The 502,910-nt window shown below is 43.2% G+C and overlaps 4 protein-coding genes and 1 non-coding gene across 8 annotated transcripts; 2 read left to right on the forward strand and 3 right to left on the reverse strand.

Moving 5' to 3' along the window:
* Positions 1-12,841: 12,841 nt before the first annotated feature.
* Positions 12,842-40,509, reverse strand: PBK (PDZ binding kinase). The gene is made up of 8 exons (XM_060153603.1): positions 40,374-40,509; positions 37,089-37,166; positions 32,287-32,380; positions 27,715-27,857; positions 26,863-27,032; positions 24,358-24,487; positions 13,914-14,090; positions 12,842-13,264 (listed from the first exon to the last, which is right to left on the reverse strand). Exons 2-8 carry the CDS (start codon positions 37,144-37,146, stop codon positions 13,065-13,067), a joined length of 972 nt encoding a protein of 323 aa, XP_060009586.1. The 5' UTR covers positions 37,147-37,166; positions 40,374-40,509; the 3' UTR covers positions 12,842-13,064.
* Positions 40,510-76,073: 35,564 nt separating this feature from the next.
* Positions 76,074-193,689, reverse strand: SCARA5 (scavenger receptor class A member 5). 3 transcript variants are annotated; one of them, XM_060155758.1, is made up of 9 exons: positions 193,363-193,689; positions 189,414-189,534; positions 168,907-169,035; positions 125,277-125,951; positions 115,115-115,195; positions 112,955-113,053; positions 110,983-111,039; positions 88,904-89,098; positions 76,074-78,492 (listed from the first exon to the last, which is right to left on the reverse strand). In XM_060155758.1, the coding sequence occupies exons 2-9, from the start codon at positions 189,526-189,528 to the stop codon at positions 78,356-78,358; spliced, it is 1,488 nt and encodes a 495-aa protein (XP_060011741.1). In that variant the 5' UTR covers positions 189,529-189,534; positions 193,363-193,689; the 3' UTR covers positions 76,074-78,355. The 3 variants fall into 3 exon arrangements, with proteins under 3 accessions (XP_060011741.1, XP_060011742.1, XP_060011743.1); XM_060155759.1 differs by having other exon boundaries at positions 189,414-189,587; XM_060155760.1 differs by lacking the exons at positions 76,074-78,492; positions 88,904-89,098 and adding an exon at positions 106,123-106,488.
* TRNAD-GUC (transfer RNA aspartic acid (anticodon GUC)) lies at positions 143,179-143,251 on the forward strand. Its single transcript has one exon. It is a non-coding gene; the product is annotated as a tRNA-Asp (tRNA).
* A 32,995-nt stretch (positions 193,690-226,684) lies between the features above and the next one.
* Positions 226,685-274,582, reverse strand: NUGGC (nuclear GTPase, germinal center associated). 2 transcript variants are annotated; one of them, XM_060153604.1, is made up of 19 exons: positions 274,491-274,566; positions 268,395-268,482; positions 264,579-264,683; positions 263,860-263,968; positions 262,626-262,848; positions 261,932-262,162; positions 259,151-259,360; positions 254,153-254,328; positions 252,761-252,779; positions 252,392-252,481; positions 245,315-245,420; positions 243,500-243,633; positions 238,516-238,680; positions 236,518-236,675; positions 234,906-235,047; positions 233,628-233,736; positions 232,433-232,569; positions 230,346-230,436; positions 226,685-226,944 (listed from the first exon to the last, which is right to left on the reverse strand). In XM_060153604.1, the coding sequence occupies exons 2-19, from the start codon at positions 268,435-268,437 to the stop codon at positions 226,799-226,801; spliced, it is 2,394 nt and encodes a 797-aa protein (XP_060009587.1). In that variant the 5' UTR covers positions 268,438-268,482; positions 274,491-274,566; the 3' UTR covers positions 226,685-226,798. The 2 variants fall into 2 exon arrangements, 1 of the variants encoding a protein (XP_060009587.1); XR_009541405.1 differs by having other exon boundaries at positions 226,806-226,944; positions 230,346-230,459; positions 274,491-274,582.
* Positions 274,583-278,721: 4,139 nt separating this feature from the next.
* ELP3 (elongator acetyltransferase complex subunit 3) lies at positions 278,722-390,206 on the forward strand. Its single transcript, XM_060155761.1, has 15 exons — positions 278,722-278,827; positions 284,545-284,644; positions 287,387-287,525; positions 296,977-297,047; positions 297,993-298,056; positions 299,736-299,804; positions 302,167-302,321; positions 324,269-324,430; positions 327,566-327,692; positions 336,167-336,360; positions 356,040-356,130; positions 358,673-358,738; positions 360,310-360,537; positions 361,487-361,568; positions 388,942-390,206. Exons 1-15 carry the CDS (start codon positions 278,809-278,811, stop codon positions 389,016-389,018), a joined length of 1,644 nt encoding a protein of 547 aa, XP_060011744.1. The 5' UTR covers positions 278,722-278,808; the 3' UTR covers positions 389,019-390,206.
* Positions 390,207-502,910: the final 112,704 nt, after the last annotated feature.

Genomic DNA, 502,910 nt, shown 5'->3' on the forward strand with positions numbered 1-502,910 from the left:
TACTTACTTTGAAAAGCAAAGAATTATTCAGGTGTTTTTTTTATTCTACAAAACTCATGTCATAACTTCTCTCTGGCAATAACACTCTAGGGAAGTAGTGTCCAGGTTGTAACTCTATGTAGAATCTGTTCCTCTACATTCTTTTATTTGCCTTTAGTGGTTCAAAAATTTAAAAGCCTGGGTTCCACAAAGACTGTGGAAGTGTTAAAATGTGTGTAATTTTACAAACATTTTAATGCTATTTTCTGCACTGCTGTGTTTAAAAATTGTCTTAAATATTTTATTTTAAAAATTTTATTAACATTATTTTGCTCAATGCCTTTATGATTAATCAATTAAAGTTCTTTTCAATATTTTATTCAGTTGAATGTACTGATTTTCATTTTAAATTACAGTTTGTGGTTATAAAAATAGTACATGCTCTCTATGAAAAATAATCATTGAAAACTATATCCACACAAAAACCTGCACACATATTTATAGCAGCTGTTGACATAAAACAAATAGACTGCCAGTTATTTCTCCATCAAAAATGGGTTTATTCGAGATTAGCAAAGAATTACAATTCAGGGTCTGTAACCAAGTTGACCACGTTCAAGTCCTCAGCAAAAAATTGAGGGAACTCTTTTATAGAGAGGAAGAGGAAGGTGAGAGGGCAATAGTAAACAAAGAGTCCCGCACTTATCATTGGCTGAGTTGTGACAGTCTCTCATTGGCTGAGCTCTAGCCAGGCAAGAAAATGCCAGCTTCCTCTTGTGCTCTGCTATCTTCATAGGGCAGAGAGCTCCCCCTTCTGGCCTCCCAACTTTATTTTTTTATAATTTTATTTTGATTAGAAGTCTGTTTCTAAAATATAATTTCTATTTATTTTTGCCACACAGAAGTATCGCTGGTTCTGCAATATGAAAAAAAATTCTAAAATAATCTACATGTTGACCACTTCTCATTACATTTTTTTAAACCTTTTTTTTCCATTTTATTTATTTTACTTAAGTACAGTTGATTTACAATGTTTCAGGTATATAGCAAAGTGATTCAGTTTATGCATATATATACATATATATATATTCAGTCATATATTCTTTTTCAGGTTCTTTTCCATTATAGACTATTATAAGATATTGAATATAGTTCCCTGTGCTATACATTAGGTCCTTGTTGTTTATTTTATATATAGGAATATGTATCTGTTAATCCCAAATTTCTACTTTATCCCCCCCACCTTTCCCCTTTGGTAACTATAAATTTGTATGCCATGTAAGTCTGTTTCTGTTTTGTAACATTTGTTCATTTGTATCATTTTTTTAGATTCCACATATAAATGATATTTGTCATTGTCTGACTTACTTCACTTAGTATGATAATCTCAAGGTCCATCCATGTTGCTGCAAATGGCATTATTTCATTTCATTCTTTTTTTTATGGCTGAGATGTACCACATCTTTATCCATTCATCTGTTGATGGACATTTAGGTTGCTTCCATGTCTTGGCTATTGTAAGTAGTACTGCAATGAACATTAGGGTGCATGCATCTTTTTGAATTAGAGTTTTTGTCTTTTCTGGATATATGCCCAGGCATGCGACTGCTGGATCATGTGGTAACTCTACTTTCAGCTTTTTAAGGATGCTCCACACTGTTCACAGTGGCCACACCAATTTACATTCCCACCTACAGTGTAGGAGGGTTCCCTTTTCTCCACACCCTCTCCAGCATTTATTATTTGTAAATGTTTTGATGATGGCCATTCTGAACGGTGAGGTAATATCTCATTGTAGTTTTGATTTGCATTTCTCTGATAATCAGCAGTGTTGAGCATCTTTTCATGTGCCTGTTGGCCATCAATGAAGAAACCATCAATGAAAAAAACTGGAACCTACCAGAAAAGATCTAAAACTAAAGACATAAAGAAGGAACCACAACAAGTTGGGTAGGAGGGGCAGACTCAGTACAATCAAACCCCATTCCCCGTGGGTGGGCGACGTACAAAATGGAGAAGAATAATATAGCAAGGTTTTCCCACAGACGTGGCAGTTTTGAGCCCCACGTCAAGACAAGCCTCCAGAGCAGGTGGCCTTGAAGGCCAGCAGGGCTTAACTGTAGGAGCCCCATGGGACTGGGGGAAATAGAGGCTTCAAGCTTAAAGGGTGCAAACAAAATCTCAGGCACACCGGGAGACAGGGTGAAAGCAGTAATTTGATACGAGCCTGGGCCACACCTACCTGCTGGTCTCGGAGAGTCTCCCGGGGTTGGGTGGGGGGGGCTGCAGCTCATGCTGGGGACATAGACATTGCTGGCAGACATATGGGGGAAACTCCAACCTTGGGGACGCACTTGGTGGCTGCCACATTGACTCACTAGCAACAAGACCCGACCCCGCACAACGGCCTGCAGGCTCCAGTGCTGGGAGCCTCAGGCCAAACTAACTGGGTGGAGTCACAGCCCCAGGCTGCCTAAAGACTAAAGAGCACACAGCCTCCTGCAGACACCTCCCCAGGAGACAGGTCCCAGCTCACCAGAGGAACAACACCCAGCTTTAGCCACCAGTGGGCAGGCACCGGCCCCTCCCACCAGGAAGCCTGTACAAGCCGCTAGATAAGCCTCACCCACTGGTCTGTGGCCATCATCAAAAAGTACAAACAATAAATGCTGGAGGGCTTCCCTCGTGGCGCAAGTGGTTGGGAGTCCGCCTGCCGATGCAGGGGACACGGGTTCGTGCCCTGGTCCGGGAAGATCCCACACGCCGCGGAGCGGTTGGGCCCGTGGGCCATGGCTGCTGAGCCTGCGCGTCCGGAGCCTGTGCTCCACGACGGGAGAGGCCACGGCAGTGAGAGGCCCGCGTACCGCAAGGGAAAAAAAAAAAAATGCTGGAGAGGGTGTGGAGAAAAGGGAACCCTCCTACACTGCTGGTGGGAATGTAAGTTAGTACAGCCACTATGGAAAGCTGTATGGAGGTTCCTTAAAAAAACTAAAAACAGAGGTACCAAATAATCCTGCAATCCCATTCCTGGGCATATATCTGGAGAAAACTCTAATTCGAAGACACATGCACCCCAATATTCATTGCAGCACTCTACAATAGCCAAGAGATGGAAGCAACTTAATTTCCATCAACAGATGAATGGATAAAGATGTGGTGTGTATATATACAATGGAATATTACTCAGCCATAAAAGAAAGAAAGAATGTCATTTTCAGCAACATGGATGGACCTAGTGATTATCATACTAAGTGGAGTAAGACAGAGGAAAACAAGTCAGACAGAGGAAGACAAGTACCGTATGATATCACTTACATGTGGAATCTAAAATACGATACAAATGAACTTATTTACATAACAGAAATAGCCTCACAGACATAGAACACAAACTTACGGTTACCAAAGGGGAAAGGAGTGGGGATGGGGATAAATTAGGAGTTTTGGATTAGCAGATACACACGACTGTATATAAAATAGGTAACCAAGGACCTACTGTATAGCACAGGGAACTATACTTAATATTTGTAAAAAATAAATCTGAATAAAGTATGGACTTGTTAATAGTAACGTATCAATATTGTTTAGTAATTGTGATAAATATACCAATGTTAAGATTTTGACAATAGGGGAAACTAGGTGTGGGGTTTATAGGAATTGTCTTTGCAACTTTTCTGTAAATCTAAGACTTCTTTATAAGTTTATTTTTTAAAATGTACAGTTCAATGAGTTATCACAAACACCTTCATAACTACTACCCAGATAAGACATTTTTCACAAGGAATCTCAGATTGAACTTTTTAAGAAAGTTCTCAAGGCCAACAAAGCCACACCAAGGGTGTGTCATAGATTCATTCTGTCTGTGAGATCTATAGATTTGGGTGATAGAGATTTGGGCAAATTTCTCTCTTCTTGAGATCCCCCCAAATTTCCTGAGATTCCTGCATCCATTAGGAGGTGGTCTTCCTTATTTACCAGATAAAGCTGCTGGAAACCTAAGTTTACAAATTCTGAAGGGATCAGGTAGAGAGAAAAGGTAAAAGTTTCAAATCTACCAACAGAAGTGTAATTTAAAGGCTTCCTTATATCTGGAAAACACAGATTAGAAACCAGTAATATTTCAGATAAAAACCAAAAATTATAACCATACTCATAAGTTCACTCAGTCCTATGTGACTTCCTTGATCTTACTCTTCTGTTAACAGTTTTATGAAGCCATCAGGTTTTCCAGTAGAATTCTTTAATTTCTTACCCAGTTCAGCAGTATGATCTGAAGGTTATCAGAAACCTGTACTTGTCAAAAAGTCCTTTCTATGAATCTTCTTGACGATGAAGCATGTTTGCAAAAACACCGGAGTAAAATAACTGTCTATAAATGACAAAAAACTTCCATTGAAATGTCAAGGTTAAAGACCTGATTACAATGCAGCTGACAAATAAACTGGGGTACCTCTGTGACATACAACAATTTAAGATAATAACTAGAATTCTGACTGATATCACTTACCAGGACATACCAGAAGTTTAGGAGTGCCATATTAATTTCTAGAATATCTATATTATTAACATTTACCCATACAATACAACCTAAGAAGTTTTATCACCACTCATTTGACAACACTTAATGTAATATAACATACCAAATAAGCCTAATTCATTTATTCCTCTCCCTGAGATGGAGAGAAAAATACTTTTAGGTGTTCCAGGGACCCTTTGGAAAACCTCAAAGTTAGCTAGAGTTCAAATGAACTTCATTTAGAATTTATCTTTGGGAATTTTGTCAAAAATACCAAAAAGCTTCAAAACACCTGGTCAAATAGGATCATACATCACTGTGAAACAATACCCATTCACAGCCAAAACCCAGATCAGGACTTGAACCCACGGTCTTTTAACTGAGATCACACACCTGGTCTCAGGACTTAATGAAGCTCAGGTTCTTGATGTCTCATCGCAGAAAGAATTCAGGGAGAGACAAAGTGATAGGTAAGAAGTGGATTTATTTAGAGAGAAACACACTCCACAGACAGAGTGTGGGTCCTCTCCGAAGGCGAGAGCAGCACCAGGGTCTGGGGTTGTCAGTTTTTATAGGGGTGGGTAATTTCATAGGCTGAGTGGGAGTATTCCAGCTATTTGGGGGGAAGGGGTGGGGATTTCCAGGAATTGGACCACTGCGCACTTCTTGACCTTTATGGTCAGCCTTGGAACTGTCATGGCACCTGTGGGTATGTCATTTAGGTTGCTGATGTGTTACAATGAGCATATACTGAGGCTCAAGGTCTAGTGGAAGTTGACTCTGCCATCTTGGACCTATATGGTTCTAATCAGTTTATGTCGTGTCCTCAAGCTATGTCATTCTTTTAAAGGTTGTGCCCTGCCCTCTTCCCTCCTGTTTCACTTCCGTAACTTTCTGCATCCATAGTACTCTGTCACTTTCTTTTTCATTCAGAAACAGCTAGCTCTAGAACAAAAACCATCCTTTTTTCCTTTAACAAAATGCATCTCCATTCCTCATACCTTCTTTTACTGAAAACATGCTTCCCATTTTCCTTGAATACTGAAATATTTCCCTTATAAATCGTAACCTTAAAACCTTAATCTATAGCGAAAACCAAGAAGTAAGTAATTGTGTACTGTTTGTCATACCAGCACTTCCTGATTGGAAAACTTTCGCAAGATATGTGTTAAACAAACCCAAACATCTTTAGTTTCCCTCTCATAAGAAGACAAAAGTAGGTAATCTTAGACCTGCCCAGCAGTTAATGTTCCAGTATTTTATCCTATTTGCAATGACCCAGAGAGTGAATGAATTATCATAGTTTAACTTAGTTTAGTTTCAAATAACCCAAATCTGGATATACTATCCTTAAAGCAGATATTCCCAAAACACAATTATTCCTAAAGAGTTTACCTAGAAGCTCTTATCTCATTTACCTTATTTTATTTACTTAAAAATTCCATTATATTATTTTTCTTGTTGACAAACTTTCTAACAGGAATACAGTCTTGATTTCTAGTCAAGCTAGGTACAATAAAAGTATTATACTTAATGTTGATGACTTGAAAGACAGGTCTATATTAATGAAACTGAAACCCAGCAGGATCCAGTGGGGCCTTCCCAGGTACAAATCCTTTCCATGTCCCCTGTTTCTTGTTTGTAGGAAATAGGCTTCGTTCAGCCTCTGTGACCTTCCTTGAGTTCCAAAGGGCAGATTCAAATAGTTGCTTATGAGAAAAGGGAGGGAATGCAGAAACAAAGGAGGAGCAGTCAAGAAACAATAGTGCAGGGTCCTGGTTCCTACTCAAGGAATATACATAATAATATACCTTTGAGTTCTTCTGTAAGAACTAAGGCACCACCCAGGTAGAGGATGGTAACTTCAGGCTGAACACAAGATTCCTGGAACACTGCCCTGTTACCTCACCACCAACCAATCAGAAGAGTCTGCACACAGTGGATGATAACGAAGATTCTGACCCCTTTCCCAAATGATTCCCCCTTTAAATTTTAAACTTTCATGGTGGAGCAGTCTTAGAAGTTGGTTTTTGGACAGGAGTCCACCTTCTCCCCAGGTTGCTGCCTCCTGAATAAAGCAACCTTTCTTTTCCAACCAACCCTTGTCTCTCGAGTATTGGTTTTTGAGCTCAAACAGCCAAACGTGAGTTTGGCAACAAAACCAGCAAGCTTAAGCTAGCTTCAATACCAGATATCGATTCAGTACTATTTCCCAGATCACGTGACCCTGAAATTCATTCGGGCCAGTTTCTTTTATATTTCTGAGTATACAAGTGCTTGATTTCCTTTAAGCCAATTAAATAGAGTTCTTTTACAAATTAATTTTGGCAATACCACCCATCTACAACACACATATACAGATATGCACAAACACAAACAGACCTCATAGTTGCCATTCCAAAATTTCAGCCCGGAGTCAGGTGCAGCAATATAAAACTCATCAGTTACAAAAGAGGTTGAATTCAAACTGGTGGGTTTCTGGCTGATGGGACAAACCAAGGTCACCTGTCTAGATGCCTAAACACTGTTACTAATATTTATGGAGATGATACAAGATTTCTATTTGTCCTTGACAACTCAAGTCCCAAATTACCTATCCCCCTTTCCTGAAATTTGCATTTTGAAAAGATGGCGGACATAAGGGTTCCTGGAGAAAACCAGGTAGAATATTTGCACCTCAAAGATATAGGAAGAGAAAGGGAAGTTCCTCCTTGGATGACTGTTCCCTTAAGGCCAGAAAAAAGATTATTTTTCAATACTTACAAGGCTCTTAAAATAAATAGAGGAGATGTGGGGAGTGGTGAAAGGATTTGCCACTTGTGGATTATTTCTGGAACCACGCCTCTGGTCCTGTAAAGACTAGATCTGTAAAACAAGCACCGTTGCTTTTAATTCCTCAGAGAACTGAGTGGCCACCTCAGTGATAGCAAAGGGCTGACATACCCATTCACCTATGTTGGGATGTTTTACTTTCTCTCATTTAGCTTAGGGGAGAAGCACCCACACCCCCCAAAATAAAATTCCTGTCAGGCTCTGAACATCAGCTATGGTCAGTTTAGTCAGACCTGTGGCCTCCTATTTTGGTAATCCATTTACAAACAGTTGAGGATCCTCCCTGGGTTTAAGAAATTCTTTAACTACGGCCCTCAGTTCACCTTTCTATCTGAAGAGACTGCCTACAGCCTCAGGTGGTCCGATTTTTTTTTTTTTACATATATATACATTCTTTTTCCTATCCTCTTCCATTATGGTTTACCAGGTGGTCCCATTTCTAAAGGTAACCATTTAATACTGTCTTCAGAGTGGAACGTCAATTCAGACAGATTTCTAGAATGAGTACTCAAAGAAGGATAGAGAGGAGCAATAAAGTTTTAGGTACCTTTTTTTTTTCTGACCACACTGCGCAGTATGTGGGATCTTAGTTCCCAGACCAGGAATTGAACCTGTGCCCCTGCAGTGGAAGCATGGAGTCTTTTTCTTTTTTAATAAATTTATTTTTGGCTGCGTTGGGTCTTCATTGCTGCACGCGGGCTTTCTCTAGTTGCAGTGAACGGGGGCTACTCTTCGTTGTGGTGCGCAGACTTCTCATTGCGGTGGCTTCTCTTGTTGCGGAGCACGGGCTCTAGGCGTGTGGGCTTCAGTAGTTGTGGCACGTGGGCCTCAGTAGTTGTGGCTCTCGGGCTCTAGAGCACGGGCTCAGTAGTTGTGGCGCACGGGCTTAGTTTCTCCGCGGCATGTGGGATCTTCCCGGACCAGGGCTCAAACCCATGACCCTGCATTGGCAGGTGGATTCTTAACCACTGCACCACCAGGGAAGTCCCTTAGGTACCTTTTATATCATTAATCTTTCATCAGCCTTATACAACGAATCTTTCAATGAGGACTTTTTAGAATTTTGAAGCCTTTGGGGACTTCCACATACCAATTAAAATAGTTTAAAATAATTGAAATCATTTAAGATGAGAGCTCTCTAAAATTTTAACAATTTAGAAGCTTCTCCAATTCAAAAGATCCAAGGAGCTAGCCTAACAAATTTTTCCCTGCTAATCTAATTTTAGAAAAGAGAAAAACACTTACCAGTGTTGTTTCCAGTAGACCTTGCAGGCACAGATCCAGAAGACTGCTGGCTTTAGCTGTGCTCTCAAAATTGTTTTGGAGTGCCAGCAGAACCCCAACTTGGCCATTTCAGGGCCCAATTTCCTTTAGCTCCCATTTAAGCACTTGCAAGCATACATAAACCCAGCTGGTATTCCCATAGGTGGCTGTTTGCATGGGACCTGTTTGGCCATTGGGGCACAATTCCCACTATCAATTTGGTAGCCTAATTCAGATATGAGATATGAGATATAATTTGAAAAACTTTCTGAGGACACTGTGCCTCTGAGTCTAGCTCCCCAGGGAGCTACCCTTGGGTCAGTTTGACTTCTTTTATGTGGCTTCGTTTCTCCCTGTGACAGTCTAAAACTGCCACGTGTGCTCAGAGCACTAGATTATCATCCTCTGTCACGTCCCCCAGACGAGCAGTATTTATTTAATGGTTGTAGTGGGTCTTCCTTATTCTTCAGAGGTGACTAATTCAGTCTCTCATTTCACTAGGAAAAGTTTTGTTCAGACCATATATCAACTCATTTTTTTTCAATTTAAGCCAAATTTAACAAAAACCCAGCCACCTATGTTTCCCTGGGCCTCTTGCCCAGAGCCTCTGTGTCCTGCCTAGGAAATGCACTGGTGCCCCGTAAGGCCCAAGGCCTAACTAAAACAGCTCAAATAAAATTTTCAGGATCCTCACTCAAACAGTAATATCCAGATATCAGGAGAACTCACTGGAACACCTGAGGAGTACCGAGAAGTCTGTGGGGCTCAATGGGCACATGCTGGTACCGAGCGCTGGTACCGGGTAGACTCCAGGTGCCCTCTGATGGGTATCTCTGATATCCTGCCAGCTATGCCAGGCATGTAGACAAAGTTAATCAGTCAATCTAAGAAAGAAATGGAAAACTTTATTGGACCCAAATTGAGGATTATAACCCTGGGAATAGCATCTCAGAAAGCTCCAAGAACTGTTCCATCTGTTAGAAGTCAAAACACAGTTATAAAAGTTTTTTCAGACAGAGGTCTCTACATTAAATGACATATTATTGACAGTTTACAAAATCCAGATCTAAGTGTCCTCGTGGCCACTTACAACATTAAGAAGGAATGTTATCTTTTAAGGAGTTGTCTTGTCGATGCTGGGAGAATATTGCTCTTTATGGTTGAGCAGGTATTTCTGCTGATGGGGGAGGTTTGGTCGATGCATAATGCAGGTATGCAGTGTGCAGTGGAGGGGAGAGAGGAGGACAAAGGGCAGAGGACTTTTTTTTATGTTTAAATTTTTGTCTTGCCATAAAATATGAATTTTATTTCACATCTCTAAGGGCACGATTCCCATTCATGAGGGTCACCCTCATGGCCTAATCACCTTCCAAAGGCCCCAGTTCCAGATACCATCACAGTGGGGATTAGGCTTCAATATATGACTTTCAGTGGAACACAAACTTTCAATCCATAGCTACTATAAAATGATGTTTACTATAGCTTCCTTGCTAGATATGGACACCCTTTCTTACATTAAGGAAGTTCCTCTCTAGTCCCAGTGTTCTAAGATGCTTTTAAACATCTTGAAGTGATACTGGATTCTATCAACATTTTTATTCCATCTTTTGATTTTTCTTGTGTTAATATGGGGATTACATTGTTCTTTAAATGTTAAATCAACCTAGCCTTCCTGCAATAGACCCAACTTGGTCTTGATGAAGTTTTTCCTTTTTATGTTACTGGTTTTGGTTTACTAATATTTTGTTTGGGAATTTTCATGTGTTCATGAATGAGGCTGGATATCTACAGGATCTGCAGTGATGTTTCCTTTTTAATTTATGACATGTCTTTTTTGCTCTCTATATAAGTCTTGCTAGGGCTTATCAATTTTATTTATATTTTCAAAGACCCAACTTTTGGCATTGCTGATCCTATTATATGTTTGTTTTCTATTTTCTATGATAGGTTTTGTTTTGTTTTAAAATTTTTGCTCATTTATTTCTTTCTATTGGAAGGGAGACTTACTTTGTTTTTCCTAGATTCTTAGCTGATTTTTCAGCCTTTCTTTTCTAATATAGCATTTAAGACTATAAATCTCTCTAAGGACAACTTCAGCTGCATGCCACAAGTTTTTATATATAGTATTTTTGTTATTTAAAAGTCAGTTCTAATTTTATTTTAATCAACAAATTGTAGATTAAGTAGGTACCATGAGGCATGAAAGAACAGTCTTCTACATTTCTTAAGCAAGTGCTTATTATCTCCGTTTTATAGAGGTACAAACAGGTTCCTGGAGGCCTTTGTCTGGGAGGTGAGAAAGCTACTTCAGAGAAGCCTGTTTTGATTTGCCAATTATAATTAATTCAGCAAAAAGATTAATATTGCTATATCCTCAACCCAGTCACACGTAAATCTTTCCTAAGAATGAAGCAAATGACCAAAAAAAGAAAGTAACTCAAGAAGAGACTTAAAGAGCAAGTTCCAGAACAAGAATTTTAAAAGTTTTCTTGCCGTTGGTAGTAAAATCTCTGCAACCTTGTGTTGAGGGTCTCAAGGCCCTATCCAGACTCAAAGGAAAAAGCAGGCTGGGATCGCTTTGTAACGTCTGCCACAGACAAGTGCTATGAATTTGCCGGCCCAGTCCTTGGGTGTTAGTTTGTTTCCATTTAGATATTCCAACTACAGGAACTGGAAATAATTATTCAAGGAAAAGTATTTGTTTATGTATTAAAAAGAACGTTGCAGTTCATGAGAACAGGCTAAGAGAGAGAAACTCCTTTGTCAGCTTGGCAGACCTAGTGAGAAGCAACACAACATATAAGTTAGTCAGGATAACTGATGTCAGGATGCAAGTGTACATAAGTAAAATTTTTCCATAAATCAGTCGGTTTTCCATTTACTTTCTTGGCACTTTAATGTTATTTCGATAGAAGATAAGCCATTAATGATCTGTATAGTACTGCTTGGTACAATCTCATACTAAAAGGAACCCTCCATTGAATTCCAGAATTGTTTAAATCTTAGAGAGCAGTGGTTCTTAATCTAAGATCCCCCATGTGACAGTAATTTTTAGTCTACGCATACCACCTAGATTCACAAGCACAATTCAATAACTGAAAAATCTCAGGGAACTGTGGCTCACAGATAGAAACTAATGATTCAAATCACCCTCATTTTACAGATTAACAAAATAAGGCCAAGAAAGAGAAAGAAGCCTACTCACTTTCACTCAGTAAGTTTAATGACAACATTCAAATCAACGGAGTACCAAATAAGATAATACACCTTCTGGTAACTAAAGTGTCCTTTACTCTATATTGTTCTATTAGAGTTTTATTATTTTTACACCAATACTGTGATATGCTTAAGTACAGATTAGTAAATAAAAAAAATTTTTTAAGATATCAGTACAGAAAATACATTTAATAAATTAAAGCAAAACCCAAAGATATGGCTGGAGCCAAGAGAACAAGAAAAGCCTTAACCAAAAATGTTTAGAAATATCCAAGGAGCTACTCTTTTGAGCCATATCCCAGGTCTCTGGTCTCAGTGACCTTATTTAATAAGCACATTAGCCAAGAAACGCCAGCAAAAGGTTTAATGTTTTAAAAGATAAGCAGGGCTTCCCTGGTGGTGCAGTGGTTGAGAGTCTGCCTGCCGATGCAGGGGACATGGGTTCGTGCCCCGGTCCGGGAAGATCCCACATGCCGCGGAGCGACTAGGCCCGTGAGCCACGGCTGCTGAGCCTGCGCATCCGGAGCCTGTGCTCCGCAACGGGAGAGGCCACAACAGTGCGTACCACAAAAAAAAAAAAAAAAAAAAAAAAAGATAAGCAAATGTAGACCTATTTTGTAATACACAAAGTGCTAATTTCAATAGATACATTAAAATAGAGAATATCTGAGAAAGATCATTAATAAAAGTAATAGTCACTCAATCCAAATTAATGTTAGAGTTTACAGCACTTTATTATTTTATTTTTTATTTATTTATTTTTTTTGTGGTACGCGGGCCTCTCACTGTTGTGGCCTCTCCCGTTGCGGAGCACAGGCTCCTGACGCACAGGCTCAGCGGCCATGGCTCACGGGCCCAGCCGCTCCGCGGCATGTGGGATCTTCCCGGACCGGGGCACGAACCCGCGTCCCCTGCATCGGCAGGCGGACTCTCAACCACTGCGCCACCAGGGAAGGCCAGCACTTTATTTTAAATCTGTATAAACAAGTTCAAATACTTGAGTAGCTAGTTTCTTAAACTTTATAGAAAACCCTCTATAATCTCAAATGCTTATTAGCATAAGCATACACGAAACACTTTTATAATAGAAATAGTCGTTCAAATGTTAAAAAGGTGCTATCTATGGTCCTAAAATAGGTCACTTCTGAAAAGTCTAATAATTATGGGTCATCGTAATAACTATATAAATGTATTATGGTAAACAGAACAGCTATACACACAAGCTATACTTGAAGCTCCGGTAGCAATGTGTATGAGGTGATCACAGGACATCCATTTCCAAAGCGTCAACTACGTGCGCAGCAGAAGGACGATCTTTAGGGTCTTCATTAGTGCATACAGAGAAGAGCTCAATTGCTTTCTGGTATGATTCATCCAGTTCTTCCATATTAACAGGTGGCCTAGTTCCCAAAGCTGCGTAGTATGCTTCATCATCAAAGTCACTTTCATCAAAAGTTTTATCTGCTCATGAAGGAGTTGGAGATTGAAACAAAATCACTTTAAATCATGGAAAAGCTTAGCAACTGCTCAAATTCACTCTCCTGAAATAAGAATTCATCATCCAATATGCTTTTCATTTTACACAGGCAGTCTCTTCAATTGTCCTGCCATGGTGTAGATTAGCTACTGTCAGGGAATTTTTTTTTTTTTTTTTTTTTTTTTTTGGCCGCACATGTGGCACGTGGGATCTTAGTTCCCCGACCAGGAATCTAACCTGTGCCCCCTGCAGTGGAAGCACAGAGTCTTAACCACTGGACATCCAGGGAAGTCCCTGTCAGGGATTTAAAGGCTACTGACCCCAACCCTCTTACTGCCGCAGCTTTCCAATCATTTTCTCAGGCAATTGGAGTTTTTAAGGTAACTTTTTGCTCCTCTGGATTTTCTCAATTTACCTCCTTATTCTCATTTACTCTACATCTCATTTGTATGAGATTAAACAAGGATGGTACCAAATTAATCATCAGTATCAATATAACCCACATCTTGTGCCACTAAATCAAACTAATTGCTCTTTTAAATTTTAACTTAATAGAGAAAATATAATTTTATAAGCTGTTCTTTAGTTCAAACTGAAGAGATTGGGATTTATATTAAAAATATGCAGTTATACCTTCATCATCATCATCATCTGGAAGACTAATGTGTGGAATAGATAAAGTCATCATTTCCCACAGAGTAAGGCCAAAGGCAAATATGTCTGCCTTGTCAGTAATAATACCATTCTCCTCCAGAGCTTCCTTAGGTTTCCAAGGCTCAGTGCCAATGTAACAGGCCTCAGGGTCAGTCACTGAAAGAAGTAAAATACAGGCAAGATGGTCATAAGGGCTAGCACCAGACACCACTAAGAAAGGCAAACAACCCAAAGAACAATGAGCAAATTTAACAGGTTTTTAAAGGTTAATAAATATAGCCAGTAAACATGAAAAATACACTTAACCTTGTAAAAAGAGTCTTCCCCTACCAGATTGTTAAATATTCATAAAGCTAGTCAGTTGGCAAGGGTGTAGAGAAACAGCAATTCTCTTAGAGAGGGGTAGGAACATAGATTGTGGATGTCTGGAGGTACAGACTCTGGAGCCAGATTGCCTTGCCTGGGTTCAAAAACATGTGCAAGCACAGATCACAAGCTCACAGATCACAAGCTCTGTGCCTCAGTTTCTTCATTTTTCAAACTATGCTGTCTTTCAGCTGAGAGAATTACCACTTCTTTGCTTCTATGATTGCTAAATCAGGGAAAAGGGAGAGTGGAATCACATAGTGGCTCTTAAAGCTTCTCTGCCCAGGAAGGACATAGGTCCATTCACATTTCCATTTAAATGTTAGAGTCAGCTTGTCAATTTCAATGAAAAGGCCAACTAGAATTTTGATTGGGATTGGACCAAATCTCTAGATCAGTTTGGGAAGAATTAACATCTAAACAGTATTGTGTCTGTCAATCCACAATCATGACGTCTCCATTTACTTAACATCTTGTTTAATTCTTTCAGTGAAGCTTTATGGTGTTCAATAAAGAGGTCTTGGACTTTTTTGCAAAATTTATTCTTGAATATTTTATCTTTTTGGTATAGCAGTCTCCCCTTATACCTGGGGGATACATTCCAAGATCCCCAGTGGATGCCTGAAAACTATGGATAGTACTGAACCATATATATACTATTTTTTTTCCTATACATACACACCTATGATAAAGTTTAATTCATAAATTAGGCACTGTAAGAGATTAACAACAACATAATAAAATAGAACAATTATAACAATAAACTGTCATAAAAGTTATGTGAATGTGGTCTCTCCTTCTGTCTCAAAATTATCTTATTGTACAAATTTGATGCCTTTTTCTTCTTAACTATGCACTTATCACACACTATGGCCATAACTTTTGCAGTTTGAGGCGTAACAGCAAAAGAAGTATAAATTTCTTTTTCCTTCTTCACAATTTCATGGACAGAAGATTCGTCCTTACTGTAGATCTCAGCAACCTCGGCATATGATTTTTTTTTCTTTCTTTATTAAGTCGAGAACTTTCACCTTTTCACTTAAAAGAAGCACTTTATGGCTTCTCTTTGGCATATCTGAATTGCCAGCATCACTACTCTCTCACTTTGGGGCCATTATTAAGTAAAATAAGGTTCACTTGAACTCGAGTACTGCCATACTGGCAACAGTCATCTGATAACCGAGATGGCTACAGAGTGACTAACGGGCAGGATATGCTGGACAAAGGGATGATTCACTTCCCAGGTGGGATGGCAGGATTTCATCACGTTACTCAGAACAGCGAGCAATTTAAAACTTATGAATTATTTATTTCTGGAATTTTCTATTTAATATTTTCAGACTGCAGGTAACTGAAACTGGAAAGCAAACCTGTGGATACTGGAGGACAGCTATACTTGTAAATAGAAATCTTAAATTCTTCTTTTTTTCATTATTTATTTTGAATATATAGAAATATAATAGCTAACTTCATTTATTCGTTGTAGTAGTTATTCTGTAGATTCCTTGAGTTTTTCTACCTAAACAATCATATCACTGTAAAATATGAACAATTTCATTTCTTCCTCAATCTTGATGCCTTTTACTTTTTTCTTGCCTTATTTTAATGGTAGGACCATATGACAGTGTTTAACACTGGTGAAAGCAGGCATATAAGCCTTGTTCTGTAAGTACAATGCTGCCCGTAGGTTTTTCTGTTAGATACCCTTTCTGAGGCTAAGTTCCCTTCTATGTCTAGTTAGCAATTTTTATCATGAACAGAAGTTGGATTTTGTTAAATGCTTTTTCTGCTTCAATCGAGATGTTTACAAATCTCAAAACAGTTTTCAAGTTTGTTAATATGGTGGCTAGCATAAACTTCTGAATATTAAAATAACTTTCCTGGGATAAACTCTTGTTGGTCAGATGTACTATCCTTTTTATATACTGTTAGATTCAATTTGCTAATATTTTGTCAAGGATTTTTGCACCTATGTTTGTGAGTTGGTGATTTTCTTTTTTCATGAGTATTTGTCAGGTTTTGATATCAGAGTTATGCTGCCCTCAGAACAAATTGGTCAGTGGTCCCTACTCCTCTATTTTCTGAATAATTTATGTAAAATCGGTGTCATTTCTTCCTTGAATGTTTGATAGAAATCAGCAGTGAAAACATCTGGGTGTTGGGCTTTCTCTGGGGGAATGTTTAATAGATATAGGGCTACTTGGACTTCCTATTACTTCCTATACCAATTTTGGTAAATTGTATTTCTCAAGGAAATTGTTCTCTTCATTTAAGTTGTCAAATTTGTTGGCATAAAGTTGTCTGTAATGGCCTATTAATCTTTAAATGTGTGCAGGATCTGTAGTGATAACCTTTCTTTCATTTCTGATGTTGGAGATTTGTGTTTTTTCTTGAGCAATCCAGCTAAGGATCTGTCAATTTTATTATCTTTCAGAGAACCAGCTTTTGGCCTTATTAATATTTTCTCGTGTTTATTTTTTATTTCATTGATTTCTGCTCATATATTATTTCTTTCCTTTGACTTACTGTGGACCTGTTTTGCTCTTCTTTTTCTGGCTTAAGATGGAACATAATTTATTCATTCAGATCCCTTCTTTCTTCTACTATAATCACGTACACAGCTACAAAGTTCCCTCTCAGCCCTGCTTTAGCTATACCTCACACATTTTGATATGTACTGCTTTCCTTTTTATTCAATTCAAAATATTTTCTAATTTCCCTTGTCATTTTCTTTGACACATAGGTTATTTGAATTTCCAAATACTTGGGGTTTTCCTAGACATCTTATTGTTACTGGTTTCTAACTTAATTCCATTGTAGTCAACAAAGATACTCTATAATTTCTTCCATAATTTTATACATGTTCCTTTTCATATTTAAAAATCTTTACTTCTGCTATGACTAGGATAAACTCAAACACTTACAAACAGAACATTCACTTCAGAGTATATTGTACTAAAAATGGGGTTTTTCAGTACTTGATTGCTATAATCTCCATTTCCTCACAAATAAGGTTAGAGTGAAAACAAACTGAATTAATATAATTCACTTTCAGACAGGAAGTAGAAAAAAAACACAGGAAGCCTGTTTAATGGAAGAAGCTTATCTTCAGAGCTAAAGGAAAGTCTGCCTTGAGGGTCGCAAGAAATTTACAAAGAAAGGGGAGACAGAAGGAAACTAACATTTAGATAACTAAAGGGGCAGACCAAGAAGGAAGAAATGAAGATACAGAAGTCAGGAAATTGAAGATTCCAGTCAACAAGCACTCATTCATTCATTCAGCATTTTGAGGAAATCTGCCTGAGAAGTAAGTGGGCTCTATCTGAAGATGAAGTGAGAACAATGATGCCAGACTAGAACAGTACCCAGCATTGGGTGGCCAGAACAAAATATGTGTCTGTGACAGCCTTTTCACTTAACCCAGCTTTAGGAGATAAAGTTTGTAAGGCAGTCATGTCCTGTATAAGCTGCTTGAAGTTTTCCCCCATATCACCTCACATCTAAGAGGCCCTAATGGAATGCATGACAGGGTAAAGAGTCTACAGACATGGTCCACATGGGCAGTGACACTGTGGCAATAAGGAAGGATTCATACCCCATTCTAAATAGGTCAAATTCCTACAGGGATCCACCATGCTAAAGAGTAGCTTTCTAGAAGTCTGGGTCTAATATATCAGTTCCAATTGGAGACTCCAGCCAACCACAAGTGTACTTCCTATATGTCCACTTAATACATTTCTCCAAGTCTGTGCTTAGACTTTAAACATAATAGAAGTGGCTCTCCCACATATGTTACTAATTAAGTTTACTTCTCTGTGAAGATAAATTTTTCTGACAAAAGTCTGATGAGATCATAAGTCAATGGTTCAGTCATTTCTTCTTGTCAACACAAAAACAACTTAAATATTTTATTGCCCTTTATTACTTTCAAAGAGTTTAAGCGGACATTACTTTTTTCAGTTCTCACGGACACAAATTGAAAACTGATGAAACTGAAGGTTCTACTCATCCTTCAACTCTCAGCTTAAACATTAATTATTTAGGGAGGCCTTTCTCAACATCTAGGCTGAGTTGTAGCACTGTCATGTTTACAAAATTCCTTACATCATAATGGTCATTATACTTTACTATTAGTTATTCAAGGACTGCTTTCCATCTAGATTATGAGCCCCAAAAGGGTAAGGACTGTGTCTATCCTTTTTTCCTCTACATTTATAGTTCCTAGCACAACGCCTGACTGTACTTAGTATTAAAAATATTTGCTAAATAAATAATCAACCTGGAATTTACCACTGTTAAGATTTGGGCTTTTTACAAAATACCCTGTGTATATTATAGTTGTGAAATATGTGACTATGTTACCTATTAAAACACAAAACTTTAAAAAATTTAGTATTTTTTAAACTTCTCTTAATGTGTATGTAAATACATACTTTAGGTGCTATTTTATCATCTGTTCATCTCACTTAACATATTTAGATATATTTCCATGCCAACGAATGTAAACCTATATAATTTTAATGGATATATGGTATTCTATTGTGTGGTGGTACAATAAATAACACCATCCCTTCCTTTTTGATGGACATTCTCTTACATTCTTGCAAAATCTGTTCTGGTACAATGTGTATTTTTCTAACACAAATTAGCTCATACACAACTAGTAAAAAAGATGAATTATGTGATTTGTTTTCCCCAGTATGTTAATGTTATCTTTTAAGTGATTAGGAGTAAACTTCCTCACAAAGAAAAAGCCTTAGCCCGCAGAAACGCCTTCCCTCAGAGCACTGCTTTAAGAACTGCTGTGCTGACTATAACACTATAAACTATCTGGTGAAGCTGAGAGTGCAGGTAAAAGAGCTGCCAAGACATTTCCCCCAAGCTTATAAATACTTTTTTGTTATCATTATAATTTTTTATTGAGGTATAGTTGATGTACGATATTATATAAATTTCAGGTAGACAACATAGTGATTCACAATATTTAAAGGTTATATTCCATTTATAGTTACTATAAAATATTGGCTATACTTCCTGTGTGTACAACATATTCTTGTAGCTTATTTATTTCATACATAGTAGTCTGTACCTCTTAATTCCCTACCCTTATCTTGCCTCTCCTCCCTTCCTTCTCCCCACTGGTAACCACTAGTTTGTTCTCTATATCTGTAAGTCTGTTTCTTTTTTTGCGATATTCACTAGTTTATTGTTTAGATTCCACATGTAAGTGATATGATAAATCTTTATAGAAAAAGCCAGATCATATTTTTAATTTTAATGAAAAGTATCTATTGAAAATAAACACCCTCATGTTTACCTTCAAGGAAGCACAAACCCAGGGTTCGTGGCTACACAACACTGAATGATACTGGGTGCTAGTGAAGATCTAAGGTGTTAGTATTTTTACTAGGATTGTTACTGTTTTGGGTATTGCTTTGTTTTCAAGGTTGCATGGGTTTTGATTCTTCTGTTCCAACTCTATTTCTTCTATAAGCCTAGTTCTAGCTTTTGACTTTTCCAGAAATTAATATACCAGGTTATTGTAAAAAAAAATACCTGCACTGCCCAATTATTTCTTTGGAATGTGTTCTTGGAAATGAAATTACAGGATCGAAGGGCATAAACATTTTTAAGGGTTTTGTTTTTTAGAGAAATACGTATTTCCAACTGCCCTCTGAAAAGGCTACACCACTGTGGTAGTTACTAGTGCTGTACGTCAAGCAGTTCATGCTCTCCACTTTCTACACGCACAGAAGGACCACCTTCTCGACACACAGAAGGACCACACTTTCTGGCCTGTCATGGCTGGGTGAAGCCATTTGACTAGTTCCAGTCAGTGACTTGTGAAAGAAGTGACTTGTGTCATTTCTAAGCTGGAGCATTTAATTGTTAGTGCAAGACTTTCTAGGGTGGCACTGTCCAACAGAACTTTCTGTGATGATAAAAATGTTCCGTATCTGCATTGTCCAATATGGTAGCCACTAACCACACATAGCTACTGAGTACCTGAAACGTGCCTAAAGTGGCTGAGAAAATGAATTTTTAAAAATTTTAAATATTAATTAATTTAAACAGCCATACATAGCTAGTGGCTACTGTAGTGGACAGTGCAGCTCTAGAGTTTTTTTTACCTTCCACACAACGATGGCAGTATTCCATATAGTGGATGTCCTAGCAGCTTAGGTCCTAACGTGCGAATGACATGGAACACAGCCCTAATGGACATGTAGTTTGAATAATAAGCCTTGGTTTAAGGCACTGAGGTTTTTGAGGGTCTATGTTACCGTAGCAAAACTTATCTTAACATGAATGATACACCAATTGCAACTTCTACGTAGTGTATGAGAGTATATTAACTATACTGTTGCTCATACTAACATACAGAAATTTTTCAAAGAATTTTCAGTAGTCATGACTTTTTTTAAAAAAATGGTTTCTACCTCTGGTGTCCTTCTTAAGCCCAACATTAAGGAAATATTTACCAACAATTCTTTCTGCTACTTTTTTTTAAAATCTTTGATCTACAGGGATTAGAGTGTGAGGATAGAAAACAACTTTCTCTAAAATGACCAGACACCATCATTTACTGACTCAACTACCTCTTTCTCACTAATACAAAAATGTCACCTTTATCATATAACAAATTTTATATATTTGGGAACTATCTCTTGACTCTTATGTTAAAATTTTCTGCCTAGTTTGGCATGAGTATCACGGCTTTAATTACTATAGCTTTATAATACTTAACATCTGGTCAGGAAAATTCCTACTAACACTTTTCACAGAATTTTCCTGGCTGTGTTTGAACATGTATCCTCAAGGATAAATTTTACATTCTCTTTGAAATGTTCTACAATAACATAGATCATATTGGGATACTATAGAATTTATAGATTTTCTCATTCATTAATTTCTCCTTTCTTTTAGGGCTTCATTTTTTTTCCTGATTTCAGTTGAATACTCAATTTCATAAAGGTTAAATAATGAAAATGTTTTCCTTTGGTACTTTTGACCATATCAAATAGGTTTTGATTTGTTCTTACATTCTCATTATTTTCTAAATAGCATGTAACTGGAATTTCACTTCTTTTGGCCAAGAACTATATACAATTATATTAAATTCCTGAATTTTTGTTTCCAACCGTACTACCAATTTCTATATTTATAGCACTGAGGATAATGAATGTTAACCTTTAGTCTATTTCTACTTTTTGTAATCTGAGATTTTCTTTTGTAACTTAACTAGTATATGGTCAATTTTGATAAATATTCTAATGCATAGAGATTAAACTTATTATTTACTCAGATATTTTACATCTTAGTTTTGTCTATTAGATCTATTAAGGATTGAGAAAATTATGCTAAAAAATCTTACTTTTATTCTTTTTGACAATTTCTCCTTTTATTTGCTGAAGTTTCAACCTTGTACCAGTTATTTAGCCTAAGGGTTCATGCCAGTTCTATCTTTATTAATGATTACAGACATCATTATAAAGTCAATCTATTTATTTTGGCTTTTCCCTTCAATTCAACTTGTAGACTTTAACTAGAAATTAAGATGTACATAAGTTCGAAACAGTATCATTAGCCTTCCCTCTACCTTATATTTATATAAAGAGATAAATTTAAATATTATTTATTAAATAATATGTTGAAAGCAGAGGCTTTCTCTTTAAGGCTTTTGCTTTTTTGTTTTTGTTTCTCAACAAGAACATATCTTAGATTCCCTACAGTCTCTTCAGCAAGTGGTATTGGGGAAGCTGTACAGCTGCACCCTGTCACACCCACTCACCATTCACAAATATAAACTCAAAATGACTTAAAGACTTAAACATAAGACAAGACACCATAAAACTCCTAGAAGAGATCATAGGCAAGACATTCTATGACATAAATCGCACCAATGTTTTCTTAGGTCAGTCTCCCAAGGCAACAGAAATAAAAACAAAAATAAATTGGGACCGGGGCTTCCCTGGTGGCGCAGTGGTTGAGAGTCCGCCTGCCGATGCAGGGAACACGGGTCCGTGCCCCGGTCCAGGAAGATCCCACATGCCACGGAGTGGCTGGGCCCATGAGCCATGGCCGCTGAGCCTGCGCGTCCGGAGCCTGTGCTCCACAATGGGAGAGGCCACAAGAGTGAGAGGCCTAAGTACCGCAAAAAATAATAATAAAATAATAATAATAATAAATAAATGGGACCTAATCAAACTTACAAGCTTTTGTACAGCAAAGGAAACCATAAACAAAACAAAAAGACAACCTACAGAATGGGAGAAAATATTTGCAAACAATGTGAATGACAAGGGATTAGTTTCCAAAATATACAAACAGCTCATACAACTCAACAACAATAAAACAAACAACTCAATAGAAAAATGGGCAGAAGACCTAAATAGACATTACTCCAAAGAAGAAATACAGATGGCCACTAGATACATGAAAATATGCTCAACATCAGTAATTATTAGAGAAATGCAAATCAAAACTGCAATGAGGTACCACCTCACGCTGGTCAGAATGGCCATCATTAAAAAGTGTACAAATAAATGCTGGAAAGGGTGTGGAGAAAATGGAATCCTCCTACACTGTTGGTGGGAATGTAAGTTGGTGCAGCCACTGTGGAAAGCAGTATGGTGGTTCCTCAGAAAACTAAAAATAGAATTACCATTAGGATCCAGTAATCCCACTTCTGGGCATATATCCAGACAAAACTATAATTCAAAAAGATACATGCACCCCTATGTTCACAGCAGCACTATTCACAATAGCCAAGACATGGAAACAACCTAAATGTCCATCAACAGATGAATGGATAAAGAAGATGTGGTACATATATACAATGGAATACTACTCAGTCATGAAAAAGAATGAAATAATGTCATTTGCAGCAACATGGATGCAACTAGAGATTATCATACTAAGTGAAGTAAGTCAGAAAGACAAATATCATATGATATCACTTATATGTGGAATCTAAAATGAGACAAATGAACCTATCTATGAAACAGAATCATGGACATAGAGAACAGACTAGTGGTTGCCAAGGGGGAGGGGCCTGGGGGAGGGATGGAGTGGGAGGTTGGGGTTAGCAGATATAAGCTTTTATATAGAGGATGGATAAACAACAAGGTCCTCCTGTATAGCACAGGGAACTATATTCAATATCCTATGATAAACCATAATGGAAAACAATATTCAAAGAAGGTATTAAAAAAAAAAAAGAAAGAACATATCTTAAATTCCCTGAGAAGAGAATGGTCAGTATTCACAATAAAGAGAGAAGAATGAGGTGTGGTGAGCCAAGGGGCAAAAAGCAGAAGACAGGCCTTAATTAGCACTTTTCTTTCCTACTCCCACTCCAGTTTCTTCTAGTAGTTTCCCAAATCTTGTCACTATGCTGATGCTAAATGAATTCCTTTACAAAACCTTATAAAAATTTTGTTTTCTATTCCCAGATCTTTTACCACTTAAAAATCCCAATCCAGGTTAGAAATAGCTCCCCACATCTTCAATTAAAATATATACTAATGAGAAACCAATAATTTATATTGTGTGTGTGGCAAGAAAGGGGGCTAGAGACTGAGTAGAAGAGAGACATAAAAGAAGGAATTTTTTTTATTGTACACTTTTTATTCATAGTTTTTGATTTTTGAAGAATGTGAACTTATTACCTTTTTAAATATGTAAAAATTAGAAATTTAAATACTGTATAAAAGCAATTTTAAAAATCAGAATTCTTGGTACTTCCCTGGTGGCACAGTGGTTAGGAATCCGCCTGCCAACGCAGGGGACATGAGTTCGAACCCTGCTCCGGGAAGATCCCACATGCCGCAGAGCAACAGAGCCCCTGCACCACAACTACTGAAGCCCCCGCACCTAGAGCCTGTGCTCCGCAACAAAAGAAGCCATCGCAATGAGAAGCCTGCACACCACAACGAAGAGTAGCCCCTGCTCACCGCAACTAGAGAAAGCCCACATGCAGCAACAAAGACCCAACACAGCCAAAAATAAAAATAAATAAATAAATTTATTTTAAAAAAATTAGAATTCTACTTACCAGTCATATTTTCATCCAATGGTAGAGAGACTCCTACATCACAGATTTTAATTGTTTCAAAATCACCTTTAATAACAACATTTGAAGACTTTATATCTCCATGAAGCAGTTTCTTGTCTTGGTGCAAATACTAAAATAGTGGAAAATTTAACACATCTGAGCAAAAAATACAAACTAATTAAAAAAATATGATAACTCTCAAACAAAAATAACAACTTGAATGCCCATCCTAACCTACAGGCTTATACCTGTCCATCATTTCAAATTATTCGAAGCTAGAGAAGGGACCATCCCAAGCTGTCTTGGTCTGCTATACTGACCAGAAATCTGAAAGATTCTTTGGAAACTGATGTCTATTTATAGATAAGCTAACTTTTAATTTTCAAACCCACCTCACATACTTTTACATCAAAGATGCTACTGCAGATTTCAAAATATACTACAATTTACTTGAGGCTAGTAATTTTTAGAAATAATTTTGTAATCTTCACAATGACACAGGGTTTCCTCAAACAAATTGTTGAGATAATGCTACAAATAATTCACAAGCAGAAGATGAAGGAGTAACATAATCTAAGACTATATTTTGTTTTACACATTAACTCTTTCTTAGAATTGACAAGTGATGATATCCATCCATAATCAAAAACATCCTGCAAAACTGTTATTTTTTCATTCATCAGCATTTGGGCATCTACTGTGAGCTGGGCCTGAAACTGATGCAGAAACAATTCTTCGTATTTAACTTGGAACACTTACTGTGCTTAATTTAAATGTTGCTGACCATAAATTGAATATGCTCAAATATATTTATAATGTAATTTATTAATTCCATTATACACATTTAAAATAATTATTTATTAAATAATTCAAATTATTAATTTAGTTCATCCTACCTATTTAAAATCAGTTTTTCTATACACATATTAAAATATATATTTAGAAATATTGCCTTTTTCCAGTTTCACATTTCATGAAACAACTTTATTTGAATTCTTAACATGCAACTCTGACATCAGTATCATTACATAATCTGTTTTCTGAGTCATCCAACAATTTTCTGGAGCCGTAATTACTTATGTTATTTAGGATACAGAATTCTTTTTATCTCTTACTTATTTCTTACAGTATGTCTACTCAAAGGCACAATAATTTGTTTGCATAACATTGAGAGCACTTTTTTCACTTGACCTATAGATGTATATTCACCATGTCCAAAACTTAGTATCCCACAAAAAAATCTTTGAAAGGCTTGTTTATAGCAACAGAGGGTTAGAGTACACCCCCAGGAATGATGACTAAATTTGTTTTAAATATATTAGTCCATTTAACTAAATCTAACACGCAATCTCTATAAGGAAAACTTCCTGACGGGTTATTTAAGGCTATGTGAAGGTGTGAAGGCCTCTAACAATACTTTGCTGATCAAAATAAATAAACAGTGTACTCTTCAGTGTGAGAGATTCTATAAAGACTTTAACTTAAAGCAACTCCCTCTTTGGGAAAAAAAATTCCACCTTGTAATTAGGTATATTAGTATCTGTTCATTGACAGATGAATGGATAAAGAAGATGTGTATACATACACACACACACACACACACACACACACACACACACACACACACACACACAGAGAGAGAGAGGAATATTACTCAGCCATTAAAAAGAATGAAATAATGCCATTTGTAGCAACATGGATGGACCTAGAGATTATCATACTAGGTAAGTCAGAAAGAGAAAGACAAATACCATATGATTATCACTTATATGTGGAATCTAAAATATTACACAAATGAACTTATTTACAAAGTAGACACAGACTCACAAATATAGACAGCAGACTTGTGGTTGCCAAGGGGGAGGCTGGGTAGGGGAGGGAAGGATTGGGAGTTTGGGATTAACAGATGCAAACTATTATATATAGGATGGATAAATAACAAGGTTCTACTGTATAGCACAGGGAACTATATTCAATATCCTATGATAAACCATAATGAAAAGGAATATATAACTGAGTCACTTTGATGTACAGCAGAAATTAAACACAACATTTTAAATAATAAATAAGTAAAGTATTTAGTTTCTTCAGGTCCCACAAAAGTAATTTAAAATATAATAGCATGGGATTCCCCTGGTCATCCAGTGGTGAAGAATCCACCTTACAGTGCAGGGGACGCAGGTTCAATCCCTGGTCAGGGAACTAAGATCTCACATGCTGCGGGGCAACTAGGTCAGCACGCCACAACTACTGAGCTCACGCCTCAACTAGAAAGCCCACATGCCACAACCTACAGAGCCCACATGCCCTGGAGCCCACAGGCCACAACTAGAGAAGAGAAAACCCACATGCCACAACTAGAGAGAAGGCCACCCGCTGCAATGAAAGATCCCGCATGCCTCAACAAAGATCTCGTGTGCCACAACTAAGACCTGACGCAGCCAAAAATAAATAGATAATAAATAAATCTTAAAAATATATATATATATATAATAGCATAGTTACCTTTAACCCTCTTGCCATATTCAAAGCAACTTTTAAAATTATGGCTGCTGGAAAAGGATCTCGGCTATCTCTATTTCGTTCTTCTATTAAGTCATTCAGAGACTTTTCACCTCCGTATTCCATAGCAAGACATAGACTACCATCGCTAGCTTTAGTGAAGGCACGGTAACCTTAAAGAAAACACGACATTTTGTTACTGGAATAGGGAAGAACAACGGTATTTAAGTTTTTTACAATAATGTGACCGAATACAGATCTGGATTAACACTGTCAAATATAAAATGAAATAGCTATTATTTACAAAACTCATTCAGTAGATCTAATTTAAAATGCCTTCAGTGTTTGCCAATAGTATCACAAATTGAGATATTTTTCAATACTCAATGCCTTCTTAAATATAATGGTTTCACCAGCCCTACTTACATTAAAAATTAAAATAAGGAAATTATGTAAATGAATATATTACATTCCTGAATTCTCCATAGTACCAGCACCATAAATAACTATATGTACTCCCATGAAGTTTTAAATATCTACTTAAGCATCTAAAAACATATACTAATTTTTTTTTTTTTTTTTTGGCCAAGCCGCACGGCTTGCAGGATTTTAGTTCCCCAACCAGGGATTGAACCGGTGCCCCCTGCAGTGGAAGCACAGGGTCCTAACCACTGGACCACCAGGGAATTCCCACTAATTTTTATTTTAGAATGTTCACATTAATTTGATTCCTGCCAAACTCCATCACTACCCTCTTCATTTTTATTAGTGAAACCAGTTAAGATATTATATAAACCATTTCTGGATAAACAGAATACTATACCAGATACTGTTACCAAATACATCTAAACTTACCTATAATGTTTGGATGATTAAGGCTTTTCAAAATCTTAGCTTCATCAGTTAGTCTCTTTTGATACATACTCTGATAATCATCATTACATCTAGGATTAATCTTTTTCACAGCCCAAGGAGAATGAGACAAACCTCTTGGAGATCTTAAAAAATAATTAATCAAAAATGTACAGAAAGATTAATAACCATAATACATTTCAAATGACTAATAAGAACTTCCAAATTTTGAAAAGGACTTAATAATAATTTGTTGTTTTTTTAAAAAAATAGTTAAAATATTTTAGACTATCAACACTTCTGTTATACATCCTCTTTAATTGGGTACTTATATCTGATAAATCTATTGATTACAAGAGAAGTCTGATTATCTATTACTGGAAGGGAAGGGTTAAAAAGAGAAAACTAAAAGGAAAAAGATGAAATGTTATAAATTTTAAACTTCAAAATTACTACAGTATTTTCTAATTTTTTCATTCAAGCATGTCAAACTACCAACTACTCAAAAAGCACTTAACTATATGTACCAAATATGAGTTACAGAATGTTAAAGTAATAAAAACTAATATCTAAGAAACAATCTAAAGAAGATATACATTTGGCTCATATATAACCATGCAAAGAATAACAGAATGTTCTTCACCAACAAATATTGTGCCTCTAACAGACTTAGCAATTCATCTTATATACCTCTCACCATATACATGTGTTTAGGGAGATAATAATAAACATAAAAATAAGAAAAAATGTAAATTTCTATTTTCTAGGAAGATTCAGCTGTTTGAAGAATATTTAAGGTATAAATGTTTCGAGGTCTAAATAAACAAACAGGTAAAACGAAGTCAGGGAAAGGTTTGTTCACCTGGTAAGGTAGGCGTTTATGAGTATGGCAAATTACAAAGGACAAAATGTATGCAGCATACGGGCACAAAAGCTAGTCAAAGAGCCTCAAAAGTTAAAGTTTAAAAGTTCAACCATAAGAAGGTAAAACAACAGATTGAACCAAGAGCCCATTTAGCTCTGTACTACCTCATGAGCACAGCTCTATGATTGCAGGACCTCTGTTTAAAATCAAAAAACATGTATTCAAAGGATCACTAGATTTCTTAATTCATATATATCTATCATGCATAAGTCTATCTAAATTATTCTTAAACCTCCAGTTTTAGATAACAATAGCATTTGGGGATACCTCTTCCATCTCATTTTAATATGAAAAATATATTTTTCAAGTTTCAAGGGGTACCCCATAGCTCTCGATTATTTAGAATTCAGTGAGCAAGTCCATCTTCACCTTTTCCATAACATATCCTAACCTACAGAATGACAAGAATGTATTTACAAAATCTGAATAAAATTTTGCCAAGTTAAAAGTTGGTTCACTAAAATACTAATAAAACAGGCAAATTTCTGTTGAGACTGCACAAAGAAAAAAACAAAAGGAGACACAAATAATATTGCAAACAAAAATGGGGACATATTCAGCAGAGATTAAAAAATATATGTGAATAAATACTAAAACTTTTAAGGCCAATATATTTAAAAGACAAAATGGACAGATTTGTTTAAAAAATCTAAGAAAACTGATAAAAGAAAAAATGTAATCAAGAGTTTAAAATTTTCCCTCAAGAAACACAAAACCTAGATAATTTTATAGGTGAGTTTACTAAGTTTTAAAGGAACACATTATTCAATCCCATACAAACTGTTCCAGGGAATAGAATGAAAAAGGACTATGAGTCTAAGATAACCTTAATAAAAAAATCAAACAGGGACAAGGAAAATCACAAGGAAAAAGGAAAGGAAAAGGAAAAATCACAAGCTAATTTTACTTATATCAGAGATGCAAATATTCTAAACAAATAGTAAAATGAATCTATCCATTTACTAAAAAATAATAATACATCACAACTATGTTAGGTTTTATCTAGCAATGCAAATTTGACAGTAAAAAATGTAGACTTCTGAATTGAAATGATAGCCTGAACATACACATATAATTTTGATCCCTCTCAGGCACCTCTAAAATAAAAACAAATGAATACTTTAAGACATACACCAAATGACAAGGATGGAAATAATGAAGAGGAGACAACAGCAACAAGCTGAGCCCATGGAAGCTTGAAAAGCAGTTGAAAGTAACTGACTTTAACAGGCCCAATGAACTTCTTGAAAGTTGTTTTAAAAGCAGGTGCATTCCTAGATACGATCCTCGATTCTGTATCAGCAGGCAGCTGCCCATCCTCTATCCCCCAGCTTCTGAAGATGGAAGACTGGCTTTGAAAGGGGAAAAAGCAGAGGGTCTTTAGCCTAAGGTTGACTGACGTAGTTGAGAACCTGTGAACCATACAGGAACAGAGTATTTCACGACCGAATGCACCCTAAATGCTCAGTGAGTTTTCACCCGTGTATATACCTGTGTTATCAACACCCAGATCAAGATATACAACATGTCTAGCATCCCCACAAGACTAAGGATGCCATCTTAAACAGGAAAACTTTCAGCTAATTAATTAAAAACAAGACAGACAAAAGTGAAAAACTCAATGGAAGTATCAGAAGATGAAGTTGGGGAAATCTCCCAGAAAACAGAACAAAAAGAGAAAGAAAATAGAAAAACAGACCAAAAAAATAAATAAAATAAAGGTAGATTAGAGATCAGTCGAGTAAATCCAACATCCATAATAGGAGTTCCAAGACAGAGAACAGAAAAACAGGGGTGATGGGACTTCTCTAGTGGCGCAGTGGTTAAGAATCTACCTGCCGGTGCAGGAGATACGGGTTCAAGCCCTGGTCTGGGAAGATCCCACATGCTGTGGAGCAACTGAGCCCATGGCCACAACTACTGAGCCTGCGCTTTAGAGCCTGTGAGCCACAACTACTGAGCCTGCGCTCTAGAGCCTGCGTACCACATACTGAGCCCACGTGCCACAACTACTGAAGCCCGCGTGCCTAGAGCCCATGCTCCACAACGAGAAGCCACCGCAATAAGAGGCCCCCGCTCGCCGCAACTAGAGAAAGTCTGCACGCAGCAATGAAGACCCAACGCAGCCATTAATCAATTAATTAATTAATTAACTTAAAAAAAAGGGTAAAATGATCAGCAAAGTAATTTTAAAAAATAATTTCTCAAAAATTTAAGAACAGGAATTTTCAGTTTCCAAGAGGCCCACATCCATGCATGTCATTGTGAAATTACAGTGGGAGGAACAGATAACATAGAACAGATACATAAAAAGAATCAGTAGTCAGAAGGGCTTCAGAATTCTCAACAGCAACACCTGAACAATGTCCTCAAAATTCTGGAGGAAAAGTACTTCTGAATGAGAATTATAACCCAGAAAAACAAAAAAGGCCATTCAAGTATGAGGGTAAAATGAGAACGTTTTTAGAAATGCAAATTCTCAAAAATGTATCTTCTGTGCATCTTTTCATGGGGCGCTACCAAATGTCCTCAACCAAAATGAGATGTAAACCAAGAAATACTAAGACATGAGATACAGAAAAACAGAGGATCCAGTTCACCAGAGAAGCAAAGGAAATCTCTAGGCTACCGGTAAAGGAACATCCCAAGCTAACAGCGCCACCCTGAAGACTGGGAGGCTCAGGCAGGAACTGCTGTTTTCAATCAGTCACCTGAAGCTTCCTAATTAAGTCACATACAGTATAACTTTGTTAACAACACACTTCACTTTTTAAAAATATTTTTTAAAAGGGAGAAAAATGAGACTAGCCATGAACCTGTGAGAAATTTTTTCTTTCAAAATAACTTAGACAAGCGTTTTAGACATTAAAAAATAAAAGTTCACAAAACTTATAGCATACAAACACACAAAGGGGGTGTTTAAATTGCAAAAATGCTTCAAGAATACCCACTTATATATAACTGCTATGCTATTCTCAATTCATTAGCTTTTTATTACAGTATTTCTATTTGGAAACAATATAAACCTAGAGAAGCTAATGACCTGCTGGGTTGGACTAGTCAGGCTGATTCCGAGAACACATTAAGCAATACAAAATGGCTTAACTGTTTGCCACTTAATAAACATGAAAATAGGTACAGAGTAATGAAAAAACAAACAACTTTTAATAAAATGTGTTTGTTGTCATGTGTAATATTATTAGCTATTAGCCCCTATTCTATTTCATTTTTCTTTTAATACGATTTTCCTACTTTAAAATCACATATTTGTCCTTCTTACTTAACAACGATGACATAAGAAATAAAAAAAACTTTTGCTTCTTTAGAAGAGAATATCTTGAGAAGGCAACTCTCCAGACAGAAGGGATTAATAATCACTGATATCCCCCAACACTGGTAACACACAGGAACCCCTCTCCTCTGTCCTCTTCCCTTCTTAAACAAGCCAAGGAAAAATTACAAGGTAAATTACTTCTCCTTTAATAATCCATCAGGAGGAAGCTAGGAGAAAAGTATACCAGGCAGAGCTCCGGCAAAGTTATGAACATACCCCAAATCTAAATATTTGAATTTTCATATTCCTTTTTGTCTCCAAGTACAGTGGAACTATGGTTCCATGTAAAAACACTCATCTGAAATCTTATACTCACCTTTTCATGAGGTAGACATTTACCCCAGTACCAAAGCCAAGCTTCTGCATAAACGGAGAGGCAGGAATATTTATGCATGGAGTTAAACACAATGCTAAACGTCAGAAAGAGAAATAAAAGATAAAATTAGTATTTGAAAAGACGTCTACAGATGCATCCTACCATTCTCAATATATTATTCTTAAAGAGTATTAACTGGCAAAGTCTTGGAAAGCAATTTGACACTATCTATCCTAATTTTAAATGGATACCCTTTGACCAAGTCTACTTTTAGAGCTCGATCTGACAGTAACACTAAAGCAGGGGTCAGTAAATGGCCTGTTTTTGTATGGCCCACAAGCTAAGAATCCATTTTTACATTTTGAAAGCCTTGTTAAAAAACAGATAAAGAAGGTCTCTTGGTCAAATCCTTAGACTTCACGACTCTCTTCCAACATGGCCCAAGACAACTCTCCAAACAGCACCATGGCAACGAAGTGTAGACACAGCTGCACCAAATTCACAGAAGATCAACTGAAAAGCCTCATCAATGCTTTCAACCAAAAAACTTACCCAGGTTATGCTACCAAACGAAGACTTGCCTTTAATAACACTGAAGAGTCTAGAATACAGATTTGGTTTCAGAATCGAAGAGCTAGGAACTGATTCCAGAAAAGATCAGAACCTGAGTAGGACTTAGAATCAAGCCAAGATCACCCTGAAAGAAGATTCAAAGTAGAAAAGACAGACAGTGTCATATCAGCTACACTCCTCTCAATTACACACCCTCATCAAGGCATTTATGGACCACCGTTATCATGGGATTGATTCCAGAGAGCAACTTGCTAAAGAAACCAGGGTTCTAGAGTCAAGAGTTCAATTCTGGTTTCAAAATCGAAGATCTAGATTCCATGTCCAGAAAAAACGAGAAATTGAGGAGGCCTTAGAACAAAGACAAAACCAGGGACAAGATCTCTGAGTTGAGAAAATTCGAAGTATAGAAAGTAACTACACAGAATGGCACCAATCTCACTAGTGACTGTCTTATTTCTCTGGAGCCAGAACAGGGGAAACATAGAGACAGATTCAGTGTACTTGATTGTCATCAGTCTGGACTCCAAATCTCTCTTCCTGGGAACATACCCTTCTAAACACACCTCCAGCTTCTCCAGAAGCTGAGCCTTTCGGAGACGGTAAACAGGACTTCAGGAAGCAACAACAGATGTAAGGCACCACGCAGCCCTACTGACTTAGCCTGGATCCAGAGTTCAGCAGATTTTGAGGACAACAAAATAAACTTTTTAATATCATTTTTCAGCCATCATAGTAATGACTGATTCAGGCAAAAATCATAAAAAAAAGAATATAACAATAGGGTTCCTATGTGGCCCACAGAGCCTAAACTATTTACTATCATATATGCATGCATATACATGTGAATATCGGTATGTGCTTTTGTGGTTGCAAAAAGACAAAAAAGCCTAAGTATTCATCATTAGAGTCATAATTATAGTATATCTATATTACAGAGTATTATACAGTCATTAAAAAAGATGAGATAGAGGAGTCCTACTTTTGCTAATGAACAATTAACTGCTCCCAGAATTGCTATCTTGCCATGAACAACTAGAAAGTTTGACAAGATATAATGGTTTTCAGATACTTGACAACTGGCAGAGCAGGACTGTAAACTCTGAGAGAAGAGAAACAAATGAGGTGAGTCCTATCATTGACCTAACTTACTGCTTAAAGGTAGTTTCCAGGCTGCAGTGCAAAGAAACACAGCAGAGGCCTTGTCAAATTGAGGAGATGGAGATTAGAGGTCAACAAGATTTAAGTAGCTAGAATTTGTGGAATAGAGAACTAAAGAGGGAGCCAAAAAGTGGGAGAAAAAGCTCCAGAGATCTGAAAAGAGGTCTCTCTTTGAGCGTTTGGCTAAGTACTTACCTGCACATAGAATGGACAGAACCCCCCAAAGCTGAGGAAAGCACCAAACGCACGCAATAGGTTAAACAATTACCAGAGATTATACAGGTCTAGGAATAGTTCAATTACCATCAGCCAGAGCATGGTAATTCTCACAGTATTGAGTGAAGTCCTCTAAAGAGTCACTCTTAGTGGTACAGCTACGTTTTAGCCCATGGAAAAAGTTTAGAACAAAGCTTACAAGCAAGTCTCAAAAGAAACAAGCTAATGTGCAGGTGACCTAACTGGACCATAACAAAACCACACACCCTTCAAAGGAATAACAAAATCCAGCACTCAACAATATTAAATGTCCAGCAGCCATAAAATATTACCAGGCATGAAAGAAGCAAGAAAACATGGCCCATCTCAGGAGAAAAATAAACCAACAGAAACATACCACAAAATGGCAGTCATGTAGAATTAGCAGATAAGAACCTTAAGATATAATCTCCAAAATGTGCTCAATAATGTAAAGGAAAATGTGAGCATAACAAGGAAAGAAAAAGATGTAAAAAAAGATCCAAACGGAACTTCAAGGAATGAAAAATACAATGAATAAGAACACCACCTTAGAGAAGCAGAAGAAAAAGTAACTAAATTTTAAGACGAAGCAACAGAAACTACCAAAAATGAAGCACTGAGAAAAAGATTAGGAAAAAAATAAAGAAATCATCAGTGAGCTATGGGACAAGAGCAAAATAGTAGGTTTAAATCCAACCATACAGAATTACATTAAATGTAAATGGTCTGAACAGTGTTGTCCAATAGAACTTTCTGTCTTGATGAAAATGTTCTATATCTGTGTTGTCCAGGAAGGGAGCCACTAGTCACATGTGGTTACTGAGCACTTGAAATGTGGCTAGGAAAACTGAGGGACTAAATTTGTAATTTAATTTTATTTCATTTGAACCTAAATTTAAATTGCCACATGTCGCTAGTGCCTAAACATTCCAATTAAAGACAGAAGTTGTCAGAATGGATAAAAACAAAACAACACATAACTACATGCTGTCTATAATAAATTCACTTTAAATATAAAGATATAAATATGTTAAAAGTAAAAGGTTGGAAAACATATACCATCAAAACACTAAACAAAATAAAACTGGGTGGCTCTATTGATACCACATAAAGTGGACTATGAACAGGGTACAACAATAACCATCCTAAATGTATATGGTACCTAATAACAAGTTTCAAAATACGTAAAGCAACAACTGATAGGATTGAAAAAAAGACACATCCACAATTGTAGCTGGAGACACTCCTCTCTCAGTAACAGAATAAGTAAACAGAAAAATCAGTAAGGATACAGAAGATTTGAGCAAAACAACATAAACAAGTCAACCGGCTTGACCTAGCTGACACTTATGGAACACTGCACCCAACAACAGCAAAAAATATCTTTTCAAGTGCATGAAACATCCACCAAGATAGATAAACCTCTAGTCAGACTGATCAAGAAAGAAAGAAAATATAAAATACCAGTACCAGAAATGAAAAAAGCGATAGCACTACAAATCCTACCAACATTAGAAGGGTAATAAGAGTATATCACAAATAACTTTATGCCAGTAACTTTGACAACTTAGAACAGACAAACTCCTTGAAAAAACACTAACAGAGCTTACATAGGAAGAAATAGATAACCTGTATAGCCCTACATCTATTAACTGTGAAGTCACAGTTAAAATTTTTCTAATATTTTAAACTAAGAAAACTCCAGGCCCACATGGTTTTCCTGGTAAATTCTACCAGTTAAGAAATACTGTCATTTCTACAAATACTCTTCAAGAAAAAGAAGGAAACACTTCCCATCTTACTTTATGAATACAAAATACCCTGATACCAAAACTAGACAGACACTCCATACAGTCAATATCTCTCATGAACACAGAAAATATTAGCAAATTGAATCAAGCAATACATTATGGCCAATGTATTAGCTTTACCGCAGGAATGAAAGGTTGGTTTGAGATTTAAAAATTAACATAATTTACCACAAGAACAGTTTAAAATGGAAAACTTTATCTTAACAGATACTGAAAAAGCACTTGACAAAGTTCAATACCCATTCATGATAATAACCAGGAATAAAAGGAAAATTCCTCAACCTGATTAAGGGCATCTTGGAAAAACCTACATCTAACATAAATACTTCATTAGGAACAAGGCAAGTATGTCTTCTCATACCTCTTTATTCAAATATATACTGGAGCCAGTGCCGTAAGGAAAGAAAAAAGAAATAAAGTAACACAGACGGGGAAAAAAAAGTAAAACTGTCTTTATTCATCTACATTACCACCTATGTACAATATCCCAAGCAATCTACAAAAAAGCTAATAGAATAAGTGAGTTTAGTATGGTTGCAGGATACAAAGTCAATACACAAAAATCTATATACTAAGAGCACAAAACATTTTCTCCTATGTTATTGTCTAGAAATTTTATAATTTTGGCCACTTTTGCATATTATGTGAGCTAAGGGTTGATTTGCATATGGATATCCAATTGTTTTTATTTATTGAAAAGATTACCCTTTGTCCATTGAATTGCCTTGGAAAATACCTTTCCGTGTGTGAGAGGTGGAAAGGTAAAGCAGTTCCTTAATGGTCCAAGTTAAGTTGGTTCTTCACCAGGGAGAACCTACAAATCTGTTAGAATGTCAATAAAATTAACTCATAGATGACCAAACTCTGGCCTATAAAAGAAGTCTTATTTCTTAAGATCAACATTATAAAGATGACTTATGCTAAAATTGTTCATGTGTGATAGATAATAATTAAAGGATCAAACTATAATAATACAAAGATATTTCTGATAGCAATAACAAAGAAGAAAGGTTTATATCTTACCAGATTTCTTTTTTTCAGATAATCTGCTTGGTGTCTTGAAATTATTGGTTTCTTCCATTGTAATAATCACTCAAGGTCCTATGATGAAAATAAAGAGAAAGTTACACTTTAGTTATAAAGAATACATCTTTCATTCATGAAGAAAAAATTCCTGTAATACTATCACTCATTTACATAAAATTTGAGAACTGAAAAAGACCATGACAAATATTTAGTCTGATTTTATTTACAATTAGAAAACTGAAACCCAGAGAAGTACAATTACATACCCAAGGTCATGCTATTACTGATAGTGGGTTTTTTGTTTTAGTTAAAAAATAATAATATGCACACGGTTAAAAAAAAAATCACCTAGTACCCTCCCACACTTCCTGGGGGTAGTTATGAACAGGTCTTTTATATCCTTTTAAGAGATTGGCTATGTAAGCGGCATTATTCACAATAGCCAGAAAGAGGAAACAGAAATAGCTATCAGATGATGAATGGATAAACAAAATGTGGCATACAATACACACAATAGAATATTATTCAACAGAGTACATAGTCTAATATGGAATATTATTCAGTCATAAAAAGGACTGTAGTACTAATATAAACTACAACATGAAAGAAACTTGAAAACATTATGCTAAGTGAAAGAAGCCAGACACAAGAGGCCACATATATGATTGCTTTTATACAAAATGTCCAGAAAAGGCAACTCCATAGACAGAAGATAAATTAGTAGTTGCTATGGGCTGAGGGGAAGAGAGAATGTGGAGTGACTGCTAGTGGATGTGTGCTTTCTTTTTTGGGGTGACGAAAATGTTCTAAAATTAGGTAGTGGTTTAATATATTCAATTCTATTCCAAAAACCACTGAATTGTACACTTTCAAAGAGTGAATTTTATGATATGTGAATTGTATCTTAATAATTATTTTTAAATTGTTTTTGAAAATAAAGTGTACATACTGCATACACAAGCAAGTTAATCCAAGCTTTTTATTTCTTCTGTAACATAGTTCTTTAAAAATCCTTTTTATTAAAAAATTTAAATTCATTTTTCTTTTTTAAAAAAGCTACATTCCATATTAGATTTACTATAAAGCAAACTGTTCCAAGCTGAAGATGTGTATTTGTGGGAAATCAGCATGTATATGGTATTAAAGCCAAGAGACTGGATAAAATCACCTAGGAAGTACGTATAGATAGAAAACTGAGAGCTCTGAGGAATCTCAACTTGAGAAATGAAAAACAAAGTAGCCTGAGAAGGGGCCAGAAAAGCAGGATGCAAATAAGCCCGGCAAGAATGGTGTCCTGGAAATCTTACTGCCTTCTATGTCTCACTGCCTTGCCCCGCTCAGCATAAGGCAGATTTGATATTGCGATAGACTGGGACCTCGGATCTTTTACCGGAGTGCTTGCACTTGCACCTGGGGCAATTATGACCAATATGATACCAAAAGGCCACCAACCAACTGCCACTTCTAAGGTGCCAAGAGCAAAAGCAGGGTACTGTGCATGATCCCTGCACACAGCACCGCCAAGGGGGGTGGGCAGACCACCTAAGCCACGCCTCTTGCCCCACTCACCCATCCGCCCCCAAGCTCACCCTATTTAAGGAACCAGCCCACCCTCCTCAGGGAGCGAGCAGGGGCACCTGTTACTTGTTTTTGCTCCCTCATGCTACAGCATGAGTCCCAATAAAGCCTTGTCTGAATTCCTTATCTGGCCTCTTATCAATTTCTATCGATAAAAGAGTTCAAGGACCCGAGTCGATAATAATAGTTAGAAGCAGCACGAGTGTTAAAAATAAAACCTCCCTTCAATTAAAAACACCTAAGTTGGACTTCCCTGGTGGTGCAGTGGTTAAGAATCCGCCTGCCAATGCAGGGGACACAGGTTCGAGCCCCGGTCTGGGGAGATCCCACATGCCGCAGGGCAACTAAGCTCGTTGAGCCACAACGACTGAGTCTGCGCTCTAGAGCCCGCGAGCCACAACTACTGAAACCTGTGCGCCTAGAGCCCGTGCTCCGCAACGAGAAGCCACCGCAATGAGAAGCCCGCGCACCGCAACAGAGTAGCCCCCGCTCGCTGCAACCAGAGAGAGCCTGCACGCAGGAATGAAGACCCAACGCAGCCAAAAATAAAATAAATAATTTAAAAAAATTTTAAAAACCTAAGTTTAAACAGAAGCCTTTTAACATTTCATTACATTCTAGGACACTCTAGGACTCAGTCCCAACCTACTTGCACCTAAATATATCCTATACATTCCACAGATGTCTGAGGCAACTTTTTTCACTACTACATAGTTTAGGCCTTACTCTACTGATAAGTGGCTTCCGGCCACTGGCCCTAACTCTGTTTCAGATTCTGTATATATTGTATGTACACATTATATATATAAACTGCTAAATTACCGTACTAATCTAAATCAAAAAGTTCTTAGGAAGCATAAAATTGTAAACATTTTAGATGATGATACGTTAGAAATGAGAGTAATATGACTGTTGGCAGAATTTCATAGGTTGTCGAATACCTAGGGTATTTTTAAAAAGTCAAGTACTGTTTGAGAAGCAATACTAAAAAGTGAACAAGCTAATCAACAGGTCTACTGGATCAGAGGTCAGTAACTTTTGGACCCTAGGACTAAACAAATACTGGATACTACTGGCAAAGCTAAAGTGTAGCTAGGCAGCAGAAAAAGGAGGAGGGTAAAATAAAGAACAGGAGAAAAAGTAAAGATAACTGAGAACAGAGAAACAAAATAGACGAAAAAAGTAGAATGAAAAAGAACGGGAAAGTTCTGATCACATTATTTCTAAGGTCCTTTACACCTGACACCCTCAGTAGGATTCCCGGAGGTAAAGACGCCCACTGTTTATCCCCGGACCCAGGAGCTTACAGACGCAGGCTGTTAAAATCCTTCTTCCACCCGCTCCGGGGCTCACGGTATCCCTTTGTAAAACAATGACAGCTTGCTAGAGCAGGGCTTCCCATATCTGTCTAACCACCGCCTTCTCCTACGGAGCTTCCATACTAAGTACAACTGTTAAGCTCTGACTCGAGAAAAGGGCAATTTCTTTCTTGAAATCCCCACCTAACCCCGTGATGCAGATGCGCACTCGGGTCGCTAAAATGATTCCTACGATAATTCCCAGTTCAACGCCAAATTCCCAACGTCTTCCACCTGCCTTCCAGGCCCCCAGCTGTCAGGAAAGCAAACGCAGAGGCCTAGGCTCGGGGTGGGTCAACCCCCGGCCAGGCCCACGCGCGGAAGGACCCGCAAAAGCTCCCCTTACCGGAGCCGCGCGGTGGGACGAGACGTCCAAGCCAAGGCTGTCTTGAAAATTGGTGCCGAGTGGCCCCCGACAACACGCCGCGACCGCCTGAACTTCCCACCTGCCAACACAAGCCCTCGGCAACTGTCGTTGCGATGGGAACCCGCCCGGCTTTCAAAAGCGCGCGCACCGCCCTTACGTCTGCCGAGAACTACGGGGTACCGCGAAGGACATACCAAGCCGTATTCGCCGTTACTTTTTTTTTGTTCTTTCCATTTTGCTTAGCGATCCCTTTTACTACCTAATTGGGATGATTTGAAGTCAAATTAAAGGAAGAGAAGCGCAGCAAAGGACAAACTGATTTTTACAGTCACTGTCAGCCCTTCAGAGGGACAACTTTAGTTAAAAAGAAGACATATGCCTGTACTTAGGCTGAACTTCTTCCCCAATTACGAACACTGCGCCCAGAATGTGTAATGGTTATTACATGCATTTTTTTTTTTTTTTTTTTTGCGGTACGCAGGCCGCACTCTCACCGCAACGGTAGAGGCTCTCACTGTTGTGGCCTCTCCCATTGCGGAGCACAGGCTCCGGACGCGCAGGCTCAGTAGTTGTGGCTCACGGGCCTAGTTGCTCCGCGGCATGTGGGATCCTCCCAGACCAGGGCTCGAACCCATGTCCCCTGCATTAGCAGGCAGATTCTCTTTTTTGTTTTTGTTGTTTTTGTTTTTGTTTTTTGTTTTTGCGGTGCGCGGGCCCCTCACTATCGTGGCCTATCTTGTTGCGGAGCACAGGCTCCGGACGCGCAGGCCCAGTGGCCATGGCTCACGGGCCCAGCCGCTCCGCGGCATGTGGGATCCTCCCGGACCGGGGCACGAACCCGTGTGCCCCGCATCGGCAGGCGGACCCTCAACCACTGCGCCACCAGGGAAACCCTTACATGCATTTTTATTACAGATTTATTTGGCCTCTAAACACTGTACCTAAAAATTGATTAGCCTCGAGTAGTAATCATTTTTGGCTGAGACGAAAAATAGATATTCAGAAATTTTGCTAACTCTTATAATCACCACATTCATTTCACAACAAATATTTAGAGAGCACCTACTATATGCCAGGTGTGTATTGAATGCCCACTGTAAAGGATATACTGTAGTAGTCACTAAAAGAGACACACAAGACGATCAAGTCACAGAAACCCCTCCTGCTCAGGAGGATCTTAGAATCTATGCGGTGGGGGAATGGGGGAAGGGCGGAGAAGTACCCTAAGAAAGAAACACACATACAACACAACACAATACAAAACAGACTATGATGTAGGTTACTATGATCGAAAACCACATTGTTATTTCAAATGAGGAAACTATGGCACAGAGAGGTTAAGTAATTTGTCTAAAGTCACAGAGCTAACGAATGGTTGAGCCAGGACTTGAACCCATGTTAAACTTGGACTTCCTCTTTAACAAATGTGTTCAAAACGTCTTCCGCCTTACACACACATACACACCCCTCCACCTCCAGGGCTTTCCCATTTTGGGCCACCCTCTCCTACGCAGAGATGGTCTCATTGCACCTTCCCTCTATTCTCATTCTAATTTTTTTTTTGCGGAGGCATAGTATAGACCTCATCGTCTTTTTTAAAAAAAAAAACCTATAATTTTGTATGCTTTTTATTAAGTTCTACATTTTTACAAGCCCTCTGTTTTCTATTCTCACGGCTAATAAAGTTCTGCCAGAGGCTTAGAGCTTCTTAATTAACCGCTGCCTGTGCGAAGTTAACTCTAGGGAGATGAGGATATTGACACAGGTGTAAGATGAAGCAGAAAATATTCACAGGAATGAAGGCCCTTGGGTAAAGGCTTATAACCATCCTGTTCCCCATCTTGTAACTACAAAAGTACCTCCAGAGATTATCTGAAGAAGCATCTGAACTTCACAAGCTTAATGTTATTGCCTATGAAATGTAACCACTAATCTCAAAATCTTGCACGCCAGTCAGTTGTCATGGGAAACAGCTTCCAACCTGAACGGGTTATTTCTCCCAGTGAGTAAACAGCCTGGATTTCTTGGCTTAGGCAAAAGAGACCCAAACTCTGTATTTGACTCTTGGCTGGTTATGCCCAAAGGAACATCTGCATCCTCACCTTTTTATGGAGTAAACTCCAACTTCTGCTCCATTCAGGGCCTCCCCTTTTGAGCCTAGTTTAAAGGAGAAAAAAAAAGGATATTAACTTTTGTTTCCTCTTTTCTACTGCATTTCAATTCTCTTTGAGGCCATATGGATGCTGGTGATTGGCTAGAAGAATGGTGGGAACGTCTAGGGAAGAGGAAGAAAAAAGTGAAAATTTCAAAATTTCATCTTGTTACCTCTGTCTATCCAACAAGTCAACATGTCCCTAGGGTGTTGCTCTGGCATCCTGAAGCCACTGGGTCCACAGCCGAGGCCACCTGAGTGCCCGCCCCCCAACCATGGTGCTTCTCTTCTGGGTCCCAGTTTTAGTGAATGGCTCCTCCATCTATCCCCACATCCTGAGCCAGGAGCTTCCCTTTCCCTTAACCCATCCAAGTTCTGACAACTCTTCCTTGTGCATCTCTTAAATCTCTTTCCTCCTCCCCATTCCACCTTCCTCTGCCTTGGACTATAAATTCTTATTTCTCTGTACTGATGACCCCAACAGCCTCCTAATTTGCGCCCCCTGAGTCCAGTCACTCCTTGCCTCCAGTTGATTTCCACATTGCTGCCTGGTTAATCTTCCTGAAATGTAGATCTGGAAATCCTTCAGGGTTCCTCATTAACTTCAGGGTGAAAAACAACTTCTCTTAGCATCTGGCTCTGAATGTCTCTAGCTTGGGTTCCTCCAGCTCTGAAGCTGGTCTCCAGTTATACTAAGTTAAGGTAGTTCGCAGAACACGCATGTTTTCTCGTGTCTCCAGCACAAGCCCATGAATTCCTCTCTGCCAGGAAAACCCTTCCCCTCTTCCTGGCTGGATCAGTATCTCCTGATCCTTCAGCTCTTAGCTCAGGAGCTGCCTGTCCCAGGAAACACTCTCTAATGCCCCCAGTCCACGTGATTCCTCCTCCAAGCTTTCAGAATGCCTTCCGACTTTCCCTGTCCCAGCACATAACCCAGTGCATTGGAATTTTCTCTCTACTTCTGTCTTCCCCCACTAGAGTGTCAGTTCTATATCCCGCCCCTGTCTGCCTAGGTGAGTGCTCAGAAATGTTTGGTGAATACATGAGTGAATGACAAGATGGATAAACATTGGTGCATATAGAATTTATCTGTCCTTCAGTGACACAGAATGCGCCAGTTTGTCTGGAAGCTGGTCCTGTTAGTGACCTGGGTTCTTGACCTTCCTTAATCAATAGAAATTGATAGGAGGCCAGACAGGAAGTTCAGGCAAGGCTTTACTGGGGCCTCCTGCTGCAGCAGGAGGGAGCAAAAACAAGTAACAGATTCCCTTGCTTGCTCCTGGAGCAGGGAGCGAGCTGGTTCGGGTGGGGTGAGGGTAGATACAGGTGCAGGGGTCAGCCGGGAGAGGTGGCTTAGGTGGTCTGCCCACCCTTTTGGTGGAGTTGAGTGCAGAGTGCATGCTCAGTACCCAGCTTGTGTTCCTGGCACCGGGCTTTTGCTCCCAGCTCCTCAGAAGTGGCAGTTGGGTTTTTGGTCTTTTTGTATCTCGTTGTCCATAATTTGCCCTAACTGTGCATGCACACAGCTATTTTTAGTCCCATACAGTTTCTTTGTATTTTGTTGCCTAAGGAGACGTTTGTCCAGGTGCAAACACAGCAGAAAAGGGTCCCAGGTCCCAGGTCCCAGCCTGTCTCAGTCCAAGCTGATAACTTAAATGTCTTAGCAATGGTCCCTGAATCAATGTCTGCTGATTGTTATGGACTGAATGTCTGTGTCCCCCTAAAATTCATATGCTGAAGCCTTAACCCCCTACTGTGATGATATTTGGAGGTGGGCCTTTTGGGAGATAATTAGGTTTAGATGAGATCATGAGGGTGGGACCCTGGTCCAATGGGATTAGTGTTCTTATAAGAAGAGACACCAGGGACTTCCCTGGTGGCGCAGTGGTTAAGAATCTGCCTGCCAGTGCAGGCAACACAGGTTTGATCCCTGGTCCAGGAAGGTCCCACATGCCGCAGAGCAACTAAGTCCCTGTGCCACAGCTGCTGAGCCTGTGCGCTAGAGCCCACGAGCCACAACTACTGAGCCCATGTGCCACAACTACTGGAGCCCATGTGCCTAGAGCCTGTGCTCCGCAACAAGAGAAGCCACCACAATGAGAAGCCCACTCACCACAACGAAGAGTAGCCCTGCTTGCTGCAACTAGAGAAAGCCTGCATGCAGCAACAAAGACCCAATGCAGCCAAAAATAAATACATTAAATAAATAAATTTATTTTTTTAAAAAAAAGAAGAAGAAGAGACACGAGAGAGCGCTCTCTCGTTCTCTTTCTCTGTCACGTGAGGACCCAGTGAGAAGGTGGCTGTCTGCAAGCAAGGAAGAGAGCTCTTGCCAGAACCCAACCATGTCAGCAGCCTGATCTCAGACTTCTAGCCTCCAGAACTGTGAGAAATAAATGTCTGTTGTTCAAGCCATCTAGTCTATTATATTTTATTATGGCAGCCTGAGCAGACTAAGACACTGATCAGATCTGGAAGTGGTTAACTCCAGCACAGAGGAAAGGAAAGAAAAGAATCAGAAGGAAATTGAGGAGTTTTTGCTCCCATATATCTTCTCATTCTTATATTTACCAGTTTTCCCAATAGCTTCTCTTTTTTATTATTATTTTTAAATTTATTATTTATTTATTTTATTTATTTTTGGCTGTGTTTGGTCTTAGTTGTGGCACACAGGATCTTCGTTGAGGCAGGTGGGATCTTTGCTGTGGTGCGTGGGCTTCTCTCTAGTTGCAGTGCGCAGGCTCTAGGGCGCGTGGGCTCTAGTAGTTTGCAGTACTCAGGCTCTAGCTGAGGTGCGCGAGCTCAGCAGTTGTGGCACCCGGCCTAGTTGCCCCTCAGCATGTGGTGTCTTAGCTCCCCCGCAGCATGTGGTGTCTTAGTTCCCTGACCAGGGATTGAACCCGTGTCCCCTGCATTGGAAGGTGGAGTTTTTACCCCTGGACCACCAGGGAAGTCCCTCAATAGCTTCTCTTTTGACTGCTAAAAACAGATGACTCTCCAAACTGGATTCCAAACCCTCCATTGTTCAGTGGACTTGGCTAAAATCTGAACGTGTTCATAATGGAACCACCCTGCTTCTCCTCCCCATCACTTCCAGCACCAGAGTCTCAGAGTTGAGAGGAACCGTCGACATTGCTTTGTTGGGCTTTTCAAGATGTGGAAATGCCTCTGTGTCATCCCATTCCAGGGAGAGGACTTCAGACATGCCATGCAGCCCACTGCTTTTCACACAGCCCTAGCTTTCAGGAAACTCTTCCTAATATTGGAACAAAGCTAGCCATATCATCACAAACTCTGGTTTAATGACAACATTTAACTAATATTTTGGAGGCAACTACTGTATGCCAGACACTGGGCTACACACTGGGGAACCATCATTGGGTGAGATCAACAACTCGGCCCTTTTCTTCATAGAGCTTACCATCTATTGGAGAAGGTAGACAATGAATGAGTGATTAAAGCACTTGCAGATGGTGGTCAAGACTGTAGAGAGTGTATGCAGGCTGCTGTGATAGAGAATGATGGGTGGTAATGTAGAGGAGTCTACTCTCATAGCGTAGTCAGAGAAGCTTTATCTGAACAGCTGACTTTAAACTGAGATTTCAGGGACCAGAAGGAGCCAGTCGCATGAGGAGCCAGGGGAAGAACCTTCCAAATGGAGGGAAAGGCAAGTGCAAAGACATTGGAGAGTTTGGGGGACCAAGAAGAAGGTAGGGTGGTTGGGACATCGTCAGAGGTGGGTGAAAGTGACCCAGGATGAAGTTGGAGAGGTAGGTGTCCTCTTAGTGTAAGAATAAGCTACTGAAGAATTTAAACAGGAGAATGACATGGTCTGATTTTTAGTTTAGGAGGATCACTCTGGCTGGAACATTTTTTTAAAATGATGCTAGAGAAATTGGACATCCATAGGCAAAAAAAAAAAAAAGGGAAAAGGAAAAAAGAAGAATCTTTACCTAAACCTTATAAAACAATTAACTGAAAACAACATTATCCACACCTAGATATATATACAACTGAAATGCACATATGTGCACCAAAAGACATGTACATAATTGTGTATAGCAGCATTATCTGTAATAGCCAAACTGGGAAACCACCTAAATGTCCATCAAGAGAAGAAAGGCTAAATAAATGGTATTATATTCATGCAGTAGAATACCATATACAGCAATGTCACTGTCTGCACCAACTGGAATTAACCTCACAGTGTTGAGCAAAGAAGCTAGATACAAAAATATAATACTTCATAATTCCATTTATAGAATGCTCAAAAACAGGCACTATGAAACCATACTATTTACAAGTTTAAACTGGCAAAAAAAATTTTTTAAAAAACCACCAAAGTGATGACCATAAAAATCAGGTTTGTTGTCACTTAGGAGGAAGGGGGTGAAAAGTGACTGGGAGGAGAACAGGAAGTGCTCCAGGAGTGCTAACATTCTGGCTCTCAATCTGGGTGATGCTATAGGAGGGTTTGCTTTGATAAATCATTGAGCTGAATGCTTTGTTTTGAGTGCTTTCTGTATTTTTGTTATATTTTACAAAAAAGGAGCTTAAAAAAAAAAAAGGAAAGGAAGGAGAAGAAAGTGCGTGAAGGAAGATGAGCCTGGGAAGTTTGGCTGTACATTGGACATAGTAAGTGGGCTCTGGTGGTAAATTTGAAATTGCCAGTGAGATGTACTCAGTGCAATTTGGAAGACAGAAGTGAGACAGAACCCCTTTCCTGCCCTTTCACCTATGTCCCCTGGCAAGCAGAGTTGTGGGGCTTGGGGTTTCAGTAGGTGTGTTCTAGTGCCTGGTCACTTACTCTGTGGGTGTTGAAAGACACCTGCAGTGGCAGTGGTGGTTTCTTGACCCCTGGATCACAGCTATGGTGAATATCCTTGAACATGACATTCCCAGCCTCAGCTTCCTGCCTGGAAATAGGCACAGATATATAATCCTCATAAAGGGAAGAGGGAGAATGAATAACACAAACAGTAATACAGTCCACCACGGTGTCCTAGAAATCTTCATAACTGTGTAATAAAGTCCCTCATGGCAAAGAGCTGGGAAAACATGGACTCACATGTAAAATACAAAACATAAAACTATAAAACTTTTAGAAAAAAATGTAAAACACAAAACTATAAAACATAAAAATGTAAAACATATAGCTATAAAACTTTTAGAAAAAAGTATAAAATATAAAACTATAAAAATTTAGAAATACACTGGTGATACTTGAAGAAAAGTTTCAGAACAAAGGGCTAGGTGAAGAGTTTATAGACTTGACACTAAAGGCATGGTCTATAAAAAGAAAAAAATGATAAAATGAACCTCATCACAATGAAAACCTTTAGTTCTGCAAAAGACCCCATGAAGAGGGTTAAAAAACAAAAACAAAACAAACAAACAAAAACAAGCTATAGAATTGGAGAAAATATTTGTGAACCACATGTCTGCAAAGGATTTGTATCTCAGCTCTTGTATAAAGAACTCACAAAATTCAACAGTAGAGAAAACAAACAGTCCAGACTGAAAATGGGCAAAAGACATTGTAATAGGCTGAATGGTGGCCCCCAAAGACATGGGGTTCTAATCTCTGGAACTTGTAAATGTTAGCTCATTTGGAAATAGAGTCTTTGCAGATGTGATTAAGTTAAAGGATGTTGGGATGAGGAGATTATCCTGGATTATCCGGTGGGACCTAAATGCAATCACATGTGTCCTTATAAGAGGAAGCAGAGGAGATTGACACAGACAGACAAAAGAGAAGGCAGTGTGAAGATGGAGCAGAGGGAGATTTGAGGATGTTGATCTTAAAGATGTGGCCTTGTGGCCACGAACCCAGTAATGCCGACAGTCACCAGAAGCTGGAAGAGGCAAAGGACAGATAATCCCCTAGTCACCTCACTCATACGCTTCATTCCACAAGGATCTGAACACCTGCTAAAGCCTGCTGCTGCCTCTTAGATGATGTTTCTAACTATCGTGTTTTCCCTTTCCACTTAATCTCAAGGAGAAACCACTTTTGGTTTAATTTTTGTCATCTGCTTCATGAATCCACCTGTGGAAGCAGGGAAGTGGTAAAACACTGGGCAAATATGACATCTTATTATAGTTTAATTACTTTTGGTTTCATACTCTGCTCCCTTCCCCCAAAGGACAGTAAAAGGGTGTGTCAGTTCAGATGGATGGTGATGGCAAGATGGAAACACTTAAGGATAGAAAAGAGAAAACGGGAACGGGAATATCGGTGAACTCTTAGAAGGTAATCTGCTTGTCTGGAGCATCTTCCTAACATGAGATCTGAGACAGGGGTGCAGCTGCAAGCTTGGAGCAGAGAAAGAGCTGGGAAGCCCTCCACACAGCTGCCTGTTAGGAGGACTGGACTCCTCTAGCTTTTGCTCATCCTCAATGGCTAAAGATTTCCACTTTCAGCTCTGACTTTTCCTACCGCCCAACAAGAAATGAAATTTTGCTTGTTCTGGGAATATGGGGCTTGAAAAACAAGAAGTGCTTTGGAAAATGTGCTGGGATCTGAGTGGCTTATAATTGATAATTTCCTTCCTCCACTGTGGTCCAGCAAACCGGGAAGATGTAACAGGGAATTCTAACCCTCCCTCAGGGAAGACGCCTACTTAATGCCTAACGAAGATCAGTATTCCATCCTCTGTGATTGTGTAAGACTTCAGGGCTGGTGCTGACATCTGGCCACAATTTCGGCACCCTGACTTTGTTTTTGCTCTAAGATGTTCTTTGCTTTCTAATTCAGCCAGAAAACATTTTCTTGATTTTCAACTTCTTAGGGTGAATCAATACAGTGAATAACAGGAAAGAGGTTTCGGTGGTTTACATTTCAACTACTCAATACCTACCTAGAATGCATAGAGAGTTTAGAGGGAATGGAAGTCCTTCTGCTTACTGCATGCTGTTGGAAATTATCCTGCCAGTAGAGCAACAGCATATAGTAAACAGATTGAGTGAAGAGCAATGAACCAGATGTACTCAAGACATAAGAAAATGATAGGTTCGGGCCCTTGCCTCTGGGGATGGAGTTAAATGGAGAAGCTGGTCGGGCTGTACACACATACCACATATTAAAACCCATGAAGCAGAGCTATAAAAACAAGCCCAGAGCTTGTTAGCACCGGGCTGCCCTTAACCAGAAATCACTTTTCCAGCAACATGATACACCCATTTTTTCAAAACTGGTTGCTCCTCAGGTGGAGAGCTGGGTGGATAATCAGAAGGGAAGGGCCCCCCAAGACCTCAACACCTATAGGCCTTCGTGTGTACCTATTAATATTCTCAGCACAAATTCAGCAGTCCTGAATCAGAGAACAGTCCTAAGCTAGGTATATAGCTTATTAAAATGGCTGCTGTAGTGAACAGGACGGAGGGAGGGAGGGAGCTAGCTTTTATTTATTTACTTATTGGTTTGTTTGTTTGTTTATTTATTTAGACTGTAAGCTTGAACTAAGTGGACTTTGATGAGGCTCTTCCCTGGAAGTGGTCAGAGGGATTTTGCTTTAAGAACTGCTCATGAAAATTCCAGAAGTGGGTCAACTCCTTCATTCACTTGTTCATCGAGCAAATGATCCTGAGCCAGGCGCTGGAGGTTAAAAAATTGAAAAAAAAAAAAAAAACCCACCCTGCCCGCAGGGAGCATATAGACTAGTGAACAAACAGATACAGTAGAATTGTGATAAGTACATAACGGGAGTCTGACTCTACTTAAGGTGTGGGAAGATTTCACTGATGTGGGTCTTGAAAAGTAAGAAATTTGCATGGCCATCCTGATTGGTGGGCAGAAGGGGAGTGTCTGGGATCTCCAGGCAGAGGACAGACTATGTGGCGGCATAAGAAAGGATGCATAGTCTTAGAGCAATAAATAGCAAGGAAAAGTGACTAGGAAAATGGGTAGAGGCCAGATCATGGGCTTTTCTGATGGTAGGATTCGGATTTTGTTTTGTAGGTATTAGAGAGCCATACAAGGCTTTGAAACAGGAGAGTTATATGGTCAGATGTTAGATGGAGAAATCTCCTTGGTACATATTGGAGAGGGGCAGACAATGGGAGATTGTTGTCAAAGTCCAGATGAGAAATTAAGAAGGGTTAAACCGGCCGGTGGCAGTGGGCTGGAAGGGACAAAATTAATCAGGGCAGTGTATGGAGTAGAAGAATCAACTTGGAGGAACTGTGAAGACCTTAGAGGCCTATCACCAAAACAAAAGGAAGTTAGTCCCTCAAGCAGAGTATCAGAACATGTTCAAAGGAGAAAAAGGCCAAAAGGGCTTCCCCAGAAATTACTCCTCTGTGATGAGGGAACAGGCAGGGAGCTGGGAGGAAAGGAAGCTAGCAGAGGTATCCACTAAGCTGAATTGACATCACCTTGAGTTCACATGTTGTTTAGGCCTAAAAATCCAGTAGAATATAGTTAAAAATTCCAGGCCAGATCAAGACTGAAGACATTTTTTGTTTGTTTGTTTGCATCTTCTGCAAGTTCCTTTTAAAAAAAAGACTACTTTGGGCTTCCCTGGTGGCACAGTGGTTGAGAATCTGCCTGCCAATGCAGGTGACATGGGTTCGAGCCCTGGTCTGGGAAGATCCCACATGCCGCGGAGCAGCTAGGCCCGTGAGCCACAACTACTGAGCCTGCGCATCTGGAGCTTGTGCTCCGCAACAAGAGAGGCTGCGACAGTGAGAGGCCCGCGCACCGTGATGAAGAGTGGCCCCCGCTCGCCGCAACTAGAGAAAGCCCTCGCACAGAAACGAAGACCCAACACAGCCAAAAATAAAGAAAGAAAGAAAGAAGCTTTCATTTAAAAATAAATAAATAAAATAAAATAAATTAAAAAAGACTACTTTGAAAAATGTATTTAGTTTAACGTGTGTTGAATCAAAATTCACATACAGTGAAATGCATAGGTTTTTATGTACACTATTGATAAATTTCACTTCTTTCACACACAATACACAAATGTATACGTCTGGGTAATAAACACTGCAGTCAAAATAATACATTATTTCTGTCATCCAAAAAGTTCTCTCTTGCCCCCTTCCTGATAGTCTCTACCATCCATAGATAACAATTGTTCTGATTTCCATCATCTAATTAGTTTTACTTGTCCTTGAATTTCATATAAAATAAGTCAGACAGTATGTACTTTTTCTTAGCTGAATGGATATCTCACAATTTCTTTCTCCCATTTTCTGTTGATGGATATTAGAGCTGTTTCTAATTGGGGGCTACTGTGACTATAACTGATATAAATATTATTGTACAAGTCTTTTTGTGGATATATGTTTTCATTAGTCTTGGGTAAATATTAAAATTGGAATTTCTAGGTCATGGGGCATGGGTATATTTAACTTTATAAGGAACTGCCAAACCATTTTTCCAAAATTGTACCATTTTACACTCCCACTAACAATGTATGCTTTTATTTCTAGTGCAAAGTGGTGTTCTATTGTGCTTTTTAATTCATATTTCCCTGAAGACTAATAATGTTGAACATCCTTTCACATGCCTGTTGATCATATTGCTTCTTTTTTAAACTGTCTGTTGAAGCCCATTTTTCCATTGGGTTGGTTGTCTTTTTATTATTGAGTTGTACAAGTTATTTATATACTCTGAACACAAACCTTTCATTGGCTGTATGTAATGCAAATATTTTCTCCCAGTCTTTGACTTGTCTTTTGATTTTCTAGACATCTTTCAATGAACAGATTTTAAAATCTTTTATGAAATCCTATTTACCAATTTTTCATGGTTTGTGCTTTTTATGTCCTTTCTAAGAAGACTTTGCCTCATCCAAGTTTGCAAAGATATTCTCCTAAGTTTTCTTCTAGAAGCTTTATAGTTTTAGTTTTTTTTTTTTGGTCGCACTGTATGGCATGCGGGATCTTAGTTCCCTGACCAGGGATCGAACCTGCGCCCCCTGCAGTAGAAGGGCAAAGCCTCAACCACTGGACCGCCAGGGAAGTCCCTATAGTTTTCGCTTTTAATTTGGGTTTATGGTCATCTCAACTTTTGTGTATGGCAGGAGATAGGGGTCAAAGTTCACTTTTCCTGCATACATGTCCCATTCTTCCAGCACCGTTTATTGAAAAGACTTTCCCCTTAGTGACTTTGTCGAAAATTAATTGATAGTATATATGTAGGTATATTTCTGAATTTTCTAATATGTTCTTTTGATCTAGTTGTTTGTCCTTATGCCAAAATCATTTTGGCTTGATTAACATAATATTATCACAAGTCTTCAAATCAGGTAGTAGAAGTCTTCCAACTGTGTTTTTATTATTGTTTTGACTATTCTAAGTGCTTTGATTTGCCACATAAATTTCAGAATTATCAGTTTAGACAAAAAACTGTTGATATTTTGATTGGATTGCATTGAATCCATAGAGCAATTTTTTTTTTTTTTTTTTTTTTTTTTTTGCGGTGCGCGGGCCTCTCACTGCTGTGGCCTCTCCCGTTGTGGAGCACAGGCTCTGGACACGCAGGCTCAGTGGCCATGGCTCACGGGCCCAGCCGCTCCGAGGCATGTGGGATCTTCCCGGACCGGGGCACGAACCCGTGTCCCCTGCATCGGCAGGCGGACTCTCAACCACTGCGCCACCCGGGAAGCTCTGTTTTTTTTTTTTTTATATCTCAGTATTATTGATTAATAATTTAATTCCATTTGGTCAGAGAACATACTCTGTAAGATTTTTTTTTTGAAATTTACTGATACTTATTTTTAATGACCCATAACTTGGTCTATATTAGAGAAATTTCCATGTGCATGTATAGAAATGGTATATTCTACAGTTTGGAGTGGATTACCCTATAAATGTCCATTAGATCAAGTTGGTTGACAGAGTTGTCCTACAAATAGGACAGCATATATTCTATGTATATAGTGTCTATTCTTATTGATTTTCTCTCTCCTTGTTCTATCAATTATTTAGAGAAGGGTGCTAAAATCTTGAATTATGATTGTAGATCTGTCTCTCTTTTTTTTTTAGTTCTGTTAGTTTTTGCTTCACGTGTATTAAACCATAAGTGGTGGCACGGTTTTTTTCATCAGGAGGCACATATGTCTGGTTGTCTCTCTTTTTATGATGTTAGTAGTTACTGATGGTTAATCCTTTGATCCATTAATTTATTGAAGGTTACAAAATGGTGATATTTTAATTCTCTCAGTTCTTCTTCATTTAGTAGTTTCTTCTCAAACTACTATTTTGTTAATCAGTTATACTATTTATATAACTGCTCATTCTTTCCATTCATACACCAGTTTTCAAAATAATGAATTGGTTGCCAATCATCTTTCTAAGGTGACCACTTATGGTTTTTAAAAAATACCATTATAAATACATGGATTTGAACAGATTTGATGGATTTTAATTCATTTCAACTATAGTCCTTACTGACACACTGTAACATCTTTTGCCAGTGGAAGACTTTTCCAGTTGCCTCCTGATTCTTGTTTACATGACTTTAATAGTTTTTGATAGTTTCATTTTCAATTGATATGACAAGACGTTTCAGACCCATCTCGTACATTTCTCACCCCAGACTTGGTATCAGCCATTTCTTCAAGAAGCACCCATGTTTTTCTTTTTAAAGTGGGATATTTCAATACCACAATCTGGGTGCTAGGGATGAATCTTGCTTTTGGTTTGGTCACTGTTTCTAGGTCTAACTGTTTCTTAAACAGAGTTGCAACCAATTTTCTAACTTTAGCCACACATTCACCCCCACTTTCAAAAGTCATTACTGCCACTGAGTCCTAAGCTTTTGGGGAATTCTGTAGCCTTCTCCAATCATGGTTATCATTCAGCCTTTTCACGTCTGTTAAGTCATTCACTTCTTGTCCATCAGCTTCCCAGTTTGTTATTGCTTTTGTCTCCCCTCCTGTTAACCCATTCTTGTAGGTTTATGCCTGCAATAGACAAAGTCGCTTTATTCTTCTTTCATAAGGGCATTAGGAGGAAGTGAAAGAAAAGACATGGGTCCACTTTCTCATTTTTAGCTCTGAAACTCTCCTTGACCTTTGTATTCATTGTTCAAGTACAGCCTTCATTACTGCTTAGTAAACATTTGTGGAAGAAAACTGTCCTCTCTTGGGCTTGCTTTGTGACAAGATGGGTCAGTCCAGGACATGCTGGATGAGTTGTTCCTAGACACTTTCCATTTCTCCTCATTCCCGGATTTTGCCTTGCATATTCCCTGGCAATCGCCTCATTATTTAAGTTTTAGATCCTGAACTTGCGTTCCCCTGAATTTCAACACATATCTGGTTGATCTGGACTTTCTGATTCTGTCATGCTTAGAGCCCCTTCTTGCTTATTCATCTTGCTATTGACTGACTAGTCACCAAAGCTTAATCCGGAGCTCAGATTCCCGGGTGAGGCTACTGGTCAACGGTAAGCTGCAACAGAAACCCTTTAGCTGAGTAAGACCTGAACATGCTGAGTTTTAAGGCAGGTAGGTCTGCTCAAACAGGAAGAAAGCTTTAGGAAAGAACCATTCTCATCCGTCTATAAAACATGGAATGTCATTCAACCCAGAGCTCCTTTGGCTTAAAGAAAGTTGAGCTCTACTCCGTTGAGCTCTACTCCCCACCCTAAAGCCCAGGGAGGAGACTTTTTGCCAGAATTATTATTTATTTCAAAACATTTTATATTCTGAGGAAGAGAAAAAAAGACATCTACATTATTTGGTTTGGAAGTTATTTTGCTTTGCCCGAGTTATTCCTCATCTTCCAAATAATTTGTGGGATGAGGGGATTACCTGATATCTCATGTGAAAAGGAAAAAAGGAAGAGGAGAATAACTCTCAAAATTCTCTGGGGAAGCAACATGCAATTAAAATTGGAAAAGGAGGCACCAGTGACACATTCCATTTACTTGCAGTAAACACTGTGTAGAGGATGCCTTGACACAGAATCCACAATGCCAGAAATGAAGGCTGACTCCTTTTCTCAAATGTGACATATTTTCTTCAGAATTTTGCTATGATCTTTGCTATGACTGCCCCATGTCACTCAGTTACTGGAAACCTACAATGCCAGTTCTTTGCTAAGTGTCTTTGGCAAGGCCTTTGCTAGTGTTTAATCACAGTAAGAAGGTTCCAGAGACTTTATTAGCTGTATAAAGAATTATAGAGATATTAGCCTAAGTTGGATGAAGCCCAGAGCAGCTGTACTGCTCTTCAAGTGCAAGAGAATTTCTCAGAGATACATTATGCTAACAGAAAAGTATCCTGGGATTTAACTTTTAAATTATGTTAACAATGAACATAAGTGTTCCTCGTTTTACAAAACAGCTGTATTCCTGAAAATAGTTGTGTAAATCTCACATCTCATACCTACTCTTACTTCCCCTTTGAATACATTGTAATTTCCAGAATGCTTAATCTCCATTTATGGCTGAATGTCAATGTACATACTGTTATCTTTCAATTCTTCTACTTCTCCAAGTTTCCTTGACAAGTACTTGAATATAAAAAATGTAAATATACTCTGATAGCTATGTATTTAGGAGGTGTTTATTAAATGTTTTGGTAAAGTGAATATTTGCTCAGTATATTTTGATTTTTACATATTGATAGGAATTAAGTCTAGGCTTTATCCAAAATGTATGACTAGGGAAGGGGTGCCTTGCAAAAACAAGGGAGCCCACTAAGTTTGCCATTTTTATTTGTTTAGCTTGCAAATTTCAACATTTCCCAAATGCCAATTTTCCAATCAGTCTGTAACAAAGCTTCCACAGGACTACCATTAAAAGAGTAAAAAGGGGGAATAAATGACATTTTAGAAGGCTAAATGCATTCAGTTTCAAAGATTATCCTTCATAATCCTGAGATTATGGCCTCCTTTCCTTACTGATGCTCAAATGCCCTCTCAGATCTGAAATGATGGTGATGGTTTGTATAGATGGTTTTTCAAAGATGTCCTTATATGGCAAATATTAAAAGGGGGCAACCCTACAACAGCCTCCCTATATTTTTTGGAAATTAACTGATCAGTGAAACTCAGAAGTATGGAATCCGCTGGTTTACTTAACCTTCTGAAATGTATTTGCCTGTAATTAATATATACTGGCATGAGGTACTGGGAGTGCTTTGGCTATGCATAATTTATGGAAGGAGACAAATATGCTCTTCCTTTTGAAAGTAAAAATAAAAAGATTCCACTGTTGAGGGCTTCCCTGGTGGCTCAGTGGTTGAGAATCTGCCTGCTAATGCAGCGGACACGGGTTCGAGCCCTGGTCTGGGAAGATCCCACATGCCGCGGAGCAGCTAGGCCCGTGAGCCACAACTACTGAGCCTGCGCGTCTGGACCCTGTGCTCCGCAACAAGAGAGGCCGCAATAGTGAGAGGCCCGCGCGCCACGATGAAGAGTGGCCCCCGCTCGCCACAACTAGAGAAAGCCCTCTCACAGAAACGAAGACACAACACAGCCAAAAAAAAAAAAGAAAGAAAAATTCCGCTGTTGAAATGGGTGTCATCAATGTATTTTCTATTAATCATTAAATATCATCCTTTTCAAATTAATCTAATTTTCCATTTATTTCAGTGCTTGATTAGCCAACAACACTGCTTCTCAAAGTAAATTTTGTAAGGGCACTAGTTCCCTGTGTAACAGTTTTCCATGCTGCATGACAAATTACCACAATCTTAGCAGCTTTAAACAACAAACATTAAGATTTCCACCTCTAGGATGACAGTGTTGAGAGCTCTGCAGTCTCCAGCAAAACAAGCATAAGGAGTGAAAATTATTTCTTAAATCCTAATATTTAAAGTCTCTGGAAATCGTCCTTAGGGTATAGAGCAAATGAAGAAATACTTATTCAAGAAAACCTGGTAAAACTTGGCGAGAACGGCGAGAGTCTGTAGTATTTGAACCATGACTCATCCCCTCCCTCCCTCCTCCCAGCTCAACGGGACAAAAACTCTATTCCAGGCAGGTGACGCCAAGAACACAGGGCTCCCTCTTCTCCCATCTCTCACTTATGGGATATGGTATCTTCCTGGCAGAGGCAAGCCATTGGAAGTTCTCATCAGCCACAGCTATGCGCTGGTGAGGAGGTTGAGAAATCAGAAACCTCATACACGGCTGGTGGAAATACTGCCTTGGAAAACAGTTCGGCAGTTCCTCAAAAGTTTAATCATAGAGTTACCATATGACCCAGCAATTCCACTCCTGTACATATACCCAGGAGAAATGAAAACACATGCCCCCCAAAAAACTTGCACACAAACATTCGTAGCAGCATTATTCATAAGAGCCAAGAGGTAGCAAAAACAAACACTCATCAGTTGATAGCCAAATGTGGTATATCCACCCAATGGCATTATTCAGCAATTTTTAAAAAATGACATACTCATACATGCCACAACATGGATAAACCTTGAAAACATTGGGCTAAGTGAAAGAAGCCAGTCACAAGAGACCACATATTGTATGACTCCAATTATATGAAATGTCTAGAATAAACAAAGTTATAGAGACAGAAAGGAGGTTAGCGGTAGCCTAGGGCTGAGGCAATAGAAGAATGGTGGGTGACCGCTAAAAAATATGGGCTTGCTTTCGGGAGTACTGAAAATATTAGGAAACTGATTATGGTGATGGTTTCACAATGCTGTGAAGAGAATAAAAACCAAAGAATTGTATGCTTTTAAGTGGGCAAATTGTATTGCATGTGAATAAAAGCGTTAACAGAAAAAATCTACTTGACCCAACATTTATCAGCTCACGTTTTCTGTGGATCAGAATTCTAGGCATGGCTTAACTGGGTAGTTTGCTTAGGATCTCACGAAGCTACAGTGAAGGTGGTGGGCAGGGCTGTGATCATATCTGAGGTTGGGATCCCCATCTAAGTTAACTTGGTTGTTGGCTGCATTCATGTCCTTGCCATTGTAGGACTGAGGTCCTCAGCTCCTACAGGCTACCTACCATTCTTGCACATGGCCCTCTCCACAACACGGCAGTTCGCTTCTTCAATGTCATTTACAAGCTTTGGTGATTTTGAATAAATGAGCTAACCTATGTTCCACCTTCTTCATTTGAACCTGGTAACAACAACAACAGCAACAATAAAAATAGTAGCTGCTTACCATGGTTGTTGTAAAGATCAAATAATATGCCTGGCTCCTCATATCAGTCAACAAATCATAGCTGATACACTATTAATAAGCACAGGATGGTAACAGATGTGGCATAAAGAAAGCGTTCTATGGTTTAAAAACAAAAGTTTGGAGGATCTGACTTCTAGAATGATGTAGTAAAGAAAAAATCTGGTCCTCCAAAAAGCAATGAGAACACCAGTAAAAATTATCCAAATCAACATTTTTATAACTCTGGAAATTAAAAGTTTGCAACGATCCAATGAATGTTTATTAAAAGGAGGAGAAGGGGGAGAGAAGAGGCAACTGAACCTCAGTAAGAAGAATGAACTTTGTGGTGTTTTAACTTGTCCTATCCCATCTCCCCCTCCTCAGCTCCATGGTAGCCAACAACAACGATGGTAGGCATGAATTGGCAGGGGGGAAACATGTCTGAGGTCCCCTAAAAAGCCCCATCCCCAGAGAACTGGCACTATTTGACCTGACTGGCAGTTCCTTGGAAACACCCACTTGCAGGGCTTCTCTTTATCTGATCTGACTCAGAGTTTTCTCAGTGTCAACAGCCTTTTCCCTGGGGCATTTGTTGAAAATAATTAGTGGCAATGGTTTAACATCACAGCTGCCTAAGGCAGCACTAACAGTGGGAGCAACGAAGAAGCTGCCCAAAAACATAAAAGGAAAAGCTGGGGAATGAAATATCCATAGGGGTCTTTGAAAAGCTCTGACACATTCCTGGGAATCTAGAAGGCCGCATACGTGGGCAGGGCTGTGCACTTCCCCAGGAAAGTCCTGAGAAGGCTATAATCTTTCACCTCTGGCTGACCTTGAAGCTCCAGGCAAGCAAGAAGTGAAGGCCAAGGCAGTGTTACAAACTGCCCGTCAGAGCATTGAAGGCATTTTCCAACACACACAGAGCCTCTAGACAGAGGCTGGGAGACTTTAAGGTATTTAAGGAAATCTCTATTTGATGAACCCTAAACTAATCTAGCAGAGACTTCAATGGCAACACATTGAGTATAGACTTTACAGAATTCATTTAGAAAAGTCACTAAACAAACAGTAACAATAACAACAACAAACGGCAACAGCAAAAAAGCCCAGGGGAGGGGGGTACAATTTTCAGAGTCACTGTATTACATAATTTAAATATCCAAGTGTCCACAAAAAATTGTGAGACATGCAAAGAAACAGGAAAGTATGACCCATACACAAGGAAAAAATAGCAGTCAACAGTAATTATCCCTGAGAAATACCAAATGTTGGAATTATTGGACAAAGAACTTAAAAGCGATTACAAATATTTTTAGAGAACTAAAGGCAACTATGTTTAAAGAACTAAAGGAGAGTATGAGAACAATGTCTTACCAAATAGTAAACATTAATAAAAAGATAGAAAATATAAAAAAGAATGACCACAACATTGTAAATCAACTACAATAATAAAAGGAAAGAAAATATAAAAAGAATAAAACAAAGTAAGAGAGCCAACATGCTCTTCAAGAAATACCAAAAGGAGTCCTTCAGGTGGAATGAAAGGGTACTAGGCAGTAACTTGAATACGTATGAAGAAATAAAGAGCACCGGGAAAGGTAACTACATAGGTAAATATAAAAAGGCAGTATAGATATTGCTTTTGCTCATAAGTCTCTTTTTCTTCTATCTGATTTAAAAGGCAACTGCATAAACAATCATTGTAAATCCATGTTGATGGCCACATGATGTATAAAGACAGAATTTGTATGATGATAGTAACAGTACAAAGGAGAGTGGAGGAAATGGAGCTCGCGGGCTCTAGAGCGCAGGCTCAGTAGTTGTGGCGCATGGGCTTAGTTGCTCTGTGGCATGTGGGACCTTCCAGGACCAAGGCTCGAACCCGTGTCCCCTGCATTTGCAGGTGGATTCTCAACCACTGTGCCACGAGAGAAGTCCTGGATTTTTGTTTTAATTTGGGGAGATAATGGCCTTAATAAAATTAAACAAATTTCTTTATTTCTCAGAGCCTTGAATAAGCTTTGAGATATGCTGGTCTACCTCATTCTAATGAGTAAGTAATACGTCCTATCTTGGAGTCAAATTTGGATACACTTCTGGTCAATTTTGTGTCAGAACTGGTTTGTGTACAATACTGCACATTTTGCTGTCAAAATTTCCTTAGTTTCTTTAACACTATTGTTGGGTTTCTGACTTTTTTCCCTTGCAGCTCCCCCCATATTGCTACTAAAAAAATGTTTTCCCAAGAGGAACACATTATTTCTTCCATGGTTTCCTACTTCTCCTTTTCTTCTTTCAAGTGGCATCGATAGGAAGGTGAAGAGTAATTACACAGTATAAAATTCCTGATGATGAGAATAACCCAGAGACAATTCTTAACAACTTTTCATTTTTCTATTATAAAACGAGCGTCTCCAGTGTTAGCTACCAAGGTGCTATGTGTACATAAAACACTTCTCTACAGCTTGTTGCTATCAGCCACCTACAATTTTTGCCCTCTCCAATTCAAACCATTCTGTAAAAAACATTTAAATGACTTTTAAACACAAAGCTACAATGTTATTTCAAGTCAATTACTTGGTTTTACATCTTAGGTCATCTTATCTTTTCATTCTATGCTCTCTCCCAAGGCAGCCTTATCTATTCCCGCGGCTTTAGTACTGTCTAATTTATGGTAAGTGCTAACAGCTTCTAATTCTATATTGCTAGCTATTGGGTTGGCCAAAAAGTGCCTTCGGTTTTTAAGTAAAAAATAAAAGACACATTTTTCATTTTCACCAAGAAGTTTATTGAACAACGTATTCACCCTTCTGTTCCACGACCTTCTGCCATTTTTTAGGCAACTTCATAATTCCATCTTCCCAAAACTTTTTAGCTTTTCGAGCAGAAAATTGTCCAGGTGCCTTTTACAGTCTTCCAGGGAATTGACATTTCTTCCATTAAGAGAATTTTGTAAAGACCGAAATAAATGGAAATCTGAAGTTGCAATGTCTGGTGAATACAGTGGTTGAGTCAGAATGTCCCAGCCAAGCTGTAACAGTTTTTGCCTGGTCATCAAAGAAACATGTAGTTTTGCGTTATCCTGATGGAAGATTATGCATTTTCTGTTGACTAATTCTGGACGCTTTTTGTCGAGTGCTGCTTTCAGTTGGTCTAATTGGGAGCAGTACTTGTGGGAATTAATCGTTTGGTTTTCTGGAAGGAGCTCATAATAGAGGACTCCCTTCCAGTCCCACCATATACACAACATCACCTTCTTTGGATGAAGACCGGCCTTTGGTGTGGTTAGCGGTGGTTCATTTCACTTGCCCCACGATCTCTTCCATTCCCCATTATTGTACAGTATCCACTTTTCATCACCCGTCACAATTTGTTTTAAAAACGGAACGTTTCCATTACGTTTAAGTAGAGAATTGTATGCGGAAATATGGTCAAGAAGGTTTTTCTTGCTTAACTTATGTGGAACCCAAACATCAACGCGATTCACATACCCACGTTGGTGCGAATGATTTTCAACGCTTGATTTGAATATTTTGAGTATGTCGGCTACCTCCCGCGGGGTGTAACATTGATTGTTCTCAAAAAAAAAATTGATTGTTCTCAATTAATGTCTCCATTTGATTGCTGTCAGCTTCAACTGGTCTGCCCGACCCCGTGGAGCATCGTCCAGTGAGAAATCTCCAGCACAAAACTTCACAAACCACTTTTGACACGTTCAGTCAGTCACAGCACCTTCTCCATTCACGACACAAATCTGTGTTTGCGTTGCAGTTGTGTTTTTACCTTTTTTGAAATAATAAAGCCTAATATACCCAAAACGTTGCTGTTTTTCTTCCATCTTCAATATTAAAATGGCCACGCAAAAATTCACCAATTTTGATGTCTTTTTTTAAATGCACACTGATATGAGAGCTGTCACAATACAATCTAACAAAATTGTTTCGAATGAAGTTAAAGACAACTAAGTGCTACTAGAGCCATCTTACAGAAAAAACCGAATGAAACTTTTGGCCCACCCAATAAATATTTAACTATTGCACTGCCTCCCTGATTCCTCTGCCTGAATATCTCAAAAGAACCTCACATTCTACATGCGTCAAACTGAATCTGTGTGTTCCTCCCACTTCCACTCCCTGCCACATCCAAAGAATCGCTCCTGCTCTGATGTTTTTCTACTGATGCTTCCAGAAACCTCTCCTCCACCTTCTACCTCAAACCAATCAACTCCTATCAATTCTACATTCTTAATATATCTAGAATTTGGCCCTCTCTCTCCATTTCTAATGCCACTTCCTTTCTCCATAACGCTGTTATCTCTCCTGGATCACTACAATTGCCTCTTACCTCTTACCTTAGATTCTATTTGGCAAACACATCTATTACATTTTCATACCACTAATTTATTTATTTATCTATTATTGTTGTTATTATTATTATTTTCTTGGCCGTGCCGTGCAGCATGTGGGATCTTAGGTCCCCGACCAGGGATCGAACCCGCGCTCCTTGCGTTGGAAGCTCGGAGTCTCAACCACTGGACTGCCAGGGAAGTCCCCATACCACTAATCTAATTGTGCATTATGATTTCAATATGTGAATTTGGGGAGAGGGCACAAACATTCAGACCATAGCACCAGCTATGTGACTTTAGGCAATTTACCTAACCTGGTTGTGCCTCAGTGTCTTCACCTACATAATGGAGATAATAATAACAGCCTTAACATCACAGAGCAATTACAAAAGCCAAATCAGATAACACATAAAGCTGCCTTAAATTAGGTTATACTATGCAAATGTAAGGGTTTAGATCCAAGCAAATTATCCTTGATTGATTAAACAGGTTTAAAACCATAGAATAATCAGTCATTTGCTAGGATGGTGGTTCTCAAATTTGAATGTGTTTTAGAATCATCTGGAATACTTATTGACACACAGACTTCAAGACCCCCTTCTTCAGGGTTTCTGATTCAGAAAGTCTAGATTGGGGTCTGGAAATCTGCATTTTTAATAAGTCCCCAGGAGACACTGATTTTGTTAGTCCAGAGACCACAATTTGCAAAGCACTGTCCTGTTCTAAGAGGATAGGAAATTTTCATTCTTGTTACAAATTTTGGTGCATGCCCTGAGGGAAAAGGGCAGGGGGATATGAAAGCATTTTTTAAAAAAGAACCTGCCCTGGTCCAAGGGGATCCCAGAAATCTCTGCGAAGGGAGGAGCATTTGAGCTGAAATCTGACACACGGGCAGCAGTTAAATCAACGTAACAGGGTGGCAGGCGGAAAGAACTGCTAGCCCCAAAGGAAAAGCATGTCAAGGACTCTGAGGCCTGATGGAATCTGGTGCTTCTGAGGAGCAAAAGGCCGTGCTAGAGTACGGGAGGTGGAGGTGGGGCGTCAGTGGAGGCACCAGGGCGAGGCTGGGGAGAGAGGCACGACCAGACCATGTGGATTTTGAATTTCATCCTAAAAGCAGCGGGAATTGGTGGAAAGGTTTCCATCAAGGGACTGAAAAGACCAAATTTGTGTTTGGTCTTCTCTCTGCCTACTGTAGAGAAAATTGATCATAGGCAGGCAAAAGTAGAAATGGTGCAACCAGCTAGGAAGGTACCGAAGTTGCCCAGGTGAGTTGGAGGCGTGGGCTAAGGCGTGGGGTGGAGAGCTGCAGCCAGGGTGGGTGATGCAGTGGGTGGGGCGGCAGCAGAGGAAGCTGTTGGCAGGCCACCTGGACCCTGGCGTTTCTTGTTCACTGCACCCGAGAGGACTGAATAACAAAGGACTACTGTGTGATGGTGGTCATGGATGGAAGGGGATACAGGATTTAGTTTTGAACATATTGTATTTTAATTTGAAAAAATTCACATAGTGTAAAAATCAGGGCTTTTTTTTCTTTTGGAGGGTATACATTTCTATGAATTTGGGTAAGTGCATAGACTCACATAACCACCACTACACTGAGGATATATAACAATTTTATCTCCAAACATTCCCTCAAGCTGTCCTTGGTAGTCAAATATTCCCCTTACTCCTAAAACCTGGCAACGCCTGACAGAGTGTTGGTCCTTGTAATTTTACTTTTTCAAAAATGTCATTTAAGTGAAATCCTATAGTATATAGTAATCTTTTGAGTCTGTCTTCTTTCACTTAGAATAACGCATTTGAGATGCATCTGTGTCGTCACGTACAGCGATAGTTCCTTTCTTTTTATTCCTAAGTGGTATTGCCTTGTATGTACCCCAGTTTGTTTATCCACTCACCCACTGAAGGACAGCTGGGTGTCCAGTTTTGGATATTTGTGAGTAATGCTGCCAGAAAGATCCATGTACAGTGAACATAGGTTTTCATTCCTCTAGAGTTGCTGGCTTGGATAAGTATATAATTAATAAAAAAACCGCTAAACTATTTTCCAAAATGGCTGTGCCACTTTGCATTCCCACTGGGGAAGTTATGAGAGCACCAGTTACACCGTATCTACATCACTACTTGGTGTTGTTTGTTTGTTTAGAATTTTGCCCATTCTAGTGGGTGCATAGTGGTGTGGGTTTAACAGTGTTGAATGTCTCTTCATGTACGTTATTTTACATATGTATATTGTCTTTGCTGAAGTGTCCCTTGAAATCCTTTGTCTAATTTTTAACCATGTTGTTTGTTTTCTTCTTGGTGAGTTGGTCATATTGCATTTGATAGGATTTGTTGAAATCTTGGTGACAAGGTCAGCCCTTGGAGATATAAGCTTAGGGTTCAGAGATGTCTGGTCTGCAGATGGACATTTGGGAGTCAAGGGCATAGAGATGCACGATAGTCCAAGAAGTGCTAACAGAACTGAGTCTGGAGAAATCCCAGCACCTAAATGGCCAGGGAAAAGGGGGAGCTCACAAAGGAGACTAAAGATAAGAAACCATAGAGGGTGAGGGAAACTAGAAAAGTGTAGTGTGAAGGAAACCCGATGAGCTTGTTCCAAAAGAAAGATGGTGGACAGCAGAGCTGAATGCTGGTGAGTGAGCAGGTGTAATAAAGACTACAAAAGGCCCATTTTGTTTACCAACTAAAGGAAAACTGTTTCTCAACTCACGACACTTCTGACACCAAATGTGTGGGTTGTCCACACCAAACATCTCTCCAGTTCTCTGTAGATATCACCTGGTGTCTCACAATTTAATTCAATTTAGACACTAACTACCTGGGGTTAGTGCAGACCCCACGGGTTAGGGGCTCAGTCCCCCAAGACGCCAGTCTCAAGTCTGGGCCTCCTGTACTCCTGACCGATCAGCTATAAATCAAGGGTTCCCAGGACTCCCCTCCTGCAGTTTGGTAATTTGTTAGAACGGCTCACAGAACTCAAGGAAACACTTTACTTACTATTACTGGATAATTATGAAGGATAGAACTCAGGAACAGCAAATGCAAGAGGTGCACAGGGCTTCCGTGGTGGCGCAGTGGTTGAGAGTCCGCCTGCCGATACAGGGGACGTGGGTTCGTGCCCCGGTCCGGGAAGATCCCACATGCCGCGGAGCGGCTGGGCCCGTGAGCCATGGCCGCCGAGCCTGCGCGTCCGGAGCCTGTGCTCCGCAACGGGAGAGGCCACGGCAGTGAGAGGCCCGCGTAGTGCAAAAAAAAAAAAAAAAAAGATGCACAGGGCAGGGTATGGTAAAAGGCAAGGGGCTCCCATGCTCCCTCCAGGCGTGCCACCCTCCTGGCACCTCCCTGTGCTCACCAACCCAGAAGCTCTCCCAATCCCGTTGTTTAAGCGTTGATATATACACACTACTAACTGTAAAATAGCTAGCTAGTGGGAAGCAGCTGCATAGCCCAGGGAGATCAGCTCGGTGCTTTGCGATGACCTAGAGGGGTGGGATAGGGAGGGTGGGAGGGAGGCTCAAGAGGGAGGGGATATAGGTATACATATAGCTGATTCACTTTGTTGTACAGCAGAAACTAACACAACATTGTAAAGCAATTATACTCCAATAAAGATGTAAAAAAATAAAATACAATAAAATTTTTAACTCAGAAAATAAAGATTAAAAAAAAAAGATTTTTATGGAGGTTCCATTATGTTGCATGACTGATTAAATCATTGGCCATTTGGTGATTAACTCAATCCCCATCTCCTCCCAGAGATCAGGGTGGGGCTGAAAGTTTCAACTCTCTAATCAAATGACTGGTTCCTTTGGTAACCAATCCCCATCCTCTGAAAGTCACCTCATTAGCATAAACCCAGGTAAGGTGGAAAGGGACTTACTAAGAGTACCAAAAGATGTCCCCTCTCATCTTTAGCACTCAGGGAATTACAAGGGCTTTAGGAGCTCTGTCCCGGGAACCAGCGACCAAGACCAAATATACACATTTCACAGTGTCACACCAACACCGAAGTCACTGGTAAGCTTAGGATTATGTCAATGACCCTCAAGGGGTAGGTGTCAGTGGGAAGAAGGAAATGGAGTCAGCAGTCATCTCTTCAGATTTGGCTTTAAAGAGACACAGAGGGTAGGAACTGGAAGTAGGATCGAGGAAATTATGTTCTTAAACCCTGCCAGAATTGTAGAATTTCTAAATGAAGACTTGACTCTCTTCATTCACTTACTCAACATTTATGAGGTCCTGCTATGTGCTGATGAAACACAGCTGAATATGATCAAGGTCCTAGATGGCAAACAACTAGCTCTGGACAGCTGGCCTGCATCGGCGGGTCTGCCTCCATGGGGTCCACGGGTCAACCAACTCTGTATAAAACATATTCCCCCCCAAAATCCAGAAACACAGGTTTGAGCTGGGCGGGTCCACTTATACACCGATTTTTTTTCAATAAACACTACAGTACCACACAATCCAAGATTGGTTGAATTTGCAGATGTGGAACTTTGGATATGGGTAGCTGACTGTCAAGTTCACAGCTAATTTTCAACGTCAAGGGTTGGCACCCCTAACCCCAGAGTGGTTCAAGGGTCAGCTGCATTTACATAGCATTTACATTGTGTTAGGTTTTATAGGTAATCTAGAGATGATTTAAAGTATATGGGAGGACGTGTGTAGGTTGCATGCAAATCCCACACCAGTTAATATAAGGGACTTGAGCACCCTCGGGTCTTGGTATCCATGGGAGATCCTGGAACCAATCCCCCACAGATACCGAGGGATGACTCTATACAGTTCCTGAGCAGAACAGATAGTTCTGTGTGTGACATTAAGGTGTAAGAGACCCCTTACTAGCATTTTTCTTCCGTTTGTGAAACCTATACAGGTTTGGAGGTCATAAAAAATCGGAGCTGGAAGGGAACTGAGAGATCATCTAACAGCCCTTTCATCTTACAAATGTAGGAATTTGGGTCCCAGAGAGGTTAAGTGGCTTGCCCAAGGACGCACATCTAATAAGTGGCAGATTCAGGAATAAAGCCCTTATCTTCTGCTTCCCAATTCAGGGAATTTTCCACTACTCCAGGCCAGATCATACATACAAGTGTCAATTTCTGCACTTGTAATTTCATAGAGCTGAACCATTACTTTAAATGGTAATGTTAATGAAGTCCATGAGTCAGTGTTTATTTTCATATTGTGTCAATTAATTGTGGTTTGGGGGTAATTCACTCCAAGGCCCTGGATTATAAAATGCAGCGTCAGCTGTTTTTTCAAGGTAATTCATTCCAAAACTTGGACCAAGGACACCTAATGTAGTTCAGAGTTAGTTGAATTCGTCTCTAAGTGTCCTCGGATCAAAAATCAAGAGTCCTGTTCGTTTCCCCCATACCATGGCTATAGGGAAGAATTGTGGCATTGGGCTGGGGTGGAGGGGGGTTCCATGGAACCTGGGGAAGTAGGTACGCTGGGGAATGTAAGGGTCAGGCTTGAGGTAACCCCGCTGTAACCTGGTGGGTGATGTGCTGTTGCGACTGTTTTGGGAGATGGCCTTTCTTTGTAATTGCAGCCAGAGATGACAGTTGGAAGAACTAATGGGATTTCTGACCCAGACTTCCCTTCAGCAATCTGGACTGGGCTCTTACCATCTGGAAAATATCAATTTCATTTGGAAACCAAGAACATCATCTACCTCATCTAGAACTAGTTACTTCCCCAGCCAGGAGTACAAGGAGGTCAAGGAGAAACAGGAAAAAAAAAAAAAAAAATCATTCGGTTGTACAGAACAGCCATTTTGATGCCCAAGGCATTTGGTAATCAGATGTATCTTCGGGCACCTCTGCCATCCAACCTGATCTCTTGAGCTCACCAGAGGAGGCAGATTAGACTGCATTGCTCTATCTAAGCAGCGTGGCCTTGGGCAAGTGATGTCTTCATTAAACGTAAGAGCTGGAAAGCCTGTCTGAGCTCAGGTAGTCTATTGTTACCGACCAGGAAGCCAGATTTAGAGAAATGAAACATCTTGTATTACTTACATTTGTGGAGGTGCCCACCTTCTCTCTGTGCCCTCAGGCTTCCTCACCTGTAAAATAAGGAGGTTGAACAAGATGACCTCTAACACCCTCTCCACCTCTGGCATTCAATGCCCTGAACGTTCCTGAGAGTCCTGCTACCCGGCAGGTGCAGTGGTCAAGCAGTCTTGGGCATTACCCGGGAAAACAGACCTGTGGAATCTCGGGTCCCAACCAGACCTACTGAATGAGAATCCGCATCTGAACAAAATCCCCAGGCGATTCATATGCACGTTAGAGTCGTCTTTAGAAATCTGGTTGATTTTGGCCCTAGATAGTTTGCCTTCTTTCCCTAAGGCTTTCAAGCCTCATTCTCTCAATAGCCTGCAGGTGTCACCAGAGAGCCAGCAGTGATCTTACCGGAGAGGCGGGAACTGTGTAGTTTTTATTCCCCTTTCTTTTGTGTATTCTACCCTCCTGCCCTTCAAGTTCCCCGTACACTCTTTGGCCTGTTATCCAGTAAGCTGGAGAAATGGGCTGCAAAGTGTATTTTGCAGCTGTTCACACTACAGGTGCTTCAGTGTCTGCCCTTCCAGAAAAGAACTGGACTTAGGGGACCTCTTGTCTCATGCGCAGACTCCCATGGAGTGATTTTTTAAAGACCCCAATTCTGTGTTTCCTTGACAATTCAGGCAAATCTGTGGCTGATACTCTAACAATGTAATACTACAATGAGTATACTTTATCTTGGTCCCAGAATTTATTTATCAAGGTATGTGTATTGTATTATATTATCGATCAATTCTCACAATTTTAAATTATAATGACCATCTTTCCAGTAAACCAAAGGCTGAAGTCTTCCATGTAATTATATAAATGTTATTATTCGTATAACCCTTTAGATCTTTTTAAAAACACTTTTAATTTAAGATATTTTTAAAAAATCCTTGTAACACAAGGTGTGTAGGATACTTCAATTATAGACGATGATCTTGAGGCTGGAGTTTCATCTCGTACCTTGTGGAAATAAGACTTGGATCCAGGTCTCCTGATTCCATATTCTACAATCTTTCTACTTTACCAAATGGCCTCCCCTAACTATAATCAAATTTCTGCTCAGTGAATGATGTCAAACTACAGTTGCTCACCACTGAGGTGTTTAATTGGGGGGATGTAACATTTTTACCTACTGATTTTTGTTTGTTTTTGTTTTGGGCCGTGCGGCATGTGGGATCTTCGTTCCCCACCAGGGATGGAACCCATGCCCCCTGCGGTGGAACTGCGGAGTCCTAACCACTCCACCACCAGGGAATTCCCCTACTGATATTTTTCTGAGTTGTGTTAATTCACCAGCAATAACTGATTAGATAATGGAATTTCCAAAGATCTCCTTATGTCTGTGGTTGGGAAGCTGCTACTGGGAAAAATGTACTTTAGAAATAATAATATCCCAAGTACTGTGGGATGGGGTAACAAAGCCAATACCCCCTTGTCCCCTCAACCATCCCTCCACCCAGCCCCCAACACACAAGTTCTCTTTCTTCTCTCTCTAGTTTAGAAAGGAGAGGGTTTTTCTTCCTGCCTCTTTCTATTCCTTCTTTTCTCCGATACTAAGCACCTAGTATTTATCAGAACTTCCAGCAGCTGCTGATGACACAGTGGGTGCTGATGTGCTGATGACACAGTGGGTTCCTGCCCTCATGAAGTTGACAGTCTATTGAGGGAATCAGATACCAGACAAATAGGAGTAGTGATGTGAAAAGGAAAGAGCAGGGTAACATGAGAGTGGATAATAAGGAGACATACCCTAGAGTGGGGCTCCGGGAAGACTCCTCCAGCAGCACTGATATTTAGGTGGAGAGCTGAAAGACAGCAATGGTAGGGAGTGGGAGTGGGGCCGCGGAAGGAGGAACTCTCTCTGCAGAGGAAATGGCACACATGTAGGGACTGTCAGGTAGACTGGAGTGAAGTGGCAGGAGACGGGCAGTGGGACAAGATGAGGTCAGAGAGATGGCCTGGGTTCAGATAGTCAAGGGCTTCATGGTCCAAACACAGTACTCCCTGCTCCAAAATTACTGGTGATGAGTCCACCTGTTTATATATTTCAGTGGGAGCATCCTGCTACTATTCATACCTTCTGAGGAGCTTTAAAATATACATTGGGGGAATTCCCTGGCGGTCCAGTGGTTAGGACCCTGCACTTCCACTGGAGGGGGCACGGGTTCAATTCCTGGTCGGGGAACTAAGATCCCACATGCCGTGCGGTGCAGCCAAAAAATAAAATTAAATTAAATTAACATTGGGATATAATATTTCATTTTTTTAAACATCAGAATTAAGAGTGTACCTAAAAGTGATCAGACGTCAGAATGAGAGACTGCATGTTTACATCTCTTTCTGTCTCATAGTTATTCATTCGTGCATTTAACTCGTACTAATTCTAACAGCTTGTTCATAGTCTAAGTTTTCTGTGTGTATATGATCATGTTTCCTATGTATATCACCTGCAAGTGCTTAGTTTTGTTTCTTCCTTTCCACTCCTCACACTTTTAATTTCTTTTTCTTTTCTTATTGTGCAGGTCAAGATGGCTGGCACATTGCTGAAAGGTAGCAGAGCTGGCTGGCATTTTTAATCTTGTTTCTGATGTTTGAAAGGAAAGTTGCTGATATTTACATGTAAGTATCTTTGCTACATGCTGATATTTACATGTAAGTATAGTTGTTACATGTCTTGTAAGTATATTTGTTTATGAGGAATTCCTGTCTATCCTTATTTGCAAAGAGTTTTTATTATTAATGAATACTGAATTTTCATTTATTGAGATAACCATTTACTCTTTCTCCTTTAACCTGGTAATGATTTACATTAGTAGATTTTCCAATGTTAAACCAAGTTTGCATTCCTAGGATAAATCCATCTTGGCATGTCGGACAATGCTTTTTATACTTTGCTGGATTCCATTTGCTAATACGATGTTTAGGGTTTTTGCATCTATGTTGATGGCTGAGATTGGCCTATAATTTTTCCTTTTTTATGTGTTTTTTCTTCTTTTGTTATGGAGGTCATTCACGTTTCATATAATGAGTTTCATAAAATTATCTTTCTCTATCATCAGGAAATATTTGTGTAAGATTCCCACACTCTGTTCTTTGAATGTTTGGTACAGCTTATCTGTTCAACCACCTGCAGATTCTATTTCTTTCAATGTCATTGCAATATACACTACTATCTATAAAATAGATAACTAATGAGAACCTACTGTGTAGCACAGGGAACTCTATTCAATGCTCTGCGGTGACCTAAACGGGAAGGAAGTCCAAAAAAGAGTGGATTTATGTATACATATAACGCATTCACTTTGCTGTACAGCAGAAGCTAACACAACCTTGTAAAGCAACTATACTCCAATAAAAAAAAAATTTTAAAAAAGTCATTGCACTAATTCAAGTTCTTGGTGCCATTTTGGCATTTAAAAATTACCTGTGGGCTTCCCTGGCGGCGCAGTGGTTGAGAGTCCGCCTGCCGATGCAGGGGACACGGGTTTGTGCCCTGGTCCGGGAAGATCCCACATGCCGCGGAGCGGCTGGGCCCGTGAGCCATGGCCGCTGAGCCTGCGCATCCGGAGCCTGTGCTCCGCAACGGGAGAGGCCACAACAGTGAGAGGCCCGCGTAACCCCCCCCCCCAAAAAAAAAAAAATTACCTGTGATGTCACTTCAATTTTCATCTAAATTTCATCTAAGTTTTCAAAAAATTCATAGACATAAAGTTGTTTATAATATTCTCTTGTTTTCTTTTTATTCTCTGCTACGTCTCTACTTTGTCCTTGTTTACATTCCTAACATATTCTTTGTTTCACCTCTTTTTCTTCTTGATCAGTTTTGCCTCAAATCTATCAACATTATTTGTCTTTTTAAACTTCCAGCTTTGGCTCTGTTCATCCACAATTATGTCCATTGTTCACAATTTATCTATCCATTCACCTGTTGCTGGGCACTGATGGACACACAAAAAAATACATTTTTGTGTATTAGAAATAAAGCTTCTATGAACATTAATACATCAGGTCTTTGTGTGAACACGTGCTTTTATTTCTCTTCCATAAACACCTACGACTGAAATGGCTAGATTGTATGGCAGGTATATAAGTAACCTTATAGAATTCTAGTACTATCATTGCTTGTGTTACATAGAGTGTAGTGTTTAAGACTTCTCGGATTCAAGTCCTAACTTCTTCATTTACTGTGGGATCTTCTCAGTGCCCGAGTCTCCCCCACAGAACTGGAATGATTAGAACAGAACCAGTGGTTGTAAAGATTGAAGGAGTTCATTCTTGTAAAGCCCGAAGAACCTGTCCCACGTTAAATGCTAAAGGGATGTTAGCTATTGTTTCTGCTTATGTACTGCTATTTGGAATGAACGGGCATGTGTACTTAGTGTTCAATCATCCTCATTTCCTATTTGCTGATTATTTGCATAATCAGAGCCACCTATGCTGTTGTTAACGCATTAGCAATGAAGATGATTTTTTTAAAAAACAATTGAGCTATTTGTGTTTTGTATAAGTAGCATGGCAGGCAACCACTGTTCCCTCACCTGGGCATTTCCTGTTGTTAGATATTATTGTTCTTGTGTGGTTAATGTTATACTGAAAGCCTGTGAAAAGGATATAAGAGCTAGAAGGTAAGCTCCCTGAGGGCAGGGACCAAATCAGTCTGGTCCTATATCTCCTATACCTGGTCTGGGCCTCACACGTGGCAGAGACTCAATAATTATGGATTAAGTGAACATGCAGATGAAAGGAAGGGCAAGAACTTTGTCAGAACCATTGCCCTGGGTTTCCACCGGCAGAGAAAGGTGATCCGTTGTACCTGTTAAAGTGATCTGTATCCGTCAGCAGCAGAAGGATGAGGTCTTCCCCTGGGCCCAGAATGAGCTCGCAGTGACTGGAGGTCCTGGAGGCAACAGAGCCAGTGCACTCGTTTCTGCTTGTTGAGGAGAACAAGATGGGAAATGAGAAAGCACCCATGATGTAGACACAGGCAGGGGCTGAGAGGGAAAGCGGGCCAGGCAAGGAGCCAGGACATTTTTACCGGCTCTTGGGGACCACAACTCAAGTAGTTTTTGAAGGATCTAAGACTTCCGTTTTGGAGACTTGTCTGTTTGAAAGCTGTTTGTCTCTTTCTGAAATTACTTCCTCGTTGCTCATCCTTAGTTTAACTGGGCCAAGTACTGAGGAGAAGCATGCAAGCAGCCCCGGGGAGCTGACCTTTGGAAGGAGTCTGTGCGGTCGGGGGCCGTGAGAGAAGGTGACAGGGAAGCCCTCTCCCCACCTGGAGAGCCTCTTTCCAGAACTAGTCTCCACCAGATCCTCATGTCGTGCTGAGTTCTAACCACGAAGTCTCTTCCCTTATGATTCTCTCCCACCAGAAAATACCCACAGGGCAGACTTCTGCTTTGGGCCATGAGAGAGTCCTTACCAGAATCATCCTCCTTCTGTCATAACTAGAAAATTGTCCAAAATACTTGATAAAATATTTTCAGACTTTGGACCACAGGTAGCATAAGTCTTTGCTCCTTGAGAAAAAGATAGCAAGTGAGGTGAGCCTCCCCTGGCCTAGGTTCCCTGCTGACTGCGGCCAAGTGGCAAACTCGCAGAGGTGAGGAGAATTGAAGACTGGGTAGGCCAAGGTGGCTGGAATTTGCAGGGCACAGTATCCGAGAGTACGGAGCTACGCAGAGTAATTTCCAGAAAGGTGTATAGGGTTCCCTTGAGTTGTCCGCTGAATACCAATCTGTGTGAACCCCAGGAGGCCAGCTAGAACAACTTCTGAGGAAGGCATCATTACCAGAGCTCATACAGAGCTGGGGCTCGTTCAAGTTCCCTCCAGCCGGGGTGGGAGGATGACCTGGGGGACGGGGGGTCCTCCCAGAAAGCTCCTTAGCCTATTCTAACTGGGGGCTGAGCTGGTGGAGAGGATTCGATAACAAAGCTCCAGTCAGTCAGAACCCATCTCGGCTCCCAGAAGCGAAAGGTGGAGGAGAAGGAGAGGAAAAGGAAGGGAAAGATGTTCCATGGAGGGTTGAAGGGAGAGCGCTTCTCATATGGAGGGTTGAAGGGAGAGCGCTTCTAAGAAGAGAAAGACAAGTGATTCACACAGCTGACATCTTACAGAAATGTTAGAGTAACTGTCAGAACACAATGTAGCTGAAGAAACCACGGTGCCTACGGTGGAGAACGGCGTAACTCCTTTCCATAATTCAAACCCACTACAGTGGTTGGCTTGACCACAACACGCGAAGGCGCCGAAGGTCAGTTCTCAGGTATCTGAGACCAGGGAAAAGCAGTGCCTTGTAGACATTAGAGCGGAGAAGAAGGGCCACCGCCGTTCTCCATGGGACTGAATATAGAACGGGAACCACAGTGATTTGGGGGTGGGTATCACTGGACTTTTTAGAGAAAACCAGGATGCCTCCTTTGTGCATTTCCAGAAAGTCCACTTTTCTCTGTTGACTTCCTTTGGCAAACTTTTATGGCCTACAGGAAGCTTGGGCCATTAGGTTTTCCCACAGGTGCAGCTATGAGTTTGTGGCCAGGACTAGGCGGTGACCTGGGCCATCCCCACACTCTCCCCGGGTCCTGTGCCTGGGAGTTCATACCTCTCACTGGGTGACGAGGCCCAGTGACGTCACAGACCTTGTACCAACTCCGGACGGTCTTCTTATCTGTGAATGGAACTCCAGATGAGAGCACATCCCCAAGTAAGAACTCTGGAGAAGTGAGGAAATAGGTGTTCTTTCCTTTAATGACTATGAAAGCAATTCTCTTACAAGCTGGGCCATGATTATTGTTCTGCTGCTTGGGACCCTTTCCTTAGGTTACCGAATAGGGCTTAAGACACCATGTGCCACCATGTTCTTGGTCTAGACTGTGGTTACTGACCTCTGGAAGTATTAAGACAGCTTCTCATAAGCCACCCATTCCACCAATTCCCGCTGAAAAATTATCAGACGATCCAATTTTCACCCGTCCTCCCCACGCTCACCGGGTTTTCATGAGAAAGAATATGAGGGGAAGCTTGTTAGCAACATGTTTTTAGCTTTATTGAAATTCTTTCTTATAAAAGGTCTGATGTATTTTAGGCCTGGCCTAATTTCCTTTAGTCCCTGAAATACAGGTCCATGGTTATTTTATTTCCATGTCCTCTTAAGTAGGAATGTAAACTAGTAGACTTTTATTTTAAGGTTCAGACACTTATCACCGTCGTTTTTCTTTGATGTAAAGCAAGACTTGTATTTTCCCGAATGAAAAGACCAAGTAAGAAAGTTATGTGGGTCTGCGTTGGTAGGATAACTGGATTCTTTGCCAGAACGGACTTGGGAATTTACATCGTTCAACGTGACATCTTTCCACCTTGAGTATTTTCTTTTTTAATGCAAAATTTGTGGTGTGCTGAGCTATTTATAGTAAAGAGTGCTGTGTTCATATATGCATACATATATTGGCTCTGGGAAAAGATGCATGAGTACATGCGTGTTATGTAAACATAGCAATTAGTCAGAAGGAGAGTCTCTGATCGTTGGGACATTAATGAATAATAAGCATATGGCTCGCAAAGAACAACCAATAGCACATATTGGTTCAGTTGTCAGCCAGGAACTTTGCTGGTCTCACACCCAGAGGGTCCCAGCTGTCACCTTCCCCAGGCAAGCGGTGCTCACCAGATAGGACAGGTGATTGTGTATCTGAGGCCTGACTGAGTTTGTGTCTCCCTCAAGGGAGGAGGGTCTGCGCTCACTTGCTACCATGTAGGTCCCCAGGCCTAGAACACATATATGGCCCAGTCTGACCTCCTCCTCGTGTCAAAAGCAGAATATGATCTCCCCATCACTAGGAAAGGGGTGCAGATTGAGGACTTGCAAAGGCCCACGGCCTCTTCTTCCCCCAGAGATTGTAGGGAATCCTCATTTCCTTTCAATCTTTTTTTTTCTTTTCATATTTATTTATTTGGTTGCAGTGGGTCTCAGTTGAGGCAGGCGGGCTCCTTAGTTGAGGCTCGTGGCCTCCTTAGTTGCGGCTCGCCGGCTCCTTAGTTGCGGCACGTGGGCTCCTTAGTTGCGGCATGCATGTGGGATCTAGTTCCCTGACCAGGGATCGAACCCGGGCCCCCTGCATTGGGAGCACGGAGTCTTAACCACTGTGCCACCAGGGAAGTCCCCTCCTTTCACTCTTATAGGCTCTGTCAGGACATGTGTTCTCCTGACCACAGGATGACACCCAAAGAGGCCTGGAAGGTTCCATACCATCACCTCCAAAGAGCTCCGAGACACAGGTGACATAGCTTCAACCCTGACTGCCAGATACCTGAGGGCTGATCTTGGTTTAACCCAGACAGCCCCCATGTCCCCCTCCAAATCAGCTTTCCTCCTGTGTGGATGGTTGCCCTGGGAGCCAGTCCTGTCCGACCTTGAACTCACACCCTGTGGGGTTTGGAGTATGTAACCTTCTAGTCACACCCATCCTGCACCCAAGCTTCTTGCTCGAGCCTGGCCAAGACACAGGAAAGTTCAGGTAGCAACACTGGTCTCAGTCATTCTCGATCTGACTAATAGGTCAGGTGAAGGGGTCAGTTGAATGCTACCTGGCGGTGACGTGGTACCCACACTAACGTGACTTATAGGAATGCTGCAAAGTAATAAACGAATTTAGCACCCAAGATACTATGTAATAGCACGCGTGGCAGTCACTCAATAAATGTTCCTTTCACTCCTCTTCTCTGAATCCAGACTGGTTCCTGCAGGAGACTCGCATTTCCCTCTGGCTCCTACAGCTGGCCTCTCCTCTATGTCAGTTCCCCCAACTAACAAACGCTGTGCAGAGGCAGAGTAAAGGGGGAAAATGAATCACTCAGTATTGTCTCTGGCTGGTCAAAACTCTTGGCCTGAGGTTTGGGAATAATCTGCAGAGTAAACGATCTGGGATGCCTCCCTCCCATCTTCACGGATGCATTTGTGGCCAACATTTATCTGTAACTCACAGACCACAGAGAGCATGGATACGGAGGCCTGACGCATGGTGTTTTAGAAGACTTGGCAAAACGGCGATCCAGTTGACCAGGGCTCCATGCAGGAACCCTGGTGGAAGGGAGAGACAGGCAGTAGATCCCAGAGTTGTGCTTTGGAAAAGATGTCCAAGGAGAGGAGGATGACAGGCCACCATGGGTCCTGGGATGGGAATCCAGGGGTCTGGGGGTGCTGGGCGGGGAGGCATGGGTCAGGGGAGCCCCGAGCGATGCCCCCACCCCAGGAATGCAGGAAGGAGGCTTGGCAGCTGGGTCCGGACCTTGGGCTGTGCCCACTGTCAGTGTCTCTTGCATGTCACTCCAGCATCCTCAGCGTGTCCGCAGTTTGTCACCCCCCATTTGGAGAAGCTGCAGCGGAAGATGCTCTCCTCCGTGCCCTTGCAGGCGACATCATCCATCCAAATCCTCCCTGTGCCTGTGGAGACAAGTCAACACGATTTCTTAGCGGAGATGCAGGAGGGCAGAACAGATAGGAACACTGCTGTCTGTCCTTGACCCGGCTGTCCCAAGCTCTGCTGTCAGTTCTCAAATCTAGTGGTTCCCATCTGCCTTCTCCATTCCACCAAGACCAAATACTTCTTTTCTAGCTCAGTTTCTTGAGGGCAGAATAAGAATAATTGACAGTGGAGACGGTGGTATTTACTGAGTAGCCCCTATGTGTCAGCATCTTACACATACGATCTTCATCCATTCTCACCGTGGTGCTGTGAGATAGCCATGAATAAACCCTTTTCCTAGATGGGAAAACTGAGGTTCAGATGGCAACTGGTGCAAGGTTGCTCAGCTTGTAAGTGGCAGAGTCTGAACTCAAGCCCAAGTCTTGCTGCCTCCCAGGCCATGCTTTATACGAGACACTTCATAGCTTTTGAGTTACGATATCTTGCGGCATTTGTTGATGCATATTCAGACGGGGCCTAATCAGAAGGACAGTGTTAGAGAGACGCTGGGTTGGACAGATCCAGTGCCCCATAAGTATCTCAAGTATGCCAGTACCAACATTACCTTCAATCTTTTGAAATTTAAAGCAGACGGTCTCTTTCTATGAGCTCAAAACATTGGTACTCGGAATGACAGGGGATCCCAGAATTTAACATTATAACCAGACATCTATGTAATGACAGGCAGAAGCATCCCTAACCACAAGTAATTAGGTCAAGTTCCCAAAATACAAGCTCCCTACGACAATGTAGCTGAGTTTTGCCTGTCTGTTCACTCAGTTCTTAAGGGGACCACCCGACTGGTCTGAAGATGCCCATGCAGGGGAGCCTTTAGCTGGCTTTCCCAAGATTGCACCTGAGTCTCAAGAGACATAGACTTGGCACTGAGGTCCCTTACTGAATGTCAAGGGAATAGGGCAGCTGGGTGAGGCTCCAAGGGAATGGAGAGGGCTCGTCTGGGGTCAGAGGGGTCAGTGGAGAGGGGAGAAGTCACCTAGAGCCCCCACTGATGAACGGGCAGGGCCATCACCCATGGTTCAGGTGGGCTCTCTGGGCTGATGGCCAAGGAAGGTCTCCAATGGCGGGAGCTCACTTGGGAGCCCTCTGGAAGGATGCCTGAGCTTTAGGGCTCCCCTCTCCCGTGGAAGCAGTAGCTTAGAGCTTCGCTGCACAAAGCGTGGTCCCGGACCAGTGGCATCAGCATTCCCCAGAGCTTGTCAAAACTGCAGAACCTCAGGCTCCACCCAACACCTACTGAATCCAAATCTACCTTTGAAGCAAGTGGTTCTGCATTGAAGTGTGAGAAGCAGAAATAGGTACAGCAGAAATAGGGCTTTACAATAAGTAGAATAAATCTCAGTTCAAGTCTCATTCCCATCTAGGAAGACCATTTCAGTTGTAAAACTGGGAAGGGATTCCCGAGATATGAGACTTTTCGTGCTAGAGCTGGGTAGGTTCTGGGTAAACCGGGATGGCTGGTCACTCCAGCACCCTGACTTGTTAGGTCTCTGAGCCGGAACCAAAAATCATGGGGTCAAAGGTCATAAACTGGGTTCCAACATTACTGACTGTGTCAACCTGGGCAAGTTCAACGAGGTAACATGTATTCCTGTATTTTGTTTTTTGTGTTTTTTGGGCCACACTGCATGGCATGTGGGATCTGAGTTCCCCAACCAGGGATGGAACCTGCACCCCCTGCACTGGAAGGGCGGGGTCTTAACCACTGGACCACTGGGGACGTCCCAAGAGAATATTTTTCTTATTTTTGGCCACACCATATGGCTTGTGGGATCTTAGCTCCCCGACCAGGGATTGAACCCGGGCCCTCGGCAGTGAGAGCACAGAGTCCTAACCCCCGGACCACCAGGGAATCCCCAGTTCCTGTATTTTAAAGGGCTTTCAGATGCACCAAAACCCTATACAAAAGGTAGCTCAGGGATTAGTACTGTCCCCTGACCCTACCCCCGTTTTCTCCCTGTCCCAACTCTCAGCAGCCAGACAACCTCTCCTTTTAGAGGAATTGTCAGGACTAATTCTTAAAACCCTTAAAACTGTCACTCACCCTTGGATTGCGTGGGAAACCCCTTTACAAAGAGCATCAAGGGAGCACCTAAACCATTTTGCTGCCCACGAAATCGACCGCATGAACTAAGTGGTTTGGACATATTTTTTATGCCGAGATGTTCAGCATCTGTTGTCATGGGAATACCAAGCAGTGAATTCAGGAACAGAGCTGGGAGGAGAGGCCTCCTTCTGCTGTCTCTTTGGATGTTATTTCTTCATCAGAGCCTCTTCCCTAGCCGGATACAGCGTGCCTCTTACACAATAAGCCCTCTGAAGCCGAGCAAAAATTCTCAGATTAAATGTCTCCTGGAAAACGCATCAGTTTACAAATTACCCTTCCTTGGGCTACAGGCCCAAGAGCTCTGTGGGATTAGTCACATCCAAAACAAATAAAGGAGCAAATGAAGGAGACCGACAAATACAGAACAGGCCCCAAGGTTACGAGCCCAAATGCATACACAGGATCACAAGACCCCAACCTCTAGCTGGTGTTTGGCTAGGGAGCTCTGGCTAACATCCAGTCACGGAAGAGCTAATAAAATGAGAAAAGCGTTGTTAAATCAGCAGCAGTGAGTATCTACAGTTCCTGGGACATCGCTGAAGGGCCTATGAACCCAAAGACCGTTTCTGCTCCTTGCCATGTCAGAGGAGCTAGCACTGTCATGACTCCAGGTACCAATCATCCTTTTAGCTTTAGAGCTGACACCTGATACTCAACGTGTGGCCCAAGGACCAGGAGATCAGTATCACCTGGGAGGTTGTTAGCAACACAGAGTCTCGGGCCCACCCGGACCCGAATCAGAGTCTGCATCTTAACAAGATCTCCTAGATTCAGGCATGCATTCAGGTCTGAAAAGCCCTGCTCTAGATTAGGTCTGCTCCTCCGCAGTCTTTCTGGGAGCTCCATAAGATGCCCCATCAGGTAAGCGGGAAAGGGGCTACTCTGCTCCCCACTGTACAATCAGAAAAATTAAACAACAGGGTGAGGTTTTTACCTTGAGGAGGAAAAACTGGGACGAGAGGCCAGGTCTTCTGACACTTAGAGCCGTTGGAAGGTGATATTGTTGGCATGCGTAAGTGGAGATTTTATTTTTTTGTTTTGTTTTGTTTTCGTTTTTTTTGGTGGTACGTGGGCCTCTCACCATTGTGGCCCCTCCCGTTGCGGAGCACAGGCTCCGGACGTGCAGGCTCAGCGGCCATGGTTCACAGGCCCAGCCGCTCCGCGGCATGTGGGATCTTCCCAGACCGGGGCATGAACCTGCATCCCCTGCATCGGCAGGCGGACTCTCAACCACTGCGCCACCAGGGAAGCCCCAACAAGTATTTAAGAGTCTACTCCATGCTCAGCACTATTCTTGGTGTAGGGACTACATCAATGAACAAAAAATGATTAAAGAAAAACACTGTCGGTGGGAATGTAAATGGGTGTAGTCACTGTGGAGAACAGTATGGAGATTTCTCAAAAAACTAAAAATAGAACTACTATATGACCCAGCAATCCCACTGATAGAAACCAAAAACCAAAAACACGAATTTGAAAGATACATGCACCCCAATGTTCATAGCAGCATTATTTACAATTGCCAAGATACGGAAGCAACCTAAGTGTGCATCACAGATGGATAGATTAAGAAGCTGTGGTATATATATACAATGGAATACTACTCAGCTATAAAAAAGAACGAAATGTTGCCATTTGCAGTAACACTGGTGAACTTGGAGGGCATTATTCTAAGTGAAATAAGTCAAACAGAGACAGACAAACACTGTATTATATCACTTATAAGTGGAATCTAAAAACTACAGCAAACTAGTGAATATAACGAAAAAGAAGCAGACTCACAGATATAGAGAACAAATTAGTCGTTACCAGTGGGAGGGGAGGGGCAATACAGGGGTGGGGAACAGGGAGGTGCAAACTATTGGCTGTAAGATAAGCTGAAGGATGTATTACTGGGTTGGCCAAAAAGTTCGTTCGGTTAGTGAAACCGTTGTTCAATAAAGTCCTTCGTGAACATGAAAAATGTCTTTCATTTTTACTTAAAACTGAACGAATTTTTTGGCCAGTCCAATATATAACATGGGGAGTAGAGCCAATATTTGGTTATAACTGTAAAGGGAAAGCAACATTTCAAAATTTTATAAAAACAAAACAAAAAAATCTCTGCTTCATGGGACAAACATTTGAGCTGCTGCATGTTTGAGTAATATTAATAGAAGGAATTGAGGTAGGAAGTAGATGGGCCCCTGGGCTGCACAGCTGGTGTTTGTCAAGGGCAGTAAAATTGAAGCTTTGTTCTCCCCCAGACACTCCAAGGACAAAGTTAGTGGCAAAAACTGAGCTCTGCTGAAGAGATAAGATGACTACTCCTGAGGTTAAGAAAAACTCCCTGACTGCACAGGCACATTAAGACTCCTTGGGGGGGTCAAAAAGGAGGGGGTGCCACCCCATAATAAGTGATGCCAAGACCCCCATCGGCCTCTGCAGTGGGATCCATCTTAGCAAAAAGTTAGCACGCATGTTGGGGAGAGTCCTAGGACAGGTCAGGCGTGGAATAAGAAACAAGAAATTGGCCAAAGGTAAACAAAGACCCGGAAGGACTGTCCTAAATAAATGATTTAGATCACCTCTTTACTGCGCTCATTAGAAGACGCCTACACCCTTTCTCTCCAGGTGTGTATTTCTGCCTTGCTTCAGTCTCTGACAAACAAACCATTTCTCTGTGTGCTCTCCCACTTGTTGTGCTGTGTCTCTAATAATAAACTTTGTACGTGCTTTTAGTTTTTGCCTCCTTGAAACACTCTGGCTTTCAAATGGGGGCAAGAGCCAGGGCCACTTAGCTTCTAGCCTCTGGCCCCTGGTGGTCCAGCGGCTGGGATTCCTGGTTTTCATCCAGGCTACCCAGGTTCAGTTCCTAGGCAGGGAACTAAGATCCTGCTTTAAGCCACCACTCACTGCTGTCACTCTGAGATCAGAATGAGTTACACTGATTCCTACAGGCTGCCATCTGAGCCTCACACAGGGACAGGCAGGATGGCTATCAAACAGATATTTAAGAGGTAGGAAAACTAAGGCTCCAGAAAGGTTAAGTGACCTGTCCCACGACTGTTAAAGGAATGAGATCATGACCCAGGCCACTGACGTCCTGCCAGTCCAGTCCCCGTTCCTTATAGAACCACATACACGGCACACAGCACAGATCACTAAACCGGGAGGCTGCAAACCCAATTTGACCTGCTGCCTGCTTTTGTAAATAAAGTTTTATTGGAACACAGAGCCTCCCTGCCCCCAGTCTGATTACATTTTGTCTGTAGTTGCTTTTATGCTACAACTACAGAGCTGAGTAGTTGTGAGAGCGACCATCGGGCCCAGAAAGCCCAAAATATTTACTCCCTGGCCCTTTAATGTTTGCTGACCCTTGCACTAAGCCACCTCCCAGTATTTGAATTTTATTTTAGAAAAAAAGGGCAAAACAATGCTAATCATATAATTAAAAGAGAACACTCCCAATTCTGTCCACCCACTCCCACCTACAAATCTGTATGCATTTGTACCCCTCCTCAGCTCCTTTTGTCTGTCTCAAAGAAAGATTTTCTTGGCGGGCTCAGGACTAATTTCCCAGCAGTGCTATGGTGGTCTCACGCCCTCCATCTCCTCCTGGACCCTTGCTCCAGCCATCACCCTCCATCTTCCTGATCTGCACTCATTCCCTCTCCAACAGCTCTTGGACCAATTTAAAATTAAAAAAAAAAAAAAAAATCTCCAAGTCGTTCTCATTTGGGTCTTTCCTTGCTTTTTTCCCAGGGAAACTGATAATTCAATTATTGAGCCCCGTCCAGGAAAACTTTTATAGTGCCAGACCACAGAGAGCATTGCCAGGGTGCGGCAGTTCCTTCTATGGCTCTGGGGAGGACGCAGGTTTGGCAGGCACAGAAGTTCCTTCCTCCCTTCTTCCCTCGCCCCCTCCTCCTGTCCCTCCTTCCTCCCTCCCACATTTATCCAGTACCTATCACGTCCCAGGCACAGTCCTGGGTTTCGGAGCTCTGGCCTCAAGGTGTTCCCACATACCCCAGCGATCAGGAGCATGTGAGAGGTACGCGCAGAAGATGCCACGGGAGCAGAGGGGGTATCTACATCATGGGCTGGGGTGGAAGAGCAAAGCTCCCCTCCGGAGGTGATCATTGAGCTGACTTTAAAAGCTGAGGAGGAATTAGCTAGGTGAAGAGGAGGGAAAGGCATTCCAGACCCAAGCAACAGCACGTGAGGGGATACGGAGCCGGGAAACAGCTGTGTGAGCTCAGAGGCTACACGTGGGCGCACGCAGCTAAGGGATGCGCCGTCAGAGGCGGGAGGTGTGTGAGGACTGGCCTTGGGCACTAAGCTAAGGAAACCAGATTTGATCCTGAGAGCAGGAAAGACCCACTGAGCATCGGGCAGGGGAGTGACAGAGGCAGGAGTGCATCTTAGAAAGATCCCTGGCAGCCAGGAGGGGGACAGGGGGCAGTAGCGTGGGAAGCAGCTCATGGAGGACGCCCCCATCTCCACCCAACAAGCAGCAAATAAATGTGCACCTCAGGGCCTGCACTGTGCTAACTGCTCCCCGTATGTGATCTCACTTCGAGTTTGCAATCATCCTGCAAAAGCGGAGGGACTGAAGCCTGGAGAGGTTGAGAAATCTGCTCCAGGTCACCAGCTAGTAAGTGGCACATATGGGATGCTAGGTTGGCTTTGACCCAGAGACTGAGCTCCTAGCCACTGCTCTACCCAGCCCAAGCTCCTAAGGCAAGAGCAGGGGGAACAGAGAGGAGGGGACAGAGTCAAGGGACCAGAGACGTTGACACTGGTAGCATTTGTTAAGACTCAGGGACCCAGCAGATAAGGGACACGGGAGTGGGTGAGGGTGCGAGAAGGGACGAGTCTGCAGTCCTGGCTGGCAGGGCAGGAAGCACAGCCGGAAGAGAAACAAGCGTGGATGGAGCGCGGGGCCAGGGGCTTGGGAGACTCCGTGAGGCGGAGGGCGAGCAGACTGGGATTGGGAATCGGGGCACCTGCATGACGCGAGGCTGTGGTCAGAGGGCCGTTGGGACCTGATGCAAACCCCGCCAGCTGCCAGGAGAGGCGGGCTTCCCCTCCCTCTGCCCCCAGCTGCTAGGGCAGCACAGCCCTTCCAACAGTTTAGAATCTGTGAACATGTCTGCCTCCCCCTCTAAACTGAATGTGCTGAGGTCAGAGACTAGGTTGACTCAACTCTGTGCCCCGGTGCTGAGCCTAGTGCCTGCCCATGGAAAGAGCCAGAAGCTGCAGCCGGGCTAGGAGGATGGGTGCCAGGCAAGCCCCATCCCTTCCCCGGCCCCCATTTCCCTCTGTGCACCCATGAGTGACACCTGGACTGCCTACCTGTCCAGGTCTCGAATATCACGTGACCTAAGTTATTGGATGATGATGGGAAAGTACGGTGCAAATTTGATGCTGATGTGGAAGCGAGCCTGGCTTCCCACTGACTGGTTTAAAGACTTGAGTGGTGGGAATTCCCTAGCAGTCCAGTGGTTAGGACTCGGCACTTTCGCTGCCGTGGACCCGGGTTCGATCCCTGGTCGGGAAACTAAGATCCCACAAGCCGTGCAATGCGGCCAAAAAAAAAAAATCCGGTGGCAATTGTAGAGCTTCCCTTCACACCATACAATACAAAAATCAAGGCAGGATGAAAGAGTTTTAGGCTAACCCTGCCCATGACATTCAAATGACCTAATGTGGCTTCACTAAAAGAGTTTACGATTTTTCCCCTCCAAAGGTTTACTTCCACTTATTAGGGAGAAGCCCTCACTGGAGCCAAAAAAGGAAAACGAGGACCGTTCCCACTGTTTCTGTTCCTCATGCAAACAGAAATGGCAGTTTTCCTTGAAGAAAACAGGCTGAGACCCAGCACAGAGCTTTAGATGGGAGGGAAGCGCTCTCCCCGCGTGGGCTGCCCTCCGTGGAGCTGGACCCTTTGAACTCCCCGCGCGCTGGCCTTGAAGTCGAGAGGCCAGGACGCTGGGGTCAATCTCTCCGCCAGCTGTCACAACACATTTCACAGGAGTCACTTCAGTGAGTGTGATTGTCTTGTCTGCTCGGGCTGGGTGGCTTCTAAGCAACACACATTTATTTCTCACTGTTCTGGGGGCTGCAAGTCCAAGACCAGGGTGCCTGCGTGTTCCGGTTCTAGGGGAGGGCCCTCTTCCGGCTTGTAGGCTGCTGTACGTCCTCACGGAAGCAGGAGGGAGCTCTCTGAGGTCCCTTTTATAAGGGCACCAGTCCCATTATGAGGGCTCTGCTCCTGACCTGATCACCCCCCAAAGGCCCCACCTTCTGATACCATCGCATTGGGGCTGAGGATTCCAACCTATGAATCTGGGGGGGCGGGCGACACAAACATTCAGTCTGCAACAGTGACTGAGGTCTAAGGGACAAGGTTCTGAGCCAGGATTGTGGCACTCCAAAGTGGGCGCGAGAAGAAAGGCAGCCGTGGGGAGCGGAGGGTTCCGTGGCCAGTTGGGATGTGACCCGGCTCTTTGTCCCCATCTGAAAAGGATGCCCCTCCTCTCACCACGAGGCCCTTTACAGTTTAGCACAGTGGGCTGGGCCCCCATGGTCTCAGGTAAGACAGCACACGCTCCGTGACACAAGTAGCCTCCATAGCGGGGCCAGCGGTCCCTCCACAGGTCACCAGGGGACCTGGCAACTGAGTGTGAGTGGGTCAGTCCAAATCCCTCCCCACACCTGCCAGAATGCAGGCCCTCGTGACAGCTGAGCAGAAGTATTGCACATTCCAGGGGCCCAAGCTGGAAGGCACATCACAGAGTCTGTAAGGCCCTTTAAGTTAGAGCTGGGACACCAAGATGCAGGGTGGAGGGGCAACGAGATCACACAGTCGGGCGCAGCACATTATTATACAGGTGCAGGGAGCACTGTCTTCAAGCAGGTGAGACCATTGTTTTCGTTGTAAGTCAACACAGGTTTCTCTGAGTTCGAGGTCCGATGAAGGGCAAAGCATTTGTGACGGTGAGTAGTTATGTCTGAGTGTGAATGTGTGGTGTTCTGTGTGTGTAGCTGAATTGTTATGGCTGTTATTGTGTCCCCCCCCAAAATTCCTATGTGGAAGTCCTAACCCCCAGGACCTCAGAATGTGCTTGTCTTTGGACCCAGGGCCTTTAAAAAGGTGATTAAGGATAAATGAGGTAATTAGAGGGGCCCTAATCCAATATGTCTGGTGTCCTTCTAAGAGGAAGAGACACAGACCCACACAGAGGGATGACCATGTGAGGACACAGGGGGAAGATGTCCCTGTACAAGCCAAGGAGAGAGGCCTCAGGAGAAACCAGACCTGCCAACACCTTGACCTTGGACTTCTAGCCTCTAGAACTATGAGAAAATAAATGTCTGCAGTTTAAGTCCTATAGTCTGTGGTATTTGTTACAGCAGCTGAGCAGACTAATACAGAGGACTAGCCGGAGGGGAAGACACAGTGCTGTGGATAGAGACTGGAGCTGGGGTAGAGCCAACCTCTTTGCAATCGGAAAGGGACAGATGGTTCAAATCAGCCGTCTGCCCAGGAAGGGTCTGCACCTCTCCCTCAAACTCTCCTGTACCGTCTAAGCCTGTCAAAGGAAAGCAACCAAAATGGTGAAGACTGCGAAAATCTTTTCCCCTGAGGATGAGATGAAGTGTTTGGAGATCCTCATCTGAAGAAGAAAAGACTCAAAGAGGAGCAGGGACAGCCAGCAGAGTGGATAAGAGAACGGACTCCCGAGCTACCTGCTTGGGTCTGAACCTGGGCTCTGCCATTCGCTAGCTGTGTGACCTTGGACAAGTTATCTAGCCTCTCTGTGCCACCGTTTCTGCATATGGAATATAGGGATGATAGCTGTACCTGCTTCCTAGTGTGGTAAGGATTACGTGAGTGAATATTTTTAACATGTTTAGAACCGAGCCTGGCACACAGACAGTGCTATCTAAGCACTAAATAGTAAAAAAATGTAATCGGGACAAATGGGCATGGGATAAGATAAGAGCCCTGAGATGCAGGGCTGAAAACGGGGGCCAGTAGGAGACCAGAAAAGCAAGGGAGTCAATTCAAGGGAAGGAAGAATGTTCGAATAAGCAGAACTGTCTGAAGACAGACCAGCTAGCTTGGGGGCCATGAGCATCCCGTGGTCATGGCGGGAAGGATCCAGGCAGAGCCCGGCTGACACTGGCAGGACTTCTGTCAAGGGGATGCTGGACAGGAGGGCAGACCTAGGCCTCCGGGACCCTCGCCCCACGTTCTCCTCCTCTGGGTGCCCTACCTTGTCCGAACTGAGCCGTCCGGTGCACGTCCTCGGCGTTGGGGAAGCCCAGCATGCGGCACACCACGTCTCCGTCCTTCTTGTCCCAGCCGTCATCGCACACGGTGCCCCAGCGCCGCTCATGGTACACCTCCACGCGGCCCTGGTGTGGGCCCGAGCCATTCACCAGCCGGACCATCAGGGCCTCCACGCCACCTGCCGGGAGCAGCGCAGGGTCACGGGTCACTACCCGAGCTGGACATAGTGGGGCCCCGCCTGGGCCCCCCCCCCGGCTCCCCACCACCACCCGGCATAGGAGAGGGGAGCTGGGGCTACAGCTGAGGTGGAGCCGGCAGCCAGAAGAAACCGTGGTGTCACCCCTGCCCGTTATCACCCCTGCCCGTCTTCTCTCCACCTTTTTTTTTTAAAAGACTTTATTTTTTTTAATAGTAAAATTGAGAAGGAGGTACAAATATTTCCCATAAACCTCCTATCCCCCCACCCCGCCATGCACAGCCCCCTTTGCCACTATCAACACCTCCACCATGGCGGTAATCTGTGAACCCACAATGACACGGCACGATCACCCAGAGTCAACAGTTTACACTAGGGTTCACTCTTGGTGTTGTCCATTCTATGCTTTGGGCAAATGTCTAATGACATGTCTCCATCATTACAGTGTCCTACAGGGCGGTTTCACTGCCCTAAAAATCCCCTGTGTTCCACCTATTCACCTGCCACCCCACCTCCGAACCCCTGGCAACCACTGATCTTTCTCCTGTCTCCATAGTTTTGCCCTTCCCAGAATGTCATATACTTGGAATCATACGGTATGTAGTCTTTTCAGATTGGCCTCTTTCACTTAGTCATATGCATTTAAGGTTCCTCCATGTCTTTCATTGGCTTGATAGCGCCATTTCTTTCTAGCACTGAATAATATTCCATTGTCTGGATGTACCACAGTTTAGTTATCCATTCACCCACTGAAGGACCTCTTGGAAGGAATTATGAATAAAGCTGTTACAAACATTCCTGTGCAGATTTCTGTGTAGACATAAGTTTTCAACTCATTTGGGTAAATACCAAGGAGCAGAATTGTTGGATTCCTCTCTACCTTTTGACACCTGGTGACCAGCAGTCAGGCCTGCCGGAGCGGATGGTGAAGGGGAACAGAGGAAATCAAGGGATGGTCAAGGCTTTGTGAACAGGTGGCCCTGCTGTGTGGTTTAGTAGGTGGAGGGGTCCCCCTGTGTCTCAGCACAGGGCTGAGACACTGTGCTGAGTGTTGTGTTGTCTCTGTGCTGTCATCTGTGTCCACCTTCCCACTAGGCTGTCAGCACGAAAGTGTTTGAAGCCAGACAGACCTGGGTGTGAATTCTGGCTCTGTCCCTTACTACCTGTTAAGTGGGGGACAGTAATTCATCAAATCTTAAAAGCCGCTGTTTTGTAAGGCCCATCACTATTTTACATGCTACTAAGAAGGAAGAAGCTTTGCCAGTTACAGTGGCAGGCTATACATATTGCTACAGGCTTCCAGATTTCAGAGATGTTAAAATGTGTGTCACAGAATCAGTGAAATACAGCAATAGGTGTAAAGAGCTTAGAACGGCGCCTGGCACATACAAGACTCTTCTTTCTACCTGAACGACCTTAAGAAAGTGTTCTAGACTCTCTGAGGGCATTGCCCCAACTGTGACATGGGGACAACGCATAGGGCTGTTTTGCAGACTAAGTGAAATGACCTGTGTTAAGGCTCTAAGCACGGTGCCTGGAACGTAGTAGGAAATAAGCAAGTCCTAGTTTGCAACCCCCGATCCCCATCTCTGATGGCTGAAGCCCTGTCACATTCATCTATAAACTCTGTTCAGCACAGAGCTTGGCTGCAGGAAATGTACAGTAAACGTCTGCTACATGGATGAAAGAGTGAAGATTCATTCTTTTGCATTACAAAGCAAGGCGTTACTTCTCCAAGGGGAGCAGCTGAAAAAAGCCTTTGGATCATCTCAAAGCCAGGGTTTGGCTGGAGACTTACAGCATCAGGGAGATACACACCGTTAGTGCCAGAGCTGGGATGGCAGCTTGGGTCTACCGATGTGTCATCTAAGGTCCTTTCGCCAACCTGTCTGCCATGCCATGAGTTGGGGTGGGGGGCAGGTATCTTCGCCCCTCAGGGACCTGAGCTTGACAAGATATTGGAGTGTTGCCACTTTTGCAGCCAGAAGCCGTCTGGATGTGTGGGGTGGAGACGGGTACAACTGTGCTGTGACACAGGGACAGGTGTGTGATACGATGCAGGAAAACCCTTCCACGAACTGCCGGCGAAAATAGCAAACCTGGACTTCCCTGGTGGCGCAGTGGTTAAGAATCCGCCTGCCAATGCAGGGGACGTGGGTTCAATCCCTGGTCCAGGAAGATCCCAATGGCAGGAGCTACTGAGCCTGTGCTCTAGAGCCCATGAGCCACGACTACCGAATCTGCATGCCACAACTACTGAAGCCCGCGTGCCTAGAGCCTGTGCTCCGCAACAAAGACAAGCCACTGTAATGAGAAGCCCGTGCGCCGCAATGAAGAGTAGCCCCCGCTTGCTGCAACTAGAGAAAGCCTGCGCGCAGCAACAAAGACCCAACGCATCCAAAAATAAATAAATTAATTAATTTTTAAAAGTCCTTATCTTAAAAAAAAAAAAAAAGAAAGAAAATAGCAAACCCAGTCAAGTTCTGCTCCCAGTAAGTACTGCACCCTTGGACTATGTTTTTGTCTTTCTTTTCTTGACCGGCTGGGCTAGGGGATTCCCTCTTCTAATGACTATGACTTGGCAAAGACCTTTTTTTTAAAAAAAAAATAAATAAATTTATTTATTTATTTGTTTTTGGCTGTGTTGGGTCTTCGTTGCTGCATGCGGGCTTTCTCTAGTTGTAGTGAGCAGGGGCTTCTCTTGTTGTGGCGCACGGGCTCTATGCACCCGGGCTTCAGTAATTGTGGCTTGTGGGCTCTAGAGCACAGGCTCAGGAGTTGTGGCATATGAGCTTAGTTGCTCCGCAGCATGTGGGACTTTCTCGGACCAGGGTTCGAACCCGTGTCCCCTGCATTGGCAGGTGGATTCTTAACCACTGCACCACTACGGAAGTCCTGGCAAAGACCTTTATAGGATCCTGGAGGAGGTGGCGGAATTGATAAACCCCGTATCTGTGTCACATGGGAAAGGAGAGGAATTAGAACTGGCTGCGTGTCTGTTTTGAGTTGCCCAGGCTAGGAAAACCCCAGAATATTCTGCACAGGGGGACCACAGAAGTCCCCAGGAGACCACACCCCTCCCAAGATGCTGCAAGAGTACAGGGTGATGGCATGGAAAGGCTCCTGGAAAAGTTTAATTCCATTTTCTAGGCATCCTTCATCCCTGACTATTCTCCCCACATGTGTTTGCATCCTTCATCCCTGACTAGTCTCCCCACGTGGGTTTACAAGCTCCAGCCAGGTTATCAGAAAAGGCTGGGGATGAGCAAGAGAGTGTAGGAATCCTGGAGACAGAAAACACAGAGAGAAGCAGGATGCAGAGGCCAGGTCTGAGACAGGGACGCTCCCCTGGGAGCAGTCATGACAAGCTAACCTGGAGCCAGCAGCAGCAAAGGAGGCCTGGCCCCGGGACAGGGGTTGGCCCTGGTGGGTTGGCCGAGGCTGAGATGTCAGCCTTGATTTCTCCCAGACCCGCCTCACCTCTGTCACCACACTGTCACGGTGGCAGTGGGCCACGCCAGGCCAGGAGGCCTCCAACAGCAGCCCCCGTGTGGGGTCATCAGTAGAGGGAGAAGGGGCAGGAGGATGCCGTGTGTCCCAGAGCAGGCCAAGCAGAGTTCAGGGTCAAAATAACAGGAAGAGGCTGGGTGGAGTGTGGGCAAACAGGGCTGATGTTCAGAGCTTCCCCCTTAATGTCTCCACTCTGGCCAGCCTGAACTCACTCTGTTCACTTCTTTGTTTTGCCAAAAAAGTGATCATCTATTAGGGGCTTTGTCCTGTTCTAGGAGCTATGGATACATCCATGAACAAAGTCTCTGCCCTCGTGGACTGATATTGTAGTGGGAGAGACTAGCGATAAAGCTAGGAAACAAATAAAAATATAACTATGGCCACATAGTGATGCACAGATGGGAACAGAAGCACAGGAAGGGAATGGAATGTGGAGGGGGCGCCATCTTGGATGGGGAGACAAGGAAGGGAATGGATCATGGCGGGGGGCTCCATCCTGGATGGGGAGACAAGGAAGGGAATGGATCATGGTGGGGTCACCATCTTGGATGGGGAGACAAGGAAGGGAATGGATCATGGCGGGGGGCACCATCCTGGACGGGGAGACAAGGAAGGCCTTGAGTGTTGACCTGAATGAGCAGAGGGAGAACGTGGACCTCCCCCCACCCCCCCATCTCAGAAAAACCCATGTCTGTACTCTGGCCTAAGATTTTCATGTCCTTTAAATCTCAGCTTGAATGTCACATCTCTCAGAAAGCCTTCTGTGGTTCCCCCATACCTGGCTACAGCCCCTTCTGTGGACACACTTATCACTCCATGTAATAATTTCCTGTTTACTCTTTTGGGACACTGTAAGCATTCTGAAGACAGGTCATGTGGCCTGATACAGTGCCTGGTATATCAAGACACCCAAGCTGGGCTAAACGAAGGCATGCACGAATGAATGCACTCAGATGGTATATACCCCAGTGGGCAAGTCCTGTCTAGTGGACACAGCTCCCCAGAGCTCCCCAAAGCCCAGAGCCAACGGCTTTGGTGGGAGCCTGAGGAGAGTCAGCATCAGGGCTACCAGTGTTTCCAACACCCTCTTTATTACAGCACAGCCCCTTCTACTCAGTCCCCTCACTGATGGCTTCTTTCGGTGGGACGGTCCTGGATCCTGGACCCAGAATTCAAGTTATTGGTGCAATGACCATACATTCCAAATGAGAAAATAAGGCTGTGGTCTGTCATGAGATTATAGTGAGTGCTGAGGGAAATCTGGAGAGCGGCACTTGGATGCTGAAATATTAGAATTCCCAGGAGGCTTCAGTGTATATGCAAGTGGCAAAAGAATATTTGGAAACAGATCAACTTCCAAAAATTGGAAACATATGGTAACCATAATTACGGGACACAGCGTCAGTCCTGGTCTATGCCCCATGCTCCCCACACATCAAGCAAGGTCATGGCCCCCATCAGTCCTGTGGCTACGTGTGCCCCCCGCACCCCGCACACCCAGACCCCAGGGTTGGCTCATCGAGCACTGGAGCCTGTTCCTTTTCACTTGTTCCCAGGTTCCCCCCGATCCAGGGCTTCTCCCTGGATGGAGGCTGAGCACAGTTCCCTGCCCACGGGGTCGGCAGATGCTGCGTGCCCCAGAAGAATCAATGAGGCACATCTTGGTCTAGCTCCATCTTACAGAACATGACACAAAGCTGTAATTTTGAAATCCTTTCTTCCCCTTAACAAAAGCCCATCCCTGTGGATACCTTCCTTAGGAAAGCTGTGGCTGAGAGCTGACCTGATTATGATGCAAACTGCCCCAATTCAGGGAATCAGACAGTTTAAGGGGCTGTCCTAGGAACAGAATCTCTAGCCTGCTTTGCCCTGGAAAGCTACAGCGGGGCCTGGAGGCAGCCTTTCCCAGGCTGAGCCATAATGCCACCTCCTGGAATGCACTTGCGGAATCACCCAGTGATGGCAACACTGACCCCGTCTCCAGCGGAGGAGAATGTCATGACTTGCTAAGAGGTTTGGGTTTCTGTGGGCAGAGGGTGTAAACTTTGCTTTTTCCCAGCAGTTTCTGCCCTAGAGCAAAGCTTTCCCACCAAGCAACCAACCACCTATGGGAAACGCTCTTACCCCACAGCTGTGTCAGCCCGACATAATCAGATGTGGTGTCTGGGAGGCTGCCTCAGCCTGGTACGTGCCCCCCACCCCCTTACACTTCTTGTAAGTCCAGGGAGCTTATTCCGTAGACACCCACCCAGAGTGCTCCGCAGGGAGCGTGTGGGTCTATTTGGGGTCAAGAAGATGCCTCTCTTTGCACATGACAGTAGAGGAAGATGGAAGGCAGGGGTCTTGACTGTACAAAGCCCAGGCACTCCTAGGCCAGTAGTCAGAGGGGATGGCCCAGGTGGGAGGCAGAGGACCTTAGGCTGTCACAACTGCATGTGACTTCCCCTAATAGCTGCCCTTGACCGACAGGCCTCTTTACTTTCTTCTTAACCTCCCAGCTCGGTGAGCCCTGGGAAATCCTTCCCGAGCAAAATGTGGACCCACAACTCCACAGAACCCAGTCCGCCAAGCAAAGCTCATGTGGATATCTGAGTTTGATTCGTAAAGGGAACCCCCTGAGTGAAGACAATATCAAACTCTTTCTCTTGCTCTGGGGTTCCTACTCTGCAGACTGGAATCTACCTGGACACGTGCCTACGGTCTGTAAGTGGAGAGGACAGTAGCGACCGCCAGGCTGGCCCACACCCTGCCCTCTGCAGGAAGAGCCCTGCCCACGTTCCATCTCTGGTCTGGGAGACCCAAGCTGAAGGGAAACACCAAACGCTGTTCCCCACCTAACACCTGGAGGATGAGTGGAGGGTTTCCTGACTTGATAGCTTGTCCCAAGTTCTAGCCCACTAAGTCCTGGGCACGAGTTTTTCCTCATACCTCCTATAGCAGGGACTCCCCAATGTTCTTTTTTCCCTGCTGCCCCAGATTTGGGGTCAGAGGTTCTCCCTTTTTATACAGAGAAGCAGGGAAGAGTCCCTTCCACCAAAGCCTCGACGAGCAGCATCACTGTAACTAACAGAGGAGGAAGCTGATGCATGGAACTCAGGGCAGGAGACTGGTCGTTTCCAGCTGGGTAGCCTCCTTGCTCTCTCCCAGATCAGAGGGTTCAGTCACCTCACCAACAGGTTTCCCAGAGCATCAGTGGCTCTAATCCCTGCTCGGAGCTTCCTGCCTAGCTGCAGGGCCAGACCCCAGAAGCCACCTCCTCATTCCCTGACCTGCTCTGCTGACCCTGCCCATTACCCAGGCCACTCCTGGGACCGACCATGAGGCCCTCATCCACCCTCCTGCAGCAGGATCGCAGGTCTGCTCCAGTCCTGACCCGGCCCCTCAGTAAAGAGGGTGGGGCTGAGGCACAGAAGAGGTCAGATGGTGGAGAAGAACAAGACATTGTGTCTGGGTGAAGGAGCTTTGTATTTTCTGGAGATATCTCTAGCAACAACTTCCTCACGCGCAGCTGTAGGCTACAGATGTCACCATCATTTGGTGCGTAGGGCTACTTTTAGGTAATCGTCACACAGTCTTTAGGCTTTTCTTTTTCCTTTTTTGCTGCACCGCGTGGCATGCGGGATCTTAGTAGTTCCCTGACCAGGGATTGAACCCATGCCCACTGCAGTGGAAGCACAGAGTCTTAATCACTGGACCGCCAGGGAAGTCCCTGGGCTTTTCTAACCATCACAAATGATGGAGAAGCCTAGAATTTCCCAGCTGGCAGAGACTTGGAGACCATCATAACCCAAACTCTTCATGTGATACACAAGGGAACAGAGGCCCAGAGAGGTGCTGTGTTTGCCTCAGGTCATCCCACAGTCAGCAGTAGAAGAGCTGGGACTGAACTTGAGACTTCACATTAGAACCAGTTCTCCATCCATATCTTCCTTTCTCTCCAAGTCCTTCATTCTTTTTTTTTTTTGGCCACGTTGCGTGGCTTGTGGGATCTTAGTTCCCTGACCAGGGATTGAACCTGGGCCACAGCAGTGAAAGCACCAAGTCCTAACCACTGGACCACCGGAGAATTCCCTGAGTCCTTCATTCTTCATGGGATCTCTGGGCTGGGGTCCACTAAGTCGGCTTCACGACTTTGATGCAAGATGTCTTTGGATGGAGGAGTCCGCTTAAAAACAAATGACTTTAACCCTTGAATAGTAATACTTCTACCCTAAATGCACAGAAACAATTTGGCTTCTCCTAAGTCTTCCGGGAGTTCCAAGATGGCAGGAATACCCTCGTGAAGCACAGCTACTGCTGAGTTTGTAGATGAAAATGAAGATGTTGCTGTTTCCAGCTGGGGAAAGGATAAACCTGTCTTAGCTTTCGAGAGAAGTGATAACATTCCATTGACATCCAATGTGATTCTACTTCCTGTGCACAGACGTGGGGGACTGAATCTGCATTACCTTTGTTAATTCTCTATACAACGTATGTATTTCTTTTTTCAGTTACTCATTTACTTATCCATCCAGATGCACTTATGGAATCCCTACGATATTCCAGAATTGTACTAGGTGATAAGGATGCAGGGACAAATAAGTATTGTCGACCCTTGAGGCACTCCAGTGAACTAACAGCCTAAAATGGATAAAACCACAGAATGTCAGAGCTGGTAGAGACCTCAGGGACTTCCCAGTCCAAACCCCTCATCTAGAGATGAGGAAACTGATGTTCAGAGCTGGGATGCCAGACCCCTCTCTTTCTAGACCACTGCTCCTTCACTGGCATTGGCATTTTCAGTACCCTCAATACTTAACATGATGCTTGGCCGGCTGAAAAAGCTAAGTCAATATCTGATGACTAGGTGGGATGAAGGGCAGATGGGTGGATGGATACGTGACTTTGTCAGGGGACCCGGTCAGAATCCCCAGCTGAGTACCGCATGGTTCCTGTATCTCTCTGGTTCTAGGTGCCTGGCTGTTCAGAATGGGTGCAGTGTCTACCCACTGAGCCCACCACACCAGAATGAAGACCGTGACGGGGGGCCCTGACCCCGGGTTGTATCTATTTGTGCTGCTTTTCTGTAGATCATTCTAGACTCCCTGTTACTGGTTGACTTCTAAACATGGATTGACCCAGTCATGGGGACACAGAGGGTTGGAACCTGCTTCTTCTCTGGACACAAAAATGCTACAAGGCAATTCCAAACTGCCCCTGCTAAGTGCCACCAGAGGGGATCTGGGGTGGGCGGTGTGGGGTAGGCAGGAGGGCGGTGAGCCAGGAGGAGGGCACTGGCAGGGGCCAGGCAGGGCATGCTGCCAGCGTTCTTCTTAAGCCTTAGAGGCACTAGGACACCCTCTTTTCCTCCTTTCTTCACCTGTCACACTCACTTCCCAGGGTGCTTGAAGGGATCAGTGACAAAGACCCTCTCCTTGACCAAACCCACAGTTTCTAACAGCTCCAAGCTGCATCCCTAGGATGACCCTAGCCCCCCCTTAAAGTGCCTGCCTGAGAACCCTCAAGGCTGCTAAAGGAATTTACTGTTTGTTCCAGCCACCATCTGAAGTCAGCGCCCTGTCTCCCAGCCTCTGTGAGAGGGGAGGGGCTTAACTTAAATCAGTCCCAGTTAGCAACCCAGATGGGTTTCTCAGGGACCAACCCCCTCCTGCTTTTAGTAATTTTTCACGTCCCTGACTCCACTGAGTCCCCACTCACCCCTCACTCCCTCACTCTCCCATGAAAATGCCCAGTCACCTCTGTAGGAATCAAAGTTGAACTCAATTCCCCTTGACCTCTTTGCCCCACTACATATAGTATATTACTGATTAAGATCTGTCCTGACCACTTTAGCACCCAGCTTTGCTTATCTTTGACATCAGGTGTGATGAGACTGGCATTAGCTAGTCAACATGTATGCCATGCTCACAGCCCATGGGCACTTCCTTTCCCATGTGTAAGGCCATGAGTGATGGATGGGTCTGGCTCAGGAGTTCGGTCCAAACCACTAGAATGATGTAGCAGGATCACCCAGACCCTCTCAGGAAGCTGAGTGGGGGGAATATGCAGAGAGCTGAGAAGCAGCAGAAGCAAAAAGAGGCAGGGACAGTGGAATTAACAAGCCGTGCTGGACATGAGACACTAGAGTGAAGACATGAACCCCGGTCCTGAAGCCCCCAGAACTGCCTGGGATTCTGAAAGAACTTCCCCTTCCAGGCTCTGCAAGGCCCACTTGTATTATGAGCCCCAGTCTTCCAAAGTCCTCCCAGGTGTCCTTACCATATGACCCCATTACGTGAAGTGACCCAGTGAGTCTCTGGTCCTTGCTACCAAAAGTGCCCAAAGAGAGCACCTGTGAATCCCACACACCCATCTGAAAGCTGCTTAGCTACTTGCCTCTTCTGCGCTCGGTGGATTGGGGAATTCGGATGGAGGAAAACACGGTGGTGGGGATCCCTGTGGGAGGCACCAGGGGAGAGGGGAATGAGGCTGGCTCTGGACTCAGGAACAGGGTCTAAATCCTGGCTCCACTATACAACCAGATAGGACCTCTCTACACTCACCCTCTTCTTAAAATGGGTAAAATGGTGATGGTTGGGAGCAGTCGCACATGTCAAAGACTTGGCACACCACGGGCACCCATTACTGTGAGCTCCAACCCCGGTCAGCCAGCACTTCGCCCAGAAACATGTGCGTCAGCTCTGAGACGTCTTCATGAGTTGCTGAGTTTGGCTCGGATACCAGTAGCCCCATCAGGGGTGTATCCTTGAAAGTCTCATTGCAAAGCCAGCCTGCTGTCTGGGGAGCGGGAGCAAGCGGGGGGGCTCATCCCTCCAATTGGATTAATCTCCTCCTAACTTCCTCTGCTCTCCCCAGGGCTCAGTTCCTGGCTTCTTAGCATATTAGGGGAGGGGGACAGGGGCGTCAGCAGAAGACTGGCTCCTGCTGTCAGCAAGTTTCTGCTCACTAATGCAAGCTGGATGTGATTCGTTAAGCAAGGCCACTCCGGAATGGTCCAGGAATGTGAAGCCAGGGCTGAGGCCACTCTGGGGCTCCCAGCACATATCTAATATGTGGGGATTCTTTTCGAAAAAACAAATAGCTTTGCTCTCTTTGCCTTGTAAATGCAGATGTAGGAAAAGCAAGGTCTTAGACAAAGCAGGCTGGGTCTGCTCCAGATTCCCCTGCTTTGGCGTTGAATGCCTGAGCCCCAGAGCTGGAAGGGACGCTGGATGTTGGCCTTGAATCCCCCCTCCCACTTCAAACACAGGATTCCTCTCCACTGTGTACCAGGCCTGACAGCTGCTCATTCTGCCTCTGGGGATGGAAGGGAACTTGACAGTATCTCTTGGGAATCCATTCCAGGATTTTAAAACCAACATCTGGTTTCACTCACAGGGCGCTGGCATCTCTGGAGGGCTCCAGTGTTTTTTTCATCCAATTACTTCCTACCTTATTTTACTCTATTTGCTTTGGGTTTCAGGGTTATAATTGGGGGGCGAGATGCAGAATATCTTCCTCTTTCTCCAGCATCTGGTGGGAGCACAGCCGGGGGAGTGGCTGCGTTATTCAGCCTCTCAGTGGGTCCGGGAGGACAGCTTAATGACCAGTAGCTACCATCTCGGAACTGGTTTCCAGGGCTGGGGCAGCCTTAGAACTACCCACTGCCTATGGGGCTTGTCTGCACCTGGCTCAGAGCCGCCCCAAACCTAGCACAACAAAGGCAGGTCCTGGGTGCCGCCCGGGAGAGATTTCAAGTCAAGGGTGGACGGTGAAGGGAACTCACGTACACTCAGTCCCCACGACATGTCAGGCCCCGTGCAGAGTTCTCATGCCCACCCTCGCTCATTTACTCTTCACAATAGCTCCATGAGTTAGGCATTATGACCCTCACTTAACAGAGGAGAAATGGGCCCACAGAAGGCAAATAACTTGCCTAAGGTCACACAGCTGCTCTGAGGTGGAGCCAGGGAGAGCAAAGGCCTTTCATTTGCAAACCACAGAGCCAACTGTCAGGCTGAACACTTCAGACGAATATTTAATAACAGCCCACGCCATATGTAAAGTACCTTTCATCTATCTCCCAGCAGCCCCCTGGGTCTGTAGGAATTCGTGTCTTTAGGAGTAAGGGAAAGAGCCTGGGACTTAAAGCAGTGGTTCTTGGCTCTGGGCTTCATGTAAGAATCACCGGGGTGCTTCAAAATCTACCAGCGGGGAATCGGGGGAGGGACATTTTTGAACAGTTGGCAGGTAGTGGAAATGCCCAGCCAGGGCTAGAAGCACTGTGGGAGAGGATGGATCTGGGATCAAGCCTGGGCTACACGACTTCACAGTAGTCAGGTCACCTCCTCCAGGAGGGCCTCCCTGACCTGTGGCCCCCATATGCGCTTCCCACAGATGAGAAATAGTCCAGCACCGCTCCCTTGGCCAGCCCGCGTGCCCCACCACTGGAAGCTCCCAGGAAGTGACAGGCATTCAGCATCCTTGTGGTTCCCAGTCGCAGTCCCACTTGCAGGCAGAGACCTAGCACGTTGCCATCAAAAAACGGTACTAAATGAGTGGATGAATGAAAGGTTGAGGGGCTCTAGGAACAGAACTGATCCCTAAATACCCCAGAACCTGCTTGGTTGCGCATCAGGAGGGCCCAAAAGCCCAGGGAACTTTGCTTCTCAAGAGAAGAGAGGGGGAGGAACCCAGCATAATACTGAAACCTCATAGCTCCTTTAGGTGTATTTATCCTGCCTTCTAAGCCCTGCCAAAGCAAAACAAGTCGAAAGAAAGGAGGTTGTGGAGAATAGAAATAAACACATGGGGCTGGGAAAATAGGCTCTGATTCTCTGCAGCTGCAGAGTAGAGACCTGGTGATAATCTAGACCAGCTGCCCTTTAAGGAAGTTGAACTTTTCTTCTCCTGTGAAGAAAGAACTCCCCATGCCCCCAGCCAGCCTGCAGCGCAAGGGCTCTGTGCCTGCCTAGACGGGGCACTGCTCTTTCCCCTGACATCCACAGGAAATGTGGTCTGTATGGGAAGCACAGGAGTCATCCCACAAGCCTAAGGAACTTCCGGTCAGGCAGGAAAAGCGATGCTGGAGGGCATCGCTTTTAAAATGTGGTCAGGCCTGCCGGTGCACTTTATAAAATGCTATTTCCTAATGGCAATCCGCTCTAAATATGGTGATTTATGCCTCTTCAAAGAACTTTTGTTAGCCGGTCTTATTTGATCTTGGCAGTCCTCCTCTAGGGTGGTGGGTGTGATACCCATTTTACAGATGAGAAAGCGGAGACTCAGAGAAGGAAAGTGACTTTCTTAAGGTCACAGTGGCCACATCTGGGTCTCCAGCCCCAAGGCCACTGTGCTGTGTCTTTCATTGGGGGTCACACGGGGGTACTCGGGACTTTACTGGACAGAAGGAATAGCAGAAGTATCTCCCAATTATCACTGTAGGTGTTCAATGAAAATGGGTCTGATCAAATAATAAACGAAGCACTTTCCCTGCCCAGTCCTGAAGCAGAGGCTCACCCCATCACAGTGGGAGGATGTCGCTAATGCCCAGAAGCTCTGCTTGGAGCTGGATTTGTAGGAATTATCTGGGCGGCCTGGGTAGAGAGGTGAGTCCTTTGCCTTGCTTTTGCTCCTGGGCCTCTCAAAGGGCAGGGAGGGGTCATAGGGGGTCAACAGGCCTTTAGGACTAGAAAGAAATGCTGTAGAGCCGGGAGAAAGGCCACGATGCTGAACCCTCATTTTGTCACGGGTAGAGCTGAGAGGAGGTGCTGATGTTTACAGAGCATCCCTCTAAAGGCTTCATGGACCATTGCCTTAGCTCTAGGGCTCATGACCAAGACTAGCGGCCTTTCCTAAGAAGGCTCTTTCACACCCTTTGGCTTCGTTCACCGCGTCCCCGCCCTTCCCTGTTTCCTCCCTCTTGGTACTGCTCTCTTCCAAGTTCAAGGTCTGAGACCCCTGGCTGGGATGCTTCCCCATCTGCATATTCTAAACCCTTGAAGACATACCTGCTTGTATACTGGGTCCACCACTTTCTAGCTCTCTGACCTTGGGCAAGTAATTTAACCTCTCAGAGGAGTTTCCTCGTCTGTTTTAATGGGATAATGACACATACTTTAAAGAGTTCTGAAATATAAGGAGCTCAGGGACCGGGGTGGTCAGTTCTCAGTAAATAGTACTGAGCTCAGTATAATTCCCAAGGATGGTGCCAGCCACTGCAGCAAAGGACTGGCCCAGCCTTTGAGTCGGTGAAGCATCAGCCGTGAGCTCCCCCGACCATAGCATCCACAAGACCTCCCGGGACGTCCACAGGCTTTGCCTACTCTTTGTTCCATCAGAATTCCACAATGGCACTCTTTAGAAGAGCGGCTGAAATCCAGCTAGGGGAAGTAAGTCCATCTAGACCACTGTTTCCAAGTACACCCCGAGGGGCTTTTCGACGGGCAAAGGACTCGAGAGGAAGCGGGGCCATGGAGTTAATGCCGTGGCAGCTAACTCTGATCCAGTTACATCAAAAAGACACGGCAGCGGGGACCTCCTGGATTTAATCTAGTGCCTGCAGCACGTTTACCACCCAACCTAAAACGAGCGAGTGCAGGGTCACGGGGATTACAAACAATTCCTGAGCCGGTTGAGTTGCTTTCTCAACAAACAGTTCAATCATTCCTGGTTTTAACGTACGTCTCAAAACTTTCCTCGTACAAAACCCACATCAAAGGCCAAAACTTCAATTCTTCAGTGGTTCCAAGGCGTTGTTTTTGTAGAAAATGCCTCTCTCACCCTCGATCTGAGGTTCGTATTCCTACAAGTTTTCTTTAGGGCAGATCCCAGAAACCGACGCCTGTTGGCCAGGGAGTAAAGGATGTTGTGGTCCTGCGGGCTCCCGGGAGGATGGGCTGAGCAGTACCAGCTGAGCATGGGGCATGCGAGACGCGCAGACGGTGCTGACACGCTCCCTGGATCACTCATCATAAAAAGGACAGGTGCTTAGGGGACAGACTGGTTGCCTCCACCTACAAGAGTAATTCCCACCAGCCTAACAGTTAAAAGCAGCAGACTCCAGCCGTGCCGCTCCAGCGCTTGGACACTCACTTCTGACATAAACGCCAAACACTGGCTTGTTCATTTTTCTCCCCCTGGCCCTCGGCGGGCTCCTGCGTCTGTTCACTCAGCATCTATGTATCTAGAGTACAAATACTAGCGGGCCTGTTAAGGACCTCCTAGCATCCTCTCCTACTCGGGAACAGCGTGGATTCTCCAAGGGGGCTGCGTTGCTCCGGGGCCCAAGCTGCAGCTCTTCTCTCTCCGTTTTACAAGCCGGGAGTGTCCGTGGATCTTAGACAGCACACCTCCCCTACCACATTCTCCCACTTCGCCCCCTGGCTTCTTAAAGGAGCCAGCCCTTGTGTTTTTCCAGGCCTTCCTGGATCTACTTGAAGCCATAGAACCCAAGGGCAGCTTGGGTTCAACGGAACTGAGCTGCTTTCTGGGCAGAGCGATTTGAAGCTCTCCCGGAAGGGGTCACTAGGAAGCTTTCAGGAGAAGTCACTGGATTGGTTTTTGGAAGGCTTAAGGTAGGCTCTTGTTTCTGAAAAACAGGTCTTTCTCAAAGCAGAGCAGCTCAACCAAGAGCAGGCGGAGAGGCAGCGGGGGAGCCCGGCCCTGAACGAGGACCTTCCCGTCAGGGGGAAGGGCCAGCCGGCCAGGTGCCGGCTTGGGCTGAGGGGCTGAGGGCCATCAGGGATGCCTGGGCCCCAATGTCACGGCCTGGGTCCTGGCTCTAGCCTGGTTCTCCGCTTGGCCGGTCACCTCCCACTGTTGCCAAGTCACACCCTGCTTAGAGCCCCTCCGGGTCGCCCAGAGACCAAGCCTGCATTCCTGCGCACAGATCCCTGAATACCCCTCTGGCCTTAGTTTTTGTTTCTTGCTCCGCAAACCTCTGCTCTACCAAACGCTTCGGGTTTATCAGACAGTGCTCTGCCGTTTCACGCGCAGTTCTCTTTCCCTGGAATTTCTTCACCTTCTCCAGGCACCGGCTGGACACCTACTTGCCCGTCGAGACTTGGGTCAAAGACACCTCATTGAGTGACTCCCTTTGTGTATTCGCCTCCTAAAACCCTCACCACGCTCTCTTAGGATTGTCACCTGCCAGCCTGGGAGCTCCTCAAGGTGAGGCCAGGCCTTCCTCATCTGGGCTCCCCAGCCTTCAGCCACAGCCTGATCTCCAGCGAAGCCTCCAAGAATGTTTGCTAAATAAGTGAATAACCGACGCTCTCTCGCCTAAACGTTTCCTTCCTGCCACACATGTACCTTTTCTCTATGACAAAAGTGAGGGCGGCCCCCTCACCTTCTCTTGCCTTGGCCCCCTTCCACAGCCAGCTCCGCGCTGTGCCGGCCCAGTTTCTGATCCGCGGGCTTCAGGCCCTGCCTGCTCAGCTTCCATCTGGTGCCCAGTGTTCCCCATTTTCCACATCCTTGTGCTCATTTCTCCCTCTGGGGTGTCCCCCACTCTGCTCCAGCCAGCACAGGAGACAGTGTTTGCTGTGGGACAATTTTTCTCAGTGAGTCTTGTGTGTCTGTGTATTTTCAGTCGCCAGACATAAGCGTAGGGGGAGAAACATTTAAAAACCACTTTTCCATCTCCACCCACCCTGTGATGTTTGCATCTGTCAGAGATTCGCTATGTGAGGATAAAAGAAGGGACGAAGGAAGGCACTATCGCCTAGTCACGAAGAATGCGAAACGCCCACGAGGGGGGAGGCTTCACTGGCAGAGGCAGAGACCCCCATCCCCGGTGTGAAAACTTTAGTCTGGCCTATCCCAGAGCCACCAAGGCAGGGGAGGCAGTTAAGGCTTGGTGAAAGGGAGAGCGAACTCTGAGACGGGGAAAAGTCTCTTAAAAGTAACTGAGCATCTAAAAAATACAGCAAACGAGTGAATATAACAAACAAGAAGCAGTCTCAATGATATAGAGAACAAACTAGTGGTTGTCAGTGGGGAGAGGGAAGGGGGAGAGGCAACACACGGATAGAGGATGAAAAGGTATTAGGTATAAAATGGGCTACAGGGGGCTTCCCTGGTGGCACAGTGGTTGAGAATCCACCTGCCAATGCAGGGGACATGGGTTCGAGCTCTGGTCCGGGAAGGTCCCACACGCCGTGGAGCAACTAAGCCCATGCGCCACAACTACTGAGCCTGCGCTCTAGAGCCCGCAAGCCACAGCTACTCAGCCCGCGAGCCACAACTACTGAAGCCCACGCGCCTAGAGCCCGTGCTCCACAACGAGAGAAGCCACCGCAATGAGAGGCCCGCGCAACTCAACAAAGAGCAGCCCCCGCTCGCCGCAACTAGAGAAAGCCCGCGTGCAGCAATGAAGACCCAACGCAGCCAAAAATAAATAAATAAATTTATATATATTAAAAAAAGGGGCTACAGGGATGTATTGTACAGCACGGGGAACAGAGCCAATCTTTTGTGATCACTGTAAATGGGGGATAACCTTTAAACATTATGAATTGCTTTGTTGTACACCTATAACTTATATGTTTTATATCAACTATACTGCAATTAAAAAATAAATTTAAAAAAAGGGAGCATTGCTAAGGAAGACATTAGCGCTTTCATATTAAACCCACTAAGGATGGTGGCCCATGAGGACCCCATGCTGACGCCCACGTCAAAGGCCAGAGAGAATAAAAGAGTAAAAGATAATCCAGGATGGTAGCAGGACTGGAGGTAGGCTCCAGCGTGGACAGACCCGATCTGCATCCTGGCTCTGCCCCTGATGAACGCCGGTGGCTCTGGGCGGGTTCCTTATCCTCTACCCTCAGCCTCCTGATCTCTCGAACAGGGCCATCATCATGCCTCCTGAATAGGAAGGACTGGAGAAGTAAGTGAAATGTCAGGCACAGAAACTTTACTCCCCGGAGTACCAGGTACAAGCTGGTGAGAAGTCTTGTGTGAGCGCTTCGCTTTTCTTGGAAGTGTGGTTTACTTTTAAACCATGTTGTTGCTGGGGCATTAAAGTTGTATAAGGAATAAGATGTACACGCAGTTGAGTTACTAAAGAAATATAATTATACGTAAAAGGTCCAGTAGCTCTGTCTCTCAGGCCTGAAAGAATGCTATCTTCTGGTGTTCAAACAGGTCCCCTGGGGCACCCAGTGCCGCCAATTCTAGGGACAGGGATGGGCGGAAGGGAACTCACGGACTCCAAAGGACTGTCTTTGCCTCCCTTATTCTCAAACAGAGATAGAAGGAATTTCGTGGCAGTCCAGTGGTTAGGACTCCACGCTTCCACTGCAGGGGGCACGAGTTCGATCTCTCGTGTCGGGTAATTAAGATCCTGCATGCCACGCGGCGCGCCCCCCTCCCCCAAAATGAGTACCTGTTAAAACAGAGGTAGAGACATCTCAGTAGCAATGGAAAAAAAAAAACAAAAAAAAAACCTGTCTAGAAACCACCATCCTGATCATTTATTTTGAGCTTATACTGCATGCTGGGGTGCCCACTGGTTCCCCTCCCCGCCAAACACACACAAACCTACTTCCCTAAGTGTTGAAAACACACACAAGGTGTTAAACATTTTTTCAAGTTTTCTGAGATGCAACTGATAGCTATCAACAAGCACTGGCTTGGAATTTACCCCTGGGTCATTCTGCATACTTTTTTCCATGTGAAACCAAATTGAGGAAAGGTATTTAAACAATCTGAATTTATATCCTGCTTGAAATTCACGCTGTGGGGCTTAAACAAGACTGGATCCTTTACCCACCCCTTAGCTGCAAAAATACTATTTATTTTTCTTGCAAATGGACCATATATGAGGGTAAAACAAATGTCTTTCTGTCTTGAGATGTGTATATGTAACTTTTTTTTTTTTTCCTGGCGAAACTCTCAAAAGCCAAACATCTAACAGAATGACTGATATCACCCTTGCCTGAAACAAACAACAACAAAAACCCTTTACCTCGTATATAGCACAGGGAACTCAATACTCTGTAATGGCCTATATGGGGAAAGAAGCTAAAAAAGAGTGGATATACATATATGTGTAACTGATTCACTTTGCTGTACCCCTGAAACTAACACAACGTTGTAAATTAACTAGACTCCAATAAAAATGAAAAACAAACAAACACCTTTACTTCTCATCAAGCAGAAATCAACAGCTCTGTATTCTAGCCCCAATTTGGCCAGGACCTAGCTGGGGGACTGTGGGAATTCTCTCCAGCTCTCTGTTCAGAGGACCGTTCAGTGGGCTCAAGGGTGGGAGAGGAGTTGGTTTGAAACACCATCCAAACCCTGTGACTCTAAAACCCTATGACTCCAGGCCAAAACATGGGTAAACAATTACCAGATCTTGTTCTGAAAAAGTTTAATATTTACTTAAAACAGGGTTGCTGCGAAGTCTTTTCTGTAACGCCCTCTTCAAAGAAAAACCCCTAATTTCCAATTCTGACCTGAGGCGGGGGTCTTTGTTGTTTTTCCCATCAATCCCTTCAATGTAGTAACATCCCCACCTGCTGAAGCTTTAGGCTTTCGCTGCTAAATGTGGGAGGTGTTTGGTAAAGGTTCCAGGCCTTAGGTGCAAGCTGGGCTCCCAGAGGAGGATGCCTCCTCCACTATATCCTTTTTTGAAGGAGGGTGGAGCCCTGCGCTGAGAACTCCTTCTTCCCACCCATTGGATCTCACGGTGGGGCTGCCCTGGGCCCAGGGAATGACTAAGAACCCCCCAGAAGCGGGCACTCAGCCTGGGTCAGAATTTCCACACTTTTCTGAAAGATGATCCCTGGCTCCCTCTTCAGAACCTCAGTCCCAGGGACCCAGTGAAGGCCTCTGGGACCAGAGTTCCTTAGAAACCTAACCAGGAGTCTGACTACAGTGTGGGTTTGGCATAAGCAGAGGCAGGCCAGAGGGTGGAGGCCATGGGAAGGCCCAGGTCTCAGCCCTGAACTGCTTCAGCGGCCCCCCTTCAGCCTTAGGCCCTTCCATCCATATCTCCAAGTGGAGGCATCTCTAGGGGGTTTAAGGAGCCCAACCCTCCTCTTCAAGACCAGGGGCCTGAGCTCTCATTCCAGAATCAGAGAAGGCCGAGGCCTGGGTTTTCCGTCCAGCCTCTGCCTTGGGTGTCTCCTCTCCCCATTCCAGGTCTCTGCGAGTGGGAGATGGATGCATGGCCGTCCAGCCTGGTGGTTCTGCGATCCCCATATGTGTCCCTTGTGCCTCCCACGCTGTGTACGGCCGCCCGTCGATGGGGCCGTCCCTGTCCCCACTTTCCAGCTCCATCACCAATGGAGACATTTTGGGGTCTTGTGAGGGGGCTGTTACAGCATCTTCAGGGCAGTCCGCGAGGAGGGCCATCCAGAGCTGACACGGGCCTCTTGCGGTACAGTCAATAGGCTCCAGGGTCAAGTGGATTAGCTGCCCTTCCCCAGGCTCCCCACCCGTGCCTGGGGGAGCGCCCCCAGGTGGCTCAGCTCCCACCCCCAGCATCCCCCACCCCCCCCCAGCCACGCACACACAGCGCCCCTAGCCTCAGAGCCCAATCCCAGTGCAAAGCCCACCCAGCTGAGCCCACAGAGGCAAGGTAAACAGTGACGCGAGCATCCCTGGGGTGCATGGCGACTAACCACCATCACTCTCCCAGGCTCGGCTGGCTCAGACCACACCATCCCGAGTCAGCTGGAGAAGAGCTGTCAGAGAGTCCTGACAAGCACCCCTGGGTACGCGGGCAGTGTTTCTGATTCCCCTCTCAGAGGTTACCTTTCCACAGTCCCTCCCTTCCTGCCAGCCCGTCAGGAGTTATTTATTTCCCACAGCTAAATGCCACGGTCCTTCTCGGCTGCCTTGGCAGCATTCCGTCAGAAGCAATCAACCAATGCAGCAGAAGGCAGCATTCAGGAGTCAGAACTATCACAGACATCCTAGATCGGATCTAGACCCCCTGCCTTTGCCTTCGACATTTTCTTTTGGCTCCTGCAGCGTCCCGCAGATCTCATCTAGCCGGGTCGCTCCCAGTTAAGCCCTTGGCTATCCTTGGAAGGGACTCTCCGTAATGCTAGACAGACTGCGAAGCACATAGACTGCTTTGTGGATCACAGCATCTAAGGTAAGGCGGGCATGTGGAGTCCAGGGTAGACACAGGCGTACCTCCTCCTCAGGTACACCCATCACTTTAGAGCGACAGAGGGCTGTCACCTACACTTGTCCTGTTTGATCCTTAATCACCGCCCCGGGAAAGCAAAGGGTAGAGGAAGTAGGAGGCAAGTTAAAGTTTCAGGGACCTTGGAGAAGGGCATTATTCAACAGCAAGTTCTCCTGGTCCTGCATGGCTGGGATGGAAATGTCATTTTAAGGACCCACTGAAACCGAAGATCAGCCTTCGAGAAGCCCTCAATCTGGGTCCAAAGTGTGCATCCACAGGGGTATCTGTCCCTTGCCCCAGGCCCAGCCTTCTTAGGCAGCCCCACACCAGGGCCCAGATGCCCTAGAAGTGGGTAAACTGCTTGAGCCTTCACCCAGATGGCAGCATTTCAGAGCCCAACAGATACTCTATGGTGGTATTTTTTTGAGTCTTGGCTGGGAGACTCTGTTCACTGAAACTTGGCTGGGGGGCTCGCTCTTTTCTGGCACTCTCTCCAAGGTTCTACGTGTAGACCTTTGTGGGGGAAATAAACCCTGGAAAAGAGTGTCATAGCTAGATAAGCTGGCTTCCCTTGTAAACATTTTAGGAAGGACCCTCGTTGGAAAGACGCCCATTCCTGGCCTCGGTGGTCTTCCAGATAATGAGATTTCCAGCACCACTGCTCAGTTAGTGGCAGAGGAGGAAAACAAACAGGATTCTGCTTCGCCTCTACACTTTTCCCCATGAGGTCTTGCTGAATTTTAACAAGGTCAGTAACTGAATTTTAGCAAGCATCTCCAATGATGTAAGTCTGTCTAAATTGGTGTGTTACATAGGATAATAATAACAAACACTTACTGAGTCCTAACCACGTGTCCTAACCACCTGTTACATGGATTAACTCATTTAATTCTCTACAATGCCTCTATGACATAAGAATGCTTCTTCTCCCCATTCTATAGATGAGAAAACTGAGGCACACATTACATAGTGAGGCGGCCGGAAGGGAGCCCACGCAGTCTGCCTCCAGTCCCTCCCACACAACCACTGGGTTTATACCATGTCTGGAAATGTGGCCTGTGCCCCTGGGGTATAATTCTCTCTTGCTGGATCAACTGAGCCCTGGAGTGGACAGGGAGCTCCTTTGACACTGGAGCCCCAGCCTCCAGCCACCGAAACTTGGGTTGCTTGGGCAACAGCTACACCTGTGCTGACACAGAATCCAGTGACCCCAACAGAATTTCCTTACTGGCATCCCCTGTTCTGTCTCCTTTCTCTCCTTTCTCTCCTTTTGGGCCTCGGTCACCTGAAACAGAGGAGGAAAACGAGCATTAGAAATGGAAATAAATGCTAATTGTAAATAAAGTCTTACCTGCAGGAAATATTAACCCAAGACCAGAGAAATCCTCAGGGAGGAGCCCGCAGCCCTGGAGGGCATGCATGGCTGAAAGGGTAAGAGCTTGGGCCAATTATGTTGCCTACTCTGGTCCCCCTTGGAAGCAGGGTGGGTGGGCACCAAGCAGAGAAGTTTCATTCCCTCCTAACTAAAGCACAGAGGAGCAGCGCAGCACAGACTAAAGGAGTACATGGTATCCCACAGGAAGAAGACAAAGCAAAGATATTCCTATTAAACAGCCAAAGTTTCAGAAGTCCAAATCCAAGGTTGTTCTAATAAGCACGGAAAGAGAAAAGGGGGGGAGGGTCTTCAGTTACAAAGGGAGACACATAGGTTCTATGTCAGGCAGATTTATCAGTGGAGGAGGCTATAAAACACGGGGGAGAGTTTCCAGGGAATTGTGGAATTTCCTTCCCAGGATATGGTTAAAACAACACAGCTTTTTTCTCAGCTAGCATCCCACTCTACAAAGAAGTAGAAGGGTCCTGACACCACTCAAGGGGACATTAAAATGACCAGGGAATTCCATCCAATTGCCTCCAGAAAGATATCTGCAAATCAAAAGCTTATGGCATATTCTCTCATGAAAAAAAAGCAAGCCAGCAAGTTCCAGGGAAGGATGCCTCATGTGTTCCAAGTTTTGAAAAAAACAAAAGCAAACATATATGTAAATATGAATGTGCTTGGAAAAGGGTCTGGCAGGATGTGCTCCAAAGTGTTTACAGTAGTTATTCTGAAGAATAAGCCCTTAAGAGACCTAGGGGGAAGGCACTCACTTTTTACTTTATACTTTATACATTTCTGTATTGTTAAATTGTTTTCAATAAGCATGTGCTGCTTTTGTAATGTGTTTTAAAATCGATTTTTTAAAATGTGGATCATAAAAGGAAGGAAAACCTCAGTCTGTTTAATCACCAACCAGAAAGTAGAATAAAAGTTCCCAGTGATCCTAGATTAAGAGGTCATCCTAGATGTGGGGTGGGAATGATTAATAGTACTTTTCTTTTTCTTAGTTTTCATTTTAACAAGTGAGAGAGCCTGGGGAAAGAGTATCCGAGTTCCTCTTTTTCTTCTGCAATGGTGCTAAGAGGTCTGGACACTCTTGAAATGAACGTGGAAAGACGGGACTGACTCTAAAGTGGGATTCCCTGAAAATGAACAAGATGACTATTAATGGGAAGGAAAAAAAAGTCAGAAGAAACACTATTGGCAATGGAAATCTGAGGACTGATTAAAGTTTTAAATATTTGGGGAATAAAAAGAATATGAGGAACTGTGAGGAATCTGGCAGTATTGGGGGGAGGAGGCCATCCTGGGTCTGTGTTTCTCCTGCAAGCCCGCTCTCCTGGCCTGGCTTCCTCCGGTTACATCACTGAGCTGCAACCAATAGTAACACTCCCTTGCATTTCTACAGCGCTTTGGAGTTTACCGTGTTTTCACTCATATACGTTCCACGTAATCCTCGTGACAGCCCTGTGAAATATGGTATCACGAGGCTTGTTAGTTTGGGAATGAGGAAACTGACGCTTAATGGTAATTCCCTGGGCAGTCCGGTGGTTAGGACACACGCTTCCACTGCAGGGGGTGCGAGTTCCATCCCTGGTCAGGGGAGCTAAGATCCCGCAAGCCCTGCGGTGCAGCCAAAAATAAAAAAAAAAAAAAAGAAAAGAAAACAAACTGATGCCTAATGAGATTAAGTGACTTGCTCAAGGTCACTCAGCTTGTCAGTGGAAGAACTAGAATTTGAACCCGGTCCACACTCCAGTGCCCACATTGGTGTGCGGGGGCTGGCGGTGAGCGAGGGTGAGCTGAGATGCGTTGTTACCTTTGAACCCACGCATGCCCATTGGTCCCATGGCTCCCAGCTTCCCTTCGTCGCCCTTGGGGCCGGGCAGTCCTGGGGTCCCTCTCTCCCCTGGCAGACCTGGGGAGACAAGAAAGTTTTGGAGCCTCAGACTCAGAACTGGAAGGGCCCCCAGAGGCCATCGTCTGGCTCAGCCACCGACCTCAACCATGCATCCTCCTGCTATCCCTGCTTCCTGATTCTTCTGAGTTAAAGATGCTACAAAGACAGTGTCCAAAGGGTCAGCACAAACCCTCCCCGTCAGCACCTTTTATCCAGTGAGGCTGAACCGCTCCCCCCGAAAGGTCCAATTCTATTGTGACTGATGGTGGAGGTGCCAACCTCATTCGGAAGCTGTCTCTGTACCTCTAGCTTTGCTAGAGATTTAGACTTGCAAAATTTTTTGGAGCCTTTTGAACGTGGAAGGCACTGTTCTGGGTGCTTTCCATTATGTATCTTATTTAATCCTCCCCATAAACTGAGGTATTATTTCACCTGTGTTACCAATGAGAAAACGGAGGCCCAGAGAGGTTAGGTAACCTGCCCATGGTCACACAGCAGAGAGCGCTGGAGGCAGGGTCCTATCCCTGCTTGGTCGGCTTCATCTCAGCTGGATGAAAAGGGCTTACTGGTACTTGGGGTAGGAGGAAGATTAAATCACTCCCCATCCTATGTAAGAAAAAACCAGCAAGGTCCCTTCCTTGTGGTAAACACAGGGAAGCGTAGAGCAGGGGGAAGGTAGGCTGAAGAGGAGGCAGGAAGTCTGCAAGCTCAGTAACTGGGGCAGACAGGCTGCTGTCACATCAGTCCCCAGGGCTCCTGGCCACAAGGCCCCGTGGCACTGGCTGCACGTCACCATGGAAAGCCGGAGTCAACAAGTGGTTTCGCCCAGTGAGGCCTCGGCCCTGGAGGTCTGACCTAAGCCCACAGTTATCTCTGCAAAGCAGGGCACTCTAATTAACAAATTAATTTTACTTTCCTGCTTCGAATGTTAGTTGGTTTCCTTTGGCCTTTTTCCATGACACGGAGAAATCTGTCTCGCACTTATGATTCCTCCGCCGTAAACATCAAACGGCTGGAAGAGGATGGGGGCCCCAAGAGGGTGATAGCACCTCAGACGAGGGCTTGATTTATTTTTTTCCCTAACGCAACATTCCTGGAGCCCAACAGCCCTGCTGCCACGGCATTCTGTGTCTCCTGCAAGATATGCCCAGGAATCCTGCATCCTGTCACTGACTAAGGCAGAAAAGGAGGTTCCACAGCTCTGGGAGCCCCTGGGCATCCTTGATTCTGAGTTTAGGGAGCTGTGCTAAGAGGTGGAGGCCAGGCCGTGGGTTCTGCCTCAACCAGCCTCTGCCTCTTCTCCTGTTCTCAGCCTCCTTAGAGACTTAGGAAGGGGGTGGTTTGGAGGTATAATTCCTGATATAAATAAGCCGACACCTTTCCCCTGATAAACCTCCCCTTTTCTTACATCACTTAGAAGACTCTACACTCCCTCAGAAGAACGCTGCTCACAGCAGAGGCTCGGGAATGGACAGGCTGGGATGCAAAATTTGGTAAAGTAACAGAACGGGAACTCCTGAGACGAGGCATTTAAGACGAACACACCCTTTCCAGAAGGCCCCAAAGTACCCTCCCTGCCAGCTCTTGGACCCTCCGGGCTGTCACTAGTGCATGTAGCAGGGTGGAGACGGCATGAGAGGGCAGGTATCTACTGACCGGGGCAGGTTCTGCAGGAGGTAGGGGGTCAGGGGCTGGAGACTCAGGAAACACTGAGGGGACACAGCATACTTGATGGGTTGCTCTGGATCAGGGGACACCCTCAATACCTTCCAATGGCCCTGGTCACAGGGACCCTGGCTGCTGGGGTGGGGAGTGGCTTCAAGGAGTTGCGAGCCTCGTGTGTACCCTTTTTCTTCAGGTCCTGGTACTCTCTATGGTAAAAGATTTGCTCCATCCTACTGTTATACCAATAACCTCTTAGTCTCTTAACAGAACAGGGCATCTGAAGCTGAGTTGATTGGGCACTGTCCCAGGAGCCCCATCACCGATCCCAAAGAGAAAATAGAGGGTCAGGGATGGATAGCAGAGCCCCTTCCCTTCCTGGTATGTCCAGTGCCCTCCCGGGGGCCTCCCCATTACCTCGAAGTCCAGGTAATCCAGGGGTTCCAGGCTTGCCTTCTTTCCCTTCATCCCCCTGATCGCCTTTGGGGCCCGGTGGTCCTGAAAGGGTTGCAAACAGCACTAAGGTTAGAGGATGGCTTTCTGGAGTAGGTCACCTGTGGAGGAAACTCCCTCCTAAAAAGAGGAAGGGTCAGCATTATGCTTTATGCTTTGGATAAACACAGGGCTCCATCTAGTCCAGCCGTGTGTGTGCGTGTGTGTGTGTGTGTGTGTGTGTGTGCTTGCACTGGGGAGGTAGGAATCAGGGAAAGCTTCCCGGAAGAAGTAACATCCAAAGTGAAATTGCAAGGAGGAACAGAAGGCGGCTAAGTAAAGAGAGGAGTGGGAGTGTGTTATGGACTGAATGTCTATGGCTCCCCTAACCCAACACCAAATGCATATGTTGAAGCCCTAACGTCCAACGTGCTGGTATTGGAGATGGGGCCTTTTTGGGAGATGATTAGGTTTAGATGAAGTCATGAGAGTGGGGCCCCCATGATGGGATTAGCGCCCTTCTAAGAAGAGACCCCAGAGAGCACTCTTCCTCCCTCCCTTCCTCACGCTGGTACCGATGAGCATGCTTTCTCTGCCATAGGGGGGCACGGCAAGAAGACAGCCATCTGCAGCCAGGAAGAAGGCTCTCATCTGAACCCAACCCTGATCTCGGACTTCTAGCCTCCAGAACTGTGAGAAAGGAATGCTGTGTAAGCCACCCAGTCTGTGGTATTGTTGTAACAGCCTTAACTAAGAGGAAAAGGAGAAAGTTCCAGGCGGAGGGAACAATCCCTATAAGAGCTTAAAGATAAGAAAGAGATCTGTGAGTCATGATGGGATTAGAAACTGGGGGTGGGGGTCCCATGATGGGATAAGAAGGGTGAGAAAGTGGAGGGTCCTGGAGGCCTGGTGTAAGTGTGTTGAATTTGACCCTGAGGGCACCAGAAGCCACAGAAGGGGCCTGAGAGAACAGTGTGGTCATATCTGCACACGAGGAAGACTGCTCAGGCTGCAGTGTTGGAAAGGGATTGGAACAGAGGGAAAGCAGAGGCAGGGAGGTCAAGGAGGAGGCTGCACCCCAGGTGCGAGGTGGCGGAGCCCTGTATTAGGGATGTAGCCGTGGGGAGGGATGTGAGTAGCTGTTAGGAAGTAGAAGAGACAAGAGACAGACCTTGGCTAAACTAGGTGAAGGCAGGGGAGGCAGCCAGGATCAGGTTCAGATCTCTGGCTTGAGCACCTGGATGGAAGAAGAGGTTTCTAATTGCTACTTAGCGGGGCTTCCTTCCTGGGTGAGAGTCCAGCATCACGGCAGGGATTCTAGCTTGTGTGATCAGATTCAGTCCCCACATGCTGGGTGTTGAGACTACACAGCCAACTAGCGAGTGAGGGAGCCGTGGTTTCAACTCAGGTCTGCCTGGCCCCGCCCACCCTGCCCTGCTCCTCATGTAGACCTCCTGCCATTCCCAGAATGCACCCGAACCTTCCCGCATGGCAGCCTGCTGTTCCCAGACTGGCGAGCCAGGGGGGCCCTCCTTGCCAATCGCCTATGGCTACCTGCCCCTCAGGGATGCTCATGACCACCTTCTTGGCCAAACCTTCTCTGATCTATCATTCCTGCTGCAAGTGGGCATGGCCTGTTTGAATGCACATCCTGGGTGCCACTTGACGTTTATCTCACACTGCCTGGTCTTACAGTCACGGGAGTACGTGTTCTCTTTTTCCTAAGAAAATGGCCATCTCCCTGAGACAAGACCACATCCTTGACATCCCCGTACTGGCTGTGAAGATCCAGACTCTAACTTTCCCTGCTCTGGCTGCTCGATGAGAGAAAAAAAAAAAGGACCAAGGAAAATGCCCAAACTGTATTGCATTGGGTGGAAGTGTGTCCCCTCCAAGTTCACGTCCACCTGGAACCTCAGAATTCGACTTTCTTTGAAAACAGGGTCTTTGCAGATGTAATTAGTTAAAGATGAGGTCCGATTGGAGTAGGGTGGGTCCTTACCCAATGACTGGCATCCTTATAGAAAGAGAAAGCACAGACAGCTGGGCAGAAGGCAAGGTTACCATGGAGGCTGAGACTGGAGTGATGTGTCTACAGGCCAAGGAACGCCATGGATGGCTGGCAACATCAGAAGTCAGAAAGAGGCCGGGAAGGATCCTCCCCTAGACCTTTTGGAGGGAGTATGGCCCTGTGGACACCTTGATTTCAGACTTCTGGCCTCCAGAACTGTGAGAGAATAAACTTCTGTTGTTCTAAGCCACTCAGCTTGTGGTACTTTGTTATGACAGCCCCAGGAAACCAAAGCATGTATACTCGCAGCATAGCAGTCATGTCTTGCACAATAAATATCTGATGAATGAATGAGTATGTGAGATCAGAGGGTGTTAGTACACATGAAACAGCCAGGTGGCCAAGATCAAGATGTACTGATACATTCCCCAAGTTGACACTGTCCGCAGACCCTAACCAAAGTTGACAGCTGTTTAAGCATTCAATGGCATGCGTACAGGGAAAAAAGTAATCAACAGTTGAAAAATGCACAAATCATTACACAACGACTCGTGAGTTACACAGATCATTTAAGGGGGACTGGGGTTTGCAGTCATCTTCCTCTTTTCTAGGAAGAAAAGCAAAGTAAGACTGGCCATGGTGACCTCGGTTTTTGGACAACAGGAACGGCTGGGAACACGTCTAAGATTCTAAAGCAAAGAAAGATAGAGTACGGAAGCAAATGAGCTTTAACAATGCCCATTCCAACAATCTCCTGGCCAGGTCAAAGCTGCAGCAAAGGGAGCTGAGAGCGGTTCCTGGATCTCTGTACGTCACGGGCTGTCACTGGGCTGTCACCCTCCCCCTGCCCCCAGTCCACTCCATCCCTTTTCACTCTTCTCTGCTCCCTCCAGGCCTCCCCAGGGGTAACCCAGCGCTCCGGGAATCAAGCAGGTCAAGGATACCATGGACCGTGCCCTCCATTTGTTTTATTCGCTCTGATGTGGGTGTGACCCAACATATGGACCTTCCCGGGAGTAATTCTGGCAAAGGGAGGATGCTGCCCAGTGGCCTGACCCTGATGGTAGGGCATCAAGGTGGCAGAGATCATTTGGAAGGTGAGGTTTGAGGATGGATATGGAAGATCTTAGGTTCAGGTCCCGGTTCCATAAAATCTAAGTAAAAATCCCTTCCTCTGGCGTTTGTAGTGAGGAATAAGCGAATTCAGTGACATGGTGGATTAGCAACAGGCTTGGGAAGCCTTGAGTGGCAAGGCCAGCCCTGACCATCTGTACCTGACTTTTCGTAATGCTTCATCAGAACTATTTGGAGATGGTTATTCCAGGCTCTGAAATCACCCTTCCAATGCAGGGAGAGCCACATCCAAAAAACATCCTACACATGGAGAGTTTTTACAACAGAACTAAGTGGTTAGTGAAGGCCTTTACTAGAGATTAACTGGGAAGAAGCCGGGGTAGACAGTTAAGGTGGGTGCTGATTTCCAAGCCTTAGTCATGCCCTCAGGTGGTACTGGCCCGGCCGACTCAGAAGAGCCTGGAATGCGGCCAGTCTGAGTCTCATGGGGCCATGCTGCCTGGAGCTCTGAGGATCAAGTGCTCCTTTCAACCACTGCTGCCCATGGGTGATGCACTCTTGGGATCTGACGTTTTGTCATTTTCTCAGGAATCCAGCTTAACAATCTGGAGCTTTCTTGGACTCCTCCCTTTCCTCTGCCCAGCCCCCTTCAAGGCTGTCATCCAGGTGGTTCCCATGTCATGTGTCTCACTCCTTCCTCACTGCCTCCCTCATTGGCTCCAGTCTCTCTCCAGCCCACTGCTGCTGTCTGATTAATCTCATCAGAATCGAGTGAACTCAGAGCCCTTGGAAGCCCCTCACACCATGATGGGCAGCCCCCTCTGTTGGGGACCCCCTGAAAATCATTCCCAACCTGACCCCTTCTTCTGCAAACTCACAGCCTGATGCTTCTCGACACAAACTCTCTTCCACCTCAGCAAAAACGTTCCCCTCGTGGTATCCCCAAATACTAGCCAAACCTTCTCCTTTCTAAGAGGCCCATCACTCTCATCCCTGAAGCTCACCTTCACACTCCCCCCTCCCATCTCTGAGGGCACCAGGGCAGAACCCCCAGATCTCAGAACTGGAAGGACCCTCAGGCATCACCATGTACAGACTGCTCAGGGGAGCACCAGAGCCTGGTCAGGCCACCCTGTGCCCACACGCCAGCCACGGTCACTCCCCTTGGACTGTGGTCCCCAAGGAGGACAGGCCTATCTAAAGGGCTGGAGCCCCACTCTCTGTGGCCCTGGGCCTCACAGAGCACCTGGCACACAGGAGAGATTTCAAGGAATGACTTCTGGGCAGTCGTGGAAGCTGTTATGGTGTCAGTGGTCCCCGTGGTCCCCAGATGAGCATTATTTTAAATTTTTATTAAAGCATAGTTGATTTACAATGTTGTGTTAATTTCTTCTGTACAGCAAAGTGACTCACATATATATATATATATATATATATATATATATATATACTCTTTTTCATATATGGCTTATCACAGGATATTGAATATAGTTCACTGTGTTATACAGTAGAACCTTGTTGTTTATCCATCCTAAATATAATAGTTTGCCTCTGCTAATGCCAAACTCCATCCCTCCCACATCCCCCTCTTGGCAACCACAAGTGTGTTCTCTACAACTGTGAGTCTGGTTTTGTTTCATAGATACGTTGATTTGTATCATATTTCAGATTCCACATATGAGCGATATCTTATGGTATTTGTCTTTCTCTGTCTGACTTACTTCACTTAGTATGATCATCTCGAGGTCCATCCATGTTGCTGCAAATGGCATTATTTCAGCTTTTTGATGACTGAGTAATATTCGGATGAGCTTTTAAGCTTCTCAGCTTACGCTATCATGTCTCACCTTTTCTATCACTGGAGCAGGCCAGGGCAGAGGTGGGCTGGGACAAGGTGAGCAGAGTCCACTTCTCCTCAATCGTGGAAACAGTCCAGAGCCCCTCCACTGGGCTTCCGGTCCTGGGTGCCAGCCCCCTCTCCCGCCACCTCCCACAGGGGGCACTGGGAGTGAGAGGAGGTGGGGAGGGAACCTCCTGGCCCTGGGCCCGGGTCCCCCTCAGAGCCTGTCCACTGGTCTAGCCCACCCCCCATGCCGCCCCCAGCCCAGCTCTGCCCTCGCTGGGCTGCCGTGAGCCGCTCCAGCTGGAAGCACCTCCAGCACAGAACAAAGGATTTGGGACTGAGCGTTTGGGAGAAACACCAGGATTCTTCTGGGGACCAGCCAATGGGGAGGGAAAAGCAATCCGTTCTCCCTTCCCGGATCCTGGAATGAGAGACGGGGTGGGGGACTCATGTGCTGGAATCTAGACAGTGCCCTGCCAAGAACAAATGATCATGACGGCTGACGCCTCGGGCCCGAAGCCAGCAGAACGGTGACCAAGCTCGTAATGTAAACACCACTGCAGAACCACGCTAGTCCTGGGGCGGCTGCCAGAGGTCGGCTCCCTGCTTCCATTGCCCTGATGTCACTGGGGCTCTGCATTCTCAGCGCTGTGACGTTTACAGTATCAAGAGCTCTCTCACTTCATTTCATGCATCCTCTCTGGGACCCTGAGCGTGTGCATGGGGCCGTGGCCCAGCCTGCAGAGCCAGCTTTCTTCTGAGCCTCAGGCAGAGGGCTGGTGGACAAGGCTGGGGGCAACTGCTAATTTCTACAGCAGGCGTTCCATTCCCCTCCCAGCAGAGCCCCCTGCAGCCTGTCTCGGGGTTGGGGAGGGCGCCACCAGTCCACGCTTCCTAGTCCGTGGTGGGATAGAAACACCTCCGTTCACAGAGACGCCCACCACCTTCAGGGATGCACATCCCTGTGCACCAGAGACCAGGGCCCACCGGTCAGCCTGGAACCCAAGACCCCATTCCCATTATGAACATTTGTTGAGTGGGACTCTCTGCTCTACGAGATGGTGTTTTTTCTCAAAACAGCAGCCCACAGGTAAGTCTGCTTTGTCAATTTGCTTTCATGAATTAAGAGATGAATCTTCTAGCCCAGCCGAGGCACTGGCTGGGGATTTGATGTAGGCAAGTCATTCCCCCTCTCTGAGCCTCAAAGGCCTCAACTACAAAATGAGGGCAGTGGACTAGGTGACTTCAGAGCCCTCTTGTCACTCTAACCTTCTGTGAATCTATAAACACCCATGTAGCGAACTGAGCCACCTGCCTGTGGCTGGGGAGTCTTGCCTTCAGGCCTTTGCTCACACACTGCCCCCTCCTGGGATGCCTCCCCTGTCTGATCATCTAAGTTCTCTGCTTCTTCCAGAGCCACAGAGAGACTTCAACAGACTTGATAAATGCTGAAAGTCCAAAGCAGAAAACAGAAAGCCCCACTGTGAATGTACACAAAAGACAAACCCAGAGACAAAGCTCATAGAAAACTGTGTAACGAAGTGAGAGAATGAAACCGTTTGGGGTCAAGCTCAAGAATAACAAACAAGCTCATATATGAAAAATATACGTAGTTGGGGTATTTGTGGATTCTGAGCCAGGAAAGGGCAAAGTGCGTGCGTGTGTGTGTGTTTAAAGACTAAGAGAGGAACTGCACAAAACTAGCAAAGAAAGGCCGCTCAGACAGCAGTGTAAAAATGCAGGAAATCTTCTCTGGTAAAACATCCCTTATCTAAAAGCCAGGGTAGAGTTCTGTGCTGTTGAAGTTGAATGGTTATTACATTCAGATATACCAAACAGAACTCTCTTTAATCATACCAGTTGGGTCCCTAACAACCACGAGAGAGGGAGGTGGGAAGGGGAGACACCAGCCACAGTGGTGGTCCTGGGAGATAGAGGGGCCGAATGGTGTTCATCTCTGAAGAGCCAGCAACCCATCAATAATGCCAAGCTTGAAGACTGGAAGGCAGGTCTGGGCAGAACCGAGATGAAACTTCAGTTCAAAGGAACCAAGTGTGAAACTTCGTTTCAGAACCAAAGAAAGACCGCTTAGAGGATTCCACCGGAAGAACCATGGCAAATGCATGACCCAGAGCCGCTTCAGCGCGAGCCAAGCAGAGGGACTCAGAAATTAAAGAATCAGGATGCTGCACCAGCAGGAAGCCTGGTGATGTCTGTTGACCGGAAGAAGGAAGGGGGAACGCCTGGTAGGGCCTACCCCCCCAATACGGGAACAGACCTGAGGGACCACGCTCCCTTCTCACTTCATGGCTGCTAGCTGGTCTCCACCCCAGAAAGCACCACGGTCAGTGAAAAAACATGGTTTCTGAGCCAGAAAGACCCACTTTAAATCTTGGCTTTGTCACTTGCCAATTGTGTAACAAACACTGGGAAAGTTATTCGAGTTTCTCAGCTACAAAATGGGTTCAATAATACCTTTTTTTGCAGGATGTGAGGATGAGCAGTCTTTAATGTCTACTTAGAGAATAAATGTCGACAAAATGTCTGGCTCGTGGTAGGTTCTGATTCGGTGTCGCTGCTATTATTAAGTACTGAACAGACTGGGGAGGTCAAGGAAATGAAAAGATGGGAAAAGCTAAGACCCCAGGGGTGTGGATTTGGAAGAAGACATGCTACCGCCTGCTCTCCTTTGACTTCTGAGACATGAAACCAAAGTGACCCAGGACAAGAAAACTGATCCAATGATGGCACGGGTTCAAAAGATGTAACAGCTGTTCCACAAACATTCCTTGAGTTCCAGCCACATGTATCACACTGTTAGGTGCTGGGGGACACAGGGGTGGACAGCTGAGGACTGGCTGTGACAGATTGAGCACTGGCGTTGAGTTGAAAGTCGTGGGCTGGTGACTGAAGGGCACATTTAAAACGGGTGAATCTGACGGCATGTAAATTACACCTTATTAAATCTGCTGCCTACAAAAGCCCTGGGTTGGATCATTTCTAATTGTGTGTCCTGGAGTAAGCCTGGTATTTTCTCCTGCAGTCTCAGCTGCTTTTCTGCAGGAATCCTACCTGCTCTCCATAGTGAAACCTGCCTTCAACCAAGCTCGTAGCTGGTGATGGGGACCCACTTTAAAACAAAATAATGTTCAATTATTATTAACTGGATCTGGAAAGTACCATGCAAATATAAGTCTCCACCATGACTACCTTCTGCTCTGATAAATACAGAATCCCAGAGAAGGGAGACTTCGGTGAACTAGAGAGGCCAGCGGGTTCCTGGAGGAGGTGGGTTTGACTGAGATGGGAAGGATCAGTGGAATTTGGATCACGAGGAGGAAGAAGGAGGTTGTGCAGTGGAAGGAACCGCTGGAGTAAAGCTAAGGCAGTGGGAAAGGTGGGCTGTGTCTCTGGGGCAGGGATAAGACGTGTCCCACTGGACTGGATGCCTCACATAAGGCAGGGGATGCAGGATGGCCGTCTGTGGACCATGTATGACCCACAGATAAGTTGTATTTGGCCCACAGAGTTAAACAATTAAAAATTTCTAGAACATTCCATGTTTCCAGTTTCTCTGGAAAAAATGCGAAGACCTTATCAATGCCAGGCCAAAACGGGCTGGACCTGCCATAGCCCCTACTACTCCCCTGACACCAAACTCATTTTAGGCATTAACATTGCTCGACTGGCCCCTGCAGACAGTTCTGTTTGTAACCCCTGGTACAGGGGACCAGTTAGAGGAGAAGGCAGGAAAGGCAGGCTGGGGCCAGGGATGTGATGGAAGGCACATCAGCTCTGGAATCAGAAGAGCTAGGGTTCAAGTCCTGGCCCCATCACCTCCTAGCCTGCAACTGTGGGCAGCTTTCTGAATCTCAGCACATTCATGGTTGTTTTCAAAAGACACCCTGTGAGATACACTTGGCGCCGTACCTGACATAGTTGGTGCTCAAAATGGTATTAGCATTGTCTACTGTCAGCCTGAGGAGTTTTTGGTGAACCCCGCAGACCTGGGTTCTGAGCAGGGGCTCATGCAGGAAGAGTACCTTTCATGAACACTCTGACAGTGACATGCAGGGCAGACAGCAGCGGGAAGGAACGGGGGAGAGGGGAGCGGGGCAGTGGTCAGTCAGGGGTGCCAGAGAGGAAGGTTGGCTCTGAAAGTGCTGATGTTGGTGGACCCCGAGCGAGAGTCCGAATGGAGGCCCGTGCATTTTTGCCATTATATTCAAGAGTGATAAATGAAGCCAACACATTGTTAAAGAAAATAAAACATGTTCTTCTACCTGGATGAATATAGCTTTATAACAGCCTGGAAGGCCAGGTTCAAGTTTGGAATTTTGCAACTTTTTGTAGCTCCACCATGTGTACGGTCGGGCCACCCAAGATGGCTGTTCTCTTGCTCTCTGAACATCCCCTGCCCAATGAGTGTCTGCTTCACCTACACCCTAATCACCAGACTCATCTTCCTACATACTTGCCTCCGCCCCAGCTAGTGACTGTTCTTATCAAAGAGGCCTTGAGGGGCGTGACCCTCTGCTAGTTTCCCTGGTAACCGATGAGCCCACCTGACATCAATTCCCAACTGGCAATCTCCCCTTCCCCCCCGCCCCACAGAGAAGACTGCCGCCTTGTCCTGCCCGCCCATCGGAGGCACACGGTGGGGTGTCACTCCAGGACCTTGCTTCAGACGTGTAAACTCCCCAATCCATTAAACCACTCATGTCTCTGTTGCTGACTCCAGGCTCTTTCCTCTGTCTTAAAGCTGGGCAAGTGCAGGCCTTGTAGGCCTGCGGGGCGCAGCGCAACATCATGGAACACCATGCAAGGACCAGGACACTGGGGGGGCGCCTCCCTGTCTGGCCTGAGCCCCAGCTTTCCTCCCCAGCCCCAAACTCTTGGAGGCTCCGGCTGGCACATCCAAGCTCTGACCACCCAGGTCCCCAGGAGCCATCTTGGCCATTCTCATGCCTAGGGGTGCGGACAGAGTGCACTGTCTGGGGCCGGGGGCAGCAGGGAGGAGGTTTATCCCGTGCGGGCCTGGAAATGGGCACAGTCCGTTTGGGCAGAACACTCCAGGGTCCTGGAGGGCAAGACTTCATGAAGGGGGAGCGGGTTCGGGGAGGGAGGGGGACTCCCGGACCTTGGGGAGGCAGGTGCGGGAAGAAGGCCTGAGCAGGAGGGCGCAAGCAGCCCCCAGGGTCCCGGGCGGTCGGCTGTACCTTTGGCCAGGGAGATGTTGCGCAGCGCGATGGAATGCTCCCAGTCCTTGAGGCGCAGGTCCTCGGTGACGCTGTTGAGCACGGCCAGCTCCTGCTTGAGCTGCAGCTCCAGGCTCCGGTGCACGAGGCGCATGCGGCGCGCGTCCTCGCTGGCGTTGCTCACCAGCACCTGCAGGTCCCGCAGCCGCGTGCCCTGCAGGGCCACGTCGTAGGACAGGCTGAGGTTGAGGCCGCGCAGGGCGCCGCCCACGTCGGCCAGCTCGTCGCCCAGGGCGCCCACCCGGCGCGCCAGCCCGTCCAGCAGGCCGGCGTGGCGCCGCAGCAGCAGCTGGCTGCGGTTGCTCTCCACCTGCAGTTGGTAGAGCTCCATCTGCGCCGCGTCGCTCTGCTGGGCCGTGCGGTCGCGCAGCAGAGCCACCGCCTGCTCGCTCTGCGTCGCCTGCGCCTGGAGTCCCCACAGCGCCCCCTCCAGCCGCTGCACCGCGCCCGCCAGCGCCAGCAGCGAGTCCGACTGGTTCTGCAGCGCGTCCTGCGCCTTCCACACCTGCTCGCTCAGCTCGGCCTGCAGCGGAGCCTGCAGCAGCCGCAGCTGCAAGTCCCGGAAGCTCTCGTTCAGCCGGTTCACGTTCCGAGTCAGCGCCTTCAGGTCGTCCGGTGAGCTCCGGGGCCTGGACACTGCGGAGGAGGAGGAGGGGTGGGGGGGGGGGCGAGGTGAGGCGGCTGCGGAGGCCCCCGGGGCCCAAGAGGCAGGCCCGGACAGAGCCCGGCAGGCCGGAGGTGCTCAATAAACGACAGATGAAGGGAAATCAGACGTGGCCATGGCTGAGCGCCTCAATACATCCCCGGCACTGTGCTCAGCCAGTGGTCCCCAAACGTGTCTGCCCATGAGAATCACCTGGCCAGGCATCCCACCTGTCGAAATTGTGATTGGATGGGTCTGGGAGGTGACCCGGGCTTTGGAATTTTAAAAAGAGCCCGAGATAATTCTAAGGTGCGGATGAGTTTGGGAACGGGGGACTCATTACGGATGAGGTTGATCCATAAGACATTGTCTTTTTTTTTTTTTTTTTTTTTGCGGTACGCGGGCCTCTCACTGTTGTGGCCTCTCCCGTTGCGGAGCACAGGCTCCGGACGCGCAGGCTCAACGGCCATGGCTCACGGGCCCAGCCGCTCCGCGGCATGTGGGATCTTCCCGGACCGGGGCACGAACCCGTGTCCCCTGCATCAGGGTACAGGATTCTCAACCACTGCGCCACCAGGGAAGCCCCGACATTGTCTTTTTTATATTTTGGAAATGATCAGACATCAGCGGTTCCACGTGGCTCACCCTACAGTATTGTGTATCATCCTTTCCATTTTAGGAGAGAGGTACCCTTATTTATATCCCCTTTTAGGGCAAGAGCTGTTAAAGTTGCCCCAGGCAGAACAGCAAGTAAGAGGTGGAGCCAGGATTCCAACCCAGAGGGCTTGCTTGCTCCGGAACCCAGATGCCTCCCTCCAAGTCTGCTAGGGAACTGCCTGAAGGGACCGCGGCAGCAGCAGACTCATCCAGGCTCTGGGCGACACTGGTAATTCCCACTCCTGAATTCAGGGTCCCATTCCCTCTGGGTGGGTGGAGATGTTTTTACATCCATACCCTCCCTTCTCTGCCTCTGACTTCTAAATCTCCTATTTCCCTCCTCAGGCAAACAACCCATCTCAGTGATCTCCCACCCTTTCCTCTTGGCGAGGTTTCCTTTTCTTGGTTATAAGAAAAGCTATTTCACAATACGAAGGGGAGGGGTGTGCATCTTAATCATTATAAGCTAGCAGCCGGTGTCTCCTGGAAGCTCGTGGAGTGCACTCAGGTATGCTACAAACCCTGGTGCATCCTGGGATGTCTAGGGATGCTTGTTTGTTTGCTGTGCACTCTCCACAGCTGTCTCCCGCTCTGCTCTGCAAATCAGAGAAATGGAAACTAGTAGTGGGGGGTGGGGGGCAGGGTAGGAGATGGGGGCAAATGAGGCACAGAGGGAGTTGTGCCTTGGGAATCTTGGAATGGAGCGAGCCGGGGAATTTGGTACACAGCTTGTTCAAGCAATGAGAAGATTTGGAAGGGGAAGGTAGTTTGGGAGGGTGCTGGGACTGATGCTTCCGGAAGTGCACAGCATAGATGGTGGCCACTCTGGAGGAGATAAGTCATTTCAGATTAGATTCAGAGGCTCACAGTGCTAGCTGGGCATTGGAACCCCACTTCAAATTCTCCCTCGAGACTTCCCTGGTGGTCCAGTGCTTCCACTGCAGGGGGCAAGGGTTCGATTCCTGGTCGGGGAACTAAGATCCCACATGCTGCGCGGTATGGCCAAAAAAAAAAAAAAACCGAAAACCAAACAACAACAACAAAAAAACCAAATTCTCCCTCACTCAGCCCTTTAATCTCCAAGAAAAGCATATGCCCAGCTTCTGCATATACCCATCTCTCCACCTTCGGTTAGTTCTAACTGTTCAAATGTTCTACATTCCGTCCAGACTTGAAAGTTGCCTCCCTGTAATTTCTATCCACTGATCCTGCCCTCTGAGATCACATAAAGCCAGTGAATTTTTTTTTTTCCCACAAGACAGGTTTTCAGCATCTCAAAGACGGTTATCACATCCCTGCTACGTAACAATGTTTCTGGTTTAAATCTGTAGTTCTTTCATCTGCTGTCTCACAACAAGCTTCTAAGCCTCCATGTATCCTGGCTAACCTCTTTTGCACATACTCAGTGTGTCAACATCCCCTTACGGGGTGCGGCTTGATCCAAATTTGATTTTTCCATGATGTGGAAAGACTGGGCAAAGTATGGGAGAAGGATCGTCAACTTCATTCTGGGCATAAGACTCTCTAATACGGCCCAAAGTGGGTCTTTCAGACTTTCATCAGAGAATTTAGGTCTATGCAGTCATCTGTAAAAAGTTTCCCCAATTTACAGATAAAAAGACTGAGTCCGGGAGACTATTCGTGATATGCCTAATGGCATGCTTCCTGACTCCCGGTGCGGTGGTTCCCTCCATTACTCCGCTACTCTGGAAAATTACCTAAAGAGTTGTCAATACAAGTAAAGGTTCTGGGGAAATGAATCCATGAACCAGTCACAGCCCAAGTGACCACAGGAACTGTCTACCTAAGAAATCATTGCAGTCCAGGATTAGATCATGTGTTTGTCCAATATTCGACCCAGATTGCTTGACAAGTATTAGAGAGAGGGCAGTTGGAAAACAGAAAGCCCAATATTTTAGTGGCAGTCTCTGCTTTTGATGCTGCAAAGTTCAAAGAGATACCGCAGCTTATCAGAAGTAGTAAAACACTGTGAGTTTTGTTAATTCTGGTTTTAAAATTGGGATTGTGAGTGACTAAGAGTAACAGTGCAACTGCTTGATTTAAGACCGCATTAGCTCAGGCCGGCCAGAGGCAATGCCATGAAGGAGGCAATCTCCCTTAAACTCACTCTCTGTCAGCTCCCACCAGCCCACCCCTCCTTCTCTCCTCAGGTGGTCCCCACGCCCAACTGGTGCCCTGTGCCCTTGGAGGCTCCTGGCCTTGCCCATCAGCCCCCTCCTTTCAGAACCTACCACCTTTAAGACCCCTTCTCTCTGTCCAGAAAACTGGACTGAAACCTGCCCGTATGGTAAAGACTGACAATCAGCTACCCACTCCAGGAGGGCTCATTTGGGTCTTTGATTATTGTTTATTGCACAACCAATATTAACATAAATTGAAATAAACGAAAAAATTCTTCCACCATCCCACAATCTCCAACAAAGCCCACTGGTTTTCCTTCCATTTCCTTCTAGTGCCATCCATGTGCATACCCAATCTTTACGATTTGATTTCTGGGTTTTTTTAATTGGTGAATGATTATTTTACAAATATTCTCCCATCTGTTATTTATAACTATATTTTTGATGACTGCCTAAACGTCTGTCAGGGAGATGTCTTGTAATTTACCCATTCTCAATCATGGAAAAATAAACACAGAAAGGTCCCTCCTTCTTTTGAAATGTTTCCTACCAGTAAATTCCCAGAAGTTGGATTAGTAGGGCCAAAGTTATAGACATTTTTATGACTCTTAAAAATTCCAACCCAATCACAAAAGAAAAAGAATAAAAAACTTCCAGCCAAATCGCATCCCCAAGAGTTATACCTATTTATAGGTATATTATAGATGTTTTAAATGTGCTAGTTTCAGTGAAACTGAAATACGAAATTTTCACATTGTTAATTTCACAGATACAGAACGATACCTCGTCATTTTACGTTAGTATACGTGCATTCAAGACATGGCTGTTTCAAGGCAATGCATTAGCTCAAAAGAATGTTACAGGCATTTTAGGTACTCCAGCTAATGAGAACAAAATTATTTTGAGGGGTTAATACTCTTCAGGCATCCAATCGTGCCGTGGAAGCCCAGAGCAGCTTCCCCGTTTTGGGATCACTTACCTACCCCAGAAGTGAATTAGCTCCTTCCAACAGTCACAGTGTGTTCTTAGCCCACATTACCCCCACCCCCTCTCGTCCGCCATTTAATTCCTTCCAGATGTTTGCGGTCCTCAACAGGGAACAATTCTTCCTTGAGTGTGACTCTCTTAATTCATGTTTATGCAAACAGTTCATTTATCTCTCTGCCTGCTGTATTTACTTTGAATGGGCTTTAACTAGGCTTCAACTTTCATACTTTCACAAGGGGAAAATAAGTTACAGAGTAACAATAATAACTGCTATTTCCTGAATCCTTTGTGCCAGCCACTCTTCTAAGTGCTTCTCGTGTTAATACACTTAATTCCATAACAAGCCTATGAGATAAGATCCTCATATTCCAAACGAGGAAACTGAGGCACACAGAGCTTGAGTAACTCGCAAGGTCACACCCTGGTTGACGGAGGAGACTGACTTTGGGCTCGGGCAGTTTGGGTCCAGAGTTCCCCTTGCGATACTGCCGAAACGATGGAAGGCACAGAACAAACTTTTTAACAGAGACACACAAATATGGAATAAACCTTGAAGGTAATGAGTTCCCCATCATAAACCCAGGCGGGAGTCAGACGGCTTGGCAGGAATCATGGATTCTAATTGGGATTCTGATTCAATATTAATTGCTGAATACTAATGAATGTGTTACTATACACTTTATAATAATATATGAGTAATGTATTACTGTCTGTCTCAGGCCATGCCCTGGGCTAGGTGGTTCGCACAGACGCGTCTCCTGCAGCCTTCCTACCCACACCCCAGCCCTGAGATGTCTCCCTGTTCCATAGTTGTCTTCTATGTTCATTAAAAAATGATCACATGCTGGTTAAGTCAAGGTGCCCCAGATGTCACTGACCAGAGAGGATGTCTTCCCCCAAAACATCAGGCACACCCACAGTGACAGTGAGGAAGGGGAAGTATGTGTGAGTTGGGAGGAAGAAAGCTTAAGTGTTCTGTTTGAGGTCTGGTCACCTAAACCTTGGGCATTGGTGTTAATAACCCTTTATCTCTGTACAAAATTTCACATCCATTACCTCCCTTAATTTTCACTAGAACTAATCTTGGGAGGTAGGAAGGGCAGGTATTCCTAATCTCATCGAAGGGTGAAAAAAAGCGGCTCAGAGAAGGCAAGAGATGCCAGAAGCATGAAATAAGGATGTAATGGGGTCATCTGTCCCTCAATCCAGTCTTCTGTCCTCCATACCTGCTGCAGGGAAGGTCAGTCCCATACTGAACTCCAAAGTCTACATGGGGAAGCAGGGCAGGAGATGACATTTATTAAGCACCTACTGTATACCAGACTCGGTTCTCATTTCTTGCTAGAAGTGGCTTCCTTTCCTCTTCCCAGCACACTTGTGAAGTAGGAATTCTGCCTGTGTTCAGATGAGGAAGCGCGAGAAGGTGGCAGAGCATGAAAGGAAGCTCAGGCTGCTAGGACTCTGAAGGCCCTGCCGGCCCCCCCTTACCCCCCAACCCCCTTACACAAAACAGCAGAAGGCATCTGCCTCCCTTTCTACCCAGACCACCTGGGCAGAGGCCCTGCACCGGCCCAAGAAGCAGGAGGGACTTGTTAGAGGCTTGGGGAGGGGGGTGGCATGAAGAAATAGCATCCAAGTTTGATGTAGGCCCTTGGGGAGGCAGATGCTAGAACACTGCCAAGGGCCGTACAATTCTCCTATGGTCCTCCCAAGCCTACGGGCAGACGGTATCACCATTTCACAGATGGAAAATGGAAACTCAAGCGATGAAGTAAGTAACTCAAGGCCGTCTGTGAGTAGGAGGTAGACCTGCCTGGCTCTTTCACTGCCCCATGCAGCGGTCCTGCCTTGTCTTCATTTAGGCTGACAGAAGGAAGGCGGGTATCAGAATTCATAGAGCATCACATTAAGGGCAGAGATGGGAAAGGATGGGGCTGAAATGAAACTGCAAGGTAAGCACCTCAATTTAAGCACCAAGAAAAAGACAGGGGCTTTCTTTCAGGAGGTCTGCAACACAGGGTTGTATTTCCTGAGATCTGGAGACATGTGACTTTAATAGAAAACTAATTTAAAAGTGGAGCATAATATTCATTCAGAATTGCATAACGAAGAGGTTATCAGTAGACCTTTAGCACTTAAAGTGATGCACATTTTCACTAGGGCCCCCCTGTTTCCAAGAGGTAGGAGGAAACCAGGGCCAGCCTCGTGGTGTGTGACCAGTGCAGTGACACACGGCGCCGCGTGCAGGAGGGCCCCGTGCTTGGGGCTTACTGCTCTGCAGTCACTCTCTTGAAATTTTGCATAATTTTATCTTCAAATGCGTGTTTTGTAAGTGAAAGGCTGAGGCAGGGGAAATGAAGCAGATTGGGGAGGGAGGGTATTAGGGGACATTCATAAGGACCCAAAGAGGAGGGCAGCAGATTGGTACATTTGGGGTCAGCTTATTGCCTTATTTGTTTTTAAGAACCACATGTCCTCGTTCCTAGCTCAGCAGGATGTCCAGGATAAACATTTATAGTCTGGAGACTGGCTTCTCCTTTGTCTGTGGCCTCACCAGCCCCTGCTCACACAGGAGGGAGCCGGGAGCTTGCAGCTGCAGCTCAGAGCATCAGGAGGCCCTTTGAGAAGGAAGCCAGACAGACTCTCCGTCTTTGCACAGGTGGTCTGAGCTTTTTGATGCCCGGTCCATCTGAAGACTCATCAACCATTGGCTCCCGGGGCCACAGGCTTTGTCCACATAGGTGTGACCTCCTGAGAGCCTACCTGCAGTGGCCTTTGTCAGTTCAGAGGCTGGTAGGGCTCCCTAAGTAAGCAAGCACAGGTGGCCAATTCTCCGTCTTACAGGCAGGATCCAACAAACAGGCATGAAGGATGCAGACTACCTGCCCCCTGGAACGGTGGGTTGGCTGCAGCCCAGATACCCATCCTTTACACATAGACCCTGACTCTGGCCCATGGATGAGCACAGACTGGGAGCTGGAGGATGTATGGAGTGCAGGCTGACTGGAAGCCAGCGGACAGCCATGGATATCCATATTAGGATGGCCTGGTACAACCTCAGAGGAAGAAAAATCCCACCAACATGTTGATTACTTTCCTCAGAGGTGTGGTTGGCTATTCTGCGCTCCTGGCATAAGCATTCCCTTTGGTGGTCCAAGCAGATGGAGTCTCTGATAATTCACTGTTGATTACTGTGGAAATGGGATCCAAGACAAATTATAACTCAGAAGGCTCCTCGTGGAGAACATATCCCCAGGATTCCCATTTCGGAGGCTAAAGGATCTGAAATTAATTATTACCAGCAATTCAGGAAACCCAGCATTTTGATGGGGCGCATACGTCTAATAGGAAAGAGACCAATTCTTTGTGAATTCACAAAGGGAATTAGGGACTTGCTATTTAGACAAACATAGTGCCTAGTGCAGAATCTTGCAACCTGGTAGCTGGTCAGTAAATAGCTATCAGATGAATAAGTGAGTGATTGAAAATGGAGAGTGGTAGGAGGCGCAGAAGTGCCCATATCTCTTCTTAGAAGAGCTTGGAGGACTTCCCTGGTGGTCCAGTGGTTAAGCTTCTACTGCAGGGGGCACAGGTTCGATCTCACAGGCCATGCAGTGCACCAAAAAAAAAAAAAAAAAGCCTGGACCAGTGGAGGAGACGGGGGCAGCCCTTGGGCCCAGCCTCGCTCTCTCTTAGCCCACCTTTTACTCTGGCCAGGGCTACAATGACCAACTTCAGGTGGGTGTAACCCGGCAACACCCTACTTCATCCACACCTCCGATCTCTAGCTGTCTGCCCCCAGGGGCTCTGTGACTTCTCACAATCACGGCAACCACCTGGACCTCATCCATGCATGGCCTTGCCACTCAGGGTAATCCTGACCTACGCAGGAAGCAGCTGGCGGATAAACACTCCTCACAGACAGACAAGTCTGCAGCTTTTACTATATAGCCCCTTGCAAGGTCCCGGAAGGACTGAGCTCTAGCCGCCACAGCAGAGACCGGCTCAAGAATACATCCTTCTAATTGTTTTCCCTCCTTTCTGATCCCTCCGGTCCCCAACTCCTGCTTCCCAGGATCACTTTTCACAATAAACTACCAAGCTGTGTCTCTGGCTCTGATTTTCAAAGAAATTCCAGGCTAAGGCAAGAAGCATCCCTTCTTCCCTAAGCATAAAGAGACCAGCTGTCTTCCCATCTCCCTTTTTGCAGATTCCCTGTTCACATCCTGATTCCCTGTTGTCCTAAGAGCTCACAAATAAGTTTGAATTGGGGATATTCCTTTGTTTGTTCAGGCATTAAGTCATTCAATACATGTCTGTGAGGTACCAACTCACTGTATGGGTTTGGGCAGCAGTAAATACACAGAAGTCTAAAATGTAAGCTTTCCTATCAAGAAATTTATCATTTACTTAGGGAGAAAAGTACACACAAAAGGAACCTGTTTTAAAAGTCTTCTAATGTGTTTCCAAATGTTCTTTGGGCAAAGAAAACCCAAACCCAATATTAAGATTATCTGAAGAAGCTGAATGCAATGAGTGGAATGAGTGAACTTTCTTTAGTGGTCTGGAGTGGCTTCTCATCAGATCCTCTGCCAGCGGTGCAGAGTGAATTGCAAAGAACAGGACCTGGAGAAGGTGTGGAAATGCAGTAGGAGGCTGTGGTCCTGGTGGCAGAGGAGGGCCTTGGAGCAGGGCCACGTCTGTTAGGACAGAGAAGAGGGACATAAGAGACACGATAGAGAAGTAACATTGTTAGGACTCAGTGGCCTCTTGGAACTGGAGGTTGAAAAATAGGAAGGCTGTAGTACTGTTGAATGATATGGTATCAGCCTGGAGGAATCAAAATGCTATTTTGTGAGGGGCGGGAGGGGGTCCGCTTTTTAAAAAATTGAAGTATAGTTGATTTACAATGTTGTGTTAGTTTCTATATAGTTTCAGAAACTATATAGTCTTTTTCAGATTCTTTTCTGTTATCGTATATTACAGGATATTGAATATAGTTCCCTGCGCTATACAGTAGGTCCTTGTTGTTTATCTATTTTGTATATAATAGTTTATATCTGCTAATCCCAAACTCCTAATTTATCCTTCCCCCACCACCTCTTCCCTTTGGTAACCATAAGTCTGTAAGTCTGTTTCTGTTTCATAAATAAGTTCCTTTGTGTCCTATTATAGATTCCACCATATGATAAGTCATAGCATATAGTATTTGTCTTCCACTGCCTGACTTACTTCACTTGATATGATAATCTCTAGGTCTATCCATGTTGCTGCAAAATGGCATTATTTCATTCCTTTTGTATGGCTGAGTAATACTCCATTGTATATATGTACCATGTCTTCTATATCCACTCATCTGTCAGTGGACATGTAGGTTGTTTCCATGTCTTGGCTATTGTAAATAGAGCTGCTATGAACATTGGGGTGCATGTATCTTTTCGAATTAGTGTTTTTGGTTTTTTTTTTTAGATACCCAGGAGTAAAATTGCTATTGTTCTATTTTTAGTTTTCTGAGGAACAACCAGACTGTTTTCCACAGTGGCTGCACAAACTTACATTCCCACCAACAGTGTGGGAGGGTTCCCTTTTCTCCACACCCTCTCCAGCATCTGTTATTTGTAGACTTTTTTATGATGGCCATTATGACTGGTGTGAGATGGTACCTCACTGCAGTTTTGACTTGTATTTCTCTAATAATTAGCAACGTTGAGCATCTTTTCATGTGCCTATCGGCCAACTGTATGTCTTCTTTGGAGAAATGTCTGTTTAGGTCTTCTGCCCTTTTTTTTTTTTTTTTTTGCGGTACACAGGCCTCTCACTGTTGTGGCCTCTCCCGTTGTGGAGCACAAGCTCTGGACGCGCAGGCCTAGCGGCCATGGCTCACGGGCCCAGCCGCACCGCGGCATGTGGGATCTTCCCGGACCGGGGCACGAACCCATGTCCCCTGCATCGACAGGCGGACTCTCAACCACTGTGTCACCAGGGAAGCCCCTGCCCATTTTTTGATTGAGTTGTTTGCTTTTTTGTTATTGAGTTGTATGAGCTATTTGTATATTCTGGAAAGTAAGCCCTTGTAAGTCACATCATTTGCAAATATTTTCTCCCACTCCATAGGTTTGTTTTTCTGTTTTGTTTATGGTTTCCTTTGCTGTGCAAAAGCTTATAAGTTTGACTAGGTCCCATTTGTTTATTTTTGCTTTTATTTCTATTCCCTTGGGAGACTGACCTAAGAAAACATTGGTACAATTTATGTCAGAGAATGTTTTGCCTACATTCTTTTCTAGGAGTTTTATGGTGTCATGTCTTATATTTAAGCCTTCAAGCCATTTTGAATCAAATTGCTGTAGATAACCAACAAGATGACAAAATCAAAACTCAACGTTATCTTAATTGATGTGAAATCTCAGCTGAAGGCAAGAGGATTACATATAAAAGGGACAAATGTGGTATATTGCATTTACAATCAGACTCTCAAAGCGATCCCTGGATTCAACATTAGTTAGCTCATCCTTGTCAAATTCTTACCAACACCTCAGACCTTCCATGTACCTGTGCTACTTAATCCTCAGAACGATCTGTGAAGTAGGCATTATTTATTATCCCTGTTTTAAAGTGAGGAGAGCTAAAGCTCAGAGAAATTAAGTAAACTTCAGAGGTCTTATAGCTAAGAAGGGGCAAGCCAGAGTTGGGAGCTGGGTGTTCTGATGCCAACTGCAGAGGCTCTCCATCAGACTCCTCCTGGCTTCACATCATTGTGGGGGGGGAAAAAAAAAGCACTCACCATGAAAACAGAGTGGTGTGATATTATAATCAGGGACTGTAAATAAGATGATTTCTTGTGGTTATTCTAAGCTGTACCTGTAATCACCCTGCCAAGCTTCAGTGGGCCATCCAGGGAGAGGCAGGTCTAAAAACTATTCTACTCATGGATATGCTTGTTGTTATCATGGTTTCTTTCCCTTTTTTGTCTTTATTTTTTATTTTATTTTTTCCTTCTTTTATTTAAGCATTTTTTAAAAGACAAATAAATGGTATATTAGTTTGCTTGGGCTGCCATAGGAAAATACCACAGACTGGCTTCCCTGGTGGCGCAGTGGTTGAGAGTCCGCCAGCCAATGCAGGGGACACAGGTTTGAGCCCTGGCCCAGGAAGATCCCACATGCCACGGAGCAACTAAGCCCGTGTGCCACAACTACTGAGCCTGCATGCTGCAACTACTGAAGCCCATGCGCCTAGAGCCCGTGCTCCGCAACAAGAGAAGCCACTGCAATGAGAAGCCCGCGCATTGCAAAGAAGAGTAGTCCCCGCTCGCCGCAACTAGAGAAAGCCCACGCACAGCAACGAAGACCCGACACAGCCAAAAATAAATAAATAAAATAAATTAATTTTAAAAAATACCACAGACTGCATGACTTAAACAACAGAAATTAGAAATTAATTGTCTCATAGTTCTGGAGGCTGGAAGTCCAAAATCAAGGTGTTGGCAGGTTTGATTTCTCCTGAGGCCTTTCTCCTCGGCTTGTAGATGGCTGTGTTCATCCCATGTCTTCATGGCCTTTCCTCTGTGCATGTCTGTGTCCTAAACTCCTTTTCTTATAAGGACACTAATCATACCGATTTAGGGCCCAACATGGTGACCTCATCTGACTTTAATCACCTCTTTAAAAGCCCTGTCTCCAAATACAGCCACCTTCTGAGGTACTAGGGGTTAGGGCTTCAACATATCAATTTTGAGGGGTACACAATTTAACCCATAATAAGTGAGGGCCTTTACTAGAGATTAACTGGGAAGAAGCTGGGGTGGAGAGTAAAGGTGGGTGCTGATTTCCAAGCCTTAGTCACATCCTTAGGTGGTACTATCCTGGCCAACTCAGAAGAGTCTAGAATGCAACCAGTCTGAGTCTCACGGAGCCAGACTGCCTGGAGATTTGAGGACCAAGCCCCTCTTCAGATCACTGCTGTCTTTGGATGATGATGCACTCTTGGGATGTGACAGTTTCATTTAGAAACAAAAATCTAGTGGGGAATCTTCTCTATACTTTAATGGGGCTTGCTGGTCCTTTATTGCAGTTATTTCTACAAAGTAGCCCTCAAAGACTTACAAATGGAATATAGTTATAAATAAAGACCGTTCCTGACAAATTTAGACACTTATTCTCAAACCACACATGGAAAGGAGAGTCCCATTTAGAGAAAAGTGACTTGCCCCATGGTACACGCTCAGTGATTTTCCCAGGCACCTTTCTTTGTCATTTAAGCTGGAGTTCCCATTGATATACAATATAATAAAACCCCTAAGCTATAATGAAGCAATCCATCAAGAAGAAGGGGTTGGGGTGTAAATATTGCTCTTTTAGAGCCCAGAGTTAATCTTATCTCCAGCAGTTTTCATTCTAGTTGAAAAGGAAAGTAAAACAACAACACCACAAAAGAAAAGGAAAAAAACTTAAAACCTAACTTGCTGGATTTCACTTAATGCACGGCCCTTCTACATACATGGTACCCACCCATCATAGAGCATAAACTCCTCTCTAGAATCTCATGTCATCACTGGGCTAGCAAATGGACCATTCACATTTTTTAAAAGATACAAATAATTGTTTGAATGTTATTAAGACATGAGACAGTTTCATGGGGTCATGAATAATTCACAAGAGAGAAAACTTTCATATCAGCACTTATTGATTGCTGGACACTTGACCACGTGTGGAATATCGGATACCCACCCCAATCTTTTTTTTTTTTTTTTTTTTTATAGCAGTCCTCAGAGTTAGATGCTGTGGGGAAACTTAGGGGTTTGGTCTACAGGCAAGATACTTACATCAGTGTGAAAATTTAATGTATGCGGTGGAATAGGTACTTTTGTGCTTCACAACCTCATACGCACTGTCCCTGCTCCCTGGCTCACCAAGGCTGGGCCCATGGTTGGTTACTGGGGAGATTAACTGTGTGGGTTCTAAAGAGATGGCCCAGCGTGGGCCATCAGAGCTGGGCTCTGTGCTCAAAGGTGTGGACAATCTGTTTTTCAATCTGGCATCACGGTTTCAACCTCCAAGGCTGCCTTTTCCATGCCCCCCGTGGGACCTCTTGTCCCAGAAATGTGCACTTCCAATCTCAGCAGGAATCAGACAAGAAAGTGGCAACATTGGGCCTTAAAGGTACCTTGGTGGGCTTCCCTGGTGGCTCAGTGGTTGAGAGTCCGCCTGCCGATGCAGAGGACACGGGTTCGTGCCCCGGTCTGGGAAGATCGCACATGCTGCGGAGCGGCTGGGCCCGTGAGCCATGGCCGCTGGGCCTGCGCGTCCGGAGCCTGTGCTCCGCAACGGGAGAGGCCACGGCAGTGAGAGGCCCGTGTACCGCAAAAAAAAAAAAAAAAAAAAAAAAAAAAAAAAAAAGGTACCTTGGCGACCATGTGGATGCCCCTCCCTCTTTCACAGATATGAAAACAGAGTCCTAGACAGAAGGACCCTCTTGCCCCAGGTCACACAAGTAGACAGAGGTGTAGATGGGATGACTAATCCCATGGTCCTTCCACTTAACTGAACAGAAGAAGAGAGAAAACTAATATTAATGACTGTCCACTCAGTATTGGATAGTGGGCTGGGTGTTATGTATTTTATCTCATGTGATCCTTTGAGATCGCCGTTCGTATGTCCAGTTTCACAAATGAGACGTCTTCTGTATTGTATCTGTGAGGATACATACAGGCATGCCTTGTTTTATCATACTTTGCTTCATTACACTTTGCAGACACTGTGTCTTTTACAAATTCAAGGTTTGTGGCAACCCTGCAACAAGCAAGTCTATTGGCACCATTTTCCCAACAGCGTTTGCTCATTTTGTGTCTCTGTGTCACTTTTTGGTAATTCTTGCAATATTTCAATCCTCCATCTCCCGGCAAAAAAGATTACAACTCCCTGAAGGCTCAGATGATGGTTAACATTTTTTAGCATTGGAGTATTTTTTTTTTTTTTTTTTTTTTTTGCGGTACGCGGGCCTCTCACTGTTGTGGCCTCTCCCGTTGCGGAGCACAGGCTCCGGACGCGCAGGCTCAGCGGCCATGGCTCATGGGCCCAGCCGCTCTGTGGCATGTGGGATTTTCCCGGACCGGGGACGAACCTGTGTCACCTGCATCGGCAGGCGGACCCTCAACCACTGCGCCACCAGGGAAGCCCGCATTGGAGTATTTTTAAATTAAGATATGGACATTGTTTTTTTAGACATAATGTTATTGCACACTTAATAGACTATAGGATAGTGTGAACATAACTTTTATATACACTGGGAAAGCAAACAATTCGTGTGACTCGCCTTATTGCAATATTCACCTTATTGTGGTGGTCTGGACCCAGACCCACACGATCTCTGAAGTATGCCTGTATATATAATTATTTTCCGTATATTATGATGTTTTGACTTCTTAAGAAAGCTTTTTTGGCTGGGGAGAGACAGCTCTTCCTGAAGCTAGCCAATTCTCAGAGATGCAAATGACCCAGCGGGGAGCATCCTTTTCTATCCAATCTGGAGCCATACCTCCTCTCTCTGGCCCCAAGAGGCAATATTCCTCTGCCTTAATCATCCCAGGGCCAGGTAAAAGGCAACTAGAGACCACCTCTATAGCCCGAAGTCCACCAAAATTATTCAAACTAGCTAATCCTAAATTGCTTACCCTGCCCTGCCTCATCTTTCTCACAGAAACCCCGAGAAAGGCCATGGCCTAACTGTTCCCCTCACTCCTGTCTTCTGCTTCCTGAGGCCCCTGATGCTTCCCCATGTGGCCCTGTGTGGCCTTCGTGCCTCCTGTCTCTGGGACCTGTGAGTACAAGACACTTGGCTTGAGCCTCTGTCTCCTCTTGTGTCCACACATGCCTGGCCATTTCATAAAAGAATACATGACGTGTTCATATCCCCGTTTCTACAGATGAAGCTCAAGAAGACTGAGCCGCTTGTTCGAGAAAACACTACGTGCAAATGGCAAATCCAGATTTAAACCCCGGAGTACGTGCCTTTTTGCTCTGCACCATGTGCGGTCCATCCCTCTGACGCCAGCAAGAGCCTCCTGATGCTGGGTTAGAGGGGCCCCCTCCATCTCTCCAGTCCGCCTCCCAGCCACAGTCACATGAGGCCATAATCTGAAATCAGGGAGGGCAGCGAGCATGTTTCTGTGTTTCTATCTTTCTGGACAATTTGTTCCGTAAGTGCTTGTTTTCAAACAGCTCAATATGAGTCTCCTAGGGTTTCCACGCAGCTTTTGGTTGGAGTCCTGTGAGCTCTCCCCATTGGCTGATTTTCTCAGATCCAACTTTCTTCACTTCTTGAGTCTGTCATAAATTATTTTGAGGAGGTTGGAAATTATTCTCACTAATAAACATGTGAGGAATCTGAGCCAGACTTGCCAGGAGTCTTGGCACTTACTGAGTTTCCTCTTTTGGAACACGAGGTTTGCAGCCAGTGTGTCAAATCTCTTACATCTTTGTTCTTCAGAACTCGGACTCGTGGTGCAGTTAGATCATGGATTGCTTTGAGCTGAAAGTGACCTTAATAATCATTTACGTCTCGATTTCAGACGAGGAAATGAAGGCTGAGAAAGGTGATATGAAAATGTCCCAGGTCATCTAACAATGGGCGGCAGAATCAGGGCTCGTTCTCATATATCTTGAAACCCAGTTCACATCTCTTTCTACTATACCACACTGTTGTCCAGGAAATCAGAATAAGGTATCCATCCATCCATCCATCCATCCATCCATCCATCCATCCACCCATGTGAATCATTATCAACAACAATGCAAAAGCATTTTCACCCAAACAGGCAGAGTTTTTCCAACTAAAAACATTTATACCAAGAGTAAGAGTTACTTTGAAATATTAATTGGTCCCCAGAGTATCTTGCATTATTAGATCGGATATTGTTAGTATTACAAAAATATTTACTACTGCAGAAGAGTCATATGTAATCATGCCAGTGACAATCACCAATCATGATGTGGTATTATGTGGGTTCAGCGCCTTTTCTACAAAAGGGAAAAATTTAAGGACGACTTTTAACATATTGTAATTTAAAAAAAAAAAAAACACTGCATGTATCTCACATGTACAATTGTTCAAAAACTGACATCTTGGTGTGAAGTGCAGATTATATAAAGGAAGTGGATTTGAGAATGTCATAGACTCTGAAAATTGGATGGGTCCTTACACGTAGATTAGAAAGGAAGGAATATCGAACTTAGAGTCCGAAGACCTGGGTTCAAGTCCTGCCCACCACTTCATTTGCTGCTCTTGGACAAGGGAATTCATCATTCTGAGTCTCTCCCTTTTTGTCTAAAAATAGAATTAATGACATCTATCTGGGGGGGGCGGGGGGGGCATTGTGAGGACTGATAAACTCTAATTGAGCACTTATTATGGGCCAGGCACTGTGTTGTGTTTTATGTAGATGTTATCTCATTTGAGGAAATCAAACACGTGGGAAGAAAACCCCAGCTCTATTGCAAAGGCCTATTCAAATTCAAGCTATCGGTGTTCAGGTAACCCTCTACTCTACGTGCCTTCCCTTCCTTCGTTGATTATCAGATTAGTTGACATGAATATTCATAATAGTACATCAAAGGGTTGTATACAGCTTTACATCATTGTATACTTTTCACCAGCACTTAATCCCCATTGACATTAGAGGAAGAACTGAGGACAGTGAAAAGAAATGGTTTTTCCACCATCAGCCAGTGACAGCCAGGCCTTGAGATGAAGTCCCACCTACATTTGTCCCTCATCTTCCTCCCGTTTGTAACTCTCTGGGGTCCCTGGGGGTGAAGAGGGTGAAGACCACCCCCCCCGCCCCACTCCTTCCCCTGGGACCTGGTATCATTGGGTACTTTCCAAAGAGACCCAAACACTGATTCCCCTCTTTTCTACCAGCGCCACCGAGCTTGTCGGCTCTCCCATCAGGAGGGGACCTGCCACTGTCCTCAACGGGCAGACTGATCCTAGTAACTCGACCTCCTCCGTGAGCCCTCCTCTGGCTACGCCTGAATCACTGCTGTGCCCGGATTCAGACCTGCTTTCAAATGCCCAGGCCTCTGGGGAGTTTTTCTACTTTATACTCATCAGTGACAAACCCCGGGTAGCTGCGTCCCCCTCCTTTCCTTGCTTTACTTCTTGGACCCCGTAGAAGAAGAATTGTGCTGACTTGCCTTATCCTTCTGCTGTTGGAATACACCTGGAGTTGAACTGCCTTGAGTGGGACGGTAGGCTGGAAAAAATCCCCTTAGCTGCTACTCAAAACTTTCTTCACGCTCCTGACGCCCAAGCCTACTTTAGCCCTCATTCTTAGAAGTAACTCTGTACGTACTTTACCAAGGATATGAAAGCCACGAACTCTATGTCCTCTGCACCTTGCAGCCCTGCGTGCGCATTGTTTCCTCTAAGATCAGGGAATTCCCTGGTAGCCCAGTGGTTAGGGCTCCGCGCTGTCACTCCTGAGGGCCTGGGTTCAATCCCTGGTCAGGGAACTAAGATCCCATAGGCCACTCGGTGCAGCCAAAAAACAGAAAACACATCGTTTCCTGTAAGATCAGAGTGAGAAGCATCCCTTTCCCTTCCCAAGGAGACCCGCTGCCTCTACCCTCCGTGTCACACCCCTCAGCTCCACACGGGAAGGTCAGTGGTGGGGACGGAATGTAGAGTGCCTGTGATTCCATCAAGGTCTCAGGCACGGCTGGAGCACCAAGTGGGGAGAGAGGGTGGGGTGTTCATGGATTTTCTCCTAAATAACGAAGACTCCGCACAAGGTAGTCATTTTAATATTTGAAGACAGATCCCCTTTCCTTAAAGTTTCAAGGCCCATCACTACCAAAACCATTCTCCTTTGAATGTGTTTCAGCTTGTCTGCAATTAGCAGTAAATGTTTAACAACTGGTTCTCCAAGGGAAAAACAAAAATCCCTCTTTGCAGCACTTGCCAATTTCTGAGGTGTAAATACTCCCGCTATGGCCTACATCAAGCTACCGAGAGGACATCACAGTTCAGAGCTGGGGAAAGACACCTGTAATTGAAGCCAGCCTCAGCACTCCAGGGTCTGTGTCCACCTGTAACTCTAGTGTCACTGAGGTGGGCTAGGAAAAAACACCATTTTATGACCAGCTTTGTGATAACTGATTCAGGCAATAGTTATCAGTGGATGATAAAAATCACTGAGTGAGAGACTGTTGGGAAACAGTATATCTACACAGTATCAAAGAGTCTCCCACAGATCACTTCTTAATTAGAAAGGAAATAAAAGGTACCTTTACAGTAGATGAAGACCTCAACCAAGTGATCAAATTTAACATCATCAGTATAGGAACAAAATGACATAATATGCCCCTGATGCGATTCACTGAGCAGGATTTATGAAATAATTCTGCCGCAAATGTTTAACTGATATCTAATCACGGGGAAACAAACAAACTCAAACTGAGGGACATTATACCAAGCAACAGACCTGTGTTCTTCAAAAATATCGTGGTCATGAAAAACCATCGGTGGCTAGGAGTTATTTTAGATAAAAGAATGACTAAAGAGACACGGTAACTGAATGGGTAATCCTGGCTTTGCAACCGTGTACAAGCCCCTGTGTCTTTGCCTTTTGAAGTAAAATGCTGACTTAGGAGTAAAGATTGGGAAATGTGAAGATGGAGAAACAGAGAATAGCCGTTGGGCTGGGGAACCAGTAACGATTTAGACTATAAATCTGCCACATCGCAGAATCACTGAACTCCCAGTTCCCTGAAAGATACAGATAAAGGCCTGACTCACATTGCTAAGTTGTTTGTACAGGAAGCCGACCCACCAGATGAAAACTGCTGACCACAGGAGCACGGATCCCTAGACTGGTTGAAAGCGGAGGGTAGATGATGCTTGAAACTTCACCTTGATGCCAGCCAATCCGAGAATGGTCCACGAGCTGATCACGCCCTGCTCCTTGAACACTATAAAACTCCTCACTACCCGCCTCCAGGGTGGGTCACACAGTCTTGAGGGCATTAGCCTGCTGTGCTCCCCCGTGCCTGCTGGCAAAGCAATAAAAGCTCCTCTTCTCAGGCTTCCTTGGTGGTGCAATGGTTAAGAAATCGCCTGCCAATGCAGGAGACACGGGTTCAAGCCCTGGTCCGGGAGGATCCCACATGCCGCAGAGCAACTGAGCCCGTGTGCCACAACTACTGAAGCCCGTGCATCTAGAGCCCGTGCTCTGCAACAAGAGAAGCCACCGCAATGAGAAGTCCGCACACCGCAGCGAAGAGTAGCCCCCGCTCGCTGCAACTAGAGAAAGTCTGCCTGCAGCAACGAAGACCCAACGCAGCCATAAATAAATAAAATAAATTAAAAAAAAAAAGCTACTCTTTTTTACTTCACCCAGAACTCTGTCTCCGCCTTTCTATTCAGCACCAGTGAACAGAGGCTGAGTTTCAAAAACAGCTTTGATCCTGCAGCAGGTTAAAATAAATGCTACGGAAGCAAGTTAATTATGGACGATATATTTACGATTGTATTGTACCTACATTACATTTCCAAATGTAAAAACTCTAAGTGGTGATATAATAGAATTTCCTTGTTCTTGGAAATCCATACTAAAGTATTTAGGGGTGAAGTTTACAACTTACTTTCAAATGGTTCTACAACAACAACAAAATAGTACTAATAACCATGAGAGAGGATAGGAGAGAGAGAAAATGTAGCAAAATGTTAACAATTGAAGCACCAAGATGAAGGGTATATAGACACTCATTATACAATGTTTCCAACTTCTCTGTAGGTTTAAAATGTTTTTCAAAATAAAAAACTGAAAAGACAGGAAAAAAGGACAAACGGGAATTGCAGAGCTGCCTAAACTACGTGGAGTCAGACAGTACTGTCACCTCCCTTATTCTACACACTGCACCGCTATTAACATGACTCTGATGGTAACAGCTTTTGGTGAGCAGCTGTATTATACAGTTACTCATTCTGCCAACCTCAAACCCTGAGTCTACCTTTAAAATTCCTGTCAAGTGCACCTTCCCTATGCTGGAACACAAGACCTCATGCTCATCCAGTAAGATTCTCAGTTTTGGGCTATCTCTCTGGGTTTCAGGCTCATTTTGGACTCTGAGCCTGCATTCCTTTGAATGGAATACAGATCTCTGTGAACTGCAAGAAACAAGACACATGTTATCTGGGGCTGAACTACACGCAACAAAATTTACTGAGCACACAAAATGTGCAAAGCAGTGGACTGGGTACAGAGAAATCAGCAATAACTAAATAAGATGTGATTGTTGATTTCAGGCTTCTGGAAGATAAGAACTAAGCCTTACACACCCTTGGTCACCCTCTAGTATTCCCGGAGCGTGTAGTAGATACTTGATAAATATCTGATGTGGCTTCACATAGGTAGGCAGGAAAAAGGCTTAAAGAGCCAGTTTCTTAAGAGATGCTACAAGTAATAATCAAATGTATGAAAAACTTTATGGGATTATTAGTTATCAGAGAAATGCAGAATAAAACAAAATGAAATCTCTCTAAAAATAATGGGACATCATGCTGGCAAAACTATGGTGAAAACTTGTACGTTTATATATTGCTGATGACAATATCAAATACTTTTGGAAAGCAATTTGCCAAAATATATCAAGAGCCATAAAATTGTTCACATCCTTTGTCCAATAATCTCACCCCTGGGAATTTACCCTAAGGAAACAGTCCAAAAGAAGGGAAATGGGATAGCACAAAGAAATTCACTGTATCCTTGTTTGTAGGGGTAAAAAACTGGGGAAAGTCATGACTGAACCGTTTAGGAATATTTAAATGATTATACATCCACTTGGTAGACTTTGATGAAGCCCTAAAAATGACAGCTATGAGGCCTATTATGTAACAATGTGGGAAATGCATATGCTTTAATATTAAGCAAACACACACACACAGATCAAGACTGGGATTCTTAAAAATAATTGATTTGGGGGGCTTCCCTGGTGGTGCAGTGGTTAGGAACCTGCCTGCCAACGCAGGGGACACGGGTTTGAGCCCTGGTCCGGGAGGAGCCCACATGCCGCCGAGCAACTGAGCCCGTGCGCCGCAACTACTGAGCCTGTGCTCTAGAGCCCGCGAGCCACATGTAGTGGCTCTGAGCCACTACAACTACTGAGCCCACGTGCCACAACTACTGAGCCTGCATGCCTAGAGCCCGTGCTCTGCAACAAGAGAAGCCACCTCAACAAGAAGCCGGCGTACTGCAACCAAGAATAGCCCCTGCTTGCCACAACTAGAGAAAGCCTACGCTCAGCAATGAAGACCCAATGCAGCCCCCCCAAAAAATTGATTTTTTGTGGTGGAATTATGAGTAATTTTTATCCTATTTTCTGATGGTATTATATTTGAGCAAAAGAAAGAATTTAAAATAATCATCTATTGAATAAAGGAGGAAATGATTGTGTTAGGGGCTAAATCGTGTGCCTCCGCCCAAAAGTCATGTGTTGAAGTCCCAACCTCCGGTACCTTAGAATGTTAACTGTATTTGGACGTATTTTAAACTGTATTTTAAAGAGGTGATTAAGTTCAAACGAGGCCATTGGCCTTGATGCAATATGACTCGTGTCCTTATAAGAAGAGAAGACACCGGGGGCAGAAGAACACAGAGAGATGACCTGGTCAAGAGGCAGCAAGAGGGCGGCCATCTGCAAGCCAAGGAGAGAGGCCTCAGGAGAAACCAACCCTGCTGACACCTTGATCCTGGACTTCCAGTCTCCAGAACTGTGAGAAAATAAATTTCTGTTGTTAAAGCCACCTGGTGTGTGGTATTTTGTTACGGCAGCCTGAGCTAATACAGACTGTTGTAGACAACCCAGCCAGGCAGGGGTCACTGTGCCATGACCAACGATCTGGCAAACAGAAGACCAGATGTGATGGACCGGTCATTATCGACACTCCAAGTGTACCCAGGACCACAGAGACTCTCACGAGGTCCCTTTTACCCACTTTAGCCCCGTGGGTGGAATGTGTAATTTTCAGGCAGTGGCTCTAAACCTTGCTGCATATCAGAAGCACCCAAGTCACTCTGAGGTTATAGCCTGGAGATTCCGACTTAGGAATGGGCTGGGCCCCGGCAAGCTGCATTTCTAATAACAACCCTATCCCATTTCTGTTTCAGTGACATTGCTGTACGGAGAGCTGTGGGATGATGAAAGTTTATTATCTCCTTAGCTTTTGGTTTTCTTCTCTAATTTCCTTCAACCTCTTCTGTCTCTCCCAGCAAACAGAGGCCCAGGTGGTCAGAATGTCCTGCTGAACTTTCAAGTACAAAAATCCAAAGGGCGAGCAAGTTGCGCTTCTGGGGCTGCTCCCAACAGAATTGAAAACATGGACTCGAATAGATATTTGTACACCCATACTCATAGCAGCATTATTAACAACAGCCAAACGGTGGAAGCAGCTCAAGTGTCCACTGATGGATGAATGGATAAACAGAAAGCAGAATATATATAGACACACACAACGGAATATTACTCAGCCTTAAAAAATGACAGCAATCCTGTCACATGCTACAACGTGGATGAGCCTGGAGGACGTTAACTATGTTAAATGGCACTGTCGATGCCACTTACATGAGCTTCCTAGAGTGGTCAGATTTGCAGAGACAGACAGCAGAGAGGTGGTTGCCAGGGTCTGGGGGGAGGTGGAAATGGGGGGTTGGTGTGTAAAGGGCACAGAGCTTCAGTTTGAGAAGAAGAAAAGCGTTCTGGAGATGGATGGGGGTGAAGGTTGCACACTGTGAATGTACTTAATGCCACTGAACTGTGCACTTTAAAATGGCTAAGATGGGGACTTCCCTGGCGGTCCAGTAGTTAGGACTCCGAGCTTCCATTGCAGGGGGGCACGGGTTTGATCCCTGGTCGGGGAACTAAGATCCTGCAAGCTGCTTGGTGAGGCCAAAAAAATTTAAAAATAAATAAATAAAATAAAGTGGTTAAGATGTAAGTTTTACTTTATGTCTATTTTACCACATTAAAAAAAAATTCTAAAGGGGAGCTAAAGAGAAGAGCTGGGGTGGGGTTGATGAAGCCTCGCCTGGGTCTGGGGACGGATCCCCTGGGGTAAGGGCGGGGCTGAGGGGCGAGTCTGGCAGGGTCTCAGCGTGCACCCCAGGCAAGCATTACTCAGGCTCTGCCGGGTCCCACCCAAGGCCAGATGATAAATGGGCCGACCGGGAGCCACTGATGCAGCCCCAGCTCAGTTTTTACAACTGAAGTTTCAGGAACTGGCCTGGGGCCCATGGGCTGGAATCGTTCTCCCTTCCCCCATCTTCTCTGCCATCAAACGTAAAGGAGGAGGGGCCTGGGGCCGGCCCTGCTCTGGGGAAGGTCAGTACCCCGGGCCAGTTTTTTGGCTCATTGGGAGAAAGAGTACAGCCTGGGGCCTGTGTGCTTGTGGTTTGTGTGCCTGGGGACTTGAGAGCTCTTCAAACTGCCTATTCATCTGGGGTTTGGTGGGTAACCTTCCCAAGTCCCTCTCCAAGGAAGAGAAACAAACAGTTGAGAGCAGGCGGCTCCAGCTGCGGGACGTTTTCCAAGATTGAGAGAAAAAAAAAAAAATTATTCCAGACCAAACGCTTAATTAGATTGAAAGCAGTGGGCTGCGGAAAGGAACAGGAACGTCTCCATCACACCCTGTTTATCGAGAAAATTTAAAAATCCATCCTTGAGAGTTCGTGCGTTTGCTTTACAGCCCTTTTTGTAGATCTGTTCGTATAATGTGTGCTAGAAAAGCAGACATTAGAAAAACCCGCATGGCCAGGCTGTGTGAACAGACACAAAGGGATGGAACTGTGGATTGGCTTGGAAGTAGCCTTCTTGGTGAAAAACCACCCCCCTTGTCCCTCACGACCAGGTTCCTCAGTTTCTCTACCTACCTCTTGCCCAGAGGCCATGAGCTGTGGGAACAGAGACGAGGACCTGAGCCCCAGGCCTGTTTTCATCCTGCCTGGCCCGGAGATCTGCTTCCAAGCTGAGCTGCATCCTCTTGCTGGGGGCCAGGTGGAAACCGTGTGGACGTTGCACGTGCGCGTGGGACGAGCTCTTGGCTGGAAAACCCGAGTCTGAGCCCAGCTCAGACCCCAACCATGGGTGCCAGTTAAACTTCATGAATACCTATTCACCTGTGGGAACTAGCAATCTCACTGGGCCTTGGTTTTCTCATCTGTAAATGGGGATAATGGTATCTACCCCACCAAGTGAAATGGTGGATGGAAAATAGAATATGACTGTGATGTAATGGTGGCCGGGGTGGTGAAGGTAGCGGCTGCCATATGCCAAGGTGGGGGACTCGGGCACCACCAACTGGGCAGCTGGGGCATCAGACCATAGTTGCCACGGGAAAGCTCGGAGAGAGAGGAAGGTGAGAAGAGGGCGTAGCAGTGATACGTTAACTCACCCCCAGCCGACCCGCTTCCGCCTTGACCACAGCCCCTTACAGAGCTCTTCCTGGTGGAAACTGTTATGCTCATGGTGTCTGGAGCCGAGTGGGAGCACCCCTGCCTGAAGCCTGACAGGGTTGCAGGTCTGCATCCTCCACTGCAGGCGGCCTGGGCGAGGACGGCTGGTGGGCACAGGTATGGCTCCTGCAGAGGGGCTGGGGGTGGCGGTGGGGTGGGACACTGGCCCAGCCGAGGAGAGCAGAGCTGCTGCAGGAAGAACCAGAGCCGGAGGCAGCAGGCTGGTCCCGGGCAGGTCTGGGGGCACCAACGGGGTAGAGACCAGGAAGGCGCAGCGAGTATGTCTGAGCATCCTTCCCCGCTGCGAGGCCTGGGCTGAGAGCATCCCCTCCACCGCCCCCCCCCCACCCCTGCCCGCTGGTTGCCTCTGAGCAGAGTCCCTGCAGCCAGGGGAGGTCCAGAACCCCCGAGGAGGGGACAGGCTTAGCACATGGTCACTGCCAACTGGAGGCCAGCCTCGAGCTCAGAGGCAGTGACACCAGCACATTCGTAGCCATTAAATCACCCATGTCTGGGCTTTGGTGAGAGCCAGAACTTGGAGGTGCCAGGAACACGTACGCCTCCCCAGAACCTGGTCCAGGCATTGCCTGGTGAGAAGACCCTCACCCTCCCACCCCTGTGCGGTCCTGCACCACTGCAGTCCTCACACCCACGCCTGGGGTCAGTCCAACATCCAAATTCCACCCTCCCATTCCCCCAACACCTGCAAACAGCTCCTGCTTTGCCACCCTCTGGCCAGCAATATGATCTGCTCTCAGCAAGGCTGTCCAAAAGCCCTGGAAGAGAGCTGGGCCTTCAGGGCAGGAAATTCCCCAGCACCAGGTCCCTGGGGCAGGGCCCAGAGGGAGGCGTCGAGGGCTCCAGGCAGGTATGCTCTCTTAGTGCCGAAGAGGTCTTGCCTTGTGGGATCGAATGTGGTAGGATGAGGGACTGAGTGGGTCTCTTTAAAGTATGGGGACAGGGCAGGGGCTCCAGTCCAGGTGCCTGGATCTCAAAGTGGCACTAACCTTGTCCATCTCAGCAATGCCCAGAAACCCCGATGCTGACTCTTTCCCTGGAATATAGGTTAAGAGATACCATGGGTGCACCCACTCAGTCTATCCAGCTGAGATCTGTCATAAAACACCTATTTGAGTGCTCAGCTCCAAGAGGAAAAACTAGGTTAGCGTGCACTAAACAGCTTATCCTGTAGCCCACACCGAGAATTACCGTAATATATGGTGTACTGGGACTCCTTCCCAAGAGGAATTGTGGGCACTTAAACACACTGTCTCGTTCAAGGATCACCACGTCGCTCGGAGGATGGCACTAGATGTGCCACTTACTGAGAAGAAAACTGCAGCTCAAAGAGGTTAAGTAATTTGCCGCAAGTCACAGAGTGAAAAAGAGCAGCTTGGGACCGGAGCCCAAGTCCGTATAATTACAAAACCTAGGCCAACGTGGATGATACAAAGGTATTCGCATGTGGCCCCTGCCCTCACAGAAGGCACAGTTTAGTGGGGAGTCATAGAAACCACCAGCCTTAATACAAGAGTGAGATGAAAGATGGGCTAAATGGAGGCAGAAGGGGGACACCAGGGGACCTTTTCCGAGCTGATGGGACGTCGAAGGTCTAGTCCAGAAATTATCAACCTGGAGTCCCTGATATAACCTCTAAAGAGCCTCAGGGTAGAAATGGGCTTTCTAGGGAACCATCCGTGTGCCAGGTGATCAGGTCTCCAGGCTTCCAGGCCACACAGCTAGTGACAGTGCTGAGGCCAGACCACCAGTGTGGAGACCTGTCCTCCTGGGGCAGCTGCTGACTTGCCCACGGTGTCCCGGTGAGGCGGAAGACAGAGCCCACTCTAGAATGTGAGTGCACCCCGCCAGCCCCCCGAGAACGCTGCACTGGTGTACTTGAGCTGGGACCAAGGAACCCAGGTCCTTCCTCTTTCCCACAGGAGGGTGTGTATTGTGTATGTGTTTAATTTTCTGTATAGTACAATGTTTTGACATCTCTTCCTGGCTGGGAAGGGACAGCCCCTCCCTGGGCTGGCCAGTTCTTAGAGATGATAGCAAGAGCCCGGCCTGATGCATGCCTATGATTTGCAAACTAACCAACCCAGAGCCGCACCTCCTCTATCTGGCCTGTGCACCCCAGGAATCAATTTTCCTCCGTCCTAATCATCCCAGGGCCAGGTACCAGGCAACTAGAGGCCACCCCGATAGCCCACAGCCCACTGGAATTATTCAAAGTAGCCAATCTTAAACTTTTTACCCTGCCCTTTCTTTCCTTTCTTTGATCCCCAATACAGGTCATGACCAAAGTACTCCCCTCACTCCTGTCTTCTGCCTCCTGAGCGCCCTGATGCTTCCCCATGTGGCTCTGTGTGGCATGTGTGCCTCCCGTCTCTGGGACCTGTGAGTACAATACATTATGTTTTCCTCAGCCTCTCTGTCCTTTCCTCTTGTGGCCGCACCTGACTGACCATATCATGAAAGAATATGAAAATAGGGAGTTTCCCTTGAGATTCAGCAGAAGAGGAAGCCCAAAATGTTTTCTTTCTTTCAACGCTTTTCACCAGCAATGACTTCAAAGGTACTTCCATTCCCTGGTATACTGAATCAAATAGCGTCATGTCTACCCAGAACCTGTGAGTTGGCCTTATTTGGAAAGTAGGTCTTCGCAGATATAATCAAGTTAAGTTAAGGTCCTACTGGATTACAGTGGGCTCTAAATCCAATATGACTGATGTCCTTACAAGAAGAGGGAGTTTGGACACAGAGACACAGGCACACAGGGAGAAGGCCACTTAAAGATGAGGCACATATTATAAGATGCAGCTACAAGCCAGTAAATACCAAGGATTGCTGATAACCACCAGAAACTAGAAAAGGCAAGGGAAGATTCTCCCCTAGAGCCTCCAGAGGGAGTGCAGCCCTACCTGCACCTTGATTTTGGACTTCTAACCTCCAGAACGGTGAGAAAATAAATTTCTGTTGTTCTAAGCCACCCAGTTTGTGGCACTTTGTTAGGACAGCCCAAGGAAACACATAGACCCGGGGAGTCATTTTCTGATCACCTCAAAGTTGGAATATGAGGGTCGGGGTAGGGATCCCAGTTTGCATGGACCAAGTCCTTGGAAAGGTGGAGGACAGTGGACTCTTTCTACCTTCACTGCCATCACCTAAGGGCATGGGCTGCAGACCCAGCAAAGTGCTGCTTCCCTTGGGTCCTGAGTCCTCAGCTGGTTACCCAAAGGGCAATTAAGCTACTTCCTCTATTTCTCACAAGTAACAAGACCTTCCTTGTAGACCCAACAGTGACAAACCATTTACACATAGTTAAGACAGAATAATCAAAAATCTTGTCCTTCCATGTAAATTGGTGCAATCTTTCCCTAAAAACTTAAAGACATATATCCACTGTGACCCAGCAATACCACCATCAGGAATCTATCCAAAGGAAATCATTGGACCGTTATGATTTACTTGCTATATGGACAATGGCTTATGTGCAAGCATTATTTATTATAGCAAAAAACAGTGAGACAGAATGGATTTTTTCCCTTCTCCCTTCACCCTCTTCCTCATTATGACACATACCCAACTCCTTTTGGGACCAAGCAAAGGCCAAGGTTGGGCTAAGAAAGAAAAGGGGTCCTTTGTAAAAGGCCACAAAGAGAAAGAAAGGTGACAGGAGTTCCTTTTTAGCACAATAGTCCATGGGGAAATTGCTTAGAGTAGGTCATTTTTGCAGGAGAAGGTCTGATACACATAGATATCTGACCCTGAAGCAGATCCAGTGAGGGATGTTTTTCTTCATTCTTGTTTTGGACTGAATTGTGTCCCCTCCAAATTCATACGTTGAAGCCCTAACCACCACCACACCACCCCAACTGTGACTGTATTTGGAGATAGGACATTTAAGGAAGTCATGAAGGTTAAATGAGGTCATAAAGTGGGGGCCCTAATTTAATAGGACTGTGGCCTTATAAAAAGAGAGAGACACACCAGGGATGTGCACATAGAGGGAGGACCATGTGAGGACACAGTGAGAAGGCGGCCGTCTGTAAGCCAAAGAGCGAGGCCTCAGAGAAAGCAAACCTGCCGCCACCTTGGTCTTGGACTTTCAGCCTCCTATCTGTGAGAAAATAAATTTCTGTTGTTTAAGCCATTCAGTGTGTAGTATTTTGTTATGGCAACTTGAGCTGACTAATACAATCCCAGTCCCTCTTTCTGCAGTCTAGCCCAGAGGGAAGCCAGATGGCCTGAAGGCTGACATCCAGGACCTAAGGCTGTGAGGAAGCGGTAGGATGGGGTGGGGTGGGATGGCAGAGGAGGAGGGGCCTATTGGGCCAGGTCATCCAAGCAACCGAGCAACAGGGAGGCTCCTTGAAATGTCAGGAAAGGGATGCTTAGATGGCCCCAAAGTCCAAAGCAAATGGGCACAGATGACATGCTGCAGACGCCCTTTCCTCTCTCCACCTGCGGGAGGACCAGGTGGGCCATTGGAGCCTGGGCTGAAAAGGGCAATCCCATGCCCTCCTGAACTCTGCCAGCCACGGAACAATGTCACCATTAATCAACTGTTGTGTCCTGTCCCTCATGCAGAGTTGGAGACATTAGTGTCCAACAATGGGGATTTGGTTAAAGAAAGAATGGTACACCCATAAAATGGGCTTCACATCTTAGACGGTTATGTTACCAAGCAAGGTGAGGAATAAGGGAGGCTGGGATAAGGAGAAATGGTGAGTTTGGGTTTGGGACTGTTGACTCTGAGGTGCCTGGGTGCCCTCCATGCGGAGCTCTTCAGAAGGCAGTTGCCTGTAAGGAAGGACTTAGGGGCTCAGGGTCCTCAGAATGTGCAGGAGGTGCTGGAGGCTGTGAAAGTGGACACATGTTAGGGGACACAGGTCATGGCGCTGAGGCCTGCTCCTAGCGTGGAAGGAGTTGGGCGTGCACACGGGGGAGAAGTCACAGATAAACAGATGACCTCATGCACTGCTGGTGGGAACGTAAAGTGGTACTGCTGCTATGGAAAACAAGTAAGGAGACGCCTAAAAAAATTAAAAATAGAGCTACCTTGTGATCCAGCAATCCCACTTCTGGGCATATATTCAAAGGAAATGAAATCAGGATCTCGAAGAGATATCTGTTTATTGCAGCATTATTCACAATAGCCAAGATGTGGAAACAACCTGAGTGTCTGTGGATGGATGAATGGATAAAGAAAATGTGGTATATACATACAATGGAATATTACTCAGACATTAGAAAAGAAGGAAATCCTGCCATTTTCAACAACATGGATGAACCTGGAGGATGTTACACTAAGTGAAATAAGTCAGAGTACTGTATGATCTCACTTATGGGTGGGATCTAAAAAAATTAAACTCATAACAGCAGAGAGTTAAAGAATGGTTGCCAGGGGCTAGGGGGTAGGGGACGTGCGGAGATGGTGGTCAAAGGGTACAAAGTTGCAGTTATGCACCATCTAAGGTCCAGCATGGTGACTATAGTTAACAATACTGTTACAATAGCCAAGACATGGAAGCAACCTAAATGTCCATCAAAAGAGGAATGTATAAAGAAGATGTGGTATATATATATACAATGGAATACTACTCAGCCATAAAAAGGAATAAAATAATGCGATTTGCAGCAACATGGATGGACCTAGAGATTATCATACTAAGTGAAGTAAGTCAGACAGAGAAAGACAAATATCATATGATATCACTCATATGTGGAATCTAATTTTTTTAAAAATGATACAAATGAACTTATTTACAAAACAGAACAGACTCACAGATTTCGAATACAAACTTATGGTTACCAAAGGGGAAATGTGGTGGGGAGGGATAAATTAGGAGTTTGGGATGAACATACACACACTACTATATATAAGATAGATAACCAACAAGGACCTACTGTATAGCACAGAGAACTCTACTCAATATTCTGTGATAACCTATATGAGAAAAGAATCCAAAAAGGAATGAATATATGTATAACTGAATCACTTTGCTGTACACCTGAAACACAATATTGTAAATCAACTATACTCCAATAAAATTGAAATAAATTTAAAAAACAGTACTGTACTGTACACTGGAGATGTGCTAAGAGAGTAGGTCTTAAGTGTTCTCACCACACAAAAAATCTTAACCATGTGAGGTGATGGATACATTAATGGCTTCATTGTGATGATCTTTTCATAACATATATCAAAACATCACATTGTACACCTTAAATCTATATAATTTTTGTCAATTACACCTCGATAAAGCTGGGCGGCGGGGCAAGCTAAAAGCAAGAAAAAAGAAAAACAGTTTAAATGGAAACTTGGAGCATTTGATTTTATTCGCAAAGGAAGTAGAAGTTATAAACAAACAAACAAACAAAAATGAGCCAAGCAGAGAGCTTTGAGAACAAAGGGAGGCACCAGAAAGAATGTGCCTGGCTGTAGATGACAGCTGGTACCCCTGAGGAGGGTGCACGGGAAGACAGGGCTTCCTGGGGGACCAGGAGCTTGGGGGAATCTGGAGCCTGGGATGCAAGTCTGTACTGGGACACAGAGGCGTGGCAAACCCTGAGCCAGACACCCCCTCCCTGGGCCTCAGTCTCATTTACAAAGTTGAGGTCAGGACTACCCCTTCCCAGCCCTGGTTTCATTTGTCCTTCGGCCTCTCCCTTGCTCTGTGCCCTCGGGGCATTTGTCCAGCTCTCCATCTGTGTCCCCTGGTCCTGGCCTCCAGGAAGCCTCTACTGGCCGCCATGTAAAACCAGGCAGGGGCAGCACCCACATACGTTTGGAGAGAACTGAGGGTGTGTTGGTGAATCCAGGCCAGTCAGAACTAGGCTGGTTGCTGTGTGTTGTGTTCCTGGGGTTATAGAGAGATTCCCGTGGCTTTTTTCTTTTTTTTCCCATTACGCAGGCCTCCCGCTGCTGTGGCCTCTCCCGCTGCGGAGCACAGGCTCCGGACGCGCAGGCTCAGCAGCCATGGTTCACGGGCCCAGCCGCTCCGCGGCATGTGGGATCTTCCCGGACCGGGGCACGAACCCGTGTCCCCTGCATTGGCAGGCAGACCCTCAACCACTGCGCCACCAGGGAAGCCCTCCCATGCCTTTTTTAAAGGGTGGTTTTATTAAATCACCAACAACATTAGAGGAAACTGAGAAAGAGGAATGTGTGCCAATAAGCCTCACTCTACCACAGTTGTTTTCATTCCTCCAAGTTCCCTTACACCCTTTCTCCTTTTATATGCACATCTGCTTGCACAAATGCCCTGGAGCCTACACATGCAATTGGGCAGTCTTTTCTCCCTTGACATGATTTCATAAACGTTTCCCCATGTTGCTTCATAGCTATCATTTGGAATAGCTGTGTAATATTCCTTTGTGTTGACTTACCAAAGTTTAGCTAAACAATCCCTTAGGGTTGGTATTTAGGTTTTTTTCCAGTTTTGAGTGATGCTGAATAACATTGCTAGGAGTTTTGAGGTTTTGTCTTCCTTTGTAATCATTGCATTGAGTCCAACGCAGGATTTCTGAGCCAAAGGGTACTAACTGCTTTTATAGATCCTGAAAGGACACGATGACTTCCTCAAGGCAATCTGCTTGTTTATTCAGGCTGGAGGGCCACTAATGGTCAGGGGACAGGTGTTAATTTGTAAATCAGAGACACCTTTCCTCAACTCCTCCCAGAAAGATGCAGTTTTTTTCCCAAACCTTGGCAGATAATACGCTGAAATGTTACACAGAGGACAACTGGCCAGACCCGGTCGTAGCTGACAACAGCAAGAAGGAGAAACGAAGAGCTTTGCAGAAGGACTCCCTCCCAGAGTGACTCAGCACAGCTAGGGCTCCGCATGATTCCCCAGCTTCTCCACCCTCGGAACTGGCACTGTCGTCTCCTAGAAGTCACTTCAGACAACTTCACTGCCCTCCCTCATGTTCACGCAGGTACTAAGTTGGGGTGGAGGTTCCAAAGACCCCACATAGAGATGGGGATCTTGTGAAAAGGAGGGCTGCCTCTGGGTAGCCCCCCTAGATGACAGCTGAGCCCAGAGCGATGCTCTCATCAGAGAGGAGTGCGGCAAGGGACCATTGGGAGAGGCCGCCCAGGTGCCCTGAGCTGGAGCAGAGCCTGGGCCTGCCTGTCTTCTGGGATTTCCCGAGGAGGGGAGACTGTGGAATGAGACCACCCCAGCGGGATGAGCCGGGAATACGCCAAGGGGGCACACCCCACCCCCTGCCCCAGTTCCCCGCATCCCTTGGTTTGCTCTGAAAAGGATCTTGGGGAACATGGGGCTCCCACAAAGGAGCACAGAAAAGAGCAGGAGCCCAGGGATGCCTGCAGCCGTCAGTCCATGCTGGGCTGCTCAGGTGGAAGGGCAGCTGAGGCCAAAACACTCGGTTTCCCAACTCTGAGGGACTTCTTAAGGATGGATGGCACGGACCCCCTGGTATAAACCAGGCATTGTGCAAGACATTTTATGTGTTATCTCACTGAATCCTCATAATACTGATAAGTGATCATTATTACCCCCAATTTAATGTTTTTTTTAAGGAGGGTTAAATAATTTCCCCAGATCACAGTTCATAAATGATCAAGCTGACATCTGAACTCAGGTTTGCCTCGTTCCAAAACTTCTGTTTCTTTGCTCTATACTGTGTTTATAGTTTATCTTTGCGTATCTGCTCTTCCCGTTGCTATGATCTTTATGGCAGGGGCCTCTCTTCATTCCTCTTTGTATCTCGCTGTGTCTAACACACTGCCAGGCACGTTGTTGGCACTCAACAAGTGTTTGTTGTTTTGGATTTGATGCGCGAGGGCTCCAAGCCCCTGGGCGGGGGCAGACGAGGCAAAATGCCTAGGATCGTTGCAGAAATTCCAAGTTTATAACTCCTTCTCTCCAAAAGAGCAAAGAATGAGAGCTTGTTGGTGGTTCAGCTTCAATCCCAGGCCACACTCAGAGCCATCAGTTAGTGGTGAGATCTCTATGTGCCCCGACAGCTAAGGGCACATAGAGCAGAAGATAGAACCAGAAAGCAGAAGGAAAGGCAGGTTTCACAGGTGCAAAGGCTGCGCCATGAAGAGGGAGTTGAAAGCTGCAGAAGGAAGCAAGAGCCTAACTCAAGCCCATTCCATCTTCTTTTCGCTTAAATAAGAAAGCTCTTTTCTTAGGAAGACCTGGGTGCTGCGTTCACAGTGCCTCTAAAATTTATTCCAATCCTGGCTTCTGCGAGAGAAATCAAAGCAATTGACAAGGCTCTCTTGCTATTTTCTGTACAGATATGGACGAATGAGGGCTGGATTGTGGTACGGCTGATGGGAGTTATTTTTTGTTTGTTTGTTTTGCTTCGTTTTGTTTGGCCGTGCTGCACGGCTTGTGGGACCTTAGTTCCCTGACCAGGGATCGAACCCAGGCCCTCAGCAGTGAGAGCACGGAGTCCTAACCACTGGACCGCCAGGGAATTCCCCAGTTGACGGGAGTTATTCTCGATTACAATCACCTAACAGCACTGATGATACTTAACTACATGCCATGGACTACTGTACGCAGTTTACACGGATGGATTAATGTAATTCTCACCGCAACACTTTGAAGTGGAGAGTGTTATCACTTCCACTTTATAGATGGGAACACGAAGACTCAGGAAGCTTGAATAACTTGCCCAAGGTCACACAGTACGTGGCAAAGCCAAGATCTGTACCCTGGCAGTCCGACTTTAGCTCCCATGCCCTTGGACTGTGAGCGGTAGGTAGTACCTCCAACTGGAGTCCGGGGTAAGAGAAGTCCCAAATTCACACATTCCCATGGTCCTGTCCAGGTTCCCACTGCCCCACTGCGGGACCACAGGTGGGCACAGGCAACTCCCCCGAGCCCGTTTCCTCATCCAGATACTGTGAACTCTTTTCTGGAGTCCTTCGATTGTTAGAAGGATTAGATGACATCATGTATGTGAAAATTCTTTGAAAACTGTGAAACACAACACAGAGGAGAAAGATTAAAGGGTTAATTAGTGGTCAGTACAAGCCTGGAGGGGGAGGTCGGCAAACTTCTTCTGTAAAGGGCCAGGGAGTAACTATTTTAGGCTCTGCAGGCCATCTGGTCTCTGTTATAACAACTCAGCGCTGCCGTTGTAGTAAGAAAGCAGCCGTAGACAGTACACAAATGAACAGGCACGGCTGTGTGCCAATAAAACTTTATTGACAAAAACAGACAGTGGCTGGACTTGGCACTTCATCAAGAGGAAGGATTCTAGGGGATGTAGCTGAGTAGGTCCTCTGCCCTGTCCTATCTAATTATTGTAACAGTTTGATTGAAGACCCAGAGAGCATATTGTCAAGTTTGCAGGTGACCTGCCCCCGTGCCCACTTTTCTCATTTCAGGGGTGGTTGGAAGCCTCCATCAAAGTCAAAGAGATATGAAATGTCTCCCATGCAGGGCAGTGGAATATTTTGTGGAGAAGTCAGGATGTCAAACTTCCTTCTTCCTTTTCCTCCCTCTGCCCTGGAGCTAAGGTGAGGCTGGGGGTACTTCTGGGGGAGCTCTGATGGCAAGGCCCACACAGCCAAGGTGGGTTGCAGGAGAAAGGTGGTTTCTTAGGTAGGGTTGGTCTAGGTTTAAGGAAGAAGGCTGGTGGGGGTCTGTGAGGTGTCCCCACCTCGCCTCACAGGACGGTAGCGCACGTGCCTAAGCTGGCGTGCCTTTGGTCGTGTCCTCCTGGGAACCGTCCACGTGGCGGCCGGCTGTGGGATGGGGATCGGGTTGGGATGCTGGCTCAGACACGACTGATGACACAAGACTGAGAGGAAAAGTTAAGTGACAGATGTCCGAGTCTGGATTCAGACTCGTCCAACAGGCTGCAATACTTGGCAGAAACCTGTGTGATGACATGGAATTGGGATCAGTAACAAGATCTGCATTTAGGTGAAGGCAACGACAAAATCAACCAAAAGCTGGTTGTGCGGATGTGGGACAGAGGAGCCCTCGCGAGGCAGTGTTTCTTTTGAGAGAAATCTGGGCTTGGGGTGGGTGGGCAGTGGACATGATTATTAATGGCTGCCTAGTATTCCATCATTTCGACGTGGTATCACGTGTTGCTATGAGTCACTGGTGGGCAGGCTCATGAAAATTTAGGCTACGTTAGCCTAAATTTGATCTGGAGTGTCCAGATCAAAGTTCGTCTGGGAATTCCCTGGTGGTCCAGTGGTTAGGACTCCGAGCTTCCACTGCAGGGGGCACGGGTTCGATCCCTGGTTGGGGAAATAAGATCCCGCATGCTGCATGATGCGGCCAAAACAAAAACAAAAAACGAAACAGACCAAAGTTGGTCACAGCCCAGCAAACCCCGTCCTGGCCAGGCCACACCAGCAGTCCTGTGTCTATTCTGTTTACCACTAAAACCTGGAGCTCGTTGGGAGGGGCTGGGAGGATGTCCATTATGTTGAGGTGTTCAGTTTAGGCCACACATTAAATGAGCATCTACTGTGTGTAGGACATCCCGTTAGGCACTGGGAATACAGAGATGAACAAGACACGGTGCTTTACTGTGAAGAGCTTTCTTTTGGACTAGGAGGGGAGCAGGCACATAAAATGATGACTTCAATATAATGTGGCAAGATCAGGGCATCTCACAGAGGCCCCCAAACCAGGTCTCCCAAGCGACTCTTGCTGAGCCTGGTATTTTCAACTCCCTGGGATGAGGAGACAGCCTTGTTGTGAGCTGTTCCTGCCAGAGAAACTAGAAACAGCGTGTGTGGGACAGTCAGGGGTGATTAGGCAGGAGTTCCCTGTCACTCGTGTCTGTTCTTCCATAAGAGCACAACACCTCTTCTGTCTGGGGAGTCGGGAGGGAGGTTCCTGCCCTGGGAGGGAGGTTGTTCAAGGCGTCCCCTGAAGCCCCTTCCAAGGCTCAGCTCCCGAGTAGCACCGCAGAGCTGGCTCGCCCGCAGTGCTGGAAACACTGTCCTGTTTCTCGGCATCCTGTTCCCTGTGCTGCCACAGCAAGTGCAGGGTCCCTCAGAGTCTCCAGGCTTCCCCTGTCAATTTATTGGAACCATGTGGGCTCTGAGCACATCCCCTCCCACTGCACCGAGCACACCTAGTTCCCTCTGTTTATACACAAAACCACTGGGTGCTCAGGCTAAATGAGGAGGTTTCTAATCCTTTGCTATTCTGACAGGATGCGCCGGGCACGAAGAGTTTTCATGCATGGATTAATTTCATCCTCACGACAACCCTAGGGGGCTAGGTACCATTGTCATCGCATGCAATAGGTGGGGAAACTGAGGATTTGAGAGGTTAAATGATCTGCCCCAAGATTACAGAAACATTCAGAGGCACAGCCTGGACTTGAACCCAGAAATTTACTCTCAAAACCCACAAGCCAAAGAGAACATAGCTACTCTCTTAGAATGTTTGAAAGACACATAGAATAATAGAGCTATCATTTAGCCCATTGTATTTCAGACTTTAGTTTGTACGCCATTCATGGATCATGAAAAAAATGTGTGAGTTGTGACCATTGTTTGTTAAGTGAACAGAATAGAAAATCATCAGCATTCATCACACATTTAAGATTATTTCAGTTATGAATATATGTGTGAAATAGTTGTCATGTAACATGTATTTCTTAATGTAGGTCATGGTCAAAAAGTTTGAGAAACACTGATCTCATCCAACCTGCTCATTTTGTAAATGAGTGTACAAAGGTTCAGACAGCAAAGCGATTTCTCCCAAGATTACAGGGTGTTAATGGATGAAGTGGGACTACAGACCCAAGTTTTTCTGACTCTCAGTTTATGTTATCAAGCTTAACTGACCGCAGAGAAAACCAAGAAAAAGCAAAAGTCATAATACTGATAGTAGGCGTAGTACTACTACGATAATAACAATAATAGCTACTACTTTTATCATGTTTAATGTGTGCCAGGCGCTTCTCTAAGCGCTTTAGATATATTAACTTATTTAACTCTCATAAGAACCCAAAGAGGCAAGTACAATTACTTCTCCCATTTTCAGATGAAGAAACTCAGGCAGAAAAATTTATGTCACTTGGTTAACATAACATAGCTGGTAACAGAGAATGGGGAATTCAAACTCAAACAGGCTGGCTTCAGAGTCCGTGGTGTTAACCAGCATAAGGTACTACATGACCCTCTCTATCCTAATATTCTCCCTAAATGCTGTAATGCCAATACAGTAGATACCATGATGTGTGTGTCTTAATATAATTAATTACACACCTACTTCTTCTATCAGCCAAGGGTACCTGATGGTGAGTCCATAATTACCATGTCATTTAGATATCTGGCTAAAACTGAAATCATCATCTTTTTTCCACAACTAAGACCCCCTCTAAGGTACCTTGTCTCATTCGTTCATTCATTCATTCACATATTTAAAAAATCATGCACTTGCAGAATTGAATAGAGTAGGCAGAATTAATTTTAAAAGACAAAACTGGGCATAATACCCTTCCTTGTTCCAAAAAGGATTAAGGCAGTTTATGAGGATACATAAAATATTCTAAAATAACAGTAGATGAGAACAAGATAAAGGAAGAACAAGTTAGAGACACTAAATGAAGGTAAGAATGAGACTAGCAAAAAAACATTTTCCTGGAGGTCAATACACTTGCTGTGGGTGGACCAGAGTTGTCTCCAGGTTTCCATTTTAATTGCCTACAAATCCACACATCTTACAAAGGGATGACAATTCGCTCTCAGCTTGCAGTAACTACCGCCCCAAAAGTGATTTTAATGACTTTCAGATCCACAGTCTCCTTCAGGTGAAAACAAACTAATTCGTCAGGAACAGTATTTCTCCTTCTGAGACTAAGACAGAAAATACTTTCTCCACGGGTCCTCTTAGTTGATGTTATCTAACAGAACAAACAATGTCCTCAAGGGCACCCTCACAATAAGCACAGGATGAAATCGCATGTGCTGTTTCTGACAGAGTGTCCCAGAAAAGGCTGAGAGCATCACGCTCTAAATTCCAAGATGCACGATAGTATCAGTAATCTGCCGTATCAAGGGATGTGGGCTCTGAGCATGCTGTTCCCAGATTGCGACAGACCTCCTTGAAACAACGTGATCTAAAAAGGGGGGTGCTCAATTTAAACAACATTTGGGTCACTTGGTGTTCAGCTCTCCCAGGCTGAGGCTGCCCCAACCCCTCCAGCTCTTGAGAATCAGGCTCTCCTTTGCAGAATTTGGCACGGAGCCTTAGCTACATCACACCGTCCTAATGTGTACGTGTGTTAGGATTTTAAATCCTCCCAGAGCAAGCATTACATCTTTTGTTCCGTAGCTATAGACTGAATGTTTTTGTTCCTCCCAAATTCATATGTTGAAATCCTAACCCCCAAAGGGATGGTAGTAGGAGGTGGGGCCTTGGGGAGATAATTAAGTCATGAGGGTGGGGTCCTGAGGATGGGATTAGTGCCTTTATAAAAGAGACCCCTGAGAAATCCTTAGCCCTTTCTTCCATGTGAGGACACAGCAAAATGACGGCCATCTATGAACCAGAAGTGGGCTCTCACCAGACATGGAGTCTGCCAGTGCCTTGATCTCAGACTTCCCAGCCTCCAGAATTGTGAGAAGTAAATACTTGTTGTTTAAGCCACCCAGTCTGTGGTAGTTTGTCAAAGCACCCTGAACAGACTAAGACACCAGGGCTTGCTCTGTTGTCCTAAACCCACTAAGCACTCATGCAGAAGTTAAGTACTTATTGAGGATGTTGATGGCAATGGCTGACTGCTATTAAGAAAGGATTAAATTAAGGCATGATAGGAGCCCTCAGTTCACCAGGAGCTCTCCCTGGTCCAACTCTATAGTCTGGATTGCTGTAATGCTCCAGCTTTCCACCAAATTAGATCCCCAGATGTTGACACGTCCCCTTTCTGCTGTTTCATGTCACAGTGGGAGTTCAAATTCTTCAATGGAGCCATGGCAGGCAAGGGGAGGAAGAGGTAGTTCCTGATGACCACCCTTTGTCACCACAGTGATGTCCCACAATAGTCATGGATAAGGTTGAACCTCCTCTAACCCTTGAACTCCATCACAGAGGACATCTTCCATAAAGTGCTAGATGGAGGACCTCCTGACCATATGACCATCCAATCTCAATTCTCTTGTTCATGAACTTAAGCCTGAGAGTCTTTACTGTCCCAAAATGAACACTGGAACAGAACAAAAACATAATAGGAAACCATCAGTCCAGGTAAAGTGGGTTGAAGACATAGAAAGGCCTAGAGGAATTTGGGAAGATTGGACCGATGCCACCTTCTTGGGAGATGATGGAAGACTGTGGGCATAGAACCCAGTGATGGTGTGGGAATATCAGAGGAAAGCTCCCAAGAGGATGCTGGTCAGGAATGTAGAGTTAGGTGGCGGGTAGAAAGCCCAAATGAGTACATAGTTTGGACAATGGCTGGATTAACCTGAGAGGGGATGCTGAGATGCTGCATAAACACAGATATAGTATTTGTCTTTTATTTCGAATACTTGGATAGAGAACGGATTCAAGAGAAATCCCATGAGAGATTTTATGAGTAATATTTTTATGCAGTGAGACTATAATTTGGTAATATTGAAGTAAGAGCAGGCATCTGTACTTCAATCAAATGTTACCAATCAGGTATTCAGACATGGCACTTGGTTGCAGTGGTTAATTTTGTCATCCAATTGTCAGATGTATGAGCTTTGTGTCGACGACGAGGAGGTTTTGAAGTCTAAGAGTAGTTCATACAGAACTCCTCTTGTCTTAGCTAGGGCTGCTATAACAAGGCCCCACCCTCATGACCTAATTAGCTCCCTAGTGCCCCACCTCCAAATACCATAGGCCAGGTGGCTTAAACAACAGAAATTTATTTGTCGCAGTTGTAGAGGCTGGGAAGTCCAAGATCAAAGTGCAGGCAGATTTGGTTGTTGGTGAGGACTCTCCTCCTGGCTTCAGATGGCCCCTTCTCCCTGTGTCCTCACATGGCAGAGATCTCTCTCTCTCTCTCTGTGTGTCTCTCTCCCCTCTTCTTATGTGGCCACTAACCCCATCATAAGGGCCCCACCCTCATGACCTAATTAGCCCCCTAGGGCCCCACATCCAAATACCATCACACTGTGGGTTAGGGCTTCATATATAAATTTTGGAGGGGACACAATTCAGACCATAGTACCTCCTATGAAAGGTGACCTCAGTAGGGCACTGGAGAGCAAGTTCTGCCCCAAATGAGGAAGCAGCCACAGCAGGACACCTAAGAAAAGGCCAGGCTAGCTCTGGTTTACACTGAACCATGCATCTCCCCACCATCTGGGTGTTTTTGAAAAGGAGCATCCCTGGAGGTCTTCAATCAGGGTAATCTGAAGAAACGTCCTACCCAACATCAGGCAGGGCCTCTTTGAAGAACCCTGGACTCATCCACCACATTCCTAAGTCCTCTCCCTAGGGAAGGGGTAGCTGGTGACGATAGTTTTTCACTGGCTACCCTCCTCAAACCTCTCCCAGAGGCCAACATGATTTTCCGGACAAGAAACTGGGAGGGTGACAGTGGCCAGGCCACAGAGCAAAGAGATAAAGTCTGATGCTCTGTTTCATCAGATCAGTTCCAATCCACCCCAAATTTTCCTTCCACACAGGCAATCTGGTACTCATAAACTTCAGGTTCAAAGGTAATTATGATGATCAAAATCCTCCCCAGATTTCCACATGGAATAACAGGAAGCAAGGCAATGTTTCCATTACATTAGGAAACCATGCTCCACCCTCCTTTCTGAAACTTCCAGAACATCATCATAAATCCCATTCGACCTCCAAGCCCGGAGAAGAGCCTCTCTGCATTGTGCTGGGTACCACTTCTTGTTAGAAAGTCTCCTCTATTTTGAATGGGAATTTGTCTCTTTACAAAATCCACCCATTCACTTAGTTCTACCCTCTGAGACCACACAGAATATGTCTGTCCTTTTCCACATGGCAGCCCTTCAGACCCCGGAAGAGAACTTTCATTCCCCTGAAACCCAAGAGATGATGCCCTTCCAGGCCTTCCAGGCCTTCCAGTCCTCCAGAGACCTGCTCCAGGGTCCCCACCAGCCTGGCTCTCTCCTTTAGACCCTCTTCTGTCACCTAAAAATTCTTGTTCAACAGAGTAGTTGTAATACCATAGCCCAGCTTTCCTGCCGGGCTGAAACACTGTCCAAAAATTTTGTAAATTTGTTATGGTCATGGCTGCCAAGCCCACAAAACCCAGATCCCAATCTCTCACTGAGCAGCCCAAGAACATGTTCAAAGAATCCTCTGGCTGGACATCATCCCTTGGACGAATCATTAGTTTCTCTCATTGTTGCTGCTGGCTGCCCCCCAACCCAGGTCAATGGTTGATGGGACAGACACCACCCCTAGTGATGCCCTTTGCCCCGAGTGTGGGAATCTGAGGGCAAAGGCAGCATTGAATATCCCATCACCGGGCCCAAGTGACTAGTCTCACTTGACAGAAAGTGACACGAGACCAGGGATTTCTAGTGAGGGGTCATTCGCAAGGGCTTAGCCTCCATATTACTAGAGTTAAGGGCAGGAATTAAGAGTTAAGTCAAGGACCCCACCCTCTGCACTCCAAGTCAGCTCTGTCTGGCCAGCAGCCTTTCTCTGACTACATTCCCCGTACCCACCCCGGCCCCTCCATGCAACACCCACACTTGCTCTGTGTGCATCTCCTCTGGGTCACCACAGCACTTGTGTGTCAACATCAAAGGCCCCATCATAGTCCCTGTCTCATTCTGCCTTGAGACAGGGCTCTACCTCTGTGTTCCCACCTCCTCCCCTAGACTGGAAGCTCCAGGAGGGGAGCCCCTGGGTCTTATTTAGCAGTGTCTCCAATCCTAGCATCCCTTGGCCTCACTGTGTCAAGCCTTATATACCTCCATCAAGGTAGGTGGGAATTGAGCCTCTCTCCCTCCGGGTGGGAGTCAGGAGAGACCACCACAGTCTCTGTCCCTATCTGCTCCACCATCTCCATCACGGTGGTCTGACCTGTGTGTGAGCTGGGCTGATCAAAGCATGGGATCTTCCATCTGATCCTTTCCCGGGTCCATGAGCTCTGCTTCTGGGCTAGAGGACATGATCCAAAGTCCAGCCTGTCACTAGCCTGTTCTACAGGCAGAAACTGGGGAGAAGAGCCTGGCTGACCTGGGGCAAACTCATCCCACCCCCAGTAATCACAAAGGGCAGCAGGTTTACCATGACCCTGATTAGCCTCAGCAACAAAGTGTCTCATAACTATTTTCATCACATCCCAGGACAGGGGGCCCAGCCTGCTCAGTATGAACCATAGTGCAGAGCTCTAGGGAGGCCCAGCGTAACGCACAGCATCACACTATGAGGCAGGACAAGGCAGAAGCCACCTGGAGCAGCTAGGTCTCTACTCAAGAGATTTCCCGTGCTCATATAGCCCCTGCCAGCTCCTCACCCCACACAGAGCAGGCAATGTTGCTCAGACTCATGCCTGGTTGGAAAGACCAGCCAGCTTCCTCCTTTGTGGTTTCCATGGTGAGAAAAGCAGTGTTTGAGTCCCTGACTGTGGGGAAGAAGAGCTCCAGCTCCCCAGTTTTCCCATCTGCTCTCACTTCTTGTTCACCTCCTTAAAGGCCAGGATGGGAAACGATGCTCTTACCTGCTAAGATGAAGATGCCCACGAGGATCAGGAAGACCAGCAGGTAGAGCCCAAGCACTGCGTGCTTCAGGGCCGGCAGGGAGCCCAGCTGGCTGCAGCAGCCACCCGCCCGTCCTTTGTGGCACGGACCTACACAATAAGGGGAAGAGGAAGAGGAAAAAAGACATTTGAAAATCCCCAAAGCCCTTTTGGTCTCATCTCTCCCTGATGCATGCAGATGTCCACATGGAACCTCTCACACAACTTCTGCACATCTGTAATGCAGCTGGAATGGTGGGAAGCTTTTCTGAATCGTGAGAAGCTTTTCTGCTTCTATCTCTCCTCCCATCCTCTGTGCTCACGAACTAGCCAGACAGGCATGCGCACAGCTCACGAGGCCACGCAAACCCACCTCCTAGAGCCAGTCCAAGCCACAGAGAAAGCTCAAATAGGCTGGAATGTGTGTCCTTTGTAAAGTGTTATTGTCCCATGTGATCAGGAGAAGATGGAGAGAATTTTAGAAAGGGGTTGCAAACTCCAGCTTCTAACAGTGGCCTGGAAGGGATGTGGGCCAGGTGGGCCTGGGGAACCCAATAGTGCATGCCCAGTCTGGAAGAGGTTGCCATGCAGGAAGAAGGGCCGGGCGTTGGCAGATCCAAAAATCACTTCTCCAAACCACTTCTGGCTTCAAGACAAGTCAGAAGTGATTTGGGGAAATCTCCCTTTTTTTAAGTGTTGACAACTAATTAGAGAAAAAAAACACAAAAAACAAAAAAACCACTAGGGAGCGTAAACAAAACAAAACACATTTACGGGCCAGATCCAACCACCAGTTTACAACCTCGGGTTAAGATTTACAGGAAAACATAGTACCTAACTTCATCCTGTGAAACTACACAAGGCTCACCAGGTTCTGGCCAAAATGGAACAGCAAAATATCAGAGTTCTAATGGAACTTACAGATTGTCTAGTACAACCCCTTCTGTTTACAGATGAAGGACAGCAAACGTTAGTGACAAACCCTGGGTGAGGACCCAGGTGCCCTGACTCTCTGTCCTCTTTCCACTGGACTTCTACTTCGAGGCAGCCTTCAGATGGCTGGTGCAGAGGCCAGCAAGCTTACCAACATCCGTCTGCTCTGTCAGCTGACAATGGAGAGGAAGGGATGCCATCCCACCCTGACCCCCAGCACGGCAGGTAAGAATCTATGGAGGGGGGACTTCTCTGGTGGCACAGTGGTTAAGAATCCGCCTGCCAATGCAGGGGAGACGGGTTCAAGCCCTGGTCCAGGAAGATCCCCCATGCCGTGGAGCAACGAAGCCCGTGAGCCACAACTACTGAGCCCGCATGAGCCTAGAGCCCGTGCTCCACAGCAAGAGAAGCCACCGCAATGAGAAGCCCGCGCCGCAACGAAGAGTAGCCTCCGCTCGCCGCAACTAGAGAAAGCCCATGCACAGCAATGAAGACCCAACACAGCCAAAAAATTAATTAATTGATTAATTTTTTTAAAAAGAATCTATGGAGGGCATTTTTTTTTTCAAAGTACACATGTCCCTATTATGCACATTCTCCACCCCCTGCAAGGGAGACTATTGCCAACTGGAGAACATCGCGCATAGAGGCATGGGTGGGAACCGGAAAAGGCTGACAGCAGATGATGAAATAATTGAGAGTCAGAAAACCTTTGAGGTGCTTCGGAGGCTCCTTATCACCTCTCAGGTAACACTGCCACCTGCACGGCCTTCAGGAGGTTTGGTGACCACAAGGGAAATGGCGGTGACCACGCTGGTGCCCTGGCTCTCCAGAGGTAGTGTTCAGTGAGGAACGTTTTCCCACGCATTTACTCCATTTTATTGAAAATGCTGTTGTTAAAACAGCTAAGTAGGACTATTACATAATATTTCCGTAAAACATCGGGTACAATTTGGAACAAGTTGTCGAGAAATACAAATTCAGTTACCGTTCTCATCAACACTTAAATGTTAGCAATTTTTCTAGACTTAACCTGATTTTCCACAAAGACCTGCACATCTTTCTAACTCACCCTAAATCTTCTTTTCCAGAATTTTCTATCTCTTTCCACACAGTAGGATCTATAACCTGTTTTGCTCCTAAATACGCAAGCTTCTTGTAGCATTTTGTCTTTTTTTTTTTTTTTTCTCGTGAGAGCCGCTGGCTGGCGGGTTGCAACTCTTAGAGAACAGTTTTTTTCCCTTGAGAGTCAAAGCGGTAGGCATAGCATAGTGTATTATACAAATATTAGTATCTTTATTGCGATGGTTGTTCCAGCTCTCCTCATCCCTGCTTTTCTTGACATAATGATGAGAATAATGGCAGTCTAGCTACTGGGAGGGGTCAGAAGACACCCAGGTTGAAATGCTATTGTCCTTGTGTTTATCCCCAATCCATCTTGGGCATCTTCATTTGTTGCCTTTGTTTGACCCTCTTCTTATTTCCCCTGAAGTTTTAATTAAGTTTAACCATATGCTGTTAACTGTTCCGTTTCACCGAAATGTTCTATTTCTTGTTCATTACAAAAAGAAATCGTTCTCTCAAAAAGATGTTGATATAATTTTTTGCACATAACTTTTTTATTGAGACACAAGACATTATATTAACACTTTGCCTGAGCTCGAGGCAGTCTGTTTAGTAAGCTGGACATTAATACAGGAACGGATTAAGTGCAAACAACACACATTCATGGGTTGACTAGTAAGGCTACCTAACGATTTATAAAGTGCTAGATTAGTGCTAATTGTCATTCAGTTTGAAATTTTTCACCTTGGGGTGGAAAACAAAGCAATCAGGACCCCTTCCTTCCTCTAGGAATGAAAACATTTTCCTAAACCAATCAGTCACAAGAGCAAGGGCTACTTTTCCTTTACTCCCACTAATTAGAACATCATCCCTTTATTGTCAAGTCTGTACTAACTTTCAATATTTGGCAGAATGGGGGAGGAAAATCACACAGCCAAGAAGACTGCTAACGTGCATTTTGCCCCGTTGCTTGCACGTGTATCGCCAGCTCATTGTAAGAGTGGGGCGAACTGCAATGATATAGTTCTATTTTTTCCCCATCAAAAAAGAGTAGTTCCCTTCTCCTCTACCTGAGGCTTCTGCCTAATAGCAAGCACCCCTGGTGACATGTCCCTTCATCAACTTACACACACAACATAGACCTTCCTCTGAGAGAGCTCAGTCCCCTTAGCAAGACTCAATTACCTTGCGCATTACACAAAATCCATTCTAGATAGAACATAAAAAGGGTTTCAAATAGAGATTTTGCAGAAACATTCAGTGATCTTCCGTTCCACAAGCGGAACTTCATTGAATGTTTCTGGCAAGATGGCTAGAGAATATGATTGTAAGGGAAAGAAGACAATTTAGGGGAAAGACAAGTTACTAAATCTGCCCAAAACACATTTATTGACTTTTTAATATAACATAGCAGCAGCATGTTAGCTGAGTAGACCATTCAAATTATTTAAGCTTCATGGAAGATTGAAAACACTCCAAAACAATGCAATCAGTAAAAAGTGTATGCTCATTTATTTTTTAAAAAAAGTAAAAGAAATGAGCCATGAAAGACATGGAGGAAGCTTAAGTGCCGATTAGTAAGTAAAAGACACCAATCTGAAAAAGCTACTTACTGTATGATTCCAGATTTATGACATTCTGGAAAAGGCAAAACTATGGGGACAGTAATAAGATCAGTGGTTGCCAGGGGTTGGGAGTGGGGAGGGATGAACAGGTGGAGCACGGAGGACTTTCAGGGAGGTAAAACTCCTCTGTATGATACTGTAATGATGGATACATGTCATTAGACATTTGTCTAAGCCCATACAATGCTCAACACCAAGAGTGAACCCTAATGTAAACTATGGACTTTGCACGATAATGACATGTCAGTGTAGGTTCATCAGTTGTAACAAATGCACCTCCCTGGTGGGGGATGTTGATTATAAGGGAAGCTGTGCACGTGTGGGGCAGGTGGTACATGGAAACTCTCTGTAATTTCCACTTAATTTTGTTGTAAACCTAAAACTGCTCTAAAAGTTAGTCTATTTTTAAAAAGTAAAGGTTTTTTTTTTAAAAAAATATTTATTTATTTATTTGGCTGCATTGTGTCTTAGTTGAGGGATCTTTGTTGCAGCACTCAGCCTCCTCTCTAGTTGTGGCGCGGGCTCTAGAGCGCATGGGCTCAGTTGCCCCGACGCATGTGGGATCTTAGTTCCCCAACCAGGGATCGAACCCACGTCCCCTGCAGTGGAGGGCAGATTCTTAACCACTGGACAACCAGGGAAGTCTCAGTAAAGGTTTTGACTTATGGATTGTTGGGGTAAAACCTCTAACAGACTGTTATTGAACACCCACTGTCCTACTGTGGTAGCCCTACTGTGGTAGCCAGCCTTCAAGATGGCCCCAGATGATCCCATCCCCTTGTATAGTCTCCTTCTGCATTGTACCAGGATTGGCTTGTGTGACCAGTAGAATATGGCAGAAGTGATGGTGGGTCACTTCTGAGATGAGACAAAAGACACTGCAGCTTCCTTCTTGCTTACTCTTTCTCTTTCTTGAAATATTCATATGGGGGGAAGCCAGCCACTATGTCATGAATACACTATGGAGAATCTACACGGTAAGGAACAGAGGCCTTCAGCCAACAGCCACGTGAGTGAGTCTGGAAGCAGTTCCTCCAGCCAAATCAAGCCTTCAGATGACTACACCCTGGCTGAGATCTTGACAGCAGTCTCATGAGAGACCCTGAGCCAGAACAACCCATCTAAGCTGCTCCCAGATTTCTGCCAGATTGGACTATGTGGATAAACATATTTTCTGAGCAGAATTTTGGATCTGAAAAAATAAACAAAATCTTGGATTTCCTTGCACACCCATGGCTTCCTCAGAAACGGAGTGAGATAACAAATTTTGTTGTTTTAAGCTGCTAAGGTTTGGGGTCATTTGTTACGCAGCAGTAGATAACTAATACACTATGGTAGACATTGGGAAATACAAATATAACAAGCTGTGTGAGGGAGAGATTTTGTCAGTGTCATTCACGTCCAACTTTCCAGTTCCTAAACCAGTGCCTGGCACACAGCAGACACTCAGAAAATATCTGTTGAATGACAGATGAAGATACAATCACTGCCTTTCAGATGCTCACACCTGAGGGGAAGAAGACATATAAACTGATAACTATCACACAAGCATGAATGAAGCAGGTGTAGAGGGGCGATATGGCACAAGCAAAGCATGGCACTGCAGAGGCAGTGAGTCCTTCTGTGTTGCAGGTCATCTCAGGGTCTGCCTTGAAGAGGCAGCAACTCAGCAGGGCTTTGAAGGACAGGCTTTTGTAGATGGGCTGAAATCCGTTATCTTTCTCTCCAGCTTTATCGTCTGATTTATAGCTATTAGAAATTTGAAAACTGTGACTTGAAGAAGAAAACTTTCTTCCTCCATGTGAGAACTGTTCTGAGGAAAGTACCAGACCAAGCTGTTCGTTATTAAACATAGTCATTGCTTGCAGACATGCTCACTCACAGAACCAGATCGAGGGAGAGAATGGCACCAAGAAAACAAAACAAAAACTCTTCCAAGATCTGGGAGAATCAAGAGAAAGGGTTTTCATCTTGCAGTGGCCCCCAGAAAGGCGGTGACATCTCAGACGATCAGGAAGCCAAGAGAAGGAGGCTTAAGAGGCTTGGAGAAGACAGTGACTCTAAAAGGGCAAATAGGAACTAAAAAATGCATACAAAGTGACTTGTAGACTGGGTTCCGAAGGCCAGGCTGGGAGATGTTGTGTGGAACCGTGCTTGGTGATGAATGGCTAGAAGCAGCCCGATGGGTGCTTTCCCCACCGCTAAACACCCATCTACATGTAGCTGCACAACTTTCCCGTAGCTGAGTACCCCTGGGCTATTATTTTCTTTCTCACTCCACTTTTTTTTAAACTTAAATTTATGTAAGAAGGAAATTTTATATCATCCTCATAAGTGGAAAATTAGTATCTTCCTATTCCATTATTATTAATGGAATAAATAAATGGTACTTATTCCTTTAAAATAAATATCTAACTATTAAAATAACAAATTCACACCCATATGTCACCTTGAATACCACTGTCATATATAGTCACATTCTGAGAATCACTGACTTTAGTAAAAGTAATTAAATCACAGTTCAATGCAAGTTGTGGAGAAAAAGTTGATGCTCTCCATAGAAGAATTCACTTATAGAGAAGCAAAACCAAACTTTTTAGATGGTCAAGATTAAGAATAATCTAGAAGGTAAAATGTTAAGGATTAAGTGCCATTGAAATAACCACGTCAGAACCTTGCCCTCATCTCTGATACTAACCTCATTATTCACAATTGTCGATTTCCATCTCTCCCTGCCCTGCTTGTCTAAAGGTCCTCTGAGACTCACCCATTTCCCTACCCATCAACCAGCACACAGCAGAACTGCAACAAGGTTCTTTGCAAGAACAAAGATATGTGGGGCTTCCCTGGTGGCGAAGGGGTTAAGAATCCGCCTGCCAATGCAGGGGACATGGGTTCGAGCCCTGGTGCGGGAAGATCCCACATGCCGCGGAGCAACTAAGCCCGGGCGCCGCAACTACTGAGTCCACATGCCGCAACTACTGAGTCCACATGCCGCAACTACTGAGTCCACATGCCACAACTACTGAAGCCCGCGCACCTAGAGCCCATGCTCTGCAACAAGAGAAACCACCTCAGTGAGAAGCCACGCACCTTAACCAAGAGCAGCCCCCGCTCGCCACAACTAGAGAGAGCCCACGCACAGCAACAAAAACCCAACGCAGCCAAAAATTAAATAAATTTATAAAAAGAACAAAAGACATGTGTAAGTCATTTATTTTTGGTGCAAAGACTGGTTCTTACAGCTGTTGTATGCAAATAGTTGACACATTTTTGTTGGCTGAAAAACAAATTTTTGAGCAAAATTTTGGTCTGAAAAAATAAACAAAATCTTGGCTTTCCTTATTCACCCATGACTTAGAATAGACACTTAGAGCCCACATAGGTGAACTGTGCGAGCAATTCATTGGAACTGAACTTAATCCTAGCTGAGCAGCATCATCACGTGTGGTGCTGTTGATGACATCCAGGGGCCTAAGCCACACCCTTGGACGTTCTTGTTCTGATTCAATGATGAAATCATGCATCTATGACATCGAGGTACCCAGTTCTGGAGTAAGGCATTTGTCATATCAAAACAATGTGAAGACACATTTTTGGAAAATCAATTAAAGTCCTTCTATTATCAGAGCTTCGTTTAATTTTTTTTGAACTTTGATTTCTCTTTAATAGGACACACACAAAAGGAGGCGCCTCAAACTATTGTATTATTCCCAGAGGTTAAAATTGTGACAGGTTCCTTTTAATCATGGGAACAAGAGTGCCGCCTAAAGAGCTTTTGCTAAAATACTGCTTCCTGAGGGTGGTGAAGGGCTTGGGAGCAAGGATTAACGAACAGAAAAGGAAAGTTTATCTGAAAACCACTTGGTTCCAGACAGCTGAGCTGAGGATGAGTCGTGAGATGGTCCCCCAATGTTAGTGGGAGCATCAGAACCTCTGGGTCTTTGTTTCCCTGTACTATATTAGGCAGGTGAGGGTCCCTGACACTCACAGGGGGACAAGCATGGTTTGGGGGCTCTGTGCAGAGAGATTCGAAGCCTGCCTCTGGCCCATATTGGCTGGGAGACATGAGAAAGCATTCTGAGTTAGCCCTTGCATCAGTTTAGCCTTTCTTTGCAAAACTGAGCTTTCAATCTCTTAACCATAATTTTAAGGCATTTGGGGAGTCATCTGTTTGAATTTATTTTCCTTCCATTTGAAAAAATACTCACAAATCGCATCTGATAAAAGTGGGTATTTACTTCTTTCCAAAGAACCTGGGTCTAAACAACATTAAAAACAAATAAAAACAAAACAGGATGAAATCATTCAATTGTCACCTAACTGAGTTTTACCAACAACAAACACTCAGCCATTTTTTTTGTCCTTGTTGTCGTCCTCTTTGGTCCCATAGCTCATACACAGCAGGTGGAGATAAGGTTTTAGGGCTGGGAGGGACCTTGGCGCTCATCCCATCCAGGGATCTTGTTAAAGTCTCCCGAGGTTGACTTCCTCATCCTCACTCTGGTTACTCATCACTCACATTGTTCATTGTAATAGGCAGCCCCAAATAACCTCTGTCTTTGTAGCTGCGCCACTTTCTGGCTTTCACGGAGACCTCTGTTTACTTTTCCTCAATAAAGGGAAGAGGAGGGTGTGAGGCAGGGACGTTACAGAGCAGTTTCATCTGACCTGAGTCTAGGAGGGTCCCAAACCACCAGCCGGGGTGGGGTGAGCACCGATCACCTCTGCCCTGTTGGACCACACACCTGGGTCTTCAAGGCAGACAGCCCAGTGAGGGCGCCAGACAAAGGGGGCTACAGTCCTCTGCATGATCCGATGGGATCCCATTTCTAAGGAAAGCAGAGGGAGGGATGGTGGAGCTAATTCCATTTAGATGTTATGATGACCTAGGACAGTGTCTCCAAGTACTTCTAGAGATATTTTGTAACTTCCCTGCAATACTTGTTATTTTTTCCGTCCCCATCTATTTCTCAAGTTACTCTGCATAAAAATTCTTGAGAACAATCAGGGGCTTGTGTGCTTATTTACCAGCAGTGGGAAGGGACCCTGGCTTGTGTGCATATAATTTTGCAGCTGGGGCTGAGGGATGAAGAGAGAAAGCCAGGTGGGAGGGGATAGAGGGCAGTCAAGGTGAGCTGGCTGCTCACAGCAACCCGGGAGGAGGGGAGAGGCCAGGGAGTCCCAGGAAGAAGAAGCAGGTTCTGGGGCTGCGGGAAGATGCCCATACTCTTACCCAACGTGGGCAGTGCATGGATTGGAAGAAATGCTGTCTCAATGCAGGGAGACTCAAAACAACAGCGGGCTCAGGATTCGGCCTAAATAGGGGCCAAAGACCTTCCTCCCATAGAGTGGCTCTGCATCCCTTTCAGAAAGATTCCCAGTTCCTCTCCTGGCGCCTTGTCAGAGGAAATAAATCATCTGATAATGTATTAGCAATGTGGAGGCCAGGGCTCAGCTATTTCCATGTTTAAATCATTACTCTTTCCAGGCTGCTAGAGCAACCTCCCACCCATGCCCTGGTCCACCTTGGTTTGATGAATTGGTTTATCCTCGGGGCAGGAATGGATAGGTTTAATACCCTCCGCCCTACCCCCGTCTCACTCCCCCAAATCCCACCACCAATTGAGTTGGAAGGGCCACCTGGCTGTTTGGTTTTGAACACAGGAAGGCTAAAGTCTCAGCCCATGCCATCTGTACGGGAGGGAGCTGGGACTGTCCCTGAAGCCCCCAGCTCTGGCCTCTGCACAGGAAGCAGTGCAGGCTGGGCCACAGGTGGGAGTTCAGCAGATCTGAGCAAAGATGATGGCCCTCAGACCCACTGAACCTCTGTCACCTGCTAAGGCCTAGAACCAACAGTTGTCAGGTATAGAGCTTCATTGGGAAATCATGGCCAATAATGGGATAGTTAATAATGAGAACGGAATTGCACCCATCAGTCAATGAATAAAAATACACATTTGTCGAGGGTCAGCTCCCAGAGAACAGGGTCTGTGATTCATCTCTGGATCCCACAGGTCCTGGCATATAGCAGGTACTCAATTAACATCCGTTGGCTGTTTGCAGATAAGCGAGACTAATAAACTGAACACAAATTTCCTGGGCCTTCCAAGCCATTGTTTAGGCTTTTGTAATAACCATGTATCCTAGTTTCTGTATTCGATGCTTTGACATCTTGGAGCCTTGGGATAGGAAACATCCTCCTCTCCACCACTCAGTTCACCTTTGTATCCAGGAGTTGTGCTGTTTCCTTTGGTGATGGAGTTTTGCCCCTCCAAGAGAGGTTCATGATCTCCTAGAACCTAGGACCTAAACTAGATACAAAGAACTTCGGGGCTTTGAAAACTTACCTAGAAATAGAGTAGCCGGAGCAACCTTTTTTATATTCCTGGTCACAAACAGAACACTTTACCAGGAGGGCCTTCCTCAGAGGGCAGGGAAAGGACACACCCAACAAGCTGAGGGTCCTGGGGCTGCCCTGGGCATCCCCAGGTAGGCAGGCTTTTCTTACTTCCACCTGCTGGCAAGACAATGCCCTTTTCACCTTCAGTCTGTCAGCATCCAGGGACCACCCCCGCCCCCAATCCCCATAAACCTACATGTGAAAGGCAGCTCCCCCTGGACACACTGGAAATGCTTAGAATACTTAAGATGCCATATTCACATTTTAATAGATGCCCTTAGGTCAGGTTTGGGAGATCATCATAGCTCCAGAGGGAAGAAAGGAATTCCTACATGATATGCTGAGGTCAGAATGGGACCAGAGAACCAAGATGCCCAGACAGAACTTGCCAGGCAAAGGGACAAGATCAAGCTCACTGTTACCCGTGCACAAACAATGAGATCATTTTCAAACAGAGACACTGTTAAGAGTGAGTAGTGCTCTATGAATCAACACGCAGGGAGAGCCGAGCGCCGTAAACCAAACGGTTCCTGCGAGCTTCAGACAGGACACTTGTCCCAGTCTCCCCTGTCCTCTTAATCCTTTTCAATCTGCCCCTCCCAACCTGATGGCTGCCATCTGCCGCCTTCGGGTCTCTGGTATGTTCTACCTTCCCAGTCCCTCCTCCATCAATTGGAGAAACTCACCCACACGGAGTGTCAGGAGAGGAGGCCAGCAGCCAGCCCCTCCCTGCAGCCCCCTCTCTTAACAGGACTTCCTAAACACGTGGCTTCTTCTGCCCGCTATGAACATCTTGGGTTGTCTTGACTTGAACTCAATCTCAAGCCAGATAGCAGGAAATAGGAAGGTACCAGGGAACAGGTGGGCTTCAGGACACTGTGCGGAAGGCTGGAACCATCACGGGCCCCCATCGGCTCTGTGGCTGGGCCTTAGGTTAACCAGCATCTGCGTCTGCAGGGCAGGGTCCTGGCCAGCCCTACCCTGCTGGGCTCCCTCTTCATGGCCGTGTTTATATCTTCCAAAACCTACTGCTGAACTCTGCATATGCAGTTTAGACTCCAGCCCAGAAGCCACAGGAGATGGTGGGGGGAAGGGGGAGGATGCTGGGGAGAGAGGGGCATTTCTCTGACCTAATGTCTGTAGAGGATAGTGTCCCAGGCTTCCCTCTGAAGCCATTTAAGACTCTGTCCTTGCGCTCCTGTCCAAACCTATTTGGGTTTATATCTATTTCCTCTTAGAATAATTCATTCCATCTCTCTCCTGCAACAGAGCCATTTATTCCCACGGCCCCGTCCTAGCTTTGTCATTCCCCAGGATGTCTCCACCTCTGAAACCTGAAACTCCAAGAATCCACGCTCAGCCCCTCACCACCAGCAGCCTAGCTCTTGAAAGTCCAGGGTCTCCGAGTCCTGGAACCGCAGTGAACAGGGTGAGCTACGCTGAGGGGCGGGGTTTAAGGACCAGGCAGATGTGGATTTGAATCCAGGCTCTGCCTCTGACTACATGGGTGACCTTGGGCAATTTGCGTCACCTAAGATGTTACCTTCTCATCGACAAACTAGGAATAATAATATGTCCTGAGGTGGGTTTGTTTTGTTTTGTTTTGCTGTAGGCAGGCCTCTCACCGTTGGGGCCTCTCCCGTTGCGGAGCACAGGCTCCGGACCCGCAGGCTCAGCGGCCATGGCTCACGGGCCCAGCCGCTCCGCGGCATGTGGGATCTTCCCCGACCGGGACACGAACCTGTGTCCCCTGCATCGGCAGGCGGACTCTCAACCACTGCGCCACCAGGGAAGCCCCTGAGGTGTTTTTTTTAATTTACCTTAATTATTTTTTTATTGGAGTATAGTTGCTTTACAATGTTGTGTTAGTTTCTGCTGTACCACGAAGTGAATCAGCTATATGTATACATATATCCCCTCCCTCTTGGACCTCCCTCCCACCCCTGCCCCCCTCCATCCCACCCATCTAGGTCATCACAGAGCACCAAGCTGAGCTCCCTGTGCTTTGGAGACAATGTATTGAAGCCCTGAGCACAGCGTGCTGCCCCCTCAAGGGGAACTAGTGTATCATGATCGCTCGTATGTATCACACCGTATCATCACCGCTACAGGACCCCTGCCCCCTTCCCACCACCTCCCTTGGCCTCCCCCGATCTCCCTGTCTCCACAAGAGCCCAAATGATCTCCAGAGCTCCTGGCGCTCCAGGACAAGGCCCCCCTCCCCTGGCCCACACACCACGGTTGGGAAGGGGGCACTGGTGCCCTAGGGCTGTGTGCTCCTGGCAAGACCCCTATCATCAACACTCAGTCTTGCCAGCAGCTCTGCCCTGAGACCAGCACCCCAACCTCACTGAGTCCTCGATCCTGACTTCTGTCAGCCCCACAGAAGCCCCAGGGCTCCCCATCAACCACCATAATCCCCAGACAGCCTTGTTTCTTCTCCTTTGACATCTCCCTCCCCATCTGCTGAAACCTTCTCACTGTGGCCCAAGATGTCCCAGCCAGCCAACCAAAAAACCCTGATTTCCTCAACCTCTGCTCGAACATTTCCTGTTCTTTCTTCTTCTAACTGAACCCTGCTTCCCTTTTCTTCTCAAGTATGGATTTCTCTCTCCCACATTCATGCAACTGACCTAAGGGTGCAGTAGGTGGTTTTATTTGCTCCTCGTTACTTCCAGAACCTTCTCTCTCTTCTCCATAAAACTCCCAGCTCTCGGGCTCCCCTGGTGGCGCAGTGGTTGAGAGTCCGCCTGCCGATGCAGGGGACGTGGGTTCGTGCCCCGCTCCGGGAAGATCCCACATGCCGCGGAGCAGCTGGGCCCGTGAGCCATGGCTGCTGAGCCTGCGGGTCCGGAGCCTGTGCTCCGCAATGGGAGAGGCCGCAGCAGTGAGAGAGGCCTGCGTACCGCAAAAAAAAAAAAAAAAAAAAACAATCCCAGCTCTCACATCACACGACTGTATGCTTCTCCTCGCGCTAAGGGACACGTGCTACCCTCCCCATCTCTGCGCTCACTGTCGCTCTCTCTCAATCTCCAGTTCTGACTGGTCCTTACCTTCCCTCTCCTAATGGCACGTTCTCCCTCATGCACTCGAAATGTGGGCAAAAATGAGATGGGCTCGGGATGCAAAATACACACCGGATTTTGAAGGCTCAGCCCGAGTAAACATGTATAAGTAACTCCATCGCTTTTACAGTGATTACATAGCGAATTGATACTATTTTGGATATACTGGATTAAAGCAAATACATTCCTGTATTTAAATTTGGTCCATCTGTGTCTCTACCTATTTGTGTGGCTACTAGAAAGTTGAAAATTGCACATGTGGCTCACATGACATTTTGATTGGCTCTACCAATCATCAAGGCCCTTTCTTAATCCCAATTTCACGCGTCCCAGGTGAGAGCTACCTCTCAGGTTTTCCTGGTGCCCTCCATCCAGAACGCCAACTCGGCATTCCCTGACCTCACCAGGACCTACTAACCACGGACCCCACCGTCTTTCCACCACCCTTCCCGTCTCCCATCCAGCCTTCCCTTCTTGTCCGACTTGCATTCCATGATTTACGTTATCCACTGTCTCCCACAGCCTCCCCTCTCTCGTCCCTCTCTGACTTCCTCTCTCACTCACTGGGCAGCACTCTGACCCTGGTTAAACCTAACTCTGCCACTGCACTGCATCCATAGAGTGGAGCATGGCTGGGAAGGGAAGGACACGCCTCCATGCTCCTGACTTTGCAGAACTTCCTTCCTTCCCAAGGCAGACTGCCGAAACTCTCCCCTCTAAACTGTACTTCCATTTGGAAATGAATCACATTATAATGAGAGGTCTGTGTCTTCTGGGGACTTTAAGCCCCTTGAGGGCAGGAACCAAGACCTTTTATTTCTGCACTCACCAGCAGCACCATAAAACCCTGTCCTCTTTGGATGAAGGAGGTCCCAGTTCCTTGTGTGGACTCAGGTGCCCGGGGCGAGTGAGGCCATGTGTAGTCTGCACCGAATGCCATCCTCCACCAGGAACAATGAAATGCACCCCTCGACTCTTCTGGTAGCCAACCTCAGGGACCTACTGTCTCTGATGGGGGTACGGGGGTGGACAGACTCACACCTGCCACGGAGCCAGGTGCCCTCGGGACCCAGAATATTTCTTACAGATCCTACTGTACTCTTTGGGGATTAGGACTAAAAGAACTTGCTTGGTTTCCTCTAGTATCTAGTCTTCACGAGGAAGCCCACTAACCCAAACTCTGCCTTCTTTAGCAGAAGGAGGAACCAGACTTAAAACACTGTCCAGGGGCTTCCCTGGTGGCACAGTGGTTAGGAATCTGCCTGCCAATGCAGGGGACATGAACCCCTCGAGCCTTGGTTTGGGAAGATCCCACATGCTGTGGAGCAACTAAGCCCGGGCGCCACAAGTACTGAGCCTGCGCTCTAGAGCCCGCGAGCCACAACTACTGAAGCCCGTGTGCACAACTACTGAAGCCCGTGTGCCACAACTACTGAAGCCTGTGCGCCTGGAGCCAGTGCTCCGCAACAAGAGAAGCCACTGCAATAAGAAGCCCACGTACCACAATGAAGAGTAGCCCCTGCTCACTGCAACTAGAGGAAGCCGGCACGCAGCAATGAAGACCTAATGCAGCCAAAAAATAATTAATTAAATAATAAATTTAGAAAAAAAACACTGTCCAGGCCAGGGGTCTCTGAGAAGTGGCGTGGGTGCTTCCTGAGAGACCCTGGGTGGCAGTAGCTGTCCCTGACCTCTCTGTCTCCCCCTGTCCTTCTCCATTTCCCCAACATGTGCAGAGGACTCCCCAAAGGGCAGGGAGGTGAAATAAGTGTGTATCAAGGATGCACTGTGTCCAAGGTGCTCTACTCGGGTTATATCACATGATTCCCCCACGGGTCCTGTGAGTTGAATAACATTATTCCCATTTTGCAGATGGGAACACTGAGGATGAGAGGGTCAGGGCCCCAGTGAAACAGATGGCCCACTTAAATTAGGAAATGTCATAGAATTTAATAAAGGGAACATATGCAAAGGTGTGGCCAGGGTGTAAGATGCCCACAAGGGACAGAGTGGTGTCCTTGAACTGTAACCACCTCGGTTACAAAGCCCAGGAGGGGAGCAGTTACTGGAGCCTAGAAGGAGAAAGCCCGAGTGGAGAGGGTGGCTTACAAGGGGCTGTGACCTCGGGTGGAAGGACACAGTGGCCCAAGGTGACCCCACAGGGCAGGAGCTGAGGATAAACAGGCAAGCTCCCATCTTCCATCCTCCCCGTCCTGCCAGGGCGGCTCCCCACAAGGCAGAGAGTGGCGAGTGGCAGCAGGTGGGAATGCAGGGGCAACAGAAGACACCCCGCGCCGAGGCCAGACCTGCCAAAGTTCAACATCTTGGCACCTCCCTGGGCTGTCCCCCCTCTTGTGGAGGGACAGTCCCTGGGGCCCAAGAGATCCAGGATCCTTCCTGGCCCCCCAGCCCCCCGTGAGCTGGGGGAGCTGAGTGCACCACGGCACCGCATGAGTTAACATCTCTGCTATTCTCCTGCTCCAGTGCCGGATTCTCCAACCTGTAGAGGGCCTGACCCTCTGTGAGGCCCCAGCCAGACCCTCCCAGGAACTCCACTCCCACCCTTGGGCAGCTGCCCGGCAGCCCTCAGCTACGCCAGATGAACCAGGGAGAGGTGATGGATGAGAAAGGAGATGTGGGGACTCCCTTAGGAGAATAATTTAATTTTATGGGGCAGGGACGCAGGAATGGGGAGCTCAGGCCCTAAACTCAGCAAGCGGGCTGGCTTGCAGGCGTTGGGCGCGGCCAGGCGCATGTGTAACTCATTACCTCTGCGAGCCTCCCATTCGCGGCCGACGGATGATGCTGGGAGCGCGGTGGAGGGCCCGAGGCCACGGGGAGAGCATGACTGCAATATTTTTCTGACACTAACACCTCTCTCTGGCCCTTGGAGAGGGCCGTGGAGGAGCCAGGCCCGGCTGAACACCACCCACGCCCAGCCCTCTGCCTTTGGGCGCCAGATTGGAGAGGCTTCAGCTGTCTGGGGAAGAGAAAGGCAGGACCAGGGAGGGGGAGGGGGAGGGGAGGGGGAGGGGGAGGGGAGGGGAGGGGAGGGGGAGGGGAGGGGAGGGGGAGGGGAGGGGAGGGGAGGGGGAGGGGAGGGGAGGGGGGAGGGGAGGGGAGGGGCAGAGGGAGGGAGGCACAGAGGAGGCGGGGTGAGGCGGGGTCGCAGGCCCAGACAGCCCCTGTTTGGGTTTCTGCTCCAAGGGAGGTGTTGGTGGGCCCTGAGGTCAGCGGGGGCTTGGCTGGAAGACCTTGGAGGTCGCGTTCTGTCACGAGCCCACCCACAAATCCCAGCCACACAGGTGGAGCCCATGCTCTGCCCCGCTGGAAACCGGCAGGTGAGGAGGGCCCTGCCTGGGCGTCTTCCCATCCACAGCGGGGCTCAGACACAGGAAGGAGGCGGCGGGGTCCTGAGAGGTGGCCCGGCCAAGGGGTGCAGAGGATGGAGAGGTCCCGAAGGTGTCACCATGGAGCAGGGGTGCGACGGAGAGAGCCTGGAAGGATGTGTGTGGCACCATGCGGGAGAGGGGCAACGTGGCCTGTCATGGCGGGTGCCTAATAGCCCCTCAGCTTCCTTCTCACCTGGTGCATGAACAGAAGGAAAGGGATGGCGGCAGGTAGGAGGGGAAGAGAAGACGACAGAGCAGAGGAGGGGAGGGGGCAGGAACGTGTAAATAACGCCGCGTTTACACCCTGTCTTTAAAGTCCCACCTGCGTTGACGCCTGAGTCATACCTCAATATCTAGACTGAAGTTTTGCAACTTTGCTCCCGCCTGATCCCAAGATCCCCAGGGCCAAGAGGAGGCACCCCCTCGCCTCCCATCTTCCTGTTTTCAAGGGGAAGGTCCTGGGAGGGACTTGGAGCCCCTACAAGGCCTAGCAGACGACACTGCTTTCATTTACTCAAGGCCCGGAGTGTGGGGGATGGGGCTGGCAGGGTCCCCACCTCTGTCCACCTCCGCTTTCCCATCAACCTCCCTCCGCCCCTACCAGCCCCACCCCTTCCTCCCTCTCCTGTTACTCTGTAGAGATGAGAATCAAAGCAGCAAAGTGCCGGGGAAACACATCAAATCTGGCTTGAATTTCCCCAAGTCGGAGCTCACCATTTTCCTCTTAGAAATGAGAGGGAAGGGGAAAAAAATCAAACCAGAAACCGAGGAGCCTTCAGGTGGTGATTTCATCTCAACACTCCAGTCTCTCCGGGGTCTTCACGGCCGCCCCTCCACCCCCGGCCCCATGTCTGGCGTCCAGGAATGAAGTGTGGAGGAGACCCAGACGATGTGGAAATCAGGTTTAGATTTATTTGTTCCGCCACCTTTAGATTTCAAGGACCCCTGTGTTTGCTCAGCCATTAGTTTGTTCATTCAGTCATTCAACAAATATTGATACTTGGGAGCACCTGCTGTGCCCCAGGCTGGGAGACACTGATGAACAAAACAGAGATGCCTGCCCTGGTCCAGCCTATGCTCTTCCCATGAGGAACAGAGAGTAAACGGTAAACATGATAAATAAGAAAATGATATAGTATGTTGAGGAGACTAGGACTCGGTGAAAAAGGAAAAAGAGAAGCAGGGAAATGGGTGTGCAGGGGAGGACGGGAAGCCCTGACACAGAGGTGAGATTTGAGCAAAGACCAGAAGGAGGTGAGGGGGGCGCCTGGAGGGTCTGGGGGCAGCGTATGTCGGGTAGAACGTGCCAGCAGGTCCACTGGAGGGTCAGAGGCTCCTTGGCCACAGTCAGTGCCTGGGTTTTTATTCCCTTCAACGTGGGAGCCTTTGCTGGGCTTTGCTCCAACTTAGGTTTTAAAAGGACCACACCGCAAATACAACATCCAAGTCTGTTTTGTGCACAGGATTTTAGGACTGGATGGGAGCTCGGAGACACCCCCTCTGCCCCTGTGGAACACTGAGATGGAGACACTGAGGCCCAGAGAGGGGATGTGCCCATCAGGTCACATGCCCCGGGGCGGGGTGGGGACAGGGGAGGGAAGAGTCAGCATCCAGCCTACATCTTCCAACCTCTGCTGTCCACACTTCACGGGGCGCTGCGGCTCAGGTGACCCCTGGGACACTTGCTGGCCTGGTTCTAAAACTGCCCTCTGACCAGATCTCCCCATGGCTGGGGTTACTGTTATTTTTCAGTCCTTCTGGTCCAAATGGCCTTTTTAAAAATCTCAGGTTCAGAAAAGGGGAGGTAAGATGAGGTCAAGAGAAGGGGGAACCATGGCCCAATGACACTCCCCAGGCCTCTCCCAACCCCTGGGGTCCCCCTGCCATGCCCTTCCCCACTGGCACCCCAGGATGGCCTGGGTGGTCCTGCAATTACCTCTCTGAGCTGTACCCCAGTTCTTTCTTCCCAAATCAGGCCTCTTTACTGATGGGCCACTGGGCAGAGGGTGGATGAAGGATGTGAAGGCCAGCTTGGCTTTGCTGATGTACTGATGGGGAAAAGCTGAGCATTGGTAGCTCCCTGGGGGCGGGGGGGGGGGGCCTTCCTCTCTTCCCAGGTGTCATTAACTTAACAGAAACACTGGCCTGTCTGGTGCAACTCAGCCGGTAATACCTTTCCCCAGCTACCTCTTCTCTTACAAAACTGTATTCAGTCTTTAAGGCCTTTACCAGAAAGGCTTCGCCCTGCTTGACTTTAATAATCACACATGTTTTTACCTGCTTTACATGGTGGGTAATTGCCCCCATGCCAGTCCCTCCCACTGGGATCAGAAGCTCTTGGAGGACAAGGATGGTTTCGTTTCTCTCTGGAGCATCTCTGGCACCTAACCCATAGCTTGACACATTGTGGGTCCTCAAAATGTGGTTGTGGACTGGAATTCGGAGGAAGGGCTCTGATGGGGGGTAGTTTACTAGGGCAGGTGAAGGGCCCAGATCTCCTGTCTCCTCTCCCTCCTGAGACAATCCCTAATCCCTGCCTTTCTGAGCCACCCAACTTCCCTTCCTACACTCAGCACCTCATGGGAGGAAAGATGGGGTTGAATGAGGGGGAGTCATTTCTAATTTCGAGTAATTTCAAGACAAAGGCAGTTGGCAGAGTGGAACACAGGAACACAATGAAACATGGTGCTTGAGAAAAAAGTTGAATAAAGGCATCTGGGATGGTTAATTTTATATGTCAGCTCGGTTGGCCATAGGGTAACCAGATTAAACATCATTTCTGGGTGTCCATGAGGGTGTTCTAGATGAGATTAGCTTTTAAATTGGTGGAATCGGTAGAGCAGATTGTCCTCCCCCATGTGGGTGGGTCTCATCTAATCAGTTGAGGGCCTGAGTAGCACAAAAGGTGGGGAAATTCACTTTTTGCTTCCTGCCTGACTGCTGGAGCTGGGACGTATCATCTCATCCTCTCCGGCCCTCAGACTGTGATCTACACCATTGGCTTCTCTGGTTCTCAGGCCTTCTGACTCGGACTGAACTATACCACCAGCTTCCCTGGGCCTCCACGCTACAGACAGCAGATCGTGGGACTTCTCAGCCTCCATAACCATGTGAGTCAATTCCCCATAATCAGTCTCTTTTTGTGTGTAGACATCCTCGTGCTTCTGTTTCTCTGGAGAACCCTAAGACAGCCTGTTTCCATCTCATTGACCATCAGTTTTTACAAAACTCTCCTGTGAGTTTCCTTCTACTCATCTTTGAAGTGGGGTTGAAGCTCTCATCTCCTATACTCACTGCAAAGAGGAGTGTACTCATTCAGGCAATAAGCATTTATTAAGCACCTACTAAGTATCGAGCTCTGTGCTGGATGCACAGGAGTTGGCTGTGAGCAGGGTGCTCTGAGCTCCTCTAGAGGAAACTGCATCCGTTGACTCTCCAGGGTTTTAGCAAATAACCAGCCCCCAAAGATGCAGTGCGGTCCGGGTCACTAGAATGGGGCCCCTTCCTGGGCCATGACCTGAGGCCTCAGTCCCAGGAGAGGATGAGCATCTGGAGAGGTGCGTTCCCTCCTTGCAAACACTTTAGGAAGCGCACTGGAGGTTTGTCACCCGAGAGGGTCTGGGCTTCTTGGTTCAGTTGCCTTTCATGTGACCCCAGCCTCACCCAGAGGAGAGGATGGCAGAGAGGCAAAAGGATTGCTCTAGGGGTCAGGAGACTCGGTGCTGGGACCCCTCTATGACCGACGAGCTGTGTGATGCTTAATGCTTTTCTCAGTTTCCGCTAGCTCCTCTGTAAAATGCGTCTCATCTTGCTGGTCACACGGGTGTGTTGAGATGCATGAGTGAGAAAACACACAGAAAAGACCCTTCCGAGCACGCATTTCAACCTATGCAGTATTGTGTGTGTGAGTGTGTGGGGGGGGTCACCAGCACCCTGGGGCAATGCCAGGATCCGGTGTTGGGGGCAGGGCTGATCTCGCGCCTAAGACCGAGCCAGAGGCACTCACCGTCCTCACACAGGTTCAGCTTGGACAGGCTCCTGCCATCAAAGGGCTCCTCAAAGATGGAGCCAGAGTCACGGTCGCTCACGGTGGCGTGCAGGTACATGGCTTTGTTCTCCATCGCGTCCTGCAGCAGCAGGAGAGGAAGGGAGGACGCAGGGGGGAGAGAAAGGACATAAGCTGTAGGTGGAGACACAAATGGGTGGTGACCTTAGCCTGAACACTGGGAAACTCCCTCATCAGCAGGCATCAGTCACCGGATCCTTAGGACCCAAATTCCCCCTCCTCAACTTCCTTGGCTTGGGGAGGCCAAGGCCCTTTGGACCTTTCTGACCATGGGATCCGTCCCCTCCCTTTCATAGGTCTTGGTGGGGCTGGAGCCCTGCGCTGGGGGACACCAAGGGCCATGCTGGGTGGGGCTGGGAGAAGCCAACCCTCTTGACCCAAGCAGAGGAGTTTCCAAGATTCTGGTGTCCCGGGCACATCAGGGAGACTTGGGCTTCTGCTCTGTGTTGGAAATGGAGAGAAACTAGACATAAAGTGGGGGTACAGAGACCACCAGTCAACAGAGCTAAGACCAGAACTGCTCCCAAACCTGGCCAAGGTGGCATGGTCAGAAGGGCTGGGTTCAGGGGACCATGGCAGGGATTCACCCCCATGGGAGCCCGAGGGGCAGGTGGCCTCAGTGAGGTCCCCCAGACACTAAGGTCTGGGCAGCCTTAGACTGGGGAGGGCCCTGGTGTCCGATGGCCTCCTGAGGCTGGATCGCTGGGGCTTGGGGAGGACCCCATGGAATTTCTAGAATGTCCCATCCACATGGGGAAATGCTGTGTATGCTCTTTGAAATGAACCAGCCCCGTTTACACAAGTGTGCACGACGTGATCCCATTTTTTAATATCTACACATGTCCCAAGTACGTGACGGGAAAGATGCTATTCAGAGATGTTCTGGGTTTCCCTGGGTGAGACGTGTATTCCAGGGCTCTGGGTGGGATTGTGGGGATTTGTGCTTCTTTTTGTTCGCTGGATTTTCTGGGTTTTCTATGATACGTTTGCATTCTTTGTGCAAGAAGAAGAAATCATTTGCAGAGCCAGATCACAAAGTATTTATTTACCTAAAATACTCGATATCCTTTCCCCACACATACGCTCGGTGATCTTGCAAATGACTCTCCACTTTCTGCTCAGTTCCAGCCACTGATTTATGTTGACTTTCGGTTCTGATGCTCTTTGACTATCTGGATATCGAACCCCAAAATTCGCTTTTAAAAAGTGAATTCTTTGGAAGATAAAAGCCCCCCGGGGAGGATGGGTGGGTCCCAGGCCCAGCGTGAAGCTAACTCAACCCTGAGGCCCAGAGAGCCTAGCCAGGCGTCTACCACTGTGAGAAGGGGAACAGGGCCTGGCAGGTGGCAATGGGGGGACAGTGGCCACTGACTGAAGGGAAAAGAGGCACCCACCCTGTTCCAATAAACAGGGACAATGGCCAGACCCCCTTGCCGGGCACAGCAAACACAAATCCCCTGTTTTCACAACCTGACTTTTCTCTCCAGAGACCTCTGACCTCAGGGCTGACAGGAGGCCAGAGCTGACCAGTTGCCATCCACCTGTCCTTCCGCCGGCCCAGGAGGGATGTCTGGGGCTTCTGCTCTTCAAGTAATGAGATGCCATCTGCCCCGCACACACGGTCACGCATGCACACACACACACACGCAGGCACACACACTCAGGGTATTCCCAGGCCCTGTGGGCCTTTCCTCCAGCCAGTGGGAGGGAAGGGTGGAGGGGAGCCTGCAGCCCTGCCGGCATCTCTCTTCCCTGCCCTCCGGGGTTCTTGGAGAGACGGCTCCCAGCCCCGCTTCTCCGGGCTGCAGTTGTGTCCAGTTTGCGAGTCCCCTGATGCTGGCCCTCCGTCTAAGTCCTCCACCCAGGGAGGGCCTCTAGGTGCGGCCCTGGGCAGCTCCACTGCTGCTAAGCTACAGGGGACCCTCCCTCGTTTCCCAAGCGCTCGTGCGGCACCCCGCCCTCTGGCCTCAGTCCTGGGGAGCTGCAAAGCAGGAGGCCGGTGTCTCCTCTGAGAGAGAGAACCTCTCTCTGCCAAAGGCAACCGCAGCTGCCGTCCAGAGCCCGTGGGGTCTCCGAGAACCAGGGGTGGAGGTGTGGAGCCGGGCTTGGCCCAGCTTCCCTGTCTGCCCATCAGCTCCTGGATCAGAGCTGGAATGCGCAGCACATTATCTGGAGTGTGTCTGTAGGGCGGCCCCTCCCCTGCCCCTCCGGACCCCTCAGCTGGTGGAGCCCTGGGGAGCCTGCTGGGAAAGGGGCTGAGCTGGAGGCCAGATGCCGTGCCATGAGATTGGCAGTGTTCAGCCGGCGCTGCTAATGTTTGCTCCTTGGGAATGAAACCTAAGAATGTTCTGTCTGCCCCAGGTTTTATCTGGGGCTGCTTTTCTTTCTTGGGGAATGGGGGGCAGGAATTTGGACCTTCCCGGCATTGGTCTTATAGCCTCTGGGCCAAGCCTGTGCAACTAATTGCCAAGTGGGGTGACGACACAGCAATACCTCCCAGCCCCGCACCCGTGTGCGTGCGGCCCCCGCAGTGCAGACCCTTTGCCTTTGGGACCTCTCTGCTTCCCAGGAGCCCCGTGAGGGAGGCAGGTGGCATCGGTCTATCATATTCCCATTCTAAAGGTAAGCCAACCAAGGCCCAGAGGGGAAGAACCGATGGGTGTCAGAGAGGGTGAGGCTTCCCACCCAGGGCACTGGCTTAGCGTGAAGTTGCTCTGTCCAGGAAGCGTGTGTCAGTCCCTTTTGGTGGCCCCCTTTCGGGGGGCCCAAAGTGATGCAGGGAAGAGGGCCAGGTTAGGTGACCTGGAGCCAGGAGAGCCAGAAGGGAGGGGACCAGAGCCACAGAAACACGGGCAGGGTGGAGACACCAAAGGGACCTGTGGGGAGTGTGGGCTCAGGACACGGGGTCCCATCCCAGCTCCACTTATCCCTGGGGAACTTGGCCCAATCAGCTGAGCTCGTTCAGCCTCAGGCCATCACCTCTGTGATGGGAAGAACACACCTGCTAGCCACTTGGTCCCAGCGAGCCTCGTGTGGGACAGGGCATGTGGGAGGGCTGCATGGACAGGGGCATGCAGGGAGTCAGTGGTGGAGTCTGGTGAGAACCAACAGCTCCTCAGCATTTTCTGATCCTGGCAAGCAGCCAGGTACAGGGGTCCCTGGTCTCCTGAGGCCACCCTCCCGCCTAGTCAGTCCCAGAAACAATGCCAGTTGGATCCCTTTGCGAAAGGCAATCACAGATGCAGACCAGAGCTGAGAGCTGGAGCCTGGTTCTCCAAGTACCCCTCTGGGCAGCAGCAGGACACAATCAATTCTGCCTGCTGAGGGGGTGGCCCAAGCCTTGCTGGTTTCCAGCGTCTAACTACAGGGCTCGTAACCCATCAAAACTAAATAGAGATCACCCTGCATGTGGCCCTCTCTGGAGACAGAATCGCTAAGTCGGTTTTAAGCCCTTTCCTCCTCTAACAGTACTTAGTTCACCTAAATCATAACCCAGGGCTGGAGAGGCACAGATGGTTTATAAGTAAGTTCTGCCTTCATACGCTCCACCACTGGACACACCTGCAGGCACACACATACACGTAAAGGGACTGTCACCTGTCCCATCTGCTCCCTGAATAGGCTGCGGAGCTGTGACATGAGGCTGGCAGAGTTGCCACTAAAGCAATCGCTTCCTCTGGCTCCCAAAGGAGGGCTCACACCCACCAGCCCAGGCATCCGGATGGGGGCCCAGCAGATCCCCCAGGCTGACAGCTAGGACTTTCCCACCCAGCACTAGCACCTCCGCGCTCCACATCCTGGGGATGCTCAAACCCAGCGCCCTGTGTCCCCTGGCTGCCTTTAGAAAGCTACGCCCGGGGGCTAGGACAGAGTCAGCCCCAAGACTCACCTGAGGGCTCCCCGTGAGGCTGCAGCGACCGTCCCCTCAGTTCCTGGCATTGGCCATGGTGGCTGGAGAGCTGGCTGCTGCCACCACCCCGAGACCCAGGCAGCCCCTCAGAGCTCCTTCCCACTGCCAGCCAAATCCAGATGGAGTCATAGAAAGAGGCTGCACGGTGCCCAGGGTCTCGGGGGTCACTTCTCCAGGAGGATCAGGTCAGGAGGCAAGACTCAACCTTGTGCCCATGTGGGAGTCCCTGTCTTGGTGCCCCGCCTCGGTCAGCCTTGGGCAGCGCTCGGGAGCTGTTCTGTGGAGGCACCAGCGTCTCTGCTAGATACTGTCTGAGCTGTGAACTGCAGCTGCTCTGGCCGCCGGGCTTTATAAAGTTCTTGGAGCAGTTGCGAGGCTCCTATGGGGTCTGGAACGCGTCTCCCTCTAGTGGCCAATTTGAGCATTACAGCCCCACGCAGGAACACCCGCTGGATCCAGAGCAGCCTTGGTCTTGGGGACTCCACCCGCTTGTTCTAAAGGCCCTGCTCAAGGTATTTTTGGAACGCTTCTAGCGGAATGGCAGCTAGACCTGGCTTATGAGCCGCGCAAGAAAACCAGCCTTGTAAATTTATGCATAGGACGGAATTGGCATTGCTCGGTTCATTCACCAAACTTAGCTTAGAATTACTTTCTGTGTTTTCCTGGAGGCACATCCACCCGTAAAGGACACGGATTGCCTGATTCAGAAGAGGGTTCTGGGAGTGCTGAAGGAACTTCCCAAAGTCAAGTTCAATGCAACTCAGTAAGGAAGCCAGCATTTCTGGAGCACTGACACCGCGCAAAGGTCAGGATAAAGAGGTGAGTGAGAGGACACCGCCGGCCGCAGGGGGTTGCAGTCCAGGCTGAGAAGTGGGCTTGGGCACAGATAACTGTAAACCTAGCGTAAACCTAAGCATAACTGAAGATGTGTAAAAAAGGAGATTTCACCAAAATGTTAAGAGGGTAATTACCTTCAGGTTGAGGTGGTGATGGCAGCTCTGCCTGGGGGACAGAGCTCTGAGGTGACATTCACGAACACGCTCCCGTTTCTTGGTTACGAGCTCAGCCTTAACCCCTGAGGGTCAGACCTCGTACAGGAGAATAGTTTGCCAAGGCTCAGCTCTCCCCACTGTGCAGCCAGCAAACCACAGCTGAGTCGCAAATGTCTTAGTCATTTGCAGTGACTGCGTCTTCTGACCGTCCCTGGAAGGCAGCTACGATGTGAGGCTCCAAGACTCCGTTTTACAGGAAAAAAAAACCCAGTAATTATATCATAATGATGATGATAATAATAATAATTGGAGAAGGAAGAGGAAGAAGGAGGGGAGGGGAGCGGGGAGGAAGAGGTGAGAAAAAAACCCTTCATAATATATATGCTGTGCTAGGCAATTCCAAGTGCTTTTCATATATTAACTCATTTAACCTTGACAATAGCCCTATGAGGTAGGCACTGCTATTATTCCCACTTTATTGAGACAGAAGAACTAAGCAATATGTCCGAGGTCAAGAAGCCTGTAAGTGGCAGAGCTAGATTCCACTCCAGGCAGTTTGACTGTAGTCTGTGCCCCGAACAACTCCCCTAACTGCCTCTGATGAAAAAGAGTGTATTTTAGTCACCCATCAAGTCACCAGTATTCCTGGGAATGTAATCTTACAAATAGCAGGAAATGTGCTCAAAACGTTACGTCCAGCGATCTCACGGTGGAGACGTATATATTAACAATAAATGCCGTTGTTGGTGAGACCCTGGTGATGTCCCACTTATGTGAAGCAAGGCCTTTTTTTTTTTTTTGAATAGAGCTGATTTACAAGGTTTCAGGTGTACAGCAAAGTGATTCATTTATACACACATATATATTCTTTTTCAGATTCTTTTCCATTATACATTATTACAAGATGTTGCATAGAGTTCCCTGTGCTATATAGTAGGTCCTTGTTGGTTATCTGTTTTATATACAGTAGTGTGTATCTGCTAATCCCAAATTCCTAATTTATCCCTCCCCCACCTCCTTTCCCCTTTGGTAACCATAAACCTGTTTTCTATGTCTGTGAATCTGCTTCTATTTCGTAGATAAGTTCATTTGTGTCATATTTTAGATTCCACTCGTAAGTGATATCGTATGGTATTTGTCTTTCTTTCTGACTTACTTCACTTAGTATGAAGTATGATAATCTCTAGGCCTATCCATGTTGCTGCAGATGGCATTATTTCATTCATTTTTATGTCGGAGTAATGTTTCATTGTATATATGTACCGCAACTTCTTTATCCATTCATCCGTCGATGGACATTTAAATTGTTTCCATATCTTGGCTATTGTAAATAGTGTTGCTGTGAACATTGGGGTGCTTGTACCTTTTAGTTTGTTTTTTGTTTTTTGTTTTTTGTGCTACGCGGGCCTCTCACTGCTGTGGCCTCTCCCATTGCGGAGCACAGGCTCCGGACGCGCAGGCTCAGCGGCCATGGCTCACGGGCCCAGCCGCTCTGCGGTATGTGGGGTCTTCCCGGACCGAGGCACGAACCCGTGTCCCCTGCATCGGCAGGCGGACTCTCAACCACTGCGCCACCAGGGAAGCCCTGGGGTGCTTGTACCTTTTTGAATTAGAGTTTTTGTTTTTTCTGAATATATGCCCAGGAGTACGATTGCTGGATCATATGGTAACTCTACTTTTAGTTTTTTAAGGAGCCTCCTTACTGTTCTACGTAGTGGCTGCACCAATTTACATTCCTACCAACAGTGTAGGAGGGTACAAGGCATTTTTTTTAACACTCCTATACTGGTGTGCCCTGCCCGTAGGGGAAAGGAAGGTTGGGGACTCAAAGGCAGCCCAGGCTATTGGCTGAGCCTCTCCTTACCATTGGTAATTGATGATACAGACATGGAGGGGTCTCGTTCTCTGCACGTGAGACCCACGAGTAGGTACAGAACTATTAAACTCTAAAATTGCAGGAGGAATAAAGCTTAGCCTTTTAAACTCAGCAGCTTCAGGCAAAGGACATGACTTTCTCTCATTAATGCCTGATTTATTTCACTTCTTATAGTGATAAGATTTGTCCATATCAGTGCACATAGCGGTAGTTTGTTCTTTGTATTTTCCTTTTGGCTGAGTAATACTCCATCATATGCGTAGAGCACAACTTGTTTATCCGTTCTCCTTTTGATAGGCATTTGGGTTGTTTCCAGTCTTTGTCTGTCATGAATAAAGCTGCCCAAACAGGCAAGGAGACATTTGATAGCAAAGTATAGGAATGACCTGGGAGGTATGTCTTCTAGTGGATGAGAGTCGTGCTGGCAGCTCATGGCTCCGATGATACCTTCTTGCCACCTGAAATCAGCATGGTCCAAAAAGCTTGTTTCCATTCAATGGCAGAAGGCATTTATAATAGGCATTTTCCACCAGATGGTATTATGAAACTGTGATTACATTGAAGGAGAGTAGAACAAACTTCTGCAGTAGCTGCCTCTATGGATGTGGAAGCCAATGAGGCACATCAGTGTGCTCAAGGACGTCCTGCTTTCTTTGAATGATTTCATTTGATTGTCCCAACAGCTGTCTAGGGCGGAGATGGGGAGAGAGTTATCATCCTCAGTTTTCATATGGAGAAACCCAGCAATGCTGAAACTGAAGGTCACGACGCTGGGCTCTTGGATGCAACTTTCACAGCTGTCCTCTACCTCTAGAGCCTCTACATCTGCAGGGATTCCTTCCATACATTCAGTTATTCACTCAACAAACATCTGTTACATAACCTTCATGCAATGTATTCCAAATATTTCTACAAACATGAATTAGACCCAGCCCCTGTCCTTCAGGATCTCGGTCCAGGGGGAGAGAAGGTATGAGAGCAGAGAATCACAGCCCAGCACCCCTCAAGGGGCTCCTCGTGGCTTCAGGTTGGATGAATCTCAAACCTTCATCCTCAGGCCAGGATTTTCCCCCAAAAGGCTCTTTTTTTTCCCCCAACAAGAATCTTTTTTAAAAAACTCTAAAAAGTTTAACTTCCTTTTGTAATCTCAGGGATATATATATATATGTGACTGGGATGAAGAGGACACAGAATTTTTTTTAAAGTCCCCAGGCAACCAAAATAAAACTCTAAAATGAAACATGGGGAAAAAAACATCTAAAAAGTTTAACATATCTAAGGAAAAATGGACAAATCATAATCCAATTTGTACATTCTTCACAAACTGAATGGAATCCAGCACCTGAGTGTAGAGCAAAACATTCCAAGCACCTCAGAAGCTCCCCTCGTGCCCCATCTGGTCCCTGATGCCCCCGAACCAGATAACCACTCTCCCATATTCCATCACCACAGATGGTTTTGCCTGTTTTTGAACTTCATATCCATGGAATCATTCACTGCGTGTCTGGCTTCAACATCATGTCTGAGATTGTTCCCTCGTGCTTAGCAGTAGTCCGTTCGTTCTCGCTGCTATAAGTACTCCATTGTGTGAATATCCTTTCTACTGTGGATGGCCATTTGGGTAGGTTCCAGGTTTCGACTGTTGTAAAGAGTGCCGCTATGATCATTCAGTGCATGTCTCCTGGTGAGCAAATGGGTGCATTTCTGTTGGGTATATACCTTGGAAGGGAATTGCTGGGTCCTAGGGTGGCCTGTGTTCAGCTTCAGTAGATATTGCCCAAGAATTTTGCAGAGTGATTGTACCAGATTACCTTCCTCCAGCAAAGCATGAGGGTTCCAGTTGCTCCACGTCCTGGCCTGTGTTAGTGATGTTTATCTTTTGTGGAGTCATCATACTGTGGTTTTAATTTACATTTCCTTGACAACCAGTGAAGTTGAGCTCCTGTAACTATACTTACTTAGTTTGATTTTTTTACCTGAACTCTGGACCTGAATTCCCAGCTGTCTGTGCATCTCCGTCCCTGCCTGATGAATTTGTGTTGACTGTTCCATCTGCCGGGAGTGGTTCCCCCACATGTTTGCAGGGTGAAATCTTGCCTCCTTCCAGTCTTTTCTCAAATGTCACCTTCTCAGTGGAGCTGACCCTAAGAATTTTGTTTAAAGTCGCTCTCCAGGACCTGCCTGGAGGTTCTCCTTACCCTGCTCCACTTTTGGTCTTTTTTTCCCATTATCCCAATAGACTTAAGTTACCACATAATTCGCTATGCTTGCAAATGATTACTACTATATTGTTTATGGCCTGTAGAAGCCCAGCTCTGTGAAGGCAACTCACTCATGCATCCCAAATGCCTACACCAGTGCCTGGCACACAGCAAGTGCTGCACAGATACGTGTTGTGTGAAGATCTGGGTTAAGAGCGTTCTACGCACAGGGAGCAAGTAGATTCACAGACCCCAGTGTGGAGACAAAGTGGACAAGCTAGGGGGGCAGACAGGAGGCCTGCGAGGCCGAGCACAGAGAACACAGGAGGAAGGACCTGGATTATTCTGAGCACAGTGGGAAGGCCCAGGCCACTGCCCTTCTCACATCATCCTCTTTTTCCAGCAAGCGCAAAGGTCCATATCATATATTTAGTGTTTTTTTTACATATATCTTCACTATAATTTCCTATTTATTTATTTTTTTTAATTGAAGTTTGGTTGATTTACAATGTTGTGTTAGTTTCAGGTGTACAGCAAAGTGATCGAGTTATTTATATATATATATACATACACACACATATATATTTGTATATATATGTATTCTTTTTCAAATTCTTTTCCATTATAGGTCATTACAAGATATTGAATATAGTTCCCTGTGCTATACGGTAGGTCCTTGTTATTTATCTGTTTTATATATAGTAATGTGTATTTGTGAATCCCAAGCTCCTAATTTATTTTTATTTTTAAAATTAAAAATTTTTAATTGTGCTGAAATACACAAAACATAAAATACACCACCTTGACTATTTTTAAGTATATAGTTCAGTAGTTAAGTATATCCAAAGTGTTGTGCTGAACTGTTTTATCTTGAAAAATGGAAACTTCATTTGTTGTGCTGAACTGTTTTATCTTGAAAAATGGAAACTCCATGCCCATCAAATAATAACCCCCCACTCCCTTCCCCCAGCCCCTGGGAGCTCCCATATACTTTGTCTCCATGAATGTGACGATCTAGGTATCTTGTTATTTCTTTATTAGTGGCCTGCTCTACAAAAATATATTCTTCATTAATTTTTACTTTTAGTCTTTTCTTCATCATTTGTTTTTAATCTGGTTCAGGTGAAATATAAATATTAAAAAACAATTTTTGTCCATGGTTCACAAACCAGTGTTTATCTTTTTCTGTCGTTGTAGGCTTCATAGGAATGTCCTGGTGAAAAGTACATAATCTCTCAAAACCCAGAATTTACATTTACCGTTTTAAAAAAGTGACTATTGTAGAATTATACAGTGAATTTCGTCAGTTTAGGTCTTGTTCAGGAGATTTTTGGTAAAAAGTAGTTATTGTACACATGAAATGATGTAGGAATTTGGCTTGTGTGGTTTTATACAATTTAGTTTGATCAATAACATAGATGCTTTCTGGCTTGTCATCTTATTGTTTATCTCAAAGCACCCATCTGATCTTAACTGAAATCCATCAACCACCTCCAGCCACTAGCCCCATCGCCCCCTGCCAATAAGAGCTAAATGTGAGGGGAGGAAGAATGTACCCAAGGAAAGGGGCTTCTGAATCAGAACAGCCCAGGCCTCTGGAGAATTTATGTCTGATCAGCTTTAAGTCATTCCTAGTGAATTTTATTTCCTCCTCCATAACTTTCTATATCCACCCCACCCCCAAGTAAGTATGTATACTCTGTTAATTAGGAAAAATACAATAATTGTCTTCAAAAGATGATTCAGGGCTTCCCTGGTGGCACAGTGGTTAAGAATCCGCCTGCCAATGCAGGGGACACGGGTTCGAGCCCTGGTCCGGGAAGATCCCACATGCCGTGGAGCAACGGAGCCCACAAGCCACAACTGCTGAAGCCCGCTTGCCGCAACCAGAGAAAAGCCCATGCACAGCAACGAAGACCCAATGCAGCCAAAAATAAATAAAATAAAATAATTAATAAAGAAAAAAAGATGATTCAGGCACTGTATGCCTGAATTCGGACAAAGCCATAGACTCATAGTGTTGAGTCCAGACCTTTATCTGAGGATTCCTACTTGCATGTCCTTGGGCAAAGCACTAAGTTCTTAGTCTCAGCATTCTCACTGGACATAAAGATAATAACCCCTTCCCACAGGGTAGTTCTGAGGATCGGATGGGATGAGACAGTGACTGTGAGCCCACTAGTTTCATGAGATGTTTGTAGGAGTCCCTTGAAAAACGGTTCTCTGATCAAAACAAAAGTGTCCTTTTATTGCAGGACTTATCAGAGCCTTTAAGATGCTATTGAGCATGGTGCCTCTCCAAGAATGGGATGGAGTATTAAGTTTTCTCCCTTTTTAAGTGCACACAGAGAACAGGGCTGGTGTTCTACAGCGCAGGCTGAAGGAAATTCTGAGCTGTGATAGTAAAAAGACTTTGTTTACAATTAAACCAAAACAAATTTTAGAAAATTGTAAGTCTCATTCCTTTGAGTGCCAAACAGTAGAAGATGTCTCGTGCTACTGGCGTGTGGGGAGGAGGCGTTCATCCTGCGAGGATGTAAGATAATCCTGCCTGTCACCTTCCTGAAGGAGGGACCGCGTCCTTCTTGTTACTGCCACCCCAGGCTGCAGCACAGCCCCATAAATGTTCGTGAGCTGGACGCCTAAAGCGTGGGTTTCACCTCCTTGCTCAAGGTCAGTGGCTGCCACCGGCTCACGCTCTCCATCCTGTTTTCTTCACCTTGACCCCTGCTAGGCCGGTCCCTTCTCACCCCTCCCCTCCCCACTCACACCCACCCACTGCCTGGCCCCCACCCCCATCTCCCCAGACTTTCCAACACAGCTCACCCTGCAGGACCAGCCCATGCCCTGCCCCTCTCCTGCAGCATCCTGCAGCCAGCGGGCCTCCTCTTCTCTCCATGGCTCTTGTGCTCAGAGGCTGCCCCACCTGCTTAGGTGCCTGAACGAAGTACCATAGCTTGCTCTGAGCTCGTGGAGGTCAGGGTTCACGTGTCATACTCTTCTGTGTACCCCCTCCAGCATCTAGCCCAGCAGTAGGCCCAGCGCAGTTGGTAGGTCAACACTTACTAACGGATGACCTGACAGTTGGCTTCAGAGACACCCTGTGGTGAGAACACTGCAGGCAGGATGCCCTACCTTGCCTCCAGTTCCACCCTCCCGGGCGCTGGGGCTGTGGGCAAATCTCCGAACCTCTTCAAATCTTGGTTTCCTCATCGGTCACACTGGGTTGCTACTCCCAGGCCTTCCCGTCTCAAGGGTTATTACAAGGGAGAGCAATGCCGAAAGCTCAGAGCACTTCGCAAATGTTAGCCATTGTGTTCATTGTTCAGAGTTGACAGCCCCTGACGGATGGAGTAGTCACTGTGACGTGGCTCTCTCGCTAGTGTCCAGCTGCTGACAGCTGGCATGGAGTGCGAGGCAGCGGGAGCAGGCGCCTCCGCCTCGCGGGGTTCCCTGCTCCGCGTCCAGTATGGAACCCACCCGACCATCTGATCTGTCTCCACGTGCTCGGCTCATTTTCATTCATTTCCCAGAAGATGTGGGGACGGATGACGGATTACAGGAGACAGCTCAAGTTTTCTGACACTGGTCCAGGGTTGTAGGCAGTAAAGGCCATGAATCCCACTCCCCGTAATAGGCACAGGCCAGAGACCCAAGAGGAGGGCTGGCCTGGACTTCCTCCTATTGTCAAACTCAATGGCCCAGGGGATCCAACGTGGGTCATACAGTGAGGGGCTTGAAGGGGATCTGTCTTGGAGCTGAGGTGATGTAAATTTTGTTTGGGAATTGGGTGATGAAGTAATTTTAACGTGAGCAGTTTGTAATTGGGAGCGAAACATGTTCATTCAAGTGAATCATAAGGAACTTCTCAAAACAGGGTGAAAATTGGGGCCAAAACTTGGGAGAAGAGATTTAGTGGGATAAATGTGAAATAGACAGCAATGCTGGAAAAACTCATCTGTTTACATACAGGATATGGGATACCAGGCCTCTCAGGAACACATAAGAGAAAAAGATAAGATTTTAAATGACTTTGAGGGTGATGTAAGTCAGCAAGAGTTGAGGGAAATAGATCTTCAGCTATTTCAAAACTGAGGCTGCATCAGCAGAAGCATGGTGAGCAGAAAGAGGGAGGTGACAGAGCTCCTGCAGTCTGTACCACTGAGCTCACACCTGGTGAAGTATGTTCAGTTCTAGGTGTCTCTGATTGAAAGAGTAAGTTGCAGCTTAGAGGGTGCCCACGGGTGTGAGTAGGGTGGAGAAGGGTCCAGAAACCAACAGGAAAGAGTAGTGTTTAGCCCAGAGCAGAAATCACTCATGGGGTTGGGATTTCTGCCGACAGATGATATATGAAGAGCTGTCATGGGGAGCAGTGTTAGGTTTTATTTTTTAAATCCTAGAGAAAGAGGCAGATTTCCATTCAACATCTAGAAGCTCTTATTCACAACTGAGCTGTCTGGCTCTGAAAGACCTGGCTGATGACTGAAAATTCACATTGTTTAATCAGAGCCTGGGTAGTCTGTGCTGAACAGAAGTACCGCAGAGAGGGTCTCCTAAACCAGGTGACCGGTTGGACCCAGTGACCTCTGACATCTCTCCCAAGTCTAAGAGCGCCTTTACATGAAAAAATTTCTCCACCTTGTTAAGAAGTAACTTAAACTGATTTTGCTGCTTAGAATGCTCTGGTTGGGGGAAAGAAAGAACATTCCATGCATGCTTTTAATATTAAGAACTAAGAACAGGAAACATTATGTTCAATAAATATAATAAGTTATAATAATAAAGATATTTTGGCTACATGTCATGCCAGAAAGAGAGAAAAGGAGGAAAAAGGGGGAAAGTTGAAGAGAAATTAAGAAAGAATTATGGTGGTAAAAGAGAGGAGAACAAGGCAAATAAACGGAAAAAGAGAAGGGGAGGGAGAGAGGAAGGTGGGGAGGGAAAGAGTGAAGGAATCAGACAGAATATCAAGTGATAGAATATTTTCCTTTCTTTCTCCCCCTTCCTGAAGCGCTGGGTATATATCACAGCTAGTGCAACATGAAGGTTTTCTTTCTTTAATTTAGATTTTACGTTTATCAAAGATATGCATGCATTTTAAATAATTTTTTAAAATAATCAATTAGTTCTTCAGGTTTATTATGAAACAACAGCTCCCTAAATGCTCAAACCCAAATCCTAATTCCCATAGGCACCCATTTTCAGTCTTTAAACGGTTAGTTTTTATATTTATTTCCATCTTTCTAAACTACACAGTTATACGGCTATTTCCTGATTTTTGTGTGTTTTAGGCATTATCCATTCCCACCGTGGAGAAAAGAATTAGCTTTCCCTGCCTCCCACCTCAAACACATTCCTTCCCCTGCCGTCCTAGTCAAGCCATATCATACTTCTGTTTAGACCATTTTTCAGCTTATTTTATTATGACTATGCAGATACTATTTACAGCCAAGCCATGTGATATATTTTCTTCTACGATATTTGATTTTCCGTGGAGTTAGTAATGATCTTATTTTTCTGATTCTGTAGTTTTCTATTTGTGTATCACGAATTTTTCTCCAATCTCTACCCATCCCCCAGCATCATCTGCATCCCTCTCTTCTAGATATAATCAAATACACCAGATATCCTACTAAGTTATATTTCTGTAGATATCCCCCCCGCAAACTTTCTGATTGGCTTCAGGTAGACCAGTTGCACTCTACACCTAGTTCATGGCTATTATCCAGAAATTTTCCTTCACCTGAATCCTGGAGCTTCTCCTTGATGCTGTTCTGGGTTGGAGGCTCTGCTTTCTTATCATCCTGCCTTTCTCTTCCTTACTTGGTGGAGCACATTTATGGTAGGATACTTTTACGGAGACTCTGCACAGCTGAAAATATCTTTACTTTTACCTTCATCCTGGACTGATAGTTTGTCTTGGTATAAAATTCTAAGTTGAGATATTTTCTCCTCCAAATTTTGAAGGCATTCTACTATTGTCCTCTAGCTTCCAATATGATGAAGTTCAAAACCATTCTTATCCCTGACCTTTACCTATGACCTTCTTCCTTTCCTCCTTAGAAGTGTTTGAAACTTCCTCTGTCCCCAGTGTTTTGAAATTTTACAAAGATGAGGGTTGATATAGGTCAGTTTTTACCCATGGTTCCAGACACTAAATGGGACCTTTCAATCTGAAATCTCAGGTTCTATATTTCTGAGACATTTTCTTGAATTATTCCCTTCACAGTTTCCTTCCCTCCCTCCCCCCTGCCTTTTCTTTTTCAAAACTCTTCTTATTTTGATGTTGGACTTCCTGAACAAGTTCTCTAATTTTCCTAGCTTTTCACTCCCAGCTTCCATCTTCTCATTTTTTGTCCTACTTTCAGGGACATTTCCTTGAATTTATCTTGCAAATGCCCTTTTTAATTTTAAAAAATTTCTGCTAGCAAATTTTTTAATTTCCAGGAGTTTCTTACTGTGTGATACATTTTAATCATAGCACTTTCTTTTCTCATCAGTGCAATATCTTCACATGTCTCCCTAAAGATATTAATGATAGTTTCTAAGTAATATTTTCTTCTCCCTGTAATTGTCTCTGTTTTCTCTAAGCTGCTTATATTCTCTTTGTTTTGGTCTTTATCTCTTATTTGAGAGACGTTTCTCTAAAGTCTTGATTGTGTTTAAGAGTGGAGGACTGACTGAAAAAGCTATTTGAAAAATTTGTGGATGTGGGTGGGTCAACTCAGGCTTTCATTGTGGGGGTGATCTGAATGGGCTGTTTTACAAGAGAACCCCCAATATTTATCTTTAATATTGTTTTCTTGTTGTTTGATCATCTTCAGCCTTCTCTGGAGAGTCTAAGACTGGCAGTCAATTTTCTGGGAGCTGAAGGGGAAAGAGGGCTGAGAAGTAGGCGTCAGCATCCTGCTGTGTACTTAATTTGTTTTCAGTATGCTATCAGTGTGATAGAACCAGGCTTGATGTTCCTCAGTCTAGAAACCCCCGAGAGACCAGCCCACAGTTTTCTGTTGGGGAAGGGAAGGAACAATTTCCGCAGAGTATGGAGTCAGAGAGACTGGCTGGGAGTTGAAATGCTTAATGTACAGATTCTCAAAATCATCCAGTTTTAAGCTCTACCTTCAAACTGGTTCGAAAGGTATCTGGTACTGTCAGTTCCTGAGACTCTGGGGTGTTTTATGGTTTGTATCAGTTACTGTTGCTGTGTAACAAACCATCCCAAATCCTCATAGCATGAAACTAAAACCATTCAACAGGTTCATGGAGTCCATGGGTTAGGAATGTGGGCAAGCCAGGCAATGATGTCTGGAATTCAGCTGGGCAGACTCAGATGGCTAAATGTGACTCAAATAGCTGAAGATTGAAACAGCTGAAGCTGGAAGATCTACTTCCAAGATGGTTTCATTACTCATCTGGTACTTGGGCTGCAAAGATTTGACCTGGACTCAGTCTGTTAGGCGGGACTCAGCTGGGACTGTCTACATGGTCTCTTCATGTAATTTGGGTCTCTCACAGAGTGATGGCTGGGGTCCAAGAGGGAGCACTCTGAGAGCAAGCATTCCAAGAGAAACAGGCAGAGGCTGCATGGTCTTTTATGAACTGCTTCAAAAGTCCTACAGCATCACTTCTGCTATTCTCTATTGATTGAAAAACTCATATCCTTCCAGATCAAGTAGAGAGGACATAGATGCCATCTCTTACTGGGAAGAGTGTCAAAGAATTTGGGGGCTGTGTTTTAAAACCACCACATTAGTTTTCAAATCAGATTGTTCCTTGGCCTCTCTGCCTTCACAATTTAGGGAATTCAGTTTTCCTGAATCTTCGTTTTTCTGCTTTTCAGCTTCTAGAATTTTGTTGACATTGTTTTCTCTCCCATTCCCTTTGACTAGGTTTGTGCCTAAAAACAACAACAAAATACCAAAACCATTTTGAGTTGTTTTAGTGGGGTTCTAAAGGCAGAGGAGATAAATATTTATATTCAATCTGTCATATTTAACCAAAAGTCCTATTTATTTAATTTTTAAAAATTCTTTGCACATGTAATTTTACACTAGTTCATTATTGTGATCGATTCATCCATGATTGTTTTAGCCAATCTTTAAACACTTATTGGGACTTCCCTGGTGGTGCAGTGGTTAAGAATCTGCCTGCCAATGCAGGGGACGTGGGTTCGAGCCCTGGTGTGGGAAGATCCCACATGCCGCGGAGCAGCTAAGCCCGTGCACCACAACTACTGAACCTGCTCTCTAGAGCCCGTGAGCCACAACTACTGAGCCTGCGTGCCACAACTACTGAGCCCATTCCCCTGCATGACTGCATGGCTGGGCAGCAGCATCTCCAGAGACCACAGGTATTTTGCCCAAAGGTTGAAGCCCAAGCATCCAGGTGCCAACATGCCAAGCCCACACGCTTAACCTCTCTGCACCCTGGTGATTCCCAGGACCCCTTTGGTGCTGACATTCCAGTATTCAGTTGGGCACATTTGAGCACGTGGTCTCATATTATAGCACACCTTGGCACACATTCAAAGCACTGAGCAGTCGCTCCCAAGCTTCCTCTTCCAGGCACCAGGCCCTTTTAGGCCTAATCTTTTCTGATGGAGAGGGGAAAGCACTTCTCAGGGGGCCAGGGGACCAGTCATTAGTGGGCAGTTGGAGGAGTATCGATCCCTCAAGCATACAGCAATTTTAAAAATTGACAATGCATTCTACATGGAGAGGAACTTTTGTGGGAACTCAAGAGTTAAGGGAATAAACAGACATAGAAAAGTTTGCCTGGTAACCCTGGGGCTGCTCCATTGTACAAATACAGGGGGTCCCACTCACATGCATCCCTGGAGTTGTGCAGCGCTGCTATCTACTGTGGCCTTCCTATTTCTTCATCCAGTCTATTATCATTTGGGAAAATGCCTCACCCCTTTGGCAAACTTCAAGTTAGTCTCTTAGAATGTGAGATCCAGAAGGGACCTTTGAATTCAGTGACACACTGTTCCCTCATTTTGGAGATGAGGGGTCTGTGGCCCGAAGAAGTGAAGTAACTGGTGCAGGCATCCCAGCAGAAGAGGCAGGACCTGTAGCCAGGGCTCTTGACTTCCTCTCCCTCTTTTCTCCCCGAAGAGTGGTCCGGAGACCACTTGAGCAGCTTGAGCAGATCTGGGAGCCTGCTATATCAGAGCTCCAGCTCCAGCTCCAACCCCAAACCTGCTATATCAGAGCCTTTAAACAAAACTCCCTGGTCACTTGTATATACACATGCAAGTTCCAAGCACTGACCTTCACCCACCCAAGAAGAAATCATGGAGATCTCTACGTGCGCTCTTGTCTTCAGAATAACCCAAATTTTCCCCTGCCCTCTGGAAGGAAAAGAATTGATGGGGAGAAAGAGGAGAGACTAACGTGTGCACTTTCAGAATCTACTCGTCTGGGGAACTGTACCCTTCCAGGTGGACAGCCTCAGAGGGACATCCACGGGGCATGCTCATGTACGTCTGGGGAGGTATGACCTCACGTCCTCTCTCATCCTCTTACTTGAGCAGGCTTTTGTCTTGACTTCTGCCTTACTGAACAGAGGCCCAGCCTCTTGGCTCCCCGCCCTCTTGATATCAAGAACATGACCCTTTGAAGAGGGAGGAGGGCCTGGAGGAGTGAGGGGCCTTGGACTTGAACACCCTCCAGTGCCATTAGCTCAGCTCAGCTTACCATCTCCTGCAGTCACTGTTTTTCAGGAAGAGGCTACAGCTACCCAGGTGCTATGGGCTGAATATTTGTACACAAAATTCATATGTTGAAATCCTAACCCCCCATGTGATGGTATTAGGAGGTGGGGTCTTGGGCAGGTAATTAGGCCATGAGGGTAGAGCCCTTTTTTAAAAAAATCTTATTGAAGTATAGTTGATTTACAATGTTGTACTAATTTCTGCTGTACAGCAAAGTGACTCAGTTATACATATACATGTAACTATTCTTTTTCAAATTCTTTTCCCATTTAGGTTATTACAGAATATTGAGTACAGTTCCCTGTGCTATACAGGAGGTCCTTGTTAGTTATCCATCCCATATATAATAGTTTGCATCTGCTAATCCCAAATTCCCAATCCTTCCCTCCCCCACCCCACCCCCTTGGCAACGACAAGTCTGATCTCTATGTCTGTGAGTCTGTTTCTGTTTCGTAGACGTGTTCACTGGTGTCATATTTTAGATTCCACACATAAGTGATATCATACGGTATTTGTCTTTCTCTTTCTGACTTAGTATGATAATCTCTAGGTCCATCCACACTGCTACAAATGGCATTATTTAATTCCTTTTAATGGCTGAGTAATATTCCATTATATATATATATATATATATATATACACACACACACATATATATGTGTATATATATATACATATATGTGTGTGTATATATATAAATGTGTGTGTGTGTGTGTGTGTGTGTGTGTGTATACACACTCCACATCTTCTTTATCCATTCATCTGTTGATGGACATTTAGGTTGCCTCCATGTCTTGGCTATTGTAAATAGTGCTGTTATGAAAATAGGGGTGCATGTATCTTTTCAAATTATAGTTTTGTCTGGGTATCTGCCCAGGAATAGGATTGATGGCTCATACGGCAGCTCTATTTTTAGTTTTTTGAGGACTCTTCAGACTGTTTTCCATAGTGGCTGCACCAATTGACATTTGAGGGTGGAGCCCTTGTGAATGGGATTAGTACCCTTATAGAAGAGGCCCCAGAGAGCTCCTTTGCTCCTTTCATCATGTGAAGACACAGAGAGAAGGCCCTAGCCATGAACCAGGAAGTGGGTTCTCACCAGACACTGAATCTGCCAGCACCTTGATTTGGACTCCCTGGCCTCCAGAACTGTGAGAAATAAATTTCTGTTGTTTGTAAGCCACCCAGCCTGTGGTATTTTATAGCAGCCCAAACAGACTAGGACACCAGGCAACAAGCTCCCTCTCCCCACTGAAGCCCCATGACTCTTTGGACCTCTCTTTAGGTTTGGTTTTGTTTATAGAGGTCACCTCCACATCTCCAAAGCTAGATTGCAAGCTTTCATGAGGGGGGGCTTACTCTTGGGCATTGGAACCCTAATCAGACTTAATACATAGGTAGTGCTGACCATGAATTACTGGAGAAGGACTGGTGAAGAGCACATGTCTGGAGTGTGGAGGCAGCCAGCATTGGGCCTTGTCAAGGATGCGCCAGGCGCCCCTTGGCTCTGGGAAGACTGGCTGATGGTTATGGGCTGAACTGTGTCCCCCTCAAGTTCACGTGTGGAAGCTCTAACACCCCACTATCTCAGAATGTGACTATATTTGGAGATAGTGTCTTTAAAGAGGTAATTAAGTTAAAATGAAGCTGATGGGTGGTCCCTAATCCAATCTGACTGGTGTCCATATAAAAAGAGGAAACTCAGACACACTGGAAGACTCCAGGGAGCCCAGACAGAGGAAAGACGGTGTGAGGCTGCAGTGAGAAGGGAGGCTTCTATGAGCTAAGGAGAGAGGTCTCCAGCCAACCCTGCCAACACCTTGAGCTTGAACTTCTAGCCTCCAGAACCGAAGAGAATAACTTTCTGTTGTTGCAGCCACAAAGTCTGTGGTTTTTTGTTACAGCAGCTCCAGCAGACTAAGATGCCCATGAATATGTATAGCAAACCAGATTCTGACTTACCAAGCAGACATTATTTTCCATTTCTATGAAGAAATTGGAGCAATTTCTAGGCTCATAGTGAAAAACTTCTTCTCTTACTTTGTTATAAACAAGTGATAGAAGAAAACAGAAGACTGTGGAGAAAATGTAAAATTTTCTCCCCACTGGAAAAGAATCTGCAGCATATCTGATTGTCTTATGGCTGAGGTCTTTATTAGCATATTTTACAGCAGGGAGTGTGTACATTCCTTTTTCCAGGCATAATTACATTTCCGTAGGAGCCAGAGAACCTACGGTATAGGGTCTGATTTGATCTGTTGGTTATTAGTCCACCAGCAATATTTCTAAAACTCTATGCCTCAGGAGAGCAGCACTTGAAACACTTTTTAAAAAGGTAGTTATAGTACATAAATCTCTTTTTAAATTTCAGTTTTATTGTGATATAATTGACACACAGCACTGTATAAATTTAAGGTGTCCAACATAATGATCTTACATATGTCACGATTATCCCAATAAGTTTAGTGAACATCCATCATCTCATATTGACATAAAATGAAAGAGATAGAAAAAGTGTTTTTTCCTTGTGATGAGAATTCTTAGGATTTACTCCCTTAACTTTCATATATAACATACAGCAGTGTTAATTATATTTATCATGTTGGGCATGACATCCCTAGTACTTATTTATCTTATAACTGGAACTTTGTACTTTTTGACCCCCTTTATCCAATTCCCCTTCCCTATTCCCTGCCTCTGATAACCACAAATCTGATCTCTTTTTCTATGAGTTTGTTTGTTTTTGAAATATAATTGACCTACAACACTATATTAGTTCCTGTTGTACAACATACTGATTTGATATTTCTATACATTTCAAAATGATCACCATAGTTATGGCTATGTCACCATACAAAGATATTACATAGTTATTGACTATATTCCCCACCCTGAGCATTTCATATCTGTGACTCATCTATTTTGCAATTGGAAGTTTGTACCTCTCACTCTCCCTCACCTATTTCTTTCCTCCCCCGCCCCCCTTTCCTCTGGCAGCCACCTGTTTGTTCTCTGTGTCGATAACTCTGTTTCTGTTTTGTTATGTTTGTTCATTCGTTTTGTTTTTAGATTCCACATATAAGTGAAATTATACAGTATTTGTCTGTCTTCTGACTTATTTCACTTAGCAAAATACTGTCTAGATCCATCCATATTGTTACACATTGTTACAGATGGTAAGATTTCATTCTTTTTTATGATCAAGTAACATTCCATTGTGTGTGTGTGTGTGTGTGTGTGTGTGTGTGTGTGTGTGTGTGTGTGTGTACGTACACCACATCTTCTATCCATTCATCTATTGATGGGAATTTAGGTGACTTTCATATCTTGGCTGTTGTAAATAATGCTTCAGTGAACATAGGCACGCATATAACTTTTCGATAATAGTGTTTTTCTTTTCCCTCAGATAAATACCCAGGAGTAGGATTTCTGGATCATATGGTAGGTCTATTTGTAATTTTTTGACGAACTTCCATTTTGTTTCCGATAGTGGCTGCACAAATTTATATTCCCACCAATAGCACATGAGGGTTCCCTTTTCTCCACATCCTGGCCAACACTTGTTATTTGTTGTCTTTTTTATAATACTCTTCTGACAGGTGTGAGGTGATATCTCATTCTGGTTTTGATTTGCATTTTCCTGATAACTAGTAACATTGAGCATCTTTCCATGTGCCTGTTGGCCATGTGTATGTCTTCTTTGGAAAAATGTATATTCAGACACTCTGTCCATTTTTTAATTGGGTTTCTTGGGTTTTCTGATGTTGAGTTGCATGAGTTCTTTGTATAGTTTGGAAATTAACCCCTTATCGGATATATCGATTATCTTCTCCCATTCAGTAGGTAGCCTTTTCGTTTGGTTGATATTTCCTTAGTTGTGCAAAAAGTCTTTTAGTTTGATGTAGTCTCATTTGTTTATTTTGGCTTTTGTTTCCTTACCTGGAGAGATATATTCAAAAAAATATTACTAAGACCAGTGTCAAACAGTTTACTGCCAATGTCTTCTTTTAGAAGTTTTATGGTTTCAGGTCTTACATTTAAATCTTTAATCCATTTTGAATTTATGTTTGTGCATGGTATGAGAGAGTATTCCCATTTGATTCTTTTGCTTGTAGCTGTCCAGTTTTCCCAACACCACTTGAAGATGCTGTCTTTTCCCCATTGCATATTCTTGCCTCCTTTGTCATACATTAATTGCCTGTATATGCCTGGGTTCACTTCTGGGTTCTCTATTCTGTGCCATTGATCTATGTGTCTGTTTTTGTGCCAGTACTATGCTGTTTTGATTACTGTAGCTTTGTAGTATAGTTTGAAATCAGGGCACATGATACCTCCAGCTTTGTCCTTTCTCAAGATTGTTTTGCCTGTTTGGGGTTTTTGTGTTTCTATATAATTTTTAGAATATTTGTTCTAGTTTTGTGAAGAATGCCATTGGTATTTTGACAGAAATTGCATTGAAGCTGTAGGTTGCCTTCGGTAGTATGGTCATTGTTAAAATGACCATGAACACAATATAGCTTTCCATCTGTTTGCATTGTCTTCAATTTCTTTCATCAGTGTCTTACAGTTTTCCAAGTACAGGTCTTTTACCTCCTTAATTAGATTTATTCCTAGGTATTTTATCCTTTTTGATGTTATTGTAAGTGGGATTATTTTCATAATTTCTCTTTCTGATAGTTTCTTTTTAGTGTATAGGAATGCAACAGATTTCTGTATATTAATTTTTGTCTTGCAACCAAATTCATTGATGAGTTCTAATAGTGTTTTGGTGGCATCTTTAGGATATTCTATATATAGTATCCTGTTATCTGCAAACAGTGACGATTTTACTTTTTCCTTTCCAACTTGGATTCCTTTTATTTTTCTTGTTAATTTGTTAATTGGTTATCACATTGATTGATTTGCAGATATTGAACCACCCTTGCATCCCTGGGCTAATTCCCACTTGATCATGGTGTCTGATTTTTTTAATGTATTGTTGAATACAGTTTGCTAGAATTTTGTTGAGGATTTTTGCATCTAAGTTTATCAGTAATATTGGCCTATAATTTTCCTTTTTCTGTGATATCTTTGTCTGTTTGTGGTATCATGGTGATGCTGGCCTCATAGAATGAATTTGGAAATATTCCTTCCTCTTCAGTTTTGTTTGGAATAGTTTAAGAAGGAAAGGTGTTAACTCTTCTGTAAATATTTGGAAGAATTCATCTGTGAAGCCATCTGGTCCTGGACTTTCGTGGCTTGGGAGTTTTTAAATTACCGATTCAATTTTATTACTGGTAATTGGTCTGCTCCTATTTTCTATTTCTTCATGATTCAGTCTTGGGAGATTGCACCTTTCTATAAATATGTCCATTTTTCTTTTAGGTTATCCCTTCTATTGGTGTATAATTGTTCATACTAATCTCTCATGATCCATTGTATTTCTGTGGTGTTGGTTGTGACCTCTCCCTCTACATTTCTGATTTTACTTATTTAGGCTCTCTTTCTTTTTTTCTTGATGAGTCTGACTAAAGGTTTATCAATTTTGTTTATTTTTTCAAAGAACCAGCTCTTAGTTTCATTGATCTTTTCTTTTTTTCCCCTTCAGTCACTGTTTTATTTATTTCTGCTCTGATCTTTATGATTTCTTTCCTTCTGCTAACTTTGGATTTTGGTTTTTTTTTTCTTTTTCTAGTTTCTTTAGGTGTAATTTATGTTGTTTATTGAGATTTTTCCTGTTTCCTGAGGTGGGCTTTTATCTCTATAAATTTCCCTTTTAGAACTGCTTTTGCTGCATCCATAGATTTTGGATCATTGTGTTTTCATTTTCATTTGTCTCCAGGTATTTTTTAAATTTCTTCTTTGATTTCCTCAGTGATCCATGGGTTGTTTAGTAGCATATCATTTAGCCTCCATGTGTTTGTGTTTTTTGCAGTTTTTTTTCTTGTAGTTGATTCCTAGTCTCATAGTATTGTAGTTGGAAAAGATGCTTGATATGATTTCAGTCTTCTTAGATTTACTGAGACTTGTCTTGTGGCCAAGCAAGTGATCTATCCTGAAGAATGTTCCAAGTGCACTTGAAGAGAATGTGTATTCTGCTGCTTTGGGATGGAATGTATATATACAGTCCATTTGTTCTAATATTTCATTTAAGGCCAATGCTTCCTTATTGATTTTCTATCTGGATGATCTGTTCATTGATGTAAGTTGGGTATTAAAGTTCCCTACTCTAATTGTGATGCTGTCAATTTCTCCCTTTATATTTGATAATATTTGCTTTATGTATTTAGGTGCTCCTATGCTGTGTGCATATATATTTACAAATTGTTATATTTTCTTGTTGTATTGATCCCTTTATCTTTATGTAATGTCCTTCTTTGTCTCTTATTATAATCTTTGTTTTAAAGTCTATTTTGTCTGATATAAGTATTGTTAACCCAGCTTTCTTTTTATTTCCATTTGCATGGAATACTTTTTCCATCCCCCCACTTTCAGACTATGTATGTTTTCAGATCTGAAGTGTGTCTCTTATAGGCAGTATATACCTGGATCTTATTTTTTTATCCATTCACCATTATATGTCTTTTGTTTGGAACATTTAATCTATTTAATTTAAAGTATTAATAATTATTAATAGATATGTACTTATTGCCATGTTTTTAATTGTTTGGGGGTTGTTTTTGTGGTTTTCTTTTTGTTCCTTTTTTTTTCTTTTGCTCTCTTCCCTTGTGATTTGATAACTACCTTTAATGTTATGTTTAGATTTCTTTCTCTCTCTGTGTGTGTGTGTGTGTGTGTGTGTGTGTATCTACTATAGATTTTTTGTTTGTGTTACCATGAGTTTTATATATAGCAATCTATCTATCTATATGTATATATATATACACGATTATTTTAAGTTACTGATCTCTTAAGTTCAAACACATTTTATCAACCCTACATTTTTACTTCCCTCCTCCCATGCTTAATGTTTTGTCTTTTAACCTTCCTGCTAGCTTTGTACATGGTTGATTTTTACTTTTACTGTATATTTGCTTTTACCAATGAGCATTTTCCTTTCATAAGTTTCATATTTCTAGTTTCTTTTCTGCTTAGGAAGTCCCTTTAACCTTTCTTGTAAAGCTGGTTTGGTGGAGCTGAACTCTTTCAGCTTTTGCTTGTCTGTAAACTTTTGATCTCTCCATCAAATCTGAATGATAGCCTTGCTGGTAGAGTATTCTTGGTTGTAGATTTTCCCTTTCATCACCTTAAATATATCATGCCACTCCCTCTGGCCTTGCAGAGTTTCTGCTAAAAAGTCAGCTGATTGCCTTAAGGGAGTTCCCTTGTATGTAACTTGTTGCTTTTCCCTTGTTGCTTTAATATTCTCTCTTTATCTTTAATTTTTGTTATTTTAATTACAATGTGTCTTGGTGAGGTCCTCTTTGGGTTGATCCTGTTTGGGACTCTCTGTGCTTCCTGGACTTGGATATCTGTTTCCTTTCCCAGGTTAAGGAAGTTTTCACCTATTATATCTTCAAATATGTTTCCTGCCCCTTTCTCTCTTCTCCTTTTGGGACCCTTATAATTCAAATATTAGTATGATTGATGTTGTCTCAGAAGTCTCTTAAACTGTCCTCATTTCTTTTTATTCCTTTTTCTTTCTTCTGTTCAGCTTCAGTGATTTCTGCTACTATGACTTACAGTGTGCTGATCTGTTCTTCTGTATCATCTAATCTACTGTTGATTCCTTCTAGTGTATTTTTTATTTCAGTTATTGTATTCTTCTCTCTGTTTGGTTCCTCTTTATATTTTCTAACTCTTTGTTAAAAACTTCTAGTTTCTCACTCTGTTCATCCTTTCTTCTCCTGAGTTCTTTGAGCCCCTTTATTATACTCACTCAAATAGCATAAATAAATGTCATTATCAAAATAATAAAAATTGAACAGTCTCAGTAAGATGTAAAGAAGTACATGCCTAAATATAGTCCTTAATTGTCCTCAATTATTCCTACCTAATGTTGGCTCTGCCCAATCTGGACTTAAGTAGGAATGTTTCAATCACCCTGAACTGTTTCTAAGACATAGGTAGTTTCAGAGTTTCAACAATTCTACCAGGTTTTCAAAAACTTTCTACTACAGGTTTTGACTTCAGAGAGAGAGAGAGAGAGCACCAATCAGCGGTCATCAGCTTTCTCTCTACCTGTCTATACTGCCTTTTCTCATCTTCTCACTCAAAGTAAAATCTGCCTTTTTCTCCATGTGATGCCAAAAGACAAAGACCACAGTCACATAACTTGTCCCCTTTCCAGCAGCAAGAACCCACATGTTTCTGCCAGAGGGAAAAATATAGGAGAAGACTTGTATAAAGACTAGGCAGCAAGATTTTTAAATAGAAATATAAAGTGGTTCTTATTACAGAGGGTGTCTAGAACACAGTCTCATCCAGATTTCATGGCTTCTTATCAGTGTTCTCTTTATCCCTAATCAGATTAAACCATGTGGCTGGGAGAAGGGAAGATATACTGAGCTATGACATGGTAGTTAGAAAGAAGAAAATAAACCAGCACACATTCGTACTTTTCTGGGTAATTCAATTAGAATGGAGAGAAATGCAAGAGAAACAGAAGAACTGAAGGTAAATTGGTAACACACACTGCATGTGGTATGATGCTTGCAGAGAAAATGAGAGGTTGCTTCTCAATTCTCTCCTTGACACGGAAATGCCGATGCTGTTGTATTTTGATAATAACACCTAATTTATCCCATGTTGTCAGGTAATGAAGTGCTCCACAAACAACACATTCCCTTATGTCATTTATCAGTGAAACATTTTTTATTTTTTAATTGTTTTAAACTTAAAAAAAATTGTACTAACGTATAGTTTATTTGCAATTTTGCATTAGTTTCAGGTGTACAACAATGTGATTCAGGTTTATATATATAAAAGGCTTTGGCCATGAGCTCTGGAGCTCTCACCAGAAGATAGAAAAGGGAGGAATTCCCAAAGGAGGATGTGTGGGGCCTGAAGGGGGCTGCTAGTGGTCTCAGCCTGGCAGGGTCCTCTGCTTAGTGGCAAAGGTCATGCCTTTTGTCCCCCCCCCCCCCACTGCTGTGCTCTGAGATGTGCCCTGCGCTTCAGGGGTTCAGCCGATCTGGAGAGTCAGGGAAGCTTGAGAAAGGAAGGTATTGCCTCCTGAAGCCCCCAGGCTGATATGGAGCTGAGGGTCCACTGCCTTCTCCCTGCTCCTGCCCCACATTGTGAAAGTGTCTTATCAATGCCTCCTGGTCACCAGCAGCCACGGGCAGAGGACATTCCAGGTCTAAGGGACTGGGAGGCTTATTCCCAGTCCTCCTCAATCTCCCTGCCCTACACACTCACCCCCATGGGCTATTGAGGACCCCCCTGCAGGACAGAAACTGAGGGACCTGCTTCTAGACTTGTATCTGCTTTTAGTTTCCAGATTCCTCCCTCATTGTCAAGAGGTCAGCGGTGAATTCCGACTCTGTTCATTAAAAAGGATGAGGCACTTGTTTTTATGGAATACACCACAATATTAGGGGGCGAAGGGACATGATATACACAACTCCTTTGGAATAGTTGAGACAGATATATGCACAAGCACACACACATACATTCATAAAGAACGGTAAAGCAAATGTTACAGAATGTTGGCAAGTTGATACACGGTAGATGGGAGTTCTTTGTACTATTGCAACTTTTCTGAGTTTGAAATTCTTTCAAAGTAAAAAGAAAAATGTCAACCCAAGCAGTACAAGGCAGTAATATTATAAATCTGATCCCATGGACCTAGTGCAGGAAAGAATAATATTCATGTTTGGTTTCAAAAAAAATGGTATCACAGGAATTCTCATTCCTGCTAGTAAGCAGTGTTTCTTGAAAACATTTGAGACTTTAAAATGCTCTTATACTCAGATCTTGTAATGGAATTCTTAAAAATTCATCCTGAAGATAAAAAGCAGAGATGGAGACAGAGATATCTGTATAAGAATATTCCCTACGATATTATTTACAGTGGAGAAAAACAGCACCATATAAATGTCCAACCATAGGAAAATGGTAAATTAAAGGGTAGTACATCTATACATCAGAATACTGTGTGGCATTTAAAGCTGTGTTTTCAAAAACTATTGTTTTCCCTGCCCACCTCCCAGTCTTCTGCACAATATAAATTCTCCCCTGGTCTCCTCTAGAATCAAGGCCTGGCTTGAACCCCAGTCTTGCTGTTTCTGATGGTAGCATCCTGCCTAACTTTAGCCAGTGTCCCATTTCCTGGGACGATGGATCAGTTGTGACCTACAACCTTGATGGAGCCCGTGGGCTAGACTAAGGACCAAATGAAAGACTCTTTTTTTTTTTAATTGAAGTATAGTTGATTTACAATGTTGTGTTTGTTTCTGGTGTACAGCACAGTGATTCATTTATACATATATATATTCTTTTTTCATATTCTTTTCCATTATGGTTTATTACAGGATATTGAATATAGTTCTCTGTGCTATACAGTAGGTCCTTTTTTTGTTTATTTTATATATAGTATAGTGTGTATCTGCTAACCCCAAACTCTTAATTTATCCCTCTCCCACCCCCTTTCCCTCCTTACAACCACCAGTCTGTTCTCTATGTCTGTGATTCTGTTTCATAGATAGGTTCATTTGTGTCATATTTATTTATTTATTTATTTATTTTTGGCTGCGTTGGAGCTTCACTGATGCGTGCAGGCTTTCTCTAGTTGCGGCGAGTGGGGCTACTCTTCTTTGTGGTGCATGGGCTTCTCATTGCAGTGGCTTCTCTTGTTATGGAGCATGGGCTCTGGGCGTGTGGGCTTTAGTAGTTGTGGCTCATGGGCTTAGTTGCTCCACAGCATGTGGGATCTTCCCGGACCAGTGCTTGAACCCATGTCCCCTGCATTGGTAGGCAAATTCTTAACCACTGTGCCACCAGGGAAGTCCCTGTTTCATATTTTAGATTCCACATATAAGTGATATCATATGGCATTTGTCTTTCTCTTTCTGACTTACTTCACTTAGTATGATAATCTCTAGGTCCATCCATGTTGCTATAAGTGGCATTATTTCATTGTTTTTTATGGCTGAGTAGTATTCCATTGTATATATGTACCACATCTTCTTTATCTGTTCATCTGTTGATGGACATTTAGGCTGCTTCCATGTCTTGGCTATTGTAAATAATGCTGCTATAAACATTGGGGTGCATGTATCTTTTAGAATTAAGGTTTTCATTTTTTCTGGATATACGCCCAGAATTGGGATTGCTGGATCATTTGGCAACTCTATTTTTAGTTTTTTAAGGAAACTCCATACTGTTCTCCATAATGGCTGCACCAATTTACATTCTCACCAATAGTGTAGGATGGTTCGCTTTTCTCCACACCCTCTCCAGCATTTATTGTTTGTAGACTTTTTAATCATGTCCATTCTGACCAGTGCAAATGAAAGACGCTTGCTCCCGACATCGACCACCTGAACCAGCAGCTCTTGTTCCTGAATCTCCTGTATTCCTCTTGATTCCACCCTTCGTGTGTAAGCTTTGTATAAGCTTTCCCGTTCTTTCTGGCATCTGTTCTGATCTTCTCTCCTGGATTCTTGTTAGCATCAGCCAGGACTCAAAACTCTGCCCCAGCTTCTTCCCCATTTGTTCTGCTCTGCCAGCTAAGTGCCTTCCTAACAGACAGCTCTCAGTTATGTTCTTCAGGCAGTTAACAAACAGCCCCACTGCCAGTGCCAGCTCCGACTAACTTACTAAGCTTTGGCTGGAGTCAACTCTACACCTCCTGTTAGCAATGAGGTAATTTTATTTGGGAAAAACTAAGATTTGGAGGAGAGAGATATAAATCCAACAAGATGTTAGTCTGCAGACCTCACTTTGCACAGAGGTTATTTAGAAGTGTGTTGTTTACTTTCCAAATATTTGGAGATTTTCCAGATTTCTTTCTGTTATTGATTTCTAATTTAATTCCACTGTGGTCAGGGAATAAATTCTGTATGATTTCAATACTTTTAAACTTATTGGGACTTGTTTTGTGGATCAGGATAGGGTCTATCTCGGTAAATGTTCCAAGTACACCAAAATGAATGTGTACTCTGATGCCGTTGAGTAGAATGCTCTATAAATATCAATTTATAATGTTGGTTGCTACGTTATTCAAGTATTCTATATCCTTTCTGAGTTTCTCTACTTGTTCTATCAACTAACAAGAGGGGGTATTGAAATATCTAACTGTAATTATGGATTTGGCTTTTTCTCCTTTGAGGTCTATCAGCTTTTGCTTCATGTACTTTGAAACTGTTTGTGGTATACAGTTAGGATTGTTATATACTCTTGATGAATTAACCATTATGTCACTGTTCAATGACTCTCTTTATCCCTGAAATCAATACTTTGTCTGATACTAATATAGCAACTCTAACTTTATGTTAGGATTTGAAGTATATATTTTCTATCTTTTTACTTTCAACCTACTTGTGTCTTTATATTTAAAGTGGGTTTCTTCCCCTTTCTGAGAGCTTCATGATGGCGAATCATACTTCCACTTGCCACCATGCCAGGCCCCATGCCCTACAAGGACATAGCTCCATTATTCAGACCTTGCCTTATATATCTCTTCATTTGGCTATTGATTTGTGTCCTTTTTTAATAAATCAGTAATCTAGTGAGTAATAAAATAAATAAATAAAGTGTGTTTCTTGTAGGCAACATATAGTTGGGTCTTGCTTTTTTCAATCCAATATGATAATCTCTGCCTTTTAATTAGTGTTTTAGGTCAGTTACATTTAATGTAATTATTTATATGGTTGGGTTTAAATCTACCATCTGGCTATGTGTTTCTATTTTACCATCTTTTATTTGTTCCTTTGGTCCTTTTCCTGCCTTTTTTAGGATTATTCAAGTATTTTTAATATTCCATTTTACTGCCTTTAGCAGCTTATTAGACATATCTTTCTTCTGTGTTTCTAGTAATTACTCTTGGGTTTATAGTATACATCTTTAACTTATCACACTCTATCTTCAAGTAATATTATATCACTTTAGATATAAAATCCTTACAATATATTCCATTTCTCCTTTCCTGGCCTTGTGCTGTTATCATACTGATACATTTTACTTCTACATGTTATAAACCCTGTGGTACACTGTTGTTCTTTTTGCTTTAAACAATATTTTAAATCTTTCAGAGATGAAAGGAAAGTGATAAAGTCTTATATTTTTACCCACACATTTACTATTTCAGTGTACTTCATTTCTCTGTGAAGATCAAAAATTCCATCCGGTACCATTATCCTTCTGAATGAAGGACATTCTTTAATATTTCTTTTTCTTAATGTATTTATTTTATTTGTTTATTTTTGGCTGCTTTGGGTCTTCATTGCTGCACACGGGCTTTCTCTAGTTGCAGTGAGTGGGGGGCTACTGTTCGTTTCAGTGCGCATGCTTCTCATTGTGGTGGCTTCTCTTGTTGTGGAGCATGGGCTCTAGGCACGTGGAGTTCAGTAGTTGTGGCACGGGGGCTCAGTAATTGTGGCTCATGGGCTCTAGCGCGCAGGCTCAGTAGTTGTGGCACACAGGCTTAGTTGCTCCGTGGCATGTGGGATCTTCCCAGACGAGGGATCGAACCCATGTCCCCTGCATTGGCAGGTGGACTCTTAACCACTGCGCCACCAGGGAAGTCCTCTTTTTTAAAATTAATTTTTATTGGAGTATAGTTGATTTACAATGTTGTGTTCATTTCTGCTGTACCGCAAAGTGAATCAGTTATACATATACATATATCCACTCTTTTTTAGATATTTTTTCCCATATAGGTCATTACAGAGTATTGAGTAGGGTTCCCTGTGCTATACAGTAGGTTCTTATTAGTTATCTATTAACATTTCTTATAATATGAATCTTCTGGTAATGAATTCATTCAGCTTTTGTATGTCTGACAAAGTCTGTATCACCTGTCTTTTGAAAAATGTTTTTGCTGGGTGTAGAATTCTCGGTTAATGGTTTTGTTTTGTTTGTCCTTTCAGTTCTTTAAAGAGATCATTTCTCTCTCTTCTGGATTGCATTGCCTTTGATGAGAAGTCTGCTGTCATTCTTATCTTTATTCCTCTGTGTTTAATATCTTCCCCCCCACACACTGGCTTTATGATTTTCTCTTCATTACTGGTTTTCAGCAATTTTTTTATGGTGTGTCTTGGTGAGATTTTCTTGTTTTCTTGTGCTTGAGATTCACTGAGCATCTTGAATCTTTATAGTTTCTATAAAGTTTGGGAAATTCTCAGCCATTGTCCTTTTAAATGTTTTTTTTTCCATATCTGCATCTCTTTCCTATCCTTCTGTGATTCCAGTAACACATATTTTAGGTTGCTTTATGATGTCTCATAATTCACTGATACTCTGTTCTTTTTTTTCTTCAGTTTTTTTCCTCTCTGTGTTTCATTTTGACTGTATTCTGTTATGCTGTCTTCAGGGGCACTCTTCTTTTCTCTTTTTTTTTCAGCTTTACTGAGGTAAAATTGACAAAATTGTAAGATACTTGAAGAGTACAACATGATGGTTTGGTATGATTTGATATACATATACATTGTAAAAGGATTTCCTCCATCAAGTTAATTAACTAGCACATCCATCACCTCATATATTTACCTTTTTAAAAAAGTAACCTTTTTTTTTAAACAGCATCTATCCTGCTATTAATTCCAGCTGAACATTAAATTTTTTTTATCTCGAGAAGTTCAGTTTGGGTCTTTTTCATTTCTTTCATTTCTCTCCTCATTGAGTTTATCTTTTATCCTATCTTCTTGAGCATTTGGAGTAAATTTGTAATAGCCATTTTAATATCCTTGTCTACTAATTCTGTCACCTGAGTCATTTCTGGGTCTGCTTCTACTGATTTTTCTCTTCACTGTGGGTCATATTTCCCTGCTTCCTTGCATATCTGGTAATTTTTGTTTTGATGTCATACCTTGTGAAATTTCCATTGTTGGGTGCTGGAATTTTTATTCCTTTAAATGCTATCATGTTTCGTTTTGGGATGCAGTTATTTGAAAACAGTTTGATCCTTCTGAAGCTTGTTTTTAAACTTTGTTAGGGGGGTGCACAGCAACCTTTAATCTGGGACTATTTTGGCCCCAATATTAAGGCAATATTCTTCTGAGAACTCTACTTGACACCCCATGTGTATGAGGGTCTTTCCACCAAGGCTGCCCCTAGCTTGATGTGAGATTTAGGTATTTTTCTGGCTGCTCCTTTCCAGTGGTTCTTTCTGGGCAGTTGCATGTGCTAGTCAGTACTCAGTTAAGATTCAAGGGAAACCTGCTTCATACCTCTGGAGCTTTCTCTCTGTACATCTCTTTTCTTCGTGGTACTCACCCTGTGAATTCTAACCACCTTGGATTCACCAAACTCTGAACTCTGTCTCAACTCAGGGAGACCTGAGGCTCTGTTTGGGTTCTGCCTTCCTGTATTGTGGCCTGGAAACTCTATTCAGGCAGCAGAATGGGCAATTGTAGGGCTCACCTTTTTGGTCTCCCTTCTGGCAGGGATCCTTTTCCCGCACTATTATTTTCTCCTACCTGAAAACCGTTGTTTCATAAATCTTGCTTGGTTTTTTTTTTTTTAGTGGCTTAAGGCCAGAGGGTAAATCTGGTCCCTGTTACTCAAGCATGGCTGGAAGTAGAGGTCATCCACATTCCTCACTTGAAATATAAAAAGTGAAACTATGCAAACTGCAATGGAACTGTATGTGTTTAGAATTTTTAAATGAAAAGGAAGCACTGAGACCCACCTAACCTACATGGATGAATCCTTTTTTATCTTACTCAGGGAAAAAAAAAAACCCACCAAAATAAGAAGGGAAGAATTTTAAAATTCTAGAATTTTAAAGACGCAAAAGATTTAAAAACCATCCAGTTCATCTCCCTCATTTGGGATATGAGAAAATGAAATCTGAGAGATGTTAAGGAATTGTCAAAAGTCATATTAGTAGTGGGAAGAGCTGGGATTAGCCAAGTATCCCAATAAACAAGCCATTAAACCATGCCACTTCTGTTCTGCCCCCAAATAATAACCATTTATCAAGTAGTCTTGAGTACAGTGTGTCAAAAGCATTCTTTTTTTTTTTTCTTTTGCGGTACGCGGGCCTCTCACCGTTGTGGCCTCTCCCATTGCGGAGCACAGGCTCCGGACGCGCAGGCTCAGCGGCCATGGCTCACGGGCCCAGCCGCTCCGCGGCATGTGGGATCTTCCCGGACCGGGGCACGAACCCATGTCCCCTGCATCGCCAGGCGGACTCTCAACCCCTGCGCCACCAGGGAAGCCCCCAAAAGCATTCTTGAAAGCATTATTTTAAACTTCCTGGCACCCCTAGTAGTTTCAAAGTAGGTATTACTGTTTTCATATTTTAGAGATAAATAGCCTGAAGCTGAGGGAGTTTAAATGATTTGTGATTCTCGGGGGTTCTTGAAATACTTCTGGGGTCTGGTAGGTCAAACTACTTTTATACTAGAATTAGGACGTTTTATGCCTTTTTCTTTTTACCATGTTGACCCTTACATGGAAGGTTTAAAAACAAAGATAGTAAAACCACTTGCACCTTAGCATGAACCAAGGCAATGCCACCAAACTAGTCTAGTAACTATTGTATTTCTCACTATTCTGCACTTGCAGTTAAAACAAAAAAAGGCCAGTTTCACTTTCAAATGTTCTTAGTGAAATATTATGTTATTAATTCTATTCATTATTGACCCTTAAGTAGATGCCAATTTATGTGACAGAATGGGGAATACACTTAAAGCCCTCCTACTGCCTCAAAGAAAAGCACTTGTATGGTTCAGTTGTGAGTTGAACTTGACAGTATTTTCATGGAACATCATTTTTGTTTGAAATGGCATTTGACAGACAAACTATGGTAAATCATACTTAGTTATATGGTGGATATTTTCTCGAAAATGAACAAAATGAAACTATCACTTCAAAGAAAACACCTGACAGTACTTGTTGCCAATGATAAGCTGAACTTTTAGGGGAAAATGGATATTTATAAAACTTGTATCTTCCACCACGAGCTTGACAGATTCCCAGTACTTCAAAACTTTCCTGGTGAAGTTGGTGGAGATATCAACAAATATGATTTTTAGTATTATATAGTGAAATGTCAACATTTGGAAGGTCTGCTTAACCCAGTGAATGAATGTTTTCAAAATGACCAACGCCTGACACCACAATTGGTAAAAGATACATTCAGAATATGAGATAGAAATGTATTTTAATGTAACGGGATATAAAAAAAAATTCACCAGTATGATTTCAGATTCCACACTGCAACTAACCTTTAAGAAATTACCACTTGTCAAGACTGTAGTATCAAAGACGATAACCAGAAATGACCTAAGAGTCTATTAAAAGACTCTTCCGTATTCCACCTCTGTATCTGTGAGACTGTATTTTTTTCATATTCATTGTCCAAAAAGATTGCAACAGATTAAATGCAGAGACAGATAAGGGAATCCAGCTGTCTTCTATTAAGCCAGAGAATAAAGAGATTTGCAGAAGTGTGAAATAACGTCACTCTTCTTCACTAAATTTTTTTGAAAACTTTTTGTCATAAAAATATGTTATTTATGAAAGCATGTAGTGGGTTTATTATTGTCATTTTAAAATGAATTAGTAAATAATTATTTACAATTTTTCTTGGTTTTAATTCTGAGTACAGTATAGATCAACCGATATAACCCACATCAAAAAATCTCTTTAAGGTTCTCAGTAATTTTTAAGAGTGGGGTCCTGAGATCAAAATGCTTGAGAAGTGCTCATTTTAGATAACAATCCTGAGAAGTGGTAAAGTCGGGTCTCTTATCTGTCTGGCTCTCAACCCACAAAACAACCCACGTTGTTTCCATGGCACAATGTTACCTCCTTACCCAAAAGTCTCATCAGTATTAAAAGGGCAAATAGAATTGGGTCCCTAAAGCTTTATTTTGCAATTTTTTCCCCCAATATTTAAGTTTTTCAATGTTTATTTTTGGTGTTTGCTTTTTATTAAACTATAGTTGATATACAATGTTTTGTTAGTTTCTGGTGTACAGTAAAGCAATTCAGTTATATATATATATATATATTCTTTTTCATATTCTTTCCATTATAATTATTACAAGATATTGAATATAGTTCCCTGTACTATACAGTAGGACCTTGTTGTTTATCCTTTTTACATATAGTACTTTGTACCTGCTAATCTCAAACTCCTAATGTATCCCTCCCCGCCCCATTTCCCCTTTGGTAACCATAAGTTTGTTTTCTATGTCTGTGAGTCTGTTTCTGTTTCATAAGTAAGTTCATTTGTATCATATTTTAGATTCCACATATAAGTTTTTCGCTGTTTAGATATTTTTCTCCAGTAAAGCACAAGTTTCTTGTCCCTAAAGCTTTAGACCTTCGTGAGGGTTTCACGATGACTCTTTCTGGCAATAGTAGAAAAATGAAATGATGTTGCTTTGTACTCAGCTTATGACAGAAGTAACAATATACTGAGTTGTCTATAAAGCCCCCCAAAGTTGGGAGGTGTTCTTTATTAGGTTTTAACAAACAGTAGTAAATCTGATTATTTGCCTCCAGGTTTGTATTCCATGGTGCTAAGCCCCAAGAATTAAATCCATGTTTTGGGGGGGCCAGATTTGCTGGGGGACATTCTCAGAAGGAAATCTTGCATGCCCCTACGCAGCAGTGCATTCTCAGCAACCTCCCTCAGGCTCCTGTGCAGCTTCTCCATCTCCTTGTATTCACTTTTGACATCTACAGAAGAGCAGAAAGTAAGCGTTAGGAGTTAGTCCTTTTCAGAAACGTCCCCAGAAAACAAATCCCCCGAGAATCCTGTTCTGACCTCGGTCACCTGTCCCAGAATCTAAGCTTGAGAATGGAGCTTAGAGATCAGACAGTCCAGTCAATGTGTTTTATAAATAGCTCGATCAAACCAGGCATTCTTGCTCTTATCTTAAGGCTTATCTCAGCATAGGGGGCACCTTGAAAATAAACACAAACCTACCCATAAAAAAGGTCTGGGAAATCACTGAGTCTTTACAAAGGCCTCATAAGTGCTCAGTGGAAGGAGATACAAAGCACACCCCCCACAAAACCTCCCCCAAGTCTTTTCCAGGCATCTCTCTCCTTTTCCGATCTCTCTCCCCACAGCTGTGCCCGTTCTAAGGGAATCTGCTCTTACTTTTGGCATCTCAGGCTCTTAGCCCATGACCTGCAACCAAATGGTATCCTTCTGATGGTTAATTTTATGTGTCCACTTGTCTGAGCTGTGGTGCCCAGATATTTGGTCAAACATTATTCTGGATGTTTCTGTCAGTATATTTTTGGATGAGCTTTACATTTAAATCAGTGGACTCTGAGTAAAGCAGATTGCCCTCCGCAATGTGGGTGGGCCTCATCTAATCAGATGAAGATCTGACTAAAACAAAAGGCTGGTCTCCCCTGAGCAAGAGGGAATTAATTCTCCAGCAGACTGCTTTTGGACTTGAACTGCAAGTCTTTCTTGCATCTCCAGCCTGCTGGCCTCCCTTATCAGATTTCGGATGCACAAAACTGCCATAGTTGCATGAGCCAATCCCTTAAAATGATCTCTTTCTCTCTATATATATGGACATACGTATACATTCTATTGGTTCTGTTTCTTTGGAGAACCCTGACAAACACAGTCCTCTTTGAAGGGACACTTCAGACTGACCTTGGGGTTGGCTCTGGCATTGCTCCTGGAAGCCCCTCCATCGCCCTTGGCTCTATACGCCCGGCATCATGACTCAGACCCACCCACCCTGAGCTGGCCAGTGATGGGAGCCAAGACCTTGACCAAGAAGGGAGTCAGGGGCTTCCCTGGTGGCGCAGTGGTTGAGAGTCTGCCTGCCGACGCAGGGGACGCGGGTTCGTGCCCCGGTCCGGGAAGATCCCACATGCCATGGAGCGGCTGGGCCCGTGAGCCATGGCCGCTGAGCCTGCGCGTCCGGAGCCTGTGCTCCGCAATGGGAGAGGCCACAACAGTGAGAGGCCCACGTACCGCAAAAAAAAAAAAAAGGGAGTCAGAACCCTGAGTCTATTTGTCTTTCTCCTGAGTCTAGAAGGTCTCCCATTTCCTCACTGCCTCTTAAATCGTATTTATCCTTCCAGGCTCCATTCTAGGGCCCAGCTTACTTGAAGCTACCCCAGTGTCCCAGCCCTGAATAACCACTGTCTTCTGCACTGTGGGAATAACAGTCTGGTGCCCAAGTGCATCCCCTCCCTCAGGTTTTTGTTTAAATGTCACATTTCCAGTGAGACCTTCCCTGGCCACCCTGGCCCCTCCTCCGGGACCTCTCTCTCTCCTTCCCTGCTTTATTTTTCTCCATAGCATGTATCGCTCTTTGGCTTGCCACACACTTTATTTATTCTGCTTCCTGTCTACCTTCTGCCCTCTGGGTTGTAAGCTCCATGAAGGTGGAGATTTTTGTCTGTACTGGTCACTGCTGTACCCTCAGTACCTAGAACACTGCCCAGCACCTAGGAGGGGGCTGTGGTTTCTCGTAGAGTGAATGCATATGATCTGCTATTGTGATTTACAGTCTTGCACATCTTGTCTTAACAACCAGCTAAGACTCAGAGCAGGCACTGTTTCAGACCTCTTTGGTACTTGGCACAGTACTCCCTACATAGTGTATATTCGCTGGTGATGGGAAGAAAAGGAGACGGTCTTAAATTATGGCAAAGAGTAATTTACATCAAACGCAGGGGAACATTTTCTGTCTGTGAGACCTGGAGAGTCAGGAGACCTTTGACCACTTCGAGGGGGGGTGCTTAGAAGACACGATTGGGTGACTCTAATCTTAAAACAGGTTCAAGACAGATGGTCATGGGAAAGACCGATACACTGCAGTGCAAGGGTGTCGTATCTCCTTCCCAGAGACCACTAGGAACAGGTTAGACGGCCGTCTCACCAGCCAGAATTGGGAGAGAACGATGATTTCCAAAGAAATACGTTAAGTGCAGGACAGATCTTTAGAAGCGGAAATTGTGGCTTTTTCTTTGGAAATAGCCCTGACCACTTTCACCCTGATGGACTCACCAAAGGCAGCAGCTCTTTTTTTTTCCAAGCAGGCAACTGTGCACATAGTTTAAGACCTAAAAGACCCAGTGCAAAGCGAGTCTCTGCCCTCCCCATTCTCCAGCCTCCAGTTCCCCTCCTTAGAGGCGACCAGTGTGACCAGTTGCTGTGTATCCCATGGAGATTTTTCTGCATATACAGACATGAACATATGCTTTTCCTTTTTTCTCTCTCACAAATGGCAACACATTACATGCTTTTTTTTTTTTTTTTTTTACTTTACAATATATCTTGGAGCTTGTTTCTTACAGCTACATATAAAGCTGCTTTTTTTTAACCAGTTGCGAGGTCCTCTACTAGTGGTGTAGCTAAGTGAGCTTAACCATCACGACCCCTAAGTCTATGGACGGATCTTTGAGGTCTTAACACCATGAACAATGCTGCCTTGAATAACCTTGTGCACATGCCACTCTGCCATGTATGAGGATATCAGAGGATAAATGCCTAGAAGAAGGATGGCTGGGCCAAAGGATGTGCACATTTTAAATTTTGCTAGCAATTGCCCAGTCGCTGTTTGCACCAGTTTACACTTTCCAGTTTATACGAGGGGACCTGGTGGAGCCCATGGTGTGAAGGGGAGATGGTTGCCTGTACCACATGCCCCTAGTGCTGCATCCCCAGCTTCCTGGTGGATGAAAACAAACCTTCTCCACCACAACCAGAAAATGAGGCTTCTCATGGGAAGATATCAGTCTAAAAGAATGGGTTTATGGAGACACCAGGACAGAGGTATGGATTTGACTTTGCCGCTTTCCAGCTACGGATCCTCAGCACATTATCTAAGTTTCTGCATCTGCAAAATGGAGCAAGAATGCCTGCCCCTGAGGGTGAATGTAAGAATGTGGTGAGACGTTGTACACAAAACCGGAATATAATGCTTGGTCTCAGCTGGGTGCTCAGCAAAGGAGGGGGCAGTCTTGTTCTTATCATCTCCATCCCTTGCCCTAGAAATTCTTCCTAACTTAATTTCTTTAAATCCAGCAAAGAGCAACCACAGTTTGGGGGGTAGGGGTGTGGCATCATCACCCTTTATGCAAAGGTTGTATGTATTTACCTGCAAGCTCCTTGTAGAGCCCATCCCCCTGGGATGAAGCAAGGGTCAGCATGGTGGTGACGCTGCCCTTCACCTTCTCCGTGATTCCATTCTACACGACAAAGGACGGTCATTCTGTTAGGAGGGCACAGCCTAAGGGAAAGGAATCTCATGAAAGGGACCCCACCCAATCCCCCAGCCAGAGAGTGTTAGCGACTGGGGTTGTCTTTTGGCAACTTTTTCAAAGTCAGGTCCAAGGGTGGACCGCTTGAGAACACCCTGGGTGACCAGAGTCATCAGGACAACATTTCTGAGGGGTCCCACCTGCCTTTGTATCTCCTTTCCTAGACTCATGGAAATTGTACCTCTGATGCTGAATGACCAAATCAGGAATAACGAGGAGGCACAGAGGTGTGGTGGGGGGAGAACAGCCACCGCAGAGACAGAAAAAGAGGCAAAGAGAGGGTCACCGTCCCATTGTCCTATCATGCATTTAGTCACTGCGTAAATGTTTGTTGACCTCCTGCATTTCATAATACACCATGAATATATAACTTTCCAACTACCTGAGAAATGTCTTCTTGCTACTCTCAGTCGTTCTATCAACTAAAACCAGTTTTCCTCTTCTAAGCATCTCTTGCCTCCCGTTGAAAAACACTGGACTCTCCACTAGCCTGACAGAGCCTAGTTTTGAAACTGCATCTCCTGACTCCAAGTCTTATGGTCTTTTCTTCAATGCACCAGGCTGGGAACCCAAAGCTCTAATCTCGGCTGCATCTGTGAACCTGTTCTAGTACCTCATGCCCTTGGCCTCAGCTTCCTTGTTTGTGAGATCAGAGAATGGGAACCCTCTGTGGTCTTGCCCAGTTTCACCTTCCTGCATGGCTGTCACTTAAGATACATTTGTACATGCTCAACGTGCTAATCATTTTTCCGTGGAATTGTTTTCTTGGGCACCTTAAGGGCCGGTTTTTAAACATTCAGTGGGGATTGGCAGCTGTAGAGTTTGGCAAATTTTCTGCAGGTATTTGTAGTCGGTGGTAATATGTTAAATGATGGAAACTAAACCACGCCTGGTAAATGAGATACCTCTTAGCCTGGTCCAAGAGATATTACATGCCTTGTGTTGTGGAGAAATGTATTTTCCATAACTGTGGTGAAGCGGGGAGAGGAGGTTGTGCAGAAGCAGGTTTCAGGAAGCAGGCTGGTTCAGAGGTGGACGGAAATAGCAAGGAGCCGGGGTCCTCAGGAGGTTGGGAGAGAGTCAGCTAAGCCTGCACTGAGGCTGGTGAATTTGCAAACCCTATTGGCTTAGGGCCTGGGGTGGGTGGGGGGCAGCCAGCAGTACCTTGGACTAAAACAAAGAATTTATATTACTTGGGGAGGGGTTGGCTAGCTAAGAGACCCAGGGCTGGGATAAGATCATCCCAGCGTACTTGACAGAAGCATTTAGGTTTGAGGAAACTGTTAGGAACTGTTTTCTGAGATAGACAGCGTCACACCTAATTCTATGCCAGGGACTGTAACAGACTGACCTATAATAGTTGATTGGCATTTATCTATTGGTATTTTATGTAGACAAGTCATTTTCCCTCATTTAAAAAAAAAATCTGTCTTAAGATTATGCTATTGCTGGAGCCAGGTTATCTGGTCCCAAATCCCCGCTCTGTAACTTACTAGCTGTGTGACCTCTTGATACACCTCTCTTTGCCTCCGTTTTCTCATCTATAAAATGGGAACAATAATAGTATACTTCACAGAGTTGCTGGGGATTCAATGAACTCATGTTTGTGAAGAGCTTAGGATCCCCTCTAGATATTACAGTTGTCCTAGTGATGACTCAGTAAAGAGGAAAGAGGCAGGAGAGGGCTGGAGGGGCTGCATTTCTGAAGCCACGGTCTCAGAGAGAAGCCCGAGCCAGCATGTGGTGGCAGTGGAGGCTGGCCTCCTCCCCAGAATCATGGCCATCGGTTGGGCACTCTCTAGAGAAGGCATCCGGCTCTATTTGGGCCCAAACAACTACTACTTCTTCTGTCTTCTGTACCTGCTTCCTGTGCTCCCCCAGGAGCCTCTTTGGGACTGGAATTCAAACCATGGATGTCAAATACCTTCAGCTGGTGAAATTGGTGCTGCATCCTTTCTTGAGCCCGTTCAAACATGCCCTCGTCCACCTGCCGGTCCAGCCCTCTTCTGAGGACATCTTTCATTCTTTCACATGCTTTTTTGCCCGTGATCTGAGCTACCTCTGGCAAAAACGATAGTCACAGTCACAGCACAGCAAGGACTTGCTTAGAGACCTTTAGCACCAGAAAGACAGACAAGCAAACAGGGACTTCCCTGGTGGTGCAGTGGTTAAGAATCTGCCTGCCAATGCAGGGGACACGGGTTCAAGCCCTGGTCCGGGAAGATCCCACATGCCGCAGAGCAACTAAGCCAGTGCGCCACAACTACTAAGCCTGTGCTCTACAGCCCACCAGCCACAACTACTGAAGCCCACGTGCCACAACTAGTGAAGCCCGCACGCCTAGAGCCCGTGCTCTGCAACAAGAGAAGCCGCTGCCATGAGAAGCCCTTACACCACAATGAAGAGTGGCCCCCGCTCACCGCAACTAGAGAAAGCCTGCACGCAGCAACGAAGACCCAACACAGCCAAAAATAAATAAATAAATTTATTTTAAAAAATAAATTTAAAAAGCACATTTAAAAAAAGACAAGCAAACAAACTATACACACACATACACACACATATGTATTATACATACCTACCTACATACACATATATTCATACATGTAGCACCATTTTCTACACCGTGGAAATAGAATAACATGATACAAAACACTAACTCAATATTTAGATCATTTTCATGTTGAAAATCTAATGAGTGAATTAAGCAGAAGCTTCCAAAATTCCAAACTCACCCGCCCACCCCAGAAAAAAAACAGTGGGACCACCAAACCAAGAAAAAGTTGGAAAGTGAGTTTACAAATACTTAAAGAAAATAAGGATGAGAATTGGATAATGGATTTTATAGTTTAATTAGCTGAGATGCAGCACGGAGAGGAGAAGCAAGGTGTCTAGATAAAGGGTGGACAGAAAGAACTAGAAACACACAGATAGAAATGGGTCATGACTGACCTCTCCCCACACCCTTGCAATTGTTTGGTTTTAATTTGTAGAGCAAGAGTGTTATGGGGACTCAGGACACAGGAGGACAAATACTTTGAAGGGGGAGCAGCAGACTAGGATGCTAAAGGAGCCGACAGACCCCGGAGGAGGTAGAAAAGTTACTCTCGGGGGCCCACCTTCGTAACAGGGCTTCAGGTCGTTCTGAACAGAGGTGCTGAGAGACTCATAAATCCTCCTCTTCTTTCTGAGGATGTGTCCCTCCAGGCCTCCCAGGATGGCGCTTATCTGAGAATCCACGTTAACAAAAAGCCATTTGTGACAATCCCTTAATAGAAGCAGGGCAGGGGTTCCCGTGTACGGCCACCGCCTCCTCTGCCCTGTATTATCGTTGGCTGTTCACACGTCTCCGCCACTGTGAACTCCTCACAAGCAGGAACTTTATCTGAAGCACTTTTATATCCCCAAGTGCTTCCCACGGTGCCGGGCACCTCAGAAAACTCGATAACTATTTGCAGAGTTGAACTCGGGTGCATGCGAGCTGCTGGGATGGGGCATTTGGGGGAGGGCGGGGGAGGCACAGGCGATTTCTCTAGTGTTACCCTGTAATTTGGGCTGGGCCTGTGCTGTGGACTGAATAGTCACGTTCCCCCAGATTCTTCTGTTGAAATCTTAAACCCCGATGTGATGGCATTAGGAGGTGGGACCTTTGGAGGTGATTATGTCTTAAGGAGGGAGCCCTCCCCATTGGGATGATTCCCCTTATAGACAGGACCCCAGAGAGCTCCTCTGCCCCGTCTGCCATGTAAGCACACAGCAAAAAGATGGCCACCTGTGAACCAGGAAGCAGGCCCAACCGGACACCAAACCTGCCTGCGCCTTGATCTTATACTTCCAGTTCCAGAACGGTGAGAAGTAAATTTCTGCTGTCTGTAAGCTGCCTGGTCTACAGTATTTGTTACAGCAGCCCAAACAGACTAAGACAGCCTGGACTAAGCAAATGAGTCCCAGACAAGAGTCTTGAGGCCTCAAAGCTAAAAAATGATCTGCAAAAAAAAGACTCTTCTTTAAACTTCACCGCTGTGGATAATACTTCATGATATTGGCAAAAATGATAAAGAAGTCCGTGAGAATGTTACAAGGGGGTTCAAATGTTTATACTTCTAAGGATTCTTTGAAGATTCTTCTTGGGAACGGGGGCAACTTGACAATCTCAGCATTTACTCTTCCTTTCTTCTCAGTGGGACAAAGCTTGCTACGTCTGTAGCAGACTCAGGACCGCTTCTCTTTGCCCCAACCCACTATGTTCTGTATCCCACGGTGCCTGCTATAAGGTCCACCCAGACCCTGGACACTCCAGAGAAACAGGTGGGAAAAGACAGGCAACCTCCAAAATCCTGCTGCGAAGAAAACCACTACCCAACCTCGCTGCCCCCTTCACTTTATAAGGATCTTACCTCCTGGATCAGGAAACTCTTTTTATAGCTATCATATTTCCAGCCATTTCTTATCCCAATTTCCGTCATCTTCTCCTGCAGAGAGTGCTTAAAAGCATCTATGTGGGGCATCAGAGCTGAGCCATCACTGGGCTTCCCAGACCTACAGGGGAAAGCACGATAAAATGTTAAGAGACAACGGTGGCTATTGTGGGGTTAAAACAAAGAGGAAACTAGCTGGTATTCTTTTACTCATTTTTAAGAGAAGGAGGACGAGATCTAACAGTTACAAAATTCCTATAATGAAGTCCGTGCAATGATGCCCATTTTACAGATGAGAAAGCTGAGTTTCAGAGACGGTAGCTAATGTGTTCAAAGTCACACAGCTAGTAAGTAGCAGGGCCAGACCTTGGGCACTGATCTGTTTAACCTCAAAACTCATAGTCTTTCTGCTGCCCAGGTGTTCCCACTTGAAAGGGTGGGACGAACTACACCTTAAAAGATGGGTAAGATTTAGGGACGTGAAAAGGAGGAGGAGGCATTCTCCACAGGGACGACATAGTGAACTAGGTTTCAGGACATCCCAGGAATAAGAAGCATCAGGTGAGTAGAGGAGAGGGCAGAGGCTTGAAGTCCTAGCTCTCTTCTTATGAGCCGGGTGACCCTGGGAAAACTATACGATTCCTCCGAATGGCAGTGTGTTCACTTGTAAGAAGACCAGAGCCACTTCAGGGGGTTATGGGGAGGATGTGATGACATGATGCATGCAAAGTGCTTAGCACAAGTCCCTGGTACATCTCAGTTGCTCTTTGCTGTCCTCAGGCTGGTTAAAGCCAGGGGTTGACACTGACAGGGGGGTGGGGAGAGATGGGAAAGGCCAGTTGGAAGCAGGTGGAATGTCTTGAAGACCGTTCCAAGGAATTTGGAGTTTACCCTACAGATGTGTAAAACAGGGGTGGGTGAGCGTAGGTAGAATCGCAGGATTCCAAACACATTTAAAGGAAGGTTGGGGGCACGGGGGTGGAGGCACTGAGTAAGAATCGAGCAAAGGTAGAATGGCTCAAACAGGAGAGGGTGGTAGGCCAGGTGAAATGCCAGGGGCAAAGGAGGGAGACTGGGGACAGGCTGGGGATTAGGAGAGACTGTTTCTGTGGATGGAGAAAAGGATTGGAGGTCAAGGAAAAAGGGAAGGACGGGGCGCTGTGAAAGTTCAAGCCCCCCACCCCACGCTGTGTGAGCACGCTGTGTGTCAAAAGCAAGCAGAGTCATCGTGAGCCACTTTTCCTTTTCTCATTCGGGGAAATTTACAAAGGCCGTGTGTTTCCTTAACTCCACACTCTCCAACCAAAATACCCCTGTCCTGGGCTCGGATCCCCGGTGCATGTAGGAGATATTTGAAAAATAATGGGAATCATAATATTAATCTGAAAGCAGCATCTCCAGCTGCACTCCAGGTCACCACAGGAAATTTTTAAGTAAACCAAACTAGGGCTTTTGTGTTTTGCCAAAGACTAAGTTTTCCTCCTCAAGTGGCAAGCTACTCCGGTCCCTTCCAGATCCAAAGTACAAATTCTTAAAGATGAGCGTTCTTCGCATGTTTGTTCACAGAGGATCCAAGTGAAGGATCCTTTACCTAAAAATGCCTCCAAAAACAGGATCAATCTGTTCATAGATGGGCTGCGTGATGGCTTCGTTCAGATCTATTCTCCCAAGAGTCCTGGAGGCATAGATACCGTTTTTCAGGCAAACCGCTTTCAGAGTCTGGTGAAAACCCTGGTTTCCTCTACTCCTCTGGATAATTAAACAATAAGATAGTGGAGTTAGTAGGTGTTACCTAGAATTCACGGGATCAGAGCTGCACTGCCTTTGGCCAAACACCATTACCAAGAACCACAGGGAAGAGTAGAGACATGATCTTTCAATGTATTATTAAGCTACACAGAGAGGACAGCAGTCACACCTCAAGTTGGCGGGTGCCCCTGCCCTGGGTTCCCAAAGCATCCTCTGCTCTCTGCTTACATACAGCTTTGCGTTTGTCTCTTTACTCATCAGGCTGCTAAACTGGACCATCAGCTGGTTAAGATCAGGCCCGATGTTTCATCCATCGTGATGTCCTCACCATCTGGTCCTGGTATAGGTCATGCTTGATAAATAAGTGCTAAATGAGCAGTTATTAAATGAAAATGTGCTCTGACTCTACCGCGAGTATGTGTTTTAGGTTTTCCGAGCACAGCCTCGATGTTTTACACTTTTTATTACATATTTGATAAAACGTAACTTGATGTGTATCTCTTTGTAATATTTTCTCCCAGAGACATAAACTCACACATCGGAAGAAAAAAATAATATGAAGCTAGAGCTATAAGAGACTTGACAAATTTTAGCCACATGGCGATTGATCCTCAGTAAAGAGAATAAAAAATACATTTGCATTAACTGAAATTTCAGTAGAGGCCTTTGTGATCATTAATCAATGATATATGTTTTCAGTGAATGGCCATGTAGCATGGTACAACTGGCATCATACTATCTCTATCTATCCATATCTATCTTCCCATATCAATCTATCATCTATCTCTATTTTAATATTCTGCCATTTTTGCTTAATATTATAACATGAGCATTTCCTGAATTCATTGTAAATACTTCCAAAAAATTATTGGAATAACCACGTAATGTCATATGGATGTATCATATCATTAGCATTCTCGTATGATTAGACATTTAGTCTATTTTACTATGTTACCTAAAGATATGATGTTAGTATATACATGTCTGCCCAAATATCTGATCGCAAGGGCAAGTTGCTTATCAAATAGGAACGCCCTGGGTTGTGCCCATAGTCACAGAGTAAAGAAGCCATTGAAGGGCTGAGGAGAGCGGGGACAGTTCCTGGGATGAAGCCCTGGTGACAGCCTGAAGGTGCCTGATGCTGCTTCTTCCTCCACAAGCACATTGTCTCAGAGGACTGGTCCCCACCTCGTGCCTTCGCCTTCTCAGCACCCACCCACTCATTCACTTTTTGTGATCTGGGATCTTCCACCGTTGTATAGAAACAGTTCTCTCCAGGGTCACTTCGTTGCCGATCGCTATGAAACAAATTACCCCAAACTTCATGGCTTAAACAACCACACACATTTCTTATCTCTCATCCCTTAGAAACCCCATATAACTATTGAATAATGAAAAGATAGAACAACAATTTGTGTGCCAAGTGAGAGATTATAGGGTGCTTTCTTACTGTGTATCTAATTGATACTTACATCAGCCCTGTGAAATAGATTGGGCAAGTGTTTACCAGCCCCATGTTACAGAAGAAAAGTCCCAACAGGCTTAAGTGGGTTTAGGGCCTTTCCCAGGCCTACAGAGAGGATGTTTGGTGGGGCTGGCATTCCAAACAAGACCCTCGGATCCTCAATTCCAGTTCTTTCGGCTGCACGTGTACCCTTCCCTGCGTCCTCACAGTGCACAAACAATTCCCTCAATATGCTTTCCTGTGTGCAATTTTCACTCTCTCCTAATTTCTTCTAGCTCTTTATTTCTTTCAAAAGCAATGGCATAGTGAAAAAAGGTGGAGAATCAGGCGGGCCTCACCGAACATCACGGCTTTTCTTTTTAGAGGGTCACTCACCACCAGGCATGCCCCGAGGATCTGTCGGTAGGAACTCCTGGCATTTTGGACCCCTTCTTGCAGAGGCTGCACTATGTGGGCAAAGCACTGGTCGATGGCCTTCTCCAGCAGCTGTATCTTCTCTTCCACAAATCTCCGCAGGCCACTCACGTGCAAGTATTCGTTCTAGGGAACAAGGGCCATCAGGAACGTGAGGCCACCCCCTCCCTAAAGGCACCATCTCCTCCAACTCTGCTTTCTTTAAGTCTGTCACCAACACAAGATTTAGCTTGAGCAGATCACCCACGGTGGACTCCTCCCTATCATCCCCATAAGGCACCCTTCAGGGCACAGACCTCCTTACGCTTTGTGGGATTGGAGAATCGAACAAATATATCCTCCTGCAACTTTTCCTGGGGTTTAACCCATTAGGCTACTTGAAAGAGTAAATATTTTTTAAAAATCCAGTTGTCCTTAAAAGAGATTTTTCCAATGACATCTGATTCAACGAATATTTAATGAACTTCGTGCACAAAGCAGTTTTGGAGGAGAGGGTTTCTCAAACTTTAACGTGCATAGAAACCATCAGAAGAGTTGGTTCAAACCCAAGGGCCTGGGATTCTACATTGGTAGCGAGCCCCAGGTAATACTGATCTTCTGGACACTGCTTTAAATAAACAGCAAAGCTACAGGACCACAAAAATAAAGACTTGGTTCCTGCTTCAAAGGAGAATAGTCTAGTCAGGGAAGAAAATATCTATTCAAGTAATACAAGGGAGTGACCGCCAGGGGCAGCCTTGACCTCTAGGTTCCAAACTGGGAACTCTGTAGTGTCTGTCCCCTGTATGAGAACCCTGGGGACCACACGGTGCCTGACTGCAGTGGAAAGAAACCACACTCCTTAGCTCATCACTTAAGGTCCTTCGTGGCCAGAACTCAATCAATTTCTCCAGCACCACCAGCTCTCTGTTTGCCCAAAAAGTCCTCCCACGTAGCTGCCCCCGAACTTTCTACCATTCCCCAAACGTGTCATACTTTTGGTCCTTTGCATGTGCTCTTCCCATGTTCTCATATTCCCAAAGCTCAAAAGTCACTTCCCATGTGATGCTCTCCCTGACTCCCTGGGCAGAGTTGGGGCGCTCTTTCCTGGGCTCCCGTTGCATTTAGGACACCCCTGCTGTGCTATGTCTCTTCTCAGGCCATGTGTCTCCTGCCCTGGGCCAGGACCTTGCTGGAGAGACAGACTCTGTTGTTCATGTTTGTTTATTCCAAGGCAGGGCACGGAGAGCATGGTCCATAAACATTTCTGGGGTGAATGAGTGGCGTGGAGAAATGGCTGGATAACGTAGGCTTTTAAAGTGTATTCTAAATTTGATGACAGGAATAGCTCTTGAATTGAGGTGTGACCTTACAGAGATGACTTAGCATCTCTGGATCGCAAGGGCATCGTCTGTGAAGTAAGTGAATGGGGCCGAATGATCCTGAAAACAGCCTCAAACTCCTATACCCTGAGTCTCAGAATAGAGGAGTTTTAGAAGTTAATGGAAACTATTCTGCTTGAGGCAAGCCCTGGGGAGTTTCAGAGTTTTCACTAGTTAGAATTCTATAAGCCATACTTTCTCCCCCAGAGTTCCCTCTAGATTCTTTGGAGTTTGTCGTGTCACTAGTGATCAAAATGAAAGAAGAAAAGAGTCATGAGAAGAAACTCCACGGGCAAGATTCTCACAAAGGCTCACTCTCAAAGAATCCTTGTTGAAGAAGCAAAAGAATGATAAGAAGGGAAGGGGCTGGAAATAAAAGAGCAGTGAGAAAGGGAAAGGCTGGCATCTACTATGAATAAATGCAGGACTCATTCAACATTGAGATCGTCATAATCAACTTCCCATTGATTCTTCAAAATAAAGACTAGATCCCTGTTCATTTAAAATCACTAACTATCCAAACTCTAAAGGTTTTGGTTTGAGTCACAATCTTAAAAAATGATCTGTCACATTTATTTTTAGATTTGATTTTTTTTTCCCAGAATGCAAAGGAACTGACAAACGCTTGCCTTCCAGCTTTCCATCAGAGAACTAAGACTGAGACCAATAACTGAGGCCAAAGAATGTTGAGTAAGCCTGCTGGCAACTCCTTCTAAAAGGCGATCACAGAAGTACCAGCCAGCCCCCTCCTCTGTGTCTTCTGTAACCTGCAGTCTGGCTACAAGGAGGGACTGAGCCCCTACACGGGTTGCACCTCCTTACCACGCTCCAACTTCGATTGCAAAATGCTTTGTCCTGGTGTTTATCAAATAAACCAACCACACACAGCACCACATCCGATTCGTTTTCCATCAGCACTTCCAAAAACAATCTTTTGCTGAGCAGAGAGGCAACTTTCACCCCCAAAGAATTTTGGGGGGAAGTTAGAATGTCAAAACGTTCACTAGTATTTCAGAGGACAAAAGTCAAATTGGAAAATCTCAGATTCCAGGAGGGTTTCTTTTTTCTTACACAGAACTAGACCCAAACGAGGAATAAGAGATACGATGAAAAAGATGGTGAATCTTACTCTATACGGCACTTTTAATTTCTAAAATGTGGACATTTGACTGACACTGCGTGGACCATCAAGAGTTGACATTGCTGGGGCTTCCCTGGTGGTACAGTGGTTGGGAATCCACCTGCCGATGCAGGGGACACGGGTTCGAGCCCTGGTCCAGGAAGATCCCACATGCCGTGGAGCAACTAAGCCCGTGCGTCACAACTACTGAGCCTGCGCTCTAGAGCCCTCGAGCCACAACTACTGAAGCCCACACGCCGCAACTACTGAAGCCCGTGTGCCTAGAGCCCGTGCTCCGCAACAAGAGAAGCCACCGCAATGAGAAGCCCGCGCTCCGCAACAAAGAGTAGCCCCCGCTCACCGCAACTGGAGAAAACCCACGCGCAGCAACGAAGACCCAACACAGCCAAAAATAAATAAATAAATTAATTAATTAAAAGTAAAAGAGTTGACATTGCTTACTTTTCACACTGAAGTCAGGTCCGCACCAGCTGCCTCTGCTCATCACTCCACAGGGCCCTCCCAGGTTCACTGTCCCACATTCTCAGGACCAGCCCTACCGGTACATTTCTCTCCCCTTTCCCTATTCTGCATAACAAGAAGTCAGACAGCTTGGCTGTGCAAACCTGATAGCTGACAGCAAGTGTGAAAATAAAGAAATACCAACCAAATGAGAACCCACAAAGGCTATTAATTTAGAGCTTGCTATATAACAAGAGAGTCTGTGGCCATCACTTGCGTTTGGCAGACACTCAAAGGCAAGCAGAGAGATGGGAAGGCTTCTGGTGCCCTGATCAGAGGCCCCTGGCATGGGGCAGCCGTAGGTGGAGACCTCGAAGCAGGGATCTTATGTGATACGTGAGGATGCGTATTTATCTTTTCTTGATTGGTCCTCAGTTGGAAGCAGGGATAAAGGTTAGGGAAGCCCATGAGCTAACAAGGCAGTCTGTGATGAGAGTTTCATGGGCAGCCAATTATACTGAGGATGTGTGGGATCAGAATAATGCAGCCTGCTGGGAGACTGTCATTTGCAGAATTAAAGGCAGTGCAATCGTTGCTAAAGGGTTTAGTTTGGACGGGAGATGTAACCTTCCAGCCATACTTCTGTCATCTGAATCTGATGGGTTGTTTTTGTGTGTTTCAGGTTGTTTAAATTTTCTTTTCCGTTTTGTAAGCAGCCATTGCTCGTATGTTAAAACACCTAAGAGAAATGGCAATCTCTTTGCCATAAAATATGGATGACAGTTAAAAAAAAAAAAGGATAAGGGAAGCCCGTCAGTCGTTAACAAAGGTCTGGCCATTTGGGGTTGATTGTTTCAGAAGTTATTGTTTAGCTTCTTAGATTGTTACTAGAGATAGCAGTCTAACTTCCTACAAGTGTTAGAGCAGGCTGGCTTCCTGAGCTGTTCATTGTAGATGGGGGGTTGGTTTCCCAGGCAACTTGCTGCAGGCTGTGGGTCAGAGTTCTGTCTTTTTTTTTTTTTTTTTTGTGGTACGTGGGCCTCTCACTGTTGTGCCCTCTCCCGTTGCGGAGCACAGGCTCCGGACGCGCAGCCTCAGCAGCCATGGCTCACGGGCCCAGCCGCTCCGCGGCATGTGGGATCTTCCCGGACCGGGGCACGAACCCGCGTCCCCTGCATCGGCAGGCAGACTCTCAACCACTGCGCCACCAGGGAAGCCCCGAGAGTTCTGTCTTTATATGTGCTTGTCTGTTTGTATTTTCATTCCCTCACAAGGAAACAATGCAGTTGGTGATTGATTCCAGCAACAAAGTTTTCTCCCAAACCTCGAATTTAGCAGCTTATCCCTCTTATCTTAGGGTAAAAAAAATTCATCCTACCGAAAAAAAAAAAAAAAAAAATTCATCCATCAAAAAGATAACTTTGTCCACTACTATGAAAAAAGTCATTTTTAACTGGTTATTCAGAAGACCTGCATTCTAGACCATGAAGATAATATCTCTCTGCTGAAAGGCCCTCCTCTTTTCCTTCCCCTCACATTATATAACCACGCTGCTCTGAGTGTGAGATTCTGACAGCACCAGGCCATGCAGGAAGTCCACAGGCAGAAGAAAGTTTTTTGGACTGTATGTGCACACATGCCTCTTTAGGATAACCAAGAACTGACATATTCCAGTAGAAGTAGACAAATCCCTCCTGCCATTAAACACATTCTACCTGATTCAAGTCTCAGGAGAGGCAAAAGTGACTATTTTTACCTTTTCCTCTCAGCCCATCTGTCCTAGGTAAAACATTATTTCTTTTCATTTTTTTTTTTTTCCTTGCTCAAAGGTTACAATGTTAACCCTCGAATTCTCTTTCTGCTCTCTTTAGATTCTCTAAGCTTAGGGTCTTCCTCTGATGAGAAAAGAATGATTACGGTGAGTTAATTTTCTAACTTGGTAAGAGGGAGCATTCTGCCCAGGCCAGGAGGCAGAGGACACACAGTCCAGGGGTCTTCCTACCGGCAGGTTGTCCGTGCAGCTGAAACTGTCCGTGAGGAGAAACAGGCCAAAAGCTTCAGTGACATACTTGGTCACCATCCTCCTCTTCTTATCCAAGAGCCTTCTCCTGATATATTCTCTTAACTTGGGGATTTCTGGAATTCACAGGCAGCACAAAAAATTTGAAAAGGCCAGAGCTGGTGGGAAATAGAATTCTTAAACATTAACAGATCATGCTGGCAGTCTGAATTAACTTCTGCTGAGGTCCTATGCGGGTGGGTTGCTCACTAAACCAACCTATCTGTTTTCCCCAGTCTAGGATCAGCAGTGATGCATGCTAATTTTATTCAGTGGTAGAGAACAAACTCTGTGGAAAAGTTCAGGCTGGGTAAGAAAACGGGCACTTCCCTCTGGACGATAGTTACCTGGATAGTATATAAAACCCGGGGCTCACATTTCTAGAGCCTCAGCCATTTGGTCCCGCTAGACTTTTCTATCTATATCAAATAACCATTAACATCAAAATAGCGCATGCTTGCTGTAGAAAGGGTAGGACCTCTGACAAGTGCAATTCCAGATTAGACATGTATCTTAGTCCGAATCCTCTGTTAGTCGGAAGATAATAGATGTCAAGCTACTTTCCTCCCATTATCCCTGTAGGTGGAAATGTTTCTATATTATTCCTTGCCTGTGCCATGCTGATTATTTCTTTGATATCCTTGTTCAAGCAGTTCCCCATTTCTGGCAACTTTTCACATCTTCTGCTCCTTAATCGCCTTTGACGTTCATCCATGTCTAGCGACATATAGGCCCATTTTAAACCATTTTCAGCTGAGATCGAGGTCAAGCTCGGATCCTGCCTCCTCACACAGCTTTCCTTCAGTAAACCAGTCACACAGGTCCTGGGTTCTCTGAATTTCTGCTGTACTCAGAGCACCATAGAACTAGCCTCATTTTTACTTTGATTTTTGCACGTGGCTTAGTATAGTAAGTCCCCTACTTACGAACCTTCACGCTGCAAACTTTCAAAGATGCAAACGTGCATCTGGTTCCAGCAAGGAACCAGAACCTGCGCCATCAGCATCAGGCGTGAGTGACATTGCAGCCTGCCCTCCCTCTCCTATCGCTGACCATCCTTCAGCTCTACCATCTCCCACCTCCTCTCCCTCCTCCAGTCAGTCACTCTTCTTGCCTGTTCACTCCATGCCAGCCCCTGGATGCCAGCTGTTGTTCTATACTACTGTACTTTCCAAGGTACTGCACTGTAAGATTAAAAATGTTTTCTTTATTTTTTGTGTTTGTTTTTTATATATTATTTGTGTGAAAAGTATTATAAACCTATTACAATATAGTACTATATAGCCGATTGTGTTAGTTGGGTACCTAAGCTAATTCTACGGGACTTACGAACAAACTGGACTTACGAACGCACTCTCGGAATGGAACTCATTCGTATGTAGGGGACTTACTATATTAGCTCTTCATGTAAATTTCAAGTTCTCTGAAGAAAGCAGCCATGTTCTCTAACCCCACCCCACCCCCAAAGAAAAAGCATGCCACGGATGCTTTTTCTACCTGTCCCTGGGTGAGCAAGGACTCTCAAGGCAAACACTAAGGAAATGACAACTCATCGTAAGATTTGGAGGAGAAAGGAATTGTGGTCTCAGGCACCACAACAATGCAGAGACAAACACGCATACAGCTGCTCATAGGTATAGAAACTGTGGCAAACTAGAAGTGCGGCACAGAAAGTTCTAGAACGGGAAATTCAGAGTGCCAAGCTTAATCCTGAGAATTGGAGTGATTGAGATGAAAAAATGTATACGTATAAATTACCAGTTTCCTCCTCGGTGAGGAGAGCCTGCTGCCAGTACTCCTGGGCGCTGACCGTGTACACCAGCTCTGAGTCTTCCAGAACGCTGGAGTCAGCTGGCAGCTTCCTCTGAAGTGAGAGAGGCACACAGAGAACAGAATAACTCAACCGCCGCAAAGGCAACCATGCACATGCTCCACAAGAGCCTTCAGCAAACTTTAGCTCATTCGCTTTCAGTTCTGCACAAGCCCTGTAAGGAACAAGCAATAGTCCCAGTGTCAAATGTTCCCATCTGTCCGCCTTACAAGGTCGGAGGTTGTGAGGACATTGTTGCAGAGATTCTCTTGGGAGTTAAAAAAAAATAGCAATTCTAGAAGGAAATGTATAAAGAAAATAGTTCAAAAGTGTATTTAACCTTAAAAAACTAAAGATAGACTTACCATAGGATCCAGCAATCCCACTCCTGGGCATATATCTGGAGAAAACTGTAATTCCAAAAGATACATGCACCCCTATGTTCATAGCAGCACTATTTACAATAGCCAAGACATGGAAGCAACCTAAATGTCCATCGACAGATGAATGGATAAAGATGTGGTATATATACAATGGAATACTACTCAGCCATAAAAAGAGAATGAAATAATGCCATTTGCAGCAACATGGATGGACTTGAAGGGCATTATGCTACGTGAAATAAGTCAGGCAGAGAAAAACAAATACCATATCATATCATTTATTTGTGAAATCTTAAAAAAATGATACAAATGAACTTATTTACAAAACAGAAATAGACTCACAGACATAGAATACAGACTTATGGTTACCAAAGGGGATAGTTGGGGGGGAGATAAATTAGGAGTTTGACACTAACATATACACATTGCTATATATAAAATAGGTAAACAACAAGGACCTACTGTATAGCACAGGGAACTATAGTCAATATCTTGTAATAACCTATAAAGGAAAAGAATCTGAAAAAGATTAGATAGATAGATAGACATAGATAGATAGATAGACATAGATATTATAACTGAATCACTTTGCTGTACACTTGAAACTAACACATCATAAATTAACTATACCTCAATTTTTTAAAAAGGTATATTTAAATGTTCAGAGGGGGGGAAAGTACCAGGATCCATTTTGGAAAAAGAAGCACAGCCCTGACAAAGGCAGCGATGGGCAGGAGCCAGCTTGGACCAGCTCCTCCCAGCTCCCCCCTCAGCACCAGCACATCGGTAGCTTGCAACTGGCAAGGGAACATTTACACCACAGGAATCGGCAAATGGTACACATTGGGCCTTTTTTGTTTTTTAAACAGAGAGCTGACTGTTAAAACATGTATCAATTTATCAGCACAACACAACACTGGGCAAAGGTCCTATAAAAGTGCAAGTTTCTTAACAGGGTGGTTAGTCATCCTACACATTTAAATGCAGAGTAATGTTTAAGCAAATGATGGTTTTAAATGTCAAGGAATTAAGAATCATATGAGAAATTTTTTATGATTAGAAAAACATCACCACTTATTTGGAGTTAGATTGAAATCAGGAATATAATTTGTAACCCCATTTTTTAAAAAATCTTATACAATTTTTAAAGGTTACTTTTCATTTACAGTTATTACAGAATATTGGCTATATTCCCCACGTTGAGCCTATCTTACACGCAATAGTTTCTACCTCTCACTCTTCCACCCCTATATTGCCCCTCCCCCCCCACTGGTAACCTCTAGTTTGTTCTCTATATCTGTGAGTCTGCATCTTTTGTGTTATATTCAATAGTTTGTTGTATTTTTCAGATTCCATATATAAGCCATTATCATACAGTATTTATCTTTCTCTGACTTATTTCACTTAGCACTTATTTCACTTAGAGAAGTCATACTAGAATGACACATAAATGATGTTTCATAATCCTTCATTCTTCTCACTTAAAAGAGAAAAGCCATAAAGAGTATGCATGTGTATGCATGGGTATATGGGGGCGGTAGAACACAGTAGGGAGTTGTCAACCTTCTTCTGATGCAAAGATATAATAAAGCTGAGTGAGTGGTCCACTGGGAGAGGCAAGAAGCTGCATCTCTGCAAGATCTCTGCATCTCAAGTTGTGAGCCCATCTAGTCAAGGCTGGAATACAGATTGCTAGAAGCCCCACACTCTAGTCAGGACTAAAGTTATATAAAGGAGCTGCCAAGATTATTATTTTTTCCCTGCTTGATAGAGTTTTGACTCTAGGAAAATGTTTAGGAAAGTTGACCCCACTTTCTACTGGGAGATAAAACTAATGTGCAATTAAATGTTAGTAGAGTTTTAAAATAGTTGAAAGGAGTATTCCTAGCTTTACCCAGGTGTTTGCATTATTTAAAATTTTGCTCTAAATTTTGTATATCTTTTCTAAAAATTATTGAAGATTCGTTTACACTTCTTGTTATTGTAATCCAAAGAAATATTTTTATAGTGTCAGCGGGATGGCTGCAGTAGCAGGTTCCGTATTATTGTTAAAGAGAAGTAGAAACAGTTACAGTTGGAGGGTAGGATCCAAGAGCTAAGCAGATGCTCATCAGATTATCCTATAGAAAGATGAGCCACTGTTATCATTTACACACATGGTTTTTAATAACTATATATAGCATAATGTATTAAGTTTGTAAGAAGATACTGTATATAAGAAAGGAGAAAACCTGGAAGCTCAAAATAGAAGTGACACAAGATGGAAGCAGAATCAAAAAGCATATAGTAGGGCTTCCCTGGTGGTGCAGTAGTTGAGAGTCCGCCTGCCGATGCAGGGGACACGGGTTTGTGCCCTGGTCTGGGAAGATCCCACATGCCGCGGAGCAGCTAGGCCTGTGAGCCATGGCTGCTGAGCCTGCGCGTCCCGAGCCTGTGCGCCGCAACGGGAGAGGCCACAGCAGTGAGAGGCCCGCGTACCGCAAAAAAAAAAAAAGCGTATAGTAAAGTTGGAGTTAGATTGAAATCAGGAATATAATTTGTAACCCCATTTTTTAAAAAATTTTATACAATTTTTAAAGGTTACTTTTCATTTACAGTTATTACAGAATATTGGCTATATTCCCCATGTTGAGCCTATCTTACACCCAATAGTTTCTACCTCTCACTCTTCCACCCCTATATTGCCCCTCCCCCCCCCCCACTGGTAACCTCTAGTTTGTTCTCTATATCTGTGAGTCTGCATCTTTTGTGTTATATTCAATAGTTTGTTGTATTTTTCAGATTCCATATATAAGCCATTATCATACAGTATTTATCTTTCTCTGACTTATTTCACTTAGCATAATGCCCCCCAAGTCCATCCATGTTGCTGCAAATGGCAAAATCTCATTCTTTTTTATGGCTGAGTAGTATTCCGTTGTATGTATGTATGTGTGTGTATATATCTCTATCTATCTATTTATCTACATATATATATATACACACACATATATACACTGCAACTTCTTTATCCATTCATCTGTTGATGGAGACTTAGGTTGTTTCTAAGTCTCAGCAATTGTAAATAACGCTGCTATGAACATTGGGGTGCATGTATCTTTTTGAACTAGTTGCAACCCCATTTTTTAAAAAATCTATATTTTCTAGCTTTGTCATTAAAATGACTTTGCAGTGACATCACCCTGTCCACTTCTTTTACTTGTATGAATTATTTGATATGTACCCCTTGCACCCCAACTTTTATTTTTAATATTATTCTCTGCTAAAAGAAACCCAAGTTTCTTTGATAGTAATAGTTCCATGCCTTGGGTCAGGGAAAAAGGAAATGGGCCTGAATATGTTCTTGTTACCAGAGAGGAAAGATATATTTTTTTAATGTCTGGGTAATGCTAAAAGGAACCAGCTTAAATTAAAGGCTCCCTTTGGCCAAGATGTGAACTTGAACATAAAAAAGAACACAGTAATTCTGTGAAAAGCCATGAGTTCATTATAATCCTCAAACTGAGTAAACTAATAAGGTATTATGAAATAATAAGCTCTATCTCTATCTATCTATCTCTCTATCTATCTATCTATCTACAGGTCTCTGCCCTGAGTTCCCAACACAGGGCTCCTAAACCCCTTATAAATAGGGGGTTTCATTCTAACATTGAGTCTTTGGCCCCAGTTCCCAGCACAGAGCTCCCAAATCCCTTGGAATTTCTACCCCCACCCCCATTCTCCAGAGAGGGGAGAGGAGCTGGAAATGGAGTTAATAATTGATCATGTCTATCTGATGAAGCTCCCTAAAATCCTAGTAGTGTGGGGCACGGAGAGCGTCCAGGTTGTGAGCACATCTACATACTTGGAGAGCGATGCACCCCAGTTCCATGGGGACAGAGGCTCCTGTGCTGGGGACCCTCCCAGACCTCGCCCTATGTATCTCTTCATCTGGCTGTTCATCTCTTATCATATCCTTTATTATATAGTAAACTGGTAAATGTGAGTGTTTCACTGTGAGTTCTGTGAGCTGTTCTAGCAAATAACCCAATGCAAGGGAGAGGAGGTCATGGGAACCAATTTGTAGCCAAGTCAGGCAGTTGTGGGTAACCTGGGGACCCACTTCTTGCGATTCATATCTGAAGTGGGAGGCAGTCTTGTGGGACTAAACCCTTAACCTGTGGGATCTGACACTATCTCCAGGTAGACCATGTCAAACTGAGTTAAATTGTAAGGTGCCCAGCTGGTGTCAGAGAGAATTGCTTAGTGTGAAGAAAACTCCCACACATCTGGTGTCAGAAGTATGAGTGCGGTAGTCATGTGCGAGTGAAGGAGAGAGGCACTGGAGCAGTAGCATAGGTTTTCTTTACAGATTTGCTAAAGCAAAGGCAAAATGCTGTATAATAATCAGCTCAAAATACATGCCTGAAAAAAAAAAAGACATGCCTGAGAACATCAAAACCCAGCTTTCTTTTACCTGCCACATACAGTTAGTCGTCCAGATCTATGGATCTGAACCCCCTATTAGTTCTTGAATGCATCTTCTCTACTCTATTTCTATGGTTACTGCCTAGTTCAGGCTCTTATCACTTTTTTTTTTTTTTTTTTTGGCTACATTGGGTCTTTGTTGCTGTGCGCCGGCTTTCTCTAGTTGCGGTGAGCGGGGGCTACTCTTCGTTGCGGTGTGTGGGCTTTTTATCGCGGTGGCTTCTCTTTTTGTGGAGCACGGGCTCCAGGCATGTGGGCTTCAGTAGTTGTGGCACGCAGGCTCAGTAGTTGTGGCTCACGGGCTCTAGAGCACAGGCTCAGTAGTTGTAGCGCACGGGCTTAGTTGCTCCGCAGCATGTGGGATCTTCCCGGAGGGCTCAGACCCATGTCCCCTGCATTGGCAGACGGATTCTTAACCACTGTGCCACCAGGGAAGCCCTATCACTTCTTTTTTTTTTTTTTTAACACCAACTAGATTACAGAAAAAGCCTCCCAGCTGGTCTTTCTACATCCAATCTTCACCAGCCCCTCTCCCCACCATCCATTCTCCATATTCCCGAGAAAATCACCTTTCTAAGATGCATAATAGTTCCAAATTGAAATCAATAAGTGTAGTCCCAGGAGCCTGAAATTTTTCTAACAATATTTTTCTTAATTTTCTTTTTTATAATTAAAAAAATAAGCAGAGACATCTCTATGAGTGGCTACCCTATAATCAACTTCTGACTCATATTTTCTATGATCGAAATTAAATTTGCTCCAAATGAAGGTCTGCAGTACAAATAAAGGTCTCACAATAATTCAAACTGAAAAGAAGCGGTTGGAGAATGAAGGCGTTACCTAGCCATCAGAGGTGTAGGTGTGCAGACCTAAAAGAACTTGTGCCATAAGAATCAAAACCACAGTCACCCTGCAAGCTGATGTATTGTTGCCCAGACCCTATTTTGTACATACCAATTTGCCACATTTTTTAGCAATAAATATAATTGTAAATTGTGTATTGAGGTATTTTATGTTTCTGCTTCCAGAAACAATATAATTAGGTCCTCATAAAATGCATATTTCTTTAATGCCAAGAAGAACAATTAAAGAGAATAAAAACAGCTTTACTGAGTTATTGCCTCATTAAAATCAACATTCAAGAATTGCTCGGTAGAAGACTTTGGCTTGAATATGAGGTCTGATTATTCTGAATTAGAAACAAAAGCCCTGAAATTTCCAATTCCACATTGTACGCCAGACATTTTCTGCATCAGTATAATTGAAGTCAAAATACAGAAAGCAATTAAACATAGAACTGGACCTAAGGCCATGTGTTTTTACTGTTAAATCCAACACTGAAGGTTTAGTTTCAGCAAAACCACCCCTTCTATCACATTATACTAACTGTGATATAACATTTAAGTTGTTTTGTTTATATTTTATCTTCAAGTTGGTTTCAGTTTTATAGTTGCATAAGACTATTACAGGAAGGAGTTTTATGTTTGTACCTATTTTAGTGACAGCATAATAAAAATAATTTAAGAAACAGCAAGATTCCCACAGAACAATTACTCAAGCTTGAAAAATAGAGCTCAGGGCTTTTCTCCCAACACTCCTGCATATGTCCCTCGCTGAGCTATTCAAAACTACTTGCCTGTAATTCACCAAGTGTGGCAGTTTTCTTCAACCACGTTCTTCCTTCTGTATCAAACACATTTTCTCCAACTTCTTCACCTCACTCAAGACTATTGGGTCTTTAAAATTCTGCTGAAGAGGCTGAGAAGTTTTCCCTGAACTTCTCCTCAACACCGCCTCCCCCAACGGCCCGCGTGACTGAGGCATCCTTCCTCTGTGTTCCCCCAGCCCTGCTGCATCCCTCTAGCCAAGCACACTTCAACCTGCTCTGTGATCCCTGATTTTATCTGCACACAGTTCTCAGTAGACCATATGTTCATTCAATCCTTCCAACAATCACAGGCAGTAGATATTATTATTCCCCCATTTTACAGATGAGAAAATGGAAGCTCAGAGAGGTAAGGTAATTTGCCTAAGGTCACAAAGTAATTAATCAGCAGGACTAAGTTGTCTACTCCAAAGCCTCTGCCCTTGCTACCGCGCAAGACCAAATAGGTGTTTCTCAAAATCTGAGTGGTTGAAAAGCAGAAAAATGCATAGGAGAATCTGTTAACTTACCTTTAGTTTTTCCTTGAGAACTTTATTCCTTTGTAGCTTTATCATTTCATTTCTTTCTAAAACAGCCTCTCGCTGATTTTGAATAGCTTGCTGGATTGTGAAAAGAAATAAAAGCATGGCAAAGAGTCTAGGGTTATCAAGAGTGATAAAGGGATAAGATGCACATCTTGCGGGCAACTCTTCCTCTGGCCCAGACAAATGTGCATGTGTTCGAATCATATAATACTAATCATAAAAGTATTATTTAAGAATAACAAGTCCAAACTCATCAAGATGTTTACATTAAATGTGTGTAACTTTTTGTCTATCAATTATATCTCAATTGAGCTTTAAAAAAGAAAGAAAAAAAAATAACTAGTCCATACTTACACTTCCCACTTTTCTTTCCCTGAAATGAGAAATGTAACAATTATTTATCTCATGATGTGTCACAGCAGTCTTGACTTTCCCTGAAAGCAGCATATACTGTCATGCCTTTATGCCTCTTCCTAAGCTCTTTCTTCAGTCCAAATGCTCTGACCCATCTCCAGTGTCCATTTGAAAAAAGTATCTTAATTTCTCAGTATTTTGTCATCGGTGGAATTTTCTGTGACCTCACCACCTGGCCCAGTCAAAACGCAGCCCTCACTCTCCGAGGTCCCATGGTACTTTACTTTTCCCTCTCATATAACCTTTCATCCTCTTTTAAGACAGTGGCCTCAGTGACTAAGCAAGATGCCTCTCTGAATCTGCTGCCCCTACCACAGTGTTCAATAAACATTTAATAAATTCAACTGTATTATGTTCAGTTTTAGAGCTGGCATTGGAAAGGGAGCACTTGAGATACTATTCTGTGGTAGGAGTGGGGTGAATGGAATTGCAGGGAAAAAAATAATGGAGCTGAAATTCCAACTTAGACCGTGAAAGCAAGAAGTTGGGGGAAAAGTCTTAGTCTGTTTCTTCACTGAGGAATTTTTCTCTGCTAAGTTAGTTCCTGGAGACAGTAGACTCAAGTCGGGGGGGGATACGGCAGAGCGGACAGGTGGAGAAGCTTTTGTTAGAGCAGGGAAACACTGTCAAGGGTAGAGCCCATGATCATATGTCCCATGTCCCTGGAACAGACCAGTGTACACCTGCGATCCTCTGTAAAGATTAATAACAACCCCTTTCACTTTCAGAGTGCCCCAGCATGGAAGATAAGTTCCAGTCCGCCTAGTTACAGGGGGAACAGACATGTGCATGGAAATGAACATATATTAACATCTATTAAGCTCTAAAATGCTTACCCTTCATTATGTTTTGTTAGAGTATGACTCTAAGAATGCTTTTACTTTGGACCGAGTTCTGAACCTTTGAGAACCTTGCTCCATATGGGTTTAAAATCTCAGGAGGAGACAAATCTGAAACAGAATCTTGACACTTCAAAGCGGTACTGGGCCAGGGTGTTATAGGAAGTGCCCACTAGCTGTGGGGCGTCTACACTTCCCATATCTGGGGGAACGGGCAGGTCCACCACTCTGTAAAATGCTCTTTGCATCTCAGACACCAGAGTGGCGTAAGAGCACAGCCTGTTGGGCGTTAAGCAGCTGCTCTGGAAGATTCCCAAGACAACCTACCCAAGGGTCCTGATGTCCCAGGAAATCACCCAGACTTCTCTTTTAGCCCCAGTGGTCACTTCCCTGAGTCCGAAATGCCCATGAGTCAAAGCTCTGTTGTTACCGTAATTACGGCAGTCAGGACCCATGGAGGAAAGCCCGCGTCCCTGTAAGCCCAGCACCGTACCTTAGATATTCCGGCAAGTGGAGCTTGTCGGTCTTGGTGACCACCAGGGCCATGTCCCTGCAGAACCCCCTTTGGCAGGCTTTGATGCTCTCGTTCAGAAGGTCTTCATGGGCTCTCCCTCCAGAAACTCTTTCAATGTCACTGATCAGCCAGATCACTGAGCATTTATCAATGGTCTGTGAAACATGACCACAGCATGTTTAAGAGCATAAATGGTGCGTCGGTTGTAGAGCATGTGCTTCCTTAATGTACCATGTCTGTCCTCGATGCCCTGCCCCGACTCTCTCTCCAACCCCACCTCTCATCCCTCCCCACCACATTCTTTTAGGCACCAATCATACGAGCTTCATACACTTCCTGGGATGTAAATTGTTCATCTATCTCTTGGGCCTTTGCCCTTGCCGTGACCTCTGCTTGACCTCCATTTGCCATCTGAGACTGCCAAGGGCCACCTGAGGCTAGGTTGGCCACCTCCACCTCTGCATCCCACAGCACCTGGACTTACCTGCCACAGTACTTCTCAGGCAGAACTATTGTACACGGTCGGCACTCTATACCCCTCTCCCCCTCTTCACCCAGACTGTGAGGTACCGGATGAGAAGGGGCTGCACCTTCCAGCTTGGAATCCACATCACCTCAAGCACAGTACTTGGCCCATAGTAGAGGCTTCAGAGATGTTTGTGGCAGTAGTCATTGATAGAATTCAAGAAATCAGACCTCCAGTTCCAGATCCATCACGGGCTTGATTTACCTCAGCTGTTCTCTAGGGAAAATTATTGTTCTTCCAGAGCTAGTCCTGGTCATGATCTACCCCAAAGCTGTCACCACAGGGCATCATTTTGATGTCTGGCTGCCCCTGCATATTCAGCATACTACCACCAGGTGGCAGCAGGGAGCCAGAAACCGCGTGATTCAAGTTGCAAAGGCCAATGCACCTGAAATTGCAACCTACTCATGGATCACATATGTATTGCTTCAGCTAATATGCAACTTTCACGTGACAAGCAATAGTGTGTTGCCTTGTGACATTTCTCTGACTGTATTGTTTCACTCATCTTATCTCGCCATATAAGTGAAAAGCGGGTCCATCACCAGGACGGAGTTTGTTTATGGTTCCTCAGAACAGCACTTTGTACAAAAAGCTGTGACAAGTTTGCGAGTTGCTAATTAAATCATTATTTGCTTTATACTAGTGGTTCGTAACTAGTGGAGATTCTATACCCCAGACGACTCTTGGCAATGTCTGGAGACATTTTTAACCGTTTTGACTTGAGGGGGCGCTAGTGTGGGTAAAGGCCACGGATGCTGCTAAACATCTTGCAATGCCCAGGTCAGGCCCCTACAGCAAAGAATTCGCCAGACCCAAAATGTCAAAAGAGCTGAGGCTGAGAAAGCTTGATCTAGAGCAGGGGGTTTCAAACATGTTTTTAACGGTGGAGCCTTTTTCAAATGAAATCTTAGGAAGAATTCCAATTGCCAAACTTGATTTTTTAAAATAGAACTGCTATAGTTGAATTGGGGGTGGAGGGTTTGGAGTCCCCACGTGCTCTGTGTCCCGCACCCTCTGCCCATGAACCTCTTGGCTTCACGGATCATTGTTATGAAAGCATCCATCTCAAGTGTCAAACAAACTTCATTGTTTTATAAAGAAGGTACATGACAGGCCCCGAGAGGCAAAGGATCTGCTTAAGGCCACACAACTATGGGTCCTGAACTTCCTCCCCTACATGGATGGACTCACATTCGGGCAGGAAAATAAAACCAATCGCTCCCTCCCACTTCCCAAATTATAACCAATTTAGGGATGCTTCAGATTATGCCATCAGGCTGTGGAAGATGAAGCTCCTCCTCTAGGGCAGGGCCTCTTTCACTTTTATATTCCCCTGGTCCTGGTAAACTACAGGTGCTTAATAAATGTTTATTAAAAGAGAAGAGAAATGCAATCATAAAGTTTGCATTGGTTAAATTTCAGGCCCTACACAAAGCTCCCGACTGCCAGGATTTGGTAAAATTAGAGTCACAGAAAACACCGGAAAAAAGCAGATCTATAAGACAAGAGCCACTGGATTTGGGAGTGGGTAGGATGGCCCCCTGCCATCGCCGCCCTCCTCTCTTCCCACAACAAGAATGGGCCTCCAAGAGGTCAGGTGACTCAGGCAGCACAGGGACGTCTGAGCTCTTAATGGTTTTAGTGTAGGGAAGGTACTGCTGGGCAGCTGGGGAGGTGGGGGCGAGGCATCGTGTTCTGTTCTCCCTGGAAGGAGGGGTGTCTTTAGTAACTTCTCATGAGAGGATATCACAAAACCACAAGCGCGGAGGGGAGCTGCGACCAAGCAGAGCAGGCTGGGAGCCATCACTTCACTTCAGCCCCACTTCCTCAGAGCTCCTCTGTTCTGAGCAGCCTTTGATATGGTGCCCAGTGTATCTGAACTGGCAGCAGCCACGGCTCCATCCTGTGAGAGAGGCCGGCCACCTCCTCAGGCTGTCGCTCCCTGGGACTGGCCTGGAACTAGAGGAGGTTGGCGATTCCACTCCCAGAGCTGAAACCCTGCAGAAACAAAGGCTCTCCCGGCCAGGCCTGAGCAGACCACCAAGGGTGAAGGATGCTGGGACTGCCTCCCCCTTAAAGAACTGTTAGGGGATGTCCTGGGGGGTGAGAGACAGAGCCTCAGCTGGAAAGGCAGGAACCTGCTCTCTGGTTCAAACTCTGCCACTCAGTAGATGTGTGGTCTTGAGCAAATGACTTCCCATCTCTCAGCCTCCATTTCCTTATCTGTAAAATCAGGGCATAGGCTGATTATCTGTAAGCTGTCATCCTGATCTTTATCCGAAACCACAGTCACAAAGCTCCCCCGGCCCACTGTCATTCATTTAGCGCAAATCTGCTGAATTTAAAGTCTACCTATAACAGAGAAGCAGTGGGCCCGCGGCGAGTTTTTTGGCAGTCACTGCACTGATCGTGACTCACAGACACTGGCCCTCCTTCCCAGTCTCTTCTGGCTCTGGTCCTGTGCCCCGTGTCCCATCCCACCCTGCACTCCTGAGCTCCTTCTAAGACGCCCTTTCTCTCTCTATCACTCACCCGAGTCCCTCCTGTCCTTCGAACTTCCCCAGGAAGCATGGTGTTAAAGCCCACCCCACCTTTCCCAGGCTTGGCTTCTGCGCCTCTCTCCATCCTTCCCCCACGCCCTCAGCCCTCTGGGCTCCGCAAATGCTGCAAACGGTGCTCGGGGTCCCACTCCCACCTGCCTCCTCCACCTGGGGGAGGCTGAACATCTGTATCCACTCCACTCTGAAGCCTCACCCACCTCCCACATGAAGTCATCACCTTGTGCTCGCATTTTTAAGTAACGGGGTTTGTTCATTAGTGTATTTCATTCCCTCTGGACTACGAGCCTTCCAAGGGCAAGGACTTTGTCTCCGTCCGTCCAGAGCCTTTCATAAAACTGAGGAGATGCTCAGTGCTATTTGTTGAAGGAATGAGCTCTCTGGTCGGAGGTGATTTCGACTTTTGAGAGCTCATAGCTCCTCGTGCTTCTCTTACATCATTTTCTGCCACGTATTTCGTCATCTGCGTGTTTCATTTCTCCTAGTAGACTCTAAGCCCCTTGAGGGAAGGCTCCGCTTCACATTCACATTGTTTTATTTTGTTTTCGTCTTTTTAGTGGTAAAGATAATACATGTTCAGGCAAAATATACAAACAATACAGAGGTGTCTGTAGTAAAGAGCGGTAGGAGACACAGAAGCTGCTGTTAACAGTTGGGTATGTATCTTACCAGAAGGCAGGATCTGACTTTTGCCGTGCATTTGCAAACATTACACACGCACACACTTCTTAACATAAAAGGTCATGTTCTGTATCTGTTCATTCACTCTTCATTTTGTGTCATTTATCATGTAGGATATAGTAGAGGTTGACAGCAGAGAGGCTCTTGAGCCTTCTTGCATGGGTTATGAGCTATAAAATTAGCTCAGCTCTCATTATTATTGGCTATAATCTTTGCATCCTCAGTGCTTAGTACATAGTCTTACATATTGTATGTGTTTGATGAACAGAAAGCAAATTAACAAAGAGATAAATTCTTAAAAATCCCCCAGCCTCTAATCACTAGGTGCAGCTCAAACTGCCCTAATGCTTAACTCTCTGGCTGCGGACACATCTGGGGGGGCCCCCGATCAGCTTATGCTCCATTTGCTGGGAATTGAACTCCTACGCACTTTCATCTCAATGACCCCCTTCAGGCACAGCTGACTACACTAGGGATGGATACTTAATCCAGAGAGAGTTGATCCTTAGCTGGGTGGTGATTGATCAGATTTTCCTTCTGAGGAATTTGAACTAAAAGACATAGAGACTATAGTCAGACAGTGACAGGCACAGGAACAGCAGTGTCATTCAGAGACGCAGCTAAGGCGGTCCTGTTCCACAACATGGGCGCTAATGGCTAAGGGAGAAGCAGGACTCAGCTGACAGATGCACAAAGAGAAACAGAGTCACAAGAGACCAGGCAGAGGATGAACGAGAAAATAGCTGCTTCCAGCCTGATAGGTGGTCCTGGGGCCTGGCTGTGTCTCGTGAGATCCTTTGATAGCCTTTTGATTAACCCTTCTTGACTTGGGATTTGCTTTAGTGAGTTTCTCTTCCCTACAACCAAACATGGGAGCAGCCTCCTGGTTCCTTGGTGCGTGGCTATTGGCTTCTCTGCTTTGTACCCAAATCTGGACCTCCCTCTCCTGCTCTGTCCTTGTTTCCTCTGCTCACTCTTGGACAACTTTATTGCTGGCCCTTTTCATCTCTCACATACTCATGATTCCTCCCTCCCCAGTTTCTCTGGCCAACCATATCCTGCCATGGCCCTGAAGCTTAGAACGTGGAAGAATTTAACTCCGGTGAGCTCATAAAATCCTGTAAGCGGAAAGCAGAGCATTCTTTGCTGCTTTAGAAAGGGTGCTGTAGTTGAGGAGAGAGGGAACAAAGCCATATGAAAGAGAATCACCTTTCTCCACATCTCGTCCCTCTTGCTGTTGAAGTCGCCTGTGCCTGGAATGTCCACCAGCACAACGCCTTCTGGAATCAGCTCCGATTTGGGAAGAGTCACTTCCACCAGTTTGATCAAGGGCCAGATTTGTGTCTCAGCTGATCCTTCATCCCAGCCTCTCCTCTGAGTCCGGATGTAGGGGTCCAGCTTGAGAGACAGCTCTCCTGCCTGAGGAAGAGGGACAGGTGACAGGTCACACACACCAGATGTTCTCCCAGCACGTCTACCCTGAATGGGCTGTGACTCAGGTTCACCGAAGGTCCACCGAGAAACGTGAAAAGCAGCACCTGGGCGACAGGCACCAGGAGGCCTCAGATCCAGCCTGGAAGGGTCTAGACTCAGAACCAGAAAGGACGCTGGAGATCAGGAAGTTCAAGTTCCTTAACTGACAGATGCAGAAAACAAGGTCAGTTAGAACAGGGCTTCAGGAAAGTTATAGCTTCACTGGATAATAAGTGTATCTTCTAAATTCCATTCCAGTTCTAAAATTAATGGAAGTCATATGCAATATTCTAAATTTGAGAGAGAGAGGATTCTTCCCACATGGTTAATGTGAGCATGTTCATTACCAGAAAGCCCTGACTGTGGAAAATGGATAGTGAGATGGTGACCATATTTTCCAGATGGAAAATTGAAGTTGATCTTCAAAAAGATTTTAAAAATTTATCATCCAAGTACCAAAAAAATATATTGACATATAGGCATTTCCAGGATGTTTTCATGATGGAGGGTGAGATGGGGGATCACTCTCAGCCTGTTGTTTTTCACGAAACATATCTGGGTACAATGACATCTTCATGCCAGCTACCATGTATGGCAGCAAATCTCTATGGGATACTTCAGGGGAGAGAAGATTTGGGATGCACGGTAGTCATTGTTAATAAATATCTACAGAATGGTCCTGAAAGAGAGATAAAGTAAATTCTTAAGAGAGTTGAGATTAAGTCAGAGGATTTGTTGCAATCTGATTTAATTGCAGGGTAGGGAGTAAGAGGTTTCATCAATTCTAATCGAATCACAAGAAATTGTGAGAGAGGAAATGATAAAAGTTCTTTAAGATATTTTGATTAAAAAATAAAGGAGATACAAAAAGAGCAACATAAAAGAAAAAGCATGGGCTTTCTGTAAGAAGAGGGAGAAGAAGTAAGAAGAAGAAGAAGTAAGAAGAACTTCTGTAAGAAGAACTCAATAAACTGGTGGAGGCGAGTCATTCTGGAAGGGAAACTCAGATTCCCTCACCCCAGCCTACAATCCCTGACCCAAACTCTGAATTTGTGCCCTCATTCATGGAGATGTTAATTCTGTTCCTCTTGTTTCAATGGGTAAATTCGTAACACCGGGAAGGGATATTTCTAAATACAGAGTAGTGAAGAAATGAATATTATATTGATACCTTGGTGTAAGTTGTGTGTATTCAGATAAAGTAACCAGTTTTATCATCATTATGTTTCTTTGGACATGCTCGGTCTATGTTTTAGATATTAGGAGCATAATGCGTTTTAACTATAATAGCCATTTAAATATAAGAAATGGCTACTACATTTGTTCCATTTTCTAGTTATATAAGAGCTAAGTGCCTTGAAAGGTTTAATTCATTTGACTTCTAAGTATGCCTGGTCAAGTATTTCAATTTTTTTGAGAGAATCAAATATATTAAATTTGAACTATAAAAAGAAATGTTGATTAATTACGTAAGTAGCATTAACTTTGAAAGGAGGCTTTTCTATGGTAAACTTAGGAGATAACTGAACATTAAATTTTAGAACAGGTGTAAGTAATTGTTCTTGTTTTATACAAAAATTGCCAGATTTACAAATGGAATAACAATATATTAAAGGGAATTTTCAGATGCAAGAAACACTAGGTTTTTAAATGTACAACATTAATAAATTACATATTAGTTGCCCGTGTATTCTGGTTTAATTTAAAATCGAATTTTAATTTTAATAAAATGAATATTGATCATAAAAATGAAGAGGGCATTGTTCTACTAGGTGCACATCCTGTATCCATCCTGCCCTTCACCTGCACCAGCAGCATCCTGACTATGTGTTTATTGGGGAAGGCAGTGGATTGAGATTGGTCTCAGCCAATCTTGGCAAGTCTGCTTCTTGTCTTTTCTAGACTCTCCTTCCGCTCAGAAAGGCCATGTGACTCAGTTCTGAACAAGAAAGTCTACATGGAAATTTGTTGGGTGTGTTTCTAGGAAAGCTTTTACTTCCCAGTGAAAGAGATGTGGTTGGTGCCACCTTTTTATCCATGTCTTCCTCCCATGAAGCTAGCTGTGAAGTCCAGCACTTCAGTAGCAATTTTGTTACAATGAGGCAACAGATGTGGAAGGTCAGGGGAACCAGAGAGATGCGGCCATGGTTGAGCCACTGAACCAACCCACAGACCCAACTGCCCCCAGACTCCTTATGTGAGAAAATGAATAAATCCCTATTTGTTTAAGCTATTAAAAATTGGGCTTATTTTTAAAATTATTTGCCACTAAAAGCATCCTTAATTAATCTTCAAGTAACTGTAAATAGTCTTTCCTGTGAACGAAAACTCCCCACTCAGACACTAAAAATTCCCATTTGACAGCCATAAATAATGAAAAACCACTTTCTCATGGATACTTCTGATTTTGGTATCAACTTATTTCCAATAAGAACACTGTGCCTTGCCCAAATCCCCTAAAGGGATTCAACTGTTATCCTTGAGACTCATGAAAAAATAAAGACGTCCTGAACCCACCTCTTCCGCCTTGAGGTTGATGACTCTGGAGGTGGGGATCTTTCCTTTGGGCTTTGCCCTTAGTAACTCCTCATAGCTCTTCCTTTCCACCCCGTTTCCATAAACCATTTGTAGCTTCCAAATGGCTTCCTCCACTGCATCGTCCCTGTCCCAGGCATCCTCTTCTTCTCTGCCCAGCTGCTCAGGCCTGTGCAGGAGTTTCGTCAAGTTCTTCAGCTCCTGCTTCCACTCCTGCCAAGGCAGAGTGGGGGCCAAAGCCCCCCAGGACACAGATACAGAAGACACTGACAAAGAGAGAAATCCATCGTCCCTGTGGAGGGCAGGGGGCTGCATACCCGGGAAATCTAAAATCACCTAATCCCGTCAGGGATCATCTAATCCAACCCCTTTGTTTCGTCCATGAGGAAACAGGAACCCAAAGAGGGAAACGTCCTGCCCAAAGTCCCATAAAGAGCTGAGACAGGACCCACTAGAACCCCCATCTTGTTCTGTTGGACTTTCTCATTCTGTACTGTGTTCTTTTCGTTTAACGAAGACGTGAGCTATATTTACAAGGAACATAATGTTAGTCTCTGAGAGGGGGCGGGAAGGAAAGAAAAGGAAGAAGGAAGAAAGAGAAGGAAGGAGGGAGGAAAGGAGGGAGAGAGGGAGGATAACAGGGAGGGAGGGAGGGGGGGAGGGAGGCAACACTTACCTGGTTGGAGAGTAGGTGGATTTTGGCTTCATACTGCTCACAGCAGCCTGAACTCACTTGAACAATACAAGATGTACATATACTTTCTCCAGACACTGGTAGAAACATGGCTTGCTGGATGATGGCATTGATCAGGGAGCTCTTCCCAGCCCCAGTGCTTCCAAATAATCCGATGTAGATTGGGTCCAGTGATGGTTTTTCAATCAAGGCAAGAAGCCTGTTTCTAGATCGATTTAAAAATGCTCATTGTCACGGTCATTGAAGCATAGTAGGGAGATCATCAGAACAGAACACAAAACAACTGAGTTCTAGGGGCTTCCCTGGTGGCACAGTGGTTGGGAGTCCGCCTGCCGATGCAGGGGATGCGGGTTCATGCCCCGGTCCGGGAAGATCCCACGTGCCGCGGAGCGGCTGGGCCCCTGAGCCATGGCCGCTGAGCCTGCGCGTCCGGAGCCTGTGCTCCACAATGGGAGAGGCCACAGCAGTGAGAGGTCCGCGTACCAAAAAAAAAAAAAAAAACAACTGAGTTCTAATCCTGGGCAAGTCACCGCATCTTTCTGAATCTCCGTTCTCTCCCTGGTCAAAGGGGAATATTCATCCCTGTTTACTATACAGAGTTGTCATGAGGATCAAATGAGATTATGCAAAAATACTTGGTAATGATAACTCTACACAAACTCTACAATGTCTATATAAATGTGAGGTCTCCTTGTTTGTGTTCCATGGAAATTATATAGTCTTGATCTTAGAAATAAAGTTTATGCAGAGGTGAAGTGTTATTAGGAGCAACATGAAGAGTCTTACTGGGCGGGAGATGCGGCCTTGACACCATTCAAGTCCTTCTAGTCAGCTGGGCACAGGCCATTGAGGGCACAGGCTCAGAGTCCCACAGCCTGGGCTGGATTCCAGGCCCTTTCACTTACCAACCGTGTGACCTTGGTCAATGTCTTGGCCTCTCAGAGCCTCAATTTCTGCAAAATGGGGGTGATAATAACGGCTCCTACTTTATAGTTTGATATATATAAGGTATCTAGCAGATCACCTAGCAGCAGTGACAGCTCAATGAATGGTAACTATGGGAAATAACAATAATGGCCCGTAGCTACAGAACTTGTTGGCTTTCTTTGCTCTGTTTTTAATTGAAGATTCCCTTTCATCGTTGGAGAAAAGCATCTACCAGCACCTAAGGAAAGACATCCAAGTAAGATCTGATGGTAGCTGATGTCAGACTCACATGAGGTACTTGACACCATTAGGGATGCTGTCATCCAGGAACACAGACTGAATGAGTTTCTGGTAAGTGTTGCTCAAAACCCTTCTGGTCCGCGACTCCAGTTTTTCATCTGGAATCAATAGAGATGTATTAGCTGGGGTGTACCTGGCAGGGATCAAGTACTTGGTCTCCACAAGAGGAATCTGCTCAATATTACAGAGAAAGGAAAAAAAAGAAAAAGAAATGAAAAGCCAATTAAACAAGAGAACAAGTTATCTGACATAAGAGAGAATAGCTTGTGGGAGAGCAATCATTGATAATGAGGGCATCCCATGAAGCCAGCCTGCTCTGAGGCTCAGTGTAACAGAAGTCACATAGGCTTCGCCATGGGCTGTAGCCCTTCTAGATTCTTCTCTCCTGTGGTCATAAAAAGAAAAAAACAATGCAAGGACATCATATAAATGCCCATGAAAGAACCAAAACAACCATTTTCATTCACAGTTCTAATCAAGAAGAGGTTCTTTTTGTAACAAGCCTCCTATCCAGATTCTGAGAGATAGACTGTCATATTACATTATCTCTGCAGAGACTAGGAGGCCTCCTCTTTTGGACCGGGATCATTCGGAGATGTCCCATCCTGCTTCTCAATGTAACCTCCTCTTCCTTTGAGCATGTTAACACATTTGGAAAAGAACAGAGCCACATGAAAACAAGTGGCAGAGCCCTTTCAGGACACTCACATTCCCTAAGGGCGCTTTGTTCCACAGAGGGAAACGCTCGGAACCGCTGGTCTCGATCTGACCGTCTTCTTTTTTTCATTGGTTCTTTAAAGAAATCATCATCAACTAGAGATAAACAGAGGTTATATAAAATTATAGGTCTTGGGGGCATAGTATACGGTTGACCTTTAAACTATATGCAGGTTTTTGACTTCGAAGCAGGGTGGGCGCTCTAACCCCTGCGTTGTTCAGGGGTCACTGTGTTTGCCTGACCTCTATCGATACGCAAACCCAAAGAGTCTAGGAGGACCCCTGCCAGCCCTGGATGTCCGGGAGCTCATTTCAGAAGCAGCCCTGTTGGGCCATTCCTAATTCCCAGAGTCCCAGGACTCTGCATCTAGTTCCAAAACGCAGAGTCCAACATATGTCCCCAGAAGATAAGTTGAAGTGACATGAAAAGTTCCTGTTTGGGAATCCTGAGAAGACAAAATGGCTCGATATTCTTCACCAAGTGCCGAGAGTGTAAAGAGAAGCCCAAGACGGCTCAGCGTGGGGTGGAGAAAGGCCCCTGGGAGATCTTTTCAAACAGGGAAATTGATTGGGAGCAGAATCAGAGGAAAGAACAGGCCACGTGACCACGGCAAATCTCTTCTTCTCCCGGAGCCTCAGTTTCTTCATCTGTAAAATGAGTCGGCTGACAAAAATATCAATATAAGTAATACAAGAGTTTTGGAGGGTGCCCTCCCAGTGGACATCCTTCAGAGATTAAACTGGGGGGCTTTCCCCCCGCTTCCTCACTGAAAGACATTAGCAGCCGCTTCCTTACATGGGCGAGAAAAAAAAAATTGCCAAGAAGCAAATCTTTGCGGTTCTGCAGAGATTTATTCACTTTAGTGGCTTCCATCAGTTATGAAGTGAAGAACTGGAAGGGTCCATAAACCTCAGGAAAGGGTGTAACCAAAACTGTGTGTTTGGGTGAGTTTTAGAAAACACTCCCCTGGCAGGATTCACCTGGTTAGAAAGGGGCAGTAGGTGGGGTCTTTGGAGTCAAGGTTGTTGGAAATGGTTCTAACCCAGTGCCCCTGGGGCTGGCGTGGGCCTTAGGAAACGGCCTTGAGGTGACCTGGAAAAACAGGTGACCCCAAAAGTCATACTCTCTAAGCTCATAAAAGGGCGTGAGTCCTCCAAACCGAACACGACACAGGGTTCATATTCCTTCAAGAACCACAGAGAGGGAGTTTCGCTCAGGGACCCAGGGTGGCAGCCTGAGCTGAAGGCCCAGCCTCTGCCACTGGCCTGCAGACGCGGGTCTCCCAGATAACTCAGGCGGCCTCGGCCTCGCATCTTCCAGCACAGATTCTGCTGTGTTGTGGAGCCAGTTCACACCCCACAGAGTACTGCAGCACGGCCTGAGCTGTCTGCCAAAGCCGGAATCTCTGCACCCTCATGCTCACACAGTGACAGAGAGTTGAGAGAACTTGTCCTTAGACCCTCTCTCTCAGACATTCTAACTTTACGAGTGAGCTCCGCTCAAAGAAGTTATCCTGGCTCAGTCTAAGGACTGCCTTAGAAACAACCAAGGGCTTGCTGGCTCAGTGGCTATGCCGGAGTGGAATGGGCAAAGAAGAAAGAAAAACATGCCACTAGTTAGGGAGTTGGGGATGGACATGTACCCACTGCAGTATTTAAAATGGACAACCAACAGGGACCTACTGTATAGCACAGGGAACCCTGCTCAATCTTACGTAACAACCTAAATGGGAGAAAAGAATTTGAAAAAGAATAGATACATGTATCTGTATAACTGAATCACTGTGCTGTACCCCTGAAACTAACACAACATTGTTCATCAGCTATACTCCAATATAAAATAAAAAGTTAAAAAAAAGTGGAGCCAGATAAGGTTTTCCGAAGTCCCCAGATTATTTGATTATAATATGCAAATATCAATAGCTAACTTTAATAATTTAGCTTAAGGGAATACACTGTAGGTTAAACTTTTGAACCTAGATATTGATAGTAGCGGGGGGTGACAGAATCACAGGATTTTACATTGAGAAACAATGTAAAATATGTATGAATTGAGTTGTAGAGTTCCAGAGAGATCAAGTGACTTGTTATAACGGGCACAGAGCTAGCAAATGACACAGCAAGAACAAAAAGCCAAGGATGTAAACTACAAGTCCAATGTTTTTTGATGCACAATTACAGTCTTAATACTCTAAATTATTATACATTATGGTTTAATATTGTGGAAGATGTTTGTAACTTATTCTTCTATTTTATCCATGATCTCAGAGTGTGGAAAAGAAAAACATTTAGAGTTATAAATATGTCATGACTGAAGCTATCAAGTGAAATTCTAGAAAATCTGCCAATAAGTTTTAACAAAATAAAGCAAATAATTTTTAACCATTAAAAAAAAGACAAAAAAACCAACATGCAACTTGGGCCCCTAGGCCAGAGGCCAGCTGAAGAACAATTTAGTACATGTTATAAACGGTGTCTTGGAATTCCAGTGTGTTTCCACCCTGCCTGTGGAAAGAAAGTAAAAGGATGGAGGGCCTTGATCTTGACCCTGTAACTCGGGAACTCTTCTGTGTAAACAACGTTTGCACAGTATCTTAGCCACATGTACAAAAGAGTCTCAGTACAGCCCATGTATCCTGGCCTTTATTTCAATTTTGTAAAGACTGGCAATTAATCTGATCAAAGTTTGGAAGTTTATTTCTCAACTAAAGCAAACGCTGAGAAGTCAGATAAAACAGCAAGGTTTTAAACTTTTCCTTCAATTTCTAAAATGAAAAACCACGTGGAAAGGAAAAAAGTACTTCATCTGGGATTTAAACAACTTAAGGGTAGTGGTTTTATATTAAACTGTAACCGGAATGAATCGGTGTGAACTGGCCACATTCATTCGTCCCTGTAATTGCTCAAGCACTCCCTCGCCTTTTCCAGCATTTTACACTGATTTATTCGAAGGAAGAGCAGAGGGGTGAGTAGGAGCAATCCAAAGAAGTCTACCTTAGTCTCTGCTGCTGTTGCTTCTTGTTGCCACAAGGTGTCGCTTTTGACAACTGCTCTCAATACACGCTCTGTGTTAATGCAGAACGTTGCCAGCACCTGCCGCAGATCTTCCCAGCAGAACGCCCCACGCCTTCAGGGCTAACCTCAACCAAGGGGTCCCCAAAGTTGCAGTTCCTTCAGTTTTCATGCCCAGCCACGTCTCAGATGCTAGCACTACCCCACTGACCCAGAAACACTGATCCCTTGCTCTTAAAGGAATTCATCCCCAGGAGTGAAGCAATTTTTCCTCTTCAATTCTCAAAACACGAAGGATGTGATACACCCTGCTTTCTGCACATAGGAGTTACTCCCCTGCATCTTCCGAGGGAAGGTTCCCTCCTTGTCTCCGGGGGCCCTACACCCAGCCTTCTAGGAAGGGGGCCACCCTCACAGACTCCAGTGTTGTTCACCCTAAAACTCTCCTTCTAAGGAAAGCACCTGCTGTGATTCCAGGGGCTCACCTTGCCCGTTCTGAGAGGGCTACCCCCAGAAAACCCAAGATGGTTTCCTGGAACCTTCTTTTAAAGGAGGGGGATCACAAATGTAATTGCTGCTCAGACAACCCACTGTACTATGAATGGGGTATTTTAGTTGTTACTGAAATAATTGATGTCCATTCACTGTTAAAAATGTGTCGTGAGAAAGCAGCTTCTGAATAAAGAGCAAGGAACAATGACTGTAGTTCAATACAGTCTCAACTCATTTGCCCTTGATTATATAATGGTAAATAGTTCCCATTCATTTCATCAGGTGATATTGTAGGGATGTTACCTGGATGTGGCTCCTGACCCACACAGTCTTCAGTTTCTGGCATTTCCTGTTGTGTAATCACCTGCTTTTGTCCACTTAGAGCGTCAGCCTGAAAAAAAATGCACGCAAAGTACAAGGGTGGAGGTGGGAGGGGTAGACTGCAGGAATTGTAAATACTAAGCAAAAAAACAAAAATAACGTGTAATTTTGCTTACACTTTGTCTCCCCAGGTAGATCCCAAGCTTCTAAAGGGTGGGGGCCATTCTAATTTATTTTCAAATCCATCACAACAGCTAATTCACTACACATTGGTTTAAATATGACAAAAATCCATGTTTGACTATTGGTTTTCAACAGTAGTTGTATCCGTAGAACTTTAAACTGAAAAGACTGAGATCTTTAAGGCAACTCACTCTGAAAAGAGAATAAACCTCTAGTGACCAGACCCTTGAAGGTGAAGTTATATAGCTTTGCTGCTTTGGGAGACATCGGCACCCCCATCAGGTAACCCTTGAACTCCTTTGCCAGTGATGTCGAGTCCCAGGAGGTCTCAGCAAGTGTCTGGGAGTTGGATGGAATATTTGATACTCCTGGGGCCCCATGGAGTTGCCCTGAGTGGGGGAGGAGAGGTGCAACAACTAGGGTCTCTGGATCTTCCTCACCAGCCCACCCAACACTTCAATCAGGAAGACACCCCTACTGGGGGCTACGAGAAGCTCCGCCTCATGGGGCATCTGCGGGTGGCGGGGTGGGCAGACAGAAGGAGAAACCCCTCCAGAAGAAGGGCCAGATCCAACCTGTCTCTAGTCCCAGGCACACAGGGTTGGGCACAGAGGGAGAAGTGGGTCCGTAAAGACTCAGAACAGTGGGCCCTGCTCCCCTGGAGTTTCTTTGTCCCCACACGTTGAGGAGAATCTGAGGGACACAAGTTGGGCGGCATCTGTGCTTCTTCTCCACTTCTGATGTTGCTATTTGGATCACTCAGCCGCGTAATTCAAAAGCAGAGAGTCACCAGCCCTTCTGAAATATGCAAAAGCCCACCTGACCTGTCAACCCCGACTAGACCCACAGGCCGTTAGTTGTGGAGACGGAGCCTCGTTTACATATTACCCCCAAACGAAGATCACCACTCATCAGTCGAAAGAGCCTCTTACTCTTAGTTTGCATCATGGGTATCAAACCAAACAAATGGATTCTGTACTTGCTGGGTTTTTGTTGAATGTGGGGTGAACCGTACTATGTACAAGGTCCTGAGCCTTCACTAGAGCTCCTCATATCTCCGTTCTTCATCTTGAGGCTCCCTCTCGGACCACCCCAAACTCCTAGCAGTCCTCCGAGGCAGGGAATCCAAGAAGAAACGTGCTTCTGTGTAGGGTACCCTTCCCCTCTTCTTCCTGGTGAATTCCTACTCTTTCTTCAAGATCTTGTTTGAGTATTTCCTCTGTGCAACTGTGTCCTGATTCCCATTCATTCCCTTCTTGTGTCACCACTGCTCCAAGGACATCTGTGCTATGATGCTTGCTATGCTTCCTTTATGTCTTTTCCTCTTTACTGAACCGTGAGCTATTTCAGGTCATAGTGCATTGATTTCAATGCTGCATTTCTATCATGAAGTGCAACGTCTGACAATAATGCTGGATGACTGAATGAAGGAAATAGTCGTGGGAAGCTTTTGATGAGATTCTATACCAAAGGATGTTTCAAAATCAAATTCATTTTGATAGGACTGCTCCATAGAAACTGAGAATGCTTAGCTTGAGGAAGGGAAGACACAGGCTAAGGCAGAAGACACGGAGAGGACTTCGTAGTGGTCTTCAAATACTTGACCTTAGAGATGCATATAAGAGACGGACGATGCATGTCTCCAGGGGTCCCAAGCAGGGAGAACTAGATCCACTAGGTGTGAAGTATAAGAAAGACACATTTATGCTGAACATTCTCTGGTAGTCAGAGTTGTCCAAAATGGAATGTAACAAATTTTCTGCCCCAGAGTCTAAACCTTTACTGATACAGCAACCTAATAATAGCATTGGACTAGATGGATTTTAAGGCTTCTTTAAATCCCAAGATGCTGTGTTCTTGCTTGAAATGGTCACCAGTAAAGCTGGTGGTGGGAGGGCTCTACGAGGTCACTAAAATTCATGAGAGTTTCCTGATTGGAAATGCTGAGTTAGAAATGCTAAACCGCATCAAAACCTAGGCGAGTTAGGAGGAAAAAATATGGTAACGTCATCAATAACTTTAGATGAGGAACTGGGAATTGCCCCTCAGAAAGAGATCTGTTGTTTTCTGAAGACAGCAGCTCCATGAGCCATAGTCACACAGAATATTAGGCATCATATCACGGTGGGCACTGGAAACAAAACAACGTGTGTGGTCCTCCCAGGGGCAGATCCACTGTAGACCTTCAGGACAGCTTGTTCTGCTAGTCAAGTGCCAGGAACAGTTAGAGAAGCCGGATGAAGCCCCAGAGAACTAACAAGTTGATAAGTGTTACTACCATTTGAACACTGAGATTAAGGCCCTTCAATCCAAGACGGAAGACGGCCTGGAGTACAAGCAGACGTGTTCGCCAAATTCTAGAATATGGGCAGTTTGGGGCTCCCCAGGGTCACAGGACTTTACTGATTAAATCAACAGTGCACAGTGGCCAGCAAGGGTTATTGGCATGTAACTGTCTGGGGTTAGATTGAGTTTAGCTGCTTGCAGTGCAGACACCAAACCATGAGCCTCCCACTATAAAGCATCTATGGTACCAGTATAGGAGTCATGTGTGACCCCTAACCGAAATTTGGAGAAACTGGAAATTATTTGAGTTGCGGTTGTGGTGAATTCTGCTTCATTTATTCCTTCTGCCAATGTTCCAACACTGGCAGAAAGGGCCCATTTGATTGATAAACGAAGACACCGGAAAATGGAAAGGGATCGTTTACTAAAAGGCTAAAGAGGCAGAATGAAATAAATGCCAAGCACTTACAAAGGAAAACCTATAGACAAACATATCAATTAATAGGAGATAGTGTGGTATAGCCCCTCAGTATATAGCCATTGAGTTAAACTAAATGATATGGTGGGAAGGGCATTAAGCTTGAAATCAGGTGTGGCAGTTTCCAGTTCGGGCTTTGCCGAAATCAAAGGCGTCATAGGACTTGAGACCCATCGTTGTACCACCCTGGGCCTTAGCTTTCCCATCTATAAATTGAACTAGTCCCTAAGGTGCGAATGTTCTCTGATTTAGCTGGGAGCCAAAAGGATTAAGTTCTTATTTTGAAATGTCACTTGCCATGGAAACCAAGATTGTACCAATAACTAGGGCTCCTGTGTCATCAAAAGCAGCACAGCTGAGATTATGGTCATTTCAGGTTCATTTTGCTTTGAAGAGCAAAAGACCCATAGTCCTTCCTCAAATTATGTTGGGCTCCACTTTCCACCAAAGAGAGGTAGCAACGATGGTATATTTTGTGAGAATTTATTTCTGTAGAGAAGCAGTTGAAAACGTCCAAATGTATTGCTCACACGGGCAAGCTTTTTATGTGTGGTTTATTTCCCTTGTATTTCAACTGTGTGGTTAACAGTTAAGTTTTGCTCTTAGTACTTATTTACATTTGTGTGCACTGAGCCTAAGAATAGCATCTTTTAAATGAGACTCTCTGCATATGTATCTAAATGTGGGAAGGTTGCACAGAACCAGTTTCCTGTCAAATAATTGTGACTATTGACACTTTTTCTTGCTTCTCTTGCTCTCCTTTCCTTCTGTTTGTGTTTGCTTACTGCCTTTTTTCTTAAGAGAACATAACAGAGGTGACACAAATGCAATGGTCACTCCTATACTAGAACAGCTTCATGTAGTGGAATTAAATAATGCTCTTGAGCCCCTTCTACAGATTTGGACACTGAGGCCCAGAGAGGGGAAGGGACTTGTCCAAGGTAACGTAGTGAGTCCAAGTTCCGTGTTCTCTTCATTCCACCAAGCAGCCTCTAAGTGGTACTATTTAAACAAAGTCTCCGGAGCTTAAGAGTAGGAGAATGAGGGAACAGTGCCCACAAATGAGGGGCTCTCTCTAATGCATGATGAAGGCATTCGGGGAGTGAAGGCTGTTGAGTAGCAGGGAGAGTGGGAACTTGATAAAAATTGTGCTTAGGGGCTCCAGCTGAAGCTACTGTCTGCAAATTCTTCAATGCCCTCAGAAGAAAACAAGCCAGACTGTGTGCGGGGTGTGTGCATGTGTGGTGAGGTGGGGGACGAGTAGTACATTTCACTGCCTTCAGTCTGTGTCCCAGGCAAACTGCATGTGTTTATTAAGAATGACAAGCGTCCAGGTTTCTTCTCCTCCTTTAGTCAGAATCTCATCCCACCTTCCCTTGCTTCCCATTAACCCCTCCCGACATGATTCTTGTTTTCCTTTCATTTCTGTCCCCTACCCGCCATCCCAAGGTAACACTGATAGGAAAAAAATTAAAATGCTTCAATTAGCAAAGTTCCTTGAAGGGGCATTTTGATCATTAACATTGGTTTATGCCCTACTTTTAACAAATGTGGGAAGTGCTCAGTGCTTAGTAAACACTGAATAAATATTTGTTGAATGAATGAAGCGTGTCATTAATAATGGCAGAAATTATATTCATTCATTCAATAAATATCTGTTGAGTGTCCACTGTGTGCCAGGCACTGTTATAGGTGTTGGGGACACATCAGGGAAGAAAATGGGCAAGGTGTGCCCACGCCCAGAGCTTATATTCCAGACTGGGAGTGGTGTAGTGGGAAGTACTCAGGTTTTAGAGTTAGAATGCCTGGATTTGGAGATCCTGCTCAGGTATTTCAATGTAACACTGAACAAATCACTTAATCTCTCTGAGCCTCAGTTTATCCACGTATAAAATGAGAATTAAAAATACTTATGTCTGGAGTTCATCGTGGGGACTAGATGTGACATTGCATGCATAGTTGGTCTACAGACACACGCATCTGTACAGATGTTATTGTCTTTCAGAATATTTGGTGAAGACAGTTAAACACGAAATCAGTACTAATATTTACCAAGGCAAAGTCTATTTATTTTGGGGGGAACAGATGCCACCTTAATGATAAACTGACACCCCCATTCTTGTCCCCATTGACCAGTCGCCTTGAAGGTTCTATGCACTTGGTAGAGTCTTGTACCCTTCTCACAGGGAGGTAGCTGAAGAAGGAAATAAGGGCAAGGAGGAGATTCTTAATAAAGTGATGGAATGTTGATGACGTTTAGGATTTATCTCCTTTCTGTTTTTAAATCTTAAATACCTTTGGTGTTGGCAAAATTTCCTAGCCACTTTATTGGACATTGCACTGCTCTTCCAGACTAGGTACATTCCAAAGGAACAATTTAAACACGTTAGCTTAGAGGCAAAAGTGAAACAAGGGCCTTCAAACCCCCAAAGGAAAAGAGTTCTGTTTTGAGCATTAATGCATCAGCAAACGTGTGCAACATTAGAAGCACAGCCATGGGAGGCAGATACAGTAGAGAAGGCATTGGGATGACATGCCTCCATCCTTCTCCCCCAGGCGAATAGGTCAGTAAAATAAGCAGATATTTTCATTACGTACTTTATCAGATTCTAAGGAAATGAACTTGAATCCTCTCATATTGTTTCCTCAAACTTGCCAAAGTTAATGAGACTTTTAACTCTGTAATCTTCCTCCCTAAACCCATAATGCCAGTCTAATCCTGAGAAAAAAAGGACAACTCTCAATGGAGGTGAGCCCTACAGAATGTCTGACCAGGACTCCTCAAAACTGACAAGGTCATCAAAAACAATGTCACAGCCAAGAGGAGCCTAAGGAGACATGACAACTAAATGTGATATGGTGTCTTGGATGGGATCCTAAAACAGAAAAAGGACATTAGGTAACAGCTAAGAAAATCTGAATAAAGATAGCCTTTAGTTAATAATAATATTATAGATGTTGGTTCATTCATTACAATAAATGCATCATACGAATGTAAGATAAGAGGGGAAACTGGGTGTGGGTTCTACGGGAATTCTCTGTACTATTGTCTCAAATCTTCTATAAATCTAAAGCTATTTTTTTAAGCAACCATAAGTTACAGCATAAATTGCATAAGAGAAACAACTTACCAGACGTCACTTTTTCTGCTTCAGCTCCAGGATTCCAAAAAGAAGACAGTGGCAGCTTCTTTACCTTGGTCTCGGTATGTGGAACCAGCCGGGATATAGAGCCCTTTGTAGCCACAGTCACAAAGCCACATTTACCCATAAGCAGAAGTGAAACTAATTTGTCATCTGAGGGCTATTTATGATGACTTCCCCCCTCAGAAATTGATTCATGCTATTTGCCTCTTTCATTTAAACTTAAATTGTATGTGAACTGGGGCTCTTATCTTCTTTCTTCTCTGCCCTATCCCTACACGTTAGTCATTACTCCCTTCCAAATAGATTGCAGGAGCCATCCTGCAGCATTCTTTCTTTGAGGATGAGAATTATTCAGATGGATCTGACTTACATGAGCAAGACAGGAAAAATGCCCCCGTCCCAAGAGAGACAAAGTACTCATTTCCCTCCCCCCGCCCCCTGCCAAATACAAGACAACTGGGAGAGATGGATAATATGAGATGATGAAGATAAACTGATTCTTGATACACAATCTTGAAATTTACCGAAACCCATACAACATTGGATTGTTTGATTGTAGAAATGTCATATAGTTTTAAATAACTCTTTCTGGAACTTAAATTTCACATCCATATTTAAAAAACAAAACAGGAAAACAAGGATTTTTAAAACGCTGTCCAGGAGAAGAAAGCAGAACCTACTCCACATTGCTATATCTGACAACCCAAAAAATCACATCAAGTACAGGGGAAAAGTATGTTTTTTAACCTTCAGCTTCAGGTAGTGTTTGACCCTCAAAGACAGAGTCAGTCATTACTAGGATAACCCTCGGTAACTGTAGGTATGTTTTTAGCCCAAAGTGGGGATTCAGAAAGCAAAAAGGTCAAAAAGAATGTGGTCTTAAAAATTGCTTTGAACTTTTAGCAAGATGGCTGCCTTATCCATAAGAAAACCATAGAAATACCAATATAAAGTTCAAAACAAAGAAAATCAGCGTGAATAACATCGTTAGTGTTGGATCTACTTACCTCTGGGCAAAATCATACCTTATATTCATGACATATGTGCTGAGCTCTCCCTCTGCTGGCTGTTTCTCTGCTTCAACAGGTAACTGTATTCTTAATCAGAGGTGCTACTAAAGTACCTAATAACTGACATTAATTTTGGTCCTTTTTTTATATATAAATTTATTTATTTATTTATGGCTGCGTTGGGTCTTCGTTGCTGTGCGCGGGTGCCTGGGTCCTTGACACCTGCTGTTGGACATCTGAACGCTAAGTCCTGAATGCTCGGTTAGAAGTTTGGGCAAACTACCGGGCTGAATTTTCATTGAACTCACTGGAACCACTGACGCAATTGAAAGAGAACTTCCACAGAGCCCCACCATCACACCCAACCACCTCTCAGGATCAGCATCACCTGCTCCGCCTCCCAGCCTGTAAACAGATGAACTACCTAGGCATGTGCCCATCAAAAGCTAATCTCTTCTCATGTGCACCAGATTCCACCCCCTCTCTCCAACCGCAGGATGAGGTAATTTCCCCTCTTCGTTCATCAGATTTTCACTCTCCACTGGATTATTCCCACCGGCACACAGACATGCTGTTATTTATTCCATTTTAACAAACACTCCCTCTGACCCCGGTTTCCCTGCCAGCTACTGTCGCATTTCTCTGTATTTTATGGCGAACCCCCTCAAGAGTTGTGTCTAAACTTACTGTCTCAAATCTCTCTCCTTTCAATCATCAACCCACTCCAGTCAAGCCTTCACTTCTACCATTCTGTGAAACTGTTCTTGTCAAAGTCCCCGGTGACCTTAGTTAATTTTCAACTCTCCTCTTTTCTTGACCCATCAGCCGCATTTTACCCAGTGGATCACTCCCTCCTCCTTAACACACTTTTTCCACTCGGCTTCCAGGAACCACACTTGCCTAGTTTTCTTCCCAACCTCCCTGGAGGCACCTCCTCAGCCTTCTTTTCTAGTTACTTCTCTTTCCTGCTGATAATAGAATGCCCCCGAGCTTAATCTTTGGTTGCTTTCTTTTCCACGTTCACCCAGTTTCATGGCTTTAAATATCACCTATATGCCCACAACTCTCACTTGATTATCTCCAGCCCCAATCTTTTTCGTGTCTTACTGCTCACTAGGCATCCCAAACCCAATGCGTCCAAATTAAGCCCCCCACACTCCCCCCCCCAAACTCCACTCCACCTACAGTCTTCCCCATTTCAGCTCAGGGCAACTACACGGTTCCAGTCCCTCAGTCCAAAAGCTTCCGTGTCACCCGTGATGTTGATGCCTTTCTCCCACATACCACATCTGGCTGTCGGGAAGTCTTGTTGAAATCTTCCAAGCGTATTCAGAATCGGAACACGTCTCACTGCCTCCACTGCTTACTACCCTGATTCAAGTCATAATCATCCCTGGCCTCGTTCGGCGGTTCCCAAACTTTGCTGCATTTTGAAATCACCCAAGGATCTTAAAAAATACTAACGCCTGGCTGCCACCCCCTTGAGAGTTTGATTTAATTGGTTTGGGATGTGACCTGGGCACCAGAATTTTTCACTTCTCTCCAGGTGATTCTCATGTGCATCAAAGTTTGGGAATCCCCGGCATAGGTATGATAACAGCCACCTAACTGATCTTCCTACTTCTACCCTTCCTCCCTACAGTCCATTCTCAACACAGCAAATAGAGGTACTTTTAAATTATAAATCAGATTATATCCCTGCTAAAAACTCTCCAATGTCTCCTCATGTGCCGAGTAAAAGGCAAAGGCTTTACACTGGCCTACAAGGTCTTACATGAGCTGCAGTGTCCCCCATTGTACCCCATCACTTCTCTGACCTCTATTACACTTCCCCTGGTTCACTGCTCAACTGACAGCGGCTTCCTTACTTTCCTTGCATACACCAGGCATCCTCTCTCCCTAGGACCGTTGCTCTAAGTGTTCCCTCTGTCTGAAATACTCTTCCCCCAGATATCTGCATATCAAATATTAGCTCAAATATTACATTTCCAATTATAAGTTAAAATCTACAAATGTACTACCCATCTCTTTCTCTTGTGTGAGGTAAAGGAGTGATGAGGTAGAGGATGGTGTCTTCATTTTAAGGAAGATTGGGGAAAGAACAGAACTGAAGTAAAAGCAGAGTTCCTTTTGGGACATGTTAAGTTTCCGATAGATATCAGACATGCAGATCTAACAAGATGTCAAATAGGGAAGAAGTTGGAGTTGGACTATAAAAATGGGAGCAGGCAGATGGTGTTTAAAAGCTCTGGTACTCTGGGGATCACGTTGGGGAAGACAAGGCTGAGAAGTGACCCCTCTGGTACACCAATATTTTGAGATGATATACAGCAGGATTGAGAAAAAGCAGAAGAAAAACTCAGAGTGTGGAGGGTCCTATCATAAAAGACTTCCTAAGTAGCTAACTTATGTCACTTGGTACTAGGATGACAGTAAGAACACATAAATGCTACTGAATTTGTCCTGCTGGGCAGTCACAAAAGACCAGGACAGTTTCAGTGTCATGGTGAGGTCAAAGACTTGGAGGTACCTCAGTTCTAGTGGAAAGTAAGGAATTGGAAACAGCACAGATTCCTGTCTTTGTTAACGAGCGGCGTTCTTAATTTCTGGTCCATGAACAAAGGAGATCATGGATGGGTTTCAGGAAAACATGATTCCAAGTCCTGCCTGCAAACACTACAAAACTTTGTGCGTGTGTGCGTTTTTCTGGAGAGACCTCCAGAGCTTTCATGATGGTTATTGATAACGCGCCATCATCTGAGACCAGGGGGATCCATTGGCGTCAGAGCCTGAACCTCAGATCGTTACTTGATTCCTGCGTGGTCTCTTCCAGGCTCTGAATCTAGTTTCCCGCAATCCCCACTCACGTTCCCGCCCAGCCACCCTGGACGCAACGCACCCTGGGCTCCTCCACCTTTATTTAGAGACCACCCACATCCACCCTCTTATCTAGGTTTCCTGGCACAGCCTCTGTCCATAAGCTCTGTCCTGTCGCTGTGCTGCCCAGATCGCGGTTTCTAATGCCCAAGCTGCCCTTAGGGGACCCTACAGCCCTTAGACTCCAGCCTGCTTAGCCCGGGCCACAGCTTTGCCCCGCCTCCTGGAGCTCTGCGAGCAGCTGCAAGGAAGCTGGGCGGACCCTTTGCGCGCGCTGTCTTCTGGGAACAGCTTTACGATATATTGATCGTCATTTTACGACAGGACACGGTTACTTTGTGGCTGTCAATTTTACCAGAGGCCCGAGTGGGTAGCGCTACATTGTCTGGGGTGGCGGCTGCTACTACAGCGGAGAGATGAGGCAGAAGCGGAAAGGTGCGAAAGGGGGGGGGGAATGGGGCGGTGGTAGGGAAGGGGCGAACCCTGGGCCCTCAGATGCTGAAGCCAGTTTTTCCCGCGGGAATCCGCTACCTCATCCAGTCTCCCCAGCCACCTGTGGTCCGTCTGTGGCCTCCTGCCCCCTGCTTTCTCCTTTCACCTGTTGTGTTTTTTGAACCAACTTATCCTTACTCTTCCTTTTTGGCAGTCGCTTGGTGTCTTTTGCATAAAGGGCAAAAGCTCTAGTCCAAGGTATACCCTCCAAGAAGTTAACGTGGTCGGTGGATTTAACACGTTGTCGGACTCTTAATTTGCCAAGATTCGTTTTACGACACCTTTCACGTGCTTTTTTATCTGAGATTGTTTTAAAGCTCAAAGTTAAAAAAAGGAAGAAAACCACTGAATTATTCTTGGATTCTGTGGGGGCAGTTAGGCAGCCATTCCCATTTGTATTACCTCCTGAGTTAGCGTGGAGCAATTCCACCTTTAGTTTTTCAGCCGAATGGAGTCAAACTTCAAGTATTTTCTCACAGGTGCTAGTGTTCTCTCTGTAAGCTCAATTGAGCAGTCGGTCTAATAATAGTGATGGTTATAACTATGGCTGCCATCTGTTGAGCCTTTGCTAATAATTCTTAGGCTGATATCGTCGCCTTTTCACAAATGAAGAAGCCGAGATTAAAAGAGTTCAGTAAGTTTCTTAGCCCAGAACTGGTTTGTCAGGCTGTCTCTATGAACCCCAAAAACATAAAATTTAAAATCTGTTCTTTAATCACTGTGCCTCTTGGCATCAACTGCTCCAGGTGTCCAAATTACCTTCAGTTGTTTTGTGGCATCAAATTCTACATGCCCCTAATTGATTAGTCATCTTCTCCCTCTAACTTGCTCCTCCATCTCCAGCTTTAAACTTTTGACTTCATTTATCACCAAGTCCTGTTAGTTCTTACAGAAATTGCTTCTTGAAATAGTTTATTCCTCATCATTCTAGCTACTGTCTCCCTAACCCACCTTCATTAAGAACTGATATTTGAATAATACTTTGGCTTTCATATATACATTATTTTTGTTGATTCTTACTGAATCTTGTGAAAGATATGCATGGATTATCCTAATTCTGCAGACAAGGAAATGGGAGCTCAGAAGCCATTCATCTTCCCATTATCACACAGCCAGTAGGGTTTGGAAGCTAGGGACTGAGTCTGTCATCCAAGTTTTTTACTGTAAATCTGTTTTGTTTTGTTTTTTAACAATGATGCCTTTCAAGAGCCTTTTAGTATCCAGAGGATGTGTATTCTTTTCATCTTCTGAATCATTTTTTGTATCCTCTTTTTCTTTAGTATATTTTGTATACAGTTGACCCTTGAACAATGGAGGGGGGTGGTTGGGGGCACTGACCCCTGCACAGTTGAAATTCTGAGTGTTGCTATCTCTGCCTGAAAAACAAAGGAATTGATAAATGACTCACCAAAGGGCAGGAAGCTGAAACAGTTTGGATAGAATCAGGACTCAGATCCTCAAACACAAACTTTTCCGCACACTTAGTTAATTTAAGGATCTGTAAAATAAAAATACAGGTACTGTATTTATTTGAAAAAAATCTGCATATAAGTAGACTTGTGCAGTTCAAGCCAGTGTTCAAGGATCAATCTGTACTTATTTTCTTTCAACACTACTTTCATCTTTTTACTCCCAAACTTGAGAACATATAATTCTCCACTGTGTATTGCATCCTATTTAAATGCCTTTGCCTTGTAGCCAGTAATCTGTTATTACTGAACCCTGTTAAAAAGCCTCTATTCTAGTTAGGCAGTACTCCTGCACATAAAGATGATCGGTAATTCCTATACCTAATTCCTATACCTAATTGTTCCTTCTGGATTGCCCTCTGTTTCGCTTGTCCAGATCCTGCCCTTTAAAGATCCCTGTGTGATTTCCTCCATGAAGCCTTTTCTTACTAATTTACTTCTCTGGTTAATTCTTGATATACTCAAGGGCTATACAAGTGTTTTAAAAATCTTTATCTTCACGCATACCTCGTTTTATTGCACTTAGCTTTAGTGTGCTTCACAGATGCTGTGTTTTTTACAAATTGAAGGTTTGTAGCAACCCGTTTGAGCAAGTCTTCTATCAGCTCCATTTTTCCAACAGCATTTTTGCTCACTTCATGTCTCTCATTTTGGTAATTCCCGCAATATTTCAAACTTTTTCATTATTGTTATGTTTATTTTGGTGATCAGTGATCTTTGATGTTACTCTTGTAATTGTTTTGGGGCCCCACAAATTGCCACATAAGATGATGAACTTAATTGATAAATGTTGTGTGTGTTCTGACTGCTCTACCTGTTGACCATTTCCCCATCTCTCTCCCTCCCCTCAGGCCTCCCTATTAAGACACAGCGATATTGAATTGAGGCCAATTAGTAACCCTACAGTGGCCTCTAAGGGTTCAAGTAAAAGGAACAGTCGTACATCTCTCACTTTAAATCAATAGCTAGAAATGATTAAGCTTAGTGAGGAAGGCATGTCGAAAACTGAGGTAGGCTGAATGCTAGGCCTCTTACACCAGTTAGCCAAGTTGTGAACACAAAGTTCTTGAAGGAAATTGAAGATTATACTGTATTGGACACATGAATGATAAGAAAGCAAAACAGCCTTATTGCTGATACGGAGAAGGTTTTAGTAACCTGCATAGAAGATCAACCAGCCACATTTCCTTAAGCCAAAGCCTAATCCAGAACAAGGCCCTAACTTTAATTCTTTGAAGGCTGAGAGAGTTGAGGAAGCTGCAGAAGAAAAGTTTGAAGCTAGCAGGGGCCGGTTCATGATGTTTAAGGAAAGAAGCCATCTCCATAGCATAAAAATGCAAGGCAAAGCCCCAGGTGCTGATGGAGAAGCTGCAGCAAGTTATCCAGAGGGTCTAGCTAAGATAATTAGTGAAGGTGGCTGCACTAAACAACAGATTTTCAATGTAGACAAAACAGCCTTATATTGGAAGAAGATGCCATCTAGGACTTTCATAACTAGAGAGAAGTCAGTGCCTGGCTTCAAAGCCTCAGAGGACAGGCTGACTCTCTTGTTAGGGGCTAATGCAGCTGGTGACTTTTAAGTTGAAGCTAATGTTTATTTAACCATTCTGAATTATGCTGAATCTACTCTGCCTGTGCTCTCTAAATGGAACAAAGCCTGGATGGCAGCCCATCTGTTTCCAACATGGTTTACTGATTATTTTAACCCCACTGTTGAGAGCAGATTGCTTTCAAAATATTACTGCTCATTGTTAATGTACCTAGTCACCCAAGAGCTCTGATGGAGACGTACAAGATTAACGTTTTCATGCCTGCTGACACAACATCCATTGTGCAGCCTGATCAAGGAGTCATTTCGACTCTCAAGTGTTATTATTTAAGAAATAACATTTTGTAAGGCTATAGCTGCTATAGATAGTGATTCCTCTGATGGACCTGGGCAAAGTCAATTGAGAACCTACTTGGAAAAGATTCACCATTCTAAATGCCATTAAGAACATTCATGATTCATGGGAAGAGGTCAAAATATCAGCATTAATAGGAATTTGAAAGAAGTTGATTCCAGCCCTCATGGATGACTTTGAGGGGTTTAAGACTTGAGTGGAGGAAGTAGCTGCAGATGTGGTGGAAACAGAACTAGAATTGAAAGTGGAGCCTGAAGATGGGACTGAATTGCCACAATCTCACGATGAAACAAAGGGATGAGGAGTTTCTTCTTACGGATGAGCAAAGAAAGTGGTTTTTTGAGATGGAATCTACTCCTGGTGAAGATGCTGCGAAGATTGTTGAAACTACAATAAAAAATGTAGACTATTAGGTTAAACCTAGTTGATACAGCAGCGGTAGGGTTTGAGAGGATTGACTCCAGTTTTGAAAGTTCTGTGGGTACAATGCTGTCAATCAGCATTGCCTGCTACAGAGAAATCGTTCATGAAAGGAAGAGGCAATGGATGAGGCACACTTCACTGTGGTCTTATTTTAAGAAATCGCCACGGCCACCCAGCCTTCAGCAGCCACCACCCTGATCAGTTTGGTAGCTAACATCGAGGCAGGACTCTCCACCAGCAAAAAGATTATGATTTGCTGAAGGCTCAGATGATGGTTAGCATTGTTTAGCAATAAGGTATTTTTTAATTAAGGTATTTTTTTTTAAGGCATAATGCTCTTGCACACTTAACAGACTGCAGTGCAGTGTAAACATAGCTTTTTTATGCACTGGGAAACCAAAAACATTCCTGTGACTTGCTTTATTGCAGTATTTATTGTGATGGTCTGGAACGAACCTGCAGTATCTCTGAGGTCTGCCTGTATTTTTATCACCCGAATCACCTTTTCTCCAAATTCTTATGCAGAACTTCAGCATATAAACAGATGAAAGCCCAGCGGCTTTGGTTGAAATGGAGAAAGAGACCCTCCCTCTCCCTCCCTTCCTCCTTTACCTTAATCACCACCAGCCCGACCTGTTACATGGCCCCTCAGGCACCTTTGTAGAACTCCGAAGGCCTGAGTTACATGGTTTAGAAAGCACTTAAGCCTTTGACTATAGTTGGACTTCTTTTTCTCTCAGATTGTTCTGTATGTGTTAGCTTTACCTCATTAAATTAGATGTGTCTTGGTACAGTGGTTAAAAGCATGTAAATTGCGGAGAAAAGACCTGGATTTGAGTCTTAACTATGCCATTTACAATTATGTCTTAACTAGCCTTAACTTTTCACATCTGTGAAATGTGGTAACAATACCTACCTTCCAGTGTTGTGAGGTTTCAAATGAGATAAATGAAAGGGCTCCATGAGCGCCAGGGGTTTCTCATCTGTGTTTCTCTCCGATGACATCATTATCTTTGCACACCAGCTTTCTCTGCAGGCAGGAGGCAGGCTTGCTAGGAGCTCCCAAGCTGAAATCTCACAACTTTTTTATCACTGGAGAGGGACTGGTGTCTTTTGCCTTGAGAAAAAGAGCTCAGATTTGCCCGACCTGGATAGGTGCCCATCCTTGAACCAGTCAGCCTTAACTGGGGGGATGGGGTCATGTAAGAACATGTCAGCTTCTGCTGTTGCCTTTTAGAGGAGAAGGGCGGCCTCAGTTGCCAGGAGAATGTTGCGATGGCGGACGGACTATATTTTACAGATGTGTTAAGATCCCTAGGCACGCACAGACCCATGTCTTTGTATTTCAAAATAGTACTACATTGCTTTGTTTTTCAAAATAGTATTAACATTACTTCTGCGGATACCTGGGTTTGAGTTTCAACTTCACCCCTTGGTAGCATTTTTATGGGACAGCCAAATATTCTTGTTCCGTCTACCTCACTGTGTTCTGAGAATCAGATGAAATAATGCATCTAAATGTAATTATCAATCTGGAGATAAAGGGAAGCTACTTTAACTACTTTGGTCCTTTCCTGTGTGATTAGGTTCTTTTTTCCTCATGTTTGTCTCTACTCTTTCCTGCATCTATCATTCTTGAGGTGTATATGCTTCTAAAGTGAACTCTTCCCATATATAGGTGAAGCCAGGTTGGTTTTAAAACTAAAGATATAAAATATATGATCAAATTGTAAACAATAGTGTCTTGTGTACTTGAGCTATCATTTTGACATGATTGGAATGATTTTGGAAGACAACTTCCTAATAAATACAAAAACCTTTACTGAATAATATGTTTTTTTAGTGTCAAATATTATCCTTTCAGGAGATCTCAGCCCTGCTGAGCTGATGATGCTGACCATAGGAGATGTTATTAAACAACTAATTGAAGCCCACGAACAGGGGAAAGACATCGATCTAAATAAGTAAGTGGATCTATAAAAAAGAAGGTAATCTTGTTCTTGGGTAGTAGATCTCTTTTATGAAATTATCAAATACTACTGGTTCTATCTCATGTTTCATGTTTTAGTTGAGAATTTAGCTTTCTGCCCTGGCCTATAGATTATTTATGGAAAAATTGCCTTATAGCCTTATAATACTAATAGTTTCTAACATTCCTTGGGTGCTTACGGTATTCCAGTCACTGTTAGTGGTACGTTATGTGTATTGGCTCAGCTGATCCTCTCAAACACTATATGAGGTAGGTATTTACCTCATTTGACAGATGGGTCCTCTTAGACAGAGAAAGGTTAAATAATTTGTTCAGGAGTAAATAACATGATTGGCAGAGCTGGGATTTAGAATCAGGTCATCCATCTCCAGAGCCCAGGCGCTGTCCTTCTGTGCCATCTCACTTCATATCCTTCCTCTCTTCCCGGTCGTCTCAGAGAGATGGTAGCTCTCTTCCAGGGAAGCCCTCTCTTTGGGACTTTTGATCAAATCCAACCTTTCCCTACTTCAGAACCTCCTGGACACGTTCATCCACTTCCTCTCCACAACCATGTTCAGCTTTGACTTGGCTACATCCTCAAATAAGAGTGGTTTTTCCTCTCTGCATCTATTTATTTACTATATATTTGTGATACAGATCTGCTGTAGTGAAAGGGTTCTCCCCCCATCCCCAGGTTGTCAATGGTCTAGTCATTACGCACATGACCTTATTTTGGACTCTGTCTTCTGTTACATGAGATACTACAATGTTATACCCCTTCCTTGGAACATTGTGCTTGATAAACATTTGCTAAGGAATAAATTAATAACTATTCTTTTATACCATGAAGACATTACATTTTATTGGTTTTTCTACCATGTGTTTAGCAGTGGGGTTTTTTTCCTCATCTTTGTTGGCTATACCCCTAATTATACAAATCTTTTGTTTCTCATGAACATTTCTACTTCTTGTATATCTTTGTCATTCTCTTTAATTTAGCACATCTAAAGCTAAAGCTAGCATCTTCTTTAAAACCAGCCCCTACTCAGATGTCTCTTTGCCTAATTGTTTTAACCTTCACCCAGGTTTGAAACTCTAGTGTCATCTTTGAATCTTTTCCCTTAGGTCCAGTTAGAGTCAAAATTTTGCCTACTGTTTCTTCATTATAACTCTTTCTTGTTCACCACCAACTTCTTCTTCCATTTCTTTTTAAACTTAAGTCTGGACTCCTGCAGTAGTTTATGCTTTCAGTTCTTTTTACCGTCTTGCTGGATTAATTTTCCTTCGTCATTTCCCTGTGCGGGAACTTTCAGCACATTCCCAGTGCTTGTGGAATTAAACGCAGATTCCTCAGCCCATTATGTAAGGCCTCTCGGTGTGGCTTCAACTTACTTTTCCAACTTTTTAAACTTCTGTATCTTCATATTGAAAACCTTCTGCTTTCTGTTAAGTTGGTCTACTCATATTTCTTAAAATCTGTACTATCCTGTTTTTGCATCTTCACACAAGCCAGCCTGTCTGCTCTCGGTGTCATCTCTGTGTCTTTATTGCCTGTCTGAAGCCTGTCTTTTTTCTGTGCCCATTTTCTTTGAATATCTCCCCAGCACACACTGAGTTCCTCTCTTGAGCTCTGGAATCATTCATTGTTGTGTGTGTGTTTTATTATTGATACATATGTTTTTATTACTTGTAGATTTATTTTTGTGCATGCCTGTCTGCAAACATGCGAACATAGAGCACGAAACAGCTATGCCTTACACCTCCTGACGTACCAAGTACATAGGTAGTCTCTTGTACCTATCAGGTACTCAGTAACCATTTGTTGTCATGATTTGAACACCCCATAATACTTCTAGATGGATTAAAGTGAGAAGATAAAGTGACTATTAGGATTTGGTTAGCAGCCACAAAGAAAAGAAAAATTTCTAAATTATAGAGGAAAGCGAGGAATTATTAGTTGGAATAAAGGTTACTTCTGGGGGTTAGGGATAGGGTTACGGTCAGGAAGGGGCAAACGGGTCTTCTGAAGTGCTGATCATATTCTCTTTCTTGGAATGTGGTTACAAGAGTGATTCTTTTATAATTGTTAGAGTATATTTATATGTATCTTTATATAATATTTATATGTATCTTTATATAATATTTTGAATTAGAAACTAAGTTTTAAAACTTTTAAAGCTTTAAAAATATATCTATTTTATTTCCTATTTGGTTCCACATAGCTTTGCTTTGAATTGTTTTGTTTTGTTTTGTTGGCCTGAGGCAGTGCTTTGCAACCAGGCATGACCATCCCCACCCCCAAGTCATTTGGCAATGTCTGGAGACATTTTTGGTTGTTACAGCGGGAAGAGGTGCCCGTGGGTAGAGGCCAAGGATGCCGCTAAACCTCCTACAATGTACTGAACAGTCCCCCACAACAGAATTAATCTGATCCCAAACGTAGTAGTGTGGAAGCTGAGAAAATGGTAGAATCCTTCGAAGCTGGAGCACTACTTTGAACGAGACCTACATTGTATCACTGTCCTGGGCCTCCGCCCTGTAGTCATCTGGTTTTCTTTCTGGTACTCTGGAGAAAAGGAAGTCATGAATTTTGTTCTAGTTCCCTGATAATTACAAATGTTAAAACCACTGTTGTCATCTGGTGAAAGGAGTTGATGATGTTATTTATAGGTTATCCTTTTGGTAGCTTGTCCTTGAAATATTGTGATCTTGATAATGCTAGATGCTTTATTTTCAGGGTGAAAACCAGGACAGCTGCCAAATATGGCCTTTCAGCACAGCCTCGCCTGGTGGATATCATTGCTGCAGTCCCACCTCAGTATCGAAAGGTCTTGGTCCCCAAGTTAAAGGCAAAACCCATCAGAACTGCCAGTGGGGTGAGTGATTCAATTCATCAAAGATTGATTGTGTATCTGTTCCACCACAGATCCCTGCCTCCATGTAACACCCAGGTAGTGAGGTGGAAGTGGGGGATTTGGACTAATAAAATCCATATGCTATGGTGTGTGCTGGAGTGGAGACACGTGCAGAATGCTAGGAGGGCACAGGGGAAAAGGTCACTGTTCTTAGAGGAGTAGGTGATGTTTTGATTTTTGGTGTCTTTAAAAGTATAGCTAGATGCTTGGTGACTATCATAAGATGACCAATATTGTTGGCCATCTTAAGCTTGTGGCTTATAAGATTGATACTTATAAAAGGTATTTTGAAAAGTTAAATTGATAGTGCAAAGTCATTTTGTTAATATATATGGTAATTGTGAAACAGTTGACACCATAGGGAGTGATATGGGAGTCCAGAGGACAGAGATGTCCCTGCAGTAAAAGGGACTAGGGAAAGCCCAAGAGGAAGCGTGGAGCTTGACTAACATATAAATGGCACCCATACAAGCAGAGAAGAGCAGGTTCAAAGAGTAATGGGAGCAAGGACCCAGGAACTAGGGCACAGAGGTAGAGATGATGTAAGAGGTGTGTGTGTGCAGGGAACCACGAGTGTACCAGACTCACTGGGGCTGACAATTCATTTTGGAAAGCCGCAGGACATTGGGGTGAAGAGTTAGCGTGGGATCCACTTGTAAAAGATCTTAAATGTCCTGCAAAATAGCCAGATAATAGGAAACTGAAAGATTTTTGAGAAGGGGAGTGATGGGAACCAGATAGACTTTCAGAAAATTAATTTGCATACAAGTTGTAGGGTAGCTTGGAGCCAAAAGGACCAGTTGGGATACTCTTGGTTTGACCTAGGTGTGAAGTGTTAAGAGCCTGAATCAAGGTAGGGCCTCCAGGATAAAAAGGATGAGTGTGAAAGACATGAGGGAAGAATTGATAGTATTTAGACCCTCTTAAAACATGGTACCCAGAAGCGAATGCTGTGTTCCTGATGTGATCTAAGAAGTTCAGTCTGTTCTTTGGATGGGGATATTGTACTTCTAGTAAATGCAGCTTATAATGACTTGCTGGGTAGCCGTATCTCCTGGATCATATATTTGTGACTAATTAAACCCCAGACCTTTCACACAGTGTACCACCTATCTTAGTCTCTTCTCCTTTGAACTTAAGTGTTTGGGGTTTGTTTGTTTGTACCTAGTATAAAAGACTCTTTCAGAAAAACGAATAGGTCCAAACCCCTCACCTCCCATTCTCCCCCGACTGTTCCCCCAGGGCAACCACTTTTAGGTCTTAGCTGATTTCTTGGCATTTACTTCCATATTCCTAAATAACGTGCTTTATGGGTGAGTCTTGGATTTTCAGTTTTCAGCATTGTGTGTGGGCTTGCTACCATGGAGACAAAGTTTTAGCAATGTTTCAACCTGACAAATGCACTTGGCTTTCATAATTCCATTCTCTCTGTCTTCTTCCTACCTCGGATCATTTCTTTCTTTGACAGCTACTCTTGTTCTGCTTCCCTCTAAAAACTGATTTTTCTGTGGTCCTGGGCCAACTGCTTTTAGTGCCATACATGCTTGCTTTGGTGATCTCATCCATTGATGTTTTTAAGTATTGCCATATGCTGACTCATAGCTCCGACTTCTCCCCAAGCTTCACATCCGTGTCGGATTGCCTGTTAGACATTTCTCCTTTGACTGCCTGTAAGTATATCCTTAAGTGTAGCATAACCAAAACCTCAGACTTGCTCACCCATCTTCCTTGTCCACCTTAGCTAATGGTGCCCCCGTCCACTCAGTTTCTAAAAGATGCGAAATGCATTGTCCATTCCTACCACCACTGGGAGGAATGTTTTGGCCTTTATTATTTCTTGTTTAGATTGTTTTACTCATTTCCTAATGGGCCTACTTCTTCTTACCTGCACCAAATCCATTTTCTGCAGTATCACCAGAGTGACTATTAAAAATATCAAATGAACACAGCTGATTGTCATTCCCTAGCTGCTATGCATCCTAACCTCTTTGCTTTTTAAAAAATTTATTTTACTGAAGTATAGTTGATTTACAATGTTGTGTTAATTTCTACTGTATGGCAAATGTATGATTAAGTTATACACATATATACATTTTTCATATTCTTTTCCAGTATGGTTTATCACAGGATATTGAATATAGTTCCCTGTGCTATACAGTAAGACCTTGCTGTTTATCCATTCTATATATAATTGCATCTACTAATCCCCAAATCCCAATCCATCCTTCCCCCACCATGTCTCCCTCTTGGCAACCACAAGTCTGTTCTCTGTGTCTGTGAGTCTGCTTCTGTTTTGTAGATAAGTTCATTTGCATCATATTTTAGATTTCACATATATGCGATATCATATATTTATCTGTCTCTTTCTGGCTGACTTAGTGTTATAATCTCCAGGTCCATCCATGTTGCTGCAAATGGCATTATTTCATTATTTTTTATGGCTAATATTCTGTTTATATGTACCACATCTTCTTTATCCATTCATCTGTTGATGGACATTTAGGTCGTTTCCATGTCTTGGCTGTTGTAAATAGTGCTGCAATGAACATTGGAGTGCATGTATCTCTTTGAATTATAGTTTTCTCCAGATATATGCCCACTAACCTCCATGCTTTTACTTCTGCTGTTACTGTAGTGCTTTATATGTTTTTATAGAGCAGCTTTAGGCTTACAGAAAAATTGAGCAGAAAGCACAGAGAGTTCCCATATACTTCCTCTCCCCCTTCCCCAGGTTGCCCTATTATTAATACCTTGCATTGGTTTGACACATTTGTTATAACTGATGAACCAATATTGCTATCTTCTTATTAACCAAAGCCTGTAGTTTACATTGGGGTCACTCACAGTGTTATACATTCTGTCGGTTTTACCAAATGCATAATTTCACGTATCCATCGTTACAGTATCATATGGAATAGTTTCACTGTCCTAAAACTCCCCTCATTATTTCCTGTTTCATACCTCTCACAACTACTGATCTATTTACTGTTTCTGTAGTTTTGCCTTTCCTAGAATGGTATATAGTTGGAATCAGTATGTTTTGTAGCCTTTTCGTATTGGCTTCTGTTACTTTGCAGTGGGCATTTAAGGTTATGCCATGTCCTATTAGTGGCTTGATAGCTCATTTCTTTTTAGCACTGAATAATATTCCATTGTCTGAGTGTGCCACAACTTGTTTATCCACACACCTATTGAAGGACATCTTGGTTGCTTCCAATTTTTGGCAATTATAATGGACAAAGCTGCGATAAACATTTGTTTGAAGGTTTTTGCATACTCAAAAGTTTTCAAACTCATTTGGGTAAATAAATACCTAGGAGCATGATTGCTGGATCATATGGTCAGACTATGTTTAGCTTTGTTAGAAATTGCCAAACTGTCTTCCAAAGTGGCTGCACTGTTTTGCATTCCATCAACAGTAAATGAGAGTTCCTATTGCTCCACAAGCTCATCAGCATTTGGTGTTGTCAGTACTCTGGATTTTGGCCATTCTGTTAGGTATGTAGTGATATCTCATTGCTTTAATTTGCAATTCCTGAATGACGTACGATGTTGAGTATCTTCTCATATACTTATTTTGCCTTCAGTGCATCCTCTTTGGCGAAGTGTCTCTTCAGATCTTTTGCCCTATTCCTAATTGGGTTGTTTGGGTTTTTTATTGTGAAGTTTTAAGGATTTTTTTTTAATAGTTAAGATACATGTCTTTTATCAGACATGTGTTTTGTAAATATTTTCTCCCAGTCTGTGGCATACCTTTTTAGTATACTTAAGTCTGTGATCCATTTTGAGTCTGTTTGTATTTGAGTTTTTGTTCATTTTGTTGGGTTTTTTGCTTTGAAAATCATGATTTTTATTATTCAGAGTAGTATCATTACTCATTGCAACAGTAGTGACCATATGTTGCCCACCTATTACATACCAGCCACTGCACTGGTGTGTTTTCTAATTTAATCCTCAAAACTGTTTTGAGGGTAGGTAGTATTGTCTTCATTTTACAAAACAGGAAAATACACAGTAAGAGGCAGAGAAAAGATTCAAAGGTTCATCTCTCTGGCTGACTCCAAAGTCATAGCTTTTTCTACCTTATCAGTAATCTTTAAGCTGTATTCTACAAAACTACAGGATCCGTATAAGTGTTTTAGGAGCTACTGTGGGGAATAATAGGGAAGCCGTGGGAGCAGGCCCCATCTCTACTTCACCCAGGGCTGTTGCTTTTCTCTCTTCTGTAAGTTGATGTTCTAAGTAAAACATTACTTGAAGGGAGAGTTCTGCCACTTAAAAAATGCTTGAAAACTCCTGCACTTTGCTTCCCTGGTCCTCACGTCCCTCTGCCTTCTTAGCTTAGTTAACTCTTACTCAGCATGGCTGTCAACCCCTTAGGAAGGCTTCCCTGACGCCCCTGGTCAGGGCTAATTAATCCCCTTCTTTGGGCATCCCTAATATTTTCTTTTACCACATGCTTCTTACCATGTGGTTTTGAAAAAGCCTATTTCTCTATGTCCTCCTCCCCTGCTAGCTTGTATGATTTCAGAGGACAGAGGCAGTGCATTAATATTTTTGTAGTCTTAGGGCCCACCTGCTCTGTGTAGCTCAGAACCTGGCCTATATTGTAGGCCCTCAATAAAAGATTGGGAAATTAGATTGACCTCATCAGTGGTATACATATACCACTGGTGTCTCATTTTAAATACAAACATTTGTTTGAAAATCTAAGTTTTTAATTCAGATTTGCAAAATTATTATTATTTTTTTTTTTGTGGTACGCGGGTCTCTCACTGTTGTGGCCTCTCCCGTTGCGGAGCACAGGCTCCGGACGCGCAGGCTCAGCGGCCATGGCTCACGGGCCCAGCTGCTCCGCAGCATGTGGGATCTTCCCGGACCGGGGCACGAACCCGTGTCCCCTGCATCGACAGGTGGACTCTCAACCACTGCACCACCAGGGAAGCCCTTGATTTGCAAAATTATTTATTTTGGAGTTTCTCTAGATCACTAATGATTTAAGTTCAATTTTAATCATTTTTATTATTAAAAAATAATCACAGACTTACAGAAAAGTTGAAAATCCACTACAAAGAACACTTTATCCCTGAGCCATTTGAGAGTAAGTTGCAAAGCCAATGGCTTTGAATACTTTAGTGTGTACTTCCTAGAAACAAGAACATTTTCTTACATCACCACAATACAGCCATCAAAATCAGAAATTTAACACTGATACATTATCATCATCTAGTCCTCAGACCTCATTCAAGTTTCTAACGGTGTGTCAGTAATGACCTACAGGACCCAGTTCAGAATCACGTGCTGCGTTTAGTTGTCATGGCTTTTCAGTCTAGACACTTCCTCTGTCTTTCCTTTACTTCATTACCTTAACACTTCTGAAGATTTCAGGCAAGTTGTTTTGTATCATCTCCCTCAATTTGGTTTAATCAGATGTGTCCTCATAATTAGATTCGGGTTTGCATCTCTGGCAGGAACATCACATAAGTGATACTGTGTTCTTATTATATCGTGTCAGGTGGCGCATAGTTTGTTGTCCTGTCACTGATGTTGTCTTTTGATAAAGGTGATGTCTGCTAGGCATCCCCTTTGTAAAGTTATTCTTTTCCACTTTGTAATTAAGAAGTTTTGTGTGGTGAAGTACTTTAAATTTTATTTTATTTATTTATTTATTTTTGGCTGTTGTTGGGTCTTCGTTTCTGTGCGAGGGCTTTCTCCAGTTGCGGTGAGCGGGGGCCACTCTTCATCGCGGTGCACGGGCCTCTCACTTTCACGGCCTCTCTTGTTGCGGAGCACAAGCTCCAGATGTGCAGGCTCAGCAGTTGTGGCTCACGGGCCCAGTTGTTCCGCGGCATGTGGGACCCTCCCAGACCAGGGCTCGAACCCGTGTCCCCTGCATTGGCAGGCAGGCTCTCAACCACTGCGCCACCAGGGAAGCCCAGTGAAGTACTTTGAAACCATGCAAATATCCTGTTCCTTATCAGACTTCCAGTTTCCTCATTCATTTGTGTGAATGGATTAAATGGTGGGTTATAATCTGTTCCATCATTATTTATTTTGATGTACAAATTTTCCCAGTTTTGACCAGTAGGAGCCCTTTCAAGCTGCTTTCTGTTCCTTTTTTAAATGTTCCCATCATTCTTTGGGCAGTTTCTAGCTTTCAGTCATAATAAAATGTTCCAGGCTCATCTTGTATTTTCTTTACCCTAGCCCTGGAATCAGCTGTTTCTCCAAGGAGCCCTGGTTTCTTTTAGTGGAGAAGAATATTTAGAAACAAAGATCTGAGTACTAGATGTACTCAATGCCGTTAGGGTGTTGCTGCTCCCAGACCCTCTCCATGGACCAAACTAGGAAATATTATGTACATACGTGCACACACATATACATAAAACATTTGCATCTATATTTGTGTGTGTGTGTGTGTGTACTGTGAGTCCACAACAGTACCTTTGATTTCATCCAACCCACAGAGTTCATTCTAGTTCTCTCCTTTTGCATATTTTAACTTTCTTCTCTGAGTGACCGCCTCACACCGGTCAGAATGGCCATGATTAAAAAGTCGTTACAAATAACAGATGCTGGAGAGGGGGTGGAGAAAAAGGAGCCCTCCTACATTGTTGGTGGGAATGTAAATTGTGCAGCTGCTATGGCAAACAGTATGGAAGTGCCTCAGAAAACTAAAAATAGAGTTGCCATATGATCCAGCAATCCCACTCCTGGATATGTATCTGGATAAAACTATTGATATAATTCAAAAGGATACATGCACCCCTATGTTCATAGCAGCCAAGACAAGGACACAACCTAAATGTCCATTGACAGATGAATGGATAAAGAAGATGTAGTACCTATATACAAAGGAATACTACTCAGCCATAAAAAAGAATGAAATAACGCCATTTACAGCAACATGGTAAGTAAAGTAAGTCAGAAAAAGAAACACAAATACCATATATCACTTATATGTGGAATCTAAAATATGATACAAATGAACATATCTACAAAACAGAAACAGACTCACAGACATAGAGAACAGACTTGTGGTTGACATGGGGGAGCAGGGTTGGGGAGGAATGGATTGGGAGTTTGGGGCTAGCAGATGTAAACTATTTTATATAGGATGGATAAACAGCAAGGTCCTACTGTATAGCACAGGGAACTATATTCAATATCCTGTGATAAACCATATGGAAGAGAATATGAAAAAGAATGTATATATGTGTATAACTGAATCAGTTTTTTGTAGACAGAAATTAACACATCATAAATCAACTATACTTCAATAAACTAAATTAAAAAATCATAACTTTCTTCTCTGACAGTAAGAAATCTGGCTTGCATTCATCTTAGTGTATACCCTTATTTGACCAGCTGCCCCCATGTAACTGATTGTCTAACTCTGCCATCACGTCCTTCTCAAGCAGATGCTCTTCCTACCCCACTGGGCTCTGACAGACCCCTCTGAGGATATCTTGCACACACTCTGAAGTCTAGCTCCAGTTTAATAGTCTCTATTCTAAATATTGAGATCTATTGGGAAGAGTTTGAGATACAAAGGTTAGGTTTAGATATAATTTTACAGAATTGCATAAGTAATTGTTCTCTTATAGGCTATTTTATGAAAACAAATCAGAAAGAGCAAGAAAATAAGAATCACCGTGACTTTAAAAATTATTAATTCCTTATTTTGCACTTAATTTATTGTAAAATATAATACAAACTAGTGTATACAATGCATATGTACATTTTGAAAATTAATAATATTGAAAAGATCACCCTGGTACCCACAGCTCAGTTTAAGAAATATAGCGTTTTACCAGTACTTTTGAAACCCCCTTGTGTGCCACCCTCTGATTGCATTCCTCTCCCGCTTTCTGAGCGATAACAACTCTCCAGAATTTTGTATGAATTATTATTTTTTTTTACATTTTACCAGGCTTCTTTTGTTATGCACATATACATAGGCACTACATACAGTATGTTAAAGAACATGTTAAGAAATATCAGGAGGACACGGGGGCGGGGGAAGGGTAAGCTGGGACGAAGCGAGAGAGTGGCATGGACATATATACACTACCAAACGTAAAATAGACAGCTAGTGGGAAGCAGCCACACAGCACAGGGAGATCAGCTCGGTGCTCTGTGACCACCCAGCGGGGCAGGACAGGGAGGGTGGGAGAGAGACGCCAGAGGGAGGAGACATGGGGACACATGCACCTGCACAGCTGACCCACCTTGCCATACAGCAGAAGTCAACACACCATTGCAAAGCAACTACACCCCAACAAAGATGTTAAAAAAAAAAAGGAATACCAGGAAGTTTATGTATCTTTTTCATTTACCCTGTGTTTTATGGCCTTGTTTATCACCTCCTTGTACCAGCTCACCAAACTTCCCTGGAGGAGCAGCAGACCAAATTCCTTAGCACCCAGTGGCTCTGAGCAAATATAGAACATAGTAGCAAGATGCAAAAGTAATGAGACAGACCGAAGGCACATAGCAGGGGGACAATTTGTGAGTGGGGAAAGGGTTTTTCCGTTTGGTTGTTTTGCTTTTTACAGGATAGGGAAACACCAACTTTGGACAGTGGGAGAGAAAAAAGCTGCAGTTGGTCTTTTTAACACACACAGAACAAGTTAATATTGTGCTAAAAATATGTCTATGTATTAGGTTGGTCGAATAATGTGAAGGGTGGGCACCCAGAAGGAAGACATGGAACCTAATGTACTCAAATATCCTCTCTTGTTGTTTGAAAAGTTGTCTGGAGAGCAGTGCAAAGCCTCTTCTTCCGCTCGGGCCTGGCGAGTCTGCTGCCATGCTGTCCTCAGCAGCGCCGTGGGGTGGTGACTAATTGCCCCTGTAAATTACTGAGCACCACTGTGCTACTCCGTTTATTTTTTGACAGTAATTTAGTGCTTGCTCTTTCCCACACTTGTCATGACATGTTTTTCCTCACATTAGAAGCCTTACTACTTGAGAGAAGTCAATACAATTTTCTGTTTGTATAAATGAAAGGCCACAGTTTTTAACTCTTCTATAATAATATTCCTTGAGCCAGAAGAAGATATATTTTCCACATTTTAGTTACACTTCAACAATTATGTATTATATGCCTATAGGGCTCATGTTCAATGGCAAAGTGAAGTGGACTGATGGTCTCAGATGTTTCCTTGTAAGATAGCATGTCAAGAACTGGCTTATATATTATCCGTCCTCCAGACTGACATCACACTTCATAATAGCTTGGTATGATGATTGCTGTCAAAATTGCACTGAGCCTGGCCGTGCCGCGCAGGGACCTCGCCAGGAAGGACGCGCAGGCTTGTGCAAGGAGAGCGGAGCCCCAGCGGGTGGCACCTGTGCCACCTGTATGAATTATTTCATAATTGCTTTTTTATTAATCTTCCTTTTATAGATTGCTGTTGTGGCTGTCATGTGCAAACCCCACAGATGTCCACACATCAGTTTTACAGGAAACATATGTGTGTGAGTATGATGATTGTGATAAGTTGTGTATGTGTATGTATTTTAATTGAACCAGTTAAGTCCCCTAGAGCCTTGATCAATACATGCTGGTAATATTTAAAACTGTTTTTTGTTTGTATTTGTTTTTTGGCCACGGCTTGTGGGACCTCAGTTTCCCGACCAGGGATTGAGCCCGGGCCACAGCAGTGAAAGCCTGGCATCACTAACCACTAGGCCACCAGGGAACTCCCTGGTAATATTTAAAACTTTGACTTAATAGATTCATAAGTTAGTTCTTTGAAACAAGCACCTATTAGTAGGATGTCTCAATGCTTTAAAAATGAAGCATATAAAGATTTTAATTCATAAGTAATTTTAATTTTCAGTAAAAAAAATTCATAGGTTACAGAACTCAAAACAGTAGATATTCTGTTAACTTGATAAACAATACATGGAAATATGAGCTGCGTAAATTCCAAATGTCAGAAGTTTATAATGAATTTGGATCAGAAAAGTATCAAAGTAAAAACTTATCCTTACTAATAATCTTTAAACTTATTAAATTTAGATAATTAGAAAAATTAGCAGAAGAATATTCATGACTCTAGACAGGAAGATTATTAATCAGGAGAAAGATTTTCTTAAGTGTAGTTACCAAGAGAGCACTGTATCAATCCAAACTTAGGAAAACTTAGGCCCAGTTATTTGCCCCTAAAAGCTTAAACTTCTAAAATAATAGTGACTGCAATACTCTGAAAATGACTGTAATAATGTTCCTTTATATGTTTATCTTTTTACTTGTTAGTAGAAAATGTATATATTTGCAGATGCTACAAAGGTACAACCTTCTGTTAGGATTCGAAAATGAAGCTAGTTCAGTCAGGATTTTACGGAGCCTGTAGGTACTTGAACTAGACTGTTGAACTAAGTTCTGTATCTGACATCTTCATTTTATTGTATTGGCAGATACTGCCCTGGTGGACCTGATTCAGACTTTGAATATTCGACCCAGTCTTATACTGGATATGAGGTAAAGTAATGTGAGGCTGTCCTGAGGAGTGTTACAGCATACTTTATTAAGAGTCTGCTTTTATAAGTACCGGCTTTCTTAAAATTTTTATTTTTTTCCTGATTACATAAGTTATTCATTCACCAAACATTTGCTGAGTGTCTGTTGTTCTAGTCACTGGCGAAATATTTATGTAAGCACTTATTATTAATATGTCAACATTGTTCTAAGTGCTTTACAACTTTAAACCTGACAGCAGGATTTTGAAGGTAGACACTATTATTATCCCAGTTTTTTAGATAAGGAAACCAGGGCCTAGAAGTCTTACATGACTGGCCTGGAGACATGCCCCTAATATGTAACAGGGCTGGGCTTTGAATTCTGTGCTCCTCACCAGTACATTGTCCTGCCTCTGCAGCTGTGAAAAAACAGGTCAGGTCTTGAGAAATTTACATTCTAATGAATGGGGGTAGACAGTAAAGAAACAAACAAGAAAAAACAATCAGGTACTAGTAAATGCAAAGCAGGGAAGTAAAGTCAAGTAAGATGTCGTAGCAGGGTGGATACTTCAGCCTTGGGGGCTAGGAAGGAATGGTCTGAGGAGGTGACATTTAAACTGAGCCCTGAATGACAAGAAAGAGCCTTTCAAGAATACCAAGAAAGAGCATTCCTAGCAGAGAGAATAGCTGGAACACGGAGCCAGGCTCAGAATGACAGTTGGGGGCTCTGGAGCAGAGCAGGTGAGGGGAGAATGAGATTCGGGAGACGGGTGCTGCAGGGGATTGTAAGCCAGGGCAAGGAGTTTGTTATAGGTGTTGTGAAAAGCCATCCAGATTTAAAGCAGGGGTTGATATAATCCAGTGTTGGTTTTTAAAAGATCGTTTGATGGTTCTGTGAGGGCAGGATTAGAGCGGGTGCAAGAGAAAGCAGGAGGCCAGCGAGCAGGCTTTCGAAGTCGTCGGCCTCATCCAAAGAGGCCAGCAGCCAGGAAACCATGTGACTTTTTTCTTATACATGGTTTTTCATTTCTTACCTGTTTTTCATAGTTCAAATTTTTAAAAATACTAAAAGAATTTTTCAGTGAAGACTCCCTCTCGTCACTCTCCCCTGGCCACCCCTTTCTGCTTCAGCCCCCGAAGACAATCAGTATCATCCCCTTCAGAGATAGTATATAGATATAAAAGCAATACATACTCTTTATCCTAACTTTTTACACAGGAGGTAGTCTATCAAAACCTTGCACCTTACCTTTCTCATTTGACAATGTATCTTAGGGAACATTTTATATCAGTATATTGTTTCATGGCCATAGACTATTCCATTGTATGATAGCATGATGGCTTTTTGTTAAGCCATTACAAACTGTTGTTGTATTGATATTTAATGATCTGGTTTAAAGGTTATTTTATCAAGTAACTCTTTTGAATGTGTATACACAGCTATGTCTGTGAGCAGTATAACAATTTGGTGACCCTGGGGTTTCCATAAGGGTTTACACAAAGATATAACTATGGTCCAAGGAGCTGCCTCCTGTTGAGTGGAGACCAGCCAAATGCTATTCAGGACATTATTTTGAACCCTGACAAGACTGAGAGAGGAAGAAAGGAGCCCAAGGGAACTTTATTTTTAATACCCTTTTGAAACTACTTTTTATTCTTAATTCAGTGTGGGCATAACAGGATACTTCTCTTTTTTCTTAGCCAACCTCCATGCGAGCTATCCGTGCTAGGTATGACCCTTATCTACAGACAAGACACCGAATAGAACAGGTAAGGTTTTAAAAAGCATTGTTACATTAGATCTTTATACTTAGAAGGTATTCTTTCTTTATTTGAGTTGAACCAGAAATAAGAACTGAAAGAATATTTCTCCCCTTTGTAAGTTTTTAATATCCATCTGAGGGAGGGGGACTATTTTGCAATACCTAGCAAGGTCAAAAACACTGCTTCCTTTAAAGACTGTATTATTTTCTGTAAGGATTTTATAGTCTCTAAAGTTCTTTCAATTTGTAGAAAGTTATTTATGGTATGAAATTTACAGAATGTGGATATGTCTTAGACAATAGGTGGGTGGATTGAATTTTAGCTTCCATAAGCCAAGTGAGAAGTATTGTGACTAGTTTGCTGGGGTGTGAATGGGGAATTGACTGTACAGGGGGATGAGGGACTCTTGGGAGCCATGGAGTTGTTCTGTATACTGGTGGTGGTGGTGGCAGTGGTTACACAACTCTAAACATTTGTCAAAACTCATTTAATTGTACAGTTAAAGTTAGTGGATTTTGTTGTATATAAATTATACCCCGGGAGTTCCCTGGTGGCCTAGTGGTTAGGATTCCGGGCTTTCACTGCTGTGGCCTGGGTTCAATCCCTAGTCGGGAAACTGAGATCCTGCAAACTGCATGGCAAAGCCACACACACACAAAAAAATTATACCTCAATATAACTGATTAAAGACAAGTACTGTGTAGATGGCCTTGCTCTGTTCAAGAACTCTGAACATTAATACAGATTTTCTTTTTCACAATTTTATTTTAAACTTGTCCAATTTCAAACAATGCAAGCACTGTCCATAGTTTTTATAGTTACATCTAGTAAGACAACTAGAAAATCTCAAATGGAAAGTAGCACATACCATAGTCAGTAAGTCGCTTCTGTGCTTAACTGTTATTACGAGTGGATACCAGACACTTCTGATTTTCACATCATTGTCACCCAAGCATATATGGATCAGGATTGTCAGCTGTAGGAGAGGACCCCACCTGCAGGGAGCCAACATAGTTCCTAAACTGACCATTGCTTCAATTTCTTTTTTAGCCATAATTTTTTTTTTTTTTTGGAACCCATGCCCCTTGCAGTGGAAGCACGGAGCCCTAACCACTGGCTGGACCACCAGGGAATTCCCTTAGCCATGATATTTAACTCATTTGAAGTGTTTCAGTAGAGTTCAAAATGTTTATATTTTCCAAACAGGAGCATGGGTTTTGAAAGATTTTAGAAACTACCAGAGAGTAGTGATTCTTTTCCTAACTGTAAATGCACTAGAATCACCTGAGTAACTTTTCCAAAATACATGTCAGATTTCACTGCTGAAGTTCTGATTAAGTCTGGTTTAGGGTCCAGGCAAGATATTTTGAAAAAGCTACCAGGAAGATTTTGTTGTGTATTCCTGGTAAACAACCGTAGTTATAGAGTATTCTTTTAGTGTTGATAGCTATGTACACGTACTTACAGATATATATTTGCATGTGTATGCACATGCCTGCCCATATGCTTACGTATCTGTGAGGATTTACATATGTATAAGGATGTATGTATGTATAAGTTATTTGCCATTTTCAGAAACAAGTATAAAACAAAGTAACTTTTTGCTCATATTAAGTGTGGACATCCTCTTTACGTAGTACATTAGAGTTCATAATTTGTAGTCTGCTTGACCTAGTTTTCCTCAGGCCTAAGATATGGCAAGAAATTTAAATACCTGTTTCTAAAAATTAGAATCTTGCCTTATTGTAGTTGAAAAACTGAAAGATCTATACCATTCTCTTCCCAAATAGAAGAGATGTCATATTTCAGAGTTTATTGTCCTTGCCCCACCCCTGAAACTAGGCTTAAGGTGCTACCTGTACCCAGAAACTTCATAATTAATTCAAAACTTTTAATTTAAAACTGCTTTCTTAACGTTTCTTTCTAATCTAGTGTTCTCTTTCTTTCACTTGCATCAAGTCCTGATTATGTTGTATATAGTCTTCTTCGTCCCCAATGCTGACCACAAAGTCTGGCATAAAATATGTAATCAATAAATATTTGTTTATTCTATTACATACTGTGTTATTTGCTTTGCTGCTCTCTAATTTATATTCTTTGTATTATTAAGTTTTCACTTAACTCTGTAAGTTGACATCAGACTTCTTGTTTATTATTTTTAATTCTCGTCCTCCTTATTTGAGCAATAATTTCCTTTTCAGACCGTGGAGTCTATTTTTTTTAGTCCATAGAATTTGCTTAACATGTTTGCTTCTCATTTTTAAACTATACAGATGAGAACACCGCAAAGTAAAATTAGAAATTTGCAATAACCTTCTTAGGGTAGTTGACTATATCTTTCTAATGCTGATGAATTTATGTCTTTCAGTTAAAACAGCTTGGTCACAGTGTGGATAAAGTGGAATTTATTGTGATGGGTGGAACATTTATGGCGCTTCCAGAAGAATACAGAGATTATTTTATTCGAAATTTACATGATGCCTTATCAGGACATACCTCCAACAATATTTACGAGGCAGTCAAGTAAGAAATTCTTATTTTATCATATTCACCAACGCTGGTTGTCAGTTTATCCTCCTAGCAGCAGTCTGTGAGAATTCCTTTTGCTCTATGTCTATATTCCTAGTTCTTTTGGGGAGGGAGGGGAGAGGATGTCATTCTTTTTATTTGCATACCTTTCATGGGTTGTAAGGTTAAATACATTTTTTCCCAATTTTCTTGAGCTACAATGAACGTAGAGCACTGTATAAGTTAGGGTGTGCAGCATAATGATTTGATGTCACATATATCATGAAATGATGAGCACAGTAAGCTGAGTTAACATCTGTCATCTCATACAGTCCTAGTCCTTGTAGTTGCTTCTGTTTTGTGGGAAAAAGGATTATGTTTTTAAAAAGTGAGTATGGTCCATTGGTTATTAGTATTTTCACAAAATCACTATGTGAAAGAATAAAAAGAAACTAAAAAAAAAGAAAAAGAACAACAGCAACAAAAAACCAAAACCAAGGGATTTCCCTGGTGGTGCAGTGGTTAAGAATCCGCCTGCCAATGCAGGGGACACGGGTTCGAGCCCTGGTCCAGGAAGATCCCACATGCCATGGAGCAACCTAGCCCGTGTGCCACAACTACTGAGCCTGCACTCTAGAGCCCGTGAGCCACAACTACTGAGCCCGTGTGCCACAACTACTGAAGCCCACGTGCCTAGAGCCCGTGCTCCACAACAAGAGAAGCCACCGCAGTGAGAAGCCCCCACACCGCAACGAAGAGTAGCCCCTGCTCGCCATAACTAGAGAAAGCCCACATGCAGGAACAAAGACCCAATGCAGCCAAAAATAAATAAATAAGTAAATAAATTTACTTTAAAACCCAGAAAAACCACTGTGCAGCTCTTCTCAGCCTGAGGCTGGTCTAAACTGCAGGGGTAGCTTTGATTGGACTAGGTGAGCCCACCCAAAAAGAGCACTGGGAGTACTTTTAATCTGAGACATTTAACTGCTATATAATCAACAAAACAAGTGACTTTTTTTAAAAAACATATTTATTGGGTATAATTGTTTAACAATGTTGTGTTAGTTTCTGCTGTATAACAAAGTGAATCAGCTATACATATACATATATCCCCGTATCCCCTCCCTCTTGTGTCTTCCTCTCACCCTCCCTATCCCACCCCTCTAGGTGGTCACAGAACACCAAGCTGATCTCCCTGCATGTTGCAGCTGCTTCCCACTAGCTATCTGTTTTACATTTGGTAGTGTATATATGTCAGTACTACTCTCACTTTGTCCCAGCTTGCCAACTTCCCCCTCCCTGGGTCCTCAAGTCCATTCTCTGTGTCTGCGTCTTTATTCCTGTCCTGCCCCTAGATTCATGAGAACCTTTTTTTTTTTTATGATTCCATATATATGTGTTAGCATAAGGTATTTGTTTTTCTCTTTCTGACTTACTTCACTCTGTATGACAGACTCTAGACCCATCCAAACAAAACACTCCCATTTACCATTGCAACAAAAAGAATAAAATATCTAGGAATAAACCTTCCTAAGGAGACAAAACACCTGTATGCAGAAAACTATAAGACACTGATGAAAGAAATTAAAGACGATACAAACAGATGGAGAGATATACCATGTTCTTGGATTGGAAGAATTAACATTGTGAAAATGACTGTACTACCCAAAGCAATCTACAGATTCAGTGCAATCCCTGTCAAGCTACCAAAGGCATTTTTCACAGAACTAGAACAAAAAATTTTACAATTTGTATGGAAACACAAAAGACCCCGAATAGCCAAAGCAATCTTGAGAAAGAAAAACAGAGCTGGAGGAATCAGGCTCCCTGACTTCAGGCTATACTACAAAGCTACAGTAATCAAGACAGTATGGTACTGGCACAAAAACAGAAAGATAGATCAATGGAACAGGATAGAAAGCCCAGAGATAAACCCACGCACATATGGTCACCTTATCTTTGATAAAGGTGGCAAGAATATACAATGGAGAAAAGACAGCCTGTTCAGTAAGTGGTGCTGGGAAAACTGGACAGCTACATGTAAAAGAATGAAATTAGAACACTTCCTAACACCACACACAAAAATAAACTCAAAATGGATTAAAGACCTAAATGTAAGGCCAGACACTGTGAAACTCTTAGAGGAAAACAGAGAGAACACTTTGACATAAATCACAGCAGAATCCTTTTTGACCCACCTCCTAGAGAAATGGGAGTAAAAGCAAAAATAAACACATGGGACCTAATGAAACTTAAATGCTTTTGCACAGCAAAGGTAACCATAAACAAGAGGAAAAGACAACCCTCAGAATGGAAGAAAGTATTTGCAAATGAAGCAACTGACAAAGGATTCATCTCCAAAATATACAAGCAGCTCATGCAGTTCAATATTAAAAAAACAAGCAACCCAATCCAAAAATGGGCAGAAGACCTAAGTAGACGTTTCTCCAAAGAAGATATACAGACTGCCAACAAACACATGAAAGGATGCTCAACATCACTAATCATTAGAGAAATGCAAATCAAAACTACAATGAGGTATCATCTCACACTGGTTAGAATGGCCATCATCAAAAAAATCTACAAGCAATAAATGCTGGAGAGGGTGTGGAGAAAAGGGAACCCTCTTACACTGTTGGTGGGAATGTAAATTGATACAGCCACTGTGGAGAACAGTATGGAGGTTCCTTAAAAAACTAGAAATAGGGACTTCCCTGGTGGTCCAGTGGTTGAGACTCTGTGCTCCCAATGCAGGGGGCCCGGGTTTGATCCCTGGTCAGGGAACTAGATCCCACATACTGCAACTAAGAGTTGGCATGCCACAACTATAAGGATTCTGCATGCCGCAACAAAGATCCCACGTGCCGCAACTAAGACCGGGCGCAGCCAAATAAATAAATATTAAAAAAAAAAACAAACTAGAAATAGAGGGCTTCCCTGGTGGCGCAGTGGTTGAGAGTCCGCCTGCCGATGCAGGGGACACGGGTTCGTGCCCGGGTCCGGGAGGACCTATGTGCCGCGGAGCGGCTGGGACCGTGAGCCATGGCCGCTGAGCCTGCGCGTCCGGAGCCTGTGCTCCACAACGGGAGAGGCCACAACAGTGAGAGGCCCGCATACCACAAAAAAAATAAAAAACTAGAAATAGAACTACCATATGACCTAGCAGTCCCACTACTGGGCATATACCCTAAGAAAACCATAATTCAAAACGAGTCATGTACCCCAATGTTCATTGTAGCTCTATTTACAATAGCCAGGACATGGAAGCAACCTAAGTGTCCGTCGACAGATGAATGGATAAAGACGATGTGGCACATATATACAATGGAATATTACTCAGCCATAGAAAAACAAGTGACTATTATTTAATAACTATTGGTCTAATTACTGTTTAATAACTATTAAATAATTTGTTGATGGGATCATTTATTTCAAATTCTAGTTGACGGAAGACAATTATGCTTTCTTTTGATACCTCATATCTCCATTTTTAGTGAGAAGAATACTAAGGTTTCATATATAGTTCAATGATTTAAGAAGTGAAAGTCTTAGAATAGTTTTTATTTTCAGAAATTTCAGGAACACCTGGCTAAGTTACTGTGTACTATTCTCTTTTATTTACTGAACATTAATTGAAGGCCCATTAGGGGCCATGCATTGCCTTGGACACTGGGAACAACGTGGTGAACAAGATGGATGTTGTCCTTGCCCTCGTGGTGCTTACATTCTACTGGTTCAACAAATACCAAACAGCAAGTGCTGTGATGGATATAGACGGCTATGATGGAGAATACCTGGGCTGATTCTGCACACAAAGTGGTGACGTTTAAGCTGAGATCTGAAGTATAAGGAGGGAGTCAGGCCAAGCGCAGAAAAAAGAAGAGGCACTGAAATGAGGAAGAACTTGAGGTGTTCCAGGAACAGAGAGGAGGCCAAGGTATCTAGATTCCAGTGAAAAGGGGGGCATATGTCATGAAGGGAGATTGAAAAGTTAGGTGTGGGCCTGATTATACATGCTTTTGAGGACTTAAAAACTTTCGAATCATCAGTAGGAAGTAGATGAATGGTTTCAAGCAGGAGACTGATGTGTTCGGGTTTGTAAGAAGCTCATTCTGGTTATTGTGTGGCTGCAACATGAGAATGTTGGTGCAAGAGTGGACGTGGGAAACTGGGTGGAAGAGTGTTGTATCCACCCCAGCTCAGATGAGGGTGGTGGCAGTAATGACAGAAAAGAATAGATGGAATAGCTGTATTTTTGTGTGGAAACTGACAGATTTTGGATCAGGTCCGCGGTAAGAAAGAGGAACGAATCAAGGATGACACCCAGGTTTTGGTTGTAGGAAATGATCGAGAGTTGTGTCACATACTGAGATGGAAAAGACAGAAGGAAGAACAGGTTTGTGGGAGAAAATCAAGAGTTTTACTTTGGCTGCATTAAGTTTGAAATGCCTAGAATACATTCAGGTGGGGATGTCCATAGGCTATATAAGAGATGTCTGGGCTGGCGATATAAAATTGGGGATTATCAGCTCATAGATGGTATTTATAGCCATGCAAATGGATAAGGTCACCTTATGGGAGAGTTTCAGATTTCCAAGGTATGCTACATGAAAACGCAATTTTTAGGGCCATTCTTGCAGTGTGAGCCCATCATTTTTGTATACGTGCCTGTGAGTATAAATGCATAGAAGAGGTGGTAGAATGGTGATCAGCATAGGCAATAGTTAGCACTGAGGAGAAAGGGACATGAGACGTGGGGGTAAAGGAGGACGTATACAGCGTACAGTGTGCTGAGCATTGTGATAAGTATTCACTTATTCAATTCTTATAAGAAGTCTTTTAAGTATTTAACTTATCCCTGTTTTACAAGTGAGGAAACTTTCATTACCCTGTAATTAAGACAGTTTTGGACAAGCACACTTGTGAATGAATTTTGAATGATCCATCTGTTGGTCAGATATTGACAGCTAACGACCTAGGTAGGGCTTCCTCTTGGAATTGGGGACAGGGCCGTCTTTTTGTGCTCTCCCTACTTCTCCTAGCCCCTTCTTTTGCTCTCCTTTGGGTTGGTAAAAATGAAAAGAGTAGAGACTTTTTCATAAGTTTAAATAAATCTCAAGGGTAGTTTGAGGGGCCTGGGTAGAGAGTTCAGCAGCTGGGAAAGCATGTGTGAGCAGCTACTTTGTGTGATTGCCAGTAGAGGATGTGACAGGTTAATTCTATGTCCATGAATCTGGACTTTGAGCAACAGCTGGCCCAGGTGATCTCTCCATCCTGCAGGGCCTTTCGTAGCAGGATGAGATGGGACCGTATTTTACTGCTCATTCAGAACCTTGATCATTCATGAATATGAGTCATGCTGAGTAAAACGCTGAAGTCTTTCAGTCTTTAGAGGAGTAATGATGTAAATCCATCGCATTCTTCCTAATAATACTGAAAATCAGATGATAGCTTAGAATAAAATGCAATTGGAGGAAGAAAAACAACCTTAATTAGTTCAAAGCCCCATGATATTAGGATGGCAGCAGTACCTCAGAGGATTACTGACTAAAATCCATTGAACTCTGAGAATTCCCTCACAGGATAATCTATTCAGACCATCATATTTTTCTATGCATGCTTATGTATTATATATTTTTTCGTTAGTGCAGCTGTTCTCATGTTGCAGACCTTGCACATTATGTGGATTTGAGCCATAAATATCTTGGACTTGTCCCGCCCTTCCCCACCCCCATGAAAGTTTGCTGCAGAGCTTTTCAGTCTACAGTTTGGGTCCCCCGGGTCATGTGAGCTAGGCCAACTGAAGATCTGCATAATGAATTTTTAGGATGCAGTTAGTCTGACATCTCATCAGCTGAAACTTTAAAATATTTGCTATATTCTTTGTGTGAAGTTTTATCTTTATTTTTGCAGAAATGGTGCAGTGTCTAGTGGTGTTTGTAAATTGCCTCTTTTTTTCCAGGTGAAAATAGAGTTTTATTATTGTTATAACTTGCGATTACGGTATGTGTGTAGAAAAAGCCGTTTGGAGAAGCAAGCCTCTTTCTCTAATGGGCCAGGCAGAGCCGGCATTGTTTTGTTTCTTGAATTTACCTCAAGGGGGCAACAAACACTTTACTTTCGGATAAAAATTTTTATGGGATTTGAGCCTTCATTGCAACAAATATCATGAATGGCTCTCGGGAAGTAGTAAAAGTACAATCTGGGAGTCATGAAACCATCCATAAATGCTACACTGAATCCTGCCAACCCACATTCGACGTGTTTTGCTTTTTACTCCTGGTCTCTATACTTTTATGAGATTATCTGGAAAAAGCCAATTTCTGGTATCTTGTTTGCTTTGTTGAGGTAAATTTTTACTGCCAATTCCCTATAATAGAGTTGGTATTTGTTTTTCAGGGAAGCTTTGTATAATTTGAAGAAATAGTTGTCTGGTTTGTATTATAGAGACATAGAAAACTATTTTCAAATGTTGACATCTTTGCAAAATGTAGAGCAGCCCAGAGATACTGTGTTTTGAACATAACGTTTTCTTCAAATTTTTGGATGAGATATTTACTTTGCCGTTCTCTAAGTTCTCTTGCGCAGAGGGTATTCATGAAAATTGTTTGGGTTACCCAGCGTGACCCACCTCTCTCAGAGGTAAGGTGATGAATTTCATGTTTATTTTACTAGTAGTTGATACTAGTACAACTACACAGATGTAATACTGACTTTGACAAGCTTAGCATAGGTGGGGTGTTTTTTGTTGTTGTTTTTAATAAATTTATTTATTTTATTTATTTATTTTTGGCGGCGTTGGGTCTTCGTTGCTGTGCGCAGGCTTTCTCTAGTTGCAGCGAGCGGGAGCTGCTCTTTGTTGCGGTGTGCGAGCTTCTCATTGCGGTGGCTTTTCTCTTTGCAGAGCAAGGGCTCTAGGCGTGCGGGCTTCAGTAGTTGTGGCATGTGGACTCAGTAGTTGTGGCTTGTGGGCTCTAGAGCGCAGCCTCAGTAGTTGTGACACACGGGCTTAGTTGCTCTGCGGCAGGTGGATCTTCCCGGACCAGGGCTTGAACCTGTGTCCCCTGCATTGGCAGGTGGATTCTCAACCACTGCGCCATCAGGGAAGTCCCTAGGTGGGTTTTTTTTTTAATATTAATTTTAAATTAAGTTAAAAGTTACATATTGTGACAGATGAGTCAACCGTGTTTAAGGTTAAAAGTCTTTGTTCGAATTAGTGTCAAGTTCTACTATCAGCTCAAGTGTGTCTCTGCTTTGCTATTGTGTGTGCCATCTGGTTAAAGTTTTGTTTTTTTCTTAAAAGATTAAGAGTTAGGGTAAGGAAAAGCCCTAACAAGGTGAACTTGGTTGTTATTTATGGCAGGTTAGTAACAAGCAGTATGTTATATCCTTGCAGATGGAAACATTGGAAAGCTGAGTGAACAGAGAGGTCAAGGACAAAGCAGGTATGATTTCTGTGAAGGCTCATTAAATCAAGCAAAGTGATAATCACTCATTACTATCAGCTAGACTGAGACTGCAGTAATCTCCAGAGATCATCAATTACTGGTGACTATCATCCTCTAAAAATCATAGCTCTGGAGGTGAAAAGGACCAGCAGTGGGATCTGAGTCACCCGTTCACCAGAATGCAAATGTTGCCAAATATCTCAAAACAACCTTTTAAAATGGTTTTATTCCTTTTTAATCAGCCTTGCCCAGAAGCAGTTTTGCATTCAATTTTTAATGCTCCTTGGCTGTTTTCACAAGATGCAATTTAAAAGGGTAGTTACCCACCAAGAAGTAGGTGAGTCATACCTTCTCCCTGTGGAATTTTTAATTCAGTTCTGTTCCTTCCTCTTTTTTTCCCCCTCCATCAATGACTTTAAATCCTCCAACTATGTCCTTCTGTGTCTTGGAGAAACTAGAGTGCTAGGTAATGCTGGGTCCCAGGCCCAGAAACTAATTTCATAGACTTGCAGAGGAATGAAGAAAGCAAAGCAACCTAAGAAGGCCTGAAAGTGGCCATCTCCTGCCTTGCTGCCCTGGCCTTATTTCTGGCAGGCCTCAGAACCTCTTGCATGTCTGGACTTTGGCTCTAATACCCTCCCCATCCCCGCCCCTCACTTCATATTGTTGATCACTTTTACTTTCTTCCTTGGTAATCAGATTTTCGTAGATGGTGACCAGGATCCTCAACATTGGCAGTCCAACCTAGGATACAATCTTAGTCATCATAAAAAGAGGTGATATTAGTTGTTTTTCTTCCAACATTTTATTTGAAACAAACAAAAATTGAAAGAATTTTCCAGTGAACATCCCATACCTGTCACCGAGGTTCTACTGTGTTTGCTTTATCACATACTTATCCAACTAGCCATTCCTCTATCAACCCATCAATCCTTCTTTTTATTTTTTTAAGACATTTCAAAGCAGGCCGCAGACTTCAGTACCCTTCTCCCCGAATACGTGCATTTGCACATCGTTAGCTACTTCACTGTTTGTAATATTTTCTTTTCAAGTAAATTTACATACTGTGAAATGCACAGGTCTTATGGGTACTCTTTGATGAGTTCTAACAAATGCATATACCTGTGCAACAAAATCATACTAAGATATAGAACATTACCATCATCCCAGAAAGTTTCCTCCTGTCTACTCCCAGTAAATCCTCACCTGCACCTCCCAGAAGCAGCAGTCTTCTCTTTTTTTCCTTTCATAGATTAGTTTTGCCTGTTCTAAAACGTCATATGAATGGAACCATATAGCACATACTCTTTAGTGTAAGGCGTCTTTCACCGAGCGTTATATTTAGAGATTCATCCACGTTGGGTATTTCAGTAGCTGTTACCTTTTTAGTGCTGGGTAGGATTCTGTTATATGCATAGAGCACAGTTTGTTTATCCATTCTATTGATGAATAGCTGGGCTGTTTCCAGTTTGTAGTTATTATGATAAAACTTCAGTGAACATACTTATATAAGTCTTTTTGTGAATATATGTATTTATTTCTCTTGGGTAATAACTAGAAGTGGAATTGCTACATCATATGTTTAGTTTTGAAATTGCCAGACATTTTCCCAAAGTGGTTGTACCATTTTTACTCCTACGAGTAATGTATGAGTGTTCATTTGTTCCACATCCTCACCAGCATAAGGTGTTGTCAGTCTTTGTAAGTTTAGCTATTCTAGTGGGTGTGTTGTGGGTTTAGTTGTGGTTTTAATTTGCATTTTTCTGATGACTAATGATGTTGAGCACTTTATTACGTGCTTATGCTTTCTATATATATTTCCTTTGTGAAGTGTGTGTTAAAATCTTTTGCACATTTTTTATTGGGCTATTATATATCCTGGATTCTAGTCCTTTGTTAGATCTATATTTTACAAATACGAACACCCAGTCTGTGGCTTGAGTGTTCATTATGTTAATGTATTTGAGCAGAGTATTTTGTCTTGGTAAAGTCTAATTTGCAGTTTTTTCTTTCATAATTACTGCTTTTTGTATTATCTCTAACAAACCTTTGCCTACTCACAAGGCAAAAAGATATTTTCCTGTGTTCTCTTCTAGTTATTGTTTTAGCCTTTGTATTTACCTTTCATACGTAGGCTTATGATCCATCTTGATTTAATATTTTATATATAGTGTGAGGTAGGAGTCAAGGTTTCTTTTTTTCCATATACATACCTAATTGTTTCAACATTACTTGTTTTAAAACTTCCCTTTCCTATATAGATTGTATTGGCACCTTTGTCAAAAATCAATTGGCTAGGGCTTCCCTGTTGGCGCAGTGGTTAAGAATCCACCTGCCAATGCAGAGACGTGGGTTCGAGTCCTGGTCCCAGAAGATCCCACATGCCGTGGAGCAACTAAGCCCATGCACCACAACTACTGAGCCTGCGCTCTAGAGCTCACAAGCCACAACTACTGAAGCCCGTGCGCCTAGAGCCCATGCTCCGCAATGAGAGAAGCCACCGCAAAGAGAGGCCAGCACACCACAACGAGAGGCCAGCACACCACAACGAAGAGTAGTCCCCACTCGCTGCAACTAGAGAAAACCCACGTGCAGCAACAAAGACCCCGTGCAGCCAAAAATAAATAAAATAATTTTTTAAAAAATCAATTGGCTATATAAATTTGGGACTGTACTCTCTTCTGTTCCGTTGATGTGTTTTTGTCTTTATGCCAGTACCACAGTCCTGATTACTGTAGTTTTATACCTTTAAGTAGTATAAGTCTTCTAACTCTGTCACTGTTTTTCAAGATTGCTCTGGATATTTTAGGTGCTTTGCCTTTCTATATAAAGTTTATGCTTATCAATTTCTATTAAAAAGTGTGATAGCCATATTAACAAACTGAAGGATAAAAACCATATGATCATCGCAATAGATGCAGAAAAAGCTTTCAACAAAATTCAACACCCATTTATGATAAACACTCTCCAGAAAGTGGGCATAGAGGGAACCTACCTCAACATAATAAAGTCCATATATGACAAACCCACAGCCAACATAATTCTCAATGGTGAAAAACTGAAACCATTTCCTCTAAGATCAGGAACGAGACAAGGTTGCCCACTATCACCTCTGTTGTTCAACATAGTTTTGCAAGTTTTAGCCACAGCAATCAGAGAAGAAAAAGAAATAAAAGGAATCCAAATCGGAAAAGAAGACTTAAAACTGTCACTGTTTACAGATGACAAGATACTATACATAGAGAATCCTAAAGATGCTACCAGAAAACTACTAGAGCTAATCAGTGAATTTGGTAAAGTAGCAGGATACAAAATTAATGCGCAGAAATCTCTTGCATTCCTATACACTAAAGGTGAAAAATCTGTAGGAGAAATTAAAGAAACAGTCCCATTTACCGTTGAAACAAAAAGAATAAAATACCTAGGAATAAATCTTCCTAAGGAGACAAAACGCCTGTTTGCAGAAAACTATAAGACACTGATGAAAGAAATTAAAGGTAATACAGACAGATGGAGAGAGATACCATGTTCCTGGATTGGAAGAATCAACATTGTGAAAATGACTGTACTACCCACAGCAATCTACAGATTCAGTGTAATCCCTGTCAAGCTACCAATGGCATTTTTCACAGAACTAGAACAAAAAATTTTACAATTTCTATGGAAACAGAAAAGACCCTGAACAGCAGAAGTAATCTTGAGAAAGAAAAACAGAGCTGGAGCAATCAGGCTCCCTGACTTCAGACTATACTACAAGGCTACAGTAATCAAGACAGTATGGGTGGGAGGGAGATGCAAGAGGGAGGGGATATGGGGATATATGTATACATATAGCTGAGTCACTTTGTTATACTCAGAAACTAACACAACATTGTAAAGCAATTATACTCCAATAAAGATGTTAAAAAAAGAAAAAAGACAGTATGGTACTGGCACAAAAACAGAAATATAGATCCATGGAATAGAATAGAAAGCCCAGACATAAACCCACGCACGTATGATCACTGTATCTTTGACAAAGGAGGCAAGAATATAAAATGGAGAAAAGACAGCCTGTTCAATAAGTGATGCAGGGAAAACTGGAGAGCTACATGTAAAATAATGAAATTAGAATACTTCCTAACACCATACACAGAAATAAACTCAAAACGGATTAAAGGGCTTCCCTCGTGGCGCAGTGGTTGAGAGTCCACCTGCCGATGCAGGGGACGTGGGTTCGTGCCCCGGTCCGGGAAAATCCCATGTGCCGCAGAGCGGCTAGACCTGTGAGCCATGGCCGCTAAGTCTGCGCATCTGGAGCCTGTGCTCCACAACAGGAGAGGCCACAACAGTGAGAGGCCCGCGTACCGCAAAAAAAAAAAAAAAAAAGATTAAAGACCTAAATGTAAGGCCAGACACTATAAAACTCTTAGAGGAAAACATAGGCAGAACACTCTATGACATAAATCACAGCAAGATCCTTTTTGATCCACCTCCTAGAGAAATGGAAATGAGAACAAAAATAAACAATGGGACCTAATGAAACTTGAAGCTTTTGCACAGCAAAGGAAACCGTAAACAAGACAATAAGACAACCCTCCGAATGGGAGAAAATATTTGCAAACGAAGCAACTGACAAAGGATTTATCTACAAAATATCCAAGCAGCTCATGCAGCTCAATATCCAGAAAACAAGCAGCCCAATCCAAAAATGAGCAGAAGACCTAAATAGACATTTCTCCAAAAAAGATATACAGATTGCCAACAAACACATGAAAGGGTGCTCAGTTGTCACTAATCATTAGAGAAATGCAAATCAAAACCACAATGAGGTATCACCTCACTCTGGTCAGAATGGCCATTATCAAAAAGTCTACAAACAATAAATGCTGGAGAGGGTGTGAAGAAAAGGGAACCCTTTTGCACTGTTGGTGGGAATGTAAATTGTTACAGCTGCTATGGAGAACAGTATGGAGGTTCCTTAAAAAACTAAAAATAGAACTACCATATGATCTAGCAGTCCCACTACTGGGCATACACCCTGAGAAAACCATAATTCAGAAAGAGACATGTACCACAATGTTCATTGCAGCACTGTTTACAATAGCCAGGACATGGAAGCAACCTAAGTGTCCATCGACAGATGAATGGATAAAGATGTGGCACGTATATACAATGGAATATTACTCAGCCAAAAAAGAAGTGAAGTTGAGTTATTTGTAGTGAGGTGGATGGACCTAGAGTGTGTCATACAGAGTGGAGTAAGTCAGAAAGAGAAAACCAAATGTTGTATGCTAACGTATATATGGAATCTAAAAAAGAAAAAAAAAGGGTTCAGATGAACCTAGGGGTAGGACAGGAGTAAAGACGCAGACGTAGAGAGTGAACTGGAGGACACGGGGAGGGGGAAGGGTAAGCTGGGATGAAGTGAAAGAGTAGCATTGACATATATACACTACCAAATGTAAAATAGATAGCTAGTAGGAAGCAGCTGCATAGCACAGGGAGATCAGCTCGGTGCTTTGTGACCACCTAGCAGGGTGGAATGTGGGGGGTGGGAGGGAGGCACAAGAGGAGGGGATATGGGGATGTAAGTATACATATAACTAATTCACTTTGTTATACAGCAGAAACTAACACAGCATTGTAAAGCAATTATACTCTAATAAAGATGTTAAAAAAATAAGTAAAAAATAAAAAGTGTGATAGGATTGGGAATGTGTTTAAACTATAGAAGAATTTTGAGAAAATTACCATTTATTGTTTTCCGGTTTTTGAACATAGTCTATCTCCTGGTTTCCTTAAGTGTTTTTTAATTTCTCTTAGCAGTCTTCAGTTTGGATATTTTGTAAGCTTTTTGTTAAATTTATTCCGAAGTATTTTGTTGATGCTATATTAAATGAAATTTTTAAAAATTGTATTTTCAAATTGTTTGCAGCTAGTATCTAGATACATGGTTGATTTTGTATATTTTGTATATTTTTGTATATATTATATCATATGACCTTACTATAAATTCACTACTTAGTTCTAAAAGTTGTTTTTGTAAATTTGCTGGGATTTTCTTCAAAAACAATCATATAATCTGCAAATACAGTGAGTTTTAATTTTTCCATTTGGATTTGCATGCTTTTCTTTTTCTTGCCATATTGCAACGGCTATGACATTCTGTACAGTGTTAAATAGAAGTGGTGAGAGTGAGTCTCTCTGTCTTATTCCCAGTAATACAGGGAAAACATTTAATATTGCAGTGTTAAGTATAGTGTTACTTGTGAGTTTTTTTGTAGATACCTTTATCAGATGGAAGAATTTTGCTAAGAGTTTTTATCATTAACTCATTTGTCTAATGATTTCTCTGTCTGTATTTAAATGATCATATGATTTTCCTCCTTTATTGTGATAATATATAGCACTTTGATTGATCTTTTAATGTTAAACTAACCTTGCATTCCTAAGATAAACCCTATTTGGTCAAAATGTATTTTTCTTTTTATATATCACTGGATTCACCTTTCTAATACTTTGTAAAGGATTTTTTTTCATGAGGGATGGTGGTTTGTGATTTCCTTTTATGTAACTTCTTTGTCAGGTGTTGGTTTTAGTGTTATGCCGGCCCTATAAAACAACTTATGAAGTGTTTCCTCCTCTATTTTCTGAAAGAGTTCATGTAAGATGAATATTATTTTTTCTGTGTTTGCTAGTACTCAACAGTAAAACTATCCAAGACTGGAGTTTCTTTATGGGAGGGTCTTAGATGATTAATTCAGTTCCTTTAATAGATAAAGGGATATTCAAATTTTCTGTTTCTTCTGTGTCCATTTTGGTAAATTATACTTTTCAAGGAATTTGTTTTATCCAGATTGTCAGACGTTTTGGTATTAAGTTGTTCATAATGTTCCCTTATTTTGTCTTTAATGTCTGTAGGAGGTTAGTGATCATCCCTCCTTCACTACTGATATTGATTACCTGTGTTCTCTCTTTTTTTTCTTTATTAGTCTAGTTAAGGCTTATCAAATTTTGTTCTTTGTAAAGAATTAACTTTTGGTTTTGTTTATGTCCTCTACTTAATATATTTCTGCTTTTATTTTTATTATCATCTTCTACTTGCTTTGGATTTCCTTTGCTCTTTCTATGCTTAAGTAAGGTATAGAAACTTATCACTATAGACCTTTCTTCTTTTCTAATAAGTATTTAAAGCTTTAAAGTTTTCCCCTACGCACTGCTTTGGCTGAATCCCACATATTTTAATATGTTGTATTTTAATTATTATTCAGTTCAAAATGTTTCCTAAAATTGTTTGTATTTTGACCCATGGATTATATACAAATGGATGGTTTAATTTCTAAATTTCCAAAAACTTGGAGTTTTTCTTGATTTCTTAATGTCATTGATTTCTAATTTAATTCCATATTGGTCAGAGAGGGTCTATTCTATACAATTTCAGTTTCTTGAAGTTTTTTTATTGAGGCTTATTTTGTGGCTCAGCATATATGGTCTGTCTTGGTGAACAAACTATGTATATTTGATAGAATGTGTATTCTGCAGTTGTTGGATGTAATGTTCTATAAATATCAATTCAGTCAAAGTGGTAGGTAGTGTTGTTCAGATGGTCCTTGTCTTGGGGTTGGTTTGTTTTGTTTTCTGTGTAGTTCTATCAGTTGCTAAGAGAGATTAAAATATCCAACTATGATTGAAGAATTATCTATTTCTCCCTTTAGTTATATTAGTTTTTACTTCATTTATTTTGAAGATCTGCTCTGAGGAGTATGCACATTTATGATTGATATGTTTTCCTGGTATTTGAACTTTTTATCAATATGAAGTTACCTTTTTATCATTATGAAATGTCCTTTCTTTCTGGTCTTGAAGTTTCCTTTTATTGATGTTAAATTAGACATTACAACTTTTACATACTTAACTGTTTTCCCTATGTAGTATCTTTTTCCATCCATTTACTTTCCACCCATATGTGTCTCTGCATTGAAACTGTGTTTCTTTTAACAGTCTAGTTGGCAGTTTTATGGAAGTCTACAGTAGTTGGGTCTTGTTTTTTTATCCATTTTGACAATGTCTGCCTTTTAATTGGAATGTTTAATCTGTTAACATTAGATACCATTAATATTTGCATCTACCAATTTAGTCACTCCCTCACTTTGGTTTTCAGTTGCCAAGAGTAATGGTTTTACTGAATACCATTATTGTCTAATTCTGTGCAATGCATTTTTTCTATATCCTTTAATAGGGAATGTCTTCTTAAGAGAGAGGGTCTGTCATACCTAACACAATTCCTTGAGGAGAGAAGGTATAGTAAGTCCCCTACATACGAACCTTCAAGTTGCGAACTTTCAAAGATGTGAACATGCGTTTGCGTGTCCAGTCATGTAAGTTAGTTCATGTGTCTGGCATTATCTGTAAAAGTTGGTTACCTAGGCTAATTTTGTTGGACTTACGAACAAATTGGACTTACGTATGTGCTCTTGGAATGGAACTCGTTTGTATGTAGGGGACTTACTGTACTTAAAAAACATTGTTAAATGAGTGCAGTGGGAAGAACTGTGCATTAAGAATTAGGTTCCAGACTTATTTCTGTTGTTATCTTACATTATTAATGAGGAGGCAGGACTATATTATTTCTAAAGTTACTTCTTTCTATGACATTGTATGCTTTGAAGATTTCTACTGGAATGGGAATTTTTATCTAAAAGATGTGCTCGGAGGCTTTCCCTGGTGGCGCAGTGGTTGAGGGTCGGCCTGCCGATGCAGGGGACACGGGTTCGTGCCCTAGTCTGGGAGGATCCCACATGCCGCGGAGCAGCTGGGCCCGTGAGCCATGGCCGCTGGGCCTGTGAGTCCGGAGCCTGTGCTCCGCGACGGGAGAGGCCACAGCAGTGAGAGGCCCGCATACTGCAAAAAAAATAAATAATAATAATAAAAGATGTGCTCGAAGGTTATTTTTCATCTAGCAGTCACTTTCTGACAATGACAACTTTTCTATAATGCATTTATGTGTATAGCCCTTAAATTTGAATGTGAATACAATATTAAAAGAATGTGTAATAACTATGATTGTTTTTTTCTATTAATAGCACATTGCTGTTGGCTCTTCACCTGTCTGATTAGGAGTATAAAAGGGTAGCATTCTTGTCGGCTACTGAAAGAATCAAAACCCAAACTGTTATGGGTTGTTTTTCATATATCTTAAACCTTGTCAACTAGCATGATAAGGGACCGAAGGTCCCTGATTACTCTCTAAGCTATGTTACCAGATGAGTTTTTCATAGGTTGTACTCATTTAAAAATTGAACCTCTGTTCCTGTCTGTTTCCTCAGTTTGTGTTGGGCAGAACCTTATGTTATAGACCCTCTTGACATAACTGCCAATATCCAGGAAGCAAACTTGACCACCATCTCAAAAGGGAAAAGATAGTTATTTTTAAATTCTCAAACATTCAACTCAGTCATTCTTAAGTTTGGAATATCACTAGCACAGCATTATACAGAACATAAAATTTGGGCTTAGACCTCTAGTGAGATTTCACACAGGAAATCTAAAGTAAGACACATCCAACTTAATTAATGACAGAGGTTTTAGAGAGGACTTCAGGAGATTAATAGTAATCAAAAGTGTTCTTTGATGCCACAGGCTTCTTGGAGCGAATCAGAAACCGTTTACAGGAGATAATAAAGAGACCTTCACATCGTCTTTCTTCCTTTCTTCCGTGTCCCCCTGGTTGGGACCTTAGTGTGAAGGGACAGTAAGTAATAACAATAGATGTCACTTTTATAGGTCACTTTCTTCCTTCCAGAAATAGAAACATGCTTTCCAAGAAATCATTTCTATCCAGTTATATATCTGCTACTTCTGGCTCTTTGTTCTTAAGTGGTTCTTGGTTTTAGCTGTGGGTCTTATCCCTACAGCTAGACTGTTGAGCATCTCTGGGACAAGAACTACTGTATCTTTACTTTCTGTAGATTACCTGGCCTAGTTAGTGTTCAGCAACTTTTAGGGTTAACTATTTGCAAGAGGAAAGGTAACCAGTAGAATTAGCTAGAGGCTGCTATGGGAGTAGAGAGAGACCTCCTATGTCTTCGGTTTTGCCTCATTCATTTACTCGTTCTTCATATTTGTCATTTTTATATTGAAGGAGAGTTTTTAGTGCTGAAGCCCTTACCTCTAAATGTATACGAGCCTACTGCCTTCCAGAAGCTTCCTGTCTAGGTGGATAGACAGACATAGCCACAAATAACAAGACAAACTCCATTCGGAGTAGGGGCAAGGTACGTTAGGGATGAGAGCGCAGAATTACTTAGAGGCGCTGGGAAGATGTCATGGCAGGAGAAATGTATTTGAGCTTTGTTTTGAAGTCTGGGTAGCGTTTGGTTTTTATTTGCTTTTATGTTCCCAGGTTATTGTCCCATCTCCCACCCGTTCCTAGCCCCAACCCCCCAGTTAAAAAATAAATGCTGTCGGCATAAGTTATTGGCTTAAATTATGCTTCACAGAGAACATCAGCATCTTTTATAGTTGATGCCACTCCTATGGCATACAGAAAAGTGTAGGATTCAGCATAGCCCCACAGTGGTGGCATTTAGGCTTATTTAAAATGACCCTATAATGCCACAAAAAGAGAAGTGGAATTGGAATCAGAAGACCTAGGTCCAAGTCCTGACTTTGTCTCTTAGAAGCTCATGATCAGGGTTGGAAAATTTGGTACATTTCCTAAACGCCTAAGAATTTAACAAGTCTGCCTCTCCCCGCTCCCCAATGGTATGGTAATTGAACTCGGTAGTAAATGAGAGCCACACTGTCGGATGGCTGTCTGAACAGTGTGGTGGGTTATAGCAGGCCATAAAATGCCAGCGCAGACATTTTGCTTAGATTAGTTGACAGCCTTTGTGAACATATTTGCAATATTTTAAAAAACCAATCATACTGATATCTTTACATCTCCCTTTAATGAAGAGGCAAGAATTAGTGATATGTAGAACTAAATATAGCATTAACAAAAATCCTTTTAAAAATGACCTTATACTGTATAAGATGATCTTATATTCTGTTCTTTAGAAAATACTCCATTGTTTTTGCTCAAATTTGATAGGTATTTCTGCTTAATTGCTTTTCAGATGAAAATACAATTCTGAAAGAAACATAGTGGTAAATAGAAAATACTGGCTTTTAAAAACGAGTTATTTTTTGTTCCTCCATTTCTGCTCCTGCAAAAGGTAATGACATTTTCCCCAAGAGGAAAGACACTTTTGAAATGGAGTTAAATTATTGTTTGCGAATAAGGTTTGCCTCTGTCCTGTACTACATTCTAACTACTTATGAAGAGACCTTATCATCCTCGCAGCAGCTTTCTCTATCAGTCTTGCTTGGGCCTTTGATGATCTGTGCAATAGAGATTAGCTAGTGGATTTCTCTTTCCTCTAGATGAATTCCCATCTGTGCAGTTGCCTGTCCTCTAGTTTTAGTATTGCTAGGTACTGTTGTGCTGCCAACTTTGCTGATAACTTAATGGCATCCTTTTAGGAAATACTGTGGGTTGTTTTTTTGTTTTGTTTTGTTTGTTTGTGTTTACTTATTTATTTATTGGCTGCGCCTTGCGGCACATAGGATCTTTGTTCCCTGACCAGGGATTGAACCCGTGTCCCCAGCATTGGGAACATGGAGTCTTAACCACTGGACCACCAAGGAAGTACCAGGAAATACTGTGGGTTTTATAAAAATATCAGTTAATAGAGAGGTTTTATGATACAATTTTGGAATGCCTGATTGTAAAATGTTCTCACTTACTTTGTTAAATATACTCAAAACTTAGAGTTTTCCGCTTTTTGGTTTTTTCAGCTGTCATGCAATATGCTTTCTCCATAATACATTAGTGTTTTCTTTTTTTTTTAATTTTTTTAAATATTTATTTATTTTATTTGGCTGTGTCGGGTCTTGGCTGTAGCACGCAAGATCCTCGTTGCAGCACGCAGGATCTTTTTTGTTGTGGCACACAGGCTTCCCTCTAGTTGTGGGGGCACAGGCTCCAGAGCGTGCAGGCTCAGTAGTTGTGGCTCGCAGGCTCTAGAGCGCAGGCTCAGTAGTTGTGGTGCACGGGCTTAGTTGCCCCGCGGCATGTGGGATCTTAGTTCCCCCAACCAAGGATCAAACCCACGTCCCCTGAACTGGAAGGCAGATTCCTAACCACTGGACCACCAGGGAAGTCCCTTAATATTTTAAACCATGGTTTTCTCCAAACACAATAATTGGTATTCAAAGAAGGTGAGTTACATGTATTCTGCATGCCTTGGGACCCACCTGTTTGAGAGGCATGAGACTTTCTGATCTGATTGTTTCAGAGAAGCTAGCTGTCAGAGGCAAGATTTGATAAGATCTGTGCCCTTTTTTGTCTTATGATTCATCGTTTAGTAACTATAGACTAGTTGTTTACCTTTGTTTCTTGCTGCGTGTAGTAATCCTATATAAAACCTTAGGAATAGGGTAATAGTGTAAACACTTTGAACGTCTAGAGTGAAAGACTTCAGAATCAGTCCTTCAGTTCAGTGATTCGTAACCTTCTTAATAATTATTATTAAATTAGATAAGTCAGTTTTATTGACAATTATGAATTGTCAATAATAAATGAACTTAAAGGAGAACAGTAGTTACAAAACTATGGAAATTTTATGATTTTTATTTTTCAAGAAAAAAAGCTATGAACTTCTTTGGAAACACGAAATTAAGTGGCAAAAAAAGGCTTCCCTCACCCTGCCCGAAGAATTGAGAAAGTTGTAGAAGGGTACACTGAGAAGAATTATTTCATTCTAGGAGAAGTTGAAGAGAGGACAGATCTGATGTCCCATGCTGAATTGTCCAAGCCGTGTGATAGAGTGAAACACAGGGTAGGATTTTTGAAGTCAGACCTACCTTCAAATCCTGACTTGGATTTTATGAGCTCTGTACCCTTGGACAAAGTATTTAATCACTTTAGGAACTTCAGTTTCTTTATCTGTAAAATGGGGATAATAAGACATACTTCATAGAGCTAACGGGAGCATTCAGTGCGTGTGGAGTATATAGTGCAGTGCTTGGCCGCAGTGGCCTCTAGGTAATGGTTCCTATTCCATCGCATCAGCAGACCACTTAGCAAGTCATTTTCTTCTTCTAGATTCTAGCTTGAATCTAAAGTGGTACTCATGGGCTTCCCGGGTGGCGCAGTGGTTGAGAATCCGCCTGCCAATGCGGGGGACATGGGTTCGAGCCCTGGGCTGGGAAGATCCCACATGCCGCGGAGCAGCTAAGCCCGTGCGCCACAACTACTGAGCTTGTGCTCTAGAGCCCGTGAGCCACAGCTACTGAGGCCCATGCGCCAGGAGCTCGTGCTCCACAACAGGAGAAGCCACTGCAGTGAGAAGCCCACACACTGCAACAAAGAGCAGCCCCCGCACGCCGCAACTAGAGAAACCCTGCACGCAGCACCGAAGACCCCAACGCAGCCAAAATAAATAAATAAATAAATTTAAAATGGTCCTCACTACTCTGATATCTGGTTTTAGTGAAGGAGAAAAATGATTCCTAATTTTGTAAGTTGTTGCTAAGATTAATAGGCTTGACAAAAAGACTTGTGGGTATAGAAGACATTTCATCTGAATTATTCCTATGATCATTATGCATACCCTCCCTTCCCCCCTCTTTTGTTTTCTTTTATTTAACATAACTCTAAAATATGGAGTGGGAAATATATAATGCAGATGGTTTTCACTTCCATGAAAAATCGTTGCTAGGAATTGAAAATTAGGGTTCTCACAGTTGAAATCCCTGCTTTCAAGGAGATTATGGCTGCAGCACACTGAGGAGAATAATAATGATAATGGTGATGATAACATTACTTTGTGCTGGCTCAGTCACGTCAGTCCCATGAGGTATAGCTACTATTATCCTCATTTTGCAGATAATGAAACCGAAGCACAGGGAGGTTAATAACTTTCCTGTTTGCATAGTTAGGAAATAGCAGAGCCAGGATTTGAACTCAGATAGTCTGGCTCCAGAGCCCATGCTCTTTTTTTTTTTTTTTTAACTTTTTAAAAATTTATTTATTTTATTTATTTTTGGCTGAATTGGGTCTTCGTTGCTGCGCGTGGGCTTTTTCTAGTTGCTGTGAGCGGGGGCTACTCTTCATTGCGGTGTGCGGGCTTCTTATTGCAGTGGCTTCTCTTGTTGCAGAGCATGGGCTCTAGGCACACGGGCTTCAGTAGTTGTGGCACGCAGGCTCAGTAGTTGTGACTCGAGGGCTCTAGAGCGCAGGCTCAGTAGTTGAGGCGCACGGGCTTAGTTGCTCCGTGGCATGTGGGATCTTCCCGGACCAGGGTTCAAACCCGTGTCCCCTGCATTGGCAGGCAGATTCTTAACCACTGCACCACCAGGGAAGTCCGAGCCCATGCTCTTAACCACTGGGTTAGAGCCGGGAGGACAAAAGGAAGACATCCTTTAAATGAGAGCAGATGTCCTAAAGCTTTGGCAAGTTGTTTACTTTTCGATTTTACTCTACAGGTATTCTGAGAGAAGCCTCACAAAGTGCATCGGAATTACTATTGAGACCAGACCAGATTATTGCATGAAGCGGCATTTAAGTGATATGTTGACTTATGGCTGCACAAGGCTGGAGATTGGGGTGCAGAGTGTCTATGAGGATGTGGCCAGAGATACCAACCGGTAAGACGGTGCAGATGATCTTGCACAAGCCTTCCTTTTCCCCCACTGATTGGATCTGTGTTACTACCCATCTGACAGGGAGAGGTCTAGGAATTCCTCCTATTCATTCTTCTGTCTGTGCTCTTAATTCCATCTCCTCCTTCCTTGATTTTCGGTCTTTGTTTACTGGCTTTTTTCCAGTAGTCTATAAACATGCTGATCTCTCTTCCAATTCTTGCGATAAATAGCCTTTCCCATATGGAAAGCAGAGGGCAGGGCTCAAGGTTAGTAGTTTAAAGCATGAGAGAAGGCCAAGGAGAATAGGAACAAAGAAAAGGGTTTGAACAAGAAGGAAACTAGTGTGAGATTTAAGAGATTAGTTTTGGTGAAGCAAATGCCAGTTGGTAGGGTAGTGAAAGAAAGGCTGGTGAGGTGATGGGTATAAACTTTGAGAAATTTGGGAGTCTAAGGAAGGAAAGAAATAAGGGTTGATAGAGCCATATGAAGTTCTCTTCCCTCCAGAAATAAAGGCAGGCTTCAGGGAGTAACTGTGTGTTGAGTTGGACCTTAAAGGCTGCTTCACTTTAATAGGATTTGGGTAGACATGGCAGAGGGTTGTGCTCAGAGAAGGAAGTAAAGGGAAACTAGGGAAACACACGGGTCAGCATCTTAGCAACAACCAGGAAGAGTGCCAGGCTAAGGAGGGCGGATGCTTCCCGTTAGGTAATAGAGGTCTATTAAATATTTTGCACAGGAAGAGTCAGATGGATATCAAGCTTGAGAAAGATCAGCCTGCATAGGATGCGTTTTTGTCGGGGAAGGCTTGAACCGGGAACGCTGGTAGGGCTGCTGCAGTAACGAAGGCTACACCAGAGAGGTACCTTGGGGGTGGAAGGAGTCTCTGGAAGGTCAGGGAAGCTTTTCGAAGAAAGTGACATCGAAGCTGAGACTTACAGGAAGAGTCTGAGTTAGTCAGGTGGGGAAGAGGCAGATTTTTTCAGGCAGAAAGAAGAGTACGAGCAAGCTCCTGAGGATAGGAGCACATGGCACATTTCGGGAAATTGGAGTGGTTTCATTTGGTGGGAGTGTGGAGCGTGAGGTAGGAGCGTGGTAAGAGGTGAGGCTGAAAGGGTCAGCAGGATGGCCAGACCATGGGGCGCCTTAGAAGTCAGCCCAGCAAGTTTGGGCTTTAATCCAAGGCCCGGCTGCAAGCTAACTTGTGATCAAGGCATATCTGCATTTTATTTTATTTATTTATTTATTTTAAAAGATTCGTTTTTTATTTTATTTATTTATTTTTGGCTGCGTCAGGTCTCAGTTGCGGCACACAGGCTCCTTGTTGTGGCGCACGGGCTTCTCTCTATTTGTGGCGTGCGGGTTTTCTCTTCTCTAGTTGTGCACGGGCTCTGTAGTTTGAGGCATGTGGGCTCTAGTTGAGGCGCACGGGCCCAGCTGACCTGCGACATGTGGAATCTCAGTTCCCTGACCAGGGATTGCACCCGCGTCCCCTGCATTGGAAGGCGGATTCTTTACCACTGGACCAGCAGGGAAGTCCTGGGGATCACAGTATGAGGGTGGACTAAGGAGACCAAGCTAGAAGCAAGGTCAGTTCAGAGGCTGCTGCGGTAATTTAAGCAGGAAATGATGTCCTGAAAAGCAGTGTTCGGTGACTGAGTGGGAATGAGGGTAAGAGAGAATGGGAAATAGTGAGGCTTGGAGGGAAGATGAGTTTCATTTTGAATAAACTAAGTTTTAGATACTTGTGGGACAACTGGTTGAAGGTTTGCTTTAGAGCGGGCTGTCCAGCAGAACATTCTGCAGTGACTGAAGTGTTCTGTACCCGCACTGTCCACTGTGATAGCACAACCGAGGAACTGAATTTTTCATCTGAATTAATTTAAAGATAAACTTGAATAACCACGTGTGCCTCGTGACTCTAATATTGTACAGTGCAGCATTAGAGTATTGGATATTTGGGCGTGGTGTCAGAAGAGAGGCCTGGCCCAGTCATATAGATTGAGAAGTCATTAGCAAAAAGAGATTAGAGGGGCTTCCCTGGTGGCGCAGTGGTTGAGAGTCCGCCTGCCGATGCAGGGGACACAGGTTCGTGCCCCGGTCTGGGAGGATCCCACATGCCACGGAGTGGCTGGACCCGTGAGCCGTGGCCGCTGAGCCTGCGCATCCGGATCCGCAACGGGAGAGGCCACAACAGTGAGAGGCCTGCATACCGTAAAAAAAAAAAAGAGAGAGAGAGATTAGAGATGGAAGCCATGGAAATGGATGGGAACCTTCAGAGAGTGGGAAGGAGTCCATGGTTTGTAGGATTCTTTGGTGGTGAATGGGAATGGCTAGGTGGTGAAAGGATTGACACAGGGCTTCAGTCTTTAGTAGCCCCAAACTATTATTCGGGCTTGCTTCTTACTTGAATGTGGCACTAGAATGTTAAGATGATTTATACAGCTGGCCCCAAATGATTCTGCCTTGTCACTAAATCATTCTCTCTTCTTACTTTTTTTTTTAGGGCCCTCCAACCCACCAGTGAAATCTACTTTGTGTACAGATGTATCTCTCCCTCCCTCCCTCCCTCCCTCCCTCCCTCCCTCCCTCCCTCCCTCCCTTCCTCCCTTCCTCCCTTCCTCCCTTCCTCCTTCTCTCTCTCTCTCTCTCTCTCCCTCCCTCTCCCTCTCCCTCTCCTCTCTTTCCCCCCTCCCTCCCTTTCTTTCTCCAAATGAAATTATTTGTTAAAAGATTTTTAAAGGAAAGAGCATAACAAGATGCTGCTCCTGCATGGTTTTGAGCTCATTATTCTTGTTTTTAACCTAGATATTTACATTAGCAAGCTTATTTTGGCCGATGATGCTAAATCAAATAATTTTAGTGTATATTAACTCCTGTGACCTCAGTCACTTACTGTCAGAACTTTGAGTAAGTGCATAAGGGAATTTCTGAGAAATATCTCAGAAGTAAAATTATTTTTTTCCAGGCCTTCTCAGAGGTGGAGATGTAAAAATGACTTTCTAAGATTTCTTTTTCCCCAGCCATATTCTTCATTATAGAGCTACTGTTACCTGTCTCAGAGATTGTTTTCCCTCTATTCCTTGTACTCACCTTGTTGCCCATTTATTTGTGTAACAGGTAGTGAATTTTCTTCTTCAGGGGCCACACTGTGAAGGCGGTATGTGAGTCCTTTCACCTGGCCAAAGATGCTGGTTTCAAAGTTGTGGCTCATATGATGCCCGATCTGCCAAATGTGGGACTAGAGAGAGACATTGAACAGTTTACAGTAAGTGTTACCTTAAACCAAGCTACTTGAGAATGCCTCTGCATGCTGCTTCTACCCTCTCTGCTCTTTGATTATTTACTGTTGATTTTTTTCCCATTATTAAAGCAAGACATTCTCATTATGACGCAGTGGAGAAAGAGGAGTCACTCACAGCCCCGACACCAAATAAAACTCTAACATGTCAGTATACTCCCAGGACTTTTTTATACTTAGGATTTTTTAGGGGATGAGGTGGGTGATACATAGATACACAAAGATATACTTACGTATATGATAGGTAATTATTTTAATAGCTTTTTCACTTAACATTATAGCAAGCATTTATTCCTGTTATAGCCTGGTCTCTGTTAAAAGGTTAACATACTTAAATATCCACTTAATTTCCATTGAACAAATATGCCATACTTTGCTTAACCACTTCCAGTTTTTTTAATTGAAGATATTATCAGTTTTTGATATTATAAATAGACTGCACATCAACAAATTTTACGCCTGTAATTTTTTGTAGTATTTAGGGTTATTTCTTTAGGACAAATTCCCTGGAGTAGAATTATCAGGTAAATGTATAACTACTTTAAGAATCTCAACCATATTACGTAGTTGTTTTTCCCAGGGTTGTAACAACTTACACTCATTTCAGCAGGGTTATCTTTTTCCCAAAATAATTCTCTCCTGTGTATGTATTTTTTACATACACATATATATATATATATATATACACACACACACACACACATATACAATATTTTATCTTCGTTAATTTGATGGATAAAGTGCCGTTTCAACTTGTATTTTGTAATTATAAGTAATGTATTTTTCAGGTTTGTATTTAGTAAGTATAATTCTTTCATCTTTTTGGAATTGTGTGTTTTTGTCCTCTGACCAGTTACTCTATTGGATATGAATATTTTTAATATTAATTATATGGACTTTCTAGGTAATAACATTATGGATTGTTTTTTATATTTGTTAAAAATATTTCCCCCAACCTATCCTTGACCTTTTGTTTCTGTTGTCAAATCTTATTTACTTACTTACTTTCTTAGTGATGATTTCTTAAGATACTTCTAAGCTTAGAACTGCGTTTCTCGTACAGCATTTCATTAAACAGTGGAAGAAAATATTCTGTTTTCCTCTAGCCTTTCTGTTCTTTGAATTTTAATACCTAACTCTGGGGTTCATTTGTTTCTTTGTTTGTTTGTTTGTTTTTACTCTATCACATGTTAGCTTGATTCATGTTAGCTTTGTCTTGGGAAATGAAATTGCTCAAAACGCTTTTTTCCTTCAGATTCTCAAATAGGGAAAGTGGCTTAAGGATATCCTTTTAGAGAAGAGAATGAAAATATTTATCAAGTTATTTCATCCACAAAATTGCTTTTATTTTGCTCTGTTTATTAGAACAATAGAATTCATCATGACTTATTTGTGAAGTTAATAATTATTTCCTTTTAAAAAGTTTATTATTTCTAAGCCAATGAATTACAAATAAAAGCCTATTTTATAAGACAGCATTAATTCACAGATGTTATTAATTCCCCCATATTGACTATGTAATAGATTTTGAGTCTAATATCTTCCCCTCAGTAGTACTAGCCAGGCACCCAGGCTTCAAGCCTAAAAGGCACCTGAAACACGCTTTTCTTTAGCACAGCTCCTAGGTGGGCCAGTGGTATAACCAGAATTCATAACTTTAAGTGCCCTTGGAAAAAATATGTCAAGTAATAGCAAATAGCTGAGTCTTAAAATTCATTTTCTTAGTGTCTTCAAAATAAAGAATAGTTCAGAAATAATATTGCAAAGACAGCCCTTCATGTAAACGGATTTATCTGCTTGTTTATAATCTTTTCAAAGAGACCTACAGGGAATATGAGCAGACCATATGCCTTTTCTAACTGCATCCCAGCAAATGAGTAACAAAATAGAGCTAAAATGAGAAATCTGACTTCTCTCTAGAGAAAAATTCTCTGAAAAATTAATCTATAGATGGTCTTAAATATTTTTACAAATCAATTTAAAAAAAAAAAAGACATGGGCTTCCCTGGTGGCGCAGTGGTTGAGAGTCTGCCTGCTGATGCAGGGGACACGGGTTCGTGCCCCGGTACGGGAAGATCCCACATGCTGTGGAGTGGCTAGGCCTGTGAGCCATGGCCGCTGAGCCTGCGCGTCCGGAGCCTGTGCTCCGCAACGGGAGAGGCCACAACAGTGAGAGGCCCGCGTACCGCAAAAAAAAAAAAAAAAAGACCACCTAATAGGAGAATGGGGAGAAAAAAAAAAAACTTGAACAAACACTTCACAGATAGGATAGTCAAATATTCAGTAAAACTATTTAAAAGTTCTCAAAGTCATTTGTCTTCAAAGAAATGAAATTTAAAACTACAATGCATGGCTACTGTATACTCATCAGAATAGCTAAGAATAGCTAAAATGAAAAAAGACAATATCAAGTGTTGGTAAGAGTATGGAGCAACTGGCACTTTCATTTACTGCCAGTGGGAATATAGTACATCATATTAGAAAACTGTTTGACAATATCTGCTAAAAGTGAACGTAGGCATACTCCATGACCCAACAATTCTACTCCTTCACGTTTACCCAACAGAAATGCACACACATATTTACCAAGACACAGTCACAAATTACTGAGTGTAGTATCATCAGATTGGAAACAACCCAAGTGTCCATTAAAGTCAAATACATCAATATTGTAAGTTGTGGTGTAGTGAAACAATGAAATACATAAAACAATAAGAGTAAATTAATTATGACTTCATTCAGCAACGTGGCTGATTCTATTCAGCATGATATTGCGCAAAGGAAACCAGATCCAAAAGACTACCTAACGTACAATCCTATTAATGTGAGGTTCAGAAGCTTTGGATGGAATTGTAGCTGGAAACGGGCATATGGGAGACTTCTGAGGTTTGGATAAGGTGCCTTTTCTTGATTTGAGTGTCTAGGTGCTGGCTACATGATTTGTAAAAATCTATCAAGGTGTACACTTATGATTTGTGTACTTTTTTATACTAAGATATATTTCAATAAAACGTTTACTAAAATTTTTTTAAACTAGTTTTTGTTTAAGAAATCTTGTTTGGGCCTATTTGGAATTCACAACTTTTCCTGAATTAGTAGGCAGTATATTTTACACTTTAAAAACTTCTTTTTTCCCTACTTTATTTTATTGTCACATTATTAGCAACCCACAGATACAGTTTCCTTAATGTGTTTTATCCATAGGAAGGGTTGCTAAGCAAAGGGTCTACTTGTATAATTGTAGAAGTCTAAAAAATGTTGTATCTGTAGAGGACAAGATAGCCTTGCCTGGCACAGATCCATAAAGCCTCTAGCCAGCTATGTGCCTGCATGTGTCAGTTATAAATTGGCTTTGCTCTCACACCTTGTTGCTTAGGTCAGTTCCGGGTCGCTAAGAGCGGAGCTAGTCATTTGCGTCTGTTCATTGCAGATTCACACTCTTATCTAGTGGTAGGTACAGAGCTCATAGCTGTTTGTGATAAATAGCACTTGCTTATATCTTTCAGTAACTGAGATTTATTTTTGAAGTGAAGTTTTCTTTCTTCTTATAAGCTGAAAGTCCTGGTTGTGATGGAGAATGTTTAATATCTTAGGAATTTATCCTCCGAGCATTAACTTCACCCTTTCCATCTGTCCTCAGGTCTCCAAAATGGTGTATCATTGACTACTCAAAATAACCTTTAGCTGTTTTTGTATTTTATTCTTTTAAAATTAGACTGCTCCTGGATATCCAAGCTCAGGTTGCTGAAAATGCTTAGAGAGTGTCAGTTTCTCTTGAGCAAAAATTTATCTCCAGAACCTCTTGTCAGTAATGCGAAATCTTTCAAAGTCCATTAATGTTTGCGCACCCTTTGGACACTCAGAAGTTCTTTTTTTCCCCCACTGAGCTGTTTTTCCCAAAAGCCAGTGTGATCAAGTTACAGTTTGGCAGGTATGGTTAGAGGTGTTTGTTGTTGTTACTTCTTCATTTGCTTGGTTTTCTTAATGTAAAGGCTCGATACTTAAGGTAATATCATAGAATACAGATAGTGTAGAATTATATCAGAAAAGACCACCTGTTGCAGCCTCCTCAGATAAGGAAACAAGACCTGACGCAGTTAAGTAACTGTTAAAGGCCATGGTGAGTCTCAGGTAGAAGCAGCCTCTTAGGAAGGCACCCTTTCTATTGCACCTTTCTGTGTCTCCTTTCTTAGGCCAAGGAAAGTCTGTTTTATGATGAATGACTATGCATGACCTGAATGATGTTGAAATCCTGGTTGGGTTGGATCTTACAGAAACAGAACTTTACGTTTTCAGTTATTTTTTGTTGGTATCAAAGGAACACATGGAAAATTTTAAAAGTCAAATTGTACTGTAAGGCCTACAGTGAAAAACAGCAGTACCCTGCCTTCCTTTCCCTTGAGTGCCCCCACGTCATTTACAAACGCTTCAGTGTCCCTGCTTCCTCCAAATCCACTGCAGCTTGGCTTCTACTCACTCCCCGCTGCCCACCAACACACACACACACACACACACACACTCTCTCTCTCTCTCTCTCTCTCTCTCTCTCTCTCTCTCTCTCTCTCTCTCTCTCTCTGAAACTATTCTCTCAAACATTGTAAAGTACTTGCTAATCTCCAAATCCAAAGGATACTTCTCGGCTGACATTTTATCCAGTCTTAGCACCTGTTATTGTTAAAGACTCTCCAGTTTTAAATTCTCACCTCCCTGGCTTTTGTGACTCTGCTGTCCCCTGGTTCCCTTTTTAACCTCTAGGACTATTTCTTTTCCACTAGATCTTCTTTTTCTTCCCACCACTTAAATGTGGCTTCTGTCTTTTGCTCTCATCTATATGCTTGTCTTTCTTCTGTTGTTCTGACTTTAACACTTATACTTCAATTAATCTCATTTCCTCTCCAGCCTTAAGCCTTAGCTCTTAAGTCCAATTGCTGAATACTCTTCAACTAGCACCAGATGTCTTACTTGTACTTCGGACTTAACCTGTCCAATATGGACATACTTCATTCCCCCCGTGGTCTCCTCGTCCTCTGTTTCCTGTGATATTGGTGTTCCATCATCCACATACCCTCCCAAGCTAGACATTCAGTCATTCAGAAGGAAAGAGAGAATATGTGGAGCCAGACTGGGCCTAGTTTGAATCCTGGCCCCACCCGCCACTTGGTAGCAAACGGACTGCTTTGTTCCTCAGTCTCCTCATCTCTGAATGAGGCTGTTGTGAAGGTGGGCAGAGGTAATGCATGCATCATGCTTAGAAGAATGCCTGGCACATAACGAGTGCTCAGTACATCACTGCTGCTGTCGCTGTTCCCTCTACCGTGGGTCTAATCTAACAGGAGGTCCTGTCTGTTACTCCCTCTGAATATTTTTGAGGGCTGTCGCCTCCTCTTCATCCCCACTGCCACAACTTCAATTCATGCTTTTGTCAGCTCACTGCACAGGTAGACAGCTGCTTAGCTAAGTCCCACGGCCACCAGCCATGTTCCCTTCTAATATATCATCCACATTGCCACCAAAATGATGTTTATTAAATTAATTTTTATCTTTATAGTATAAAAGGTATTAATAAAGTTATTATTAACTAGTGTTTGAAAATCCAGTAAGTCCTAAAGGGGTCACATCAAAACACAGTAGTCCTCCGCCACTTTCAACTGTTGTGGCCAGGCCAGGGGAGGTGGGGGAGGGGTCCCAGTATTTACCACTATGTTTCCTTCTTCTATGCTTGGATTCCTGTTTCCTGACTATCAGTAGAGAGATTCTCTTGTCTTACTGTTACCAATACAATAGTTAAAGAGTTAATTCTTTGAACTCCCATTCTCCCAATATTATTAGGCCACTATTTTAGTTATATGAGTAGTCAGTGTTTTCATTACAGTTTTTACATAAGTTATTATTATTTGCATGGAGCCAAGTAATATACTATACCTACTTTCTTTTCTTAAATAACTTTTTGTTTTTCCTAGAGTTAACAGTAAAATTGTCTTATTTCTTTATTTGCTTATTAGTTCTCTATCTGTAACCTTCAAGTGTGCCCATTCAGTGTTAAAGCCCCTCTCTCAGTGGCTGACCCTATCAGATATTCTCTAAGTTCCTTTTTTAGGCTGGAGTCATAACTCCTGGAGGTCTAATCTTCCAGCTCCAAACTGGACTGGCAGTTCTCTGTGCCTAGTTCACAGAGGTCTTCCTTAGGGCTCCTCTTCTCTACTCTCTAGGATCAGATCCTTTGTTTTTTAGAAACCAAGTTAATCCTTTTTATTGGTTTACTCCTTTACTTTACTAAAACACATTCTCCAGCAGCTTTCTAAGAAAGGATTCATCATGGGAAGTAAGCCTTTTACATGCCCAAAAATGTCTCTGTTCTAATATCTTCACACTTACAGAATTCTGTGAAATCATTTTCCCTCCTTTTTTTTTTTTTTTAAAGTCCTTATTGACCGGGGTATTTTTGCAGAAATTAATGCCTGTGGCCAGCAATTTTTATTTCGGCTGATCAAAATTAATTCTGTTATTTCACTAACACTTTGTGGGTTATTACATTCAATAGTTACACCTGACACACCTGTAGAGTCTTCTAATTTTCATGAAATTTTGTCTTCAGTCCACTCTTCTGTAGAAGCAGAGGAGCATTCTCCAGCATCGTGAGTTTCATTTTCACTTTCCATATCAGAATCAATCACTAAGGTTTTTGTCTTTTTGTTGGTATAATATTCACATCATCTGAATCATAACTGTATTCTGAAGAACTGTCATTACTGCTATTTCTGATCTATGCTCATTCCTGGGACTCTGGTGTGACTGAGCTGCCCTTTCCTCCATATCCCCCTTTGCAGATAGTTTGTTTACAGTTTTCTTCATTTGCAAAGTCATTTACCAATCTTCCATCCATTTTCTGTCTTCCAAAAATTTATTGCTATCACTTATTCCCCCTCCTGTCTCCTCTGATGTTCTCTTTGTTCTTCTGGGTTTATGCTTTTTAAAAAAATTATTTCCTCTTATTTCAGTGTGATTTTGGAAGGAAAGGAAAGAAACACATATTTTAATTCTCCATGTTTAACCGGAAGTCCAGCACCAATTCCATCTATCATCATTCTTATGAAAGGATTATATCAGCCCATATGTCCCCCTAATTTATTACACGAGTAACCAGAAGTACTTTACTGAAATCCTGTGTTCCAATATAGATGCAGACTAGGTAGAAAGTGACTTGCATACATACTCTTTGTGGATGGCTATAGAATATTAAAGACCTTATGAATCTTTAATATATAAATGTTACAGGGAAAATTACATGCAATTACAGAAGAATAGCCCTAAGAGCAAATGGTGCACAAAGATTATAGCATTTAAGACTGTGACAGAAATCAGTGAGAGAGATCGAAAACTCTATAGTTATATATTTCTTTGAAAACCAAGTTAAACAATGGAAAGCTCTGTAAGAATAACAGCACAAGATAAAAAAGCATTTTCACAATTCACAAGATACGGTACTGCTGGCCGTTTAAGTACTAACGCCAGGGTCGGGGTGAGAGGGAGCTGTATGAGTCCACCTTCATTCCTCTATCACATGTCAAGTGAAATCAAGATAAGAGCAGATTAGCAGTGCAAAGTCATAGAAAGGAGAATGCCTGATGTCTCCTTGCTACAACCCAAGTAAAGAAATAAGGCAGCCAGCTGGGATGATACAGTGCAGGAAATTACTATGTCAAAGTAGATGAATTAGATGTATCTCTCAGTGTCCAGATAACAAATGGACTGTGTGTATCCCGGGTTAGGAATGGTGCCAGTTGGCCTGAGGACAAAATAGTCCTATCCAGGGGTCGGCATACTTTTTCTGCAAAGGGCCATATAGTAGACAGTTTAGGTTTTGCAGCCCAGATGGTGATCTATGTCACAACTTTTAAAAGTTTAAACAATTAAATATATTCCATTATTAAAGGAGGATACAGTCTAGAGGTGAATGCAGGCATCAGATAAATTGTCAGTATGATGCTGCTAGGAAGGCAAGAATACAGAATTCCAGAAAACATTTTTTAGTGAAGCAACTTGTATTTGAAGGTCAGGAAGACCTCTCTGAAGAATTGGCATTCAAGCTGAGACCTGAAGATTAGCTAGATGAAGAAAAACTGATAAAATTTCCAGGCAGAGGAAATTGCCTTTGCAAAGACAGAAAAGCAAGGTGGGGAGGGTGGCATGCGATGACACCACAGCAGTGGACCGGGGTTGGGTTGGTTGGCAAGGGCTTGGTCACCCAGCACACACATGTTTTGCTCCACTGAGGCTGTAAAAACAATGAGTTTCTGTTCTGTATACCTTCCCTCGCTTGATAGGAAGGAAAGTCAGTCTAAGAACCACATAGGTATGTGAGAGAAGCCAGCCCCAGATTGAAACTTCACTGTGGGTAATCTCCATATAACTAATGGAGAAGTCATTTTCTCTATTCACAGGAGTTTTTTGAGAACCCTGCTTTTCGTCCTGATGGTTTGAAACTCTACCCTACCCTGGTGATTCGTGGAACTGGGCTTTATGAGTTGTGGAAATCGGGAAGATACAAGAGTTATTCTCCCAGTGACCTGATTGAATTGGTGGCCCGGATCCTTGCCCTCGTGCCTCCGTGGACTCGAGTGTACCGAGTGCAGAGGTAATGTGTTAATCTTTTATGCCAGAAGTCATCAGTGATGAGTCTTATCTGTTAACAGTTTCTAATGAGAAGAGTCTTACTGCAAATTGATGGGTTTGAATTTTTTTTAATTAAAAATGGGACACCTAGAATGCTGTCTGTAGATAGAGAGGATGGAAATGATAGGACAGCACGTCCAAGCCTCTTTGCCAGTATCACGTTTATTCACATGTTCACCTCTCCATTCGCGAGCCAGGAGATGGAGGATGATGGGAAGTGAGCATGGTGTTTGGTTCCAGGAGGTTGTGATCTACATCAGCATTTCCTTTCTCAGATCTGCTCCAACCCAGATACTCTAGTGAGTGTGGGAGGAGGACGTGGAGCCATGTGTCTGTTATCCCTGTTCTAGAGCCTCTGAAGAAAAAAGAAAGAGTAGCAACGAGCATTCTTTACTGACATTAATGTAAATGTGGAGAAAGAGTGACATATTCCTGATAGTGTGAAGGAAATCATCTGAACTACTTTTCTAGGAGAAACTGAGATCTCATTTTCAATCGTGGTCTTTTTTTTTTTAAAAATAGAAACATAACACTGAAGGAAAAATTTAGAAGCCATAAAGTTACCTATTTACCTACAATCCTGACAAAGCCATTCCTGTACTTCCTGGTCGTTAAGGCACATTTCCACCACCCTGCCAAAAACTGCCTGTATTCCAGTATTACCAGTACAAGGCCAAATGGGGATCGATAAATGCATGTCCAGTCAGCTGCTGTGACTAGGATTCCACTGAGCACAACAACTGTGCTACTAATAACATAAAGCAGAACTATCAACTAAAGGGAAATTATCAAGGATATAAAATAATGGATTTCCTTAAAGGTCAAAGGATATTTACACCACATTTCTGGCACAGTGTATTTATTTCTCAAATTTTTTAAATTATTGGCCCAACTTAAGGACCTAAATTGCTTAATGATCTCTATTTTTAAAAATACTAAGGAGATAGTGACTAGAAAATCAGCCATCAAAATCATTTGCATTATCCTTCCTCTTCTCTTCCACCTTTCTGGAACAATTCAGTCCAAAAGACATTAGGAGCTACTGAGCAACGCAGGCATCCACACAAGGGACACAGGGAGCCGCAGGGCCCAGAGCACGGGGAGAAGGGTGTTCTCAGGGAGGAGGTGGTGGTGTGGTTCAGGCTGCTGCAGCCCAAATGTGTGAGGAAGGCGTTCTCACTGACGGCTGACCTGGCACCAGATGTCAGAGCTCAGTAGGGCGAGGAGGATGTGTCTGAGGGGTGTGGAGACGAGGACAGCAACAGAGGGTCAGTAACTTGCAAGGGGTGGATCTAATAAGCAGATAATATTAAGGATAATGGGAGCTGGGTTTTCTGTTATCTGAAAAGGGAATGCCAAATATGAAAAAGGAGAAAATTCTATGTACCCCATGGTGTTTGGGAATAGGAGATACTGGTGTGAACTTGTGGTTTTCAACATATTGGTAGAGATAGAAATAACTGTAAATGTAACAAACGATAACAAATACAGTGGTGTGTGCACATGTCCTTTTCACAGTCTGTTTAATGGCCATGATTTTTGCAGTTTTGTGCTGTTTGTTGGTGATTTCACTGTTTAAAATGGCCTGAAGTGTTGTGTGTAGTGTTCCTGAGTGCAGGAAGGCTATGCTGTGCCTTACCTTATGGGGTTTCCCTTGTGTGTTATTTGTTGTTTTTCCCTTGCTGCTTTTAATATGTTTTCTTTGTATTTAATTTTTGAGAGTTTGATTAGAAAAGGCATGTATTAGATTAGCTTCATTCAGACATGAGCTATGAGCCATGAGTTTCATGATAATGAATCATCTGCCTATTTATTGAGAGAGAGAGAGAGAGAGAGACACACTGACACCTTAAACAGAAATACACATAAAGTAAGGTCATGTGTTGATCAGCTGATGGAAATGCTGTGACCGGAGGCTCACAGGAAGCTGGGATGGAGTCTAGGATTAGACAACAGTAAAGTGCCAATGTTAGTTTCCTGATTTTGATGGTTGTATTACTGTTACCCAAGAGAATATCCTTGTTGTAGGAAATACTTAGAGTATTCTGGGGGTATTGGGACATCTTGTTCCCAATTTACTTTCAAATATTATACTTCAGGAATATAGTTATTTGTACCACACTTGGGAATTTTTCTGTGACTTTGAGATTGTTTCAAAAACTTAATACAATAGAAACAAAGATGCAATAAGTAATACTAATAACAACAAAAGAAAAATAGTATTTGCATTTAACTCACTGGGGCAACCAGAGAACAGTGAAGACACTACTTCCCAGCAGCAGAGCAGGGTAACAGGTACCACAGAATAGAAATTTCACAGCCATAGACACCATAGTTTTCCTACCAAGAGTAACAAGGCATAGATCACACGGGCAATCAGATGAAGAATTTGCATTCTCCCCATTCATTTTTAGATTTAAATTTCTTTTTTTTTTAATACATCTTTATTGGAGTATAATTGCTTTACAATGGTGTGTTAGTTTCTGCTTTATAACAAAGTGAATCAGTTATACATATACGTATGTTCCCATATCTCTTCCCTCTTGCGTCTCCCTCCCTCCCTCCCATCCTCCCTATCCCATCCCTCCAGGCGGTCACAAAGCACCAAGCTGATCTCCCTGTGCTATGCGGCTGCTTCCCACTAGCTATCTACCTTATGATTGGTAGTGTATATGTGTCCATGCCTCTCTCTCGCTTTATTACAGCTTACCCTTCCCCCTCCCCATATCCTCAAGTCCATTTTCTAGTAGGTCTGTGTCTTTATTCCTGTCTTACCCCTAGGTTCTTCATGACATTTCTTTTTCTTAAATTCCATACATATGTGTTAGCATATAGGTATTTGTCTTTCTCTTTCTGACTTACTTCACTCTGTATGACAGACTCTAGGTCTATCCACATTACAAATAGCTCAATTTCGTTTCTTTTTATGGCTGAGTAATATTCCATTGTATATATGTGCCACATCTTCTTTATCCATTCATCCAATGATGGACACTTAGGTTGTTTCCATCTAAGGGCTATTGTAAATAGAGCTGCAATGAACATTTTGGTACATGACTCTTTTTGAATTATGGTTTTCTCAGGGTATATGCCCAGTAGTGGGATTGCTGGGTCATATGATAGTTCTATTTCTAGTTTTTTAAGGAACCTCCATACTGTTCTCCATAGTGGCTGTACCAATTCACATTCCCACCAGCAGTGCAAGAGTGTTCCCTTTTCTCCACACTGCCTCCAGCATTTATTGTTTCTAGATTTTTTGATGATGGCCATTCTGACTGGTGTGAGATGATATCTCATTGTAGTTTTGATTTGCATTTCTCTAATGATTAATGATGTTGAGCATTCTTTCATGTGTTTGTTAGCAGTCTGTATATCTTCTTTGGAGAAATGTCTATTGACGTCTTCTGCCCATTTTTGGATTGGGTTGTTTGTTGTTTTGTTATTGAGCTGCATGAGCTGCATATAAATTTTAGAGATTAATCCTTTGTCAGTTGCTTCATTTGCAAATATTTTCTCCCATTCTGAGGGTTGTCTTTTGGTCTTGTTTATGGTTTCCTTTGCTGTGCAAAAGCTTTGAAGTTTCATTAGGTCCCATTTGTTTATTTTTGGTTTTATTTCCATTTTTCTAGGAGGTGGGTCAAAAAGGATCTTGCTGTGATTTATGTCATAGAGTGTTCTGCCTATGTTTTCCTCTAAGAGTTTGATAGTTTCTGGCCTTACATTTAGGTCTTCAATCCATTTTGAGCTTATTTTTGTGTATGGTGTTAGGGAGTGATCTAATCTCATACTTTTAAATGTACCTGTCCAGTTTTCCCAGCACCCCTTATTGAAGAGGCTGTCCTTTCTCCACTGTACATTCCTGCCTCCTTTATCAAAGATAAGGTGACCATATGTGCGTAGGTTTATCTCTGGGCTTTGTATCCTGTTCCATTGATCTATCTTTCTGTTTTTGTGCCAGTACCATACTGTCTTGATTACTGTAGTTTTGTAGTATAGTCTGAAGTCAGGGAGCCTGATTCCTCCAGCTCTGTTTTTCTTTCTCAAGATTGCTTTGGCTATTCGGGCTATTGTGTTTCCATACAAATTGTGAAATTTTTTGTTTTAGTTCTGTGAAAAATGCCAGTGTCGTTTGATAGGGATTGCACTGAATCTGTAGATTGCTTTGGGTAGTATAGTCATTTTCACAATGTTGATTCTTCCAGTCCAAGAACATGGTATATCTCTCCATCTATTTGTATCATCTTTAATTTCTTTCATCAGTGTCTTATAATTTTCTGCATACAGGTCTTTTGTCTCCTTAGGTAGGTTTATTCCTAGATATTTTATTCTTTTTGTTGCAGTGGTAAATGGGAGTGTTTTCTTGATTTTTCTTTCAGATTTTTCATCATTAGTGTATAGGAATGCCAGAGATTTCTGTGCATTAATCTTGTATCCTGCTACTTTACCGAATTCATTGATTAGCTCTAGTTGTTTTCTGGTAGCATCTTTAGGATTCTCTATGCATAGTATCATGTCATCTGCAAACAGTGACAGCTTTACTTCTTTTCCAATTTGCATTCCTTTTATTTATTTTTCTTCTCTGACTGCTGTGGCTAAAACTTCCAAAACTATGTTGAACAATAGTGCTGAGAGTGGACAATCTTTTCTTGTTCCTGATCTTAGAGGAAATGGTTTCAGTTTTTCACCATTGAGAACCATGTTGGCTGTGGGTTTGTCATATATGGCCTTTATTATGTTGAGGAAAGTTCCCTGTATGCCTACTTTCTGCAGGGTTTTTATCATAAATGCATGTTGAATTTTGTCGAAAGCTTTTTCTGCATCTACTGAGATGATCATATGGTTTTTCTCCTTCATTTTGTTATTATGGTGTATCATGTTGATTGATTTGTGTATACTGAAGAATCCTTGCATTCCTGGAATAAACCCTACTTGATCATGGTGTATGATCCTTTTGATGTGCTGTTGGATTCTGTTTGCTAGTATTTTGTTGAGGATTTTTGCATCTATGTTCATCAGTGATATTGGCCTGTAGTTTTCTTTCTTTGTGGCAACCTTGTCTGGTTTTGGTATCAAGGTGATGGTGGCCTCGTAGAATGAGTTTGGGAGTGTTCTTCCCTCTGCTCTATTTTGGAAGAGTTTGAGAAGGATGAGTGTTATCTCTTCTCTAAATGCTTGATAGAATTCGCCTGTGAAGCCATCTGGTCCTGGGCTTTTGTTTGCTGGAAGATTTTTAATCACAGTTTCAATTTCAGTGTTTGTGATTGGTCTGTTCATATTTTCTATTTCTTCCTGATTCAGTCTTGGCAGGTTGTGTATTTCTAAGAATTTGTCTATTTCTTCCAGGTTGTCTATCTTATTGGCACAGAGTTGCTTGTAGTAATCTCTCATGATCTTTTGTATTTCTGCAGTGTCAGTTGTTACTTCTCCTTTTTCATTTCTAATTCTATTGATTTGAGTCTTCTCAAATGATGAGTCTGGCTAATGGTTTATCTATTTTGTTTATCTTCTCAAAGAACCAGCTTTTAGTTTTATTGATCTTTGCTATTGTTTCCTTCATTTCTTTTTCATTTATTTCTGATCTGATTTTTATGATTTCTTTCCTTCTGCTAACTTTGGGGGTTTTTTGTTCTTCTTTCTCTAATTGCTTTAGGTGCAAGGTTAGGTTGTTTATTCGAGATGTTTCCTGTTTCTTAAGGTAGGATTGTATTGCTATAAACTTCCCTCTTAGAACTGCTTTTGCTGCATCCCATAGGTTTGGGGTCATCGTGTCTCCATTGTCACTTGTTTCTAGGTATTTTTTGATTTCCTCTTTGATTTCTTCAGTGATCACTTCGTTATTAAGTAGTGTATTGTTTAGCTTCCATGTGTTTGTATTTTTTACAGATCTTTTCCTGTAATTGATATCTAGTCTCTTAGCATTGTGGTCGGAAAAGATACTTGATACAATTTCACTTTTCTTAAATTTACCAAGGCTTGATTTGTGACCCAAGATATGATCTATCCTGCAGAATATTCCATGAGCACTTGAGAAAAATGTGTATTCTGTTGTTTTCGGATGGAATGTCCTATGAATATCAATTAAGTCCATCTTGTTTAATGTATCATTTAAAGCTTGTGTTTCCTTACTTATTTTCATTTTGGATGCTCTGTCCATTGGTGAAAGTGGGGTGTTAAAGTCCCCTACTATGAATGTGTTACTATTGATTTCCCCTTTTATGGCTGTTAGTATTTGCCTTATGTATTGAGGTGCTTGTATGTTGGGTGCATAAATATTTACAATTGTTATATCTTCTTCTTGAATCGATCCCTTCATCATTATGTAGTGTCCTTCTTTGTCTCTTCTAATAGTCGTTATTTTGAAGTCTATTTTGTCTGATATGAGAATTGCTACTCCAGCTTTCTTTTGGTTTCCATTTGCATGGAATATCTTTTTCCATTCCCTTACTTTCAGTCTGTATGTGTCTCTAGGTCTGAAGTGGGTCTCTTGTAGACAGCATATATATGGGTCTTGTTTTTGTATCCATTCAGCCAATCTGTTTCTTTTGGTGGGAGCATTTAGTCCGTTTACATTTAAGGTAATTATCGATATGTATGTTCCTATTCCCATTTTCTTAATTGTTTTGGGTTCATTATTGTACGTCTTTTCCTTCTCTTGTGCTTCTTGCCTAGAGAAGTTCCTTTAGCATTTGTTGTAAAGCTGGTTTGGTGGTGCTGAACTCTCTCAGCTTTTGCTTGTCTGTAAAGGTTTTAATTTCTCCATCAAATCTGAGTGAGATCCTTGCTGGGTAGTAATCTTGGTTGCAGCTTTTTCTCCTTCATCACTTTAAATATGTCCTGCCACTCCCTTTTGGCTTGCAGCGTTTCTGCTGAAAGATCAGCTGTTAACCTTATGGGGAATTCCCTTGTATGTTATTTGTTGTTTTTCCCTTGCTGCTTTTAATATGTTTTCTTTGTATTTAATTTTTGACAGTTTGATTAATATGTGTCTTGGCATATTTCTCCTTGGATTTATCCTGTATGGGACTGTGCTTCCTGGACTTGATTAACTATTTCCTTTCCCATATTAGGGAAGTTTTCAACTATAATCTCTTCAAATATTTTCTCAGTCCCTTTCTTTTGCTCTTCTTCTTCTGGAACCCCTATAATTCGAATGTTGGTGCGTTTAATGTTGTCCCAGAGGTCTCTGAGACTGTCCTCAGTTCTTTTCATTCTTTTTTCTTTATTCTGCTCTGCAGTGTTATTTCCACTATTTTATCTTCCAGGTCACTTATCCGTTCTTCTGCCTCAGTTATTCTGCTGTTGATCCCATCTAGAGTATTTTTAATTTCATTTATTGTATTGTTCATCATTGCTTGTTTCATCTTTAGTTCTTCTAGGTCCTTGTTAAACGTTTCTTGCATTTTGTCTATTCTGTTTCCAAGATTTTGGATCATCTTTACTATCATTATTCTGAATTCTTTTTCAGGTAGACGGCCTATTTCCTCTTTATTCGTTTGGTCTGGTGGGTTTTTATCTTGCTCCTTCATCTGCTGTGTGTTTCTCTGTCTTCTCATTTTGCTTATCTTACTGTGTTTGGGGTCTCCTTTTTGCAGGCTGCAGGTTCGTAGTTCCTGTTGTTTTTGGTGTCTGTCCCCAGTGGCTAAGGTTGGTTCAGTGGGTTGTGTAGGCTTCCTGGTGGAGGGGACTAGTGCCTGTGTTCTGATGGATGAGGCTGGATCTTGTCTTTCTGGTGGGCAGGTCCATGTCTGGTGGTGTGTTTTGGGGTGTCTGTGGACATATTCACATATATGATTTTAGGCAGCCTCTCTGCTAATGGGTGGGGTTGTGTTCCTGTCTTGCTAGTTGTTTGGCATAGGGTGTCCAGCACTGTAGCTTGCTGGTCGTTGAGTGAAGCTGGGTGCTGGTGTTGACATGGAGATCTCTGGGAGATTTTCGCCATTTGATATTATGTGGAGCTGGGAGGTCTCTTGTGGACCAGTATCCTGAAGTTGGCTCTCCCACCTCAGAGGCACAGCACTGACACCTGCCTGCAGCACCAAGAGCCTTTCATCTACACGGCTCAGAATAAAAGGGGGAAAAAGTAGAATGAAAGAATTAGTAGAAGAAGAAAGAAAGAGAGAGGGAGGGAGGGAGGGAAGGAAGGAAGGAAAAAAAGAAAGAAAGAAGATAAAGTAAAATAAAGTTATTAAAATAAAAAATAATTATTAAGAAAAAAATTGTTTTAATGGACGGATAGGACAAATGGTGGAAGCAAAGCTATAAAGACAAAATCTCACACGGAAGCATACACATACACACTCACAAAAAGAGGAAAAGGGGAAAAAATCATAAATCTTGCTCTCAAAGTCCACCTCCTCAATTTGGGATGATTCCTTGTCTATTCATGCATTCCACAGATGCAGGGTACATCAAGTTGATTGTGGAGCTTTAATCTGCTGCTTCTGAGGCTGCTGGGAGAGATTTCCCTTTCTCTTCTTTGTTCTCACAGCTCCCGGGGCTCAGCTTTGGATTTGGCCCCGCCTCTGCGTGTAGGTTGCCGGAGGGCATCTGTTCTTCGCTCAGACAGGATGGGGTTAAAAGAGCGGCTGATTCGGGGGCTCTGGCTCACTCAGGCCGGGGGTGGGGGTGGGGGAGGCAGGGGCATGGAGGGCGGGGCGAGCCTGCGGCGGCAGAGGCCAGCATGACGTTGCACCAGCCTGAGGCGCGCCGCGCGTTCTCTCGCGGAAGTTGTCCCTGGATCACGAGACCCTGGCAGTGGCGGGCTGCACAGACTCCCGGGAGGGCTGTGTGGAGAGTGACCTGCGCTCACACACAGGCTTCTTGGTGGCGGCAGCAGCAGCCTTAGCATCTCATGCCCGTCTCTGGGGTCCGCGCTTTTAGCCGCGGCTCGCGCCCGTCTCTGGAGCTCCTTTAAGCAGCGCTCTTAATCCCCTCTCCTCACGCACCAGGAAACAAAGAGGGAAGAAAAAGTCTCTTGCCTCTTCGGCAGGTCCAGACTTTTACCCATACTCCCGGCTAGCTGTGGTGCACTAACCCCCTGCAGGCTGTGTTCACGCTGCCAACCCCAGTTCTCTCCCTGGGATCCGACCGAAGCCCGAGCCTCAGCTCCCAGCTCACCTGCCCCGGCGGGTGAGCAGACAAATCTCTTGGGCTGGTGAGTGCCAGTCGGCACCGATCCTTTGTGTGGGAATCTCTCCGCTTTGCCCTCAGCACCCCTGTTGCTGTGCTCTCCTCTGCGGCTCCGAAGCTTCCCCCCTCCGCCACCCGCAGTCTCCACCCGCGAGGGGGCTTCCTAATGTGTGGAAACCTTTCCTCCTTCACAGCTCCCTCCCACTGGTGCAGGTCCCGTTCCTGTCCTTTTGTCTCTGTTTATTCTTTTTTCTTTTGCCCTACCCAGGTACGTGGGGAGTTTCTTGCCTTTTGGGAGGTCTGAGGTCTTCTGCCAGCGTTCAGTAGGTGTTCTGTAGGAGTTGTTCCACGTGTAGATGTATTTCTGGTGTATCTGTGGGGAGGAAGGTGATCTCTGCGTCTTACTCTTCCGCCATCTTCCCCTTGTCCTCCTTTTGCTTTAAATTTCTTACTGCTGTAACCAGCGAGTCAAAAGCAACAAAGACATTGCTATAACAGTAAAAGCTTAATTTTATAGGCTTTATGAAATACCACTATGGAACATTATCCTGGCTTACCACCAACTGAAAAAATAAGGATTTCAAGAAAACAGGAGCAGCAAATATAGTCTCTATAGGAAAATTGTAAAGGGGCCATGACAGCAAGAATTAAGAATATGTATATTATACAACCAAAAGGGTGTACAAGGAGAAAGGCATGATATTATGGATAACAAACATGAGGCTGATTAAAGACACCTCCCTGTTCCTAGTTCTCCTGTCATGACCCCATTGCAGCTCTCTGGAGAGCTGTCCTTGTTCACATAGTACACTTAACACTTAATAACAATTTGGTAGCTGTGTTCTGATAAAACAGCTTCATATCTCTGCATAAAAACTTTATGCTCCATTTACTGATGTTTTTAAAGTTATATTCAGATATAGCTGGAACTTGGTATATCTGGACTTCTAGAAAGAAACTTCTATCGAGGGCTTGATGGTAAAGTGTTGAAAAAGAAGTGCTAAGGAAAGTGTTAGTGGTTAACTCAAGGTTTACATACAGATGTGTACAAGAGAAGGCTGAGTGTTTAGACAGTGTTCAGGGGCTGAGAAACCTTTTGAGTTGGGAAAAGAGAATCGCACTGTTTCTTCTATCTTCAGTTTTAAACTTTTAGAACGATTCTGAAAATGTAGAAAACTGATAGTGGTCTAGAAGTGCAGTTAAGTACCCTCACTCTATTAATTTGGAAGCAGTTGGTTATGTCTTGCTGGAAAGAAGCCATTAGCAAAGCAAAAAGCCTCCTCTTAGGGTGTTTAATCCAGGTGATTTTAATAATTATAGTTAATTTTTGTTTTAAATCATAGTAAAGGAAAATCATGTGTGTCTTTTTGTTCTGTGCCTTTAGAAAATCTGGCTATCTCTATGTTGGTTCACCTAGTGACAGCTTCTACTAATTACAAGCAACTTGCTTAGTGTTCACTAGCAAATCTAAACTTATACATGGAGGACAGGTGTCAGAAGGAAGGAACAAAGGAAGGAAAATGGGAGGGAAGATATTTCAAGTGAAAACACAGTGTTTTACACTTGTCTTTTTTTTAAAAAACACTATAATTTACTATTAGATTACCTGATATTTTTTTAATTGGCCATTTTCCCCACTCCACCCCGCTTTTTTTTCTTAATTAATTTACACTTTAAATTTTATGACAGTTGAGTCAATACCATTTTACCGGGTGTTTTTATGAAGTAGCATCCCAATAGATTATTCTGTATTGCAGCCCTGAAGGGTGCAGTCAATGATTAAATGTAAAATTCTGTCCAGGCACATGATGGAGCCACATTAAACTGCTGGTGCCCACAGGCTGTGTAACAGCTGTCTGCCTTGATGTGATTTTTTTAAATCACTGTGAAGCATTAGAATAGAATACCAATTTGCAGCCAAAAGATGCTTCTGAAGTGCAAGAAACTTCAGACCAAAAAAGCTCTAGACAGCATTTTGAAAGGCTTTTGATGAGCAGATTGCAAATATTAGTGCCTGTAAGCTTGAAAATGTTACCTGTGAAATAGAAAAGTGAATATTTTTGAATGTAGTATCTCTTCAAGCCAAGAAAGTGAAACAAATGGAAAAACCTAAAAATAATTTTAAGTCCCACCTAGATGGATGTATCAAGTTCAGATGGTCAGTAATCTTACCTGGGTTTTGAACTCCTAGGAGTCTGTAACAGTGTCTATTTATATATTCCAAATTGCTTAATATACTACTTTGCACATAGAAGATGCTCAACATATATAGAACTCTCTCTCTTCATTTTTAGTGAAAAAAACTTTATCACTGAAAGTGGAGATTGCCACATTTCTATTCCCTAATGAGGAAAAACTCCTGTCTGGTACACTCCAGGCATTTCACTGCCAAAGACCATTAAAGCCATATTGCATTTGTAGTGACAGAAATAAATTTAAGGACATTTATGAACTGTCAGCATCATTATAAAGCCCTGTGTTACCAGGTCCACACTGACTTGTGCTTTGGGGTAGTCAGTGCCAGCTTCAGGGACATGCAACCTGTGTAGTCACATAGGTCTTTAACTTGGCCTAATGCTCTGCTCTCACTGTCTTGAAACCATTAATAATTTTTTCAGAAGAGGCCCCCTGTTCTCCTTTTGCACTAGGCACCACAAATTATTAGCTAGCCCTGCTGGTAATTCTGTCTTTCTGTCATATAGTTCTGCTTAACAACACCATATGATAAAACCTAGACCTTAGAGAGTTTACTTGTATTGAAAATTTTAGTGTCTTTTAAAAGTACCGGTTCACGAGAGATCACTGAGGAAATCAAAAATACCTAGAAACAAATCACAATGAAAACACGAGGACCCAAAACTTATGGGATGCAGCAAAAGCAGTTCTAAGAGGGAAGTTTATAGCAATACAATCCTACCTCAAAAAACAAGAAACATCTCAAACGACCTAACCGTACACTTAAAGCAATTAGAGAAAGAAGAACAAAAAAAAAACCCAAAGTTAGCAGAAGGAAAGAAATCATAAAGATCAGTTCAGAAATAAATGAAAAAGAAATGAAGGGAACGATAGCAAAGATCAATAAAACTAAAAGCTGGTTGTTTGAGAAGATAAACAAAATTGACAAACCATTAGCCAGACTCAAGAAATAAAGGGAGAGGACTCAAATCAATAGAATAGAAATGAAAAAGGAAAAGTAACAACTGACACTGCAGAAATACAAAAGATCATGAGAGATTACTACAGGCAACTATATGCCAATAAAATGGACAACCTGGAAGAAATGGACAAATTCTTGGAAAAGCACAACTTGCCAAGACTGAATCAGGAGGACAATATAAACAGACCGATCACAAGCACTGAAATTGAGACTGTGATTAAAAATCTTCCAGCAAACAAAAGCCCAGGACCAGATGGCTTCACAGGCGAATTCTTTCAAACATTTAGAGAAGAGATAACATCAATCCTTCTCAAACTCTTCCAAAATATAGCAGAGGGAGGAACACTGAAACTCATTCTACGAGGCCACCATCACCCTGATATCAAAATCAGACAAAGATGTCACAAAGAAAGAAAACTACAGGCCAGTATCACTGATGAACACAGATGCAAAAATGCTCAACAGAATACTAGCAAACAGAATCCAACAGCACATTAAAAGGATCATACACCATGATCAAGTGGGGTTTATCCCAGGAATGCAAGGATTCTTCAGTATATGCAGATCAGTCAATGTGATAAACCATATTAACAAACCGAAGGAGAAAAACCATATGATCATCTCAATAGATGCAGAAAAAACTTTCGACAAAATTCAACACCCATTTATGATAAAAACCCTGCAGAAAGTAGGCATAGAAGGAACTTACCTCAACATAATAAAGGCCATATATGACAAACCCACAGCCAACATGGTTCTCAATGGTGAAAAACTGAAACCATTTCCTCTAAGACCAGGAACAAGACAAGGTTGTCCACTCTCAGCACTATTGTTCAACATAGTTTTGGAAGTTTTAGCCACAGCAATCAGAGAAGAAAAATAAATAAAAGGAATGCAAATTGGAAAAGAAGTAAAGCTGTCACTGTTTGCAGATGACATGATACTATGCATAGAGAATCCTAAAGATGCTACCAGAAAACTACTAGAGCTAATCAATGAATTCAGTAAAGTAGCAGGATACAAGATTAATGCACAGAAATCTCTGGCATTTCCTATACACTAGTGATGAAAAATCTGAAAGAAAAATTAAGAAAACACTCCCATTTACCACTGCAACAAAAAGAATAAAATATCTAGGAATAAACCTACCTAAGGAGACAGAAGACCTGTACGCAAAAACTATAAGACACTGATGAAAGAAATTAAAGATGATACAAACAGATGGAGAGATATACCATATTCTTAGTTTGGAAGAATCAACATTGTGAAAATGACTATACTACCCAAAGCAATCTACAGATTCAGTGCAATCCCTGTCAAGCTACCAAAGGCATTTTTCACAGAACTAGAACAGAAAATTTTACAATTTGTATGGAAATGCAAAAGACCCCGAATAGCCAAAGCAATCTTGAGAAAGAAAAATGGAGCTGGAGGAATCAGGCTACCTGACTTCAGACTATACTACAAAGCTACAGTAATCAAGACAGTATGGTACTGGCACAAAAACAGAAAGATAGATCAATGGAACAGGATACAAAGCCCAGAGATAAACCCACGCACATATGGTCACTGTATCTGTGACAAAGGAGGCAAGAATATACAATGGAAAAAGGACAGCTTGTTCAATAAATGGTGCTGGGAAAACTGGACAGCTACATGTAAAAGAATGAAATTAGAACACTCCCTAACACCATACACAAAAATAAACTCAAAATGGATTAAAGGGGCTTCCCTGGTGGTGCAGTGGTTGAGAGTCCCCCTGCCGATGCCGGGGACACGGGTTCGTGCCCCAGTCCGGGAAGATCCCACATGCCACAGAGCGGCTAGGCCCATGAGCCATGGCTGCTGAGCGTGCATGTCCGGAGCCTGTGCTCCGCAACGGGAGAGGCCACAACAGTGAGAGGCCCGCGTACCGCCAAAAAAAAAAAAAAAAAAGGATTAAATTTAAATGTAAGGCCAGACACTGTAAAACTCTTAGAGGAAAAACATAGGCAGAGCACTCTATGACATAAATCACAGCAAGATCCTTTTTGACCCACCTCCTAGAGAAATGGAAATAAGAACAAAAATAAACAAATGGGACCTAATGAAACTTAAGAGCTTTTGCACAGCAAAGGAAACCATAAACAAGGCGAAAAGACCACCCTCAGAATGGAAGAAAATATTTGCAAATGAAGCAACTGACAAAGGATTCTTCTCCAAAATATACCAGCAGCTCATACAGCTCAATATCAAAAAACAAACAACGCAATCCAAAATGGGCAGAAGACCTAAATAGACATTTCTCCAAAAAAGATATACAGATTGTTAACAAACACATGAAAGGATGCTCAACATCACTAATCATTAGAGAAATGCAAATCAAAACTACAATGAAGTATCACCTCACACCAGTCAGAATGGCCATCATCAGAAAATCTACAAACAATAAATGCTGGAGAGGGTGTGGAGAAAAGGGAACCCTCTTGCACTGTTGGTGGGAATGTGAACTGATACAGCCACTATGGAGAACAGTTTGGAAGTTCCTTAAAAAACTAAAAATAGGGCTTCCCTGGTGGCACAGTGGTTGAGAGTCCGCCTGCCGATGCAGGGGACACGGGTTCGTGCCCTGGTTCTGGAAGATCCCACATGCAGCGGAGCGGCTAGGCCCGTGAGTCATGGCCGGTGAGCCTGCGCATCTGGAGCCTGTGCTCCGCAGTGGGTGAGGCCACGGCAGTGAGAGGCCCGTGTACCGCAAAAAAAGAAACAAAACTATAAATAGAACTACCATATGACCCAGCAATCCTACTACTGGGCATATACCCGGAGAAACCCATAATTCAAAAAAGAGTCATGTACCACAATGTTCATTGCAGCTCTGTTTACAGTAGCCAGGACATGGAAGTAACCTAAGTGTCCATTGACAGATGAATGGATAAAGAAGATGTGGCACATATATCCAGTGGAATATTACTCAGCCATAAAAAGAAACGAAAGTGAGTTATTTGTAGTGAGGTGGATGGACAGAGTGAAGCAAGGCAGAAAGAGAAAAATAAATACTGTATGCTAACACATATATATGGAATCTAAAAAAAAAATGATTCTGAAGAACCTAGGGGCAGGACAGGAATAAAGACGCAGACATAGAGAATGGACTTGAGGACATGGGGAGGGGGAAGGGTAAGCTGGAACAAAGTGAGAGAGTGGCATGTACTTACTTGTACTACCAAATGTAAAACAGATAGCTAGTGGGAAGCAGCCGCATAGCACAGGGAGATCAGCTTGGTGCTTTGTGACCACCTAGAGGGGTGGGATAGGGAGGGTGGGAGGGAGACGCAAGAGGGAGGAGATATGGGGATATATGTATGTGTATAGCTGATTCACTTTGTTATAAAGCAGAAACTAACACACCATCGTAAAGCAATTATACTCCAATAAAGATGTTAAAAAAAAAAAAAGGACCGGTTCATTATTACTGTATTGTTTATTTGTGGCAAACTGTTTTTTTTTGGTTTTTTTGTGGTACACGGGCCTCTCACTGCAGTGGCCTCTCCCGTTGCGGAGCAACAGGCTCCGGACGCGCAGGCTCAGCGGCCATGGCTCACGGGCCCAGCTGCTCACACGACATGTGGGATCTTCCCGGACCGGGGCGTGAACCCGCGTCCCCTGCATCGGCAGGCGGACTCCCAACCACTGCGCCACCAGGGGAGCCCAAGGACCGGTTCATTATTAACAATACTTGTAGAGCCCATCTTCCTTTCCCTTCATCTCCCCTTCCCATCACCTCCAGAGCAGTGCCACAGAGGTGTTGAGAGCAGCATGCTTGGCATCTGAAGAAATGTAGAGTAATAGTGAGTGCAGAGGTGTCACCAAGAGTAGTTGGGAGATTGGTTGTATTGAGCAAATAAGTTGTTTGATTTAGCAAGCAAATAAATATACTAAAGATAAGGAAGCCAGGTTTCTCACTGTCCAAAGGGATTTACAGACATTGAAGGGTAGAAAGCTGAAAAGAACACTGAGGCACTGGATTAGAATTGTAATTATCAGCATGATTTCACAGCTTTTTAAATTTGTATGTAGAAACGGTCATAATGTTTATATATTTGAATATATGAATATAAATATATATACACATATGTGTATACATACATAAATTTCTTAGTTGTGTACACTGAAAGGGTCTAGAGGCAATGATACCTCAATAGTAATGAGCACAATGAGTGCTCAGATCTTGGTTTCTAAATACCACCCTCCACTAAAAGGAATCAGCGATGCTTGGATAAGTGGCCAATTCTAGGACTGGGGCAGCAAACATATAAGATCAACGTGTAACATCATGTTGTTCCAGAAAGTAAAGAAATATTCAAAGAATGGTGGGAACATGTCAAAAGGACCCCAAAGCCAGCCTGAATGCATGCCCACTGACCAAATCTAATGTAAGCAACAAAATAAATACTGTTAATATCAGATTACAGCTCATTGAATAAAATAGAAATCTATGCATTTATAAATAAATGAATAAATAGAGAAGGGAACATTCTTCCTTAATATACAAGCTCAACTAATAAATGCAGAAGGGGTGGTAGAAATAGATAATCACCATTGATGTCTATTATAGGGACGGTGATACAGAAGGAGTCATCGGTGGATGCTAGACTGGTAGTTGGAGGCTTGGTGAGGAGCAGGATATTGGCATGATGCAGTGTACTTGTTTCAGCTCTCATACTGTAACAAGTGTCCTTTCACAGTCCATTTAATAACATATTTTTCACATTTTTATGCTTTTTGTTGATTTTGCTGTTTAAAATAGCCCCCACATGTAGTGCCGAGGTGCTGTCTATCTAGTGTTCCTAAGTACAAGAAGGCTGTGATGTGTCTTACAAAGAAAATGAATGTGTTAGATAAGCTTCATTGCAGCATGAATTATAGTGCTATTGGCCACAAGTGCAATGTTACCGAATCAATTCTGTGTTAAATAAAGTGTTTTTAGCTGGAAACCCACATAAAACAAGGTTACATGTTGATCAGTTGGAGAAAATGGACTAAAGGCTCACAGGAACCTAACCCTGCATTTTCCATAGGAGCAGTGCTTCACTGTTTGCTAATTCAGTGTTCATGGCACATTATAGGACTTCACTGCCATGAATAACAAGAATCAGATGTATCTCGTGTAATGGGTACTGCCGAAACCGATAAGTGTCGTTTCAGGGGGGCCCCAAGGAGCCCGGTCTTTTATGTCTCAGCACAGAAAGAATTCAGCGAGAGTCAAAGTGATAGATAAGCAGTGATTTATTAGAATAGAATAGGATGCTTGTGAGGCTTACAAGCGGCTGGGCAAGAAGGTGCTGCGCCCTGAGAACTTAGTGGGCTACAGTTTTGTAATCAAAGGAAAAGTGGGGAGGGTGAAAAGACCACCTTCTTCCTCATTCTTGAGTAGACGTCGTGCTTCCATCATCAGCTCCTCCTCCAGATTGGGCACGGGAGTTTTCTTGTCCCTACATGGTCAAGCCAGGACTGTCATGGCACTATGGAAAAATTATTTCAGGTCTTTCACTTTGAAATGTCACCTTTCCATAAAGTACTGTTTTTTATGTGTGCAGAGAGCATGTCCTAGGGATCATTAACTTACTGAGCTCACTGGGCAGGATGTAGGTCTCATGTCACCCTTGTTTTTATTGTTTTAGGGCTTGTCTCATGCATGGGTTTTGTTGCTAAGCAGGCCTGCTTGGCTTTGTGGTTAAGCAAACCTGCTTTCTTGAATGACCATTAACTTACAGGGGTCTCCCATACTTTTTTCTTTACTTACAATCCCCTAGTGGGATTAACTATTTAATTGCCTAATTTGTCCCTTTACTTTGTCCCTATCACTAACAGTGGTTGCCATTGGTTTTATCAGATTAATTTCACATGATGTATAACAGTGTTCAAAATTTTACTCTGTTGTGAAACTATACGTATGTATTTGTGAGTGATTTATAAAATATTTCAGGGTTAAAAGGGACATGTGGAAGACTAACTTTGACTTATATAATATGAAATAGTAAAATATTTAAAACAGTTGTTTGTGCATTTCTTGTTAAAATAAACTATACTTTTTAGTTGACTAGCCTTCTTTCGGTTTCATCTGCTTACTGATTTAAGATGAATTTGATTTTAAGAAATTTCCGAAGATAGAAAGTTTATTTTACTAGAAAGTATAAGTAAACCGTATCTATTAACTAATCACTCTAAAATATGTTTTTTATGTTGCTCTCACTTTGAACTCCTTGGTATGTCTTTCTCTTAAAGAATTTTGGCTTATCAGTGCTTTATAGTTGTTTCCAGAGCCTGATAGATTTATTGTGTATAGTTTCTAATGCTTATCAATTGGCTTTTGATACTTTTTTGAGTGATTGGGGAATATCTTATTAGAATCAAATAGATGAATTAGCTAATTTTATTTACTTAACATTTGGAGGGATAAGTGAAAAGAGAAGGAAAAGACTCAAGCTGATTCAAAAGCAAAAATGAGAAGAAAAGATAAATGACATATTCTCCAAGTCTTCTAATCAACCAAATATTAGACAAAAGAAATAGGGGATTTGTCTTTAAACTGGAGATGTGCTGAGCATATTCTTACTTTAGGGTTTTTTTTTAAACTGTCTTTAGATACTGATTTTTGTCTAGAAGGGATAGTGGGGGCTACTAAAATGAAACTCATAATTTCAACTTTTGCTTGACATTTCCTTGGTACTGGGCACTTTACACTATATTAATGCCAGGAAAAAAATTTTTATCTACTCTCATCTTTAGGCAAGTTCTTATTCTTCGAATGCAGAGTCACTTCTAATTTAGATTTTTAGGAAATGGGAAAAAATTTATTCTTTGAGACCAGTTGTCTAAGCCAGGCTTTTGCGCTTCCTGGTTACTTGTCATTCGGCAACTGTATGGGAAAGTGTTTGTAAGCTATAAATCAGTGTGTTAATAATAATTTTTATTTCTCCTCTGAAATTGGACTTTGTAAAAACTTTGTAAAAAACAGTTTTATTTCTTGTTTTGTTTAGTACAGATGTCTGTTTCTTCAGCCAAAAATCATTACTAATGGTTATTGGGCATTTGTTTTGTACTTTGTAATCTTATATAGTGTTTTCATCAGATGTTTCTTAGAAAAACCCTGAGTGATAGGTGAAAATCATAATTTCATAGATGGGAAAACTGGGAGGTAGAAAAGCGGTGAACCTTGCTTTTGGGTCAGAATATTCAACCTCTGCTTTCCTGGTTGGTTTTGAGGTGGGGAAGGGGTGGTTTTGTTCTTTTTGTTTTTTTAAATATCCCTGCCTTTTACTGCTGTAGAGAGTGACTTATATTTTACAACAGCTGATGTTTTTCTCCTACAGAGATATTCCAATGCCCTTAGTCAGCTCAGGAGTAGAGCATGGTAACTTGAGAGAGCTGGCATTTGCAAGAATGAAAGACCTTGGAATACAGGTAAGAGCCTGACCATAACTGTTGAGATCAAAGTAGTCTGAGACACGAAAACCTGTGATACTATCACATTACAAACTTACAGGTTTGGTCAAAAAGCTTTCATGTATTGAAGCCATTCTTACTGTATAACACATTGAAATTGAAGCTAGTGGTTGCAAAGTCTGCATCCTATCCCCTACACCCCTCTGCTTTCTTCTAAAAGAGCGTAGGTTTGTCAATTTAATGGTTGTTTTTCCTGCCTTGTCAGATTGCCAACTATGTGTTCAACTCCTTTTTTTAAAAAACTTTTTTTTTGTTTTGAAGTATTGGGTGTTCAATTCTTGACTAGTGGTTAGAGAAGAATACAACAGTTGAAGAAACAAGGCTTACATACTGAAATAATTAGCAATGTTATTGCCCAGATATACCAGTCTCCCTCGCCCTGCCCCACCCCCATGTCTATTCACTCACTCATTTATTTCACAAATATTTACTAAACACCTCCTTTCTGCTTTCCCTGAAAGAGCCCGGGAATCTGCAATTTGACAGTCTGTAGATGATTCTGAAATCACGATAAGGTTTGAAACTCAGTGCCCTAGGAGCTATTTCTCAGAGCTGCTAAAGAGAAAAGGCCAGGAGGGTGTCTAGGCCTGAGCACTGATTCCTCGCCTCTGCCTTCAAAGATTCTCGTTCACTCCATCTGGGATGGAGCTGTGGGAGGTTCTCATGCACAGTGCAAACATGGACCCCACTTCGAAAGATGTCGTTGAGAGGACTGCATATCATGTTTGTGGACCTACCCAAAACATTTTGTCCTCTGTCAATATATTATGGAGAAAATTTTTCAGAAAGTTGTTTGTCCGTAGGAGAATTTGTGAACATTATGGCTTATTCTACCCTCCCCCGCAAAAAAAAATTTCAGTTCTAGAAAAACAGCAAATGTATGTACAGTAATGAAAGCCCCAAACAAGAGCGTGTGCCTGCTCAGCCTCCCAGTCCCTGCCTGTCCTTGTCGTCCAGCTCCTTCTCCTGAGAATACCACTGCCCAGTGACCCACCCGGCCTGCTCAGCCTGCTGACCTCATCAACCAGGCACTGTTTTTAACCCTGTACCCCTCTTAACCCGTGATAGCCTGTCGTAAGGTAAACTGGGATTGAGTCTAAAGGCTGGAATGCAGTCACACCGAAAGACATCCAGTTCTCATAGGCAGTGTCTTTACTAGAAAATAAGCACACACCAATCTCTGCCTTAAAAAGCATTCCCCTCCCCTCCAAAAAAAAAGAAAAAAGCATGCAAGTGTTCATTAAAAGCATGTAATATGGGTTCCCGGGACATGGAAATAGCTTAGTTCTTTTAGAACTGAATAATGAGCTCTTATTTTTCTCATGGAATTCCATCCATATATATACTAAATATACTATTAGTAGTATAGCTGCATGACATCATCAGATTTCCTATGGCAATCTTTTCTCACTGATGGAAAATGTTAGAATCCTGGAAATAATTTTTACAGTTCTATAGGGGGAAATATACCATAGGGCATATAATAGTTACTGTAATTATAAATGTCAGGCTGTGTAGCCTGCACACTGGGTTGTGGAATAGAAGCAAGAGTTACATCACATAGCTTGGCCGTGCAGACCAGGCACTGCTTCCGTATCATCCACAGGCAGCTTTGTGCTTCCCAGGGACACTCAAAGAGCCAATCTGTGACTGTGGTTCAGATTGTATAATAAATAGTTCAAGGTTCTTTCTTTCCATTCTTCTTCCTTCCCTTCCTTCCTCCCTCCCATCCTTTCTTCCACAGAGCCCTTCTCTGCAAAAAACAGCAGTCTTAGCTTCCCTCTTTCTGACATTCCTAAAATGATACAAATATGGTGATGCTAAAAATGTTAACTGCCATAAAATGGTGAAGGTTTTAAAAAATTAGGAATTGGGTTTTTTCTTTTTTTTTTCTTGTTTTTTTTTTTTGCGGTACGCGGGCCTCTCACTGCTGTGGCCTCTCCCGTTGCGGAGCACAGGCTCTGGACGCGCAGGCCCAGCAGCCATGGCTCGTGGGCCCAGCCACTCCGCAGCATGTGGGATCTTCCCAGACTGGGGCACGAACCTGTGTCCCCTGCATTGGCAGGCGGACTCGCAACCACTGCGCCACCAGGGAAGCCCAGGAATTCAGTTTTTACTCTTTGGTAGACATAGTTTTGGGTTGCACTTTCAGATACAGTTATATCCTCTGGATTTTCAGATTTTAGAATGTATGTTCTTTACTTTCAATATTGTATATTGATCTCCTTTGGATTCTAAACTTATTTTAAAAGCAATGCTGTACCAACTTCATGTATTTCTAGTTTGTTTTTCCCTATCCTCAGGTTTATTAAAGATGGCTTCATTTTTAATTCATTTCTTTTACCTCAATGTAAATTATGTCCAAACTTAATTTTGAGCGCAGGATTTGGTGGAGAAGTTTCAATAAAAATTGAATTAGTTACCAGTTTTATATTTGCCCCCCCTTCCCACTTTTTTTTCTTTCTTTTCTTTCTTTCTTTCCTTTCTTTTTTTTTGGCAGTGTCGAGACGTGAGAACCAGAGAGGTTGGAATCCAAGAAATTCATCACAAAGTGCGTCCATACCAGGTTAGTTTCTTCATTTTATAGAGAGATTGGGTCCTGTTCATTAATCTTTGTCAAGCCTGGGCCTACACCTACTTACCAGTAGGACCAAACCCTAGAAGTTAATGAGTAAACTAAGAGCAAAGAGTAATTCAGAATGAAGTCAAGCCAGGAAAGCCAGATATGAGGGTGGCTCAACTCTAGAAGAGCCAGGTTAGGAAAACCAAGTTTGAACTTCATTGTAGATCAGCACTGTCCAGTAGAACTTTCCGTAGTGCTGGAAATGTTCCGTAATCTGTGCCGTCTAATAGGGTATCAGCTACCAGTCACATGGGACTTGAAATGTGGCTAGTGCAAAGAAGAACTTAGTTTTTAATTTCATTTAATTTCAAGTAATTCCAATGTAAATAGCCAAATGTGACTAGTGGCTACCTTCAGGTAAAGCTGGGTGTCATGTGCTTATCTCTGTGTGCAACTGTTCAGTTATTGCCTGTTGATGGTAATCAAGCGAATAGATCAGCCATATCAACAGGGGTTCCACACAACGTGTTTGTGATGAATTAACTTCTCTCCTAGAATGACATCGTGTTAGCCATTTGCCAGATTTTCTGTGGGGGTTAGCTGTCGTGTAGGAGCCCATTTGAGAAAGGCTAGAGTAGATCTGCATTGATATTCCTGTTCTCAAAGTGAATTGTTTATTTGATTGACATTTTTCACATTTTGGATCTTTTGAGGAAAAAAGTAGACCCAAGCATAGTTAGTCATTTTGTCAAATTCTTGTGCAATCCAGTTATTCAGCAAACATTAAGTTGAGGAGGAATATCAGTATTAGTCTGTTTATTCACCTCGCTGTGGGTCCAGTCTGCCCATTTTCAGTGTATCTGGGTGTGACCATGCCCACATATGTAGCTTTCTCTGCATGCATATTGCTTATATTTACGCAAAGTACGAGGGACACTTGAGCAGGAGGCAAGAGTCAAAAGCCCATGTAGACTGCTAACACAAAAGCTTCCCCAAAAGCCCCTCTCCGGTGATTGGATTTTCTTTAACGTGTTAATCTCATAACTAGGCATACTATTTTAAAGGTCCTGTGGGATACTTTTTTAAAAAATTCCATCAAGGAATAAGTAACCAGTAACACATTTTTTCCCCTAAAAGCAGGTTTTAGTGGAGGAGGTAAGGACTAGAAAAGAAAACCATTGAGTACCTGACAGTTCTGCGGCCTCAGGGTGCTCCCAAGAGCTGCACACGTGACATAATGTATAATTTTACCTTAGAGACTCTTCATGGAGGATCAGATTTAAATACATGGAAGCATTTACTGAGCCAAACTGTAAGAATCACAAGGTTAATGAGGTTCAGATATTTATGAAATTGTAAAACTGGTTTCCTTTTTTATAGTCCACGAACAAGTCATGAACTCTCATTTAATCAGTGCTATTGAGAGGAGACAAGTAAAAAGAAACATAATTTGTGGTTATTTATTCTTTATCCCTAATCGTGGATATTAGTCTAAATAAACATATATAATAATAGAAATGTACTTTGTTCTCTAGTTTAAAAAAAAAGTTCTTGCGTGGCTTTTTATGAAACAGGTTGAATTGGTAAGAAGAGATTATGTTGCAAATGGTGGCTGGGAGACATTCTTATCCTATGAAGACCCCGATCAAGACATTTTGATTGGCCTCCTGAGATTACGGAAGTGCTCAGAGGAGACATTCCGTTTCGAATTGGTCGGCGGGGTGTCCATAGTCCGAGAGCTGCATGTGTATGGAAGTGTCGTCCCCGTCAGCAGTCGGGATCCCACTAAATTTCAGCATCAGGTATCCATGTATGGATGGAATACAGAAATGTATTCCATTTCTGTTTGACTGTGATTAAGAAATTGCTCAAAGGAGGAAAAGAGAAAAAGAATGGGGCAAGGGTGGGAGCAGAGGAAAAGGAGAGGGGAAATTCGGGAAGTGTAGAAACAGGAACCAGTATAATACTACAGTTGTTCAGAGATGTTTTCTCTTTAAATTGCTCCCCTTTGGGTGTGAGGGAGGGGGAGGGAGAGACAAACTGAGACTCAGTCAAGTGGAATATAATAATAGACTGAACCGTATGAAATTGCTATTTTTGAAAGTCAGTAATGGTCTAATACTGGCAATTTCGTATGATTCAACTATTTTGGGATCGAAGGAGATGATAATTTGAAAGAAAGCACTTATGAAATGTTAAAGCACTTCGTAAAGACAAGCAAGCTATGTGATATATATAGTGGAACACTATTCCACTCCCCCAAACAACCTAAATAAATAACTCACTTTTTTAAATTTCAGGAGAATAGGTTAAAACTGCTAATGGTGGATGTAGCATAAACCCCCATATTGGTGATTTAAGAATATTGCCTGGTTTCAAAAAGCTTTTTAGAAATTGAAGGGGTGACTAATAATACAAGGGTAGGTGCCCCAGACTTTCATCACCTGGAGATTGCCTAGAACTTGTTTAAAAAGAGACAAGTCGAGAGGCAATTACCCCCTTGCTGTGACTAGATTAGTCACCCACAGAATACCTTTTGATGGCTTTTGTTGCAGTTATTCCTAGTCTGCTACAGTGTGCTTCTGGTACAATTGAATAGTGAAACTTTTCCTTACCCCCGTAAATGGTTTTTTGTCACTCTTATCTTAAAAGAGTTTAGCAGCTACAAAATATTACCCTTCTTGTTTTATGGACTCCTCTTAATGACTTCTTCCCTTCTTAATTCCCTAACCCCTCCATTGCCTCTTACAGGGATTTGGCATGCTACTGATGGAAGAAGCAGAAAGAATAGCTAGAGAAGAACATGGATCTGGGAAAATAGCTGTTATATCAGGTAACTGGGGGAGGGCAAAGTTCATGATTCGTTCACATTTTTAACTTGGTACCACAATGAAAAGTACCTCAGGCCTCTCTTTTCCCCATATATGATTATTATGTTCAAAATTGGGCAGAGCCAAATAGGGAAAGGCTGGTGCTCAAGCACAAAGAAAATTCCTGTAAGCAGTTTGGCGGAATAGAGCTTGCAGAAGCTCTCCATCTCTTGAGTGGCCAGGCCAGTAATCCATATCCTGTCTTCCTCGTGGTCTGTCACACTGGTCTCTTGTGCTTTGTGCCCAGTTACTCTGTCTGGGAAAAATGAAATTTGATGATATGGATCTAAGAAAATCATAAGTCAGTGTGGAGATTTGTCAGTATCATTCTGGAAATTAAAACAGAACCTAGTTGCCAGTACAAGATGTTGAAAGGCAGAGTTCCTTGCTCCTTAAAAATTGTTTTCAGTGACTTTGTTCCTGGGGAACAGATTTCCCCTGTTTGGAAGCTTTCCCCTTACCTTGCCTAGGACATCAGGTAAGTGGAGAAGTGGGCATGTAAAGGAAGGCCTGCTGTAAGTGGAGCAAGAAATAACGCATATGCACCCTTTCACTCATATCCTCACAGACTTTGCTATTCTCAGTAAGAAGCTAACATGGTGAAAGCCATGATCAAGATTCAGGTTATTTTCCCTCCAGCATTTGTTTTCCCATTAGACTATGGCATTATTAAATGAAAGTTGAAATGACACTTTTTTAAAAAAAATCAGTAAGTTGTTGCCAATCAATAGATCAGTACCTTTGCCCAGATTTCAATGATTCCAAATACGGAAATGTAATGACCCAGGCTCACTTAATCGATTATTCAGTCTGGCTATGGTTTTTGGCATTATCCAGACAGATAATAAGCATTTTTTAACATGGCTAGCTCTATGTTTCTGTGTTATCTTTAATATTTTTTATTGAAGTACAGTTGATTTACAGTGTTGTACTAATTTCTGCTGTACAGCAAAGTGACTCAGTTATACACATATATACATTCTTTTTTATACTCTTTTCCATTATGGTTTACTCCAGGAGACTGGATATAGTTACCTGTGATATACAGTAGGACCTTGTTGTTTATCCATTCTGAATGTAACAGTTTGTATCTACTAACCCCAAACTCCCAATCCATCCCTCTCCCTCCCGCTCCCCCTCCCCCCTTGGCAACCACAAGTCTGTTCTCTGTTTTTTCTGTGTTATCTTTAATCCCACTAAAGAAGTAGGAACTAAGTGAGGTTCACCTAATTGGTGCCAATATTTGTAATAAAGAAAATGTTTACTTCTCATTTGTTTAGCCTGTGGTTGTCCAGAAGTCAGCCTTTCCTGGTACCAGGAAAGAGCCAGACCGACTCAGAACTCTTTGTACATGTGCACCCGTGGATTACCCAAAATTTCAGTGGCCTCTTTTGCCAGCGCACTGTCAGTGTTTTCAGTACAGTACTTCCCAAGCGTTAATGTGCTTGTGAATCATCTGGAGATCTTGTTAAAATGCAGATTCTGACTCATTAGGTCTGGGGTGGGGCCTGAAAGCCTAGATTTCTAACCAGCACCCAGTGATAACCTATACTGATTGTCTTCAGACCATACTTTGAGTAGCAAGGGTTTTAGTATTCTCTTCCAAATGTAGTATTCTCTTTCAAATCACTAAGGTAAAGATATTCTCTGTGACCCTGGCAGTGCCTGCATTCCCAAAGTCTGATATGCAATCAAGTGATCTTCTGGTATCTGTGGGAACTTGATCAGTTTTAAAACTGAAGGGCATCTGTATTCTTTTTTTTTCTTCATTTTTTTTTTTTTTTTTGGCTGTGTTGGTTCTTCGTTGCTGCACGTGGGCTTTCTCTAGTTGCGGTGACAGGGGCTACTCTGTTGCAGTGTGCGGGCTTCTCACTGCGGTGGCTTCTTTTGTTGCAGAGCATGGGTTCTAGGCGCAAGGGCTTCAGTAGTTGTGGCACACGGGCTCAGTAGTTGTGGCTCATGGGCTCTAGAGCACAGGCTCAGTAGTTGTGGTGCATGGGCTTAGTTGCTCTGTGGCATGTGGGATCTTCCCCGACCAGGGCTCGAACCCATGTCCCCTGCATTGGCAGGCGGATTCTTAACCACGGCACCACCAGGGAAGTCCCAGGACATCTGTATTCTTTCACTTCTCCATTATATTTAATTTGCCTTCATGATATCTGTCTCTTTTTAGAAATGTTACATGCAGAGAGGGGCCTCTGACTTGCCTGAGGTCACATTCAGTTGCCTGTAAGAGCCTCAGTTTCTGCTTTTTGAGCAGTGTCTTTCTAAGTGGAAATCAGCGTCTGTCCTCTTTCTAGCCTTTTGTTATACTCTAAATAATAGCTCAATTTCAGATCATCTGCTTGTAGAACTTTTAAAATAACAAGAAGAGACTTGCTAAAAATAACAGGGAAGAACCTTTCTGCTTATTAGTTGTCACAGTAAGACTTCTTGGTTTCTGTACAGGGGTTTCTCTTAGCCAGAGGGTTTCTACAGAAGCAGCCCTGGAATGCATTCTTGGCACTCAAGGGAGTTCTGTGTTACTTCCCGTCTCTCTGGTCTGTGAGCCTCCCCACCACTGCTCTGTGCTGGGGAAACCAGCTAGGGCCTTGACTTGCTGTTTGACTGACGACCTGATCACTCTTCAAATGAAAACACCAAGAACATTTACTCTGTGTGATGCATTTTATTTCTCTAATTTAGTAATATATTACTGTTCTATTTAAGTTTCTGAATCAGACATCTGAGGTGTCCATTATTCAGAACTTCAAGGAAGGCAGATTTAAAGTGTTTTTTTTAATCATAATGTGTTCTTTGGTTGTTTTTTTTCTTCCATATTTGTTCAGTTGACTTTGGTCTTTCTGATTTAAGTACAGTGCTGTGTGTGTGTGTGTTTAATTGGTTTTTGTAAAAAGTGAATTATTCTCCATAGGTTGATCCTTAGAATGCAAATCTCCTTGTGATAGTACTGGTGCTTGTGTGCTGCATTTATTCACAAGACTTCATTAGATGTGGTGTGTAAGAAGAGACACTTGGACGGGGGTGTTAGGATTCTATTCCTGCATTGACAGTAGCTCTCCTTGTGATCTTGAATAATGTTGCTTGATCTCCATGGACCTTTATTTCTTTACTAAAAATAAGTGGGTTAGGTTATCTTTTACAGTTCTGACAGTCTAGAATTCTGCCCCTTAATATCTTCATTTCTTTTGGTTCTCAACAAGACCAGCTATGTTGTACTGATTACATATGAAGTAGATCCTTTTCTAAAACCATATTAAGAGACCCTTTAATTTCATTAGTAATTGATCTCAGTCTCATTTAGTTTGGGGTATTTGATGATAAAGTTTCCCGTAGGTAGCTAATCCTAGCCATGATTTGTGGAGGCATGTCCATTTCTGTCCCAAGTAGTGATATTTTATGACCTGTGTCCTACTTTTTTTTCCCTGACCTTGTCCTTTATTTGTAAATCCATCTTTGTTCTGGTCTGTAGGCTTTTGCATAACTCATACACGGTGGTGGTCTAGGTATTCTGTCCTGGCATAACTAGTAGCTTGAGTAAAGGGAGAGACAGATCATTTATCATTCTGGTTTCTGTGACTGTAAGAGGAATGCATTTATGTAGAATTTTTTTTTTTAATTACATCCTGATTCATTGTGACTTCCCTTCACCTTGCCAGCAGATTTTCTCTGTTTTCTTGGATTTATAACCTTTGATTCTGCCTCTAGACAATATTATTAACTACACAGTAGATGTGATTTGAATCACTAGTCAGAAAGACTCCATATAGTCTATTTTTCCGTATTAAAAACCAAATTGTTTTTATCTGTTACCTCAAGATATTTTGTTAATAAAAGGTACATACTGTATATTTTATAGCTGATTTATCTTTTTTAAAAGACTAACTTTATAGCTACATGAGAAAACTGAAAACTTGTTTATCAGAGTCCAATGAAGCACTTTCTCAGAGTGACTTTTAAGTTTATTCATTCTGCTTAAGTATATAAAATTGTCTTAGTAAGTAAACTGTGTGTTTTAAAATTAACCATCAACTCTAAATGTGAAAATTAAACAAAGCAAAAATGAAATGGCTAACTTCAACAGCAAAACACTACGTGTATTGAGTATCTCCTGTGTGTGGGGAACATGGACTGAGAGGGCAGAGAGAGGAAGGAGGAGATGCCACCCTGCCTTTGAGGGATGTTGATGGGGCCAGAGCAGCTCGCTCAGTCTTCACCCTGCAGATTGTCCTTAACTGCAGAGGAAGACAAGTTTTTCCCTACTTAGACTATTTCTCAACTCAGGATTAGTTGCTTCAGCGTAAGAAAATCATCTTTTCCTACATATAAAAATGGGTAAATCAGTAGTATGAGAACAACCAGCTTATAATGTGTAGGCAGGAAATAACAGTTAATTGCTGCTAAATATCTAAGCAGTTAATTAATCTAAGCAGTTAATTAAGTTAATTAATACTTAAGTCCAAGTACTTTAGTATCTTTCATCAACTTACTCATGTAGCTTCGATCAGCACACATCTGTTTAACAAATCGTATCTCCTTAAAAGCCATGATGTTTATCTACTTGGATGATCAGCATTCTTTCCTTTAAAAACGTTAAGATGGAGCAGTTTTTTCCTTCCCTCTCATATGGTGTAAAGTGCAAAGATTACACTGTAGAACTTAACCATAACATTTGAAATGCCATCACTAATAATCACCATGGAAACTGGAGATCTCTGATGTCACACTGCCTGTGTGATTTCTCAAAGGGCAAATATAACTGTTGATAGCCACTATTTAAAGAGCCACTTAATACCTCCAACAAAATGATTTTTTTTCCTTTAGGCAATTTTGGCTAGGCATCAGATCCAATCATGTTCCTGTTTCTGTTTGCCAAGCTAATTGCTGTGCATCAAGATGAACAGCTATTCCCCAAGCTCCCCCTACTACCTTCGTCATAAGCGGTATCCTATTTGTGTTCTTTCAAGTAGAAAATTAACATGGCCATTGGCCAAGAATTGTACCAGGCTGACGGATCAAACGATGATGAGAAACGAGGAAAATGTCTGAGTGTTTGATGACAGAAATCACTGAAGTCAGAGGCTGATAGCCATTTTGTTTAAACCTTTTAAAAAGGCAGAGAAGAGGGGAGAAGAGCTTAAATACAGGATGAGCAAACGAGTCACCGTGGGATGACATCGTTCTAGATCATGATGCTCAGAGTTGTATGACTCTAAAGCCACATGTACAATCCCCACTAGTGAAAAAAATCAATGTGCCTGAGACTTATAGCATCCGATATGGCTTCCTGGGACTGAAATTAATGGTCTTGTGCCCCAGAGCCACTGATTAATCAAATGATATGTGGGCAGAAAGTAACAGTCGTTTTGTTTCAATGAACTACCAATGACTACCAATGAGATTACTTACTGGGCCCCAGAAACTTGGCCTGTATTCCAGGCTGTGACACATCTCCCTCCTTTTGAGGTGAAGGTAGTTTTATTCTTTGCATTATAATCTAATTGGAAAAAAAAAAAGGGTACATTTGTAACTAGATCTGTCTGGTAATGGACTTGTAATCATTACCAAAATGCCTAGAAAAGCTTTCCTTATTTTGGCTTACCTATTTGCTAATGGACACAGGAAGCCTGCCAAATGCAAACCGGTTTGTGCCGCATGTGTTAATATAGGACTTCTCAGAAAGGAAGGGAAAAGGCTGTTTGCTCTTTTATAGCTTCTGTTTCATCCCTTTCATAACTTATCTTTTCATAAATTATCCCCTAACTATTCCCTCGTTAAATGCACGTTATTAGGGCTCTGTATATTCCTCTGTTTCTTTCATTTTGATATTCTAACTGTGATCATACATATTTCTTTTTTGGTGCATGTTCCAGTGGGATTTTGTCATGGTGGTGGTGAATATCTTTCTTTTCAAGAACAATAGGTACAACATAAAATATTGCTTTACAACAAGAACTTTATTAATTTCATCGTCTTTATTAATCAGACTAGCACTGATGACATAGAATACTACTTAGCTTGGTATCAAATTAGCTAAATGTGTGCTAAGTGGTGTCTGTATTGCTGTGGAGCATTGATGCATAGCTCACTTCAGGACTCTTTATTCCCTGACTTGATGTTTATTCATTTATAGATGAATCAGGTACCAGTTATATAGTACATTGCATATCAAGTGCATTGGACCCATCTCTCACTTGGCATCACATGACTATATTAATTAATGCATGTTTTTCAAATATTCCCAAATAGGCCATTAGTCAGTTTCCACTGTTTGGATCTTGTGGGCAAGTGAATTTTTGGTGACGTTTCCTAGGCAGAAGCTAGTGATACCAGTAGATATGCTGGCACTGGAGGAACAGGATTTGCATTTGGCAAGTGCTGTTGCTCTTCCCACATCCATGCTGTCAAGTCTTCCTGTTTCTCCGAAACGTGAAGGTTAAAGTCTCGGAGGATAGCCTTGCTAATTTGGTTGACACACCTACGTTTGTAGACTTTTTCTCCCCATTCCTGTTCCCTTTTGTTTATGGGTATTGGGAATGATAGCTGTATACTTCTGCTTGGGTAGAGGAATAGAGTTATGTGGTCCCTAATAATATGCCCGAGAGGTCTGGGAGCTTTAATATAAAGGACCGCCTTTATTGTAAAGTTACATGCTTCACAGGCTTTTTTCTGAGCAAGGACGCCTTTTCCAAAGTGGTCTAGCCTGCACTGCTCACCATCTGCTGTCTATCACAAAGGCTCTTTTATGGTTTGTTGCAGTGTTAACTCCTTACCAGTGTCACGTTCATGTGATTAGTACTGTGCTTTTCTCTAAATGTTTGACATTGCTATAACCCATTCAATTTGATAAAGCTTTTCTCTTTTAGATCTGTTAGAGGCAGGGCTTTGGCAGATTCTTCCCATTTGGGTGAGCAGGTAACTAAATAATGCTGGAAAATACTGATGCTCCCTTTTTTTAGCAACAACCAAGATACTGATATTATAGAGCCTTTTTAGTTTGGGCATTTCTAATTCCAGTAAGAGATACACAGGGGATTTCTTTGGTCAGTCTGGCTTAAACTGTTGACTCTAACCAACGGCTCACATTTTCAAGACATTAAGTGGTGGATTTAGGTTTTAGATCGTAGCCACAGGGTAATGTTTCCTTACGCACCTCATCCTGTGCCTCCCAATGCATCCAGTTGTTCAGTTTGCCCACCATTTGTGAATGAATCACTGATGTCTAGTATACCAGTCAGAAGCCCCAGATCTATACCCTGTGTGGTCTGTTACCTTACTGCAAATCCTACTAACTAGTGGTTGTCTGGGTTATTTATTGTGGTGGAACACACCACCCCAAAATTTAGTGGCTTCAAACAACCATTTTATTTGCTCAGTGATGCTCTAGGTCAGACATTCAGCAGGGCATGGAGAAGATGGCTTGTCTCTGTTCCATGATGTCTAGGGCCTCGGCTGGAGTGGCTTGAATGGCTGGCGGCTGCTGGGGTGGCTCGCCTAGAGTCTGTCTTCTAGCTGGTAGCGGGTGCTTGGCTGAGACTGTCCACGTGAGCACCTTGCTGCTTCTCCACATGCCTTGAACTGCTCCTAGCATGAAGGCTGGCCTCTAAGAGGAGGGAGGAAAGGCCTCGGTTTAGAAGTTGCAGAACATCTTATATGCATCATTTATCGCTGCGTAATAAAAAAGCCACAAAACGTAGTGGCTGAAAACAACAAGCAGTTATCTCGTGGTCCCTGTAGGTAAGGAATCCAGAAGGGACCTAGCTGGGTGCCTCTGGCTCAGAGCATCTCATAAAGCTGCATTTACAGTGTCAGCCGGGACTGTAATCATTTCAAGATTCAATTGGGATGGAAGGGTCACTTCCAAGTTCACTGTATGGTTTTTGGCAGGCTTCAGTTTCTCACGGGCCGTTGGTCTCAGGGCCACCGTTCCTCCCCATGCCATGTGGGCCTCTCCGTGGGGCTGCTCATCACGTGGCAGCCTGCTTCCCCCAGCAGAGTGATCACAGAGACAGAGTCCCTTTGACATGGAAGCCTAGTCTTCATAGCCTGGTCTCAGAAGAGAGCCGACGAGTCTAATGCCACCTTCAAGGGAAAGGGAGTACACATGACTGTGAATACCAGGAGACAGTGAACTTCGAGGGTCATTTTAGAGACTGCCTGCTACGATGTGACTTCTGCCCCATTTTTTTTGGTTAAGGAAGTCATTGGGCCAGCCCAGATTTAAAGGGAAAGGAAAAAATCCCACTTCTCAGAGAGGCTCTGGTAGTGACCATCTTTGGATACTAAGTGAGCGAATACACTTTCATTTAACTTGTGATTAATAGGCATCCAGCCCCTTTCTACAGGAAACTTCATGTAGCCTTCTCCCAGGATGGGCTGTCTTTGGGCATACCTAGCATTAGGGGTTCTTGTCCCCGTCCTGATGTCAGTATTTTCATGCAGCCATCATGCAGCACAGGCACACCTAACACTGTCTTAAGCAGAGTTTGGCAGGCCGCACAAGAAGCACCTGCATCTGACCTATGTCTGCCCTCTCTTCCATGAGGACATTCCTCTCTTTCCCCTTACAGGCCTGTCTAAATGTCTCACGCTTTAGGTCTAAGATGTTGCCCATTTATGTCTTCCTTCTAGGCTATGGAATATAGAAGAGCATCTTAGGCAAGGGTACATGCTTTCCCTAGGGAGATCTGACCCTAATCGACGGACGTTCCTTCCTCTCCATAAATACCGAAGATAGTTAATGCACCTTAAAGACTTTTTCCCCCCATTTGGGGAAGCAGTAAATTGTATATAACATAAAATTTGCCATTACAACCATTTTTAAGTATACAGTTCAGTGACATTAGTTACCTTCACAATGTTGTGCAACCATCACCACTATTTCCAAAACATTTTCATCACCCCAAACAGAAACTCTGTACTCACTAAGCAGTAATTCCCAATTTCACCATCTCCCAAGCCCCTGGTAACTTCTTTTTTTTTTTTTTAACATCTTTATTGGGGTATAATTGCTTTACAGTGGTGTGTTAGTTTCTGCTTTATAACAAAGTGAATCAGTTATACATATACATATGTTCCCATATCTCTTCCCTCTTGCGTCTCCCTCCCTCCCACCCTCCCTATCCCACCCCTCCAGGCGGTCACAAAGCACCGAGCCTATATCCCTGTGCCATGCGGCTGCTTCCCACTATCTACCTTACGTTTGTTAGTGTATATATGTCCATGACTCTCTCTCGCCCTGTCACAGCTCACACTTCCCCCTCCCCATATCCTCAAGTCCGTTCTCCAGTAAGTCTGTGTCTTTATTCCTGTCTTACCCCTAGGTTCTTCATGACATTTTTTTTTCTTAAATTCCATATATATGTGTTAGCATACAGTATTTGTCTTTTTCTTTCTGACTTACTTCACTCTGTATGACAGACTCTAGGTCTATCCACCTCATTACAAATAGCTCAATTTCATTTCTTTTTATGGCTGAGTAATATTCCATTGTGTATATGTGCCACATCTTCTTTATCCATTCATCCGATGATGGGAGAAAATATTTGCAAATGAAGCAACTGACAAAGGATTAATCTCCAAAATTTACAAGCAGCTCATGCAGCTCAATAACAAAAAAACAAACAACCCAATCCAAAAATGGGCAGAAGACCTAAATAGGCCTAAATATCTTCCAAAGAAGATATAGACTGCCAACAAACACATGAAAGAATGCTCAACATCATTAATCATTAGAGAAATGCAAATCAAAACTACAATGAGATATCACCTCACACCAGTCAGAATGGCCATCATCAAAAAATCTAGAAACAATAAATGCTGGAGAGGGTGTGGAGAAAAGGGAACACTCCTGCACTGCTGGTGGGAATGTGAATTGGTTCAGCCACTATGGAGAACAGTATGGAGGTTCCTTAAAAAACTACAAATAGAACTACCATATGACCCAGCAATCCCACTACTGGGCATATACCCTGAGAAAACAAAAATTCAAGAAGAGTCATGTACCAAAATGTTCATTGCAGCTTTATTTACAATAGCCCGGAGATGGAAACAACCTAAGTGCCCTGGTAACTTCTAATCTACTTTCTGACTCTGTGAAATGGAATCATACAATATGTGTCCTTTTGTGTCTGGCTTATTTCACTTAGCATAATGTCTTGAAGGCTCATCCATGCTTTACACACACACACACACAGACACACACACACACACACTCTCTCTCTCTCTCTCTCTCTCTCTCTCTCTCTCTCTCTCTCTCTCTCTCTCGTTGTTTCCATCTTTTGACTATTGTGAGTAATGTTGCTATCACGTTGGTATACAAATATCTATTTGAGTCTCTGCTTTCAGTTCCTTTGTGTCTGTACCCAGAAGTGGAGTTGCTGGATCAGTGGTCATACCATTTAACTTTTTGAGGAGTCACCAAATTGTTTTCTACAGCTGCTGCATCATTTTACTTTCCCATCCACAGTGCACAAGGGGTGCAATTTCTCCACATCCTTGCCTGCACTTGTTATTTTCCTTTTTTTTTTAATTTTTTTATTTTATAGCCATCCTAATGATATGAAGTGATGTTTTATTGGGGTTTCAGCTTACATTTCCTTGATGACTAAAATGATGTTGAACATCTTTTTGTGTGCTTATTTGTCATTTGTGCCTTTTAAAAAATGTCTGTTCAAGTCCTTTGCTCATTTTTTAATTGGGTTGTTTGTCTTTTTGTTGTTAAGTTGTAGGAATTTTTAATATCCTCTGGCTACAAGACTCTTAAATATTTTCTCCTATATATATTCATAAAGATAGTGGTCTGTAATTTTCTTTGTAGTGTCTTTGTCTGGCTTTGGTGTCAAGGTATTGCTAGCCTCATAGGATGAGTTAGGAAGTGTCCCTCTTCAGTTTTTTGGATGTGTTTGAGAAGGATTCTGGTGTTAATTCTCTAAACATTTGGTAGAAATCACCAGTAAATCCATCTGGTCCTGAGTTTTACTTTGATGGGAGGTTTTTGATTATTGAATCAATCTTTTTACTTGTTACAGGACTATATAGACTTCCTGTTTCTTCTTGAGTCAGTTTTCGTAGTTTATGTTTCTAGGAATTTGTCCATTTCAACTAGGTTATCTGATGTGTTGGTGTACATACATATTCATATTGTTATTCATATTCTCTTATAATTCTTTTTATTACTGTAAAGTCAGTAGTAATGTTTCCTCTTTCATTTCTGATTTTAGTGATTTGAGTCTTTTTTTCTTTGTACTTTTTTTTTCATACTTTGTATGATTTCAGTCTTTTAAAATTTATTAAGACTTGTTTTATGGCCTGATATATGATCTAACCTGGAGAATGCTACGTGTCCACTGTGGAAAACGTGTATTCTGCTGTTGTTGGGTGACGTGTTCTGTTAGATCTAATTGGTTTAAAGTGTTGTTCAAGTCCTCCATTATTGAAAATGTGTATGGTAGTCTCCAGCTCTTGTAGAACTATCTGTTTCTCCCTTCAGTTCTGTCCATTTTTGCTTCATACATTTTGAGGCTCTGTCATTCGATGTGTATACATTTATAATTGTTAAACCTTGATGAATTGAACCTTCTATCAATTTGCAACGTCCCTCTTGGTCTCTTATAAACTTCTGTTTACTTAAAATGTGTTTCATTTGATACTAAATCCACCCCAGCTCTCTTTTGGTAATGAGTTATTTTCTTAGTGATTACCTTAGGGATTGCAATTAACATCTTAAATTTATAACAACCTAGTTTGGGTAATAATCATTTTAGTTTGAGTAATATGCAAATATTCTGCTCCTATACATCTCTATCTCTTGTTTACATTGTTACTGTCACAGATTACATCTTTATACCTGTCTGACCTTTGACATAAATTTATAATTATTTTATGAATTTGCCTTTTAAATTATATAGGGAAAAAAGAGGAGTTACAAACCAAAAGAACAATATCAGCTTTTATATTTACCTATGTAGTTATCTTTACCAGTGTTTACTTATTTCTTCACATGGCTTTGAGTTACTACCTAATATCCTTTTATTTCATCCTGAAGGATTCTTATAGGGTAGGTTTAGTGATAATAGATTTCCTTAGCTCTGGTTTATCTGGAAATGTCTCAATTTATCCTTTATCCTTGAAAAATACTTTTGCCAGATAAAGAATTTTTGGTTGACAGTTTTTTTTTTTCAGCACTTTAAATGTGTCACCCCACTTCCTTTCTGACCTCCATGGTTTCTGATATCAGCTCTTAATCTTATTGAGGATCCCTTGTATGTGATGAGTCACTTCTGTCTTGCTACTTTCAAGATTCTGTCTTTGGCTTTCAACAATTTGACTGGGGACTTCCCTGGTGGGCCAGTGGTTAAGACTCTGTGCTTTCACTGCAGAGGGCCGGGTGCGATCCCTGGTCAGGGAACTAAGATCTCACATGCCACTCGGCACAGCCAAAAAAAAAATTTTTTTTTTTATTTTTATTTATTTTTTTTTTGACTGTAATGTTCCTCGGTGTGGATCTCTTTAAGTTTATCCTGCTTGGAACTTGTTGAACTTCCTAGGAGTGTAGATTCATGTCTTTCATCAAATTTGGGAAGTTTTTGGCCATTATTTATTTTTTCTACCCTTTCTCTCTCTCATCTCCCTCTGAGACTCCTATGATGTGGTGTTAGTATGCTTGATGGTGGTGGTGTAACACAGGTCCCTTATTTTAGCTATTGTACTTTTCAGCTCCACTATTTCTGTTTGATTCCTTTTTATAATTTATCTTTATTGGGTTCCCCCCTTTGTTCATACAGTGTTCTCATTTCCTTTAGTCCTTTTTATTTTTTTTAATTGAAATAGATTTGACATATAACTGTGTAAGTTTAAGATGTAGAACATGTTGATTTGTTACTTTTATATAATGCAGTATCATTGCCATTTTAGTGTTACACCTCTAAGACATCACATGATTATCATTTCTTTTTTGTGGTGAGAATAAAGATCCAGTCTCTTAGCAGATTTGGTATTTATAACGCAGTACTGTTGTCTGTAATCATTATATTGTGTATTAGATCACCAGGATTTATTTATCTACAGGTGTCAAGTTTGTACCTTAAATGGCATCTCTTCTATTTCCCTACCCCGCAGCCACCGGTAGCCACCATCCTATGCTCTCTTTTCACAAGTTTGGCTTTTTCAGATTCCACAAGTGGTATACGGTATTTGTCTCTCTCTATCTGACTTATATCACTTGGCGTAATGTCCTCAAGGTTCATCTATGTTGTTGCAAATGGTATGAAAATGAATTTCCACCTTTCTTAGGGCTGAATTATATTTCTCTGTGTGTGTGTGTGTGTGCGCGCGCGCGCGCGCACGCGTGCATGTGAACAGTTTTTTTATACATTTATTCATTGACATACTTAGGTCGTTTCCATATCTTGGCTATTGTGTATAATGCTACAATAAACATGGAGGTGCAGATTTCTCTTCAATATCCTGTTTTTATTTCCTTTGGATATATACCCAGAAGTGGAATTTGCTGGATCATATGGTAGTTCTAAATTTTTGAAGAACCTCTGTACTGTTTTCTGTAGTGGAAAAAAACATTACCAACTTACATTCCAGCAGTAGTGTACCAGGCTTCCCTTTTCTTCATGTCCTCACCAGCACTGTTATCTCTTGTGACTTCTTGGTGATGGTCATTCTAACAGATGTCAGGTGCTATCACATTGTGGTTTTGACTTACATTCCCATGATGATTAGTGATGTTGAACACCTTTTCATGTCTCTGTTGGCCATTTGAATGTCTTCTATGGCCAATAGGAAAAATGTCTATTTAGTTCCTCTGCCAGTTTTTTTAATCAGATTTTTTTTATTGAGTTATATGAGTTTTTATATATTTTGGATATTAACTCCTTATCCAGTATATGGTTTGCAAATATAAATATTTTCTCCCATTCTGTAGGTAGCCTTTTCATTTTGGTTTTTTTTTTGCAGTGCAGAGGCTTTTTAGTTTGATGCAGTCCCACTTGTTGACTTCTGCTTTTGTTGTTTGTGCTCCTTTAGTTCTTTGACATGATTTCCTTTAGCTCCTTGAGCATAACTGAGACAGTTGACTTTGCCTAGTAATCAATGTTTAAGATTCCTCAGGCGTAGTTTCTGTCCACTTCTCTCTTTCTTGTGAATGAGTCTTAGTTTCCTGTTTTTGGTATGCTTTGCAATTTTTTGTTTAGAACTGCACATACTCAAGAATTATAAAAGTCAGATTCTCTCCCTCCTCGGGGATTGCTCTTAAGGGCTGTAGTCATCCACTTGTATTTCTTCAAGCTATTTTGGCAAAGTCAGTATTCTTTGTTGCATGTGCTCACTAAAATTTCTTGTTTCATTTTCTTTGCAATCAGCCTGTGACCTGACAGGGATTTCCTTAAATGTCTGAATCTTTTTTAAAAAGGTGGTAAGGGAATACAATAGATACCCTTACTGCCCACCCTGGCTCCAGCTGGCCACTCTAGGAGAGGGGGATGGTAGGTGGTTCACATCTGCTGCCCTCTTACCAAAGGGCAGCAGCCTCTCCCTCCATCAGGCACTCCCCTGGTTGCTGTAAGTGCCTTATCAGGTTCTGGTGTCCCCATGTAGTTGGCTTTGATGGTTGTTTCCAGCTTACTGGTTGTTTCAGTAGAGGGACTGATCTCTAGCGTTTTCTACGCTACCATTTTCCTTCTTAAAGTCTTTTTTTTTTTTTTTTAAAGACTATGAATAGAAGGGATCCCTCTTCCTACCAGGTTACCGATGACAGTCTTTAACTTCTACAGAAACACACTAATGATTTGAGACATGAAGTAGTGAAAACGATCTGTGACATAGCATACATTCTTCACTGGTGGGAACAGAGCCACTCATTTTTGAATTAGATGACTGTGGGCCCTCCTATGTCAGACTCCCTGTGAAGAATAAACCTAAGAGCTATAGGATAACCCTCCAGCATCTCCCTACTGTAAGTATCACCCTACTGTAAGTTACCACAGTAGCTTCTATTTAGAGTCTATACGTGCTTTATAAGTTACTGCTTTTATTCTTTGTTCATTTTTACTTTGTTATCTTGGTGTACCCATTTCAGAAGGAACAGGGGAACCTTTAGGCTGCTGGATAACTGGTTGAATCTCTTCTCCTGAGATAGTCTCTGTGATGGAGAATAAATGTACTAACGTGCTGTGTTAATGACTTGCAATAACCAACTACTTTGAAGAGCTAAGATCATATGTGGGTAACCTTCTAAGAGTTTCTTTTTAACAGAACAGGAAAAAAAATTATCTTTCAAAGATTTAGGGTCATTGAGTTAATCTGGCTTATTTTCAAACAGAAGAAAAACCTTTCCCCAACTCTGATACCAGTGCGTATTGTTGAAGAGTGAAATATTGCCATCCTACTAAGAGATCAATGAGATGTAATAAAATCTCATTTCAGCAGCAAATGAATGAAACTAATGAATACATTTGCCTTGTATTAATGCTGCTAGTCATATATCAGGCACTCAACAAATAGTTGATTAATTGAACCCAAAAGTAATTAAAACAGTTTTTTGAAGTTATTTTTATTTCACTGATTTTTTTTTTACTAAGTGATCATGACTTATCTCAGTCTTTTGCATCTAATCAGAAAAATCAGAGATTTAAGTTTCAAAGGATAGATTTCGCATATTTTCTCTCTTTTTTCAAGTTTGGCTTTAGGAATGTGATGTGGGCTCAATTTTAATTCAGTCCAACACATAACTAGCCATGAAGCACAGCCCTGTGTCCTAACAAAGGTCGTGTCAAAGAACAGGAATGAACCTCCAGATTTCGAATTCATTTTCCTTCTTCAGACATGAAAATGTGTATTAGGCTAGAGTTTTTCTTTTCTTGAAGATTCCAGGAGGTAAAACTCATTAATTTCCAGGCTCCTAGTATATCCTCAGTAAATACTTGATTAAACGATTTCTTCCTCTATTAAGTCACATTAGAAATTTCATGTTTTCTTTGTCCAGTTGGAATCACTAAACCCAAGTTTTCTCATTTGATTTTCCATATGCACGAAGAACTGATTTATTTCCCCATTTAAAGAAACATTCATGTAGTTGAAATAACTTAATCTTACCTTCTCGTTTTCATTTTTATTTTTTTTCATTTTTAAAAGTTGACAGTGAACTGTAGCAAATAGACAGCAAAGTTGATTAGATGTTAAAAAAATGAATTGTTTAACCAGCTGCCACTTAGGTCAAGAACATAACCAACATCCCTGTTGACCCCACCCCATTGTAATCCCCTCCCCTCTCCTTGCCTTCCTCCTTCACCAGTAGCCTCTTTTTTCCTACTTTCTTCTGTGTGTTTCTTTATATTTCACTACCTAATTATGAATCATTTATAAATAGTTTAGTTTTGTTGTTTTTAATTTTAGATAAGTGGGATCATTTTGGTATATTTTTGTTGTTCTGGCTACTTTGGTGCAACATTGTTTGTGAGATTAGGTCACATTGTGTGTGGCTATGTCCATTCATTTTCATTGATAGGCTAGATTCCATTACGCAAATATCTCACAGTTTATCTGTCTTACTCTTGCTGGATATTTAGGTAGTTTCCAGTTTGGGCTTATGAATATTCTTATATATGTATCTTAAGGCTCATAAACACACATTTGTGTGGAATATATACCTAGGGGTGGCATTGCTGGATTTCAGGGAATACATATGTTCAACTATAAGAGTCTGCAGAGTGGTTTTCCAAAGGGCTACCAATTTTCACTCCCACCAGGAATGTATAAGAGTTTCAGTTGTTCAGTATGATGTGTATGTAGTGGTGTTTCTTTGTAGTTTTAATTTACATTCCCTGATGACTAATGAAGTTGACTGCCTTTTCATATGCTTGTTGGCCATTTAGATGTCCTCTTTTCTGAAGTGTCTGTGTGTGAGATATATTTTTTCAAAAATCCAAAAGACATTATTATTATTACTACTATAATTATTGTTATATACAGTCCATATTCATTTAGATTTACTGGTATATTTATCGCTTTCTTTGCTCTTCAATCGTTGCTGAATCTCTAAGATAGTTTATTCATTTTCATTGATATATAGGATTCCATGATGTGGATATAGCACAGTTTATCTGTTTTACTACTGATGAGTATTTATTTGGGTAATTTGCAAGTATTTTCTTTGTACCTAAAGAATTTATTTTAGTAATAATCTGCTGGTAGCAAATTATTCTAATTTTGATTGTATGAAATATCTTATTTTGCTTATTAAAGTAAGTTTTCACTGAGTATAGAATTCTGGGTTTGCATTTATTTTTTTTCAGCACCTTGAAGCTGTCTTTCCAGGGTCTTCTGATTTTTAATGATGCAGTTAGGAGGTCAGATGTCTGTCTTTGAGGATGCGCTCTGGCTGCTTTTATGGTTTCTTTAGTATCTTTACTTTTAGATCGTCTTTGTCTTCTCTAGTTTTCCCATGATTGTTGCTAGATGTGCATTTCCTCTGCTTCAGCTTGCTTAGGTTTCCTTGGGTTTCTTTAATTGGTGGTGGGTTTTTTCCCCCCCATGTAATTTTCAGTCTCTGACTCATATATTGATTTTATCCCATTCTCTTCCCCCTCATCCTGGGACTCCAGTTAAACATATGTTAGACCTATTCATTGTATCCATTGTGTCTCATACCCTCTTTCCCCCACCCGTTATTCTGTTTCTCCATGCTTCGTTGTTGATAGTTCCTTCTGACTTAACTTACACTTTACTGATTAAGTCTAATCTACCATTAAACTCATCCATTGATGCCTAAGTTCTTATTTTGTCATTCAATTCTCTGATTTCTGGCATCTTTTTCAACTCTGTTATATCATGTTTTATAGTTTCCTGTTGCTTCTAAACATTCTTAAATTCGGTATCCATTTCCATGTATGTAGTAAACATAGCTTTTCTACAGTCTATGTCAAATAATGGCAGGGACTCCAGATTTGAAGTCTCTTATTTCTTATCATGTTGTCGTCTCTAAGTGTGCCTTGTTTTTATTATTCGCTGAGCATTTTATGAGAGAATTTGCTTTCAGGAATACTTCAAGACCTAGATGTTCGTTGCTCCCCCACCTCCCTTCGTGAAGGGGAGTGAGATTCAAGGTGTTGGCAGCTGGTTCTCTGCCTCTGGTGGCCACGTGACTCCTCCCATCCTACTTGTCTCTGGTCGACCTTCCTGGGTTGGCATCACCACTGAGGTAGAAAAGGCTCTACTTCCTTCTCAAAGCTCACGTTTTCTCCTTATTTTCTGCCTGATAATAACTGTTAGATCTTTGATATTTTTCTAGTGGAAGCATTTTTAATTTTGTCTAAATTTTTAAATTGTCTTCAGCTGGGAAGTTGATCCTGGTCAAAGACTGAAGTCACCTTTTCTGTAAGCTTAAATACTCCTGACTTGTCTCCTCCTCTAGGGTCTAGTTTCCATCATTGTTCCATCTTTGTTGCTTTTTTCCCCCAAACTCTACATCGTATTTCTCTTCATTTTAAAAAGGGTGACCACATTTATCAAGTTGTTATTTAAAAGTATCCCCCTTCCCAGTAGTTCTCACACTTGTAAGCCATATCTTTTAACACAGTTTTGTGTTGCCTACCTATGTTATCAGAATCTTTTATGTAAGTATTGTTTCTTACTGAGCTCTGTTAGTGAAATGGAAATAAGGTCACCATGTTTGTTTCATCTAGTGATTTATCAAACAAAGGACACTGAGAAATTAGACACAGATAGAGGAGGTAAGGTGATTGAGACAAGTCAAATGTCCTTTCTGTGCTTTAATAAAAAATGGATGTACTGTTATCAGAGCCAACTAGATATTTAAAGCCAGAGCTGGGGAAGCAGGGTCTGGCATCACCCACAACACAGGCACCATGGCTCCTTGGGAACACTCTGCGTGCTGTGGAGACAAGCTGGCCCTGAATTATGGTTCTTCTACTTCCCAGCCATGTGACCTTGAGTTATGACCCTTTCTGAAGCTCTCGCGCCTCCCAGGATAGTAATCTCAGTCTTGTTGGTGTGTGTTGAGCATCCAGCATGTGTGCCTGGCATGTATTTAAGGGCTCGGAAAAGAGTCGTCTTCCTCTAGCTTTGTACTTCACGGTCGCTCAGCTATAAAGTTGTTGCGTCTTTTGTTTTGAGATGGAGTTAGTTAGAATCACAAGCTGGGTTGAGTTGAGGCTCATTTCCTGCTCCTGACTTATTTTCTCTTTTAAAGGGAAAATGTGTTTATTTTCAGCTTCTAAGCTTTACTCTGGTGTTGGATTTATCCCCTTAGAAAGAAAGGGCTGCAGTAAGGTGGAGAAGCAGAGTTTTGCAGCCAAATCAGGTACCACATTGACTAGTTTATTCCTTTTGCCTGCTTCCTCTAAAGTTATGTTAAAATAGATTGCATACTTTCTAATATAGAATCAGTAGAATTTAAATAGACAGCTAGGTTTTTTCCATTTTCATCTTTGATTCATCTTTTTAAGGTTTTGTGATTCCCCCCCCACACACACACACACACACACTTTTGTTTTTTAGTTTTTTGTTTTGTTTTGGTTTTTTGGCTGCTTTGGGTCCTCATTGCTGCACTCGGGCTTTCTCTAGTTGAGGCGAGCAGGGGCTACTCTTTGTTGCAGTTGCGGGCTTCTCATTGTGGTGGCTTCTCTTGTTGCAGAGCACGGGCTCTAGGTGCATGGGCTCAGTAGTGGTGGTACACAGGCTTAGTTGCTCCGCAGCATGTGGGATCTTCCCGGACCAGGGCACAAACCCGTGTCCCCTGCATTGGCAGGCGGATTCTTAACCACTGAGCCACCAGGGGAGCCCCAAGGTATTCTTTTTCACTTTCTCTCCTTTCATCATCATCATAGCTGGTAAAGTAGTGAAGATAAAAATATTTATCCTGCCTCCAAGAGTAGGAAAAAGGCCCCCGTGATATAGGTAGATTCAGGTTGTGGGTTCAGCAACTTGGAGGATAAAACAAAGCAAGCATGTGGACTGCCCCTCTGCTCCCCGTCCTTACTGCTCCGCTGACAACTGTTGGCTCTGCCGCTAGGGCTCCCTGAGGACTGCTGCACAGAAATTACTCCTGCTCACCCCCAGCCCAGGGATTGGCAGAATCGCATGCAGGCGATCAGGTAGAGAACACGGATACTTGTACAGCCCCGCTGCGTGTCTGTCCTCAAGGGCAGGAGCCTGTGACACAGCTGCCCACGTCAGTCCAGGAGCTTGGCTGACGTCAGCTGTGAAAGGTAATTGCTTTTTCTTGGCTGGCTAACAAGAGGAAAGTTACTGTGACGAGGACTGTAGGAGCCCTGCTAACCAAGGAGGAGAAGGCTGCCGAGTGTGGCCCACCCACGCTGGTGATGGTGTGTTCCCTTCTAAGCTGGCTAAGAATGCTAATACTTTTGCCAGCCTGTTCTGCAGAGTGTAGAAACGGAGGAAGAATCTTTCTTTCAAGAAACAAGAGGCACAGAGAAATACAAATGGGGAATATTTTTGTTTAGTCATTTAAGTAAGAGGTTGGAGTCCAGACTGGCTAGAGGTTAAAAGACTTAAGGCCTCCCTGAAGGTCTAGAAGTAGACTTCTCATCTCAGTGCTACAGCATGTTACTGAAAACAAGGAGAGGAGCTTGAAAGATGCCTTTCCTTCAGAAAGGCTCATAGCAAAGCCTGAGTGCCTCTCCTCAAGGTGGCAGCAGTTCCCAGCGCCCACCTCCTGTATTAGGGCAAAAGTAGAGAACCTGAGGAGCCTGCATGCTCAATGGGAATCTGACTGAGGAATGCTGAGTTGTACCCCAGCAAAGCTGTCCCTTTAACCGGCACACTTAGGGAATCAGGGCACTCCAGAACATGGCACTTTGTGGTTGTCCAGGGGTGTTGAGTCCTGTGCTAGGTGTAAGGAACAGCTTCTCTGTCACCTCTACAGCTATTTATGGTGGACAGATGAAGCTTGTGGCATGTTTGGGGAAGCAAAGCTCTTTGACCAGCTGCACATCTTCAATCTGGTAATAACTGGTAAAGAAGATGGTAAAGATTACCATCATCTTTATTTGAAAGAGGGGAATTAAACATGTCTCCAGTGACTGAGCTGAGCAGAACCAAAAGGAAATGTTAAATCTGTCTTGTGACTTCACATGGGTAGACAGCTAGAAGCATTAGAAGTCTGATGGATGAATTGATAATCGTTGAAACTGGGTAGTGGGTCTGTGGAGGTTCAATATACCATTGTCTCTCCTTTTGTATATTTGAAATTCTCTGTAATAGACTGTTTTAAGCCCATGGGAAATGGCATCTATTTTGTAAAATTAGAAGTATAAAAAGCCAACCTCACACCAGTCAGAATGGCCATAATTAAAAAGTCTACAAATAATCAATGCTGGAGAGGGTGTGGAGAAAAGGGAACCCTTCTACACTGTTGGTGAGAATGTAAATTGGTGCAGCCACTATGGAGAACAGTATGGAGTTTCCTTAAAAAACTACAAATAGAGCTACCATATGACCCAGCAATCCCACTCCTGGGCATATATCTAGAGAAAACTCGAATTCGAAAAGATACATGCACCCCAGTGTTCACTGCAGCATTATTGATTGATATAATAGCCAAGACATGGAAGCACCCTAAATGTCTATCAATGGATATATGTCTATAAATGTCTATAAATGGATAAAGAAGATGTGGTATATATGTACGATGGAATATTACTCAGCCATAAAAAGGAACAAAATAATGCCCACACACACAGAAAATAGAATACTACACGGCCATAAAAAAGAGTGAAATAATGCCATTTGCAGCAACATAGTAGACCTATAGGTTATCATATTAAGTAAGCAAGAGAAAGACAAATATATGATATCACTTATATGTGGAATCTAAGGAAATTATACAAGTGAACTTACTTACAAAACAGAAATAGACTCACAGACATAGAAAACAGACTTATGGTTACCAAAGGGGAAAGTGGGGGGAGGGATAAATTAGGAGGTTGGGATTAACAGATATAAACTATTATATGTAAAATAGATAACCAACAAGGACCTACTACATTGCACAAGGAACTATATTCAATGTCTTATATGTGTGTCTGTGTGTGTATATATATATACACACACAGACACACATAACTGAATCACTTTGCTATACACTTGAAACTAAGGTAACATTGTAAATGAACTGTACTTCAATTTTTTAAAAATCCAGAAATATTCCTGAAAATTTTAGGGGAAGTTTTTTATTAGTTAGAGGTAATAGTATAAATCAGAGAACTGCCTCTACATCTGTAAGCTAACCAAGTAGGAAATCTGTAACTAGATTAAGAAGCCCTACCCACCTTCATCCCTTTTACATTGAGTCATTCCCACTACCTGGCAGCTAACATAGGGCCAGTTCTTCTTTCTTTTTTTAAAAAAAAAAACATCCCCCAGGAGCACATTTCTTTATATGTACACAACATAGTGATAACTGAATACAGTACAGTAAATCCGCAAGCATTTATTGCCTGTTGATTATATGTACTAAGCCCTGAGGATAGAAGTCATTGACTTCAAAAGGCTTACATTCTAGGAAGGAGGTTAGACATGCAAGTAAAATAAAGCACAGCATGACTACTGAAACAGTAGAACTCTAAAGGATCCCGCCAGCGTGGAGAGGGGGGTTATGAATGCCAGACTCTGTGGAGAGGGGAGGTGTGTGCCGCGGTCTCCTGGCGAAAGTGGTGTCCGAGTGAGGGTTCAAGGATGAATGGGAGTGCCCTGGGGCATAGGCTGCAGCACTGAAGGGGCAGCGGCCAAGCCAGTGGATTAGTGAAATTAAGCCTTGTTTGGTAACGCCGGACTATAAGGACTGAGGTCAGTTGTGGCAGGAACTAGAGGTAAACCAGACGGGACGTGAAAAGCTTTGTGAAAATCAGGCTGAGGAATCTGAGCTCTGTCTTGGGACTTGCCAATAGGACAGCAGCATGGTCAGAATTACCACCCTGATTTATGGTTTTAAGTGCTGACTTGACCTCATGTGTTTAATCTCTTCCTGTCCTCAAGCTCACATGTCAGTTACAACATTTTCAGTTACAAGTAACACAGAACTCAACTCTCATGGTTTAAACCCAGCATGGATGAACCTTGAAGATATAAGCCAGTCACCACAAGACAAATACGGAATGATTCCCCTTACATGAGGTACCTAGAGTAACCAAATCCATAGAGACAGGAAGTAGAGCGGGGGGTTGCCAGGGACGGGGAAGAGGGAGCTATTGTTTACTAGGTACAGAGTTTGTTTTACTTCTGGAGACGGATGGTGGTGATGGTTGCACGAGAGTGTGAAGGTACTTAATACCAGTAAACTATACACTTAACAGTGGTTAAAATGATAAGTATCTTATGTATATTAGTACAATACAAAAAAGTACCAAAACAAAATGGCTTAAACCAAACGGAAAACATTATTTCCTAACAGCTTCCTTGGTAGAGCAGCTTCAGACTTGGTTAGTTGTTGATTCAACAGTATCAAAAAGGACCCAGGTTGTCTTCAGCTGCCCACTCCACCAGCCTCCACCCACCTGCTTCCTCCTCAGCCAACTCCCCTCGTAACACAACTGCCCCAGTCAGAAATTTCTTTCCAACAGACTCACAGCTATGGAGAACAAACTAGTGGTCACCAGTGGGGAGAGGGAAGGTAGGGGATTAAGAGGCACAAACTACTATGTGTAAAATAAGCTAGAAGGATATGTTGTACAGAGCAAGGAGTATAGCCAGTATTTTATCATAACTTTAAATATAAGTATAATCTATAAGAATTTTGAATCACTGTGTTGTACACCTGAAACTAATATTATTATAAATCAATTATCCTTCAATTAAGATAAAGAAAACAAATTTCTTTCCAAAAGAGCATCCAAGAAAAGAGACCATCTAAGAGCAAGAAAGGCTTCCAAAACCACGTATTCCTCAACATCCCCACTTGAATGTCTAATAGCCATTTCACCTGCAGCACAGCCAAAGCCGAGCTCCTGATGTCCTCCCCCACCCTCTTCTCACCTTCTTTCAGTCTCGCTAACTGGCAGTTCATTCTTTCTCCAAACCATTCCTGTACTCAGGCCAAAAACCTTAGAGTCATCTTGGGCCCCTCTCTGTGTGTCCCACCCTACATCCATCAACAGATTCTTTTGACTCTGCCTTTAAATGTTTCCAGGGTCCAGCTACTCTTCACCACCCTGACTCTGCTTTGAGCCACCACCATCTCTTATCTGGATTATTGCAATAGCTTCTTAACTGGTCTCCCTGTTTCTGCCCTTGGTCACTTATTCATTCATCAAACAGATATTTCAATGAGTACTTAATATATGCAGGCATTGCTCTGGGTGCTAGCAATTCTGCAGGTAAAAATCCCTGCCCTCCTGGAGCTTTCATTCTGTTCTCAAAATAGCAGTCAGAGTGATCTCTTTCAAATGTAAGTCAATCATGTCACTTCTCTGCTCAGAATTCTTAGATTTATGCTGTAGTCTGTACATGTAGGTGATGAGGAAAAGCACGTTTTAATCTCAGGGTGCCTGTGCCTCTGACGAATGCTGTCATGTCACAGAGCATAGTTCAGTTTGAATGTGAACTTTTAAAGTGCAGAGAAAGAGGATGAAAATGAAAAAAATAGTTTCTAGCATGCAGGATTCTAGAAATAGAAAGCACTGCATTGAATGACGTCAGAGGCATCTATGTAATAGAGTGATCACTCCAGTAATGATTTCTTAACCACCTGCCTCTCATCCTTTTTCCTTATTTTGCTGAATTCTTTGGACAAGTTAAGCTCTCAAAACACATTGAACATCTATTAAATGGATGTGCCCCATCTTGAGTTTTTTTAAATTGAGCTAAGACGTACATGCAATGATAATCCAGATCAAGATATACCATTTTTCAGCACTCCAGAAACTCCCTTGTTCCCTCTTTCAGTGCATATCATCTTCCAAATGTAACCAGTATTCTGACTTGTATCACCGTAAAATTAGTTTTGCCTGTGTCTGAACTTTGCATTGATGAAATCTTTTACATTTGGTTTCTTTCATGCAAAATTAGGTCTGTGAGATTCATCCATGGCATTGCAGGTAGCTCTAGTTCTTTCTTTTTTGTTGCAGTATCATATTCCATTGTGTGAAAATACACAATTTATCCATTCTACTATTGATAGATATTTGGGTTATTTCCTGTTTTGGCTGTTATGAGTAACATGTCTTTTGTTGGCTGTAAGCATTCATTTCTCTTTTCACTCTGGGAGTATACTTGCTGGGTCATAGGACATGCTTACAGATATAGAACTTTAGGAGAGAGTGCAAACAATAAAGTGGTTGTACCCTCTGAGGGGTGTGAGATGTCTTCCTGGATCCGGTGGGTCTGAGCTGCTGCCTGACCCATTATTTGTTCATGTTTTTGTCTTCCCCCTGCTCTACCCCAAGCCACAGTGTTGAACAAAAGTAATGATTAGAACACAAAGACAAGGTTGAAATTGTGCAAGACGGAATATCAGTAATCCTTGGATTAAAAGGGAAATTCTCCAGTGACCTATTACCACATGACACGGTTCTGTTACCTTCATCACATCAGTTTCAGTTCCATTTTCTTAATACTTGAAATTTTTTTGAAAGAGGTGGGAAACAAAACACGGTAGGAAACCCTATTCCTAAATAGTAAATGTTTGGGCTACAGAATTAGGTGAGACTGGAGGGGGCTAGCAGTGATCTGATTTCATGCACATACTGATCGCTAGGAATACAAAGTGACGAACAAGATACATAGAGCTTCCACCACGTGGGGAAGCCGACCAGCAATCGCAGTGCACCGTGGGGAGAGCCGTGGGGAGGAGTACGGTAAAGAGAAACGCCGGCGTCTTCCTTTACGTGACACACACGAAACCACAACGCTACTGCGCCGGAGGTGTGGGGTTTCCACACATCACTCAGCTCTGCACCACCAGCCAGGTGGCCTACCATTGCCTCCGTTCTGACACTGTCTCCCTGGAGGTGGCATCAGACTCCACAGGTTACAGGTCGGTCCCGCGGGACTGACCCCACCTCAGATGCCAACTGCAAGTCTAGGTTGTCACTGTGCTTCTGACCGACGAGCTCCAGATCAGAGGTTCCCACGACCCCCTCCTTGGGTTCGATCAGTTTGCTAGAGGGCACAGCATGAGCCAAGCCTGGAAGCTAGGCAGAGCCCGACACGCCGGGAGCTTTCAGAAAAGTTAAATCTTCACTGGGGCTGAAGCATAGTGTTTCAGGGGAGAACAGTAGCAAGCAGTGAAGCTAGAAATATAATCAGATATCAGACCATGAAAAGCTCTAAAATAATAGCAGCAGCAGCCAGTGTTCTGGAGGAATTGGCTTTTTCCAGACTCCGGACTAAGCACATATCAAGGACTATCTCATTCAATATTTAATATCCTTAAAACATAGGTACGTTATTATAGATGATAAAATGTAATTAAGTAATGGCCAAAGCTACAGCCCTTAAAATGACAGGTCTAGACCTTAAATCCGTATCTTTTGAATGATCGAAAGCCCGTTCTCTTAGCCACACGTATAGCTAGTACCACGTAAGCCATGCTTTATCCTCCTAGGAGCTCAGCTTCTTAAATGTGATCTTGTTTCATTATAGCGGCACCATTTAGGATAATGATTCCTTTTAAAGAAAAAAACTTCACGGACCTTTAATATTGACTTAAATCAGCTAGTGTTCCTCAAATGGATGCAAATATAAAACTGACATAAACTCCTGGTACTTAACACTGCTCGTATATCAAAACAAGTATACCAATTAATACCCCCCCAAAAAAATTAAAGTGAATGAAATGCAAATTAAGTAGCACTAATTTAATGCCACTGATGGTGTTTGGTGAAAATCGTTGCTCTGGATGAGTGAGTGGCACTGACACTTCACTTGGTCAGGGCACCCTGGCTGCCGGCGGCTGTGGAGACTCCACTTCCCATACCTGACCTCTCGTTCAACCTTCCAGGAAACCATAACGCTGTCTCGCTTCACTTGGAGTGTGGACATCTCACACGTTAGATCCACCACTTCCCATTCACCTATAACACCTGAAGCCGTGCTGCGTGGTACCCACAGGATTGTAAACCCACAGGCTCTGAAATACAGTTCCTGTGTTTTAATGCAACTTGAATTCAGAATGTTTTTAAAGTTCCAAACTTAATCAAATGCGATTCGATCTGGAAAGGACTTTGGTCTGTGAATGAGAGTGGGAAAAGGAGGATGGCTACGAGGGGCACGTGTGCTGGCTTTTGAGGGCTGCTAAAGTAATGCTTAGTAAGAGACTCTTCTGACTTTTGTTTGTCTGCTTCTTCACAGGGGTTGGCACCAGGAATTATTACAGAAGGATTGGCTACAGATTGCAAGGTCCGTACATGGTAAAAAATCTAAAATAACCACCACGCCAGCGCACCTTGACCCCTGTCCTCCCTGAGATTCAGGACGTGTTGAACACTCAGCACAGAGGCTGAGCGAAGCACATGGACCTCCCTGACCCCCTGACAAGGAGCCCCCTCGCCCTCCCGCTGGAGCCACAGAGACTGGAAGCCGCACTCAGGGCCGGGCCGGGTGTCTGCTGACCAAGCCTCCGGAGCCTGGGCGCTCAGAGCCCCCGCACCGCGCCCTCCTGCATGTTCTCAAGGCGTCACTTCCGTTTCGAGGCTTAAGTCCTGTATCCAATTTCTGAATTCTGCATGAGGCCTGCAAGTGACCTAACCATGACTCAGGCACAGTGACAAAAGCAAACTGATCATCTCATTTGAACTGCATGGTTCATGAACTAAAAACTGGCTATGTCATTTGAGGAGGACACATAGTTTCTATCAGCAGGTTATTTATATCCAGTTTCTATCAGCAGGTTATTTATATCCTGTACAGACAAAGCGCCAGGTTGGGACATGTGAAAACTGTCACGTTGATCTCTGACCTATAACTACATATGCCTTCCAGCACAGGTCAAGAAAAGGAGCTTTTCTTTTCACGGACATCATTCTGGTTTGAAATAACAGTGTGATGGGGAGAGAAGAAGCAAGATTGTAGGCTTATGTTTCAAGCTTGAAACCAGCCTTTCACATTTTTAATCGTCTGTACTTTGCACACTCTTGACAATTGCAACACACTGTGGGCGGCACTTTCTCCCAGAGAGGCGTTTGGCTCCCCCATTGGTCTGTCCTGAGCAGGCAGAGTCTGCCGTGCATGTGTCTGGGTTTGGGTGACATCTGTGGATGTCAAGAGGCACATCCACAGGTGCTGTTCCCTTTATTTTAATTCTTTAAATCGATTTTGGTTTGTTTTAAACGGAGAAAAATCAGGGTTAAACTTTTTTGTGAAAGCAAAAAAATGGAAAACAGGCCCAAATCTAAAAATAGGAAAGAGACTGGCTTTTTCAAAATTTCATCTTTATAGAACTGCCTCTATGTAACTTCCAGGTAATCTAAGGAGACTCAGCCTGGAGAGGGTCCGTTCGTAAGAACATAGCTTAACCCTGCATCCCTTGGCTTCTGTGGCATTTTACAAAGGTTTATTAAATGGAATTGATTCTTCTAAAGGTTTGAAAAATAAAATCTTCAACATACAAGGAAGAATCACGTCAGGTTTTTTCCTCTCCCTGTAAACGCAGTGACATTTGCCATGAGCTTACGGGTTTGGGTTTCCTGCCCAGGGCACTGTTTGTTTCTTCCTGGGTCCTGTTTGCCATTTTGTTAAACTGCTACAAGGCAAACGGCGCTGACTTCCTGTGGGCGCGCTGTGGCACTGCAGAGGCCTTCTGTGAGTGCCATTTAAGGAAGTCAGCTACTTCTCAATCTTGAGCCAAACTGACGATTATAGCCCAGAACACAGCCTCTCAGATAACTGAGGAACTGCCCCAGAGAAGCGTGGTTTTCAGCACAGTCTTGGGGGAAAAAAAACCAAAAAACAAAAAAGATCAGCACATGCACAGTGAGTCAGTATGCTCTTGGCACCTGGGAAGGAAGTCTTGTCATGGAAGGAGTATCGGCATTGGCTTCCCAGCCAGAGAGGCATTTAATCTTCATGTTTAACGTCGACATTCTTCCAGTCAGCGCACCCTTTTCTTTAATAATTAAAGCAGATGTACAGTGTATGTTTGATAGGCCACAAACAGGCTGTTCTGTTTAGCATCAGATTCAAGTTAACTCATGGATAAGCCAGAATGACTTCCCCAGACCTCGATATGTGAACATTTCTTTTACCGAGCCTTTCTGCCGCTAGAAGCTTCAGCTTCTCCCCTGACTGCCAAGCACTGTCCCCGGCATCTGGGGTGCCTGGCGCCTCCACAGCCCGGCTGGCCTGGCTCTCCTAGAGATTACGTGCACTGGCTCAAATGACCACCTCGTGAGAAAGATCAGTTAGGCAGGATCCTGTCGGCCTCCGCGTGAAACGTTTAAAGCTGCAGTTTGTGTTTCTGATCTGTATTGAATGACTCCTTAGCAACCATCTCAGGCCCACTCACGTAGCTCCGCTTTTGACTCAAGTTTTTGTTAAACCACCTGGAGAGGTTTTGTTGTTGTTTTTAAATTATCAAAAACAGACCGAAATCTATTCAAATAAAAAATGAGACTTTAAAAATACATTATCGCCAAGTAAAAGGGCCTGGTAGAGCTCACTGTTTCCCCAACTTAGGAATGAATGTGGAGCCCTTTTAAAGGAAAAAATGTCTGCTAACACAAACGAATACTGAAAAGTACAACTTAAAAGCCAAAGCCTGTTCTATGAAAACAGCTTTCGAAATGCAAGTTTTCATTTCCAAAGGTTTTTATGGGTTGTTGTTTTTTAAGATTATCACCTAATTAAAAACAAAATTTTGTTCCTAAAGAACCCACAGACCCTTAAGCTGATGAAAGAGCTCAAGATCTAGGTTCTGAAAACCTGGGCTCCCTTATTAACTCTGAAGCTGTGGGCAAGTCCCCTCCCCTTTTTCGGCTACACACTCCCCCCCCCTCCAATTTATAACATGAGAGAATCGCCCATCTGTCGGGGTAAGCGCAAGGTCCAGTGGGGTCCCATTTGAGAGACACTGCCTAAACCACGACATTATGTAAAATGCGGTTAACTCCAGTGAAGTGGCTTCTCGACAGATGTGTGACCTCGAGCAAGAAAACTCTGCCTCTCAGCAAGTTTCCTGTCTGTAAAGTGGAAATGATAACAGTTTCTCCCCCATGCAGTAGTTGTCAGAATTAAATGAGCTCACGTATGTCAGTTTCTTAGACCAGGGCCTGTGGAATGTAAAACACACTACAGGCACTGGCTATTATGACCAACATGTAACAAGTGCAGTGTCTGGCCCATTTTAACATGGGAGTTTCTTATCTGTTGGCAGTAGAATCTTATTTTTTGCTAGAATCTCTAACTTTTGCCTTCTCTCCCATCCTCTGATCATTCCTTCTGTTTCATTCACATAAGTCTAAGGTTACAAATCGTCAGATCCATGCTTTGAGGGACAAGAAACTAGCTGAGATTCTGCAACAGCAAAAAGCATTTCCAAATATCACTGTCATTCTGGGGGCTTCCCGGAAAGTTGTCCAGTATTAGCATGGACTGCGGTCTCCCATGAGTGTGCACAGGTAGCCACATCCACTTAGGGAGTCCCCCGAGGGAGGCTGGCCCCCTTCCGTGGCAGGGAGAAGCAGTGCCCCATCTGTGCCTTAGGGTCGTGTGTGCCCTCTGTACGCTTGTGTTGAACTCCGTGCAGGCAGCTCCAGAAACTAAGCTTACAGACCTTTTAAAGAATCTGATTTTAACATAGATAATCGAACACATGCCTGTAACAAGGGGCAAACCAGTTGCTTTTCTACAGCCAAATGTGCAGCCTTATCTCTTCCTGTCTCCACATGCCTAGAATACCCTTCTGTCCACCTGGAGGACTCCTCCTCCAAGGAGGGAACTGCCATCTGAGGCCCACCATGTGCTGCTTCTCTATCTAGGCCACCCTTACGCAGCCCTCATGGTCAACGCTCATCTTCCCCCATTAACAAATGAAGACACATCATGGATGGGCCTGAAGCCCCAGGGCCACCACGTTGCCCATTAGAGTCGGCACCAGCCCTAAATGTCCACAGATCGCATACACATCCACGTGAAAGGTGCCCACAGAGCGGCCCAGCACAGAAGCCCTGAGCTCAGCTATAATACTAAGTGGGTTTAGGATTCCAACGCGAGTCACCGACTCGGCCTTTCTCCACTCCACCCCCATGTTTTCAGTCAGCTTATGTTTAAAAGACACAAGTATTGAGCAACGAAGCTGTGCTTTCATATTATTTCATCCTCACAACAACCTGTAACCTGAGTCCTGTCACCAGCCCGGTTTTCCCCAGTGCAGGTAGTGGAAGGGCACGATGTCATCAAGAGAGAACACAGAGCAAAGGGAGAGTCTGCTCTTTCCGTTTCAATAAAAATAGCTTTTTTTGTTCTAAAAATTATATATGCTCAATATAACAGATTGAGATGAAACAGAAAGGTACAAAATAACCTGAAATCCCACCATCAGATACTGGTAAGCCCTGTGATGAACGTGCTTCCATGCGTCTCACCCGCACCCGAACACACACAGCCATCAGTCACCTTTACGTAAAATGGTGACACAGTGCATGTCGCTCTGTAACCTTTTTCACTCCACAAAATGTAAGTAATACCAGCATCTTCCCGTGTCAGTACACACGGATCTACTTCATCCTTTTTAATGACTACCTAGCTTCCCGTTGTCTGCAGATCCCACACTTTAAGTGGGTCTTCTCATATCTTACATTCGTTTATATCCTCATTGTCACAATAGCTAGAATTGTGTATGAAGCATGGGGGCTGCATACACTCGTTGACTCAGTACTAAGATTTGCTTTCGTTTTTTCCTATAAGACTCACTCATCCGTGACAGGCTTCTGTGTCCCTCCCTGTGGTTCTTCGCCCCCAAGCCCTTCCATCCTTCACTGTTACCCACCTTCCAGGAGATGGGGAAGGAGCAACCTGCCTGCGGCCTGGCCGTGCCCCGGCAGAGGCAGCAGCACCTGCGGTTGGGAGCAAGTCCCATTACACAAAATGCCAAGCTCTGCATCACCGAGAGGCGCCGGAGCGTGAACGTACTTTCATTGAGGTCAGAGGTGACCGTACCTTATCTCATCTCCCCTGATGGAAGTTACTGCTTCAGGTCACATTCCTCAACTGCTCAAGCCCTGCAGGGAAGGTTATCCTCTTGTTTCAGGGCCGATCTTGTCTGTGAGGTTAGCGGTATGAGCTAACCTCACAACATTTTTTTTTTAATGATATTTCAGGGCTCACATGCCCTCTCTGTAACTCTCTCCCTTTTTTAAAAATTAATATCTTTTTATTTTTGGCTGCTTTGGGTCTTCGTTGCTGCGCGCGGGCTTTCTCTAGTTGCGGCGAGCGGGGGCTGCTCTTTGTTGCGGTGTACGGGCTTCTCATTGTGGTGGCTTCTCTTGTTGCAGAGCATGGGCTCTAGGTGCACGGGCTTCAGTAGTTGTGGCTAGTGGGCTCAGTAGTTGTGGCACACGGGCTTAGTTGCTCCACGGCATGTGGGATCTTCCCGGACCAGGGCTGGAACCTGTGTCCCCTGCATTGGCAGGCGGATTCTTAACCACTGTGCCACCAGGGAAGTGAGCCAGGAAGACGATAGTCCCTGCTGTCCAGCGGGGCATGGGGAGGGGCCCGGCACTTGGCCACCACCCCACCCCACCCCACCCTCCAAGGAAGAGCCGGCATGGCATCCAGCTGCCTGGGTTTGAGGCTGGCTTCTGCCTCCATCTAGCTTTGCAAAAACTAGGGTCTTGGACCACCGCGTGCTTGGGGTGCTGGGGCAGTAGTTAAGGGACTACTTACATCAACCTGAAGGAAGGGAAAGGGACGCTGGGGAAAGGGAAGGAGAAAGGGAAGAATATCTGAGCGGACAGGCCTGGTATTGCCCTCACAACAATCCTCCGAGGTAGGAATTTTGGCCCCCATTTTATGAATGAGAAACCAAGGTTCAGAATGGTTAAATAATGTAACCGAGGCCACAAAGCTGGTAAGTGAAGAGCTAAGTATAAAGGCAACAGGTTGACTTTCGCAAACTTGCAAAGATTTAAGGACCCTAATACCTATGAGCAGTGGTGGCTCTAGAATTTCTAAAACCGATGGTTTCAGGCTGGCAATTGGGTTGGAAAGGGATTCTTTTTTCTTTTTTTTTTTTTTGAAGCTATGTTTGCCTTGCAGATGCTCTTTGCTCTCCACCCCCATCAACCTCAAGCCACTTCTCACCACAACTGCCAGTGAGCTCTCCTTTGAAAAACAACTCGAATAAATACAGCCAAGAGACATATCCAAATAAGGAACTTAGGAATAGGAATAATACGGAAAGAGAACCAGCAGTAAGTAATCAATCCACTTAAATAGAGAGCTGAAACCAAGTAACTCTGGAAGTTACTCTCAGAGAAAAGGATGGACGCTTCCGAATTAAAATAGAGGAGTGAATGTGCACATCTAGTTTGGCTCCCAACCAAAGCTCACACAGACTAAAGGGGATTTCTTTTTTTTTTTTTTTTAATCCACAAGGACAAAAGAGGAGACGAAAGTGCTAAGATTTTGGAAGCTCTAAAGCAGATGGACGATAGTAACTCAGTTGGCAGTTGAGACTGGATAGTGGAGAAAGTTCCAGTACAATTTAAGCCACAGGACCTGGCAACACCATACACTGGAGGGAAAGGGAAGAGCCGGAGCAGGACTGACAGAGCCCCTTTATAGGTCCTGGGTTCCCTGGGTTCCCTCCATTCAGCACGTGCTCTGTTACTACCTCAGCAACAGACTGGAGGTGAATTAAGGGAGTCAAACAAGAGAGGATCTTTGGGTGAGAGAACTCCAGACGAAGCCAAAGGTCGGGGTAACAACTGAGAACAGGATGATGAAGTGAACCCATGCATATTAAATAGTGAGTACTGAGACTTCCCGCCGTCTTCCCCAGCTCAGTTTTCAGAATGCTGACAAGACGTTTCCCCACAGGCCAGAAACTGACAGGCTCTTCTAGAGAATAACCAGCCCGAGAGGAAAGACTTAAACATACAATCACATAGAGTTCCTCAAGAAACAACCCAGACGGCAACTCCACGGCAAAATCAGTAAGCCCTGCTCTGATGGGCTGAATGTTTGTGTCCCCCCCAAAATGTATACATTGAAGCCTCAACCCCCAATATGACTGAATTTGGAGATCAGGCCTTTCTGGAGGTAACTAAGGGTAAATGAGGTCACAGGGTGGAACCTTCATCCAATAATATTAGACAAGAGACAACAGAGGACAGTGGCATCACCAAGACAGTGACACTATCCATTCCTATAGGCCTTCACTCCCCCTCAAGAAGAACAACTAACAGTTATTCATGGGCAAGACGCCACTGAGAGAACCCTAGAACACAAGAGTGAGGGTGAAGCAAGCACAGCACTGCAGAGACCAAGACACCACATCAGAAGGGTAAGAGGAGGCTCTGCATGCTGACAGCACTGCCTCATCCCCAGGCTGGTGCAGTATCACACTGAGAGGTCGCCCCTGAGTCTACGGCGCCTCCAGTGGGAAAAGAGAGCCAAGGGTACATATCCAGCTCCCACTGTGGGTCCCTTCTTGGGAGCCCCCCACTCTGGTCATGCCCCACAGGAATTGCAGGGGCACCTGCAGGACTTGACCCCCGGGAATCTGCTTGTGATGGAGAGGTGGGGAAGGGCTGGCAACAACCACCACTCAGATCTTAGCAGCCCGAGTCCTACCTGTGGCGTCTGAGCCGTGGTCCCAACGACTGCAGCCGTTTTGTTCATCTGCGGAGCCAAGATGGGCACAGTCTGGCCAGGGAACTCGGCAGGATACAGGCTTGCCTGGTGTGGGCCCTCAAACGAAGAGCTTTGCCAGCCCTGGAGGCTGGTCGGCCCTGGCCCAGGCGGCGGAGCTGAGTCAGAGCCCAGCCTACTGCTGAGTGTAGCTCCCAGCCCCTCCAGTTAGAAAGCCTGACTGGGGACACCTGGGAGGCTGCACAGCCCAGCAGTGCTCAAGCAGAGCAAGGGATATGGCAGGCAGAGCTGATGCCCTGTAGAGCAAAGCCAGTGGCACCAACTGGCCAGGGAACTTGGGGAGTGGGTCAGCTTGAGTAAAGACCACAAACAAAAAGCCTTGCTGGGCTTGGAGAATTCCCCTCTTCACCCAAGCAGGAGAATTAAACCATAGCCCCACCTACAGCTGAGTGTAGTTCCTGGCCTCTTCTGACCAGAAAGCCTGATCAGGAACACCTGGGAAGCAGCTATGAGCTGGCTTTTCCTCCTGCCCATGGAGGGGAGTTGAGTCAGCCCCACTCACTGATGAGTGTAGCTTCCAGCCCCACCTGACCAAAAAGCCTGACCATAACACCTGGAAGCTGTGAACCCAGCAACCCTTGAGCAGAGAGCTGGTGGTCTGCAGAGCAAAGCCAGGGGCCCTGTTCAGCCAGGGAACTTGGGGCATGGGTCAGGTTGAGTCAAGACCACATACAAAGAGCCTTGCAGGCCCTGGAACTGGTTCTCCCACTGCACCTGGGCAGGGAAGCTAATTTGTAGCCCCACCCACTGCTAAATGCAGCCCTCTGCTCATCCTACCAGAAAACCTGACCAGAGCACATGGGAAGCCGCACGGCCCACCCAATGGTCCTACTTACAGAGGCACTTGAACAGAGAGCACGCTCACGGCTTTCCCTGTCTGCAGAGCAAAACCAGAGGTCCCAACTGGCCAGGGAATTCAGCTCAGTCTTACCTGATTCAAGTCCCCAAAGAATAAGCCAGGCAGGTCCTGGGGCCCATCCTGCTGCCCCTCCAAGACAGGGAAGCTAATTCATAGCCCCATCCTTTGCTGAGTAGAGTACTCAATCCTGACCCTCTAGTAAACTTGATCAGAGAACTGAGGCAACCAGAGAGCTCATCCTACAACTTTGCTTAGGCAGAGAACCAAGTTTGCTTGGGCAGGGAACCAAGCTAGTAGTCCTATCCAACTGTTCTCAGCCAGTGGCACAACCCCATTCTGCCACCTCAGAGCTCAGGCAGTGGCCTCACCCAAAAATAGACCCTGCTAGCAAGTCTTACCTGCCCAAGAGCATTACCAGCACACACATTCAGAAACGTAAACTGAGCTGACCGGTGAAGACCTGCCTCTACCAAAGGAAACATGTAAAGTCTGGAAGAGGAGACCACTTACTCAGATGGACAAATACCAACATAAGGCATCAAGGATTATGAAAAATCAGGTAAATATGACACCAGCAAAGAAAACCAATAGAGGTATGATAACTGACCCTAAAGAAATGGAGATCTATGAACTGTCAGACAAAGAATTCAGAATAATCCTCTTAAAGAAGTTTAGTGAGGGCTTCCCTGGTGGCACAGTGGTTGAGAGTCCACCTGCCGATGCAGGGGACACGGGTTCGTGCCCCGGTCCGGGAAGATCCCGCATGCCGCGGAGCGGCTGGGCCCGTGAGCCATGGCCGCTGAGCCTGGGCGTCTGGAGCCTGTGCTCCACAACAGGAGAGGCCACAACAGTGAGAGGCCTTAGTACCGCAAAAAAAAAAAAAGAAGTTTAGTGAACCACCAGAACACAGTGACAACTAAATGAAATTAGGAAAACATTGCATAAACAAAATGGAAATTTCAACAAATAAATAGAAAACATCAAAAGAAAACAAACAGAAATCCAAGAACTGAGAATACAATGACTTAAGAAAATATGAAAAAAAAGAAAAAAAAAAGAAAATATGATTGAAGAATTCAAAGGAGACCTTCAAAAGCAGACTTGACTGTGCAGAAGAAACAATCAATGACCTAGAAGACAGGACATTTTAATTTATCTAGTCAGAGGAGTAAAAGGAAAAAAGAATGAAAAGTGGTGAAGAAGGCCTACAGGACTTATGGGATACAATCAAAAGAAGTAATATCCACATTATGGGAATTCCAGAAGAAGAAGAAAGAAAGGGACAAGAAGTATATTTAAAACAATAATGGCTGAAAACTTCCCAAACCTGGGGAGAGAAATGGACATCCAGATCCATAAAGCCCAGAAGATCTCAAATAAGTTGAACCTGAATAGGTTTACTCCAAGACATGTTATAATTAAATTGTCAAAAGTCAAAGACAAAAAAAAAACTTTGAAAGTAGCAAGAGAAAAGAGACAAGATTCACATAAAGAAAACTCAATAAGGCTTTTTAGGCCAGGAAGAATGCCATGGCACATTAAAAATATTGAAAGAAAAAAAACCTGTCAGTGAAGTATTCTATACCTGGCAAAGCTGTCCTTCAGAAATGAGGGAGGGTTAAAGACTTCCCCAACAAGCAAAAGCTGAAGGAGTTCATCACCACTAGACCTACCTGACAAGAAATGCTAAAGGGACTTCTCTGAGTGAAAGTGAAAGGATGCTATTTAACATATTAAAAACATAAGAAGATAGAATAAAACTGGCTGGTAATGATAAATATATAGTCAAAGTTAGATTTTGTGATATGATAATGGTGGTGCATAATTCACTTAAAATTCTAGTTTAAAAGTTAAAAAACAGGGCTTCCCTGGTGGCGCAGTGGTTGAGAGTCTGCCTGCCAATGCAGGGGGACACGGGTTCGTGCCCCGGTCGGGGAAGATCTCACATGTCACAGAGCGGCTGGGCCCGTGAGCCATGGCCGCTGAGCCTGCGCGTCCGGAGCCTGTGCTCCGCAACAGGAGAGGCCACGACAGTGAGAGGCCCACGTACCGCAAAAAAAAAAAAAAAAGTTAAAAAACAAATGTAGTAAAAAAATAACCTTAACTACAATAATCTGTTATTGGTTACACAATATAAAAAATTTGTAAACTGTAACATCAATAACCTAAATTGTGAGGCATAAAGTTAGGAATACTATTGAAGTGAAGTTTCTATCAGTTTAAAATATGGTGTTATAATATTAAGATATTTTATGTAAGTCCCATGGTAATCGCAGGGGAAAAACCCATAGTAATTACACAAAAGAACATGATAAAGAAGTCAAAACATACTGATACTAAAAGACCTCAAAACACAAAGAAAGAAGAATAAGAAACAAGGAACAATGGATCTACAAAACAGCCAGAAAGCAGTTAACAAAATGGCAATAATAAGTCCTTACCTACCAATAATTATTTTAAATGTAAATGGATTAAATTCTCCAATCAAAAGACATAGAATGGATGAACGGATTAAAAAAAGGGGGGGGGGCTTCCCTGGTGGTGCAGTGGTTAAGAATCCGCCTGCCAGTGCAGGGACACAGGTTCGAGCTCTGGTCTGGGAAGATCCCACATGCCACGGAGCAACTAAGCCCACGTGCCACAACTACTGAGCCCATGAGCCACAACTACTGAGCCCACGTGCCACAACTACTGAAGCCCACGTGCCTAGAGCCCATGCTCCACAACAAGAAAGGCCACTGCAATGAGAAGCCCATGCACCGCAATGAAGTGTAGCCCCCACTGCAACTAGAGAAAGCTGTGCACAGCAACGAAGAACCAAAGCAGCCAAAAATAAATAAATAAATAAATTTTTTTTAAAAAAAATATCCAACAATATGATACCCACAAGAGATTCACTTTAGCCTTAAAGACATACACAGACTGAGAGTAAACAGATATGGAAAAAGATATTTCAAGCAAATGCTAACCAAAAAAAGCAGGGGTAGCTATACTTAGACAAAATAGACTTTAAACTAAAAATGGTAAAAAGAGACAAAGAAAGTCATTATATAATGATAAGGGCGTCAATCCATCAAGGAGATACAAAATTGTAAATATTTATGCACCCAACATCAGACTACCTAAATGTATAAAGCAAAACCTAACAGGGCTAAAAGGAGAAATAAACAGCAATACAATAATAATTGGGGACTTTAATACCCCACTCTCAACAATGGATAGATCATCCAGACATAGTCAATAAGGAAACAGCAGATTTGAATAACACTATAGACCAAATGGACATAACATATACAGAACATTGTACCTGATAACAGCAGAATATACATTTTTCTCCAGTGCACACAGAACATTTTCCAGGATAGACCAAATGTTAGGCCACAAAACAACCCTCAGCAAGTTCAGGAAGACTGAAATCATACCAAGTGTCTTCTTTGACCATGATGGTATGAAACTAGACATTAATAATAGGAGGAAAACTGGAAAATATATGAATAATGGAAATTAAACAACACTCTTCTGAGCAACCAATGGATCAAAGAGGAAATTAAAGGGGAAATGAAAAAGTATTTTGAAAAAAACAAAAATGGAAACACAACATACCAAGACTTACAGGTGCAGCAAAATCAGTTCTAAGAGGGAAGGTCATAGCTATAAACACATACATTAAGAAACAAGAAAGATCTCAAATTAACAATCTAACTCTATGTCTCAAAAAACTAGAAAAAGAAAAAGAAGGAATTCCTTGGCAGTCCAGTGGTTAGGACTCGGCACTTTCACTGCTGGGACCCGAGTCAAATCCCTGGTTGGGGAACTAAGATCCCACAAGCACACAGCATGACCAAAATAAAAGAACAAACTGAGCCTAAAGTTGGCAGAAGGAAGGAAATAATAAAGATCAGAGCAGAAATACATGAAATAGAGAACAGGAAGACAATAGAAAAGATTAATAAAACTAGGAGTTCGTTCTTTGAAAAGATAAAATTGACAAACCTTTAGCTAGACTAACCAAGGAAAAGAGAGGGCCCAAATCAACAAAATTATAAATGAAAAAGGAGACATTACAACTGATATCACAGAAATACAAAGGATCATAAGAGGCCACTATGAACAACTACATGCCAACAAACTGAACAACCTAGAAGAAATGAAAAAATTCTTACAAACAATCAACCTACCAAGATCGAATCAAGAAGAAACTGAAAATCTGAACAGACCAATTATTAATAAGAAGATTGAGTCAGTAATCAAATATCACTCAATGATGAAAAGCCCAGGACCAAATGGCCTCATTGGTGAATTTTACCAAACATCAAAGGAGAATTAACTCCAATCTTTCTAAAAGTCTCCCAAAAATCATAGAGGACAGGACACTCCCAAACTCACTTTACAAGCCATCATTACCGTGATATCAAAGCCAGAAAAGGACACTACCAGAAAAAAGAAAACTACAGGTCAATATCCCTGATGAATACAGATGTAAAAAATTCTCATTAAAATACTAGGAAACCAAACTCACATTAAAAGGAACATTCACCATGGTCAAGTGGGATTTATCCCTGGGATGCAAGGATAAGTCAACATATGCAAATCAGTCAATAGGATACATCACAGTAATAGAATGAAAAAAAAAGCATATGATCATCTCTATAGGTACAGAAAAAGCATTTGACAAAATTCATCATACATTCATGATAAAAAAAACCTCTTAATAAAATAAGTATAGAAAGAGCGTACCTCAACATAATAAAGGCCATATATAACAAGCCCACAACTAACATTATATTCAATGGTGAAAGATGGAATGCTTTTTCTCTAAGATCAGGCACAAGACAAGGGTGCCCACTCCTATGCAACATGGCACTAGAATTCCCCGTCAGAGCAATCAGGCAAGAAAAAGAAATAAAAAGCATCAGAATTAGAAGGGAAGAAGTAAAATTGTCTCTATTTGCAGATGACATAATTGAATATATAGAAAATCATAAAGACTTCAAAACACCATTAGATCTAATCAATGAATTCAGTAAAGTTGCAGGATACAAAATAACATACAAAAATCAGCATTTCTGTACACTAACAATGAATTATCTGAAAAAAAAAAAAGAAATCCATCCCATTTATAATAGCATCAAAAACAATAAAGTACGTAGGAATAAATTTAACCAAGGAGGTGAAAGATCTCTACAATGAAAACTACAAGACATTGATGAAAGAAATCAAAGACATAAATAAATGGAAAGGTATCTTGTGTTCATGGATCAGAAGAATTAATATTGCTAAAATATCCATACTACTCAAAGCTATCTATAGATTCAATGCAATCCTTATCAAATTCCAAGGGCATATTTTTACAGAAATAGGAAGAAATCCTAAAATTTATATGGACCCACAAAAAAAAAAATAGCCAAAACAATCCTGAAAAAGAACAACAAAGTGGGAGGCATCCTGATTTCAAGCTATATTATAAAGTTGTAAACCAAACAGTAAACCAAAACAGTATGGTACTGGCATAAAAACAGACACATAGACAAATGGAACAGCATCAAGAATCCAAAAATAAACCCATACTTATCCAATCATCTAATATTTGGCAAGTGTGCCAAGAATACTCAATGGAGAAAAGACAGTCTCTTCAATAAATGGTGCTAGGAAAATTGGATAGTCACATGTAAAAGAATAAAACTAGACCCCTACCTTACACCTCACAAAAATTAACTCAAACTGGATTAAAGACTTAAATGCAAGACCAGAAACCATAAAACTCCTAGGAGAAAATATAAGAAAAATCTCCTTGACATGGGTCTTGGCAATGATTTTCTGGAAATCACACCTAAAGTATCAATACCAGCAACAAAATAGAAATAAACAAGTGGGACTATTCAAAAAAAAAAACTTTTGCACAACAAAATAAATGATTATCAAAATGAAAAGACAACCTACAGAATGGGAAGAATCTTTGCAAACAATATATCTGATGAGGTGTTAATATCCAAAACATATAAAGAATTCATACGACTCAACAGCAAAAACAAAAAAAAACCCCACAAAACAACAAATAATCCAATTGGAACATGGGTAAAGGACCTAGACATTTTTCCAAAGAACATATATAAATGGCCAACATGTATATGAAAATGTATTCAACATCACTAATTGTCAGGTAAATGCATATCAAAACCACAGTGATATATCACCTCACACATATTAGAATGGCAATCATCAAAAAGACAAGAGATAACAAATGCTGGCAAACATGGAGAAAAGGGAATCCTCATACACTACTGGTGGGAATGTAAGTTGGTGCAGCCACTGGGGAGAAGAGTATGGAGTTTCCTCAAAAAGCTAAAAACTACCATATGATCCAGCAATTCCACTTTGGGCTATATATCCAGAAAAATGGAAAACACTAATTTGAAAAGATACATGCACCCCAATGTTCATAGTAGAACTATTTACAAAGCCAAGATATGGAAACAACCTAAGTGTCCATTAACAGATGAATGGATAAAGAAGATGTGGCACATATATACAATGGAATACTACTCAGCCATAGAAAAGAATGAAATTTTGCCACTTACAACAACATGGATGGACTTGGAGGGCATTATGCTAAGTGAAATAAGTCAAAGACAAATACTGTACGATATCACTTATATGCAGAATCTAAAAAATAAAACAAACTAGTGAATATAACAAAAAAGAAACAGACTCACATATATAGAGAACAAGCTAGTGGTTACCATTGGGGAGAGGCAAAATATGGGTAGGGGATTAAGAGGTACAAACTACTATGTATAAAATAAGTAAGCTACAAGAATGTACTGTACAACACAGGGAATATAGCCAATATTACATAATAACTATAAATGGAGTATAACCTTAAAAAAAAGAACACATGTCAAAGATTTTAACTAATTAATGAGGTAACCAGAAAATGTTAAAACCTATCAAGGGCCTTCCCTGGTGGTCCACTGGTTAAGAATCTGCCTTCCAATGCAGGGGACGCAGGTTCGATCCCTGGTCAGGGAACTAAGATCTCACATGCTGGGGACAACTAAGGCCATGCACTGCAACTACTGAGCCCGCACACCACAACTAGAGAGCCCATGTGCTCTGGAGTCTGCATGCCACAACTAGAGAGAAGCCCATGTACCACAACAAAACCATAGGCCAATATCACTGATGAACATAGATGCAAAAATCCTCAACAAAATACTGGCAAACAGAATTCAACAGCACATAAAAGGATCATACACTATGATCAAGTGGGGTTTATTCCAGGAATGCAAGGATTCTTCAATATATGCAAATCAATCAATATGATAAATCATATTAACAAATTGAAGGAGAAAAACCATATGATCATCTCAATAGATGCAGAGAAAGCTTTTGACAAAATTCAACACCCATTTATGATAAAAACCCTGCAGAAAGTAGGCATAGAGGGAACTTTCCTCAACATAATAAAGGCGTATATGACAAACCCACAGCCAACATTGTCCTCAATGGTGAAAAACTGAAAGCATTTCCATTAAGATGAGGAACAAGACAAGGATGCCCACTCTCACCACTCTTATTCAACATAGTTTTGGAAGTTTTAGCCACAGCAGTCAGAGAAGGAAATAAAAGGAATCCAAATCGGAAAAGAAGAAGTAAAGCTGTCACTGTTTGCAGATGACATGATACTATACATAGAGAATCCTAAAGATGCTACCAGAAAACTACTAGAGCTAATCAATGAATTTGGTAAAGTAGCAGGATACAAAATTAATGCACAGAAATCTCTGGCATTCCTATACACTAATGATGAAAAATCTGAAAGTGAAATCAAGAAAACACTCTCATTTACCATTGCAACAAAAAGAATAAAATATCTAGGAATAAACCTACCTAAGGAGACAAAAGACCTGTATGCAGAAAATTATAAGACACTGATGAAAGAAACTAAAGATGATACAAATAGATATATATAAATATAGATAGATATATACATAGATAGATATAATAGATATATACAAATATACCATGTTCTTGGATTGGAAGAATCAACACTGTGAAAATGACTCTACTACCCAAAGCAATCTAGATTCAATGCAATCCCTATCAAACTACCACTGGCATTTTTCACAGAACTAGAACAAAAAATTTCACAATTTGTATGGAAACACAAAAGACCCCGAATAGCCAAAACAATCCTGAGAACGAAAAACGGAGCTGGAGGAATCAGGCTCCCTGACTTCAGACTATACTACAAAGCTACAGTAATCAAGACAGTGTGGTACTGGCACAAAAACAGAAAGATCAATGGGACAGGATAGAAAGCCCAGAGATAAACCCACGCACATATGGTCACCTTATCTTTGATAAAGGAGGCAGGAATGTACAGTGGAGAAAGGACAGCCTCTTCAATAAGTGGTGCTGGGAAAACTGGACAGGTACATTTAAAAGTATGAGATTAGATCACTCCCTAACACCATACACAAAAATAAGCTCAAAATGGATTAAAGACCTAAATTTAAGGCCAGAAACTATCAAACTCTTAGAGGAAAACATAGGCAGAACACTCTATGACATAAATCACAGCAAGATCCTTTTTGACCCACCTCCTAGAGAAATGGAAATAAAACCAAAAATAAACAAATGGGACCTAATGAAACTTCAAAGCTTTTGCACAGCAAAGAAAACCATAAACAAGATCAAAAGACAAACCTCAGAATGGGAGAAAATATTTGCTAATGAAGCAACTGACAAAGGATTAATCTCCAAAATTTATAAGCAGCTCATACAGCTCAATAACAAAAAAACAAACAACCCAATCCAAAAATGGGCAGAGGACCTAAATAGACATTTCTCCAAAGAAGATATACAGACTGCCAACAAACACATGAAAGAATGCTCAACATCATTAATCATTAGAGAAATGCAAATCAAAACTACAATGAGATATCATCTCACACCAGTCAGAATGGCCATCATCAAAAAATCTAGAAACAATAAATGCTGGAGGGGGTGTGGAGAAAAAGGAACACTCTTGCACTGCTGGTGGGAATGTGAATTGGTACAGCCACTATGGAGAACAGTATGGAGGTTCCTTAAAAAACTAGAAATAGACCTACCATATGACCCAGCAATCCCACGACTGGGCATATACCCTGAGAAAACCATAATTCAAAAAGAGTCATGTAGGGCTTCCCTGGTGGTGCAGTGGTTGAGAGTCCACCTGCCAATGCAGGGGACACGGATTCGTGCCCCGGTCCAGGAAGATCCCACATGCCACGGAGCGGCTGGGCCCGTGAGCCATGGCCACTGAGCCTGCGCGTCTGGAGCCTGTGCTCCACGATGGGAGAGGCCACAACAGTGAGAGGCCCACATACTGCAAAAACAAACAAACAAACAAAGAAGAGTCATGTACCAAAATGTTCATTGCAGCTCTATTTACAATAGCCCAGAGATGGGAAACAACCTAAGTGTCCATCATCGGATGAATGGATAAAAAAGTTGTGGCACATATATACAATGGAATATTACTCAGCCATAAAAAGAAACGAAATTGAGCTATTTGTAATGAGGTGGATAGACCTAGAGTCTGTCATACAGAGTGAAGTAAGTCAGAAGGAGAAAGACAAATACCGTATGCTAACACATATATATGGAATTTAAGGGGAAAAAAATGTCATGAAGAACCTTGGGGTAAGACAGGAAAAAAGACACAGACCTACTAGAGAATGGACTTGAGGATATGGGGAGAGGGAAGGGTAAGCTGTGACAAAGCGAGAGAGAGGCATGGACATATATACACTACCAAACGTAAGGTAGATAGCTAGTGGGAAGCAGCCGCATAGCACAGGGAGATCAGCTCAGTGCTTTGTGACCGCCTGAAGGGGTGGGATAGGGAGGGTGGGAGGGAGGGAGACGCAAGAGGGAAGACATATAGGAACATATGTATATGTATAACTGATTCACTTTGTTATAAAGCAGAAACTAACACACCATTGTAAAGCAATTATACCCCAATAAAGATGTAAAGAAAAAAAAAGATCCCACATGCTGCAACTAAGACCCGATGCAGCCAACATTTAATTAATTAATTAATTTTTAAAACGAGAGAGAGAGAGAGAGAGACAGGAGAGAACCTGCTTCCCTCTCTCCTCTCTGCCATGTGAGGATACAGAGAGAAGATGTCTGTCCGCAAATCAGTAAGAGGGTCCTCGTCAGAACCTAATCATGTGGGAACCCTGGTCTCAGACTTCCAGCCTCCAAAACTCTGAGAAATAAATTTCTGTTGTTAAAAAACCAAACAAACAAACCTATCAAAAGATCAACTGAGAAGCTAGATATGTACATATGGTTTAATTACGGGTTAAATACAAAACTGGTTAATGTCCAACAGGGCCATAAACCTTTGGGGTTATCTATTCCTCCGGACAGAAATGATTTTCGTCTCTACCTGACGACCATCTGCAAGTTAACTTAACCTCTGCCCCAAGGGCTTGTGAAATACCTAGTAAATAGAGTCAGGCCTAGCATTGCACTGAAAGAACACTTTCAGTGTTCTTTTTCCTGTTTCCAAGTTTCAGATAACTTTTCCTGCAAAAAGCACAAAATGCCGAACATGCAGCAAAATTAATAAAACACAAAGCAATGGGAGACTAATTCACTTCTGCCAGAGTGAGACCAATCTTTTTTATCTTTTATAATAACTATAAGTGGAGTATAACCTTTAAAAGTTGTGAATCACTATATTGTACACCTGTAACTTGTATAACATTGTACAGCAACTATACTCCAATTAAAAAAAAAGATCAAACAATCTTTAAAAAATAAGGAGAGATATAGAGCCGGGGTTACAATCTCAAAGCTTGCAGGGGATTATCATAAATGAAGTAGGTTTAAGAAAAAGATCAACAACCAAAAGTATGATAACCTATGTGTAAGTACATCCTTCACGCGGGGCGTGATGGTACTCTTCCTGCTGTCTCAGAGTTTGGGCTGAAGTCCTCAAGCTGAGGCTGATAGTGACAAGGACCTCTACTTCTACAGACAGCTGAGATTTAATAAACTAACATTTTAATAAATGAGAGCAGATCCAATAACCCAGTAAACTAGAACAGAACCCATCTAGCTGGACACCCCCAGCCTAGAACAAGAAGACCGAAAGGAGAATTTACTGGCAGGGAATTCACAGGACTAGAAGAGGGAGGCAGGGGCCTCCCACAAGCCATCTGAGAGGTCTCCAGGAAAAGTACTGAGCCGGACGGGGAGCTCCCGGGGAAGGGGTGCCTGAGGTCTCCCTCCAGCTATAGAAACTCATGGGACCATCTTGGTGGGGCCACCAGGATGTAGATGGTGAGAGAGGGTTGGGGAGAACCCGAGTCAGAGGATACGTGTGAACATAAGCTCATGAGCAGTGAGTAGGAGTGCAAGGATGGACACATCCCCATGAAGCAAGAGGATCCAGGGAACACAGCCTGCTTGAAACACCTTGAAGTTCCTCCTTCCAAGAGAAGCGTCTTCAGCGATGAGGGAATCAGCAGAAAGAGGCTGCCTTAGTCCATGTTACAAATATCATAGACCAGTGGCCTATAAACAGAAGAAATTTATCTCTCACCGTTCTGGAGGCTGGGAAATCCAAGATCAAGGCAATGGCAGATTCAGTTTCTGATGCAAACCTGCTTCCTTGTTCACAGTCAGCTGTCTTCTTGCTGTGTTCTCACATGACAGAAGGGGCAAGGAATCTCTCTGGGGTCTCTTTTATCAGGACACTAATCCCATTCATGAGGGCTCCACCCTCCTGACCTAATCACCTCCCTAAGGACTCACCTCCTAAGACCATCATATTGGTGGGCAGGATTTCAACATTTAAATGTTGCGGGGACGCATTCAGACCACAGCAGATATTGTAGATGCAGATGGGGACCAGGGTAGGGAGAGAATCCACCAAATGGCAAGAAAGAGCATGGCACAGAGGTCCTTGCAAAGGTGTGTTCCAGAAACACACCTCATGCCTTTAGAGTAAAGAGGTACCAGCTGGCCTCATCATGGCACTCCTGTCACATAGGCTTTACCCTTTTCTTCTGTGCCCCCCGCTCTCCCTACACCTTTGAGGAGCCTGCAGCAGGAGGACATAGAAGGCGTGACAGAGCAAGATGGAGCCAGAGTACACACCCCAGGCCCCTTCCTCACCCCCAGGGGAGGGGACCCGTCTGGAACTCAGCGTGACGTCACAGTGCTGACTTAGGCTAACTTTTAAATGTCTGCAAAGGAGACTGTTCTTACAGCTAAAACAGGACAAACGTGGGTCTGTCTGAGATGTCATAGGGGGTAGGGGGGCCGAGAGGGAAATTGATGGAATCATGTGAAGGTATTGGTAGTAAAAAATAATAATAATAGGGCTTCCCTGGTGGCGCAGTGGTTGAGAATCTGCCTGCTAATGCAGGGGACACGGGTTCGAGCCCTGGTCTGGGAGGATCCCACATGCCGCGGAGCAACTAGGCCCGTGAGCCACAACTACTGAGCCTGTGCGTCTGGAGCCTGTGCTCTGCAACAAGAGAGGCCGTGAGAGTGAAAGGCCCGCGCACCACGATGAAGAGTGGCCCCCGCCCGCCGCAGCTAGAGGAAGCCCTCGCACAGAAACGAAGACCGAACACAGCCAGAATTTAATTAATTAATTAATTTAAATAATAATAATAAAGTTGGTCCCCGACACTGCCTGTGGAGCTGGTCCATATAATGAAAGGCAAAATGGTAGCTCCAGCAGGGTTTCTGAGGAGTGAGCTATCCAAGTGGGGTACCCAGACTCGGGGCGCTGGACATGGATCTTAAACCTCTCATCATCCAGATCAGGAATGTAAGTCAGATTGGAGATGAGGAGATTTTGGAATCTAAAATGAGGGGTTTAGAGACACCCCTCATCCCCTTTCCTCAAAGAGGGGAGGTGGAAGTTGCCATCACCTGAATTCGGCTTCAGCAGGCCCCTCCGTGAGCATGCTCTGTGCTCCGCCTGCATGGGCACAGTTTCGCCCTCCAGGGAAATCTGGAATCTTTTGACAGTCCCTCCAGGGGAAGTGAGAGGAATGGGAGGGAGGAGGGAGAGAGGAGGGGACGCGCTCCCGGGATCTGTCTGGATGCAGACGCACAAGTGTTCCCAGGGGCCAGAGGTGAGCCACGCGAGAGGAAGCCAGCGTGGGGTTCCAGGGCTGGTCCAAAACTAGGGGCAACTAGGTCTCTGCCAGGAGAAGCTGAAAGCACCCCCAGATTCCTAGGGCTGCAGAAGGAGCAAGTGGCCAACCAGAAAAGAGATGCATGACCTCACAAAGCCAGCCTAGGACAGGCCTCCCCACCTGGACTTGTCTATGGCCCCAGCCCTTCATCCCGCAGGGAGTGGGGAGGAGGCCTGGCACCCCACTGTAGCAGCACCCCACCCCACCCCACCCCCGCCAATAGGGAGAGGGTAGAGGTCGCACCTTTGAAGCGCGGCTTTTATATGGGATGGGACATTCTCACTGTTGAACTGGAATTGTGTTGAGGGACTCAGAAGAAAAGGAAGGACCTCTCATAACCTAAGAGAGGTCACAGAAGTCCTGGGAGGCCCCTGAGAAACTCCCATCCACTGGGCTCATTCAAGACAGTAGTGAGGACCTAGAGATTGTCATACTGAGTGAAGTAAGTCAGACAGAGAAAGACAAATATCACGTGATATCACTTATACGTGCAATCTAAAGAAATGGTACAAATGAACTTATAATATTTACAAAACAGAAATAGAGTCACAGATATGGAAAACAAACTTATGATTACCAAGGGGGAAGGGGGGAGGGATAAATTGGGAGAGTGGGATTGACATATACACACAACTATATATAAAATAGATAACTAATAAGAACCTACTGTACAGCACAGGGAATTCTACTCAATACTCTTATAACGGCCTATATGGGAAATGAATCTAAAAAAGAGTGGATATATTTATAATTGACGCACTTTGCTGTGCACCTCAAACTAACACAACATTGTAAATCAACTATACTCCAATAAAAATTAGAAAAAAGACTTCGTAATAAAAAATATATATAGAAGTGACGTTCTTCTGACCCCACTCCATCCCCTCAGGCCATTAATTAGCATAGGCAACACTCGATTTGCATTTTAAATTGAAAAAAATTGAATAACAAATATTTAACTACCACTTTTGTTTTAATCATTTGTTACCCCCCCTTGAAAACAGACATTTTTTTCTTCTGTACCAAGATCTCAGTGCCAGGTGTGGAATTTGACACTGCTCTGTAACTAGAGAATGCAGCCTTAAATCTGTGAACAAAAAATGTTGCCTGCATTTCGGTAAACAAAGAATGTTGCCTGCCTTTCCGGTAAACAATAAATTATGCTGGCCATCAAGCCAGCAGCCATAGCAGCTGCCCTGACAGTGTGCCCTCAGGGGATTCAGGATGGAGTAAAACAGGAGACTGGCCCTAGATAGTTAAAGTGCGTATCAAAGGAATGATTTCAACCAACCAAGACTCTTGCATCTTCCCGTATATAGAAAAGTGCTAAAATCATTAACTTAAGATGTCTTTTTTTGTTGGTTTTTTTTTTTGCGGTACACGGGCCTCTCACTGTTGCGGCCTCTCCCGTTGCGGAGCACAGGCTCCGGACGCGCAGGCTCAGCGGCCATGGCTCACGGGCCCAGCCGCTCCGCGGCATGTGGGATCTTCCCGGACCGGGGCACGAACCCATGTCCCCTGCATTGGCAGGCGGACTCTCAAGCACTGCGCCACAAGGGAAGCCCAGATGTCTGTTTTATGTAGTTAGCGGTTTTCTTTTGATGTTCCACTACCTTTTTTTTTTTTTTTTTTTTTTTTAGCAAAAACTCCTATATATCCCAGCTCCTCCCTGACCTCTTTGGAACAGACCCTCAGAGACATCTGAGAAGCTGCCTTCCTGGGCTATAGTCTTCAGTGATGCCCTAAATAAAACATAATTCTCAATTTTTAGGTTGCACATTTATTTTTCAGTTGACAAACCCTTAGACTGAGATTATATAAGGGTGAAATCGTTTTCAACCACGGAAAGTTTAAAATGAAATTCACACTATCGATACTTCGCGGCTAAGGTTAGATATAATCTATGTATTTGGTGTTTAAAGTGTCATTTTTCAGAGAATGACATTTTAGAGTATTTGACAGATGAGTTAGTGATTCCAATTTAAAATGTGCCATTAATCTTTAGACTTAACGATTTTAAGTTGAACGGTGTGAATCTGTCTAAATTTGCAAACAATGCTGGAATATTTAAGAAAACATGAGATTTACAATATTTAAATTTTTATTAGATTTCTAAGAACTTTTTTACATTACTTGGGAAAATTTTGTGTGTTGAGGTCAGAAACTGCCCGGTCAGGGATCTGAAGTGAATAAAAAGAAAATCAAGCATATTGAATTTAAATGAATTCATGAATGTGCTTTATAACATTAAAGGAAATTGTGTTAACTGAGTTGAAAACAGGGCTGGTTTTGAAGATTCATGCTTAACCTGCATACCAGCTACGGAGAAGTGCAGGGAATCACAGCCCAGTCTCATAATCTGGGGTCTCATTTCATGCACTTACCCCTCGTGGCTCTGGAAGTTTCACAGCAAAGTTAGCTGAGAAAGGCAATACCCTAAAACTGCCTGATGGTGGTCGGTTCATGGCATTCGTTTATTACCAAGAACAGACTGTAGCAGGAAAATCTATGGAAGCCTAGTGGAGGGCATTCAATGAGAGGAAACCTTCTGTGGGGAGGGCCATGAGGATGAATAAGAGCGGCTGGGGTGCAGGGACACAGAGAGAACTCACAAACCTGCAGAGAAGCCACGGAGCAGAGTGCACTCCAGAGGCTGGACCTGGTGGGGAGGTGAAGGATGTTTTCTTACCACTGGGTGGTGTCGACCGAAAAAAATGCACCTAAAAATTGAGAACTATGTTTTATTTGGTAGACTTGCTGAGGACTTAAGCCAGGGAAACAGCCTCTCAGATTGCTCAGAGGGACTGTTCTGAAGAGGTAAGGAAGGAGCCAGGATATAGGAATTTTAGGAAAAAAAAAAACCTCACCATCGAACCTCAAAAGATTACTGCTAATTAAAGAAAAACCAGACATCTCAAGTTAATGAATTTAGCACTTGTCTGTGTATGGGAAGATGCAAGAGTCTGGGCTCACTGAAATCATTCCTCTGATATGCATCTTATCTAGAGCCAGTGTCCTGCTTTTCCCCATCCTGAATCCCCTCAGGGTGCACAGTCGGGGCGGCTGCAGTGACTGATGGCCTGATGGCTGCAACATCCTTCATTGACTGATATGGCAGGGGACAGTCTTCGCCCACAGTGGAAAGACCAGTTTTAGAAAGAAGTAGGCTGAACAAGGTGAAGGAGAGAAGACATCTGAGAACTCAAAATGCAGCAGCAAATGGACAAAAGCGGGGGCAGGGAGGGGTACACAGAGCTGCAAATGCAGTGAGTATCCTCGACCCCACTCTACTCAGACACAAGTTCTTTACAACCACATCTGAGTAGAGAAGGCAATTGGGGGCGGGGAGGGGAAGTGGGGGCTCACCCCTGCCCCCTCCAGGCCGTGAGCTGCTCCAACCCCAGCACACCTCCTTCACCTTTGTGTCCCCAGAGCCCGGTACCCAGGCAGCCTCAGGAAACGTTTGCTGGAGGAAAGGCCAGAACAGAAGTCACACCCCTGCTGTGGAATCAGGAGATTCCTGGAGAGCAGGTAAGCGGCCTTAGCGCAGGGTGCTGTGGTCAACGTGTGGTTTCTCTCTTAATCTTTACGCACTTGTCTTGCCAGACACAAAAATAACCAAAGTTGCTTTATATTTTGTAGCTTGCATTCAATACTGTAAGCCAGGAAGCTTTTACTTTAAATATTTTAACAGAAAAGTGTCCTGTGCTTTAAAATGTCAACATGGATCTCCTATTTTCAACTCTGGAGTCCTTTTCTCCAGTATTTTTTTCTCTCTCCCCAGGATCATTATGATCCTTCCTTGGGCTCAGACGACATTCTACGTTAGACAAGTGAGCTTCCCCACCACCCTCCCCTCCCCCGTCACCTCTCCGCGAGGACAACGGCCTCCACTGTGATCTAAGATGCGTCATGAATCCATTAGTGACCATGGAGTCCCCTCTTCATGGGCTCCAGTCAACCGTTTCCGATTGCATACTTGACATTTCTACTGTAATGGCCCACTGTCACCTCAAAGTCATCTAAAATTAAGCTAGAGTTCCTCCATCCCCACAGAACAGCTGCCCTGCCTGACTTCTATTTCTACTAATGGCTTCAATAGTCTCCCAAGTCCAAACTCAAGTTCATGGTCACTTTGGACTTTGCTCACTCTCTTGCCTTCCCCCACCCACCACTGCAGATGTAGCCAACTACTGAGTTCTTTCCTCAACTTTTCTCTAGCATTCATCTGAATTTTCACTGCCTCGACCATTCTTTAGGTTCATACTACCTCTTTTTTTTTTTTTGGTTCACACTACCTCTGCTCCTAATGTATCCACCTGCCTCCATTTTCTCTGTCCTTTAATCTGATCTAACAGATTAATCTTCCCATAATAAAAGTAAAAATAACAACAGCCAACATTTACTAAGCACGTACTATGTGCCAGGTTCTGTTCTAAGATCTTGACATATATCCATTCATTCAATAACCACAGCAATCTTCATTTTGTTATTCTGACTTTACAGATGAGAAAACTTGAGGCACAGAGAGGTTAAGCAGCCCACCCAGGAACACACAGCTAGGTGTGTGGAGCATTAGGATGACATAAGGCCCCCCTCACCACTGTCTACAGCGTGTTGACCAAACCACATCTCCCACAGAGCGGCCCCCACCTCACTCTCTCTGCCGTACTCATGTCAGCAAGACTCCTGCCTTTCCCTTGGCTAAATATGTCTGGTACTTTCCCTCTCCTGTCTCCTAGGTCCCCCTCCATCCTTTCTGCCCTCCTGACCCGTCCTCCCAGGCACAACTGCAGGCGCCCTCCTTCCATCCCATCTTTGAGGCCGTCGTAGCCCGCCGTGGTCCCTGCTGCCTCTGCTGTTGTCAGTGCCCCTACTGAGCAGTGCCAATGGTACCTTATCTCTCGGGGTGTACCGCCAAGTACGATGTCCTGACATCGCTGATGTGACAGGGCCACTCTGGCGTGGAAGACGTTTTGAGGTGGCAGGATCCAAACAGTCGTATCTAAATATAAACAGGTTATTGGTTTTACTTTTTGTTTTTTTATCTTATTGTATTTCATTTTTAATAACCAAGAAATATTAATAGACATCCTTAACCCTTACCCTTTCCCCTTCTCTCCACCTCTCCCTGAGCCTAGCTTTTGCTCAGGGATTGGTGGTGTGCGGTCTGTGAAACACACGACCTGATCTTTTTTGTTTTCTTCATTACTTTTTCTACTAGGATATATACACACGGCACAAAATTCCAAAGGCACAAAAAATGTATCATGAAAAATGTCTCCCTTACTACCCTGTCCCTTCCTCTCCCAAAGGCAGCCACTCATCTTTCCGGAGATATTCAGGATATGCTCAAACATATAAATATATATACTTGATGTTTTTCAAGATGAAAGTTTTAATCATTTGTTTTCTGACACTGTGATTATCAAGACATAGATATTAAAAAGTATTCTGCACACACTATTATATATAAAATAGATAACTAACAAGAAATTACTGTATAGCCAGGGAAGTCTACTCAATACTCTGTAATGACCTACATGGGAAAAGAATCTAAAAAAGAGTGGATATATATATAACTGATTCACTTTGCTATATAGCAGAAACAAATACAACATTGTAAATCAACCATACTCCAATACAAATTAATTTAAAAATAAAAAAATAAAAAGTATTCTAATGTTGGGGCAATTAGTCTCTAATCAGTGTAGTATTTCAGTGTTGCAAGTTTTAGAGATCTGTTGCACAAAATGAGAATATACTTAACACCACTGAACTGTACACTTAAACATGATTAAGATGGTAAATCGAATATTATGTGTTTTTTTACCATACTCTGAAAAAAATGATCCTGATGTCCAAATGGCGGTATTGACACATCATGCACCTCCCCTCCCAGCTCTCCGTAACTCTACTGTCGTGTACACTGCTGTACCTCTGCTTCTCTCTTCCCCAAGGCCCAGTACTGGTCCAGTGTCTGGGCTCAGCGCACACTCAGTAATCTGGTTTGGCGCACTGCGGGGCTCAGTGAAAACCACAGTCCAGAACAAGGAAAGGCTCTGAGTGAGAAATGGAGCGGGGGTCGGCAGGGGCAAAGAGAGGGGAAAGATGGAGGAATTAGCCAGGGAGAAAAACCCAGACATGGAGAAAAGTGGAAGTGTGAACCTCAGTGTTTGCCGTGACCACTGCCCCTTCCACCAGCGCCTGGACGCGCCATGGGAGACGCCCCGTGTGTCTGTCTGCCGGGGTCTCACTCACCCCAGCCCCACCCCCTAAGGAAACAGGGCCCCAGCTTGGCCCACCTTCCCTGCAGTTTGTTCACTTTGCAGAACTGGGCTCGGCTTGGCTTTCCTGGTACCATTCCCCCAAACAATCACCATCTCTTTGAGAAAACTGTTTCTGTGGTGACTCAGAAAAGGAGTCATAAAGCACTGAATCACCACTGCCCCCTCCTGCCCTACTCCGTAGCTTCTGCTTTGTGTTTTCCCTTCCAGAGACCGTTTAGGATCCGTTTCTGTGCTCTTGGCCCTATACAACAGCTGCCGCTGCCCGCTAAACCCAAACCAGCAGTAACCTTTTCCCCTACTCAATGTTTACCTGGAACCGGCTGGCACTGATAAATGCCCTGCCTTGCCTGCCTACTAACCAAGTTGAAAAAGGAAAGAAAATCAGATCAACAAGAGAACAAATCTGTACTTGGCTGAGGTCCACACTGCTTCTAAACGATAAGCAAGAAATTCATGTCCCTTACTGAGACTCTGAAAAAGCTTTAAAAACTGTTTAGGAACGATTCCAAATGATGTAACATTGAAAAGGCCCACAAGGAAGGGAAATGAAATACTCCTTTAAAACATATGAAATTTTTTCTAATAAATGCTCAGTAATTCACACGCAAAAAATCTAAACAAAGACTTTAAACCCTTCCCCAAACTTAACTTAAAACGGATCAGAGACCTAAATGTGAAATACAAAATTACAAACTCCAGAAGAAAACCTACAGACTTCGGGTACGCGATGACTTTTTGGATATGATACCAAAGGCACAATGCATACAAGAAAGAATTGATAAGCTGGAATTCTTTAAAATTAAAAACCTCTGCTCTGGAAAAGACACTAACAAAAGAATGAGGAGACGAGCCACAGACTGGGAGAAAATATTTGCAAAAGACACATCTGATGAAGGGCTGTTCTCCAAAGTGTACAAAGAACTCTTAAAACTCAACAATAAGAAAAACAAAAAAAGCAAACAATTAGGAATAGGGCAAAAGCAATGAGCAGACACCTCACCAAAGAAGATATACAAATGGCAAATAAGTACATGAGAAGATGCTCAATATCATGTCACTCGGGACTTGAAATTAAAACAACGAGAAACGAAACTGAGTTATTTGTAGTGAGGTGGATGGACCTAGAGTCTGTCATACAGAGTAAAGTAAGTCAGAAAGAGAAAGACAAATACCGTATGCTAACATATTCCATATATATGGAATCTAAAAACAAACAAAAAAATGGTTCTGATGAACCTAGGGACAGGATAGGAATAAAGACGCAGACGTAGAGAATGGACTTGAGGACACGGGGAGGGGGAAGGGTTGGATGGGACGAAGTGAGAGAGTGGCATGGACATATATACACTACCAAACGTAAAATAGATAGCTAGTGGGAAGCAGCCGCATAGCACAGGGAAATCAGCTCGGTGCTTTGTGACCACCTAGAGGGGTGGGATAGGGAAGGTGGGAGGGAGGGGATATGGAGTTATATGTATACATATAGCTGATTCACTTTGTTAGACAGCAGAAACTAACACAACAATGTACAGCAATTATACTCCAATAAAGATGTTAAAATTAAATTAAAAAAAACAACAACGAGATACCACTATACAGCTACTGAAATGACCAAGATCTGGAACACCAACACCAAATGCTGGTGAGGATGTAGAGCGACAGGAACTCTCATTCGTTGCTGGTGGGAATGCAGAATGCACCAGCCACTTTGGAAGACAGCTACAATGCTTACAAAACCAAGCATCCTCTTACCATACAATGCAGCAATCGTGCTCCTTTGATATTTACTCAAAGAAGTTGAAACCTTATGTCCACGCAAAAAAACTAGACATAAATGTTTATAGCAGCTTTATTCATTATTGCCAAAACTTGGAAGCAACCAAGATGTCCTGTAGTAGGTGAATAGATAAACTCTGGTTCATTCAGAAAATAGAATATTATTCAGCACTACAAAGAAATGAAAAGATGTGGAGGAACCTTAAACGCATATTACTAAGTGAAAGAAGGCAATCTGAAAAGGTTACATATTGTATGATTCCAACTATAGGACATTCTGGAAAAGGCAAAACTATTGACAGTTAAAAAGATCAGTGGTGGTCAGGAATTAGGAGGGAGGAGGGATGAATAGGTGGAACACAGGGGACTTTTAGGGCAGTGAAACTAAGCTGCTTGATACTGTAATGATCTATACATGTCATTATACATTTGTCCAAACCCTTAGGACGGACAACAAAAGAGTGAACCCTAATGTAAACTACAGACTCTGGGTGATAATGATGTTCACCATGAGATTCATCAATTGTAACAAGTAGACCACTCTGCGGAGGGATGTTGGTAGTGGGGGAAGCTATACGTGGGGCTGGGGGCATATGGGCAGTCTCTGTACTTTCTGTTCAATTTTGTTAGGAACCTAAAACTGCTCTTAAAACGTAAGCCTATTTAAAAATCATAAGAGGAAAGATTTTAAGAATAAATTAAAACTCAAGTTTATGTTAAAAACAATGACTATCCCTACTATAAACAACCACATGAATGACTACACAAACCCTTCAGGCCAGGAGGCCTGGGTTCTCAACACATTCTCTCTTGGACCTGTTGGGATATGTGTATTCTGTCCTGACTTTTTAAACCAAACCATCAAGGTGTGGCACAGTAATCTTTTTTTTAATTGGTTTCCTCCTCATATTTTCCTCTTGTTCTTCCCCGTTCTGATAGACTCCATTCTTAGTCTCAGGATGTAAACTTTTATCACCATTTCCTTGGTTGAATTAACAAGTGGATTGGCTAGATTGTGAAAGACATTAGGGAAACAGAAGCTGGAACCAGGAGGAATTAGATGCTGTGCCTAAGAAGGCTCTGTGCAAGGCCCATCGGTTGCTCATGTCTCCATGGACCCCTAGGACCAGTGGTCATAGCACTTGACAGGGTCAGACAAGGATAATTCACATAGCCAAGAGCATTATTCACACAATGCAAGTGAAGAGAACAAGTGCGGCCATGAAGGAATAAAAAAGGATCTGACCAGCAATTTGTACAGATCTATGCATGAGGATAACTAAAACATGCACAGGGTCAAATTCATTTGCATGTATGTGTGTGCATCTCAGGTTATACATAAATTATGCACACAAGAAGACACGCTCTCATGGGCGCATAGGTATACTGAAAAGATCAGAAAAACTTCTCCTGAGTATGTATCTTTAACCAAAATGCAAAAGAAAACATTTCCAATTTTCATCATTATCATCATTAATATTAATGAGCAAATTACAATGTAACGCCAGGTGGTACGTTTCTCAGATAACAAGTTGTGCACTAATACACAGCTTTTTATGTTTCGTTTTCTTAAAGTATTGTTGTTACTTTTTCTAAAATTATAAACAGAGTTCCACATCCATAATTAACCTGAATTTTTTTTAATCCTTCTGAATCTGGAATGTAAGCTAAACAGTTTGAGATGAAATTCACACACCATACAATTCACCCATTTAAAGTGGTCAATTCAATGGTTTCTAGTATATGCACAGAACTGTGCAAACATCACCACAATCAATTTTGGAACGTTTTCATCTCCACAAACAGAAACCCTGTACCTTAGCAATCACCCTTCTATGCTCGCATCCACGTCAGCGCTAAGCAGTCACTAAACTACTTTTCTGGACACTTTGCATAAATGAAATAGTATAATATGTGGTCTTTCATTACTGGATTCTTTCACTTAGCATTGTTTTGGAGGTCCATCCTCGTTGTAGCATGTCTCAGTACTTCATTTTTTAAAAAATATTTGTTTATTTATTTATTTGGTTGTGCCGGGTCTTAGTTGCGGCAGGTGGGCTCTGTAGTTGTGGCATGCAAACTCTTACCTGTGGCATGCGTGTGGGATCTAGTTCCCTGACCAGGGATCAAACCCAGGCCCCCAGAGCCTTAACCACTGCGCCAACAGGGAAGTCCCATCATTCCTTTTTATGACTGAATAACATTAAATTGTATGTATAGAACATGTTTTGTTTATCCGTTCATCTGTTGGTAGACACTTGAGTTATTTCCATCTTTTGACTATTGTAAAGCTGCCATGAACACTGATGAACAAATATCTATCTGAGTCTCCGTTTTCGATTGTTTTGGGTGTAGCCCTAGAGTGGAATTTCTGGATTATGTGGTAACTCTATGTTGAGCTTTTTGAGGAGATGCCAAACCATTTTGCATAGTGGCTGTACCATTTAACATTCCCACCAGCAATGGGTTCCAATTTCCACACATCCGCACCAAAACCTGTTAATTTCCTTGATGATGATGATGACTGTGAGAGCCATTTAGGTGGGTATAAAATGGTATCTTACTGTGGTTTTGATCTGCCTTTCCCTAATGACTAATGATGGTGAGTGTCTTTTCATGTTCTTACTGGCCATCTGTATATCTTCTTTGAAAAATATCTCTTCAAGTCCTCTGCCCATTTTTAAATGAGACTGTCTTTTAATTATGACTCCATTTTTCTTAGCAGTCCTTGTTTTTAGCCCAGGTTGCCATATAAGTTAGTAAGGAAGGCCCAGAGGTTAAATTTCATGTCCCTCACTGCTACGACTTCAGTAAGATGGACAAGTCTGTTTTGGACTCGGCTGCTGCCCTACATTGCTCTGTTGTCCTCAACCACAAGTCTGTCATTCTTACATCATCTGGGGCCTCTGAGTGGCATGACGTTCACTTTATGCACCACTGTAAGACAAACCTAGTCAAAGCATCATCGTTGCTGGAGGAGAGTTTGATGCAAGGGAGATTATGGCTGACTTTGTGAAGTGAAGGGTCTAATCCTCCCCTTTTAATAAACTAAAATTTAAAGAAAATAATGTTAAATTTATACCTACCACAAAGGAAGCAGTCAGCAATCTTTGCATCTTTTGCAACTTAATCTTGATGTAAAACGTGAGTTGCAATGAAGGATAGGTTATATTTAAATGAGGAAAAACTCTGATTGATTCATTGCTAACTGCTGAGAGAAATGTCAGAGGAACATTCCGTGATGAATGGAATTGAACTGTGAGGCCCACCCCTACCCACTTGGCGGAAGCTACTCCATTAACAAGCATCACAGTGTTTTTCAGAGTGGGGTAATGCGCAGCTCGCATCAGAAGCACCAGGGGGTGCTGGGTAAGAATGCATATTCCCAGGTCCCGCTCCAGCCCAGAAACATACATTCCTACAGGTGGGCCCAGGAATCTGAATTTTAACGTTTCCTAGGCAATTCCTATGCACAGCACAGTTTGACAAAATGGGGCTGGAAGACCTTTATCAGCCTCTAAGGGAACTGGCAAATTTGATGTACAGTAAAAATGACCACTTTTAAAGTCTTTAGATTAAGCATAAATGGGTATGTTAAGAATTCCTCCTTCAAACAGGTGCTCAAGACTTTTTTTTTTAAATGTTGTCAGGTCAGAATTATCCCGATGATCTTATTTCTAGTTATTATCTGCCTATTACACGGAAGTGCAGCCTAGGGCTATACCAACATGCGTTAACCTTGAAATACCGAAGGTTATTTCAGGACGTTGTGGGGCTCCTGGGCACAGAAGCCTTTCAGACAGTTGCTAATCAGGGAAGGGAGGGGATGCAGAGACAAGGGAGGAGCGGCCACGAAACAACAGTGCAGCCTTGGGGCAGGGTCCTGGTTCTGCCTCAAGGGATACACATAACAGTATCTTTGAGCTCATCTGCAGAACTAAAACTCCCACCAAATGGAAGATGTTCCAGAGAGAAGGTCACAGCTTGATAACCTCAAAGCTCACCAGGAAATCACCTGAAGCCAGATGAAAGGAGTACAGGCCCTGCACACACCCTGATCCTTCTCAGCAACCCCACCCTAGAAGCATTGCTATAAAACGCCTCACCAAATGCCCCCAGGTGGGGGGACACAGTTTTTCAGGGCATAAGCCTGTTGTGTCCCCTCTGCCTGGTGAAGCAATAAAGCTATTCTTTTCTACTTCACCCAGAACTCTGTCTCCAAGATTCCATTCAGCACTGATGCACAGAGGCCAAGCTTTCAGCATCAATACCATTTCCAGTATTTCCATATACCTACGTTAGAGGACATTTTTCTGCCCCTGTCTCTCTCTCATGCAGCGAAAGAGTAGAAACAACCACACGTTCAATAAGAGGGGGATGCCAAGCTGGCCCATTAAAACAATGGAATCTATGCACTTATTTAAAATTAAATTTATAAAGATTATGAAATAACTGTTATTTCATAATGTTCATATTGTGGTATCAGGAAAAACAATCTATATAGACTCTGACGATTATAACTTGGTATTATAGAAAATACAAATACAAAACAGCTGGAAGTAAGTTCCCAAAAAGGTTAGCAGTGGCCCTAAGTGATAAGACTATAGCGAGTCTGTTTTCTTCCTACTCTTCAAATTGTTCCGCTTCAAAGACCATATCTTATTTTTATAATGCAAAAACCTTTTTTTCTAATAAAAGGGGCATTTTATTGCCATGAATAATTACCACTACTCAGTTCAATTTCTCTAGACAATGGTTTAGCAGCAACCATTCATCTTGCCTACAGCACAGTTCATCTAATCAAAAATGCAAGGAAGTTAAGTCTTCCAGAAATTCAGGACTTGAGTTTTTCTCTTTTAGCCTCCACTGGACTGGTTTCCCTGGGGCAAAATGCTGGGGGCATTTACTCTGATTATTGACTTTCACCAAACTGAAGGACATCATCTAGACAGGGTGTAGTGCTTTCTGAGATAAAACTCAACAGCTGAACAGGGTGGAATCAATTCATCTGAAAGCACAGAGTTATGAAACTTGGGTTCTGGGCCCTGATCTGCTCTCAGCTGCCTGGCTGAAGTTGAGAAAATTACTTCCCCTCTCTTGGCCTCCATTTGTCTGAAAATGATAAGGTTTTGAAACCAAGCAGGACCTTGTGGGGCTCCCGGGCACGGAAGCCTTTCTGTGTCCCCCATTTCTTGTTTGTAAGCAACAGGTTTCAGCCTCCATGACCTTCTCTGAGTTCCAAAGGGCAGGTTCAAACAGCCGCTAATCAGGGAAGGGAGGGGATGCAGAGACAAGGGAGGAACAGTCAAGAAACAATAGTGCAGTCTCGGGGCAGCGTCCTGGCTCTGCCTCAAGGGATACACATAACAACGTCTTTGAGCTCTTCTGCAGAACTAAAACCCCACCCAATGGAAGATGTTAACTACTTGATGAAGCACTCTTCATTCCAGAGAAGGTCACAGTTTGATAACCTTGAGAACCACAGAAGCTCATCAGGAGACCCCCTGAGGCCAGATTAAAGGAATGTGGGACCTGCCCATACCCTGATCCTTATCAGCAACCCCATCCTTGAAGCACTGCTATACAACTTCTTGCCAAATCCCCCTGGGTTGGGACACACAGTTTTTGAGGGCAGGAGCCTGCTGTGTCCCCTCTTTGCCTGGTGAAGCAGTAAAGCTATTCTTTTCTACTCCACCCAAAACTCTGTCTCCAAGATTCAATTCAGCACTGGGGCACAGAGGCCGAGTTTTCAGCATCAGTTTGACTAGATCCATAAGGTCTCTCTAGCTTTAATAATCTGTGAATCCCACTTAAAGAGGTCAACAGCCCAAGGAGATCACAGTTTTGTAGAAAATACCTCTTGTGTGTATGGGTGAGGGGGGGCATGAGAGGGAAGCCAGAAGGACTCATCCTCAAGAAATCATAGACAAAGGGCACAAAGTTATATAAGCAATGATATTGTTTACAGTGTTGTTTATAATAGAGAAAAATAGACAAGGTAATTTTTCAACTGTACAGGAAGAATTAAATAACGGTACAGCCAAAAAGTGTAATATTTGGTAGTCATTTAAAATGAGGGACTTCCCTAGTGGTGCAGTGGTTAAGAATCCGCCTGCCAATGCAGGAGACACGGGTTCGAGCCCTGGTCCAGGAAGATCCCACGTGCCGCAGAGCAACTAAGCCCATGTGCCACAACTACTGAGCCTGCGCTCTAGAGCCTGAGAGCCACAACTACTGAGCCCACATGCCACAACTACTGAAGCCCATGCACCTAGAGCCCATGCTCCGCAGCAAGAGAAGCCACCACAATGAGAAGCCTGCACACCGCAACAAAGAGTAGCCCCCGCTCATCACAACTAGAGAGAGCCCGTGTGCAGCAACGGAGACCCAACGTAGACAAAAATAAATAAATAAAATTAGGTAGATCGGTACATACTGACGTAGAAAGCTATTCATTACATATTAACTGGAAAAGCTACTTATAAAAATATTTAAAGTGTACCTTTTTGAAATCTGTACATCTACACACAGCTCTTGAGAGGTTATTTTGTGGTGGTGGTGAAATTGCTGCTAAGATTTTTCTTTTGGTTTATCTGTAATTTCTAACTTTCTATACTAAACATGCGTTATTTGTGTAATTAAAACAAATACCCAGTGTGTATCAGTTTGGGTTCTCCAGAGAAACAGAACCAGTAGGAGATTATATATAATCTCACACACACACAGAGAACCAATAGGATAAATAGAAATACATATTCATAGGATATGTATGTGTATGTATGTATATAAGTATAAAGAGATATATTTTAAGGAATTGGCGCGTGTGATTGCAGGGGCTGGCAAGTCTAAAATCTGTAGGGGAGGCTGGCAGGCTGGAAACTCCAGCAGGAGTTAATGTTGCAGTTTTGAGGCAGAACTTCTTTGGAAAACCTCAGTTTTTGTTCTTAAGGCCTCCAACCAATCAGACGAGGCCCACTGGCATTGAAGGTCATTTCCTTTACTTAAAGTTAACTGATGATAGATGTCCACCACATCCACAAAATAGCTTCACAGCAACACCTAGATGAGTGTTTGATGAAAAAACTGGGTACTGCAGCCCAGCTAAGCTGACACTCAAAACTAACCATCACATAGCAGAATTCCTTTCAACTGATCAAGTAAAACAGCAAGATGGAGACATTTTAATTCACTGGGATCTCAGGGGTCCCAGGCCCTGCAATCTGGTGTGATGAGGGGCTCTTCCTCCAAGGAGAGCCTGCAGGGGTGGCCCTTTCCAAGGCCTGTGGGTGGGTGGTCCCGCAGGTGTGACAGCAGGGAGGCCTCAGGTAGGAGGAGACAGGAGAGCCGGCAGAAGGCGAGGGCTGCCTGGAAATGATCCCTTCCCTGAGAATCTTCAGTTACCAAATTCGTGAGACACCTGTGAACCAGAGCTGCCCATGTGGAAGCAGGATGGCAGAAGAACGCCACAAAAAAACGCAAGGACAGAGAGTGGAAGGAAGCTTAATGTCCCAGGCTGTGGAAATGAGTTTGGGTCAAGTTCCCCCGGACTTTCAAGGGGTGCGGGAGCCCCCAGTGACATCCGGTTTTTACAAATCAAACCCAGATCTAGTTGGCTCTGCAGAGTTCCTTTTTCCCCCACGTTGGTGGCAATCAAGCGGCTCAGGCTGATGTAACCTACGTTCCATATAGAGTTTTCAGTGATTAGCAGTTCTAAATTAACCAGCAGGATGACCTCGCTGCGAGAAGGAACAGGGGGGTCACCCGGAACAGGGGGTTCCGGGGTATCGACTGATCCTTCAGCAGCACAAATGAGGCCAAAGAAAGATGTTAGACAAAGTGGAATTACAGGAGCACCAGTGACGATTCGAAAATAACAAAATAAAACCTTGCTGCTTCCTTTGGGAAAATTACAAGGCAAAACTGGACAATCTTTCTCTCTCAATATGTTTGGCAAGGAGGAGGGAGAAAGAGGTTTCTTTACCATTTCTCAGGCCTGGCAGATGAGAGATCTCTATTCTTCAAGGAGCAGACAGCCCTGGCCAATTTTCTTGTATCTCTGCCTTTTCAAAAGCTCAGAGGCACCAGGTGTTTCCTCTTCGCTTCACACTGTTTCTCCAATGAGCATGCATTACTTTTGTAATCAGGAAGGAAAAACAATTTACATTTAAAAAATCTGGCAGGGAACTCCTGCTTTCTAGACGGTAGTTTGAGAACACACACTTTACCTCCCCACTAATGTAAAAATCCTTTGAAATGATCCAATAAATAGTAATATAGGGGGAAATATGTGTAGCAGGGCTGGAAAAATACAGACAGGTACCATAAATGAACCAGAACCTCTGAGGACTTTCTAGAAATCCTGAAGTAGGTGGGAGCAGGGAGACATATTGGGAGAGAATAAACTGGTCCCCTTTTCTGGAGGGTGATTCAGCAGTATATTAATTATGTATATAAATGTACACACCCATGTTTGCAGCCACCCAGCCCCTGGGAATTTATCCTAAAGAAATAATGGCACAAATGTACAAAGATGTATGTTATGATTATAGCTATAGTTTCACATTTTTATATATTTTCAAGGCTTATTAAACTTCACTTCTGTCCTTCATCTAAGTGTTCCCCATTCATACGCTCACTCTAGAAGTTGAAACCAATAAAAGAAAGCATTTCATTACCATTATTATGCAAATATTTCCCCATTCTGGGCTGCACAGTGTGTTAGAATTACATTAATTTCTCTATGAATTTAATTTTACAACACCAGGCCACTTGAAAGAGAGTATCTCTAACATCAAGGAAAAATAAGATTCTCTATTTTCACACCCCATTAACTCCTTATAATTATGTCACATTTTATTTTGGCTTATATATTTCTTGTGCAGTTTTATCCCCTCTCATTTCTAATTTTCTTTCCTTTCTGTAATTATTTGCCTTTATAGTCTCAATATTTTTTCAACCTTTTAGTCATACTCTCCATTCTGTGACCACCCCCCACCCCTTCTTAAAGAAGAAGACCCCTAGTCCTCTTCTCCCTTGTGGGCTGGGACTTCCAAAGTCCACCACACAGCCATCTCCCAGGACTTTGCTGCTTATGCTTCCAGAATATCAATTCCATGTTCTCCCTTTTCCTCGTTTACAAACTTGGTTTTCTGGAGAACACCCTCAAGTAACTTCCTAAGAAAGGTAGATAAATAATATTAGAAATGAAAAAAGGAACACAACTCCCAATGCTGCAGAAATAAAAGATATGGACCATCAATAAAACAAAAAGACAATCTACAGAATGAGAGAAAATATTTGCAAACGATGCAACCGACAAGGGCTTAATTTCCAAAATATAAAACAGCTCATACAGCGTAATATTGAAAAAAACAAATAACCCAATCAAAAACTGGGCAGAAGACCTAAATAGACATTTCTCCAAAGAAGACATACAGATGGCCAACAGGCACATGAAAAGGTGCTCAATGTCGCTAATTATTAGAGAAATGTAAATCAGAACCACAATGAGGTATCACCTCACACCAGTCAGAATGTCTATCAACAAAAAAGTCCACAAATAATAAATGTTGACGAGGGTATGGAGAAAAGGGAACCCTCCTACACTGTTAGTGGGAGTGTAAATTGGTACAACCACTACGGAGAACAGTATGGAAATTCCTTAAAAAACTAAAAATAGAGCTACCATATAATACAGCAATCTCACTCCTGGATATATATCCAGAAAAGATGAAAACTCTAATTTGAAAAGATACGTACACCCCAATGTTCATAGTAGCACTATTTACAATAGCCAAGACATGGAAACAACTCAAGTACCCATCAATAGACAATTGGCTTGAAAGATGAGGTATATATACACAATGGAATATTACTCAGCCATAAAAAAATGAGACATCGCCATTTGCAGCAACATGGATGGACCTAGAGAACATTATACTTAGTGAAGTAAGTCAGACAAGGACAAATACTCAATATCACTCATATGTGGAATCTAAAAAATAATACAAATGAATCTATATACAAAATAAAAACAGACTCACAAACATAGAAAACAAATTTATGGTTACCAAAGGGGAAAGGGAGAGGGGGAGGGATAAACTAGGAGTATGGGATTAACAGATACAAACTACTAGACATAAAATAGATAAACAACAAGGATTAATTGTATTGCACAGGGAACTATACTCATCTTGTAATAACCTACAATGGAAAATAATCTGAAAAAATATATGTATGACTGAATCACTTTGCTGTATACCTGAAACTAACACAGTATTGTCAATCAACTATACTTCAATTTTTAAAAGATAAGAATATATTATGAGGAAATTTATTGTTTGAAAAATTAGTTGAAATGGATCCATTCCTATAAAAAGTGGAGCTTACCAAAATTGATAAAAAATAAAAAACCAAATCATTCTGTAATGTTAATGAACTGAATCAATCGTTTAAAATCTTTCCACAATAAAGCACCGTCAGCTTTAATGGAAAAATCTACCAATCATTTAAAGAATGAATAAATTTCAGTCTTACCCAAACACTTCCCAGAAAAAGAATACTCCCAATTTATATCCTTTTATAACTAGTATAATCTACTCTATCCTTAAATATCATCTACTCTATCCTTAAATATCAAACACCAGGTGAGAAATATACGAAAGAGGAAAGTTAAAATCCAATCTCATTCATGTAAACACCATGTTAAGGACATCTGATGCTCAATAAAATCTATACTCTCCTTTTCTTCCTAAACACCAGGACTGCCTTTTCCAGCCTGCCTTGCAGTTTGTGTGGCATTCTAAACAATGAAACGTGAACAGAGTGATGTGTGCAATTTCAGGCGGAGGCTTTCAAGTGCTCATACTTCCTTGATACTGTTTCCACTGACTGAATGCAGAGAGGATTCCAAGGCCCTAGGGGATCATGAATCCACAAGACAGAAGGAGCCTGATTCCCACCAACCAGACTGTTACATGAGCAAGAAGTAAACTCTGTAAAACCATGTAAATTCAGGGGGTTTGTTACAGCAGCTAACAGCATCTTTCATTAGAGACTGATAGTTCAAAGTGCGGTGCTGTCATAATAAAGCCCAAAAGATGTAACCATAGCTTGGCCGTTGAGGGGCAAGCTGCAAGAAAGTAGATTGTTAGAGGCCAAATCAACATTTGGTAAAACTTTCACCTGTGGTAACTTGGAAGCTAGACCAGCGGCCCATTCGAGCTTGTAGTTCTAAGAAAAATGGTCGGACAGGCCATCCTGTTAGTATGTGTCTGTTTTTAGTTGTTGCATTCTGTAAGTATTCTGAGGAAGAGGGGAGCACAGACAATGCCTGGTTTGAGAACAAAAGTGAGGAAACAGCACAAAAATTGGGATTGAAAATCTGAGCCAGGAGCCTAAACCCTAGGAGCTTCGCTGGTTTATCCAGGCTTCTTAATGACTCAGTCCTGTAACAACAATCAGCTCAGGAGAGCAGCCATCCACTCAACGCTTGCTGACTCGGGCTCCAGGTAGCTCCCAGTCAATTGAAGCAGAGAGAGGCTGGAGGGTGAGAAAGGAAACAAACAAGCCAGGCTTAAGAATTATGTCTAGAACTATGCTGTCCAATACGAGTTATGAGCCACGGAAATGTGGCTAGTTGGAACGTACATGCACTGTCAATGTAAGACATCAGATTTCAAAGACTTGGATTAAAAAAAAAAGGTTAAACATCTAGTGAGCAATGTTTTCCTACTGGTTACATGTTGAATTCATATTTTAGAACCGTACTGCCGTCAGAAAAAAAAATTTTCAGGCCCAGGCTTAAGAGGCTGCAACTGTAAAGCTTCAGACCTTCAAACTTGCATCAGCAAGGAATTCCCACGCACATGGGCCTCTGTTTCTGCGCTCTCCAAACATTCTTAAGAAGGTGAAACTCCCAGATCATGTACTACAATACCGGTGATGAATCGTTTTTGATTCAGACTTAGAGAATATACAATATCTGAAGAAACTAAGAACGTGACAGAGAAAAATGGGCTACTCAGAACACATTTTGTTTTTACTAATCAAGTTCAAAATAACAGACTTAATAAGAATGCTTTAAGAAGACAGTTCCCTAGAGTTTGGGATCTAGAGACACTAACAGTTTTTAGATAAAAGGTCTGTAAGTATGCTTGTATGCTTGCTGGAGAATGATGCCAGCAGGTAAAGATGAAGGGCTTTCAGATTTGTACAAGTTATGACCCCTTGGTACCCAATTGCTCCTAGAAAACACGCTAGTTAAAATACTAAACTATTTTCTGCTATGCACCAGCCTCTCAGCTGGTGGTACAGCCACTTATGAGAACTCACATCTCATTTTCTTTAAGAAATCACTCCCTTCTGGAACAGAGCTTCCTGAGAGCCATCCTTGCAGACTTCCATCCATCAGGCCCAGAAGCAGCAGCATTTCAACAGGTAGGCAGGCGGCGTGTGGCCCTGTGCAGGCTGGAGGGGCTGCCGTGACCCACATACCGGAGGCCATCGCAGTGGGCTCTCATCTGGGCTCCTGCAGCCGCCTCCTCGCAGACTCCAGCAGGAATGAGCCTCCCTTTCACGTGGAGCTCATCATAGCCTGGATGAAGTGCTATTTAGACTGAGCGAGGGCTTCACAAGGAAATCCTGTGATCTGCTGTGTTTAAAGAGCCCGAGTTCCTTTTTCTAAGCACACGGAATTGTGGCAAAGTATACTGAATGGAAACAGTCATGTATTTTGGAATTTTCCATTAAATAGTTTGCTTTTTCCAGAAAAAAAAAAAATAATGGTGCATGTCCTCTTCTTGGTTCGTTGCTGCTAGTTTCCCAGCTCATGGTACCTGGCCCTCCGGATGGCTGGGCAGTCAGATGATGGCTCTCTCCCGAGGCACAGGTGTGGGCCCTTTGGAGGGTCCAAGGGGCTCGGCAAGACGGAGGAAGCCCAGGTGTCTTGCAGAGGACCATGCTTTCTCAGAGTTCCCGGATGGCTGTTGCTGAGGTACATCTTGCAATCATCATAAGAACCACAAGGGCTGGTCCAGCCAAGACATTGGCTCCAAAAGGGGAAAGGTCTGTGGGAGCTCGCGTCAAAAGGGTTAATCATATTTTTTTTCACGTGCCATTAAAAGCGAGCACCTATCTGGTGCAGAGGCTTCTCCTGCAGCAATGCGGCTACATGACCTTCCCTAGGTTCTGGGACTGGGCCTCCAACTATGTTAATGCTGTTGTCCAGATATCGGCCACTGTGACTGTTCAGCCCTTTGCATCCTCAAACCTGTTGCTCTTAGATGTTGGTATGTGGGCATATTTAGAGTAGTTTTGAAAATGCACCTTAGACATTTTGATGACCTTCAGCACGTTTTGGTTATAGACTTTAGGCTGAAGGTTTGAAGGGTTTTCTGATTAACTCAGAACCAGAGAATGCCTGTGAGCTCACAGCCCTTCACCCTTGAAAAAACACTGGGATTTTCATTGAGTTAATTAGAAAAATGATTATAATTTTTTTTATCCTTCCCTGGATTTTTTTTTTTTTTTTTTTTTTGCAGTACGTGGGCCTCTCACTGCTGTGGCCTCTCCCGTTGCGGAGCACAGGCTCCGGACGCACAGGCTCAGCGGCCATGGTTCACGGGCCCAACCGCTCCGCGGCATGTGGGATCTTCCCGGACCAGGGCACGAACCTGTGTCCCCTGCATCGGCAGGCGGACTCTTAACCACTGCGCCACCAGGGAAGCCCCGGATTTTTTAATTTACATGGAACACTGTATTAGTTTCAGGTATAAAACATAATGATTCAATATTTGTATACATTGTGACATGATCACCACAATAAGTCTATTTAATGTCCAACACCATACATAGCTACAAAATGTTTTTCTTGTTATGAGAACTTTTAAGATTTACTGTCAACAACTTTCAAATATGCAATACAGTATTATTAACTGTAGTCACCAGGCTGTATATTACATCCCTATGACTTATTTATTTCATAACTGGAAGTGTATACCTTTTGACCCCCTTCACCCATTTGACCCCCTTCACCCATTTGACCCCCACCACATCCCTCACCTCTGGCAACCACAAATCTGTTCTCTGTATCTATGAGCTTGGACTTTTGTGTTTTTTGTTTTTTAGTTTCGACATATAGGTGAGATCATATGGTATTTGTCTTCTCTGTCTGACATATTTCACTTAGCATAATGCCCTCTAGGTCCCTCCATGTTGTCACAAATGACATGATTTCCATCTTTTTTATGGCTGAGTAATATTCCATATTATATGTACACCACATCTTCGTTATCCATTCATCTATCAGTGGACACTTCAGTTGCTTCCATATCTTAGCTATTGTAAATAATGCTGCTATGAACATTGGGGTGCATATATCTTTTTGAATTAGTGTTTTCATTTGCTTTGGATAAATACCCAGAAATGGAATTACTGGGTTATATGGTAGTTCTACTGTTAACTTTTTGAGGAACCTCCATAATATTTTCCACAGTGGCTGCACCAATTTACATTCCCACCAACAGTGTACGAGGGTTCCCTTTTCTCCACATCCTTGCCAACATTTGTTATCTCTTCCCTTTTTTTTTCATAGCCATTCTAACAGATGTGAGGTGAGATCTCATTGTGGTTTTGATTTGCATTTCCCTGATGATTAGTGATGTTGAGCATCTTTTCATGAATGTTTTAATTAAACATTACTTTTGGAATAATTCTGATTTACAGAAAAGTTGCAAAGATAGTTCAGAGTTCCTATATACTCTTCACCCAGCGCCGCCTAACGTTAACTTCTTACATAACGATTCTACATTTGTCAAAACTAAGAAATTAATACAAGTACAATACTATTAATTGAACTACAGACTCTATGTGAATTTCACTCATTTTTCCATTAATGTCCCTTTTCTGTCGCAGGATCCAATCCAAGGTTCTGCTTTGAATTTACTCATGTCTTTTTAGTCTCTTCTGGTCTGTGATGGTCTTTCAGTCTTTTCTTGTTTTCAAGACCTTGAAAGGTCAGGTATATTATAGAATTCCCCCAAGTTGGGTTTGTTTGGTGTTTTCTCATTACTACACTGGGGTTATGGGTTATTGGCAAGAATACCACAGAGACAAAAGGCACTTCTCATCATTTCATGTCAAGGAATACATATCAACATATAATTTATCACTGGTGATATTGACCTTGATCATTTGCTTAAAGTGCTGTCTGCCAGGTTTCTCTGCCATCAAGTTACTATTTTTTCCCTCTCCACACTCAATTTTTTGGAAGCGAGTCACCAAGTCCAGCCCACACCCAAGAGGAGGGAAATTAAGTCCCACCCCCTGGAGAAGGAGAGTCCACATACGTAATTTGGTATTCTCTTTAAGGAAGGTTTGTGCCTTCTCCTCATTTATTTCTTCAATTGTTTCTTTTTGTGTGTGTGTGTGGTACCCGGTCCTCTCAGTGCTGTGGCCTCTCCCGTTGCGGAGCACAGGCTCCTGACGCGCAGGCTCAGCGGCCATGGCTCACGGGCCCAGCCGCTCCGCGGCATATAGGATCTTCCCGGACCGGGGCACGAACCCACGTCCCCTGCATCGGCAGGAGGACTCTCAACCACTGCGCCACCAGGGAAGCCCTTCAATTGTTTCTTTATATCATTATGGACTCAGATAGTTATTTTATTCCTTAGGTTATAATCCATTACTATTATTATTTATTTTGTTCAAAATTTTCTAGCTTTGGCCATTAGGAGCTCTTTCATTTGGCTCCTGGGTCCCTTTGACACACCCCCATGCTTCCTTCCTCCCTCCCTCTTCTTTTCCTTCCTTCCTTCCTTCTTTCTTTTCCCCCTTTTTCTTTTTCTCCCCACACACCTCTCCTCTCCTCTCTCTCTCTTTTCTCTCTCTCTCTCTTACTCCCTCCCTCCCTTCGTCACTCTCTTCCTATTTCCTTACTTTCTTCCTTATTTATTTAGTGAGCACTTCCTTACTTCCCTGCTTCAAGGTGCACCAAGCTCATTTTGTATTTCTCTGCCCAGTTCTACTGATGGCAATTTTGATATTAAGATTTTTAAATGCAGGACTTCCCTGGTGGTCCGGTGGTTAAGAATCCGCCTTCCAATGCAGGGGACGCAGGTTCGATCCCTGGTCGGGGAACTAAGGTTTCCACAGGCCGAGGGGCAACTAAGCCCGTGTGCTCTAGAGCCCGCATGCCACAACTAGAGAGCCACAACTAGAGAGCCACAACTAGAGAGCCCACATGCCACAACTAAAGAGAAGCCCAAGCACCACAACTAAGACCTGACTCAGGCAAATAAATTAATAAATAAATAAATCTTTAAATGTACAGAGAGCAGAATACAAAGCAGCCAGAGTTGACAATACTGATGCTAATTAACTAATCAGCATAGAATCCATATAATGAGGTTTTTAAATGACATTTCATCTGTCTTTATTGGGAAAGAATGGGGTAACTCTCTGAAAGGGGAGCTCACATATGAAGGAAGAGGCCACATTGTTTAGCTCTGGAATTCTACCTTCTTTATTCTGTTGGGCATCCATCTCACCTTGGTACTCATTTTCAAATTCACACAATTTTTCCAGGACAGACATCCAACTAGAAGAAACATTTTATAAAGATCATCCTAAGAGATTCTGACTATGTAAATTCCAGAAAGGAGAGGGGCATGATGCATGTGCCATCTGCTACGATGAATGTAAAGATGGGACCAACTCAGCCTCCTTCCCAGTTTCCTCGTTTATCTCTGCAAACATGTAGTTGCAGACTCTTGGTTAAATATATCCCCAAACTACCTGTCCCATCTGTAAACAAAAAAGACGGTTCCTTCTCAGAAAAATTCAGACTCTGACACAGAGTGGTCATGAAGTTTCCAGGCACACCCCCCATTACATCAGAATGTGGCTGCTATTTGGAGACAGAGCCTTTAAAGAGGTAATTAAGGTAAAATGAGGTCACTGGAGTGGGCCCTAACCCAATGATTGGTGCCCTTATAAGAAGAGATTAGAACAGTGACACACACACAGATGGAAGACCAGGTGAAGATACAGGGAGAGGACAGCCATCTAACAAGCTGAGGAGAGAGGTCTCAGAAGAAACCAATCCTCCCGACACCTTGATTTTGGACTCCAGCCTCCAGAACTGTGAGACAAGAAATTTCTGTTGTTGAAGCCCCTAGGCTATCACACTTTGTTACGGCAGCCCTAGCAAATGAATCCACTAGTAATCTGGAGCTCTGTGGAAATCCTGCTCTTACCAGGACACGACAGAATCCTCAGCCTTTGAGGAAGACAGCATTAATTCCAAAAGTCCTGACACGGAGACAAAAGTGATAAACACAGGGTCATGGTCCAGCCGCAGCTGGGTCGGGGACAGGATGACAGCGTAGCAAATGCTTTTTTGACCTTCAGAGGCTGATGAATTTATTTCCCTTCAAAATGCTGATTTAGGAATACTGTTGGATTTCTTCCCCCTTCAAGTATTTCTGTAAAATAACTTACATCAGCATTCTGTATTTTAATCAGATTATTGAAAGAAGGGTTTTGATCAGGTGTTTAACTGTAGGAATAAACCTCATTTCACTATTAAATAGAATTTTTTCAAGTAGAATTTTTTTTAGAGTAGTTTTACATTCACAGTAAAACTGACTGGAACATACAGAGATTTCCCATACACCTCCACCCTCACACATGCACAGCCTCCATCACAAAAGAAACATATATTCAACAGTTGTCTTCCTCTTTTCTGTTCCCAAAGCAAGAACAGGCTATTCTGGGGCAGATTTGGAAATAGAATTTTTTTTAGAGTAGTTTTAGGTTCACAGTAAAACTGACTGGAACATACAGAGATTTCCCATACACCTCCACCCTCACACATGCACAGCCTCCATCACAAAAGAAACATATATTCAACAGTTGTCTTCCTCTTTTCTGTTCCCAAAGCAAGAACAGGCTGTGTTGGGGCAGATTTGGAAATAGTGGTAATTTAAAGGTTTCCAGTACTATTGTGTTATGTACAAATTTGATTCGACAGCTGAATGAAGACACTCTGACTTTAACCTCCTAAACTTCGGTAACCTTAAGAGTTTGGTGGGTGTCATCAAGTGAAAGATAGAAGCACCACATGGAAATCCAGAAGTTCAGCAACTGTTCTGTTGATACTTGTACGAAAGCTCATCTTAGGACCATCAGCCCAACTGTGTATAGGCAAATTGTGCACCTAGAGTATCGGATTTGAAAACGAATGCATATGTATATTATTTAACAGAACTTGTGATGTACCTAAACCATATATCAATAGTATCAAAAGCTAAATTATGTCATGTGCAATTGTAACTCTGCAGGACACACCTATGTATTTAATGAAATGCTAAGAATATCTATATGGCTGTGTTTGAAGCTACGTATCCATACAACAAATGCAGGTTTTCCACTTTAAGTAACAGCAAAATATTTAATTTTTAATAAAATGTCAGATTCATTCTTATATCCCATGAGTTCTTTCTGTGTTAGTGATAACTGGATTCTGCCTCAGTTTCAGCTTAATGTGAAATGTTTGCCCTTAGCCATTTGGAGATCAACCGAAATGAATATTCAGTGCATCGCAATGAAGTCCACTTTAGCCAAGCACCCATTCTCCTACAGTGTTCATTTATAGAAGCTGGGACTGGGACTTCCCTGGTGGTCCAGTGCGTAAGACTTCACGCTCCCAATGTAGGGGGGCCCGGGTTCAATCCCTGGTTGGGGACCTAGATCCTGCATGCATGCCGCAACTGAGTCCACATGCCGCAACTAAGAAGTCTGCATGCCGCAACTAAGAAGATCCCGCGTGCCGCAACTAAGACCCAGCACAGCCAAAATACATACATACATACATACATAAATTTAAAAAAAAAAAAAAAAGAAGATGGGACTTCCATTTCTAAGTCAGTTCAATACCACTGAGACACTGAAGGGGCCCACATGCCCAGAGTTCTAGCTCTGCTGTCCCCACAGAGAATGGGATTGATGGGAGTGGGTTTTGTCTCTCCCCTGCACTGCTGGCAAAGTACCTGCAGTGCTGCAGACACTGACTCTGGGCATTAGAGACTCAGACACGCAAGCAAAAACTAAACTCTCCACATTAGAGCAAGGAAAATGGATCTCACACACCAAGGGGAGAAAGACGCCAGGGATACACTGGACTCTCCTTAGGCTGCTTTGGAAGTTCCTGATATTGGGCAATTTTGTTTCTCAGAGGACTCATGTATATTTGGGCAATTTCCCTTACAAAATCAAGCCAAGAAAAAATAGGGTTTAGACACCTACAGAATCTTCTGTGTCTCTCCCTTGGTTAGGACAATAAAACTTGATTACGGTGAAAGAAATTGCATGAGTCATCATTTTGGCAGAAACACAGGTGATATTGTTAAGAGATATTTGTTGACTTTTGTTTGTTATTTTCCTGCCATTACTTTAACCTGTGAGCCTTTGCTTTGCAGGCCAGGAAATTCCGGACTGAGGTTGCCCCAAAGGGAAAAGAGCCATGAAGAAACAAGAGGGAAATAAAAGTTTTTGCCTTTAGGTTTAGAAAACCCCAGTCAAATTCTGCTTCCACCTAGATTTGTTCTCCCCCACGAAACAACCAAAACCTGGACAAAATACATAAAAATGGCTTTCGAGATAGCAAACATCAGACAGGGAAGGACTGTGATCCCTGAGACAGGAAATAGACAAAGCAAGCCCTACGATGGCCCCACCTGAAGCCTTGAGAGTTTCCAAGACACAGTACAGGGAGGGGGATCAGGTGGAACCTGGCAGACTCCCTGAATTGGAAAGACAGATCTGAAAATCTAGAAAGCCCAAGGAGGCTAGAGTTTGCAGGACACAGAGCTGCCCAGGGAGAGAAGCTGGAGCTCTACAGGGGATCACCCTCAAGTATTCAGCAGAGCACTGAGAGAGCACACACGTGAGGATACTACCCGGTCCGGGAGAGACCCACGTGAAAGGATTAGAGGCCGCCAGGAATGAGGCATGGGATTCATGGCAAATTAGATATCAACGCTTGATAGCAATAATTTCAGATGCTACGATGCCTCCAATGCAGTGCCCATATTTCTTTCTTGATCTTTTCTAATAAACAATATTCAGTTTCACTAATGGTTTGTATATTGCTTGTTTATTTACTTTCTCATTGATATGCATATATTTGTTAAATTCTTTCATCTATATACCTTGGACTTTATTTTTCTTTTTCTAGCTTCTTAAGGTGGAAGTTTAGGTCACTGATTTTAAGCTTTTCTTTATAATATAAGCACTTAACATTTTAGTTTTCTCTTGTATATCAATAGTTCTTTATTTCCATCCCTCAAATTTTAATGTGCCGTGTCTACATTCTCGTTCAGTTCCAAATATATTCTAATTTTCTTTGTGACTTCTCTTTTGACCCGTGGATTATTTAGGTTTTATTTCTAGCTATTTTGTGATATGATGCATATATTTTTGTTATTGCATTCTAATTTAATTCTTTTTGTATCAGAGTACATACTTGTATATTTCAATTCCTTTGCACTGACTTTTTTATGGCCCAGAATATAGTCTATCTTGGTGAGTAGTCCCTGTACATTTGAAAAGCAGTACCCTTTTTTTTTTTTTGGCGGTTCGCGGGCCTCTCACTGTTGTGGCCTCTCCCGCTGTGGAGCACAAGCTCCGGACACGCAGGCTCAGCGGCCATGGCTCACAGGCCCAGCCGTTCCGCGGCATGTGGGATCTTCCCGGACCGGGGCACGGACCCGTGTCCCCTGCATCGGCAGGCAGACTCTCAACCACTGCGCCACCAGGGAAGCCCCATTTTTAATCAAAATTTTATACAGGGCTGTACCCCCAAAGGAAAAACACATGGCCTGGGAACCAAGGGGTGGCATCACTTACCATCACACTCAGTTACCCCCATGGGGAATTTGTGATTCTGTCCTTCCAACTCTGGGCTCTGCAACTCATGGTTCCCAAAGGTAGGACACCTCTTCCAGTGGACACAGCAGGACTCCCACTGAAGTTGAGGTGATGACTGCCACGTGTGCTTCAGCTCCTGGAGCCAAGGGACCACCAGGAAAGAAGGGGATGCATATCCTGGCAGGGCTAATTAACACTGATCAACAAAATGGGGGTGGGAGGAACCACTTGAGCACCTCCTTTGTCCAATTTGGACACAAAATGAACAAAGGCAGGAATTCCAGCCTAAGATGGCCTTAGTGACCATGGCTCAGACCCCCTCAGAGGTGAGAGTCTGTATTTATGCCACGAGGACCAGCAAACGTGCTAGCCAAGGTTGCAGGGAATCCAGCCAGTAGAGGAAGGGGATAATGAATGTCACTGTGGCCCAGAGGCCAGCTCAGAGGTGAATGTTGTAGTTCATCCCATAAACCTTCCCCTTGTAAATTTCCCCCAGGAGGAAATTTACACCCTGGAGTAGCTGCTCCTGAAACACAGATGGAGAAGATCCAAGCAGTGTGATGGACTGTAGTGGATACTGTAATGTATCACCAAATCTGCAGCTACAGGTGGGTGGGTGGGGGGTGTAACTGGCAGACAGCCTTCAGCTGTCAGCCCCTTAACAGTCTGCCTCAGGGGACTTCCCTGGTGGTGCAGTGGTTAGGAATCCGCCTGCCAATGCAGGGGATAGGGGTTTGAGCCCTGGTCCGGGAAGATCCCACATGCCGCAGAGCAACTAAGCCTGCGAGCCACAACTACTGAGTCCGTGTGCAACATCTACTGAAGCCCACGTGCCTAGAGTCCATGCTCCGCAACAAGAGAAGCTACTGCAATGAGAAACCTGTGCACTGCAACCAAGAGTAGACCCCCGCTCGCCTCAACTAGGGAAAGCCCACACGCAGCAACGAAGACCTAACTCAGCCAAATAAATAAATAAATATCTCAAGGGCACTCCTTAGCAAACATCCTGCATCTCATAGTTTGCTCCCCAGGAACCCAATCTGCAGCACCAAGATTGCACAAGATTGTAAGTAGAGATGCTGGCTTTCCATGCAGGTTCAAAGCCTCATTCATGATCATAACAGTCTATGGCCTGCCTAAGCCTGGAATTTAGAATCAATCTTATGGAGAGGAAGGGGAGTAGGGGAAATCCTCAGCTAACTTTAAATCTAAAAGGACTGAGAAATCATTGAAGGGACTGAATTTTCTAGAAGTGGCTTGATTAAATTTTGATCAGGTAAATGAAGCTTGAGATAGAAATTATAGGGGAACAATTAAGGGGTTCCTGTTTGCACATCTGAGTCTTAGAAATCATACCCATTACAAAATATTTAGCATCAGTGAGCTTTCACTATTGGAATGAGAGAAATAATCAGAATTACAGTGCTTATATAGTAACATAACCATTTCTGTATTTTCCCAGGAACTGTCTAGTACGTCAGCCCACAGAAATGTTTCTGTGCCCAAAACATCAAAGCATGGGGCTAAAGATAAAATATCTGTAAGTCATCCAATTTGAAGTCATTCTTAGTCCTCTGTGGTAGACTAAAACAAGGACCCCAAAAAGATACCCATGTCAAATCTGGAACTTGCCCATGTGAACTTATTTGGAAAAAAGGATTTTTGCAGATGTAATTAAGTCAAGGATCTCGAGATGAGGATTATCCAGGAGGGTCCTTAATTCAATGACAAATGGATTTAACAGAAAGGCAGGGGAAGATTTGAGACAGACAGAAGAGGGGAGAAGACACAGACACACAGAAGAGAAGATGATGGGAAGAGGGAGGCAGAGATTGGAGTGATGCACTCCCAGCCCAGGAATGAGGGGGCAGCCCCAGAAGCTGGAAGAGCACCCGGGGCAGCACTGCCCTGGTGGATTTCAGACTTCTGGCCTCCAGAACTGTGAGAATAAATCTCTGTTGTTTTAAGCCGCCAAGTTTGCAGTAGTTTGTTACAGTAGCCGCAAGACACCTGCACATCCTCCTGCCTTCTACCTCTGAATGCATCCTTGACTACTGGTGAAATATACAGATTTACATTCCTCAGCTGGCCAAAGAAATAGTTGGAATAGCACAGCTTCCCCCAGGTATAAGCGCTATGGGTACAATCGCTGTGTAAAAATTGCCCACTGCTGAAGACACAGCAGTATTGATCTGCCCACGAAGATGAATTACAGCTCCTTTCCTGAGAGAGTGGGCAGTGGAGTGGGGATGCGTAGATTTTTACATGCTCAGTTTATTTCAGTCATATCCATGCTGAAGGTCAAACAACTTAAAAACCCATACACAGTCAGTCTTAGATCCAAAGAATTGATCTCACTGGCATTCTGTTAACAAAATAAAAAGTCAATCATTTATTATTCCATGACACTCAAATGATTAATGCCAAGCAGGAAGTCAGACCTTGCTTTGATCCCATTTTCCACTGTAGAAAGAGTGCTGATAAACTGGTGAGGATATCTGAATAAGAAAGAGAACACTTCCAAAGAAAGCCAAGGAGAGAGATTGTTCTTTCACTTAGCATAGCAGGGGATTCATTTCATGATGCATAATCCAACAGTTACATTGTCTAGAGAGCTATTGTTCTCACTCCCCGGGGAGCATGCACAAGGATCCAGCTTATCTGTGGAGGTTCAGGAACCTCTCAGGAGGGACTCAGGGGCCTCAAAGCTCAGCACCTTTTCTCGGGGGAGGATGGGGTCAGGTGGAGGTAGGAGCGAATTAATGAATAAAGAATGAGTTTTTAAAGACTGTTAGTGAGAACTCCCAAGTGATGGCCAGTTGTTTAGTGCAAAGGCTTAAGAGTGAATAGGCAGAAAGGAATAAATATTTTACTTAACTCTCTGCACCATTCTGAATGGTGGATGTTATTGTCCCCACTTTGCAGATGAGAAAAATGAGGTTCTAAGAGGTTAAGAGACTTGAGGTCACAGTAAGAGATGAAGCTGGGATTAGAACCCAAACCTGTCTGGCTCCAAAAGCTCGGCTCCTTGAACTCTACCCTAATTCCCCAAGGTCAGATATACACATAAATAGAAAGGGGGTATATGGACACTCCCTTGAGATAGAAAACAGTAATATTTGTCTACCTCACAACACATGAGGTAGGGGGTCAAATAAGATAATTAATTTATTCATATAAATCAATATTCATATTCATATAATCATATTCATATATTGAGTTATTTCTATGTTTAACCAGTAAGAACATGGGGCATATAAAGATGAAAAATGGATAAACAACAAGGTCTTACTGAGTAGCACAGGGGACTATATTCAATATCCTGTGATAAACCATTATGGAAAAGAGTACAAAAAGGAATATATATATATATATATATATGACTGAGTTACTTTGCTGTACAGCAGAAATTAACACAACATTGTAAATCAACTGTACTTCAATAAAATTTTTTAAAAAGGGAGTTCCTTGGTGATCCAGTGGTTAGGACTCGGTGCTTTCACTGCTGTGGCATGGGTTCAGTCCCTGGTCAGGGAACCAGGGAACTAAGATCCCACAAGCCATGCAGCCATTAAAAAAAAATTTTTTTTTAATAAAAAAGCAAAGAAACTGGGAAAAAAGAAACAAAGATGAAAAATGCACAGTTGTCTCTACTTTCAAGAAATGTGTAGTTTAGAAGGGGCAGTGTGAAATAGAGAAACAATAAAGTGAGGATGGTCTGAGCAAGCACAGGTAGAGATCCAACACAGAAGCTCAGAAGGAAGAGGCTACTTTTAGAGGGAGGTGGCATTTTACCAAGTGGGAGGAATTTGGTCACGTGAAGAAGGAAATTTCATGCTAAAGAAAGCATACACAAAGTTAGAGAGGCAAGATGGGATATGAAAGGGCTTTGAAAATATATAAAATGCAAAGACTTGTTTGGAGAGAAGCCCAAACAGAAATAAATATTAGATTCCAGCTTCCGTAATATCCAGGAACAGACCCTATATATAGGTTAGAATTTATTGGCCTCAGCCCATCAGACCATTATGGATCTGAAGTTGAAAAAGATTCTTTAGAACCCCAACTATACAGTAACTATGCTTTAGTTAATATTTTATATAATGCATTAGTTTGGTATATCAAAACAACTACACGAAAATAAACATAATGGTCAACTAAAAATTACAGTACAGAAAAATGCGCATTGTGAAGACTGTCAAAACATAAACTATTGTGTGATATAATATGCAGGGGAGACTTCTGCTTCTGGCAAGATGGAGTAGACACACTTTTCCTTATCCCTCCTGGTAAGCACAACTCAAACTCTGGATATTACATGTGCAAAAACATAAAAAGACTATGAAATATGGAGAGAAGATGGCCCACTATATAGGGACTTTGGGTCCCGAGGAATCTGGTAGTGAGCTCCCTGGGTTTTCTCTTTGCCTCACCTCTCTCAGACTTGGAGCTAAGAAGCTGCCAACTCAAAAACATAAATGAGTGCAGATAAAAATCCCCCCCAAAAGCTTGCTCTCTCTAGCCAAAGGACCAGAAAAGGGTCAGCGTAACAAGGGACTTCTCTGGTGGCACAGTGGTTAAGAATCCGCCTGCCAATGCAGGGGACACGGCTTTGATCCCTGGTCCAGGAAGATCCCACATGCCGTGGAACAACTAAGCCCGTGCACCACAACTACTGAAGCCCACGCACCTAGAGCCCTTGCTCCACAAGAGAAGCCACCGCAATGAGAAGTCCATGCACCACAATGAAGAGTAGCCCCCGCTCGCCGCAACTAGAGAAAGCCCCACGCAGAGCAACAAAGACCCAATGCAGCCAAAAATAAATAAAATTCAAAAAACACAAAACCTAACAAGATAGAAAACATTTAGACAACAACTGCTCTACTCCAACCAAATATTATGGAAAACAAATTGTGGCCCCACCTCCACCCATGCCAACAAAAGCCAAGTGGGGAGCCTAGATTTCCATGCTCTTCAGGGAGTAATGAGGCACTCCAACACACCTCCCTCCAACCATAGTGGTGTCAAAGAAGATAGAGTGTGTACCAAGATGTTCAACCCTGCCAGGTTATAACACTGTTCATCAAAACCACCCCCCCACGCCCCCTCCCCATGGTGTCAGCAGAGAATACACTGGGAGTCTGCCCTGCCACCCCTATCAGGCAGTCATGAGGCACCCTCTCACTCCCCCCGGGTGGTACCAAACATTGCCTAGTGGAAAGTCATGACTTTCACCAGCATACAACAGTAACAAGACCAGCCTCCTACGTAAAAGTGCCAGTGGAGACCATATGGGGAGCAGTGACAAGGCACTCATACCTCTCCCAGGCAAGTCAGTATCAGTGAATGCCTAGTAGGGAGATGCAACTCTTACAGCTCTCCAGTAGTAGTGAAGAACTCCCCACTGTCAACAGAAGCTGAGAGGGGAGCCTAAATTTTTACTTCCATTTGGCAACAGTTAGGCAGCATCCCCCCTTCTCCTGATGGAGGAGTGTCAGAGGAAGCCAGCTAAAAGAGAAGCTGTTTGTTTTTGTTTTTTTTTTTTTATTGAACTATAGCTGATTTACAATGTTTCAGGTGTACAGCAAAGTGATTCAGTTATATATATAAAAGGTCATATGTGAAAAACCTACAGATAACATCAAAATCAACAGGGAAAAACTGAAAGATTTCCTTCTAAGATCTGGTACAAATCAAGGATGCCCACTCTCAACACTTCTTTCCAACATAGTACTGGATATCCTAGCTAGAGCAATTAGACAAGAAAAGGAAATAACAGGCATCTAAGTTGCAGAGGAAGAAGTAAAATTATCTCTGTTTGCAGGTGACATGATCACATACATGGAAAAATTCTTAAGACTCAAAAATAATTGTTAAAACTAATAAACAGATTCAGTAAATCTGCAGGATACAAATCAATACACAAAATCAGTCACAATTCTTTACATAAACAGCAAATTATCTGAAAAGGAAATTAAGGAAACAATCCCATTTAAGATAGCAACAAAAATAATAAACTTAGGGATAAACTTAAAGAGATCAAAGATTTGTACTCTGAAAATTAGAAAACATTGATGAAGGAAATTTTAAAAGATATGTAAAATGAAATGACATCCCATGTTCATGGATTGGAAGAATTAATATTGTTAAAATGTCCATACCACCCATAGTGATCTACAGATTCAATGCAATCCTTATCAAAAGCCCAACAGCATTCTTTAGAAATAGAAAAAAAAAATTTCTAAAGTTCATCTGGAACCACAAAGCACCCTGAATAACTACAGCAATCTTGAGAAAGAAGAACAAAACTGGGGGCATCACACTTCCTGATTTTTAAATATATTACAAAACTATGTTAATTAAAACAGCATGGTACTGGTGTAAAAAGAAGTCATATAAACTGATGGAACAGAATAGAGGGCCCCAAAATAGATCCACAGATCTACAGTCAACTTATCTTTGACAAGAGTGCCAAGAATATAGAATAGGCAAAAGACAGTCTCTTCAGTAAATGGTGCTGGGTAAACTGGATATCCACATGCAGAAGAATTAAAAAAGGACCCTTATCTCACACCACATACAAAAATCAAGTCAAAATGGATTAAAGACTTAAACATAAGACCTGAAACTATAAAACTACTAGAAGAAAACCTAGGTAAATAGCTTGTTGGCATTGGTCTGGGCAGTGATTTCTTTGGATATGACACCAAAAGCACAGGCAACAAAAGCACAAATAGACAACTGGGATTGCATCAAACTAAAAAGCTTCTACGCAGGAAAGGAAACAATCAACAGAATGAAATGATAACCTATGAAATGGGAGAAAATGTTTACAAACCATATATCCAATAATGAGTTCATATCTAGAATAAATGAGGAACTCATACAACTCAATAGCAAAAACCCAAACAACTCAATTAAAAAACAGGCAAAGGACTGGTATCTAGAATATATAAACATTTTTAAAAACCCTCAAAACTCAACAGTTTGAAAAAAGCAATCCAGTTAGAAAGTAGGCAAAAGACATGAGAAGATATTTCTCTGAAGAAGATACACAGATGGCAAATGAAAAGATACTCATCATTAGCCATTAGCGAAATGCAAACTAAAACCACAATGAGATATCACTACACACTTAGAACGACTAAAATAAAAGGCAGTGATGATACCAAATGCAGGAAAGGATACAAAGAAACTGGACCACTCATGAACTGCTGGTGGAAATGTAGAATAACACAGCTACTCAAGACAACAGTTTGAGAGTTGCTTTAAAAACTACACATGCAACTACCACATGACCCAACAACTGCATTTGCAGGCATTTATCCCAGAGAAATGAAATCTTGCATTGCCACAAAAACTTGTACACAAGGGTTTATAGCCCCAAACTTCAAACAATGCAAATGTCCTTCAACAGATGAATGGTTAAACAAACTGTGCTACATTCATACAGTGGAATACTACTCACAATGAAAAGAAATAAACTATTGATACATACAACAACCTGGGTGAATCTTCAGAGAATTATGCTAAGTGAAGAAAGCCAAATTCAAAAGGTTACATACTGTATGATTCCATTTATATGACATTCTTGAAATGAGAAAATTATAGAATTGGAGATCAAGTTATTGGGGGAGGGAGGTAGCTATAAAAGGGCAACATGAGGGATCTGTGTGGTGATGAAATGAAAATGTTCTGTACCTTAACCAGATCAATGTCAATATCCTGGTTGCTATATAGTAGTAAGTTTTATAAAGACATGACCATTGGGGTAAACTGAGTAAAAGAACATAGAATCTCTCTGTATTATTTACAACTGCATGTAAATCTACAGTTATCTCAAAATAAGAGCTAAAACAAAAAATGCAGTGGAAACAATATAAAATGATGCCCACAATAATTGCAATTGTATAAAAATATGGGCAAAGACTGGAAAGAATAGACAAAGTTGAAAATAGCTGTATTTGGAGTACAATTATAGCAAATTTTCCCCTAAAAAATTTAAAAATGTTATAATTCCACTATGTCTTTAAAATTTTTGTCTAAGGTGTTTTGGACAGCATTCTGGTGAGTGGTTCAATATTTCTTACCTTCACATGCAAATATCAGGTTTTACTTTTTACTGCAAGAGTAACAAAAACTACCCCCAACTTAATCTGTGCATGAATGAGTCCTATAGATCTCTAAGCATCAGTTTCTTTGGAATATTAATAACACCTCTCCTATATGCCTCACAGCATTGTTAAATGAGGCTCCAATTGGTAAGGTGTTTCCAATCTGTAAATTCAATGTAGCATATAGTACATAAGGTAGTCCCCATTTTAGATAAATTTAATGTACACAACTTCACTGACTAGAATTGACTGAAGTTAGGAATTAATTCTATCTACACAATTATGGGCTGAATTGTGTCCCCTCAAAATTCATACGTTGAAGTCCTAGCTCCTCGTACCTCAGAATGTGACTGTATTTGGAGATAAGGTCTTTAAAGAGGTAATTCAGTTAAAATGAGGTCATTGAGGTGGGCCCTAATCCAATTCAACTGGTGTCATCATAAAAAGTGGAGATTAGGACACAGAGACACACAGAGGGAAGACCATTTGAAGACACAAGGAGAAGACAGCTATCTACAAGCCAAGGAGAGAGACCTCGGGAGAAACCAACCCTGCCACTGCCTTGATCTCGTACTTCTAGCCACCAGAACTGTGAGACAATAAATTTCCGTTGTTTACGCCACCCAATCTATGGACTTTGTTATAGTGGCCCTAGCAAATTAATACATCTGCCTTTTCAGATTTGATTGTTAACTACTGCTATACAACAAGAAGTCCCACAGGATCCTAACCCAGGATATAGCCTGGATTCGGAATCAAGTCAACCGGGTCAATTCTGTGTCTGCCACTTCCTAGCTATGTGACTGGGGAAAACACTTACTGTCTCTGGACCTTAGTTTCTTCACGTATTAAAGGTGGGTTCCTACCTCACAGTGTTAAATAAGGATCCAATGAGACTGGATGAAATGAGGTCAAGTTTAAGAAGTACCTGAAACCTGCAAGGCACTAAGTACATATCAGTTTCCCTTCCTTTCTCTTAAAGATTGCATATCCCCAGGTAGATTGATCCTACCTTCGCTTGTAGACTGCTTGGTACTTTCACATATCTTCACATTTTCATCTAAGTTTTACTTGATTTTCAATTAAAATAGAAAGGGTAAACATGACCCCATTTTATAGAGAGGAAGAATGAAATAATTGGACAAAATACAAAGCTAAATATAGAAGAGACTAAAACCCAAGCTTCCTGTTTTTCTGTGACTATAGAAGCGTAAAGCTTCCAGACGTGGAATGTGGCTGTCGCCATGTAGGACAGGAATATCTATCCTTGGAGGAAGGGGGAAGGAGAGTGATGACCATGTTTGTAAAATTCTGCCAAACTGTCTAGTAAGAGATACTAAAGTGTTTGACCTAGTGATTCCACTTTGGGGAACAGCCTCCCAGAAAACCCAAAGAAAAAACACTAATTTATGCAAAGAAGTTCATGATGGTTTCACAGAGAGAACTAAAAGTCTATACATTCCTCAAATGCCCCCTCGGTATGTACCACCACTCCCCCCTACCAAAATTAGGGAAATGGTAAAGGAAATTATAATAAATCAATATGCTGGACTATTGTAAAGTTATAAATAATGTCAAGTAGAGAAATGATTTTAACACATGGAAATGTGTTTGAGAAAAAAATCAAGTGATAAAAGCCCTACACATGACTGCACCCACAGAGGTGCATCTGTGCAAACATTCATCACCCAGCACTGACAGAACCACAGTGAAACTGATGCAGTAGAAAGAAAACGTTTCATGCATTAGGTTCTTTAATATGTAAAGTCACTTAAGTTTTTAAAATGTAATGCCAAAAGAGTTCTCCCAATACGCACAGGGGGACGGCCACTATTTTAAAACTACCTCTTTGCCAGAGCTATAAAGAGTGTAAAAAGTCCCTCGCAGTCTTTCTAGTAGTAAATTTACCTATTTTCAAATAAGTAGAAGCAGCAGGAGATGTACGTCTGCATTCCTAAAGCTCTGTGTTTTCTCCTCTTGATGGTTTTGGAGTCCTGCCCTCTCTCTGTGTAGATCTTCTGGCTAAAAGCTCCAGTGAGGACTGTCCCAGGAGCCCTGAGCAAACACAGCCTTGACCTCCAAAGCCCAGAATTCTATCCCACAAAGCCCAGAATTCTATCCCACAAAGCCTTCTCTTTGCCCCCGTCCCAAAAAAAATCTGAGAAAAAGACATTTAAGTAGGATGCCTAACTATAAGAGAGTAGGAGTTTTCCCAGATATTTTTTTTTCCTTGTATGGAGGCAAGGGGACCTTGAGAATCTGAATTCTGAGTCTGAATTTGACCTGGCTTGGCCCAATGCCAGTATTTCCAAGTTGGCTCTGGACCAAGTTATTTAAGCCTCAATTTCTCCGTCTGCAAATTGAGGATGCCATCAACCTGCTGGGATGGTGTGAGTATAAACGCGTGAAAGACTTGGTACCCAAAAGAAAAACAACCACTCGATCCTGCTCGCCCCACCAATTCCTCTTGTCAGGCTCCAAAGCTACTAGCACAGTTTTCAGTACTTGGTTCCTCAGCTGTGTTTCTCTCAATAGATATTTTCACTGATGGGGAAAGGCCCTGGGAATGGGCTACCTCGCAGAAATGTCTCTAATTCTCTAAAAGCCCCACACGCAGAAAACTATACCCTCCAACAAGGAGCACATAACAAGTCTTCTTCAGAATAAGGAAGGAGATAAATGAGCACGCTTTCCCTCTCACACACACCTTGCCCACAGGAGGCGGCCACCAAGGACCCGGAGGCTGGTCTCTCTCCACCAACGCCCCCCACCCCAACACGTGGACCAGGCGACCAGGGACTTGAGTTCGACTTCCGGCCTCCGGTTCTGTTGTGGGCGGAGCCTCCGGGCGGATGGCTAGGGAGGCTGAGCGTTCAGTATCCCAATAGCCTAACTCTAAGGGGTATCCCCACCCCGCAAATTCATCCGGACTCGTTCTTGCAAACACACTCTTCATTCCATCTCTTCTCAGAACCTTCTCTGACTCCTCTCCCCCCATTTCTAAAAGAAATCCTGCACAGCTCTGCCGTCTGACCTTCACACAGCTCTGTGGCCGGCCTCACCCTCCTCGTCCAACCTTGTCCGTGAGCCCCTCCACTCTGTGGGCCCCGTTTCCCAGCCCTCCCTCTCCGGCCATACTCATCTCCACCTCAAGCCTCGGCTCTATGCTTTTCTTCCCTTCTCCTTCTCTCCATGCAAAACCAGTGTGCCTATTCAAGGCCAACTTTATTAGACTCTGAAGGCTTCCCAGACTACTGCAGACCCCCTTTCCCGGCTCCCGATACCTCAACCCCTCCCTTTACCCCCATTTCACTGAATGATGATTCCCTTTGCTCAGGGATCACCCTTCACTGCCTCACCACCCACGGGACTCAGAATCTTCACAAACACAGCTTCCACTGTGTTTCAAAATAAATTAGTAAACAAGGACCCAAGGGCTTTTTCCTCAAAGGAGAATTAAAGGATTTGTTTGAAGACTCTTTTTCATTTAAAAATGTACAGGGATCTAGCTTGGGGCCTCCTTCTGAAAGCAAGAAAAATACAAATTTCTTTTTAAAAGGCAAACATTCCATTTTTATGGATTAAATCTGATCCTTGGGATAGAGGCTTAGTAAAAGATATTTGTAGTACTTTCTCTTAACACCAGAGATAACTGGTTAAGATAACACAGGGATCACGCTGGGGCACGGCTAAGCCTCAGGAAGAGTGAGGAGAGGAGGTCAAAGGCCAGAGGGGAAAGAGGACTAGACACCTACACACTGGCTAAAGTGAGTTCCGGAAAACAATTTTGTCAAGATCATCATAGGGCGGATTATATATTCCTCACGGAAACTACATTATAACTGGAAGTTAACTGAGCACCATTAACATACCATGAAAGCAAAGACATATTCAATACTATAAAATAGTTCTCTAATTATTTACAAGAAATATGTATGCAAGAATTGGCATAAATATATCATATATATGATATATGCTGATTAAAAGAGGGATTCATGGTACACCCATAAACACATGCATGCACAATTCTACTGTATCACAAATTTTTATCTACAACTAACATATTAGTCATAATAACTATAAACATTGGATGAATACTAACTTCCCTTCTTGGTATTTGGACCAATTTTGAGAGCATGGTTTGGATGTTCCAGTTATCCTAAAGAGATAATTGGGAAAGTTTGAACAGATGTAGCAAATAGAAGTATTGAAACGATCTGGTTAATCTCAGAGTGACCTCAGAGTTTGTAGGTGGTAAGCAGAGCAGGTGAGGGTGGCGGGAAAATTGTGAAAGCCGAAGAGAGTGCCCCAAATTATTCTGGAAGGAGAGAAGAATGCAAGGAGTCATCCAACCTTTAGTGAAATTTTTGCTGGAAGGAGGGGGAGAGGAGGACCAATATGGATACTGAGGTGACAGCAGCCCACATTCTCTTTGCGGTGGTGAACTCTGTGTGTCAATTTGGCTGTGCTCTGGTGCCCAGCTGTTTGGTCATACACTAGTCTAAATGTTTCTGTGAAGGTATTTCTTAGATGTCATTCCATTTAAATCAGTAGACTGTGAGTAAAGCAGATGACCTTCCAGAATGTGGGTGGGCCTCATCCAATCAGTTGAAGACCTTAAGAGTAAAGACTGAGGTTTCCCAGAGAAGAAGGAATTCTCCTCAAGATTGCCAGATAGAAATGCTACCTGAGTTTCCAGTCTGTCACCCTGTGGGATCCAGATTCAAGATGGCGGCATCCACTTTTACCCAGCTTAGCAACCTGCCCTACAGATTTCAGATTTGCTAGTGTCTACAATCACATGAGCCAACTCCTTGCAACAGATCTAGATAGATAGATAGGTAGGTAGGTAGATAGAAAGATAGATAGATAGATAGACAGACAGACAGATATGTATATCCTGCCATTTCTGTTTCCCTGGAGAACCCTGACTAATATACTTTCTGTTTCCGTGGAGAACCCTAATACATACTTTTCCAGCACCAGTGGGCCCCAGATGGGAGCAAGTTATACAAAGAGGGCCCTGGACAGAAGAGAAGCTCCAAAAAATGAGGAAAACTATGGCTGAGGACTCCAGTTCACTCCATCCATAGATCCGTCTTCCAAAGACAAGAAGAGCCTTCTGAGGCTATTGGACAGCCCTGGACACCACACTTTTCTTTTCTTTTTTTTTTTTTTTTGGCCATGTGGCATGCAGGATCTTAGTTTCCCAACCAAGGATCAAACCCACGGCCCCTGCAGTAGAAGCACCAAAGTCTTCACCACGAGACCACCAGGGAAGTCCCTGGGCTGGCCTTGATATTGCTTTGGGCATCAGAATGTGGTGGAAGTGGCCTTGAGTGAGTTCTAGAACTGAAGAGGCCTGCAACTCCCACTCTCTTTTTTCACCATCAGTACGTAAAGAAGTCCACACTCTCCTGTGGGAGAGAGGCCACACAGAGGGAGGGACCCCGAAGGATGAGAGGCCGTGGGCAGAGAGAGGTCACAGGAAAGAGACCCAAGAGCCCCCAGATAACAGCCCCACGAGGCTCCATCCACGCGAGGAGCTCAGACTGCATCCCTGCTGACACCGCATGGAGCAGAGACCAGCTGGAGCCATTGAACTCTGCCCACATCCCTGACCCACAGAGTCAGAAGCAACAAGATAGTCATTTTTGCCCACAGAGTTCTGAGGTGCTTCGCTACATGGTAATAGATAACTGACCCATGGTGACAGAACAAGGAGATGAAAATACAGCTCAATTAACAGAGTTTTCAGGACCCAGTCATAGAGAGTAAACAGGAAGTCAGACTATCACTGGGCCACCTGACTCTCATCAACTCAGCCAAAAAAAGACAAATCTGACACCAAATTCTCTTTTTCTTAATTGAAGTATAGTTGATTTACAATGCCGTGTTAGTTTCAGATGTATAGCAAAGTGATTCAGTTATGCATATATATAGACACACATATATATTTTTTCAGACTCTTTTCCATTATAGGTTATTACCAGATATTGAATATAGTTCCCTGTACTATACAGATAGTAGAGGGGAAGTCCACCAGGGAAGTCCATCAAATGTAATTTAAACTAGGTCATCAATTCAGGTCCATTCCAAAAAAATTAACATTTGCTGAGAAAAGCTGGGGACATTTGCATACTGAGCCCAACCAAACTGGAAGCAACATGAAATAATAAATTATTAAAAATATAAAAATTATTTTAGGGACTTCCCTGGTGGCTCAGTGGTTAAGAATCCACCTACCAATGCAGGGGACACGGGTTCGAGCCCTGGTCCAGGAAAATCCCACGTGCCGTGGAGCAGCTAAGCCCGTGCACCACAACTACTGAGCCTGCGAGCCACCACTACTGAGTCTGTGTGCCACAACTACTGAAGCCGGCATGCCTAGAGCCCGTGCTCAACAAGAGAAGCCACTGCAGTGAGAAGCCCGCACACCACAACGAAGAATAGCCCCCGCTCGCCGCAACTAGAGAAAGCCTGCGTGCAGCAATGAAGACCCAACGCAGCCAAAAATAATTTTAAAAAAATAAATAAAAATGATTTTATAGTTTACACCCAAAAAAGTAATAGACTTTGTTTGCAAAGTGATAATAGGACTGATTTTTCTCTTCTAGTTTTTCAGTGTTTTCCTAATTTTCTTAAGTAAATGTGTGCTTATTCATAATAAAAATTAACTTTTAAATGAGTAAATCAGAAAACAGAAATTAAATTATCATTATGTTTAGTCCACTGGATGCTTTTTTTCAAAGTGGTATTAAGGCAGATGTATTGTTTCTTCAGCCTGAAAGAATCATTCACCAGTTTCCTGATCATCAGCTAAATATGATGTGTGGTCCAGCTCTCTGACAGACAGAAGCCAAGCATCTAAAGGCCGGTCAACCCATGTGCCCAGCTGGCCAGCTTCCCTGTTTCCAGCTGATCCTTGGAATTTAATCTCAGTCCTAAATTTATGGGTGGAATTCTCCCATCATACCCCCCCATCCGTATGAATGATCAAAATGGCTCTAGTTTCATTATTTGAAATCTTTTCAAAGTTAAACCTCAAGAAACACCTCTGTTCTTATTTGAGGAGCCTTCACCTTGATATCTTTCCTTAAGAGAGTCTAAAGTTGTCTTTAAATTAAAATAAGATCTTCACTCCTCGATCTACCATAAAAATCCTTCACCACCTGGTCCAGTCTGCCCTTTCAGCCTCATCTCTAGGTTCTCCCTGGAACCCTGTTTCTCAGTGTGGCTGGTAGAGCATCCGTATCAGAATCACCTGGGTCTGGTTAAAATGCAGATTCCTGAGCCCATGTACTGATGCAGAATTGAAAACAGGTTCCCCGGGTGATGTTCTGGTCCACAGAATCTTGAGAGTCACTGCTGCAGAGCCAGAAGACTGCTCACCATTCTTCCAGCATAGCATGTAGTTTTGTGCCCTCTGCCTAGAACGCTGTCTTCCTCCTTTGCCGATGCCTATTTTTCTAGACCTCGCTTAAATGTCACCTGCCCTCAAGCCTTCACTAGCCTTCTGAATGTGGACTGAATTACTTGTATCCCCCCAGAGTTCATCTGCTGAAGTCCTAACTGCCATGTAGCTGTAATTAAGGTTACATGAGTTTCATAAGGTTGAAGTCCTAATCTGATAGGATTAGGATCCTTATAGGAAGAGACACCAGAGAACTCACCCCCTTTCTCTCTCCGCATACACACAAAGAACTGGCCTCCAAGCCAAGAGAAGGGGCCTCAGAATGAAATCTACTTTGCCTGAAGCTTGATCTTGAACTTCCCAACCTCCTGAGCTGAGAGAAAACAAATTTCTGTTGTTTAAGCCGTGCAATCTATAGTAGGTTGTCGGGTAGAATAAGTCATTCCCTTGACTGGTCCACCACACTTCTCACTGTGTACTGTCATTAGCTGGACACTTGTCTGGCCTCTGCCGGATGGGAACTTTGTGAGGACGGGGATGCCTTCGTCCCAGGGCACAGGGCCCCATCAGAGCTGAGTGCAGCAGAGGAGGGGTCAGGCTGGAGGTAACTTAGGGCCAGGCCAGGAGGGTATCGAGAGTGGTCTAAACACAATGTGCTGGCAAGACCATGAACTTCCAAGTCCAAAAAACGGTTTCAATCCTGCACTAGTTCTTACTGGCTCTGGGACCCAAGAAAGTCACTCAAGCCTCCTTGAATCTCCACTTCATCATCTGAAAAATGAGGATGACGCCACCTACGTCCCAGGTGGGGTGTCAGGTAAAATGCAGGATGTGCACTTAAATGTGAATTTCAGATAAATAACACTTTTTTAGATTAAGCATATTCTGTGTAATGTTTGGGACATACTTTTACTGCGAAAAAAATATTATTTCTTCCTCTGTAATGAACTAGATGGGAAAAGAATCTAAAAAAGAGTGGAACTGATTCACTTTACTGTACACCTGAAACTAACACAACATTGTAAATCAACTATACTCCAATAAAAAAAATTTTTAAATATTATTTCTCTGAAATTCAAATTTAACTGGGCATCCTGGTTTTTTGTTTGTTATTGCTGTGAAATCTGTGAACCTCTCCAGTGGTACTGTGAAGATTAAAGAAAATGATAACAAGGGCCTGTTAGCAGCATGTATACAGTAGGCGCTCTGTGGTAGTACTTACTACACAACAGGACACCATGAACATTACTTGAGCAAAAGGATGACAGAACCATCCATCTTAGAGGTTCTAAATTTAGCTCTGGCCAAAAACAATTATTTGAGATTTCTTAATGTGCCTAGAAGTATAAAGTTGAACTCATTTAAAATATATCACGTAAGTAGCTTTCAATTATAACTTCATCTTTTGCAGGTTCTGCCCCAGCAACTTTGTAATCTAGTGGTTTTTGAAGTGTCTGAAGTCTCTGCACATAATGAATGGGGATAATCATCCTCTCCCAAAATGCCTTGGCTTTGATGATACAGTGTTAGACATATGGCCTGACTGGAATGACAATGGACTAAATCATTGTTTCCGCTCAATTAACTTCCAGCCCCAGGGAACAGAGCCTGAGTTCTGAGCTCAGGTGTCCTGACAAGCCCCCTCCCCATTAACAGCCCCATATCTCAACCCCAGGCTTTACTAGAAGAATGGAATATATCTTCCTTTCATAGGTGACTCCTGCAGCAAACAAAAAAGTTAACAAATTTGCAGAGAAATCATGTAAAACTTAAAACAGGTGTATTTTTCTCTCGCATCACTTAAAACACGATGCACAGATCCACTAGCCAGCTATCCCCCAGTTATTCCTCCCCTCTTTCCTGGACACGTGGCTATACAGCTGGAGACAGGATCCCCCAGTTTCCCTTGCAGCCCAGTGTGCCCATGGACTTGTTCCAGCCCGTGGGTTGTAAGTGAAATTGACGCATGTGAATTTCAGGGACATGGTGAGAACCGCACCTGCTACTCTGGGCTCCTGGATGAGGTCATGGTGCACAGGCCACCCACCTGCCCTGGACCAAATCGTGAGAGAGGAATAAACTGCTATGTTCCTGAAGCCATCAAATGTTCTTGAGTAGCTTTGTTACATCAGCCTCACGTTTACTCTAACTGTGAGAAAATTAGTCCATGTAACTCATTTTGCTCACATCAATTACCAGAGTGAAATCCAAATGCCTTGATCAAAGCCTACAGGACCACACATGATCTGGCGGCTCCCCCTGCCTCTGCAAACATGAAACCCCTGTTCTTCTGCTTCTGCCTCCTTTCTGACTCCTCCTCAGTAAGTCTCACCTGCTGCTACAGGCTGAATGCTTGTGTCCTCTCCAGATTTATATGTTGAGGCTCTAATCCCCGGTGTGGCTGTGTTTGGAGGTGGGGCCTTTGGGCAGTAACTGGGCTTGGATGAGGTCATGGGGGTGGAGCCCCCAGGATGGAATTGGTGCCCCTTATAAGGGGATGAAGAGACCAGAGCCCTCTCTCTGCCAAGAAGGCCCTCTGCAAACCAGGAAGAGGGTCCTCGCTAGAACCCAACCACACTGGAACCCTGATCTGAGACCCCCAGCCTCTGGAACAACGAGACGTAAATGTTTGGTGTTTAAACCATCCAGTCTATGGTTTTTGTTACAGCAGCCCGAGCAGACTAACACACCCAGCCAACAGCTCTAAAGTAAGTGTCTCACACCCTACATCTCTACCTGCTCTATTGATCTCCTTCTCGGCATTGATGTAATTTTCTTGTTGATGTATTCTTGTACTCCCTCATTGGCTCTGTCACTATGTAGGCCCCCTGACAGCAGCAGTGTTACCTCTCTTGTCCCCATGGCGTCCGCAGCACCTGGAGCAATGCCTGACACACAGCAGTGCTCCATAAACATGTATCAAAATAATGAATTATTGATTATTTATATAGAGAGAGCTAGAGATAGAGGCCAAGGGGCTAAGAATGAGGAACGCCGGACCTGGGGATGCGAGCAGACATCTGGAGGGGACACCAAAGGGAGCCTTCCACCTAGACAGCTGAGAAACTCTCCAGGGACCTTTTCTCCACCTTGACTTAGCTTTCTACCCGCTACCAAAACTCCAGGTCTGCTTCTGTCAGATTCCTGAGGCCAAAGGGGAGAGGGCGAATAACAAAGGAACAAAGTAGGATTAGACTAACCTGGTTCTCTGACGATTATAATTCATTGAGTTTCAGGTCCTGTTTTAAGTGTTTCTATTTAATCCTCACTATGGGGTAATCCTATCTCTGAGGTAGGTCCTGTTATATCTTTCGAAGGGTTGAGAAGACAGACACAGAGAGATTACAGGATAAGCCCAAGGCTGTACAGCCAAGATTTGACGTTTGAGGTCTGGCCTCAGAGCCTGTGCTCTGACCCCCTTTGCACACTGAGGGACAGAATACGTAATATACAACCTGCACACTGGCCCCGTGCTGGAATGAGGGACGCCAAGACTAGCTGACTGCAGCAGAACGGCAGGACAAGAGTCCAAGAGAGGTGGCCACTAGACGCTGAGCAGCGCCAGCCTTGGCAGGAAGCAGAAAACACCGTATCGAAGCTTGTGGGGATAAACAATAAGGTCCTACTGTACAGCACAGGGAACCATATTCAATATCCTGTGATAAACCATAATGGAAAAGAGTATGAAAAAGAATGTATATATGTGTATAACTGAGTCACTTTGCTGTACAGCAGAGATTAGCACAACATTGTAAATCAACAACACTTCAATTAAAAAAATGTTTAAAAGAAAACAAAAATGCCTGTAGGACCTGGCGTGAGGGCAGGGCCACTTCCAAAGGGAGGGGAAATCTGTCTACACTCTGGACAGGGTTATGTGTGTAAGGCTGCATCTATGCTATGTCTACATGATGCATCGTGTGTGTGTGTGTGTGTGTGTGTGTGTGTGTGTGTGTGATCAGAATAAAGGTTAGAGATGCCTTAGATACAACTCTAAGGGTAAAACCTAACTAGAGAAACATCGACTTGTGACTTGGCAACTGAAGCTTCTGCGCCCTGAGCCAACAGTCTCTGTCATCACTGACAACAAGGATTTGAGACCCGGATGAGAGGCAGGAGCTCTTCCCTTGCTACCTTGAACCCCACAGTCTGCTCATAGAAACTGCCTTAAGATGCTTCTATTTCATTCTTCAATGCCTCGCCCCAGCTCTTTGTCAGTTTGGGAGCTGATTAGTTCCAGAAACCCAAGTAAATTCAATCTTCAGTTCACAATCCCAAGGTAGTGAGCATGGGCTGAATAAGTAACCACACAGACCTAAGGAAAAATTCAATCATTTTTTTCTGTTGTTTCTTTTTCTTTCTGATATCATCTGCAGGGACGTGCTACAGTGAAAGGTTATGACTGCTTGAAATGAGGGTTCTTCCCTCTACTGAACTAGGCTCTGCGTTCCCAAGATACAATCACATCTGAACAGCAGGGACTTGTTGCTGGATTAACCAAATAAGGAACTCCTGGAACTCCTTCTTAGAGCTGCTTCCCTGTAAGTCACTCTCTTAACCAAGGCCCAGCATCGTCTCAAGAGCTAAGATACTCAGCACAGCAACAGCCGTCTCTCACTCTGGGTGTCTTGTAGAAGTGAGAAGAACCGTGCTGCATGCAGAAGAAACTAAGATGGGGACTCACTCTTGCTTTCTCCTGGCACACTCGACTCAAGACTAAATTTGTTCCCGCAGAACAAGAGGGAAGAAGTAGTCACTGGGTTGAGCGTGAGACACCATTTCAACAAAGAGAGATTTCCAAGCTATTGAATCTAAAGACTAGAATGGGGTCCCCAGCCAAGAGGCATCAGATAACATTCAGAGAAACACAAGATAACAAGAGAAAGGGAAAAAAGAGCCACGGACACAAGAAAAAGAGCAGGGAAAAAAGAGAAAACATCCAAGAAAGTAAGAGACGGTGCGGTGCGGCCAGCAGCAGCAAAGGGCTTGGAGGAGAAATAAGGGGAGAAGGTAGTTACTTGAATCCACATAAAGAAATTGGGGAGTTCCCTAGTAGCCTAGGGGTTAGGATGTCAGGTTTTCACTGCCGTGGCCCAGGTTCAATCCCTGGTCAGGGAACTGAGATCCCGCAAGCCACGCAGCGTGGCCAAAAAAAAGAACATCACTGGGCTTCCCTGGTGGCGCGGTGGTTGAGAGTCTGCCTGCCGATGCAGGGGACACGGGTTCGTGCCCCGGTCCGGGAGGGTCCCACATGCCGTGGAGCGGCTGGGCCCGTGAGCCATGGCCGCTGAGTCTGCGCGTCCAGAGCCTGTGCTCCGCAGCGGGAGAGGCCACAACAGTGAGAGGCCTGCGTACCGCAAAAAAAAAAAAAAAAAAAAGAACATCACTAAATGTAACTACATAGGTGAATATAAAAGACAGTTTAAAAGGAGTCAAAAGGAACAAGCTTCCAGTTATAAAATAAATAAGTAATGGAGATGTAATTGGAAAAGTAAAATTTAAAAGACAGTTTTTAAGTCTTAAAAAAGAATATTAATACCTGAAAATCAGAAGACATCTCCAGATGGGTCATGAATGATATGAAAAACCAAAATCAGAACATCATCAGAACCTGGGAAGCACTAGAAAAGTGTAAGTCTGATAGAATCAGGGTAAATATAATCTCTGAGCCACACTTAATTAAAGGTTTTTAGAAGGCTCTTTGTAGGGAAGAATTAAAAATTAGTAATACTTTTGCATTAATATTAGGCAGAATTAACTCTACCTTAAAGTATATTTAGATTTTTTTCAATATTTTTGATTCAATTATTCTTATGTTCTTGACTTCAGAAAATTTTAGGTTAAAGACTCTACCATTGCAGTGATACTTAAATTGGGGACAGCCATGAACTTATTTGATTATCTATTAAAATGTATACCAAAAAAAGAAAAGAAATAGGGGAGAAGAAAAATGACAGGTAAGGCTTAGAAGGAAACAGACACAGTAAGAGTCAGCCAGAAATGCTGATACAGACACGCAGAGATAAATGCAAAAACCACAAAAAACGATAGGCAAAATGACCATAGGCAGAGGTCCTGTGTCTTAAAATAAGCCAAAACAGGGACTTTCCTGGCAGTCCTGTGGTTAAGACTTTGCCTTCCAGTGCAGGGGGTGCGGATTCAATCCCTGGTCGGGGAGCTAAGATCCCACATGCCTTGCAGCCAAAAAACCAAAATATATAAAAAAAAAAAAAAGAAGCAATATTGTAACAAATTCAATAAAGACTTAAAAATGGTCCACATCAAAAAAATCTTTAACCCAAAAAAAAAAAAAAACCTTAAAGAAAAAAACAAACCCAAAACAATCAGTCAAAGCCCTTGGTGGCAAGTATGTCATTGAAAGGACCATCTTTTAAGGGAAGACTGCAGGTGAAAGGCCACAGTATAATTTCATCGCAACTGTGTCTCAAGTATGCCATCCCCATTAGAAAAGCCTGGAAAGACAGAGAGCCCTCAGGCTCATGCAGCCAAGTGAATCTTGCAAAGTATTCAAGCGCTTGAAGAAGAGTGGGTGACCAGCCACAGGTAACAGCAGACCATTTCACTTCAAGGTAATATCAGATGTTCTTTCCCATCCACCCTCTTCCCTTCGTACCCAGTGAGCGTGTACACAGCATCCTCTGGAAGGTTCCAATGATCATTAACGGGGGTAGAGATGTGGGTGGGAACGTGGAACATGGGGAAGGCTTGAGGGATATTTTCCCTCCGTGACTGTCAGGTTTTTCCCCATATTTTTTGAAATATTTTATTTTCTGTTTCTAAGCTCTATATTGCTGATAAATACAGAGGTCCCTCGCTATAGCTTGGTTACTAACCTCAATTTTTTCCTGGCTTCACCATATTTACTCTAAAGGTCTAACTGGTTGCAAATAACCTCTCCTTTGCAAAACACTCAACAGTCATCCGAATGTATTCATATACACTGAGTAAAGGATGTTCACAGAAACACTTTAAAGGAGGTAGGGCCACATATGCATTTTCTGTACTCTACAAAAGGAAGCCCAGAAGAAACTCGTGGAAGAAATTCATCCAAGGTCTCACAACCCAGCCAAGGCAGAGACAAGACCCCAATTTAGGTCCCCCGCCCAGTGACCTTCACTGCCGACTATATTTCCTTGGCTGTATCCTTGGGGTACAGAGCTTCTGATCTCACACAGTTTCCCTCCCTTTGCTTCAGATCTTTGCTGTTGTTGTTAAATTTATTTTTGTTGAAGTACAGTTGCTGTACACGATCTTTGTTGTTTTTAATTAAAATATCACATTACTTGAGTCCCTACCTAGATCCCATCATCCTTCCTCCCTCTCCAGAGATAACCACTGTCCTGAACCCAGAATTTGTCCTTTCCGTGTATATTTGATAGTTTCATTCCTAGGCTATATACATACAAATAACCTAACGCCTTGTTTTGTAGATTTCAAAATCGTCTCTATCATTCCGCAACTTGATTTTTTCTTTCCACAATTGCTTCTGAGCTTTGTCCATACCTTAGCTCTGATTCATTCATTTAAACTGTTATTAGTATTCCATGGCCTCACCTGTTTTCAACAGCCAAAAGCCACACTGCAAGTCCAATGTTTTCCTTTTTTCCACTCTCCTCCTCAGGACTGAGCATCGGAATTTGGAACCAGATGGGCTCCATGATCCCTCCTGGGCTTTCAGTGGGCCCATCCCCTGCTACGTTACAGCCTTTACTAATTTCCATTGGGGTTTATCCCGAGTGATTGGATTAATGAGACTTGATATTGTCATTTCACTGCCATCTTCATAATGAGTTCTCAGTGGAAATTGTTATATTCATGATCCTTCTCAGTAGGAAGAAGTCAAGATCAGATTCTGGGCTTTCGAAACTACGTGAAGCAGGAAATTTGAAATGGGACCTGACTCATTGCTACTCAAGAAGACCACTAAAACTAGGTAAATAAAAGCAAAGTAAAAGTTGTGGTTTGGGAAAGCATGTGTATGTAGGGATGTCATATTCTAAAAATATTCTGGTACAATAATTAAACCAATCATTATCTGAACACTCATTTGGGGGGAAAACCCTAGGAATTATATGGCATAACAAAGCAATAAAATGGCTTGTTTCTTGGGATAGGTGCTCATGAGAGTTGTTCATTTTCTATGCTTACCTCTACTGCAGCCCTCAGCATTACACGATAGCTGTTTACAAGCCCATCCCTCCTATTGCAAATTTCATGATGGTGGAATCCATGTCATTGGTCCCTGGAGCCTGACACATATTTGGAGTTCCATTTGTCAAATGAACTGTTTAGTAAGAAAAGAAGAGTAGCACCAGTGAAGTGCTATTGGCATGTAAGAATCTCCTAGAGGCTGCCCGTGAAAAAACGAATCACACCAAGCTACTAAAATCGCTGCAGAGCAAGCTCAAATATGGCAGCCATGAGAGAAAGGGGCAGAAGCGCATCTACAGACGTGATGACGCCAAGTTCATTCACTCAGCAAACACCAGCTGAGTGAGGACCTGAGGAGGAACAGAAACAGTCTAAAGGGAAGGGAAGGAGGGAAATATATAGTTACTGAACCTCTACTTTCTAAGCTTATTTATGTTGGATATATTTACCACACAGAAAAGTGGGTACAATCTCTATTTACTCACGAAGATACCAAGTCTCAGAGAGGCTGCCTTAGATAACAACTATCATTTCGCTCATCAGTAATAAACCCAGGATGCAAGCTCAGTTCCATCTGACCTGAAGGCCAATGGACTTTCCATAGCAAACATGGCATCTCTCCAAGGTGAGGAATGATTCCTAAATTTGAGGAGCTTATGGTCTAATAAGGGAGATCATTTTGGCTTAATAAAAAAAATAATAATAAAGACTAACTAGAAAATAAGCACATCGCAAGAGGGAGGAGATATGGGGATATATGTATACATATGGCTGATTCACTTAGCTATACAGCAGAAACTAACACAACATTGTAAAGCAATTATAGTCCAATAAAGATGTTAAAAAAAGAAAAGAAAAGGAACACAGAGACTGAGATGTCAACATTCCTTATAACCAGCCTATTAAATTTTGCCTCCTACTAGTTTTTTCCTACCTTCTAGAAAAAGACCATGTCAATGTTCTCATTTCTTCTGTTTCCTCCACCCAGGATACTTTATTTACTCACTCTACCTGACCACATGCCTTGCAGGTTTGTCACGGACGTGTTCACTTCTGGACCACCCAGAATCTGAAACTCTGTCCAACATTTGGGAAATTCCCAACCTTATGAATTTTAGTGAGAGGCAGAGCCCACCTCCCACTTCAGAGGCCAAAAATGTCAATGGGTCACCTTCTGCCTACCTTGCAGCTAGAACACAGCTCAAGTTCTGCCAATCAGGCATACTCACCACAGACTTGGAAACAGGAGCAAGTGAGGTGAAGAAGCAAGGACCACAGATGATTCTGTCTGGAAGTTTAACAAGATTGAGGTCCTAGAGTGAAACTGAACAGGACTGGGCACAGGAGCCTTTCTGTGTCCCCCATTTCTTGTTTGTAGGGAATAGGCTTCATTCAGCCACCATGACCTTCCCTGAGTTCCAAAGGGCAGATTCAAACAGCTGCTAATCAGGGAAGGGAGGGGTTGCAGAGACAAGGGAGGAGCAGTCAAGAAACAATAGTGCCCCCTCGGGGCAGGGTCCTGGTTCTGCCCCAAGGGATACACAGAACAATGTCTTTGAGCTCTTTACAGAACCAACACCCCCACAAATGGAGTTAGCATTCTTCCAGAGAAGACCACCTGAGGCCAGATTAAAGGAACCAGAGAAGCTCATCATGAGATTACCTGAGATCAGATTAAAGGAGTGCAGGCCCTGCACACACCCTAATCTTATCAGCAATCTCACCCTTGAACCACTGCTATAAAAACTCCTCACCAGGGCTTCCCCGGTGGCACAGTGGTTGAGAGTCCGCCTGCCGATACAGGGGACAGGGGTTCGTGCCCCGGTCCGGGAAGATCCCACATGCCGCGGAGCAGCTAGGCCCGTGAGCCATGGTCGCTGAGCCTGCGCGTCTGGAGCCTGTGCTCCGCAACGGGAGAGGCCACAACAGTGAGAGGCCTGCGTACCGGGGGGGAAAAAAAAAAAAAAACTCCTCACCAAATCCTCCCAGGTTGGGACACACAATTTTCAAGGGCAGGAGCCCTCTGTGTCCCCGTTTGCCTGGCAAAGCAATAAAGCTATTCATTTCTACTTCACCCAAAATTCTGTCTGTGAGATTCAATTCAGCACCAGTGCACAGAGGCCGAGTTTATGGCATCAATAGTAGCTTAAACAATAAAGGCTTTAATTATATCATATAAAATGCACTCTGGGACTTCCCTGGTGGCACAGTGGTTAAGAATCCACCTGCCAATGCAGGGGACACGGGTTCGAGCTCTGGTCCAGGAAGGTCCCACATGCCACGGAGCAACTAAGCCCGTGCACCACAACTACTGAGCTTGTGCTCTAAGCCCATGAGCCACAACTACTGAGCCCACGTTCCACAACTACTGAAGCCCACATGCCTAAAGCCGAGCTCCAAAACAAGAGAAGCCACCACAATGAGAAGCCTGTGCACCACAACACAGAGCTGTCCCCGCTCGCTGCAACTAGAGAAAGCCTGTGTGCAGCAACGAAGACCCAACAAAGACCCAATACAGCCAAAAATAAATAAATAAATTTATTAAAAAAATATATATATATATATTATATATTAAAAAAAAAAAAGAACTCTGGAAGTAAGAATTCCAGGGTTGGCATGGAAATCCAATGAGGTCAAAGGCCCAGACCTCTTCTTCGCACTCTGCCCTATTGTCCTTATTCATAACCTCATTGTTGCAAGGTAGCTGTTGCAGCTCTAAACATCTTGTCTGCATGAGGGTAAGAAGAAGAGAGAAGGGAGTGTACCCATCATCCTTTGTTTTTATCAGAAAAGCAAAACATTGCTCTGAGGGCCTCAAGCAATGAGTCCATCATGACTCACTACTTGTAGTTGGACAAGCCCTCCCATGCCCACCCCTCCAACAAAATCTGAGTTCCATAAGCAAGAAAGGAAAAGCCAAAGGAAAGTGGGATGAATGTTTATCAAAGATCCAATGGTGTGTGCCACAGTCTACCCATGAGACCAGCCAACATCTCCATATGTGACAATCGAGCTCAAAGTCCAGGGTCTTAGACCCAAACATGCCTTCTCAACGTCTTGTGACCTGGAAGCTTCACAACACATTATTTAATTCACTCAGTTGAATTCACCCAATAAATAGTGATAAGGAAGGCATAGGATAAGTGAATCAACATTGTGCAGAAAAGGGAAGAATGGAAAACACAAAGCAAGCACCAGTCCTAACGTGCCATATTCCACTGAATAGGACAGGTGCTCTGGTTGGCGGAACAGTGAGTTCCTTTGTGGGTTAACCCAGAAATCCCTGGTTCTACTTTTGGAATGCTCTTCTTTGTCCCCTAGCCTCTGTGATCCCTTGTCCTGGCCTCTGAGAGAAGCTTCCAGGCCCACTGTCCTCACAGCCCTCTCTGAGGTGGGCCTTGAGGAAGAAGCCTTCTGGGAGGTACATGGCTTTCATGGTCTTTTTAACATTGATGCAAGTAGTTTTTATTATTATGAGTAAGACCACGATGTACATTCTGCACAATTCTTTCTGTGGATATCAGAGACCATCTTTCACTTAACAGATTGGAAAAGATCAAAAATTTTGATAACACACTGCATTGGCAAGCCCGTACTGGCAGACACTTTCATATATATGCTGACAGGAGCATAAACTGCAGCTCCTTCCATGGAGGGCAATTTGACTAAATATATTACTCATAAGTACATATGAGTAATTTTGAGATATATATAGCTATCTATCTATATACATTTGGTTATATACATACACATTACTCATGCAATATCTTTTGACTAATTCCACTTCTAGGAATTGATCACACAAATGTATTCACGCAAATAAAATGACATTTCTGCAAGATTATTCACTGCAGCTGTGTTTCTAAAGCACAGGATTGGAAACCACCTAAATGACAATCAATAAAGGATGGTTAAATAAAGCATGGCACACCCATACGATGACATCCTATCCAGTTATAAAAAAAGAATGATAAAGCTCTTAATTTAGGTCTCCTAGAAACATTGTGAAATTTTTAAAAAACAGGTGCAAAACTGTATAAGAGAGTTAAGTGTCACCTGAGTCAGAAAGAAAGGACAGTCACACATCTCTGGGAGGACACCCAAGAAACAGATAACAAAAGTTGCCACTGGGGAAGGGAGCTGGGTGGCTGTAAGCATGACTGGGAGCAGAACTTTTCACTGGTTTCCATTCTTTCGTATTTGAGCCATATGAACACGTAGGCCATTTAAAATCTTTTAAATTGAAGTATGGTTGATTTATAATGTTGTGTTAGTTTCAGGTGTACAGCAAAGTGATTCCATTTTATATATATATATATATATGTATATACATATATATCAATTCTTTTTCAGATTATTTTCCATTCTAGGTTATTACAACCTGTTGAATATAGTTCCCTGTGCTATAGAGTAGGTCCTTGTTGTTTAGCTATTTTATATATAGTAGTGTCTTTCTGTTCATTCCAAACTCCTAATTTGTCTCTCACTCCCCTCACTATCCCTTTTGGTAACCAAAAATTTATTTTCTATGTCTGTGAGTCTATTTCTGTTTTGTAAATAAGTTCATTTGTATCACTTTTTTAGATGCCACATATGAGTGATATCATATATCACAAAGTCTTTCTTTGTCTGACTTACTTCACTTAGTATGATAATCTCTAGGTCCATCCATGTTGCTGCAAATGGTATTATTTCATTATTTTTTATGGCTTAGTAGTACACAGCCGTAAAAAGTCAAGTGGTACACACTTGATTTTTTTTTTTTTTGCAGTACGCAGGCCTCTCACTGCCGTGGCCTCTCCCGTTGTGGAGCACAGGCTCCGGACACGCAGGCTTAGCGGCCATGGCTCACGGGCCCAGCCGCTCCGCGGCATGTGGGAATCTTCCCGGACCGGGGCACGAACCCATGTCCCCTGCATCGGCAGGCGGACTCTCAACCACTGCGCCACCAGAGAATCCCTACACACTTGACTTTTAACCCAAGGTCACCTCACGGTCCGAGATGGGTACTGGAGTGCCAGTCACCACAGCTAAGGTGCAGGCAGAAGAAGGAAAAAGAAGAAAGGACAAAAAGGAACCTGTAAAACTGACTTATCTCCCTTTGAAATAACCTTTCCAGAAATTCTGATGTCTCATTGACAAAATATAAATCCCATGTTCAACCCTACCAAGGGGACTGAGAAATGTAGTCCTTTATTCCAGAAAGCAACATATTCTACAACGTGTTACTAGAGAGGAAGGGGAAATGGATTTAGGGATAAATAACCTTTAGTCTTGCCAATAGTGGGTAAGGTTGCTGCTGACACTGGCTTCCGTTTGGCCTACAGAAGTTGGCTTTCCCAGTCCCTCCAGGCTCCAATTGTAGAAACTTCAGTTAATGTAGACATCAGGCTACAGGAAAAGAAGATCTCTCTAAAAATTTCTATTTTCTTTTCTCTATCTCTGCTCTAAATTATTCCCTCTTTTGTAGGACTTTGCTGAAATCTAGATGCAAATGAACTAACACAATTTAGTATCCTGAATTTCCCCTATTTGCCCCAATACTAGAGCCCCAGGTCTCAGAGGAAGAGCCACCCACACTTCGTGGAAGCAGCAAGGCCACTTGGCCTGCCTTGTGACCCAGTGAGACCCGTGCTGTTCCATGTGCCTGGGCTAAACTCATGTTAACCTAATTACAGACCCCAGCGGATGCTCTGGGGCTACAGCAAGCCCAAGACGGAGAATCTTAGCAGAAGCCCCGAAGTTGTCGAGCAAAGTCATATTCCCTCTTCAGTACATAACCATTTTCCTTTTGAGGAAGAGAACACCTGATGGGGGGCCCCAGGAGGCCATGGCAATGAAGTGTTTATGAACTCGATTCTCTGAACCACCTAGCAGCCATAAAATCGGAGGAGCTCAGCACCATCAGAAGAAAGCGGTACATGCAGGACTGGACCAAGCAACTACGAGCCCAGTTTCCTGATGTCTCAGAGGGAAGTTACAGGTAAAAAAGGGAGACTATGGTGAGCCGTGTGGTACTGGATAAGAGCTGAAGACATCAATATGAACGCATGTTAACCTTATTACAGATACAGATATATAATACAGTTGAAAAGATACAGAATGATTATAGATATATGTGTACACATGGATTAGTATATACACATATATTTCCTAGCTCTGCCCACAAAAAAGCCCAATGACAGTAACACCCAAGTAGCAATAAGAACGCCCAGCCCCCAAATCTTGTTATCTAAATACCATTTCTCTGCCTAGGGCTGAGGAATGGAAAACACAAGATGAGTCTGGAGTACCTTGTCGTGCCAGAAAGTAAGAAATTGTTCAAAAAATAGCAGAAGAGGGCATGTCAATGGCCAAGGCTGGAAAAATTTGATCAGTGAGATAAATAACATAATACTGGATTATAATCCAAAGTAAAACATTTCATACATAAAGAAATGGGGAAGAAGAAGCAAATCATCCTTACAGAAGGATTCCAAATAATTTATGTAGATGATGCCCCATGCCAGAGGTGGAGTTTAATCCACCACTCTCAACCTTTACCCCCACATTTTTTTTTTTTTTTTTTTTGGCAGTACACGGGCCTCTTACTGTTGTGGCCTCTCCCGTTGCAGAGCACAGGCTCCAGACGCGCAGGCTCAGCAACCATGGCTCACAGGCCCAGCCGCTCCGCGGCATGTGGGATCCTCCCGGACCGGGGCACGAACCCGTGTTCCCTGCATCGGCAGGCGGACTCTCAACCACTGCGCCACCAGGGAAGCCCACCCCCACATTCTTGACCGCAAGTGTGGACCAGATTTATGACTTGATTCCAAATATAAGAGTGTGGAAATGGGGGAAAGGTAACTTGAGACTGAAGAAGCCTGGCAAGCACAACCTTGATCAAGGTTAACCTCACCAGTGTTAAGTCATGTTGATATCGTATACCCTGTGATATGATGTGACAAGAAGCATGCTTCTCCTCTTTGGTACTCTTCCTCAATACCAATAACCCAGGCTTATTTATTTATCAATAATTTGATAAATTATTTTTATATAAGTAACAGAGAAAGGAAAACCAACATGTCGGACAAACAAGGTCCTGAAGCATGAGCATCAATCATTTGGTCAAGGGCAGGGGACAAAACAAGCAGTAACAAGAAGAAACAAACCAAGGCAGGTCCCTACAGTCTGTCCTAAGGAAATAAGATCTTGTAAGGGGGGGAAGGGAGACAGACCTGAAAACTAATCTGAGTGCAAAGGGGAGTGCAAGAGGCGTTCTGCAAAATACCTGACCAGTACTCCTCAAAACTGTCAAAATGATGAAAAACAAAGACTCTTACAGATCTGCTATAGAATGAATGTCTGTGCCTCCCCCCAAAATTCCTATGTTGAAATCCTAACCCCCAGGGTGATGGTATTATAAGGTGGGGCCTTTGGGAGGGGATTAGGTCATGAGGGTGGAGCCCCCATTAATGAGATTAGTGCCCTTGTAAAGGAGACCCCACAGAGCTGCCTTGCCCCTTCTGCCATGTGAGGACACAGAGAAAAGATAGCCATCTATTACCAGGAAGTGGGCCCAAACTAGACGCCAAACCCGCCAGTGCCTTGATCTTGGACAACCCAGCCTCCAGACTGAGAGAAACAAATTCTATGTCTATAAGCTGTCCAGTCTATGGTATCCTGTTATAGCAGCCTGATCAGAAGGCAAGATCAGAAGAAACTAAGGAGACATAACAACTAAATGCAAGGTAGTATCCAGGATTAGATCCTGGAACAGAAAATGGGCATTAGTTTAAAAACTAATGAAATCTGAATAATGTCTAGAGTTTATGTATTAGTAATGTGCCAATGCCAGTTTTCTACTTTTGACAAATGTACCATTGTTATGCAAGATGTTAACAATAAAGGGAACTGGATGAGGGGTAAACCAGCACTCTCTGTACTAGCTTGGTGATTTTTCTGTTTTTCCAACATTTTTAGTTAATTTCAGAAACAGAATTTGTCAAAATAATCTGACTCACCTAAATTTGACAAGGGAGCTCCTTCCCCCAGTTACTCCCAGAAGTATGTCCTTCAGGTCTCTGCCCAAACGTCACCTTCTCAAGGACTCCTTTGACCACCCTATTAAAAATAGCAAACCCTGGGCTTCCCTGGTGGCGCAGTGGTTGAGAGTCCGCCTGCCGATGCGGGGGACATGGATTCGTGCCCCGGTCCAGGAAGATTCCACATGCTGCAGAGCGGCTGGGCCCGTGAGCCATGGCCGCTGAGCCTGCGCGTCCAGAGCCTGTGCTCCACAACGGGAGAGGCCACAACAGTGAGAGGCCCGAGTACCACCAAAAAAAAAAAAAAAATAGCAAACCCTACTTTACCTGGTTACTCTAACCTGCTTTGTTTTTCTCCATGGCACTTATCACCATCTAATACTCTACATATAATTTATTGGTTTATTTTCTTCCTTTCTGCCTCCTCCAGCCAGAGGAGGGCAGGAAATTTTGTTCTCTGAATCCTCGGCACATGGATGCGTACCTAGTATACAGTTAGCACTCAATAAACTTTTTCAAATGAGTGAATGAGTGAATGAACCTTCTTCTAAACTATTTAATTGGGATTTCTATTACTTGCAGACAAAAGCATCCTAACTAATATGCATGTACAGTGGTTTAAGTCAATGGAGAGCCAGAACAACCTGACACAGGCAGGGCCACCATGATTTCAGACTCTCAAGAATGATGATTTGGGTCACCGTATGGAGTGGCAAACCCCAGTCAACTGACAAAGAGAACAAGGGTTGGATGGTGCTGCAGAAGCACAGTCCCAATTATCAACCATGGCTTCATGAGTAGTCTAGAAACAAGAACTGTAACATCTCACCCTAACTTTTTTCCTAATGTGTCAAAGAAACATTTATGTATTTTAACTAATGTTACCTCTGGAGTCCATCTCCCTTTTCCTCATCACTCTATAAAGGATTTCAGTAGGTGGTCTACAAGAACGGCTTCTATCCCAAGACACTATAATGGGACCAAAGAGGTAATTGATGAGTATTTGGGTCATTCCTCTTTGGGGGAGGGATGGATGCATTTTCTATTGTACTAATGCTGCACTATGTGAGTCTGGAGTTGTTAAATTTCTATTTGAAAATGTAAATATGGGAAGACGTGCGTGTGTATATGAGGTTGGACAACCATACTGGCGGACTCTGATGGACATTTATCTATCTCTTTGGCCACACAGCATTTGAACTCCCCACTTTTATAGCTAAGATTTATTGAGTGCTTATCATGTGTCAGGCACTGTTTCAAATGCTTCGTCTATGTTACCTAATAAAATCCTCACAGCAACCCTATGAGATAGGTACCATTATTCTCCTCCTTTTACAGATGAGGAAACTGAGTAACAGGGACATTTCATAATTTAACAAAAGCCATACAGTTAGTAAGTGACAGACCTTGAATTTGTATCCAGAGAGTTTGATCCCAGTGTCCACACTCTTAACTACTACTCAATATTGTCCTCACTATATTGACTACATTCAGAAAATTTCCCATCTTGTGGTTTCTAGTGGAAGGCAGAACCCAACCGCCATTTTAGAAGCATCAGGAAAATTCCAGAAATTCAACTCCCCCGGCCCCCTGCAGGTCAGTCATGAGTACAGAATCTAGACTCCATCAATCTGAAGCAACTGCCCCAGACTCTAAGCCAGTCAGCATTTTGTAAAGAAATAAACATCACGGAGAATGTTTTCTGGAGGCAGTGGCATTGTACCAAGATTGAACTCCTGAGCTTGAACCCCTACTGAGATTGAACTCCTGAAGTCCTACTGCCCTGTCCAGTGTCAATGGTGCTACCCACACGTGCAGTGTTTGGTGGTGGAGTCAGTCTGTCAGATAGATAGAACCAGTCTACAGCAGTAATTTTGATCCTGACTTCTGGCTGTATAGCCTCCAAGTCTAGTTTTCCAAGCCATTTCCCCCACGTGCTTCTCTGAGCTACCCAATACCTTTTTATAAGAATGATTATTACCTCATCACTGAATTTATTTTTTTCTTTTTTAATTGAGCTATAATTGACAGTTATCATTGTATTTGTTTTAGACATACAACATAAAGATTTGATACATGTATATATTGCAAAATGATCACCACAATAAATTTAGTTAACATCCATCACCTCACATAGTCTCAATTGTTTCTTCTTGAGATGAGAACTTTTTAACTGTCTTAGTGACTTTTAAATATGTAATACCATAATATTAACTGTAGTCACCATGCAGTATATTACATCCCCAGGACTTATTTATCTTATATCTGGAAGTTTGTACCTTTGGACCACCTTCATCCAGTTCCCCCAGCCCCTACCACTCACCTCTGGCAACCACCAATCTGTTCTATGTTTGTTTGCCTTCCTTTTTTTTTTTCAGATTCCACATACAAGTGAGATCACACAGTATTTGTCTTGGTCTGTCTGACTTATTTCACTTAGCATAATGCCCTCAAGGTCCATCCAATTTGTCGTAAATGGCAAAACTTCCTTCTTTTTTATGGCTGAGTAATAGCTCATTGTGTGAATAGACCACATCTTCTTTATCCATTGTTGCATTGATGGACATTTAGGTTGTTTCAATGTCTTGGCTATTGTAAATAATGCTACAATGAACATGGAAGTTCAGATATCTTTTCAAGATAGTAACCTTGTTTTCTTCAGATAAATAGCTAGAAGCAGAATTGTTGGATCATATAGTAGTTCCATTTTTAACTTTCTGAGGCCCCTCCATACTGCTTTCCATAGTGGCTGCACCAATTTACCTTCCCATCAACAGTGCACAAGGGTTCCCTTCCCATCATCAGTGCACAAGGGTTCCCTTCCCAATATGATTTTAAGAAATGACTTTGCTACTAATAGCAATGAGAATCAACTTCTGTTGCTTGCAACCAAGGACCTTGGTATATGAGTCCTTTCCTGAGGATGAGAGACCCAGAAACATCTAGGCTCTAGTCATACCTGGGAAGTTGATGTCACAGTCATGTCAGAAGCCTATCAGTACAGGAATCACATGGGCTGTGGTGCCTCTTGGAAAGAGAACTTAAGCTCTGTTCTCTGCTGGACTTCATCCATATCTTGTATGGCAGACTGATGGAATGGCCACACGTTAATCCTCTGTTCAGGAGAGTTGAGGACCCTGTGATGGTTCATTTTACGTACCAACATGACTGGGCCACAGGGTGCCCAGACATTTGGTTAAATCTTATTCTGAGTGTGTCTATGAGGGTGTTTGGTGATGAGATTAGCATCTGAATCAGGAGACTGAATAAAGCAGATTGCACACCACAGTGAGGGTGGGCCACATCCAATCCACTGAGGGCCTGAATAGAACAAAAGGCTGAGCAAGCTAGAATTTGCTCTCTCTCTCTACCTGACGGTGTTCATGCTGGAACATCGGTCTTCTTCTGCCTTTGGACTCATATGGAACTTACACCATCAACTCTCCTGGTTCTTAGGCCTTTAGACTGCATATCTTTGGACTTCTCACCCTCCATAATCATGTGAGCTAATTTCTTAATAATGAATGGATGAGTGAATGAATGAATGAATATTCTTTTGTTCTGTTTCTCTGGAGAACCTTGGCTAATACAGACCCCCTTGAGAGAGAAATGATCCTAGGGGAATAAAGAAATGTACTTGACCTAGTAAGAAAAGGAAAGGCAATTCTTTAAGAAGAGTGGTTATGTTGAACAAGGATTTCTCTGACTTTGAAATCCACAGACCACTTAAGCCAAATTTTAGGTCATTTCTAAACAGAGTCATCGTGATTTTAATAATAAACATAAAAACCTTTAAAATCAATAGTTTATTTCATATCAATTGAAAGGGTTGAGACTTTGAAATCTTTCGCTCTTTAGCTTAGTGACGTAGTTTTGTCACCAGATTCCACATCTAATTGGTTTCTCCTGTCTATTTTTTTCTACCTAATTATAAAATTCTAAATTCCAATTATAAGTTATTGAGCATGGCAGGAAGAGGTAGGCTCTGTCAGATAATGCTAGGTATTTGGGTTGAACAGGGACACGGAAATCATGGAGAGATGACTCACTGAAGTCTTCTTTCAGCTTTGCATCAGATGCTCAGTCAATAAGCATATCACACTCAAAAGCTGGAGGAATGACTCGCAGCTTTGGGAATCGGTGCTGAATAGATTCCTAATCGACTCTTTGGAAAGTAGCTTTTCATGAGCCCTTGCAGCCCTTGGACATAGTTTTAAAATACGGCCAATAATACATCATTGATTTCTTCTCCCTGAGAAGGAAATCAGCAAGTGCTGGAGAAAAGACAAACTTTCTGCAACTGAGCTATTTGCACCATGAAGAAATTCTGGTATCTTACCCTCAGTATTAAAATGTATGATCATTCAGCCCTGAGGCAGTAGGCTCAGGCTCTCAAGACAATAAACACATTGCTGAAATACACAGTTGAGCAAAACACTTGAAGTCCTAGAAATGGAGTTTATGACATTTATCAGTATCGTAGAGAAATGTTTTTATTTCCTTCCTGACTTCAAAATTTCTTGCGCTCCTTTCTCTCTGACAGTTGGGTACTTCAGTATGGAAGAAGTCTTGTACTAGGTGCCCATTTCTTGACATCCCACATTTAAAAGATATGTTGTCAGTGGGTATCATTTGAATGGATTCACAGTTTTCACTATTTCTATTAACCTTGAATCAAGATCAAGATGTGTTTGAAAATGCAGGCTTTATTATTATTCAGGTACGATGAGGCCAACAGATCAGGAGAAGCTTGCCATTGAAAAAAATAGATTTGTTATACAGATTCCAAAAGGTAAGGGCACACCATGCCATGAGGGGGGCCACATGAGGAAACACCAGGGTTGGTCACAAGACAGAGGGAGAGGGACTTCCCTGGCGGTCCAGTGGTTAAGACTCTGAGCTTCCACCGCAGGGGGCACAGGTTCAATCCCTGGTCAGGGAACTAAGATCCCACGTGCCCTGTGGCCGGTGAGGGGGCGGGGAAGGCAGAGGGAGAAGGAGAGAAACCTGAGCAATAGCCTTTATTGCGGTTCCCATGGGAAGGAATATGTGAGGCAGGGTAAATTGGTTTAGGATTGGCTCAATTAATATTTCAGCAGGCCCCGGGGCATAGCATAGGAACTGTCCCTAATTTCTATGTTGTCTTGAAGGTTTTAGAGCAAATGGACAGTGGCCCGGAGTGTGAGAGCCTGATAAAGAAGGTGGTTGGAGGTATGGGCTCTGGATTGGTTGGTTTGCATATAAAAGGCAATCCTGGTGATTTTCATTTACTTTCTCTAGGAATTAGCTATCCTGGGAGGGGTAGTCTCTCCAGTGTCAGCAAGGCCCCAGATGTCAAAGCATCAGCACACAGACAATAAAAGACACGTTGAAGGTAGGATGCAGGCTGGTAGCCAACAATTATTCTCAGTAAATAGAGCAGTGTGGGCATTGACACTACAGAGGACCTTTTTTTTTTTTCAGGTATAATCTCTATGCTTTCTTCATTTCTTTTTCTTTTTTAAAATTTTTTATTGGAGTACAGTTGATTTACAATGTTGTGCTAGTTTCTGCTGTTCAGCAAAGTGAATCAGTTATACATATACCTATCTCCACTCTTTTTTAGATTCTGTTCCCATATAGGCCATTACAGAGTATTGAGCAGAGTTCCCTGTGCTCTACAGTAGGTCCTTGTTAGTTATCTATTTTATATTCAGTAGTGTGTATATGTCAATCCCCATCTCCCAATTTATCCCTCTCCGCCATTTTCCCCCAGGTAACCATAAGTTTGTTTTCTACATCTGGAATGCCCCTCCTTGCTTTACACACAGTTATGTATATTCAGGGAAGGTCCCAACATTTATTTTCTAGTCTACACCAGCACTCATGAACTAATCAGCAGCTAGGTGAAAACTCTCTTCTGCAGCACATGCCTTTTGACTGAGAAACAAGACAAAAAGTCTCTAAACACTTCTCCCTCATGTTTGCATCACACGTATTCCAAGAGCTATTTCACTCTCTATACATCAGTAGTTTCGTCCAACCATACATGATGATAATTGCTCTTTCATATTGCCTGTGATGTCCAACAGCATCATTTTTCAACAGCATCATTTTTTATTTATTTATTTATTTTATTTTTGGCTGCGTTGGGTCTTCGTTGCTGTGTGCAGGCTTTCTCTAGTTGCGGTGAGCAGGGGCTACTCTTCGTTGCAGTGAGCGGGCTGCTCATTGCGGTGGCTTCTCTTGTTGCAGAGCACGGGCTCTAGGTGTGCAGGCTCAGTAGTTGTGGCGCACAGGCTTAGTTGCTCTGCGGCATGTGGGGTCTTCCCGGACCAGGGCTCGAACCCATGTCCCCTGCATTGGCAGGTGGATTCTTAACCACTGCACCACCAGGGAAGTCCCAACAGCATCATTTTTTAAGTGAATTTTTCAGTGACTTGTTATGCTTTCTCTCTGAGTACAGTTGTCATCATATTTAGCTGTTTTTATAAGCTTCCCTTCAATAACATAAATAATACCTCTTTTTGCTCTGAGGATAGCAGTTCTGAATGATGCCTCTAGTTTTGGTCTCCTTTCTGTCTTTAACGAGAAAATTAATCAGTTCAAGGTTTACTAAGGAGGTTTCTGTGCTTCATTTGCAAGAAATTTGATGCCTCTCTCTCACTACTTGACAAAGTTTCAGAGAACATATATGAGGGACTGGGAGAAATAGATGACCTGTCCAACAAAATCCAATTTCTAATTTATTATCACACTTCTTCTTTGCACTCCTCTTTTGACAAATCGTGTGGTCTTACTTGTTCCAGCACATAGACTCACATGCTACATTTGAGTTGTACTCTTTACATGATTGTTTTCACCTCTATTTGTAATGCTTCCTTGAACCACTTCCAAGCCATCTATCTTTCTTTGCAAACTAGGGAAATACTACAACACATTTTAAACTAGAAATATTCCCCTAATTGTTGCTTTCACCGTTTCCAACCGGTTTTGATATAAAATGTTCTCCTGTTCTCCACTTCACTGGTTTTCTCGACATTACGATACAAAAATTAACTATGACAAATGCAAACTTCAACAAATGGATACAATAACTCACGAATGACATGGAAGTACCACGAGCTAGATGAACTGAATTCTATTCACTGAAACTTTACGTGAGATGATATCGCAAAATTGGAGGAGATACACAATACATTTTGTAATAAATACAAGATGTTTAAGAAGACAAACAATAATGTAGTGAGATGTTAGTTAAAATTATAACTGAGATTATAAATTTGTAAAACTCAGATGAATAATACTGTCCCATTGTTTTTTTCTTTTGAAACTCCCCGTGAATCACTTGATAGCTGGGCAGGGATCACAATAATCACAGTAGGTCTGGTTTCCCTTTTGATCTTCCGGATAACTAAATCAATCATGTTTGTTCCCTTGTTTCAGGTATTCTGTTCACTTTTTTAAATTCAGAAACGACTTTGTATTTCCAGAAATGTTTTTTTTTTCTATTTGACTGTTCCTTTGCAATATAGTAAGATTTGGATAATTTTTTTAATCTCTAATTTCTTCCTAAGGCTGTGTCAGAACTCCCTATTCTAGTTTTGGTTAGATTTGCCTTCTAGCTACTGAGCCCATTATATGATTCGGGGGCTTTCTTTGCCTGTTTGCATCGCTTAATGCAAGTCAGGATGCTGGGCACTTGCAGGTAGTGGGGAGCTGACTGCTTCGGAAGAAACTGCTTCTTCTGTAGGTCAGAGCCAAACAAACTGGCAAGCTGGGACTTTTTCTAAACAGGGTATTAATTAATTTATTTATTTTCAGTTATTTATTTTGGCTGCGTTGGGTCTTCGTTGCGGTGCGTGGGCTTCTCATTGCAGTGGCTTCTCTTGTTGCCGAGCATGGGCTCTAGGCACGCGGGCTTCAGTAGTTGCAGCGCATAGGCTCAGTAGTTGTGGCTCGCGGGCTCTAGAGCACAAGCTCAGCAGTTGTGGCGCCCGAGCCTAGCTGCTCCGCGACATGTGGGATCTTCCCAGACCAGGGCTCGACCCACGTCCCCTGCATTGGCAGGCGTATTCTTTTTTTTTTTTATCTCATTTTTTTTTATATCTCTCCTGGACACCTGGATACCAGGACTGAATCTTGGACACCCAGATAGTAGAAATGAATCTTGGATGAGAAAAAGGATGTTAGTGGGAAAACTGGTGAAATCTGAATAAAGTTAGAGTTTAATTAATATTTATGTACCAATGTTAATTCCTTAGTTTTGGTAAATGTTAGGGGAAATTGAGTGGAGAGTCTGCAGGAACACTGTATTATCTCTGAAACTTTTCTGTAAATCTAAAATTATTCCAAAATAAAATATGTATTTAGGGGATAAAAAACTCACATGAGAAGCTTTGAAGAAAAAACACATCTCCCAAGAGAGTCTTCTATGCATTCCTCTGTTTTAACAGCAAGTTCCCATAACTTACTGTCCTTATTTTTATGTTTGCTATTCAGAAGCTCAGAGCCAAATTCCACGTTGGGTCACGTCAACTTCATTAACCCTTAGAGTTATCATATTTGTTTCCTCATTTTTCCTGATCCTGATTTCCCATTTCAGTTAGGAATAAAGCCTAACCTTGCTGTGTTTTTGCTACTGTTGTCATAAGCCACCTCTAATCCTTTCAGGAAGGAGGCTCTGCATTAATTATAGATGTGAAAATTGTCCTAAAGCAGGGAAGCAAGATCGTGAAGGCTCAGAAAGTCATGGGTCACAAGGAATGACTCCTTTAGGTAGAAAGATGACTCAGGGGAGAAACAATGGTTGTCTTCAAATAACTGAAAGATTGCCCTTGAGAAAGCAGGAGAGACTTTCTCCATGCTGCACCAGAAGGCCAAACCCCAACCAAGGGGTGCTCATCACCAGAGGAAGACCCTCAACTCAAAGTAAGGAAGAACTAACAAAGATGACCAATGGAGGGGTAGTTAGTTCCCTGGCCCTAGAGACACTTAAGGCATATCTAGATTATTTCTGCAGGATCCTCTATTTTTTTTAATGCTATTAAAATGCAATAAGTCTGATTCAGTGGGTACCAAGACTCTAGTCTAGACCATCTGTCAGGAATTCCTCACTGAAGAGGTTCAGCTAGGAGATCTGAACATTTCTTTCAGCTGCATATTCTGCATAGTTCATACTACAGTTCTGAGATGTAGAATGAATAAACGTAACAGCAGTGGGTGATATTAAATGCACACTCTGTGTCAGGAGCTGCGGGGTGTGCTTTGCAGCCATTATCTCTAGCAACCTTCCAACAACGCTTCCAGCTGGCCCAACAGGAGAGCTTATGCCCTCCTGGCCATGCCTTTTCACACTGCTCTTGTCTCTAGTGGCAGTGTTGGTGAGATAGCTGCAGCATGATACCCCAAAGGCAGAGTCTGAGATAGTTATTTGTATCTTTTTTGGAAAGAAGTATGGGTGACTGAGTCAGGTGACCCATTTAGTCGATAGCTATGGCCTTAGCAATCAACTTAATAATGTATTGAGAAGATGGCAAGTCTATCTGTTCAGGAAGAAAATCTCCTTTCCCTCAGCATCCCTAGCTTCAAGCAGAACTTCCTCTTCTTTCTATATCTGGGTAAATGCTGTGTAATATATACTATATAATATGGCATCCACTAGCTGTGTGACCTTGGGCCAGTCACTTAACTTCTGTCCACCCCTCACTTGTTCCAGGGGGTCAGACAAATATTTTTGAGAACCCTTAGTGCTAACATTACTGATGATGGACTTCCCTGGTGACGCAGTGGTTAAGAATCCGCCTGTCAATGCAGGTGACACAGGTTCAAGCCCTGGTCCAGGAAGATCCCACCTGCCGCGGAGCAACTAAGCCCGTGCGCCACAACTACTGAGCGTGCACTCTAGAGCCCGCAAGCCACAACTACTGAAGCCTGTGCAGCTAGAGCCCGTGCTCCACAACAAAAAGAAGCCACCGCAATAAGAAGCCCAAGCACCGCATCGAAGAGTAGCCCCGGCTCGCTGCAAGTAGGGAAAGCCTGCACGCAAAAACGAAGACCCAACACAGCCAAAAATTAATTAACTAATTAATTAAAAAAATAATAATAACATTACAGATGATGGATGGAGGTGAACTGATATTTTCAACAACATCCAAAAGTCAAGTAATGAGTGAAAGATCATCTGAACGTTTCATCTTGAGGTTTAAAGTTTCCTTTACAAAGCACCATTTGCCAGTGATTTTATTTTTATCGTTACTACCCCTTGAGAAGTAGTTATTGAGCTCCATTTTTAACATCTGCAAAATGGGGACATGGGCCTTACCCAGTGACTCAGCCCTTCTGACCCTGGTGGTTTACCATGCTGGGTTCCAGGACAGTGAAAACAGTGCTCTTGTGAAATCACAGTTTCTGCCGCAGGAAAGGGCTAATGATATTGACCGTTATTACACCATCCGGAATATTTGGAAGCAGAATAGCATGGGCCCTACAGAGAATAAAACACAGGAGTTTGTGGAAGGGATCTTGGTCCCTAAGAGGAATAGCTTGTAGGCAGAGAATCAATGATGCCCAAGGTTCAAGGGAGATAGAACCTCGTTAACAAGGTAACAAGTTATAACAATTTGTAACAGTTATAACAATCTGTCTCTCAGTGCCCAGATGCCATGTGACATACACAGATCCATCAGACACCTTCCCTGCCCCTAATTACCAGCAGTTCACAGGGAAGGCAGAAAAACAACCAATAAACGAGGCAAACTGGGTTACACGTAATAATAGCGCTGGGCCAGCAGAGAAGAGAACAAGGTGGATTCGGAGAAGTCTTGATAAGCTTTTGGAAAAAAGCGGCATCAGAATTTTGTCTTAGGGATGGTAAGCGTTCTATAGATGAGTTTAAGGGAGGAAGAGATTCTGACCAGGAAGACAAGTTGTAAATAAAGACACAGAAGCAGCCAAATTAAACCTGTGAGTTTCTATAAGATGAGGAAGAAAGGGGATGCAGGAGATAAGGGGGAAAAAGCAAGCTGAAGGCTAAGGCTTGCTAAGGAAATCAGCTGCCCTGGAGGGTTTGGGGGGACTTGGAGAGTTTTCAGCCAGAGGAGAGGATTGTAGCTGTGTTTTAGTAAGACTGCTCCAGAGGCTGTGAAGAGGTTGTGATCAGAAGCAGAGATGGAGGCAGGAAGCTCAGGAACGAAGTTTTTGTTTGTTTGTTTGTTTGTTTTGCGGTACGCGGGGATCTCACTGTTGCGGCCTCTCCTGTTGCGGAGCACAGGCTCCGGACGCGCAGGCTCGGCGGCCATGGCTCACGGGCCCAGCCGCTCCGCGGCATGTGGGATCCTCCCGGACCGGGGCACGAACCCGTGTCCCCTGCATCGGCAGGCGGACTCTCAACCACTGCGCTACCGGGGCAGCCCGACGAAGCTCTTATAATGGTCCAAGTTCACACTATCAAAGGGCTCGGGTAGGGGCAGGGCAGTGAAGTGGAAATGGTGCGTGTGGGGCTCTTCCGGATGTCCCCAGGGTTGGAGGTCCAGGTTTCTGGAAGGCATTGGTGACATTAAGCAAGAGGGGACACATTTGCTCAGCACTTGAGTTTCCACACCACTTCCCCTTCCTTCCTTTCATCCCTGAGCCACCCCCATCTCCCTCAAGGTGTCACTCCCCTACCACCCAGTCTTCACTGTGATCCATTCCCAAGAGGCCACTAGAATCGCACTCCAAACACATTTTCCCACTGGCTGGAGAACCTGAAGTGGTTCCCAGTTCAACCCCTCAGATTCCTGGCAAAAAACAGAGAGGAAGTACTTCTGATTATTAACAGTGGATCTATTTCATCCACATTCTTCCCCCACGTGGGCCCCGGGTGCCAGCCAAGGCCTGTTTTCCAGCATGTATGAGTGACCAGCTGAGACCTGCTGCTGCTAGTATTTCCTTATGTCTTTTGCCTGACTCCCCTCCTTCCATCCACACCCCTCTCCTTCTTCAAAATCCAGCCTGGAACTCACCCCTAGGAAACACGAGAGTAGCACACAGATGACCATTATCAACTGGACATGCCCCCCAGTTTGGGCTCCCTGTGCCCCCCCCCTCACTGCTGAAGACTAGCGGCCCCAGAGGTGGCCCTTCTGCCCAAAGGGACCCCATCTACTCTCCCCGACCTGGTGGGAATCAAGGCTCCCCGAATCTCTTCCTGACAGAACTGTACATGCTGCAGAGACGTCCACCATCCAAAGTCCCTGGCTTCCCCTTTACCTTCCGCCTGTTCTCCAAGGACTCAGGGGGCAGAATATTTTAAGACACGGACGCCTCAACCTCACTGAAACTTGACCGCCAGGAAGACGCTCAGATCCCTGGATGACCTACCATCCCCTTCCTGCCAGCAATCTGCCAGAAACAGTGAAGGTGCCAAGATTTCTTCAACTAAAGAAAAGAGGATAATCAGTCAGGCAGAGAAAGATACTGTAGATAACTGAATAAAGCGCTTGAAATCACTCAGTGGTGCAGCCATCTTTTAATTACCTTGGAAACCGGAGATAAGAATAACGGAAAGCTACACATAACCCATTAGTTTCAAAAAACCTTCCACGTCAAATGTGCAGTTTAAGTTGATGCCTACAAGACACAAAAGAGGCCAGGGAAGAATTTTCGGAAAGGAAGTAAAATCCAAAGGACAGGAAAGACACAAAAACCTCCCACAGTTATTCACCGAACTCCGCACGCTCTTTCCCATTAACGGAAAGGCTAAAGCTTTTCCAAGTATGACAAGTAGCATCTGATCACTCCTTAGGGATTCTCTGTTCTTTAGTCACTTAACAGTCACAATAAATTTTCTGTAGTTCCATTTAAAACATTCTCCAGGGGGTATTCTAGTTTACCTTGAATAGCCTGTGACAAATACCCCAACCAAGAGCAAAAATGCTTAATTCAACGCACTGTAAGGGGCAGAAAAGTCTGCCCAGCCCAGGTAACTTTGTGAGCCAGGACGGAGGCTGGTTCCAAGTCTAATTCTGCCCTCTCGCTTTGACAGGCAAGACTGTTCAGTCCAAGAAAGGGGAAAAGACACGCCCGCGGTCACATAACTCATTAGTGACAGAGTCTGCTCCAGGTCTGGGTCTCTTAAATCTGAGACCACCTCCCCAAGAATCCTTCCTTCCTACCCCTTACAGCAGGTTGTCCCACCTACTACTTCTGGAAGCTGTGGAGAATGTAAGGTCTTGTGTAAGTGCCTAAGTAGATCTGTTAAGAGTCTTCTCTTTCTACTCCTAACCCCCTACCCCTCAGCGGTAATTAAAGAAGACCCCAAAGAAACCACTGTTTTGACCTATGAGGCATTAGAACTATGCTGTTCAATTGGTAGCCACTTTTTTTAATATATAAATTTATTTATTTATGTAGTTATTTTTGGCTGCGTTGGGTCTTCGTTGCTGTGCTCAGGCTTTCTCTAGTTGCGGCGAGCGGGGGCTACTCTTCGTTGTGGTGTGCAAGCTTCTCATTGCCGTGGCTTCTCTTGTTGCAGAGCACGGGCTCTAGGCATGCGGGCTTCAGTAGTTGTGGCACGCAGGCTCAGTAGTTGTGGCGTACAGGGTTAGTTGCTCCACGGCATGTGGGATCTTCCCGGACCGGGGCTCGAACCCGTGTCCGCTGCACTGGCAGGCGGATTCTTAACCACTGCACCACCAGGGAAGTCCCGGTAGGCACTTTTTAAAGTGGCTAAGTTTGGGCTTCCCTGGTGGTGCAGTGGTTGAGAGTCCGCCTGCCGATGCAGGGGACACGGGTTCGTGCCCCGGTCAGCGAAGATCCCACGTGCTGCGGAGTGGCTGGGCCCGTGAGCCATGGCCGCTGAGCCTGCGCATCCGGAGCCTGTGCTCCGCGATGGGAGAGGCCACAACAGTGAGAGGCCCATGTACCGCAAAAAATAATAATAAATAAAAAATATATAAAGTGGCTAAATTTAAGCCTTATTAAAAATTCAGTTCCTCAATTATATTAGCCACATTGGGAGTATTCACGTGGCTAGTGGATTCTGTATTAGACACCACAGAGATGATGAAACATTTCTATCATCACAGAAAGTTCTACTGGGCAGCAATACATTAGTATACTTTTTTTGCATTACCCTTCCTCAGATCAGTTAATTTTTGTTAGAGAATATTGATACCTTAATTTGATCAGTTATAATATTCCATAAAAAATCTTGAAGACAATTTTTTATGTTCTTTATATCCTTCACCACGAACAAATCTTGCTTTGCTCATTTTCAGTTTCCTGTAAAGTTTCTCATCTTCAAAAAAACACAAAAATCTGAGACCACCCCTAATTTAAAATAGAAATTTTCTTCCTATTTTTCTGTCCCTCCTGTAACAGCCTGGGATGGACGTGGGGATGCACCCCCCCTCCCTGGACTCCCTTTCAGGAAGGACTGTGGCCCAGCTGTGGGATGCATATGCGGTCAGCACACAGCCACCGGCTTTCAGTTCCTTCAGGGTCTGACTGCACTGTACAGGCCTATGCCACCCAGGGTCACACCCTCCCTGGGCAGCCTGCATCCACTGACTGAATGAGGCGGAGTGTCTGCCCAACAGGGGCAGCGCAGATAGGCAATATTCACTCCAGAGCTTCCTGCCGGGCTAACCAGGGTTTTCAGACCCACATCACACTGTGACTTCTTCTCTGCCCGATCTTGTTTCCTTCTCCTTTCTTTCACAGATGCTGATCCCTGAGACACACCTCTCACACCCCAGACTCCTCCTCAGTACCTGCTTCTGGAGAACCCGACCTGCCCTACACCACACCCCAGGCCAGGCCACCCCACACTCAACTGGCGGCCCCCTGTCCTCGATTTGTTCTTCCCTGACTTGCCCATCCTAATGCTAGGCTTGAGCTGTAGGCCACCAATTCAGGCAGCCTTTCTTTCCTCACTTTGTACCCCAAGTCTTTCCCTTGATCCTGAACTGCGGCTCTCTGGCGTATGGTCTTCCTGCCTCTCCAAAATCAGTGACACAGCACAGCAGAAGAGAAGCTTAGGACAGCTGGACCATCTCCTCACAGGCCTCTGCCCACCAGCCCAAACCCACACACAGGGGCCTCAGCTCACGTGGGATGAGCCAGGTTCCGGGAGCTGGTAGAGCAGCTGTGTGTAAGTGCATGTGAAGATGCCCCTTATCCTGGGGCGTGTGGATTGCTCATGTACCTATGGCTCCCTTAGTATTTGCTGGGTTTGCTTTAAGGGACAGGAAATTTTAAAAAAATAGTTACCATATGATTCTGCAATCCCACTCATGGGCATATATGCACAGAAAACTCTAATTCGAAAATATACATGCACCCCAGTGTTCACAGCAGCATTATTTATTGATACAATAGCCAGGACATGGAAGCAACCTAAATGTCCATCAACAGATGAATGGATAAAGAAGATGTGGTACATATATACGATGGAATACTACTCAGCCATAAAAAAGAACAAAATAATGCCATTTTGCTGCAACACGGATAGACCTAGAGAATATCATACTAAGTGAAGTAAGTCAGACAGAGAAAGACAAACATCATGATATCACTTATATGTGGAATCTAAAAAACAAGATACAAATGAACTTACTTACAAAGCAGACATAGACCCACAGACATAGAAAACAAACTTATGGTTACCATAAGGGGAAAGGGGGCTGGAGGGATAAATTAGGAGTTTGGAGTAACAGATACACACTACTATATATAAACTAGGTAAACAACAAGGACCTACTGTATAGCACAGGGAAATATACTCAATATTTTGTAATAACCTCAAAGGGAAAAGAATCTGAAAACATATATATATATATATATGTGTGTATATATATGAACTGAATCACTGTGCTGTACAACTGAAACTAACACAACATTGTAAATCAACTAAAATAAAATACAGTTTTTAAAAAAGAGAGGTTTAGGGCTTCCCTGGTGGCACAGTGGTTGAGAGTCCGCCTGCCGATGCAGGGGACACGGGTTCGTGCCCCGGTCTGGGAAGATCCCACATGCTGCAGAACGGCTGGGCCCGTGAGCCATGGCCGCTGAGCCTGCGCGTCCGGAGCCTGTGCTCCACAACGGGAGAGGCCACAACAGTGAGAGGTCTGTGTACCACCAAAAAAAAAAGAGAAGTTTAAAAATTAAGGCAGGATTTTGGTGGAAAAACATTTGTGTTCCAGTGAAGTTTGACTATTTGTGGGTAGAGTGCCCATAGGTCTGGTTTCCTTGAGCGGTTCTGATTTAAGCCTGCCATCACGGTATAATTAGCAAGTAGCATCATGTTTCACTCTCAAGCGTCCCAGTTTGGTGATAATGACGTCACCCAGTATAAAGGCCATGTGACTTCACAGTAAGTCTCTGTCTGTCTAACCCCCTCCCCAATCTTGGCCATGCTGAGAGAGAGGGATGGTGGTGCTCTAGGTGGTGAGTAGAAAGAACATGGTCCCAGGACAGACTTGGGAATGAGTAACCTCTGGACCAGGCACCAGCTCAGAGACTTGGATGAGTTCCTGAGTCTCCTCTTGCTTTATCTGAAAAAATGGAATAAAGTACACTCAGCCTTTTACATGTGGTTGTTGAGAATATCAAAGTAGAATAATGGATGTAAAGTTGCTTTGAAACTATAAAGCCCTATTCAGATGTCAAGTAGGAACAAAATGCCCAACATAATAAATAGTTGTTAAATGAGTGAATGAATGATTAATTGACTGATTGAATGGCAAGGGAGAGATGTTAGGTATAATTATTATCAATATGTGGGAATGAAAACCAGCATTTTTTCCTAAAAGTCAATGGGCCTCCCATCAAGAGGTAGAGTCTAATTCCCCTACCCGTGTATTGGGCTGGACTTAGGGACTCACGTCTAATGAAGCGAATGCCACAGAGGTGACACTGTGTGACTTCCAAGGCTAGGTTATAAAAGGTGCTTTAGCCTGGCTCTCCCTCTCTTGGGATTCCTGCTCTTCAGTCTCAGCTGCCATGATGTGAGGAAGCCCAGGTGACAGTGGAGAGCCCAAGTGTAGGGTTTTCAATCCTCAGCCTCAATCGAGGTCCTAACAAACAGACAGCTTTTGAGATGACTCCAGCTCCAGTCACTATCTGATTGCAACCTCAGGAGAGACCCTGAGTGAGAACCTCCTAAGCCCAGTCAACAGTAAGTGATCATTTTGTTTAAAAAGAAGAAGTCAACGGGCATGTGTTCTGAAAACAAGATGCTCTTCTTGGTACAGGCTACTTCCCAAGGATGTAAGAAGGAGCACACTAAATGTGACATTGCCTACACAGCTAGAAATGTATGGCCCTGACAATAGCCTTAGGGGAGGGCCACTCAAAATATTCCATTTTTTTAAATAGCCAGTTATGACTGTCATCTCCACATTTATCTTAATCTTTGAAATTACATTTTCAGGCAATACCACCTCTTGGGGTAATAGTTCCATAAGCTTCTTGCCTATGAAACACTTCCAGAAGTTGAACGACAAACGTGTACTCAATTTCTGTACTGCACTTAACCATTTCAGAACTTACAATCCCATGCGCTCTCAAATTTAACCTTTCCAGACTGCGAAGTCTGGTATTTTTCATCACATCCCCTATTGGCAAAACAACATGGCACCTAAAACACTCAAGGCCTGTGAAGTCAGTGCAAACTCCCAATGAAATGGAGTTTAACTAAGTAGGTTATTTGTTGGTATGTATATGGTTTTAATTGAGTTTGAAGACAGCATGTGGGTTTTTAATTTGTGTAACTGAAGGTAATACATACTGGAGTACTTGAAAATAAATATATAATGCTCTGAACTGAATGTTAAGATTCTTATGTGTGATTTTTATTACACATTAAAAACTAAAATTTTTCCTTGGGAATACAGCATCACAATCATAGTATATACAAAACAGCCAGAAAATGTTTGCATGCATCAGGCCACCCCTGCTGGAAACCTTTTTTTTTTTGACTTTTTACATTTTTTCCCACCTTTGAGATATTATTGACATATAACATATGTGCATATGTACATATATTGACATATAACATATGTACAATGTGATGCCTAGATATATGTATATATTGCAAAGTGATTACCACAATAAACTTAGTTAACATCTCTTATCCCTTCACATAATTACAATTATTATGTGTGAGGTGCTAACATTTAAGATCTACTCTCTTAAAAACTTTCAAGTACATAATACACTATTGTTAATTATAGTCACCATGCTGCACAAAATGTATTTAAAACAATGTAGATGTCCCTCAATTTACTGGTCAAATTATGGTGCTTCCATACTATGAAATGTTATTCATTTGTTTAGAAAAATAAAGTGACTTGATATTTAGAAAGTTCTTCATAACATACTACCACTTGATTAAAGTAGGCTAGAAAATAATTATTAATACCATTGTGCAATTTATGAAACTAAATGTATTCTTTAAGTCTAGAAAGGTATAACAAAAAAAGGAAAAGAAAAGAACTTAGAAAAGTATAAACAAATATTTATATATAAAAAGGTTGTCTGTGAATGGTTGGACTGTGAATACATTTTTCCTTCCTTTTGTTTCTTTTCAAAACCTTTAAGAGTTACTATGCCCTTGGACACATATACACTACCAAACGTAAAATAGATAGCTAGTGGGAAGCAGCCGCATAGCACAGGGAGATCAGCTCAGTGCTTTGTGACCACCTAGAGGGGTGGGATAGGGAGGGTGGGAGGGAGGGAGATGCAAGAGGGAAGAGATATGGGAACATATGTATATGTATAACTGATTCACTTTGTTATAAAGCAGAAACTAACACACCATTGTAAAGCAATTATACTCCAATAAAGATGATAAAAAAAAAACAGAGTTACTATGCCTTGCCTTGCAGAATCGAGTCTACATTGCTCAAATGGATGGTGCCCACAATTGGACCTCCAACCGGATGCTCCCTACTTCTCAACAGAAGGTCAGATGTGATAAATAGGATCTACTTTCTGATTCCCATACGCACAGGGCTACGTTGCCTCTCCCCGTCATATGTTTGCCAACCCTGCCTCCAAGCTGGGGTGTCTGTCCATCTTCACCCACTTTTCCAAATCCCCTTTTGCATTTCTTTTTTGAGTCCTAGCTATTTATAAGGATTGATATTTTAGGACTATCTTCTTTCTTAGAGGTCTTCCAAAGAACAAAAAGAGAATTCCCATATTTTTAATTAAATGAAAACTTCTGTCTTGCCATTACCACATGGACCCTTTTATCTAAGGGTAATGTGTCTAAGATACAACGTGGGATCTTAATGATCTTATTTTCCCTACATCTTAAAACATGTTACTCTTCCATTACCTGAGATATTGTCGCTCATCTTTCCCCATCATTACTCATCGACTGTTCCCAACTATGCTAAAAAAGATGAAAATAATTTTTAAATGGAAGGATGATGGCATTGCCTAGGAAGATGGTGCAAAGTGAAGAAATCATCATTCTTTTGTTTTCTTGTTGCCAAAAGAAATACATCATCTTTTAAGACGGTATAGAAGAAGGCAGTGGACACAATCTTCGTAGTCTGCTCTCAGCCTTCATTAAACACAAATGACAATTTGGAATTTTCAATTTCCTACCTTTAAAGGCAAAGAATAGAAAATGAACAAAGAAAGACATTTCAAATTATTAGACAAACCAGAAAACGAAATGAAAAGCGACAGACAGCAGCTCTCTAGACTACAATCATGATGGGAAAACATAACCTGTAAGTGAAATCTCAGACCGCAGGTCATCAGGTGATGGTCTCCTCATGATTCTTCTCAAATTTATGAACCAATGTGTGGACAGTGTATTTTTAAGGACAAAAGGGAATATGGTATTTTCATCATTAGTCTGTCAAAGGATGGATAATTGTTACAAGCACCTGGTCTATCCCATTTTGCTAAAAGGACATGTGATAGCACTGTTTCATTTTTTATGATGTTTGTGACTCAAAATTTACTTGATACAAAGAGGTTTACTATGTTTGAATTCTTATTAAAATTTCTAATGAAGTTGTTTTTCACTATTCCTTTATGTTCACTTCAATAAAGTATTCATAGAGGGACTTAAAATATAAAAGAAAAATAAATAAACCATTGGACCCTGGTGGTGACTATTCTTCCATCTACCTCCTGGAAACCTCCCGTCTGTTCCAGCTCACCCTGATATTCCCTTTCCAGAACTGCTGTCCCCAAACTCCCACCATAACAATAGTTTCATGTGATTTTTACATTTGCTTGGTTTCTTACCTAAACCAAATTATAATGCTCTTCAGGGCAAAGATATTCAGCCAACAAATGTTTGAGTGCTGTGACTGGCCCTGCAGCAGGCCGCAGGGACACAACAGTAAGCACATTACACATCATTGTTGCCTTCGTGGTGCTTACTTCAGCTGCGGCAATGCCAGAAACTGACCAAGGGGGAGTGCAGTGAAAAACGTCGTAGCTTCAGTGTGAGACAGACCTGGATTTGAATTCTGGTATCACTACTTCCTACCTGCAGGAACTTGGGAAAGTTTCTTTGCCTCTCTGAACCTTGTTCTCTTTATCTGAGAAGTGGCGGTCCTAGTTCATTCCTTCAATAAGTGTGTATTAGTTTGCTAGAGCTTCCATAACAAAATACCACAGACTGGGGGGACTTAAAAACAGAAATTCATTTTCTCACAGTTCTGAAGGCTGGAAGCCCAAGATCAAAGTGGTGGCAAAGTTTCTCCTGCAGCCTCGCTCTTTGCCTTGCCAACGGCCAGCTTCTCACTGTGTCCTCACACGGCCCTTCCTCTGTACACATATCGCTGGTGTCTCCTCCTCTTCTTATAGGGACACCACTCATACTGGATAGGGCCCCACCCTTATGACCTCACTTAATCTTAATTATCTCCTTAAAGACCTTACTTCCAAACATAGTCACATGGGGGGTTATGGCTTCCACATATAAATTTTGGGAGGACAAAACTCAGTCTGTAACAAAACATTATGAGGATTAGAGCATATACCATATATAACATACCTGGCACACAGTAGATGCTCAATTTAAAAGCATGAATTATCATTAAAGTCTTTTAGCTCCTGGGTCAATACTTTTTTCACAAAGTCCTTCAAACAAGTTGAAATGACATTTCACAGTTGTTACAGAATTGACTCATTTGACATTTATATGGTACTTTTCCCCACATTCTTCAAGACAACATGCACCTATTCCTCTGTATAAGTCTTTCCTGGTGTTTCCCCTCACTTCCAAGTGTGATTATAACGTCCTAAACAATGCGAAGTATGTCTTCCATTCATTTGCACATGAACGAGTTTAACACACAGTCAGTGCTTAATAAATGCTACATCCTTGCACATGCCTGATGCAATGGCGTACACATAGTAGGTACTCGGTACGTACCTGATTGACCGTAGCAGGGTACCAGTTGTTTACACGTACAGGGTTATACGGCACAAGAGAGAAAGTGCCACCTCTGGGGTCTGAAGAACTGGTTCAAGTCTGGACTCTGCCACTTACTAGCATGTGACCTGGAGCAGGTTTCCTAACCTGACATTCCTTCCCTCTTTGTAAAAACAGAATAATAGTACCTATTTTGCATGGTTGCTTTGAAATCTAAATGAGATACTGGAACTTCCTTGGTGGTGCAGTGGTTAAGAATCCACCTGCCAACGCAGGGGACAGGGCTTCGAGCCCTGGTCTGGGAAGATCCCACATGCCGCGGAGCAACTAAGCCTGTGCACCACAACTACTGAGCCTGCGCTCTAGAGCCCGTGCTCTGCAACAAGAGATGCCACCGCAACGGGAAGCCCGCGCCCCGCAACGAAGAGTAGCCCCCGCTCGCCGCAACTAGAGAAAGCCCGTGCGCAGCAACCAAGACCCAACAACAAAGACCCAATTCCGCCAAAAATAAATAAATAAATTTTAAAATAAATAAACAAATGAGATACTGCCTGTGACATTAGCTATCCTGGCACATAATGGGAAATCAGTAAATATTAGCTGAATTTTGAGAGTTTCTCTGCATATGGACCCCTAGGGAGGTAAGGGGCCCAATAAATAAAACTGTTTGCTCCCACCAACATTTTCATATGGGTAAACCTGGGTTCAAACAAACATCAGAGGTCGGTTTGAAGTAGAAAAATGGGATGGACATGTCTCAAAAAGGTAACATGCGGAAGGCTTGGGCTAGGCCCCTGGTCCCAGTCTTGATGTCCTGGAGTATTAAACTTTCCAGACTTTTCCAGTATCCGAGGGAATCCCCTCCCCTCCAACACACAGACACACACACACACACACAGAGGCAGGAAGGTTTCTTCCATGGGCCCCTCACCTCACACCCCAGCCCCCTACATAGCCACTGGGGTGGAGGATAAGGGATAACATATTCGTGTTAAGCCATTCAGATTCTCTCTTTTGGTTGGTCCCAGATCTGGGGTGAGGAAGTCCAAGATAATTCGGGAACATTCTGTGCCAGAAAACACAAAGTATTCACGGGGTTAGCTCAGGACACAGGAGCCGACTTGAAGGACTCCCGCTGGCCAAATTTGGGGCAACGTATCCAAAAAAGAGTAATTACGGTAAGTATTGAGGGTCTTGTCTTTTTTTTTTTTTTTTTTGCGGTACGCGGGCCTCTCACTGTTGCGGCCTCTCCCGTTGCGGAGCACAGGCTCCAGACGCGCAGGCTCAGCGGCCATGGCTCACGCGCCCAGCCGCTCCGCAGCATGTGGGATCTTCCCGGACCGGGGCACGAACCCCTGTCCCCTGCATCGGCAGGTGGACCCTCAACCACTGCGCCACCAGGGAATCCCGAGGGTCTTTTTTTTTTAAAGATATAAATTCTATAATGCTCCTAAAGAAAGAGGAGGAAAGAGAAGGAAAATAGGGAAAACTCTTCTTTATAAGACGGCCATGTAAAAATAAGGAAGGATTGATAGAAAATCATTTTGCAACCTGCAACACAGTAATTAATTTAGGCAAAGATCATCAAAGAATATTGGGTAAAAGTTGCAGGGAAACAGAATATTCACACTGCCTCCAAGTTATCACCCCACAGACTGCTTATGGATTAGAAAAGCCAAATGTAACGTTACAATAGAAAAACTTGGTGGTTTCTATATTAACTAAATAATCAAGTTTAGTCTCACCAGAAATTGCCTACTGATGTGTGAAATAGGAAGTATACAACATCACCGAGTTCACTGTTTTACCAAAAAATGTTTAACCTAAATCTAATCATGAAGAAACACCAGACAAATCCAGAATGAAGGACATCCTATAAGACAACGGGCCAGAAGGTTTCAAAATGGTCAACGTCGAGAAACACGAAAGAAGGCAGAATGACTGTTCTAGATTTCTAAATGACCAAAAAGATGCAGCATAATAACCTTGACTGGAGATTATCATACTAAATGAAGTAAGTCAGACAAAGACAAATATCATATAATATCCCTTTATGAGGAATCTAAAAAAAATGATACAAATGAACTTATTGACAAAACAGAAACAGATTCACAGACTTAGAGAAACGAACTTAGGGTTACCGGGGGGAATGGTAGGGGGGAGGGATAGGCTGGAAGTTTGGGATTGACATGTACACACCGCTATATTTAAAACAGATAACCCACAAGGACCTACTGCATAGCACAGGGAACTCTGCTCAATATTCTGTAATAACCTAAATGGGAAATATGAAAAAGAAAAGATGCATGTATATGTATAACTGAATCACTTTGCTGTACACCTGAAACTAACACAACATTGTTAATCAACTATACCCCAATATAAAATAAAAATTTTCAAACAGCCCTTGATTGGATCCTCGATTTTAAAAATTATAAAGGGAAATTTGGGACACTTGTGAAATTCTGAATATATACTGGACATTACATGATATTGTTGAATTGTGGTTAATCTTCTTACGTGTGATGAGGGTATGGTGGTTCAGAAGAAGAAAATCTTTACCTTAGGAGGTCGTGCTGAAGAATTCGGGGGAAAGCATCATAGTATCTACAACATACTTTCAAATGGTTTAGTCAAAAAACAGCGCACACATGTGTGTGTGTAGGGTGAGAAAGAGAAAGCGCGTGAACATGGCAAAATGTTAATTGATGAATCTGATTGACTGAAGGTTTATCGTTCTATTCGTTCAACTTTTCTATGGGCTTGAAATTTTTCAAGATACACTTGGGAGCAAATAATCTCCTTCCTGGGAATTTGCGATTCGCATTTAGAAATGTCATTCTAGGTTGATCAATGCAACCTAAAAATTGAGTTTTGGGTGGGTTTTTTTGTTGTTGTTTTTTTGTTTTTTCAAAGAAGACAAGTATGTAAATCCAGAAGCTAAGGGCAGCCACCTTCTACCACATGCTCAGAAAAACAGAGAAAACAGCCCAGATGGAGAAATGGAAGAAACAGACGTCCAGAATGATACAGAAAAGAGAGACCAGGCAACCCCAAAGACAGAGAGACTGATAAGAGCATCTCCTTGTTTCTGAAGCTTTAGTTCTTGGTCTCAGTCTAAACAGCCAGCCGCATGCCTGCTCTTGGGTTCTCGGAGACATTCCTATATCTAATGTCCTCCTTTTGCTGAAACTAATTTGAGTGAGTTTTTCTGTTACCTGCAACCAAGTGGTGGTGGTAGGGGTGGTGCTTATGTGGTGAGGAGAAGGTGGTAGGGTTTTATTTTAACTGAACATTTTTTATAGTGGTAAAATATACATAGCCTGTGGGATTAACAGGTACAAACTACTAAAATAGATAAGTAACAAGGTACTACCGTATAGGGGTTTCCCTGGTGGCACAGTGGTTAAGAATCCACCTGCCAATGTAGGGGACGCGGGTTTGAGCCCTGGTACGGGAAGATCCCACATACCGCAGAGCAACTAAGCCCGTGCGCCACAACTACTGAAGCCTGTGCACCTAGAGCCTGTGCTCCACAACAAGAGAAGCCACCACAATGAGAAGCTCACGCACCACAACTAAGAGTAGCCCCCGCTCGCCACAACTAGAGAAAGCCCCCGCGCAGCAACGAAGACCCGACGCAGCCAAAAATAAAATAAATTAAATAATTTTTTTAAAAAAGGTACTGTATAGTACAGGGAACCATATTCAGTATCTTGTAATAACCTATAATAGAAAAGAATATGGAAATATATATACTTATACATAACTGAATCACTGCTGCACACCTGAAACTAACACAATATTGTAAATCAACTATACTTCAATTTGAAAAGAATACATATATAAATACATAACATAAAATTGACCATTTTAACCATTTTTAAGTGTACAGTTCAGTGGCATTACATACATTCACCTTGTGCAACCTTCACCCCCATCCATCTGAAGAACTTTTCCATCTTCCCCAACTGAAACTCTGTACCCATTAAACAACAGCTCCCCATTCTCCCCTCCTGCACCCCCTAGGCAACCACCACTATGCTTTGTGTTACCATGATTTTTAATCCTGTAGTTATCTCATATAAGTCGAATCCTACAGTATATGTCCTTTTGTGACTGACTTATGTCACTTAGTATCCTGTCTTCAAGATTCATCCATGTTGCAGCCTGTGCCAATATTTACTTCCTTTCTAAGGCTGAAAAATGTTCCATTGTATGTATATACACATTTTGTTTATTCATTGTTGATAGACTACCTTTTGGCTATTATGCATAATACTGCTATGAACATGGTGGTAGGGTTTTAAAGATACATGCATAAAGAAAAGTTCAGTATATGAAATCAAGTATTAATAGAAGTTATCTCTAAGAGATAGAAGTAGAGATACATTTTTTTTAAGATTTTATTTTTTTAGAGCAGTTTTAGATTCACGGCAAAACTGAGAGGAAGGTGCAGAGAGTTCCCACACACCCCCTGCCCCCCTCACATGCACATCCCCCCACCATCAACATCCCTCACCTGATGGTACATTTGTTGTAATTAATGAACCTATACTGACACGACATAATCACCCGAAGTCCATAGGTGACATTAGGGTTCACTCTTGGTGCTGTACATTCTGAGTTTGGACAAATGTACCCACCATTATAGTATCATATAGAGTACTTTCACGGCCCTAAAATCCTCTGTGCTCTGCCTATTCATCCTTCCCTCCCCACAACCTTTGGTAACCAGTAATCCTTTTACTGCTTCCACAGTTTTGCTTTTTCTAGAATGTTATACAGTTGGAATCATACAGTATATAGTCTTTGCAGATTGGCTTCTGTCACTCGGTAATATGAATCTAATCTTCCTCCATGTCTTTTCGTGGCTTGATAGCTCATTTCTTTTTAGCACTGAATAATATTCCATTATCTGGATGTCCTACAGTGTAGTTATCCATTCACCTACTGAAGGACATCCTGGTTGTTTCCAAGTTTTGGCAGTCATTATGAATGAAGCTGCTATAGACACCCGTATGCAGGTGTTTGTGTGGACATAAATTTGCAACTCCTTTGGATAAATCCCAAGGAGGGCAGTTGCTGGGTCATATGGTAAGAGTGTGTTTAGTTTTGTAAGAAAGCACCAAACTGTCTTCCAAAGTGCCTGCACCATTTTGCATTCCCACCAGCAAAGAATGAGAGTTCCTGTTGCTCTATATCCTCACCAGCATTTGGTGTTGTCAGTTATCTGGATTTTGGCCATTCTCTTAAGTGTGTAGTGGTATCTCATTTTAATCTGCATTTCCCTAATGATTTGTGATGACATCTTATGTGCTATTTTTGTTATCTGTATGTCTTCTTTGGTGAGGTATCTGTTAAGGTCTTTGGCTACCTTTTAAAAATTGAGTTATTTTCTAAAAAAAAAAAAAATTGAGTTGTTTTCTTATCGTTGAGTTTTAAGAGTTCTTTGTATATTATGGATAACAGTCCTTTATCAGATGTGTCTTTTGCAAATATTTTCTCTCAGCCTGTGGTTTGTCTCTTCATTCTCTTGAACACTGCTATTTTAAAAACACTTTATCATTCAAGGACAGGATGGGTAAAGCTAGATGATTCATTTAGTGACTAATCTTGAGTATTTACCTGCGTGTGTCAAGCGCTGACGAGGTACTGGAGTCAAAAAAAGAAGACTCAGTCCCTGACCTGAAGTTGATGATCTGATTGGAAGGGGGAGACTGACAGGTAAACAGACAAGCACAGTGTAACCCTGGTGGTCCTCCAGGTGCTGAGGAGGGGGCAGATCATGTGGGAAAAAAGTTTTTTTGTTTTTTTTTCGGTACACAGGCCTCTCACTGTTGTGGCCTCTCCCGTTGCGGAGCACAGGCTCCGGACGCGCAGGCTCAGCGGCCATGGCTCACGGGCCCAGCCGCTCTGCGGCATGTGGGATCTTCCCAGACCGGGGCACGAACCCGTGTCCCCTGCATCGGCAGGTGGACTCTCAACCACTGCGCCACCAGGGAAGCCCCTTTCACATTTTTAAATCAACTTTGGCTGGAAGGCCTGGGGTAATGATTGGAGCCCAGAGTGTCTCTGGAGATGCTGCATGAGAGTTTTCGTTGCTGCTTCAGTGGCTGGGAGCCCCACTGGTCGATGTGGAAGCCAAGCAACATGAGCTAGAATGTGTAGGGGGTGCTGGGTTCTGCACTTAGGGATATCTTTCACGGCCCTAAAATCCTCTGTGCTCTGCCTATTCACCCCTCCCTCCCCACAACCCTTGGTAACCAGTAATCCTTTCACTGCCTCCACAGTTTTGCTTTTTCTAGAATGTAATACAGCTGGAATCATACAGTATATAGTCTTTGCAGATTGGCTTCTGTCACTCGGTAATATGCATCTAATCTTCCTCCATGCCTTTTCATGGCTTGATAGCTGATTTCTTTTTAGCACTGAATAACATTCCATTGCCTGGATATACCACAGTGTAGTTATCTATTCACCTACTGAAGGACATCCTGGTTGCTTCCAAGTTTTGGCAATTATTATGAACAAAGCTGCTATAAACACCTGTGTGTAGACATAAGATTATAACTCCTTTGGATAAATACTAAGGAGCACAATTGCTGGATAATTTGGTAAGAGTGTGTTTAGTTTCATAAGAAACCACAAAACTGACTTCCAAAGTGGCTGTACCATTTGCTTTCCCACCAGTGAAGTGCCTCTTAAAGTCTTTGGCTCATTTTTTATTCTGGTTGTTTTCTTATTATTGAGTTTTAAGAGTTCTTTGCATATTACAGATAATAGTCTTTTATCAGATGCGCCTTTTGTAAATATTTCTTTCAGTCTGTGGCTTGTCTTCTCATTCTTTGACATTGTCTTTTGCAGAAAAGTTTTTACTTTGAATGAAGTCCAGATTATCAATTCTTCCTTTTATGGATCATTCCTTTGGTGTCATCATATCTAAAATGTCACCTTTAGACTCAAGGTCATCTAAGTTTTCTCCCATGTTATCTTCTTGGAGTTTTGTAGTTTTGTGTTTTACATTTCAGTCTATGATGGATTTTGAGTTAATTTTTGTGAAGAGTATAAGGTCTGTGACTAGATTTTTTTCTTTTTCTTTTTTTTTTTTGCATGTAGATGTCAAGTTGTTTCAGCACCATTTGTTGAGAAGACTGTCTTTGCTCCTGTGTCAAAGATCAGTTGACTATATCTATGTGGGTCTCCAGATAAATTTTTACTTTTATTTTTATGCTTTTTTTGTATAGTCTAAATATTATTTGTTACAATGAACACACATTGTTTATATAGTCAGGGAAAAAAAAACTTTTCATTTTGGGGGAAAATACCATTTTCTGTTCCATAAGTGGTCATTCCATCCCTGAAAATTACTGGAATAAGTGTCCGTGTGATGAAACATTCATTCATTTAGCAAACATTTCAATATGAGAGAATATTGTATTGCTTGCAAAGACTCCGGATATATCTTGAAGGTTTTCTCATCTAAACTTATGTTGTTTTCCCCCTATTTTACTCTATAAATATTACTGTAAGAACATGAAATAAAAGTTTGAAAAGAAGGAAAAATCACCACGCTGATTTCTTTCTTGTTTCCCACCGCCCCCACCCCCCACCCAATCTGTGTCCGTAACATTTTACCCAGTTGTAATCACCTGGCCTTCCTTTTAATTCTCTCTTCAGAATCTATCAACTCATTCATTTAAAACCCTCCGGAATCTATTCATATTTGGAGCATGTTCTGCTCTGTGTTCATTCTAAATGCATTTTTCAAGCTTTGACAGTCACTGTGTGCTAGAGACGGGATCTTGTCTCCTTCCTGTCTGTGTGCCCAGCCCCGAGAACAGTGCCAACACAGAGGAGGTCAGTAGTAGTCCGTGTTTGTCGAATGCACGAACAGGAATACGGACAGTTGTGTTGGCGGGGGAGGGGATGGTCTGTGCGTGTTTAGACCAAGCACACGTGCAAAGCTATGGAATTGCAAATGAGAACGTTTCCACCCCAATCCTGAGCCCTGACTCAGAGCCCTCTGGTGTCTTTTGTCTCCAAGCTGCAGGGAATCCAAGCAGAAAATTCACTATTAATGCTTCCATAAAACATTCAGGTCCTGGATGCAGCCCCGTGGAGGCCACGTGGCAGCCCGGAATACAGATATGCCGGCTCAGGAGGGAGTCCCATTCTCATTTAGTCTTATCTGTAATTAGGGCAGGAGCCTGAGCCCCCCGAGCCAGGCCTGGGGAACTCTTCACCCTCGGAGGGTAAAACGGAGCCAAGTTTTGGCCAGCCCCAGTTAGTGTCTGGAAGAGCTCCCCTCCTGGAGGTCTGCACTGGGTTTTGTTATATACGACACAAGAGGCTAATCTCCTACCTGTCCCTCAGAGGAACAATTCCATTACCTTAACCGACCATGCGGCTTTGGAGTTTTTTAGGCGCTGTGCTTGTGTGATTCAACGAGATACATTTTGCGAGTAACTCTGGTGGTACCAGCTCATGTGGGTGCTTGGGAAAAGCTCTTTGATGGTAATGATGGCAGACAGAGCTGGAGGTACCAGCTGTGTGCAAGTGCGTGTGGCCGGCAGAGGCCCAGGGCGGGTAGAGGACCTGAGGGAGGGAGACAGTCACGACGAGGTTCTTAGGAAATGTCTTTTTTTTTTTTTTTTTTTTTTTTTGGCGGTACGCGGGCCTCTCGCTGTCGTGGCCTCTCCCGTTGCGGAGCACAGGCTCCGGTCGCGCAGGCTCAGCGGCCATGGCTCACGGGCCCAGCCGCTCCGCGGCATGTGGGATCTTCCCGGACCGGGGCACGAACCTGTGTCCCCCTGCATCGGCAGGCGGGCTCTCAACCACTGCGCCACCAGGGAAGCCCAGGAAATGTCTTTTAATTGATGCAGTAAACTTGGACTTAGAGACCCATTATTTCATTTTGCAAAGAATGAAAACAATTTCCTTTCTAAAAAAAAAAAAAATATATATATATATATATATATATATATATATATATCTGTTTTGTATTCTCCTCTCCCGAAACCACGAAATAGCTTTGGGAAGATAGTCATCTTGTGTGAAAAACAATACAATTTCGTGAAATGGCATTCTGTGAACTTTGGGGAGAGGGAGGAAGAAGGGGCCCAGACACTCTCCCGCTTTCTCCCAATCAGTAAGTATTTCCCGTCTGCCCTAACCTAGCGCTCCCCAAAGACTGCCTTGAGCCTCTCACCCCCTGAGCAAAAACTCTCCGTGTCTTCCAATCGCCAAGACAGAACACAAATCATTGAGGCCACCATGCCAGGCCTGTGACTGTCTCACCCAGCCGGCCTGTCCAGCCCCTTCTCTGACCGCCCTCTTCTGCAAAGCCTCCTCCACTGCAGGTGAGCTGGCCTGTTCGCTGTCACCCACTTTCTCGCATCTCCATCTATCCGGATCTCACCCATCGTCCAAGAGCCGGGTCAAATCTTCCCTTTTGGCCAAGTCTTTCCCACCACCCCAGCTGGAGGGGGATCCATCACCCCTAAACACCCACGTATATTTTGTAACTGTCTTATGCATCTTTTTCCATTCCTACAGGTCATCTTCCAAGCCAGGCTGTAAGCTCTTTGAGTGCAGAGATTTTTATTATAGTTCACTGAATCTCTTGCTTATTCATATGTGCCTTGTGTGAATCAAATATCTGATGCTCAGTCAATGTACGTGGGATTGGTTGACTTCAGTGTGCTTGACACTGTGCTCAGTTGGAGAGGAACAGGAGAGAATGTAAGCGCGTCCCTCGGGTGGTTTACAATCCTCCTGGACAGGCAAGATGTGACACCGGCAGAGAACAGCAGGGGGCGCACCATGCAATGCAAACTGCAAATCTGAATACCACAAGCAGTTGTCGGGGAAAAGGGTTAGGGAAGCTCAGGAAAGAAAAAGGCCAGCTTTTAATTAGTTGTAAGAAGTGGTTGTGCTCGAGATGGTCTTGAGGGGTAATTATATTTTGTAGTATTTGTGTGGTACCTTAGTGTTTTCAAAGCCCCTTCACTTACACTGGCTGAATAAATGTCACACCGCTGTTGTTAGGGATTACTATTTTAAAGAATAAGAGGACAAGGTCCTGGAAGCAAGAGTGATTTGGCCAAAGTCACATGGCAGGGTAGGGGCAAAGCTAGGACTCAAACCTGTGTCTTTGGAGTTCAAGTTCACTGGGCCCCCACTGCCTTCCGACTCTATCATCCTTTGCCTTTAAATTCGAATTTTGGAACAAGGTAGTGAAGCAAAATGAAAACGTCACTTAAAAACATATGGGGG

Source organism: Lagenorhynchus albirostris, chromosome 7 (assembly GCF_949774975.1).
Source record: "Lagenorhynchus albirostris chromosome 7, mLagAlb1.1, whole genome shotgun sequence".
In the NCBI taxonomy this organism is placed as follows: Eukaryota; Metazoa; Chordata; class Mammalia; order Artiodactyla; family Delphinidae; genus Lagenorhynchus; species Lagenorhynchus albirostris.

Bases quoted from the DNA above. Each gene is read 5' to 3' on its own strand.
- ELP3 (XM_060155761.1), top strand. The intron at 284,645-287,386 runs GTAAGTGGATCT...CTTTATTTTCAG, and splicing joins AAAGACATCGATCTAAATAA to GGTGAAAACCAGGACAGCTG. The intron at 358,739-360,309 runs GTTAGTTTCTTC...TTTATGAAACAG, and splicing joins ACAAAGTGCGTCCATACCAG to GTTGAATTGGTAAGAAGAGA.
- PBK (XM_060153603.1), bottom strand. From the start codon at position 37,146: ATGGAAGAAACCAATAATTTCAAGACACCAAGCAGATTATCTGAAAAA. The intron at 32,381-37,088 runs GTAAGATATAAA...TCTGACGTTTAG, and splicing joins ATCTGAAAAAAAGAAATCTG to CATTGTGTTTAACTCCATGC. The intron at 27,033-27,714 runs GTAAGTTTAGAT...GTTTTCTTTAAG, and splicing joins TAATCATCCAAACATTATAG to GTTACCGTGCCTTCACTAAA.
- NUGGC (XM_060153604.1), bottom strand. From the start codon at position 268,437: ATGCCAGAAACTGAAGACTGTGTGGGTCAGGAGCCACATCCAG. The intron at 264,684-268,394 runs GTAACATCCCTA...GTTTATCTCTAG, and splicing joins GGGTCAGGAGCCACATCCAG to TTGATGATGATTTCTTTAAA. The intron at 262,849-263,859 runs GTGAGTCTGACA...AAATCGATCTAG, and splicing joins AATGGTGTCAAGTACCTCAT to AAACAGGCTTCTTGCCTTGA.
- SCARA5 (XM_060155758.1), bottom strand. From the start codon at position 189,528: ATGGAGAACAAAGCCATGTACCTGCACGCCACCGTGAGCGACCGTGAC. The intron at 125,952-168,906 runs GTAAGAGCATCG...CCTCCTCCGCAG, and splicing joins GGGCATCTTCATCTTAGCAG to TGTCCAGGCCCCGGAGCTCA. The intron at 89,099-110,982 runs GTAAGGAAATTC...TGCTCCCGGCAG, and splicing joins AGACAGAACAGGGGATGCCA to GTGGCGTGGAGGCCCTGATG.